Consider the following 499,418-nt stretch of genomic DNA (forward strand, 5'->3'; position numbering starts at 1 on the left):
CAGCAAATCCGGCTGGGTGTGATAGATATTAACCCCCAAATAACGCAGACAGCGGTTCTCCCAACGTATCACTCCCAGCGCTTGGGGGGCCTGTCCATTAGGCAACAACGGGAACAAGCATGTCTTGCCCCAATTTACTTTGAGCCCCGACAGGCGACCAAAGATATCCAGCAAGGCGGTCGCTCCGTGTAGTGCGCCATCCGCATCTGCCAAGAACATCAGCAGATCATCCGCATAAAGGGATATATAATGGGCCTCCCCCCGTAGCCATAACCCAGCATAGGAGCGCCCCAGTCGGGCATGAGCTGCCAATGGCTCAATGGCCAAGGCGAACAGCAATGGGGACAGCGAACAGCCCTGCCTCGTCCCTCGTCGCACCCGGTAGGGCGCTGAGATGGTAACCCCCGTCTTCACGCGGGCTGTGGCATCCTTATATAGCAAGGTGGTCCAGCGTACAAAGCCGTCCCCTAGGCCAAATGCCTGCAACACTCTAAATAAATATGGCCACTCTACACTGTCAAAGGCCTTTTCGATGTCGACCGAAAGCGTTAGGGCCTCTGGGTATTCTTCTCGATCCACCTCCATTACCCGTAGTAGACGTCGAACGGAGGTTGCCGTGCTACGTCGGGGAATAAAGCCCGCTTGATCTGGGTGTATCAGGGCAGTCATGTGGGTCAACAGGCGCGAGGCTAATATTTTACTCAGGATTTTGTAGTCCACCGTCAACATGGAGAGCGGGCGATGTGCCGCCCGGGTACTAGCATCTCCTCCGGCTTTCAGCAAGGGCACTACAATCGCCTCTCGGGCGGAGGTGGGCAGGCGCCCCACTCTCCAGGCTTCACTGTAAAAGGCCTGCAGCTGCGGGGCCAGCAACTCCATATACGCCGCATAAAACTCGACGGGCAGCCCGTCCGTACCCGGGGTCTTTCTACGTGCCATTTGCTTAATCGCGGCGCGGATCTCGCCCAATGATATCGCGGCCCCCAAATCTTTCCCCAGCTCCGGGTCCAATCGGGGTAGCCGAGCCGCCAATAAAAAGTCGTCCAATTCTCCGGGTACAACCTGCATCGTGCTATCATACAACCCCTCATAGTAACTGAAGAACTGCCTATTAATTTCTGTCTGGGAGTAGACCGGGGTCCCCCCCGCCACGGCCAGGGACAGGACTGGGGTGCCTCGAGTTGTTGGAGACGCCAGCCAGGCCAGGAGAGATCCCACCTTATCGCGCTCCGCATGCGCCCGGGTAAGGTAGTCCTTATGATCAAAGCAGCGAAGCCTCTCAACTCGCACTGCCACTCCCTCATGTTCCGTAACAACCGCAGCGAACATGTCCTCCCCTGCCTGATGCGCGCGTTCAGCCGTACGCAGTCGGGCCTCCGCTCCCTCTATGTCCTTTAACAACGTCTTCCGAACCCCAGCGGTGGACGATATGCATGCCCCCCTAACGACCGCCTTGAACACATCCCATTCCAATGCCCGACTCGACGCTGTTTCCGTGTTAACCGCAAAATACTGCTCTATACAATCGCTGACCTCAGCCCGGAAGACCTGATCCTCCAGTAGCAAGGGGTTTAGACGCCAAGTAGGAATCGCCTGCCGCTGCCTTGTCCATTTTAGCGCCACCAAGCATGGGTTATGGTCTGAAATAGTTCTCGCCAGGTACTCACTATGCCGCATCAACGCCTGGGCATCCTGCGAACACAATATGCTATCTAACCTGACATGCAGCTCATGGGGGGCCGAATAGAAAGAATAATCCCTGTCTGTTGGATGGTGGGTCCGCCAAGTGTCAACCAACCCCCAGGTGTCCTGCCAGGCCCGTCTACTGTTAGCCACCCTACGGACAACTGACTGAGCAAGGGGCGGGTGGGACCTATCCAAACCAACGTCAGTCACCGAATTAAAGTCCCCTCCCAACACAACCGTTCCCGTCAAATACGACGCTAGCTTCCCCGATAGTCTGGAAAAGATGGCGGTCTGTTCTATGTTAGGTGCATATACACTGCATAACGCCACGTCCCTCCCGTCCAGGCGCCCCTGCACTGCTACAAACCTTCCCTCCGGATCCACCAGCGTCGTCAATGGTTGGAAAGGGACCCCCGCTCTCACCCAAATCAAGGCCCCCCGTGCAAACTTCGAGAAGCTAGTATAAAACAATTGGCCCCTCCAGCGCCGATGCAATGCCTTCCCTTCTGCTTGATCTAAGTGGGTTTCTTGCAGGAAGGCCACCTGTATCCCCCTCCGCACCAAGTATGCATGGACTTTATATCTCTTCGCCATAGAGGTGAGCCCCCTCACATTCCAAGTTATGAATTTCAATTCAGGTGGGGTCCCCATCTAGTAATCGGACCAAAATCCGCCCTTTCCTGACCCTCCTAGGCACACTGACATCCCCCACAAACCTTGCATCTACCCAACTCCCCGTACTCCCTCCCTCCCCCAGAACAGGTGCTAAACCGCAGTTACCCATCCAAATACCACCCCAATTAACCAAACACTCTGGTAGCCACCAGGGTCTCACAACGTCCGTGAGGTTGAGGTGGCGGCCCTGTGCCTGACGGGCTTGTCTACAGTCCCCCTTTGTGCATCCATGCCCAGTCTCTATGAATCATTCCCCGGTGTCCCTTGCCCCTCAGGCCGCCCGCCCCAGCGTCCAGATCCCCTCAACATACGACACCCGCATTCCTCTGCTATCTGCTTCCAGCACCCCGTTGAACACCGGCCGAAGCCCCCCTCCCCAGACGTCGCCCACCCAGTTCGTGTCCTCCTTACGGTACACAGGCAGAGCCCGGAAGTGTCAAGCGTCCAACATTTCATCCGCCGTCCCTGGAGTAACATCAGGCAGCGACTCTGCGTCCCTCTCAGCACCATCAGAGGGGGAAGTCTCAGATCCCTTCTGGGACCCCGAGTCCTCGCCGAGCATGGAAACTGCTGCGCCGGAAATGACAGATACTGCCCGCAACGCTGCCTGTCGCTCCAGCGCCGTCTAGGATGACACCGGGGATCTGATCCCCACAGTCCGCTTCCTAGTGCGCCGGCTGCGCGGGACCCCGCCGAGGTCCCCGACGTCTCCCACCCGTCCGCGTGGGTCGCAGCTCCAGTGCGGTATGTTTCCAACCAACTCCAGGCTGCCTCGGGATCATTGAAAAAGGATGTTTTGCCATCCAGCACGACTCGGAGACGGGCCGGGAACAGCAACGAGTACTGCAGGCCCTCGTCTCGCAATGATTTTTTCACCGCTTGAAATGAGGAGCGCCTGCGCTGGACTTCCATGGAATAGTCAGGGTAGATAGAGACTGAAACATTCTCAACCTGGTAGGGGCCCATTGTTCTAGCCTTCTGGAGGATAACATCGCGGTCCTTGTAATGTAGAAGGCGTGCCACCACCCGCCGGGGGGGCCGCCCCGGGTCCGGCGGGCGAGCCGGGACCCTATGCGCCCGCTCCAAGGTGTAAAACTGCGTGAGCCCCTCCGGCGCCACCACCTCTCGCAGCCAGGCCTCCAGATAGGCCAGCATGTCCCCCCCTTCAATCTTCTCGGGCAGTCCCACCACTCGGATGTTGTTGCGGCGGTTACGCCCTTCTGCGTCCTCGGCCCTCTTCTCCAGGAGCTGTACTCTCCGCAAGAGGTCCGCCGTCAGAGCCGTCCGAAGCTTTCTGTGCCGGAGTCACCAGTTCCAGGGTGTCCTCCGCCTGCTTAACCCTGTCTGTCAGATTCCGATGGTCCGCCCGGAGCAGTCCCAGATCCGTGGACACCCGCGCAATGTCGGTCTGCAACGCGGCTCTCGTGTCCGAAATGGCCTGCAGGATTTGATCCAGCTGGCGTTGTTGGAGGCCAGTTGCAGGCTCGCTGCGGGTCCCTCCGTCCCGGCCACCAGTCGGGTCGTCTACGGGGTCCGCCGGGGTCACCCCCAGCTTGGGTCGCGGTTTGCCCATGTTTCCAGGCGAAGATACACCCCAGGTGGTCGCAACTCAGCTGTCCCTCAGGGCACCACCTCGGGGGATCCGCTGCTGTGGGGCACCAAGGCTTGCCTCACCACGAACAGGGCCCGACACGCCCTCCGCCACCGGTCCGTGACGGCGCCGGCGCTCCGCTGCCCTCCCACTCCCCGGGGCCCCCAGTCAAGGAGAACCCACGCCTCCTGGCAATGTGAACCCACGGGGCCCAGACGGTGTGGGCGCAAGCAGCTCCGCCTCAGGTAGCCGCTCCCCCTCTGCCTCCGCGCCGCCGATGCTGTCGCCGCCCTCCAGACGTCCGTAGGGAGCCGCCGCTCCCCGGCGGGTGGTCCGTCCCAGAGATCCCAGGAGGTGCAGGCCAGTGGGCCGGGTTCCGGCAGAGCCCACGTCCCTCGCGGCCCCGGGCAGGGCAGTCTGTCCCCCCGCCGGCCACAGTCCGGTATTCTGGGGGTCGCAGCCTTCTCCTCGCCCCCAGGGCCTCCGCCCACAGTACCTGTGGCCACACTCTTCCTCCGGGCCAGCAGCGCCTTCCAACCACCCTCCACGCCTCCGGGCGCACAACGGCAGGCTCCGCCCATGACTGGCAGTCCGTGGGGGCACTGTGGCACAGGTCCGCCTGGTTCCCACGGGGGTCGGCGATGTTCCGGCTTTGTTAGCGGGGGGACCGCCACTTCCGGTTTTCTCTCGCCGGACAGGTCTTTCTTCCGGGCGGCTACCGAGTCACTGCAGGCCGCGGCTGCGCTGCGCCACGCAGGCCCCGCAAGATGGCCGGCGCCGACTCAAGCTCGCCCCAGCCCTCGGCCTCGAAGCGGGCCCCCTCTGCTCCACGCCGCCCCACCGCGCCTCCTCTGGGGTCTGTGCTGGGCAAGGCTGCCCTCCGGGGTTCCCCGGGACACCGGGGCTTCGTTCAGTCAGGATTTTAGCTGGGCTGGATGCGGAGCTCGTCGCTCACGCGTCCATGCCCGCCGGCTTCCAAGCCATGCCCCCCCCGAGCTGCTACACATGGCCATCGATCCTCCGATCAGACTGCCTCTTCGGGAGGCTCTTCTGTCGCAGCAGCAGGGGACGGTTCTCCACCGGAACCTGTCCAGCCTTCACCTCCTTGTGTGGAGATTGAGCGGCGGCAGTTGATGTCGTTTGACCTGCCTCCCGAAGTCTGTGATGTTATTTTGGCAGCCAGTCCTCCACTTAGACGGTATCTGCCTGCAGATGGAACGCATTTGTGGCATGGTGCACAGCAAAGGCTGTGGATCCCCATTCCGCCCCTCTTTCTGAGGTCCTCTTGTTCCTCCTTTCTTTGGCCCAGCAGGGCTCTGGGCACTCTAAAGGGCTACCTCTCGGCCATTTCAGCCTTCCTTAGGCTTCCTGGTCAGCGTTCTCTTTTCAAGTCCCCTGTTGAAAATCGCTTCCTTAAGGGCATTACTCATCTTTTTCCTCCTGTTCCTTTCGTAATGCCCCAGTGGGACTTGAACGTGGTTCTTACATATCTAATGTGTGCTCCATTGGAGCCGCTACATAGCTGTCCTCTCAGGCTTCTGACCTTAAAAACTGTTTTTCTGGTGGCCATCACCTCTGCGCGCAGGGTGAGTGAGCTCCAAGCACTTTCTTCTAAACCTCCTTTTCTGACTGTTCATCCGGACAAGGTTGTCCTTCGGACTCGTCCGTCATTCCTTCCCAAAGTAGTTACTCCTTTCCATACTGGACAGACCATCACTTTGCCCACCTTCTTTCCGCCTCTGCATCCTTCCAAAGAAGGAGAGACGATCCATCGTCTGGATCCAAAATGTGTGCTTTCCTTTTACTTGGATCGCACAAAAGAATTCCGGGTGGATGACCAGCTCTTTGTTGGCTACGTGGGTGCCAAAAAAGGTTTGGCCATGCACAAACTAACCATTTCCAGATGGGTTGTTTTGTGAATCAAAGCTTGTTATTCCTTGGCAAAGAAGGGGCCTCCAGTGGGTTTGCACGCCCATTCCACCAGGGTTACGGCAGCTACCACTGCTTTGGGACGTGGAGTTCCCCTTAATGACATCTGTCAGGCAGCTATGTGGACATCGCTGCACACGTTCACAAGACACTACTGCCTGGACAGCCAAGTCCGGAGAGACTGCTTCTTTGGCCGTTCTGTTCTCCAGGACTTCCTGGTGTGAACTCAGTTTGCAGACCCACCTCCGGGGTTGGTATTGCTGGGGTATCTATTCTAAGGTAAGGAATTTATAACTAACTGTTTCTTTCAGATGAGCAAGTTACTTACCTTCGGGAACAATATATCTGTAAGAAACATAGGTTAGTTATAGATTCCTTAGCAAACCCACCCATCCTCCCTGTTCTGCGAACTGACTTTTAGGGTTAAGGACTTCCTTTCAGGGCCCTAGTTTTGTGCACCAGTGGTCAGTGTCTTGCATGGCTCTGCGCTTCTGGTGTGGAAAGTCGTTTACAGAACTGACGTCAGCACGCTAGGGCGGCGTCTATGTAGCTACCACAACGTCATCCCGCAACCACTACGCCAACCACAAACGCGGAGTTGATCGACGCCACCTTCCGAGGCGCAGGGGTACTGCTGACGAAAAACTTTTCAGATCCAGTCTGACGCCTGGGGATAATTCTAAGGTAAGGAATCTATAACTAACCTATGTTTCTTACAGATACATTGAAAGGTAAGTAACTTGTTCTTTATCATCTAAAGAGCGTACACTATGCTCAGACAAATGTAAATTTAAGACATGTGAAGTGGAGTATCTTGGTCATTGCATCAGCCGTGCTGGCATTAAACCCAAGAGTAATCATGTGGAAAACATCAGCAATGCACCTGTTCTCAACTGCAAAGGGCAATGAGTTGCTTTTGTTGGGTTAACTGAGTTCTGTGCTAAGTTTATCCCTAACTATGCATCGAATGTTGATCCTTTCAGATATTTGTTGAAAAAAATTGTTACATTTGAATGGACTGTTAGCATGTTAGCGGCTTTTCATGTTTTGAAGGGTTTGATTGTAAAGCACTATGTTTCATTGTTGGGAAGCAGTGTGTGATGATGGTGGTTACCAGTAACTGTGGTTTGGGCAGCCTACTGATGCAGAGGGACCACAGCAAAGAGTGGATTGTGGCGTATGCATCAAGAGCTTTACAAGATACTGAAAAAAGCTATTCCATGATTGAGGGTGTCGACGGCTTGCATATGAGGAGCTGACCATTTTAGAACCTTTTTATGGGTTACTGAATTTACCATCAAGACAGATCACAATACTCTTGTGCACATGATGGCGCCAGGTGGGGCACACTGTGGCTGCATGGTTAGCCAGATTAGCCTCTATATTGCTGAATTTTTAGTATCAGTTAGATTATGTGCCGGGTAAGGTCAATGTGCACGCTGATTGCATGTCTAGGTTACCATTGACAGTGGGTAATTTTAGTGAGGCAAACACGGATGAACGTGAAGTGGAGTTCACGGTACATGATGTCAGCTTGGTTTAGAGCTACCTATTGTCCAAGAAACTAAGTGGGAAGAGGAGATGGACATGTTCAAAGTGGTCCATTGTCTCTCCTGTATCTTCTTATTATTTGTTCTCATAAGAATTTGGGGGCACATGCATCAATGTTACAATTTGCAATTACCAAATAGCTATTATTAAGGAATCATTATTTAGTAATGGCAAATGCCTATGCATGTAGGAATCGGCAAATAAATTGCAATTCCTTAACATTAGCTAATAACGACTTGGAATTTGCGAATCGCTGTTAGCAAATGTGACTCCATTCATTCCTATGGGCCTACAGGCCCATAGGAATGAATGGCATTGCATTCACTAATTGCGATTACCAAATTGGTAATCTCAAATAGCGAATTTAAATCCAAGGGTGCCCGGGGCCCTAAGGCCCCCCTGAAGCACCCTACAAAAAAAAGGTAAGTGTGAACATGTAAAGCACATGCCCTACATGGCACTTTAAAAAATGCATTTTTGTGCATTTTTCAAAGCATGCACATATTACCATCAACTTGAAGTTGATGGTAATTAGCATTTCTTAAATGCACAGTTCACATTTAGGAAAGGCTACATGCATCGGCATTAGGGAATCGCAAACTGATTCCCTAAATGCATTCGTAATTTAGGTAATCGTAACAAATTGTGATTACCTAAATTGCAAATGATGATACATACACGCATTGGAAAAGGCCTTTTTCCATTCACAAACGGGATGATTCTGTGAATCGGCCCATTTGCGAACTGAAAATGGCTTGATGCATGTGCCCCTTGATCCCTTAAAACCTGCTCATACGTAAAATGTTCAAGATCACAAGTCACAGCCAGCGACCTAAGGGTAGAAACATTATCCTCTTTGGATTCATTGGAACGTTGTTTCTTAGAGTATTATATGAATCTTTCCATAACCACATTAGTTTTCTTGCTATAACGTAAAGATAACTGTATCACTGTGGCTGACCCAGTGGTTAATTTGTAAAACAAAAGGTGCCGGGGCTCTCCTCAGGAAGCGGTACAAAAGGGGGTGGCGATGGACGGAGCATCAGAACCAATCAAACACTCACACCCAGTCAACAGATCTGGGTTTGATCCATCACCGTTCTTTAGCCCACTCTGCCATCCCAGTTCATACATGGCCATATGCAAATCAGTTTGACCCTGTGCCTCATGGGAACAGTCCAGCCCGAACTGCCAAGCCATGCCTTCCCTGGACCGGAAACAAGCTTCCTAGGACCGGTTTCTGGCATTTCAGCTGTCTTCAGCCAGGCTTGCTTGAATCCAGTGGCAAAGTGAGCAAGGGACTCACGTCTGAGCATACCCTGCCAACTTATGGCGAACAAAGCGGTACAAAAGGGGGTGGCGATGGACGGAGCATCAGAACCAATCAAACACTCACACCCAGTCAACAGATCTGGGTTTGATCCATCACCATTCTTTAGCCCACTCTGCCATCCCAGTTCAGACATGGCCATATGCAAATCAGTCTGACCCTGTGCCTCATGGGAACAGTCCAGCCCGAACTGCCAAGCCATGCCTTCCCTGGACCGGAAACAAGCTTCCTAGGACCGGTTTCTGGCATTTCAGCTGTCTTCAGCCAGGCTTGCTTGAATCCAGTGGCAAAGTGAGTTGTACCTCCTCAGGAAGCAGCGCTAACAGGAGAAATGTGCTGGTGCAAACTGCCTCCTGACTAGAGCTCCTGCACTTACTATTCTGTAGAGGACTTGGCCTAATAGCTAGAGCTGCAGTTTTCGGAGCTGGGGAACCAGGTTCAAGTCTCTGTGTGGCTCACGATTCCTGTGATTCTGGGGAAAATCATGTGCTTTGAAAATTAGTGTGTCTTTAATTGGTACTATAAGCGCTGGTGCTGAGGATTAGGTGCCGGTGCTGAGCACTGGAAAGTCCCGGCTCAAATTGAGCACTGGGCTGACATCCAGAGTGAACTCTAGTCACTCCCATGGCCTGTGCTGTTGGGCTATCAGCTTTGTAGTCATTCCTGCTGTGACAGACTGCTTTCTGGAGAAAGAGAGGATAGAGGAGTGGGCACTACACAAGGAGGCAGACCTTCAACATAAACTTCAAATACTCAGACTCTATATCACATTTGGCATCAGGAAATGGGCAAAAGAATGGAAGCTTGAGACCCCCAAAATTGTCAACTGTAAATCAACAAGTTGGGCTGTGTGAGAAGGTGAAGCTGTACATAACTTCTGTCTGTGACCAGGATTTGTGGCCAAGACCTGCTAGTCTCCCACCTGGGCGAGTGAACATCAACCAGGAGATCCAAGACTAGGCCTGGGCGGTAAATTTCGTTCCGTTCGCGGAATTTGCGATATTTTGACATTTTCGCGTTCCGCGGAGAGCGCGAAAATGTCAAAACTTTCGCAACCTGCCGCGAAACGGAAGTATTTTTCTTGTTCGCGCTTTAAAAATGCATTCTCGTGCGCGCGATCGCGACTTACCGGGTCCCTGCGTTCGCCGACGAGTTTTCCTATCCGTTCGCGCACGCCACAAGATGTTGGATTGTTGGTAGCTGGTCGCGCTATCCCGCGAGAGTTTGCGATCGCGAACGCGTCATTGCGATCGCGAACAGGAAATAAGCCTCGCGAGCAAGATGGCCGCGCCCATTAGCGACCGCATGGGCAAGTTGGAGATATATTTCCCCGCGAGCATGCAAAAACACATCGTGAACGGGCGGGAAAAGCAATCTCCGCATCTTCGCGAAAGTTTCGCATGCTCGCGGAGATTTTGTGCAATTTCGCGATAATTTGCAAAAGTCAATTTCGCAAATTCCGCCCACCCTTATCCAAGACCCCCTGCAACAGAGCCTGGAGCACCAGCGCCTGCCTGCTTGCCAAGACCAGTGTCCACTGTGAAGAAGAGGAGCGTGATGAAGGAAGCGAGGTCTAGTGAGGAATCCTGTTGAGTGGACTTCCATAGCGAGGTGTGAGGAGATAGCTGCTGCACCGATCAGGTCGTTGCTCGTGTGCAGGAAAAGGTCGGCAACCCCTGCCAGAGGAGAACCACTCTGAGGTGAGCCGTGATCATTACTGTGCCAAACAGGTGATCGCCTGTGTGCAGTGAAGAACCAGTGACCCTGTATGCCAGGAAGGGCTGCCATGAAGTGAGATATGATCATTGTTGTGCCGAAACCGGTCCCAGGATGCTTGTTTCCAGTCCAGGGAAGACATGGCTTGGCAGTTCGGGCTGAAATGTTCCCATGAGGCACAGGGTCAAGACTGAATTTTATATAGCTGTGTCTGAACTGGGGTGGAGAAGTGAGCTAAAGAATGATGATGGATTCAACCCAGATCTGTGACTTGGGGTGAGTGTCTGAAAAGTTTCAGCGCTCTGTCCATCATCTCCTTGTGTTTGCTTCATTCTCCCTAAGTTGGCAAGGTATGCCCAGATGTGGGTCCCTTGCTCACTTTGCCACTGGATTCAAAGCTAGCCTGACTGATGAGGGGTGTTACCCAAAAACCAGTCCCAGGATGCTTGTTTCCAGGCCAGGGAAGACATGGCTTGGCAGTTCGGCTGGACTGTTCCCATGAGGCACAGGGTCTAGACTGATTTGCATATAGCTGTGTCTGAACCGGTGTGCCGTAGTGAGCTAAAGAATGATGGTGAATTCAACCCAGATTTGGGACTGGGGGTGAGTGTCTGAAAAGTTTCAGTGCTCCATCCATCATCTCCTGTGTTTGAATGTAATTGGTCATCGCCCATGAGCTATCCTTTATGCCAGGAGGAGCCGCTGTGGACAGATTACTGTGCTGAGTGGGGCGTAGCCCATGTACGGTGGTGAGCAAGCCACCCCATATGTCAGGTGTTGGAAATGTCCCTTTTTACAGGGTTATCCCCAAACTTTTTGCTTCTTCCTCCTATTTTTCCTGAGCTGTTTTTGTTGGCTTTAGGACTATGGGCACTTTACCACTGCAATTCAGTGCTAAAGTGCATATGGTCTCTTTGTAAATTATAATTATGATTGGTTATCCATGATTGGCATATTGAATTTCTGGTAAGTCCTAGTAAAGTGCACTGAGTGTGCCAGTGCCTGTAATTCAAATGCTACTAAGTGGGCTTGCAGCACTGGCTGTGCCACCCACATAAGTAACGCGTTTCGGTGGGCACTAATACACAGCCAACACCTTCTTCAGGAATTTTTGCATAGGATCCCAATTCAAGTATATATATATATGAAAAAATAATTATTATGTGTAAAACAGTCTCCTTGTAAGTCTCGCCAGGATTTCTCTTACATGAACCTGATCCGCTGCTTCACATACAGTCAATAAAAAAACCTTGTATACGTTTCTTAGCGGCTTATATCAACCGCCCCACTAGGGTCAATTATCTATTCAAATGCGGTCCTCATGGGTTTTTGCCTCATAGGAATATAATGCCTTTAATATGTACTAAGTGCAGATGTCTCTTGTATGTTTGGACCGTCACTATATTTGTTTAAAAATCTCCACAGGTGGTCAATAGATCGATCTCTCAAATATTTGTCTTATAGGTCTTCAGCAAAGATAATGAAAGTAAGAATGTCCCAAAACTGGGATCGGTTCAATCACTGCACTGTATGCCGCCTGATACGGTCCACGGAGTGAATTCTTCCGATTCGATAGAACCTCACAGTTGGCGCTGTACTTTGGATTTTTGCCTGTCACGAAGTCATAATAGCCCCAGGGGGAGCTATTTGTTACTAAAAGTGCTATTTTTAAAATAACGTTTCTAAAAGTAAATCCTGTATGTTGGATATTTGTCTGTTTGGTCTTGTTTGGTTTAGATAAAGATACATTATTTTTCTAAACTGGTGTGCTGTCCATTTGTGGTGTTTTCACTGTGTTACTGTGTGTTTTGAGTACAAATACTTTACACATTGCCTTTGGGATAAACCTGTCTGCTCGTGCTATGCCACCAAGGGTGTGAGCAGTGTGTGACTCCCTTATCCTGACTAGAAGGAAGGGTCTCTTCTTGGACGAAGGTGCATACCTCTGCCAATTAGAGACCCCCATTTCTAACACCAAGCAGGACTATAGTGAAGGAATGTGCTGTGCAGATTAGATCGCAGCCTGTCTGCAATGGAGAGAAGGTGACCCCATTAGTCAGAGGAGTCACCAGGATTAAGCGAGAAGTGCGACCTGGTTGAGATTGTCACCGGAAGAGAAAGGCCGCTGTAGGGACCCCTGCAGACCAGCACTGGGACAGAGGATCAGCATCAAGTCCTTGGTACGACCCCAAACTCCTTGCATTCCAAGAAAAGTGTAACCAACCAAACAATTTACCCAGCTTGGAGGAGCCATGAAGAGCCTCCGGTTGTAGCAGCGGCACAACCGTGTGTGAGGAACCCGACCGATGAGCGCAGGCTGCCTGGGCCACAAAGTAAACTCACCTGAACCAGCCCCTGCCGCTTCTGGGCCTGTGGAGGGGGCGCGCTCAGGAACTCCAGCCACTGTGATTCTACAGGTATGGGTAAGACTGATTTAAGTCAATAAAGACAAAAAAGGTCCCCCCTAATTTAATTTCAGGTCCAAGAGGAGGGGGAAGGAACCAGGCAAAAAAACAGGTCTTCTTACAGTAAGACTGATTAAGGACAGTGGGCCCTGAAGGAACTTGCTTGCTAGATAGCTCTTCGGTATTGGAACATTTTTTACTTTAAGACAGCATCGTAGTGAAACTCTTGAGACTCAAACTAGTGGGGCTTACTATGGATGTTCCCAATTGTGAATGGCGAATAACCACTATTGCTAGAGCGAGGAGTGAGTGGGACATAGGGAACTGCCTAAGAAGCACTAGTGCCCTCACCTCAGGGGGACTGGAAGTTGTTTGTGAATTTCATATTTCCCTTTGTGTTGATAGCGGTAAAATAAAATATATTTTTTCTGCATGAAAGTGAGTATTAAGCTGGACAGTAATTTATTACTGCTGCTAAGCGTATTTTGAGTTGTGAGCCTGTGTTCAGCCCCTGTATCTACTTCCCCCACCGTAGGGAGCCTTGGACTGCTCGAACAACACTATTACTGAGAGTCAAGTGCTGAAGGGGTACTTGGTCCAGTTACTCAGGATCCATAGTAGGTCTGTCCCTAGGACATATGTAGTAGAAAGGCCTCAACCCCCATGGTTGGGCCCAATAACCCCTGCTTGCACTGTGGCCCTCCAAACAAGGTTCTGACACACACACACACACACACACACACACAATATCACACTATTGTGCACCAACCTATCCTCATACTCACTTACAAGTAAGCATTTATCCATCACACTACTAAGAGCCAATACCCATCAGGTTTCACACTTGCTCGCAGAATTAATCACCCATCTACCTACCTCCGCATACACACAACCATCAGCACACAGTGCAACCCCATACTCAGCACGCAGTCATCCCACAACACACATTTACAATATCTGCTTTCATTCTCATTTCCAAGAGGCAGCACTACCTCTCCACACCCACAACTGTCATCAAAAGCCACCCTGCATGCACAATGCACCCTGTACCAACCCATCACCTTCAAAAAGACACACCTAAAACTCGGCACGTACATTACCTCGCCCACTCACACAGACAACAGTCAGCACACAGCCATCTTTCAAACTCATATCAGAATCGAGCCATCTTCACACACCCATTCACAAGTCAGCACCCAGACTCCCGCACACTCACTTGCAAGAGTATTCTTTAGTCTCACTCAAACGCACGTCAGCACCTAACCATCATCCACGCGCTCGCAACACATATGCCCAATTAGCACCTCCATGTGCTAATTCAGCTCCTATATACTCCTTTTCTCACGACACTCATCACCAACCAACACCCCATGCACAATTCCAACAGTTGGCACTTCGAGAACCTCCCTACACAAATATATACATCAGCACTCAGCCACCCACACAAAGTTACAAGCGTCAGCATCCTGACACCTCCTGTACTTTTTAGGTTTAGCCAACAGCGTGTATGCGCTGTCAGCAAAAAGCTAATTGTAATTTTTTTTTTTTTAAACAGGCTTGGAGCTTACCCTCCAGTACTTACCATTGGTTTGTGTGCAATACACTCTTGTTTCCTGGCTTATTACTGGTCACGCGTCCTGCTTCCTGTCAGCTTCTCACCTCCTCCTGCATTATTCCATGGCTTCTGACTCTGCCGTGGAGCATGGACCTTGCACACCTTTCTGTTTGCAGCCAGTGTCCTTCTGCTGGCCGCATGCTTCTCCAGGTTTTTTTTTTTACTTTTGTCCATGCCCTCTTGTGCTGCTATGAAACCTGTCTAAAAAAACATTGACATATGCACAGAGCACAAGTCCTGTAAAAGGAAGTGGGGGGACTAACCAAGTTAGTCGGTATGCAAGTGACATCATGGTGCATGCAGTCACAATGCATGACGTCACAATGTGTGATATTGGGTGTGGCATCACAGGAAGTGATCTCATTGGACGTGACATCAGATATTAAGATCTCACACATATGTTTATTAGGTATATTATCAGTATATTTAAGAACATTATGAGACTTAACAAATGAGATTTTGTGTCAGAGTTGTTCTAAAAAGGTGTCGCAATCCTGACACAAAATCTGGGTCTCAAATCATACATTTATTTTCTTTCAAACCCTGCCACAAAGATGGAATAGTAATAATGGCAAGATAACTCTGGACGGTAATGCTTTTTCTGGAGAGATCTGTGTTTTGTGTTGTCCTAGATATGAATCAAATGAGTATAGAATGTTAATGTGTCTTCTGCAAAGCACATCACGTAACATCCAGGTGACAGATTTTTATTTTATGTATATTGGTAAATTGGTTACTACTTTCAACACAAAGATTCTTTTGTTACATGCAGTTCAAAAAATTTGATCCTTCTAATATAACACAGTGAGCTATGGAGGACATGCAACTTCTACACCTTGTAACCCTCACTGTGTTATGTAACACATCCTGTGCATTGATTTACATACTTATATGATTTACTGTCCATGTGTATGGCACTGCATCTGGATGAGTAGTGTTATAAAAGAAATAAAATAGTGCTGTTTAAATTGCTCTTTGTGTAAATTCTGGGACGGACCAACTCATATGACATTCTTACAGTGCATGCAGCCCAGGGACTGAACCAAGTCAAAAGCATACCTCTCTTAGAAGTAATAAAAAGCTGTGTGCTTTTTTTCCCCTTTGTGGCATGTGCATTTAAGAGTGAGGTTCCAGGTGGCGTCCAGTCAGGATACTGCTCAAAGGGAGGCCTGGTGACTCCTTAACTTCGGCCTTTAACTTTGGCCCAGGTAGAAAGAAGTCCACCCCACCCCCACCCCCACCCCCCTCCAACTTCCTGCATGTTACTCCTGGGAATGGAAAGCTGGGAATGGAAAGCAGACAACATGCAGGTGCTGCTGAACGTGTCCCAGTGTCTGAAAATTACATTTCACCGGGACAAGTTCAACATATTGCTCTGGGGCTCAACTGCTTGGCAGGGTGGGCGGCGTAAAATAGTTGTCAGACGCTGTGTACCTACATCAGAGGCGCAACTAGAGCCAAATTTCGGGGGGGGGGGGCTAAGAAAAAATTTGGGGGGGGGGGCTGAATCGTTAAGCAATAGGTAGAGTGGAGCTGATTTGGGGAGGGGGGCTGAATCTTTAAGCAATAGGCAGAGTGGAGCCGCAGGGGCTCTTAGAAGGGGTGAAAGAACAGCAAGGCCTCATTAACATGCAAATGGTCTTTTAAAGACCTGTGAAGTGCTCGGTGCGGCTGTGTGTGCGCCGGGAAGCTGTCTCATCCCGGGCTGCCACACACGACGAAGAGGGGGGTGGGGGGGGCTGAAGCCCTTTGAGCAGGGCACAAGTCCTAAAAAAAGAAGTGGGGGGACGCTGTCACCGGAAGTGACGTCACAACAGGAATCTCATGAAAAGAAGTGGGGGGACGCTGTCACCGGAAGTGACGTCACAACAGGAATCTCATGAGTATTCATATGCCTTTAGATGACGGGGCATTTCACAGCACTGCTACCCCTGGTCTGTTCCTCGATGTCCTTTGCAACCCCCCCTCCCCCCCACTCCCCCGAGGGGGTGCCCCAGTTGCACAACGAAGTGCACAAGATACAGAAGGACACACATTCCAAGCGTTAACCGCCAACGCCTGCTCGCTCCGCCTCCCAATCACTCCAGCCTGCACACACCACCGGTGCCTCTTAAAGTCTCCAATTACAAATATTAGCATATCTTTGGTAATTTACGGGAAACTTCCCTCCCACCCGGGAGTCCACCCGCGTGGTACCCCGACTCGAGCCCTGCCTTTGAGTCCAATGGGTGTTGCGTGCCTGACCTACATGTACCCCCGACTTGTGCCCTGGATGATAGATCTCACACAGGTGAAACCTAATGGCTTTGCCAATGCTTTTTGATAACAGCCAGGAATGAGTCCTCCCTAATCTTACAAATGCAGCACACTGATACCGCACCTTCACTCACAAGCGCACAGCGTTCTTCCCAAATCAGCAAAGCAGCCTCAACCAAATCTCATCTTATTTCGTTTCTATGATATCACCATTCGCATTAATACATTACTAAATGGAATACTGTTGCTATCCTCGCAGACATTTCCCAGCCACCTGGAGTCTCTCGCAGCTACCCTAGTCATTTCTCGGCACCGCCCCCCTTTTACAAAGACCACCCCCTTTTGTACCGCTTTGTTCGCCATAAGTTGGCAGGGTATGCTCAGACGTGAGTCCCTTGCTCACTTTGCCACTGGATTCAAGCAAGCCTGGCTGAAGACGGCTGAAATGCCCGAAACCGGTCCTAGGAAGCTTGTTTCCGGTCCAGGGAAGGCATGTCTTGGCAGTTCGGGCTGGACTGTTCCCATGAGGCACAGGGTCAGACTGATTTGCATATGGCCATGTCTGAACTGGGGTGGCAGAGTGGGCTAAAGAACGGTGATTGATCAAACCCAGATCTGTTGACTGGGTGTGAGTGTTTGATTGGTTCTGATGCTCCGTCCATCACCACGCCCTTTTGTACCGCTTTGTTCGCCATAAGTTGGCAGGGTATGCTCAGACGTGAGTCCCTTGCTCACTTTGCCACTGGATTCAAGCAAGCCTGGCTGAAGACGGCTGAAATGCCAGAAACCGGTCCTAGGAAGCTTGTTTCCGGTCCAGGGAAGGCATGTCTTGGCAGTTCGGGCTGGACTGTTCCCATGAGGCACAGGGTCAGACTGATTTGCATATGGCCATGTCTGAACTGGGGTGGCAGAGTGGGCTAAAGAACGGTGATGGATCAAACCCAGATCTGTTGACTGGGTGTGAGTGTTTGATTGGTTCTGATGCTCCGTCCATCACCACCCCCTTTTATACCGCTTTGTTCGCCATAAGTTGGCAGGGTATGCTCAGACGTGAGTCCCTTGCTCACTTTGCCACTGGATTCAAGCAAGCCTGGCTGAAGACGGCTGAAATGCCAGAAACCGGTCCTAGGAAGCTTGTTTCCGGTCCAGGGAAGGCATGGCTTGGCAGTTCGGGCTGGACTGTTCCCATGAGGCACAGGGTCAGACTGATTTGCATATGGCCATGTCTGAACTGGGGTGGCAGAGTGGGCTAAAGAACGGTGATGGATCAAACCCAGATCTGTTGACTGGGTGTGAGTGTTTGATTGGTTCTGATGCTCCGTCCATCACCACCCCCTTTTGTACCACACAGGCGCGGGCATGAACCGATTAACACTCAGCCATACCATTCAAACGTGACCTATTCCTCTCTCTCTCTCTCACACACAGACACAATCGCTGCTCTCAAAGCACAGCACACACTGTACACTCACAACAACCAGACAGAACCCACCCTCCACAGCCCGCGCGCATCCACACTCAAGCGCCCAGAACACCTCCACAACAGGAGGAGCCGCGCCAGCGCGTGCACGGGCACACTCGCAGCACCCAGCCTGCAGGCCTTCCACTATCACCGGCTAGAGCTGCCGATGGACCCGGGGAACCAGGTTCGAGCCTCGGCGTCGGCTCAACATCCTGTGATTCTGGGCAAATCAGTTAATCTGTCTACCAAAAAACAGGATGTGTCCTTGTCAAACGTACAGCGCCCCGATACCTTCAGGTCGAGTTCACGCTATATAAATCTGCAACAAAAGAAATTGGGAGTCCCCCATTCACGCCTGTAGCAGCCAGCGCCCAGGCCCCCGCCACACTCCTCCCGTGTGAACAAGGGTCTGTGTCCCTGGCACTAGGCGCCTCCACGCCGTAAGAGCGTCGCGGGAGCGGTGCTGGCCCACGACAGGGCCATTGACAGTCATGCTTGAAGGAATGTGCTCCCCCACATTCTGGACCTGCAAAGAGGCAAGTGCGCGTGCACTCCCACCAAGCGCTTTACCGCTCCTTGGTATGATCGTGCTGTGCGCCAGGCTCCGGCCTAGCACGCCACAGCTGAAACCCAAGTATGCTTCTAAAACAGCCAAACTGCAGTGTTTGCGAAGCCCAAAAGCAGCTTAGCGTGGCTGAGCTGCACAAAATCACATTTCGACTATTGAGTCAGAGCATAGCAGCATCTGCAATGAAGGGTACATACACATTTCTAAGGCAGTTGAAGTGCACATTTCATTAAATACATTTCATCAAATATTTGATGCGGGCTATTGTTCGCACGGTACATCGCTGTCTTCAAAGGTCCATATTAGCGCCCTGCACGCAGCTCTCAAGACGTTGTCCTTAACAAGCAGCGCTATATTAGCGCCTGGAACTGTTTTGCGCTATACTCATTTAGTTTTCTTCGAAAGATGAAAGGCGGAGTCTGTTTGCACCTTGTAAGCGGCATTCGGCATCAGTCCCGCGAATTTTGTAAATGGTGAGTAAATATACACGTGTGTGAAAGTGCATGCATAACTATGCACTATATTTTCCATTCACCAACACTAACTTCATAACGAATAAAAGGCAGAGCCGAAGCAGTTCGCCCACAGATCTCTGATCCGGGCCAGGAACCTGTCAGTCAACTTTCAAATATATATATTTTAAACCGGAGATATACCAGGACACAACACAGCGACTGCCCAAAATGCACAACATGCCAGACTGGGTGTTAAGTGCAGGTACAATTTAACACCTATACTGCAGTTTCTTTTTGGGGATCTGGGTAAGAATGGGTTTTAAAAGCTGGGGTGAGGATGTGTTCTCACGGCTAGACTGGCTAGTTGGAGCTGGGAAACCAAGGTTCGAGCCTCCGCGTCGGCTCATCATCTTGTGAGTCTGGGCAAATCACTTAACCTCCTCGCGCCTACCAAAAAAAAACGAATGCGTCCTTGTGTAAAGTAACTGGTGCTCATGCAAAGCGCTCCAATACCTTCCGGTCGAGTTCGCGCTATTATAAATCTGCAACAACCAAAAAAGCAGTAAAGTTTTGACATTAGGCATAAGTCTGCCTTCGTAAGTCTGGTCTCGTAGTGCAGAGTGGCGAGGACAGTCCTACACAGAGGTGCAGGCACACGCCTTATTATAACGCAGCGCAGAACCTAGCAAGTCTTCATTAACCACCACTTTTCCAGGCGCTTGAATAATAATAAAAACAAATCTTTCTCAGTCACTTTTTTTTCTTCTCTTCTTTTCATACCACAGGCACAACCAATTAACCCATTCATTGCCAGGGAAGTACACGTTTGCCGTATGCGATCTCTTTGTGTTTTGTGTGTCTGGCTAGGCTTTCATCTCAGGGATTCCATTTATGGCGCAAGAAATCTGTACAACACCCCCCCCCCCCCCTCGCTAATTAATTTGCTGATCCCACTACAAGGGAACGGTTATCCTCCCGCCTCCCCCCTCCCCCCCCCCCCCCCAACAAACACCCTCACTGTCACACCCAGAGAAGAGAGGCGCATGGGAAAAATCAGGTTTTAATCAGTTATGTGTAGGGTGACGGTATTTTTCTCTTCAGAGCCGGGTCTTTCATGTTTCCCAGCGTAACCGCCGCGCCGCCAACCGCTGAAACAGAAGGCCACCGAAATCACAGTACAGCGCACGCCCACTTCCCCAGACTGTCCTCACGTAGAAGTTGGCTTCCCTTTTATTATATTTTTTCGACCCATCAGACAATTTTTTTAACAATTCATCAACGCACCCCGAAGTCTCATAACGACTTTGTTTATCGATTTTTAGTGGCTTGTTTTCAATGGACACCTTTTTTTGTTTAATGCATTTAATATTCAGATTTAATTTATATCCCAGACACCTTATTTCTGCCTATACGAATCCACCAGTGTCCCACAGGCTTACCGTATATTTTAGACCGCGGGACCAGGCCACGTTTTTTATGTGTTGCAGGTGGACGTACCACGCGTTCCTGCCGCGTTAAGCCGCCTCCGTCCCCACAGCTAGAAGGTCCGTACCGTTCTGTCACCAGGGACCTATGTGCGCGAACAGACTTTGATATCACTACGGTGTATGCTGCTCCCCGTCAGGTGCATAAAAGTAAATAATTCGCTCCGACATCTTCTGGTGACCACAACATCGCTCCGAAGCTTCCGCTTGGGAGTTCAAGCGCTGTAAAGAATGTCGTTTAAAAAAACACACTTCAGAATCCTGTGTGATCACGGTTGAAAACAGCTAGACCCGGCAGGTGTTCAGTTCCCTACTTCGCTGAAAAAGATTTCACGTGAACTGCAAATGTGTTTAGTACCCCGGTAGACACCGACGTCCCGCTGACGTCTGCCATGAATACATGAATCAATGGGAGGGTAGATGAATGCATTCATTGAATGAAATGCAAGCGGCACAGTCGATAGTCGTGGGCGTAATTCCGCACACAACTCGCTGGAGAGAAGCAACATTACCAGTCTTTCAACTGGAAATAATTAACTTTACTGCTAAAAGCAGGTCGTTTTAGAGTTAAGCACCAGAGAACAGGAGATGTGGGTGTAGGGGAAGTGAGAAGTAATAAAACAAGGGAGAAAAAGAACAAATAACGTGACCATATACAAATATGTGCGAGACAAACAACGAAAGAATGACAGACACAGAGAAGGAAAAATAAGAAGAGGAGAAAAAGCAGGCAAGACAAAAACGAAATAAAAAATACGCCTGAACGTGGTGTATGAGAGAGGCAGAAATAGAACTAAAGAAAAATATGTTAACAACGGAAGCAAGATAAAAGAACGAGGGAGAGTGAGAAAGAATGAAAAGAAGAACGAAAGAGGGCAAATAAAGAAAAATGTACGTGTGTGAGAACATTCATGAAATAAAATATGCCTATAGAAACTGAAAGAAAATGATAAGACAGAGAAAAAGAAAGATGAATACGTAAAATAGGAAAGAGAAACGAGTGATCTTGAGAAGTTAGTGAAAACAGGCAGGAAAGAAAGACTGTAGAAAAAATAAATGAAGAAAACAAAAATGAGAAAGAATTTATATAAAGTGAGGAATTAGGAAGAAAGATAAAGAAAAGATTCAGATAAAGAAACTGGAGGGAAATATAAAACAAACAATTGGACAAAGCCGAGAAATGAAACAGAAGCAAAGAAAAAAAAAATAAACAAAAGGAGCTGTCAATTAGGGATTTTATTTTCCCATGAAGGTGTTTTAATGCCCCACCCAAAGACAGCGCCAGATTACCAAGTACAGCGCATACATTTCAGATTGCAACACAGTTCCACAAATCACAACGCACGGAAGGAAAGGGTTGGTTCCAGGGTTCCTTCTCCAAGATCACCTTGAACACACAATACGGTGTCAGTCGCTGTGAATGCACACAGAGAGGAGCCGTTTATTGTCAGTTTCTATCTACAGGTATTTAAACAGAATACACAAAGGCGCGTGCAGGTGGGACTGCACACACTGGCAGCAAAACAACATCACATGGTAAAACTGCCGGTGCCATTAAGCCCCTATGATTCTAGATGGGATGTGAATTTCACTGTGGTGCCAAAGTACAGAGACCTTCGAACACTGACAAGTGAGAATAACAGCACCATGCATTCATCAGCTTCCATTTTAATATTTTATGAATGAGTAACAGTTCTCTTGTATCCAGGCGCTTGCCTGTCAGTATTGTATCAATGTAACAGCACTCTTACATTTAGCAGCTTACCTGTCAACCTTTTATGAATGAATAACAATACCCTTATATTCAGCAGCATACTTAATCAGCATTCTTTGAATTAATATCAATACTCCTATCCATCAGCTTACCTGTCAACATTTTACTGATCCATAACAGTCCTCTTACATCCAGCAGCTTACCTTTCACCATTTTATAAATGAATAACAGTATTCCTTTATTCTTCAGCAGCTTACCTGTCAGCATTTATGAATGAATGAATAACAGTATTCATAGACTCAGCAGCTTACCTGTCAGCATTTATGAATGACTAACTGTATTCTTGTATTCCTCAGCAGCTTACCTGTCATCATTTCATGAATGACTAACAGTATTCTTGTATTCCTCAGCAGCTTACCTGTCATCATTTCATGAATGACTAACAGTATTCTTGTATTCCTCAGCAGCTTACCTGTCAGCATTTATGAATGAATGAATAACAGTATTCATACACTCAGCAGCTTACCTTTCACCATTTTATAAATGAATAACAGTATTCCTTTATTCTTCAGCAGCTTACCTGTCAGCATCTATGAATGAATTACAGTATTCATAGATTCAGAAGCTTACCTTTCACCATTTCATGAATGACTAACAGTATTCTTGTATTCCTCAGTAGCTTACCTGTCATCATTTCATGAATGACTAACAGTATTCTTGTATTCCTCAGCAGCTTACCTGTCAGCATTTATGAATGAATGAATAACAGTATTCATAGACTCAGAAGCTTACCTTTCACCATTTTTTGAATCAGTAACTGTACTCTTATATTCACCAGCTTACCTGCAAACATTGTACAAATGGCTAACAATACTTGTAGGAAAGTGCCTCTTTTGACATGGTTAACACGTTTTGCCTGATGTCTGATGTAATTTCAAACTGTAAGTGCCATCGATCCCTACTAAGGAGTGGCAGATCTCCATTCCCAAAAACTGTACCACGGTTGGCACAACTCCTGTTTCCCCTGTAAGCCCCAGTAAATAGTGCCCCGGGTACCCAGGGCATGGGGGCAGAGAGAGGTCCCTAGGGACTCAGACCAGGCGGTGCTGCTATCGCAGACTGCGCGTCCAGGTGCAGGACAAACCAAAGAGTCGACATGGCACACAGCCCTGTACCATGCCACCTTTACTCTGCATACGATATAGGCAAGTTACCCCCTGCGGCAGGCCTTCCGCCCTAACGCAGGGTGCACAATATCCTATGTGAGGGCATAGCAGCATGAGGGGATATGCCCCTACAATGTCCCATCTGTTCTGGGTGTTGCACATGAACAGGGAAGCCATAAAGAGCTCATGGGCAGGACACTTATCAGCACGAGTGACAGCTTAACTGATTTCTAAGATGTTTGGTATCAAACATCTTGTCTTACTAAATCCTTGCTGATGCCAGTATTGGATTTATTCATAAATTCACACAGGAGACCCTGCTAGAGGGTCCCTTGAAACCTACCAACCACTGGTGTTGTCCCTGTCTAGTTTCAGCCAGCCTGCCATCACCAGAAATGTTTCTGCACCCCTGCATAGAGAGCTAGAGCTCGCAGGATCCAGAGACAATACCTGCTCTGGGTGGACGGGGTCACACCTTCCCCCTGCAGGATCTGTCTTGGCAGAAGCGGGAACTTCAAAGGACATGCCACCTTTGAACCCAGCCCGCAGCCCTCTGTTGTTAGAAGTAGATGGCGAACCCAAAGTCCTGCTCTACTTCCAGCGGGACGACTGGTGGGAAAATTAGGTAAAGAAGGAGGTGGGTCTACCTTCACCCTGGTCCACCCCTCAGTTGGGACAGGTGAGGTAGACCCCATTTTTCACTATCCATTATCTTGAGGATGGAAATAGTAGACTATCAGGGGTCAGGGTATGCCCACCCCCACGTGGGATGAGCATAAAGAAGGTGAAGGTACCCTCCTGGTAGGCATCAATTGGATACTACCTAACCCCCTGAAAACGACCCTAAATTCAGTATTTAGGTGGCTCCCCGAGAACCTGACTTCAGATTCGACAGACAAAAAGAAGACAAAGGAAGAACACAGCAAACAGACCAGGAACTGAGCCCTGCTGGAACTGAAACCAGCAAAAACCCTCCTAACTGCAATCAGACTCGACAACCGGACAAGCTGTCCTTCCTGAAATCGGCAAGGCCTCCAAGAAACCCCGGAGTCCTTCCAGCCTTTGCAAATTGCCACAAACCTCCCTTTGGATTAGAGGCTCTAGTCCCCGGTGACAGCCAGTAAAGAACTACGGTGGTTGAGAACTGGCACTTGTGTCGATGCGACTCACCACTGTAAAGAAACTTTGCAGCATGCCTCCTTCACCTCAAGTGATCCTCTTAGCACAGCGACCCGTGTTGGAAACAGCCCCACTTCTGAGAGTCCGTACCCTCCTGCTGGTAGCCCCAACAGCGGAAGCAGCAACTCTGATACGGCTGCCTTTCCCAAGTGACGGTGAACTCCAACATCCAGCACCCACGACTCCTGGTACTCCTGCTCTAGGTGCATCTCAACTCCTGCTGTACCCGATTCCTGGGCCTTCAAAGACCTTCACCCAGCCGGTGAAGAAGACCCCCAACCATCCCAGGTAGCGTGATCCTCAGAAACTCTATGGCTGAGTCGCCCTGCGTTGGCCCTACTCCACCATCCAAGACTACACCTTCTTCCCAGCTATTCCAACTGCTGGGTTGGCGGTGCTTCCATAGAACTACAGTGACCTGCTGACGGCGTCGGTGATGGTAACTGAGTTGGCGGTCTACTGAACTCCATTAAGCTATATGCCTCCCGGCCTTCCTCTGCTGACCGTGATGGTAAATACTTGCCGGTATCAACCACCATGTGCCTTGATACTGAAAGTACTGCATACTCTGAATGGAATTGCCTTTTTATATTGACTACCACAGTCAACAAAGTATTTATTGAAGTATTTTAAAACTGTACAAAGTATATCTCCATTTTGAAGTCTTGCTTCTCAAAACATATATAAAGAAATTTGCTATTTTTATACAAAATTGGTCTCGGATTTATTCTTGAGTGTGTGTCTCATCTATTGCCTCTTAGAGTACAACAAATGCTTAACACTGACCTCTGGTAAGCCTAACAGCTCGCCTACACTACCACAAAACGAGAGTTGGTATTATCTTCTTTTAGCTTCTATCATCCACTGAGAAATCTCACATTCTACATACTGTACTTCAATTTACTACACTGTACAGCGAGGCGGTATCTTACAGTACTCTTATATTCAACAGCTTAACTATCAACATTTTCTGAATGACTAACAGCCCTCATATTCAGCTGTTTACTTTTCACCATTTTACAAATGAATAACAGCACTTTTATTATTACTATTATATTGAGTTTTATATAGCGCTAGCTAAACCCAAAGCTACCAGAGTGCTTTACATGTTATGTGATAACGTTTGCAAAAGGTGCATGAGGGGATTCATTAGAGCCATAGTTGAACAATACAGCAATAAGCTGCTATATAGTGACACACGTATGACACAAGGACGCATTGAGGAATGGCGTCGATATATTCAGATGCTTACATTTCACCTTTTTATGAATGCGTAACAGTACTCTTATATTCAGCTGCATACCTTTCACCATTTTATGAATTAGTAACAGTACACTTATATTTAGAAGCTGACATGTCAATATTTTATGAATGAATAACAGTAGTCATATTCAGCAGCTTCCCTGTCACCATTTTATGAATGAGTAACTGTACTCTTACATTCACTAGCTTGCCTGAAAACATTGTATGAATGAGTAACAGTACTCTTATATGTAGCAGCTTACCTGACAACATTTTCTTAATGACTAACAGTGTTGTTATATTCAGCAGTTTACCTTCCACCATTTTACGAATGAGTAACAGCACTTTTGTTTTCAGATGCTTACATTTCTCCACTTTATGAATGAAGAACAGTACTCTTATATTCAGCCACATACCTTTCACCATTGTATGAACTAATAACAGTAATCTTATGCAGCTCTGTTAATGACTGTATTGCAATTAAAACTTTTCCTATTGCGCATACGACATTTAAAACATCACATATTTATCAACAGACTAAGGGCTTGATCCCTATTAATAATCTTATAAGCAATAAAAAGGGTTTTTAGGAAGCCCTTCCGTTCATCTAGGAACCACAAACAATCCAATAAAATATGTGGACCGCTACATTGAACTTTTAGCCGACATGTACACAGCCCTGTTCATTTCTCATTGCAGCTTTTATCTTGCTGTCTGCATTGCATGGATTAAGTTCAACCCTAAATTTCAGTGCAACATTCCTAAGCTTAGAACTTGGCAGAGACCTAATGTAAGGGAGCATATGGGGCACTTTCATGCTTAATTCCATAATATGTAAATGTAGCAAGAGACTGATTATGACATCTCTCAAAATGACAAGACATCGGGTAATTCTTATCACCATTTATGGTTGCTCTTATCTGTTGCTATTTTCAGATTTTTTACTTCTTAATGGTACTTCCTGCACATGATTTATTGCATGCATCCACATTTCAGAACATAAATAACATAATCTGTTTTGCAGGATATTCTGTCATTGATTGTTAATGTTTGTCCCTCAAATGTCTGATAGTTCTTACAATTCAGTCCATATCTGCATGCCCTGCAGGAGGCGCATTTTATGAAACCTCTGGTATTCACAGATAACCAATAATTTTGTTCTCTTCTAGGATTAAAATGGCTTGATGTTAAAATGTCTCCCAAAGATCTTGCTTTTTTATATGTTATTTTTAGACCCATCTTTACTATGTCTTTGATGTGTATATATTTCTTTAAAACATATCAGTTCTTATATAAAATCTGCATGATGCTGGATTGTGCTGGATTGAATTCCAAAACAGCCTCTTTTGCATAATATCTTATCTATTACTGCTGTTATCCTTTGAGTATAGCAACTGTTCTCTAGTTTTATTAGCTGCTCTCCTTTTTACATACTCCAGGACATTCCTTGGCTTGCCTCTCGCGCTGAAGCATGTAATCATATTGGTAATCTCTTTATGGTATAATTCATCAGTTGAGAAAATCTTCCTGGCCCCAGCATTTGACTGTAAGGAATACTCCACTGAAGCATGCCCGATTGACTACTATTGGCATGTGACAAATAATTAGTTGCAGTGTGTTTCCTGTGTATTTTTATTGTTGATTGATCATTGATCACAGTCAATTCCACATCCAGGAAGTCACAGTGAGTATGACTCTGTGTGCTCGTCAGTTTTAAATTAAGATTTTTACAGTTGTCTTTCCAAAAAGATATCCAATTCTATTTCATTGCCTTCCCATAAAATGAATAAGTTGTCTATAAACCGAGTCCATAGGGCAACCTTCTAAGTGAATTTGTCATTTTCATCGGCCGAGGCCACCTTCTCCCACCACCCCATGAATAACTTTGCGTAGGTGAGGGCAAAGGAGGTGCCTCTTGACATGCCCTGCTGCTGTAAATAATATTTTACATCAAAAATAAATATAGTATGGGTAAGGCAGTACCTCAGCATCTCCAGCAACATCCAAGTATGCTCAAGCCACTCTATTGGGCGGTCTCTCAAGAAGTGCTCAGATGCCTGAATTCCTTCGTTATGGTCAATGGAAGTATATAGTGATGTTACATCCAGTTTAACCATTATATAGCCCTGCTTCCAAGGTATGTGATTTAATTTTTTCAAAAAATATGTTGAGTCTCTTATATATGATAATAAGTTGGCAACATATTTCTGTAAACACAAATCCAAATAGCGTGAGCTGTTTTCTAGCAAAGACCCAATGGAACTCACAGTGGGTCTCTCTGGTGGATTTTGTGTATTCCTATGTATCTTAGGGAGAAGATAAATGGTCACAGTCCTAGCATGTCCCACCCTAAGATACTGGTATTCCTCCCAATCCAGGAGGTTTGATTCATACCACATTTTCAATAAAAGATGATACTCATTTTCTAAATCCATCATGGGATTCCACGGAGGCAAGTATGATGTATGGTGTTGTTTAACTGCCTACTGACCTCCTGATAGGTACATCTTTTGATCCATCAGGACCATATTGCCCCTTATATCCGAGGGCTTGATAATCAGTGTGGAGTTGTTTTTCAATTCATGGAGATATATATTCTCAACACTCCTCACCATAAAAGAAGTAATGGCACAAGAACGTGAATCATTGCAAAATCCTTTATTGCAGCAGCATTAGAAAATCTGACGTGTTTCGTCAGAAAACCTGCTTTTTTCTCAATACACAGCACCATTTTGTATAACTTAAATAGTCACATGTGATTCACAAAATAATAAACACAGAAAACATACTCTGGATCAAATGCGTTATCACATTTAAATTCGGACCTTATATAACTGTAATATATTGATAACTTATATTACTGCTAAAATTAAATCAAATTTGATTAAGCCTCGGAGAATAAATAAGTATCACTCAAATTGTGTGCGCTTATTATTTCTCATTCGCCAAGTGCCATGTAGGCAGTTCTGCAACATACGTCACATGATTGGAACACAGCAATAATAGCAATAAGAAATGTTGCATTCCATATATGTAACTAGTGCTCTGCGGGTTGATATGTATATATTTCATATTTTTGCCAATATACACACACATATATATATATATATATATATATATATATGCCTCATAGAATCCAAAAGTACTCGCACACTCAGGAATTACCAGATAAAGAACTTAATCTGTACAGGTAACGCGTTTCGACAGACTCGCTGTCTTGATCACACAATGAGTAAACAGTGAAAGTACACTTCCATAGCCTTATGCAGGACATTAAAAAAATCCCTATGATAAAAACATTCGGGCACTGTGGCAATATTTACAGAACTAGAACACTGGGCACTTTCAGTGTGTGCACCACAGGTATACCACAGTCTGATGCACAAGCTCAGCTGAGCGGTGTAATATCTCTCTCCCGTCTTCCAAAAATGTTACCATCATTCCTCACACTATAACTACCCATAGGCTGCAGCAGGAACCTTGCATTGAGTGAGGGGGAATATACCTACAAAAAGATTTACTGTACGTGATTGATGGCGAATGGGCCAACACGAACATCACAAGCTCCCCTTTTTCACACACATGGAGGAAGAGAATGAACAAAGAATTGCAGCACAAACTCTGTTTGCACGAGCACCAGGCAAAGGCAACAGTCCCTTGATGCATCAAAAAAAATACTTCATTATCATTCAAACTTAAAAGATATGAAAAACTTAAAAAATCAGAAATGGTGAAGTGGTGGGAGGCAATCTCACTTCAAGATTACCTGGATAAAAACCAGGTTCCCCGTGCACTTCACATATACAAAACACCTTCCTACGAGTCACACAATCCCCGTTTGCTGGAGGATTGGGCAGAAAATTCAGCAACAAGCTCAAGAAATATGCTTCACATCCTAGTAAAGTATGCCTGGGAGGATAGGGAGGCCATACTCTTAGAGATCACATCACTTGAAGATGAATTTAAAAATAACAGCGAACAAGACATCATCAACATTTTTTAAGATTAACTTAAACCCAAACTTAAACAACACGAAGATTATATAAAGGCTTGTAAGCAAAGAAAACTCCACAGGGACTGCGTGGACTATGAAAGTGGCTGCATACTCAAATATAGCCACAAATATGATCATCTTTATGAGGACCTACCAGAAAGAAGAGAGACAAAGACATTTACCAATGACACAACATAACCATTGTCTGTGGAAGCAAGTAACTTGGATACAGATATCTCAGTAACCACCACTAGTTCAACTTCTGGAAAAGTAGTCTCTTCAAAACCGGCTACTTTTTTAGACGAATATCGGCTCCAGAGTAGGGGCCGCCAATCACCAAGAATGACATCAGTGCCAATGAAACAGGGAAGAGGAAGAGGAGAACGAGGCAGGAAAAGAGGCAGAGGCAGGGGAGGAGCAAACAAAGGAGAAAACGAAGGAAACAAAAAGAACAGAAAGAACAGAACAAAGGAGCACATGGGAAGCAAGACTGGAAGCTCCATGGACAAGCAATGATGGACAACGATACGGTAAACAGAACCATTATCAATCTTACCACTTGCTCGCTCTCATTCCTTGAGAAAAAAAACATTATGTCTTGGCCCAACATTTTGTCCCACGGAGACGTTTAACTACTCAGACACTCGCATAGCGATATTCAAATTCATTAGGAAGATGAAACTCAAGAAACGGCACCTGATGAAAAAATCACCAGGAAGCATGGACCCTGCCTGTGATTCTACAATCCGCCCATGCTCCAATCTTACCATTGGAGATGTTGACACTCTCCTCATGATGCATGATTTACAAAGAACTTCAGAAACCTTTGGGCCGCCTATAAACACTACTGACCTCGATATACCCACAGATTTGGCTGCCACTACTAAGTTCAAACCATGCTCTATCTTTTACCCTGTCCTTCCACAAGACAATATAGACACTTTTCATGAAGTAGTCATCAAAGATCTCCTCAAACTGAAACATCAAAAATGGAAGAATACTCACTCAACAACAACCTATCCATTCAAGTAAAAGATATCATTAAGTCCCTAGCTGAGGACAACAACATTGTGATTCGACCGGCCGACAAAGGCGGTAACATTGTACTCATGAGTAAATACATATATATTAAGGAAGCCCTTAGGCAGTTGGATGACTCCAGATTTAAGTCAAAAATCAATAATGATGTATACAATAACAGTATCCTAAAATTATGGGACAAACTCACTGAATCGGAACGCAATAGCATTATTGTATGGGAGTAATACTGCTTCCTAAAGAGAGATTACCCCAAGCTTCCCAATATGTACCTCTTACCCAAGATCCACAAGGATCCAGTAATACCTCCGGGCAGACCGATTGTATCATCTATCGGCAGTGCATTGGTGAATGTATCTAAATATGTTGGCTATTTTCTCTGCGACTATGTTACGTCCCTTCCATCTCAGGTCAGGGAAACCAAAGATTTTCTCTCCAAACTAGAGGGCATTTTATGGGAGAAAAACCTCGTAATGGTCACCCTTGACGTTAATTCTCTCTATATCATAATTGACCATGCACAGGGCATAAAAGCATGTTTTCACTTTTTTTAAAACAAATCTATAGGATATCTAGACCACACCAACATGCTTCTTGACATGAAAAATCAATGCCTAAAAAATAACATCTTCATGTTTAATGGTACCCTCTACAAACAGACACTTGGCACAGTGATGGGGACATGTTTTGCCCCAAGCTTTGCCAACCTGTTCCTATGCTTATGGGAGGAAGAAATCAGGGAAAATGTCTCCCTGAGAAATGACTTCGCTATGGTGCAATTGTGGCTACGTTACATTGACGACCTCTTTGTAATCTGAGATGGAACTGAAAATGAGGGCACCAGATTTATAAACAAACTCAACGACAACAGTTATAACATCAAACTTACATCCAATATGAGTAGAGAGCACATTGAGTTCCTAGACATACTAGTCACTGCCAAAGAAGACACTTTGCAAACCATTTTTTTCCGCAAAGCTACCGCAGGCAACACACTCCTTCATGCTCTCAGCAGTCACCCAGACAACCTCAAGTGGAGTATTCCCTATGGGGAGCTGCTGAGAGCACAAAGGAACTGCAGCACTGAGGAAGCCTACATCACAGAGCAGAACAACATGATTACCGGATTTCGGAACAGGGGTTATCCACAATGGGTTCTCAACAGGACCCTGGATAAAGTCAGCAATGTCGAGAGATCACAAACCCTTGAAAGACTTAACAAAGATAATGAAGACACAGAACAGCAAGACCCCAGAGTTATCTTGACTTTCAACAGGAATCCCCAACAAATACAGAAGATACTTGGCCATAACTGGGTGATTCTCACGAGTGACCCCGTTATCGGCAATACTATCCACACCCAACCAAGAATAACCTATAAAAAGGGCCTCAGTATGAGAGACATGCTTGTCCACAATGATATAACCCAAATTCAACATCAAGGAGACCACAACCTTAAATGCTTCTTTCCTTGCGGACACTGTAAGGCCTGTCGTAACAGCCTCATGATTAGAGAATTCAGCATACCGTGAAGAACCAAAAAGGAAACTCATAACACAATTCCTAACTTGCAGCAAACCTTTCGTTATATATTCCCTGGAATGCCCATGCAGGCTTAAATACATAGGCAGTACCACCTTCATGACCAAAAAGAGTATACTTGAGCATATGCGTGCTATAAATAATAGAGACATACATTACCCGGTGGCAAGACATTTCCAGGAGTACCATCTCTCCGTCTCCAACAGCTCCCTTTTAAGATTCTTCATCACTGAACAGGTACACACAGGCCCAGGAGGTGGCAATAAAGTCCTGAAGCTTCACAAACGCGAATCTAAATGGATTCTAGAGCTCGAGACCAAACACCCTGGCGGACATAATCTTGATGAAGAACTTAGTACCCACTTACATGAATAACTTGTGTAATTTACAATCTGTTATGTCTCTTCCACTTTCTCCATGAAGTGTTGTGTTATATTTGATATTACTTCTATTGTTTTATTACATGATTTTAATCTATATATTTCTTATTCTTCTTTCTGTTTTCACAGGAGGAAAGGAAGGGACCCATCACCTTCTTCCCTGTTTTGGGCTCTAATCACGGAGATAAGATTTCTTTCACTTTTTCACTTGCTTCTCTATTTTGATTGATGTACTCTTACCTTTTATTGCCTTATGACATTTGACTACATAGGCCCATGTTTCAGTCTTATATTTTTCTGACATAGTTACAGCCACCCATTGATTCATGGCTAGCTCCCTCTCGTACTTGGTGCTCTGACCTTTAAAGCGCATTTCACCACTATGGTGACTTTCACTGACCTTCACTTTATATTGATATTTTGTTTTGGGAGGGAGTTTACTTTAGCTATACCCATATCCTAGGGACAGACCACTGACACGGATACATGCCCCCCATAGGGTAATAGGCATGTGTTGCCACCATGATCTTGTGTATTTTACTTGATTATGGAGCGTTAACTGTCTGACTCTGTACCACATGTACGCTCGCGTCCTCCCATTTTTGTAAGATGGCATGACCAGGGGACCTGTGCAGCACACCACTAGCGTTCTGAATAGATGCAGTAGCACTTTGACATTTAACATGCACAAATTGACCTGCCCTTTATGCGCATCTTTTTACACTACACTTCAAGATGCATTGATTCAGCACTCACCCTATCAGACTCTGCCTGGGCCAGAGCATGCTTAAGAACCTGCTTTTAGTTTTATTTTTTATTTTCAGGCACGTCCCCTCACACTGTATTACGAGCGCGACCGCAGTCAGTTGTCCCTACTATCATCATTATTATGAGGACTCGTATATACACTATGTACACGTACTATATTATCTGATGTTAGACATTACACACAAATACGTCAAACAACGATGAGAATATTTACTGTGATTATTTAATCACATAACGATGTATAAATTGGCGATCATGTGACTATACCATGATATAGTTATCTTTTCAAAATGGCCACTATGTTTTCTTATGATTTCCACAAAAGTATATGCATTGGTCCGTTTTTTATGTCCTGTATTAGGCTATGTAAGTGTACTTTCACTGTTTACTCACTGTATGATCAAGACAGCGAGTCTGGTGAAACGCGTTACCTGTACAGATTTTGGGGCATATCAACAAGCCGGCGATACAAAATTATCGCCGCTTTTCGACCGAAAAGCGGCGATAATTTTGTATCGCCTAATTAGCAAGCTCACACTAGCGCGTGAAAACTTGCGTTAGCGTAGGAATTCCTAACGCCCAGTTTGCATCTCTAATGAGATGCAAAGTGGGCGTTCCTGACCTGACATGACAGGAGAAATGTCGCTAAGCGACATTTCTCCTATCATCAAGCCCCACGCTATGAAGCATAGCGGCAAGAAAAGTAGCAATAACCCCTGTTATCGCTACTTTCCTTACGCCTGCTTCAGGACTGACTTAGCCATGATATCCTATGGAAGGTGGATATCATGGCTAAGTTTGTGAGTCCCTATCATCAAGCTAACGCCACAATGCATGAGATTATCGCTGGGTTTCCAGCGATAATCTCATGTTAGGCAGTTAGCGTGAGGATTTTTATTGCTTTTGTGATAAGCGTTGCTAATAGCACGCTATCTCAGCGATAAAAATCCACGCTAGCCGGCGATAATTATCCTAGCGCTAAGTGCGTTTAGCGATAATTATCGCCGGTTGTTGCTGATATGCCCCTAAATTCTTTATCTGGTAATTCCTGAGTGTGCGAGTCTTTTGGATTCCGTGTGGCACATATCGCCGGCTGGCTCTGCCGGCTTCTCGCACCACCTGCCTTGAGCCGAGGTATCCGGCAGGAGCATTCTGTGGATTTATATATATATATATATATATATATATATATATATATATATATATATATATATATATATATATATATATATATATATATATATATATATATTACCTACTGGCGGTCGCCAGTAGGTAGTTATAGTTAGGACCACGTTTCCATAGGAAAACCTCAACATTCTATTTTGAATAACTTTGGCGCCGGTCGACGAATCCTCGCGAATTTCTCAAAATAGGTGGGGCGCTACGCTCCGTTCCTACCCTGAAAGTCTCGGGGGGATCTGTCAAGCGGGGGCTGAGATAAAAGGGGGGTCCCAAAACGCGTTTTTCCCATGCATTTTTCCATAGGACCTTTAGAACGAGCTACAGCCCGAACGGCTGAACAGAATTACTCAAAATTTGGCAGAGAGGTAGTCCCTAGGTCAAGGAAGTGCCTTTTGTAGGTTTGGTGTAAATCTGTTCAGTAGATTCTGAGAAAATAGCCTTTGAATCAATATATATATCTGTAAGCGCGCAGAGTGCGCGCTGGGTGCGCGCACCTTGCCGTGCGCGAGCGCAATTCTGATTGGTTGTTAGATCTTAGTAAACATTCGAATCGGTGGAAGTCAGGAAGCGGCGGCCGCCATTTTGGCTATCGCATAAAGAGGGGGTGATAAACAAAGGGGGAGCACTTGAAAAGGGGGCAGAGTGGGTAGAAATAGACCCAGTAGGCATTGTAAGGGGGTCAAAGTAGGACCTTGTAGGGCAAAAAAAAAGAATAATATTTTGTAAAAAAATATCGCCGAGTGCGCGCACCCTGCGCGCACCCGGAAAAAAAATAAAAATAAAAGAAATTTAAAAAAAATTGCATTTAAGTGTTTAGATATAAGGTGGCTCTAAAAAGAGCCCTTGTGTTTATTGTTTGTTTTTCGGTACCTACAAGTAAGTACCGACGCAGAGTCTGAGGTTCAAGAGGAAGACTCTGTTCCCTTCATCATTGAAGTGCACACCATCTCCTCTATAAATGTCTTGCATGTCGTAACGCAAGTTGTTGTGGTAAATGGAACCCATACCATAGTCTCTGAGGAAAGCAGAAATAGATTTGTTGACGTGCTTCCTTGCTTTGTCAATCTGCGGACAAAATTGGTTGGACCAGTTCCACTTTTGCCTTTGGCATATGTTAGAATATACAAAGGCAGTTTGTGGAAAAAGCGACATCAATTGCACAAAGGTGTCCTTAATAAGCATTTCCAAACCTACCCCAGTTAAAGTGCCTAGATCATTACCACCACAGTGCACAATAATAAGGTTAGGCTGTGGGAGATGTTGAAAGGTTTTCACCAAAGGCATTAATTGGTGCCACTTTAACCCTCTCTGACCAATCCACTTGATGTCTACATTTGGCAAAGCAAGGTCTCTCACCATACCTCTTTTCTCTGCAAATTTTTCACTCCAGAAGACATAGCTGTGTCCTACAATCCACACTGTGAACATCTTCAAAGGAGATCTGGATGCACTCAGGAGGTGTAATTCAGTAGAATGGTAAAAAGAAATGAAAGACAGTTTGGAAATGGAGGCATACATATTTTTTATAAAAAAAAAAAGAACTGATTGGCTGTTTCATACCATTCTACACTAAAAACTAGGCTGTATGTGTAAAATAATAGAAGCATGTTTTGTATTGGTTCAGAAAAATGTGTTACCAAAGAACAGTACTATGGATTTGCTGTAAGGTTTGAAAAGTCAATCACTCTTGCTCTGTGGAATTGAAACATTGTGTGGCGAACATCTGACCTAACTCCACACAGCAGTGTTCCATGAGCTGTTGCTATGGTAGCAGGCAGAAGTCAAGTTGGGGGAAGGAAACTAGGCAGAAGTGAAGTAGGGGGAAGGGTACTTTTGGAAAAGGGTTGGTTTTCAAGCAATAGAAATGTGTGATTACATTTGAAAAAAAGGGGGAAGCAGTGAGATTTGAAATTAACATGTATATGTGTGGAAAAATAGAGGGAAAGATTGCCATTATCTGGTTCTGCTGAGTGGAGAGAGGTGTAGAGAACAGAGGTCCTGGCTCTGATAATGTGCTGTGGGGTTTTGAGGTTTCAGTCTGTAATGCAAATACATTCAGCATCACTAAGGCTGGTTGCCCTTGCTGGAGTGTAGGCAGTCACCCAGCATACACATGGTTTGTGGTCTGAAAAAGCAGTCTGGACATGTGCATTTAAAAAAATCTGAAAAGTGGATTCATAATGTGTCAGTCTGTAAAAGTGATTTTCACTTGCCAACAAAAAAGAGCAGTAAGTGTGCATTCAAATTGGCAAAGATTTTTCGTTTTGTGACTAATGTGAAAACATGACTCTGTGTGCAAATAGGAATTACAGGAAGAGATTTGTTGCGTTTTGCTCTGGTGATTTCACAGTTGCATTAGTAGGAAAAAGGGGGAGTCTCTCAAAAAAAAAAAAAAAAAAAAAAAAAAACCTTGGGTGCGCGCAGGGTGCGCGCACCTCAAAAAAATTTTAAAAAAATTTTTCAAAAAAAAAATTTGTTTGGTTAAGTTTATAAGTGGCTCTTAAAAGAGCCCTTGAGTTAATGGAGGGAAACAGGAAGAGAAAAACGCAAAAAAAGAAAAAACATCTATGGCCTAGTGCATGAATGCGCATCAAATTTTCTCTGAAGGAGATCAAGACTGGTCTCCCCCACAGAAATAAGAGAACCGCAATCAGTGCACCGTGTAGACAACCTCGCCAAACAAGGTGGACCAACAAGAGGTAAAGAAACAGGTGAAGGCACCATCGCAGCTGAAGTGCTCCCCTGAGCTACCGAAGATGTGCTCGGCTGAGCTGCTGCTGATGTCGTCGGCTGAGCAGGTGGAGGGTTTTCTCCAGAAGCTCGACGATAAGATGCTGGGTGCATTTTGTAAACATGTCTCAACATAGTGTGAATGCTAAAAGAATATTTCTTGTTAGGATTCCCACGAGATAAGACTTTTTTACAAAGTACACATGTAACTTTTGGTGCATTTACCTTTTTCTCATTCTCAGGAAAAGTAAAAAACTGCCATACAAAGCTGTGTTTCTGCTTCCTGTTCCTCTGCCTCTCAAGAGTGTCCTGGTCACTGTCTGAAGTAGGTTGCTGTTCAGCCATTGTCTCTCAACAACAGAATAGCTCCTTCTCCAAAGGAATCAGAACTAATAATGAGGGGAGTAGGTGTGGTTTGGGAAGAATCTGGAACTGAAAGTACTTCAAACCAATCAAAAGTGATGATTCTTGATCACATGACTTGCCATGAGGGGATTGGGTGTGGTATTGAAACAATTAGAAACTGAAAGTAATGATAACCAATAAGAAATGTTGTTTTATTATGTATAAACCCGAGGTGCGCGCACTGCGCAAGCTCCGTGCGCGCACCCCGTGATGACGTATGCACGAACGCGTAAACGCGCAGGTGCATACGTCATATACGCGCACCTAGCGCGCATACGTTTAACACGCGTATACGCGACCGTTATTGCGTGTAATTTTAGCGTATGCGGAAGTAAACCGCGTCGAGGGCGTAGGACGCATGCGTACGTACGTACGCATACGTACTGGGTGCGCGCTCCCAGCGCGCACCAATAAGTATATTTGCGTACGTAAATAACGTACGCCGGAATTCATAAAAAACATACGAAATAGTACTAGGTGCGCGCTCAGAGCGCACACCCCAAGAATTTATAAATAAAAAAAAAAAAAAAAAAAGAGGACATTAAATAATTAAAGAAATTATAAAAAAAAAAAAAAACAAATTGAATTATTTAAAAAAATAATTTAAAAAAAAATACAGATAATATATAAATGAATATAAAGTAATTTTATTTAAATAAAAAAAATATCTTTAATTAAAAATACATAACTTAGCATATAAAAAACCATACAAATTCTCAGAAAAAAACATAGGTTTCAAAAACGAAATATTTAGGGATTAGCATTTAAAAAACCTTGCAAATTCACTGAAAAAACCATAGGTTTCACACACGTTATAGTTAGGAATTAGCATTTAAAAAACCTTGCAAATTCACTGAAAAAACCATGGGTTTCACACACGTTATAGTTAGGAATTAGCATTTAAAAAACCTTAGAAATTCAGTGAAAAAACCATAGGTTTCACACATGTTATAGTTAGCTGGACATTTTACTCGTAAAAAACCAATGAAATTGCCCCGTTATAGTTAGTTCAGCTAACTATAACTCGCACGCGCCCGCAATGCACTGCTGATGACGTCACATATTACATCACTCATGACATGGTCAGTGACATCACTCATGACATCACTGATGACATCTCAAATGACATCACTGATGACATCATCCTTGTGATAGAGTGGCAGACCTCCTCTCACCCTAATATAACCTTTGAAACACACATTCAATAATAGAGACTAAAATTTTTAAAACAATGGACATACCAATACCAGTTACAACAACCTCTTCAGTAATTCTAAGATTCACATACACATTCACTCATTCACCAACAGTCCTATACAGTCACTCATACATGTACTCACTCATCATATGTACTCATACACCTATACATCCAGTTACACAATGCCACTCATCCATAGAGTTACTCACACACATAGTCACTCATACTAATAAAGAATCAAACATACTTTTACTTGCATATACAGTTATACACACACCACCACACTTACTTCTACGGAAACTTACACATACTTAGTCTTTTAAACAATCACTTATAGAAACACATACTTATTCATACAGGAACTCTTTCAATCTCTCACTCTCACATATACTCACTTATATACACCAATAGTCACATATACTAGTTTAAAACATATGTAGTTACTCATAAAGACACTATTGAGACAGTCATTCACTCACTAACACACCCATACACACACTCATCCACCCATACAGTCCTGCACACATGCTGTCTTCAACACATACAAACAGTGAGTGACTCATTCATGCACCTATGCACTACATAATACCCCCCACCGAACCATGCAGACACTCAGACTGACACTCAAAAAACCAACTAATAACCTATATAGACACCCATGTAGCTACTCACCAACCCATGCAGCCACTTATACACAAAGTGAGAGACTGATACAGATATTTACATATTTAAACATTACTCACTAAGCCATGTATTCACTATGATACACTTAATCAGTCAGTTACACAATCAATTTTTCAAAAACAAATCATCCATTTAGACACTTATATACCCATTTATTCTTCCATCGACCTTGAGATATACATATATAAAACATATTTAATTTTCAGAAAAACACACATTCACTGGATGATGTCATCAGTGATGTCATTTGAGATGTCATCAGTGATGTCATGAGTGATGTCACTGACCATGTCATGAGTGATGTAATATGTGACGTCATCAGCAGTGCATTGCGGGCGCGTGCGAGTTATAGTTAGCTGAACTAACTATAACGGGGCAATTTCATTGGTTTTTTACGAGTAAAATGTCCAGCTAACTATAACATGTGTGAAACCTATGGTTTTTTCACTGAATTTCTAAGGTTTTTTAAATGCTAATTCCTAACTATAACGTGTGTGAAACCCATGGTTTTTTCAGTGAATATATATATATATATTACCTACTGGCGGTCGCCAGTAGGTAGTTATAGTTAGGACCACGTTTCCATAGGAAAACCTCAACATTCTATTTTGAATAACTTTGGCGCCGGTCGACGAATCCTCGCGAATTTCTCAAAATAGGTGGGGCGCTACGCTCCGCTCCTACCCTGAAAGTCTCGGGGGGATCCGTCAAGCGGGGGCTAAGATAAAAGGGGGGTCCCAAAACGCGTTTTTCCCATGCATTTTTCCATAGGACCTTTAGAACGAGCTACAGCCCGAACGGCTGAACAGAATTACTCAAAATTTGGCAGAGAGGTAGTCCCTAGGTCAAGGAAGTGCCTTTTGTAGGTTTGGTGTAAATCTGTTCAGTAGATTCTGAGAAAATAGCCTTTAAATCAATATATATATCTGAGCCCGCTTACGGTACGCTTACCGTACGCTTACGGTAAGCGTACGGTGGCGTGCGCGAGCGCGATTCTGATTGGCTCTTAGATCTTAGTAAACATTCGAATCGGTCGAAACCAGGAAGCGGCGGCCGCCATTTTGTGTATTTCACTCTGAAAAAAAAGAGTGAAAACAAGGAAAGGGGGCAATGAGGAGAGTTACAGACCCCCTAACATTTGTAAGGGGGTCAAAGAAGGACAGAAAAGTACAAAAAAAACATTTATAGATTTTAAAAAAAATCACGGGGTACACGTACGGTAAGCTTACGGTAAGCGTACGGTAAAAAAAATAAAAATAAATAAAAGAAAAGCAGATTTAAGAGTTTAGATATTAGGGAGCTCTAAAAAGAGCTGTTGTGTTTATGAAGTCATTTTTTTAGTGGTACCTACAAGTAAGTACCGATGCAGAGTCTAAGGTTCAAGAGGAAGACTCTGTTCCCTTCATCATTGAAGTGCACACCATCTCCTCTATAAATGTCTTGCATGTCATAACGCAAGTTGTTGTGGTAAATGGCACCCATACCATAGTCACGGAGGAAAGCAGAAACAGATTTGTTGACGTGCTTTCTTGCTTTGTCAATCTGTGGACAGAAATGATTGGACCAGTTCCATTTTTGCCTTTGGCATATGTTGGAAAACACAAAGGCAGTTTTAGGGAAAAGTGTAAACAGTTGTGCAAAGGTGTCCTTCATAAGCATTTCCAGACCTACCCCAGTCAAAGTGCCTAGGTCATTGCCACCACAGTGCACTATTATGAGGTCAGGGTGTTGGATTTGAATGAAGGATTTCACCAATGGCATCAATTGGTGCCACTTTAACCCTCTCTGACCAATCCATTTAATGTCTACATTTGGCAAAGCAAGGTCTCTCACCATACCTGTTTTCTCTGCAAACTTTTCACTCCAGAAGACATAGCTGTGCCCTACAATCCACACTGTGAACATCTTCAAAGGAGAACTGGATGCACTCAGGAGGTGTCTTTCAGTAGAATGGCAATATGAAAAGAAAGACAGTTTGGAAATGGAGGCATACATATTTTTTTCAAAACAAAAAGAACTGATTGGCTGTTTCATACCATTCTAGAATAAAAACTAGGCTGTATGTGTAAATTAATAGAAGCATGTTTTGTATTAGTAAAAAAAAATGTGTAACCAAAGAACAGTACTATGGATTTGCTGTTAGGTTTGAAAAGTCAAGCACTCTTGCTCTGTGGAATTGAAACATTGTTTGGCGAACTTCTGACCTAACTCAACACAGCAGTGTTCCATGAGCTGTTGCTATGGTAGCAGGCAGAAGTCAAGTTGGGGGAAGGGTACTAGGCAGAAGTCAAGTTGGGGGAAGGGTACTTTTGGAAAAGGGTTGGTTTTCAACCAATAGAAATGTGTGATTACATTTGAAAAAAAGGGGGAAGCACTGAGATTTGAAACTTACAAGTATATGTGTGGAAAAATAGAGGGAAAGTTTGCCATTATCTGGTTCTGCTGAGAGGAGAGAGGTGAACACAACAGAGATCCTGGCTCTGATAATCTGCTGTTTGAGTGTCACATTTCTTTCACAACTAACTAATTTTAAAGGTGAGTTTACAGTTTGAGAGGGGATGTATGTGGTAACTTAAGAAATGAATAATAGAAATGGAAATTGTTTTTGTTGTAGTTACACATGGTGGTTTCATAATGTGTCAGTCTGTAAAAGTGATTTTCACTTGCCCCGAAAAAAAAAAGAGCAGTAAGTGTGCTTTCAAATTGGCAAAGAAATTTCGTTTTGGGACTAATGTGAAAACATGACTCTGTGTGCAGAGAGGAATTATAGGCAGAGATTTATTGCGTATTGCTCTGGTGATTTCACAGTTGCATTAGATGGAAAGGGGGAGCAAATTTTTGGAGGAAGAAGCAGAGTCTTAGCACACACCCATGTGCTTGCCATGTATAGTCATGCACAGTATTTACAAGCGAGTGGGGTTTTCAGGTTTCAGTCTGTAATGCAAATACATTCAGCATCACTAAGGCTGGTTGCCCTTGCTGGAGTGTAGGCAGTCACCGAGAATACACATGGTGGTGGTCTGAAAAAACAGTTTGGACATGTGCATTTAAATAAATCAAAAAAAGTGGTTTCATAATGTGTCAGTCTGTAAAAGTGATTTTCACTTGTAAAAAGTGATTTTCACTTGCCCCGAAAAAAAAAAGAGCAGTAAGTGTACTTTCAAATTGGCAAAGAAATTTCGTTTTGGGACTAATGTGAAATCATGACTCTGTGTGCAGAGAGGAATTATAGGCAGAGATTTATTGCGTATTGCTCTGGTGATTTCACAGTTACATTAGATGGAAAGGGGGAGCGAATTTTTGGGGGAAGAAGCAGAGTCTTAGCACACACCCATGTGCTTGCCATGTATAGTCATGCACAGTATTTACAAGCGAGTGGGGTTTTCAGGTTTCAGGTTTCAGTCTGTAATGCAAATACATTCAGCATCACTAAGGCTGGTTGCCCTTGCTGGAGTGTAGGCAGTCACCGAGAATACACATGGTGGTGGTCTGAAAAAACAGTTTGGACATGTGCATTTAAATAAATCAAAAAAAGTGGTTTCATAATGTGTCAGTCTGTAAAAGTGATTTTCACTTGTAAAAAGTGATTTTCACTTGCCCCGAAAAAAAAAAGAGCAGTAAGTGTGCTTTCAAATTGGCAAAGAAATTTAGTTTTGGGACTAATGTGAAAACATGACTCTGTGTGCAGAGAGGAATTATAGGCAGAGATTTATTGCGTATTGCTCTGGTGATTTCACAGTTGCATTAGAGATGGAAAGGGGGAGCGAATTTTTGGGGGAAGAAGCAGAGTCTTAGCACACACCCATGTGCTTGCCATGTATAGTCATGCACAGTATTTACAAGCGAGTGGGGTTTTCAGGTTTCAGTCTGTAATGCAAATACATTCAGCATCACTAAGGCTGGTTGCCCTTGCTGGAGTGTAGGCAGTCACCGAGAATACACATGGTGGTGGTCTGAAAAAACAGTTTGGACATGTGCATTTAAATAAATCAAAAAAAGTGGTTTCATAATGTGTCAGTCTGTAAAAGTGATTTTCACTTGTAAAAAGTGATTTTCACTTGCCCCGAAAAAAAAAAGAGCAGTAAGTGTACTTTCAAATTGGCAAAGAAATTTCGTTTTGGGACTAATGTGAAATCATGACTCTGTGTGCAGAGAGGAATTATAGGCAGAGATTTATTGCGTATTGCTCTGGTGATTTCACAGTTACATTAGATGGAAAGGGGGAGCGAATTTTTGGGGGAAGAAGCAGAGTCTTAGCACACACCCATGTGCTTGCCATGTATAGTCATGCACAGTATTTACAAGCGAGTGGGGTTTTCAGGTTTCAGTCTGTAATGCAAATACATTCAGCATCACTAAGGCTGGTTGCCCTTGCTGGAGTGTAGGCAGTCACCGAGAATACACATGGTGGTGGTCTGAAAAAACAGTTTGGACATGTGCATTTAAATAAATCAAAAAAAGTGGTTTCATAATGTGTCAGTCTGTAAAAGTGATTTTCACTTGTAAAAAGTGATTTTCACTTGCCCCGAAAAAAAAAAGAGCGGTAAGTGTGCTTTCAAATTGGCAAAGAAATTTAGTTTTGGGACTAATGTGAAAACATGACTCTGTGTGCAGAGAGGAATTATAGGCAGAGATTTATTGCGTATTGCTCTGGTGATTTCACAGTAGCATTAGATGGAAAGGGGGAGCGAATTTTTGGGGGAAGAAGCAGAGTCTTAGCACACACCCATGTGCTTGCCATGTATAGTCATGCACAGTATTTACAAGCGAGTGGGGTTTTCAGGTTTCAGTCTGTAATGCAAATACATTCAGCATCACTAAGGCTGGTTGCCCTTGCTGGAGTGTAGGCAGTCACCGAGAATACACATGGTGGTGGTCTGAAAAAACAGTTTGGACATGTGCATTTAAATAAATCAAAAAAAGTGGTTTCATAATGTGTCAGTCTGTAAAAGTGATTTTCACTTGCGCCGAAAAAAAAAAGAGCAGTAAGTGTGCTTTCAAATTGGCAAATAAATTTCGTTTTGGGACTAATGTGAAAACATGACTCTGTGTGCAGAGAGGAATTATAGGCAGAGATTTATTGCGTCTTGCTCTGGTGATTTCACAGTTGCATTAGATGGAAAGGGGAGCAAATTTTTGGGGGAAGAAGCAGAGTCTTAGCACACACCCATGTGCTTGCCATGTATAGTCATGCACAGTATTTACAAGCGAGTGGGGTTTTCAGGTTTCAGTCTGTAATGCAAATACATTCAGCATCACTAAGGCTGGTTGCCCTTGCTGGAGTGTAGGCAGTCCCCGAGAATACACATGGTGGTGGTCTGAAAAAACAGTTTGGACATGTGCATTTAAAAAAATCTGAAAAGTGGTTTCATAATGTGACAGTTTGTAAAAGTGATTTTCACTTGCCCAAAAAAAAGAGCAGTTTGTGTGCATTCAAATTGGCAAAGAAATTTCGTTTGGTGACTAATGTGAAAACATGACTCTGTGTGCAGAGAGGAATTATAGGCAGAGATTTATTGCGTCTTGCTCTGGTGATTTCACAGTTGCATTAGATGGAAAGGGGGAGCAAATTTTTGGGGGAAGAAGCAGAGTCTTAGCACACACCCATGTGCTTGCCATGTATAGTCATGCACAGTATTTACAAGCGAGTGGGGTTTTCAGGTTTCAGTCTGTAATGCAAATACATTCAGCATCACTAAGGCTGGTTGCCCTTGCTGGAGTGTAGGCAGTCACCGAGAATACACATGGTGGTGGTCTGAAAAAACAGTTTGGACATGTGCATTTAAATAAATCAAAAAAAGTGGTTTCATAATGTGTCAGTCTGTAAAAGTGATTTTCACTTGTAAAAAGTGATTTTCACTTGCCCCGAAAAAAAAAAGAGCAGTAAGTGTACTTTCAAATTGGCAAAGAAATTTCGTTTTGGGACTAATGTGAAAACATGACTCTGTGTGCAGAGAGGAATTATAGGCAGAGATTTATTGCGTCTTGCTCTGGTGATTTCACAGTTGCATTAGATGGAAAGGGGGAGCGAATTTTTGGGGGAAGAAGCAGAGTCTTAGCACACACCCATGTGCTTGCCATGTATAGTCATGCACAGTATTTACAAGCGAGTGGGGTTTTCAGGTTTCAGTCTGTAATGCAAATACATTCAGCATCACTAAGGCTGGTTGCCCTTGCTGGAGTGTAGGCAGTCACCGAGAATACACATGGTGGTGGTCTGAAAAAACAGTTTGGACATGTGCATTTAAATAAATCAAAAAAAGTGGTTTCATAATGTGTCAGTCTGTAAAAGTGATTTTCACTTGTAAAAAGTGATTTTCACTTGCCCCGAAAAAAAAAAGAGCAGTAAGTGTGCTTTCAAATTGGCAAAGAAATTTCGTTTTGGGACTAATGTGAAAACATGACTCTGTGTGCAGAGAGGAATTATAGGCAGAGATTTATTGCGTATTGCTCTGGTGATTTCACAGTTACATTAGATGGAAAGGGGGAGCGAATTTTTGGGGGAAGAAGCAGAGTCTTAGCACACACCCATGTGCTTGCCATGTATAGTCATGCACAGTATTTACAAGCGAGTGGGGTTTTCAGGTTTCAGTCTGTAATGCAAATACATTCAGCATCACTAAGGCTGGTTGCCCTTGCTGGAGTGTAGGCAGTCACCGAGAATACACATGGTGGTGGTCTGAAAAAACAGTTTGGACATGTGCATTTAAATAAATCAAAAAAAGTGGTTTCATAATGTGTCAGTCTGAAAAAGTGATTTTCACTTGTAAAAAGTGATTTTCACTTGCCCCGAAAAAAAAAAGAGCAGTAAGTGTGCTTTCAAATTGGCAAAGAAATTTCGTTTTGGGACTAATGTGAAAACATGACTCTGTGTGCAGAGAGGAATTATAGGCAGAGATTTATTGCGTATTGCTCTGGTGATTTCACAGTTACATTAGATGGAAAGGGGGAGCGAATTTTTGGGGGAAGAAGCAGAGTCTTAGCACACACCCATGTGCTTGCCATGTATAGTCATGCACAGTATTTACAAGCGAGTGGGGTTTTCAGGTTTCAGTCTGTAATGCAAATACATTCAGCATCACTAAGGCTGGTTGCCCTTGCTGGAGTGTAGCACTCTGGACATGGGCTTTTTAAAAAATCTGAAAAGTGGTTTCATAATGTGACAGTTTGTAAAAGTGATTTTCACTTGCCCAAAAAAAAGAGCAGTTTGTGTGCATTCAAATTGGCAAAGAAATTTCGTTTTGTGACTATTGTGAAAAGAAATGTAGTAATATATTTAAATACAATAAAGGATTTTTTTTTTAGTTTTTTTGAGGTATTGCTGAAGAGCAGTGAACAAAATTTAAGATGCCTACAAAATCCAGAGTTCAAAAAACGCTAAAAAAAAAACTATATTTGAAGACAACTGGAGGACCAAAGTTAGTAGAAGATGCTCATGTTGGGAAAAAGAAAAAATCTTCTGGTAAGCAGAAAAAACAATTTCTTAAAAATATATTCAAAACAAAGAAAAATGTACAAAATGTCTGTACTGGAAAGAATGTTACAAAAGGAAGAGAACAGGAAAAAATTGAGAATTTAGTTAATGCAAATATACCTTCTGCAACTGAAAAGATTTACATAAACAGAAAAACAGCGTTTAAAGAGATACGTAGAAAAATGTTTCAGAGAAGAGTTATGTCCAATTTGATAAAGGATGTGAAGAAATATAAGCAAAAGGCAAAATATTACAAGAGAAAAAAAGAAATTGAAGCCATTGCAGCAAAGGCATTAGAATTAAAAAGGAAACTATTCATATTAATTTTGAATAGGATGCGTACATTAGATAAAATGGTTAATGTACTGAAATCACAGAGCAAAAGCAAAAGAGTAGTGAACAGAACAAACTTTTGTAAAGTGTTTTTAGGAAAGTGGATGCATAGTTCAAGTAGTGAACCTTTTTTTAATGAAGAGAGCTATTTTCAAAGTAATAGTTTGCTGCATGCAGTTGACACCAGAGGTCGTGCTTACGAAGTGAAAAATGGTTGCATAATGGAGAAGGAGATAATGGTTCCAAGAGATGAGGTACAAGTGATGGCAGATGAGGCAATGGGGAGACGTCCTAAAGCCCCAGTGTACACTTGGAATTGTAGTAGTATTTGCACTGTGCGTCAGGATTCTATTGACAAATTTCGAGAGTTTCTTAGAGAATATAGTAAAAAAAGTGTAAAACAGAAGATTAAGGTGCTTCAAAGTCTGGATCCATGCAGAGTGAGAGAGAATACTGGTTTGCAGGGTCATTCTCTGGCTTGTCTATCTAGAAAAGTGTGCAATAGTGTTTTCCATCATTTTAGGATGCTGGCTGTTCATCATACTGAAATGAGAAAGTTTGTGAGACGGTTGTATTTTGCCAAAAGTCTAGCAATAAAGTTAAATGAATTGAATAGGGCTCTGTTCCGAGGAACGGTATCAGATGTAGAGAAGGTTGTTGATGAAATTCAGTTTTGTTACTTTGGTCCTGAACAAAACAGTGCAGAGAAGGACACAGTAAATGAGGAAGAAGTGGAAGAGAATGTAGAACCTTCTGTAAGTAAGACATTTAATGATCACATAACAAAATTTGCAATAGTCTCTAATGAAAGACCAAATGTTACTTGTATTTGTTGCCGCAGAACTCATTATAGAAAACAAACTAGGAATGTTGATCTCTACAGAAAGAGTGAAAATGAAGATAATTATAAGTGGAAGGATTTTGCCACATATATATTTCTAGAAAATTGTTTTGAATTGGGTGAAGATCAGCGTATTTGTAAATACTGTTACAACAAGTTAGAGGAAAATAGAATGCCGACCAGAGCTGTACATAATAATTTAGAATTGGATGCTATTCCTGCTGAACTTTCTGAATTAAATACATATGAGTCTATACTCATTCAATGTGTTCATCCGTTCCAGACCATAGTACGTATGGAGCCCAAAACTGGTAAATTACCTCCTTCAGATTTACTGAGAGGTTTAAAAGGTAGAGTGGTGTATTTGCCCTTGGATTTGAAAAAAAATATGGAAACTATTGATGCGGATACTTTGGAAACTGAACCATTAATTATTCTGGTTAATGGTGTACCTACAAAGAATAAGAAGATTTGGCAGGAGCTGGTAGATGTGCGGAAAGTACAAAGAGCAAATTTGTATTTGAAAAAAAATAACAAATGGTATGAATCAATTTATATAGAAGAAGAAGAAGAAGATTTTCAAGAAGACACAGAAACACCAACTGGACAAATTGAAAAAGTGGACAAGTCAAAGGAAGAAGAAATTTATGAACATTTTAGCATACATCCTCTTCATTCGAAAGAAGTTATGGGAGACAATATTGATCTCTTTCAGATGAAGAAAGCAAAAGGAACTCCTGTGAGTGTATGGGAGGAGAGCTTGGAAGCTCGATGTTTTCCTCAGCTGTTTCCTAAAGGAAAAGGAGGACGATACGATGAACGTCCAGAACAGATTCCAGCTTCAGAGTATCGGACTACAAGACTATATGCTGAAGATCCCAGATTTCGACAAAGTATTCCTTATTTGTTCCATCTTTTATTTGAAAGCGACTTGTCTGCACTGTCTTATGCAGTAAATCACATTTTAAAAAGTGGAGTACATTTACAAAATGTGTCTGCTAAGGATTTTATGGAGAAAGTGCAGCACCGAGATGATCATTTGGAAACACAACTGATCAATCTGATGGCTTGTCAGCGTGGGACAAATGAATATTGGTACCGACGCCATGGTGAACTAAAATGCATGTTACGGAATTTAGGAACACCAACATGGTTCCTTACCCTAAGCTGTGCCGAGTACGCTTGGGATGATTTACTGGATTTTCTACGAGAGGCCAATTCAAACATTAAAAACATCGAATACAAGACAGCAGGAGAACTGTGCTCATTGGATCCGGTTAATGTTTGCAGATATTTCAATCATAGATTTGAGGCTATGATGTCCTTCATCTGCAATAAAAAAAATCCACCCCTTGGAGAAGTAGTGGATTTCTTTTGGAGAAAAGAGTACCAGGCAAGAGGTGCTCCTCATATTCATATGCTGTTGTGGATCAAGGATGCCCCAAAGTTTGGAACAGATGCTGATGAAGCAGTGTTATCTTACATTCAAGAATATGCAACATGTGCTATACCAAAAAGCACAGAAGAGAACAAGTTAAAGGAGCAAGTTTTACGTTTCCAAAGTCATCGGTGTGGAAAATACTGTCGACGGAAATACAAGAGCAAAGAAAAATACTACACTAAATGTCGATTTGGATTTCCTAGACCTGTTCTTTCAAATGGAAGAGTAAACAGTTTTATGTCAGCTGTGAGACATACTATCACAAGAAAATCACCTAAGAATACCTACAACCTTAAAAGAAAAGAAGAATCAAAAAATATAAATGACTACAACCCAGTCATTTTATCCATGTGGAACGCTAACATGGATATACAGTATGTAGCTGACAATTCCATTGCTGTTGCACGATATGTAACGTCTTACATTACGAAATCAGAAAAAACAGAATTGAAGGAAATGTGGGAAGAGATTTCTCACGAGAAGACTGTCAGTAAGAAGCTGTACAGTTTCAGTTTGAAGATGTTATCGCATCGAGAAATTGGATCCTACGAATGTTCAGATAGGTTATCTTCTGCAAGTCTCTACTCGAAGTCAAGAAGAATAATTTGGGCAAGTTTAGGCCTTGCAGCAATGAGAAATCGGGTACTGAAATCTGTAGGAGAAATTGAATATTTGGTCGAGAATGACCCAGAAAGTACAGATATATTGAAAACAAACATGTTGGACACATATTATCCCAAGAGAAGTCAACATCTGGAGAACATGTGTCTCTATGAAGTGCTGCAGAACTACATTTATTCAAGGAAAGCCACAGAAGACATCAATAATGGAAAATATAAAGTCGTTGGTGAAGAAGGATGTTTGGTGAAGCAAACAAAAGGAAGTTTGATAAATCACCGGAAGCTGAGTTGCGACACTACTGACAAGAAAGAATTTTACTACTTGGCTCTTTTACAGTTGTTTAAACCATGGCGTACAGAGGATGAACTACTGGGAGAATTTCAAAGCTATGAAGATTCATTTAATGCTTGCAAAGACAGCATACAATGCAATACATTCACAACTTATCTGCAAATGTTAAATGAAGAAATTGAACAGGAAACTACAATTGCAGCAGAAATAGCTAGAGACAGTTCTCAGGACAGCCAAAGTTCAGGAACACACAGTCAAGATCCCCTAGGACAACCAATCATTGAAAATGAAGCATCAATAGCCATGAATGAAGTGGAAACGGCTATGAATCAAGCTCAAGAAGAATTTATAGACTTAGAAAATTTGGAAAGACAACTGAATCAAGAGCAGCAACAAATTTATGAAGAGATCAAAAACAAAATTGATCACGGATTTCTACATGTAAAAAAAGAGTGCTCATGCACATCATTTCATCCAATCAGGATGTATGTAAGCGGACAAGCTGGAACTGGAAAAAGTTTCCTAATAAAAGTCATCAGAAGCTACCTACAGCAAAAAACGGATTCTACTTTGTCTTGTGTGGTTACTGCTCCAACTGGGTTAGCAGCATATAACATAAAAGGAATCACCTTACATCGTTTGCTAATGTTACCAGTGGAGCATGAGAACAAAATACAATTCAACAAGCTAACTGGAGAAGCATCCTTGGAAGTTTCAAGAGTATTGAAGAAGATGCAAGTTCTCATTATTGATGAGGTGAGCATGGTATCAAACCTAATGCTTGCCTTTGTGCATTTAAGAATGCAGCAAATTTTGAAGACAGACTATGACATGTTATTTGGTGGAAAACACGTCATAGTTTTTGGAGATCTTTTGCAACTTACTCCAGTTAAAGGACAACCAGTGTTTAATACTGTGACACATGAAGACACGAAGAAGTCATTGGGAAGCATCGGAAATACAAATATTTGGTCCTTCTTTGAGTACAAGGAACTTACTACTAATATGAGGCAAGCAAACGATGAAGAATATGGAAGTATTCTGAAAGATATCAGGATTGGACTACTGACAGAAGTTGGCAAAAAAGCATTACAGAGTCGGCTGCTACATAATTTATTTCCAAAGGAAGAAATAGTTGCAGAGAAGATATACAAGAACATTGCAGAAAACAAAAGTGTCATCTGCTTAATGCCAACTCTACGTGAATGCTCAATATTCAATGAGGAGCTTTTGAAATTGGAAAAGGAAGAGATCAGGAAATTGGAAGCAGTGGACAAAATTGAGGATGGAAGAATTACTGTCACAGTAACAGGCAAACTGAAAAATAAATTGGACTCACTAGAGAAGAACATCTCCAAAACAGCTGGATTAGAAAAAAATCTATATGTTTGCATGAACTGTAGAGTGTTTTTAAGGAGAAATTTGGATGTTGAGAAAGGTTTAGTTAATGGAGCGATGGGAAGAGTTGTGGGTTTTATTAATTACCAGAAAAAAGAAGGAGTTGAATGTTTAAAAATAAAATTTGATCAGATAGATGAAGTTAAAGATATTTGTCGTTGTACAGTTCGTTTTATGCTTGTGAAAGACTTATATGTACGTAGGAAGCAGTTTCCGTTTTCTCTAGCATATGCTGTAACTATTCACAAGTCTCAAGGATTGACTGTAGATTGTGCATTTGTGAACATTGGTTCAACTGTGTTCAAAGAAGGTATGGCATATGTTGCTTTGTCACGAGTCAAAACATTATCAGGTTTATTCATGATAGACTTTGATGAGTCAAAAGTTAGTGCTGATACAAACTGTGTAAAGGAGTATAATAGATTAAGAAGAAGCTATGCTCCTCATTTAGGTCAGTATCCTGTGTTGGAGAAACGTGTAGTTTCTCGTAAAAGAAAAAATGAGAATATCTGTAGTGAAGATGTAGAGAAGAGGAAAAAAAAGAGGAATGATGTAATTGCAAGCAAAAAGAAAAAGGAAAATGAAGAACAGGTTGTAGGATGTCATTTTGAAAATAGCTCTGGTGTCAACTGCTACGCAAATGTAGTGCTGAATGTTGCATTTTATCTGGAAAGTTTGCAAGAGCAGATAATAGTAAATCAGGGAAAAAGATTCTGTTCAGAGCTGAGTCTCCTTTTTCAAAAGCTGAGTAAAGATAAAACTCAAATAGAAAGTGCAACTGACATTAGAAAACTTTTAGATGTATGTTCAGGACGAACACAGTTTTCTCAAAATGAACAGCAAGATGCACATGAATTTTTGATGTATTTTCTTCAGGTAGTGGAAGAAGAAGGAGTTCCCATTGACATTTTTTTTGGTCTCTCTTATAAATGGGAACATAGTTGTGATAATTGTTATAATATATGTGGCTCTATTGTTGATAATGAAAGGTTTATTTATTTGACATTGCCAGAGAGTAAAACAGTCACTTTTGCAAAATTAGTTAAAGATGCTAATCATAGCATGAAATGTGGTGAGTGTAATTCTGACATGTTTTCAACATTAATTTTAAAGGAATACGGACAGTATGTAATTTTAATGATGCAACGATGTAGAGCTGATGGTTCAAAATTGGATACTTTAATAAAGAAGTTTACAGGACAGCAATTATCAATTTCAGGAAAAACTTTTGTAACTGTTGCAATAATTTTCCATGATGGACCTACTGTTACTTCTGGACATTACACAGTTTATCTTAAATGTGAAAAAGGCTGGACACTGTGTAATGATTCCCAATTGATTTTCAAACAACGTTTGCCTTTTGATTTAGCAAATTCCTATCTAATCTTCCTGAAACCTAAATTTTAGAGAGACTTGGCAAGATCTGGACAAAACAATTTTACCATTTTACTGGATTACCATTGCAATTTTGTAAAAAAAAGATTTTTTAAATTATCATTTGGCCTAATGGAAAGATAACCAATTGTAATGTGGACTTTTTTAATTTTTAATGAAACTTTGAAAAACCAATAATTTAGAGATTATCGGTAACTTCTGCACATTTTAAATTTTGGAATGTTATTGGACTGCCATTGGAAATTTTTTCAAAAATGTTTTAAAAAATTACTATTTGGCCATGTGGAAAAGTAACCAATTCTATTGTGGACTTAATAAATTATTCAAAAAATTTTCGTGAACCAAAATGTTACAGGGAATCGGTGAGATCTGGACAAATTAAACTTTAGAATTTTATTGGATTACCGTTGGAAATTTATTCCAAAAAAAAATTTAAAATTACTATTTGGTCTAAAGGAAATGAAATCAGATGTATTTTGGAGTTATTTGAGATATAATATTGTGATTATACTTCTGAAACAAACATATCAGACGGTATTTTAAAGAAATAACTATTGGTATTAGATGATATTTTTGTACAATATTATGCATTTCTATAATGTTAAGTTTAAGTAAAAAAAGAATCAGGGCATTTTTAATACAATCTTTGTGATTGGTATTTTTTTTTGCCCGCTGTAAAATGATGAATGCAATTGCTTTCACAATTTATAGTGAAATGCAATATATTCTGAAAACAGCAAAAATAAGGCAAAAATATTTTTTGGAAAAAAATGTAAATATGTGTACTGTATTATAAAATGTTTTAAAAATATTAATACTTTTTTCTTTTTTTCCAGATAGATATAGAAAATTTTCGAAAACTACAAACATTTTTAAAACTATTTTTTAAAAAAACAAATGAATAAATATTTTTTCAGTAAGTATGGTAAGTCAATAATAATAATTGTAGTCTCTCAAGGACAATGTAATGTGATAAATGATTTTTAGTGTTTTAAAAAAAAAAAAAAAAAAAAGTACGCGCACCGTACGCGTACGGTAAAAAAAAAATAAAAAAAAGTTTTTAAAAACATATGTAAAAAAAAGATGAAAGATAAGGTTGGCTCTTAAAAGAACCGTTGTGTTCATGCAGGGACAGAGGAAAGGAAGCATGGGAAAATTATTCAAAGCGACAAATGTGCTGATCTATTTTGTTGTTCACTAGGGAAACACTGGTCTCCCTATGGCAAATTAGATCTTTACAAAATGTGCAATGAATATCAACCTTCCGAAATCGAGGGTTCATTTCCAGAGGGCCAGCAAAAGGAGATTCTCCCCCCACAGATGAAGGGCTCACCTGACCTGCAGAAGAAGGAGTCAGCCCTGCAGATGATGGTCCAGGCTGAGCTACTGTGGATGTACTGGCTCGTCTTTCTGAAGAGTTACCTCCAAAAAGATGACCATGTGTCCTTCTGTGTACATCCTGGAGGTGTCTCTTCATGGTGTGATTCCCAAAGGAATACTTCCTGTTAGGATTACCTCTAGAAAGTACACGCTTACACAGCTTACAAGTCACTAAGGGTGCATTTACCTTTTGCTGGCCTTCAGGAAAAGTAAAATAATCCCATACATAAGAGGGCTTTTGTTTCCTCGATCTCTGCCTCAAGACAGTGCTGCTAGTGCTAGCCTCACTCTCAGAAGAGCTCTGCTGTTCTGCCATCGTATCCCAAAGACAAACCAGCTCCTTCTCCCAAGGGATCACAAGCAGAAATGAGGGGAATGGGTGTGGTGTAGGAGAGTTCTAGAACTGAAAGTAGTTTCAACCAATCAAAAGTTGTGTTTCATGATCACATGACCTACCGTACGCTTACGGTACGCTTACGGTACGCTTACGGCAAAAAGTACGCATGCGCGTAAAAAAGACACGCGCTTGCGCGCATGCGCATAACAGTCACTACCCGACACTTCCGCGTAACGTGCGCGTGTAGCGTAAGCGCGCACGCGTCCCACGCGCAGTACGCGCGGCTACGCAAAGTGCGTAACTATACGCAAGCAGCGTAGATAGATTACGGACGTTGCGTAAACCGTACGCTTACCGTGAGCTTACGGTACGCGTACTAAAAAAATATTTTTTTTTAAAAAAAAGTACTGCAAATAAATTTTACATGTTTATTTTAAAAAATATATTTAAAAAAACATATTAAAGAATTTTAAAAATTTAATCATAGTCTTTATAAAAGGTAAGATAATTAAATTAAAAATATGTTAGAAAAAAAAAAAAAAAAAAGAAAATTAGCATTTAAAAAACCTTGCAAATTCACTGAAAAAACCATGGGTTTCACACACGTTATAGTTAGGAATTAGCATTTAAAAAACCTTAGAAATTCAGTGAAAAAACCATAGGTTTCACACACGTTATAGTTAGGAATTAGCATTTAAAAAACCTTAGAAATTCAGTGAAAAAACCATAGGTTTCACACATGTTATAGTTAGCTGGACATTTTACTCGTAAAAAAACAATGAAATTGCCCCGTTATAGTTAGTTCAGCTAACTATAACTCGCGCGCCCGCAATGCACTGCTGATGACGTCACATATTACATCACTCATGACATGGTCAGTGACATCACTCATGACATCACTGATGACATCTCAAATGACATCACTGATGACATCACTGATGACATCATCCTTGTGATAGAGTGGCAGACCTCCTCTCACCCTAATATAACCTTTGACACACACATTCAAAAATAGAGACTAAAATTTTCAAAACAATGGACATACCAATACCAGTTACAACAACCTCTTCAGTAATTCTAAGATCCACATACACATCCACTCATTCACCAACAGTCCAATACAGTCACTCATACATGTACTCACTCATCATATGTACTCATACACCTATACATCCTGTTACACAATGCCACTCATCCATAGAGTTACTCACACACATAGTCACTCGTACTAATAAAGAATCAAACATACATTTACTTGCATATACAGTTATACACACACCACCATACTTACTTCTACGGAAACTTACACATACTTAGTCTTTTAAACAATCACTTATAGAAACACATACTTATTCATACAGGAACTCTTCCAATCTCTCACCCTTGCATATACTCACATATATACACCAATAGTCACATATACTAGTTTTAAACATATGTAGTTACTCATAAAGACACTATTGAGACAGTCATTCACTCACTAACACACCCATACACACACTCATCCACCCATGCAGTCCTGCACACAAGGTCTGTTCAACACATACAAACAGTGAGTCACTCATTCATGCACCTATGCACTACGTAATACCCCCCACCGAACCATACAGACACTCAGACTGATACTCAAAAAACCAACTAATAACCTATATAGACACCCATGTAGCTACTCACCAACCCATGCAGCCACTTATACACAAAGTGAGAGACTCATACAGATATTTACACATTTAAACATTACTCACTAAGCCATGTATTCACTAAGATACACTTAATCAGTCAGTTACACAATCAATTTTTCAAAAACAAATCATCCATTTTGACACTTATATACCCATTTATTCTTCCATCGACCTTGAGATATACATATATAAAACATATTTAATTTTCAGAAAAACCCACATTCACTGGATGATGTCATCAGTGATGTCATCAGTGATGTCATTTGAGATGTCATCAGTGATGTCATGAGTGATGTCACTGACCATGTCATGAGTGATGTAATATGTGACGTCATCAGCAGTGCATTGCGGGCGCGCGAGTTATAGTTAGCTGAACTAACTATAACGGGGCAATTTCATTGGTTTTTTACGAGTAAAATGTCCAGCTAACTATAACATGTGTGAAACCTATGGTTTTTTCACTGAATATATATATATATATATATGTAGTATATTGCAATATATAAAGCATGATGTCAGTATACACACACACCCACTTAACATATATTTATTTATAGATGATGGAACTTATAAATGATAATCGAACAAAGAAAAAATAAACTGAACCCATGATGTGAGTTTCACCAGTAGTGATTCAGTAGATTTAGCCCAAAGGAAATTAAGATAGCAAACTATTGTCATCTGAAAGAACCTCTGAGGGGACAGCCACAAAACATACAAACCTGTAAATGTTTTATTAAAACAGAGAGTGGCTGTTTTTTGCTGGTGAACATGAATACTAAATTGGCCAGAGATGAGTTTTAGTTTCTACTTTTAATGTATCTGAGCCTCTTACTTTTTGCACTTCTTGAATTAAAATGTGGCTGTATCTACTCCTTCTGTGTGTTTTGTTATCCACCTGAAAATGTTTTTTTGGTCGGGCCTCTATAGTCATGTATTTGGCTGAATGGCTTCTGTGCTTCCTCTGTTCATTTTTAGGGAAAGAAGCACTTCATTAGAGTGTTTGTGATCTACACCTGTCTCCATTGTGTACTTTTATTCCTCCCGCTCTTTGTATATGTGCATCTCTCTCACCACCCACACTTGTGTTGCTCTCTTGCCCTTGTGCTTTTACCACATGCACTCCACATTGCTTTTGCATTGTGATGCTGTTCAGCATGGCTAAAAATATTTACAAAGCCAATAGGTCTCATAGGCGAGACCCATTGGCTTTGCCAATGCTTGTTAAACATTAGTCCTAATCCATTTCCTATGTTTCAACTTGCTGAAGGCACAAGTCACTACAGTCGTCACTTAGTAGCTCATATACAAGGACAGAACAAGGGGGGGGCGTGGCTAACCGCCGAACATGGCTGTCGCAACTTAGCCGAGCTCCGAGCCCGGACCAGATATCCTGAAAAATTAAACGAAGTTGGGGGCCATCCATTAAAACAACAACGCCCAGCCTGAAGTAGAACGGTAGGGGCATCGAAAGGTCATTGTGCAAACCACCAGCGACCTACCGATCCCAGATGGTGATGGAGAAGGCCAGGCCGAGCGCTGCACATGCACTGGAGTGGACGTGCACGGGGCGGACTGGCGGCGCTGTGCCGGAGCTGAACAACGCAGCCTGTGAGGACGGAGAGTGTTTGCTACGGCCCCCTCTGCTGCTGGGCTGCGGGACGTTTTCCCTCCCCGGGGATCGAGGGTCGAGGCAGAGTGACGGACTAGCGGAGGCCCTCCAGTTCCCCCGTTGGGGCCGGCCAGCGGCCTGCTTCCCCTGCTCTGCAGTGCCACGGAGCCCTCCCTGGGTGGCGTAACCTCCGTAGATCCAGCCGAAGGCTGTGGACTGTGGTGCCGGTGCACCATCCCTGCCCCGACCTGGCCTTACCTGGTGGACAGGCTGCTACCCACTACGCGCCTGGCTCAGTGGGTCATACTGGAGACCGTATTGGGGCTGACTCCCAGCACCTGGGCCCCACGCTGCGGCCTACTGTCCAAACCATGGCTGTCGCAACTTAGCCGAGCTCCGAGCCCGGACCAGATATCCTGAAAAATTAAACGAAGTTGGGGGCCATCCATTAAAACAACAACCCCCAGCCTGAAGTAGAACGGTAGGGGCATCGAACCGTCATTGTGCAAACCACCAGCGACCTACCGATCCCAGATGGTGATGGAGAAGGCCAGGCTGAGCGCTGCACATGCACTGGAGTGGACGTGCACGGGGCGGACTGGCGGCGCTGTGCCGGAGCTGAACAACGCAGCCTGTGAGGACGGAGAGTGTTTGCTACGGCCCCCTCTGCTGCTGGGCTGCGGGCCGTTTTCCCTCCCCGGGGATCGAGGGTCGAGGCAGAGTGACGGACTAGCGGAGGCCCTCCAGTTCCCCCGTTGGGGCCGGCCAGCGGCCTGCTTCCCCTGCTCTGCAGTGCCACGGAGCCCTCCCTGGGTGGCGTAACCTCCGTAGATCCAGCCGAAGGCTGTGGACTGTGGTGCCGATGCACCATCCCTGCCCCGACCTGGCCTTACCTGGTGGACAGGCTGCTACCCACTACGCGCCTGGCTCAGTGGGTCATACTGGAGACCGGGGTGGTCTGGGCCCTCTCGCCAGCTTACCTGGAGACGCCAGATGAAGATCAGGGACCAGCGGTGCTACCCTGCGGTGCGGTGAGTCCGGTGGGCGGAGGAGATGGATGGAGCGCCACGCCCACGAACGCAGCCTGGGTCCCAGACCTAAGCAAGGCCTGAACTCACTCTCACTCCCAGCACCAAGGCCCCATGCCGTGGCCTAACACCCTAGCCGGGCCCGGAGGGACGCTTCCGGAGCGCAGGGCACTAGTGGGGTGGCAGCTGGGAGCAGCGGCCTACAACGGAGGCATACGCAACTTGCCGAGAACTGGCGCACCATACAAAGATCAAGGACCGGAGGCGCCACCCAGAAGTGCGGTGAGCCTGCTTGAACATAGTCACTGATGGAGCGCCCTGCCCGGGAACACATCCCCGAGTCCCAGACTGGAGCGGGGCCCGTATTGGGGCTGACTCCCAGCACCTGGGCCCCACGCTGCGGCCTACTGTCCAAACCAGAGGGGTGCCTCCAGAGCACAGCAGACAGGAGGTACGGCTGCTGCATGCGGCAGCCTGCAACCGAGGCATACTTATTCTTCTGCGAACCGGCGCCACACTCCAAACCCTTGGCCTGCACTGGATCTTGGCTGGGTGGAAGAGTGCCAGGCCCACATAGGGCGCTGGCAGGCGAGAGGCAGCGGCCGCTACCACATATATTATCACAATTATTGCCCTGCCCTAGAGCCCCTTAGTGGCAAGGCGCCCAGAACCCTCCACTATATTGTTGGTGCGCACCGCATGCAGGTGGAAGGAGATATGCAGAGCACCGATATATGAACACTTCATGGGCCCTAGTCCTGCAATGTGACTGTGAACCGGAGCTGCACTCCTTTACATTAGAGGAGACAAGCCTACACGTTAGTCTCACAGTTCCCCCTCCACCACATACGCTAGATGGACAGATAAACTTGGCGGGCGTGCCCAGCGCGTCGATCCTCAGCACCGCTGAAGTAACAAGGACCTCAACCGAGACCTGGCATACCCGGGGACCCCACCCACCGGAAGGTACAGCTACCCCGAAAATCTAACTGAGCCTGCTCAATACCCGAATCGGCTACTGTCGCACTATGGGACCCCTAAAGGAAAGCTGCCAGATGCAACCACCACGAACCCGAAGCAGCATCCCACCCACAAATATGGCGTCTGCCCCGGATAAGCTGGATTTAATCCTGCAGGAGGTCAGAGACTCACGAAAAGCAATAGAACAACAAATAGGCTCACTGACCACTGGCTTTACCCTCTTAAAAGCAGGCCACGACAAATTAGCAACGACAGTAAAGGCCAACAAACTAGCCTTGTCAGAAATGCTACCACAACATAAAGAACAAACAAAACAAATAGCACAGTTGCAGCAACAAGTGTCCGTCTCTAGAACAGGGTCGAAGACGCCAAAGAGTGAACCAGAAGGAACAATGTTCGCATCATCGGCCTTCCGGAATGCTGTGAATGCCCCAGCGCCACCAGATTCATGAAACAGTGGCTGCGTGAGCACGTGGCCCTGGAGGGCCTATCTGACCTCTTCTGTGGCAAAAGGGCCCACAGGATCCCCACTGGGAGGCCGGCAGCGGGTGCCCCGCCACGCCCCATGATCGCCCGCATACTAAACTACAGGGACCTGGACACCCTACTACAGATGGCCAGGGAAAGATCTCCAATTCAATACGAGAATCGACGGGTCTTGCTATATCCGGACTATACAATCCTAGTCAACGCAGAAGATCCTCGTACCAAGCGACCAAAAAGAAACTCAGAGCCCTCGACCTCAAGTATGCCCTGCTGTTACCTGCCCGCCTGAAGGTCATCCATGACCAAAAGACGTACTTCTTTGACAGCCCAGAAAGGTGGATGAATGGCTGGAAGTCACATTCCCCCCTACAACGTCTGAAAGCTTGCCGGAAAGTGCACACCTGAATCTGAAAAGTGCGACATCAAGTCGAACACACCATACTAAAATGGGCCGTAAATCCCACGCAAAGAACCCCACATTGGAGCAGGCCCTAAACGGTAGAGAATCGGCACTCCCTGTGGCGGCCACATTCAGGTACAGCAATCCCCCCTCCACGTCGGAATCATCAGAAGAAACCACTATGCACTCAGACTCCAAGAACAGTATTGCCTTGTTCTGCACTGTGACCCCGCAAAAAGCTGACGACTTCCTGGGCTGACAAGGCAACCGGTTGGAGCACCCCATCTTGTCTGAACTGTCTACAAGCACAACAAAGGAAGTAACTGCCGCCAGCGGCGCACACATTCCCCCAGCTTCAGTAAACCCCTAGCAAATTAACATGGTCCGGACATTCAGGGACTAACACATTGCCTACTGCATCATGCAAGGCACAAGAGACATCCCCCTCATTGCGAAAGCATACCATTCTTTGGTAAATGTTAACACAGTTGTGTTCTTAGTTTGGACCAGCATAGTTCCAGTGCTGGATCTAGTATTGAATGTTACAAGGGTTTTGGGGATTACTGGCTTACCCCCCACCTCACAACACACACCACCAACCTCGCTACCTAAGGCAGCCATAGGAAACACTACGGGGATGTATAACATAGTAACCTGGAACGTCAGGGGACTGGGCTCAATCCATAAGCGCCACAGGACACATGCGCAACTAAATAGGTATAGGGCACAGGTAGCACTTATGCAGGCGTCCCACCTTACTGACTCCAAATCGGCCAATCTCCGCAAAAAGTGGAGAGGACAAGTGTTCACTACATCATACTCTGCCTTTGCTAGAGGGGCGACAATATGGATCAGACACAGGGTCCCGTTTGTGGCACTGGAGAAGCGCACAGATCCACTGGGCAGATACATCCTGGTTCATGGCACGCTAGATGGTGCACACATAATAATAGGCAGCCTATATGCCCCGAAGTTTGAGCAGGACACATTTCTTACAAGCCTTAACACAACATTACCAGACTGGGAGGGCTACCTGTGGATACTGGGCAGAGATTACAATGCGGTACTGGACATCCAAATAGACCACTCACACCCCCATTTCAGGGAGCAGACAGTCGAAGGCACTGCACAGATGGTCTGGAGGCTGGGCACTGGGAGATGTATGGCATCTAAAGATACCGGAGAGTCGGGAATACTCCTTCTACTTCCCGACCCATCAACTCCACACATGGATAGATAGAATACTCTGCTCCCTCTCCCTCACTACACAAGTGACTGGCACCACTTACCTGGGGAAGACTTTCTCAGATCACAACCCGTTAGAGATCACCCTTACATGGGGCATTATCCCACGGTCCCCACCTGGAAACTATTGCCCCAATCACTGGAAGACTCTGTCTTTCGTGATACTATGGCATCAGCCATTACCAATTACTTCACGGAGAACACTAATTCGACCTCCTCACGCCTCATAGAGTGGGGCGCGTTTAAAACAGTCATACGGGGCACTGCTATTAGTACTACAGCAGGGGCGAGACAAGAAATACACTCAAATCTTAAATCTGTCAAAAACAGCATTAAAAAATTAAGGCAAGAAGCAGGAAATGACCCATCTAAACTGGCACTGCTGCAGGGGGTACGCATTCAGCACGCTGATCTGCTGGAGCGTCTCAGGGTCATGGACTAGAGATCCTATACCCAGATGAAACATGCAGAGGCAGACCGGTCAGGAGCGCTCCTTGCAAGAATATTACGAGATGCGTCCCTCCCACCCTAATACATAAAATAACTATGCCAGGAGGAGACACTGTGAACACACAGCAGGTAATAAATGAGGCATTCTGTGTATACTACGAGTCCCTATTACAAACCCCAAAGTGAAGTAGCGAGTGAGCCCAAGGAAGTCTTTCTGGACGACCTAACCTATCCCCAACTTACATGGGCAGCCCAGGATGACTTGTCAGGTCCTATCACTAGAGCTGAAATTAAAGAAGCCATCCGGAAACAACCACGCAATAAGGCCCCAGGCCTAAATGGCCTGCCAATGGAGTTTTATGACACATTCTCAAACAAACTGATTCCTCACCTGGAGCGATTATATCAAACTGCCCTAGATGTGTGAAATCTCCCCCTCTCTACTATGCAGGCCTTGGTGGTGTCCCTCCCTAAACCGGGCCGAGCACCCACAGACATTTCAGGGTACCCCCCACTGTCGCTCCTCGCCACAGAATACAAGATATTGATCAAAATATTGGCCCTCTGACTACTCCCTTACCTACCAAAACAAATCCACACGGACCATTGCAGCTTCGTCCCAGCACGCAGAAGAATATCAGACGCCTCTACCATGTCATGGAGGCCACTCCAATAGAATGCCCGAAGGCCAGATGCATCTCCCTGGACCTGAGACAGGCCTTCGACAATCTCATATGGGAGTACATGGTAAAGGCCATGGGAAAGTTTGGCATACCATCAGCATACCTGAACTGGGTAAAGCCCCTGTATACGGCACCCAAATATGTCAAACTAACATTGAGAGCATGAAGAAGAGGCATTTATCAAAAGGATACTCTGAAGAGACTTTGAACGAAGCAATTATTAAGACTCAACAAAGAACCAGGGAAAGTCTACTGCAATCTGCACCTAAAAAATGTTCTACCAGACAAGTCTTTGTGTCTAAGTACTCAACAAGTTCCAGACAAATTAAGCAAATCATCAATAACAGATGGGACATGCTGCAAGGTGAAGAGGATTTCAAAGATCTTTTCAAAGAGAAACCTTTATTCGCGTATAAAAGATCAAAGAACATTAAAGAAATTTTATCTACCACTACCAAGGTTACCGTCACTGAATTTAAAGGCACGCAAAAATGTGCCAATTGCGTACATTGCAACAATGTGATAGTAGGAAACACAGTACATCACCCCTCAACGGGGGAAACCATTAAATTGCGTCACAGTTCCACTTGTGACTCTACTAACGTCATCTATGCCATTAAATGTCCATGCGGACTTCTCTATATAGGGAAAACAGAAAGTAAAATCGAAACGAGAATCTCTGAACACAAAAGCACGATTCGCAATACCAACCCTAAGAGCAGTTTAGCAGTACATTGGAACATGCGCAAACACTCCATTTCCCAACTTAAATTTCAAGTCATTGAAAAAATGGTCCCAGTCCCTGGTAGAAACTTATCCAAATCTCTTCTGCAGAGGGAGATATTTTGGATCAGGAGGTTAAACATGCAAGATCCCCATGGGATAAATGAAAAAGCAGATTTAGAATGTTTTTTGTAATCCGATGTTTTTGTACAGTGTTGGAGACATAGAGACTGTAATTATATGAATGTTCACTATCGTTCTTTTATTTTTCTTTTTCACGATAGACACTTTTGTAGGGCACACTCTTGTTTATTTCATCTCATTTCTTCCTTTTCCCTTTTAAACCTGCACTGCTTTCATCTAACTCAGGTTTATTTATTTTTAATTGTGGTTCCGTCGTGTTCATGAGAACAGTTTCCCTTTCTAAAATGGCGGCCGAGCACATTTGCAGTAGATTGTTTCAGTCCTCTTTCTTTGGTGATTATGGTGGTTCCGTATAAGGCAGACGCCGTTTTGACTACAGGGTACAGCTCAGTGGAGCTCGTTCAGCTTGATACCGGTGATTACGTGAAGCCACGAAAGTTTTATTTAAAAGGTGAGGGTTCGCTCCTTGAGTAGTGTGGAATAAGGACGAGGGTTGTGGATTTTTTCTAAAAGAGCGGTTAGTAAGTCTTTTTTGTGTGTGTCTCCTTTTGTTTACACAGTCGATCCCGTGAAGTTGCTCTTGTAAACGTGGATCCGTTTCATTTCACAGGTTAGTAGTTTTGAGTGACGCCAGTCCTGGTCCATTTTTCCTTCGAGGGGTGTTAGATTAGTTTTTGTTACAGTAGTGTCTTTTTCCCTCCACTTTTAGCCAGGGAGAGTACAAGATGATCAGGTACCTTCGTTTTTCGGATCTTTCTGCATGCTATCTGTTCACCACACTGGGTGATTGGTTTCTAAGGTGATCACTTCTTCAACAACATCTCATTTGATTGAGGGACATTCATTACGGTCTATGTAACAAACCACGTTGAGTCATAAAAAACATGTATATCATGTGAATGTTGTTCTCCTGCATACCGTAGTTTAAATGTTTGCATATCTTTTTTGATTTACTTACAGAGATGCCCCTGACGAAGGGCCACTAAAAGGCCCGAAATGCATTGGGCGAATATGAATCAGTTGAACATCTGACACTTGTATTTTTCGTCAACATTATTGTGAAATGTACAAATTGATTAAATGAATTATTTTGAAAAGTTCTGACAGCGAAGTGAATATATGTGAACTACTATTGAGATATTGTTATTGTATTGTCAAAAATCCAACAAGTTTTAAACAAATTCTTTTCAGCTTATGCTGCTGGGTACGTTGCTCCGAAGCAAGGTCATATACTTGCATTATTAAATATTTCACTTTAGGGTCTGCCCCGACAGTCAGCCCCCTTTCGGAAGCACCCCTTCTTATAATTATTCAAACATTCAAAAATCAGAGTGCCTTTCTTCCATTTACATAATTTTTAGTACATGGTAAAGGCCATGGGAAAGTTTGGCATACCATCAGCATACCTGAACTGGGTAAAGCTCCTGTATACGGCACCCACGGTGCGTGTTCGCACCGGAAACCACATGTCGCGCCCGTATCTGGTGGGCAGGGGCACTTGTCAAGGATGCCCCCTGTCGCCATTGCTCTTTGTACTTGCCCTCGAACCTCTAGCCATCACGCTGCGGAGGAAAGCAGGACAAATAGGAATCAGAATGGGAAACACTAGACATGTGCTGTCAGCATATGCAGACGACCTAATAGCATATACGCACGACCTGACTGGCAACCTAGAGCCGAAGCCAAGCATTTTTCAGCACTTCGAATATATCTCGGGCCTCTCCATAAATGAGACGAAATCCCATGTGTTCTTCTTTCACCCTGGAGAATGTCCTGACACCATCCGGTTTGGGCAACTCTCTCTCTCAGTAGCCAAAAACACATTGAAATACCTAGGCATCCAAATTTATAGGACTCCTCAGGACCTACTGGAGGGTAACGTGACCAGAGCAGTGAGGGCGCTACGCTCCCAGACGCCCTTCTGGACCTCGCTACCGCACTCTATAATGGGCCATAGATGCCAGGCAGAAGAGGCAGACATCTTCCACATACTATGGTCCTGCCCGCACCTTGGAGGGTTCTGGTCGGAAGTCATACACATCGTGGGAAATGCCACAGGCCTTACCGCATGGGACACAACCGAAAGTTGTATACTAGGGCTGCATCGACGTCCTAAATCACAGAAAGTGCAGCTTCGCTTCACTGACCTAGCCTTCTTCTTCTTACCAAAATGCTCCATAACAATGCGATGGAAATCGACCCGCCCCCCAACGGTCTACACTTGGCACAGGGAGGTGGTTCGCTGGGGGGAAGCAGAAAGTGCAGTCATTAGACGAGAGGAGTGCCGTGGGCTGTGGAAGAATCCGATCTCTATGGATTGGGACCTCATACTTGAAGCATTCAAAGCCACTGACCCCACCCCTTTCCCCATAACCCACAACACATACGAAAGGCCCCGCCGCCTGACACTGCACGTTACGGTCCCATCTAGGTTTAAGTCTGATGCTCGATACCATACCATACTACATGATGTATAAAGGCAACTGAGGTCGAACCACACGTCAGTATCACAAACGGGGGGTAAGCCAGAACAGAGGGTGGGGGGAAGGAGGGATTGGATTGCTCCGTTATCACTTTGAAATTATTTCTAGATATATTCAGCCATCACTAATGGAGCGACAACAAAGTCTGACCAACTTGTTAAATTGTGCAAGATAACAGCCACATACTAGCTGTAACTTGTTGGTATTCAACCACTTATGACAAAATGGTTTTCTAATCCAACTATGTACCAACTGTATTCAAGATTGCACAAGGCTCACAAAATAAAAAAAATCAATAAAGTGTGTTATAAAAAAAAAATACAAGTGCAGAACAAATATAAAATGTACTTAATATACCGTTTATATATTTAAAAATATTGTTTTATTGATGTATACTTACTTTATTATAGGCGGGCCTTTGCTAATGGCCTGAAGTCCCACCTTTGCTGCACTGGCTTTCAGAGGGTGCCTCTAAAAGGTAAAGAGCGTGTAGAAGTAGAGCTCTAATGGTATTTTAATGTAGATGTCTGCTAAGAGCCCTCTTTGTTGTGTTTGTTTAAGGCCATTAACTCCATGAAGTGCGTTCCCTGTGCTGCAGTGTGTTCGTTTATTAAATACCCACAGTACCTACAATTGAGCACCATGTCTGTAGATGAAACACAAATACATGTGCAATGAAAGGATCTGTCCCCTGTGAAAAGGTGCACTGTAAACGTTTTAGATATCTTGTTTAAAAAAAGGCAAGTATTTCAGGCTGTCACTGTATTTCTGTAGTGCTGCTCTAATTGCAGTGCTCAGTTTGTAAACAAAATAGGTGCTAGGGCCCTTCTCAAGTGGCCATTGCAGCTTGCACCGCCTATTGCCCCTGCCAATGCTGCCAATGACAGTACCAACACAACTACTAACCATCACACTGCTGTGACAATTCAGTCCATTCCAGGCCACCCTAAGCTAATTATAAGAATGGAGTGGGTGACAGGTATTATTCATTTTAATGTATATTTAATTATTGGACTTTATGTGGTTGTACTAATCTCCAAATTAGACAAACATTGCCACTGTGTGGTGGACTGTCATAAATGCCAGTGTTGAGAATTAAGTGACAGTGCCGAGCTCCAGAAACCATCGGCTCAAATTAAGCACTGACTGATTGGCTACCACTGAAATGTGCTGCTCATTTGCCTTTATAACTAACATCCTGGTTTCTTTTCTTCAGTGTATCCAGCCTCTGTGGATTGGGACAAATTGACATCAAACTCTAACCCCGACTTACCGATTTTTGACACGGCGCATCGGTGCCGTTGCATCTAAGTGAGAGCAAAGAAATGCCCCATATCTACGAAGAAACTGCACATTTTGTCTCACCCTTTGGTGGTGTAGCACTTTTGGATGCCATGCTCCAATGCACACACCCATGTTCTACAGTGTAAGGGTGTGTTCATTCTCGAAGACATATGTTTTGTACTGCAAGAAAAACCTTCCAGTACACAAATGATCCTTTAAGACTTTTCCCACTTTGTATGTACGCTACACAATGCAGCACACATTGCAAAGTGGGGAAAGTAATAAGAAAAGAAATAATTTAGACTAGAATACAAATTTCTAAAGCACAACAAATGCCCATAGGCGTCAAGGTGCTATAATCATGGCGATCAGGAAGTCCTGGGGACAACTGTACATAGATACCGAAAGAATACAAGAAAAAAATCCCTATAAGGTGAATAACCAGGTCTTTACAGATTTTCTAAAAAGGAAGTGCATGTTGATACTAGTCAGACAAGGCAGGAGCGAGTTCCACAGTCTGGCTGCCATGACCGAGAAAGCTCTGCCTCCCCGTTTCATCTTTCGCATTCTGGGCACCTTAATCAGATTAAGATATGCTGACCAAAGATTTCTACCAGATGAGTACCGATGGAACATCGTCTTAATTCCTTCAGGTCTTGTTTGGTACAGGGCCTTTTGCACTATACAGGGGGACTTAAACATGATGCGCTTTTTTGACAGACAGCGAGTGTAGATCAAGTAGTCCTTTGGACAAAGACTGGTGCTTATGAATGTCTAAGATGATCCTGGGCAGCATATTTTGCAAAATCTGAAGTTTAGCTTGCGTGCCAATATTGGTACCCAAATAGAGCTCATTACAAAAGCCAATTTTTTACATGATCAGCACCAAGCCAACCTGTTTCCGAGCTTCCAAGAAAAGAAAGGGAAAGATCTTTATTAAAGTTTTTATAAGCCAGAGACAGGTTGACGTAGTACGTTTAACCTGACTATCCAACAACAGCTTGTTTACTCCAACAATTGTTGTTCCACAAGGAAGCTGCTGTTATGCAAAAGATTGAAAATAGCTGCAGTAGCTGCCACGTCCTTTGAAATCGACACAATGATCTGAGTGTCATCAGCATGTGATACTGCTTGTAGCCCAAAGGAACGGATGATCCTGCAAGGGGAGAGACGTAGATGCTGAAAAGTGTAGGGCTCAAAGATGAGCCCTGCAGAACCCCACATGGGAAGGAAAACGAGTCTGACTGGAATTGGTTCACTAAGACCCTTTGGAATCTATCCCTAAGGAAATAGGACAAACGTTATAAGGCCTGATCTGTGACACCCATTTGCTGAAGGTAATCAGTCAACAAAGAAGTTAGAAAGTGTCAAAGGCTGCTGTCAGATCCAACAGGATCACAGCTGCGCCCTGCCCAACATTGACTAGCCGCCTGCTAGAATCTGTAGCCACCACCAAAGCAGTCTTAGTTCCATGATGTTTCCGGAACCAAAAATGTGACACGTCCAACCATCCCTGTTCCTCCACAAACGCCATCAAGTGGCGAATAAGATGTCACCCCTGGATCTTAGCAGGTAGTGGAAGAAGGGAGGGAAGTTCTTCTCCTCGTTACCCCTGCCTCAAGGAGGCGTACGGTTTTGATTCAAATCCTGGGGTATGCATCTTAGTAGGGAGGGATTTACGTCACAACCATTTAGTGGTAGGATGGGAACGCCCATGTTCCACCCATGGGAAGACCCCTTGACCCTTGACCTCCTGGTAGGTCGCTCCCCCCTCCGCTGCAGCTCCGCCTGCACCCCCGCTGCCGCTGCTCACTGACTGCTGCTGCTGCCACCGCTGGTGAAATCGAGGCCCTCCTCCACCCGCAGGCTTCCACCTGCGCCTCATCCCTGGTGACAAGTGGTGGCCCTTAGGTTCGTTGTTCACTGTTCGTTTTGCTCTGTTTCCTTTTGCTGCCGTTGCTCTGTTCCTGAATCTGTCCGTGCCCCCTGCCCCCGCTCGCCGCTCTGCTGTGTGCCTCCTGTATTTTATACCCTGATCGCCGCTTTGCTCTGTGCCCCCTGCCCCGCTCGCCGCTCCACTTGTGCCCCCTGTAGTTTGCTTTCTGTATCCCGCTCGCCGCTCCGCTTTGTGCCCCTTGTACTTTGCTTTCTGTATCCCACTCGCCGCTCTGCTTCTGCCCCTGTATTTCTGTATTGTGTAACCTGATCACCGCTCTGCTTGTGCCCCCGTATTTCTGTATTGTGTAATCGGATCGCCGCATGCTCTGTGCCCCTTGCTTTTGTTCTCCTTTCGCTCCTCGGTGCCCCGCGCCGGTCTCCCGTTCTCCGTCCCCGCCGCTGCCTCCCCTGTGGCCTCGCCCCCTCCGCGCCCATTCGCCACACCCGTCTCCCGCCTCCCTGCTGCTCCTCCCTCCCCACCTCCCCATATATGGCGGCCGCTGCGTGGTGAGGAGAGCGACCCTTGACCTCCTGGTAGGTCGCTCCCCCCCTGCTGCAGCTCCGCCTGCACCCCCACTGCCGCTGCTCACTGACCGCTGCTGTTGCCACTGCTGGTGAAATCGAGGCCCTCCTCCACCCGCAGGCTTCCACCTGCGCCTCATCCCTGGTGGCCAGTAGTGGCCCTTAGGTTCATTGTTCACTGTTCGTTTTGCTCTGCTTCCTTTTGCTGCCGTTGCTCTGTTCCTGAATCTGTCCGTGCCCCCTTCCCCCGCTCGCTGCTCTGCTGTGCGCCCCCTGTATTTTATACCCTGATCGCCGCTTTGCTCTGTGCCCCCTGCCCCCCGCTCGCCGCTCCGCTTGTGCCCCTGTAGTTTGCTTTCTGTATCCCGCTCGCCGCTCCGCTTTGTGGCCCTTGTACTTTGCTTTCTGTATCCCGCTCGCCGCTATGCTTCTGCCCCTGTATTTCTGTATTGTGTAACCTGATCACCGCTCTGCTTGTGCCCCCGTATTTCTGTATTGTGTAATCGGATCGCCGCCTGCTCTGTGCCCCTTGCTTTTGTTCTCCTTTCGCTCCTCGGTGCCCCGCGCCGGTCTCCTGTCCTCCGTCCCCGCCACTGCCTCCCCTGTGGCCCCGCCCCCTCCGCGCCCATTCGCCACACCCGTCCTTCGCCTCCCGCCTCGCAGCTGCTCCTCCCTCCCCACCTCCCCATAAATGGCGGCCGCTGCGCAGCGGCGCACAGCGGGCGCTCCAAAGGCGCGCCTAAGGCAAGCCCGTCTGCGCCCGTCCGCACCTGGACTGCGCCCAGCGCCAGAACCCCTGACCCTCGCACCTGCCAGGCCGACCACCTCCGCTACGACGCCAAGACCCTCATCGCTCTCAACCCAGGAAGGACCCACACCTGCTGCAAGGTCGCCCCGAGGCGCACCGACGGCCCCTTCTCCTGCCGGAACTGCAACTTCTCCTGCCACAAAAGCACCAAGACACCCACCACAACGGAAGCCAACCAGCTCAGATGCATCCTGATCAACACCCGCTCCACACACAAACACGCCGTCGAACTCTGGGACCTACTCGACACCACATCACCGGACGTCGCCTTCATGACCGAAACCTGGAGGAACGAAGCCTCCGCGCCAGACATCGCCATAGCCATCCCAGACGGGTACAAGATCACCCGCAGAGACCGCGCAAACAGAGCCAGAGGAGGTATCGCCATTGTCCACAAAAACACCATCAAGATCTCTACAAACACCAACGACACCCCCAGCACCGCCGAACACATGCACTTCCAGATCCACACAGACCCCAAGACCACCCTAAGAGGCACCCTCGTCTACAGACCACCAGAACCCCGGCCTCAATTCTGCGACTCCATCGCCGACCTCATCAGCACGCATGCGTTGATCTCCACCGACTACATCCTCCTCGGAGACCTGAACTACCACCTGGAGAACAACAACGACAGCAACTCCTCCACCCTGATCGACAATCTCGCCAACCTCAGACTCAAACAGCTCGTCACAATGCCGACCCACATCGCCGGCCACACACTTGACGCAATCTTCTCAGCAAGCCCCCACGTCACCTTCAGCCACGCCTCCGAACTCACCTGGACTGACCACCACTGCATCCATTTCTCCTTCCGAAAACCACTCACACACCACCGCACCCTACTGACCCCCCGCCGCCGCTGGGGAAAAATCACTGAAGAACAACTGCAGACAAGCCTCGCACTCAACCCTCCGACGAACCCCACCAACCCGGATGATGGTGCACTCTCCCTCGAACGCTGGATGAACGATTGCGCCAACACCATCGCGCCGCCAAAAAACCCCACCAACAGAGACACCAGCAGAAGAGTCAGCTGGTTCACCCCGGAACTCCTCGACTCCAAACGCACCTGCCGGAAACTGGAAAACACATGGAACAGCAACAAGACGCCAGAAAGCCACACTGCCTACAAAGACGCCATCCGCAACCACCACCACCTCATCAGGACCGCCAAAAAGACCGCCTTCACAGACCGCCTTGACAACAATGCACACAACAGCAAGGAGCTCCTCACCATCGTGAAGGAACTCTCCAACCCCAGCTCCATTGCCAACGACATCCCACCATCACAAGCCCTGTGCGACGCACTCGCCACCTTCTTTCACCGGAAAATCACCGACATCCATGACAGCTTCAGACCCCGGACGACCCCTGCCAACCACACCGCACCAAACCCACCGCACCCCACCGCCCACGACACCCAGTCAAGCTGGGCCAACGTGAGCATCGAGGACACAATCAAGACCATGGGATCAATCCACTCCGGTTCCCCATCCGACCCCCTACCACACCACATCTTCAACAAAGCCAGCAAGTCCATCGCACCCCACCTGCACAAAATAATCAACCTCTCCTTCGAGACCGCCACCTTTCCTGAGAACTGGAAGCACGCAGAGATCAACGCCCTACTGAAGAAACCCAAGGCAGACCCGAGCGACCTCAAGAACTTCCGGCCCATCTCCTTGCTCCCGTTCCCAGCCAAAGTAATCGAGAAGATAGTAAACACCCAGCTCACGCGACACCTCGAAGACAACAACATCCTAGACCCATCACAATCAGGATTCCGCAGCAACCACAGCACCGAGACCGCCCTCATCGCCGCCACAGACGACATCAGGATCCTGCAAGACGGCGGCCCTCATCCTCCTAGACCTCTCCGCCGCCTTCGACACCGTCTGCCACCGCACACTACGCACGCGCCTCCACGACGCAGGGATCCGAAACAAGGCCCTGGACTGGACCACCTCCTTCCTCTCCGGCAGAACTCAGAGAGTCTGCCTCCCCCCGTTCCGCTCCAAGGCCTCCAAGATCATCTGCGGAATCCCACAGGGATCCTCCCTCAGCCCGACGCTGTTCAACGTCTACATGGCACCACTAGCACGCATCACCCGACAACACGACCTCAACATAATCTCCTACGCCGACGACACTCAGCTGATCCTCTCCCTCACCAAGGACCCCCTCACCGCCAAATCCAACCACCACCAGGGAATGAAGGCAGTCGCTGACTGTAGGGAAGACAGCCGCCTCAAACTGAACACAGACAAAACGGAAATCCTCATCCTCGGGTCCAACCCCTCTGCTTGGGACGACTCTTGGTGGCCCACATCACTGGGGTCCCCCCCGGCCCCCACCGACCATGCACGCAACCTGGGAGTCATCCTTGACTCGAAACTCTCCATGACCAAACAAGTCAACGCATTCTCCTCCACCTGTTTCAACACTCTCCGCATGCTCCGCAAGATCTTCAGATGGATACCGACAAACACGAGGAAAACAGTCACCCAGGCCCTGGTCAGCAGCAGGCTCGACTATGGAAACGCCCTCTACGCCGGATCCTCGTCCAAGCTCATCAGCAGACTACAGAGAATCCAGAATGCCTCTGCACGCCTGATCCTCGACGTCCCGTGCCACGACCACATCACCCCCCACCTGAAGAACCTGCACTGGCTCCCCGTCGACAAAATAATCTCCTTCAAGCTCCTGATCCACGCACACAAGGCACTCCACAAAACCGGCCCAGCCTATCTCAACAGCCGACTCTCCTTCTACGTACCCAACAGAAAACTCCGCTCTGCTGACCACGCCCTGGCCACGGTCCCACGCATCCGGAGAACTACTTCCGGAGGCAGATCCTTCTCCCACCGCGCCGCCAAGACCTGGAACACCCTCCACCTACGCCAAACCGAAGACCTGCTGACCTTCAGGAGACAACTCAAGACCTGGCTCTTCGAACAGTAACAGCCTCCCCCCCCCCCCCCCCAGCGCCTTGAAACCCGCCCGGGTATGTAGTGCGCTTTACAAGTTACTTGAATGATTGATTGATTGACCCAGCACCAAGTAGTGCATAACACTACGTTGCTTTACTTTGGGATACTTTCCAATGCAAATCTTGGTTTGCATTGGAAAGTAAAAATCCAACTAAATACTTTGCGCCGGGTTTAGATACACATAATGTTACAAATTTTGGCCTCCTTATTTATGAAGAACGACTCCGGAGTTGAGAAAGGAATTCATTTCATAGTGAAGCTTCCAAGTAGAGCTGGTCACCAATCAGCAGAGACATCTCTCTCAGTACCCATCACACCCCGAAGGCACGTCTGTGTCTCGGAAGCCCTGGGAGGACCTTAGAACCTTAGAATAACTGAGCTACCTTTATAAACAGTGGCTGCGGTGTTTTGGATTTTTCTGTCTGTAACCCTGACTTTGAAGTAAAGGAAGAACTAAACTTCAGTCAACTGGATTTATTCTCTGTCAATGGCCCATCACTCAATACGAGTTGGACTTTCAATGATTGTACTATTGTGTGCTTGATTTTCCTTTGGACAGTATGCCTTTATAAACAGCATAGAATCGAACCAGTTAAGGGGGTGAATTCATGGGGTGGGAGTGACATCCTGTATGTGTTCTTGTCTTCTGAACTTTAGGATATGTGACAATAAAGTGAAGCAAAACAGCGCTTCCCTGGCATCTGACAGTGCACCTGATTGTTCAACTGTGCCTGGTGTGAATATCATGTATGCACAGCATTCAGTAGTGGTTTGTGAGAAGGGTGACCAGGTGTCCAGAAGTTGCAAGGAAAGTCCATTTTTTCAAACTTTCGATAAATTTAGCACATCTCAGGTTATCGTACGTTGACTGAATTCATAGTACGTAAGCTTTCAGGTGTTCCAGTGTGGTTAGCAGCCACTAGCAGAAACCATTTTAGTGAACACACATGATTCTGTGTCTGAAAGCTGAACTTATGTACCCATAAAGCCACGTTTTCTGCATGTTCTACATTGCTGAACATTATCAATTAATGCATTCTGTGCCTCTCGTTGCAAAATTGTAGTCCCTCTTCTGTTTGTGGAATGTCCTAGTTTTTGTTTTTTCAAATCTGGGTCATCCTGTTTGTAAAGGAATTAAACCTAACAAGCATTAGCATAGCCAATAGGTCTCGCCTTTTTTGACCTTATAAGTGTTTAGCCATGCAACAGTTGAAGTTGTTGCACCAAGGATATTGTGCTGGATAACTAAACACTTATAAGGTCCCAAAGGCGAAACCTATTGGCAATGCCAATGCTTGTTTTACCCAATCCGTGAACTCCATGCGCTATACTGGGTACCGACACCAATAAAACAACATGCGAAGAGGGCACCTGTAGCCACATGCACAGCGTGTCTGCTTTAAAGCATAAACATATGTGTGATGGTGGCACTGGATAGCAACTACATAACCATGTGATGGTGGCACTGGATAGCACTGGATAGCAACTACATGATGTCTTAATTTGTCTTTCACTTTTTAACATATGGTAAAATTGCTCAGAGGGTCAATGGACCTGTTTCGTAAATCTGTTTGCTAACTGCACATCGCGGGATCAAATTCCACGGGTTCTCGGCCTGTCGTCTTTTGAAGGATAATAAAGCGAAACCCCCTGCTTTGAGTAACAGAAGCACCAGTCATTGCAGCTCACTGATGCTCGTTTAATGCCTTGTTGCCGTTTTAGCCACTTGTTATTTGGACAGCAACTTGTTTTGTAAAAATGGGGGTTGAGTCTCCTAGTATTCCCTAACTCCAACAGACAGACTGCGTGAGGTCTGTCTAGTGTGCCGCTGGTGACAGTTTGATGGTATGGAGGGCATGTAAGACATGAATGAAGACATTGTACTGCGTGCTGTGAGATGCTAAAGCCACTTTGTCGCTCTCATGTTTGCTATGAACAGACATTCAGGAATTCCTTAAAAGGTTTGTAAATAGTATTTCAAAAATAATTATACAACTACATACCGCTGCGGGACACAACGGTTTAGTCTGTTCCTTTTACAGTGCTCAATTCCACATGCTACAATTTTTAGTCATTACAGCAAAAATATTGAGTGAAAAATTATGAAAGCTTGTGGTGTTAATGTGCTTTGAATACCTGCACTCCCTCTAGTAGAGGTGCGACCTTTGCTGGTTCTCAGGGTGAATAATTGACAATCCTTAGTGTAAAAATTAAATGGACTACTGTTTCCGGAAAGTATTGGACGTGTAATCTTGAACCATCAGGCGAGTACGCTCAAACTTTTTTTTTCTGCCGGATCTGAAATTATGTACCAACAGCCTCATAAATGGATGAATTTGTATAGGCACTGTGGTTGAATTTGGGGTGTCAGTGGCCCACAGACTATTATGTTTATGTTTGTTTTTGTACACAACCGCATTATTTTCAGCTGTCTGTTTTCTATCTGTCGGCGTCTTCCATAAAATGTCGGTAAAACGTCTATAACAAGCACGCGAGTGGAGCGTGCGTGTGCCACAGCGAGCCATGTGTTTTGAATTATCGCGCACGCGTCTGGCACGATAATTCAAAGCACATGGCGCCCGTGCGGGTAACCGCAAGCATTAGGCCGTGGGCGGAGCAAAGGCGGGACATGCACCCGCCTTTGCCCAATTGCATGCTGTCTTTCTTAGAAAGTCGCACGTAAAGCCAAATAACCTGTAACCAAAAACAAAACACACGCACAAGCTCGTGGTCAGATTTTTGAAGCCCCTTACAAAAGTCTTGCAGGGCAGCGCATGCGCACTGGCTCAGGCGAGACCTAAAAATGAATATGGTGAGCCAGGCGATCCTAGAAGTCAACACCTCCTCTTTCACCCCAGCCCTCGAAAATGATCCTTCATGGAAGGAAGCCCAGCCTTTTTGATTAAGTAACAGTTCCTTTCAGGGGGATGTAGTTTCACAGTTAACATTGTAAGTGTGGGCATAAAAATGCCACTATATAAAATACTGCTAAAAGGCAGATGTGCCCCCAAGCATATTGACATAGGAATTGCAATGGCAGCAAACTTTGTGGACACAATGTCGGGGGACAACATATCGAAGTTTAAGTAAGTATATTTGTTTGTAACCAACTTTATTGACATATAGGGATATCACACAATCAATTTGGACCATAAGTAGTCCATGTACAGTTTTCTCTCACCCCTCCTGCTTCAGCCCCGCGTATGCAGGTAATCCAACTTACAATACTAGTTCGAATTAATCAGAAGTGTCCAGGTAAGAGCTAAAGGAGGGGCTAAGAGCCAGCCATTTGTTCCAGAAAAATAACTGGAATACACAATGATATTCAAAAGAGTACATAGTGACTTTAACTGTGAGTGAGCCATAAATGAGAAAAGACCCGTGCATCAGCCAAATGACACCCATACCGATATAAAACGGTTTTTTAAACTCCCCCAACCTGCTTGATGTTAGCCCAGCACAGTGAATAATGAAGGAAAACCTTTTTTTCTCTTGTATACGGTAGTTCATTACCCTTAGATGTTGCAACCCTCTGTCACCTCTAGGGTTCCGAATATCCACAAACCAGGGCAAGGGGTGTCTACACTTCAGTCACTCCCTCCAATGCAGGCGCCTCTTGCGGCTCCTTTAACTCAGACAGCATGGATACCCAGACGAGCAGATCATCCTCAAGTTTTTCATCTTTTCATCCCTTCGCACATGTCGCATTCGCACCTCCTCTGCAGTCACCCACTCACAGACGTCCCTCACCCATGCCTCGTACCGGGGGGGGGCGTCAGGCTAAGCCACTTAATAGGACTACACCTCTTGGCCAGCACGAGACCCAACGTAACAAACCTTCTGCTCAACCTCTTCTTCGTCTGGAAGTATAGCAATCCAAGCAACACCTTTGTAGTCTCCGTTGGGATACTGCACCACGAGGCCCCACTGAGGCGAGTAAGTATTTCTTGCCCGTAGAAAGTCAGGGATGAGCATGTCCACAACATGTGGATAAAACCTGGCTCGGAGGCTTGACAACGTGGGCATCCCTCTGGGCGGTTGGGTTGAATCATATGTAGTGTCTGTGGGGTAAGAGAGGTCTGGTGGACAAAGTTATATTAAAAAAGTTTAAAGCGTGCATTGGAACTGACCGTTCAGACCCCTCTTGAACCTTCACCCATTCCTTAACTGATCAGGGTTCCTCCAATAGGGTAACTATAGATTTTTTATACCTATCTTCACATATCTGTACCTTCAAGGTGTATAGATGTGGAGTTAAGAATAGTACTTCTGTAGTAGGGGATCTCTGTGTATAGTCATAATCTAGTGAATAGTCCCGCCCATGTGCGGGGACCCCGGAGCAATAAAAAATAATAATCTCTTAAGGTGTCAAATCATGCAGACCTGCATCCACCTTTAAGAGAGAATTTAATTTAAAGACAGATAATGCAGCCTATACCCACAGGCTACACTGTCCAGTACTTCAACTAGAAAATTCCACCAACATCCACAAACAGCACTGCCTGTCCAGCTTTTGTCCACAAGGTAAAAAACCCTGCCTCTACCAGCAAAAGCCTCTGGAATAATAGAGAGGAAGGAATGGACAGACAAGCCCCATAGGCTGCCATTATGTGGCTCAGAACAGGATACTGTGCCTTTAAGAAAACTTTCCAGAACTTTCCCAGTATCCCAGAATGCACAGCAGGTCCCTTTTACTTTCAGTTCTTTTTTCCGGCTCCTGCTAGCAGGACCCTGGAGCATTGAGCTCTCCCTTTTCAAGGGTTTATTTGTTACTTTTCAAGTGATTTAGTGTTAGTAAAGTCCTTTCCTTCTGGTGTTGTCAGCATGCCTGGCTTGTTCGACAAGTGTCCTGATTGTGAAAGGAAAAAGACTAAGTCAGACCCACACAGGGTGTGCATCGTCTGCCTTCCCCAGTCCCACGTGCCTGAGGAGTGTGAGATCTGCCGCTCTTTTTCAGCCAGGACCCTGAGAGAGAGGATGAAGATCAGGCTCCAGGTCCTGGAGGACAGAAGGCTGAAGGCACGAGGTGGGTCTGGAGGGGCTGATTCTGCCCATGCTGAGGCCTCTGGGGGGCTCCCCAGGGGCAGGAAGACCAGCAAGCGTCCCCACTCCCCGTCGACGTCGAAGGCGTCGACGGCAGCGTCGAGGGGGATGACTACGGTCTGTTCGCCATCTCCCCAGAGCTCTGGGGAGAAGCGGCGTCGACGATCGACGACGAAGGAGCTGAACAGGCCGCCGTCGACGACATCGGCATCTTCTGCGACGACGCCGTTGGCGTCGCCGTCAAGCCATCGGCGTCGAGATCAGGCCCGCGTTGGCGCTCGCCGTCGAGGGGAGAGCGGCGATCGCCGTTGGCGAAGAGAAGAAGGTCGCCGTCGAGGGGCTCCTCGACGTCGCGAGCCAGCCGACACCCGGCGTTGAGGCAGCGGTCACCGTCGAGGCGATCGACGACACGAAGATCGACGTTACAAAGATCGACGTCACGAAGATCGACGTCACGAAGATCGACGTCAAGAAGATCGACGTCACGAAGATCGACGTCGAGGCGGTCGCCGTCGACGCGGCGGTCGCCGTCGAGGCAGCGGTCGCCGTCGAGGAGGTGGTCGCCGTCGAGGAGGCGATCGACGTCGAGGAGGTGATCGACGTCGAGGAGGCGACCGACGTCGCAGAGGGGTTCGTCTTCGAGACGGCGCAGAGGGAGCCCTGATGCCAGGAGTAAGAGGGGAACGGAGTCGCCGGGATCGGTGTACTCCGTGGTGTATACACCTCCTCGGATCCCTACGCCATCGCCACCTCTGCCACCACCACCACCACCGACTCCTCCTCCTCCACCGCCACCACCACCACCACCGCCTCCACCACCACCGCCTGCGTCACCACCTCCACCTCCCCCTCCTCGGTCTATACCACCTCGCACTCAGTTGGGGCCACCTGCAGTTCCGCCGCGGTCGGTCTCCCTGCCCAGGTATCCGACTCCACCGCAGGGGACGCCGAGGCCGCGACATCCACGGTCGCCGGGCCCAGCTAGACCGGCGGACAGGCCGAAGCCGAGGAGGTCGCGCTCCCGCTCCGTCAGGAGGAGAAGGTCGCGGAGCCATAGGCGGTCGTCATCGTCAACATCACGACGGCGCCATAGGAGGCACAGGTCCAGGTCGCGCACACGGTCCTCGGCCAGGGATTTCTCACTGACGCTGTCGGACTCACCGGGGACTAGGGTGTCTCCTGTGGACGATCTAGTCTCCTTCCAGGAGGTGCTGCTGAGGGGTGCAGCCAAGTTGGGAATCACGGTGACGGTACCGACACCCACGACGTCCGTGATATTCGAGACTCTACACAAAAAACACCTGTCTCGTCCTCTGCTGCCTCTAGTGCCGGGACTGGTGGAACCCACGTTGGAGTTGTTCCTCACTCCCGCAGGTGACAAAATCCGCCCCCTCACGGCTCCTGAAAAAGTATTGGGCCCCGGACTCGGACCCTGCTTTTTTAAGGATGGACCCGAAGCCGGTCTCTGTCATCGTGACGGCGGCGAGGAAACAGCATGCGACCGCACCTTCATCGACGGTTCCGCCCGACAAGGAAAGCCGCTGGCGGACTCGGCGGGCAGGAAGGTGTGTGGGACCGCGTCTACCACCATGAAGGCGGCGAGTGCGGGGGCGCTGTTGGGGCGTTACGACCGAGCCCTGTGGGAGTCCCTCCAACAGTATGCGGACCTACTGCCTCGGGACAGGAAGGAGGACTTCCTGGAAACGGTGCGAGAGGGTATGCTGGTTTCGAACCAGGTCATCAGTGCGGCAGCGGATTTCTCCTTGTTGGCGGCGCACGCCTACTGTCATGGCGTCCACCAAAGGCGTCACTCTTGGCTGCACCTGATGTCGCTCAAGCCAGAGGCTCAGCACAGAGTAGCCAATCTGCCCTTCTCGGGGGAAACCCTGTTTGGTAAACATGCGGATGATGAGATGGCCCGCATGAAGACGGAGGCGGAGACCCTGACGGCTGTCGGGTTGGAGAAGGCCGAGAAGAAGAAGCGCCCGTTACAGAGACGGTTCGGGTCTACGGGCAGAGGGCGTGGGCAGGGTTCGGGACAGCAGCAGCACCAACAGCGGCAGTTCCGGAAACCCTTCCAGAAACGCCAGAAGGGTAGAGGAGGCCAGCAGGCCGCTACTACTACCAAGGGCCCGGCCGGGTCTCGACCCTGAGCGAATACTTCCCCTGCAACCGTTACCCACTCCAGTGGGGGGAAGCATTCAATTTTTCCGGCAGAGTGGAGAAAAATTACTCAAGACAAGTGGGTGCTGAATATTGTTTGCAATGGATACAGTCTTTGGTTTATCAGCCCGCCTCCAGCGATTCCGCCGGTAAGCTCTCAGTTTCAGCTGCGAGAGCTCCAGGCGGAGGCAGACATCTAGTTGAGAAAAAAGGCAGTAGAAGAGGTACCTCTGTCTCAAAGGGGAAGAGGTCTGTACTCTCGGTTCTTCCTCGTTCGCAAGAAGGACAAGAACGAGTTCAGGCCCATTCTGGATTTGCGACAGGCAAACAAATGGATTCGCAGAGAGAAGTTTCGCATGCTATCGTTGCATCAGATTTACCCTCAGCTGCAACGTGGAGACTGGCTCTGTGCCATAGATCTACAGGATGCGTACTTCCATGTGCCCATTGCACGGAAGCACAGGAAGTTCCTGCGATTCCAAGTCGGCGTCAATCACTATCAATACACAGTACTGCCATTCGGGCTAAAGTCTGCGCCAAGGACCTTCTCGAAGTGCATGGCGGTGGTGGCGGCACACCTGCGGAGGAACAAGGTGTTTGTCTACCCGTACCTGGACGATTGGTTGATCAAGGCCTCATCCTTCTCGGAAGCGCAAGAACACTTCAGGTGGACGTGCGTTCTCTTGCACAAGCTGTGGTTACACGTCAACATGTCCAAATCGGTCCCGACTCCGGTCCAGTGCATACAGTACTTGGGAGCCTCCATCGATACGCGGTCTGCAAGCGTGTCTCCTTCGGAGGAGAGACGGTTATCACTCCTTCGGAAGGCTCAGGACCTCAGGACTGCTCCATCGACGACAGTGAGGAAGGTGTCTTCACTGCTGGGATCGATGGCCTCCTGTATCTTCCTCACGCCTCACGCACGGCTGCACATGAGACCACTGCAGGAGTGCTTGGAGGATCAGTGGGATCAGAAGACAGGTTCTTGGGACTACAAGATACGGCTATCTCTACATGCTCTTCAGTCTCTGAAGTGGTGGTGTTCGGCGGAGAACCTCCTCAGGGGGGTTCCCTTCCACAAGGACATTCCCACGAAGAGTGTCGTGACGGATGCGTCTCTCCAAGGCTGGGGAGCGCATTCCGGGGAAATGCAGATTCAAGGAAAGTGGTCCCCGTTGGAATCGACGTACCACATCAATTTCCTGGAACTCAGAGCTGTCTTCCTGGCGTTGAAGGCCTTCCTTCCGTCCTTCCAGACCAACTCGCTGCTGATACAGACGGACAATACAACCACTATGTATTACCTCAACAAGTAGGGGGGGGTCGAGATCGCGCACTCTGTCGCAGGAGGCGAAGGCGATCTGGCTCTGGCTTCTGGCCCGAGGACTGACGATTACGGCCACGCATCTGCCAGGGGTGCAGAATGTTCAGGCGGACGCACTGAGCAGACTGATTCAGCAAACCACGAATGGGTCATAAACGACGAAGTACTAGGAGAAGTCTTCTCAAGGTGGGGGACTCCAGACGTAGATCTGTTCGCCACCGCCGAAAACAGCAAATGCCGAGACTTCGCATCCAGGTACTACCAGCGGGGGACGCTGGGGAATGCGCTATGGATCGACTGGTCGAACAGCTTTCTGTACGCTTTTCCACCCATTCCCCTGATTCCGGCGGTGCTCATCAAACTGTCCCAGTCAGGGGCTCGGATGATCCTGATTGCTCCGGAATGGCCCAGACAGTGGTGGTTCACGGACCTACTTCACCGGTCGCTCCTTCCTCACATACGGCTGCCGTGCAGGCCGGACCTTCTCACGAAGTTCGGGGGGCAGATGGTGCACCCCAACCTCTCGTCTTTGAGTTTGGCAGCATGGCTCCTGAGATAGTGCAATATGGCCATTTGAATCTACCAGAAGATTGTATGGACATACTGAAGGAGTCTAAACGGCCTTCCACTAGAACGTCCTATGCCTACAAGTGGAAGAGGTTCTGTATCTGGTGCAAGTCCAAGAGCTTTGACCCTACGACATGTAAGGAAGATGTCATCCTTCCATATCTTTTACATTTGGCGCAGTCCGGCCTTAATTTCCATTCCATTAAGGTTCATCTGGCTGCTTTGACTGCTTACAGGAAATGCCCTTCACAGACTTCCTTCTTTCAGATCCCTGTGGTCAAGGATTTTTTGGAAGGCTTGAAGAAAGTGTTTCCTCCTGTCAGACTTCCCTCGCCTTCCTGGGACTTGAATGTGGTGCTGTCCAGACTGATGAAGGAGCCTTTTGAACCCATTCACAAGGCTTCGTAGCAGCACCTATCCTGGAAGGCGGCATTCCTAGTGGCCATTACATCGGCCCGCAGGGTGAGTGAACTTCAGGCATTATGTTGTCAAGAACCTTATACTGTATTTCACACTGCTAAGGTTGTTATGCGTACTCACCCTAAATTTCTTCCTAAGGTTATCTCTGATTTTCATGTCAACCAGACCATAACTTTACCTAAGTTCTTTCAGAATCCTTCTTCGCCAGCGGAAAGGTCTCTCCATTCCCTGGATGTTCGGAGGGTGTTGAAATTTTATCTTGATAAGACCAAGGATATTCGTAGGTCAGACCAATTGTTTATTAATTATGGATCAGTCAGGAACGGTCTCGCGACCTCTAAGCAGTCCATCTCTCGGTGGATTGTGTCCTGCATACAATTGTGTTATCAAAAGGCTAATAAGACCTTAGGGGGTAAACCTAAGGCTCATTCCACCAGGGGCAAAGCTGCCACGACTGCTTTGCTGCGTAATGTTCCGATTGCAGAAATCTGCAAGGCAGCCACTTGGAAGTCGGTCCATACCTTTGCTGCGCATTACTGTCTGGACGCGGATGCCAGGGCTGATGCTCAGGTTGGGCAGGCTTCGCTGCGAAATCTGTTCGCACAGTAGTGGTATTGTTTTGTATCTTCTCCACCGCCGTTTTTGTGTGGGGATGGGCTTGCCATTCTATTCACTAGATTATGACTATACACAGAGATCCCCTACTACAGAAGGAGTAGTTTCTTTTCTGTAACTCCAGTTCTGTAGTAGGGGTATCTCTGTGATAGTCATAAGCGCCCGCCCTCCTCCCCGGTGGAGAGATGATTATTCATGTAAGGAATGCTGCAGGTCTGGCGTGCTACGCCTTCAAAAAGAACTGAAAGTAAAAGGGACCTGCTGTGCATTCTGGGATACTGGGAAAGTTCTGGAAAGTTTTCTTAAAGGCACAGTATCCTGTTCTGAGCCACATAATGGCAGCCTATGGGGCTTGTCTGTCCATTCCTTCCTCTCTATTATTCCAGAGGCTTTTGCTGGTAGAGGCAGGGTTTTTTCCCTTGTGGACAAAAGCTGGACAGGCAGTGCTGTTTGTGGATGTTGGTGGAATTTTCTAGTTGAAGTACTGGACAGTGTAGCCTGTGGGTATAGGCTGCATTATCTGTCTTTAAATTAAATTCTCTCTTAAAGGTGGATGCAGGTCTGCATGATTTGACACCTTAAGAGATTATTATTTTTTATTGCTCCGGGGTCCCCGCACATGGGCGGGACTATTCACTAGATTATGACTATCACAGAGATACCAGAACTGGAGTTACAGAAAAGAAACTACTCTAAATGCACTTACTGTATTTTATCCCTCGATATTCTGTCCATGATATTAATGTATTGCGATATTCCTATCCTTGTTATTCCATCGTACTACAAAAGGCAAAACTGGCTGAAAGTAACAGAAGTAGCATTCTGAAATGGTTGCTTTTACTGCCCAATTTTAGGAAGCGATGAGCAGAAGTGCAGCATGACATGAGCAAATGCATGCAGTTCGTGGGTCCGCATTTCCAGTTTAGGGAAAAGAAAGTGCAAAACTTGTACATTAGGTTCCAAATTCTGGCACAGATTTGCATTTGCGCCCTAATCGGAATTACCGGGGGATTGGAATGGGGCCATAGTAGGAACTCTGAGAAGATGTGAAGGAATAAAATCCAGTCTCCAACTAGGCTGTCTGTCATGGCTTCTTCTTAAGGAGGGTGGGATCAGAAGCATCGTAAGCACACAAACTAACCACACTCTTTTCCAGGCCCTTGGTATTTGGTCGAGCCCTACACAGTTTTTTAAATGGCCCGGTACTAAGTACTGGTACTTTTTTATTTTGAGAGGAAGAGTACCTGCACTTCTCAGGAGAGACGTAATAGCTTTAATTGGAGAGTACCAGCACTTCTCAAGAGAGTCTTAATATTGTTACTTGGAGAGTATCGGCACTTCTCAAGAGAGACGTAAGAGCTTTAATTGGAGAGTACCAGCACTTCTCAAGAGAGACTTAATATTGTTACTTGGAGAGTACCAGCACTCCTCAAGAGAGACGTAATAACTTTAATTGGAGAGTACAGCACTTCTCAAGAGAGACTTAATACTGTTACTTGGAGAGTACCGGCACTTCACAAGAGAGACTTAATAACTTTAATTGGAGAGTACCGGCACTTCTCAAGAGAGACCTTATACTGTTACTTGGAGAGTACCGGCACTTCTCAAGTGAGACGTAATAGCTTTAATTGGGGAGTACCGGCACTTCTCAAGAGGGACTTAATACTGTTACTTGGAGAATACTGGCACTTCTCAAGAGAGACTTAATACTGTTACTTGGAGAATACCGGGACTTCGCAAGAGAGACATAATAGTTTTATTTGGAGAGTACCTGCACTTCTCAATAGAGACTCAATACTGTTACTTGAAGAGTACTTGCACTTCTCAAGAGAGACTTGATACTGATACTTGGAGAGTGCCGGCATTTCTCAAGTGGGACGTAACAGTTTTAATTGGAGAGTACCTGCACTTCTCAAGAGAGACTTGATACTGTTACTTGGAGAGTACCGGCACTTCTCTAGAGAGACGTCATAGCTTTAATTGGAGAGTACTGGCAGTTCTCCGAAACAAACATGTACTCTGGTACAGGGTACATGCACTTCTATTTTTCCATTTCAAGCACTGGCCCTACATATAGATGAATTATTCTCAATCCATTTTTTTCTAACCATAAGTTCAGTTTCTTACTGTGGAAGAGGCATTTTCAGGCCCAAGTCAGCAGGACAAAGGCCGTAGTCGAACAAGACGTGGGACCCCATGCTATTTTACCAGTTTCCTGATTAAGAAAAGGGAAATCTTTTCAGCGCTCAGGACAATGCGCCCGGTTTAAAAGGGTGCTTTACAGCCTGTGACCCATCCTTCTCATTTTCATGACCCCGTGACCAGGAACAAAGCACCACCGCCATTCTCCCAACCCCTGGACAATTAGACAAAGTGTTATCCGCATGCGGACAGTGCCCACACAATGGAACCCGAATGACCTTTGTGCGCCGGGAGCAGCAAAGTTTGTTTTTCCCCCTTTTTGCAGGTCCCAGCAGGAGAGAAATGAGCCGCCTCGTTCTGGGGCAAGCACCAGACACAACCACAATGGCGCCCAGGAATGGCCGCCTGGCGCTCGAGGCACTGTTTATTTACACTTACCCGGTACAATACAGGCAGATGAACTTTGATGGGATTACGTCATTAATCCCTGACTCATTTTAAATGGGAAAATGATCCATTAATTTTTTCAAAGAAGCCCTTCTCGCTTTTTGAAGTCTTCTTTTAGTGAGCGGCTGGGCAGCGAACTGTGTAAAAAAAAAACTACTGTCAAAGGGACCCAGTATTTCCAAGGATATTTTTCACATACGATTTTTCAGTTTTTAATAATTGCAACAGTGTGGGTATTTGTTAAAGTTCAATTGCAATACATTTTTGTATTTGATGTTTTCAGAGAGGGGCTGTCGTCTTTACCTAATCAATTATGTGTTTCAGAAGTTGTATTTCACTGACCAGAGTTTGATAAAATCGACTGATAATAATCTTGCATCAAACATATCACCAATCACTATATCACAAAATACATATATAATTACTATTCGTAATTCTGTACTTACGCTGGGAGTAAGTGTAAGTGGAACTAAGAATGGTAAACATATATTTACTTTGCAATTTAGAAGTTAGGTTAACGTACCAGCAGCTATAATATAACTAAGGCTTCCAGTTTTCCGTTTTTTTTACAGATTTTTACAGATAAATACAGACTGTTTACAGCCTGTTTACTTTCTGTATTTATTTTTAAAAGCGGAAAAATACAGAAAATTGTACTTTTTGTAAGTGACTCTCATTGTCGTCCTTCATGAATTCCAGACCAACTCCAAAGCAGAGAGACACCATGGGGATGTAAAAACAAGATCATATTCCCTTAAATACAGGCATATGTTAACATATATTTCTATATAATGGTAAAATTTACCTGTAAGGCGCAGTGTTTTGTTATATATGGGTACCTAATTTGCCAAAACGCGACAGGCATCAAAGTATGAGTGTATCTTTATCAGTTAAATAAATGTGGAAATATACAATTTTATGACTACATTTATCCTCAAAACATAAAATAAATATGGATAAATACCAATAAAATGGTCAAAATATAAATATGGATAAATACAGATGGAAATGTTAAAAAAATAAATACCATAATACCGGGAGCCCTAAAAATAACTCATGCATTATATTGGGGTATTCTGCTTCGGATGGACATGTATGGGTAGACATATATGACTAATATAGTGTAAACCTAGCTACAAACCAATGTAAGGCTGTGCACAATGTGGGATTTTGCAGTTGGTAGATGCACAGAAGAGGTTTGAGAGGGGGAACTGGACTACAGCCATAGGGGTCTCCAGTGGGCAGTGAAGGGGTGCTAGGGTGAGGCTAACTGGCAGGGCTGGGCAGTGATGTTAGTGGCTTAGCTGCAGGTGAGAGAGGCTTGAGATGGGAAGCTATGGGAGTTGGAACTTGTTGATGTCCCTGGCATCCAGGTGGGTACTCTGTGACAAGCAGGGGCGGCTCCTTCGCAATGGCGGAGAAGCGTTGCCCCACTAGCTCAAAGCCAACAGCTAAAACATAAAACGATATTTCATTATTGTTTTATTTTTAGCAGCTGGATCAGCCAGCGTGTGTAGGGAGGGGCGGGACTGGGCAATGGGAGGAGGGACTAGGAGTGGAGTACACTCTCCAAGTGCGCATGTGTGTTTGACCGGCCGTCTCAGGCCGCCCAAACACACATGCGCACTTAGGTTTCTCTCACTTGGCTGTATCGTACAGCCAGGTTAGAGAAACAGCAGACTCCCTGTGCCTGAGCGAGCATCTTTTCAGCCCCCTAAGACCAATCCCCACACTGCTCCCATAGAATGAAAGCAGTGCAGGGTTTGCACAGGAAGTCTGTGATCCTGTCCTAGTGTCTTCTGGGACCAGGAAGCAGAACACAAGGAGGCACGACGCAGGAGGCACCATGCAGCTTAAGGTAAGTCATTCACTTTTTAAATTTATTATTGAACTCCCCCCGTGCTCCCGCCTCACCACTTTTTGTATGTGGCGGCCATCACTGGTGACAAGGAATTTTCACCTTCATGCTGAATTGGTTAAGAGATGGAGCTTTATTGATTGGACCGGGAAGGAGTTCCAAATATTAGAATCATAGTAAGAGATTGTTTGGATCTTCTTTTTCTTTTTCCCGCATTTCTGGTTTCTGGCTTGGGTCTGAGTTTTAAATGGACATATAGAAGTGTAGGTACTCACTATTTAGAGTGCCTGTTTGCTCCTGAGAAGTAGGTATTCTCCTATTAAATGTAACGCAGCATTGCTGAGAAGTGCCTGCACTCTCCTTTTCAATTAAAGAAGTGCAGGTACTCAGTAGCCGACCATTTATAGCACTGGTCAGGATGTAGGCATGGTTCTATTGCTTCAGGGCTTGATAGGCAAGGGCCGCTGGCCATGTTTCCACCTTAGCTGGGCCTTTTTTTGTTCAGGCAAAGGCTATGTGTTACCTACAGAGTGAGAATATGATTTTTTTGCAGGATTTAACACGATTCATAAACTACTTGCAGTAGTGAAACAGTGGATTCTTGTTTTCCAAACCATAAGGATTTTGATGGGTGTTAAGAAACATTGGAAATGGCTTCTAAATTAATGAATGTGTTTGCTCATATAGGGTTGAAAGTGAAGAGAACATTATTTCATTAGAAAAATTCCATGCAAGAGTGTCAGGTCATTTACCTAGCATGAGCTAACCAGGCTATAAAATGTTTAGGCGAAGGGGGTCAGTCAGAAGTCTGCTTGCCTGTGTATTGGATTAGCGTTTAAATTATGGTGCATGTATCCAACAAAATTAACACTGGGAAATATTGTGATTATTAGAAACTCAAAATTGAAATTAATATTCACAAGCGCCTATATTTTCTTGGCAAAATTGACGCCTTATTCATTGACCATCACCTGCCTAATGTTTTTACAGTTATGCAGGAGAGGTCCACCAGATGAGAATCCCAATCTTTCATTGTAGGGCCTAGTCTCAGGCAAACAAGACAACCCTGGTGCTTTGATGCCAGAAACCCCGTGCCCATTCCCTGAGCTTGCAGAGCTATGAAACAGTGATTGTTTCAGAAGGTCTGGCAGCTCATGTGGGTCAGCCATTGCAGACACCTACTCAGACTTCTTTTTTGTTTTTAAACTATTTTTATTGTGGTAAATAAACACCGTACAGCGAAGATTGTAGGCATATATCTTATATCAGTCAGCGAGTCCAATACAGCACTTATAATGTTCAGCCTGACAGGCCCCTTTCGCAATATAATTGCGACTAAATCTGTCAGATGGTACTGATCACTCCAAAGCCATTGAATCGATCCCACTAACCGGTGTCAAAGCCATTCCCCTCCTTTCATTCCACCTCCTCCAGATCTTTGTCCCTTTATGGGGACACCTCCTGCCTTCATAGACCACCCCTTCTGCCTGCATGCACCAGTGCATGCACCAGTGCATGTCTGCCTTCCACTCCCCTAGTGCTGGGTCATATATTGCTCTCCACATTCTAGCTATATTTCGTTTGGCCACCATAAAACCTAGCATGACCCAGAGCCTGTCTGCATTAGTCAGGTCCGTCGCCGTATTCAGTATGCACCATTTTGCAGAGGCTGTCTTATTCACGGAGTACAGTGCCATAATACAGAATACCACAGCAGCCAAAAATACTTTAAGTGTCGGACAGTCCCATGCCATGTGGAAAAATGTACCCTCATAACCACATCCTCTAGGGCACAGGGATGACTCAACTTTTCCCATCTTGACCAGCGTGGTACATGCATAATAGGTCCTATGAAGTATCTTAAGTTTCACCAATTTCAAACGAGAACGATGGCCACTTCTCTGGGTATTGCCAATGCCTCCTGCCACTCGTCATCTTCTAGCTGTTCCAGGTCATCCTCCCACCTTCCCCAGAGCCTAACTAGGGGACCAGGGGAGTTATTTAGAAGTTTACGGTAGGTCAAAGAGATCACTTTTTTGTGCATATAATCGTCCAGCGGTCAATCCTCCAATGGAAAGGCCTCAGGGAGTTCTTCTCCCATCTGTATTGCTCCAATCAGGGCATGCCTATTTTACAGGTAATAGAAAGTCTCTGGGTGTGCCACCTGTTATTCCCTCTGCAAGTCGCCAAAGGACTTTACCTGCCCATTTGCCCATAAATCTCCTAGGCGTGAAAGGCCAATTAGATCCATTTGTCGAATCCCTCGGATTTGCCTAGTAGGCCCAACTGTGCCGTATCCCACACTGGCGTGGCCTGAGTGATCCTGCCTCACCGTCCCATTGCTACTAATGTAGCGTGGCAGAGTTTAATTGTCGATGAGGGGGGAGTAAGGGATGCTATGTTATGTGTTTCTTCATAGATGGCTCTACGGTAGTCCCCATGCTCCATGTTTCGCCTATCGATTCTATACACGGATTCGTCATGTGAGAGATGGACCCAGTGATTCGCCATTGTAGGTTGGGCTTCCCAATAATAATGTTGAAGGGCTAGGACGAAAATACCTCTATCATACCAGCTCCTCTTCAATTTTGGTACGGATATCCTAAGGGCTCCCCCATCCCAGAGGAGTGTTCGAACAACGGCATCAATGTCTCTGAAGTATTGGAAGGATGTACAGAATGCAGGGCAGTGACATTATTTTAAACAATTACACCTTCCCCAGCAGAGACAGGGGGAGGCCTCTCCAGCATTGCACATTCCCCTTCAGGTGTAGCAGAGAGTGCTCTAAATTGTGCTAAAAAAAGTTGTTTGGGTCTCTCGTGACATAATTTCCCAGATACCTAAATCCTTCCATCACCAGCCAAGCCTTACAGTTCCTGTGGAGGTGCGGGGCATCCCCACAGAGCATGTATAAGAGAGACGTGCCTCAATTTATTGTGTACCCTCAGTATTCACAGTATAACTCCTATATGTGGAGTACTGTTTGCAGAATAGTATACGGGATTGCCACGTAGAGGAGGATGTCATCGGCGTAAAAGGAGATTCTATCCTCCCAGTTACTCGGACATCTTGTTATGAATTCCTTAGGTCTTGGTTCAGCCCACATTAAATACTAGACGTACGGACAGATTAACAGAAGAGAAGACCAGTTATTACTCTATTCAAATAGACCGGAAAAAAGGACTTGGGCACATTCTGCACGGGTGGGGCCTAAACCCAAAGAAGGTGACGGCAAGTAACAAACTCAATGCATTGTTTGCTCACCTTTTCCCAGATGAAGAATGGACACCAGATTCAGAACACCACCTCGCCATGCACTGCTAATTACCTCACATATTACATCACTCATGACATCTTCTATGACATCATTGATAATATAATTGCAACATTTGCAATGAAATTAGTGATGCAAAAACTATGGATGGTGGGGGTGTGAGTTATAGTTACCTTAGGGCATGAGTAATAGCTACTTGAGATAACTATTACTAGTGATATTCTGTGGTTTTTTTCAGTTTAAAACGTTGTTACTGAACATTTCACCTAACTATAACATTTATTTTACGTTTGTTTTTTTCAGTGAATTTCTTAACCCCTTCCATGCTCATGACGGAACGGTTCCGTCATGAGCCACGGTTGAGCTGTGCTCATGACGGAACCGTTCCGTCATCGGCCCGCCCGCGCACGAACCCTTCAGCACCGCGGCGGAATTCGCCCAGCGCTGAAGGGGTTAATATAAAGTAATATATTATCACCATTTGTAAAGCCAACCCCACAATCTGCACAGCCTTTGGCCGTGCGTAGTCAGAGGTTGGCAGCAGGGCCTGGTCCCTGTCCAGGCCATGTGACCAACTCCCCCCTTCCCGCAGTCTGCCAACCCCACATTGCGCATGGCCTTAGGCTGTGCACAGAGGGGATTGGCCACTTGTATATATATATATTTATATATACAACCTACTGCCAGTTGCCTGTAGGAAGCTATAGCTAGGACCTGGTTTCCATAGTAAAAGGGTTTTTTTGTTTTGCTAATAACTTTGGAGCCATTTAACAAATCTTTAAACAAATAAATAATAATAATTGTTTGTCACTCACTTCAGCTGCTGTCGATAAAATGGTGGGGTGATTCGTCAAGCGGGAGGCCAAGAAAAAAGGGGGGCCCAAAACACATTTTCCCTATGCAATATCCTATAGGGATTTTAGACACGACCACAGTTCAAACCGCTGAATGGAATTACACCAAATTTGTTAGAAAGCTAGATCATGGTCCAGAAAGTGTGCCTTTTGTAATTTGCTGTTAATCTGTTCATTAGTTTTGGAGTTATAAAAGTAAAAAGATTTATGTATATCTAGAGACGTGGATCCACGGCGGATCCGATCCACTCACCAACAGCAATGCCGTGATTCGCAAGCCGAAACCTAAGAGAAAAGTTGCTGATGCCATTTTGTGCATCCGGAAACAGTTCCCATTAGGAGGGTGGGAAATAAAGTAGAAATAGGATATGAGGGGTCAGGATAGAGGTATTCTGACCCCATCGGGGTGATGGAGGGATCTCTGAGGGACACCACTTGGAAAAGAAATTGTGGAATTCTTTTGCACATGCTTGAGGATCTGCAGATCCACCACAGTGCTGCCCCGTGTGAATCTGCAACAGACCAGTAGATCCAGACCCCAATTAAAAAAACACAACCACTCACTCACCGACCTACTCATACACACTCTCACCCCCACACAGCCACTCACACACACTCACACATCCAAGCACCCACTCGCACACCCATACACCCATACAGTCACTCACACAACCACTCAGAGGCCCAGAGAACCACTCACACACCCACTCAAGACCCACACAAGCACTCACACGGCCACATACACACCCATACAGCTACTTACACACCCACTCACATACTTACACATTCACTTACACTCCCACTCACACATCCATATAGTAAAAGCACTCACACACCTGTACACCCACTCACACACCACTCAGATGCAGAACCAGGCTCCAGTTAAAAAAAACATACACCCACTCACAGACCCACTCACACTCTCTTCCACATTCCTACACAACCACTGACACACCCACTGATACCCACTCACACAAGCATACAGTCACTCACACATCCACTCAGACCCAGAGAACCCCTCACTCACCCACACAGGCACTCACACACCCATGTGTACATCCATACTGCCACTTACACACCTACTCACAGACCCACACTGCCACTTACACACCCATACAGCAAAACCATTGACATACCCACTCACACACCCATACAGCCACTTACATAGCCTTTCAGAGTTCCAAAAAACCACTCACATACCAACACAAGCACTAGCTAGACAGCTACTCACACTCCCACACAGTGCCTCTCACACCCAGTTACAAACCTACGCACCCACTCACACATCCATATAGCCCCTCACACACAGTTACTTAGACAGCTACTCACATACCCACACACAGGCGTTGATACGTTCCAAATAATTGTAATAGGACATGTTTCTATTAAATGTGCAACATAACTGCCAGACACCTTATTTAGCAGAAGATCGGTGGTGGATCCTCAGATCCCTGTGAGAAATTAGAGGTTGGCTTGGTTGATATTATATCAATTCAAAGCTGTAATACTGTGCCTGGAGTGGTAAAAGGCTTTTCTCATTTTACAGATCATGTCATGAGTGATGTCACTGACCATGTCATGAGTGATGTAATATGTGACGTCATCAGCAGTGCATTGCGGGCGCGCGAGTTATAGTTAGCTGAACTAACTATAACGGGGGAATTTCAATGGTTTTGTACGAGTGAAAAGTCCAGCTAACTATAACGCCCCTGAAACCTATGGTTTTTTCAGTGAATTTCTAAGGTTTTTTAAATGCTAATTCCTTACTATAACGTGCCTGAAACCTATGGTTTTTTCAGTGAATTTCAAAGGTTTTTTAAATGCTAATTTCTAACTATGCCTACAGAGATAGGACATGTGAAGAAAGAAGAAAAAACGCACAGAAAGAAAAAAAAGAAATGCAGAAAGAAGCACCAGAAGTCCTCAAAGACGAAGAAAAGTGCAGGAAGAAGGATAACGTGCAGAAAGAACAAACAGGAGAGCAGAAAGAAGCCTTGTTGCAAAATATTCCTGTACCCTCAACTTTTTCAGACGGATACTGGTGGTAACTGAGTCTGACTAACCAGTCCTAGAGCCAGTGCTATGTTAAAAGACACTCAGAATACAGTGAACACACCTCACACACTAGGGAACACTATGCGTTGGGGACCCCTGTGATCAGCATGACCTCCTCTGTAAGCCCCTAGTATATAATAGGGCAGGGGATTAAAACTACCTCTTAAAACGCGCCACAGGGCGTGTTTGCACACGTCACCTCAGGCCCCGTCCCCTCACTTCCCCACTGTGTAAACACGCCCTGTGGCCGTTTTAAATTGGGAGATTAAGTCCCCTTGAATCCTGAGGGTCCCTAGGGTCCAACTAGACCACTAGCTACCTCCAGTAAGCGCCACAGAGCTGCGTTGCAGAGAGATGTAAAAAGGGGCACAGCCTAGACCACCTCTCTGCAACGCAGCGCAGTGGCGCTTACTGGAAGCACCTGGTGGGCTAGTTGGCCCCCAGGGTCCCTCAGGATTGAAGGGGAATTATTTCCCCAACTTAAAACACGCCACAGGGCTTGTTTGCACACGTTAACTCTGGCCCCGTCCCCTCCCTTCACCACTGTGTAAACACGGCCTGTGGCCGTTTTTAGTTGGGAGATTAAGTTCATTTGAATGCTGAGGGTCCCTAGGGTCCAACTAGCCCACTAGGTACCTCCAGTAAGCGCCACAGAGCTGCGTTGCAGAGAGGTGGAAAAAGTGGCACGGCCTGGACCACCTCTCTGCAACGCAGCTCAGTGGCGCTTACTGTAAGCACCTGGTGGGCTAGTTAGCCCCCAGGGGCCCTCAGGATTGAAGGGGAATTATTTCCCCAACTTAAAACGCGCCATAGGGCGTGTTTGCACACGTCACCTCAGGCCCCGTCCCCTCCCTTCCCCACTGTGTAAACACGCCCTGTGTCTGTTTTTTAAGTTGGGAGATTAAGTCCCCTTGAATCCTGAGGATCCCTAGGGGCAGAATAGCCCACTAGGTACGTCCAGTAAGCGCCATTGCAGAGAGGTGTAAAAAGGGGCACGGCCTGCACCACTTCTCTGCAACACAGAGCAGTGGCGCTTACTGGAAGCACCTGGTGGGCTAGTTGGCCCCCAGGGTCCCTCAGGATTGAAAGGGAATTATTTCCCCAACTTAAAACGCGCCACAGGGCGTGTTTGCACACGTCACCTCAGGCCCCGTCCCCTCCATTCACCACTGTGTAAACGCGCCCTGTGGCCGTTCTAAGTTGAGAGATTAAGTCCCCTTGAATCCTAAGGGTCCCTAGGGTCAAACTAGCCCACTAGGTACCTCCAGTAAGCGCCACAGAGCTGCGTTGCATAGAGGTGTAAAAAGGGGCGTGGCCTCAGAACACCTGTCTGCAACGCAGCTCCCTGGCGCATACTGGAGATACCTGTTGGGCTAGTTGGCCCTCAGGGACCCTCAGTATTGAAGGGGAATTAATTCCCCAACTTACAACTGGCCAGGGGGCGCGTTTGCAGAGTGCTGCAAGGAGGGAGCGTGGCCTCCGGTGCGATGCCGGTCTTTTACTTATTTAATTTTTTTAAGGAGGGCTGTGTGGCACCCCTTCTTTTTCTAATTTACTGGCCCTGGGGACCCCATCCGCCAGGGCCTGCACCCTAATTTTTTTGTTGAAAAAAATTAATTTGGCCCTCACAAGGACTTAATCGGCCCCGGGGACCCCAACCCCTGGTCATGGCCTTTTATGTTTTTTTTAATTCTTTAGGAGGGGGCTGTGTTGCTTAGGCCACTTATGGGCCCGGGGACCCCATCCCCCGGGGCCGGCCTTTGTTTTTTTATTATTTAAAAAAATATATATTTATAGAAACACCTAGGACATGCTGGACAAACCGTATGTACCTATCACCATGACGATTTGCGTGATATTCATTAAAAGGCGACTATGCATAGAATGAATCCACATGGAATGTATTTACACCGCTAGTGAAGCTCTGACGTGTCTGACGCCCTACCGTGCCTAATCCCGGCGCCCCCGCCGGTGGGTACTCTCCAAGTAGACACCCTTGTCGTTTATTTATACAAACATGGGTAGCTATTGATGGGCACATTTAATATACACGCACACCAAGCCATTCAAAGGGGATTAGACAAAAGTTCGACCAAACTATGCAAGAAACCCCCCTCACGGTTAATAAAACACACATCCACTGACGGACGTGTAATACTTTTTATTTTACTCTCTGGAAAGGAGACAAACCTCACTTGAGAGTCACAGCGTGCTCCTGGCTGAGCCCAATGCTGTGTTACACCCACCAGTGCCTCACACCTCTGTGTTGTATTCCACCAGCTAGTGCGTATGCTATGACACTCTCTAGCCCATGTGCACTGTAACACCACCCCGTGAATATGTCATGCCACACTTGCCTTCGCATAGGTTATATTGCCCCATCTAACGTGCCTTCCTCGATGCCTATGTTATAACGCACAGCGCTATGCCATACATATTACAATCTGGGATCCATATCTTTGTCACAGTGCATATGCAACGTTACACTCCCCAGCACATATTTTATATTACAACTTTAGAGAGTAGTTAGGTTACACAACACTGCCCTGTGCATATTACACTCCAAGTCGCATATCACATAGCACGCGCTAGTGCCTGTGCTATCTCGCGCTCTCCAATGAATCTGTCATTGCGCACAATGTATTGCATATTATATTTCACGCCCCGGTTCATCTTATATCACACTTTTTGGTGCATAGTTTATACCATATACTATATCTAGTTTTCATTTTCAATCGTGCTCTCAGGACTATGTTCTATATAACACTGTGTCCACCTACCCTTTTCACGGGCATTACATTTTGCGATGGGGGGTGGAGGGTCAGGGGGTGTTTCTGCCAAGTGAGCCCGGAGTCACAGTCACAAACGTCCTCTTCTTCCTGAATAAAAGTGAGATTATGCTGCATACTTGTTCATATTTTAAGTAGTTCGCACAGACACGCATTTTAAAAACAATAAAGTTCCTAATACCCACCTTCTCTTAACAGTTAGCTTGCTACCCCATCCACCTCTTCCCTATCCTCTGTTGTCTGAATCCATGGACTAGCCTCCTCCCTCCTGCCATGCATGGTCTGATGTGCTGCCACTGCCCTCCATTTAGCATGATGTACCAGTCCACTCCTCCTGCCCTCCATTGCCCAATTCTATGGCCCATCATTGACCTCCTGCTTAGCCTCTGTGCTTAGCTTGCTGCCCCTATTCTCCTTCCCCCTGCCCTCCGATGTCTTTGTGCATGCCCCTGCTCCATCCTTTTTGCCCACCATGTTCCATGGACCTGCCACTCCTATCTACTCTGAGTGTTCTGTTGAGCTGCCACTCCCCTCCCACCTGCCTAGCATTGCCAGATGACTGTAACCTGTCCCTGCCACCTCCACCCTGCCTGTCCACATGCCATGCCCCTATCCCCTTCCTCCTGTCCTCCATGGTCCATTTTACTGCCACACCCTTCTGCCCTCCCTGGTCTGTTGTGCTGCAACTGCTCCTCCAGCCTGCCCCGCGCGGTCTGTTGTGAGGCCCCTTCCCCTGAACTCTCTTGTCTGTGCCCAGGTCCTGACCCTCCCTTCTATCCTCCATGGTCCTTTGTGCATGCCCCTGCACCCTCCTTCTTGCCCATCATAGCCATTGTGCTGCCACTAACCCTCCCGCTTGCCATGCATGGTCTTCTGTGCTGCCATGGCCCCTCCCACCTTCCCTGAGTGGTCAGCAAGCTGCCCCTGACCCCTTCCCACATTCCCTCCATGGTCTGTGTGTATGCCATCATAGTCTTATTGTTGCTCTCCATGGTGTGTCTTGATTCTAGTGCCCATCCTGCCTGACCTCCATGGTCATCTGGCTGCTCCTGCCCTGCCCCCTTGCCCCCAGCCCTCTGTTGCCATGTGCAGACCCCTATTCCCTCCCTCCTGGCTTGTCTGTTCCATTGTAATGCCCCTGATCCGTCCCTCCTGCCCTTTATGGTCTGTTATGCTGCAGCTTTCTCTCCTGTCTGTCCATTATGGTCAGCTAGCTACCATTGCCTCTTTCCCCTCTGTTCTCTGTTGTCCATGTGCATGGTCCTGTCCCCTCCCTATTGCTTTCTATGGATTGTTGTGCTGCACTCCCGTCCCGCATGCGCTGTGTGGTATATTGTGCTGCTGCAAACCCTGATGCCTGCCCTGTAGGGTCAGTTTGGTGCACCTCTCCATGTCCCTCCTGTCCTCTGTTATCCGAGTCCATGTCCCTACCCCAATTCCTCCTGCCTACCATGATCCAATGTACCATACTTGCGAACATTTTGAACTTGGTAAGAGGGAGATTTTGAAAAAAAACCTGGGTATTGATTTTCCCCTTTGAGTTACATTGAAAAAGAGGAGATTGTAGACAGGAGACAGATCAAATAAAGCCCATTTGAGCTTAAAAACATTGGACGTTTCCTGTCTGAAACGGGTTTGTTGGCATGTATGGTTGTACTACCACTGCCTCTTCCTTCTGCCCACAATAGTCTATTATATTGCTACAGCCTCTCTTGCTAGTCCTGTATTGTTGTCCTGCCCCCCTTTCCACTGCCCTCCATAGTCTGTTGTGCTGCCACTGCCCTTCCTGCCTGCCCAGTGTGGTCAAATTGTTGCATCTTCACTCTCCTACCTGCCTTCAATGTTCAGAGTTCGTGCCCCTGGCCTCTGCCTCTCAACAGTATCCTAATGAACAACTATATTGCTAACATTCTATATTTATTACAAAAGTGTGGAATGCCTGACGTCATCTTGATGTAATCAAAACTGTAATACCTAGAGTATTTCCTTAAGAAATTACATATATGAGAGGGTCTTATTTGCATCAAAATTATGGTTAGTGCTCTAAAAAACTAAAATGAGGACATATTTTCTGAGTTTTCAAATAGCGACAGAACTTTTAAATTATTTGTAATCTTTATGTTTTTTTATCCAGTTGACCACTTGATTAAATGTTGCACCTAGGGGAGAGGATGTGGTGTCACTTCCAGAGCTGCAGACTTTGCAACTGGGGAACCAGGTTGGAGTTTCTGCTTCAGCTCAACATTCTGTGATTCTGGTCAAATGACTAAATCTCCTCATGTCTACAAGCAAAATGAATTTGATCTTGTGTGATGTAACCAATGCTCATGTAAAGCACTCCAATACCTGACAAGTCTGCACTATATAAAACTGCAAATACACAAACAATAAGTGTTTTGCACACTTCTGTCATTGGGCTACATGTGGGCTACATCTGGGTGATATTTGTGCTGCATTTGGGCTCTTTTGTCTCTGGTGGCCATCTTGGGAGATTTATTTGTTATGTAGTTTCCTAATTTCCTCATTTACTGCAGTCTCCTCAGTGGTAATACTTTCAGTTTTTTATTTTGGTTCCATCAAGAAGGCATTCTGATGTGTCACACATTTGCCATAAATTCTGAATGTCAGCACTCTAGTTGCTCATTAGATCACTGTAGTACAACTACTGCTTACCAGGGAAGCCTGCTGCTGGTATTCAAAGTGCATGTTTCAGTCTGCATGTCAGAATTTTTTTATGAAATAGAAGAGGATTTGAGAAGTCAAAATGTGCCCTAATTTTTCTTTCTGCAGCACTAATCATAATTTCTATGGCAAAATGAACCCCCTCATTTTGTTCCTTTGTAAATTAAATGTTTTAAGTGTTACCACTTTATTCCAATCAAGATGGCTTCAGGTGTGCCATACTTTTGTCATAAGTAAGACTGTTAGCGCTCTAGTTGTTCGTTAGAACACTCTGGAACATTCTGTCAATGGGCTATACTTGGGCTACATCTGGGTGATATTTGGGCTACATTTGGGCTCTTTTGTCTCCGGTGGCCATTTTGGGAGACTTATTTGTTATGATGTTCCCTAATTTCCTCATTTACTACAGTCTCCTCAGTAGGAAATACTTTGTTTTTTACTTTGATTCCATCAAGAAGGCCTTCAGATGTGTCACACATTTGCCATAAATTCAGAATGTTAGTACTCTAGTTGCTTATTAGATCACTGTAGTAAAGCTACTGCTCACCAGGGAAGTCTGCTGCCGGTATTGAAAGTGCATATTTCAGTCTGCATGTCAGAATTTTTTAATGAAATAGAAGAGGATTTGAGAAGTCAGTCAAAATGTGCCCTAATTTTTCTTTCTGCAGCACTAATCATACTTTCTATGGCAAAATGAACCCCCTCATTTTGTTCCTTTTTAAATTAAATGTTTTAAGAGTTACCACTTTATTCCAACCAAGATGGCTTCAGGTGTGCCATACGTTTGTCATAAGTAGGGCTGTTAGCGCTCTAGTTGTTCTTTAGAACACTCTGGGAAGCTGTAGTAGAACACAAAGGAATCAACTGACAGTCTCTGCCCTTGTTGGATGTACATGTTTTACTGAGAATATCAGACTTCATTCTCACATGACTGAGAAAGATAATGTGAATTTACAGAAAATATGCTCTCAGTTTAGCTTATAGATCACCTTCCAAACCTCAGTGGGAAAAGCATGAGAAAATAGTTTTCTCTCAAACATGATTCATGATATCACAGCAGAAGGCTTTTTCACATGGTAAAATCACCTTAGAACACACCACAATTCCTAAAATTAGTATGGTACCATCAACAAATTATTTATAATGTAACTAATGTCTTAAAACCTTCTATTAACTGCAATGCTTTTTAATGAGGTGCTGTCATGTATGTTGGTCCCATGATGGCTGCCAACACTTCTTGGATGAAGTGCTGACAGCCAATCAGATCAATCAGATCTCACAATGAGATGTGTGGTTGGGCTCAGCCCAGATATATATGTGATTTTACTTTTGATTTTCTCAGGAACTACTGAACGGATTTACACCATTTAAGCAAAAGGCATGAGTCTGAACTGAGGACTACCTCTTTGCCAAATTTGGTGTAATTCCGTTCAACACTTCGGGCTGTAGCTGCGTCAACAGGTCCTATGGGAAAATGCATGGGGAAAACGCGTTTTGGGACCCCCTTTTTTCTCGGCCCCCGCTTGACGAATCACTGTGAAATTTTCAGGATAGGAGCGGACCGGAGCTGGCCAAAAGTTTGGAAAATTTTGCGAAGATTCATCAATCGATGCCAACGTTATTCCAAATAGAATGTTGCGGATTTCCTATGGAAAATAGGTCCTAACTATAACTACCTACTGGCGACTGCCAGTAGGTAATATATATATATATATATATATATATATAATATATATATATATATATATATATATATATTATCTACTGGCAATCGCCAGTAGATAGTTATAGTTAGGACTGAGTTCCCATAGGAAATCTGAAAATTCTATTTTGAATAACTTTGGCGCCGGTTGACTTATCTTCGTGAAATTTTCAAAACTAATGGGGCGCTCCGCTCAGCTCCTACCCTGAAAGTCTCGGGGCGATTCGTCAAGCGGGGGCTGAGAAAAAAGGGGGTCCCAAAACGCGTTTTCCCCATGCATTTTCCCATAGGACCTTTAGTCGAAGGTACAGTTCGAACGGCTGAACAGAATTACTTGAAATTTGGCAAAGAGGTAGACCTCAGGTCAGGCATGTGCCTTTTGCATATATGGTGTCAATCTGTTCAGTAGTTCCTGAGAAAATTGCAGTTAAAAGTACATAAATATCTATATGCGCGCACTGAGCGTGCACGGTGCGTGCACCGGGCGCGCACCAAATGTTCGCGAGCGTAATTCTGATTGGTGGTTAGATGTCAGTCAACATTCCAATCGGTCGAAATCAGGAAGTGTCGGACGCCATTTTGTGTGTGACAGTGAAAATGAAAGGTGGAGAATGTGAAAAGGGGGCAGGGTAGAGAGTTCCTGACCCCCTAGCCCTTGTCAGGGGGTCCCTGAAGGACCCCGAAGGGTGAAAAAAACATTTTATTTTTTTTCAAAAAATCGCGGGGTACGCGCACGTTGCGCGCACTGTGCACGATGCCATTTTGTGTGTGACAGTGAAAAAGAAAGGTGGAGAACGTGAAAAGGGGGCAGGGTAGAGAGTTCCTGACCCCCTAGCCTTTGTCAGGGGGTCCCTGAAGGACCCCGAAGGGTGAAAAAACATTTTTTTTTTTTTCAAAAAATCGCGGGGTGCACGCACGGTGCGCGCACGGTGCGCGCACCGTGAAAAACCCTTAAAAAATAAAAAAACATTTTAAACTGTTTATAAGTTTATAGCAGATATTAACTATGCTGTTCAACTTTATCCAAATAAAAAAAAAAAGAGCTGAGCCATTCCATATTACAGGATACAGTCAATCTATAACTATATACATAGGTAGTTTATTGTAACATAAATATATAAAAAATATAATAATACATACATAAATTAGCACAAATTCACTAAAAAAACCATAGGTTTCACACACGTTATAGTTAGAAATTAGCATTTAAAAAACCTTGCAAATTCACTTAAAAAACCATAGGTTTCACACACGTTATAGTTAGGAATTAGCATTTAAAAAACCTTGCAAATTCACTGAAAAAACCATAGGTTTCACACACGTTATAGTTAGGAATTAGCATTTAAAAAACCTTGCAAATTCACTGAAAAAACCATAGGTTTCACACATGTTATAGTTAGCTGGACATTTCACTTGTACAAAACCATTGAAATTCCCCCGTTATAGTTAGTTCAGCTAACTATAACTCGCGCGACCGCAATCCACTGCTGATGACGTCACATATTACATCACTGTATTCACTAAGATACTGTTAATAAGTCAGTTATACAATTAATTTTACAAAAAAAACCATCCATTTAGACACTTATTTACCCATTCATTCTTCCATTAACCTTTATATATATAAATATATAAAAAATATTTATTTTTCAGAAAGACACATATGCACTGGATGATGTCATCAGTGATGTCATCAGGGATGTCATTTGAGATGTCATCAGTGATGTCATGAGTGATGTCACTGACCATGTCATGAGTGATGTAACATGTGACGTCATCAGCAGTGGATTGCGGTCGCGCGAGTTATAGTTAGCTGAACTAACTATAACGGGGGAATTTCAATCGTTTTGTACGAGTGTAAAGTCCAGCTAACTATAATATGTGTGAAACCTATGGTTTTTTCAGTGAATTTATATATATGTATATATATGTATACAACGGAAGACTTGCACAACTTTTTATGAATTTTCATGATAGTGAGAAAAAAAGTGATTAAGATTGGATTTTGTTATCTATTCTTGATGCTTTGGTTGTGCATTTACTATACTCCTTGTCTGTAATATGTTTTCATTTTTGACTGTATGCTCATTGAGTTTTAAGTCTTGCAGTTCATGTGGCGAGGTGTTTGTTACCTCACTTTCATCATTATTATCATTTAAGATTTGATACACTATATGCTTTTTAAAAAAACACCCATATTACTATGCAATTTAAATACCCTATTTCAGGCGATATCAGGATCCTATCGTTACGCATTATTTAGTGTATGTGCTTTATGAATGTTTTACATTTTGCACATTTATTGCGCATTTGCACACATGCTCAAATTGCACTCTTGCACTATTTGCACTTTATTTATTGCTCTTATATGCACTTTTTGCACTTTAGTCTAATTGCACATACACAATAAACAAACAATTTATAAAAAAATACATAATAATTTAAATTAAATTAAAAATTACTATCACTCATATCGATAGGAAGCAACATAGTATCCCTTGACAGGATTGACATAGAACTCTATTGAATACACGACGTTCCTGCTTTTTGGATTTTATCCAGTTGATATTTTTGATTGGTCTTAGGACACACTGCTGACAATATTTGCACACTCAGTTATTATTATTTCGTGGTGTAGGATTTACATTTTATAGGAGAATTGTCTTGGATTGCCCATGTACTCCATATGATCCAACTTCAGCACAAATATTGATCTCATGTGTTTCGAGTTTGCTATAATCAAATGTATTTAGACTTTATATAAAATGTCAAACTCGGGAGGTTGGGCCAAATCTTACATTACATGTATACATGCACACGAATATAACTATCTGTTTATAATATGCAAATATTACGATGCTGTTTGTAGCAGGAAGTAGAAATTGCAAAATAAAAGTATGTCTTCTATTTCTCTCCGTCATGTGACAGGGGTGTTAGCATTTTTAAACAGCGTCATACGCAAAGTTTGTCTCATGTGATCAAGGCCGTTCGTCGGCCGAAACGCGTCATGACAGAAGGGAGACTCTAATACTTTTACGAATAAAAAGTGTTTACCGACGAAGAGGAGTTTGTGCATTCTTTTCCTTGGAGAAACTGATGAATGCTTTGTGCCTATATATATATATATATATATATCATGCTCAATCCCCGCCTTTACTCCCTTACACTCTCGATCGGGTGCTAGATAGTGCGGTGACGGAAACCGCACGGATCAACAATCCACAGCTCACGGCACAAATAAATGGACCAAGCACTCTCAGGAACGGATTACCCAAAGTTTTAATGGGTTCTTCACACGACCATATGTGCTCGTGGCAGTGTACATCCCACCTGGGCTACAAGCCCAATCCTATAGGGACTTAGGCACCTTTCTCCTGGGACTTCCTGAGGGCCGTCTTATAATTGGAGGCGAGTTCAACGCGGTCGTGTCGGGGGAGTTGGATAGGTTTTCCCCCCGGGATATGGCACCGGGACAGCAGTGGCTTTCGGCATTCCTTGACGCCTTCGGTTTCGTGGATCTTTGGAGAGGGAGGCACCCTAATAGTAAAGAATACACGTTCTTGTCGGCTGCCCATCAGACGCTCTTGCGCATTGACTACGTATTGTCTCCTACCCAGGCTGACATGCGAACTACGGACGTCAAACATCTCCCTAGGGGCATCTCTGACCATGCACCATTATGGGTTCATCTCACGGTTGGGGACCAACGAGGGGAGGGTGTCCCACGTGTTAATCCATGGTACCTACAGGGGCAAGAAACTAGAGCGGCATTGGGTAGAGTAGTGGAGCAATATTTCCTCGATAATGAGGGTACAGTGGACTCCCCCGCTACCCTGTGGGAGGCGTTTAAGACCGTACTGAGGGGCCAGGCCCTCTCGGTCATCGCTGGCCGGCGGGCAGATAAAGACAAGCAGCTAAGGGAGATTGAAAGTGAAATTGTAAAGCTCGAGGCAGGTGTGGGAAGAAGCCCGGTGGGCGATCTCACACATCAACTGCAGTTAAGGGCGGCGGAGTACAGGGCTGTAGCCACTGATGAGGCGCAGGCGTTAGCGCGCCAAAAGGAGGGGCGCATATACGACCAGGGTGATAAGGCGGGTAAACTGATAGCCTGGCTGGATAAAAAAGAGCAGGCACACCGAGTTGTATCTGAGCTAAAGAGTGCAACGGGTGCCCTCCTCACAGAGCCCAGTGACATAGTGGAAGAATTTGCGAGACATTTCGAGCGACTATATCGAGGGACTTCGGAGCTCACGGAGAACGACTCGATCGAGTTCTTGGCGGATATACGACTGCCTAATCTCTCAGTGGGTGACTGCGAGGCGCTGGAGGGCGACCTCACGGCAGAAGAACTAGCAAAAGCCATGGGGGACCTTAAAATAGGCAAGGCGATGGGCCCAAATGGCCTTCCTATCGAACTCTACAAACTTAAACCGGATAAAATAGTCCCACATATGAAGGCCATGTTCGAGCACAGCAAGAAACTTGGGCGGTTGCCGAGAGATCAGCGCATTGCGACGCTGGTCACCATTCCGAAGCCTGGGAAGCCTCGAAACGAGTGCGCCTCCTATAGGCCCATATCCCTCCTGAACGCGGAGCCAAAGATTCTCGCGAAGGTGTTAGCAAACAGACTCCGGCTTGTCATCCCGAAGCTGGTGCACACAGACCAATCGGGGTTTATACCCCATAGGAATACTGCCCTCAACCTACGACGCCTGCACGGCGTTCTGGGGCGGTGCCCTGGAATACGGGAGGATGCGGTGGTGGTCTCGTTGGATGCCACCATGGCATTTGACACATTGGAATGGGCATACCTCTTTGCTGTGCTTCGGAAGATGGGGTTTGGACCTAGTTTCGTGGGGTGGGTCCGCCTTCTATATACGGACCCGTTGGCCCAAGTAGCGGTCAATAACAAACGGTCGGAGGTGTTTGCCCTGGGAAGGGGAACCAAGCAGGGTTGCCCCCTCTCCCCGTTGCTGTTTGCCATCTCCCTTGAACCGCTCGCGGCGTGGATCCGGAGAGATCTCTCCGTCCGCGGGCTTTGCTGGACCGAGGGATGGGAGGATAAAATCTCGCTCTATGCAGATGACATCCTTCTTTACCTTTCCTCCCCTGCGCGCTCGCTGAGAGTGGTCCTGGACATTTTTACCAGTTTCGGGCGCAACTCTGGGTTCCGGATCAACTGGGGCAAGTCGACAATCTACCTACCTCACGGGACGGCGCCCGTCCTCCCTAGAGACTGCGAGATACAGGTTGCGGCGGAGGGTTTTCGATACCTGGGCGTCTATATCACCACCGATCCCAAACGGAGATACGAGGAGAACTTACTCCCCCCCCTGCGGCGGCTCAGAAGGGATGTTGAGGTCTGGAAGGGGCTGCCCCTGGCCCTGTTGGGGAGGGCTGCACTGTTTAAAATGATGGCACTACCCCGATTCCTATATGCCCTCCAGAACTACCCAGACATTGTACCGCGGGCCTTTTTATATATTTATATATATATATATATATATATTGCATGCAATACATACACAGACACAATGTGTGTCATTAACTTGTTATTTAAATGGACACTATGTGTGTCAGTGACCTTCACCCACTTTGAAAACTATTAAAGCTACTTTTACTGAAGAGTAAACTTGGTACGTTGATAGATGAAGTATTGCGAACCTGGTATATCCTACATACACATATCTATATATACTCTTTTTTATATCTCCATGTAATTTCCATTGTCACCTTAAGTCATACTTTTGTGCCTGGCCTGTCCCAGATTTTGCTTTTTAAAATCTGGCCACCCTATCATAAGGTAAATGTGATTTTGCTCTTTGCTCACATGCCACTACCTCTTGAGTAATTCTGCTTTCAAGGTCGGACTTTGGAATACCAGACACAAATGCGGAAGCTTAATATCATAAAGTATCGTTCAGTGATATAGTGACATACCATGGAAACAATGCTACATGTGGCAAGGCTCCATGCGCAAAAAAATCTTAATAACCTCTACAGTTAGATGCAACAATATCAATCTGTGTGCTCCAAAGAAGAGGGCAGCCACTCACACCCCCAAAACTGGGCCAGAAAAATCTGGTCCTACAACAAAAGACAAGATTTCCTGAGCACTACTCAGTGTGTACTGTGAAATTAAAGTCCAATCCGTCTTCTTGCAACTCTGATGTTTTGTTCCTAAAAAGTGTTCATCATAGGTCACAATGCATCTTTCCTTTACAGTCTTCTCCAGGTAGCAAGAATAGCCAACACGTGTTTCGTCAGATATGATGCGTCCGCATCTCTGACTTCATCAGGGCTCACTAAAAGTCACTCTTGTTTCAAGACGTATGCTACTTGCGAAAGAGTTCTGTACAATCGCTTATATTCTATCGTCCTCCATCCAGGATATTCAATAATCGTAATTCAGTCATTCAAACCAGTGTGATGGAGAGTGCTCCTCACCCGTCTTCTTGGCGTAGACATCACACTGGCTTGAATGACCGAATTACGATTATTGAATATCCTGGATGGAGGACAATATAGTGACATACCATGCCATATTTCCATAGGCACTTAATAAAGTTAGGCTTGATTGTCACCTAGCTACAGTGCTTAATTTGAGCCGGTGGTTTACAGTGCTTGGCAAATGGAACTTAATCGTCAACTCCTGCACTTATAACAGTCTGCCACAGGGTGGGCTATTTGTCTGATTCAGAGTAAGCACAACAGTTGTTTACTAATTCAATATAAGTTAATAATGACAATGCCCATGCTAATCTTATCGCTTTGGGGGCCTGGAATAGTCGAATTGTCGAGTGTGATGGTTAGTAGCTGGTTTGGTAGTGTCATTGGGAGTGCTGGCAGGGGCAATGGGTGGTGTAGGCTGCAGTGACCTCCTGACGAGGGCACTGGAACTTCATTTTTTACAAAGTAAGCACTGCCCAACTACCCGCTTTTCATTTCATCAACTTCGAAAGGATGAATGTTGAATGGACGCTGTCATCATTTTGATCATGACCGGCAAGTTCAATGCAGATTTTGCCTGTTGTAGTGATCATTTTTATTTTTCATATACAAGAATACTGTAACGTTTTGCAGCACAAGGCTTTAAATTGAAACACACAAATTAGGGTTTGTGCGACAGGAACGGGACCTACTGAACTTCGTCACTGGATAATTTATTATTCCAACCGCCTCATCAGCTAGATTTGGTGGCACTGTGTTGGAAAGGAAGTTAGTCAGTTTATAAAGGTTGGGTCTGGTACAGTGAACAATAAGGGGCCTATTACATTCTCGGTCGGAAAGCCTCCAAGCTGAGGTCGGAGACTTTCCAACCGAGATCGTCGGTTTTAATTCCGACAATCTAATTACAATCTAGGCTGTCGGAATTGAAACCGGACGGCATTCCCGGCTGGATTCCGATGGGCTCAAGGAGCCCGTCAGCCAGTCAGAGACCGACCTGTCATTCTGCCATTGGGATTACAATGCTCGGTGTCCCACAGGCTTTCCATGATGGGCTTTCCATCATGGATAGCCTGTCGGAAAGCGAGTTTGGGGGCTCCTAGCAGGACACCCTTCCGCCTGCAGCCTCTGGTTGGGGGCAAAGGAGGCACATATGGTGCCCCCTGGTTCATCCCTGCACCGTGTGCCTTGTCACGTGGCGCAGGGATGAACATAATCTCCCCTGGGAGCTTGTGCTACGGACGGTTTACGGCTGCAGCACAACCTCTCGTAGGGAAATGGGAGTATGCGACCGAACCATGTGTGGTCGCATTGTAATTCTGCGTTGGGAGCGTGGACCGGAGGTCGGTCGATCACGATTCCGCTTCCCACTGACATCATAATCGGCCCCTCAGAAGTGATGGATAGGGTGGGCTTATTTTACGTGATGTATTGCAGTTAACTAAATATATAAAATAACACCTCAATACAGCGCTGGTGGAAACATTCACCAGTTTAGTCTTTATTTTCAACAGATATTATTGGACTTGTGTTTCAAGAATGCACATATTGGTTTCCAATTTCAGGGATTTTTTTTTTAAAAGAAAGAAATTGCAGCGGGCACGTTTTGCTCTGCATGTGTAAACAAAAACAAGGGAACCCAAATAGGATCGGTCAGGGACCTCTCTAATTGTTGTTTCACAATCTATATATTGCTTTATAGAAACAACCACAAACTGCCTGAGCCATTTTACTTTGTTTGTCTGTTTTACATGTGGGTCTAGAGATACAGGCTTGTATCCCACTGTTATTGGACTCGCATTTTTGTTCTATTTTTTAAACTATTTTGCATATTAAAACTGCCTTTATCCAGCTACTGGCACAAATATAGCACTGATTGAGTCTATATTCATTGTATACACATTCCTTATTTTCCCAGGGACCACTGCCTCTTATAAAACGTTTTGCTCTGCAGCCACAAATAAGGCCGGCAAGATATTTCCAAGGTTGTGTTGTTACATTGTCAGTAGTCCTTACCTGTGAGTTAGGGGATCAGTAAATACAAGGCAGTCGAACACCTTCGCATTTCCACAAAGTACGTCTGCTTTGTGATTGGTTGGGGCTCGGCGGAAGAGGTGGAGATAGGCTGGAGTAAGAGGGGCGCCCTTCACGCGGTGCTTCTCCACTAGACTGGGCTTTCACCAGCCGGGCCTCACGTGTTGGGAGAATCCGCGCGTGCACAATGGGGCCTTTATGCCCGGGAAAGCTGGTGCATCTGTTGATGTTTTTTTTTTTCTGTAGACAAGTAGCTGTGGGAAATGAGGGTTTACCGCGCACCTTCGCGCATCTGCCATCTGGGAACGGCAGACGACCTGAGAAACGAGGCGGTGAAAATGGCTCCTGGAACGGGGAACCCCGTAGAAAAGCAGCCGCAGTTCTTTGTGACCAAATGCGCATACCTGCGCATACCTGCGCATGACTGTGCTGTCAGCACAGGAGGCCGGGTGTTAACCCAGGGAAGACAGGGACGGTGGGGGGAACAAGGTGTGAGGGAAAGGAAAGGAGGGAGATAGGAGGGGGCTGAGATGGGGGCAGGGAAGAGAAAGGAACAGAGGCAATGAAAAAGACTCGGGTCCGGATGAGGAGCTGGGCAGAGGGATTACTGGACGGAATCCATCACTCCTTGGTCCAGTGTTTCGCACGCGCCAGGACCGATTTTATTGGCAGGAACTTCCGGACAGTAACATTGTGCGAGGCTTTGACTGCTCGACCCCAGGTCCCTGACAAGTTTTTTCCTTGGACAGGAGGAGCATTGCTACCTCGTGCCAAATAGATTCTTTGCTTTGTCTCCATCACCTTCCTAGGCACCCTCCACCCTCCCTCACCCCAGAGAGTCAGCTCTCTGCACCCATTTACCTCATGCTGAGAGCAAGTGGTAAATGGAGAGCTAAACCCCTCGGAGTAGGGAAAACTCTGCAGAATTCTTAATGGTAATTCCATGTCTGCATAGTAATTCCCAATTCCGAGGCGTCGAACAAGTGGTATTCCATGCAGAGATACCGCTGGCTACGGTAATTGCAGTCACTGTTCCTCTCCACTTGAAATGACCCCATCAGATAATCAGGGCCTAAAGAAGTGTGATGACGTGATAGGGAGCAAGGCAATGGAAAGGAAAGAAGACACATAAGAATGGGCAAAGGTGATGGGGTGACAGGTAGAGAAGGGACAGAGGTAGAGATAACAAAGAAGAGATAGGCACTGAAAGCGTAGGAGGCAATGGCGGGGACCAAGGCAAACAAGCATTTGCAATGCAAATTGGTCTCGCATTTTTTAGAGTTAGAGGGATTGGTGTTGTATCTGACAATGTATTTTACCCATGTGTTTTGGATTGGAGTGAAGTAGGTGTATGTGATGTTGAGGGGAATTATGTGGGTTGGATTGGAATGGTTAGTTGTGGAATTGTGTGTGATGGAATTGTGTGATGTGGAGTGGATTTGTGTAGTGGAATTATGTGGCATGGTGTGCATTATGTGGAGTAGGATTTTGTGTCAGTAATTATGAGGAAAGGTATGATGTGGAGTTTCATTATGTGGTGTGCTGTTGAATTTTGTGGCATGATGTGGAATTCTGTGGTGTGGTTTGGATATATGTGGTGGGTTGTTGATTTGAAATATGTGGTTTGTTGTCGAATTATGTGGTGTGGAATGGAAATGTGGAGAGTTGAATTGTAGCCGATCGCATTTACTTCCGGCATTGACAAGGGCATTGGTGATGTCACCCGGAGGCTTGCCTGTTATCTGTACCACTGCCTGATTGTCCTAGGGGCCAGTCCGACTCTGCTGGCGGGGGGCCATTTGTCTTGCTTGCATTAGGGCTGAAATGCTGAGAATAATGTTCTTGGAATGCCCCCACAGTGAATACCACGGAACAGCCACATGACACAGCAGCAATAGGAAGAACTTGCAAGCTAAACATAGCCAATCACCCATGGAAAATAGACGCTCAGAGTTGCCAACTGTGTCGTTTTTGCAGGGACAGTCAGGGCAAGTTGGAGGCTGTCCCAGGTAATATTGTTGCAGAAACTGTTCCTCTTTATTACATAAAGGTATGCAAACAAGAACTTTCTATTTGCAGCAGCGCTGTGCTGCAGTGTTCCAGGATTTTCTTCTCCAAATATTGGCAACTATGAACGCCTTAACCGCAGGTTGAAATTCAAACAGTTACGTATGAAAACAAAATTGCGACAGTGTCTATATGGGCCAGAATGCGCCTTGAGGCTTCAACAAGTAGTAGTAAAGTGCTATCAAAATAGTGCAATATCTCAACTCTGCCCGACAGTCAACCATATGAAGACACCTGGAAACCTAATTAAATGCAGTCTGCAATGGATACTCCAGAATAGTGCCCTGAACCTCACACAACCAACAGCGCTGGAAGCCCATACTACTGACAAAGAGCGCAGAACCCTAATGCCAATTGTATATCGTTATATAATAAAAGAGGGATATGGATGTTAAAAAGGTTTCAGAAAGGTTAATTCCCCAGGATAATATACTTCAGGGCACGTGGGGCGAGCCTGCATTTACCATAGATAGTGAGAAGGGTTAGCACCTGGAGTAGAGGGCTCAGGCAGGGGCGGCAGCGGAGAAGCAGGCGGGTGTATGTAGGAAGAGGACTCTATGGAGCTGATATCAGTGCACCAGAGGGACGCAAATGAGAGAGAGCGAAGACAGATATGAAAGCAACAGCAGGGGCATATATGGGGCCACAGAGGGAGAGCAGTCAAGGGGTCCTGACAGAAGAGAGACATATGAGGGAAACAAAAGTGAGGTATGGGGGCACATCAAAAGAGAGGCAGATATGATGGGAGCACGACAGATGGGAGACACTGGGAGGCTGGTATAAGGACAAAAGAGGAAAGGCTGATACGGGGGCACCAGAGGAAAGGCTGGTACGGGGGCACCAGAGGAAAGGCTGATATGGGGACACCAGAGGAAAGGCTGATACGGGGGCACCAGAGGAAACAGATGAAAGGCTGATACGGGGGCAACAGAGGAAAGGCTGATACGGGGGCACCAGAGGAAAGGCTGATACGGGTGCACCAGAGGAAAGGCTGATACGGGGCACCAGAGGAAAGGCTGATACGGGGGCACCAGAGGAAAGGCTGATACGGGGGTCAGAGCGGGGAGGCCGGAGGGCAGTAGAAGAAAAGCAGATGTAGGGGTAAAGGGCGCGTTTGAGGTACGCACGGTAAACGTGGTATTTTGTGCGTGCAAAGCTAGAAGCTGGAATATTTGCCAGTATACACCACATAAGGGATAGGTAAGGTATGCAAGCCTAGGGTGAGGGAAGCAGGCGAGGAGGATAAGTGGAACGGGTAATGGGCAGGAGGAATACACAGCTTCTTGTTGCCGGTAGGGGGTTTCCGTGGTAATGAGTGCTATAACAGCTATAGGCTGTCAGAAACTGCATGGTATGTGGAGATTGTTCAGCCGAAGGAGGCAGGTGAACGGGAGGGGGGGGATTCTTGCAGAATGAATAGTAAGACCTGCTGGCTACTCACAACGAAGGCGCTTCTTTTTTGGGCCCATTACTTTGTGCGTGGTGGATTTGCGCACAGCTTTTGAGATGGCGCTGTTACGACCTCAGGCAAACAAAAACCCTTCTCCAAAATATCCCAAAACAATTGCGGTGAATTCATTCCCTTCCTCTAAGGAAATCTTGCAACAGCGCAAAAACCAAAAAGAAGCCATCATAAAATTGCATGATTTCCGTACAGAACGTTCCTTTTACAAATATCGGACACTTCGTTTTCCTTCAAATATTTAAACGGGACTGTCCCTCGTTATGTCACTCAGAAACAACAGAGACCATTACATTGAAACCTTCCACCATCCCCCCCCACTTAAATAATGGTGCATCGTCATTTCAAAGTAGCCTCCACATCTTTAAGAGAGTTTCATGTATATGAGTGGGCCAAACATATTTACTAGGCTTTAATACCCATAGACATAACAAGCACAGTTTTGTATTGTGGATTTAACTATTCACATGACACTCCTTCACAACTAAGAGCAGGCAGTGCAGTAGCTGCAGCCCCCGTCCAGCATGGCCCTTCTGCATGAGTCTTTTTTTTTTGTGCATATTTATATAGCGCTAACTCGACCCGAAGGTATTGGAGCTCTTTACATCAACACCGTATTTACATTACACATTCAGGCACGGGGAGATTAAGTGATTTTCCCAGAATTACAGGATGTGGACGTGACCTTGAGGCTCGAACTCTGGTTTCCAGCACCAAAGTCGGCAGTCTAGCCGACGGACCACATCCTCTCCCTTAATTCAGTCATTCAGGCTGGTTCTGGGCCCAAAGGCCACAGGAACAGATCCTTCACTACCGCTCCTCCCCCGGCCCAGCTTCTGCATGTGCAGCAAACTCCACGTGTAATCTCCATGGGCCGGCCTCAGACTTCTTGGTCTGCAGGCACGTAGGCCACTGAGGAGGGCAACGTCTCCCGCAGGCGACGTGCATGTAGCCACACAGGCCACTTTCAATTAAATGGTGCAGCAAGCGGGCGCGGCGCCCATCAATTTGTCACCGGCTTCCCGGCATAGGTTTCAGCCCTACCTGGCTTGGACTTCCAGCGGTAAAGAGGTCCATGCTGCTGATACTTCGCTTCCTCGCCTGGGCTCCCCCACCGAGCCGTCATCTTGGACTCTTAATTTTCTGCGGGTTTGACCGGCAGCAGCGTGCGGAGAAAAACACGCGGGGCAGCTGCAAGGGGAGGATCAGAGTCTATCAATGCAAACTTGCACATAGAGAGTAACCAGCTAATGACGAGCCGCCATCACTGTTAGATGTGTATTAATTCTGTCTAACGTTGATTAAACAGATACCGCACCATTCAAATCTGGCAGTTAACGCCACATTGGAGGTGGCATTTCCCGTAAACAAACTTTTACTGAGCGATGACCGTTTCCGAAACAAAAATTTAATCGGGCACAGAGTTATTATAAACAAGGAAATCAGGTGGACAGCTTTCAATGTTCAGCCGCGGTTGTAATGAAAAACAAGCATGTGCGCAAAAAGGCACAAGCAGGACCGGGAGTGCCTGGAGGGGGCGGGGGTGCCAAATAGTCACGGACTGCGGAAGGGAGGGGGAGGGACGGGAAGAAAGTAGTCTGTAGTAAAGGGGCTGATAGCCATGGAAGGACACAAACGACGACATGGCAGTCATGGGGAGGGACTAAAAAGCTGAAAACAAATCAAAATGCAGCATTTAAGATGTAAGCCAATCCAAAATATGGGCGGAGAGTGGGCGGAGCTTAAACAAAGCTTCCCTTCTATAGTGTATACTGCATGTCTCAACGAGACAGCGCAAGCTCTGCCTAGGCGAGACCTAAAAAGTAGGAGTCTGATAGGAAAAAGAACAAGCATTTGCAATGCAATAATTTATGAGAGTTTGAGCTATTGACGTTGTAAATGACAAAGCCTTGTATTAATGTGTTGTTTTTGAAACAGATAAATAAAAAACGTTGTCATTTACGATGCCAATAGCTTAAACTCTCACACATGTGCAACCTATTGCAACGCAAATGCGTTCGGCGCCCATGCTATAAAGAGTTTTTTTTTAAAGCATTTGGAGAGCGTGTCCTGCCTGCAACAGCGGGCAAGACAAACCTAATGGAAAAAATAGTGCTTGAAGGCTGTAATTAAAGCCTACCGAGTAACAACACATGTAACGTGGGGGTGTCCTCATGGGAGGTTACAAAAAGAAGACAAGACGGTACTAAGGAGGGACTACGAAGCCTATTGACCAATAAACTGCCACAGTTTACAATGGACAATGACCAAAGTCAATGAAAAATATGGACGGAGAGTAAGCTTCAAGTACATACCTGAATACAGCATGCCTTGCAGAGCAACGCATGCGCTGCCCAGGCTCGAGCTAAAAAGACAGGGTGAAACACAAGGGAGCGTGATGAGCTGACAGGGTCAAATGTAAGGAAACAGAAAGCGAAGAAGGGGGATGATGATGAAGTGTGGGAGAGAGATCTGGTCACAAGTACTGAGAGATGGGAAGTAAAGGAGAAAAAGAAAGTAAAGATATGATTAAAAGTCAAGGGATGATGTAAAGGAGCGATACAAAGAGAAGAAGATGGGTGAGGGAGATGATCGTAACATGGTGAAAGAGAAGGTGAATATGGTTGGAGGTTTTGAGAAAGGATTGATTGTGGATGGAGAGTGGGTGGGGTAGAGGAAGAGAAGTTTGACAGTTGAAAATGAGGGCAATAGAATGAGATTGTGTGAAAAACAGAACAGGAAGGGAATGGAACCCTGGGAAGTAGGTCTGGTAGAATTTGTGGTGGTGAAGGATGTGGGGGGAATGTGAGCAGAGGGAGTGGGAAAAGAAAATTAACAAATGAAGGGAGGGCTGGTTAGTGGGAAAATGGGGAGAAAATGAAAAGAAGGTAGAAAATATAATGGAGGCGTGGAAACTAAAGAGAGTGAGTCTTGACAGAAACACTAGAGAATTAAGACAAGTGCAAGGAAGAAGTTGAAAGGGAATAAAAAGAAAGACAACTAGAATTGGTAAAGCCTACTGGTCTGGCAGTTATGAGCTGGTACCATGGTTAATTTTGTTATTATTTATTGCAAGCATTCGCCACAAAAAAGGCCTCTCTGTAGTTATGGTTAATTTCCACTTTCCATTGAAAAGAGTATCTCATCTGAAACCAGGCAGTCATGAGGGATACCTAGATGCCTTGAAAATACGAGGCATTCCTAGCAAAAATATGGTGCTGTTTTCTCTCCGCAACTCGAGGACCAGAGGCAATTCGCGTGCTTGCCAGCAGCCATTTTAAACCCTGGATTCGCCCACCATCAAAAGCTTTCGAGTTGGAGTCAACTCCTGAAATCATGTACTGCTAAAAAAAATAGCACATGCAAAGCCAAACACCACAATGAGTATCTGACTTTGCTGGGAAGTCCGGACGTATGGCAAAGACTTGTGCCAAACCTTCGCTGTGCAGTGCCCCGCACAGGTATGGTACAGGTCTGGCTAAGGCTAGGCCCTGCACCCAACTCTTGTTGGACAAGGTGAAAGCCCAGGCACACCAGAGGTTGGCAACCAAGAAGGGATGGGTGAAGGACAAAGTTCCAGCTGGCTGGTGTGTGCCAGCCCAATAGTACCATTTATTTTTTAATATAGATCTAAGTTATTGTCTTTCAACAGCATTTTATAGTGAAGCCAATGTCCAACTTGCACGCTACTCCCATTAAAGGCTTGTTAGGTACTCAATGATCTAGTGTACAATATTAAAGTACAACATCCCACATAGTGCTTGAAATTATAGCTTTAGTTGCTGAATATTTGTATCACCAATATATTCCCCTTCACTTTTGCTGCAACAGTGAAAATAGAAGAGCTCTGAGAATTTTCTGCATTCCATTGGTTACAATCTAATAACTTTCTCCTAATTCCACCTACTCTGCCTTGTCTCTCTTTTCATTATTATTCGTGTCAACTTCTCTGGCTAGACAGTAATCTATGACCAGGGCCGGACTGGGAACCAAGGGTATCCCTGGCAATAATCTCTGACCAGTCCTGGGGGGAGGAAGGGGTGGGGTATCAGGGATGGCTACCTGGCCCCTGGGGAATAACTGGAGGCTGGAAATGCTTGTTTGCTGCTTTTGTTACTGGGGCTGTTATTGCATCACTGCTGCAAAAAATTGCCCCCAGTAACAAAACAGACCCCACCCTTCCAGCCTCCCGGGAGAAAAAGCCTGATGCCCGCTATGTACAGTCCAGTCTTGCCTGTGGCCCTGCTGAATAAGAGAAATGGGGCCTGGCATGATACAAGAGATTGACGGAGATATAAATAGAGAACAATATACTGAGAGACGTGATGTAGAGGGAGAGATAGAAATGATGTAGAAAAATATGTGTGGTAGGTAGGTAAGTAAATAGTGGAAAAGGAGATAGCCAGAGGAAATATAAGAAGAGCTAGAAATAGAAAGATGCAGTTAGATAAAGAGAGACAGAGGCAGAGAATGTGGTCAGCTTTAAGAGTGCCATAGAGAGGTAGCAAGATAGAGATTAGGAGAAAGAAATGTAAATAGCCAACAGAGGAGTGCAGTGCTCTACGCAGGAGCGGCCCATGCAGGTTAGAGTGGTGGGCTGGGTGGGGGAGGGGAGTCAACAGACGACAACAGAAAATTAAATTTAAAAAAAAGAAAACCACTGGTGCAGCAAATGTTTCTTTTTTTTAATGACTTTGTTCCTCTTACTACCATTGAACTGGCTCCAACATATGCTGCACCACAGTGCAGAAATGTGTGTGCTGTCTATCTGATTTGTATCGGATTTGTACTGGAAGCGTACCCTTCTGGTTCAAAATGCAATGCCTAGAGAAGCTCTTAAGCATTCTATTTACACATTGTACATGTGCCTTACAGTTCAGCACACATGCAGTGTGTGGAAAGTTTGCAGAAATGAAAACATTTCTCCATGTTAGCGCCTGCTCGAAACAGGTGTTATTTTTTTGATGCAAACCCTTGTCTGGCCATCTTGGTGGGTGTGGCTTTACGTATAGATCTTCAGGTGCTTCCGTTTGTCTACCCAAGTTATGCCCAAGTGACACTATTGTGACACAAAGTGGCACAAAACAGGTGAGAAAACGTCCCTTTTGCAGCACAAAATAACTTCTGTGCTGCAATGTAACTTCCCTAGCAGGAGTGTGTTTGCTTCCCGTCACTTTGCATGACTTCACCCCAGCACAAATGTTTCTGTTAAGTGTGCTTAGCTGTCAAATTAGAGAAAGAAGCTGTTTTGATGAGCAGTTTTATCATAGCAGGAATTCTCAGTGTTCAACACACTTTACCCAGGGGCTTCTTGAAAGTTGGACGCCCACGGCAATTGCCCTCTTTGCCAAAAGCCTTCAAGAGTCTCTATTGGTTCCCTGTCGCCACTTTTGCGGCTGAAGGCTATGCAAAGAAGGGGATGGGTAGCCACAGTGGATTGGGCTCAGGGCTTGGCCCTGACTTGCCCATAACCCCTGCATTGAGGGGACAAAATTAAGTATATCATAAGAAGGCCTGTGAGATTCTCTGAAAAAAATAGCTGGAAACAGACCCGTGGTTCTGGTTCGTAAAACCACTGAAATTCGCCAGTTAGGATGTTTAACACACACAACTCACAGTGTCCGTCAGGAACAAAACCCACTGTTGCCAATGGCATTGACACACACAAACATTTCACAGCAGATCATTATGGTGGATAATGTGAGTTATGTGGAGTGTTGTGTGTGTCAATAATCTTAACTGACAACTTTCAGAGGTTTTACAGGTTTGTGCCAGAGCTCCAACTCGGGGCCTTATTTACAAAGAATTAACGCAGTGTGGTGCGGCAAGCCATTTGGCTGTGCCGCGCTGTGTTAATTCCGAAGCAAAGGGATGCATCATATCTACAACAATATGACGGTTCCCTATGCTCTCCCCTGCACTGGCGCACAATTAGCTACCATGAGCCAGCGAAGGCACCCTTGCACCATGATGCAAGAATGCCTGCATCACGGGGATGATTGTTTATGTGCAGGAAGGTGTCCCTTCCTGCACATAAACAATCTGAAATTGAGTTTTTCAACTTCTATGTGTGCTGCATTAGCACACATAGACCTTGCAAAATGTCATTTATTTTAATGATTGTTTTATTTGCAGGAAGGAACACCTTCCTGCACATAAACAAACGGCACAAGGCGATTTCCTCGTCCTATGTGTGCTGGAGAATGCAGCACGCATAGAAGGAGAAAAAGATGAGGGGAAATGAATACATTTCTCCTTGTTGCGCCTCCCTACGACTCCCCTGGGGAGGCAAAGCATTTAGACGCATTTCCAGGTATACAATTTCTCGTAATTCTGAAAATGTGTCAGGTTCCATGACTCTTGCCTGGTAACACCCACAGCAACACCCATGGATCGCCCCCTTCATGCAAACGGGAGAGGAGTTGGCCTAACGGGTAGGGCGGTCGACCTTGAATCTGGGGAACTTGGTTCAAGTCTCGGCAATGAAGCTGAACATCCTGTGATTCTGGGCAAATCACGTAATCTCCCGGTGCCTAACAAAAATGAATGTGTCCTCATGTAACTAAACTGCTGCTATGTAAAGCGCTCTGATACCCGATACCTTCGGGTCAAGTTCACGCTATATAAAACTCAGTAAAAAAACAAAGTGCTGCGTGTAAAGGGCCCGTATTTACAAGGACTGGAAACACCACGCAGCGTAACTTTTTCTGTCTTTGTAAATATGGGGTAACAAAATGCGCCGCCGGTGCATCACAAAAAGAGACGCACCGGAGGCGCAAGGGGCTTGTAAATAAGCCTCTCAGTTTTTAACTTGTTCTTTTTCTCCAGTGAATCCATATGTACTCAGATGCGGCGAGTGTAATGTCTCACATGAGACGTGCAACCGTCAGTGCTTCATGAGACCGCTGCCCTTCCTTGACAGTGATGATTAATTGCATTTTACCCTCTGGGGATCTGTATGCATGGTTTTGACTTTTTTTCTTTTTAATGTGTAAAGGTCATGAAAAGGCATTTAAAAAGAGGTGGATAACAAATCGTGCAGTGAGAAAACATCAAATAAAGAAGGCCTTGTGACCATATACCCATTTGTTCTCCATTTCAAATAGCCTGAAAATTGAGTTTTATGAGGCACTGAACAATCATTTCATCACTTAACCTGTGCTGATGACGTTCTAATGACCTTTAAACTGCGATAATACATTTGTGAAAGTATATTTCTTACTGCACTCGTCCTAAATGACAGGTGTTATTGGACCACCTGTGTTTTCTCTCGCCTGTCATAAACATACGTGCACGTGTCAGGTATGCAAGCATGGGCGTGTGCACACATCAAGGTTTTCAATTCTCTGGTAATAGATATCAGTGTATGTGTTTCATATGAAGGAAGGTAGCTTAGCAACAGCACATACGGTGCTTCTATTCATCTGAGCTGAATGGAACGGTCTATTTTTAACTAAGGCTTGAGAATCTTCCACCACTGAATGACTGACTACCTGACTGTCTATTCGTCCTCAAATCAATCTATCTATCTATCTATCTATCTATCTATCTATCTATCTATCTATCTATCTATCTATCTATCTATCTGTCTATCTGTCTATCTGTCTATCTATCTATCTATCTATCTATTGTCTATCTATCCGTCCTCAAATCAGTCAATCAATCTATCTATTCGTTCTCAAATCAATCTGTCAATCTGTCTGTCTATCTATCTATCTATCTATCTATCTATCTATCTATCTATCTATCTATCTATCTATCTAGAAATCTATCTAGAAATCTATCTATCTATCTATCTATCTATTGTCTATCTATCTATCCGTCCTCAAATCAGTCAATCAATCTATCTATTCGTTCTCAAATCAATCTGTCAATCTGTCAGTCTGTCTGTCTGTCTGTCTATCTATCTATCTATCTATCTATCTATCTATCTATCTATCTATCTATCTATCTATCTATCTATCTATCTAGCTATCTATCTAGCTATCTATCTATCTATTTACTCGTCCTCATATCAATATATCTATCTACTAGTCCTCAAATCAATATATCTACGAGCCTGTCTAGTGGTTCATTACAATTCACAATTCCATTTAATCATTCATCCAGTACCTGCTAGTTAGTTCGCCCCTCCGTCCGTTTTACCGTCTTCATTTGATGTTTTTATCTTTATTGCATTCCATTATGGTCAGACATATACATATGGATGTCTTCTGCAGAATTTAGAACTGCTATTATGTTTCGTTCATCTAAACATAGGCAGCCCCACCGAATACTGAGTGTTTTTTTTTCTGTGTCTCTTAAAGTATTTTGTATTCACCGAGTCTCGTGAATTTCTCCCATGAGCCCAAGTGGTCGGCGTGGATCCCTTGAGAGCATCAGTGTATTCACCAGCCACGTTCCGACAGAGTGACGTCACGTGCGTGCATTCGAGGCACAGGAAACTAGACGTCACATACGGACTATAAAATGATCCTTGGAAACCTCCAGCTAACACCTACAATAAATCGAACATTTAAACAGAATGTATTTGTTCGAACCTAATTGTAAAGACGATGCAAACAGAGAATTGCGTCCATGGGAAACGAGCTTCCGCTCGGAATAATCTCTGTTAAAGGTCAAACCCGCAGGTGCGTCCTTGGAGGAATCAAAGCCTTTGGCGCCACCGAGCGGCCATTCAAGGATGTTGCAGTCTGAAAAAAATTAAGTCGAGAATAATGAACTTGCAGAATCAGAAACTAGGCAAAGCAGCAAATAGAGCTTGTTATTCAGAAAATATCCCAATGTTTCAAATTTGTTCGGGGAAAAGTCGAGACATTAGTCCACGTTTTTTAAAGAAAGATAACTACATTCCCATGGTATGGTGAAAATATAAATGACAAAGTAGGAGGCGTAAAAACACAGCACTCTTTTCTAAATTATTTGTATACCTTATGTATAAGTCAATTAAAACAATTGTACGTGTATTTGTATGCGTATTGTGCTCACACTGTGTGTGTGTGTGTTTGTGCACTCCCGCGAACCGATCAGAGACGCCGTGCTAATCAAAATGAAGGTACTAAAAAAATCATTGGATCGGGTTTGTGGAGGTAAATATTATTGTCGGGTATAAAAACGTTCTGCTTTAATACGTGTTTTTTTTCATAATATTTTTTCAGTCTGCCATCAAAAAATCAGACGCACACAACGAAAAAAATGGGAATGTAAGAGGAATACTGCTATGCACATAAATAGATACAGCTATGCCGCCTATTCTTTAAAGACAGCGGAAATTACGTGTGTGGTGCGCTCTGTAGAAATGGACAGAAGAAAATCAATACAATTCAAATCACATATCTATATTTCACCTGTGATGAAGCCGGTTGTTGTGTTTTGGACGTGTCTGAATGTGTGCCCTCCCCGTATAGAACTCTACATATGCACGTACATTTACAAGGAGACTGTATGCATTTTTTCCCACCTGTATATTTTTTAAAGGTTTGAAAACAATGCAAAATCAAACAAAATAATTTTCCAAAAGCTGAATGCAAATCATGTTTTTTTCCCGACATTGAGCAATCGGAGGATTCATTTTAACAGTTTATTCTCACTTACAACGTTTTCAAATTTCCAAGCTCAAGCAAATACATAACATTAGAAAGTTCCCCAGCGTCCATGTAGCCCGTCGAAATTCACCATATTCTATAACGTATTATTTAATAACAATGTGTGTCTAAGCTATATGACCCCCTGTCGAGCGTAAAATGCAAGTTTTTTTTACATATCTCAGCGTACGCAAACATGATGAGGTGTAATAATAGTAATAATTATACAATCAAAATTAATAACGCAACGATATTAATTTCCTATGTATTAATAACAATAATATAGAACAGATTAGCCACAATAATAATAGAAACAATAACTAAATAATTTACAAGACAAAAAAACTAAAATTAGAACAGATCTTCACAAATACAGTAATAATATCTATACTGTTCATATTAATGATAGCATAAAACACACAATAATTTTAATAATAAATATAACAAGACTGATAGAAACAAACGTGCTAAGACCATTTTGAGCGGTAGTAAAATAATGCTATTATAACTATTTTTTTAAGAAGTGGCAATCAATGGAATACTGATTGTATTATCATATTTTTTCTTGTTAATAATATTACTAACAATAAAAAAAATGATAACATCAAGAACTACAATAAAAATGATATAACTATGGAATTGATAAGAAGTCAGGATGTGCTCACAGAGAAAAGAGCTGTTCGGCAGCGCAGCAGGGGTCTTTGGCGGGCTTTAAAGCGTGTTTTGGGTGCACTTTTCGCCCAAGTGTCTGTAAGAGCGGTGCCCTCACTCAGCCGTCCCGTGTCCAGGGCACCATCTGCCCGCTCAGGTCGGGAGAAGCCCGCTAAAGTGCACTGCACGCACCACTCCGGCAGACACTGTCTGCGAGAAATAAATGTAAACACATTTGCCTGCAGTCAGAGCCCAGCCCCCATTGCAGAGCCAGCTACCCCATGCCAGGGCCCTCGCCTGCCCAAATGGAGCATATGTTTGCCCACACTCCAGGACCTGGGCAGCTGGCGCAGCCTGGCGGGCACAGGATCAAAGCCCAGCGCTCTCCGTGCCAACCCCGGCCCGAGGGACATCTGCGGCCTTTGTGTAGGGTGGTCGCACCCACCGAGCAGGGGCACACGGCTTCTGGAAGGGATTATGTGTGTGCAGTGAGGTGTGTGCCAGCCCCTTTCATGCTTTAAATGTGGATTTCACATTGACGCGGCGCCTTGAAGCCGTGGATACCACATATGACGCTGCTGCTTACACCGTGGGCAGTGCCAGTGTTAAACATTGGCACACCGACTCCGAGACGAATAGAATATCGCCCTGCTGCGACACAGATGAAGAAATGAGCAGAAACCAACACTTGTTTTGATCCCCCCTCTGATTTCACAATAGTCCAAGGCGCCCCTCGGGGTCAGTCATTTGATCAGAGCTGAACCCTTTCATATCGAAGAATAACAACGTTTCACAAAAACAATAAAATAATACAACAAAAAACGAAATATCTTTACTTATATTGGCATCAACATTCAATTCTTCTTTTTCTACTTATTATAGCATCAGTGTTATTATAAATAAGGATGATTGCAGTCCTATCATTATATTTTACTTGATATGATTATTGTTGGCTTTTGTTTTAATTCATTTTTTTCTCTCATGTCTTTGGCATGCTACTCTATATTTGCTGCCAATAGGTATACTTTGTTTTACGCCGTTCTCCTTTCTCCTTCTCCACTTTTATTATCGTTCGTTCTCGTTGTCTACCTCAGCCTCTTCCACCATGACGACCTTTCTCCTTCTTTCTTGTCTCTTCGCCCGTCCCACTGCGCACGCTCTCTCTTTCTCCCCCCCTCTTTCTCTGTCTCTCTCCCTCTTCTCTCTTTCTCTCTCTCATTCCATGTCTCGTTCACTCTCTTTCTCTTCCCCTCTCTTTCTTCCTGTCTTGCTCTCTCTTTCTCTCTCTCTCTTTTCTTTCCCACTCTCTTTTTTCTCCCTCTCTCCCTTCATCCTTCTCTTTCTCTCCCACTCTTTCTCTCCCTCACTCCTCTCTCTCTTTCTCTCTCCCTCTCTTTTCATCTATCTCTTTCTCTCCCACTCTCTTTTTTCTCTTTCTCTCTCTCTCTTCAGCTCTCTCTTTCTCTCCCATAGTCCCTCTCTCTTTCTCTCTCTCTCCCTCTCTCGTTCTCTCCCGCTCTCTTTTTTCTCTCTCTCTCTCTCTTTCTCTTTCTCTCCCACTCTTCACCTCTCTTTTGTCTCCCCCTCCTTCTTTCTCAGTCTTTCTCCATCTTTCTCCCTCTCATTTCATCTCTCTCTTTCTCTCTCTTTTTCTCTCTGTCTTTCTCTCTCTTAATCTCTTTCTTTCTCTCCCACTGTCCCTTTCTCTTTTTTCTACCTCTCTTTTTTCTATTTCTTTCTCTCCCTCTCTCTTCATCTCTCTCTTTCTCTCTGTCTCTCTTTCTTTTTCTCTCTCTCTCTTCACCTCCCTCTTTTGCTCCCACTCTCCCTTTTTCTCTCTCTCAGTCTCCCTCTCTCTTTCTCTCCCTCTCTCTTTCTTTCTCTCTCTCTTGCTCTCTCTCTCTCCCTCTCTCTTCTTCTCTCTCTCTCTCTTTCTTTCCCACTCTCCCTCTCTTTTTCTCTCTCTCTCTCTCTCCCTCTCTCTTTCTTTATCTCTCTCTCTTCTTCTCTCTTCATGTCCCTCTTTCTCTCTCACTCTGCCTCTCTTTTTCTCTCTCTCTCTTTCTCTTTCTTTCTCGCTGTCTCGTCATCTCTCTCTTTATCTCCCTCTCTCTTTCTTTGTCTCTCTCTCTCTTCATCTCTCTTTTTCTTTCCCACTCTCCCTCTCTTTTTCTCTCTCTCTCCCTCGGTCTTTCTTTCTTGCTGTCTCTTCATCTGTCTCTTTCTCTCCCTCTCTCTTTCTTTATCTCTCTCTCTCCCTCTCTCTTCATATCCGTCTTTCCCTCCCACTCTGCCTCTCGCCTTTTTCTCTCTCTCCCTCTCTCTTCATCTCTATCTTTCTCTCCCACTCTCCATCTCTCTTGTTTCTCTCTTTCTCTCCCTCTCTCTCTCACTCCCCCCCCCCCAAGATCCCAAAAAATGCAAAATGTTACAAAAAAATTCAGTCTCCAATGTATATTCGTAGCTACAAAACCAATGCCTGATTTCCAACGTCTGGTAAACTATACATTGCTGAAAACCTTCCTCAAATATTCTTTCCAGACAGCATAAAGTTCATTTATATATATATATATATATATATATATATATATATATATATATATATATATATATATATATATATATATATATATATATATTCACTGAAAAAACCATAGGTTTCACACACGTTATAGTTAGGAATTATCATTTACAAAACCTTGCAAATTCACTTAAAAAACCATAGGTTTCACACATGTTATAGTTAGCTGTACATTTCACTCGTAAAAAACCAATGAAATTCTACGTTATAGTTAGATCAGTTACCTGATCTAACTATAACTTGCGCGACCGCAATCCACAATGTGTAATTTCAGATGTCATCATTGATGTCATGAGTGATGTCACTGACCATGTCATGAGTGATGTAATATGTGACGTCATCAGCAGTTTATTGTGGGCGCGCAAGCTATAGTTACCTGATCTAACTATAACGTGGAATTTCATTGTTTTTTTACGAGTGAAATGTACAGCTAACTATAACATGTGTGAAACCTATGGTTTTTTAAGTGAATTTGCAAGGTTTTGTAAATGATAATTCCTAACTATAACGTGTGTGAAACCTATGGTTTTTTCAGTGAATTTGTACGTTTTTTTAAATGCTAAGTTATGTATTTTTTTTTTTTCTGGTTTTTTACTGTGCGCACACCCTGCGCGCACGGTGCGCTTCGCACACCGTGCGCGCGCTGTGGGCGCTCGGTGCGCTTCGCGCACCAAGCGCCCAGGTTGCGCAGTCCATGCCGTGCGCGCCTCGCCTTTTTTTACACAGTAACATTTGTTTTTTTCTCCCTTGTGGGTCCTTTAATTTATTTAATAAATGTGATTGTTACTTCTTTATTTTTTTTTTTTATTTTTTTTTGCCGTGCGCGTACGGTAAGCTTACCGTACGCGCACTCCGCGATTTTTTTTTAAAATTATTAAATGTATTTTTCGTACTTTTGGGTCCTTCTTGGACCCCCTGACAAACACTAGGGGGTCTGCAACTCTCTTCGTTGCCCCCTTTTCACGTTCCCCACCTTTGTTTCTCAGTGCGAGAGACAGAAAATGGCGGCCGACACTTCCTGATTTCGACCGATTCGAATGTTTACAGTCATGTAACCACCAATCAGAATTGAGCTCGCGCACGGCACCGTACGCGTACGGTAAGCTTACGGTAAGCGCACGGAGCGCGCTTACAGATATATATATTGATTTAAATGCTATTTTCTCAGGACCTACTGAACAGATTTACACCAGACCTACAAAAGGCACATCCTTGACCTGAGGACTACCTCTCTGCCAAATTTCAAGTAATTCTGTTCAGCCGTTCGGGCTGTAGCTCGGACTAAAGGTCCTATGGGAAAATGCATGGGGAAAACGCGTTTTGGGACCCCCCTTTTTTCTCAGCCCCCGCTTGACGAATCCCCCCGAGACTTTCAGGGTAGGAGCGGAGCGTAGCGCCCCATTAGTTTTGGAAATTTCGCGAGGATTCGTCGACCGGCGCCAAAGTTATTCCAAATAGAATGTTGCGGATTTCCTATGGAAACACGGTCCTAACTATAACTATCTACTGGCGACCGGCAGTAGATAATACATATATGTATTCCCCCTATTATGTGACATTAGAATTTACTTCGCTATTTTAACACATCTTCAAATATTCTTACTTTTTTACATTTCACAGATGCACTTTATATATTTGCACATCACATTTTGCACATTTACACCAATCTCCAACGTGACTATACATATATGACATTCTAAGCAGACCAACTTATAGTGTTACCATCAGGGATTCATCCCGTGAAGGTGTACTTAGATACAAAGATGTTGAAATAAGGCTGCTGTGATGGTATCCGCAAATATGTTCCTTTGAAGTCTACACATAGGAAGGGATAATTTGTGGCCATATTTCAGATATAAGTTTTAGATTAGGACACTGTCATTAAACTTTTACTAGGGTGGATTCTTATAATATTTTATCTCATGATCCTCCAGTTGTTCTTTTGCCTCAGCAATGTATCTTTATATTATAACTGTGGAATTACTGTCACACGTTGATGAGTGGAGACTTTTGGATACCACTATGCCTTTAGGATATACTCAGGTGGTTGCGCTTAGCATTTGCAACAGCGATATTTTACACAATGGAAAGAATATTTATTTATTTATTCTTGATACAACTGTTTGCCATTTGTATATACATTGATTTTAAATAATTTATTTATTCGATGTATTCACCAATTCAGGTTTTTAAATTATTTATAAATCTAATTGCCATGCGTCAACTACCTTTAATTGCGTTATTTTGCACAGTTATATAAGTCAAGTCTGTTATCTATATCCATCAGCAAGTAGTCACGTGATGATTTGAATATTTGCACAGTCACTTTATAAGCCAACTCGTAATTGGTTCATGTTGTCATGTGATCAAGGCTCGGAGGAGCCGAAACGTTATGGCGGCAGAAAGGCACAAAATAAAATAATCAGCACTGAACTTTGGTCCGTGTCCGTTTATGCTGTGGCGGTGTGGAGTGGCGTTCACAGCAACCTCACGGATCTACTCATATTCTTGGTCGATTTGTTTCGTACGACCAAAACACGGGACCCTCTCCTTCTTGGACAACGCCGCATACGGAACTACATCCTGGTTTTCCTGGATTTCTACGTCTCCGGAAGGAGTTCGGCGTTTGACCCCCCTGAACCTGAACGTGAACACGCCGCACGGAGAACGGGAAGCTTCGGCGGATAACGAGTCGGAGGACGCGCGATACCGCGAGGAGGAACCCAGGCTTCGAGGCGCCACATACTTCAAGGTATTCAGGGGTGGAGAGTCACAGTGCATAAGGCACGCAGTCTGTTATTTAAACCAGCTGTCAGAGTAGCCTTGACAATTTACGGAATAGTGCCAATAGCAATGTCGGCCGACAACATGAAAGAGCGGGAGGCTGCAGCAGCTATGATGTTCACAGACAGCCTGCCATTAGCCACTAATGCAGGGGGAAGACCCAATACGAATGACAATATAAGCAACAGCACACTTAAAGAGAAGTTCAAAATATTAGAAAAAAAGCTAAAAAATGAGCAAAGTAAATGGTGGGAATCCAAGTCCCTACAAGCCTACATTGATGTTAACAGGATCCCAAGGGGGCTGAGAATTCTAACGGCCCCAAGCTATGAAAACCCAAATCCGGACCTCATGAAAGAATGGGCGGAGAGTAACCTAGAATCATCTAGACGCCTTACCTTAATCCTTATAAAATACGCAGATATAGACAGAGCCAAATTGTTAAAGGAAATTGCTACGATACAGGAAGAATTGGAAACAATGGGAGAAGCGGAAGAAAAAAACAAACTCACCAATGAAATGAACGTCAGATTAAAGAAAGAAGAATCGGTGATCAGAGAAAGAAAAGCGTTTAAGTTTCAGCGAGACCGCAACGATTACGAACTTGGCCAAATATTCACCTTTTCTAAAAAATATGATGTACTGCGGGGTCCTTTGTCTAAGACACATTCCAAACCGAAGGTAACAAGAAACAAAGATCAAGCAGATTCAACGATATCTGATATCAGCTCTGCAGGAGAGAACGATTCTGACTCTGAACTGCGGGGTGCTGACATGCAAAGTGGCATAGTAAAACCCTCCCCAGCTGAAGAAATTGGTTTTTTATGCCACGAGAGAATGCAATCGCTAAGACCCAGGCCACAAAAGAATTACAACGAAAGCACACCAACTATAAACGCAGGCAGAGGAACAACGCGAGGAAGAGGGGCATCCTATCCCAACAGAAGAAGAGGCAGGGGCCAATGGCAGACCAACAAGCAATAACGCATTCTGATTCCAATCGGTCTATTGTCAACTTGACCCCATTGAACCTCACGCAAAAGGAACAGGATATACTTAAATTAGGTCTTTCCTTCGCTCCTCAAACCAACTTGAACTACGCTTCTACTAGAATAGATATCTACAAAGCAGTCAGAAAGTTAAAACTCCGCAAATTCCACCTTCTGAACAACTCCAAGAAGACGCCAGCCCCCATCCCAACGGACATGGAGATAGGTGAGGCTACAAACGTAGGATTTTCCCAAGACATTCTGGAACTCTGGGAAACTGAAGGTACAGGTTACTCTGACACCTCGAGTCAAACAGCCACATCGACACTTCCCATTAAACAAATAGCACCTATAACCTCTTTCAAAGCACCATCAACCTTTAGTCCTGTAATGCCTCACGATGTAATAGACATTTTTCACGAGAATGTCATTGTTCAATTAAAAACTCTTCAGAGGCGCATCATCAAAAACAAATGTCACTACAACAGAACCACTTATCAGTATAAAGCGTTGGTAACCAAACTCAGCAAAGAGAAAAACATCATAATACGTGGAAGTGACAAAGGAGGCAATATTGTCCTACAAACGAGAGCTGATTATAACAAAGAGGCCTACAACCAGCTCAACGACAGGCAATGCTATGAGCGCATTAATGTTACAACTTTGAAAACAACACAACAAGATTTCTACAAGAAACTGACCAGATGGAGAAACAATCAATTGATTTCGGAAGACGAATTGAAATTTCTTAAGAACAATAATCCAGTTACTCCATTGATCTACTTCATACCGAAGGTCCATAAAGATGAAAAGAAACCCCCCGGCAGACCCATCATCTCTGCAAGAGGGGGACTGTTGGAAAAGGCTTCACAATATATTGATTATTTTTTACAAAGTCACGTAAAAAATCTCGAATCGTACATACAGGATACGGGTGACTTTTTACTGAAAATCCAACAGATCACATGGAAGAATGATGACTGGATGCTGACATTGGATGTGACTGCACTCTATACCAGTATTGTACATACGGATGGCATAGCGGCAGTGAAGTATTACCTCACACGTAGACACGAACAATACCAAGACCACAACTCTATGCTGTTGCAGATGCTGGAATTTTGTTTATGTAACAACATATTCATGTACAACAATCTACTGTACCGCCAACTGCAAGGTGTAGCCATGGGGGCCAGTTTCTCTCCAAGCTACGCCTGTTTACACATGGGGGCTTGGGAGGAACTGGTCCTCAAGGTCCAGCACAGGTCAATTCTCAGCACTAATGTCATAGCCTGGTACAGGTATATTGACGATTTGTTCGTGGTCTGGAGGGGTAGCAAAGAACAGGCAGAGAATTTCATTGCTATGTTAAATGTGAATCAATTCAACCTTAAATTCACTGCCAATCTGAGTCAATCCAGCATAGCTTTTTTGGACACTGAGGTATTCATAGCCAACAACACAATCCAAACTAGGCTATACAGGAAGCACACTGCTGGTAATACCACCCTCCATGCAGGGAGTGCACACCCCAACCATCTAATTCATAGTATCCCATATGGTGAGATGCTTAGATTAAGGAGAATATGCAGTAGCCAATCTGATCTTGAGCTTGCACAACAAGCCAGTAAAATTCGATTCTTAGAGAGGGGCTATAGTGCACGGGTCATCAATGGTGCCATAATGAAAAGCATGCAAGTAGACAGACAAAAACTCCTTGACACCTATAGAACCCCGGAGTCTAAGGTACCAAACATTACAAACACTTTGATGCCAACAACACCAAGTCCTTTCAGGATTATAACAGGGTACAATAGACAACACTCTGACCTATACAGAATTATCAATCGAAATTGGCCTATTATTCTCAGTGATCCCATCATTGGCCCTACGCTTCCACTTAAAGCATCTATCACCTTCAGCAGGGCCCCCTCCATGAAGGACCGTCTGGTCAATACTAGTCCCGAAACAATTGAAAGAACTACATGGCTTCAGACCAATAGCGGATTCTTTAAATGTAAAACCTGCAAATCTTGTAGCCACGGTTCCAATATGAAAACATTCAAGGATGGCTTTAGCGACAGGGAACATCCCATCGACAAGGTTTTAACATGTAAAACAGAATTCGCCATATACGTTTTACAATGCCCCTGCCAACTTAGATATGTTGGCAGTACGAAACTTGCCGTACACAAGCGCATTTTACAACACCTCAGGGCTATACCTAATGAGGACAATACTTATCCAGTGGCCAGACATTTTAAGGAGTATCACCACAGCGACAACAAGGGCTTAAAATTTTATGTTATAGATGCAGTGACGGCAAGCAGACGCGGAGGGGATAGAGAACACAGACTCCGCCAACTTGAAACACGATACATTTTACGACTTGATTCAAAACATCCTGGGGGATTGAACATCACAGAGGATCTTTACACTAGCCTTCCTTAAATACAACCCAACATTTGGCAGGCAGTTGTACCTTCACTATACGTTTACACCCACTTAGATAGGACCCAAAGGTATATCATGGTCCTGCAAACTCGCATATCTATACATATATTTATATTTTCATTTATGCATCTTTTACAACTAAAATTTCTAAGTGAGGATAATTTGATTCTCTCAGATGCACGTATTCGATTGTACCCCCGATATTGCTGCCAGTCCTCTTTTAGGGTGCCACTCGAACTTACCTGTGTTCAACAATAAAGTTACACCAGAACCCAGTAAACACTAGGCACTCTCAGACATTAAATTCTCTTGTTCTCACTCACAACATCATTACATACATTGGTGAGGGCTCTCACCATATTGTAATTATCCACAAGGATAACATCTTTCAGTCTTCTCTAACAATGAGGACTATTGAATACAACAACAATTGTTATGGAGAACGATCTACTGGCTACAACCAGGCAGTGACAGTTGTAATGGATATACTGATCTCCTGATGCCCCTTATATGGTTTTAACGTATTGTACACGAATCTTTTACATGTTTTTACATTTTGTCTATTTTGAACTTATCTCTAGTCACCAGGTTTACAGGGCAATGTCCCTTAAATGCAATCGAGTCAACATTTCATTTGAAGTATTCCCCCTATTATGTGACATTAGAATTTACTTCGCTATTTTAACACATCTTCAAATATTCTTACTTTTTTACATTTCACAGATGCACTTTATATATTTGCACATCACATTTTGCACATTTACACCAATCTCCAACGTGACTATACATATATGACATTCTAAGCAGACCAACTTATAGTGTTACCATCAGGGATTCATCCCGTGAAGGTGTACTTAGATACAAAGATGTTGAAATAAGGCTGCTGTGATGGTATCCGCAAATATGTTCCTTTGAAGTCTACACATAGGAAGGGATAATTTGTGGCCATATTTCAGATATAAGTTTTAGATTAGGACACTGTCATTAAACTTTTACTAGGGTGGATTCTTATAATATTTTATCTCATGATCCTCCAGTTGTTCTTTTGCCTCAGCAATGTATCTTTATATTATAACTGTGGAATTACTGTCACACGTTGATGAGTGGAGACTTTTGGATACCACTATGCCTTTAGGATATACTCAGGTGGTTGCGCTTAGCATTTGCAACAGCGATATTTTACACAATGGAAAGAATATTTATTTATTTATTCTTGATACAACTGTTTGCCATTTGTATATACATTGATTTTAAATAATTTATTTATTCGATGTATTCACCAATTCAGGTTTTTAAATTATTTATAAATCTAATTGCCATGCGTCAACTACCTTTAATTGCGTTATTTTGCACAGTTATATAAGTCAAGTCTGTTATCTATATCCATCAGCAAGTAGTCACGTGATGATTTGAATATTTGCACAGTCACTTTATAAGCCAACTCGTAATTGGTTCATGTTGTCATGTGATCAAGGCTCGGAGGAGCCGAAACGTTATGGCGGCAGAAAGGCACAAAATAAAATAATCAGCACTGAACTTTGGTCCGTGTCCGTTTATGCTGTGGCGGTGTGGAGTGGCGTTCACAGCAACCTCACGGATCTACTTATATATATATATATATATTTCCATGGATCTAGATGTATTATTTATGGATTTATCCGATTAATATTGGAGAGATTGTTTTAAATAATGTATTTATTGTTGTTACCTATTTATTATAATATTAGCGTTATTTTGCACATGTGAAAGTGGAGAGAAAAAAACACTTTCATAGTATGTTTTCTATGTCCTTTGGGAGCACGTGACACTAGTAGGTGGTATTTAAAAAAGCTATGGTATACGCATTTCTCCATGTGATCAAGGCTGCTGTGTCAGTCGAAACGCGTAATGACATATTGAGTGAGCAATAAACATCCTGTCATTCCAACTAAGAGGAGTTCGTGCTGGTTCTTTTCATCGCCCGTGGGGAAGTTGGAAGGCAGCAATTCAGTCATATATATATATATATATATATATATATATATATATATATATATATATTTTTTTTTTTTTAAATCCTTCTTTTTAAACAAGCCGCTTTCTTAGCGCCACATATATATTTTTTTTAGCAATAACATCTGCCAGAAAGCATCCTTAGAAATGCTTAGCAAATAAGAATGACTAAGCATTTAGGCCCAAGTCTTCTGGTTTACTAAAATTGCAACTAAATTTACACCCAGCAGATACAAAAATGTGTAATTATAAACAAGGAAATGGAAAAAAAACCACTATGGAAAGAGCAGTATGTCAGACTATTGTAAACAGAAATATCATCTAATATAAATACTGCGTCCTAATTAATCGTTTACAAAAAAATAAATATATGTTTTCTCTTATTAAACCCAATTTTGCAATATTTTGTAAGTAATATTTAGGGCAAAATATTTGTATTAGCCGTAGTCTGACAACAAAATGGTAGCACACCATTGAGATGGCTTGCACAATTTATACGTTAAACTATGGTATAGGATTAAATCATTGCACCATCAGTAAGAAATAAAATTAATATTTTGGGTTGTAAATTGACAGCAAGTTAGTTATATTCAGTGGTGACATTCGGCCGTGAAGTGAATTTGGGTTTCTATATCTTCCACAATGTCGGCTGCCTCATGTGCAAAGTTAGTTGTGCAAGCATCTTCTACAGGGTTGTTGGCTGTTCCACGAATGCGGCCGCAAGAATCGCCAGCACCCCCTCAACCCCCCCCTTACCTGTGACCAATGCGACCTCATGAATCGCCAGCAACCCCCCACTCTTCTATCAGGCCGCCAGGGGCGGAAAACGCAGGGGCCGCCGCAGGCGGCCTAAGGCCTAGCTACACCACTGCGTTGATCTGACGGTGCATGTTAGGGAGGAGTCAAGTATGATGCCGAGGTTGCGAGCGTGGTCTGTGGATGTGGGGGTTCACCGAGGGGGGGTGGGCCACCAACTGTTGTCCCATGCTGAGGGGGTGGACCCGAGGAATTCTGTTTTCTCTGAGTCGAGCTTTAGGTAACTGTTGCTCATCCATGAAGCAACGTCTTTCATGCAGTCCTGGAATCTGTGTCTGGTGATGTCGGTTCATTAATGAGGGAGAGGATCAGCTGGGTGTCGTCGGCGTAGGATACTATGCTGAGTCCGTATTTCTGACGATGGTGGCGAGAGGGGCCATGTAGATATTCAAGAGTGTGGGGTGAGTGAGGATCCATGGGGTACTCCACAGCTGATCTCTGTGGGTTCAGAGTGGAAGGGTGGGAGTCTGATTCTTTGGGTTCGGCTGGTGAGGAAGGAGCAAATCCAGTTGAGGGCGGTTCCCCGGATACCGGCATCGTGGTGTCTGGCGGTTAGTGTGTGGTGGGAGACGGTGTCGAAGACTGCGGAGAGGTCTATTAGGATGACGGCTGCTGTGTGACCCTGGTCGAGGAAGGTGCAGATGTCGTCCGTGGCCGCTAGGAGGGCGGTCTCGGTGCTGTGGGTGCTGCGGAATTTGGATTGGGAAGAATTGAGGGTCGAGTTAGCTTTTATGAAGTTAGTGAGCTGGTTGTTGACGATCTTCTCTGTAACTTTGGCTGCGAAGTGGAGGAGAGAGATGGGTCAGTAGTTCTTGAGGTCCGTTGGGTCTGCGGTGGGCTTCTTGAGGAGGGGCTTGACCTCTGCACATTTCCAGTCATCCGGGAAAGTGCCTGTTTTGAGGGAGCAGTTGATGGTACATCGTGGTTTGGGTGCGATGGTGGAGGTGGCTCTGTGGAAGATGTGGGGCGGTCAGCGGTCAGTGGGAGCTTCTGAGTGTATACTTCTCATGGTCTTGGTGGTGTCTTCTGTGGTGACAGGGGTCCAGGCGGTGATGGTGGGCTGAGTTGCAGTGTCGGTTGGAGGAGTAGGGTCAGTGTCTAGGTTCTGCTCATCGAAGTTACTGTAGAGAGTTCTGATCATTAGATGGAAGTAGGAGCTGAGTTTGTTGCAGAGGTCCAGGGAGGGAGGGGCGTTGGAGGATTCACTGGGGGGTTTGGTGAATTCTTGTATGATGCTGAAGATTTCCTTAGAGTTGCGGGATTTAGTGAGTATTCTGTTCTGGATGAAGTTCCTCTTCGTGGTTCTGATGAGTTTGTGGTGTTCTGTCATGACGGTTTTGTAGGGGGAGCATGCTTCGGGTGTTTAGCTGTTCTGCCAAGCTTTCTTGAGTCGTTGACACGTGTTCCTGGATTTTTGGAGGTCGTGGTGAACCAGATGGCTTTCGTGGTGCGTTGTCCGTTGGAGTTCCGGAGGGGGGCAATAGTGTGTGCGCAGTCGGTGAGCCATATAGCTTCTATAGCATCTTGTTCACATTGCATCGAAAGCATCATCCCTTGGGGACAGTGTCCTTCTGGTTGTGAATCCTCTAATATTTGCAAATTACTAGACTTGTACAACCAGGATTGCTTCAGTCGTTGAGTTTCTCATGCGCTGTTTCAGTCATGGCTTAGAATTTGGAAATTAAATTTTGATTCTTAGGTTTGCTAAGTTTATTTCCTAAGAGAAAACCATCAAGTCTTTCCACGGTATGTGCATAAACACATCCAGGTTGCATAATCAGTTCTTAGAATACACTTCCTTTTTAAAAATCATTGACTGAATCCAGTTTAACTGGTACTTGAATGTTCAGGCCAAAACCAAGTTGAGACTTCTTGGTTTTATTTTCGATTATCTATCTAGAAATGGATTGAAGCTTTCAACTTCAACCTGCAGGTAGTGAATCAAAGATGCGTCATTAAAATCTTGATCTTTTCTTAATTTTTTTTGAGATCCAGAATAAAAAACATGATAAAGACAACATGTACCATACACCAATACATAAATATCTAAATTGAGGTCCAGTGCACCTTTCATCGTTAAATTATGGAACAAATTAGTCAGAATACTTTGCGCAGTTCATTACTCACAAAAAAGCAAGAGATCAATCTATTTTTTTCCACCTTAACCAAGGATTTATTCCATAAACTGACTCTAAATTTTCTAAAATCTCCTGGCCCCTCCACACCAAAGAGCATACAGCGATTCTTTCACTCTCACTTGCTTCATCTTTCCCACACATTCACTGACAGAGACAATAAAATTAGTTTTCCACCTTTGGAGCAATAAAGATCTTGCCATCATCATAGACAAAGAACAGTTTTTGAAATCTGGGACATAATCGCACAGCAGGATCATAACCTATAAGCCTCAACCACAAACTGGGTTCTAGCTGTATCTGCCAAGCTGATTCCAGATAGTGAAAAATCACACTCCAAAATTCTTGAATGACAGCACACTTCCCAATAACATGGGACCAGTTTGCAACTTCACTCATTTGCATCTAACACAAATTGGTCATGTGGGATTAATTTCGCCCACAAATTGGGGAGTTCTATAGAGCAACCATTAAATATAGAATAGAAGTCTGCAACAATTGACTCCTCTCAGCACCTTAAAATGTAATCTATTAATTGTGTTCCCCATTTCCCTAGTTTGCGTCATCCCTTCCTATTTCCCTCACTTAGATATAGCCTTTTGACACGTGTCTGGCCCCCTACATGATACAAGCATTCTTTTCCATTCACCCGGTTGTTTTAAATCTGGACGCCCAATCAGGCTCATCACCAGATTTTGGCTATCACAAATCTGATAAATATCCAGAGACCAAAGCTAACGGATCACCACTTTATAAGAGCCCAGTAGCCAAAAGTTACCCCATACCGATTCTTTTACTTCAGACCAGTTCTTCCACCTATCTCCTACCACGAAGCTTGCCACCTTGTGAAACCCTATTGTCTCCCATTTCAGGACTGTACTTAGACCCACCCTATCCCTCGTGTCCCAATTCAGTTCCAACAGAGGCAGAGAAGCATAGATATAGGGGATTGCATACTGCCTATAAAGATCCCTACGTTTAAAAAGAGAAACACTGGAGGGTCTTATAGTGCACTTTTTTGTGTGATTTTATCAGTTTTAAAACATCCCTGGTATTATAATCCTTTAAACTCAAACCCATAAGATTGTTGGTAAACGTTCCCACTAGCTCGTGTTTCACCTTGAATCTGGACATATATTGTGCAAAATACGCCAAGTAGTTCCACAGGTTGAGGAGTGCCAAACCACCTTCCTCCACTCCTTTATATAAAGTGCTAAGCGCTAATCGAGCGGTTGCATTCTGACAAATAAAAGATGTAATTGTAATATTTTGGAAGCCGGCCCCGTACCCTCTCCTTTTAACTCGGGGGGATGTGGTCAGTTAAATAAAAAATGGCAAGGATGGAGATGACCGAAACTCTTATCGCCTGACTACATAATTTAATTCATATTGTCAGATCACTGTGGTATTGCTGCCTAGTACCTTCAACATCAAAGTGGCGGATTTGATACACCAACACCAGAACGGTTTTATCGCTGGACGCCAGCTAGGTGCAAATACACATTATTTAGCAAAGGTGCTGGACTATCACTCCATTAATAGAATCCCAGCTGCAGTCTTGCTCTTAGATGTAGAAAAGGCCTTCGAGCTCGTGGTCTAGGACGCTCTTTTTGCTATTTCGGAGAAGTTTAATATACCTCCCCAGATCACAAGGTTGATTTATAAGATGTATGAGTCAGCTGAACCAAAGATTATAGTTAATGCAGCAGAGGTTGGTATAGTGCAAGTTCGCCGTGGCACCTGGAAGAGCTGTCCCCTGTCACCAGTATTGTTTGCTTTTTTCATTGAGACATTGGCGATTGCAATACGGAAGGATAGGGAGATTCACGCTCCTGTACCGCCTGTGGGTAAAATAAAGCTCCATGTGGATGACATGCTTCTGCTTGAGCCTATCCGGAGTTCACCAGAGAACGTTTTTGAGGTTTGCTCTTTGTATCAGGAGGTAGAGGGCTATAGAATTAATAAGAAGAAAACCAAAGTGATTTTTTGCAATTGGTAGGCTGATATTTTGCTCCCGGATAAGGCCACCTGTGTAAATGAGAAGTCGAAACGGCGTCTGGGTATAAGATAGTCATCGAAGATTGGAGTTCTACCTGATCTTAATGATGCCCCCTTACTTTTAAAAGTTAATACACGTCTTGCACTGTGGAACTCACTCCCCCTCACTATTTTAGGGAGGGCGGCATTGATAAAAAATGGTGGTCCTCCCGTTGTTCAATTTTCTTTTTTCGGCTATACCATGTGTGCTTGCGACATCCTTTTTCAGAAAATTGGAATCACTTCTCACTTTGATCTTTTCTTTTCATCTGGAACTGGATGTCTTTAGAAACTGAGAGATGAGTTGAAGTGACACCTGGCAGAAAGACCCAAAGATTTGGGACTTGAACGCAAAGCCAGAGAAACAAGTGTATCCTCTTTGGCAAGTGATCAGGAAGCCAAGCAATAGAGTCCCATGTGGGTGCAGTTTTAATAGGGCTGCACCCAAGATGGTCACCAAGGCTCACAAGATTTCTGAACTCTCATGCATTCATGCGAGATTTCTGAACTCTCATGCATTCTTACGAGATTTCTGAACTCTCATGCATTCATACGAGATTTCTGAACTCTCATGCATTCATACGAGATTTCTGAACTCTCATGCGTTCATACGAGATTTCAGAAATTTTGAGCTTCCACACAGAATACTCTTGGCAGTCCATGGAGTGTGGAAGTGCATTAAGAGTACTGCCCAGACTGTACTAGTGGAAGTCAGAGAACGTGAACAAAAAAGAGGACATGCCCCCAAAGAAATAGTATGCCAATAATTCATACAGATCTACATAGCAAATAAAACATGATTATTGGATTCGTTATCAGCCTAATCTGGGTTATGGGACTGTGTTACAGCACCTAAGCGTACATACAGTATGGCTGGTAACTACTCTGCTCTCACAGGCCTAGGAAGGTGCTACCCATGAAATGAGTAGGGTCTGAAAACTCAAACAAATCATACAATGGGAAAGCATTCTGGCTTAATACACCCACATTCTGCTCCCAAGGGAGTAGTCTGAAACTGATAAAAGCCTCCAAAAGCTTCATTGCCTTCCCATTTTGTGGGTATACCCCAGACTCACTAGCAGGAAGCATCCTTTGCAAGATGGAGGACCTCGTACAATCAGGACCTCCCAACACAGGTTCATTGTATAGTGCTGCCTTCAAGTGATCAGAAGGCTTCTGACAGTCTTCAGTCCAGGTTACTTTCAGGAGCTTCTTCCTAGAAGTCAGGGCTGTGAAACGGGCATCTGTGGTCTCATAGTTAGCTACAAAGTTTCATTTGTTGCCAGTGAGGCCCAAAAAAGTATCTCACCTGGGTTTGTGCTGTGGGAGTCTCCCAATAAAGTCCCGCTTTTCCCTTTACCTATAGGGGACAAATCTTGCCGTTGCCCAAGTGATGCTCAGTTAGACAATTGGGGACTGACCAACATAGCACATAGTCGTCTTAATGGTCAGTTTGTCCCACTTCAACTGGAACACCTGCTGTAGTTGTGGTCCTTCAGAAATTGCCAAAAACAACAGTGTCATGTAAATAGGCCACACTGAACTCTACCCACACATGTCTGACCAAGTTCTGAAAGATGACTGGAGCATTCTGCAACCCTATATGGCATTATGTAAACTGGTTGAGGCCCTCTGAGTTTGAGGACCCTGTTTTATCCTTGGTGCCAGGTGCTAGAGTGATCTTCCAGTAGCAATTAGTCAGATCAAAAGTACTAAGGTACTTGGCGGCGCCATATTCTGGATGTCTGATCCAGCAGATTTCTTTAGCTAAAGGAGGATTTAGAGGCCTATTCAGAGAAAAGGAGAACAGATAGGTATTTCTCATCTCACCCTTTACGTCATGCTGGTGACAGTAAGATGTGCTTGAAATCCAACGATCCTGTTAGAGAAATTCTTTCTTTTGCAAGTGTAAGAAAAGGGGGGCACACTCAACCCATGAATACCGCACACGCAAATGTTTGCATTTAATAATTATGAGAATTTTTCATGAACTTTTGCAAATTATGTGGGTGTGAATTATCTTCATAATATTAAATACCTCGGAGTTAAAATATAGGATTGAATATGAGTGAGACCTCAAATATTAATTCTTTAAAAAAAAATGTTTTTATTGATTTTTAACAAGTGAAACATACAATCAAAAAGATCATTATTACACAATGTGGGCTGAATAGTGGGCAGTAATATGTGATGTGAGGCAGAAGATGTAGCAACAGCTTCTCTGAAAGAGAACACATGATCAAAGGCTAACATTATATACATTCATATATATAGGTTCATTTCTAATACAGGTACATCTGTCAACAGTAGGCTACATATCACAGTCATCAAGGCCCAGTCCCTGACCTGCCCTGGGATAGGTCCATTCCTTCCTCTTCCATGTCTAGGTCTAAGCCGTAATACTCTATCCATGGTGTCCAAATTTTTCGGAATTTCCGAGGGCACCCTCTTGCCTTGTAGGTCACCTTTTCTCCAACCATATAGCGATCCATACTTGACCTCCATTCCGTGAGCGTACGAAGTCGTTGAACCCCCCAACAATTAGCTATGTCTCTCTTAGCTACCACTAGCCCTAAGTTGGCCAGCATGAGCTTGTGTCACGGCAGATCGACATCTGTAGGGATGCCTAATATGAGGAACTTTGCATCTAACCCAAGTTGAGCTCCAAGTACATCGTTCAGTTCATTCACTATCTTGCTCCAGTAGATTTAAATCCGTCTGCATTCCCAGAGGGTGTGTATGTATGTACCGCGTTCTGTGTGGCATCTATGGCAATCTGGGTTATCTCCCCATAGAGTGCAAGCGCGCTCTATCAAAATAGGGTCTGTGTAGGATCTTGTATTGTATGTGCCGTAGTCTCAATCTAATTGCTACTTCACCCGGGTGCATGAGGGCTGCTTCCCAGTCAATGTTATCTAGTGGGCCGGTGGTAAGTTCAAATTTGGCTCGGAGCAGACCGAGTTTGTCAGGCATAATATTGATTTGCGTTTTATATGTCAACGATATGGCTTGGGTCAGAATCTACTCTTGTAGAAGCCTACATTCTAATGGGGCATACTCCGGCAGTGTCCCTGTGTCCAACCCCTCAGCGTGCCAGTTGTGTTTAAGTCTGAGGTAGGCATAAGCTTGGGAATCACGAAGCTGGTATGTAGCCTGAAGCGAGGCAAACTGAGCTAAGGATTCCATCTCCAGTAAATCTCCTATCTTGGAAATCCCTATTAAGTCCCACTGCTTAAAGCCCCTCCGTTTTCTAATCTCGGGCAATCTAGTACCCTCCCACAAAGGGGTTTCCCGCTTAGGCTTCCCTTCCCTTCCCTTCCCATCCCATTTAATTTGCTTTTCAGCACTCTTCCAGGCCCCAGCACTCGTTGGGTAGCCGGTAGGAGACGCGCACTATCTTCTCCTCCATATATGTAGTGCAGTTGAGTGCGGTTCCGGAATTGCAATCTTTCCAGTCTATAAGTAGGATGGTCTCCCGGCGCATGGTTCCATTAGTTGATTACTATGAGATGGGCCGCTCTATGGTAGGCTCTAATATCCGGTAAAGCCAACCCCCCATTGTACGGATTGCGTTGTAATGTTTGCAGCTCTATTCGTGGATAGGCTCCATCCCACAGGAGTAAACATAGTTTACTGTTAATGGTGGTGAATAAAGTTTCCGGTAGTTTGTAATAGGTATTTTGTAAAATATAGAGGAGCTGGGGGAGCTTTATCAACTTATACATAGCGGCCCTCCCCATAATGGTCAGAGGGAGTTTCCTCCACCTCTTCACATCCTCCTGAAAGTTCGAAAGAACTCGTCTGATATTATGTTCTATTCTAGCTACTGGGTCGGTGGTGATATAAAGTCCCAAGTAGGTAAACCCCTCTGTAGAAAGACGTAAACAGCTCGGGTAGGTTTGCGGCTCCACCGCCCCGCTCAGCGGATATAAGGTGGATTTACTCCAGTTAATCTTATAGCCAGCGTGACTGCCATACTCTTAAAAAATCTGCAGTATTTGGGGGAGTGTCTCGACCGGGTGTGTGACATAGAGCAAAATGTCATCTGCATATAACAATATGCGTTCCTCCTCCAAGATTCGGGACTCATCCACGAAGCCACCTAGTCCTTGGCGGATTCTAACCACACAGGCCGAAGGTTCCAAAATGAGGGCAAACAATAGGGGAGATAGGAGACATCTCTATTTAGTGCCTCGTTGGATCGGTCAACTCGCAGAAACAACCCCGTTGACCCGGACTTTAACCTCGGGGGCGTTGTATAACAGTGCCAACCAGTCTCGGAATACTGGGCCAAAGCCCATCTTTACCAGGGTGAATCTTAAGGAGAACACAAGCTGGATTTGAAGTAGAAAGCAGACTTCAATCTATGGAAAACAAGCCAGATTCACTATATGAAAATTACAGGCCAGATTCACTCTATGGACAACACAGGACAGATTCACTGCATGGAAAACACAGGCCAGATTCACTCTATGGACAACACAGGCCAGATTCACTGCATGAAAAACACAGGCCATATTCACAGTATGGAAAATACAGGTCGGAGTAAGTCTATGGACAGCACAGGCCAGATTCACTGTATGAAAAACACAAGCCAGATTCACTCTATGGACAACACAGGCCAGATTGGCTGCATGGAAAACACAGGCCAGATTCACTGCATGGAAAACACAGGCAAGATTCACTCTATGGAAAACACAGGCCATATTCACAGTATGGAAAATACAGGTGAGGTTCACTGTATGGAAAACATAGGCCAGATAAATTGTCTGGAAAACACATGCCATATTCACAGTGTGGAAAATACAGGTCAGAGTAACTCTATGGACAACACAGGCCAGATTAACTCCACGGACAACACAGGCCAGATTCACTGTATGGAAAACACAGGCCAGATTCACGCTATGGACAACACAGGCCAGATTGACTGCATGGAAAACACAGGCCAGATTCACTGCATGGAAAACACAGGCCAGATTCACTATATGGAAAACACAGGCCAGATTCACTCTATGGACAACACAGGCCAGATTCACTGCATGGACAACACAGACCAGATTCACTCTATGGGAAACACAGGCCAGATTCACTCTAAGGAAAACACTGGCCAGATTCACTGCATGGAAAACACAGGCCAGATTCACTGCATGGAAAACACAGGCCATATTCACAGTATGGAAAATACAGGCCAGGTTCACTGTATGGAAAACATAGGCCAGATTAATTGTCTGGAAAACACAGGCTATATTCACAGTATGGAAAATACAGGTCAGAGTAACTCTATGGACATGGACATGGACAACACAGGCCAGATTAACTCTATGGACAACACAGGCCAGATTCACTGTATGGAAAACACAGGCCAGATTCACTCTATGGACAACACAGGGTAGATTCACTGCATGGAAAACACAGGCTAGATGCGCACCATGGACAACACAGGCCAGATTCACTGCATGGAAAACACAGGCCATATTCACAGTATGGAAAATACAGGCCAGATTCACAGTATGGAAAGTATAGGTCAGAGTAACTCTATGGACAACACAGGCCAGATTCACTGTATGGAAAACACAGACCAGATTCACTCTATGGACAACACAGTCCAGATTGACTGCATGGAAAACACAGGCCAGATTCACTGCATGGAAAACACAGGCCAGATTCACTGCATGGAAAACACAGGCCAGATTCACTCCATGGAAAACACAGGCCAGATTCACTGCATGGAAAACACAAGCCAGGTTCACTCTATGGAAAACACAGGCCATATTCACAGTATGGATAATACAGGTCAGAGTAACTCTATGGACAACACAGGCCAGATTAACTCTATGGACAACACAGGCCAGATTCACTGCGTGGAAAACACAGGCGGGATTCACTGCATGGAAACCACAGGCCATATTCACTGCATGAAAAACACAGGCCAGACTCACTGCATGGAAGACACAGGCCAGATTCACTCTATGGACAACACAGGCCAGATTCACTGTATGGAACACACAGGCCAGATTCACTATATGGACAACATAGGTTAGATTCACTGCATGGAAAACACAGGCCAGATTCACTGCATGGAAACCACAGGCCAGATTCACTGTATGGAAAACACAGGCCAGATTCACTCTATGGAAAACACAGGCCAGATTCACTCTATGGACAACACAGGTCAGATTCACTGTATGGAAAACACAGGCCAGATTCACTGTATGGAAAACACAGGCCAGATTCACTCTATGGACAACACAGGCCAGATTCACTGCATGGACAACACAGGCTAGATTCACTGCATGGAAAACACAGGCCAGGTTAACTCAATGGAAAACACAGGCCAGATTCACTGTTTGGAAAACACAAGCTAGATTCACTCCATGGACAACACAGTCCAGATTCACTCTATGGACAACACAGGCCAGATTCACTGTATGGAAAAAACAGGCTGGATTCACTCTATTGACAACACAGGCCAGATTCACTGCATGGAAACCATAGGCCAGATTCACTGAATGGAAAACACAGGCCAGATTCACTGCATGGAAAACACAGGCCAGATTCACTCAATGGAAAACACTGGCCAGATTCACTGTCTGGAAAACACAGGCTAGATTCACTCCATGGACAACACAGGTCAGATTCACTCTATGGACAACACAGGCCAGATTCACTGTCTGGAAAACACAGGCTAGATTCACTCCATGGACAACACAGGCCAGATTCACTCTATGGACAACACAGGCCGGATTCACTGTATTAAAAAAACAGGCTGGATTTACACTATGGAAAACACAGGCCAGATTCACTCTATGGACAAGACAGGCCAGATTCACTGCATGGAAAACACAGACTAGATTCACTCCATGGATAACACAGGCCAGATTCACTCTATGGACAACACAGGCCAGATTCACTATATCGAACAAAACGGCTGGATTTACACTATGTAAAACACCGGCCAGATTCACTGCATGGAAAACACAGGCTAGATTCACTCCATGGACAACACAGGTCAGATTCACTCTATGGAAAAACACAGGCCAGATTCACTGGATGAACAACACAGCCCAGATTCACTGTATGAACAACACAGGCTAGATTCACTGTATGGAAAACACAGGCCAGATTCCAATCGAAATATGATCTATATTTCAAGGCAAAAACAGATATTTTGGAAAGCACATTTTACATGTAAAATTTTGATGAGTTTCCAAGGAACAAAGCTGAGAGAATTCCAGGTAACATGTAAACTTGATTCCATGATGTATTGAATTCCATGCAAATCATGAACAGATTGCAAGGAAAATAATCACTGGATTCCTGGAAAATATTGACTGAAGTCCGCAGAAAATACACACTTTACTCTCAGTTGTAAACGAATGCTTCCTCCACCCACAGGGAGGAAACTGGTACCGCTTAACTTACCACCATTGGACAATCACGCTCTTTATTTTCCATTAAAAATTATAGAAACTTCTGGTTAATTGATTTACGGAAATGTTCCTGGCATCACTGAAAGTTTTACTTCACTCCACAGCTAGCCTGGAATCTGGTGCAAAGAAATGTGACCATATTACCCCTGAGCTGTATCTGCTATCCATGTACCCAGACTAAAGTTCAAATTCACTTAATTAATGACCAGAGCACTTTAGCTACAGAAAATAGCCCGTACCCACTCCACTTTACAAATCTTGCCAAAATCCTCAGACGTGAAGATGTCTTAAGATTTGAATAAAAGAAAGCCAAAACTCACGTAATCGACTCCTAACCGGTCTTCGATGATGCTCCCACTCTGCGGATCACTATACCACCTGGCGTAAGGTGCTAGGACAACCACTTGAAATTACATAAAACCTTGAAAATCTTTCTTTTTTAATCGCTTATTTTTCATCTTGGAAAATGCAATCAACTGTGTTGAGTTATCCACATTTACGCTTTAATATTTACATCAAGAACATATTGGTACAATAGGATTCATAGGGAGACCAAGTCAGTTCAAGCTTCAGAACTCAGTTCAATGAGTCCTCAGAGTTAGTACTCACAATATTAAGACCACCTCTGCACACCAGTTCTGGCACACCTCAGGTCAGAACCCATCTGCCGGCCTTGTTTCATGCTAGTCCGTAAGGGGAGTCAAATTCTTTGCGGTCTAGTTTCTTATGAAAGATGTTCTGTAGGGTTGTCCGCACCTTACCAGCAATTTTCCTGACTGCCCTGGTGCCAGCCCAATGCTGAATTTGGATAAGGAGGTGTCCTGGGTTTGTGCTATGTATAACAATCTCAGCCAGAGGTTCATCTGTATACCTGTGAGCCACCAAACCACATGATCTCCAGCTGATCCCCTCGTAATAGGTCTTTGTAGAGGGCTTGCAAAACTGGGCGGATATTACAGAGGTAGAGATCGATGGCAGAAGTGGGTAGGTAAATGCCAAAGTATTTTTTTGGCCCTTTTGAGTTAAAAAAGCAGTCGATTTTCAGAAGTGTATTTGCAGCAGTGAATGTTGATGGAACACTCATGCTGCAAGATTTGAAGTAATTAACCCAGAAGCCAGAGTCCGCTGCAACAAGAGTCAGTTCCCGTTTCAGTGCTGGGTGGGGACCCACTGGGTCAGTTAGAAAGCAGAGGACATCAACAGTGTCCAGTGGCAGTTTATGTTCCTGTTCGCCAGTAGCGGCCGGAATGCACCATGGGTGGCCGGAGGGTAGAAGGGGAAGAGAGGGTGGGAGGGAGAGGGATTAAGGGATATTTAAAAAAAAGAAAAATAACTTACCTTACAGCCGCATCTCTCCGCTGTCTCTCCTCGCTTCGGGACTGAAACAGGGAGCAGGCAGCCAGGCTTCCCTGACCAATCACAACGCTGCAATGATGCATTGTGAATGGTAAGCCCCAGGGCCGGCTTTAGCGCTGGTGATATGTGCGACAATGTCTGTTGCCATCCCCCCCCAATGACCACCTCTGCCACGGATTCCATCACTAGCACCCTTTAACAGTGCCTCTCATGTCTCCATAACCACTGTCTCTCAGATTCATTTAGTTTTATAGCACCACTCATACCAGCGTAAGGTGTCAGAGCACTTTACACCACACACACATTGCACAGAGACAATCATATGTGTGTAAATCAGTGTATAGGAAATGTTACATCAGACAGAACTCCAAGGTGTAGTGTAGGAGTGACATGTCATTGATACTGGTAGGCAATATACTTAAAGTTCTTATTCGGGAAAGGCACAAATTCAGAATTTAAAACGTAACATCGTTGTTAGGGTTCTCTTTCATAATAAGATTTTATTTTTCTACCCAAATGAACTCTTTTCACAAGATTAGGATAATGAAAGACTGGGCAAAAAAAATATAGCTCTAACATATACCTTGCAGTTTGCAGCAGCTCTAGGGTGACAGTTAATAGCTCAATGTTCTATATTAGGATTTTGACTTATAAACGACAAGTAACAAAAGGAGCTCTCTTACAAAAGCAGTAACCCACTGACCTGTTTACATTATATGCACTTCGTTATCTGCATGGTGCACGTTCTTAGCAGCAGGCATTTTAACCCTCTGCGCTACCTTAGGATGGGTCAAAACTTCCACTAGACAAACCGCTGGTCTGTTTCCAGAAAGACGATTAATCAGCGGACTTCTCTTGACATTTTAATTGATGTCTAAACGTTGCAGGAAGCCAGGAACGAGGCAGCAGCTGTTTTTAAAATGATAATACACATTTTGAAAAATTACGCCCCCACCTCAAGTCAACGCCCGGTTCAGTCGCACTGATCGCACCGCCCTAGAGCCGGCCCTCGTAAGCACCCAGGCTCTCCTGACCAATCACAGCTCTCCAATGCAGCATTGTGATTGGTCTGAGCGCTGTGGTTCGGCGCTCAGACAGGAACCAGGGGCCTGGGCATGTTCTTCATGCAGGTTTTAATGCAGCTTGCATGGAGAACAGGGAAAGTGCGCATGACTGTTTGGCCGGCCTGAGAAAGCCGGCCAAACAGTCATTGGGCACTTAGGAGGGTGCTACCACTCCGCTCCTGCTCTGCAGCTCTGCCCCATCACACAAAGCTGCTGCAGCAGGAGGGCAAAATAAAATGATAATAACATTAGGTTATTATAATTTTATTTTTTCCTTTCTTTTACTGCTTCAAGGCAGTTGGTCGATGCTTCTCTGCCTTACGGAGGAGCCGCCACTGCTGTTTGCCCACAGTGAGTCCTTTATGTTCAGGTTTTATTGTACTCCCTGAATGAAAGGCTCCATCGTGAGAGTGAAAATTAACAGGAAGAGTGGGGCACCTGACAGGGATCACCTTGGAAATGTAAGGCCAGCTGACTCTAATAAAGACCTTCTTCGCATCTAGCGAGAGGAAGACCAATAAGGGTGAGCGCCAGCCTAGTGTTATCCCTCGTAGCGTGATATTTAACAAATCTCACCTGTTGCGGAGCTAGGAGGGTGGGCCATATTGTGGGCAGGTGTGCAACTAGGATTGAGGCGAAAATCTTAACATTGATGTTGAGCAAGGCAATTGGTTGATATGAATGACATTTTTCCGGGTCCTTCCCAGATTTCAGCAAGAGCGTAATTTGTGGCTCAAGCATTGTGCCCGTGAGTGACTCTGTATTGGTTTGGTATGCCTTTAGAGACTTGGAAGAGTGGCTATGCTATCAAGTTAATGAAGGCTTTATAGAATTAAGCTGTGAATCCATCAGGCCCTGGTGCCTTCCTACCAGGTAGGTGACTTATGACTGCCCTATCCTCTTCCTCAGTAACGTGTTCCTCTGTGGTAAGGATGCTCTGCCTGGCAATGATCTGGTGGTAATTGAAAAGATAGTTGCCCTGTGTATCGGCAGACAACGCTTCCCGAAGAAGGAGGGTGATTTAATACGAGCTAAAGCATGCCAGTATGTCAAGACTAGTAGTGTGGGGATTGCTTGTGCATCGCTGGCATAGCTTTTAAGCCAGTATGGGTTCTGACTTATCCCCTTTTTCATAGTAGTTTTGTCAGCTATATGATAGTTTTTTGACACATACTTTATTAGTAGTTGTTCTAATTGCCTCATGTTTTTCTAAGGGCTCATTGTGTGCGGAACAAGGTGTTTTGTTTGTGAAGGTTTTCTAATCTTCTCAATTTGCCATCCAGTTCATCTTTCTTTTGTTAATAGATTTTTTCAAATGTGACTGTGTGAGAAACATATCACCATCATACTTCGCAAGATCTTCTAATGGCTACCCAAAGTTCCAGACACACCATCACCCAGACCTTCATCTCCAGCCGACTGGACTACGACAACGCTCTCTGCACTGGGATCAAAGCCTAACCCTTCCAAAGACTACAGACCATACTGAACACCACGGCCAGACTCGTCCTCGACCTCCCAAGACAAACCCACATCACCTGCCACCTCAGGGAACTCCACTGGCTCCCTGCACAGAAAAGATGTCAGTCAAAACTCCTGACCCACACGTTCAAGGCCCTACACAACTGCAAATCCCCCTACATGAACCACAGCCTTAACTTTCACCAGCCCAACTAACACCTGTGCTCTGCCTCTCTCTCGTTAACCCACCCCGCATCTGATGAAGCAGGAGTGGAGGACACTCTTTCTCCTACCTGGCAGCGAAGACATGGAACAAACTACCCCTACATCTCCGAACCTCCTCATCCTTTCCATGAGTTCCTGCGAGGCTCTAAAGACCTGTCTCTTCGGCTCATCACCTGGACCCTACCAGCACCTGGATACCCTCACGAGTGACATGCTGCGCTCAACAAATCAACTGACTGATTGATTGGCAGCTTCCCAGAGCACTGAGTTGTTCACCTCTCTAGTGTCATTCTCCTGAAAATGGGGGTCCAGGGCTTCACAGGTGCGTCCCCCCTCACCACAGCATCTCTGAGCACTTTCTCGCTCATGAGCCATGGGTTTGACAGTATAATATCACGGTGTCTAGCTGCAGCCACACTGAGGCATGAGCCTATAAGAGGTTTTGGTTGATTTTGAGTAGATTATGTGTGGGCGTAGGGCCCTAATGGTGAGGAAATAATCTATGTGTGTTTAGGAATGGTGTACATTCGAATAATAAGTGTAATCTTTTTCCTCTTGGTGTTGGGTTCTCCGTATGTCCTCAAGATTAAGGTCGTCTACACCCAGGACAAAGGAAGTGGGAACTCTTGGGCAGGACAGGTGTCTGTCTTCCTTGGGATGGAGATCACATTAAATTCACCTCCAGGGGCCACATTACACATTAAGCGCATATTCATTCTTGTGCAGGACACACCTTTAAAATGGTGCGCCCGGCGTAAACAATGAAAATGCACCTTATTAGGGTGAATGCGCTGCTCCCAGGGCAGCCGTGAACTCGGGCTTCCCTGGGGGCAGCGCATTCAAGTGAAAAACTGAGCTGCTGCTTTACACCCGCTCCGTGTTTTTGCACTGCAGGCGGCAACCCGCCTGCACTTTTGAAGGGGATTAGAGATCCAGAGGGCTGCCATCAGGGGGTTGACTGACAGTGCACCACCTTTTAGGTGGCACACTGTCAGTGCGCCTCCTGAGGGCTTATTTGCCTCTGAGCCCAGGTCGGTAATACAGGGCGGGTGCAGACGCAAAGAGATTCCCTCATTTGCATGGGGCACGTCCCCATGCAAATGAGGTAACGCCCCCTTGAAGATCGCGCTGGGGCTTTATGGGTGCCAGCGCTATCGGTATTACAGAAGGGGCGGCACAAGCGTCTGCGGCCCCTTCTGGTATACCAAAGTGCCCCGGGTGCGCAAATTGGGCGCAAACACCTGTTGCACCCCCGGGGCACTTTATCTGATACAGTCTCAGGTATCGTGTAACCTTTAGAGAAGTGGGCTATCGTTGGGAGAAAATTGGAATAAAACATGCGAAGCCTTTTCTTTTAATCCTTCTTACTCTAAGGAACATATGAATTTCATTCTGAATAAAAAAAAATTACCTGCTGAATTTCACTTTCGTATCCATTTCCATGAGAGGCAATCTTGACCGATAATCTTTATTCTACTTGTTACTGATTTCCTTACTACTTCTCCCCTGTAACACGGCCATGTAAAGGGGCACCCAATGATATGCATGTCTTGTAGCTACAGTTCTATGCTATGCATGGAATGATAAAATATACTGCACTCGACTACTGTGCTCTCCAACACCATGCAAATTCACACCCTGTTGTATTTATACTCTACTTGTAGAGTACCACTGTTCTAGATTGCTCTGACGCCCATGAGGCTTAACTCTTACATCATTAATGTAAATCAATACATAAAATGAATTCTGTTTGAAGACTTTCCCCTTCCTATTTCCATCTCTCTCCACCTGCTGTTCCAGTTGCTCAATGCTAATGGAGGCATGACATCCTGTTGCAGCGACACCTTCTGTTTCCCTTTGACGGAAAATGTCCCTCCCCCCCCCCACCTCTTTTTACATGTTGTGTTTCTCCAATGGGGACCTAGATCCCTTCCCTTGGTACCTGTAAAACACACTGAGAGGGAGCTGCACCATGTAATAATTTAAATACAAAATACATATATACAAAAATAACAATCCACTGTAAACAATATTAGCAACCAATACTTTTTTTCAGTAGCCACTGGCCACTAAGATGTTGAAACAAGCATTGGCATAGCCAATAGGTCTCGCCTTTGGGACCTTATAAGTGTTTAGCCATGCAACAGTTGCATAACTAAATACTTATAAGATCCCAAAAGCGAGACCTATTGGCTATGCCAAGCGGCCGCGGCCGCGAAAGTGAAAGTGATCGCGATCAAACATCAAAGCGGCCGTGCGGCCACTAAAGTAAAATTAAGCTGGCATAAACACTACCAGGACACATAAAGGAAGCAGACACAGTGCCTTCTTTGTGTTTACATAAATGCTACCAGGACACATGAAGGAGGCAGACACAGCAGCTTTGCCAGGCTCGCATGCACAGTACGAGGACACATACAGGAAGCAGACACAGTGCCTTCTTCATGCTCACTTAAACACTACCAGGACACGCAAACGAAGCAGACACATTAGCTTTGTCAGACTCACATGCACAGTACGTGGACACATAAAGGAAGCAGACACAGTGCCTTCTTCATGGTCGCTTAAACACTACCAGGACATATAAAAGAGGCCGACACAGCACCTTCTTCATGCTCGCTTCAACACTACCAGGACACATAAAGGAATCAGACACAGCAGCTTTGTCAGGCACGCATGCACAGTACGAAGACACATAAAGGAAGCAGACACAGTGTCTTCTTCATGCTCGCTTAAACACTACCAGGACATATAAAAGAGGCAGACATAGCAGCTTTGTCAGGCCTACATGCACAGTACGAGGACACATACAGGAAGCAGACACAGTGCATTCTTCATGTTTGCTTCAACACTACCAGGACACATAAAGGAAGCAGACACAGCGCCTTCTTCATTCTCACTTAAACACTACCAGAACACATAAAGGAAGGAGACACAGCAGCTTTGTCAGGCATGCATGCACAGTACAAGGATACATAAAGGAAGCAGACACAGTGCCTTCTTCATGCCCGCTTCAACACTACCAGGACACATAAAGGAAGCAGACACAGCAGCTTTGTCAGGCATGCATGCACAGTACAAGGATACATAAAGGAAGCAGACACAGTGCCTTCTTCATGCCCGCTTCAACACTACCAGGACACATAAAGGAAGCAGACACAGCAGCTTTGTCAGGCATGCATGCACAGTACAAGGATACATAAAGGAAGCAGACACAGTGCCTTCTTCATGCCCGCTTCAACACTACCAGGACACATAAAGGAAGCAGACACAGCGCCTTCTTCATTCTCACTTAAACACTACCAGAACACATAAAGGAAGCAGACACAGCAGCTTTGTCAGGCATGCATGCACAGTACAAGGATACATAAAGGAAGCAGACACAGTGCCTTCTTCATGCCCGCTTCAACACTACCAGGACACATAAAGGAAGCAGACACAGCAGCTTTGTCAGGCATGCATGCACAGTACAAGGATACATAAAGGAAGCAGACACAGTGCCTTCTTCATGCCCGCTTCAACACTACCAGGACACATAAAGGAAGAAGACACAGCAGCTTTGTCAGGCTCGCATGAACACTACCAAGACACATATCGAAAGCAGACGCAGCGCCTTCTTCATGCCCACATGCACAGTATGAGGACACACAAAGGAAGCAGACACAGTGCCTTATTCATGCTCGAATAAACGCTACTAGTATAAACACTACCAAGACATATAACGAAAGCGGATGAAGTGCCTGGCTCACATGCACAGTGCGAGGACGCATATAGGAAATAGACATAGCGGCTTCTTCAGGTTCTCCTAAACAGTACCAGGACACGTAAAGAAAACAGACACAGCAGCTTTGTCAGGCTCTCCGGTTTATTCTGCTCTGGTGGATACACACAAAAAGGAAAGAGCATTTCATGGTATCGAAGCAGTGCCATCGAGAGATGGCTGTCAAAGAAAATGGTAGAGCAGAGACACTATTGACAGACATCAGTAAGAGGGTTCCAGGGGTGCTCAATAGCAGAAATGGGGGGAAGGGTGAGACTAAATCTGATGGGTCTTCCTAGGCAAACATAAAACTACAGGTTAAATGTGTGAGATCATGAATTCCGTCATCTCGAGAACCGGGTCAGAGAAGATCGGGGAGTCTAGTTTGACGTTCTGCTTAAGTGGAAGATAGAGACCTTTCTGATTGGGCTCAGCTGATCTTACATACTATATTCTTAGCCCACCATTATTACAAACTCAAACCTTCCCACTTGTAAGCAAGCCACAGTCATACATTATTACAGACCAGACACTTCCTCTGCAAGCCACAGCTTCCCATTATTAGAGACCTACCCCTTACAGTAGATTCTAGATACCCACTATTTCACACCTTTCCTACCCCTCTGTAAGCCATACTCATCGCTTATGGCAAACCTGCGCATCCCTTTTTGAGGCAGTCTCCCACTAATGCAGGCATTTGCATTTTAGGTGTAACTCACACTCACCAATTTGTACAGAGCTCCACATTCTATGTGTAAGAAATGGGAATCCATTAAAGACCTTTTCCCTTCAACTATTACATTTAGAAAATGCTATTCTTTGCTCCTAAGCCACCCCAGTTTTTGTTTTACAAGTTCTGGGATGTATAATGCCATATTGGTGTACACTTTACCATTCATCTTAATAAGCTTCCCATTAAAAAGAAACCTTCCTTTATAAATTACTATCCATAATTGTCTCCTAAACAGTCTACATCTTAGCCAAAGTTTCACGCGGTCAGTGTCCCACCCAACCAGAGAGCACAATCCCTATGACAGTGCTCTGCATTTTTAGCACTGTAGCGCACATCTCCACTCTAAAGGAGTGGATCAGACACCCAATCAGGCTTACATGTTAATGCAATTTGATTGACTCACTAAACAATTCTATTTCTATGTCAGTGCTGCAGACTTGACATCAATAGTAGCATACCCATAGTAGGTTTGGTACTCTGCAAAATAAGGGCTCTTATGGTAATGCCTTGAACATTTACACACTAGACTGCAGCCGCGGCCCGTGCGGGTAAGAGCAGTGGGGCCGCGTGGGGGTTTTCGACAGACGATAACGAGCGAAAATTAAATAAATAAATATTTTTTGCTTCTCATCGCTGATCGAAATCCCCAGCCCGGCCCCCCCCGCCCCCCGGCCCGACCACCCCACTGCTCTCACCTGCACGGGCCGCGGCTGATAGATTGTTATTTTCATATGTGTATGTGGAGGATTTGGCACAATGGAGGATGGCATTTCTGTGGTAATGTAATGGAGGCTGTGCACAGTACTTCTAGGCTAATTGTGCGGGATTTGCATACCAAGGGGCAGTATTACTATGGTAATGCATCGTTTGGATATGTAGTGCAGTGTGTCTGTGGTACTGTGGTGGATTTGGCACACCATAGCGTGGTGTTAATGATCATGTTGTGTATGTAAACAATATAACACAGCAATAACTCCTCTCTGACCTATATTACTTTTTCCTCAGATTGAATCTATGCATGGGTAATCTAATACTAATGTTGCCTAGTCATTTTACATTAGAATCGATTAATACATAAGCTTTTTGTTTTTTATAAAAATGTTCATTTTATTTTGAATATTCATTCTCAAGATTTAAAATTTCCTTACAATTGTTCATCAGATAAATTCATTTACTGATGTCAGACATTTCATTTCCTAAATTAATAGACGTATAATTTTTTAGATAGAAACAAGAAATTTTTATAACTATAATGTAAAAAACAAAACAGTCCTACTCAGCCAAGACTCCACCAGCACTCAAAAACACACTCGTAACTCAATTATACTTTCATTCATACATAACACTTATACAATGTAGGTGTCAGGAGTATCAGGATGGTAAAGAACTCTTCGATAGTTGATGTTGATGACACAATTCTTAATGGGTTTGGACGCACGTGGTCTACGCGCGTTTCGGTGGGATAGTATGGATTAAAACCACCTTCATCAGGACCTCGCCCACTTAGGATATGGTGACAACAGACTTGTGCTGGGTAGGGATACCTCAACGGGTTACACGTTTGATGTCGATTAGGCTGGTATGCTTTCATAAACGACCAAGAATTTGTTGTGAATCAGCGCAGAATTGATTCAAATGTGTCTGGTGCCTTCCATATGTGATGGCCAATACGGGATCCCCGGTTCAAATTAATGATGGAGCGTCGCTAAAGTATTCATTTAAGTGGTTCGCAAAATAAGGCTTCCTATTAGTGGGGCCGTTTTGTTTCTCCTGGTTTAGCAAACGTCTCTCACATCCGTCCGGACGAGCATCCCGGACGGATGTGAGAGGTCCTGATGAAGGTGGTTTTAATCCATACTATCCCACCGAAACGCACGTAGACCACGTGCGCCCAAACCCATTAAGAATTGTGTCATCAACATCAACTATCGAAGAGTTCTTTACCATCCTGATACTCCTGACACCTACATTATATAAGTGTTATGTATGAATGAAAGTATAATTGTGTTACAAGTGTGTTTTTGAGTGCTGGTGGAGTCTTGGCTGAGTAGGACTGTTTTGTTTTTTACATTATAGTTATAAAAATTTCTTGTTTCTATCTAAAAAATTATACGTCTATTAATTTAGGAAATGAAATGTCTGACATCAGTAAATGAATTTATCTGATGAACAATTGTAAGGAAATTTTAAATCTTGAGAATGAATATTCAAAATAAAATGAACATTTTTATAAAAAACAAAAAGCTTATGTATTAATCGATTCTAATGTAAAATGACTAGGCAACATTAGTATTAGATTACCCATGCATAGATTCAATCTGAGGAAAAAGTAATATAGGTCAGAGAGGAGTTATTGCTGTGTTATATTGTTTACTTTCCCCTCTTACTCCTAGACCTTACGCACTTTTGAGGGGGTCCCTTTATTTACAAATGCTGTGTATGTAATGCACTATTGCAGTACAGCTATGGTAGTGATGTGGAACTGTCCTATTATTGTGCAGAATATGTATGGCAATACTGTGATTTTGGCACAATGCAATGCAGTAGTCCTTTGGTAAAGCCAAAGATTTGGCACATGATACTGCACTATTCCTTTGGTAATGCTGTTGATTTGAAAGCTTGCAGGGTACAAGGGAGGTGTAGAAATGATATCTATGCTGCACAATGTAGTCTAGTATTCCTGTCATGATACTGTGGATGTTATGGTGCAGAGTAGGAAACTTGTTGTAACACAGTGGATTTAACACAACACACCAGTGCAGTATTCTGTATATGCTGTAGATTCAACAGACAGTAGTTCAGTGGTCGGATGGTAATGCTGTGAATTTACACCAGTTGAGCAGTATTCGACCTTGGAGCATTGTTCCACACCCAAACCTACCAGTTCCATGAAATCCGTCACTCCGTTTTATGTATATACACTCCTGTACCCTTTTGCAAATGTATTCACACCTTTCCAGTGAAGCTTTAAGCGATTTTCGTGCTCTACCTCTTGCCTCCGCACCACTCACCCTATAGCAGGTGTCTCAAACCTTTTCTGTAGTGAGAGCTACTTCTGCTCAGTGAAAATCATCAAGAGCTAGTAAGGGCCATGCAACTTGTGCACTGTTACCAGAAAAACCCACTCCCAGCTTCATTGACTTTAAGCCTAATGTCCATAGAGCCAGATACTATGGTTTGAAAAAAATCCCTAGAATAGGGGCCCTATGACAGGGCTGCCATGTGTGTTAATGAGAGTGTGGTCTGTGGAGATGTATAAACGTGTGTCTTTGTGTGTGTGTGAATGAATAAATGTGTATTAGTAGCTGAGAGCATGTGCTGTATGTTCTCTTGGCACAGGACATACCTTTCACCTCGTGTGGCACTGTTACATGTATAACACAGACAAATAACCATTTTTTTATGAGAGGCTTTTAAAGTGTAGAAAAATTCTCCCATTTACAGAATAGCTATATTTTTCAGTTAAAACTATGTAGTGTCTACTGGCCACTGGTAGCAAAATGGCTGATATGTGTAAATGTGGCACTTTGAAATAAGAGCAAATTAAAACGAAGTGTTAACTCAATCATTAGGCCAACTTAATTTTCTCCCATTTAAAAGCATTCAGAATTTTCTTTTCTCATGCTCCCATATTGAGTTGACATACATTTTTATTTAAGAGTTAAATACATCAGTCCTTCAGCCCTTTACCTCTATGCCCCACCCTGGGTCATAAAGAAGACTCCAGCTCTGAATATTATCAGTGCCTGCTGTCTGCAGCTGAAGGGGCCTGACTAAAATAAACACAGGCTTCATTAACTTTAAAAAGAAAATGCAACACTTTATTTAACCAGCCTTATTTAAAAATGAATTCAATTCATCGAGCTACTCTGAAGTTGTAAGTGGGCTACCAGTAGCTCCCGATCGACCAGTTGGAGACACTTGCTCTAGAGTTCTTCGATCAACTGGCTTGTCTCTTTCTACCTTCTCTTCCACCTCACGGCTGTATTTGACCTAATTTTGCAATCGATCATATACAGCTACCCCTTAAATAACCATCTCTTGTACCTATCCCGTTCCGACTTTCTGCTATCGACCACTCTTGATTCAACACCACTAACGTCTGTGTTCCCAAAAATGATAGGGACAGCCTGTCAAACTATCACCCCATCTCTGTCTTTACCGTACAGTACCGCAACACCACCAAACTATGTAATTCTCTCAAGGCTCTAGCCTATGCCACAAACCTCTCCACATAATTAAGCTGCTGTGGTTATGCCATCCCTTCATCAAGTATTCTCTACTAACTTTTTGCTGATGGCACTCAAATATCCTTTTGTTTCCTCACATCTATGGATTCTATACACACTTTTGAGCATTACTGCTTTTCAGTCACAAACTACACACATCTTAATAGTCACCTGTGATAAAACGGTAGCCAAATTCCTCCCCTCATCCATTGCTCCTAAAAATATTTCCTGCTAGACTACAGACTTTTTCACCCTTTGGCATGGAACATTGAGTTAATACTACTCACAAAAGCAAGGTCCTCTGACGTTATCACCATGACACCCGCTTCTCACTACCACCGGTTCAAAACAAGTAAACTCTACCACATGTTTATTGCATAGCATTACAAGAAACGTCACCTTCACCTACAGATATCAACAAGGTTATCTGACAGGATTGAATAGGCACTTTATTTCTGTCTTTCTGTATTTCCTGATGCTGATCAACAGAAACACATTCTCTCTTCAACTCAGATTTGATCCAAAACTGAGTTAATTCATTTAGAGTAAAACTTCACCTCCTCCAACTTGAAACAAGCCCCCAGACCCTACTCCCATCTCTTATGGAGAGTACATCCTGAAGAGCGCAATGATTGTTGTCCATCTACATCACTTAAATAACTTCATGTAACAATGCCTCAGGTATCGCACCCTCTCTCAAGTCAGAACCGTCTGTTAAGACGCATTGCTAAGTTCTTACCAACCATTTGATGCAACCTCTACAGCATTTTTGGCTGGAAGCTCAACAAATATATGTAAAAAATCCAAATCACTTTGGTAATGCAGTTGATTTGACACAGTATAGTGCAGTATTTATTAGAATGCTTGACCTGGACACAATCTAGTGCTTTGCTAGGGTGATCCTGCCAGTCTACCCTGGTTTAGTGCAGTTTTTTGTTTCTGAGTGTAATGCAACAGGGATGCAGAATTTCTTTGAGAAGGTGAAACTGGATTGATTATAGAGCAGTGCTCTGTTGTATTATTGTGGATTGTGTGCTCTGCAGGGCAGTGTTCCTATGGTACTGCTGTGGGTTGGACATCCAGGCAAGTATTAAGTGCCCTGTACTGTTCGTGATATATTGTGATCGTTGGCGAAATAGCTAGATTGAGCCCTTAATGAAGTTATGCTTTCACAGACCACGAAAAGGGCTGGAAGTACTTCATCCATGCCTGTGAACCTCAGAAAACCAAAGTTTTGGTAGATCAGTCTTGTTTCTGCCCATCCTGTGCCATCTTTGCAGTACATTATACAATGGGCAAAGCCACACGCATCCTCCACCAACAACCACCAATATGATCATAAGCCTTGCCTCTCTCCTTCATCTTATGGATAGCAGGATAGGCCATGGCCAGTGCAGCTCAGAATTTCTCTACTCTTTCTTGGGCAACAGAAGTCAGTCCACTATCCTAGCCCATCATCTGTCCAGGGGGCTTCCCTGTATATACAAACTCTCTCTTCCTTATCCAATGTCCCTTGTCTTATCCAATGTTTCTCATGTGAATGTCCTGTAAATATGGCACAGATCTGTCCATACTGGACACCAATGGGTTGCACATTCATGATCTTCCTTCACACTTGGCAATTCAGTGGCCCAATATTCTAAAGCCACACACTTTACAAGTCCCAGAAAAAGTAGAGGTCACACAGAGATGAAAGGCCTAGCCTGCATCCGCCTTGGGCAGCAAAATCCAATGTTTTTCAAATAGTTTGTAGGAATGGCATCAAAGTAAAATCTCTGTTTATGAGGAGATATGGTATGACCTAACTGCCCATTTTATACATTCCACAAAAATCAGCTGGCCTGGTACCTCATTTTAAGTCTTATGTGACCACTAACCCTCCATTGCAGTGCATGACAAGAAATCACGGGGCACCTTCCAAAGCACTGTAAAATTTTGAGTAAAACAAATTTGTTTCTTGCATTCAATTACTTCAAAACACTTCCCAAGCCCTGGTTCCCTCTCATTTAGGAGTTTAACAAAGTTTTGATCTTTGCTCACTCCAGATGTCCAGAATACGACTTCCAAATTGGTAGCAGGAGTGAGTAAATCTACAGCTGTTGAGGATGTGACACATCAAAAAATCGTGACTCCCAAATAAAAAAAGTTCAGCATCACATACACATTCCTATATGTTCACAATCTTATCTACCTTGCAGACACACATATATCACAAGGCAAATAATGCCCTACGAGAACTAACAGTGCAATGATTCAAGGTAAACGCGCTCTCCACAACCACTTGCTCCACCTATCTATCCAGCCCTTTAACTGCCCCATTCAACCATTCGCCATTAGCTATTGTTTCCTCACAGTCCCCAACTGCCCTCACTAATCCCAGCTGTATTCATATTCTTATCTGGCATATTTATAGAGGCATCTGCCTCTAAGGCTGGAGGTCTTATAGTCTTTTTGCTTTGAGCAAGCGATTGCAAGCCTTGAGCTGACTTGTGTAAAGAGTGTCCTATACTGGGAAGAGGTGACTGCTAGGCCTGAGGGCTACAGGTGTGCCTTGTCCTTGTTGTAGCACATTTAATACTGTTCCTAGGCACTCTGGTGTCACAGAAAGGTGCATTTGATTGGATAGGTGTTTCATATTTATATATATACCTCAATTAACCCTCTTAGGGTCAACCTTTGATATACAAGTTGCCATGTTTTAAAGTACTCGATTATTGTTATAGAGATATTAGAGGACCTACAGATGTGGAGGGTTGCACTGGGAAAGTTCAGAATGGATGTGGCAACGTGGTGAATAGATGGAAAAAAGGTGAGAAGACCTGGGTGACACTACTAAGGAAAGAGGCAGAGAAGACAAAGAGGAGTAGACTTACCAAGAAAAACTGAAGGGGACCACCAGATGCACGTAGATATGCGTGGCAAAAAGAGGCGAAACAGAAAGATCAAAAATTAGGGGGAGAGATGACCAGAGAAGAGATGAGAGGAGAGGACAAGAGAGGAGACGAAAGGAGAGGCGTGGTAGACAAGACAAGGCATACCAAACAACAGGTAGCACAAGCTGTAATAGTGGTGGCTGGAGAGGACGAGAGAGAAAAAAATGTAACTGTCTGCACAGGGAAGGACTGTAGCTATTCTATGATGGATTAGTACTGGTAGGAGAGGTGTTCTCGTGAGAGAGGAGATGCTTTAGTGACTAAGTACCATGGTCAATGGTGGCGACCATGGGGGAAGAGAGAAGAAAAAAGAAATAGAAGACGGCCATTAAAGGAAAGCAAGGAGGTAGGAAAGCAGAGCAGCCAACTGACCCATCATAACAAAAGACATGATGGGAATCAGGGCACACACGCGTGGAAGTCAAGGTTAAAGGGCTAATTGAGGTTGGAGCAATACCAAGAAAGCTATAGAGGGGAACAGAGAGAGAACCGGATGAGGCAAGACAACTAATGCCTTCAAAAGGGTGAAGCATCAGACACAAGGAAAAAAGGTGGTAGGAGCAGAGAAAGAACAAGGACATATTAGCTATAAATATAATACTGGGAACACCCTTAAGAAAATGTTTGTGGAGAAATCAGGGAGCAAAGTGAAGACATTGCTATGGGGATAAAAGAAAATGATATAAGCACATCCATTGTAAAGCACCAGAAAGAACTATAAACATACAACCTTTTGGACGTTTTTAAGGAATAGTCCAAAAAAGTGGAACCAGAGTTAGCTAAAAGGCCTAGGGTTCCCCTTAACAGAGACATTTAGACCACCGCATGCCCAGTTTATTCTAGTATAAACTGTGTGATGAGAACCACGCAGAGCCCATCAGTATTTAAACATGGACATGATCAAGAGAGCTCAGGCTAGGATCGAGGGTGTCTTTCTCCATTACAACAACAAGGTATGGTCTAGAGAATGACAGACTCAATCAGTGGAGCCTGAGGGGTCATACAGAGATGGCCACTGACTCCAGCAGATGGCATATAGAGGCCAATGGTGGCAGTGTGTTTGTATTGTATTGTATGGTTAATAAAAACCTTTAGAAAGGATAATAGAAAGTGAACAACAGCAGATAAAATCAAAAATAGATATCAGTGTGTATGTGTTGACCTACCAGTGCCTTGCACAACCTATCCTACATATCCCACTCCAGGAGGGGGACACAGTTCAAGATGACCGGGGCTGTGGGGGCAGCGTGCTAGCCAATTTGCGAGGGTTCATGTAACAGGTTCCACATGTGTGAAGTACAGGGGAAAGCAACAACCTGTTCAGTGCTACTGCGTACCACAAAGTGCATATACACGCCCAAGCAAGGGTATGAGGGAAGGGTGAGGGCAGCCAGGAAAGGGTGATTAGTTTGGAGAAGAAGAGGGAATGATTGGCCCACAACCAAGATCGAGGTGTGTCAAAGGTTTTGAATTTGGGCTTGGGACCCACTCCACAGGGCGGAAGCAAGGCAGACGGGCTGCGAACTTGATGTTAGTGAGGGAACAAGGGTAGGGGGTGTGACTGAAGCTAATGAGAGAGGTAAAAGAAGGGTGAATGGTGGACCCATTAACACAAGTACCGCTGCACAAGTTGATTGTAATCCCTTTTAATAGAGTACTACAGAAAGTGCAAGTGCTACTTGAGTGAATGATCATATTAATCAGTCAAATGCTTTGTGAACAACTCTGAACTGAATAGGGCGGTGGAATGATGAACTTGTGTGGGGTAAGCGCAGAAATGGCAAAATGCAATCTTTAGTCGTGAGCCTTTGGTTTATGGGCAGCGAAGAGGCGCGTGGGATCTGGGCATGTTCTGCACTACAGCAACAATATTCTATTTGTAGGCTAGGCAAAGGAGAAAAGTGAATCCAAGATACTGTAAGATGAATTTGGAAGTCACTGGTCCCAGATTATACAGAACCTGAAGCACAGCCTAACGTTTCTTGATGTTTTCACAGTGGTGGCGGCTGTGCAAACGGGTATGAGAGAACTATTAGGTTAGGAGTGGTCTATAGCACAATATGGCAATGCCAGGAGGACGGACCTTGCAGGTAAATAGGGCTTTGTTTGGCTGTTTGTAGGCTTGTTTTATGGTCTAGTGGGCTGGTTATACTGTTGATTTCCCTCATATTACCACACACACTGCTTGCAGCAAACAGAAATGAATGCAGTCTCCCATACCATGCAAAACACCTATATGAAGTGTCTGTACCAGTTCGAAACTGCTCTGAGTGCTCGCAAATGTTGGCCTCTTTTTTTAGCAATCAGGTTAACTAATGGGGGCCACTTTTATTTTGCTGCCCAGGCCTATGTTCTGTCCCAGTCTGACCCTTAGAGCTATACTATCAAAAGATGACGTTTGTCCAAGACAATGCGGCAGTGGGCAGCACAATAAACACCATGTCAACAAAAGATCACTATGTCCTTGAAACTATTAGCAAAACTAATTTTAGTGTATCTAGGATTAAAAACTCTGTTCAGAGCCAGAGATATATAATCTCCGGTAAACAGCACCGCAAACACTTTGAGCCTGATTAACAAAAATAAACTTAGACATTTGGTCTAAACATGGACCAAACGACTGAGTTTACGGCTTTTGGAATTCACAAAGGGCATTTACCAGTCATATCTTTATGTCCGCGCTCGGGCGGAGATCACAAAGGACATTTACAAGTCGTATCTTTATGTCCATAGAGTATGGTGTATCGACCCTGTGGTGCGGGAGCCCCCCGTCCTGCGGCCTGGCGAGGGTCCGGGTGCCCGTGACGGGGTCCATCCGGCCAAGGGAGGCTCCCCCAACCTGGCTGGAATCAGAAGCAGGGACCGTGCCAGATTGGGGGGTGGCTGGCTAAGTCCTTTCCACTGCGTAGTAAGAGTTTGAAACACTTTATCTAGTTGGCAGTGATAGAGATTCGGTGAGTTGCCTGATATGGCACTCAGCTGTACTTTATTGGTTCCACTGGACGTTTAGACAGTATGAGGAAGAAGGCTCTGCAGCCATTTTGAGGGCTCACTAGCTACATCAACAAGGGATAACTTATACCGATGAATAGACGCCTTTCTATAGTGCGGCTAGAAGTGGGGAAGAATCCCTCAAGGGTGAGAAAATAAGAGGATGATGCTGTCAGTGGTTTGCTAGGAATAACTCTAGAACAATCAATGCTGGCCTCCACATCAGGCAAATTAGCAGCCATGATTTGTAAGTGCGGTATTCCAGGGGCTTTGAGCACTAGTGAATATAATGTGGTTGTGGAATTCTAGAAGGTTATTCCAGAAAGAAGGGGTGGAATTAACATAGAAGTAAAGCACTAACAAGAGAAATCCTGAGGGTATGACTGGATCCAGAGCAGGTGGCACGCATATATGAGTGGAAGACAACGTTTCCTTCAGTGTACAGGACTATGTTTTTGGAACGTTCAAAGTTTTGGAAACGGCAGGGCTTTAAGTGGGCCAGGTCCTGCCAGTGCTCAGCATCGGCATTTCTAAAAAGTAGGCGCTGAGACGGTTCCCTAGCGGTCTTTCCATTTTTGCTCTGCAGCAGCACCACCCATCACTGCCTTTGATGTAACTTCAAAGAGACTCGTTATAGTTCTTTCATAGTCTCCTCATTTCAGAACTGAAGCATTTTCAATACTATATACAACAAACCCGTAGCTGTTGCTTATTTGTCTTATGCAACTAACAACCATTGGCAAAGCCAATAGTCATAGTTTGTTGTAGGTGTCATGTAATTTGTTGTATTATATATCTGGATGCAATGACAGAAGCAGCAAAATACCAGTCGCGTGGCACACTATGCTAAGCACAGATTTGTAGATTACTGTTTTTAAGCCACGCCCTTAAATATATCGGCCACGCCCCTTTGAGAGACCCCCCGCCCCCAGTTTTTTCATCCTACTTAAAGCGATGGGAGAAGGCATGTGCAAAGGACGTCGAGAGACTTATAACTAGTTGAAGTCGTCATGTCTGGAAAAGGGAAGCAAATGAAGGTACAAAAATGTAAAAGCGATCAAAAGAGAAAATGGTACAAGTTGAGCACAGGTATCAAAGAAGGTGCCGTCATTTACAAAGAGAGTAGCCATAGATTTAATAAAGAAACCTGTAAGGTGTGTGGGGTCTCTAAAGTGTTTGCCACACATTTGTTTAGGATCAGGACAGCAATGAAGACTCAAGGTCTGCTATGACCAGCCAGAAGACAAGAGAACTTGGCAGACCTATGTCAAAGAAGGTAAGGGCTGACTTTTGGCAAAGAGGTACACAGGTTATGTGCTTTTGAAAAGACAACAGGAGACAAACAAGAACGTCAGGGCTCTTCTTGGCGTTACATAAGGAGTGAAAAGCACGGCCAAAAGAAATAGGAAATTTGGAGACTTTGGACACTCAACTTTGGACGCTCCATTATCAATAGCTCTGAAGTGCATATAGTAAGAGAAGCTACAGTAGACACTAGGGCTTGTCATAGGTGGAGGATGTGTGGTCTGGCCAGCGGGGAATGCGGTTGGATCCATTTTGCCCATGTTGTTAGATGTGGCTGGAGCGAGAACTCCATCTGGGGAGGGTCTTTCTGATGGCAGTAGAAACTCAAAGGTGGGGGTGATAATATAAGGTCTGGTAAGTTGAAGAAAATATGTAGAAAGTTGAGAGAGGGCTGTATCGTCAGAACTGACCCAACAATGCGCGGGCTGTCCTGGGGATTGGTAGCTCCAGGTTGTCAGAGAACAGGTATATCAGATTTAGAAAAAGAGTCGGTAACAGTTCGGTGGACCTGGACACAATGGAAGGCAGTGAATAAGAAATAGTAAGGAGATGAGAAAGGGGGAAATAGAGCAACATCGGGGGGCTTAAATTTGTTTAGATGGTGGAGAGAATTATATTGGTTATGTATTAGATGACGACAGAGACATAACAGAGTGTATAGAAAATGTGGCCGGGGATGCATGAATTCTGAATTATCGCCTTCCTTCGCAATGAAGTCACTTTTAACGTATTGAAACGAGTGTCGGTGTGATGGTTTGACAGAGACAACAGGAAATACAACAATGATCTGGTACAGCCACAGCCTGTGCAGGTAAGAGCGGTGGGACCGGGTGGGGGGGACTGGGACAGAAGACGACGAAGGAAAATTATTTATTTATTTAATTTTCCCTCTTGGTCATCTGTCGAATCCCCCCCAACCCAGCTCCAACGGTCCACCGCTCTTACCTCCACGGCCGCGGCTGATCTGGTAATGAGCATAATCAGCAAAGGCTGAAGGAGTCTGAATGAAAGGGTACTAGCAGGGAGTGCAAAGAGTCTGGTAGACAAGGAGAGAGGGAGGAGAGATGCCCTGGAGGGTGAACAAACAATGGGCACTGCAGAAATTACAAAGGATGACAGAGACTGGCACTGCAGGAATTGCAAAGGATGACAGAGACTGGCACTGCAGGAATTGCAAAGGATGACAGAGAGTGGCATTGCAGGAATTGCAAAGGATGACAGAGACTGCCACTGCAGGAATTGCAAAGGATGACAGAGACTGGCACTGCAGGAATAGCAAAGGATGACAGAGACTGGCACTGCAGGAATTGCAAAGGATGACAGAGAATGGCATGGCAGGAATTGCAAAGGATGACAGAGACTGGAACTGCAGGAATAGCAAAGGATGACAAAGACTGGCACCGCAGGAATTGCAAAGGATGACAGAGACTGGCACTGCAGGAATTGCAAAGGATGACAGAGACTGGCACTGCAGGAATTGCAAAGGATGACAGAGAGTGGCATGGCAGGAATTGCAAAGGATGACAGAGACTGGCACTGCAGGAATTGCAAAGGATGACAGAGACTGGCACTGCAGGAATTGCAAAGGATGACAGAGACTGGCACTGCAGGAATAGCAAAGGATGACAGAGACTGACACTGCAGGAATTGCAAAGGATGAAAGAGACTGGCGATGCAGGAATAGCAAAGGATGACAGAGACTGGCACTGCAGGAATTGCAAAGGATGACAGAGAGTGACATGGCAGGAATAGCAAAGGATGACAGAGACTGGCACTGCAGGAATTGCAAAGGATGACAGAGAGTGGCATGGCAGGAATTGCAAAGGATGAAAAAGACTGGCATTGCAGGAATTGCAAAGGATGACAAGAGACTGGCATTGGAGAAATCGCAAAACATGATGGGAACTGACAGCGCAGGAACTACAAAGGCTCGGTAACAAAAGGCCTTAAAGGGTGCAGGAACTGCAAACAATGACAGAAGCGTGCCAGAAAATGCAGAGCTGTGGCAGAGGGAATGACAAAGGGTATGACAGAGAGCAGAAGCTGCCGGTCAGAGAGCCCCCCAAGAGGAAGGAATTACACATAAAAGTGAATATTTGGCAGGAAGACTTTGAAGACAATATAGGAAACAGGCCGAGCTGCTCATGAAGGAATGTGGTGAAACTGTAGAAGAGAGACATGCGTAGGCGCTGTAAATACAAGTTGGAATTCAATAAAGTACCACAACAGATGAAAAATGTGAACCTCCCCCAAATTGTTAAGGCAGCAAACCATTCTAAAAAGTGAACTTTGCTTTCCTTAATGGAGCAGGGGTTCAAAATGTAAAAAAAAAACATATCTAGTGACGAATATACTTAGGGCCAGATTTACAAAGCCCTCGCGCCACTTTTGCGTCATTTTTAACATGGTAAAAGTGACTCAAAAGTGGCGCAAGGGGCTTGTAAATACACCCCACTTAGTTCTTCTACCCAAATGTAGACTTTGGCAATCCGTGTCTGATGTGTGTCATTATGTCTGAAAGCATGCCTTTTGAGTCTGAAGAGGTGGCACACTTAGATATCTCATTGTGGCCAAACATTTATCATTATTCTGAAAATTGATTTCAGTTTTACAGTGCATCTAAGTTGAGTGGCTAAGTAGATGATGTGTGGTCATACCTAAAGATGTGCTATATTGTCCTGTATTGTCAAAAGAGGTTTCATCAGGCATAAGGGCGTTTCTTCTGATTGAAAATGTCTTGTCATATCTAAAGTCTTTATATCTAAAATGTGTCATCAAGCCGGAAGATGTTTAGTCATCACTAAAGATAGGACGTGGTGTCTAAAGTTGTGTTGACTGAAGATCTGCATCTATGTCGAACTCTTGTTGCTGTCTCTGAGAGGTGCCATTATACCTTAAGATATGTTCTTTATTTGCAAATGTCTTGTCATGTCAAAAACTCTATCTTCTTTGTGTTGTGTTTTGTTGTATATGATGTTGTGCTGTCATGTTTTGTGTGACCATATCAGAAGATAGTTAAATAATGACATGGTGTTTCATCAATTCCAAAAACTTTCACTTCTTAAGAGGTGCTATTGTGTCCGAAGACATGTCATTGTGTAGTCATGTCTGAAGAGCATTATGTCTTCAGGTGTGGGATTCGTCCTTGCAGCATATGCCTCGTTGTGTCTCAAAAAGCATTGCCCTCTTGGAAGAACGTGTCTATGTAAAACTGTCGCGTCTGAAAAAGAGCCATCGCTCACATCTGAGAGATGTTGTTAGGTCTGAAAAATGAACTATGACCAATATGTGCCATTACATTAAAAATATAGATGATTGGAGAAGTGCTATCTTGTATATGTTGGAGTTTCGTATTCTGGCTGGAGGTGTTGTGTCTGCAGTCATGTCTTGGTGGGAGCTCGGCTCTCTGGAGAGCTTGGGATATTAGGGTATAGTGCATAAGTGGGCAGTGTGATTGGCAGCCCTCTAGAGCAGCATGCTAAACAAAGGCAGCAGAAATAGCAATAAGTTGAAGGACTACTGCGGGCATCAGTGCCAGCTGTGGGATACCAGCTGCACCAGCTTTCAAGAGTCTGTAGCGAGTCATCTCCGCCTTCACCCCCTCCTCCATAGCGCTGCAGGTGAATAGGCCGGGCTCAAGGGGCACGTCCTGTCCAAAGCGTAGCAGGCAAGCCTCCCCGTCCATAGTGCATGCGTACTGCTTGGCCGCGTCCTTGTTCCATGTGTAGGAGGCGTGGTGGGATCTCACCGGACATGGCAGGTAGATGTAGCTGCTGGGTCCTACTGTCACTTCTCTCATGTCCTCCTCAGGAGAGCGGACGACTGAAGATTGTGTTGGTCCCAAGTAGAAAAAAAGAAAGGACAAATATATTTGTAATATTTATATTACTTTAAAAAATAACATTTTACAACTTTACTGTCTTTAAATGTTTCCAGGTTTTGGCTGAGAGAGACACAGAGAGATAAAGTGATTTATCCAGGATAAAATAGTTACACCCAAGCACTCGGATGGTATTTCTTATGGTTTTTATCTTTTATCCAGGACGTGTTTTACGTTTTAATAGACACACCACAGAGTGAAGGGTCTTGACCAATGTAAAGCGAACTGAGCAGACATCCCACAATCGTACTATTAATTTTCAATTTTAACATGGTCAAATTTTTATCTTTATAATTTGGGCTTCGTCCCTTCACCTGCAATGTGCTTAGAAAAGTCGGCTAATATGCACAGTGTGTTTTTTTAACTGTAAAGGTTTTAATTAACCAAACAATGAAGATATCATTGAGGATTTATCCAGGACAGACATGGATGAGAGTCTAGGTTTCCTCATCCCAGAGCTGACATGTTAAGCACTAGACCAATTCTCACCCACTGTAGAAAATTTGAACTTTGAACTTCACCACTCTATATCTCTAACACCTTTATTTGTAAGAATCATGCAAGTCATGCAGGCATTTTATCTCCAGATAATGAACACTAGCAAACAGACTCATTAAGACAGATTTATGTAAACTAAGAAATATAAACATGATTATGGCTTCAAGAGGACAGTAGGCATATTAGGTAGTCTATGGTATTTGAATTAGATAGGTACATTGTTTATCTCAGATTATCAGACAACAAACAAACATGGAGTCCAGATAACTGGCCATCGGCCATGACAATTATAGACACCCAAGCTGATGTGAGTAACTGTTTGCCAGACTTAGGACATGTGACAGGGATACCGTGATGAAAAAAGCAGAGTCGTTTTGTTGGAATATGACCCAAGTACCTATAAACAATGCAATCAACATTTGGAATCTTCAAAGGGGTTAGATTGCTCCAGGACATTTAGCCTAGGTCAACTGTGTTAAATGCCAGCATTCGCCAAGAGCTGTCTCCTTACCACTCCTCAGGATTCTGGCGGCATCTAGCCACATGTAAAGGTTTGCAGAGATTTATTCTTCCAACGTAGGAGGATTTTACCCTAATTGTTGACATTTGGAAGAACTCTATATGCCTTAAATGGCACTTTAGGAACATTTTGTAGAATAGCCATAAGGGTTCTTCCTACCTTTGGAAATGACCAGTCCCAGAGGAGAAGGATTTTGGGGCACGACCAGACAAGATACTCTTCCATTAAAACACTTTGCCTCTTAAAGAGTGGTATCTAAGGATAATCTTATATTGTGTTTCTTTTATTACGAAGAAACAGGAGCACCTTTATAGCAATTACAAAATGTTGGTCCATTTGCCAGTGAGGATATGGGTCATTAAGGTTCTTGAACCAATCTGCTACTAGTTGTTTTAGATCTGCACCAGTAGAAATAATTGAGTCTTGGATAATCTGTGAAAGATTGAGATAGTTGATATTCTCAAGGGGTTCGAATCTGTGAGATGGGGGAAAGGTGACCATTCACCTGCATGTACTGTTCTTTCCGGGGACACAACAGCCCTCAAGAATTAAATCTCTTGTAGACCATGCAGCCAAGCTATTAACAGCAGTTTATCCATTAGCCTTCCTTTTGCCCATCACAGACAAGGGGAATATTTGTTTGCTGAAAATCATCGTCATCAGATCAAGTAGGGTCTGCAAATTAGGAAGCTAAAAGGTCGAGTACAAAATCTTCATGAAGATTTATTGAAAAGTACACTAGTATAACACCCTGGGAAACAAAGGCACCAGGTAACTGACTTGCTAGAATCTCATAAGATGCCTTCACTCCAAGGTTTTGGAACAACCATCATATTCCAGAAAGGACATGGGGAAAAGATCTTAACATGGTTTACGTAAGCTACTATAACACATAAAACCTAACACATCTCCTTTCCTTATACAAAATAATCCAAAACAATAACTACATACACTATATTGATAAAATGAACTTAAAATACATAAGTGTATGGAGGATCCACAGCACATACTTCAAATTTCGAAAATTCCAGTATAAGAATTTCTAGACAGCATATTAGCAATTTCACACACAGATTCTTTTATATTTCTTCAGGCTGTTGTAGGGCAATGTCTCAAGTTCTTACCTTTTACTATATTCTACTTTCCACCTTCCTTGCTACAAATGTAATTCCTTCCTTTTTTAGGCTTTCCTCCGCATTTCACTATCGTTTGCATTACAAACAACCACCATTTGCATATTCCGCTGTTTCCCATCATCAAGCACAATACTACAGTTCTTCACTTCTTTGATTATCCTGGGAACATACCAGTCATTAGTCCTTTTCTGTGTGAAGCTTCCAATCACACATGGATCATCTCACCAACAATACATTGCCTTTTATTACTAGTAAACATTTCATCATGTCTAATCTTACACTTAGTTTGAGATTGAGTAACTTTAGTTCTCAAATGGTGTTCACTCCACATTGTCCTGCCTATCCTTTCCATTCATGCTGGAGTGACCACCGTACATGGAATCCTACCTTTTGGGAAGAAAATGGGGACAAACCATTGAAACAATGTGGCATTGTTCTATAAAACCACATCTTTTGTACTTCCTTTTCCCCATCCAGATTATTAAACCACATATTTTGTACTTCCTTTTCCCCATCCAGATTATTGCACTCTGCCATCTGTAAACATTCCACCAACTTCATATTAAACCTCTCCACCAGACCATTATCTCTTGGGTGGTATAGAGAAGTCCTTTAATGCTTTATTCCAAGCTTCTGCAGATATTCTTCAAACTGGATTGGTACAAACTATAGCCCATTGTCTGTTGCACATTCTCCTGGACAGCCTTCTCTCTTGAAGATTTCCTCCCAAAATGTAATCACATTGACCGCCAAGCATGGACAGATATGCCGGGTCGTTCGCCCCTGTGGGCGCGGATTTCCCAGCTCAGGAATGGGCCCAGGGGCCGCCCATGTTGACGGATCTGCTTAAGTGTATAAAAGATAGAGGGTCATAACTGGAAACAAGTGTGGACATGGTGGTGGTGGACCTGGGATTAGTGCGGACGGACCTCTGTAAGTTGACAGGCAGGGTCTCGTTGGTGAGGGGCAAGACATTGATGGGTCTGAGGCAACTCATAGACAATTTGAGTCAGCTCACAAAGTTCTTGGAATCCAGGGTGGAAAAATCAAAGGGTAGATCCCACAGCAACAACGTTTGCTTGATGGGCCTCCAAGAGAGCATGGGGAGGGAATACCTGGACCTCTAGCTGAAGAAATGGGTCACAACATTATTGAAGCCAAGAGGATTTTCAAACTATTTCTCCATTGCACACGCACACACATTCCATCTTGTGTGCCGCCACCAGGTGCCCTTCCCAAGAACTGTCACCATCAGACTTCTGAACTATAGAGACAGAGATGTAATTCTGCAGGAGGCATGCTGCTGAAGGGCTCTCCGCATAGAGGATGCAGAGAAAAATTGTTTCCCCCATTACACTGTCCAGGGCCAAAAGAAGAGGCAATCTTACGAGGCAGTAAAGTGACGTTGCCGTGATCAACAAATGATGTACATGATGTTCTTCCTGGCCAAGTTAAAGATTGTGCATGATAACAACTCCTACTTTTTCATGGATCCGGCGTAAGCTTGGGAATGGTTAGACACAATGGACAAGTGACATGGCAAGGGGCATCAAAAATTAACCAACTGCTCACCCAGATCTCCAGAAGCTCGAGCCATGGACGATTCTCCAGGTGCCCGGATGCGGCTCACTGCAGCCTGTTATTGTGCTCCCTGATCGGGCCTTCGGCCAGCCCCCCAGATCCCACCAGGGATACCTGTTGTGAATCCTAGAGTGAGCTTCGTGAGTGGGGTGTAAACTAGGGGTTGGATCGATCTACTCATACAACTGGTATTGTATGACACCGTTGTTGGGGGAGAAGGAAATTTGACTGGTTAGCTGTTTGATAGTTCTTACTAAATGTGTATTCCAGTGCCTCAGGTGACAGGAGAGGTGCATATCAGGGGAGGTGCATGCCTTTTGATGGGGGGTCTGCCTATCCCTGTGTACATGGGCCACTGCCGATTGGTCCAGGAACCTATGTTTTTTAATGTTTTAGTATGCATGCCACAAGGAAACCGCATCATGGCACAGGGGAGCTGCGATTGTTGTTGTATTACAGGTGAGGAGGGGACAAGACTGGGCATCAGATAAGGGAGACCAGCTTAAAATGAGTACCTATGTGAAAAGAGCCAGAGTGGGAGCTTATGTGCATGGGACAGGGATACAGGTGACCTGCCTCCAGCAGACATATTTACTGGCGAAGCAGGTGGAAAAAGTGAGACGTAAATGGAAGGGGATGTTCTACCATGCTCACTGCAGAGCGCACATTAGGAGGGTTGGGATCCAGTTTGCACCCTGGACACCATTTAAGGTCATTTCCACAGGGCTTGAAATATGTTGTACTGCATGGTAAGCTTAATAGTTGGGACACCGTGCTGGTGGGTCTCTATGATCCCACTATCAATGATCCTGATTATTTCCCATGCCTTGGCCTCAAAGTACATTAATACCTAGGGTCTCATTTATGAGCCCTTGCAACACTCTTGCGCCGCCGGTAAGTCACTTTTTGTGAAGCACGTGCGGCATAAAAAATACTCTATGTTGCGTCCTATTTACAAAGTGACGCATCTAGGCAGATTTATTTAGTGTTTTATAGAGCGCGAACCTGACCTGTTAGGGTATCAGAGCGCCTTACAGAGATAACAACCTAAAATCATAGATTAGGATCATGAATGCACTTGAGGGAGAAAATACAGACAGGAGCAAGGAGGGATTGCAAAACATCAGCCTCTGCCCAGCAAAGTTACAGAGAGGAACAAGTATGCCGCATGCTAAACATTGTCCATGCTACCAGAATCACGTAATTTACAACTAAATGGTCTAGGAAGGCTTAAAATGGGTGGTGATCATTTACAAGCAATAAAGTGTCCCAAAGTCGCAGATTCCGTAAGTGCTTTGAGAGAGGTTATGTTAGAAATTTTGCCCATTAGAAAAGTCTTAGCCTCCTTCTTGAATCTAGGCAGAGATGTTATTCTTCTGATGATTGGCGGCAGCCCGTTCCAGATTCTATGTGCGGCAACAGAGAAAGCTCTGTTGTAAGTTTTCTTCTTCCGGAAGGAGGGTGGTTTCAGCATAAGATCCCTGGCACCCGGGAGTGCCTACCTCCACCGGATACCTCAATTTTATGAGCAAGATACGAACGTGACTTAGAGTGTAGTGCTTTGTGAGTGATACAAGCCAGTTTGAGTTGGATTCTGGCTTCGTAAGAAAGCCAATTCAGGGCCTTCAGGTGCAGTGAGATGTGGTTGAATTTTTTTGAGCCTGTTAAGAGTCTTGCGGCTGCATTGAGACAGGCTTTCAGGGGAGCCGTTGAGATCTTGGGCAGACCTGAGAGGGTTGCGCATCCGTATTCGATCCTACAGATAACTAATGCCTGTACTGCCTTTTTGAGGTCAGAAGAATCTAGGAATGGTTTTAGCTTTCTAAGGTAGCTCAGGTGAAACCTGGAGTTTTTGGCCAGTGTGTTGATGTGGGTTCGCATGTTCAGGTTCTTGTCCAGTGTGATTTGGCTGAGTCCACTATGATCGGGGTGCAGTTCAGCGTGGAGATCTAATTGGTCCATTCCAGTATGTCAGTGGAGCTTTTGGGAGGGGAAATTAGTAAGAATTCAGTTTTTTGTGCATTAAGTTTGAGCTGGTTGCTAGCTAGCCATTTCACAGTCATCTTTAGAGCCTCGTTCATTGTTTTGATCTCTTCTGGGGAGGAAACTTTGACGTAGATCTGTGTGTTATCTGCATACATATGGAAAGAGATGTTGGTGTTATGCAGAATTTCAGTTAAAGGTTCCAGATAGAGGTTAAAAAGAGTTGGGTGAGAGAGTTGAGCCTTGCGGGACTCTGATAGTAATCGGGGAGGGAGAGGATAGATTACGATTAACTAAGAATCTTTGAGAGCGGTTCAGTAAGAAGGATTTGAACCATCGAGAATGGTTCAATCAATCAATCAATCAAAGACATTTATAGAGCGCACTACTTACCCGTAGGGTCTCAAGGCGCTGGGGGGAGGGGGGTGCCGCTACTGCTCGAACAGCCAGGTCTTCAGCTTCTTCCTGAAGGAGAGGTGGTCTTGGGTCAGGCGCAGGTTGGTCGGGAGGGAGTTCCAGGTCTTGGCGGCCAGGTAGGAGAAGGACCTTCCTCCTGTAGTCGCTCTTCGTATGCGGGGGACGGCGGCGAGGGCGTGGTTGACTGATCGGAGGTGGCGTTTGGGAGCGTAGAAGTTGATTCGGTTGTTGAGGTAGCTCGGGCCTTGGTCGTGTAGGGCTTTGTGTGCGTGGGTGAGGAGGCGGAAGGTGATTCTTTTGTTGACGGGGAGCCAGTGTAGGTCTCTCAGATGTCCGGAGATGTGGCTGGTTCGTGGGATGTCGAGGATGAGTCTGGCTGAGGCGTTCTGGATCCGCTGGAGTCTCTTCTGGAGCTTGGTTCCCCTTAAACCCATCCTGTTTGCGAGCCGGTTAAGTAACTTCTCATGGTTAACTGTGTCAAATGCAGATGAAAGGTGCAGTAGAATTAAGAGACATATTTTGTCCTGGTCTAGGGCTTGAAGGGCATCATCCACTATATGGAGAATAGTAGTTTCAGCACTATGGTCTGGCCTGAAACCTGTTTGGCAATCATCTAGCAGGTTGAAATTGGCAATGTGTTGGCTAAGTTGTTGCACACCTTTCTCGAGCACTTTTGCTAGTAGGAAAGTTTTAGAGATGCGTTAAGGGAAGGGTACATATATGAGTATTGGACATTACCTTTCAAATTCTGGTGTTGAAATAAAGAAAATGAAGTTTTTCTCTGCTGTTCCAGCTGCAAGAATGCTTTAAGTGGATCCTTAGTTTGCAAGGAGGTTTCGCTTCATGGGGGTTGCAATGCTTCAGTAGCAAACGTATCTTGCTACTTAAAAGATTCCTCAGCGGCCATGATTCGTCCGGATTATAGATTGCTTTCGAATGGGAGTTATTTGATGCTGAACGATCAAGGTTGCTGCGGGATGAGACCATGCATTGTCAATTGTGTTTATTTCTGATTGCAGCGGCTGCTTCATGTCCGTTGCACCATTCAGGGAGTCCTTTCGTTGGCGCTTTCATGAGGACATGATGAGTAAGCTGGAAACTTTTGGCACATTCTCTTTAAAAGCACAGCATGTTGGCGACTGGTTAATCGATTAGACCTATGTAGCGCTTTAGATCTCAAAGCGCTATGGTGGGTGCACCAGTTACAACTCATGAAATATGGGGTGCAACTCACAAGGAGGGGGCAGGTTTGAGTGTGCATTGGCTGCAAACGAACTCTTAAGATGATGGGCTCTGTGTATCCATTATCAGCACTCAGACTTTGCTAAGTGATCTTGTTTGTTTTGTAGTTGTGTTAATGCTTTGCTGTGCCCGTTTGACTTACAACCTGCTTTCTCTTTCCACAAACTCGATGTTTGTGTTCCTTTATTTTGAGATACTTTTAGTATTACTGTCACACACACAACCACACACACAACCACACACACAACCACATGCACAACCACACACACAACCACACACACACAACCACACACAACCACACACACAACCACACATACAACCACACACACACACAACCACACACACACACACACAACCACACAAATACACCCACACAACCACACCCACAACCACACACAACAACCACACAGCCACACACACAACCACACACACACAGCCACACACACACAACCACACACAACCACACACAAAATCCCTACAAACAACCACACACACAACCACACACACAACCACACACACAACCACATGTACAACCACACACACAACCACACATACACCCAACCACACACCCAACCACACACACACACACACAACCACACATGCAACCACACACACCCAACCACACACACAACCACACACAACCACACACAACCACACACACAAACAACCACACACGCAACCACATACACAACCACACACACAACCACACACACAGCCACACACACACAACCACACCCACAACCACACCCATAACCACACACACCACAACCACACACACACAACCACACACACACAACCACAACCACACACACACAACCACACACACATCCACACACACAACCACACACACAACCACACACACAACACCACACACACAACCACAACCACACACACAACCACACACAACCACAACCACACACACACAACCACACACACACACAACTACAACCACACACACAACCACACACACACAACCACACACAACCACACACATAACCACACACACAACCACCCACACAACCACACACACAACCACACACAACCACACACACAAAAATACACACAACCACACACACAGACACAACCACACACACAACCACACACACAACCACACCCAACCACACATCCACACACACAACCACAACCACACCCACACACAACCACAACCACACACACACACACAACTACACACACAACCACACACACACAACCACACACACAACCACACACACACACAACCCCACAACCACACACACAAGCACACACAACCACACACACACAACCACACAAACACAACCACACACACAAGCACACACACACAACCACACACACACACAACCACACACACAACCACACACACAACCACAACCACACACACAATCACACACAACCACACACAACCACACACACACACAACCACACACAACCACACACACAACCACAACCACACACACAACCATACACACACAACCACACACACACACACAACCACACACAACCACACACACAACCACACACACAAACACACACACAACCACACCACACACACAAACACAACCACACACACACAACCACACACACACAACCACACACACAACCACACACACACAACCACACACACAACCACACATACAACCACACAGAACCACACACACAACCACACACACACATCCACACACACACACAACCACACACACAACCACACACAACGATAACCACACACACAACCACACACACACACAACCACACACTCAACCACACATACAACCACACACACAACCACACACACACAACCACACACACACACAACCATACACACACACACAACCACACACACAACCACCCACACTACCACCCACACTACCACCCACACAACCACCCACACAACCACACACACAACCACACACACAACCACACACACACACAACCACACACACAAAACTACACACATACAACCACACACACAACCACTCAACCACACATCTACACACACAACTGCATCCACAACCACACCCACAACCACACCCACAACCACACACACAACCACACACACACAAAACCACACACACACACAACCACACACACACAACCACACACACACAACTGCACCTGCACCCACAACCACACCCACACACACAACCACACACACATCCACTCACACAACCACACACACGCACAACCATGCACAACCACACGCACAACCATGCACAACCACACACACAACCACGCACACAACCACACCAAGCATTGGCATAACCAATAGGTCTCGCCTTTGGGACCTTATAAGTGTTTAGCCACACAACAGTTGATGTGGTTGCACCAAGTATATTGTGCTGCATAACTAAATACATAGAAGGTACCAAAAGCGAGACCTATTGGCTATGCCAATGCGTGTTGTTATTAGGCATGGGGAAATTAAGTGATTTGCAGAGAATCACAGAGTTTACGGTTTCTTCCGTAGTAACTTGTTAGGGAGGCGCCACTGTGGCCTTTGATTAAGCTTTTGAACGTGCATTTTAATGCCCTGAGCAAACTGAAAGCCTTATTGTTTCAGAAAGATGTGGCCTTAAGGTCTGCAAAGGGGACATTTGATCTTCAAGTTGCAAGTTCTTCTTCTGAGTTACAGTCAAGTCTCCGCACTAATTTCCCACAGCATTTTTGGAGAATTGGTGTGCCACATTTTTAACATGTCTCATACCACAGGGGTAGAGCACATTTTTTAAAGTTTAGGCTCTGGCTTGGTTAGCACCATCCAGACATTTTTTGGAGTCCTTCATTTATTCACTCTTTGCTCGGAAGCGTTTTTGGAGGTCTTCCACTGGCCCTGTTCCTGATTGTAGGGACTGCAGTTTTAATTTCCCTGCTCCGCAATGGATATCTCACTTCAAGATCGAACTGGAAATGGTACTACCACATTTGCTCTTGTGCCGTGAATGCATGGTACAATGTTTGTAGCACTCTTGCGTCAGGAATTGAATGAGCATTGGTTCTTATCAATCCGGCTGTGTGGCTTCACTGCGTGCAGCCCGTATTCCTCTGTCTGCTGTGCACTTTCGACTTCCCTTTTGCTTTAAGCATCCCAATGCATTTCGGGCACTGGACCCTTCTTCAGGGGTCAATGTCTGTAAAATAAATAGTCACAGTATAACCATGAGTTGGCCAACCCAATCAAAGAACAGTACAAAAATGAAGTGTTACAAGATATATGGCCACGTGCATACCTACTATCGATTTAGGTGATAACATCACTGCCGTGATGTGTTAATAACGCCTATCGCAAAAACGTGTACGATTGTGATCATCAGGTGCTCAAATGCTCAACGTGATATGGCGCGACCTTGTTGGTCCTGTGTTGTGAACATATTCCATCGGCTGGTTATGTACCAGCGTTGTACAGTGCCACAGTGAAAAAAGGAAACGCTAATGAAAAACGATAAAACTTTCAAGAACTGTAGTGAAAAACCCTCCATTGAAAGTGACTGACAAAGTGACCGAAAAAGTGATGTAGTTAAAAAATCTGAATACGTAAGTAATCCATGCACTATACTAATGAGTGTGCAAGTAACGACAAGTAAAAGAGGCTAGTACTTACAATCCGCCGAAGCACGGTAACTGGGTGATCGGGTGTCTGGGTAGAAATGTACGAAAATGCCAAAAACGGGTGACTCTAAATAGAATGAATATGAAGAAGATAAAAAATGGACTCAGCGTTCACCATGGCGGCCATGATGAAAGAGTAATGCGAGAAGCAAACTCGCTTCAGGTAAATGGTGGCACTTAGTGAATAAGTATGATACCGGATAGTAAATATTCACTATCTTAAAACTCGCTTCTGCACAAGTGTCTGGGTTAACACGTGTCTGGGTAAAGGTGCCCGAGATGTATAACTCTGCACAAAAAGAAAGGTGAAAAAGATAAAAAACAGACTCGGTGTGTACCATGGTGACCGCCTTAACGAAGTGAAGTGAGAACAGACTCGCTAGAAATAAATCATGCCAGTAACGGGTGAATGTGAAAAGTTAAAAAAAAATCAGTACCGGAGTGCAAGTGTTTATCGTGTTAAAACTCGCATTAGATTAAAATAAGTAATAGACATCCTGTCCTAAACAGAAAAAAATGTGAACGAACCTGTGAAGGCTCATAACAGTCGAAAGTGTGAATCAATGTAATCTTGAAAAAACCACAGAGGGCAATAGACAATTTGAACTCAAATCAAGTCTCAAATGTATACCAACATGTATTGCTGTAAGAGTATCAGGTGTTCGATGTTAGAAACATGAGGAGAATATCATTATGATAATACAATAACACAAGTAACCTGTCAATTGTATACCAATATGTGTCGTCCTGAGGGTTTCAGGTGTATAATGTTGAAAACATGGGGAGAATGTTGTTATAATAAATCTCCCAGGGTGTAAGATAAGACACGTGGGTGAAATGGGTGGAACACTGAGATAGATATAATTTACCTGATGTCAAGCCACTGGTGACTCAAAAAAGTTAATATATGTGTGAGTCAGTATTAATCTAGCAGATATCCAAATGATCTGCCTAGCGTATTGTTTAGGATATAAGAGTCTGAGAGGTGCCACGGTGGAATCCTTAAGGTAGTTAGGGTAAACAGTGTCCCATATGTGTGTGTATGTACATGTGTACAAAGGGGGAAACCTAAAGATAACATTGAATTCCATTCTATCATTTAAGCCATGAGGTTGTAAAGCGTCCAATGATTTTATCCAATAACTTTCACGTTGCAGAAGGTAAGTATGATTGTCCCGTCCTTCTTTCTTCTCTATCACCTCCAGTAATTGAAACCTGAGTTGGCTGATGTTGTGTCCAGAATCCAGAAAGTGACATGCTACCATGGATTTAAGGTTGTTCATACGTATATTGCTCTTATGTTTGTTTAATCTAATTTTAATTTTACGCTCAGTAATGCTGATGTATGGTTTTCTGCATGGACATTTAAGTAAGTAAACTATGTTGGTAGTATCACAGGTTGCCGTGACCTTTAATTTAATCTTCGTACCTTTCCTAGGATGGGTCATTACAGGTCCTTGTAAGATGTTATGGCAATTTTTGCAATTGTAGCAAGGGAGCGTTCCTTTGAATTCACAGGTAGTCACACGTCGTTCAAGGGAGGGTTTTAATATTTCACCCAAGTTTTTGCTTCGTGTGTAGCCAAAAATAGGATTTTCTTTGAAAAGTTGTTTGAAGTCTGGTTCAAGCCTGAGGATAGACCAATGTCGCTTGATGATACATGAGCCTATAGGAAAGTTTCTTGACAAGCACCTTCAACCTCATGTCACCAAAATGACAACATACATCAGGGATACCGCTGAGTTCTTATCCAAAATTAAGGATGTTTCATTTACAAAAGAGGATTCCATACTACCATGTACGATTGACATGAAGTATTTATACATGTCGATTCCTCATAACTCTGGCATGGAAGCCATCGAACACACACTATTGGGAAGTAACATGGATAGAGACTTACAACAATTTTTAATGGAGCTTCTCCACTTCACTCTCTACCATAGTTATTTTACATGGAAGGATAATTGGTATCTACAATTGACCGGCACCGCCATGGGGAATTGTGCAGCGCCAACATACGCTAACCTGTTTATGAATAACTTTGAACAGGACAACATACTGGCTTCTCCTCAATGGATGAGACATATAAAATGGTTTATTCAGTACACAGATGATATTTTCATCATATGGAATGGCATTCATCAAGATCTAATGAAAGTTATCTCTGATTTGAACAATGTTGATGACAGAATCCAATTCACACATGAAATTCACGAACAAACTATCACCTTCCTGAATGTTAAAGTCCTCAGAAGATCACTTGGGCTGGAAATAGATATATTTCGGAAGAAAACCGATCGCAATAACACTCTTCATTTTGATAGTTTTCATCAACTAACTTTTAAATCTCATCTTCTGTATTCACAGGCACTAAGAGTCAAAAGAATTGTATCCATCCCTGAAACTTCACACTTGCGGGTGGATGAATTGTTGACTAGGTTCAGAACACGAGGGTATCCAGATACCATCATTGAACAAGAAAGATCCTGGTGTTTAACTACATCCCGAGATGACCTACTCACTCCCAAACCGAAATCCAGTTCTAACAGAATGGTGGTTGTGTCCAAATTCTCCACTATGAGTGAGGCGTATAAACGTATCATCAAAAGACGTTGATCTATCCTAAGGCTTGAACGAGACTTCAAATAGCTTTTCAAAGAAAACCCTATTTTTGCCTACACACGAAGCAAAAACGTGGGTGAAATATTAAAACCCTCCCTTGAACGACGTGTGACTACCTGTGAATTCAAAGGAATGCTCCCTTGCTATAATTTCAGCAATTGCCATAACATCATACAAGGACCTGTAATGACCCATCCTAGGAAAGGTGCGAAGATTAAATTAAAGGTCACGGCAACCTGTGATACTACCAACATAGTGTACTTACTTAAATGTCCATGCGGAAAACCATACGTCGGCATTACAGCGCGTAAAATTAAAATTAGAGTAAACGAACATAAGAGCAATATACGTACGAAGAACCTTAAACCCACGGTAGCATGTCACTTTCTGGATTCTGGACACAACATCCGCCAACTCAGGTTTCAAATACTGGAGGTGATAGAGAAGAAAGAAGGACGGGACAATCATATTTACCTTCTGCAACGTGAAAATTATTGGATAAAATCATTGGACGCTTTACAACCTCATGGCTTAAATGATAGAATGGAATTTCAATGCTATCTTTAGGTTTTCCCCTTTGTACATGTGTACATACACACACCTATGGGACACTGTTTACCCTAACTACCTTAAGAATTCCACTGTGGCACCTCTCAGACACATATATTCTAGACAACACGCTAGGCAGATCATTTGGATATCTGCTAGATTAATACTGACTCACACACATATTAACCTTTTTGAGTCACCAGTCGCTTGACATCGGGTAAATTACATCTATCTCAGTGTTCCACCCATTTCACCCACGTGTCTTATCTTAGACCCTGGGAGATTTATTATAACGACATTCTCCCCATGTTTTCAACATTATACACCTGACATGCTCAGGACAACACATATTAGTAAACAATTGACAGGTTACTTGTGTTATTGTGTTATCATAATGATATTCTCTTCATGTTTCTAACATCGAACACCTGATACTGTTACAGCAATACATGTTGGTATACATTTGAGACTTGATTTGAGTTCAAATTGTCTATTGCCCTCTGTGGTTTTTTCGTGATTACATTGATTCACACTTTCGACTGTTATGAGCCTTCACAGGTTCGTTCACATTTTTTTCTGTTTAGGACAGGACGTCCATTACCTATTTTAATGTAATGCGAGTTTTAACACGATAAGCACATGCACTCCGGTACTGAATTTTTTTTTACTTTTCACATTCACCCGTTACTGGCATGATTTATTTCCAGCGAGTCTGTTCTCACTTCACTTCGTTAAGGCGGTCACCACGGTACACACCGAGTCTGTTTTTTATCTTTTTCAACTTTCTTTTTGCGCAGAGTTATGCATCTCGGGCACCTTTACCCAGACATGTGTTGACCCAGACACTTGGGCAGGAACGACTTTTAAGGTAGTGAATATTTACTATCCATATCATACTCATTCACTAAGTGGCACCATTTACCTGAAGCAAGTTTGATTCTCGCATTACTCTTTCATCATGGGCGCCATGGTGAATGCTGAGTCCCTTTTTTATCTTCATCACGTTCATTCTATTTAGAGTCACACGTTTTTGGCGTTTTTGTACATTTCTACCCAGACACCTGGTCACCCGGTTACCGTGCTTCGGCGGATTGTAAGTACTAGCCTCTTTTACTCGTCATTACTTGCACACTCATTACTATAGTGCATGGATTACTTACGTACTCTGATTTCTTAACTACATCACTTTTTCGGTCACTTTGTCAATCACTTTCAATGGAGGGTTTTTCACTACAGTTCTTGAAAGTCCCATCGTTTTTCATTACCGTTTCCTTTTTTCACCGTGGCACTGTACACGCTGGTACATAACCAGCCAATGGAATATGTTCACCACACAGGACCGACAAGGTCGCGTCATATCACGTTGAGCATTTGAGCACCTGATTATCACAATCGTACACGTTTTTGCTATAGGCGTTATTAACACATCACGGCAGTGATGTTATCACCTAAATCGATAGTAGGTATGCACGTGGCCATATATCTTTTAACACTTCATTTTTGTACTGTTCTTTGATTGGGTTGGCCAACTCATGGTTATATTGTGACTGTTTATTTTACAGACATTGACCCCTGAAGAAGGGCCCAGTGCCCAAAATGCATTGGGATGCTTAAAGCAAAAGGGAAGTCTGATATCTGGATTTGATGTATTGAATACTATACATCTAAAGATATGGATTGGGTGAATTGTATCTATATGTTCATATCAGAAGAATAAGATTGACACATGATTACATTTCAAAAACAAAAATCAGATTACCTGACTACTTTGATTCATACAAGATATTAAACCCGTATGGGATTTTGATTGTGCCCTTGGCGACACACTCACGGTTGATTTTGCGACCCTGCACTTTTTATAGTTGTAATACTGGCTTTCTGTATGCTTTGGTTCTTAAATTATATGATTGCCTTTTTTAGATTTATTAGACATTTTAGTGCCTTTTTATATAAACACATGCTGTAGCTTTGCTATGGATGGGTTTCTTATAATGAGAGAGCTTTTAGTCGACTTATAGAGGAGTGGGTGTCACTTGGCTAGGTTAGGCCCGGGAAGAAACACTATCATTTTACATATACACATTTCTAAAGTTGCCTTATTTTTCCATAAACAGATTTTTGACACACATTTGCCTACAAGATAGTGCAGGATTTCTTTTTCTGAATCCTCATTGCTTACAATTCTACTTTGAAATGTACTCTATCACAACACTTGGAACATTGGGTACAAGACCTGAACATACATACTGCAAAGGTTGTTGTTTATTATTCGCCCATAAGGTGACAGCGCTATCACTGAGACAATAACAATGTCAGCTTAGCCGAAGCCTCAACATGGAAGCATGAATGCTGTTGTTATAAATGCACGTGGATTTCCATACACTAATTAAAGGAGCACTCTGCTGTCATTGCAAGGTCATCACAATTGTTGGCATTTCAGGACAGCTGATTCCTGATTACCCTCCTAGAGGAGGGATGTCCAACCTTTGACCCAGACGGGTGCCTACATACCTTGCCTTCAGGTAATGGGAATTTAGATATTCCAGTAGGGGATTCTTGGCAGAACACCCACCCTAGACAACTAGGTCTGGGAACGTATAGTAGGAGTACATTATATCCAGTACTTATATGCCAGCATATATACAATGTTTTAGCACAATGATGGAATTGTTCATTCTTTTTACTGTCCTTATATTGCTAATCACTTTTGTCTGCTTCTGCCTATTAATCATTGCAGTGCATATATTTTATACAAGAATCACAATGGGTCAATATATATTGAAAATGCCCCTTCGTGTATTTCTTGTATATCTCTCTGAGTGAGCACGAGTGACTGAGCGAAAAGGTTCTAGATCTGTTACCCCGATTCCTTGGGGGTCAGAGTTGTCATGTTCTGAGGTTGTCCAAACCATTTGTTACCTTGCCAGGTTTAGGGATACTTATAGTGGCACTGTGAGCTAGCAGGACTATAAGCCAACATATCCTGAGGGGGTGCAAAGAATCAGTCTGGCACTAGCCCAATGTTTGTGTTGTCCAACAAATGAACAGTTCCTATTGAAAAGTGGAAACCATGCGACATATTGTCTTGATCTGTCATTAGCAGCTCCTCAAAGAATGTCATAATAACAAATGCAAAAGTGAATTCTTGATGTTCCTTGCATGCCATGAGTTGTACTGTATGTATAAAACTAATGAAGATAATGAAAAAAAGAAAGAATTATTAGACACCAAGTGAAAATAGCATTAGTGCCAAGTGTCTGGCTTGTTTTGTACCTGAATATGACTTTTCTTAAGTAATGGAGAATAACAAGAGATATCAGTTTTGAATGTTTTGACCATGTTTTTTCCCTATTGCATTCTGTTCTGAAGGCCAGGTACGACAGGCTCACAAGTAAGCACAATGTCTGTTCAGTTCCGCAAAGTAGCTAGTTCTATAATGATTAAGCCAGATATTTGCATCTGTTTTAGAACCTTTAGCTGAGTTACGATGATGTTGAGAGAAGTTTGGGCAGTACATTTATTTTCAGAATGGGGTTTTTCCAGATACGGAGAAGGGAAAGTGCTTCACTCTTGCTTATTTAACCAATTTTCTATGGATTGCTGAATTTATGTAGTTTGTGGTTTTGTAGGGATGATCTTACTAGCCAGATAGGTAAAAAACAAAATGGACATCTTTAGCCAGGAAGTCATTGAAGGTTTTGGTGGATGCCCCATCCACAAGAACCACATATCTTCTGCCTCTTTTAGAGGTGGGGACTGCTTGATTTTTGATGTTGAAGTTTCTGCTGGATCAGCCTTTGGAAACTTTTAGCTGGCAGCCTTTCTACCACATAGCACATGATTTCTGAGTTGTCGGAAGGACACTTTATTTAGTTCTGTAGTTTGCAAGAACTTCTAGAAGGCATTTGTTGCTCTTTGTAGCTGCGTCTTTACTATTGTCTAACAGCTAAAGTTCCCCAATTGCAGGCACCTCTTACCACATGCAATGCATAGGCTTCAAAAACACTGGGGAGTCCGTACTAAAGAGACTTTTTGTTTTCTTTGGGCAAGCCCATGACTACAATCTATCTGACCTGAAGTTCAAGCACACCCTTTCTTGATTAACCCCTTCAGTGCCCATGACGAGATAGTCTCGTCATGGAGCGCGGTTGCGCTGTGCCCATGACGAGACCATCTCGTCATGAACCCCGCCCGCTAATGAAACGCCCGGCACAGGGCGTGGAAAGGGCGGGGCACTGAAGAGGTTAAATGACAGAGTTGTGGATACTGATTGCTACCCACTGTTCTGTGGGAGAACAGTATCCTGACCCATATGCGTCTCAGCTTATGTAGTAAAATGTGGCTCTATCAGAGGAAGGCAACTGAGGAAATAAGATGCCTGCAGTTAGTGTCCGTTCACATTTAATTGGAATCTGGATGGACTCTCCACATTTAATGAAACATTTATAATTTGCATATATGGCAAGACTTCATATTTAGATGGTAGACCCCAGACTTTTAAAACAAAAATATAATTCTCCCACTTTAAACTTCATCCACTACAGTGTGGAGAAGTGTAATCTTGATCCCAGCCGAGATACCTTAGGAGTGCATCATAATCATGAGTAGCCAGCACTCGAATGTATTCTGTGTGATTAATGTTACTAAAGAGAGTGGACTATCACTTATTTAAAGTACTTCACTTGAATAATTTGTGTATAGAACATGATTATTAAAGGTCTATGTAACATATATGTATATATATATATATTAATGTGACAGGAGAAATTAACAAAATGTGTCCTATTGTGAGGTTAATAAATTAGACTGTTTATGTGTAAATGAATGTTGAAACCATTAACCGCGTAACAAGTATTATTTCTATGCAGGTGCATTTAGAATGACATCTTCATAATCTTTTACAATTTATATGTGTCTTAAGTAGCTGCATTTATTATGCGCATAGAAATCTGCACATATTCTGTAATCCTGTGCACTGTTAAGGTTGACTAGAGAGGGCCTTGGGAAACCAGTTCAGTTCATGCTATTGTTCAAAATCTACGTCAAAAAGAAGAGTGGGGACCTGGAGCCGTTATTTAAACAGGTCCTGCACACAAGGCTCCTAGTTACCTGAGCTACAAACGGGTATGCAGTTCCTAAAGGGGACAAGGGAAGGACAGGTCTTTCTTCGTGATTCCCTCTCACACCCCGAAGGACGTCATGCTTCATCATTGGGCTCTGCTCCACGTCGGGCCAGCGCTGCAATGCCCGACGGGCTCCCGTAAACGAGGCTCTTTGGCGGAGATCCTTTGAAGAAGTTGTGGGGTGCGTGCGGGTATGAGGACAAGGATAGTGTAGTGCACAGGTGGTGGGTATTAAAATAAGTCTGGAGCAGTCCTGTTCAGAAATAATTTTAATGGTTCAGGTAGTTCCAGCTTAGTTAAAAAATATGTGGACGCCCTACGTGGATGCAATGTTCCTAGAGGGCTGTCGCTGTGTGATGGATTCAACATGTTTCGTGCCCTTAGAAGGAACGGAGCTAGCGGTAACCCTCTTGGACAGCACCGGATTATCAGTTACCCTTTGTGTTAATAGGTGATAAGTTCAGATTCACCCTCTGTGTGCGCTCTCGACTGGTACCCGCTAACACAATACCTCCCCAACCACTGGGGCAAGATAGGAACATAAACAGCAAAAGGCGCACCACAATCTCAAATTAGGTCAAAATCAGTCCATATACATCCAATTTTTCTTTTTCAAAATGATCTTCTTTATTTTTCATATGTTAAAGAATTCAGGAATATCATTTCAGAGTCAATGGATAATGAGTATATCAAATAGAATAGTGGTCTGGTGTCGATGGGTAGCAAATGCGCGTCCCTTCTTAGTAAGAATCAAGCGTCCAATTAAGTAAAAACCAATGATATAGTGGGGTCCCGAATCTTAAGAATGCCCGATTCCGCATCCTTCGGGTCCTCGATTGAAATCCTCAGGTTTTCCGTAACCATTGACTCTGAAATGATATTCCTGAATTCTCAAGCAAGAATCACATAAACAGATGTATTATCTCTAACGCCCTGAAGAAGTCCCAAGTGGACGAAACGCGTCGGCTGCTCTGGCTGTTCTTAAATGTTATTTTAACATATGAAAAATAAAGAAGATCATTTTGAAAAAGAAAAATTGGATGTATATGGACTGATTTTGACCTAATTTGAGATTGTGGTGCGCCTTTTGCGGTTTATGTTTCCATGTTTCGTGCCCTTATTGCTCCTAATGAGTCATGTGGCACTTCATCAGGTGAGTGGATGGCGCACTACTAGAGGTCTGGTTCCCTAAGTGTAGTACGGTAACCAGACACAATAGAGTAGAGCCTCAGTAGACCTATACTGGGCAGTTGGAGACCTGTAGGTGGAGGCAAGGGGAGAAACAAACAACAACAATGGAGGTTAAAACCGGACTCAACAGGGGGTATCTCTTTTGAGTATAAGACCTAACACCTGGCTAAATAGTGGTGGGTCCTAAGCATGCACGGATACTGGTACTTGATAGCATGCGAGTGCTTGTATAGTGGGGGCATAGTCGCATTGTGCCGCTCACAAACACCAATGGTTACGGTGATAATGCCCCTAGTGGTGAACGGTGCTGGCCACTTAGATTGTACCTCATATAGTTTGGGTGCATACTCGGTGGTGGTCAGGATATAGAGCCCTAGCGACGCATGCTCAGTTAGAGGCTCGTGAGTTATTTGGTATTTAATTGGTGCATAATTGAGCAGTGGAACCCACTACAGACAACGTGCGATTCGTCGTTGGATTCATGTACATGCCATGCCGCAGACCGAGCAAATGAAGGCGGTCCCACGCACTCGGTTACAAAACCATTGGTAACTGTTTAATTGATAGTGTGCTAACCAGATAGTCCTGGCTCGCCGAGTTTCACACGCTTAAAAACGTGGCACACTCATACTAGGACACACACGTGTGGCATACTGAGGAAGCTGAGGAAGTCCCAGTTCGTCATAATGCTCATATGCACGTTAATTGGCAATCGTTGAGGAAACCGAATGCGCAAATGATATACGTTCGGTTAGCAACACATACTCGCCACACTCGTGACCTAGAGGTGATGCTAGGCAAGCCATAGTAAGTCAATGAGCTCAATTGTATACTAAGTAGCGATCCTTGTGGGTACAGGATCTGGTACATAGGAGGCATACACTTGGTTAAAAGTACACTTGGTTAAATATACACATTTCATAGGTTTGTGATGGTTCGAAGGGTTTAGAAATTCTTAAAAATTAACTACATGTATACTGCATACACATGCGTTGCACACTTATTGGCAGAGATGTTTGGTGACAGCCTCAGCTTGGCGCACCCACGTGAAAGTCGTCGCTATTCATGGCTACTCACCTCCAGTATAGAAGTCTACGGCCTGAAGAGGGAATACAGAGCACGTTGTTGCTCTGATGCTGTAACGGAAAAGGAGTAATCCGGTTTAAAAACAATTAGTTGCAGGTCTTACCGGAAATCTCCAATGTGGCGGCAGCATATACTCACGGCTGGGTGGAAGGCAACTAGCTGTGATCCTACTCTTGCTCTGGGCCCCGTGACTGCTACTTCCGGGATACACATATTTGAGCTCGAGCGAGCGTCCAAAGGCTAGAACGTTAACCTACACTGCCATGTTGGTTGGGTGGAATAAAACTTTATTAAGTATATGTGGAATGCGATGGACAGATATCCCCGCACTTGTATGCCTGATGTGGAATCTCACATGGTAAAGTTCTCATAGAGAATTGGAGTTGTTTACTGGTGGCCACTGTCGCCTATTTGTACCAAGCTATCTTCCTGGGCCATTGGTTTGAGTGCGTGGTGTGTATTGCCACAGTGTCTAATGGACATGAGAACTTATATGTTCTAAGGGGCTTGTATCAGGCCTGTAATAAATATGACTCCTGAGTGCTAGTGGGGGGCCACTTACAAGATCTTTGAGGAAGGGACAATCCGAGGGCGTTCTCAGCGCAGGAGTCAGTGTGTGGGATTTGTCTAGTTTGGGCGAGAAACTACGGTTGGTAGTGTCATGGGAATGCGCGTGTGTGTGTATGGCATTAAATAACCTACCAACAATGTGGGCAGTTTGCATAGTATCAGTAAAGGGCGTAGGTGGAGTGGGCCCTAAATCTTGTGGATTTAGCGGTTGAGTTCTACCCAGGGGATATCGTCATTAAGCCCCCTGATAGAAGATGATAATTTGAAAACCCACCGTTGTTCTTTTCTGAACAGTGCGTCTTTTGTGATGTTTTTGCAGGATTCCAAAATGGTCCAGCAAAGGTCGTTGGGGGTATGGTTTGGTTCTGCATGGCGAGTACACATCTTGGTATTGTTTTTTTTACATCTGATGTTACTCCTATGTTCCGTAATCCTTGTTTTTACTGGACGTGTTGTCATGCCAATGTACTGGCCCTGACAGGGACATGTGATCAAATAAACACAATTGCAAGTGTTACAATTGGTGTGTTTGTTTTGTTTCCATATCCATGTGTCGGTCAGTGCAATGGTTTTGGTAGCTTTTGTTAATGGACATACAACGCATGGCCCGCAGGGGTAGTGACCAGCAACGGGTGGTAAATCCCAGAGTGTGTTAGGGGGTGTAGTGTGCTTCCTAGGTCTTGTATTGATGAGCAAGTCCTTGATGTTTGCTGTGCGCTTAAAGGCGAACCTGGGTTTGCTAAATGTTTGCTCCCCTACTTGTAGGATTTTCCAGTGTTTGTTGATCACTTTCTTGATCATATTGGATTCTGGGGTGTAGGTAGTGACACAAGTCAGCAGGTCGGTCTTCAGTTTGGTTTGGGTTTCAAGGAGAGCATGTCTGTTGGTATTTTGGGCTCTTTTTTGGGCGTTTCTTATTTGATTTGCTGGGTATTGTCTCTGTGCTAAATTGGTGCTCAGTTCAGACGACTGTTTCTTGAAGTCATCCATATTGCTGCAATTTCTGTGTATACGCAGAAACTGCCCATAGGGAAGATTTTCCCTGAGGACTTTTAGATGGAAGCTCTGATAGAGTAAGGGGCAGTGACTGTCTGTGGGTTTTTTATAGGTGGTAGTGACCAGTCTATTTGTTTTTCTTGTGATCAAGAGGTCCAGAAAGGGGATTTCAGAAACCAAGCTGTTGGCTGTAAAGTTGAAATATGGGTTAAGGCTGTTGAGGAAGGCAGAGATGTTGTCTCTAGTGCCTTTCCAAAACACTAGGATGTCGTCTATATAGCATCGCCACAGTTGGACATTATCCCTGAAGGGATTTGTGTTGGTGAACACGTGCTTGCCCTCAAACTCTGACATGTAAAGACATGCCAGGCTTGGGGCAAAGGTGCTACCCATATATGTACCCTGGGTTTGGTGAAAAAGGCTGTTCTCAAATTGGAAAAGGTTTTCAGTTAGTGCAATCTGTGCACACTCCATGATGAAATTAATGGGGGTAGGTGAGGTCCATGTGCCGCTACGCAGAATGGATTCCACCACCTCAAGTGTGTTTTGTTGGGGGGTGTTGGTGTAGAGGGCCTCTACGTCTAGAGTTAGTAGAACGTCTGGTAGTAGGCCATCCTGATTGGTAGTCTCAATTAGTTTTAGGACATCCCTGGTGTCCTGAAGGAAGGTAGGTGTGGTACGGACCAAGGGTTGGAAGAAATGGTCGCAGAATTTAGAGAGCAGTTCCAGAACCGCCCCATTGCCCGAAACTATTGGTCTGCCGGGGGGGGGGGGGGGGCTTACTCCTTTGTGTATTTTGGGCAGAGTGTAGAAATAGGGTAGTCTAGGGTTGTTGTTGGTTAGAAAATCCGCCTCGTGTTTTGTAATTCAACCCTGGTTGAGGGCTGCAGAGACGATAGAGTTGATATGGGTGAAGAGGTGTGCTGTGGGGTCTTCAGTGAGGGGTGTGTAATAGCGCTCATTCCGTAGTTGGCATAGGCATTCATTTCTGTAATCAGTAGTAGCCATGATCACGATTGCTCCCCCTTTGTCAGCCTCCTTAATAGTGATCGTGGGATCGTTGGCCAGGAGTTTGATAGCCTCAGATTCCATTTTGGACGTGTTCATGAAGGCAGTGTCAGTCCATTTTTCTGCTATCTCTTTTAGAACAGCTTTCGCAAAAGTCAGGAGCTCCGGGGGGACTATACTAGAGGTCGGGGTAAAGGTGGAAGGTTTACGTAGTCCCGTTTCATCAGGTGTGGGTGCTGGTTGGTTGCCGAAGTAAGCTTTTAGGCATATCTTCCTGAAAAGACTCAGGAGTTCGCAATTGGTGCGGACGTTGTCTATGCTGGGTGTGGGTACAAAACCCAACCCGTGTTTGAGTACGGTGGTTTCTGTAGGGGTCAGTTGTCTCTCAGAGAGATTCACGATTAATTTTTCTTCTCCAGATGGCTCCTCAATTCCATTTGCATTTGTTGGGTTTGATCCTGCCATTGCACCTGTTTCTGTTGTTGTTGTGTCCCTCTTCTTTTTGTGCCTCGCCCTCTGCCCCAGCCTCTACCTAAAAAAGGTTGTGGTTGGAAGGGGGCGAAAAGAGGTTGGGGACCATGCTGGTATTGAGGTTGGGGACCATGCTGGTATTGAGGGTATTGCCACATCTGTTGTCTGTGGAAGGGCGGTGGTCCCTGATAGGCTGGTGGTCCATATCCATACATCATGTTGCGTCATTGTTGGTTGGTACCCTGGGTCTCAGTGCTTGAATTACTGCTGGAGGAGTAGGTGCGTCTGCTGGAACTTTCATCAGACGAGTAGTCTTCTCTTAAGGGTATATAATCTTCCTTAAGGTATGGATATACCTTTTCTTTGCTAAAACTGGCAATATCTTTTTGCAGTTTGGTCACTTTTGTCTCATGAGGTAATCCTTGTTGTCATTGATTTCTTTTGTGATTTCTGCCAGTTCAGCCTTGCAAGCTGCGTTGGCGATGGTGGTCTTCAAAGCTCCTTCGGCTAACGCGATTTTTGTGATGAGTTCGTCGGCCAAACGTTTGGTTGTCCTGATAATTAAGACCAATAGGTCCCTTGTACATTTCCAGGATACTAATGACTATTCTTCCTTGAACTGCTTGTCTTCGAGGAAGATCCTTGGGTAGTTGGTCACTATGAGACCCGTGGGTGCTACGTTGGCGCGTAGGTACTCTGTCATTATGGCACCATGCTACTGGTGGCGATTCCTCCATCTTGGTCGAGTAGCGATGGTGTACCTAGTATCTCAGAGACTAAGTCATCATCAAAAGAGAGTCCTTGATTGTGTTACAATGTGTCGTCGGGTTGTAGTTCCTACAAGGTGGTAGGGCTAGGTAGGGGAAGGGGGGGTCCCTCGGCTGAGCCGCCATGCTAGGTACGTCAAAAAGAAGGGGGGGACCGGGAGCCGTTATTTAAACAGGTCCTGCACACGAGACTCCTAGTTACCTTAGTTACAAACGGGTATGCAGTTCCTAAAGGGGACAAGGGAAGGACAGGTCTTTCTTCGTGATGCCCTCACACACCCCGAAGGATGTCATGCTTCATCATTGGGCTCTGCTCCTCGTTGGGCCAGCGTACGGGGCTCTTTGGCGGAGATCTTTTGAAGAAGCCGTGGGGTGCGTGCGGATAAGAGGGCAAGGAAAGTGTAGTGCACAGATAGTGGGTATTAAAATAAGTCTGGAGCAGTCCTGTTCAGAAATAATTTTAATGGCTCAGGTAGTTTCAGCATAGTTAAAAAATATGTGGACGCCCTATGTGGATGCAATGTTCCCATAGGGCTATCGCTATGTGATGGTTCGACATGTTTCATGCCCTTATTGCTCCTAATGAGTCGTGTGGCACATCATCAGGACCTATGTGAGTAGATGGTGCACTACTAGAGGTCTGATTCCCTAAGTGTAGTATGGTAACCAGACACAATAGAGTGGAGCTCTAGTAGACCTGTGTCACGATCTTCTGCTCCTCTTCTGCAGGCACAGGCTCTCAGACCCCACTGTGGCCAATCTGACACTGCTCTCATGTCACGAGAGCAGCGTCAGGATTGGCCTGAGCACCGAGGATTTGCGCCACCTGTCTCCAACCCAGCACCGCAGCTGGGTTAGAGACAGCCTCAGTGCACATGACAGTTTGGCCGGCCTGAAACGGCCAGTCAAACCATCATGCGCACTGATCACAGTGCACTGCCACTCCTCCTGCGCCGGTCATCCCCCATGGCCCCGCCCCCAAAGACTCAGCAGGAAAGAAAAAATAAAACGATAATAAAACGTATTTATTATTGTTTTATTTTTCCTTTCCTGGCGTTTTGAGGCAGCTGGCAGAGGGGCGATGCTCTTCAGCCATAGCGGAGGAGCCAAGGGTGGTTACACCCCTGTATTTGGTACAGGGCCGGCTTTATCGCTGGTGGCGCCCGGTGCGGCAATCACTTTTGGCGCCCCCACACCCCAGTAATGCCTCCTAGGATTCACTCATTTCCACCTGCAAAACTGCCTCTCATCTCTCTAATCATAAGATATTGCTAAACACAGCGCCCCCATTGAGGTGGCAGTGCCCCCTCCACAGTTCAGCACCCAGTGCGGCCGCGCCGGTCGCACTGCCCTAAAGCCAGCCCTGCTTGGGTACCATTATATTCCAGGGGGGTTATTTACAAGCCCCTTACACCACCCGTACGTCAATTTTCCCATGTTAAAAATGACGCAAAAGTGGCGTAAGGGGCTTGTAAATAAGCCCTCAGGTGTCTGTGACAAGCGGAGCCCTGGGATTTAAGGAGATCCTGAGGTAGGCAAAAACGTAGACTTTATATCCCCAAGAGAAAAGCAGCCTAAGTCAATTTCTAATATTTTGATACCTCAAAAGCTCCTCAGTATCCAGATGTTGTACATTATCAAATAACGTTTATCGCTATATAACATTGCTGATGTAAATTCTTGAAAAAAAGAGTCCTGAACGACTTGATATCCAGTTGTCTCTTGCAGAGAATATAATCCGCACATATTATCTACTACCGATAAAGCAGAAAAAAACGGAACTAAAGAATTAACGAAGGTGTGGGGCACTGTGAAGTGCTCGTTCAGAAAACAAACGGCAGTTTTCCGACTCACCAGTAGATGGCAGGAAAATATAGCAGATTAATTTTGCTCGTTCAGAAAACAAATGGCAGTTTTCCGACTCACCAGTAGATGGCAGGACAATATAGCAGATTAATTCTGCCCAAACAGTGATTTTCTAGTCTGTGAGAAAAATAGACTTGAACATGGCCCAAACACCATTTCCGTCGGCATGAGACACCTCGCAAGCTCTGCAGCCCGAGCATTTTGTGTGGTGAAATCAGCTGACGCGGTCACATGCTCTGCCTACATCCGAAAGCTGAATTATAAATGGGTCACGTGATCATCTGAGACGCAGAAAGGCACAGGGGCAACACCATAATAATATACCTAATATAACTAATAACTAGGGGAGAGAATGTGGTCCGTCGGCTTAAACTGCCGACTTTGGTGCAGGAAACCAGGGTTCGAGCCTCGAGGTCACGTCCACATCCAGTGATTCTGGGCAAATCACTTAATCTCCCGTGCCTGAATATGTAATGTAAATACGGTGCTCATGTAAAGCGCTCCAATACCTTCGGGTCGAGTTCGCGCTATATAAAAGATGCAAAAACAAAAAAAAAATACCAGGATACAGCATAGGAAAGGGCTTGCTTACCACCTCACACACCTAAAACTAAAACCCTACAGTCTCCTTCCCTGTCAGTGGCCTTTACCTGGGGTTGGACTGGACAAACCAGTGTCAATATCTGGTGTAATTGTATGCCACCACAGCATATATTGGTGCCAGATTAACCCCCACGCCGTGGATTCGTGAACATTTTGGGATTACTTAGCCTTGGAACTTTGCAAATGCTCTCAAGCACATCATTTTGTGAGCATTCACACACTGCAAACCTGGAAATGCTCTGAAATTTACATCACTCAAGAGCAGGAGTAAACAAACCCCTTTTCATGAAATAGAGGGAAACAGAACTAGTCTAAACCAACGACTATTGTGACCTGTAGACCAACTTCCTCTGGGGGGCGGGGGGCACGTTGCCTATATAGGGGGTCTGAAAATTAAATAATATTAGCAGATGAATAAAGTGTATAAACATAAAAAAGCAAACTGTAAAGTGAAGATTTTAAAATGCTATGTAATTTGCAATTGATGACTAAAAGGCTCCACAGATATTCAACACCATCTCTTGCACCCGGGTGACTGAATGGACGCGTTACCTACCTAACACATCTTCGCATGCTGTTACGTTCTTTGCATCCAGACTCTGAAGCATGATGCTGTTGGGAAGAAGATACCACAGGTAAGAAGAGGTTGTACATGTCGGAGGAAAAAGGGGTGGGGAAGGTGGTGTGTGCATTTGCTCAGAAGCAGCGAGTGTGTGAGGCGTTTTTATTGCATCCAGGACTCACTTGGTGGTGTCGTTCACTGGTTTGGAGAGTAAGGTGCACTGTTTTCCAGACGGGTCCCATCCACAGTAGGGGTCGCGGGCCAAGACACACTCCCAGCAGGCATTGCCGTACTGTGTACAGTTGGCCAGGGGAAGCCGGGTGGCCTCTGTTTCGGTACTCGCATAAAGATGCCCCTGAAAGAGACAGAGATTAGTTGTGCGAGACTCAGGCAACTTTTCCAAAAATTGAAAAGATCTGGCTATGAGTGATTTTTTAGATAAAGTCTGCTCACCCTACAGTGCTTCTGACCATATCAACAGCATTAAGTAATTTAGCAACTGAGGCAAGGTGGGGGGAGCTTGGGCATGGAAATCATCTAACTGAGCATTATTTTTTCCATGGTGTATGAATAAGGATGAGAAACGTCATGATTCCTGCCATGTTAAAAATTAAAGGAATACATACTTCCTTCAGTCAAACATCTGGGTGACATTCACAGGTTTGGATAACTTCTCCAGATTGCAGCCTGTGCCATAGAAGCTGCAAGGGCATGAGCAGTTTTGTAGGATTTTGTCTTAAGTTAGGATTTTGTCTTAAGTTAGGAGTTTTTCTTAGGTTAAACTTAAGTTTGTCTTAAGTTTTGGTCTTAAGACAAAATCCTAACTTAAGACAAATTCCTAATTTAAGACAACATCCTAACTTTACTTCTACTAAATGTCTTCTGTGAATACCAAAAGTAGTAAGTTTAGGATTTTGTCTCAGATTAGTTCTGTGAATCGGCCCCCATGAAATCAAATGGTTGCAAAGCCAAAAGGGGGGAACATGATACATTGCTACTAGAAATATCTAATTTACCTGTTCGCATCACGGGCGCTTGTGGCTGTTTGCATTAACTTCAAGGAATTTCCTTATATTCACAGAGACAGATTTTGAGAGAGAGAGATAGGAAAAACGTAGAGTATTTCCCATGCCGTGCTGAAATTGGTAGATTTCGGCTTATGGGGTGAATGTCTGAGAGTGAGAAAACACGAGATGCAAAGCACCATAGATTGAGAGTACAATTGGTGCGAAAGAGTATTGTGAACATGGAAGAGGAATTCATGTGTATGTCTGAGGGTGATTTTAAGGCAAGTCAGTAGTTAAGGTAAATGCGAGGGTCTGTGGTGTTGCACTCTGGCCAACGCTACCGATGTAAGGCTTAGCATACTCCGCTTGTGGCAAAGCACTGATTAACAGGAATAATGCTATGGCTTTTGGGAGAAGGTGTGTATTAAAACTACATTCTGAAGCCCACTTCAAGCCTTATTTAGTGTACGCTTGACTGTACTCGATTAAACCACAGCAGTAAACAGATGTCATCCGTTGCCCTGGTGGACTACAGCTTGCCATACGCACAATTCACCACCAGGCAGGCAGAGATCTGTGCACCTTCAAAGGAGCTTCCACCAAGGTTGCTCTTCTGAAGACACTGAGGTTTTGCTGTGCCGTTTGCCATGTTCAACCACCCATGTAGCAAATGCATCTTCTCACAGTGTGTGTAATTTATTTGTTTTTCTGTTCGTATGAGCCATACATTACTTGGTGGTTCCAAATAGTAAAAAATTACCTCAGAATGTCTTCCGGGCTTTTGGCCAAAGGTTTCCATCAGCAGAGGCTCAGCTGACGGAAATATGGTGGTTTTCCTGATTCTAAATTGAGTGGGTGAAGCATTAGTTTGAATAATAGGGTACTCCAACATCCTGATGGGTGAGTACCCTGTCCACCAAACTCTAAACAAGGACCTTTGTATGTTGAAATCCATGCTCAGCAGCAACTACATACACCCAAAGAACTATAGGGGCAGATTTATGAGCCCCTTGCGCCACTTTTGCGTCACTTTTAACATGGGGAAAGTGACGCAAAAGTGGCGCAAGGGGCTCATAAATCTGCCCCTATGTTCCTCCGACAAATTCCTATTCCTGTTCAGTGGCATAGCTAGGCCTTGTGCCGCCCATTGTGGGCACATGTAAGAGCGGGGGGTGCTGGCGTTTCCTGCATTTGTCGGCCCGCAACAGCTGCAGGTAAAAGTGGGTGACACTGCCGCCCTCAAAACTCATGCCGCCCGGGAGGCGAACTGCCTGCCCCCCCACCACCACCCTGCCCCGCTGCCCCCTGGCTACACTAATGTTCCTGCTAGAGGTCCAGAGATCTAAAAAAATGGCCAGTTTAATTGTTTGGACTTTGTCAGTTGCAGCAGGTAAAACGATTAACAAATTGACTTTTGATCTGTGCACATGCCTCCTCACTGTCTGGAAAAAGCTTAAGACTTTCCAATGTAACCTCTGATTTTGCTGTTGTTCATTAGACCTAGTTTTATCCTTGTGCGGTGTTTTACCCAACATTGCCAAGAAGCTTCGCTGTACGTGCGCTGATAAATAAATATTAATGTGACCTAGCAAGTGGACTTAATCACTGACATTACACTGAATTTGTATTGTGTAGGGTCAGAAAAGATATGATTTAGTGACTTAAGTGTGTGATTCATTGCCCAAGTCGCACATTATTGTCACGCCCTCTTTTCACACAACCTGCCTCCAGTGTTGTCATTTCCTCTGATGTCATTATCGCGCATACGGTCACATGATGTAATTTCCAGTGATCTCATCAGAATCCTGTTTGGTGAGTTTGGAACCTGAAAAAGTCTGTTTCTTTTGACCACAGAATATTGTACTGAGAGGCTGGCAAGGGAGAGAGAGAATGGTGCAAGGTAATTGTGGAGGACAGACTCACCGTGGTGGAATCCAGGCCCAAGGTGGACACTGGCGATTCTTCTTTGAAGGGACTGAGCTCAGCCAGGATGACAGTCTGGGAACCGCTCTGCAGCACTTTGTGTATCTTTCCTTTATCTGAAACAGCAGGAGTAATAAAAGATGGAAGTCAGGAGCAGTGCTAGCCCGGAGTCAAAATTCACAAAGCAGGAGGCAAGTATCGGATACCAGTCATTCTCGTTCAGCGAGAGGCCGTAATATTGAAGGCTCCACAGGGGTCCTTATGCTCTTAGACACCTTCAGCCAATCCTGGTCGTTGATTTTGTAGTACGTTTCATACTAGGGGCCTCATTTATGAGATTTTGGCACAGGGCCGAACCGCAAGGCATCTTGCTGCGCTGCCCTGTGTCAAAAGAAAAGAACAGGAATGCCCTGTCCTTTTCCCCTGCACTGGTGCACAACGGGCTGTCATTATTTTTGTGCAGTAAGTGACACCTTCCTGCACAAAAACAGTCACAAGAGGTATTTTCCTATTTCTATGTGTGCTGAAGAATGCAACACACGAAGAAAGAGGAAACAACGAGGAGAAATAAGGATATTTCTCCTCGTTGCACCTCTTTAACACCAACCCTGGGGTGGCGTTAGCATCTGGCCCAGTTCCAGGTTTAGGATTCCTCAGAAATCTGGGAATGCTTCACATTCCATGGGTGCTGCCTGGGAAAAACCCACAGCAACACCCATGAAACTCCCCTTTCACACAATGTTCTGCATGAAAGGGGCTCATATTTACAAGGCCATGAAAAGCCGCGCAGAGTGGCTTTACGTATGCTGCGGCACCGGAGCATCTAAATAGTGATGCTCCGCGACGCAAAAGTGCCGCTAGGAACCTCGCGAATGAGGCCCTTGGTTTTGCAGCCTGGGAACATGTGCTGATCATGCGCTTTATTAAGTGTACTTAATATAACATAACATAGGTATGGGTTTACAAAGCGTAGGAGTAGATTGATTATTTAAAAATTGTGCAACACAGTGCAGCAAACAAAGTTGCTGCACTGATTTATGACACGGGGAGAAAGCATCTCAGATCCATATCTACTAATTATTGTACTGCTGGTCTCTTAACCCCATACAGGTGCAAAATTGGCTACCTGGCATCCCCACACCATTGCACCATAGTGCTAATGTGTGTGCTTCCTTACATAGGTTTTCTAATGGAAGTATACCCTTCCCATTCAAAATACTATGCATAGACACATTTATATTTCACACATTCAATGCTTAATTTGAGCTGGTGGTTTCCAGTGCTCAGCACCGGCACTTAGTCAGCACCAGCGCTTTTCATGGACACCAATTAAGGGCACATTTATTTATGGTAGGCATGGGGAGATTAAATGATTTGCCCAGAATCACTGGATATTGAGCCAATACCAGGAGTCGATCTTGTTTCCAAGCTCCGAAGTTGGCAGCTCTGGTCATTACGCCCCATCCTTTCCCCACTTTCATGGTTCTGTTTTAGGCGATGCTAATAGGAGAAATGGGCTGGTGCAAGCTGCCTCTTGACAAGAGCCCTGGCATTTATTTGTTTACAAATTAACCACTGCTCACATTGGATGTGTGCTGTACATTTCTCTGACTTTGTACCTGCTTCAAGAAGGTTTTTTTTTTAATGCAATGCCAGGTCTGGCAATCTTGGTAGACCTGGCTTAGAGTAAAAAAACCATGGGTATTAAAACCTGAATGCCCAAGTACTACCCATGGAGTGCACCACTGAAACAAAGTAGCAAAAAGCCGTACTTTTACTACTTTAAGGCCAACTTTCCAGAGTAAAAATGTTTTGCCCTGAAAAGTAAATACTTTATAAAGACTTTGCGCCGTTTTGCATCCAAAGATATGACTTAGCAGCAGAGTAAGTCTTGATATATCTGCTGAGTGAAAAGCAAATTGGTACTGTCTGGAAAGCCAAGACTATCTGAAGGTGTCCCAAGTGACATGAGGACATGACAGCTATGATATTATGGGCATTGAGCTTTTGGCACCCAGGATATAATGTGACAGTACAGGCATAGCACACCTCAGCTAATGTTTAAAGGTCAAGCTATTGCTGTTGCATACCAGAGGCCAGATTACCTGAACTTACCACTGGGGCTGTGCTGTTTGTACCTTCTAAAAAGTAAATATTTGCACTGGACTGGCAGTGAAGATATTGGTAATGTTGGTAAAGTAGGGAGAAATAAGCATAGTTCTTCTTTTTGATGTCGGGTTCGAGTGGAGGCCGGGGCAGATTTACTAACAATCTGCTCTGGTATTGCATCACAAAAGTGACGTACCCCTGTGAAAGTTGGTGATTTGGGATTTACTTTTCAGCACAAAATGTATTTTCAACTGGAAAGTAGGCCTTAAGTAACACAAAGTATCACTCGGGCTTCTTATCATTACTTTGGGTCAAGGGGGCGTGGCGTTGGTGCTACCTAGGCATTCGCATGTTAACACCCATGTTTTTTTTGCAAGGCCCTAAGTACTAAAAATGGTAGGCATGGCGTTGAAACAAAAATTACACACCTTTGAGGTAAGGGTTAAAATTGTAAAATGCTTTTAATTTCTCCTAACTTTTCCAATATTACATGCGTACTGTACTATACACCCCACACTCCATCTGGGAAAAGTTTCAAACTATTGCTAAGCCCAGTATTTTGTACTGAAATTGAACTCTTCCAGTATAAAACCTATGCTAGGCATCACACTTACACCATGGACTTTGGTGCGATTGTATTTGCATTGGCCCATGGCAGCAGTGACAACCGCCAAACGATAAGCAACGTGAAATGTGAAATTTATTAGAAGTTACACTTGCTGTAGGTGGGAGATCATGAGATATTTTGCCCATTGTCTATGTCTGGTTTCATTCAAAGCCAGGTCGTGCTACGCTGGTATAGCTGGCTGTTGGTGAAATCCTAGCAGTGTTTTTACGGTTCCCTCTCCATTAGGAACCCTTTACATTCATGGTACGGGAACAATGTTCAGGTTGGGGGTGCTGCCATCGATGTTATATCACTGAAGTCATAGGGATTGTGAAAAATCCAAGCATCAAACAGATAAAAAGTGAAGCAAATGAGTCACGCTCATTTTAGAGCAAACTCCTGCAAATATTACTAAAACATGCTATGGTAGTGCCCTATCATTTACAGACAGCTCACTTTCCATTCAAATGGCATTATATTTGCACAGACTTGTACATTAACTGATAAAAATATATATAGTGCACAAGCAGTAATGTATGATAACTGGGTTTCAGTGAATATTTATCATTTGCACATCACCAAGTAAAGTCTATTGATTTGTTTTGATCCTATTAAAATGTTTGTTTCCATCACACTTGAGAATTACAAGAAAAAGGTACTTCATTTGTGCTTTCCTAACTGAATATATATTTTGAAATATGTATACAGATTATTTACAGATATCTAAATGTTGTTGTGTGTTAGAAAAAGCTGATCATCTACAGGCTTTCTTTTTACACGTCCTGTACCACAACAAGATGTTTGTATAGTTCACTTAAAAAAAATCATCTCACTTTGCAGTCAAAGAAAGAAAAGTAAACGCTGAAGATTCCTTTTGAAAGAATAAGCAGTAATTTGTAACTAGCGGAGGCTCCTCGGTTATGGCGGAGAGAGCATCGCCCCAATGCTCAGAGCCAGCAGATGATAAAAAAGATAATAAAAAATTTATCATTTTATTTTCCACTGACTTAGCTGAGTCTCCCGAGTGGCTCTAGTCTAGGGCGGGGCCACCCTCTATGGACAACAGCAAGGAGGAGGAGAGTTGGGCACTGTAAGTGCGCATGTAGGTTGGGCCGGCTGCCTTAAAATGGCCAGACATGTGCACTTACATTTCTCCAACCCAGCTATGTTGCACAGCTGGGTGGAGAAGAGGCACAGGCTCCCTGTCCCTGAGCGAGCGAGAGTCAAACCTGCCTACTCAGACCAATCCTGTCACATCTCTCATGCTGGGTAATAGCATGAGAGCAGAGTCTGGATTGGGTAGGGTGTCTGGGAGCCTGTGAAGTGTGGCTCAGGGACTGCCAGGAGAAGAAACCATCTACCCACTCGTGCAAGAAGTTGGACCTCAGCAGCGGCAGGTAAGTACTTTTTCAAATTATTTTTCCTCCCCGCGCTGCCATACTGCTTTTTATCGGCAGCAGCCGCCACTGTTTGTAACAAGACAGAGCCTGACATTTAACCTGTTTTTGAATGTACAGCAAATGTATCAGGATTAAAACAAAATTTAAAGGAGTCTACTGTCCATTCACCTTTTTATCTCCAGCATTGTAATGTCGGGGGGGGGGGGTGCCGGGGCCACCCTCCACCGAACCACTATTTCCAGCACCTATGGCAGGTGTTTGGCGCTAATCAAAGCCAATTCATGTTAAAATCATGTTAAGCTTTTGTAACAAAACATATTTTACATAGGAAATTTCATACTGTCATTTTGCGGTTATGTATCACGTAGTTAATCCAGTGCTTAATTTGAGCCGGTGCTTTCCGGTGTTTGGCACCGGCACATGACTGTCAACACCATACTTAGAAAAGTCCACCACATGGTGTGGCGCTGCTCATCTAAATTTAGAGATGAACAGAGCAAGGGTAGTTTAGGAATTCAATATACAATAAAACTGCTAATACCTGCCTCCCCAGCCATTCCTTTAGCTTTGGGGACCTCGAATAATCTGAACTGTCGCATTTACATGCGAGTGAGATGGTTAGTAGTTGTTTTGGCAGCAATGACAGGGGCGATGGGTGGTGCAAGCTGCAGTGGCCTCCTGGTCAGAGCCCTGGCACTTAATATTTTACAAATTAGGCACTGAGTAAATTTAGACCCAATTGTATCTGTTGCTGTGTTGAACTAAAACGTGTCGATGTCCTAGAGTGCTCAGTTTGTTTTTTCTTTTTCTTCTTGAGTTTGACTCTCCGAGATAATTCAAAAGTGTGGTCGCACGAAGTAGCCTTGCATCTGGGAGGATTCCCTGCCTGATTAATATATATTTTTTTAATTTTCTTTGAACTTTCAACGTCAATGTGAAATGAGGCAATGATCTGCATACTTCAAACCGCTTTGCTAATAACCTCAAGCGATCCACTTTTTTTTTTTGCAGAGTTTTATATAGCGCGAACTTGACTCGAATCCAATCAGGTATCAGAGAGCTTTACATAGCACCAGTTACGTTACATGAGGACACACATTCATTCTTTGTTAGGCACAGGGAGATTAAGTGATTTGCCCAGAATCACAGGATGTTTAGCGTCATTCCCGAGACACGAACCCAGTTCCCCCAGGTCTGAGGTCGAGCGCCCTAACCGTTAGAACCTTCTTTCCCCTTTGAAGACCCTCAAATATGAAGTGCCAGAGACTAAATCATTGGAGACCACTGGACTTAACAAAAAACTATTTTATTTTCACAATCCTTATATTTGGCCGATTTAACCTGTTTGCGGCCTGCCCATGACACTTCCGTGATAATGTGAATTATTTGATTTAAGCACCCACTAGGTTTCAAGTCGGTCCACTTCCTCTTATAGTTAAAATGAATGAAACCTAAAATGAATGAAACCTAAAGGATATGATAAAAAGATGGATTAATAGTCCAGGATTAATCAGAGAACATTCCCAGGGCCAAAGTGATAACTTGTCTTTTCATAACAGAACAAGGAGAGAAACTAAAAGAAACACGGCCACTGTTTTTGGCTGTGCTCGAGGCTTCTTGTGAACACATTACAGATCTTTTTCAGCCCAGTATGGCAAAAGCACTTAGGAGCTGTGGCAGCCATGACTCTTGAGCTTTTAGGAATGAACTCATAGATTGCTACCACCTTAAGACAAATGGAGATGTATACACTATAGAGCCCTCTTTGGTGTATCATCTTTTTTAAAGACTCCCTGGACCATAAAGAACTTGGTTGTATTGCCATTCTTTCTCTTTTCAGCCTTGGGAGGAACCCACAAAGCTTCCCTTCTGCAGAGCTTCCTTGAAATGGAGGCCAAAGGATTTCCCTCATAACATTCCAGAGTATATGGCAAGAGAACACCCCTTCTACTCAAGATGAGTGGCATGCACCTGTGGACTGCCAAAGGCACGCAAACCCCTGACAAGAATTGGCTAGTCTGTTGGAATGCGCCAAATTTTTCAACCCTGATTCAGACTTGCTTGAAAGTGCTGCCAAGGTGAGCAGCACTCCAACATTTAAAAAGCTGCCTTGGCTGGACCTTCATAGACTGCTGACACGTCTTACACCAAAACTGTGGTCTGCCAGTCCTCTCAAAGCTGGGGTCAAGCTTGAAGTTCTGATACCATGCTGTTGTTTTCAGCCTGCCTGCTGGTTGCAAATAGTGGCTTAGAAGAACCACCAAGAAACCCTAGGGAGACTGCAATAGCTGCACAGAACACCGTAAAGACTTGCGGAGCATTTAACAGAAACAGTGGATACCTACAGCCACAACAACACACGGGCCTTTCCCCAGAAGGGACGTTCAGCATGGGACAATACCTGTACCCTTGCACTTCTAAGTAATTCTTTATAAACATCAGAACCGTTACGATATCTTCAGCACCCCATCATCTCCATCTGTCATGCCCCAGCATGGGTCCCAACAGTCTTGCACCAAGATTCCTGGAAAGTAACCCAGAGCTAAACTATGATCTCCCTGACACTACCAGTCTGTACAAAAAGGAATCGAAAGCAGCCGGGTCACAGAAGACTGCACCACCAGAACCAGTCACTAGCAATATGCGATATTGCCCACCTCAAACGATCTGCTGCTTGTAGACCGCAAATATACACTTGACAATTGGGTTGGATGAGAGGCAATATAACAACAAGAGTAATCAAATATACAGTGATATATCAACAAAGAACATTTTGCATATGAGTGTTTTCTGGTCTTTCATTTTCTTGTTGCACTTCATATAAAAAACAGCCAGCCAAAACGTTTCGCCCAAACATGGGCTTCTTCAGGGCAAGATAATGTAAACACACAGCGTGTCTTCTGGCAAGTGAGTCAGAGGACAACTTGACGCAAAATCTAAAACACAATGATGTAGCTCAAGGTAGAGCATAAATCAGCAAGTATGTATATTGGTATCATATGCGAAATGTTCTTTGTTGATATATCACTGTATATTTGATTACTCTTGTTGTTATATTGCCTCTCATCCAAACCAATTGTCACTACCAGACTGTGTAGAAATCCAGCAACAGGCTTGCACTTGTACTCCAGATCCCTAATTCTTGGGCACAGAGAGTGACATCCACTTGGGGACCTTTGGCAAACTGTGGCTGAGATTACAAACTTGTTTGGGATTAGAGCCAGTCCACACCTCTGCCATCTTCCAGAGGGACTGCCATTCAATCCAGGATAATTGACCCCATGGGACGAAATACGTATTCCCAAAATCCACGGGATATCATATTTAAGAGGGAGATGGCCAGCCAGTTTCCCAGAAATCAAAACTTCATTGGATTATTGTGACCTGGAGCAGATGTTTTGAAGATACAACTCTAAGTTTTGGTATCAAGGCACAAAACAAGAGACAAGTCTAGCGTTCCAGTAAACCAGGGGCCAGGGCCAGACTGGGATCGCAAACCAGCCCTGGCAATTACATCCAACCAGCCCCCGGGGGAGGGGTTTGGGGGGCGTCATAGCAGGAACACTGCTGCTGCTCATTTGTTACAAGAGGCCAATTTTGCAGCACTGCTGCAAAACTGCCCCCCTGTAACAAAAATGGCGAATGCTGGCCCAAAACCGGCCCCACTCCTCCGGCCCACTGGGGAAACGCCCGGTGCCCACTACGGTCAGTCCGACCCTGCCAGGGGCACTAAAGGTTTCAGCAGCAACCCCTTAGATCCCAAGATTATGACACATGCACCCTATGGGGATATCAGACCTCAACAACAAGGGATGGAAAAACCATAGAATCCTTGGGAACAGTGGATTTTAAGTGCATAGAACTTGGCTAATTTGATCTTTACTCAACTTTGATTTGACTTCATTTAGACATTGGCTTAACTCTCCAAAAAACTGATCAACTCATTCTCTCCTTGAGTCAGTACTTGTGTGCCCAAGGTTCCCTTCAACTATCATCAGAATGGATTGCATATGGGCATCAGCTTATCAGAACAGGTCCCCAAGATTTTACTTTACGAATCTTCACTGGACAAGTTTATTATTCTGTTGATCTGTCCTCTGTTCGAGTAATGTTTTTTTTCGTGTTCACATGCAGGAATAGTTTGAACATGGATGATTGATGGCTTGTTGTCCCTTGTTACAGCTGTTTTCACTGCGGCCGTGTCACATTGGAAGCTTAATATAAATCTTGGGAGGATCTCTTGGAGGAGAGTTATTTTTAATTCTTGTTTGCAAAAGGTTTGACCCATCTGCAGGTAGTACATTCACCTATTCTAATTGATAAAAATTCATAAATAGGAACAATGTCTCATACATATATCATGATTCGTGGAAAGTTTATTTTTAGCTGTGGACTGTCCAGATCTGTGGAGCTTGTTGGCTGACTATATTAAGTGGGGATGAAACGTGTTCCCTCCACTCCTATGCCACCCTATAGCTTCTAGAATGAAGGAGCGTTGCAATCAAGTCTCTCACAATAGTTCACAAGGCTCAGTATCAGCAATCACCTGAGTTCATAGAAACTACATTCAGTTGGTATGTTCCAAAACTTTGGAGCACGCTGTCTATCTACCTTCGGAAAGAACCCACTCTCCTACAGGTTATAAAGTCCACAGAGACATGGTGTTAATAACATTATCTACAAAGTACCATTGTTGTTTCTGGTCTTCTGACCAATTTTTCTTAGCAATAACCATCAGTGCTAGCCCACTCATAATAAGTGGTGAATACCAAAACATAATGTATCATGCTCACTTTTGCACCATCACCTGGACCTACCTGTTCCGAGGAAGAGGACCGTGTGGGAATAGTTGCTTGTGTCCCACACCCTGTCTGCAATTACTCTTGTGTAGGATTCGCCTGTTGGCAGGGAGTAGAGAGGACGGTCCTCGTCAGGGAAGACAACTGTATCAAGCTCTGGGTAATCCTTCATGGTGGTCAGAAAGTGCTTGGGGAGGGAGCTTGTTGCTGAGTTGGAGATGCACTGTGAGGGCAAAAAAGAGAACCAATCATCCTTAAATACCCTCACACGCAGTGCGGTAGGTAGAGTGAATGTTCAAATGTGTTCTGTAGCCAAAGGAAAGAGGTCATGTCTTTAGCTACAGTGGTCTTGAAGTATGAGAATGTAAGTGGCATGCATGTACCAGATGACTGCATTGAACATAGTTCACCCAGAAGCATGTATTCCTGCTTAGATTTTCTCTGAAGGCTAGATGTTTAGCAAGACACAACTTTGCCTGCTAGCTTACAAACTGTTCAATAACTACTACCTGCCCAGGACTGTATTAGAACATGTACCATTCACAAATGTGCAGGTTGTACATGTTTTCCCTAAATAGTTGTGTCCAAAGAATACGCCTTTTCCCTGAGAGGTGTGTGCATGTATTGAAATCGAATAAGTATTAGATACATGTTACCAGGCTAGATCTGTGCAATATATCTCTTATCTGAGTAGTTATTTATGTTTAGCATTGCTTGTCTGAATAATTCATTGTTGGAATTTGTGAGTTATTAAACACGGGTAACTCTAATAATGAATGAATAACACAAAGTACATGTTTCATTGCATCCTTGTTTACTTAACTATGGTAATCTCATTATTTAATATTAATATTCTCTTGCAGATTTGAAGTGTGTTTTATGGTTTATTGTGTTTGTCTGTCCGATTTAAAGGAATACTGAAGTGGGGTGATTAGGGAGAAGAGGAGGAGTGTGCCCTAAGATGCATCCTGAGCCCCCCCAGAGGAAAGTCCCGTGTAACTAAAGGAGCAGTTTGATGCATTTGAAATAGAATCCTGTGCTTTACAAATTCATAAATACAGATTTACTAGACAAAGAATAACCAGCATTAGATTTGCAGGTGATAAGAGATTTATTTAACAGTTCATACTGCACCATTAGTCCAGGATATAACATTTAAAACCATTGATAAACTAAATTTAGAAGTAAATGGCACCTTGACTGTTGCTGTTTCTGTCCTTGGGCAATGTACACAAGGGGTATCTCGGTTCTTCATTTGAATTGGAATAGTATTTGGACTGGGACACAATGGTAAAGGGCAGTGTCTGCTGTGGTGGTTTGTCCTGCTGTTATAAAGTGGACTTCGATGGTCCCGCATTGTCGTTCCAGGAAGTGATACGCGCACAGGTACAATAGTCCTTCTTTATATATTAGCAACAGAAATAGATGGCCCCCGAGGGCCCATTTTTGTTTTTGCCTTTGCCAAGTCTGAACCCTGGCAGTCCCTGGCCACTCAGAGCACTGGTAGAAAATATACTTTTTTGTTGTCTTATTTGCTCCCCCTTTATTCACTGCAACACGTCATCGGTTGATTCCTCGTTATTTTCCCTTTTTACGTCTCCCTTCAATGCCACTCCCCTACTGCTCCTTTGAAATGCTTTTTTTTCATGCCTGGTCCATGAGAGTTCCATGTTTTCTTCTCCTTTCTTGGCTCTGCGCATAGTTCCCTGTGACGCTTGCGACACGTGCCCTATTACTACCTCCCAGTCTTTAATTCTAAGGGTGTAGGTTCCTAACAGTACCTTGCCTCCAATGCTCAAAGAGACACCCCCCGAGGTCTCACTGGTGAGACCCTCTACACTTCAAGTCTCAACTTTCTCCTGAACTGCTTTTGTTTGCCTTTCTATCCTTAGTGGCCGCTCTCTTTTTTTGCTACTTTTGTGGTGTCACTTAAACGCATGAGATCATAACAGGTGCACACATAACCCAAGCAAATAATATTAGCACTGAGTACCAAGCTGTATTTACTCAAGACGTCAGTGGTAAGTAATGGGGAATAACGCGAGCAGGGAGCTTTCCCACATGTTTTTTATGCTATAGTCCTTGGACACTGTTTCGCATTGACGGATACCGCCAGCTGTAAGTTGCTGGGAATATAATTCATTATTTTTGTGTTCTTACACACGACAGAGTTTTAAACACCATCATGACAAAATATGGGTAGCAGATTATCGATTACCACAACATTGTGAAGTTAAGTATGTACGTGTGTGCATATTTACTATTCCAAACTCCATACAATGCACCTTGACAATAAACCTCGGTTCAGAGTTTGCAGGTGTATAGATAAGACTAGTAAATCTGTACTATCTTACATATACTTACCATCACAATATTGCTGTAGTCGATATTCTAGATACAATATTAATGCAAGGCGATGTTTCGTCACTCAGTATTGTGATAGACATTCATTATTTGGAACACATTTTTTTAAAACTTGTATAAAATGCCACTCAGTGACATTGCCACTGCCTAGCTAATTTGCAGCTGAAGGAGTGAATATAATGGAAATCTATTTTCTGGAGAAGTATGTGTGCTGACCATATTTTCATCTAGCTAGTCTTCATCCGCTTGCTATTTCTGCCTTCCTTTTACCCTTACTTTCTTCCCTCCATCCTTCCTTCCTCCTTGTGTTATTCTATGCTTTCTTCCTTTAATCCTACCTCCTTCCCATTAATTCTTCCTTCTTTCCACCATTCTTTCCCTACTTCTTTTCATTATTTATCCATCTTTTCCTGCTTTAACATTCACACTTTACTTCTCATCATTTTTCTTCCCATCTTTCTTTCCTTTTCCCAACCTCACCTTTTCTTACTTTTCTCTCTCCTACCTCTGTCTGCCCTTTTCTCTCCATCTGCATTGTTTCTTTGGACTCGGTTTTGAGTTTGGCTGGCAGTAGTACAACAGTCATGGTGGCAAAGAACATTACGTCTGCCACCCCGATGGACCACTGCTCGCCTAACGTAGAAACCACTGTTGGCCCAGCAGTTATCTCTGTACCTTCAGTGGAACCACAGTCACCGTGGTTCCTCAGAAGGTACAAACTTTGCTGAATGGCTGCAGTCTGCCTTGATGGCCATCCACCAAACTTTTTCTTTTTGCAAAGCCAAGCTACCAAAGTGGGAGTTTGTTTTTGAAAAACAAATAAAAGATCACCCCACACCCAGGGAGTTTTTTTTCCTGGACAGGGTGGGGGTGCAATATTTTTTTGCCTGTCCGTGACTGCCAGGTTTTTCAGGCAGTCAGAGACAGAAAACAAGCAAACAGACCACCTGGTCCAAATAGAATGGGCAGTCTGATGGCTTTTTTTAATGGACCAACCCTGTTGGTCCGTTGGAGTTAGTCTTTTGGATAGTAAAGCCAGCAGAGGTACACCATCAAAAATGCTGATGGTCCTCCCAACTCAGAACTGACCGAAGGTTTGACTTACAGTGCCATCACATTTGCGACATAATACCCTGTCCTCCAAATTCTCTATCAGGCTCTTAGTCCCTTTTGCTGTCACTCTGTGTGGCCGCCATTGCCCACACACCTCAGCTTACCATATTTTTTTTCTATACGGGGTTATTTATGACCTTTTGCCATCAGACAAGCAGACAGAGGAGAGCCAAAGATAAATAGTCAACAATTGAGTGAGACTGAGCTTAGGAGCACCTTGGTCCCACTGCCCCTCGTGTTAGCTGCTAGAGGTGTGTATGTTGGGCATCTCTCAAATGGCCATGCTTATGTGTGTGTCTCTTAATGTGTGTGTTTTAGTATTCTCTGTTTGGACAGGCATCCATGACAGGCGTCTCTTGCCTGGCCGGGTGTTTGTGCTTCGCATCTCTTTCCTGTACCAGTAGACATGTTTGATATTGTTTTCCTGCCCAGGTGTGTGTGGGCTGACCATTTGGTGCTTGTACCAGTATGTATGTCAAGTAAGTACAGGTATGTATGTATCTCTGACTATGGGTGTGTTATGGGGTGCATTAGGCATTTCTTGCTTGTACGTTGTACCGGTATATTGTATCTTATTTGGCAGTGTTTGTGTATGTTTTGGCATGCCTTGCTTGGGCTGATGGGAATAATTGGCATCTCTTGCCAGGTCTGTGTATTTTATTGGAGATTCCTTTTCTGTACAAATACATTTTTCTGGTTTCTTTATTAGATCATGTGTGTGTGTGTGGGTAATTTCATGATTGCATAGGTGTGTGTGTGTATGTTGGCCATCTCTCAAGAGGACATGCATGTGTTTGGGAGTTTTGGTCATTTGTTGATTGTAATGGTGTGCATGTTTCATATCCTCTTGGTTGTGCATTGAGCATTTCTAACAGCTATGCATGATGGGCATTTCCTAACTGGTCAAGAATTTGTTTTTGGTTTTTTTGCTGTACAGGTATACATATAGGCATCTCTTCTCTTACCTTGCCAGGTACGTTTGGCGACACTGAGCCAGTGAAACCCTTCAACTTTGAGGCTGTGAAAGCCTGAGTGATTCTTGCCATTGAATACATACATACAGCAGTAGCGCCCCTGCGGGTTAAACATGGAGATCAGTAAATGGAAAGACATAACTCTGCAATAGATCACAGTATTGATGAAGCATACCACTAATGGAGTGGATGAGGCTTTTAAAAACAAACAAAAAAGGGTTCCTGATATAACTGCTCAACCCTTATGCTTAATTTGGAGATACATAGGGCTATAAATAAAAACCTGTGTTTTGTGTACTTACTCAAGGAGAGTGTATCCCTGGAAAAGGCTTTCTCTCTGCTCCCTCCCCCGACACAGATGTGCCAAACTAAGGTGATCCTATGTGTGTAAGTAGCTCATAGTATGTTACACACGCGTCTTTACAAGAAAGCGTCGAACATTCACATACCACGGCAAAACACTGCCATACAAGAGTTCAGGCTAACTGGTCTAGATGAAATAGTACAATACATATTTAATGTGGATTTCACTGTTATCAGTTGCCCTGCAAACCACAAGTCTCTTGTCCTCAGAATTAACCAACCCATTTGAAGAGACTGGATTTTGATATACCATCATTTCAATAATGCTTAGTCGTCGTTAGTCTTTATTATCGATGTATTACATCATGAAAGACAATTACAATACATAAAAAAATACATAGTTTTAAAAGTACATAGTTTAAAAAGAAAAACATGAGCAGAATACATAAAAATATTTCAGTACCCTAATGCCTCTTGGTTCTAATAAACCAAACCCAAGCCAAGAATTTGGCAACAGCAATAGCAACATATTCGCTAGGCTCAAATCTCAGCATTTCAAGTGCTTCAGACCCTCGTCTGGTGCCCAAAGTTTGACATAATGGTTTGAGCCATTTAGCTCGGGGTGCAGCGTAGGCAGGACAAACAAAAAAGATATGTCCGACAGAATCTATACAATCAAAACAACTTTTGCAGGAGTCGCTGGTCATGCCCTTCCATTTTTTGGTGAAAGAGTTGGTCGGAAGTGTGCCTACCCTAAATTGGTGGTATAGTTTCCTGTCACAAGGTCTGGTGATGGTGTCCCAGTAAGCTTCGAGGAGTGGAATTTTTTTTTGGGCTAGGAACCTTCCTGACAAGGACTCTGCAGTAGCTGAGTTAAAATGTTTCTGCTGTACCATTGACCAATAAAGGCTCTTAAAATCTTTCTTAGAGGGAAAGGGGTTATTGGCTGGATCAGACCATAAATTGCCCAACCCCATAGATTCCAGGAGTTGTTTAGTCTGTTTGAACCAGGGAATGTTGCCAGCCCCCAAGATGGATCGCACATCGAGAAAGGCCTTAGCATAAAGGTCCAACTCAGGGACTGTCCATAAACGCCTCCAGAAAGCCAATGGTTTGAACCTTGCAATATCTTCAAACGAGTGACAACCAAGGTCCAACAGGAGGGGTTTGACAGGGGTAGAACAAGGAAGCCCCGTGAGCAATCTGAGAAATTTATATTGCGCTTTAACCAGAAGAGAAAGATCTGCAAAACCCCAAAGTTCAGCGCCGTAAAGGATCGCCGAGTTGATCCTTACATTGAAGATTTTAATGGGGGGACCTATCATTCTCGACTGGGATTGCTTATGTTCTTTAACTAGGCAACCAGAAAGCTGGGCAAATTTTAGGGATAAAACATCAATTTGCGGCCTCCAATCCAACTTGTTTTCAAAAACTACCCCTAAATAGGTCATAACATTAGTGCGTTCCAACAAGGCTTTGTCCATACAGACATAGCCCTTTATACCTCTCCCTTTATTAAAAACCATGTATTTGGTTTTGGACACATTGACAGACAGATCAAAATCAAAGCAGAATTTCGTAAAGACGTTGAGTGCCACCTGTAATCCAGACAGGGTCTGGGAAAGAAGAAGGGTGTCATCGGCAAACATAAGGAGTGGTATTTTAGTACCTCCCAACGTTGGGGCGACCGTCGATGTGTTAGAATAATACTTAACAACACTATTAATAAACAATAGAAACAAGGTAGGAGCAAGGACGCACCCCTGCCTGACACCCCGATTGACCCTGAACCGGTCAGTAACCTGGCCCTGTTTCCCCCAGCGAACTTGTGCAAAGTTGTTGTCATGGAGCCTAATGATGATATTCAGGAGATCGGGAGGAAGCCCTAGCTCAGCCAATACGCTCCAGAGTTTCGTCCTATTGACTAGGTCAAATGCTGACCGAAGGTCTACAAAGGCAGCATATAAAGTACCGCCACACAGATAGACCGTTTTCCAGACAATTAGTTGGAATTTAAATGCCTGGTCGATGGTACTGGTACACGGTCTGAAGCCAGCTTGGAGGGGAGAGATGATATCCTCCTGCTCAATCCAAGCCTGAATTCGTGCCAAGATCATTCTAGCGATAATTTTTTGGACCGAGTCAATAAGGCTGATTGGGCGGTAGTTCCCCGGGCATGAGCGATCACCTTTTTTAAAGATGGGGAGGATCTCAGCCCCCCCCCAGGAGTCAGGAATATCGGCCCCTCTGGCTACAGCGTTGGCAAGGTATGCAATATAAGGCACCCAATTCCCTAGGTCAGATTTAAAAAGATCCGTAGGTACACAATCCATACCAGGCGCCTTACCACTTGGAATCTTACTTAAGGCCTTTTCAACATCGACACTGTCAAAAGTCAAAGTCGAGTAGAGGGGAAGATCCCTGGTTATGGCTGGAGCAAAACCCTCAACCAGTGGGGAAACCGAGAACTGGGATTCAAAATGAGTCACCCAGGCGTCCGGAGGGACATGATTGGTCGGAACCTGACTGTTCTGGGAGTTACCCCACTTGACAGTATGCCAGAAGAGGGTTAGATTCCGGTGTTTGCTGGCAGCCAAAAGATTATTCCAGTGATCGTTGTCCCACTCTTGTTTGGCCTTGGCTTTAGCCTTATTGTAGATTTTCCTAGCCAGTCTGGTATTAACTGGATCGTTGATAGCAATAGCAGATTTTAAATTGCTAAAAGATTCGCGGCACTCTTTGTTATACCAGGATAATGGCTTTAAAGTGGCAGATTTCTTAGCCTTACAGGGCTTAGAGAAAAGAGATTTGAGGCCAGTGAAAAGACGGTCATGAACACGTGTGGTTTTACCAACAACATCCTCGATACTCTGGAGAGACTGTAAATCAACCAGAGCACCGGATACCTTGGAGCTAATCACTGACAATAATTCAACATCAATTGCAACCTTGTCCCAGCGTACGCGCCGTCGATCATTAGTTAAAACGGCTTCCGCGGTCGCTATTTCGGTGGGTTTGGATCTATGTGCTGGGCAAAATAAAAGACTTAAGACCAACGGGTTGTGGTCACTCTCTGGACGGTCTAATACCGCCATGTCACTTAGTGTGGACCAGAACTCGATTTTAACAAGGGCATAATCAATTCTGCTGTTACAACGTCGGCCATCTGAGAAAGTCATCTTTCCACCCTTATCGGAGGTGGTCCTCCCATTTGCGGCCCTAAATCCCCGCTCCATACATAATCCCATCCACTGGGTGGCAGACTCAGTCCACCTCTTGATAGGAGGGAGATCAAGAGGGGGAATATTAAAAATCGCATCCACTTCCCCAGTTAGTGGGTCAAGAGTAGAAAGCAGGGGTTCGAAACAACAATTTAGATCGCCCACAATATAGACATTGGTGTAAATATTGATGGTGTCCAGAAACCCATCTAATAATAAAAAGGTGTTAGTACCACGTCCACCAGGGAGGCCTCTGTTATAAACATTTATAATTAAAACTGCGGGATCGTTGTTATGTTGCAAGGAGATAATTAATATGTCGGGGCTGTCAATAGCTAATTCCTTGAGTGAATACCCAAGGGATTGCTTAACCCATATACAGAGCCCGCCGGACGGACGGCCCCTGGTGCCACGAATGGCCCCCTTAAAAAAGTTTACAAACCCAGAAAGATAGATCGGATCCACCGCCCAGGTTTCTTGGAAAACCAGGATGTCGTGGGTGTTTACCCAGCCTACCCATTCTTCAGAAGTTACCCTACTACTAAGGCCCGCAACATTCCACGAGACCAGGGTCAAAGGCATGGAACTAGATGGCATGGCACATAGTGCTGCGGAGACGGGACCATTAGTGACTGGGGTTGATACAATATTAATGGGGCCCCTAGTCTCACTATCGGGTAGACGAGAATCAATGAGAGGGGAAAATAAACTAATTGGTTGAGGAGGCGGGGTGCTGGGAAAGAAAGTAACCAAACCAGCTTGACCACCCCGAGAGCCACCATTCCCCTTGTGCACTAAGTTAACTGGGCCAAGGCAGCCTTCCCACGAAATACTAGAATTTTCCTGATAAGATAACTGTCAATCAACCCCATCTAATGAATTCAGGGGTGCATAAAAATTTGACAGTGGGAGATGAAAATCCGGCCTTATCAGACGGTGGGAAGTCCTATTAACCCTTTCCCAAGCAAAAGACATGTCACGTATTGTGGCAGAGGGTTTTTGGGGATAAAAGTATGACAAGTCCACTGTGGATATGCCGGACCCTCTCAAAATATTGGGAAAGGAACATATATGCCTAACAGCCCTGGGGTCACGGAAGTTAATAATCACACAATCACCCTCCACCTGTTTAACACTACTGCCCAACCAACATACCCTACGAACAGTCATTATTTCAGCCCCTAGACCAGCTGGTAAAGGCCTGTTGGTATTTAACCAGTGTGAGACTTTGTTCTTCAGCTCACTATGACACTCGGACTTTGTCTGAGGGAGCCGAGGAACACCCACCATTATGACAGTGTAAGGCTGGGACTCGGGTGGAAGATTAATAGATGGAAAATTGTGGGGGGAATCAACTTCCTCTAAGTTGGGCTTACTGGTAGAGATAATGTTAGAATTGATGGCGGTGTTGGTGTGGCAATCTGTTTCTCTCGGGACCTCAATATGGGCCTGGGGACGAGGAACATCCACCACCTGGACATTAAGAGCCGGGTTATTAGGTAAAGCTCCATCCAAAGATGTAATGGCCGTGGAAGCAAGCCTAGATTTGTCAGCAATGTCTAAGTTAGAAGAGGTTACATGATCGGTAGAAGACACTGCAATCTTTTCCAGTAAGGACATATTGGCTGATACCATACCCTCTAACTTCCCAAGCGACGTAGCGAGACGAGTGACTCGCTCTAATAGTGGGAGGAGTAGTGATTTAAATAACTTCTCTACAGGCTTGAGAAAGTCGGAGGTAAAAGAGTCTACATTGGGTTGAACAGAGGGAGGGTGCAGGGACTTTGAGCTATCGGATGCCAACTGGGAACTAGCAGGCGTGGTAGGGTTGGGAGCTTCGCAGGTAGTTACAGATTTATGGGGGTTAGACACTTTAGAGGTTTTAACACGTTTCCCCTTGGGAGGGGCTCCCGTACGTTTCCTTTTACTCGAAATGTACCTGGGCTTGTGGACCTGAGTCGTCGCTCCAGTAGATGGCTGGTTGAAGGTGGACTGTTGGATACAAGTGCCATCGATGGTTAGGTTGCCGCTAGTAACTGGGGTACTAATTGTCTCTTGAAAGTCCACCAGCGGGCAAAAATCAACAGTGACTGGAGGTACACTTGAGGTATTACCTGACATATTAGAAGGAGGTTGGGGCTGGCTATTGTCAGGCGAAACCGCTGTCATGATGTTGCCAAGGGATGATCTTTTAGCAGATAGTTCCAGGGACAATCTTTTTTCTGTTAATATAATCTCGTGTTCAAGAACACGAGCAGCTCTGGTAATAAAGTTGTCTAGGGTCCCTGTTATTTGACCCCCTATACTGCCCCGGGCCACCTTCCTGCCAGACCTTAAAGAGGTCATGGTTTAGGGAAAGAGCAAACAAACAAACAAACTCAGAAGGTGGTAAACGGATAAACCTCCAATGGTTACAAGAAAATTAAATTGACTAGAAATGTCCAGAACTCATTTCATTTGTTAAGGGCAAGATATAGGCCACCAATGCTGTAAAACGGTTCACCAGACAGCAAATGCGATTATACTCACTGCGCCAGCAAAATATATATAGTTCATATATGGCTGCAAGTTTAAGGGAGGTGGCCCGCCCCGACCACGACCGACCACGAACGGCCTCAAACGGCCCTGTCTTTGCCCAGTCTTAGCCCGGGCTGCGTCCCGCGCTGCGGGAGTAAAATGTTGTTTTAAAGCCTCAGGAGGGCGGGGGGCGGTGCAGCAGGGAGAGCGGACCGGAAGCTCGTCGTCGGTCTGGCAGGGACTTCTGGGAAATGAAGTCCCCGCACGCTCGCAGCCCCGCTGCAACCACGCGCCTGATGCCGCTATATCTCCTCAGGACTCCTCCCAAGCGTCAATTACGGTCCTCTCCTCGGGACGGGCGAAGGGGCACCCGCGAAGCGGGTGCGCCGAGTGGTGGTAGGGCGCCAAGTAAATAACAGGTAAGCCAACGGTTGGTAATGCAGACTCCTCCGCTTAGATCCTCAACAAATCGAGCAAAATGTCCCGCTTGTTTCACGGCAATCAGGTGTTTTAAAGCCTCAGGAGGGCGGGGGGCGGTGCAGCAGGGAGAGCGGACCGGAAGCTCGTCGTCGGTCTGGCAGGGACTTCTGGGAAATGAAGTCCCCGCACGCTCGCAGCCCCGCTGCAACCACGCGCCTGATGCCGCTATATCTCCTCAGGACTCCTCCCAAGCGTCAATTACGGTCCTCTCCTCGGGACGGGCGAAGGGGCACCCGCGAAGCGGGTGCGCCGAGTGGTGGTAGGGCGCCAAGTAAATAACAGGTAAGCCAACGGTTGGTAATGCAGACTCCTCCGCTTAGATCCTCAACAAATCGAGCAAAATGTCCCGCTTGTTTCACGGCAATCAGGTGTTTTAAAGCCTCAGGAGGGCGGGGGGCGGTGCAGCAGGGAGAGCGGACCGGAAGCTCGTCGTCGGTCTGGCAGGGACTTCTGGGAAATGAAGTCCCCGCACGCTCGCAGCCCCGCTGCAACCACGCGCCTGATGCCGCTATATCTCCTCAGGACTCCTCCCAAGCGTCAATTACGGTCCTCTCCTCGGGACGGGCGAAGGGGCACCCGCGAAGCGGGTGCGCCGAGTGGTGGTAGGGCGCCAAGTAAATAACAGGTAAGCCAACGGTTGGTAATGCAGACTCCTCCGCTTAGATCCTCAACAAATCGAGCAAAATGCTTAGTCAAATACGTCAAGGGATGTTTATTAGGAAGTAGTCAACTTCTCAACATAAGTGCTAGTATATCTTGCAGCAACTTGGACACTTCCAGAGGAAATTTATTGAGTGCCCCCACAAGCGGGCAGAAGTAAGTAGGGAGCTGCCCCTTTTAACTGATATACAGACTGAGGTAAGATTATCTGTTGGGAAATTGGAAGTGATACTGACTGGCAAGTGCCACTCTTACATAAAACCAAAAAAGGTGAACTAGCAATCTGGCTGCTACATCTTCAATAGGTCGCAATATTATTAGCAATATAACAAGATTTGAAGACATATATATGATATATGCAACCCAGGCACAAGGGTGATAATGAGGAACTCAATATAACATTTTCTGTGAACCAAGCACAAAATGGCGAATAATTGAACATTCAAATTACTTTTGCCATGTGGGGCTCAAAATACGACCGCTTTAGGTTTCAACTACCCAGAACTCAAAGTCCAATATTGGGTCCCATTGAGTTCTAGAGGTATTTGAAATATTGAGGCCAACATTGCATGTTTTTGTGTGAAATGGATGTAGAGATATTTGAGATACTACACCCATCATCCATTTCGCACGACAGTTGGGCAAACAAGTCTTCAATTAATATCCGATAATGCAACCTATGTACAATAATCTGCATGTAAAAGTCTGTGACGTGTCCAAAACCCACACCAGAACAGCCTACATTATGAGTAAACAAGTCTGGGGCAGGTTTGAGATACTGCAACCTAGCGCAGACATTTTTTTATGAACAACTCTTCAACGGGCGTTTGAGGGACTGCGATGCCATTACAATATTTTCAGTGACGGAGTGTTTGACATGTATCTGAGATCTTATAACACCCCTTTCACCACTCAACACTTCCCACATTATATCATTCTTTTCAAATGAGTCTTTAAACAGTATGAGACACTGGGACCAACACTACAACATTTTTGGTAAACAACCCTTTTAAGTGAATGAGGCTTTAAAATGTATCAAAGATATAAAATGTAGCTTCTCCCCCATCAACCCGGGACAACAATATTTTATGCCAGTGAGTCTTCAATAGGGATTAGAGATAATGGCACCAGCAATGCAAGCTTTTCGAAGAATAAGTCTTGAGAGTGTATGTGCATCACTCAGAACCCATTGCAATTTTATGAGATTAAGTAGGTAACTGAGATATTAAATGTCCTATGCAACCCCTCAGACCCTCCTGCATTACCACATTTTAGAAGAACTGTAATTGTTAATTTATCAATATAGCGTTTACAACCAATGACAGGTTGTTGAAGTGCTTTGCAGTGAGTAGCATGCTACTCTGGAACCCAATTTTAGAGGTAAGAAGTTTGTAAAATAGTAAAAGGGCTTTTTTTCATTTCCCTGTTGATGAGTTGTGCTAAGTGTGTAAGGTATGTACTCTTGAGATCACATTCATTTTCCGTATTGGTTTGGAAGGGCTAGATTAAGAGAAGTGGATTTGTAAAGGGAAGATGTGAGATGTTACCTGGAGCGGTGAACACTTGAACCTGTTAGTTAGAATAGTAGTCAGCAAGGTTTGGGATAAGCCAGAAAGTGGAATTAGAAAATGAATATATATATATATATCTGCAAAAAATACAAATTAATATATACATGTATAGAGATACACTAATTGTATAGAGATACTTACACACACACAAAAACACATTACATTTATTAAATGTTAGGTGCAAAGTACTAATCCCCAATATATACACCAATATATACATACATGTAATTGTAATTAATGGTCAGACAAATACATGTGTGTTGTAATACTACATAGACTTTGTAACAATTGTTTTTTTTTGCTTTTCTAATATATATAAATATAAAATATATTTATATATATAATATATAAACATGTAGACAAAGTTGTCTACATATATTGATCCGTGAGGTACAGGGACCTTCTACAACTTTTTGTTAGGAAATTGCTTTATAGGTTCATGAGATACAGAACTAGCATCTGAAACTTAGATACCGCCCAGTAACTCCTTGAGCAAACACTTCTGCCACAGCTTCGTATAACACTTTGTCAAGTTTCATAGTCATCCACTAGATCATCAGGATAAGTGTATTTTTCCTGTTTTTAACTTCACATTGTCAACCTAAAAACGAAAAATATTGATCTATTATACCTACCTACACTTACCTTGCGATCCAGCAGTCATGCTGATGTAATAGATGCCATATTATTGCCGTGTGAAATATTGGGTGTGTACTGTCCATAGATATCTGATATATTGAAAGCTTCCAGTTCAAAAGAAATCTGAGTTACTGGGACCCCGAATGGAATATTTTAAGTCAATGGCCCTTTGCCTGGTATCTGAGATGCTGGACTTCACCCACTATAATGCTGATGGCTGTCAATATCTACCTGCAGCACTGGTACTGCACATCACATGTGGGGGTGCTTTTCTTTGACTGGTATATAAGACACGAGGACCCTCTAGGACAAGAGGAACCAGAAACATTGAGGGGAAAGATCAAGCTCGAGCTCACCATTCATTGGCAAAGATTCCGTACATCGTTCCGCCATTTTCATTGCCCTCCACGAGCACGTAGGCATCTATCAGCTTCTCGAAGCGCCGGGAGTTGGACATGTTGCCGCAGACCAGACGGGCTTTGATAAATGTCGTCCAGGAGTCCACAAGGACAGCCTTGGCTCCTTCATCTGCCTGGAAACAAAAATGTAGAACATTGGCCCTTATGCAGCTCAAGGAAAATTCACCCAGAGGAAGTGTATGATATGATAGTCCTATGCCTGTGTTGTTCAATGAGGTTCAGTCCTCTGCCACCCTGGGGCTGCATTATACATGCAGCGCACTTTCCTTCATTGCCCTGGGGCAGCGCATTCATGTGAAAAACGGAGCGGCTGCTTTACAGCAACCAGCCTGCACTTTGAAGGGGGATTAGAGTTAGTGACTGCACCCACCTGTAAGGGGAGATTTGGGGGTCCATAGGAACCCCTTTACCCCCTGCAAAGGGCTGCCACCAGGGGGTGTACTGACAGTGTGCCACCTTTTAGAAGGCGCACTGTTAGTGCGCCTCCTTTGAGCTTCCTTATGCCTCTGTGTTTGTGTCTGTAATATGAACACAGGCGCAGAGGCAAAGGGATTTCCTCATTTGCATGGGACATGCCCTCATTCAAATGAGGGAATGCCCCCTGCAGATAGTGCTGGCACTTTACATGCGCTAGCGCTATTGGTATAACAGAAGGGGCCGCACAAGCGTCTGCGGCCCCTTCTATGATACCAAAATGTCCCGGGGCACACAAAGTGGGCACAAACGCCCGTTGCGCCCTCGGGGCACTTCTACAATACAGCCCCAGATGGCTAAAGTAGACCAGGAAGGGCTAAATCTGCACCTGACAGTTTACAAGTTGGAGAAAACCTTGCTACAAGTTATATGAGAAATTTGAATAGTTTCCTTTTGTGTAATTACATGAAATTTGGGGAAATTACATGAAATTACTCAAAATCCTAATGTGGTGTTTAGCATTATATTCTAGTGGAAACTGCGTCCTCAACACAAAAAAATTGTGCAAAAAACACAAGTGCACGAACAACATCCGATTGCATTCTGTTTGCTCGCATTTTTCGCGTGCTCTGCATTAAGATTTTTACTTGAACAGACTTGATGTGTCATACAAGCGTAATTTCAGAAAATTCACATAAAATATATAACACAAAAGGCCAAAAATTGTTTGAAATGACGCTAGTGTATTGAACATTTTTCCCGGGCGTTCTCACTGTGTTTCTCTTGTCAGACATGACATGGGACATCCATGGGGCCTACATAGTGGGCTCAATGAAAAAGCCAACTGACAGCAGTTGGGACTAATTTTACAAAAAGAAGAAGAATAAAAGGGTGCATCATACATGCTTGAATGACAAGAAATCGCACAATGACCCACTTCACTCACCTCTGCCTTACCAATGTCACAAACAAATTGGACCTCTGTAAGAGAAGCTTTACTTTAATGAGAATTCTAACTTCTTTATTATTATGCATTCTTATCTGGATTAAATGCAAAGTGTTGTAATCTACTTGTTAATATAATGCATCCTCCCCATTGTTGTTCTCTGCCTAGCTGCTCAGCCAGTGGTGAGGTCATCAGAATGCCGGGAGTGTTTGTGCTTGGACAGGAGTCAGTTGGCGTGTTGGAGCTGAGCAACAAGGTGGCTGCTCCCGGTGGGGCATTGCATTGAACGTATCATCTTCCTGTAACTGATGATATATCTTGAAGAATAAACCTATACCCTTTTTCTACATGACCTGTCTATGTGGCATACTTCGTTTTAACAAAGTCACTATTTTTCCTATTGTAAAACCCCTTACCTTACTTCTTCTGCGCCTCTGTCTTGCTTTTCTTAGTAGTACGTTTCTCGTGAACATTCTACATCAATTTTATGTTCAGTTTTAACAAGTGTTTTCTAAAAATACTGTAGATTAAAAGGTATCAACACAAAGCAGGGCAGTGGATGCCTTGTATAACATTGCTACATAGATACAATAGCCAGAGGAGATGCAGTATTCAGCCGAGCTGTTCTTTGACACATGTTCATTTGAAGTCAGACCTGGGCCAGTGCTTTCTCTGCCTACTATCACCTGCTCTGCTTAGTAATCTGTTTGTTGTGTTTTGAATCAGGAGGGAGCTAATCGATGGAAAAGATGTCTTCATGGACATTTCAGTATCCCCAATCATAGAGCTCTTAGGTCTTAGTCACCAATATTGATGGTCCAATCTTAATCACTTCTGGACTTGAGTACCTGGTCACACAAAGGATGGGCACGCGGCATGCTAGCTGACCACTGTTCTTACTTTGAACAGTTTTAGTCAAACTTTTAATCAGTTCACAAGGTAGAATGGTAAGTAATGGAAGACAGTCTATCTCCGTTAACATACCTTTCATGGTATTGTATCTCCTACATTTATCCCAATCATTGCCACCTACCCCATATCCAAGTCAGTTGTCCCTACCTTGCACACTCGTCCCAGCCAGGCTTTGAAAGGTACACTGTCCAGCCCGGCCGTCTTATTGGCTTCGTTGAAAAAAAAATAGATCACTTCCGTTTCTTTGTTTTTAGCTGGTAAAAGGGCTGCACTCACAAACTCCGCCTCTGGAAAATTAACATAAAGAAAACACTTACATGTCAATAGAAACAGCCAAAATATGCACAAAGACTGTTATTTGGCATTGTAGCCCGGAGGTAAGAGGCAATAGTGCAACAATTCACACTGTCAGTTAGAAATTACTCCAGCAACCATTACAGTAATACAAGTAATCCCACCCCCAGCGTCTGAAGTGAGGGTAAAAGTAAAAGATAAAGAGAGAGATGCACACAGGTGGGAAGGCAGTGGGGTTATGTGCCACATAACTTACAACATATTTTACAGATGTTTCTTGTTCAAATGGATCAAAATAAGGGTGCCAAAGAATGTGCTGCATAATTCTGCATAATTTTCCTTTTCTTGCGCATAGATAGTACAACTTTGCCACATAACTTTGTCCTTCTACTACCTATGAAAACGGTAACGCTGTACAGAGTGGTCTGGGAGTTATGATGGCGAAGAACATATCTCACAATGAGCTGTGATTCATTTTAAATATGTCACAGTTCCCTGTGAAATGTGGATTTGTGGATTTTACACCAGTCATTTTGTCCCATAAAAACATCAAAACACATTACACAACCATATATATATAAATATATATTACCTACTGGCGGTTGCCAGTAGGAAGTTATAGTTAGGACCCAGTTTCCATAGGAAAAGGGTTTTTTCTTTTCCCAATAACTTTAGCGCCGAAGTTGAATCTTCGTGATTTTTTTTTAAAAAAGGTGGCCAGCTCCGGTCAGCTTCTGTCTTGAAAAAATAGGGGGTCCCAAAACGTACTTTCCCCATGTTAATTTCCGTAAGAACCTTTAGACAAAACTACAACCCGAACTGCTGAACGGAATTACACCAAATTTGGCAAAAAGGTAGGTCTTGGTTCAGAAAGAGCCTTTTTTTTAAATGGTGTAAATGCGTTCAGTAGTTCCTGAGAAATTAGAAAAAGAATGGGTTCGATATCTGTCCTCCATAGGAAACTTTAGACAAAGATACAGCCAGAACAGTAGAATGGAATTACACCAAATTTGGCGAAAAGGTAGACCTTGGTTCAGAAAGAGCCCTTTTTTTTAAATGGTGTAAATCCGTTCAGTAGTTCCTGAGAAATTTGAAAATGAAAGTTATGCTATCTGAGCACCGAGGAGGGTTCGCAAACCCTCCCAGGCCCAAGCTTCACTCTGATTGGCTGCCAAAACTCCAAACCAGGAAGTGTTGGCAGCCATCTTGTGACTCGGTAGAACCGAGTCACAAGAAAACATTAAAACAAATATAAAATCAAGAAAAGGGGGCAGGGTATAAACACCCTGACCGCCTAGGCCTGCTCAGGGGGTCCCACAAGGACCCCCAGCACCCATAAAAACATTTTGTTTATAATTATGGCAGAATTCGTGTTGGGCTCATGAATCCCGCTGAAATTATTTAAAAAATTGAAGCACGGCCTCCTGCGCTTCATTTGAATGAGGCCCCTGGGTGGGCCAGGTCCCGGGGCATTGTTAAAAAATAATAGCGGGGGCCCCCGCATCCCCTTGGACCGCCACCTCCCTGGGGCTTCTTGCTAAATGAATGCGTGGGGGGTCCTAACCCACCCACACACCCCGGGGACCACCACCTCGCTGGGGCACATACTTATTTAAATTCGGGCCGTAGTGGACCTCCAGCCCCGGGGACCACTACCTCCCCGGGGCTATTTTGACAAAGGGAGGGGGGCCGTGTGGCACCCCTCCTGGAGCCCTTTATGGCCCTGGGGACCGTCACCCTGCAGGGCCGGCTCCTGCAGTGTCCTGGGATGCCCACCCCCGGGACACTGCTGTTTGCAATGACAGGGCGGGAGCCATGTGGCTCCCGCCCTGTCATTGCAAACGCTGCTTTGCTTCATTGAAGCGAGAGCAGGGAAACCTGCTCTCGCTTCAATGAAGCAAAGCAGGATTGCTTTTCCACAAGGGAGCTGCATGTCAGCAGCTCCCCTTGTGGAAAAGCAATGCCGGCTCCCGCAGGAGGCGGCAGCCGGCGGGACCGTGGTGGCATTGGGGCTCCCCCCACAGTCCCCAACGGATAGGGCCGGCCCCGGGGAATTGCGTCCCGGGGCAAGAAGTGGTCCAGGAGGGAGGCCACGCGGCCCCCTCCCTCAATAATGTTTTTTTACATTTTTTAAAAAGGAGGCAGAGCCCCAGGGGATGGGGTCCTCGGGGCTAATGGAGGCCTCAGAAGAGGGGCCACACAGCCCCCCTCCTTAAAAATACTAAAAAAATACAAATAAATATATGGCCATGCCCGGGGGATGGGGTCCCCGGGGCCGAAATTGCCTCAGGAGGGGCTACCACGCAGCGGGTCAGGCCCTGGAGGATAGGGTCCCCAGGGCAGAAAAAGGGGAAAAGAAGGGGGGCCCCACAGCCCCCCTTCTGAAAAACAAACAAAAAAGAAAACGGCACCGGAGGCCCCGCCCCCTTCCTGCAGCACTCTGCAAACACGCCCCCTGGCACTTTGTAAGTTGGGGAATTAATTCCCCTTGAATACAGAGGGTCCCTGGGGGCCAACTATCCCACCAGGTACCTCCAGTATGCAGCAGGGAGCTGCGTTGTAGAGAGGTGGTCCAAAGCCATGCCCCCTTTTTACACCACTCTGCAACACAGCTCTGTGGCGCTTACTGGAGGTACCTGGTGGGCTAGTTGGCCCCCAGGGACCCTCAGGATTCAAGGGGCGTTGCAGAGAGGTGGTCTGAGGCCACGCCCCTTTTTACACCACTCTGCAAACGCGGCTTCTGGTGCACTGCTGGTGGGGCAATGAGGTCCTCTTGTGTCCTGAGGACCTCAGGACACAAGTGGACTTTATCTTCTGAGCAGCAATGCACCAGAAGCAGCGTTTGCAGCGTGGTGTAAAAGAGGCGTGGCCTCAGAAAACCTCTCTGCAACGCAGTTCTGTGGCGCTTACTGGAGGTACATGGTGGGCTACTTGGCCACCAGGGACCTTCAGGTTTCATGTGAGCGTTCTGGCGCAGGGGGGGCGTTACGTCTCAGGAACGCCTCAGAAAAGTGCCTGAGTGAAATCTACAAGATTTCACTCAGTCACTTTTCCGACACCGCTGCGTCAAAATCTTGCGCCTGCTTGAAGCAGGCGTAAGGCGTGACGCACCATGTTGAGGATAGGCCAGGTTGGAACAGTGCCGGAGTTGCGTTGTGCCCGCGACTCAACTCCAGCACTGCGCCAACCTTAAGCCGGCAGATGCAACACGCATCTGTTTATCCTTGCACCATGCATCTGTGGTGGCGCAAGGGTAAACTTGTGTCACGCATCTTTCCTGACGTATCCCTGCTGATTTGCAGGGATGCATCAGGAAACGTAAATCTGCCCCTACAGGTTTCAGGGACATTATAGTTAGTTGAACATTTCACTCATACAAAACCATAGAAATTCCACTGTTATAGATAGTTCAGGTAACTATAACTCGCGATCCCACAATGCACTGCTGATGACATCACATATTACATCATTCTATTTAGAATAACTTTTGCGCCGATTGACGAATCTTCGCGAAATTTTCAAAACTTTTGGCCAGCTACGGTCCGCTTCTTTCCTGAAAGTCTCGGAATGATTCTTGTAGCGGGGGCCGAGAAAAAAGGGGGGTCCCAAAACGTGTTTTCCCCATGCAATTTTCCATAGGGACCTTTAGTCACAGCTACAGCCCAAACTGCTGAACGGAATTACACCAAATTTGGCAGAAAGGTAGACCTTGGTTCAGAGTCGTGCCTTTTGCTTAAATGGTGTAAATCCGTTCTGTAGTTCCTGAGAAAATCAAAATCAAAATCACATATATATCTGGGCGGAGCCTAACCACACATCTCATCATGAGATCTGATTGGCTGTCAGCACTTCATCCAAGTGTTGGCAGCCATCTTTTGGACCGATATACATGATAGCACCTCATTAAAAAGCATTGCAGTTAATATAGGATTTAAGACTTTAGTTACATTATAAATCATTTGTTGATGGTACCAAACTCATTTTAGGAATTGTGGTATGTTCTAATGTGATTTTACCATGTGAAAAAGCCTTCTGCTGGGATATCATGAATCATGTTTGAGAGAAAACAATTTTTCATGCTTTTCCCACAGATGTTTGGAAGGTGATCTATAAGCTAAACTGAGAGCATATTTTCTGTAAATTCACATTATCTTTCTCAGTCATGTGAGAATGAAGTCTGACATTCTCAGTAAAACATGTACATCCAACAAGGGCAGAGACTTTCAGTTGATTCCTTTGTGTTCTACTGCAGCTTCCCAGAGTGTTCCAAAGAACAACTAGAGCGCTAACAGTCCTACTTATGATAAACGTACGGCACACCTGAAGCCATCTTGATTGGACTAAAGTGGCAACTCTTAAAACATTTAATTTAAAAAGGAACAAAATGAGGGGGTTCATTTTGCCATAGAAAGTATGATTAGTGCTGCAGGAAAATTAGGGCACATTTTGAGTGACTTCTCAAATCCTCTTCTATTTCATTAAAAGATTCTGACATGCAGACTGAAACATGCACTTTCAATACCAGCAGCAGACTTCCCTGGTGAGCAGTACCTTTACTACAGTGATCTAATGAGCAACTAGAGTGCTAACATTCTGAATTTATGGCAAATGTGTGACACATCTGAATGCCTTCTTGATGGAACCAAAGTAAACAAGCATTGAAAATGCAATAGGTCTCACCCTCGTTTAAGTTAAAGCAATTCTGTTTGTAATTAGGTGGCTTTTTAGCTTTGCTTTTATTAGTAGAGAGTGAGTAGCAGAGAGAGAGAGTATTAGAGAGTAGTAGAGAGTGAGTAGTAGAGTGAGTAGTAGAGAGTAGTAGAGAGAGAGTAGTAGAGAGTGAGTAGTAGAGAGTAGTAGAAAGTGAGTAGTAGGGAGTGAGTAGTAGAGTGAGTAGTAGAGAGTGAGTAGTAGAGTAAGTAGTAGAGAGTGAGTAGTAGAGAGTAGTAGAGAGTAGTAGAGAGAGTAGTAGAGAGTGAGTAGTAGAGAGTAGTAGAGATTGAGTAGTAGAGAGTAGTAGAGAGTGAGTAGTAGAGAGTGGGAAGTAGAGAGTGAGTAGTAGATAGTAGTAGAGAGTGAGTAGTAGAGAGTGAGTAGTAGATTGTAGTGGAGTAGTAGAGAGTGAGTAGTAGAGAGTAGTAGAGAGTGAGTAGTAGAGTGAGCAGTAGAGAGTAGTAGAGAGTGAGTACTAGAGAGTAGTAGAGAGCGAGTAGTAGAGAGCAAGTAGTAGAGAGTGTGTAGTAGAGAGTGAGTAGTAAAGAGTAGTAGAGAGTGAGTATTAGAGAGAGTAGTAGAGAGTAGTTGAGAGCGAGTAGTAGAGAGTGAATAGTGGAGAGTGAGCAGTAGAGAGTAGTAGAGAGTGAGTAGTAGAGAGTGAGTAGTAGAGAGTAGTAGAGAGTAGTAGAGAGTGAGTAGTAGAGAGAGAGTAGTAGAGAGAGAGTAGTACAGAGTGAGTAGTACAGAGTAGTAGAGAAAGTAGAAGAGAGTGAGTAGTAGAGAGTGAGTGGTAGAGAGTAGTAGAGTGAGTAGTAGAGAATAGTAGAGAGTGAGTAGTAGAGAGAGTAGTAGAGAGTGAGAAGTAGAGAGAGTAAGAGAGAGTAGTAGTGTAGTAGAGAGTGAGTAGTAGAGTGAGTAGTAGAGAGTAGTTGAGAGCGAGTAGTAGAGAGTGAAGTGGAGAGTGAGCAGTAGAGAGTAGTAGAGAGTGAGTATTAGAGAGTGAGCAGTAGAGAGAGAGTAGTAGAGAGTGAGTAGAGAGTGAATAGTAGAGAGTAGTAGAGAGTGAGAAGTAGAGAGTAGTAGAGAGTGAGTAGTAGAGAGTGAGTAGTAGAGTGAGTAGTAGAGAGTGAGTAGTAGAGAGTAGTAGAGAGTGAGTAGTAGAGAGTAGTAGAGAGAGTAGTAGAGAGTGAGTAATAGAGACTGATTAGTAGAGAGTGGGTAGTAGAGAGCGAGTAGTAGAGAGTAGTAGAAAGTGAGTAGTAGAGAGTGAGTAGTAGAGAGTAGTGGAGTAGTAGAGAGTGATGTAGTAGAGAGTAGTAGAGAGTGAGTAGTAGAGTGAGTAGTAGAGAGTAGTAGAGAGTGAGTAGTAGAATGAGTACTAGAGAGCAAGTAGTAGAGAGTGTGTAGTAGAGAGTAGTAGAGAGTGAGTAGTAGAGAGAGTAGTAGAGAGTGATAAGTAGAGAGAGTAAGAGAGAGTCATAGAGTAGTAGAGAGTGAGTAGTAGAGAGTAGTTGAGAGCGAGTAGTAGAGAGTGAATACTGGAGAGTGAGCAGTAGAGAGTAGTAGAGAATGAGTAGTAGAGAGTGAGTAGTAGAGAGTAGTAGAGAGTGAGTAGTAGAGAGGGAGTAGTAGAGAGAGAGTAGTACAGAGCGAGTAGTATAGAGTAGTAGAGTGAGTAGTAGAGAGTGAGTAGTAGAAAGAGAGAGTAGTAGAGAGTGAGTAGTAGAGTAGTAGAGAGTGAGTAGTAGAAAGAGAGAGTAGTAGAGAGTGAGTAGTAGAGTAGTAGAGAGTGAGTAGTAGAGAATAGTAGAGAGTGAGTAGTAGAGAGGGAGAAGTAGAGAGAGTAAGAGAGAGTAGTAGAGTAGTAGAGAGTGAGTAGTAGAGTGAGTAGTAGAGAGTAGTTGAGAGCGAGTAGTAGAGAGTGAATAGTGGAGAGTGAGCAGTAGAGAGTAGTAGAAAGTGAGTAGTAGAGAGTAGTAGAGAGTGAGTAGTAGAGAGAGAGTAGTACAGAGAGAGTAGTACAGAGTGAGTAGTACAGAGTAGTAGAGTGAGTAGTAGAGAGTGAGTAGTAGAGTAGTAGAGAGTGAGTGGTAGAGAGTAGTAGAGTGAGTAGTAGAGAATAGTAGAGAGTGAGTAGTAGAGAGAGTAGTAGAGAGTAGTAGAGTAGTAGAGAGTGAATAGTAGAGAGTAAGTAGTAGAGAGTAGTAGAGAGCGAGTAGTAGAGAGTGAGTAGTGGGGAGTAGAGAGTAGAAGAGAGCGAGTAGTAGAGAGTGTGGAGTAGAGAGTGAGTAGTAGAGTTAATAGTAGAGAGTGAGTAGTAGAGAGAGAGTAGTAGAGAGTGAGTAGTAGAGAGAGTAGTAGAGAGTGAGTAGTAGAGTAGTAGAGAGTGAGTGGTAGAGAGTAGTAGAGAGTAGTAGAGAGAGAGTAGTAGAGAGTGAGTAGAAGAGAGTAGTAGAGAGTGAGTAGTAGAGAGTGAGTAGTAGCGTGAGTAGTAGAGAGTGAGTAGTAATGAGTAGTAGAGAGTAGTAGAGAGAGTAGTAGAGAGTGAGTAGTAGAGAGTAGTAGAGAGTGAGTAGTAGAGAGTAGTAGAGAGTGAGTAGTAGAGAGTAGTGGAGTAGTAGAGAGTGAGTAGTAGAGAGTAGTAGAGAGTGAGTAGTAGAGTGAGTAGTAGAGAGTAGTAGAGAGTGAGTAGTAGAATGAGTACTAGAGTGTAGTAGAGAGCGAGTAGTAGAGAGCAAGTAGTAGAGAGTGAGTAGTAGAGAGTAGTAGAGAGTGAGTAGTAGAGAGTGAGTAGTAGAGTGAGTAGTAGAGAGTGAGTAGTAGAGAGAGAGTAGTACAGAGAGAGTAGTACAGAGAGAGTAGTACAGAGTGAGTAGTACAGAGTAGTAGAGTGAGTAGTAGAGAGTGAGTAGTAGAGTAGTAGAGAGTGAGTGGTAGAGAGTAGTAGAGTGAGTAGTAGAGAATAGTAGAGAGTGAGTAGTAGAGAGAGTAGTAGAGAGTAGTAGAGTAGTAGGGAGTGAATAGTAGAGAGTGAGTAGTAGAGAGCAAGTAGTAGAGAGAGTAGTAGAGAGTAGTAGAGTAGTAGAGAGTAAGTAGTAGAGAGTAGTAGAGAGCGATTAGTAGAGAGTGAGTAGTGGAGAGTGAGTAGTAGAGAGTAGAAGAGAGCGAGTAGTAGAGAGTGTGGAGTAGAGAGTGAGTAGTAGAGTGAATAGTAGAGAGTGAGTAGTAGAGAGAGAGTAGTAGAGAGTGAGTAGTAGAGTGAGTAGTAGAGAGTGAGTAGTAGAGAGAGAGTAGTAGAGAGTGAGTAGTAGAGTAGTAGAGAGTGAGTGGTAGAGAGTAGTAGAGAGTAGTAGAGAGAGTAGTAGAGAGTGAGTAGTAGAGAGTAGTAGAGAGCAAGTAGTAGAGAGTGAGTAGTGGAGAGTGAGTAGTAGAGAGTAGAAGAGAGCGAGTAGTAGAGAGTGTGGAGTAGAGAGTGAGTAGTAGAGTGAATAGTAGAGAGTGAGTAGTAGAGAGAGAGTAGTAGAGAGCGAGTAGTAGAGAGCAAGTAGTAGAGAGTGTGTAGTAGAGAGTGAGTAGTAAAGAGTAGTAGAGAGTGAGTATTAGAGAGAGTAGTAGAGAGTAGTTGAGAGCGAGTAGTAGAGAGTGAATAGTGGAGAGTGAGCAGTAGAGCGTAGTAGAGAGTGAGTAGTAGAGAGTGAGTAGTAGAGAGTAGTAGAGAGTAGTAGAGAGTGAGTAGTAGAGAGAGAGTAGTAGAGAGAGAGTAGTACAGAGTGAGTAGTACAGAGTAGTAGAGAAAGTAGAAGAGAGTGAGTAGTAGAGAGTGAGTGGTAGAGAGTAGTAGAGTGAGTAGTAGAGAATAGTAGAGAGTGAGTAGTAGAGAGAGTAGTAGAGAGTGAGAAGTAGAGAGAGTAAGAGAGAGTAGTAGTGTAGTAGAGAGTGAGTAGTAGAGTGAGTAGTAGAGAGTAGTTGAGAGCGAGTAGTAGAGAGTGAAGTGGAGAGTGAGCAGTAGAGAGTAGTAGAGAGTGAGTAGTATTAGAGAGTGAGCAGTAGAGAGAGAGTAGTAGAGAGTGAGTAGAGAGTGAATAGTAGAGAGTAGTAGAGAGTGAGAAGTAGAGAGTAGTAGAGAGTGAGTAGTAGAGAGTGAGTAGTAGAGTGAGTAGTAGAGAGTGAGTAGTAGAGAGTAGTAGAGAGTAGTAGAGAGTGAGTAGTAGAGAGTAGTAGAGAGAGTAGTAGAGAGTGAGTAATAGAGACTGATTAGTAGAGAGTGGGTAGTAGAGAGCGAGTAGTAGAGAGTAGTAGAAAGTGAGTAGTAGAGAGTGAGTAGTAGAGAGTAGTGGAGTAGTAGAGAGTGATGTAGTAGAGAGTAGTAGAGAGTGAGTAGTAGAGTGAGTAGTAGAGAGTAGTAGAGAGTGAGTAGTAGAATGAGTACTAGAGAGCAAGTAGTAGAGAGTAGTAGAGAGTAGTAGAGAGTGAGTAGTAGAGAGAGTAGTAGAGAGTGATAAGTAGAGAGAGTAAGAGAGAGTCATAGAGTAGTAGAGAGTGAGTAGTAGAGAGTAGTTGAGAGCGAGTAGTAGAGAGTGAATACTGGAGAGTGAGCAGTAGAGAGTAGTAGAGAATGAGTAGTAGAGAGTGAGTAGTAGAGAGTAGTAGAGAGTGAGTAGTAGAGAGGGAGTAGTAGAGAGAGAGTAGTACAGAGCGAGTAGTATAGAGTAGTAGAGTGAGTAGTAGAGAGTGAGTAGTAGAAAGAGAGAGTAGTAGAGAGTGAGTAGTAGAGTAGTAGAGAGTGAGTAGTAGAAAGAGAGAGTAGTAGAGAGTGAGTAGTAGAGTAGTAGAGAGTGAGTAGTAGAGAATAGTAGAGAGTGAGTAGTAGAGAGAGTAGTAGAGAGTGAGAAGTAGAGAGAGTAAGAGAGAGTAGTAGAGTAGTAGAGAGTGAGTAGTAGAGTGAGTAGTAGAGAGTAGTTGAGAGCGAGTAGTAGAGAGTGAAAAGTGGAGAGTGAGCAGTAGAGAGTAGTAGAAAGTGAGTAGTAGAGAGTAGTAGAGAGTGAGTAGTAGAGAGAGAGTAGTACAGAGAGAGTAGTACAGAGTGAGTAGTACAGAGTAGTAGAGTGAGTAGTAGAGAGTGAGTAGTAGAGTAGTAGAGAGTGAGTGGTAGAGAGTAGTAGAGTGAGTAGTAGAGAATAGTAGAGAGTGAGTAGTAGAGAGAGTAGTAGAGAGTAGTAGAGTAGTAGAGAGTGAATAGTAGAGAGTGAGTAGTAGAGAGCAAGTAGTAGAGAGAGTAGTAGAGAGTAGTAGAGTAGTAGAGAGTAAGTAGTAGAGAGTAGTAGAGAGCGAGTAGTAGAGAGTGTGGAGTAGAGAGTGAGTAGTAGAGTTAATAGTAGAGAGTGAGTAGTAGAGAGAGAGTAGTAGAGAGTGAGTAGTAGAGGGAGTAGTAGAGAGTGAGTAGTAGAGAGAGTAGTAGAGAGTGAGTAGTAGAGTAGTAGAGAGTGAGTGGTATAGAGTAGTAGAGAGTAGTAGAGAGAGAGTAGTAGAGAGTGAGTAGTAGAGAGAGAGTAGTAGAGAGAGAGTAGTACAGAGTGAGTAGTACAGAGTAGTAGAGAAAGTAGAAGAGAGTGAGTAGTAGAGAGTGAGTGGTAGAGAGTAGTAGAGTGAGTAGTAGAGAATAGTAGAGAGTGAGTAGTAGAGAGAGTAGTAGAGAGTGAGAAGTAGAGAGAGTAAGAGAGAGTAGTAGTGTAGTAGAGAGTGAGTAGTAGAGTGAGTAGTAGAGAGTAGTTGAGAGCGAGTAGTAGAGAGTGAAGTGGAGAGTGAGCAGTAGAGAGTAGTAGAGAGTGAGTATTAGAGAGTGAGCAGTAGAGAGAGAGTAGTAGAGAGTGAGTAGAGAGTGAATAGTAGAGAGTAGTAGAGAGTGAGAAGTAGAGAGTGAGTAGTAGAGAGTAGTAGAGAGAGAGTAGTAGAGAGTGAGTAGCAGAGAGAGAGAGTAGTAGAGAGTAGTAGAGAGTGAGTAGTAGAGTGAGTAGTAGAGAGTAGTAGAGAGAGAGTAGTAGAGAGTAGTAGAGAGTGAGTAGTAGAGAGTGAGTAGTAGAGTGAGTAGTAGAGAGTGAGTAGTAGAGAGTAGTAGAGAGTGAGTAGTAGAGAGAGTAGTAGAGAGTGAGTAATAGAGACTGATTAGTAGAGAGTGGGTAGTAGAGAGCGAGTAGTAGAGAGTAGTAGAAAGTGAGTAGTAGAGAGTGAGTAGTAGAGAGTAGTGGAGTAGTAGAGAGTGATGTAGTAGAGAGTAGTAGAGAGTGAGTAGTAGAGTGAGTAGTAGAGAGTAGTAGAGAGTGAGTAGTAGAATGAGTACTAGAGAGCAAGTAGTAGAGAGTGTGTAGTAGAGAGTAGTAGAGAGTGAGTAGTAGAGAGAGAGTAGTAGAGAGTGATAAGTAGATAAGTAGAGAGAGTAAGAGAGAGTAGTAGAGTAGTAGAGAGTGAGTAGTAGAGAGTAGTTGAGAGCGAGTAGTAGAGAGTGAATAGTGGAGAGTGAGCAGTAGAGAGTAGTAGTGAATGAGTAGTAGAGAGTGAGTAGTAGAGAGTGAGTAGTAGAGAGGGAGTAGTAGAGAGAGAGTAGTACAGAGCGAGTAGTATAGAGTAGTAGAGTGAGTAGTAGAGAGTGAGTAGTAGAAAGAGAGAGTAGTAGAGAGTGAGTAGTAGAGTAGTAGAGAGTGAGTAGTAGAAAGAGAGAGTAGTAGAGAGTGAGTAGTAGAGTAGTAGAGAGTGAGTAGTAGAGAATAGTAGAGAGTGAGTAGTAGAGAGAGTAGTAGAGAGTGAGAAGTAGAGAGAGTAAGAGAGAGTAGTAGAGTAGTAGAGAGTGAGTAGTAGAGTGAGTAGTAGAGAGTAGTTGAGAGCGAGTAGTAGAGAGTGAATAGTGGAGAGTGAGCAGTAGAGAGTAGTAGAAAGTGAGTAGTAGAGAGTAGTAGAGAGTGAGTAGTAGAGAGAGAGTAGTACAGAGAGAGTAGTACAGAGTGAGTAGTACAGAGTAGTAGAGTGAGTAGTAGAGAGTGAGTAGTAGAGTAGTAGAGAGTGAGTGGTAGAGAGTAGTAGAGTGAGTAGTAGAGAATAGTAGAGAGTGAGTAGTAGAGAGAGTAGTAGAGAGTAGTAGAGTAGTAGAGAGTGAATAGTAGAGAGTGAGTAGTAGAGAGCAAGTAGTAGAGAGAGTAGTAGAGAGTAGTAGAGTAGTAGAGAGTAAGTAGTAGAGAGTAGTAGAGAGCGAGTAGTAGAGAGTGAGTAGTGGGGAGTGAGTAGTAGAGAGTAGAAGAGAGCGAGTAGTAGAGAGTGTGGAGTAGAGAGTGAGTAGTAGAGTTAATAGTAGAGAGTGAGTAGTAGAGAGAGAGTAGTAGAGAGTGAGTAGTAGAGTGAGTAGTAGAGAGTGAGTAGTAGAGAGAGTAGTAAAGAGTGAGTAGTAGAGTAGTAGAGAGTGAGTGGTAGAGAGTAGTAGAGAGTAGTAGAGAGAGAGTAGTAGAGAGTGAGTAGAAGAGAGTAGTAGAGAGTGAGTAGTAGAGAGTGAGTAGTAGCGTGAGTAGTAGAGAGTGAGTAGTAATGAGTAGTAGAGAGTAGTAGAGAGAGTAGTAGAGAGTGAGTAGTAGAGAGTAGTAGAGAGTGAGTAGTAGAGAGTAGTAGAGAGTGAGTAGTAGAGAGTAGTGGAGTAGTAGAGAGTGAGTAGTAGAGAGTAGTAGAGAGTGAGTAGTAGAGTGAGTAGTAGAGAGTAGTAGAGAGTGAGTAGTAGAATGAGTACTAGAGTGTAGTAGAGAGCGAGTAGTAGAGAGCAAGTAGTAGAGAGTGAGTAGTAGAGAGTAGTAGAGAGTGAGTAGTAGAGAGTGAGTAGTAGAGTGAGTAGTAGAGAGTGAGTAGTAGAAAGAGAGTAGTACAGAGAGAGTAGTACAGAGAGAGTAGTACAGAGTGAGTAGTACAGAGTAGTAGAGTGAGTAGTAGAGAGTGAGTAGTAGAGTAGTAGAGAGTGAGTGGTAGAGAGTAGTAGAGTGAGTAGTAGAGAATAGTAGAGAGTGAGTAGTAGAGAGAGTAGTAGAGAGTAGTAGAGTAGTAGGGAGTGAATAGTAGAGAGTGAGTAGTAGAGAGCAAGTAGTAGAGAGAGTAGTAGAGAGTAGTAGAGTAGTAGAGAGTAAGTAGTAGAGAGTAGTAGAGAGCGATTAGTAGAGAGTGAGTAGTGGAGAGTGAGTAGTAGAGAGTAGAAGAGAGCGAGTAGTAGAGAGTGTGGAGTAGAGAGTGAGTAGTAGAGTGAATAGTAGAGAGTGAGTAGTAGAGAGAGAGTAGTAGAGAGTGAGTAGTAGAGTGAGTAGTAGAGAGTGAGTAGTAGAGAGAGAGTAGTAGAGAGTGAGTAGTAGAGTAGTAGAGAGTGAGTGGTAGAGAGTAGTAGAGAGTAGTAGAGAGAGTAGTAGAGAGTGAGTAGTAGAGAGTAGTAGAGAGCGAGTAGTAGAGAGTGAGTAGTGGAGAGTGAGTAGTAGAGAGTAGAAGAGAGCGAGTAGTAGAGAGTGTGGAGTAGAGAGTGAGTAGTAGAGTGAATAGTAGAGAGTGAATAGTAGAGAGTGAGTAGTAGAGAGAGAGTAGTAGAGAGTGAGTAGTAGAGTGAGTAGTAGAGAGTGAGTAGTAGAGAGAGAGTAGTAGAGAGTGAGTAGTAGAGTAGTAGAGAGTGAGTGGTAGAGAGTAGTAGAGAGTAGTAGAGAGAGTAGTAGAGAGTGAGTAGTAGAGTAGTAGAGAGTGAGTGGTAGAGAGTAGTAGATAGTAGTAGAGAGAGAGTAGTAGAGAGTGAGTAGTAGAGAGTAGTAGAGAGTGAGTAGTAGAGAGTGAGTAGTAGCATGAGTAGTAGAGAGTGAGTAGTAGTGAGTAGTAGAGAGTAGTAGAGAGAGTAGTAGAGAGTGAGTAGTAGAGAGTAGTAGAGAGTGAGTAGTAGAGAGTAGTGGAGTAGTAGAGAGTGAGTAGTAGAGAGTGAGTAGGAGAGTGAGTAGTAGAGAGTAGTAGAGAGTGAGTAGTAGAATGAGTACTAGAGTGTAGTAGAGAGCGAGTAGTAGAGAGCAAGTAGTAGAAAGTGAGTACTAGAGAGTAGTAGAGAGTGAGTAGTAGAGAGTGAGTAGTAGAGTGAGTAGTAGAGAGAGAGTAGTACAGAGAGAGTAGTAGAGAGTGAGTAGTACAGAATAGTAGAGTGAGTAGTAGAGAGTGAGTAGTAGAGTAGTAGAGAGTGAGTGGTAGAGAGTAGTAGAGTGAGTAGTAGAGAATAGTAGAGAGTGAGTAGTAGAGAGAGTAGTAGAGAGTAGTAGAGTAGTAGAGAGTGAATAGTAGAGAGTGAGTAGTAGAGAGCAAGTAGTAGAGAGAGTAGTAGAGAGTAGTAGAGTAGTAGAGAGTAAGTAGTAGAGAGTAGTAGAGAGCGAGTAGTAGAGAGTGAGTAGTGGAGTAGTAGAGAGTGAGTGGTAGAGAGTAGTAGAGAGTAGTAGAGAGAGTAGTAGAGAGTGAGTAGTAGAGAGTAGTAGAGAGCGAGTAGTAGAGAGTGAGTAGTGGAGAGTGAGTAGTAGAGAGTAGAAGAGAGCGAGTAGTAGAGAGTGTGGAGTAGAGAGTGAGTAGTAGAGTGAATAGTAGAGAGTGAATAGTAGAGAGTGAGTAGTAGAGAGAGAGTAGTAGAGAGTGAGTAGTAGAGTGAGTAGTAGAGAGTGAGTAGTAGAGAGAGAGTAGTAGAGAGTGAGTAGTAGAGTAGTAGAGAGTGAGTGGTAGAGAGTAGTAGAGAGTAGTAGAGAGAGTAGTAGAGAGTGAGTAGTAGAGTAGTAGAGAGTGAGTGGTAGAGAGTAGTAGATAGTAGTAGAGAGAGAGTAGTAGAGAGTGAGTAGTAGAGAGAGAGTAGTAGAGAGTGAGTAGTAGAGTAGTAGAGAGTGAGTGGTAGAGAGTAGTAGAGAGTAGTAGAGAGAGTAGTAGAGAGTGAGTAGTAGAGAGTAGTAGAGAGCGAGTAGTAGAGAGTGAGTAGTGGAGAGTGAGTAGTAGAGAGTAGAAGAGAGCGAGTAGTAGAGAGTGTGGAGTAGAGAGTGAGTAGTAGAGTGAATAGTAGAGAGTGAATAGTAGAGAGTGAGTAGTAGAGAGAGAGTAGTAGAGAGTGAGTAGTAGAGTGAGTAGTAGAGAGTGAGTAGTAGAGAGAGAGTAGTAGAGAGTGAGTAGTAGAGTAGTAGAGAGTGAGTGGTAGAGAGTAGTAGAGAGTAGTAGAGAGAGTAGTAGAGAGTGAGTAGTAGAGTAGTAGAGAGTGAGTGGTAGAGAGTAGTAGATAGTAGTAGAGAGAGAGTAGTAGAGAGTGAGTAGTAGAGAGAAGTAGAGAGTGAGTAGTAGAGAGTGAGTAGTAGCATGAGTAGTAGAGAGTGAGTAGTAGTGAGTAGTAGAGAGTAGTAGAGAGAGTAGTAGAGAGTGAGTAGTAGAGAGTAGTAGAGAGTGAGTAGTAGAGAGTAGTGGAGTAGTAGAGAGTGAGTAGTAGAGAGTGAGTAGGAGAGTGAGTAGTAGAGAGTAGTAGAGAGTGAGTAGTAGAATGAGTACTAGAGTGTAGTAGAGAGCGAGTAGTAGAGAGCAAGTAGTAGAAAGTGAGTACTAGAGAGTAGTAGAGAGTGAGTAGTAGAGAGTGAGTAGTAGAGTGAGTAGTAGAGAGAGAGTAGTACAGAGAGAGTAGTAGAGAGTGAGTAGTACAGAATAGTAGAGTGAGTAGTAGAGAGTGAGTAGTAGAGTAGTAGAGAGTGAGTGGTAGAGAGTAGTAGAGTGAGTAGTAGAGAATAGTAGAGAGTGAGTAGTAGAGAGAGTAGTAGAGAGTAGTAGAGTAGTAGAGAGTGAATAGTAGAGAGTGAGTAGTAGAGAGCAAGTAGTAGAGAGAGTAGTAGAGAGTAGTAGAGTAGTAGAGAGTAAGTAGTAGAGAGTAGTAGAGAGCGAGTAGTAGAGAGTGAGTAGTGGAGAGTGAGTAGTAGAGAGTAGAAGAGAGCGAGTAGTAGAGAGTGTGGAGTAGAGAGTGAGTAGTAGAGTGAATAGTAGAGAGTGAGTAGTAGAGAGAGAGTAGTAGAGAGTGAGTAGTAGAGTGAGTAGTAGAGAGTGAGTAGTAGAGAGAGAGTAGTAGAGAGTGAGTAGTAGAGTAGTAGAGAGTGAGTGGTAGAGAGTAGTAGAGAGTAGTAGAGAGAGTAGTAGAGAGTGAGTAGTAGAGTAGTAGAGAGTGAGTAGTAGCGTGAGTAGTAGAGAGTGAGTAGTAGAGAGTAGTAGAGAGTAGTAGAGAGAGTAGTAGACAGTGAGTAGTACAGAGTAGTAGAGAGTGAGTAGTAGAGAGTAATGGAGTAGTAGAACATGAGTAGTAGAGAGTAGTAGAGAGTGAGTAGCAGAGTGAGTAGTAGAGAGTAGTAGAGAGTGAGTAGTAGAATGAGTACTAGAGTGTAGTAGAGAGCGAGTAGTAAAGAGCAAGTAGTAGAGAGTGAGTAGTAGAGAGTAGTAGAGAGTGAGTAGTAGAGAGCGAGTAGTAGAGTGAGTAGTAGAGAGTGAGTAGTAGAGAGTAGTATAGAGTAGTAGAGAGTGACTAGTAGAGAGTAGTAGAGAGAGTAGTAGAGAGTGAGTAGTAGAGAGTGATTAGTAGAGAGTGGGTAGTAGAGAGTGAGTAGTAGAGAGTAGTAGAGAGTGAGTAGTAGAGAGTGAGTAGTAGAGAGTAGTGGAGTAGTAGAGAGTGAGTAGTAGAGAGTAGTAGAGAGTGAGTAGTAGAGTGAGTAGTAGAGAGTGAGTAGTAGAATGAGTACTAGAGAGTAGTAGAGAGAGAGTAGTAGAGAGCAAGTAGTAGAGAGTGTGTAGTAGAGAGTAGTAGAGAGTGAGTAGTAGAGAGAGTAGTAGAGAGTAATAAGTAGAGAGAGTAAGAGAGAGTCGTAGAGTAGTAGAGAGTGAGTAGTAGAGAGTAGTTGAGAGTGAGTAGTAGAGAGTGAGTAGTAGAGAGTAGTAGAGAGTGAGGAGTAGAGAGAGAGTAGTAGAGAGAGAGTAGTACAGAGCGAGTAGTAGAGAGTAGTAGAGAGTGAGTAGTAGAGAGAGAGTAGTAGAGAGAGAGTAGTACAGAGCGAGTAGTACAGAGCGAGTAGTACAGAGTAGTAGAGTGAGTAGTTGAGAGTGAGTAGTAGAAAGAGAGAGTAGTAGAGAGTGAGTAGTAGAGTAGTAGAGAGTGAGTGGTAGAGAGTAGTAGAGTGAGTAGTAGAGAATAGTAGAGTGAGTAGTAGAGAGAGTAGTAGAGAGTGAGAAGTAGAGTGAGTAGTAGAGAGTAGTTGAGAGCGAGTAGTAGAGAGTGAATAGTGGAGAGTGAGCAGTAGAGAGTAGTAGAAAGTGAGTAGTAGAGAGTAGTAGAGAGTGAGTAGTAGAGAGAGAGTAGTACAGAGAGAGTAGAACAGAGAGAGTAGTACAGAGAAAGTAGTACAGAGTGAGTAGTACAGAGTAGTAGAGTGAGTAGTAGAGAGTGAGTAGTAGAGTAGTAGAGAGTGAGTGGTAGAGAGTAGTAGAGTGAGTAGTAGAGAATAGTAGAGAGTGAGTAGTAGAGAGAGTAGTAGAGTAGTAGAGAGTGAATAGTAGAGAGTGAGTAGTTGAGAGCAAGTAGTATAGAGAGTAGTAGAGAGTAGTAGAGTAGTAGAGAGTAAGTAGTAGAGAGTAGTAGAGAGCGAGTAGTAGAGATTGAGTAATAGAGACTGATTAGTAGAGAGTGGGTAGTAGAGAGCGAGTAGTAGAGAGTAGTAGAGAGTGAGTAGTAGAGAGTGAGTAGTAGAGAGTAGTGGAGTAGTAGAGAGTGATGTAGTAGAGAGTAGTAGAGAGTGAGTAGTAGAGTGAGTAGTAGAGAGTAGTAGAGAGTGAGTAGTAGAATGAGTACTAGAGAGCAAGTAGTAGAGAGTGTTGTTGGAGGGAGGACCACCGGGGAGTCGGGGAGACTATTCCGGGGCACCCTCCTACCGCAAAGTTATAGCCGAGCGCCGCTGAGAAGCCCCATCGGGGAGGTCTTTCTCCTATGATCGTACTAGGCCCAGTAATACCACCACACAGGACTCAATATCAGTTGCTTGATTTGGTTCTTTATCAGCAGTAGTACGTTCAATATTTACAGTGGGATCGAGGGATCCAGTAAGAGTCTCAATGTCTTTTAGAGGAATAGGGTTGCGGGACAGTCTTAGTACCAACCAGGTACGGGAGGGCTCTGCGCCAGACCTTGAGTGCTGGTCTCAGAGCGGCTCGGACGTGGGGAGCCGCGACGGCGTCTGCAGGGCTCGGGTGGTAGTTCCGCTTGGGTCGAGCCGCGACACAGTCAGCAGGGCTCCGGTGGTAGGTCCGCTTCGGTCGAGCCGCGACGAGGTCAGCTGGGCTCTGGTGGTAAGGTTCAACAAGGTCGGGCCGCGACAGTGTCAGCAGGGCCCCAAAGGTTCGTGTAGGTCTTTAAGCACGGTGGAGCCGCGACGTCGTCAGCAGGGCTCAGAGTGTGGGTTCAGGATGAGTCTTCTTCCGTAGGGTCAGCCGCGATCCGATCAGCAGGGCTCTTGACTCCAGGATACAACTGTTGTCCTGTTGTCGGGTCGCCCCAGATATAGGACTGGAGCCCTTTGATGTCCGGACCCTTGTGCCCGGAGGGGGCGGAGAGGCCGGGTAGGGAGCGGTCAGACGCCCAGCAGGAGAGGCGCCAGGCCCCAGAGAGCTGTGGGGCGATCGCACCTAGGTGTGGAAGGACGGTTGGGGGTCCCATCGATACTGCCCTCTGCCGGGAGTGGGAAGGGTTCACGTGGTATGCCCCGGGCCAGGGGTTGGCGCCTTGATGTCGGGCCTCGCTGGGACTGAGGCCGGGTGAAGCGGGGTCACGCAGGTGGTCACGTGGAGTGACGTATAATCCAAAATGGAGGAGCCCCGAGGTGCATGGGACCTCGTGCGGCTTAGCGAGGGGGAACAGGACCACGCCACGAGGCCGGCTCCCACACGCGTCCCCCCCAGCTGAAGGCAGGGAGAGTCATGCATCTCCTTGGGGGTTCTCCTCGCCGAGGCGGAAGAATCTGGACAGGCCGTCAGCGTTGGCGTGGTCGTTGCCGGGCCGGTGTTCCACAGTGAAGTCCATCCCTTGCAGTGAGATGGACCATCGCAACAACTTGGGGTTCTCGCCCCGCATTTGCATGAGCCACCGCAAGGGCCGGTGGTCAGTTTGGACCCTGAAGTGGGTGCCGAAAAGGTAGGGCCGGAGCTTCTTGAGAGCCCATACCACGGCGAAGGCCTCCCGCTCGATGGTGCTCCACCTCTGTTCTCGCGGCAGCAGTCGGCGGCTGATAAAGGCCACAGGTCGGTCGAGGCCCTTGGCGTCCAGCTAGGAGAGGACCGCCCCGACCCCGTACTCCGAGGCATCGGTCTGGACTACAAATTCCTTGCTGTAGTCAGGGGCCTGTAGCACAGGGGCAGCGCACATGGCCGCCTTGAGGGCCTCAAAAGCGGTCTGACAGCGGGGCGTCCAGTGCACCACCTTGGGTTGTTTCTTGGAAGTGAGCTCCATAAGGGGGCCCACAATGCTGCCATAATCCTTGATGAATCGTCGGTAGTAGCCTGTGAGGCCTAGGAAGGCCCGGACAGCGGTTTGGGTTGCGGGGGGCTCCCATGCCTGGATGGCGTCGACCTTTAACTGGAGGGGCGCCACCTGGCCACTCCCCACCTGGTGGCCCAGATAGGTCACAGATCTTTGACCGATCTGGCATTTACTGGCCTTAATGGTGAGTCCGGCTCTTTGGAGAGCGGCCAGGACTTCCCCGAGGTGTCCTAGGTGCGCGGCCCAGTGGTCGCTGAAGACGGCAATGTCGTTGAGGTAGGCCGCACTGAAGGCTTCTAGTCCGGCCAGGACCTTGTTCACTAGCCTCTGAAAGGTCGCTGGGGCGTTCTTCATACCGAAGGGCATTACCCGAAAGTGGTAGAGCCCATCGGGGGTGGAAAAGGCGGATCGTTCCTGGGCGCCGGGAGTGAGCTTGATCTGCCAGTACCCAGCGGTGAGATCAAAGGTGCTTAGGTAGCGGGCGGCCCCTAAGCGATCGATCAGCTCGTCTGCTCGTGGCAAGGGGTGGGCATCGGTCTTGGTGACGGCGTTCAGGCCCCGGTAGTCGACACAAAACCTGAGTTCCGGGGCAGTGCCGGGGGCGGCGGCCTTCGGCACCAAGACCACCGGGCTGGCCCACGGGCTGGCGGACAGCTCGATGACTCCGAGGGCGAGCATCTTGGTGACTTCGGTCTGTATGCAGGCTCGGACTAGGTCAGGTACTCTGTAAGCGCGGTGTCGCACAGGGGGGCTGTCCCCAGTATCCACGTCGTGGACGCACCAGGGGGTCACCCCGGGCGTGAGAGAGAAGAGGGCAGCGAAGGGTTGCAGCAGCTTCTGGCAATCATGGCGCTGTTCTGGTGTCAGGGTGGCGGAGAGGCGGACGCCCTCCAAGGAGCCGTTTTGGCCCGAGGACCCCAGGAGGTCTGGTAGGGGCTCGGAGTCACTTTCGCCCCCATCGTCGGTAGCCAGCAGCAGGCTTAGTTCAGTTCGGGCAAAGTGGGGCTTGAGCCGGTTGGCGTGCAGGACCCGGAGGGGATTCCTCGGGGACTCCATGTCGACTAGGTACGTGACGGGGCTCTTCCTCTCAACTACCTTGAAGGGCCCGGTCCACTTGTCCTGCAGGGCGCAGGGGTCCACGGGTGACATGACCCAGACTTGCTGGCCCGGCTCGAACTCGATGGTTGAGGCATTTTCGTCATACCAGCGTTTCATGTCTTCTTGGCTGGCTTCGAGGTTGGCCTCTGCCAGGGCCCGGAACTTCCGAGTCTGGTTCCGCAGGGTCAGGAGGTACCGGTAGACGTCGGGAGGGGCATCTTGGACTTGCGCCTCCCAGCCCTCCTTGACCAGGCTGAGGGGCCCTCGGACGGGGTGCCCATACAATAGTTCGAAGGGGCTGACGCCCAGGGATTTCTGTGGTACCTCCCGATAGGCGAACAGGAGGCAGGGCAGCAGGACATCCCATCTCCTCCTCAGGGGCTCTTCCAGGCCTTTGATCATCCCCTTCAGGGTTCTGTTGAACCGCTCGACCAGTCCGTTCCCCTGGGGGTGGTAAGGGGTAGTGAATTTATAGGTGACCCCACATTGTTGCCAGAGGGATCTCATGTACTTTGAAATAAAGTTCGTACCCCTGTCGCTCACCACTTCTCGGGGGAACTCCACCCTGGAGAAGATGCCCATCAGGGCCCGACCCACCACTGGAGCTGTCACGGTGCGGAGTGGGATGGCCTCGGGGTATCGGGTGGCGTGGTCGACCAGTACCAGGATGAAGCGGTGTCCCAGGGCGGTTTGGGGGTCGAGGGGCCCCACGATGTCGATCCCCACTCGTTCGAACGGGGTGTTGACGGTTGGAAATGGTTGTAGGGGGGCTTTCACTCGACCCCCAGTCTTCCCGCTAGCTTGGCAGGTCGGGCAGGACCGGCAGTGATGGTCCACGTCTCTTCTCATTCGGGGCCAATAGAAATGGGTCACTAGGCTGCTGTACGTTTTGTCCTGCCCGAGGTGTCCGGCGAGGGGCACGTCATGTGCCAGGTTCAGGAGGAACTCTCGAAATCGGAGGGGGACCACCAACACCCGGCCGGCCCCTAGTTCGGCGACTTTCTGCTCGCTATACAATAAGTCATTGTCCCAATAGACCCAGTGGGTTCCCGTGGGGTCCCCCGCAGCCTGGGCGGCCGCTTGCTGTCGGGCCCCCTCGAGGGACGGGCAGGCCTTCTGATCTTGCTGGAATTGTTCGCAGGTGGGGCCCCCGTCGTGGCGCCACTGGGCCAGCTCAGGGATCTCGCTGAGGGAGGCGGCCTCGTCGGTAGAAAGTTCGGATGGCCCGGCCTCCTCGTCAGGTTCCTCCGTGCCGGAGGAGGGTGATAGTTCGGGGCCCGTCGGCTTGTCGGGGGCCGTGGCAGCGGCTGGTTGGGCGGTCATGGACCGGGTGGTGGCGCAGGCCCACTCGGGCAGTCCTAGCATCCCCAGATGCTCTCGGCGTTCCACCTGGGCCCAGGGGGAGCTCTCTAGGTCATTCCCCAGGAGGCAGTCCACTGGGGCGTCGTCGCGGACAGTCACTTTTAGGGTGCCGGACACTCCTCCCCACTTGAAGGGGATCCTGGCCATCCGGCACATGCTCTCGGTGTTGTCCGCGGTCCGGACAGGGCATAGGACATGCGGCAGGATTTGTTCGGGGGTCACCAGGTGGCAGCGGACAGCGGTCACACTGGCCCCAGTGTCCCGGAGGGCCTCGGCCCGTCATCCATTGATGGTGACCCACTGTTGGTACTTCTGGGTGTTGCTTGGGATGGCAGCTCGAGGCACCATTTCTCGGGAGCCCAGGCATACAAGCGACATGGCAGCTGGTTCCCACTCGGGGGACCCGCCGTCGTGGTTTTCCTCCTCGTCTTCTCCCTCCCCCAGGGCTGCGGCAGCTATTTGCCCCGGAGGGGGCCCAGCGGTCCCGTTCCGTCGGTTCACGGGGCAGGCCGGGTCGCTCGCATAGTGGCCGGTCTGCTGGCAGCCGAAGCAGGTCACTGTCGGTCGTGGTCCAGGCCGTGCAATAGGAGTCCCCCTTCGGCCCAGGGTCGGGGACGTGTGGTTGGTGGCTTGGCCTCGTGGCGGGCTTCTGGGCGGCCCGGCCGGGAATTCTCGACTGCGGTGGGACCCCCCTCCTCCGCCTCGCTGGCGGGGAGGTCCCGTGGTACTCCGTTGGTAGTCCCCCATGGGGTTCCGGGGGACCCGGGTGTTGACCCATCAGTCTGCTTCGGCGGGGAGCTTCCGGGGCTCGGTCAGTTTACTGTCCAGGAGGTGTTGCCTTAGTTCAACAAAGCAGTTGTTGGCGAGGTGCTCCCAGACAATGAGGTCGAACAGTTCATTGTATGAGGTGACCTTGCTTCCTTTGATCCATCCTTCCAATGCTCGGCTGAAGAAGTCCACGTATTCGACCCACGTGGTACCGGGGAGCTTCTTGCAGTCCCGGAAGCGCTGCCGGTACATCTCGGCTGATAGTCCGTAGCGTGTGAGTAGGGCTTCTTTCATGTGGTCGTATGATGTCATCACCGCGTCGGGGAGTTGCAGCAGGGTATCCCGGCCCTCGCTGAGGAACCTCCCCCATAGGCCGGCACCCCAATCCTTCCGGGGTACCCGATGGGAGGTAATGGCTACTTCGTACGCTCGGAACCATTGCTGGATGTCGTCATTTTTATAGTGCTCCTTGACGACATCCTTGGGGATGTGAACCTTTGGCTCGGTCAGTGGCAGAGCGTCCCGGGCTCCGGGGGTGCTAGTCTCCCCCGTTTTAGCTTTTAGTTCAAGTTCCTTGAGGCTTCTCTCGTGCTCGAGGGTTAGCCGTCTCTCCTCTAGTTCCCGATGCCGTTTCTTTTCCTCGATTTCCTCTTGCAGCCGTAGTTGCTCCGAGGCTATTTTCTTCTCCGCCAGTAGGAGCTCACCGTCCAGCCGGAGTCGGGCGAGGTCCATTTCGTGTGTCCGGACCCTCTCCCGTTCTCGCATTTCTTCGTGGGAAAGGCTGGTTTCTGGGACGGTTCGCCCCCCATCTGTCGGGGTTGGGGTTGGCAGGTTTCCGTCCCGGGCCGAGGTCCCTTCGGCTCGGGGTGGAGTGGTCTCGGGTTCTGCCCAGGCTTTCAGGGCTTTCTGCATTTCTTCCTTGGTGCCCAATCCTGTGGTTGGGATCCCTTTGTCCTTGCAGAATTGTTTCAGTTCTTTGTGGGTGTATTCTTCCAACCTTTCCGGCTGGAAGGTTGCGGCCACGGTTGCCTCTCGGCCGTCCATGGTTCCCTTTTCTTTCCGTCTGGTTAGGTAGTGGGTGCGTTACTTGCCTGTACGATTGCGTCTGGCTCGGATCCCGTCGCTGGCCACCAAATGTTGGAGGGAGGACCACCGGGGAGTCGGGGAGACTATTCCGGGGCACCTTCCTACCGCAAAGTTATAGCCGAGCGCCGCTGAGAAGCCCCCTCGGGGAGGTCTTTCTCCTATGATCGTACTAGGCCCAGTAATACCACCACACAGGACTCAATATCAGTTGCTTGATTTGGTTCTTTATCAGCAGTAGTACGTTCAATATTTACAGTGGGATCGAGGGATCCAGTAAGAGTCTCAATGTCTTTTAGAGGAATAGGGTAGCGGTACAGTCTTAGTACCAACCAGGTACGGGAGGGCTCTGTGCCAGACCTTGAGTGCTGGTCTCAGAGCGGCTCGGACGTGGGGAGCCGCGACGGCGTCTGCAGGGCTCGGGTGGTAGTTCCGCTTGGGTCGAGCCGCGACACAGTCAGCAGGGCTCCGGGGGTAGGTCCGCTTCGGTCGAGCCGCGACGAGGTCAGCTGGGCTCTGGTGGTAAGGTTCAACAAGGTCGGGCCGCGACAGCGTCAGCAGGGCCCCAAAGGTTCGTGTAGGTCTTTAAGCACGGTGGAGCCGCGACGTCGTCAGCAGGGCTCAGAGTGTGGGTTCAGGATGAGTCTTCTTCCGTAGGGTCAGCCGCGATCCGATCAGCAGGGCTCTTGACTCCAGGATACAACTGTTGTCCTGTTGTCGGGTCGCCCCAGATATAGGACTGGAGCCCTTTGATGTCCGGACCCTTGTGCCCGGAGGGGGCAGAGAGGCCGGGTAGGGAGCGGCCAGACGCCCAGCAGGAGAGGCGCCAGGCCCCAGAGAGCTGTGGGGCGATCGCACCTAGGTGTGGAAGGACGGTTGGGGGTCCCATCGATACTGCCCTCTGCCGGGAGTGGGAAGGGTTCACGTGGTATGCCCCGGGCCAGGGGTTGGCGCCTTGATGTCGGGCCTCGCTGGGACAGAGGCCGGGTGAAGCGGGGTCACGCAGGTGGTCACGTGGAGTGACGTATAATCCAAAAAGGAGGAGCCCCGAGGTGCATGGGACCTCGTGCGGCTTAGCGAGGGGGAACAGGACCACGCCACGAGGCCGGCTCCCACAAGTGTGTAGTAGAGAGTAGTAGAGAGTGAGTAGTAGAGAGAGTAGTAGAGAGTGATAAGTAGAGAGAGTAAGAGAGAGTCATAGAGTAGTAGAGAGTGAGTAGTAGAGAGTAGTTGAGAGCGAGTAGTAGAGAGTGAATAGTGGAGAGTGAGCAGTAGAGAGTAGTAGAGAATGAGTAGTAGAGAGTGAGTAGTAGAGAGTAGTAGAGAGTGAGTAGTAGAGAGGGTGTAGTAGAGAGAGAGTAGTACAGAGCGAGTAGTATAGAGTAGTAGAGTGAGTAGTAGCGAGTGAGTAGTAGAAAGAGAGAGTAGTAGAGAGTGAGTAGTAGAGTAGTAGAGAGTGAGTGGTAGAGAGTAGTAGAGTGAGTAGTAGAGAATAGTAGAGAGTGAGTAGTAGAGAGAGTAGTAGAGAGTGAGAAGTAGAGAGAGTAAGAGAGAGTAGTAGAGTAGTAGAGAGTGAGTAGTAGAGAGTGAATATTGGAGAGTGAGCAATAGAGAGTAGTAGAATGTGAGTAGTAGAGAGTAGTAGAGAGTGAGAAGTAGAGAGAGAGTAGTACAGAGAGAGTAGTACAGAGTGAGTAGTACAGAGTAGTAGAGTGAGTAGTAGAGAGTGAGTAGTAGAGTAGTAGAGAGTGAGTGGTAGAGAGTAGTAGAGTGAGTAGTAGAGAATAGTAGATTATTATTTATTATTTTGTGATTATAACTGATTGTAGTTATGTCTCTTGCTCTTTTTTTCCTTCCCTTTACTACTTTCCTCCACTCCCCCCCCCCTTTTTCTCATGTTTATTCCTTTTTTCTCTTTTCTTGACTGTACAGCTGATAGAATCTTACACTGGACCCTTGCTTATTCTTCACAAGGATTACATTGATCCGTAAGGACTTTGCAATTTATGAATTACATCATCAATCTATGGTAGGTGAGGTTCTCTCTCCCGTTGCCCCCTCTTCTCGTTCTCCTTGTCTTACCCTCTTCCCTTTTGCAAATTTGTCTGGACAACCATTAGAACCAATATGTCGCTCGGGCTACCCCAAGCGAATGATCTATGTTATATTAAATTACAATGTTCAATAGGATTGAATATCCCCCATATTGGAACTATCTTCCATACACTTTAGTAAAAATGTCGTTCTGTCTTGTTGTTGCTTTTAGGTTGTTTATATTTATGTATTCAGTGTTTTTATAAATGTATATTTGTATATTGGTGTATATATGTTATTTATATGTATATATCTTTGTTCATTGATTGACAGCCCTGAAGAAGTCCTGTTACAGGACGAAACGCGTCGGCTGGACTGTTCACTAAATCACACTGATGGATTGATTAAATGTTTTGGAATTTCTATTTAAATGAAAATTAAAAATGTTTACAATAAGTGATCTCTGAAGAAAATTGTTATTTACAAAGGACTTTTTTATTCTTATATTGTATATGTGGTGCACCTTTGGGTTTTTTGTTATATACTCTGATTCCTACGGGAATAGGCATTGTTGCAGTGGGTGCCACAGAGTGTGCACACGTCTTTCCCAAATATATAGGGCTTTGATAGGGAGAGTGATACAGGGTTAGGTGCTGGCTTAGTGAAGGTTCCACTGTGAGTGTTTTGTTCTCCAAGTAGAGAGCAAGTAGTAGAGAGAGTAGTAGAGAGTAATAGAGTAGTAGAGAGTAAGTAGTAGAGAGTAGTGGAGAGAGCGAGTAGTAGAGAGTGAGTAGTGGAGAGTGAGTAGTAGAGAGTAGAAGAGAGCGAGTAGTAGAGAGTGTGGAGTAGAGAGTGAGTAGTAGAGTTAATAGTAGAGAGTGAGTAGTAGAGAGAGAGTAGTAGAGAGTGAGTAGTAGAGTGAGTAGTAGAGAGTGAGTAGTAGAGAGAGTAGTAGAGAGTGAGTAGTAGAGTAGTAGAGAGTGAGTGGTAGAGAGTAGTAGAGAGTAGTAGAGAGAGAGTAGTAGAGAGTGAGTAGTAGAGAGTAGTAGAGAGTGAGTAGTAGAGAGTGAGTAGTAGCATGAGTAGTAGAGAGTGAGAAGTAGAGAGAGTAAGAGAGAGTAGTAGAGAGTGAGTAGTAGAGTGAGTAGTAGAGAGTAGTTGAGAGCGAGTAGTAGAGAGTGAATATTGGAGAGTGAGCAGTAGAGAGTAGTAGAAAGTGAGTAGTAGAGAGTAGTAGAGAGTGAGTAGTAGAGAGAGAGTAGTACAGAGAGAGTAGTACAGAGTGAGTAGTACAGAGTAGTAGAGTGAGTAGTAGATAGTGAGTAGTAGAGTAGTAGAGAGTGAGTGGTAGAGAGTAGTAGAGTGAGTAGTAGAGAATAGTAGAGAGTGAGTAGTAGAGAGAGTAGTAGAGAGTAGTAGAGTAGTAGAGAGTGAATAGTAGAGAGTGAGTAGTAGAGAGCAAGTAGTAGAGAGAGTAGTAGAGAGTAGTAGAGTAGTAGAGAGTAAGTAGTAGAGAGTAGTAGAGAGCGAGTAGTAGAGAGTGAGTAGTGGAGAGTGAGTAGTAGAGAGTAGAAGAGAGCGAGTAGTAGAGAGTGTGGAGTAGAGAGTGAGTAGTAGAGTTAATAGTAGAGAGTGAGTAGTAGAGAGAGAGTAGTAGAGAGTGAGTAGTAAAGTGAGTAGTAGAGAGTGAGTAGTAGAGAGAGTAGTAGAGAGTGAGTAGTAGAGTAGTAGAGAGTGAGTGGTAGAGAGTAGTAGAGAGTAGTAGAGAGAGAGTAGTAGAGAGTGAGTAGTAGAGAGTAGTAGAGAGTGAGTAGTAGAGAGTAGTAGAGAGTGAGTAGTAGAGAGTGAGTAGTAGAAAGAGAGAGTAGTAGAGAGTGAGTAGTAGAGTAGTAGAGAGTGAGTGGTAGAGAGTGGTAGAGTGAGTAGTAGAGAATAGTAGAGAGTGAGTAGTAGAGAGAGTAGTAGAGAGTGAGAAGTAGAGAGAGTAAGAGAGAGTAGTAGAGTAGTAGAGAGTGAGTAGTAGAGTGAGTAGTAGAGAGTAGTTGAGAGCGAGTAGTAGAGAGTGAATATTGGAGAGTGAGCAGTAGAGAGTAGTAGAAAGTGAGTAGTAGAGAGTAGTAGAGAGTGAGTAGTAGAGAGAGAGTAGTACAGAGAGAGTAGTACAGAGTGAGTAGTACAGAGTAGTAGAGTGAGTAGTAGAGAGTGAGTAGTAGAGTAGTAGAGAGTGAGTGGTAGAGAGTAGTTGAGTGAGTAGTAGAGAATAGTAGAGAGTGAGTAGTAGAGAGAGTAGTAGAGAGTGAATAGTAGAGAGTGAGTAGTAGAGAGCAAATAGTAGAGAGAGTAGTAGAGTAGTAGAGAGTAAGTAGTAGAGAGTAGTGGAGAGAGCGAGTAGTAGAGAGTGAGTAGTGGAGAGTGAGTAGTAGAGAGTAGAAGAGAGCGAGTAGTAGAGAGTGTGGAGTAGAGAGTGAGTAGTAGAGTTAATAGTAGAGAGTGAGTAGTGGAGAGAGAGTAGTAGAGAGTGAGTAGTAGAGTGAGTAGTAGAGAGTGAGTAGTAGAGAGAGTAGTAGAGAGTGAGTAGTAGAGTAGTAGAGAGTGAGTGGTAGAGAGTAGTAGAGAGTAGTAGAGAGAGAGTAGTAGAGAGTGAGTAGTAGAGAGTAGTAGAGAGTGAGTAGTAGAGAGTGAGTAGTAGCGTGAGTAGTAGAGAGTGAGTAGTAGTGAGTAGTAGAGAGTAGTAGAGAGTGAGTAGTAGAGAGTAGTAGAGAGTGAGTAGTAGAGAGTGAGTAGTAGAGAGTGAGTAGTAGAGAGTAGTAGAGAGTGAGTAGTAGAGTGAGTAGTAGAGAGTAGTAGAGAGTGAGTAGTAGAATGAGTATTAGAGTGTAGTAGAGAGCGAGTAGTAGAGAGCAAGTAGTAGAGAGTGAGTAGTAGAGAGTAGTAGAGAGTGAGTTTTAGAGAGTGAGTAGTAGAGTGAGTAGTAGAGAGTGAGTAGTAGAGAGTAGTAGAGAGTGAGTAGTAGAGAGTAGTAGAGAGTGAGTAGTAGAGAGTAGTGGAGTAGTAGAGAGTGAGTAGTAGAGAGTAGTAGAGAGTGAGTAGTAGAGTGAGTAGTGGAGAGTAGTAGAGAGTGAGTAGTAGAATGAGCACTAGAGTGTAGCAGAGAGCGAGTAGTAGAGAGCAAGTAGTAGAGAGTGAGTAGTAGAGAGAGAGTAGTAGAGAGTGAGTAGTAGAGTAGTAGAGAGTGAGTGGTAGAGAGTAGTAGAGAGTGAGTAGTAGAGAGTGAGTAGTAGAGTAGTAGAGAGTGAGTAGTAGCGTGAGTAGTAGAGAGTGAGTAGTAGAGAGTAGTAGAGAGTAGTAGAGAGAGTAGTAGAGAGTGAGTAGTAGAGAGTAGTAGAGAGTGAGTAGTAGAGAGTAGTGGAGTAGTAGAGCATGAGTAGTAGAGAGCAGTAGAGAGTGAGTAGTAGAGTGAGTAGTAGAGAGTAGTAGAGAGTGAGTAGTAGAATGAGTACTAGAGTATAGTAGAGAGCGAGTAGTAAAGAGCAAGTAGTAGAGAGTGAGTAGTAGAGAGTAGTAGAGAGTGAGTAGTAGAGAGCGAGTAGTAGAGTGAGTAGTAGAGAGTGAGTAGTAGAGAGTAGTAGAGAGTGTAGAGAGTAGTAGAGAGAGTAGTAGAGAGTGAGTAGTAGAGAGTGATTAGTAGAGAGTGGGTAGTAGAGAGTGAGTAGTAGAGAGTAGTAGAGAGTGAGTAGTAGAGAGTGAGTAGTAGAGAGTAGTGGAGTAGTAGAGAGTGAGTAGTAGAGAGTAGTAGAGAGTGAGTAGTAGAGTGAGTAGTAGAGAGTGAGTAGTAGAATGAGTACTAGAGAGTAGTAGAGAGAGAGTAGTAGAGAGCAAGTAGTAGAGAGTGTGTAGTAGAGAGTAGTAGAGAGTGAGTAGTAGAGAGAGTAGTAGAGAGTAAGAAGTAGAGAGAGTAAGAGAGAGTCGTAGAGTAGTAGAGAGTGAGTAGTAGAGAGTAGTTGAGAGTGAGTAGTAGAGAGTGAGTAGTAGAGAGTAGTAGAGAGTGAGGAGTAGAGAGAGAGTAGTAGAGAGAGAGTAGTACAGAGCTGTTGGAGGGAGGACCACCGGGGAGTCGGAGGGACTACTCCGGCACCTTCCTACCGCCAAATTATAGCCGAGCGCCGCTGAGAAGCCTCCTAGGAGAGGTCCTTCTCCTATAATCGTACTAGGCCCAGTAACACCACCACACAGGACTCCGTATCAGTTGCTTAACTTGGTTCTTTATATATCAAAAAGGAGCACGTTCAATATGTACAGTGGGATCGAGAGATCCAGCAAGGGTGTCAATGTCTTTGAGGGAGTAGGGTAGCGGGACAGTCTTAGTACCAACCAGGTACTGGAGGGCTCTGCGCCAGACCTTGGATGCTGGTCTCAGAGCGGCTCGGACGTGGGGAGCCGCGACGGCGTCAGCAGGGCTTGGGTGGTAGTTCCGCTTGGGTCGAGCCGCGACACAGTCAGCAGGGCTCCGGTGGTAGGTCCGCTTCGGTTGAGCCGCGACGAGGTCAGCTGGGCTCTGATGGTCGGTTACAACAAGGTCGGGCCGTGACGGCGTCAGCAGGACCCCAAGGTTCGTGAAGGTCTTGTAAGCACGAGGGAGCCGCGACGTCGTCAGCAGGGCTCAGCAGGTAGTTTCAGGAAGAGTCTCTTCTCCGTAGGGTCAGCCGCGATCCGATCAGCAGGGCTCTTGACTCCAGGATACAACTGACTTCTTGTTGTCGGGTCGCCCCAGATATAGGTCTCGAGCCCTTTGATGTCCGGACCCTTGCGCCCAGGAGGGCGGAGAGGCCGGGTAGGGTGCGGCCAGACGCCCAGCAGGAGAGGCGCCAGGCCCCAGAGAGCTGTGGGGCGGTCGCACCTAGGTGTGGAAGGACGGTTGGGGGTCCCATCGATACTGCCCTCCGCCGGGAGTGGGAAGGGCTCACGTGGTATCCCCCTGGCCAGGGGTGGGCGCCTCGATGTCGGGCCTCGCTGGGACCGAGGCCGGGTAGAGCAGGGTCACCGAGGTGGTCACGTGGGGTGACGTGTAATCCAAGATGGAGGGGCCCCGAGGTGCATGGGACCTCGTGCAGCTGAGCGAGAGGGAACAGGACCACGCCACGAGGCCGGCTCCAACACGCGTCCCCCCCAGCTGAAGGCAGGGAGAGTCACCCATCTTCTTGGGGGTTCTCCTCGCCGAGGCAGAAGAACCTGGACAGGCCGTCAGCGTTGGCGTGGTCGTTGCCGGGCCGGTGTTCCACGGTGAAGTCCATCCCTTGCAACGAGATGGACCATTGCAACAGCTTGGGGTTCTCGCCCCGCATTTGCATAAGCCACCGCAAGGGCCGGTGGTCAGTCTGGACCCTGAAGTGGGTGCCGAACAGGTAGGGCCGGAGTTTCTTGAGAGCCCATACCACAGCGAAGGCCTCCCGCTCGATGGTGCTCCACCTCTGTTCTCGTGGCAGCAGTCGGCGGCTGATAAAGGCCACAGGTTGGTCGAGGCCCTCGGCGTCCATCTGGGAGAGGACCGCCCCGACCCCGTACTCGGATGCGTCGGTCTGCACCACAAATTCCTTGCTGTAGTCAGGGGCCTGTAGCACAGGGGCAGCACACATGGCCGCCTTGAGGGCTTCAAAAGCGGTCTGGCAGCGGGGCGTCCAGTGCACCACCTTGGGCTGTTTCTTGGAAGTAAGCTCCGTAAGGGGGCCCACAATGCTGCCATAATCTTTAATGAATCGCCGGTAGTAGCCTGTAAGGCCTAAGAAGGCCCGGACAGCGGTCTGGGTTGCTGGTGGCTCCCACGCCTGGATGGCGCCGACCTTCAACTGGAGGGGCGCTACCTGGCCACTCCCCACCTGGTGGCCCAGATAGGTCACAGATCCCTGACCGATCTGGCATTTGCTGGCCTTAATTGTGAGCCCGGCCCTTTGGAGAGCGGCCAGGACCTTGCCGAGGTGTCCCAAGTGTGCGGCCCAATGGTCGCTGAAGACTGCAATGTCGTCGAGGTAGGCCACGCTGAAGGATTCTAGCCCGGCCAGGACCTTGTTTACCAGCCGCTGAAAGGTTGCTGGAGCGTTCTTCATACCGAAGGGCATTACCCGAAAGTGGTAGTGCCCATCGGGGGTGGAAAAGGCGGATCGTTCCTGGGCGCCGGGAGTGAGCTTGATCTGCCAGTACCCAGCGGTGAGATCAAAGGTGCTTAGGTAGCGGGCGGCCCCTAAGCGATCGATCAGCTCGTCTGCCCGGGGCAGGGGGTGGGCGTCGGTCTTGGTGACTGCGTTCAGGCCCCGGTAGTCTACACAGAATCGGAGTTCCGGAGAAGTACCGGGGGCGGCGGCCTTCGGCACCAAGACCACCGGGCTGGCCCACGGGCTGTCGGAGGGCTCAATGACTCCGAGGGCGAGCATCTTGGTGACCTCGGTCTGTATGCAGGCCCGGACTCGGTCAGGTACTCTGTATGCGCGATGTCGCACAGGGGTGCTGTCCCCGGTATCCACGTCGTGTACGCACCAGGGGGTAACCCCGGGCTTGAGAGAGAAGAGGGCAGCGAAGGGTTGCAGCAGCTTCCGGCAGTCATGGCGCTGTTCGGGGGTCAGTGTGTCGGTGAGGCGGACTCCCTCCAAGGAACCGTCTTGGCCCGAGGACCCCAGGAGGTCGGGCAGGGGCTCGGAGTCGCTTTCGCCCCCATCATCAGTAGCCAGCAGCAGGCTTAGATCAGTTCGGGCAAAGTGGGGCTTGAGCCGGTTGGCGTGCAGGACCCGGAGGGGGTTCCTCGGGGACTCCATGTCGATTAGGTAGGTGACGGGGCTCTTCCTCTCAACCACATTGAAGGGCCCGGTCCACTTGTCCTGCAGGGCGCAGGGGTCCACGGGTGACATGACCCAGACTTGCTGGCCTGGCTCGAACTCGATGGTCGAGGCGTTTGCGTCATACCAGCGCTTCATGTCTTCTTGGCTGGCTTCGAGGTTGGCTTCTGCTAGGGCCCGGAACTTCCGAGTCTGGTTCCGCAGCGTCAGGAGGTACAGGTAGACGTCGGGAGGGGCATCTTGGACTTGCGCCTCCCAGCCCTCCTTGACCAGGCTGAGGGGCCCTCGGACGGGGTGCCCATACAAGAGTTCGAAGGGGCTGAAGCCCAGGGATTTCTGCGGTACCTCTCGATAAGCGAACAGGAGGCAGGGCAGCAGGACATCCCACCTCCTCCGCAGGGGCTCTTCCAGACCCTGGATCATCCCTTTCAAGGTTCTGTTGAACCGCTCGACCAGTCCGTTCCCCTGGGCGTGGTAAGGGGTAGTGAATCTGTAGGTGACCCCACATTGTTGCCAGAGAGATTTCATGTACTTCGAAATAAAGTTCGTACCCCTGTCGCTCACCACTTCTCGGGGGAACCCCACCCTGGAGAAGATGCCCATCAGGGCCCGGCCCACCACTGGAGCTGTCACAGTGCGGAGTGGGATGGCCTCCGGGTATCGGGTGGCGTGGTCGACCAGTTCCAGGATGAAGCGGTGTCCTAGGGCGGTTTGGGGGTCGAGGGGCCCCACGATGTCGATCCCCACTTGTTCGAACGGGGTGTGGACGGCTGGAAATGGCTGGAGGGGGGCTTTAACTCGACCCCCAGTCTTCCCGCTAGCCTGGCAGGTCTGGCAGGACCGGCAGTGGTGGTCCACGTCTCTCCTCATCCGGGGCCAATAGAAATGGGTCACTAGACGGCTGTAAGTCTTGTCCCGCCCGAGGTGTCCGGCGAGAGGCACGTCATGTGCCAGGTTCAGGAGGAACTCCCGGAACCGGAGGGGAACCACCAACACCCGGCCGGCTCCCAGCTCGGCGACTTTCTGCTCGCTGTATAGTAAGTCCTTGTCCCAATAGACCCAGGGAGTTCCAGTGGGGTCCCCCGAGGCCTGGGCGGCCGCTTGCTGTCGGGCCCCCTCGAGGGACGGGCAGGCCTTCTGTTCCTGCTGGAACTGTTCGCGGGTGGGGCCCCCATCGTGGCGCCACTGAGCCAGCTCGGGGATCTCGCTGAGGGAGGCGGCCTGGTCGGGAGACAGTTCGCACGGCTCGGCCTCATCGTCGGGTTCCTCCGTGCCGGAGGAGGGGGATAGTTCTGGGCCCGTAGGCTTGTCGGTGGCCGCGGCAGCGGCGGGTTGGGCGGTCATGGACCGGGTGGTGGCGCAGGCCCACTCAGGCAGCCCTAGCATCCCCAGATGCTCTCGGCGCTCCACCTGGGCCCAGGGGGAGCTCTCTAGGTCATTCCCCAGGAGGCAGTCCACGGGGGCGTCGTCGCGGACAGTCACTTTTAGGGTGCCGGACACTCCTCCCCACTCGAAGGGGATCCTGGCCATCCGGCACATGCTTTCGGTATTGTCCGCGGTCCGGACTGGGCATAGGACATGTGGCAGGATTTGTTCGGGGGTCACCAGGTGGCAGCGGACAGCGGTCACGCTAGCCCCAGTGTCCCGGAGGGCTTCGGCACGTCGGCCATTGATGGTGACCCACTGCTGGTACCTCTGTGTGTTGCTTGGGATGGCCGCTCGGGGCACCATTTCTCGGGAGCCCAGAGAGATGAGCGACATGGCAGCTGGTTCCCACTCGGGGGACCCGTCCTCGTGGTTTTCCTCCTCTTCTTCTCCTTCCCCCAGGGCAGTGGCGGCTATTTGTCGGGGAGGGGGCCCAGCGGGCCCGTTTTGTCGGTTCACGGGGCAGGCCGGGTCGCTCGCATAGTGGCCGGTCTGCTGGCAGCCGAAGCAGGTCACTGGTGGTCGGGGTCCCGGTCGGGCGATGGGGGTCCCCCTTCGGCCCAGGGTCGGGGACGTGTGCTTGGCGGCTTGGCCTCGTGGCGGGCTTCTGGGTGGTCCAGCCGGGAAGTCTCGGCTGCGGTGGGACCCCCCTCCTCCGCCCCGCTGGCGAGGGGGTCCCGTGGTACTCCGTTGGTAGTCCCCCACGGGGTTCTGGGGGACCCTTGTGTTGACCCATTGGTCGGCTTCGGCGGCGAGCTTCCGGGGCTCGGTCAACTTACTGTCCAGGAGGTGTTGCCTTAGTTCTACAAAGCAGTTGTTGGCGAGGTGCTCCCAGACAATGAGGTCGAACAGTTCATTGTACGAGGTGACCTTGCTCCTTTTTATCCACCCTTCCAAAGCCCGGCTGAAGAAGTCCACGTACTCGACCCAGGTGGTACCGGGGAGCTTCTTGCAGTCCAGGAAGCGCTGCCGGTACATCTCGGCCGATAGCCCGTAGCGGGTGAGTAGGGCTTCCTTCATGTGATCGTAGGAGGTCATCACTGCGTCGGGGAGTTGCAGCAGGGTATCACGGCCCTCGCTGAGGAACCTCCCCCATAGGCCGGCACCCCAATCCTTCCGGGGTACCCGATGGGAGGTCATGGCTACCTCGTAGGCTCGGAACCACTGCTGGATGTCGTCGTTCTTGTAGTACTCTTTGACGACATCCTTGGGGATATGAACCTTTGGCTCGGTCAGTGGTAGGGCGTCCCGGCCCCCGGGGGTGCTGGTCTCCCCCGTTTTGGATTTCAGTTCGAGTTCTTTGAGGCTCCTCTCGTGCTCGAGGGTTAGCCGTCTCTCTTCGAGCTCCCGATGCCGTTTCTTTTCCTCGATTTCCTCTTGCAGCCGTAGTTGCTCCAGGGCTATTTTCTTCTCCGCTAGCTGGAGCTCACCGTCCAGCCGGAGTCGTGCGAGGTCCATTTCGTGTGCCCGGACCCTCTCCCGTTCTCGTATTTCTTCGTGGGACAGGCGGGCTTCGGGGATGCCTGGCCCCCCATCTGTCGGGGTTGTGATCGGCAGGTTTTCGCCCCGGGCCGAGGTCCCTTCGGTGTGGGGTGGAGTGGCCTCGGTTTCGGCCCAGGCTTTCAGGGCTTTCTGCATTTCCTCCTTGGTGCCCAATCCCGTGGTTGGGATCCCTTTGTCTTTGCAGAATTGTTTTAGTTCTTTGTGGGAATATTCTTCCAGTTTTTCCAGCTGGAAGGTTGCGGCCACGGTTGCTTCTTGGCCGTCCATGGTTCCCTTCTTCTTTTCCGTCTGGTTAGGTGGTGGGTGCGTTACTTGCTTTGTACGATTGCGTCTGGCTCGGATCCCGTCGCTGGCCACCAAATGTTGGAGGGAGGACCACCGGGGAGTTGGAGGGACTACTCCGGCACCTTCCTACCGCCAAGTTATAGCCGAGCGCCGCTGAGAAGCCTCCTGGGAGGTATAATCGTACTAGGCCCAGTAACACCACCACACAGGACTCCGTATCAGTTGCTTAACTTGGTTCTTTATATATCAAAAAGGAGCACGTTCAATATGTACAGTGGGATCGAGAGATCCAGCAAGGGTGTCAATGTCTTTGAGGGAGTAGGGTAGCGGGACAGTCTTAGTACCAACCAGGTACTGGAGGGCTCTGCGCCAGACCTTGGATGCTGGTCTCAGAGCGGCTCGGACGTGGGGAGCCGCGACGGCATCAGCAGGGCTCGGGTGGTAGTTCCGCTTGGGTCGAGCCGCGACACAGTCAGCAGGGCTCCGGTGGTAGGTCCGCTTCGGTCGAGCCGCGACGAGGTCAGCTGGGCTCTGATGGTCGGTTACAACAAGGTCGGGCCGCGACGGCGTCAGCAGGGCCCCAAGGTTCGTGAAGGTCTTGTAAGCACGAGGGAGCCGCGATGTCGTCAGCAGGGCTCAGCAGGTAGTTTCAGGAAGAGTCTCTTCTCCGTAGGGTCAGCCGCGATCCGATCAGCAGGGCTCTTGACTCCAGGATACAACTGACTTCTTGTTGTCGGGTCGCCCCAGATATAGGTCTCGAGCCCTTTGATGTCCGGACCCTTGCGCCCAGGAGGGCGGAGAGGCCGGGTAGGGTGCGGCCAGACGCCCAGCAGGAGAGGCGCCAGGCCCCAGAGAGCTGTGGGGCGGTCGCACCTAGGTGTGGAAGGACGGTTGGGGGTCCCATCGATACTGCCCTCCGCCGGGAGTGGGAAGGGCTCACGTGGTATCCCCCGGGCCAGGGGTGGGCGCCTCGATGTCGGGCCTCGCTGGGACCGAGGCCGGGTAGAGCAGGGTCACCGAGGTGGTCACGTGGGGTGACGTGTAATCCAAGATGGAGGGGCCCGAGGTGCATGGGACCTCGTGCAGCTGAGCGAGAGGGAACAGGACCACGCCACGAGGCCGGCTCCAACAAGAGCGAGTAGTAGAGAGTAGTAGAGAGTGAGTAGTAGAGAGAGAGTAGTAGAGAGAGAGTAGTACAGAGCGAGTAGTACAGAGCGAGTAGTACAGAGTAGTAGAGTGAGTAGTTGAGAGTGAGTAGTAGAAAGAGAGAGTAGTAGAGAGTGAGTAGTAGAGTAGTAGAGAGTGAGTGGTAGAGAGTAGTAGAGTGAGTAGTAGAGAATAGTAGAGTGAGTAGTAGAGAGAGTAGTAGAGAGTGAGAAGTAGAGAGAGTAAGAGAGAGTAGTAGAGTAGTAGAGAGTGAGTAGTAGAGTGAGTAGTAGAGAGTAGTTGAGAGCGAGTAGTAGAGAGTGAATAGTGGAGAGTGAGCAGTAGAGAGTAGTAGAAAGTGAGTAGTAGAGAGTGAGTAGTAGAGCGAGAGTAGTACAGAGAGAGTAGAACAGAGAGAGTAGTACAGAGAAAGTAGTACAGAGTGAGTAGTACAGAGTAGTAGAGTGAGTAGTAGAGAGTGAGTAGTAGAGTAGTAGAGAGTGAGTGGTAGAGAGTAGTAGAGTGAGTAGTAGAGAATAGTAGAGAGTGAGTAGTAGAGAGAGTAGTAGAGTAGTAGAGAGTGAATAGTAGAGAGTGAGTAGTTGAGAGCAAGTAGTAGAGAGAGTAGTAGAGAGTAAGTAGTAGAGAGTAGTAGAGAGCGAGTAGTAGAGAGTGAGTAATAGAGACTGATTAGTAGAGAGTGGGTAGTAGAGAGCGAGTAGTAGAGAGTAGTAGAGAGTGAGTCGTAGAGAGTGAGTAGTAGAGAGTAGTGGAGTAGTAGAGAGTGATGTAGTAGAGAGTAGTAGAGAGTGAGTAGTAGAGTGAGTAGTAGAGAGTAGTAGAGAGTGAGTAGTAGAATGAGTACTAGAGAGCAAGTAGTAGAGAGTGTGTAGTAGAGAGTAGTAGAGAGTGAGTAGTAGAGAGAGTAGTAGAGAGTGATAAGTAGAGAGAGTAAGAGAGTCATAGAGTAGTAGAGAGTGAGTAGTAGAGAGTAGTTGAGAGCGAGTAGTAGAGAGTGAATAGTGGAGAGTGAGCAGTAGAGAGTAGTAGATAATGAGTAGTAGAGAGTGAGTAGTAGAGAGTAGTAGAGAGTGAGTAGTAGAGAGGGAGTAGTAGAGAGAGAGTAGTACAGAGCGAGTAGTATGGAGTAGTAGAGTGAGTAGTAGAGAGTGAGTAGTAGAAAGAGAGAGTAGTAGAGAGTGAGTAGTAGAGTAGTAGAGAGTGAGTGGTAGAGAGTAGTAGAGTGAGTAGTAGAGAATAGTAGAAAGTGAGTAGTAGAGAGAGTAGTAGAGAGTGAGAAGTAGAGAGAGTAAGAGAGAGTAGTAGAGTAGTAGAGAGTGAGTAGTAGAGTGAGTAGTAGAGAGTAGTTGAGAGCGAGTAGTAGAGAGTGAAAATTGGAGAGTGAGCAGTAGAGAGTAGTAGAAAGTGAGTAGTAGAGAGTAGTAGAGAGTGAGTAGTAGAGAGAGAGTAGTACAGAGAGAGTAGTACAGAGTGAGTAGTACAGAGTAGTAGAGTGAGTAGTAGAGAGTGAGTAGTAGAGTAGTAGAGAGTGAGTGGTAGAGAGTAGTAGAGTGAGTAGTAGAGAGAGTAGTAGAGAGTAGTAGAGTAGTAGAGAGTGAATAGTAGAGAGTGAGTAGTAGAGAGCAAGTAGTAGAGAGAGTAGTAGAGAGTAGTAGAGTAGTAGAGAGTAAGTAGTAGAGAGTAGTAGAGAGCGAGTAGTAGAGAGTGAGTAGTGGAGAGTGAGTAGTAGAGAGTAGAAGAGAGCGAGTAGTAGAGAGTGTGGAGTAGAGAGTGAGTAGTAGAGTTAATAGTAGAGAGTGAGTAGTAGAGAGAGAGTAGTAGAGAGTGAGTAGTAGAGTGAGTAGTAGAGAGTGAGTAGTAGAGAGAGTAGTAGAGAGTGAGTAGTAGAGTAGTAGAGAGTGAGTGGTAGAGAGTAGTAGAGAGTAGTAGAGAGAGAGTAGTAGAGAGTGAGTAGTAGAGAGTAGTAGAGAGTGATTAGTAGAGAGTGAGTAGTAGCGTGAGTAGCAGAGAGTGAGTAGTAGTGAGTAGTAGAGAGTAGTAGAGAGAGTAGTAGAGAGTGAGTAGTAGAGAGTAGTAGAGAGTGAGTAGTAGAGAGTAGTAGAGAGTGAGTAGTAGAGAGTGAGTAGTAGAAAGAGAGAGTAGTAGAGAGTGAGTAATAGAGAATAGTAGAGAGTGAGTAGTAGAGAGAGTAGTAGAGAGTGAAAAGTAGAGAGAGTAAGAGAGAGTAGTAGAGTAGTAGAGAGTGAGTAGTAGAGTGAGTAGTAGAGAGTAGTTGAGAGGGAGTAGTAGAGAGTGAATATTGGAGAGTGAGCAGTAGAGAGTAGTAGAAAGTGAGTAGTAGAGAGTAGTAGAGAGTGAGTAGTAGAGAGAGAGTAGTAGAGAGAGAGTAGTACAGAGTGAGTAGTACAGAGTAGTAGAGTGAGTAGTAGAGAGTGAGTAGTAGAGTAGTAGAGAGTGAGTGGTAGAGAGTAGTAGAGTGAGTAGTAGAGAATAGTAGAGAGTGAGTAGTAGAGAGAGTAGTAGAGAGTAGTAGAGTAGTAGAGAGTAAGTAGTAGAGAGTAGTAGAGAGCGAGTAGTAGAGAGTGAGTAGTGGAGAGTGAGTAGTAGAGAGTAGAAGAGAGCGAGTAGTAGAGAGTGTGGAGTAGAGAGTGAGTAGTAGAGTTAATAGTAGAGAGTGAGTAGTAGAGAGTGAGTAGTAGAGTGAGTAGTAGAGAGTGAGTAGTAGAGAGAGTAGTAGAGAGTGAGTAGTAGAGTAGTAGAGAGTGAGTGGTAGAGAGTAGTAGAGAGTAGTAGAGAGAGAGTAGTAGAGAGTGAGTAGTAGAGAGTGAGTAGTAGCATGAGTAGTAGAGAGTAAGTAGTAGTGAGTAGTAGAGAGTAGTAGAGAGAGTAGTAGAGAGTGAGTAGTGGAGAGTAGTAGAGAGTGAGTAGTAGAGAGTAGTGGAGTAGTAGAGAGTGAGTAATAGAGAGTAGTAGAGAGTGAGTAGTAGAGTGAGTAGTAGAGAGTAGTAGAGAGTGAGTAGTAGAATGAGTACTAGAGTGTAGTAGAGAGCGAGTAGTAGAGAGCAAGAAGTAGAGAGTGAGTAGTAGAGAGTAGTAGAGAGTGAGTAGTAGAGTGAGTAGTAGAGAGTGAGTAGTAGAGAGAGAGTAGTACAGAGAGAGTAGTACAGAGTGAGTAGTACAGAGTAGTAGAGTGAGTAGTAGAGAGTGAGTAGTAGAGTAGTAGAGAGTGAGTGGTAGAGAGTAGTAGAGTGAGTAGTAGAGAATAGTAGAGGGTGAGTAGTAGAGAGAGAGTAGTACAGAGAGAGTAGTACAGAGTGAGTAGTACAGAGTAGTAGAGTGAGTAGTAGAGAGTGAGTAGTAGAGTAGTAGAGAGTGAGTGGTAGAGAGTAGTAGAGTGAGTAGTAGAGAATAGTAGAGAGTGAGTAGTAGAGAGAGTAGTAGAGAGTAGTAGAGTAGTAGAGAGTAAGTAGTAGAGAGTAGTAGAGAGCGAGTAGTAGAGAGTGAGTAGTGGAGAGTGAGTAGTAGAGAGTAGAAGAGAGCGAGTAGTAGAGAGTGTGGAGTAGAGAGTGAGTAGTAGAGTTAATAGTAGAGAGTGAGTAGTAGAGAGAGAGTAGTAGAGAGTGAGTAGTAGAGTGAGTAGTAGAGAGTGAGTAGTAGAGAGAGTAGTAGAGAGTGAGTAGTAGAGTAGTAGAGAGTGAGTGGTAGAGAGTAGTAGAGAGTAGTAGAGAGAGAGTAGTAGAGAGTGAGTAGTAGAGAGTGAGTAGTAGAGAGTGAGTAGTAGCGTGAGTAGTAGAGAGTAAGTAGTAGTGAGTAGTAGAGAGTAGTAGAGAGAGTAGTAGAGAGTGAGTAGTGGAGAGTAGTAGAGAGTGAGTAGTAGAGAGTAGTGGAGTAGTAGAGAGTGAGTAATAGAGAGTAGTAGAGAGTGAGTAGTAGAGTGAGTAGTAGAGAGTAGTAGAGAGTGAGTAGTAGAATGAGTACTAGAGTGTAGTAGAGAGCGAGTAGTAGAGAGCAAGAAGTAGAGAGTGAGAAGTAGAGAGTAGTAGAGAGTGAGTAGTAGAGTGAGTAGTAGAGAGTGAGTAGTAGAGAGAGAGTAGTACAGAGAGAGTAGTACAGAGTGAGTAGTACAGAGTAGTAGAGTGAGTAGTAGAGAGTGAGTAGTAGAGTAGTAGAGAGTGAGTGGTAGAGAGTAGTAGAGTGAGTAGTAGAGAATAGTAGAGGGTGAGTAGTAGAGAGAGTAGTAGAGTAGTAGAGAGTGAATAGTAGAGAGTGAGTAGTAGAGAGCAAGTAGTAGAGAGAGTAGTAGAGTAGTAGAGAGTAAGTAGTAGAGAGTAGTAGAGAGCGAGTAGTAGAGAGTGAGTAGTGGAGAGTGAGTAGTAGAGAGTAGAAGAGAGCGAGTAGTAGAGAGTGTGGAGTAGAGAGTGAGTAGTAGAGTGAATAGTAGAGAGTGAGTAGTAGAGAGAGAGTAGTAGAGAGTGAGTAGTAGAGTGAGTAGTAGAGAGTGAGTAGTAGAGAGAGAGTAGTAGAGAGTGAGTAGTAGAGTAGTAGAGAGTGAGTGGTAGAGAGTAGTAGAGAGTAGTAGAGAGAGAGTAGTAGAGAGTGAGTAGTAGAGTAGTAGAGAGTGAGTAGTAGCGTGAGTAGTAGAGAGTGAGTAGTAGAGAGTAGTAGAGAGAGTAGTAGAGAGTTAGTAGTAGAGAGTAGTAGAGAGTGAGTAGTAGAGAGTAGTGGAGTAGTAGAGCATGAGTAGTAGAGAGTGTTTAGTAGAGTGAGTAGTAGAGAGTAGTTTAGAGCGAGTAGTAGAGAGTGAATAGTGGAGAGTGAGCAGTAGAGAGTAGTAGAAAGTGAGTAGTAGAGAGTAGTAGAGAGTGAGTAGTAGAGAGAGAGTAGTACAAAGAGAGTAGAACAGAGAGAGTAGTACAGAAAAAGTAGTACAGAGTCAGTAGTACAGAGTAGTAGAGTGAGTAGTAGAGAGTGAGTAGTAGAGTAGTAGAGAGTGAGTGGTAGAGAGTAGTAGAGTGAGTAGTAGAGAATAGTAGAGAGTGAGTAGTAGAGAGAGTAGTAGAGTAGTAGAGAGTGAATAGTAGAGAGTGAGTAGTAGAGAGCAAGTAGTAGAGAGAGTAGTAGAGAGTAGTAGAGTAGTAGAGAGTAAGTAGTAGAGAGTAGTAGAGAGCGAGTAGTAGAGAGTGAGTAATAGAGACTGATTAGTAGAGAGTGGGTAGTAGAGAGCGAGTAGTAGAGATCAGTAGAGAGTGAGTAGTAGAGAGTGAGTAGTAGAGAGTAGTGGAGTAGTAGAGAGTGATGTAGTAGAGAGTAGTAGAGAGTGAGTAGTAGAGTGAGTAGTAGAGAGTAGTAGAGAGTGAGTAGTAGAATGAGTACTAGAGAGCAAGTAGTAGAGAGTGTGTAGTAGAGAGTAGTAGAGAGTGAGTAGTAGAGAGAGTAGTAGAGAGTGATAAGTAGAGAGAGTAAGAGAGAGTCATAGAGTAGTAGAGAGTGAGTAGTAGAGAGTAGTTGAGAGCGAGTAGTAGAGAGTGAATAGTGGAGAGTGAGCAGTAGAGAGTAGTAGAGAATGAGTAGTAGAGAGTGAGTAGTAGAGAGTAGTAGAGAGTGAGTAGTAGAGAGGGAGTAGTAGAGAGAGAGTAGTACAGAGCGAGTAGTATAGAGTAGTAGAGTGAGTAGTAGAGAGTGAGTAGTAGAAAGAGAGAGTAGTAGAGTGTGAGTAGTAGAGTAGTAGAGAGTGAGTGGTAGAGAGTAGTAGAGTGAGTAGTAGAGAATAGTAGAGAATGAGTAGTAGAGAGAGTAGTAGAGAGAGAGAAGTAGAGAGAGTAAGAGAGAGTAATAGAGTAGTAGAGAGTGAGTAGTAGAGTGAGTAGTAGAGAGTAGTTGAGAGCGAGTAGTAGAGAGTAAATAGTGGAGAGTGAGCAGTAGAGAGTAGTAGAAAGTGAGTAGTAGAGAGTAGTAGAGAGTGAGTAGTAGAGAGAGAGAGTAGTACAGAGAGAGTAGTACAGAGTGAGTAGTACAGAGTAGTAGAGTGAGTAGTAGAGAGTGAGTAGTAGAGTAGTAGAGAGTGAGTGGTAGAAAGTAGTAGAGTGAGTAGTAGAGAATAGTAGAGAGTGAGTAGTAGAGAGAGTAGTAGAGAGTAGTAGAGTAGTAGAGAGTGAATAGTAGAGAGTGAGTAGTAGAGAGCAAGTAGTAGAGAGAGTAGTAGAGAGTAGTAGAGTAGTAGAGAGTAAGTAGTAGAGAGTAGTAGAGAGCGAGTAGTAGAGAGTGAGTAGTGGAGAGTGAGTAGTAGAGAGTAGAAGAGAGCAAGTAGTAGAGAGTGTGGAGTAGAGAGTGAGTAGTAGAGAGAGAGTAGTAGAGAGTGAGTAGTAGAGTGAGTAGTAGAGAGTGAGTAGTAGAGAGAGTAGTAGAGGGTGAGTAGTAGAGTAGTAGAGTAGTAGAGAGTGAGTGGTAGAGAGTAGTAGAGAGAGAGTAGTAGAGAGTGAGTAGTAGAGAGTAGTAGAGAGTGAGTATTAGAGAGTGAGTAGTAGCGTGAGTAGTAGAGAGTGAGTAGTAGCGAGTAGTAGAGAGTAGGAGGGAGAGTAGTAGAGAGTGAGTAGTAGAGAGTAGTAGAGAGTGAGTAGTAGAGAGTAGTAGAGAGTGAGTAGTAGAGAGTAGTGGAGTAGTAGAGAGTGAGTAGTAGAGAGTAGTAGAGAGTGTTTAGTAGAGTGAGTAGTAGAGAGTAGTTTAGAGCGAGTAGTAGAGAGTGAATAGTGGAGAGTGAGCAGTAGAGAGTAGTAGAAAGTGAGTAGTAGAGAGTAGTAGAGAGTGAGTAGTAGAGAGAGAGTAGTACAAAGAGAGTAGAACAGAGAGAGTAGTACAGAAAAAGTAGTACAGAGTCAGTAGTACAGAGTAGTAGAGTGAGTAGTAGAGAGTGAGTAGTAGAGTAGTAGAGAGTGAGTGGTAGAGAGTAGTAGAGTGAGTAGTAGAGAATAGTAGAGAGTGAGTAGTAGAGAGAGTAGTAGAGTAGTAGAGAGTGAATAGTAGAGAGTGAGTAGTAGAGAGCAAGTAGTAGAGAGAGTAGTAGAGAGTAGTAGAGTAGTAGAGAGTAAGTAGTAGAGAGTAGTAGAGAGCGAGTAGTAGAGAGTGAGTAATAGAGACTGATTAGTAGAGAGTGGGTAGTAGAGAGCGAGTAGTAGAGATCAGTAGAGAGTGAGTAGTAGAGAGTGAGTAGTAGAGAGTAGTGGAGTAGTAGAGAGTGATGTAGTAGAGAGTAGTAGAGAGTGAGTAGTAGAGTGAGTAGTAGAGAGTAGTAGAGAGTGAGTAGTAGAATGAGTACTAGAGAGCAAGTAGTAGAGAGTGTGTAGTAGAGAGTAGTAGAGAGTGAGTAGTAGAGAGAGTAGTAGAGAGTGATAAGTAGAGAGAGTAAGAGAGAGTCATAGAGTAGTAGAGAGTGAGTAGTAGAGAGTAGTTGAGAGCGAGTAGTAGAGAGTGAATAGTGGAGAGTGAGCAGTAGAGAGTAGTAGAGAATGAGTAGTAGAGAGTGAGTAGTAGAGAGTAGTAGAGAGTGAGTAGTAGAGAGGGAGTAGTAGAGAGAGAGTAGTACAGAGCGAGTAGTATAGAGTAGTAGAGTGAGTAGTAGAGAGTGAGTAGTAGAAAGAGAGAGTAGAAGAGTGTGAGTAGTAGAGTAGTAGAGAGTGAGTGGTAGAGAGTAGTAGAGTGAGTAGTAGAGAATAGTAGAGAATGAGTAGTAGAGAGAGTAGTAGAGAGAGAGAAGTAGAGAGAGTAAGAGAGAGTAATAGAGTAGTAGAGAGTGAGTAGTAGAGTGAGTAGTAGAGAGTAGTTGAGAGCGAGTAGTAGAGAGTAAATAGTGGAGAGTGAGCAGTAGAGAGTAGTAGAAAGTGAGTAGTAGAGAGTAGTAGAGAGTGAGTAGTAGAGAGAGAGAGTAGTACAGAGAGAGTAGTACAGAGTGAGTAGTACAGAGTAGTAGAGTGAGTAGTAGAGAGTGAGTAGTAGAGTAGTAGAGAGTGAGTGGTAGAAAGTAGTAGAGTGAGTAGTAGAGAATAGTAGAGAGTGAGTAGTAGAGAGAGTAGTAGAGAGTAGTAGAGTAGTAGAGAGTGAATAGTAGAGAGTGAGTAGTAGAGAGCAAGTAGTAGAGAGAGTAGTAGAGAGTAGTAGAGTAGTAGAGAGTAAGTAGTAGAGAGTAGTAGAGAGCGAGTAGTAGAGAGTGAGTAGTGGAGAGTGAGTAGTAGAGAGTAGAAGAGAGCAAGTAGTAGAGAGTGTGGAGTAGAGAGTGAGTAGTAGAGAGAGAGTAGTAGAGAGTGAGTAGTAGAGTGAGTAGTAGAGAGTGAGTAGTAGAGAGAGTAGTAGAGGGTGAGTAGTAGAGTAGTAGAGTAGTAGAGAGTGAGTGGTAGAGAGTAGTAGAGAGAGAGTAGTAGAGAGTGAGTAGTAGAGAGTAGTAGAGAGTGAGTATTAGAGAGTGAGTAGTAGCGTGAGTAGTAGAGAGTGAGTAGTAGCGAGTAGTAGAGAGTAGGAGGGAGAGTAGTAGAGAGTGAGTAGTAGAGAGTAGTAGAGAGTGAGTAGTAGAGAGTAGTAGAGAGTGAGTAGTAGAGAGTAGTGGAGTAGTAGAGAGTGAGTAGTAGAGAGTAGTAGAGAGTGAGTAGTAGAGTGAGTAGTAGAGAGTAGTAGAGAGTGAGTAGTAGAATGAGTACTAGAGTGTAGTAGAGAGCGAGTAGTAGAGAGCAAGTAGTAGAGAGTGAGTAGTATTAAGTAGTAGAGAGTGAGTAGTAGAGAGTGAGTAGTAGAGTGAGTAGTAGAGAGTGAGTAGTAGAGAGAGAGTAGTACAGAGAGAGTAGTACAGAGTGAGTAGTACAGAGTAGTAGAGTGAGTAGTAGAGAGTGAGTAGTATAGTAGTAGAGAGTGAGTGGTAGAGAGTAGTAGAGTGAGTAGTAGAGAATAGTAGAGAGTGAGTAGTAGAGAGAGTAGTAGAGAGTAGTAGAGTAGTAGAGAGTAAGTAGTAGAGAGTAGTAGAGAGCGAGTAGTAGAGAGTGAGTAGTGGAGAGTGAGTAGTAGAGAGTAGAAGAGAGCGAGTAATAGAGAGTGTGGAGTAGAGAGTGAGTAGTAGAGTGAATAGTAGAGAGTGAGTAGTAGAGAGAGAGTAGTAGAGAGTGAGTAGTAGAGTGAGTAGTAGAGAGTGAGTAGTAGAGAGAGAGTAGTAGAGAGTGAGTAGTAGAGTAGGAGAGAGTGAGTGGTAGAGAGTAGTAGAGAGAGAGTAGTAGAGAGTGAGTAGTAGAGTAGTAGAGAGTGAGTAGTAGCGTGAGTAGTAGAGAGTGAGTAGTAGAGAGTAGTAGAGAGTAGTAGAGAGAGTAGTAGAGAGTGAGTAGTAGAGAGTAGAAGAGAGTGAGTAGTAGAGAGTAGTGGAGTAGTAGAGCATGAGTAGTAGAGTAGTAGAGAGTGAGTAGTAGAGTGAGTAGTAGAGAGTAGTAGAGAGTGAGTAGTAGAATGAGTACTAGAGTGTAGTAGAGAGCGAGTAGTAAAGAGCAAGTAGTAGAGAGTGAGTAGTAGAGAGTAGTAGAGAGTGAGTAGTAGAGAGCGAGTAGTAGAGTGAGTAGTAGAGACTGAGTAGTAAAGAGTAGTAGAGAGTAGTAGAGAGTGACTAGTAGAGAGTAGTAGAGAAAGTAGTAGAGAGTGAGTAGTAGAGAGTGATTAGTAGAGAGTGGGTAGTAGAGAGTGAGTAGTAGAGAGTAGTAGAGAGTGAGTAGTAGAGAGTGAGTAGTAGAGAGTAGTGGAGTAGTAGAGAGTAGTAGAGAGTGAGTAGTAGAGTGAGTAGTAGAGAGTGAGTAGTAGAATGAGTACTAGAGAGTAGTAGAGAGAGAGTAGTAGAGAGCAAGTAGTAGAGAGTGTGTAGTAGAGAGTAGTAGAGAGTGAGTAGTAGAGAGAGTAGTAGAGAGTAAGAAGTAGAGAAAGTAAGAGAGAGTCGTAGAGTAGTAGAGTGAGTAGTAGAGAGTAGTTGAGAGTGAGTAGTAGAGAGTGAGTAGTAGAGAGTAGTAGAGAGTGAGTAGTAGAGAGAGAGTAGTAGAGAGAGAGTAGTACAGAGCGAGTAGTAGAGAGCAGTAGAGAGTGAGTAGTAGAGAGAGAGTAGTAGAGAGAGTAGTACAGAGCGAGTAGTACAGAGCGAGTAGTACAGAGTAGTAGAGTGAGTAGTTGAGAGTGAGTAATAGAAAGAGAGAGTAGTAGAGAGTGAGTAGTAGAGTAGTAGAGAGTGAGTGGTAGAGAGTAGTAGAGTGAGTAGTAGAGAATAGTAGAGTGAGTAGTAGAGAGAGTAGTAGAGAGTGAGAAGTAGAGAGAGTAAGAGAGAGTAGTAGAGTAGTAGAGAGTGAGTAGTAGAGTGAGTAGTAGAGTGTAGTTGAGAGCGAGTAGTAGAGAGTGAATAGTGGAGACTGAGCAGTAGAGAGTAGTAGAAAGTGAGTAGTAGAGAGTAGTAGAGAGTGAGTAGTAGAGAGAGAGTAGTACAGAGAGAGTAGAACAGAGAGAGTAGTACAGAGAAAGTAGTACAGAGTGAGTAGTACAGAGTAGTAGAGTGAGTAGCAGAGAGTGAGTAGTAGAGTAGTAGAGAGTGAGTGGTGGAGAGTAGTAGAGTGAGTAGTAGAGAATAGTAGAGTGAGTAGTAGAGAGAGTAGTAGAGAGTGAGAAGTAGAGAGAGTAAGAGAGAGTAGTAGAGTAGTAGAGAGTGAGTAGTAGAGTGAGTAGTAGAGAGTAGTTGTGAGCGAGTAGTAGAGAGTGAATAGTGGAGACTGAGCAGTAGAGAGTAGTAGAAAGTGAGTAGTAGAGAGTAGTAGAGAGTGAGTAGTAGAGAGAGAGTAGTACAGAGAGAGTAGAACAGAGAGAGTAGTACAGAGAAAGTAGTACAGAGTGAGTAGTACAGAGTAGTAGAGTGAGTAGCAGAGAGTGAGTAGTAGAGTAGTAGAGAGTGAGTGGTAGAGAGTAGTAGAGTGAGTAGTAGAGAATAGTAGAGAGTGAGTAGTAGAGAGAGTAGTAGAGAGTGACTAGCAGAGAGTGAGTAGTAGAGAGCAAGTAGTAGAGAGAGTAGTAGAGAGTAGTAGAGTAGTAGAGAGTAAGTAGTAGAGAGTAGTAGAGAGCGAGTAGTAGAGAGTGAGTAGTGGAGAGTGAGTAGTAGAGAGTAGAAGAGAGCGAGTAGTAGAGAGTGTGTAGTAGAGAGTGAGTAGTAGAGTGAGTAGTAGAGAGTGAGTAGTAGAGTGAGTAGTAGAGAGTGAGTAGTAGAGAGAGAGTAGTAGAGAGTGAGTAGTAGAGTAGTAGAGAGTGAGTGGTAGAGAGCAGTAAAGAGTAGTAGAGAGAGAGTAGTAGAGAGTGAGTAGTAGAGAGTAGTAGAGACTGAGTAGTAGAGAGTGAGGAGTAGCGTGAGTAGTAGAGAATGAGTAGTAGAGAGTAGTAGAGAGTAGTAGAGAGAGTAGTAGAGAGTGAGTAGTAGAGAGTAGTAGAGAGTGAGTAGTAGAGAGTAGTGGAGTAGTAGAGAGTGAGTAGTAGAGAGTAGTAGAGAGTGAGTAGAAGAGTGAGTAGTAGAGAGTGAGTAGTAGAATGAGTACTAGAGTGTAGTAGAGAGCGAGTAGTAGAGAGCAAGTAGTAGAGAGTGAGTAGTAGAGAGTAGTAGAGAGTGAGTAGTAGAGAGAGTAGTAGAGAGTGAGAAGTAGAGAGAGTAAGAGAGAGTAGTAGAGTAGTAGAGAGTGAGTAGTAGACTGAGTAGTAGAGAGTAGTTGAGAGCGAGTAGTAGAGATTGAATAGTGGAGAGTGAGCAGTAGAGTAGTAGAGAGTGAGTAGTAGAGAGTGAGTAGTAGAGAGTGAGTAGTAGAGAGAGAGTAGTAGAGAGAGAATAGTACAGAGTGAGTAGTACAGAGTAGTAGAGTGAGTAGTAGAGAGTGAGTAGTAGAGAGAGAGTAGTAGAGAGTGAGTAGTGGAGTAGTAGAGAGTTAGTGGTAGAGAGTAATAGAGTGAGTAGTAGAGAATAGTAGAGTGAGTAGTAGAGAGAGTAGTAGAGAGTGAGAAGTAGAGAGAGTAAGAGAGAGTAGTAGAGTAGTAGAGAGTGAGTAGTAGAGTGAGTAGTAGAGAGTAGTTGAGAGCGAGTAGTAGAGAGTGAATAGTGGAGAGTGAGCAGTAGAGAGTAGTAGAAAGTGAGTAGTAGAGAGTGAGTAGTAGAGAGTAGTAGAGAGTGAGTAGAGACTAGTAGAGAGTGAGTAGTAGAGAGTAGTAGAGAGTGAGTAGTAGCGTGAGTAGTAGAGAGTGAGTAGTAGTGAGTAGTAGAGAGTAGTAGAGAGAGTAGTAGAGAGTGAGTAGTAGAGAGTAGTAGAGAGTGAGTAGTAGAGAGTAGTGGAGTAGTAGAGAGTGAGTAGTAGAGAGTAGTAGAGAGTGAGTAGTAGAGAGTAGTAGAGAGTGAGTAGTAGAATGAGTACTAGAGTGTAGTAGAGAGCGAGTAGTAGAGAGCAAGTAGTAGAGAGTGAGTAGTAGAGAGTAGTAGAGAGTGAGTAGTAGAGAGTGAGTAGTAGAGTGAGTAGTAGAGAGTGAGTAGTAGAGAGAGAGTAGTACAGAGAGAGTAGTACAGAGTTAGTAGTACAGAGTAGTAGAGTGAGTAGTAGAGAGTGAGTAGTAGAGTAGTAGAGAGTGAGTGGTAGAGAGTAGTAGAGTGAGTAGTAGAGAATAGTAGAGAGTGAGTAGTAGAGAGAGTAGTAGAGTAGTAGAGAGTGAATAGTAGAGAGTGAGTAGTAGAGAGCAAGTAGTAGAGAGAGTAGTAGAGAGTAGTAGAGTAGTAGAGAGTAAGTAGTAGAGAGTAGTAGAGAGCGAGTAGTAGAGAGTGAGTAGTGGAGAGTGAGTAGTAGAGAGTAGAAGAGAGCGAGTAGTAGAGAGTGTGGAGTAGAGTGTGAGCAGTAGAGTGAATAGTAGAGAGTGAGTAGTAGAGAGAGAGTAGTAGAGAGTGAGTAGTAGAGTGAGTAGTAGAGAGTGAGTAGTAGAGAGAGAGTAGTAGAGAGTGAGTAGTAGAGTAGTAGAGAGTGAGTGGTAGAGAGTAGTAGAGAGTAGTAGAGAGAGAGTAGTAGAGAGTGAGTAGTAGAGTAGTAGAGAGTGAGTAGTAGCGTGAGTAGTAGAGCGTGAGTAGTAGAGAGTAGTAGAGAGTAGTAGAGAGAGTAGTAGAGAGTGAGTAGTAGAGAGTAGTAGAGAGTGAGTAGTAGAGAGTAGTGGAGTAGTAGAGCATGAGTAGTAGAGAGTAGTAGAGAGCGAGTAGTAGAGTGAGTAGTAGAGAGTAGTAGAGAGTGAGTAGTAGAATGAGTACTAGAGTGTAGTAGAGAGCGAGTAGTAAAGAGCAAGTAGTAGAGAGTGAGTAGTAGAGAGTAGTAGAGAGTGAGTAGTAGAGAGCGAGTAATAGAGTGAGTAGTAGAGAGTAGTAGAGAGTAGTAGAGAGTGACTAGTAGAGAGTAGTAGAGAGAGTAGTAGAGAGTGAGTAGTAGAGAGTGATTAGTAGAGAGTGTGAAGTAGAGAGAGTAAGAGAGAGTAGTAGAGTAGTAGAGAGTGAGTAGTAGAGTGAGTAGTAGAGAGTAGTTGAGAGCGAGTAGTAGAGAGTGAATAGTGGAGAGTGAGCAGTAGAGAGTAGTAGAAAGTGAGTAGTAGAGAGTGAGTAGTAGAGAGTAGTAGAGAGAGAGAGTAGTACAGTGTGAGTAGTACAAAGTAGTAGAGTGAGTAGTAGAGAGTGAGTAGTAGAGAGTGAGTAGTAGAGTAGTAGAGAGTGAGTAGTAGAGAGTAGTAGAGTGAGTAGTAGAGAATAGTAGAGAGTTCGTAGTAGAGAGTAGTAGCGTAGTAGAGAGTGAATAGTAGAGAGTTCGTAGTAGAGAGTAAGTAGTAGAGAGAGTAGTAGAGCGTAGTAGAGTAGTAGAGAGTAAGTAGTAGAGAGTGAGTAGTAGAGAGTAGTAGAGAGTAAGTAGTGGAGAGTGAGTAGTAGGGAATAGAAGAGAGCGAGTAGTAGAGAGTGTGTAGTAGAGAGTGAGTAGTAGAGTGTATAGTAGAGAGTGAGTAGTAGAGAGAGAGTAGCAGAGAGTGAGTAGTAGAGTGAGTAGTAGAGAGAGAGTAGTAGAGAGAGAGTAGTAGAGAGTAGTAGAGAGTGAGTTGTAGAGTAGTAGAGAGTGAGTGGTAGAGAGTAGTAGAGTGAGTAGTAGAGTGTAGTAGGGAGTGAGTAGTAGAGAGTTTATAGTAGAGAGTAGTAGAGAGAGTAGTAGACTGTAGTAGAGAGTGAGTAGTAGACAGTAGTAGAGAGTGAGTAGTAGAGAGTAGTAGACAGTGAGTAGTAGAGAGTAGTAGAGAGTGAGTAGTAGAGTAGTAGAGAGTGAGTGGTAGATAGTGAGTGGTAGAGAGTAGTAGAGTGAGTAGTAGAGAGTGAATAGTAGAGAGTAGTAGAGAGTGAATAGTAGAGAGGGAATAGTAGAGAGTAGTAGAACGAGAGTAGTGGAGAGTGAGTAGTAGAGAGTGAGTAGTAGAGAGAGAGTAGTAGAGAGAGAGAGAGTAGTAGAGAGAGAGAGAGTAGTAGAGAGTAGTAGAGAGTGAGTAGTAGAGTAGTAGAGAGTAGTCAGTCAGTGTCAGTCAGTGTCAGCCAGTCAGTGTCTGTCAGTCAGTGTCAGTCAGTCAGTGTCAGTCAATCAGTGTTCGTCAGTCAGTCAGTGTCAGTCAATCAGTGTCAGTCAGTGTCAGTCAGTCAGTCAGTGTCATTCAGTCAGTGTCAGTCAATCAGTGTCAGTGATTGTCAGTCAGTCAGTGTCAGTCAATCAGTGTCAGTCAGTGTCAATCAGTCAGTGTCTGTCAGTCAGTCAGTGTCAGCTAGAGCAGCTCTGCTGACCTGGTTCTCTGGCTCTAAAGCAGGTCTGCTGACCTGGTTCTCTCCCTCTAAAGCAGCTCTCCTGACCTGGTTTCTCTGGCTCTACAGCAAGTCTTCTGACCTGGTCCTCTGGCTCCAAAGCAGCTCTGCTGACCTGGTTCTCTCCCTCTAGAGCAGCTCCGGTGACCTGGTCCCCTCCCTCTAAAGCAGCTCTGCTGACCTGGTTTCTCTGGCACAACTGCAGCTCTGCTGACCTGGTTCTCTGGCTCTAGAGCAGCTCTGCTGACCTAGTTCTTAGGCTCTAGAGCAGCTCTGCTGATCTGGTTCTCTGGCTCTACAACAGCTCTGCTGACCTGGTTCTCTGGCTCTAAAGCAGCTCTGCTGACCCAGTTCTATGGCTCTAAAGCAGTTCTCCTGACCTGGTTCTCTGGCTCTAGAGGAGCTCTGCTGACCTGGTCCCTTGGCTCTGAAGCAGCTCTGCTGACCTGGTTCGCTCGCTCTAAAGCAGCTCTGCTGACCTGGTTCTATGGCTCTAAAGCAGCTCTGCTGACCTGGTTCTCTGGCTCTAGAGCAGCTCGTCTGACCTGGTTCTCTGGCTCTAAAGCAGCTCTGCTGACCTGGTTCTATGGCTCTAAAGCAGCTCTGCTGACCTGGTTCTCTCCCTCTAAAGCAGCTCTGCTGACCTGGTTTCTCTGGCTCTAGAGCAGCTCTGCTCACCTGGTTCTATGGCTCTAAAGCAGCTCTGCTGACCTGGTACTCTCCCTCTAAAGCAGCTCTGCTGACCTGGTTCTCTGCCTCTAGAGCAGCTCTGCTGACCTGGTTCACTGGCTCTAAAGCAGCTCTGCTGACCTGGTTCTCTGGCTCTAAAGCAGCTCTGCAGACCTGGTTCTCTGGCTCTAGAGCAGCTCTGCTGACCTGGTTCTCTCCCTCTAAAGAGCTCTGCTGACCTGGTTCTCTGGCTCTAAAGCAGTTCTGCTGACCTGGTTCTCTGCCTCTAGAGCAGCTCTGCTGACCTGGTTCTCGGCTCTAGAGCAGCTCTGCTGACCTGGGTCTCTGGCTCTAGAGCAGCTCTGCTGACCTGGGTCTCTGGTTCTAGAGCAGCTCTGCTGACCTGCTTCTTAGGCTCTAGATCAGCTCTGCTGACCTGCTTCTCTGGCTCTACAACGGCTCTGGTGACCTGATTTCTCTGGCTCTACAGTAGCTCTGCTTACCTGGTTCTCTGCACTCACGATGCACGCACCCGACTTCGCGAAAATATATTAAAAAATAATATAAGTTTATTATAAGTACAAATATATTATTTTTATGAATATCTTAGATAATCTCTTGCCCTAATATGTATATTAAAGACATATACATATCATTTTGGAACATAATTTGTCGTGCACCTAGCGCGCCCCAGCACGTATGGGATGTCATGCGGGACCCGCAACCGCGCAAGCATCTCGTACCATAATGCGCATGTGTTGCGAATGCGCGGGAACAGGAGTCACGGACTGGTCGCATACCAATCGCGCACATCATGTAATATTAAATATATATGATGTAACTGAAAAACACGCAGCCTTCGCACACTGTACGCGGATCCTTCACGACTTTTCTAAAATGGCGGCTAGAATGCGCGCACCCACAGTGATGTGTACGCTTTGAGTGCGCGACTCCGAAAAAAAATTGATTTTTTTTAAAGAAAATAATATAAATATATTAAAATAAAAAATGAAAACAAGAAAATTAATCAATATTTCAGTTAGAATTTTTTTTTTTCTTTTGCAATTTTCAGAAAAATATATAATGTTATTTAATGAAGAAAACATTAATAAATAAACAGTTAAAAAACTGTAGAAAATCAGTACAAAAAAATAGGTATAACCACTATCACACTTAAAAATTAGCATTTAAAAAAGCTTTGAAATTCACTGAAAATACCATAGGTTTCAGAGACGTTATAGTTAGAAATTAGCATTTAAAAAACCTTAGAAATTCACAGAAAAATACATAGGTTTCAGGGGTATTATAGGTAGCTGGCCATTTCACTCGTACAAAACCATAGAAATTCCTCTGTTATAGTTAGTTCTGCTAACTATAAATCACACTCCTGCAATGCACTGCTGATGATGTCTCATATTGCATCATTCATGACATGGTCAGTGACATCACTGATGACATCACTGATGACATCTCAAATGACATCACTGATGACATCATCCATGTGACAATCTGATACACCTCATCATACACAAGTATAACCTTTCATCACTCACTGTAAAATACATTGTACCATATTTGAAACCATTGACTCACCAATACCAGTTACTACATACCGACTCACTGATTCCTAAGTCTACACACACAACTACCCATTCAACAACAGAATCATGTATACATGCAGTCAATAATTAATAGAACACTATCAAATGCACTTATACACATATATAGACATTGACACATCAGCAGTTATCCTAGTCGGTTATGCAGTCATCTTACTCATGAAAAAAAAATAATCACACTTACATTTACTCACTTACACAATTATCCAACAACACCTCATTTATTCAAACACATAGTAACTCATAGTTAATATGTTAAAAAAAACACCATTACAATTATACACTCATTCATATAGTTACTCTCACAATCACTGACTCTTAAACATACTTATTTATATACACCAACTCTCACATACAATGCCTATTATTTTTTTACTTTGTTGAAGTTGTACAACTAAAACATATATTCGCTCACAAATAAACCTATACACCTAGCCAATCAACCATTCACACATCTATGCATAGAGTTACACACACACCATCCAACCACACACAAACTCAGTGTCCCATACAAATACTCACCCAACTAATCAATAACTAATATACACACTCATGTAGTTAGTGACCAACTGATGCAGCATGTTACAACAACAGAGACAGTGATGCCCACATTCACATAGTTTAATTACTAATCCATGTATTAAGTGAGACACTTTTAATTACTCACTTAAACAGACAGTCAGACAGCTACTAAATCCTCCATCCAGACAGTTATATATCCACTCAATCTTCAATACAGATTGGTATATATATAAAACATTTTTAAATTTAAAACTAAACCACATTCACTGAATGTTGTCATCAGTGATGTCATCAGTGATGTCATTGAGATGTCATCATTGATGTCATCAGTGATGTCACTGACCATGTCATGAATGATGCAATATGTGACATCATCAGCAGTGCATTGCGGGCGCGCGAGTTATAGTTAGCAGAACTAACTATAACGGAGGAATTTCTATGGTTTTGTACGAGTGAAATGGCCAGGTAACTATAATACCCCAGAAACCTATGTTTTTTTCTGTGAATTTCTAAGGTTTTTTAAATGCTAATTTCTAAGTATAACGTCTCTGAAACCTATGGTTTTTTCAGTGAACATAATAGATATTTAAAATTTTAAGAAACACACAGTCACTGGATGATGTCATCAGTGATGTCATCAGTGATCTCACTGACCATGTCATGAATGATGTAATATGTGACATCATCAACAGTGCATTGCGGAGGCGCGAGTTATAGTTACCTGACCTAACTGTAACGACGGAATTTCTATGGTTTTGTACGAGTGAAATGTCCAACTAACTATAATGTCCCTGAAACCTATGGTTTTTTCAATGAATTTGTAAGGTTTTCTAAATGCTATTTTCTAACTATAACGTGCCTGAAACCTATGGTTTTTTCATATATATATATGTATATATATATGTATATTCACTGAAAAAACCATAGGTTTCACACACGTTATAGTTAGGAATTAGCATTTAAAAAACCTTGCAAATTCACTGAAAAAAACATAGGTTTCACACATGTTATACTTAGCTGGACATTTTACTCGTAAAAAACCATTGAAATTCCCCCGTTATAGTTAGTGCAGGCAACTATAACTCACGCGACCGCAATCCTCTGCTGATGCTAATACTGTATTTAGACACTTATTTGCCCATGTCTTCTTCCATTAAATTTTAGCTATACATATATTACAAATATTTTTTTTTCATAAAGACACATATGTCATCAGCAGAGGATTGCGGTCGCGTGAGTTATAGTTGCCTGCACTAACTATAACGGGGGAATTTCAATGGTTTTTTACGAGTAAAATGTCCAGCTAAGTATAACATGTGTGAAACCTATGGTTTTTCCAGTGAATTTGCAAGGTTTTTTAAATGCTAATTCCTAACTATAACGTGTGTGAAACCTATGGTTTCTTCAGTGAATTTGTACGTTTTTTTAAATGCTAAGTTACTTTACGCCGTTCGTGGCGTGCGCGCCCACTTCACGCAGTTCGTTCCGTGCGCGCACGGTGCGCATCGCGCACCGTGCGCGCACAGTGAGTACGCGGTGCGCTTCGCCCACCACGCGCCCACTTTACGCGGTTAGTGCCGTGCACGCACGGTGGGCACGCGGTGCGCGTAGCGCACCGCGTGCCCACGTTACGCTGGATGGGCCATGTACGCACGATGCGCTTCGCGCACCGTCCGCACACGGAGGACATATTATGCGCTTCGTTGTGAAAGGTTATCTATTAATTGTTCATTTTATATATATGCCATGCTCAAAAGGTGCCCTTCGGGCCCCTTTTGCACAAGGGGTGGGGAAAACGTGGATATTGCTTTTTTTAAAATTTATTTTTGACCGTACGCGTACGGTAAGCGCAATCGGCGATTTTTCGAATTTTTTTTTTTTTACATTTTTGGCCTTGGGGGTTCTTTTGGGACACCCTAACCATGACTATGTGGTTAGGAGCTGTCTAGCCTGCCCCTTTTCATGTTATCCGACTTTGTTTTTCCTCCCCCCCCTCAGAGTGCGAGAGAGAAAATGGCGGCCGACACTTCCTGGTTTCGACCGATTCGAATGTTTACTAAGATCTAACAGCCAATCAGAATCGCGCTCGCGCACGGCACCGTACGCGTACGGTAAACTTACCGTAAGCGCACGGTAAGCGCACGGTAAGCTGCCACAGATATATATATTGATTTAAATGCTATTTTCTCAGGAACTACTGAACAGATTTACACCAGACCTACAAAAGGCACTTCCTTGACCTGTAGACTACCTCTCTGCCAAATTTCAAGTAACTCTGTTCAGCCGTTCGGGCTGTAGCTGTGTCTAAAGGTCCTATGGAAAAATGCATGGGGAAAACGCGTTTTGGGACCCCCCTTTTTTCTCAGCCCCCACTTGACGAATCCCCCCGAGACTTTCAGGGTAGGAGCGGAGCGTAGCGCCCCATTAGTTTTGAAAATTTCGCGAGGATTCGTCGACCGGCGCCAAAGTTATTCAACATAGAATGTTGCGGTTTTCCTATGGAAACAGGGTCCTAACTATAACTACCTACTGGCGACCGCCAGTAGGTAATAAATATATATATAACCTACTGGCTGTCCCCAGTAGGTAGTTATCGTTAGGACCTATTATACATAGGAAATCCGCAACATTCTATTTGGAATAACTTTGGCACCGGTTCACGAATCTTCGCAAAATTTTCAAAATTAGTGGCCCGCTCTGGTCCGCTCCTATCCTGAAAGTCTCAGGGTGATTCGTCAAGCAGAGGCCGAGAAAAAAGGGAGGTCCCAAAACGTGTTTTCCCCATGCAATTTTCCATAGGGACCTTTAGTCGCAGTTACAGCCCGAACTGCTGAACGGAATTACACCAAATTTGGCAGAAAGGTAGACCTTGGTTCAGAGTCGTGCCTTTTGCTTAAATGGTATAAATCCGTTCAGTGGTTCCTGAGAAAATCAAAATCACATATATATCTATGGCTGCGCTGGATCCGCACACCCTGAGCGCACCCTCCCGATCACGAGCTGCATGCTAATTGGCTGTCAACTGTCTGTCAACACTCCAAACCAAGAAGTGTTGGCAGTCATTTTGTGCCTCGGTAGAAGCGAGGCTGAAGAAATCAGTGGAACTAGTGTGTAAAACTCATAAAGGGGGCAGGGTAGAAATACCCTGACCCTCTAGACCTGCTTAGGGGGTCCCACAAGAACCCCAGGGCCGTACATTTTGTTATTATTATTATTATTATAACAGCGAAATATGCGCAGGGTGCGCGGATCATACCGTACAAAAATAATAAAACGAAGCGCGGGCTTTAATAATTAGCCCCCGGGGGGACCAAATCCCGGGGGCAAAAGTTTTAAATTTTATGGGGGGCCCAGAGGGGCTCCCCAGCCCCAGGGACCGCCACCCCCTGGGGCTACAACATAAATGGGCGGGGGGGCTCAACCACCACACCCCCAGCAAAATAGATGGGTGGGGGGACTCAAAGGCCCCCCCAGCCCCAGGGACCGCTACCCCCTGGGGCTTTCTCGAAAATGGTTGGGGGGGATCAAAGGCCCCCCCAAGCCCCGGGGACCACCACCCCCCGGGGGTATTTATGTTGTGGAGGGGGGATGCGTGGCCCCCCTCCTGGAGCCCTCAAGGGCCCTGGGGACTGCCACCCCCCAGGGCCGGCTCCTGCAGTGTCCCGAGGTGCCCACCTCCAGGACAATGCTATTTGCTATGGCAGGGCGAGAGCCGAGGCTCCCGCCCTGTCATAGCAAACTTGGTTTGGATTTTGAAAGAGAGAGCAGGGAAACCTGCTCTCTCTTTCAAAATGCAAACCATTTTGCTTTTCCACATGGGGAGCTGCATGTTAGCAGCTCCCCGTGTGGAAAAACAATGCCGGCTCACGAAGGACGCGGAGAGCCGGCTGGTACGGTGGGGGCATTGGGGCTCCCCCCACGGGCCCCGGCGTTATATATGAGCCCTGGGGAATGGGGTCCCTGGGGAGAATAGAAATTAGTGATAGGTGCTATTTCTTTTTTTTTACAGTAAAATTAGGAGGGGAGAATAGAAATTAGTGATAGGTGCTATTTCTTTTTTTTACAGTAAAATTAGGAGTCGCGCACCCAGCGCAGTGCTTAGCGCGGCCCCCTGGTGTGCACGCGCTGGGTGGACGGCTCCAAACTCGTGGAACACGGCAAGTGCGTGAGAGTCGAGTAAAGTAATACGTATGTGCCGCGTACCGGTCGCATAGCAATCGTGCAGGAAAATACGCACCCATCGCACACCCTGAGCGCACCCTCCCGATCACGAGCTGCATGCTAATTGGCTGTCAACTGTCTGTCAACACTCCAAACCAAGAAGTGTTGGCAGCCATTTTGTGCCTCGGTAGAAGCGAGGCTGAAGAAATCAGTGGAACTAGTGTGTAAAACTCATAAAGGGGGCAGGGTAGAAATACCCTGACCCTCTAGACCTGCTTAGGGGGTCCCACAAGGACCCCCTGGGCCGTAAATTTTGTTATTATTATTATAACGGCAAAATACGCGCAGGGTGCGCGGATCATACCGTAAAAAAATAATAAAACGAAGCGCGGGCTTTAATAATTAGCCCCCGGGGGGGCCAAATCCCGGGGGCAAAAATGGTTGGGGGGGCTCAAAGGCCCCCCCAAGCCCCGGGGACCACCACCCCTGGGGCTATTTATGTTGTGGAGGGGGGATGCGTGGCCCCCCTCCTGGAGCCCTCAAGGGCCCTGGGGACTGCCACCCCCCAGGGCCGGCTCCTGCAGTGTCCCGAGGTGCCCACCCCCAGGACACTGCTGTTTGCTATGGCAGGGCGAGAGCCGAGGCTCCATCCCTGTCATAGCAAACTTGGTTTGGATTTTGAAAGAGAGAGCAGGGAAACCTGCTCTCTCTTTCAAAATGCAAACCATTTTGCTTTTCCACATGGGGAGCTGCATGTTAGCAGCTCCCCGTGTGGAAAAACAATGCCGGCTCGCGAAGGACGCAGGGAGCCGGCTGGGACCGTGGGGGCATTGGGGCTCCCCCCACGGTCCCCAGCGTTATATATGAGCCCTGGGGGATGGGGTCCCTGGGGAGAATAGAAATTAGTGATAGGTGCTATTTCTTTTTTTTACAGTAAAATTAGGAGGGGAGAATAGAAATTAGTGATAGGTGCTATTTCTTTTTTTACAGTAAAATTAGGAGTCGCGCACCCAGCGCAGTGCTCAGCGCGGCCCCCTGGTGTGCACGCGCTGGGTGGACGGCTCCAAACGCGTCGAACACGGCAAGTGCGCGAGCGTCGAGTAAAGTAATATGCATGTGTCGCGTACCGGTCGCATAGCAATCGTGCAGGAAAATACACACCCATCGCACACCCTACGTGGATCCTACACAAAAATCGTAAAATGGCGCCAAAGTTCTGCACAGTGATCGTGAAAGGTATGCTTTGGGTGAGCGGCTCCCAAAAAAAAATTGAAAAAAAATACAATTACAAAAATTATAAATATATTTTTTAAAATATAAAATAAAAAAATACAATATTAGAGTTTCAATATTTTTTAAAACATTTGTATTTCAATTTATATTAAAAATATGTAATATAATTTATATTAAAAATATGCAATGTAATTTAAAAAATAAAATAAATAGTTTTAAAAATGTAGAAAAACAGTATAAAAAAACTAAATATAACAATGAATATATTTAAAAATCATCATTTAAAAAACTTTTGAAATTCACTGAAAAAAACCATAGGTTTCAGATATGTTATAGGTAGGAATTAGCATTCAAAAAACCTTGGGGGGGGGGGAGCCTAGCGCGCAACCAAGATGGCCGCGTAGGTGCGAGGCTCCCGAGGACCTCCGCAACCTCCCACGTTTATCCTGTCTTCATCCTGAATCGGTTGAGGGGACTGTGTCGGTGAGCCTGAGCCGAGGGTGGTACCCGTTTTCCGTTTTCGAATCGGACCCCGGGTGCCGGGGTGAGCACCGACTGAAGTTTGCGGCCTACTTCTCCCCTGACCCCGGATTCGAGTTTGGGGGCGACCCAGTGGCGAAGTGAACAACAACGGCGGGCTGGGCCTGGCGAGTCGCGTACCCCACACTTTCACCTTCGCTTTTGAGTCCCCTTGCCATCATCGCAAGTCGGATTACGGCGCTTCTTTGTGTGGGGGTGGCCTCGCTGGGAGACCCTGCCTGCCTGCCTGCGGTGACCTGCTCTGCCGTCCTGGGGTGACCCCCGGGGCTCTCGGCCTTGATTGCTTGCTGTCCACTGCGTGGCTGGTGAGGGTGCGAGACACACGACGATGGCCACGAAGCAGGATGGGGATCGGTTGAAGGCCAAGTCGACCCGGCGTGGCACCGCACATCAGGCCAACATCATGGACCGCTACACCCTCCCGAAGGGGTCTCCCGGCGGATCGCACAAGTCCTCCGAGTGCCCCCCGGATGCCCCGGATTTGCCTACGGATCTGACTTTGCAGGACGTCATGGGCGCCATTGCTGAGATGAAGACCTCAGTGGGCCAGCAATTCGACACCTTGGCACACAAACTCGATGCGGTCCTTATCGATGTCAACCTTGTCAGAGCCGATCTCTCTAAGACAAATGACCGGGTCAATTCCTTGGCCCACACCGCGTCGGGCCTCACGACTGAGGTAGCGGCCCTTCAGACGGAGGTGCACCGGCTCCGTCAGGCAAGTGTGCTCATGGATCGGCGCCTGGAGGACTCCGAGAGCAGGGCCGGGAGGAATAATATTCGCATTATCGGAGTGCCCAAGGGACGGGAGGAGTCGGCGGCGGATCTCTTTGTGGAGGACCTGATCTCTACCCATCTCCAGCCTCGAGGACTGAGTAAATTCTTTGCGGTGGAGAGGGCCCATAGAGTTCCCGGTGGCAGGCCGAAGGTCGGAGCCCCTCCGCGGCCTCTTATTGCCCGTATTTTCAACTTTCGGGACAGGGATGCGATTTTGCAAGCTTCCAGACTGCAAGGGCCGATTAAGCTGGAGAACATGGAGGTGAACTTTTATCCTGATTTTACGCAGGCGGTCCAGAAGCAGAGACTGAGTTTCCTGGGCGTCAAGCGGCGGCTTCGAGGCATGAACTTAAAATACGCCATGCTCTTCCCGGCCAGGCTGCGGGTGGAGGCGGATGGTCGCACTCATTTTTTTGACCGTCCTGAAACGGCCGGGGACTGGTTGGACACTTTGTCTGGAGGACATGGTCGGGATGGGGGGGAAGGCGACGGGAGGAGAGTGCCCACCGGACCGGGTCTGAGGTACTGACACGGGGGCTCAACCCGGATGATGCCACTTTCGGCCCAGCTTAGGGTCTTTTGACTGTTGTGTCTCGTTTCCCCTCCATTGGGGGTGGTGCTGGGTCTCGAGGGGGTTCTCCTTCCTCCTCTAGGGGGTCTTAGTAGTTTAATTTACATAGGAGCGACAGGCACACTGCAAGTTGGGGGGGCTGTTTGGGCTCATGCAGGGGTGCAGGGAGGGGGGAGTTTTGTTGGGGCTGTTGGGTTGGGGTTGGGTATTGTTTATTTGTACCACAAGGCAGAAGTATTGTTGTGCTATTTCTAAAGTGCTCTCTGGGGGGAGATTGATCGATTTCGGCTATGATGGGGGGACTGAGTCTTTTGTCCTGGAATGTTAATGGACTGGGGGACAGGATAAAACGGGGGGTGGTCCTGCAGTTCTTAAAATGAATTTCACCCGATATAGTATTTCTGCAGGAAACACACCTCATTGGCAACTCCTTTCGTGCCATGAACAGACGGGGCTATCGCCTTATAGCCCACTCGGGCTTCACATCTGGTTCGGGGGGTGTGGGCATTATGGTTAAAACCTCGCTCCCGTTGGAAGTTGATGAGGTGCTCCATGATGACAGGGGACGATATACGGCTCTGGTGGGTAGATTGGAGGGTAGAGTGATTGTTTTCGTCTCTGTTTATGTCCCGCCAGGGTTGCAAACAACGACTTTTGCTGATCTGGGGCGCCTCCTCCTTGGCCTTCCGGAGGGGATTCTAGTGGTTGGGGGGGATTTTAACGCCGTAGTTTCCGGGACTGAGGATCGTCACCCTCCCAGGGATCTCCCCCATGCCCAAACTTGGTTATCCGGCCTCTTGGATACCTTGGGGCTGGTGGATTGTTGGCGGCTGAAACACCCTACGCAGATACATTACACCTTTCATTCCGGGGCTCATGGCAGTCTTTCGAGGCTTGATTATGTCCTGATGCCAGCGGCACAGGCGGGGAGGGTTGGGGAGGTACGACATTTGGCGCGGGGTATTTCAGACCACTCCCCGCTCCTGATGCACTTCGACATTGTCTCGAGGGGGGAGGGGAGGGTGGTCCCGATTAATCCCTGGTACCTGCGTGACCCCACAATTCGCGCAGACTTGGTTAAATCTCTTGAGTGATATTTTGAAGACAATGTGGGGTCTGTGTCGTCTGCGGTCTCTCTGTGGGAGGCGTTTAAGACGGTACTCCGGGGGGAGGCCCTATCCCTCATTTCCCATTCCCGGAGGCGCGAGCGGGAGGAGGTGACCCGTATTGAAACTGAGATAACTGAGTTGGAGAGTGATCTGGAGTGTGGGGTGACGGATGATAAATTGCATGCTCTCCGACTCAAGCAGGCGGACTACAAGGCCCTCGTCACGGAGGCAGCCAGGGGCCTCAGTAGAGAGCAACAGGGGAGACTGTATGATGTGGGTGATAAGGCTGGTAAACTGATTGCGTGGCTGGATAAAAAGGAGAGAGCGAGTCGAGTTGTCCCGTCGATTGAGAAATTGGATGGTGTGTGTGTCACTGAACCAGGAGAAATTGTTGATTGCTTCACAGAATATTTCCGTGGGGTGTATTCCCCTGTATCTTCCCGCTCGGAAGAGGATTCCCATGCCCTGCTTAAAGACATTGCGCTGCCTTCCCTTTCGGAGGAGGATAAAGTGTTGTTGGACGCGACCCCAACATCCGAGGAGATTGCCCTCGCCATACGTTCGGTCGCCTCCGGCAAGGCCATGGGTCCTAATGGCCTTCCCATCGAATTGTACAAACTACGACCAGATACGCTGGCGCCGCATCTCCGTGCTATGTTCCTCGCGGCCCGCTCGGCGGGTTCCCTCCCGCTGGACCAGCGTCTAGCCACTATCGTGGTTATTCATAAGGAGGGGAGGCCGCGGGATCGGGTCATGTCTTACAGGCCCATTTTGCTGCTGAATGCGGAGCCCAAAATTCTAGCCAAGGTGCTGGCCAATCGGCTGGTTGGCGTGGTGTGCGATCTGATTCACCAGGACCAGTCCGGCTTTATCCCTCATCGCAACACCGCGCTAAACCTGCGGCGTTTGCATGGGGTGCTCGCGCGGGTCCCGTTCATACGAGAGCCGGCCATTTTGGCATCCTTGGACGCCACTATGGCGTTCGACACGCTTGAGTGGCCATATATTTGGGCGACGCTGGCTAAGTTTGGTTTTGGCCCGGGATTCATTGGTTGGGTGAAACTGTTATACTCCGGACCGCTGGCGCAGGTGGCGGTGAACGGTAGAGTGTCGGCTCCGTTTGAACTGGGCAGGGGCACGCGGCAGGGCTGCCCACTGTTGCCGCTCCTCTTCGCGCTTGCCTTGGAGCCCCTGGCGGAGTGGCTGCGGTGGCATCCTTCTATTCGTGGTCTCCGATGGACCCCCGAGTATGAGGATCGCGTATCCCTTTACGCGGACGATATTCTTTTATACCTCGCTTCCCCGCGTAAATCGCTGATTGTGCTAGTGGATGTTTTGCATTCATTTGGCCGCAATTCCGGCTTAGTCATCAACTGGGCTAAATCCTGTGTGTATGTCCTCTCCGGGGAGGCTCCTATCCTTCCGCGGGGTTGTCCTATCCAGGTCGCTCCGCAGGGATTTAAGTACCTGGGTATCTTTATTACCTTGGACGCTGAGGCCCGATATAAACAGAACTTGCTCCCCCCCCTCCAGCGCCTGAAGGAGGACGTGGCGCGTTGGAGGCGCTTGCCGCTCTCACCGCTCGGTCGTGCGGCATTGTTTAAGATGATGTCGCTGCCACGTTTCCTATACGCTTTACAGAACACGATGGACGTTGTCCCGGCGCGCTACTTTCGCGAGGTGGAGGGTCTGCAGCGACACCTGTTCTGGGAGGGGAGGCCGCGTATCGCCCTTGCGAAGCTGACGCTCCCGTGGTACGACGGGGGGGTCGCCCTCCCAGACATCAAACGGTATTACTGGGCCTCCCAGCTGGCTGCGATAAACCACGGCCTTTATGGGCCCGCTCTTAACCCGGCCTTTGAAATGGATAAACTGTTACTGCCGGGTGGTGACTATAATCGGGCGCTTTATTCTAGATCGCTCGACGCACGTCTGACGGGCCCTACACGGGTCGCGGTACGGGTGTGGCACGCGGCGAACTTGGCGATGGGGTGGAAAGATCGGTTGACCCGGGCGACGCCACTGTATGCATCTGAAACAGAAAAGTTGGTTCTGTTGGGAGTGAACTTGATTTAAAGGACACTGAATGTATTCGAAAGACTATTACAAAAAGGTGTACCTAATCACAAGAAAGCACACACATAAAAAACATTACTCTAACGAACGCAAGGTGATTTTCATTCTCAATGTATTTAAATATGCATGATTGTTATTGCAATATAGAACTGACCAAAAGACAATACATAGAATCACAACACATTTAGTGATCAATAGTGCACAATAACATAAGCAATCAACACAAAATTGACATCATGAACATATATTTAGACGAAAATACTTTAAAAGAATGATGATCCGAAATTAGTAGCATATAACACCACAATATGTATTATTCAATATTTGAACGGTGGAATTGCATGGATCAATCAGATAGATAACGTCGACGTTTCGACCCTGAGATTACGTGTAGATTTATACGCATCAATGACGGGTCTTCATCAGGACAACAACAACCGGTCAGTCTGTAATTACAAAACATATAATCAAAAACTAAAAGCTATGTGTGTGTCTTAGTAGTTATTCTAAAGTAAATATGTGGGTAATGCTCACCTGAGGACTAAGAATAGATTTTTTATATATATATATCCTTGTGTCGCACACGGTGAAGTCAATCAAAATCTCACTGTGTCAGGGCAATATATTCTGTAATAGATAACGCAAATTAACTCTCATATATGATGTACTATATATTCATTGTCCGCAACGTGATTCACTAATAGCCGTCACGTACCTTACGATGTCCCTGCACTGGGCAGAAAAGTACCGTCAAGGCGATCAACAATTTCTACAAATAAACGTATTAAGACTTCATTAGTGGCCTAGTGAACAAAGAAATTAAATAGCCACCAATTCAATAAATTAAATACACTTTAAAGGTCTGAGCACAATTCTAAGGTAGCATCCTTAGACTGGTATCAGGTCTAAATGTTAGCTCACAAAATGATAACGATATCCTATTTGGGCTGACGCATATGTCTATAGTGCCCCTTGAACATGAATTATGTAACGCCCTAGTCAACGATATTATTATTACTTGCAAAATCGTAGTTGATGGCATACTTAAGAAACCAATCTGCAACCAATGTATTCGAGTTTACGGAGCCTCTACAATGAGAAGCTCTGAAATTGACTAAAACGAAACAGCGCGGCCCGAATAATATCCGCCGCTGAAAAACGTGCATCTACACCCTACATAGAGCCGTTACAATGAGAAGCTCTGAAATTGACTAAAACGAAACAGCACGGCGCGGATAATATCCACCGCTGAAAAGCGTGCATCTACGCCCTACATAGAAATCTCAATGCCCCGTAATTTACTTGGAGCAAAATGAATCCGCTTCCAATCTCTCACAGTCCGGACAAACAAAAGCCAAACGTGGAGATACAATCGGCTGCTTATATAAACGCGCGCGAAAGTTCCGAGTCAGCCAATTCGAAACCACGGCATAGATCGTAATCGGTGTCCGTGGCTGGGTCAGGAGTTACTCGTAAAACGTGAAATGGATGCAGCATCACCATAGCCCTGAGGTCAAGGCAACCGGGTCCTAGAACGAGGACAAAAACAATTACCTGCTAGAAGTTTAACCCACAAATGGAGAATCAGGATAGTACATCAATATGGGCCTGGATAGAGCAGGGGATGTAACGGTGTTCTCATACATATTTATACATAGCTTCGGCATGAAAAACTGTAAACTGATTCACAAGAGGGATGTTTCTCTAAAGAATATTTTCAATAAAGGCATTGACACGTGTAGTCGTGTCAAAGATGTTGACACATAATGTAGTGTGAACAGTATTTATACTAAGTGAATAATTCGCACAAATACCGGTGAAAAACATTGAAGAAAACGCGACAAAAGGAAACATTAGGTATTCCTCACGTGAAGAATCGAAGGCGTTATCAATCAAGATCAATCCATGCTCACACAAACACATTGATGTAATTTATCTGGAAACGAAAGGTCTAAAAAGCCACATTGAAAAACAATTGGATACAGCTTGAATCACATCGCTTGTTAAACTGAACACTAAAAGACAGTTGAATTTAGGCAAAACAAATGTGTGCGAGTAAGTTCACAATATACAGTAAAAACTTATAATTTACTCATTTGGATATAGGTCTCCTCGTGCTCATTAAGCCCATGATCAACAGCCTCAAGGATATGTATCCAACGACATTCCTTGTAGTTGAGGGAACTAGCCACATTACCGCCCCTCTGATGTATAACAATTTTTTCAATGACCCACCATTCAATTTGTTCATGAGTGTGACCCATATTAGTGGAGTGTTCCACAAGGGGAGCACCTTGTGTCTTGCATTTTATTCTACTTGTGTGTTGTTGAATTCTGTTCTTCACTTTCTGGGTCGTTTGCCCTACATAAATCAGGGGACATGGGCATCTGATTGCATAGATGACATTTTGGCTATTGCAGTTCGTAAATTGATCAAGGCTATATGTTTTACCCCGATGTGTAAAGTTATTTCCAGACACAGTATATCGACATACTTTACATTTACTACATCTGTGATGACCAGTTATGGGTGGTAGACTGAGTAGTGATCTAGTGTCAGGGTGTCTGGGTGGTTCTAAATACGAAGACACCACATGATCTTTGATATTTTTAGCACGCTTAAAAGCAAATAAAGGAGGTGCGGGCATGTTGATTTCAGAACCAACTAAATTCCAATATTTCTTAATCACCCTCTTTATCTCATTGCTACGGGTGTTAAACGTGGTAACACATACCAACTTATCCATCTCTTGGTTCTTTGGTTGTATCTCCAGCAGGGTTTCCCTGGGTCTATACCAGGCTATTTTTCTGGCTCTATTGAGGAGTCCCTTTGGGTAACCTCTCTCCCTTAGTTTGACAATGAGGATATCAGACTCCTTAAAATAGAATTGGCTGACTCGGAACTTTCGCGCGCGTTTTTATAAGCAGCCGATTGTATCTCCACGTTTGGCTTTTGTTTGTCCGGACTGTGAGAGATTGGAAGCGGATTCATTTTGCTCCAAGTAAGTTACGGGGCATTGAGATTTCTATGTAGGGCGTAGATGCACGCTTTTCAGCGGTGGATATTATCCGCGCCGTGCTGTTTCGTTTTAGTCAATTTCAGAGCTTCTCATTGTAACGGCTCTATGTAGGGTGTAGATGCACGTTTTTCAGCGGCGGATATTATTCGGGCCGCGCTGTTTCGTTTTAGTCAATTTCAGAGCTTCTCATTGTAGAGGCTCCGTAAACTCGAATACATTGGTTGCAGATTGGTTTCTTAAGTATGCCATCAACTACGATTTTGCAAGTAATAATAATATCGTTGACTAGGGCGTTACATAATTCATGTTCAAGGGGCACTATAGACATATGCGTCAGCCCAAATAGGATATCGTTATCATTTTGTGAGCTAACATTTAGTCCTGATACCAGTCTAAGGATGCTACCTTAGAATTGTGCTCAGACCTTTAAAGTGTATTTAATTTATTGAATTGGTGGCTATTTAATTTCTTTGTTCACTAGGCCACTAATGAAGTCTTAATACGTTTATTTGTAGAAATTGTTGATCGCCTTGACGGTACTTTTCTGCCCAGTGCAGGGACATCGTAAGGTACGTGACGGCTATTAGTGAATCACGTTGCGGACAATGAATATATAGTACATCATATATGAGAGTTAATTTGCGTTATCTATTACAGAATATATTGCCCTGACACAGTGAGATTTTGATTGACTTCACCGTGTGCGACACAAGGATATATATATATAAAAAATCGATTCTTAGTCCTCAGGTGAGCATTACCCACATATTTACTTTAGAATAACTACTAAGACACACACATAGCTTTTAGTTTTTGATTATATGTTTTGTAATTACAGACTGACCGGTTGTTGTTGTCCTGATGAAGACCCGTCATTGATGCGTATAAATCTACACGTAATCTCAGGGTCGAAACGTCGACGTTATCTATCTGATTGATCCATGCAATTCCACCGTTCAAATATTGAATAATACATATTGTGGTGTTATATGCTACTAATTTCGGATCATCATTCTTTTAAAGTATTTTCGTCTAAATATATGTTCATGATGTCAATTTTGTGTTGATTGCTTATGTTATTGTGCACTATTGATCACTAAATGTGTTGTGATTCTATGTATTGTCTTTTGGTCAGTTCTATATTGCAATAACAATCATGCATATTTAAATACATTGAGAATGAAAATCACCTTGCGTTTGTTAGAGTAATGTTTTTTATGTGTGTGCTTTCTTGTGATTAGGTACACCTTTTTGTAATAGTCTTTCGAATACATTCAGTGTCCTTTAAATCAAGTTCACTCCCAACAGAACCAACTTTTCTGTTTCATATACTTACCCAGGTTCTGAGGGTTACTGGGTTACCCCATTAATTCTAATGACTGTATGCATCTGAGCGGCTGGGCTCCCTGTGGACCTCGAAAGGCTTTGAGAAGTGGGACATGATAGGCATCAGCAAGGTGGGCGATCTCTGGACGAGGGGGGGATTTAAAACGTTCGATGTGCTGCAGACGGAATTCCAGTTGCAGGATAGGGAGTACTTTCGATATATACAGGTCCGTCACGCGTTGTGCTCCGTATTCCCGGATGTTGCCTCCATCCCGGAGTACTCCCCTCTGGAAGAAAGAGTGCTAGATGGGCATGTACCGGATGGCACGATTTCATTGATTTACAAAAAGCTCATCAACGATCGCTCGGACTGCTGACTAGCCTTCGTGAGGCGTGGGTCGCCGATGGATTGGAGCTGGATGACGAGGACTGGGTGTCTGCGGTGGCCTCCCCGAAAGAGGTGGCCATACCGGCCCGCCTTCGCTTCGTCCAACTCAAAATACTCCATAGGGTCTATGTCACGGGGCCGGGTCTGATGCGTATGGGATATGCCGTGGATGGGTTGTGTAAGCGTGGGTGTGGTTCTTTAGGGACCTTCTTCCATATTTTGTGGGAATGCCCGGAGGTGGCGCGATTCTGGCGTGGTGTGCATGCGGTGTTGCAGGCGGTCACACATGTGACGCTGCTTCCCGAAGCGAGGAGATGTCTGCTGAATGTGTGGGAGCCGACTGACTACTCAGTGCCGCAGACATGGTGGGTGACTCTGGGATATATGGTAGCCAAGCGTGACATAGCGCAATTGTGGGGCTCCCAGAGGTCGCCAACGGTCTCGGCGTGGAAGGACAACATGGATTGGCGTATGTTTCGGGAAAAGGTAGTGTATGTTGCGAGAGGTAAGCCTGGGAAATGGGTGAAAGTGTGGGGCCCCTGGAACTCCTACCGTGGCGGAATTTGTACCCCGCCACTGACGCCTGAGCTGGCACTGGCCCCGTCTCCCTAGTCTGCTTGTCGCCTTGGTTCTGGGAACTGAGTCCACTTTGTTTCCGCCCCGGCCTATCCCCCCCGCTATTCCTGTGGCTCGGTAGGGTCCTCCCCAGGGGAGCTCGTACTGCTGCTTTGACTTTTGCTGCCTTGTGGATTTGTTTGTTGTTTCTTATATAAAAATGGAACCGCCATTTGGGGGGTCCGGACGGTGTGGCCGCCAACGCTTCTTTCAACTCCTGTGATCTCTCTCACGCTGCAGCGTGTGTTCACTAACTGTATTTTATGCTCTTACTGTTTGCTAGCGGCCGGCCCGAAGGTTGTAGGCCCATCTTTGTATATCTTTTGCATTCTGTAATAAAGGTTTCAAAAAAAAAAAAAAAAAAACCTTTGAAATTCACTGAAAAACCATAGGTTTCAGGGGCGTTATAGTTAGGTATTAGCATTTAAAAAACCTTTGAAATTCACTGAAAAAACCATAGGTTTCAGGTATGTTATAGTTAGGAATTAGCATTTAAAAAACCTTAGAAATTCACAGAGAAAACCGTAGGTTTTAGGGGTGTTATAGTTAGCTGGACATTTCACTTGTACAGAACCAGTGAAATTCCCCCGTTATAGTTAGTTCAGCTAACTATAACTCGCGCGCCCGCAATGCACTGCTGATGACGTCACATATTACATCACTCATGACGTGGTCACTGACATCACTCATGACATCTCAAATGACATCACTGATGACATCACTGATGACATCATCCTTGTGATAGAGTGGCAGACCTCCTCTCACCCTAATATAACCTTTGATACACACACTCAAAAATAGAAATTAACATTTTCAAAACAATGGACATACCAATACCATTTACAACACACCTATTCAGTAATTCAAAGATCTACACACACATCCTCTCATTCACTAACAGTCCTATACAGTCACTCATGCATGTACTCACTCATCATATGTACTCATACACCTATATATCCTGTTACACACTGACACTCATCCATAGAGTTACTCACACACATAGTCACACATGCAAACAAAGTATCAAACATCCATGTACTTGCATATACAGTAAGACACACACCACCACACTTACTTCTACAGAAACTTACACATACTTACTCTCTTAAGCAATCATTTATAGAAACACATACTAATTTATACAGGAACTCTTCCAATCTCTTATTTTCACATATACTCACTTATATACACCAATACTCACATATACTAGTTTAAAACATATGTAGTTACTCATAAAGACACTATTGAGACAGTCATTCACTCACTAACACACCCATACACACACTCATCCACCCATACAGTCCTGCACACATGCTGTCTTCAACACATGCAAACAGTGAGTCACTCATTCATGCATCTATGCACTACATAATACCCCCCACCAAACCATACAGACACTCAGACACTCATACTGATACTAAAAAAAACAACTAATAACCTGTATAGACACTTATGTAGCTACTCACCAACCCATGTAGCCACTTATACACAAAGTGAGAGACTGATACAGATATTTATATATTTAAACATTACTCACTAACCCATGTATTCGCTAAGATACACTTAATCAGTCAGTTATACAATCAATTTTTCAAAAACAAAATCATCCATTTAGACACTTATATACCCATTAATTCTTCCAGCGACCTTGAGATATACATATATAAAACATATTTAAATTTCAGTAAGAGACACACATTCAGTGGATGATGTAATCAGTGATGTCATCAGTGATGTCATTTGAGATGTCATCAGTGACGTCATGAGTGATGTCACTGACCATGTCATGAGTGATGTAATATGTGATGTCATCAGCAGTGCATTGCGGGAGCGCGAGTTATAGTTAGCTGAACTAACTATAACGGTGGAATTTCACTGGTTTTGTTCGAGTGAAATGTCCAGCTAACTATAACACCCCTAAAACCTATGTTTTTTTCAGTGAATTTCTAAGGTTTTTTTTAATGCTAATTCCTAACTGTAACATACCTGAAACCTATGTTTTTTTCAGTGATTATATATATATATATATATGTATATATATATATATATAAACATATATATATATATAATTCACTGAAAAAAAACATAGGTTTCACACACGTTATAGTTAGGAATTAGCATTTAAAAAACCTTGCAAATTCACTGAAAAAACCATAGGTTTCACACATGTTATAGTTAGCTGGACATTTCACTCGTTAAAAACCAATGAAATTCCCCCGTTATAGTTAGTGCAGGCAACTATAACTCACGCGACCGCAATCCTCTGCTGATGATGTCAGATATTACATCACTGATGACATATGTGTCTTTATGAAAAATAAATATTTGTAATATATGTATAGCTAAAGATACAGTATTAGCATCAACAGAGGATTGCGGTCGCGTGAGTTATAGTTGCCTGCACTAACTATAACGGGGGAATTTCATTGGTTTTTAACGAGTGAAATGTCCAGCTAACTATAACATGTGTGAAACCTATGTTTTTTTCAGTGAATTTGCAAGGTTTTTTAAATGCTAATTCCTAACTATAACGTGTGTGAAACCTATGGTTTTTTCAGTGAATTTGTACGGTTTTTTAAATGCAAATTTTTTTTTGAGATTTTTGGTAAACCTATGTATAAAATAATATATGTACTATATCCTGCATTATGGAATGGTTAATTTTTTTTTTTATGCATTTTTTGCCGTGCGCGCACGGTACGCGTAATAGTTACGCGAAGTTCACGGAATTTCTCCTTGCGGAATTTCTCCGTTTACGCCGTGCGCGTACGCTACGCGCATTCGGCGATTTTTTGAAAAAAAATTACAATTAATTTTTGCCCTTGGGGGTCCTTCTGGGACCCCCTGACAAAGGCTAGGGGGTCAGGAACTGTCCAGCCTGCCCCCTTTTCACGTTATCCACCTTTGTTTTTCACCCCCTCAGACTGCGAGAGACAAAATGGCGGCCGACACTTCCTGGTTTCGACCGATTGGAATGTTTACTGAGATCTAACAACCAATCAGAATCGCGCTCGTGCACGGCGGCGTGCGCGTACGGTAAGCTTACGGTACGCGCTCGGAGCGCGCCCATAGATATATATATTGATTTAAATGCTATTTTCTCAGGAAATACTGAACAGATTTACACGAGACCTTCAAAAGGCACATCCCTGACCTGAGGGCTACCTCTCTGCCAAATTTCAAGTAATTCTGTTCAGCCGTTCGGGCTGTAGCTGCGACTAAAGTCCCTATGGAAAAATCCATGGGGAAAACGCGTTTTGGGACCCCCCTATTTTCTCGGCCCCCGCTTGACGAATCACCCCGAGACTTTCAGGGTAGGAGCGGAGCGGAGCGCCCCATTAGTTTTGAAAATTTCGCGAGGATTCGTCAATCGGCGCCAAAGTTATTCAAAATAGAATTTTGAGATTTCCTATGGAAACTCGGTCCTAACTATAACTATCTACTGGCGACCGCCAGTAGATAATATATATATATATATATGTGCAGCAAAAATCTTACGTGTGTGTGTGTGTGTGTGTGTATAGCCACACACACAGACACACGCCCACACAAGTAAGCCATTTTTAACCTTTATATTTGATGTATAAGTTTGGAATGTAAATGTTTACAAAGAGGGCCACCAAGTGTTGTTGATGGTGGTCAACTTTGCAAAATCATACACTTTCGGTGCAGCCCAGAGGCAATACATGGTAAGCATCTTTCTGGAATATATGATCTTACAGTAATGTGAAGGTTGTAGCCGATTAGGCACATATTCTCAAGTGTTCCACTTAGGTAAGTAGAGTATGTACACGTCTCCCTCCCTAAACAATAGATTTTGAGAACTCTGTTTGGGTAGAGATGTGTTTCCATATACTTCCCTGTTAGTCACACGGTCGAACCTAGTTTGGCGCTTAAGGCATGTCTCCGTTTCATAGTGCTCAATTATTTATTAGGCAGGATCATCACTGGTTCCTTCTTTTTCCCTGCCCTTTCCTCAACTTTGAGTGTGAGACCATTTCAGCCAACCTTGTTATAATTACATTCCCCTTGGGCGACTGTACATCTAAAGACACCCATTCTCCCAGAATTCCCTGTAAAGTCAAACCAAAAAGAGGAGAGCCTGAAATATGTCCAAGAAGGAAGAGTTGAACTAGTTTAATCAAAATGACCAGAAGTTAATCAGATGTATACCTCTTTGTCACTCTTACCCATCCATCCCAGTCCTTAACAATGAGAAAGTACATAGCAGTGCAAACCGACTTTGGCCAAAAAATGCTAGAGATTACACTGTCACCAATAGAATTCACCAAGCAACAGAGGTGACTGACAAGCAACTGTAGCCTTGTTGCCCTGGCAAAATCCACTCTGGGTATGCCCACACAAAGCTCCTCCCAAAATTGCAATGCTGTAAAGAATTGATCATTTCACAGCAAAGCTGACTGAGGGCATAAGTGAGCGTTACGAGGATGGCTGGACTCAGTGATGGAGATTACTGGGAATAATTAGGAGCAGGCCCAGCTCCAGGATTCTGGGGACAGGAGGGCAGAGAAGAAGCATGGGTGGGCCACCAAGATGTATGGGTGGCACGGAGATACGCTGTTCTAGACTGACAATTATTACATGTCAAGAAGTAAAAGTGGCGCATCTTTGGTAATGTTTGACCGAACGAATCGCACAATTGACCATGCCGTCTGCACCCAGTGATCAGTGTGTACTGTACACTGCATGGGTGCAAACCAGGCCCCAACCATAGCGCGCAATGGCCACAGCTGCAAACTGTACCTAGTTTGCATTGCAATGCAGGTACTGGGCTCACAACATGGGCACAGGTTCTGCTCTGTGCCCAGTTCTCACAAGGTATAGGAATCCCCAGGGATTACCACAGGCACAAGCATTTTGGTTACAGATCATGTCTGAAATGCATAGGCTGTGAATCTGGGAGAGGATTTGGCCTAACGGCTGTGGCGGTCGACCGCAAATCTGGGGAACTGGGTTCGAGTCTCGGCAATGATGCTGAACATCCTGTGATTCTGGGAAAATCACTTCATCTCCCCGTGCCTAACAAAAATGAATGTGTCCTCATGTAGCAACTGGTGCTATGTAAAGCACTTTGATACCCGATACCTATGGGTCAAGTTTGCGCTATATAAAACTCTGTAAAATAAAATAGCTAACCATTAATAGCGAAAATTCAATATTATTAGGCTTTGTATTTTAATAATAAGGTCCTTTGTGCAGTGAATTGAACATCCATATTGCATAAAAGTTATATTATAATTCATGGGAGTGTGCAATTGCTGTATAAAAACCGGTCTCTAATTTCCTTATTATATTCATGTTGTAAACCCTTTTGACCAAGTATTAAGACAATTATATCACTGCTCAACTGTAATATATCATTAGAATATGAGTAATGACATGATCATACCTGCTGCCGTCGCCCGCAGCCAAGATGCAATGCAGGCAGTGCAGCATTATTACAACTGCAGTTGAAGAAAGGAAACAAGAACTGACTTTTGGTTCGTCCTATTGGTTTTCCTCAAATGAACAGTGATCAGCATAAAGGAGATACTGGTGTCATGTTCTTTTTTCCAAGCAGTATGTCCTTTGAAGAAAGACTCTTTCTACATGTTTCTGCACTTTCTGAGCGACAGTATTTTTTAATCTAATTTACAATAAAAATTGAATCTAGTGTCTTTTTGTAACAAATTACTAACTACTTTTTAGTATTTTTATGTTTTAATACAACATATTTTATTTTTATTCTTAAACTCAGCAACCACATCATCTTACATATGATAGAATCAGACAACAAGGATTTAAATGGCTTGTGGAAAAGGTGAGGTGCCACCATCTATTATACAGAATAAAAAACCCTCTGCCGTACATTAAGAGGGTATGGCCAATCATCTCAGAGCATCATGCCCATGTAAAGCCACTCGGCCTTCAGCCTCCCTCCTTTATATGGTTCCGGAAATACTGAGTGACTGGAAATATTCTCACTATGTGTGGCAGGGTGTACTCTTATCTTATATATAACTAAGCATCATTCTTTCCATAATTCTACAAAATTGATTTAGCCCTATTAGTCAAATATTTTAACCAATGACACGGCCAGAAAAAAAGTATTGTATACTGCTACATGCGGGACTCTATTGTGTTCAATACGCATATTACTATTTCAGAGTAGATGATGTATAAAAATACATAACAGATACAATGTTACTGAGTTCTGATGACATTTCCTAATAACTCCCCCTCAAGGTTATCACATGAGAAGAACCGTACGCAGACAATATATAACCAAGAGCATTCTAATTATACATTTTGCCTGTGTAGTTTTACATTACCCAGTCATATTCCCTGCAGCTGGAAGTCCACGTGGAATATATGACTGCAAAGAGCTGTTTTTTATGTCTCGCCTGACCCAGCGCATGCGCTGGTCTGGCGAGACTTATGGAGAGGGCTCCAAAAAGTGCTACCAGGCCAGCCTAGAGCTACAGTGCATGTGCGCGGGCGCGCGCGCCGCGCTTGACGCGATTACTTTCACTTTCACGGCCGGACGGCCGCTTTGATATTTTATCGCGATCACTTTCGCGGCCGCACGGCCGCTTGGCATAACCAATAGGTCTCGCTTTTGGGACCTTATAAGTATTTAGTTATGCAAATGTTGCATGGCTAAACACTTATAAGGTCCCAAAGGCGAGCCCTATTGGCTATGCCAATGCTTGTTTTTCATTGTCACTTAGTGCTTCCTGCCATGATGACAGCAGGGAGTGCATTACGCGCTTAAGACATCCCATATACACCCCCTCCCTGGGCAGGAAAATCCCACCAAGGCATCCAGCATCAAGGTAGGCAAGGTTTGAGGATGGGGCATGCCTATGGACCACCGGGGCAGTGGGAATATACGGACTGATGAGCTGATGAGCCGACTTTTTTTTTTTATTAACACATTGGCATTTTTAGCTTTCTACATAACCGGAAGTTAAAAAAAATACGGGCAGCGCTCAGATTCACTACTTTGTATATCTCCTCATAGATCCAGTGTATGTTTTCCCATATCCTCCAATCAGGATGCAGAATTGTTTTGCTTACTTCCTTACGTTAGGTTGTGAAGACGTTTTAATGGTTTTCACTAAGTAATAACATCTTGCCACGATTTAGGAATCGCCTCACTGCAGGACGAAAATAAAACAAACCCATCTATTTACTTTTCTTTGTAAGGGCAAAACTTGAATTTCAGTTAGTTTCCCTCTTCTAGCTCGATTGACCTTTGAGCACCTTGTGATAGGTGCTTGCTCTCCATATATTAACTTGAAGTGGAGCTTAGCAGGACGCCCCTCTGCTCGTTTTTGGATGAGAGAGATGCTGACTTCAAAACTGTCCATATAAAAAAATCTAATCAAGGCATTGAGTAAAGCCAACAGGTGCACGGAAAGCTTATTTTTATTTTTTAAATTAGACTTTTCCAGCTGTGAATAGGCCAGGGGGCTATTTTGGACCAGAGACATAAGGAGAGCCCGGCCCGGCCCTCCTCGTCCCCTCTGGACCCTGGCCTGATCAGAATATTACTACAGTGTGCGACTGTCTATGCACCGAGCAGGCAAACATACACACGGATCACATATTACACACAGAGCTGCAAAACGATTTACTATCAAAAAGGCAAGTTGATGGATTCCAGCAACCCTCACTCATTCACCATCTGCAGCCCCATCAGACGGCATCTTCCCTTCGACTTATAGTGCTTCATAGAGGTGCCAGGGAGTGCCCAGCAGCTGCCACAGGTCCCTGCTCTCTGGAATTCAGCTAGGATGCAGCATTGCTACAAGTGAACCAGCCACCATTAAGAAGATGCAGCAGAACCTCCAGGAAAAGCACTGTCGCAGAGGGAGGGTTCAAGGGAACGTCCAACAGAGGTGATAAAGTTGCAACCTGAAGAAGCTAAAGAACCAGAGGAAGATCTCACAGGTCTATGGTTAAAAAGGACAAGGCGGAAGTGTCAAAAATAGAGTAGGTCTCCCAAAAATTCTGAGCAGCCACCCACTGAAACCAGATAGTAGAAGAAGCCATTCCCGGAGGAGGCCTTCCAGCAAAATGTTAAGGATGCACAAGGGGTCACACTGTCTGCGATGAAACTCCTAGGAAGAACAACAAGATCAAATCTGAGGCCTGTGCTGGACAGACAATTCCTAAGTAGGGTGGCGATGCACTTATCAACTCCCTCGACCTACCAGGTTGGAACCCAGGCCACTGAACCTCCGACGCCCACAGGAGAAGATGCTAAGAATAATCCACCATGGCTGATGTTGGCGGCCGGAGTTGCAAAGAGAAATATAGCAAGGGCCTGGGGAGCAGATCGTCCTCCAAAGGTGGCGGACTTGGAGGCAGGCTTGGACTGGTGCCAACGGGCTGAGAAGGTGATCTACCTGAGCTGCGTATGCCTGAGAAACTGGGGAAAAGTTTGGGGCTAGTGGATAGCGTATAGAGGACAGTAAAGGGGCGTCATAGAGAGAAATTAGTGCTAGGTTAGCGAATGGGGTTAGAGCATATTTTGAAATTTGTACCATGTTGTGAATGTTGTACACATGTATGCCATTAACGACAATTTCACTTTAACGGATATCGAGAATGTGTTATGCTTCCCTCCTTGTACCATCCGCCGCGACATTGACTGTTTGAACCTGTCAGTATATGCTGAGCAACTGTTTAATAAAAAGAGTTTCCAAAAAACCCGAATAAACCACCAAAACGAACACCATAGAAGCAGAGAGAAGGCAAGGCGGGCTCCAGATGGAAACTGCAGCAATGCCCCAAAACCTGTGGACATGGAGACACAGCACAAAACAGAGCAGCAGAGCAGCCTTCAGAAAGGCAACTTAGACAATCTGAGGAGTTCCCAAACTGACACAGGTCTGAAGGAACATATCCAAACGAAGGCAGAAATGCATCGAGGGAATGAAACGGTGCCTAATGTGGCGGGCTAGCCCGTTCTCAGTCCCTGGGGGATACATGGCCCTGAAAGACAGAAGACGCGCCATTGAGAGAAAATCACATGTAGCACCTGCGCCTCCGGAAGTCGATGTAGGCCAGAGACACTTGGTTGCCCATCCAGAGCTTGAGATGCTGATTCGGCAACTGCTGGGAGAAAAAACTTGGGGGCATATCAACAACAACCGGCGATAATTATCGCTGAGCGCACTTAGCGCTCGGATAATTATCGCCGGCTAGCGCGATTTTTATCGCTGAGATAGCGTGCTATTAGCAACGCTTATCTCAATAGCGATAAAAATCCTGGTGCTAAGTGGCTAACGTGAGATTATCGCTGGAAACCCAGCGATAATCTCACGTTAGCTTTTTGATAGGGACAGACAAACTTAGCCACGATATCCTCCTTCCATAGGATATCATGGCTAAGTCAGAAAAATACCAGACGTAAAAAAGCAGCGTTAACCGCGGTTAGCGCTGCTTTTTTTGTCTCTAACAGGGTTAGCGATATTCTTGATAATAGGAGAAATGTCGCTTAGCGACATTTCTCCTATTATTTTACTCTGGAACGCCCCCTTTGCATCTCATTAGAGATGCAAGGGGAAGCGTAGAGTAAAAGGGTGCTAACATGCAAATTTGCATGTTAGCACCCTGTTGTTGATAGGGCGCTAGTTTTATCTCTGCTTTTTTGGCTTTTACAGCCAAAAAAGCAGAGATAAAGCCCTTGTTGATATGCCCCAAAGAGCCTTGGGAGTAGCACTACTCCCGCTAGCTAGTTAGATGATTGGCCTGCCTTGCAGGGCAAGTCACATCCCTCTGCCGAATGGTCTCCCAAGATGGTCCCCAACATATAGAAGGTTCCAGCAACAGCACTTTGAGCTATGCATCTTCTTCAACCACCAGAAAGGGAACACCATTAGGTGCACCATCCTCTCCAGCTGAGCTTCATAAAGCTAGGGCGCCAGAAACCAATGAGACATATGAAATTCACTAGTAGCTTGAGTCGGAAATGAGCCATATACCACAAATGTATTTTCTGCCATGTGCCCTTGGGGATGTAAAAACTTCCTGATTATGAACAAAAGTCCTTGTAAAAGAGGGGCATATTAGATCGGAGAGGACCGTAGGATCTCCAGACAAAACACTATCTCCTAGACAGTGCAACACTGAGCACCAATGAAAGGTATGTCTTGAAGGGGATGGGACCTGCCCTAATGGAGTAGAGAGACATGATTCTTCAGCGACGGCACACCAAGTGAATACCTCCCACTGCCAAAGAGAAAGAAGATGTAGCACTTAGACAATCATGCAAATACAGAGATGGACTAACACACTGGGCACGAAACAGAGCGGCAAGAGGACATGAACTTGTGTGGATGGCTGACAACCCTAAGAGAAGAACTGGACATTGTCAGTGAAGTGCCCAACTGCTAAAAGCAGGACCTGCTGATTTGACATTGAAACAGAACAAGGTTTTATGTCTCTTTGAGGTCAAAGACTACCTGAAAAACCCTGGGAGGCAAGATGTTCTGCAGAATAGTCATTCTTGAAGGGACAATGAAGCAAATACTTGATCAGCAACTTTAGTCCAGGGTTGGATCGCTGACAGGCTTGCACACCAGGAACTGGATAGATATATGCCCTGCCCTTCTTCCCTATCGGCCATGCCTTCATGGCGTTCTGAGTGAGCAAGAATAGCGCCCCCATTCAGCTGAGCAGACTGCCACAACTGAGAGCCGAGCCGAGGAGTCGGACATAAATAGTCTTAAATTAGCTGTGGAGACAATTTGATCCATTAAGCCCGTTCTAGGACATGGCCAACTCATTGGTCAGACCCAAACACTTTTCCAGAAAATGAACAAGACTGTGCCCACTAGCATACCCTGCTGGGGTGGTGGATGCAGCAGTAAGTCATGGTTTAGATGTGACTGAGAGAAGAGGTGAAAAAAGGAAAGTGGAATCTTCCAGCGAAGGAGAACCCCTGGTCATGGGCTGTACCACAACCGTACTATCGGTACCATTGCTGGTCTCCACCACCAGCAAATCACAGCACTGACCAGAGGACCCTGGAGAAATGGGAGAAGAGTCTTGAGATCCTCCACAGGCTTCTTAAGCACAGTCTCAAACTGAGGATCAAAGACAATAGACCCTAGAAAAGGGATGTAGATCAATAGATCCCACTGCACATCCTGCAATTTCTAAGTGTGGCTAGAGAATTCTCTGGGAAGGAGCAGCAGCAACTGCTGAATTTCATTAACCATAACATCCAAAAAGACGCGTACTTGTTTCACCAACAATGCAGGGTGCGCACCACTCAGCTTGACCTTGAAGAGAGACTGAGTCCTTCATAAAAGGCTGGACATGATAAATGACGTAGGAGCAACTGCAAAGGGAAACCCACTGGGACAGAAAATGTATTTTTGAGGACCAGATCGACCTTCCTATCATAATGTCATCAGAAGCAGCATCCACTAAGCAGTAAAAGACTGAGACAACAACCCACTAGCAAAATCAACTCCAAATTGGTGAAGGAGGGAACTTATTCATCAAACCCCACTTGGTGGTACTTCTAGGCCAAGAACCAAGGAATGGTCTTCTTTTCTTTATCCAAGATATTGTGGACTTTCTTGTGCCCCAGCAGTGAGACAGACTTCACAGTATGAACATCTGCAACCAAGTTCTCCTATACCTCATCCACCACAGGAGGAAAGCCAAGGCTAAGTTAGAGGTGATGGAGAACAGCCATCAAATCAGTGCCTTGCAGTTGTCTCTATCTCTGGGATCCAACCTGTCCAGCTTATCATTATCACCATCCTTCACATATTCCCACTGAATCCAGGCTCAGAGACAGCCTGGCACGCCAACGCGCTACTACCTGCCTTATAAATACGTGCCTGAAATTCACAGGGCAAGAGAGAGATCACAGGAGTGTGCTGCACGGATTCATCAGGATGCAGCATATCCATATGCTCCAGGTGAGAGATTAGTGCAGCAATTACCCTCTTCTGATTGCAAAGTGAACTCCAGAATATGGATGACCTAAACTGAAGTAGTGAAAAAACCCTTGTGGTTTAGGGGACCGTGCAATACCAGGCAACAACCCATCGAGAACCACCTTCCAGGAGCCCTATGGAACAGGTAGCATGGCCAGAAGTGGCAAAACGCACCATGCAGTCCACCACGAACATGGCCAAAGAGAGGACCAGAGGAAGGCAGGAATGTAGAAGAGACTGAGCAGCAATGGACCCAGTTGAGAAAGACCCTAACAAGCAAGCATTTGACTAAGCCCTTCTCAGGCTGAAGCACTGCTCCGAGGGGTGGGGTTCAGACAGTGACAAGTAGGTCAATGAAAAGATGCTGTCACAAACTTTTCAAAATGTTAAACTTTAAAATATCAGTAACAGCTAGAGCAGTCAACCTCGAAGCTGGGGAACCGGGTTCGAGTCTCGGCAAAGGACGCTTAACATCCTGTGATTCAGGGCAAATCACGTAATCTCCCCGTGCCTAATAAAATGAATGTGTCCGTCTGTAACATAAGTGGTGCTCATGTAAAGTGCTCTAATACCTTCGGGTCGAGTTCACTCTATATGAAACTCCCAAATAAATAAATGACAACAGCAAGCTGAGACACATACCAGTGAAATTCGCAGTGAAGCACAATCTGCGACAGACAAAAAAGACAATGGTATGGGATCTGGAAAAAGCTACAGCAAAGAAAGGAGCAGCAGGTTTTAAAAAATTCAGCTGGGGGCATGTGAATTGCCCGGCTCCAGTGTCAGGACTCGCCTCACATATTTGGTCTGTGACGCAGTGGCGTAACACAGGCCCCCGCAGCCCCCGTGGTGCTGGGGGGGCCCCAAGCTCCAGGGAGCCCCCTCAGCACAATACTTTGGCAGGAGAGCTCCTGATTGAGTCTGGAGGGAGCCCCTCCATGTACCGTGCAGGGGGCCCCCTCACGTTTTGTTACGCCAGTGCCGTGACGAGGAATGCTGACATTGAGTAAAGAAGATTGCCTGTAAGTAATCGGGGCATTCCAACATGCAACAGTAGCTGTGAGATAGCAATCTATCTTCTTACCTATACTTGCCATGCACTGTAGTGCTTATGTCGCGGTAGTGGATGTAATATTTTTGTTGTGCAATATAAGGCATGCGGCATAATGTGTACACCACTCTCTTTACTCACTTCCTTCATCAATCGCCTTCTAAGTGGCTCCAGGAACTAATGGCACATGCATCAAAGTTCTTATTGTGACTTACCCTGGTATAAAAGCAGTGGGAGGGTCACTCACCGTCTGATGACCTCATAGCAATCATGAGTTAAGGTATTTCTTACCTTGAAGCCACTTGTCCTCAGACTTGATAACTTTAAGCGGGCCATAGCTGCGCTGGATAACGCTCTTCTCTTGGGACAGAGCTGCGTACAAGTTCCCATCTGAAATACAAATGGAATGCAATGCCCAGGATCAATTAGTCATCTTGCCGTTGGGTGCAACAAAAGGTAGGGTGGGCATAGTTTTGTAACTTAGCCTGTTCAGCTTCATAAAGTTTTCTCAGAACCTTCAAAAACTTTGTCAAAGTTTTCCAAAATTGCAACAAATTAGCACACAAGATCTGCAAAATGTTTTTTTCTATCTTTTGAGGGAGAACTTTTCCTCAAAAAGATTTTGCAATCCAATTAACCATCAAAAACATTTTTCTAGAAATCTTAAACCTTGATGACTTTTGGAGAGGATCACAAATTTTGCAACTTCGCCAGTTGGAAATGTTGTTTCCACCAATGGAAATACAATTCTTCCCACAGCAATGAGCCCTACCGTGTCTACACACTACATTCATTGCTAGAAACTCCTGGCTTTTTAAAAATACATTAAAATAATGACACGCTCTCTTCAAATACATTTAACCATGGGAGTAAACCATGTGCTCCAAATGAAGCAATCCGAGATCGCCCACGAGATACCCCTTAACTGCCTTCCACCCTGTTCCCATTTTTGTTTCCTTTGCCCTTTTTGTGCCACTTTGCCCATATGGACCAACTTCATGTCTCTTGTGCAGAATTTGTTGGTCTCTTATGACATGAGTGCCCTTTTCGTTTAATGCAAAAAATCATAATCTCAGCCCTAACATGTTAAAATGTTCAATTCTCAACAACAAAAGCATATCTGCAATAAAGGCACCATTTATTCGCCTAACAATATTTTCTTTGGTTGTTGTACAATTCTAAGTTTATTTGCAGCAAATTTGGGGTCAAGAGAAATGATGAATATTGCAGTTAGGATTTTGGTGCCCAGGTCTTTGCAGGTATAGGTATTTTGATTGAGAAATCTCTGCATGCATGTCTTTTGATGCCAAGATCTATGCATGTAGAGATTTTGATGTCAAGATCTGTAAATGTTGAGATTTTGATGTTGAGACCTGTGCATGTGGCGGGTTTGCTGTCGAGATCTGTGCATATAGCGATTTTGATGTCTAAATCTATCCAGGTAGAACTTTCGTGGTTGGGATTTTAACTGAGTACGTTCTATTGTTATCTTGATAAGTCATCATGTAGATGAAGGTAAAAATTGTTCATATGGAAAGCCTAAACCAGAGACAACCATATAAGTGGCAATCACTGTACCAAACACACCAACATTTAACAGAACACGTTAAGTAGAACATCTAATATACACTGAACACAGCCCAAACTTGGACTCATCAGAGTGTTCCCCCAAGAAAGGCCATACTCACTTTAAAATCCATGGGAGAAAGGGCTGGTGAGCAAGTTGTGCAAGCTATGGGTAAAGTCCTGTGGCTTCAACCATTAGTTACCTACATTATGTACCCACAGCTCCATGACTAAAGTTTAGCCACCTAACCAAGAACAGGATCACAACACAGTAGGCAACATCTGGTAGAATGGGGTAGCTAGAAAAGGAAGGCAGGGTTTAGTGATTGGCGAGGTAGAAAGAGACGAGGCACATCATTACAGAGAGCTGTTGTGCAGAGGTAGAATAAAAAATAAAGCAAAGGGTTGTAAGAGAGAGGCAAGGTAGGGAGAGAAGACGAATCAAAGAGCAAGTCAGGGAAGGTAGACAGAGAAGTAGTGAAAAAGATAATGAGTAATGAGGTGAGAGAGAAAAAGGAGTATGGTAAATTGCGCGATAGGTGAAGCAGAGAGTGTTGACGTTGACATAGGCAGAGAGACACAGTCAGAGGTAGAGGGCAAGGCAGAGAGTGAGATATGCTGAGACAAAAAGAGAGATATTTGAAGAAGTTTGAAACTTGAGTGATATGGGTGAGTGAGAAAAAGATAAGGTAGAAGTAAGGTGACGAGAGGTTCACTAGAGAGAGGTATATCTGTGTTTTGTTAGCTGCCAACTCGGGAGCAGGGGATCCGGGTTCGAGTCTCAGCATTGTCGCGACATCCTATGATCCTGGGCAAATCACTTAATCTCCCAGCGCCCATGGACAGTGAGTACCTGGATACCCTCACAGGTAATAAGCTGAATGATATAAAGCTACCAACATTATCAGAGGGGGACTTCTAGCAATCTCAATCACTTCCTGTTCACATCCGGAGCATGGACAACTATCTGTCATTTCGGAGAGCACTGAAGACTCATCTTTTCCCTTCTTTTTAGGTTTTGTAGTCCACACCCTCAGTCTGTCTCTGTGGCTTTTTATGTCCCTCTGGTTTTTCTTTCGCTTGTCTTGATGGGCTCCTTACAGTTAGCGACCTTTATTGCTTTTAGCGCCGGGACGCCCCTTTGCTGGGGCCGCTGCGCGCTCTACAAATCAGCCTAACCTAACTTCATCAGAGTGCCCCTTGGAAAGAGGGAGAATTGGGCACTGCCCTCTTTGCTCATATCATTCTTTTGCTACCACTGCCAACCCTGGCTGCTCTTGGCACCGCCCTCTGGCGCAGGTCATACGGCCGTAGAATCAGAGACAATACCAACCAGATCCCAAACTTGCTAAGCAACGGAGCCCTCGAGCCTTCGGTTTTCAGTTCAATCACATCTCTGTCTAATGCCCAGTACTGATTCTGAGAGCAGAGAATCCCTGCAGTTTATGAAAAAATATCAGTTTATGCCGAGCTAGAGAATTCTGGTCACACGGTGCAGTGACTGAACCATTTGATCCTCTGGTTGTGAAGTGTCCGCTGTGTCGTCCCTCGCTATTGGCAGCTTTTCTCACCTCCACTGTAACAAGGAGCCAGACCACCACCAAGCCCAGGGAGGCTCAGCGCCTCTCAGGGCACAGGAGTCCCTTTGAAGCTCAGGTGCATTGCAGACAGGCAGAACAGTAATTATATAACTGTTCAAGTGCAAAAACCCATCTCCTATTACGTTACTGATGTCGGAAAAAAGGGTGTTTTGTGTGTCAAAAGAATACGTTTTCGATTTTAATTAAAATCTGTCCTGCGTATCTACTACTTACCTATAGCCTAGATAAGTATACGTTTACTAATCTTAAATCCACATCTAATTACCTTGACATATATATATATATATATATATATATATATATATATATATATATATATATATATATATATATATATATATATATATATATATATATATATATATATATATATATATATATATATATATATATATATATATATATAATTTCACCAGGCTGCCATTTTGCTTTCAAGTATTTTCCTTCATTTCCGTCCCTCTCAAAATGGAGATAACCCACCACACTGTGGGCCTGCTCTAAAACTTCAGCTAATGCCAAGTCTTGGCTTCCTTCAAGAGGGAATTGCTGCAGTCCCTTCTTAGTCCACAATAGTCAGCGCTGAGGCAAAGTGGGTCAGTATTGGCTTCTTCTAAGAAGTCAGCGAATGAAAGCGATGGTTGGCTTCTACTGCTGCAGAATCGTTGTATCCACCACTGTGACCAAAGCTATGGTCTGCTCTTGGATCTTCGCCAACTGAATGTCATGGTTAGCAGCGAGATGCTGCTGTTGCCATAGCTACAGCAGCTTTAGAGGACAGTGCAAGCCAACTTGCTCAGGCACTTTTTCCAAAGTTCATAGTGAATCTGTGCCCTCCAGAGCTAGCTTGAGATTGCTGCATGAGTGCTAGGGCACTATGAACTTGAGGAGGTGTTTACATTCAGTCAGATTTCAGTTCTTTTGCGGTAGAGATGTTAACTGCAATACTAAAGTACCAAACTTGCCTTCATAGAGGATTCTTTCAGTAAATAGCTTACTTTTGTTTTTAATGTGTAGCTTTTATGATATGTTTTCTTTATCGAAATAAAGCCTTTGACTGACTGTAAAGAGATCCAACTTTAGACCTGTAGAAATAGTTAATGGTGTGCTGCGTTAAAGGAATCAACATTGAACCTGCAGAGATATCAGTCTGCATCAGTGGGAATAGTTTTGTGGCCATACAGTTTTCCCAGGAAAGGTCAACCTTTCTTGCAGAGCTTAAGTCCTTGCCGAAAGAGATTGTTCTCAGAGACAGCAACCCAATAACTACAGAGACAGCTGATGACATACCACAAACTTTCCGAAATGATTATTGACCAATGCCACGACCAACCCTGGGCATGCACATGTTTTCTATCGGACAGTAGGAACAACATATATTTGAAGAGATCCAGCCCTTACCTACAGAGATGGTCACAGATGGGTCAGATGGCAAAGCTGGGACCATGTTTTCACCTTTGAAGGTCACACCAGGGAGCACCTTGCCTTCATTTTTCTTGGAAACAAAGAAAATGATTAAAAGAGCTGAGTTCTGGGGCAGGAATGTTCAAACTACACCAGAGATGGAGCACTGATCATTTGCACGGCACAGGGACCAGAGTTGGAATAATAGTAAAGTGAGAGAGTGGGGGAATGAGAGAACTTGCAGGGAGAATGAGTGAGTGAGTTTATATATTAATGCAGCATTCTGATTCAATTATCATTTATGTCAACCCCAGTGGACAAACTCGTCTGAGGAAAATTGCTAATTGATAAGTGACCTCGATTTCATGAAAAACTCTAATTTACTTTTGCCGCCCATGCGCTGAAAAAACAGGGACTTAGTTAGGAATTTAGAACTGGGCTTTTACAGACTATAGCTGTGCTGACAAATTTTAATTTTTGGCTCAGTAAGATTCAAAGGCAACTTTATTGGAGGGATTTACGGATCCTCCCTAAATGTTGTGTTTGAGAATTTCCATCAACTTTGGAGGGTGATTCGATTGTTTTCCTCCAGGATTTTTGGAATAATAGCAGCAGAGGGTGCAGCTTAAAGCAAAGTCGAAAAGAACAAATACTTTTGTCTGGATAAGATCTAAACAATTCTAGACAATTTGAGTGGGTAATATCAGGACACAACCACACCAAGAAATGATTGGGAACTTTTTGGCCTGCGGTGCACTTTAAAGTACATTGACCAAGTAACTATAGTTAAATCTGATAAAATGTAAAAGCAGGCTTGCATATGATGGTTTATAACCAAGGTCCATCGGGAAAATTAGTGGCAAATTGGATATTTTGAAGCTCAATTGGTACAAATTGAAATAGGGTTAGCATAAAATGTTACTGAGTGACTGGAAACTCCCGCCCCAGATTAATAAGACATGATGTTGTATGTTGCACATTTTAGGGTGCATTCAACACTTATGAAAACGGAATAGAATCTAAAACCAACTTGGGATTCAGGAATAGCCAGTCACATTGTTTCACCACCGAAAAGGATTTAAAGACATCTTTGGGTGTCCGTCATACCCTCATTAATTTTAATAGCAGGGGGGCGGGTTCAAGAACGCTGGTCCTTAAACGCTGGTATACCTTGTAAACAATAACAAAATATTTAAATAGGTATGCAGTTCTCGCTGCAATGATTTTCAGGGAAACGTAGTGGCAATTTTGGCATTTTATTGCACATTGGGAAAGTAGCATTGATTATAACTGAATAGACTTTATACAGTGAGGTGCAATGAGTTCCCATACATCAACATGTGGTTTTGCTCTAAATGCTGAGGTTGACTGCCAGATTTTGGGGGCTAACACTAGTCCCCTAGGTGCCTAAACCCCACTGCCCTTTGCCACCTGTTCTCATCGGCGCCAACACTTACCAGGAACCAGCACTTGGGGGAGCCAGCATTGGTGCCACACAGGAGGGTGGATGTTCTGTTCAACCTCTGGATCACTCGGATGAAGTTCTCACACTCAGCCTGCAGGGGGAAAGAAAGAGCCATTTTCAGGTGTAAGGACTGGAGATGGAGGACTGGTAGTTGTTGTCTTGCAGTACTATTTTAAAAACAGGACAACATGATCCAGAATGCAAAGCAAAATGGACTAAGCTTTACACGCATGAGATTAGACAACTTGATTTCTTCGCTTTTTCTTAGGTTGCCCTTTCTTTATGAATTAAATGTCCACCGCGAACAAAACGCTGGGCGTTTGCATAGGCAGTCTTTTTTTTATAGATTTGATGGATGTGACACTGTAGGTCTTTGTCAGTGTTTGTAAGTGCTGCATTGCATGCCTTCAGTGCCTGTGATGGGTGTTAACAGTTAGTCCTACTTCTATGTCTATAGGTGCCCTGGTTTTGTTGGTTGAAGGGCTGACTGGTTTGCAGAGGTTTCTTGGGGAAATTCTTAAAGCTTCCCTGGCAATGCATTCACCCATTGCTTACCATTGGATTTGTGGGTTCTAACTCACGATTGCTTGCTTTCTCTGTGCTGGCGTTATTTGTTTTAGGCTGCCCAGCATGTTTGTGCCCTCCAGTGGAGCAAAGCCTGTTTGCCACCACACTTCCACGAATGCCCCCTTGCTGTAAAAAGGCCTTTACATTTTGTTTACATCTTGCCACATTTGCTGTGCTTTCAAAGAAAGAGGACAAATGTTAGGTCTTGTGCTCTGAGGAACCATGGTGTTTACTATTCTTTCTCTGTGTTCAAAGTGAGAGGATTTATGTGACAACCTTGCTTGGTTCTGGGAGGGGGTGCTGGATGAAGGCTGAACAATGTTGTTTCTACCACACAACACAATGTAAATGTCTGTTAATGAACTGCAAATATTTCAGAATATATCAGAATTAAGAAAGCACAAATGAAGCAAAAAAATTCTAACTCTGAAGTGTGGTATAAACAAATGATTTAATACAATTTTAAAAAATCAGTACACTAGGTGATGACATTTGCACACATTATCGTTTTTGCACTGTATAGTTTTATCAGTAAAACTGTACGTCTGTGCAAACGTTATGGTAATTTCCATTGAAAATGTGTTGTCTGCAATAGCAGTGCACTAACACACCATGCATTTTCCACGCAACTCTACTCCACTGTACACCACTCCACTCTACAACACTCTATGACATTCTCCTCCCCTCTACGCTAGGATACTCCACTCTATGGCACACCATGCCCCACCACTCTACAACACTGTACTCCATTCTACTCCACTCTATGCCAGTCTTCTCTACTCTAGGCCACTCTACCCCACTCTAAGCAACTCTACGCCACTTCTCTCTACGCCACTCCACTCCTCTCTACAACTCTCCACTCTATGACACACTACTCCACTCTAGGCCACTCTTCTCTACCACCCTCCACTCATTGCCACCTCACTCCACTATACTCCACTCTTTGACATGCTACTCCATTCCACTCCACTACTCTCTATGACACTCCATGCTATGACACTCTACTCTATGCCACTCAAGTCTACACCCCTGTATGCCACTGCAGTCTACAACACTCTATGCCCCTTCACTCTAGGCCACTCTATTACACTTTACGCCACTCCATCCTATGACACTCCACAACACTTTGCCTCTTCACTCTATTCCACTCCCCTCTACGCCACTTTACTCTACTCTACGCCACTCCATGCTACACCACTCCAATCTGTGACATTTTAGCGCACTCTATGCTATGCCATTTCAGTCTACGGCACTCCACTTTACAACACTTTACTCCACTCTACTCTATGCAACTCTACTCCACTCTATACGACTCCAGTCTATGATTCAGCACTCTACAACACTCCACTATACTCTACACTACTCTATGCACCTCCACACCTACGGCCATCTACTCCACTCTAGTCTACTCCACTCTACACCCTTTTATTGGAACGGTACACTGCTCCACTCTGACCGTCCACGCTGTGACACTCCACTCTGCGACTCTTTATTCTATGACACTTAACTCTCCATTGCTCCACTCTATGCCATGCCACTCTACAACACTCCGTTCTAGGATACTGCACTCCACTCTATTCAACTCTATGCCACTTCACTCTATACCACTCAACTCTTCCACTCCACTCTACACTACTCCCCCTCCAAGCGATGCCCCTCCACTCTACGACACTCTATGCCATGACACTCTACTCCACTCTCCCTCCACTGTACGACACTCTGTATCACTCGACTCTACACCACTCCACAGCACTCTACTCCATGCCACTCCAGTCTATGGCACTCTCCTCTAGGCCACTAACTTTTAGCGATGCTTCACAACAGTCATGCAACATGGCTAAAACACATTGGCAAAGCCAATAGCTCTTGCAAGGGGAGACCTATTGGCTTTACCAATGCTTGCTCGGTTCTGCAAATATAGGGGCATATGTACAAGGAGTTAACGCCACCAAGACATCACTTTTTTCTACGTTCTAGTGGAGTTAACTCCTTTGCCCTAATTACAAAGTGGGTAACGTGGCTTAACGCTGCCTTGTAAATGATGCCCCTATTCATGCAGCACTTAGTGTGAAAGGCACGGGCAATGGGTGTTGCAGTGGGCGTTCCGCCGCAACACCCATTGGTTTTTTACACTGCCCCATGTTTTCAAGATATGGGGCAGCGCCAAAAATACCGCCAGGGAATACTTGGTCTTAAGCAGTGGATACGAGGAGAAATGTTTTATTTCTCGTCATATTTTGCTCTTTCCACATTTGCTGCATTCTGCAGCACACGCAGACAGAGCAAATCGCCTGTGAGGATTGTTTATGTGCAGGACGGTGTCCCTTACTGCAATTAAACATCGCCCCTGCAGCGCAGGCACCCCAGCAAAATGGCGCTAGGGTGCCTGCGCTGGTGCCTGGCATCTTTTTAGCACCAGCGGTAGAGGTAACGCAGTGGTGTGCCACATTCTTGTGAATACGACGCATCCCTGCGTAATGAAACTGTCGGAGTGCAGCGTTATCAATTTTGGAGTAACATTGCGATCCAACAGTTTCTTGTTAATATGCCCCATAGTCACTCTAGCTGTTTGACCAGCTAGCGGCAGTATGTCTTTTCAGACCTGACTTTTGCAATCAGATCATTTCTGCTGCAGTTTTGTCATAGGTAATTCTTTTAACATTTCGAAAGTTTTAAAAAACTTGTTGAATTGCTTTTCTTCAGGCTGAGTTGCATAAAAGCATCAAATAATTTCCCCAATGGGAACTATCTTATTCATTTTTTTTTTTTATCTTTATTTTACCTGTTCTATTTTTCGATATTCACTTTTATGTTGACATTTCTTTTTCTTGTTTTTTGGACATTAACTCTGTACATTATCGTTACTGTGTATTTTATGTTTGCACAGCGTCTTTGCATCTCCCGAGGATAGGGGAGAACAGAGGGGCATATTTACAACAGACGGTGATAAATATCGCAAAGCGCGCTTAGCGCTTTTATATTTATCGCCGTCTTTCGCTGGAATTCATCGCCATGCTTGCGCTGTAATTACAATGCATAGCGCAATGGCGATATGAATTCCAGCGATAGCAGGGTAATCGCCGCTTTGCAGGGAACATCGCTGGTTTTCCAGCGATGTTCCCTGCAAAACGGTGATATGCTTGTTGATACGACCATGTGGTCGTAACACAAGAATCCACCCCCCATGTTAGGTATGGGTTAGTCATGGTTTTAGCAGACGTTAGTTTTTGGCGAAAACAGTGGTTTTCGCCCAAAACTAACTTATGCTAAAATGCATGGGCCATCTTGTAAATATCACGATGTGCACATCAGCGATATTTACAAGGTTGTACTGCCCAGTGACGCCCACTTTGCATCTCATTAGAGATGCAAAGGGAGACGTCGGAAAAAAGGGTGCTAACATGCGGTAATGCATGTCAGCACTCTCTTGTAAATAGGGCAATATTTTTATCTCTGCTTTTTTGGCTTTAAAAGCCAAAAAAGCAGAGATATGGCCCTTGTAAATATGCCCCAGAATTTGTTTTACAAAAACGCTGGAGTAAATAGTGCCGGAATAAACACTGATTTGTATTTGTAGAGCTGGGCGTGGGTCTCTGTACTCTGCAGAGGGGGCTGGATTTTAGCACGCCACCCACTGGCGGAGTTGTGTGGGGAGCGTCTCTTGGTGCAAAAAACGTGCCTCCAGAAGGGGATCCTGTGAAAGCTATATCTGAGACCTCAGTTGTAGAATAAAGGGTTTGTTTCAGGTACGGAGGACTGAGAATCATTACTAAAGATGAGTATATTCGGGGTACTATAATATCCGTGTATATTGCTGATCAACATGCAGGAGCATGCGCAGGGCTGTCTTGAGACTCCCAGTATGGGAATAGGGTGGGGTGCTGAAGCCCGATATTGTGATGCATTGGCAGAGCTGTCTTGGTGTCTAATAACCTTGCAGCGTAGGGTTGTTTTAGGCAAGTTCTACACTACATCAAGTAAGAGCGACAGAGATACGGATGAGGTCTGCTTGTGGAGTTACTAACTGGAAACACCAGGGGGTGCTACAAGACTGTGATTATGATGTCTTGAAATCTGTGCGCCTGAAAAAAGAGAAAGAAGGAACGAGTGATACAAGACTTAACTTTTATCCAGAACAGGGACAGAAAACTGCGGGCAGGTCTATATTGAAGCGCATTGCCAGCAGCGGTGACATTGCACTAACCAAGCATTGGCAAAGCCAATGGGTATGGTGGTCTTTAAAAATATTGGCTCTGACATTGCCTTTTGTTCAGCTGTACCGCATGGGCATTGCCGAGTTTAGCAATGATTTGTAGGTGTGCTGTATAGCAACACAGCAAAAAAGAATAATAAACAAGCATTTGCAATCCAATAGGTCTCGCATTTGCGAGAGTTTGAGCTATTGACATTGTAAATGACAATGCCTTTTACTTATGTGTTTTGAAAACCTGCAAGCGGTGTGTAACCTCGAACTTTGTACTTATAGTCCTTGCTTACGAAAAGCAAGGCTGGCACTGCCTGCCTTGCTTCTAGTGTGATGTATGATCTTGGGCAAATTGCACCATCTACCCTGTCCGTCCGCTTGCACATCTGTAAAAAAAATATTTGCAATGCAATAGGTTTTGCATTTACTCTCCGTCGCATTCACAGAGTACACAAAAGCAGCCCCAATGCACAGGGCGGGTCCGCATCTCTGTGCACCCTGAAATAAGGCACCAAAGACTCCTGTGCGCCAGCGCTGTGGCCTGAAGAGAAAGGTTGCGGGGGCACCCGACTCCATGGGCCCCGCGAAATATACAAGGAAAGGGAGGTGCCCCCTCAGCAAAATCTCACTGTTGCGGGAGTCAGCGAGGTGGCTGCTGCAAACAAAGCAGGCCTCCACTTTGAATACTGCGTCGGTGCTGGAGCTGCAAGAGTGCGGTGGTCCCTTGTCACTGCCTCGCTCCCCAGGAGTACCAGTAATTTACCCCCAATTGCCTGGTGCACCTGCGAGCCTTCTCCATGGGAACAGGAAGGAAGTGGCTGCTGGATGAGGCCAGGGAGATTACGGGGTGGCGTGGAGCTCCCTCGTCTGCGTCGTGGTACATGACGACTGGCTCCGCCCTCTGCAAGGTCAGGCTGCTAGTTGATCTTTCTAATGGGCCTCGATTGAGAACTATGGAGTTGAGGCTGAAGGCACTGCAAGGTTCTCACAGTAGGTCAAAAAGGTGTTCTGAACACGTTCATCCAAATCTTCGCCCAACACATAGAGCAGTGATGATGTGCCATATGTAATTGTGATTATATGGGAAGCAATCAAGGAACTGGGGGTTTGGAGGGCAATACAGACAGTAAGCGGAAGGGATGAGAAGGGGGATGGAGCACACAAGGGAGAGGGGGAGAGCAAAACATTTTTTCCCCTGAATGTAAGCAGTGGAAGGATACAAGTCCCTCATTTAAAAGAATGGCCAAGAAGGTGTGCTCCAATGAAGGGGCAAAGACAAGAAGAGGAAGTAAAGCCATCTAATAGGAATGAAGCAAATTAGACTGATAATTAAGCCAACCAATTGATAAGGAATAAGCTGACGTAAAGCCCGCCAAAAGTTTGGTATTATACACAATAAGCTGTCTGTAGGTGAAACCCAAAAACAATAACCCATGGTACCTTTATGGGAGGAATTACAGAAGTGGCTTTCGGGCAAAGTGTTTGCTCAGCTATCAGACAGGCTGTCCCCTAGACAGTGGTATAGTTGGTAACCCTTTGGCCTTCTCTATTGAGACTTATTCCAAAATGTATGTCAAGATGGAACTTTTCCATGCTTGCAGCATCAATAAGGTTGTGCAGAAATGATTTACGAAAAAAATCTTGTTGTACGGAGTATATCTAAATTCCTGATGCAAGTTTGAAGATATGAAAAAAGAAACCCACATTAAATTGGGCTTTAATCAGGGCATTTCTTAAAAGATATTCACAAATTGAGCGGTAAAGTAGAGTGTGTGCTGGGCTCTCTGAAGGGTTGCATTTAAACTTAAAACCTGGTTTTGGAACTTAAAAAGACTGGATATTTTTCATGAATACTAAGGTCTTGACACTGAAGGTGCTTCAGTATAACACTGGTACTATATTTTAGATGATATTCCAGTGGGGCTGCAGAGGATGTTAGTGTTCGACTGCTATGATCAGCAAAATATTTTAATGGTCAATATAGCAAAAACATAAGTATTGATTTGTAGACGCAGATGAATTAAGTCTGCTAAATGATATGTGGGCAACTGAAGGCTGGGGCACTGATAATTTTATAATAGCCTAAGTGTTTGGCTAGATGAGATGACAAGACAGAAATGTTGTTTATTAAAAGTTAAAAGCAAGGTGGTAACAATAACCTACCGCATTAAAGATTTCATACAAAATTGCTAATGCAATACTTACAGTAACAATAGCTGATGATCGTCTTAACTTATGGTGAATGCCTAAAGAGTCTTCTATTAGAAGAGAGCAAATGATTACATCTATCATAATTTTAAACTTTCAGAGTTGTATTTTCAACAAGTCCTCCTCCGGTAATAGTATCTTCCGGTAATAGTGTCATAGGCTATAATGGCAATGCAAAGTAATTTTAATAGCCTATCTATATCCTTTTAAAAAAGGACCAATCTTGAAATATAACCAATCAGGCGGTAGCTTCTCTAGAATACTCCAGACAGAGGCTGAGTCCCTCAGATTTCCTACCGCACATTGTGTGAAGGGAGTCTCCCTGAGCTCTGCTCAGTTGTTCCAGTATAGCTCAACTTTTCTACATATAGAATGTCTGAAGCTTCTAAGAAAGGCCTCTTCCTCTCCCGCAAACCCTGTGAAAAGAAAAGGCTGCATGTGGATGATCCACACAAAGTCTGTCTCTTTTGCCTCTACTGTCAACATCAGCTAACGGAGAGCAAGAAATGTCGCACTGTTTCTTCTAAAACTTTAAGAGACAGAGAGGGAAGGCTGTTTCTGTGGCTAATTGAAGTTTAAATCCCAGAAATCCAACTCTTCTGAGAAGGACAGTGATTTGTCTGATAGGCTTCACAAAAGGTCAAGATCCTCTGACCATGGGGCTTTTGAGGGGAGTAGAAAGGCCTTGAAGACAAACCATAAAGAACCCCTGCAAAAGGAGAAACTTAAGCTCATCTCCATAGGGGCAGCTTCCTCCCAGCCTGCTACTTCATCTGAGAAAAAAGCAGAGCGAAAACATTCCCCCTCCTCAGAATCATCTACTTTGAGGACAAAAAGTCCTCTCAGAATGCAGTCGACGACGACTCCACCGTAGACGCTGGTATCAACAACGATGACGACAGCGGGAGTTACCACAGTCTCGTCGATGAAGCCATTGAGGACTTCGACAACAGCAACTATCACTGCTCCCATTTCATACACTAAGTTGATTTCCTCATCTAAATCAACGTTGATGTTGAAATTGACTGTCACTGGCCCAACATCAAAGAAATAGCCATCAACACAGACACAGTTGAAAGCAGCACCATCAACAGCGATGAAGTCGACAATAACATTGAGGACGGCAGCGCCAACTTCAGAACCATCGACGACAACACCATCAACTGAGGCACCATCGACTATGGTTCCATCGACGAAGGAACTTTTATCGTGGACATCCCAGTTCACTTTTACATTGTCGATGACGATGTCTACGGGACTGTCGACAAAGATCAAAATTACCAAGATCATCAAGACTACCTTAAGACCTGAAGTGACCTCTCCAAGTAAGGTCTCACCTTTGCTTCTTACCCATTTATTGGATGTAGAAGAGTCAAATGATGACGGGCCCTTTGGGGAATGCACAGTCCTTCAAAGCTCCAGGTGACATACCAGGAGGAAGATTTTGAGGATGAAGAGCAATACGACCAGTCATATTGTGCCCCTCCCAGGTGGCATTATGAACCTTATGAATATTACCTGCATCCCCAGCATAGACATGATGAAATGCACATGTCCAATTCTCTAGTGCAGGATCTACAAGCCATGATGCAGGATCACAAGAGGAGATTTCAGCATCCTCCAAAAGAGCAGCAACCAGTGCCACCCCAGCCTGCTTCTCCTGCCACACCACGTAAAATTCCTCCACTAATAAAGCCCAGGATAACACCTGCATCCCATATTGTACCGCCTCCAAGAGAAAACCACTTTTCCTCAGATGAAAAGAGAAAGGAGAGATCCCTGGTCCTCAACAACAATGAGATGAATGGGATGAATACCTGGTCCCTACTCCATCCACTCCACCACCTCATCCTGCAGACTCACCCCCAGAGGACATCGGGGGCTTTCATAATCTTATGGACCGAGCTGCAGTACGATTCCATCTACCAATTTCTGTCAAGCAGTCTGACTGCTTTTTGCACACATTTAAGGAGCAAGGCAAAAAGTCTGAAAGAGCCATCCCCATTATAGACTATCTGGAGTGAGGGGATGAACATCATGAACAATCCGGCTATGGTAGCACCAGTACCACCTGGCCTCAACAAAAAATACAAGGCCACTGATAATCCCCCTGCTTGCCTCATCAGTCATCCCAAGCCTGATTCTGTCATCTCTCCAGCGGCACAAAGGCGCTCCAAAAATCCTTCCGCACCAATATCGCCACCACCAGACAAAGAGGGCAGGTGCTTGGACAATATAGGGAAGAGATTCGCTCTCATGTCTGCCATCACTGTTCGAGACGCCAGCTCTGTAACAATCCTGGGGAGATATGACCAACAGATATGGTGAGATGTAAGCAGCCTGCTTGATTTGATTCATGAAGACAGGAAGGTGGAGGCAAAGAGAATTTTTACAAAAAGATGAATGCACTCCATCGGAAATCATTGACTGTGCTCTCGACAATACCTCAGCGGGCTTTCGTCAGTTTGCCGGAGCAGCAGTTTTAAGGCACCAAGGATGGCTCAAGACTGCCTCTTTCAGATCGAAAGTCCAATCAAAGATACTAGAACTGACCTATGAAGGCGAGACTTTGTTTGGGACACTTTATTAGCCATAAAGACAGACACGGACACTGCCAGATCTCTCGGCACACTCTAGTTCAAGAAGCTGGCCATTCGATTAGCTGGAGGGAGAGTTTTCTCAACCTTTAGAGGTGGCTATCAGCGACCTCAACATTATCAGCCTCAATCACAATATAAACCTACCTACCATCGGGCCTATCACCAGCCACCTTCAACATGCTACACCAAGCAGGCCCCGCTCAGAAAGCAACCCTCCCAGGGTCGCAATACCAGCCGCAAACAGTGACCTGTACCAGATATCGGCTTCATCTGCTCCTTCCATCCATGTGAGCAGGAACTTTTCCAACTACCTCCCCCAGTGGAAGGAGATAATATTGGACAAATGAGTGTTGGACTTAGTAACCTACAGGCATACCCTAGAGTTTGTGCAGAGACCGCGTCTTCACTTACTGAGGAAAGAAGCTCTAATAATGCTGTCCGAGGGTGCCATAAAAAGGGTTTCTTGTTTCCAAAAGGGCATGGGGATCTACTCCCGGTATTTCCTTATTCGAAAGAAATCAGAAGAGTGGAGACCAATCATGGACCTCACATGAATGAATAGATTTCTGCGTGATCAATCTTTCCATATAATTACTCTTTCCAACATTCTTCACCTATTAAACAGCAGAGATCACATAACCTTCCTGGATTTACACGATGCTTAATTCCATATTCCCATGCATCTAAAGCATCACAAGTATCTCTGTTGTACCGTAGCCGGTACCCAGTACCAGTTCAGGGTCCTTCATTTTGGACTCAAGTCCCCTCCTCAGATTTTCACAAAATGTCCCGCCCCGGTAGCAGCCACATTTCGCAAGCAAGGTCTTCAGGTATTCCCTGAGCTAGACGACTGGCTGCTAAAAGCCTCAACACCGCAACTAGCCTCGAGGGCTACCACATCCTGCTTTTCACTTTTTCACAAGCTATGCCTCACAGTTAATTACCCAAAATCCTCAACCTTCCCAAGTCAGACAAGGATATTTCTGGGTGCCAACCTCAATACCATCAGAAACACGCCTTTTCTGTCACAAGACAGACAACAAAGGTTATCAAACCTGGCCCTAAAGATCTCACAGAGAAGGTCTGTCTCAGTGTGGATGTTCAAGCTGCTCCTCGACATGATCTCCTCTGCAATAAACCTTGTCCCACTGGCACGGTTGAAAATGAAGCCATTGCAGGAAGAGCTCCAGTTGCAATGGGTCCAATCGACCGGCTCCTTCGAAGATTTGATCAACATTACCTCAAAGATGCGGGAGATACTAGCATGGAGGTCACAACAATCTCATCTCTCACAAGGCCTCACATTCCTGACTTCGATCCCAGATTTCCTCATCACCACCGATGCCTCTATGGAATGCTGGGGCAACTATTTGCAGGACCTGTAAATTTAAGGAACATGGTCTGCCCCCCAGAAGTCGATGCAAGTTATTTTTCTCACTCTCCAAGCCTTCTTTCCACTCATAGCAAGAGCTTCGATTCTGGTACATCCAGGCAATATGAACAACATGTTTTACATCACAAGCAAGGGGGTACAAAGTCACTGACTCTCTCTCAAGAGGCTCAAGACCTCTGGAATTGGCTGACAGCCCACAACAAAACTTTGCAAGATGAGTACATGTCAGGAGTAAAGAACACCTCAGCTGACACTCTCAGCAGAACCACAGACAGTTGCCATGAGTGGGAACTGGATCAGCTGGTGTTGGACTGGGACGTTTCAACGCTGGGGTGGACCAGCACTGGATCTTTTCGTGATGATAAAGAATGCCAAATGCCAGTCGATATCCACTCCCAGGGTCGTGGGGGAATGCCCTTTCAAAGAGATGGTCCAGGATTTATGCATATGCTTTTTCCCCCTTCTCTCTCATACCAAGTATCCACACCAAGATAAAGATGGAGAGCTGTTACCTTATTCTAATAACTCTCATATGGCCCAGACAACATTGGTTTACACAGCTCCTGCTGCTCTCTGAGACCAATCCCACTCACCTACCCAGGGTCCACCACCTCCTGACGAGGAACAACAGACAGATCCTGCACCTGGAAACAGCCTTTCCCCGATCACATGCATGGCTCCTGAATTCAATGAATTCCGGGATGTAAATCTCTCTCAAGACTGAAGAGACATTTGTGGCCAAAGCGAGGTCTGAATCAACAAACAAAACATACAGATTCAAGTTGGAATGTTTTTGCTTATGGTGTCAGAAATCTAATCTCTATCCTTCCGAAGCATCACCTGAACAAATTCTGTTATACCTACTCTCATTCTGGCTAGATCAGGATTGATACTGCATCTGTAAAAGTTCACCTAGCCGCAATTTCAAGAATCACGCGGTCCTCTCATTCTCCCTCTCTCTGCTCCACTAGGATAGTCAAACAATTCATTAAGGGGTTGTTTAGCCCTTTCCCTCTAGTAAGGGCTCCTCCCCCAGAATGACATCTCAATGTGGTTCTCTCGCAGCTTATGAAGCCGCCATTCGATCCCAGTCACCGGACAGATCTCAAATTTCTCACCTGAAGGTCTCTCTATTATTGTCTCTCACGTCTGCTAGAAGAGTCAGTGAAATTCAGGTTTTTGTTTTTACAATTCAGGAACCTTTCTTGCACTTCACTGATGAATATGTGCTTCTCAAAACAGACACAAAGTTCATCCCCATGGTTCCATTGCAATTTCATCTCAATTAACCTATTATACTGAGCACTTCCTTTCCAAATCTGGAATCTCCAGCTGAAAGGTCTCTCCACACTATTGACATAAATCATTGTCTCAAATTTTGTCTACATCGTACCAAGCAATTCAGAAAATCTGATCGGCTGTTGGTCTCTTATGGACTCTTTCATAAAGGTTTGGCAGTCACGAAAGCTACCATCGCCAGATGGATCTCTGCCGCCATACAGTTCTGTCACAGCAAGGCTGGTAAAACACTATCAGCTAGAGCCAAGGCGCACTAAACAAGAGCATCTACCTCAGCTGCTCTCTTTGGAGGCATCCTACTGGACAAACTTTGCCGTGCTGCAACGTGAAAAAGTACCCACATGCTCACTCAGCCCCACTGCAGTGCAGAGAAGTGATGCAGCCGTAGGACAGACAGTTTTGCATCATTTGTTCCAATGGGGTGAGGAGGTGAGCCTCTGTAAATACAAGTAATATGGATATGTGTTTGCAAATATATGTCACAGCATTGTCTACTGCATTTTTGTCTCTTCTAATAGAGAATATTTACGTTAAATATGCATACTGGTAACATATATACATATATATATATATATGTTGTGAGGAGTAAGGGTTGTTTGGATATATGTATATATGTACAAATAGATACATTTTATAGATATACATTTATATGTTTATGGATATGTGCTATATTGTTACCCTCCATCCTCAAAATTACTTTTATATTTAGATATATTTAATTACGAAACTGTTGTTAGGAGGAGGAGAGTGTCTGGAGGGAGAGAGTTCTAATTGGAGATACCGCCGAGTGGACCCCTGAAGCAGAGTCAGAGATTTATAGTCCTGAGGGACTGTTGCACTGTTTGGTGCATCTGCCAGTCTGCTGCCCATGTCGACAACTCTGTATGCCAGAGGGAGCCGCTGTGAAGATACGTGTTGCCGCACTGATCAAGCTGTCCACCATGTGCTTCCCAAGTCGGAAATCCTGTATGCCGGGGTGTCCGGCCTGAAGATAAGTGTTGCCGCACTGATCAGTCTGTCTGGCCACATGCCTCCTAAGTTGGCAACCCTGTATGCCCATATGGGTCTCGTTTAAATAATTGTTGCTGCCCTGATTGGGCCACCTGCCTGTGTGCTGCCCAAGTCAGCGATAATGTATGCCAAAGAGGTCTGCTATGAAGTGAAGTTTTGACACAATGATTGGGCCATCCACTCGTAAGCTGCCCAAGTAAGGGAACCTGTATGTCAGATGGGGATCTCCGTGAAGGACAGTGTTGCAGCACCGATCGACCATCCGACTGTGTGCTGCCCAAATCAGTGACTTTGTATGCCAGAGGGGGCGGACGTGAAGTCAAAGCATCTCCACACTGATCAGGCCCTTTGCCCGTGTAATACCCATGTCAGTGGCCCTGTATACCATAGAGGGCCATTGTGAAAAGCAAGGGTTGTCACCCTGGTGTACCACTGCGAAGCGTGAGGGCCGTGTCCTAGTCCAGCATGCAACCATGAAGAGCAAGTTCAGACTCATACATCCAGAGCACCAAACCGAGTTTGAGGTACCAAGTGACCACCTAAGATCAGATCAGAGTAACTTGCCGCTTCACTGAAGGAGCACCATGGATGCCCAGTTACCTTGCCTGCAGCGGCAAGACTACTGCTCTTCACCGGCACCCGCTCCAGTTTACTGTGAAACTGGATTGCTGAAAGTTCCCGGGGTTTTCTGTATTGCAACACCAGCAGGAGCGGCTAAGACTAATCACCGGGTTGCAGAGCCCAGCAGGGAGATGCGCAGTCTAATTCCGTTACGGCACTGGGACACATTGACTTCTAAAAAGCCATTGCGGGAGTTCTAAAACTCATACTCACTAGAAGGGCCTAACCTGAATGTTGCCTCACGTAAGTGGGAAATAATCACTACCAGTAGACAGAACCTTACCCTAACAACGCTAAAGTTCTGGCCTTACAAAAACTGTATTTGCATATTGTTTGTGTGCCATATTTTACTTTGTGTTTGTTTATAAATACATTTTTTTTCCTAAAACTGTATATGGCTGGACATGGGTTTGCTGGATACATTATGAGGTGGAGATTTACTAGGATTTGGCGCTGTGTTTGGGTAAAAAAAAGTCACGGAAATGGGCGCATAATCATTTTTTCCAATTAATTTCCCCGCGCTAAGCTTTTTTAGAGCTGGAAATAACGTGAAAGTAACGCGAACCAGTGCATAGCGCTACTTTGCATTACTTAGCACCAAGGGGGCGTACCATGGGTGGTGCATGGGTGTTTCCATGCAACCACCCAAGGTTTTTTACACTAAATCCTATTTACTGAATAAAGTTGACAGGGTTAAGCATCAGAAAACTGTGCCCTTTTGAAGTTGCCGCAAGGAAGGAGAAATGCTTTCATTTCTCCTTCCTTTTCAAACTTTGTACGTGTGCTGCACTTTACAGCACACATACAAAGAGGGAAGGGGTTAAAGTTAGTCTAAGCATGGTGTTTTGTACTGCAAGGGTACTCTTCCAGTACAAAACCTATGCCAGACTCAGAGAGACACCCTTGCACTATGACGCAAAGGTGTCTCTGTAGCACACGGCAGCTGATTTCAGCACCGGCCCGAGAGAAAGGGAAGGAGAGAGACATATTTCTGTAAATATGGCGCTCTCCTCCTCTCTCCTTTTCACACAGTGCAGCATTTGCGGCGGCTGCACTGTACTTCATGAATAAATGTTAAATCACTGGGTCACAGGGCCCGGCAGGGACGTGCGGAGTCTAATAGCGTTACAGCACTTGGATACTTTGACTTCTAAAAAGCCATTGTGGGAGTTTTAAAACTCACACTTACTAGCAGGGCCTAACCTGAATGTTGCCTCACGTAAGTGGGAAATAATCACTACCAGTAGACAGAACCTTACCCGGACAAAGCTAAAGGGATGGCCTTACAAAAACAGTGTATATTGTTAGTGTGCCACATTTCACTTTGTGATTGTTTATAAATACAATTTTTGACATAAAACTGTATCTGGCTGGACATTCATTTACTGGGGTTGCTGGATACACTATGAGGGTGAGATTTAATAAGATTTTGCGCTGTGTTTGCGCCACAAAAGTGACCCAAATTGGCGCAAAGTCTTTTTTTTCCAATTTACTTTCCAGCACTAAACTTGTTTAGCGCAGGAAATAACATGAAAGTAACGTGAACCCGCGCATAGCGTGCTTTGCAATACTTAGCGCCCAGGGGGCGTACCATGAGCGGTGCATGGACGTTCCCGTGCAACCACCTAAGGATTTTGGTGCTAAACCCTATTTACTAAATAAATAGACGGGGTTTAGCATCAGAAAACTGTGCCCTTTTGAAGTTGGTGCAAGGAAGGAGAAATGCTTTCATTTCTCCTACGTTTTCTCACTTTGTACGTGCGCTGCACTTTACAGCACACATACAAAGAGGGAAAAGGTTAAAGTTAGTCTACGCATGGAATTTTGTACTGGAAGGCTATCCTTCTAGTACAAAACCTAAGCTAGACTCATGGAGACACCCTTGCACTATGGCGCAACATTGTCTCTGTGACGCACAGCAGCTGATTTCGGCACCGGCACTAGGGCAAGAGAAGGAGAGAGTGATATTTCTGTAAATATGGCTCTCTCCTCTCTCCTTTTCACACAGAGCAGCGCAGCATTTACGACTGGTGCACTGCGCTGCGTTAATAAGTGTTAAATCTGGCCCTGAGTCTTTTGCCTGTGCACCTTGCACCTGCCTCCTTCCTACCATTGAGAGTCAAGTGCTGAAAGGGATACTACGTGGCCCAGCTGCTCAGGACTAAGCCTGGGCAAAGCACTACACTACGCTTGCGTAGTTTGCGAAGTTTGCGCTACTTCGCACTACGCGAATTGCACGTAGCACAGTGCAAACATGCGTAGCGTAGTGTTGCATAGTGCAGCGGTCATTTTTTGCTTGCTCGCGGTCCTCAACATCAAGTTGGCGACCGCGAGCAAGCAAAATGACATCCCGGCGAGACTTTTTCCTTGTTCGCGATCAGCAACATCAAGTTGCCGATCGCGAGCGTGGAAAATAAACATCCCGGCGAGATTCTCAACGCGGGGAGGTCAGGTTTCTCATTGCGAGTGGTCACATATGCATGCGACCGCTCGCGATGAGAAACTACCAGTCCACGTTGAGAAAGCTGCCACTCGAGTAAAAATCTACTCGAGTGGCAGAAAACTACAGCTCGCACTGTGCAAGATGCCGTTTTCAATGATTGCACAGTGCCGGATGCTTGTCCGCACTGTGCAATCATTGAAAACGGCATCTTGCCCAGTGCAAACAGGGTACTACGCAGTTCGCGGAGTGCTACGCGTAGCTCGCGTAGTGCGAAGTGCACTTTGCGTAGCTTCGCGTAGTGCTACTTCGCGAACTACGCCCAGGGTTACTCAGGACCCATAATAGGTTGGGCTGGGGACATCAGAAGTAAAAGGCCCCAATGCCCACGGATGAGCCCATTAGAACCCGCTTGCTGCATGACTCTCTGAAAGGGGTACTGACAGCCTGTCTCATGCAACTTTCATGCATGAAAGTTGGAGATCTGGGCAGAGAAGACTCTGCGTCTATTGAACTTCGTTCAGCTCCAGAGACTTTCAGGTTTCCAACCAGGCAAGAGGGAGTGGAGTGATAGACAACTTTGTACATAATGCATACAATATTAAATTGGGCTTTTGCTTCGAAGGGAAGCTATTGCAGGGTGCGAAGAACAGGAGAAATGTGGTTGGATTTCCTGTGCCTGTCACAAAGTGGACAGCTGCAAGGAACACTGCTCTCAGATGAGCTACATGCACTTCAGGGAGATGAGAGAGGAGTGAGTTTCCATAATCAAGTTTGGAAGGAACCAGAGCCTGGACCACAGATTTCAAGTCCTGCTCAGGAATGAACTGCTTGATGGCCCAGAGTAGTCTTAGCTGGTGGCTTGCACGTTTGGCTATGGCCGAGATTTTACTCTGGATGTCTACACAGTTATCAAGAATAATGCCCAGCGATTTGGCATTCTCCCCAATGGCCGGCTTACAGTTCTGAAGAGAGAAGGATTCTCACCACTCTTGGATATGGAGGTTAGGTGTTTTGGTGAGATTTGTTGTTTTTTTATGTGGTGGCTAGTCATCCATTTTCTACCCCTTGCCGAAGATGGAGGAGAATAGACTGATGTCTTCAGGGGAAGATGTCTTTATGCAGATCGGGGTATCATCCAGATGCTGATGATAAAGAATTCCACATTTTCTCAATATCTCGCCAAGTGGGTCAAGATATAGTTCGAATAGGGATGGGGAGAAGCAAACGCCTAGTGGATCCGCTTGTTTTAGGTTGGTTTTGCTTGAGACAGAGCTTCCTATTTTTTCTATTTGTGAATGTTTAGGCAAATATGTGTCAAACCACTTTAGGACTGTCACTTCGATCCCCGTCCATTTCTTCACAATGTTAATAAGAACACAGTGGCTAACTTTATCAAAGGCAGTTCGTAGGACCAGGTGAACACGTAGACATTAGTCACCTGAATCGGGGATGTAGAGAGAGTCATCTACAATGTGTATAATGGCCCTTACACATTGGAGAAGCAGTTACAGATCAGGCCGAGACAGAAGTAATTCGAAAATGTCAGTGCTTCAAGGGAAGCACCTCTGTGTAATAGCACAGCTTTGGGTGTATCTCAATGCTGGTTACTGCAAGTCAGGGGGCGTGTGCATCCTGTATTGCAACAGCAGGGGAAAAACAGGTAAGGAATGAGGTGGGTTAGGTGACTATATCATTTTAAGTCCTGGACAAGAAAACTGTGCTGAGGCTTGGTATTGAGGCCCCCAAGCAACGCTGTGAGTGGCTCGTAGTCTAGACTGGTTCTGCAGGTAACGTAAAGTTCTGCTGAGCATTGTCATGCTGCTAACTGTAGTCTAGAGCAGGGTTGGATTGGGAAGGCGGGCAGTCGAGCATTGGGCAATGGGCCGGTGCTTCAGGGGCACCTGTGGGTTGGTTTTTTAGGGCCTCCGTAAACCGCCCCAAAAGACTTACTGTCTTCCCCAGTCCCTGCCAGGCCACTGTAATGTGGCGTCGGCATCATTTAGTACTCCCGGGCATGCTATAAATTGAGACTGGGGGCCTGGTGTAGCTCAGGCCTTTGGGGCATTCTCACCTCAGCCCCTGGCCTCGTGTGGCCTGCTGGGACAGAAGCAGTGTCACCCCGCCAGGCCATCACATTCAGGTAATGGGGGCCGTAGATATGGTGGAAATATGCAGGACCTCGCAGGGGGGCAGGTGATTTTGTAGCTGTGGGCCATTCGCACCTAAGCCCCCATGGAGCAGCTGTGTGCCTTTTATGACCCGATTCCTGCAAGGTCACTGTGAGAAGTTGTCCTGATATATGCTGTCCACTAGTTCTAGTGGGCACCTTGTATCAGTCCAAACAACCCCTTATGGTGATTGGTTAAAGACAACCTTATGTGAAAGCTATCCTAGTGGTAGCTATGGAGAGCAGCCTTCAGGCTAAGTCTTGAAGGAATGTAAAGCAGCTTGTTTTACCAGTCTATAAACTCTTGAATGATCAAATGAAAGGACAACCACACCAGGTATATATTTTAAATATATGTATTTAAGATAACACACACCCCTCTAGTCTCTTTATGAGGCTAGAGTTCGAAGTACTTTGGTTACAAGTTAATAAGCTTCAATATTAGCACAAATACACGTTTGGGCCTGAGGGGCGTACCAAACCATAAACTAAAAAAGTGGGTATAAGAACCACGACTGGAATAGGCACAGGGCCTATTGCCTCAAGAATCGCTGGGACCCCAAGGAACCACCCAAGGTAGGAACGCAGGAGGCCCACAGGAACTGTATGCAGTGTGGAAACACAACCGCGGGTTCCTATTACTTTCTATGGGGAATGTCGCGGTTGGAATTTTAAAGATTAGGGACACTTCAAATCGAACTAGGACCAAACCCTCTTGGACTTAGGAAGTTCTAGGGCTAACACCCACGGGAGCACCGGAGTACTCGAGTTACCTCACCCAGGGAAGCCGGGTGCATAGGTGTCTTTTGGTGTCGGGTCGCGTCGCGTCGTCGATTTCAATGGAAGCCTGCAAAGAACTGCTGCTGCCGTGAAGAGGAGAAGTGTCCGAAGAGATCCAAGCCTGGATCTAGGATGTAAGGAACCTGAAAGCAGAAGGGGACAGAGTCTGGGTCACTTGCCAGTGACCTAGGGCAGGATGGACCAATGCTCACAGATGTCGGGTGCTTCAGGTTAGTTGATGGGTGTCTTGACTCTTCAGCCACGAGGTCCAGGAGGCGTCGACGAAGTCCACGAGCCGGATTGGAGCTGTCCCACGAAGTCTGTCGAGTGCTGCGGTGTCAGCGACCAGATTGGACCAAACAAGCCTTGGCAACAGCAATTCTCAGGAAATCAGAGAAAGGACTGCGGTGCAGACCAGCAAGGTCTGATGGACTCACCCAGCAAGGGTAAGTCAGGGCACGTGTGAAGCAACCAGGAAAGCCCAAGAAGAAGAGGAGTTGCCTTCGTGGGGACCTGCTAGCCAATGGGCTAGTGATTGCGAAGGAGCCTCGAGCGGTCGCACTTGAAACGGGCCCACGGGTCACTCGTGGAGTAGCGGCCCACAATCTTCAGTGCAGGAGATGCTCAAGGCTGGGGCTACTCGGAGCCCAAAGCACAACTTCAAGGAGGACCAGGAAGATAGTATTGCTGCAAAAGTTCACAGTGTCCAGGGGTCACAGTTCTACGTTACCCACGATAGCCACGGGCCTCAGCTTTGCTGTGGACTCAGGGTAGCCTCGGGGAAGTCTGGAAATCTACCTCTGGGGATGCAGAGACTTCGGCGTCCGGCGGGAGCTTCAGTAATGCAGACTGGTCAGTTGCTTCTTTGGTGCCTGCCAAGCAGGGGAGTCACTCCTTGACCCCAAGGGAGATTTCTTCCGTCTTCTAGTCGTGATAGAAAGTCGAAGGTCCAGGATGTACGTTGCAGAGTTTCGTCCAGGATAATCTAAAGTCCTAGGGACTGGATTCCTATACTTCTAGTAAGTTTAGGGGATGGACTAACTCTAAGGCCCCACCTATGGGTGGGCCAGGAAAGAGGGGTGGTTACACCCATTTCCTTTGTCCAGTTTCGCGCCAGAGCAGGGACAGGTAGCCCCTGCAACCGTTTTGAACTGGAGTATGCACAGGGACACCAAATGTGCCCCCAGTGCAGGACTTCAAGCACTAGAGAGTGCTCCCGCCCAGCCCCAATACACATCAGCCTGTCTGGGGAGGTGGGGACACCTCCCCTCGACAGGAAACCTATTGTCCAGGCCTCCCCTGCTGGAGTTTCGGTCAGCAGCAGGAGGCCAGACCCATGTCTGTGGCAGAAGCATCCATTTTGTGATGCTAGGGCTCAGGAAAGTCCTACCGGGTTTAGCCAGTGAGAACATGGCTCTCCCTCTAGAAGGGTGAAATGCTACCCCCGCCTGGCGGGGATGGGAGGTAGGATTCCAAGATGTTTGACACCAAACACGACATGTTTTGATGCAGCCATTCCAAAGTTAGCATTTTACCGCAAGGTTATAATGCATTTAAGAGTATATGGTGTGGCTGTCTCACAGAACAGCCATAAGGAAGTATTTCCGAAAGCTGCAGAGGGGCTCAACTCATGCTTGGGCACCCTCTCACATAAAACCAAGCACTCTGCCCTCAGGATTGTCAAGGCCTGCCATAGGAGTGGCTTATATGTTTATATGTGTCTGTATAAGGTAGTGATATAGGTAGCCTATACCACAGTAAGGGGTGCAAGCACACCCTTACCCAGGCTGCAGTAGCAGACCTGTGGTGTCATTTTGGAGTGCTTCCCAGGGGTGGCATAATACATGCTGCAGCCCCTGGTAGGCCTCTGAGGTACCTATGCCCTAGGTACATAGTATACCATATACTAGGGGCTTATAAGGCACTCCAGAATCCAATTAGATATGTACCTAATGTACATGGAAACCATTTTAGAGAGGAAGCAGCTAGGCTGTGGTCCTGATTAGCAGGGCCACAGCCAGACTAAGGTCGAAAAACAGTGAAACACCAGCAAAAAGTGGGGGTACCCATGTGAAGCAGATCCTACTCTCCTACAGTCACTGTCCTGAGGCAATGCTGATCTGGGAAGGGGTCAAAGAAGTGGCCTTCCAAGTATTGTCACCTCGGCCCCAGTGTCTTTTACACCTTGTTGGTGGTGGGGGGCTTCAATAATCGGCTGTGGCATTATGATCAGAGCTGCCAGGTTCGAGTCCTGGCCTCAGCTCAACATCCTGTGATTCTGAGCAAATCACTGAATCTCCCTACCTTAAATAAAAATGAATTTAATCTTGTGTATAGCAACTGGTGCTCATGTAAATTGCTCCAATGCCTTTGGGCCGATTCAACTCTGCCCAACTACAAAACTACAAAAAAATAACACAAAATAACCAGCCAGATTCTGCAAAGGCTGGACAATACTAATTAAAAGGACTCTTTATATAAAACATATCTCTATTGCTTTTTAACATGTTTTTTTCTGCCTTTGGTTAGTTTAACTATCAGTCACGGATCATCAAAGCAGCTTTAGAACACATTTAAACGTGCTTTGTCTTACATTTCCTATTCATAGTACATACTGGTCAGAGGAAAAAATACCGGCTTTGGGTGATTTTCTTTTTTTTCATACCATCCAGGACATTAAAATACCGTTGAGGTGGCAGCCCTAGCCAGATCAGGTGTTGTGGCCCCTAGGCTATTTTATTTCTTCTCGCCCGCCCAGCCAAAATGCAGTGCTTCTAGTTATACCAATGTCACTGGCTATAGAAGCTTTAAAATATTTAATTTACCAAACATTTCTCAAGAAAATTGGTCAAATGAGACCAAGCAGATCACGGTCCATGAAAGGGCTGATCCGGGAATGTGGGCCACTCTTTTTGGGAGTGCCCGGGCATAGTTGTGATCCCAATCGGACCCTGGACTAGAGAGGAGTGTTGTAGGTCAAGATTGGATTGGCAGAGGTGTAACATATTGATATGTATATGTAACCATGATTTCAGCATGGATGCTGAAACGGTTCAGTTTATTATGCCTGAATGCATGGGGGCTTATTTACAAGCCCCTTGTGCTGCCGGTACATCATGTTGCGTGACGCACCAGAGGAGCAACCACCTACGTGATATTTACAGGCAGACGTGGCTTTATGTGTGCCTGTAAATATCGCCCCTTTTCATGCAACACTTTGCTTGTTTGGGCGTAACATGGGTGTTGCTGTGGCTGTTCCCACACAAAACCCCACAGCACCCATGTCCACTGATGCATTTCCAGATTTACGAGCAATCGTAAACCTGGAAATGCTTCAGAATGCTACGCCACCCCAGGGGTGGCGTAGCAAGGCGCAACAAGGAGTCATTTTCTTCATTTCTCTTCATTTTTTTCCTCTTTCAATGCGTGCTGCATTCTGCATTGGAATAGGAAATCACCTCAATTCATTGTTTTTGTGGAAAGCAATCTCCCCACAACGCAAGCATCCTTGCACCATGGTGCAAGGGTGCCTGTGCCGGCGCATGGCAGCAGTTTGTGCGCCAGCAAAAGGAAAAGCACAGAGATGCGACATATTCTTGTAAATATGTCACATCCCTGTGCTTCGAAACTAACGCAGCGCGGCGCAGCAAAATGACTTGCGGCACCACACTGCGTTAGTTTCTCATAAATAGGGCCCTTGCTATGCAATAAGCTTTGTTGTACGAGAACACATTTCTGTTGAGCACATTGAGAGTGGCTAGTTTCCCCAATTATCACTAGACTTTTGCACCAGTAAGCCTTGTGCATTGTGCACAGGACTTTGAACTTTTTTCCTTCACCAACTGGAAGCCATAGGAGTGCTTTTAAGGCTGGTTTTGTTTAATCGTACTGCCATACGTTTAGACCCAGTATTGTCGCTTGGTTCTCAAGCCTTCGAAGCAGGCCACATGAGTTTCTCTGGGAGCCCAGTGTAAACAATGTTACAGTAGTGTAAATGGGCCATCACATGGGTTCTCGCCATCATTATATGGTGGGCAGTCCACAGGAGGGAGAACAGCAGGGTGGCACATTGGAAGGTGATGGTGCTAGTTTGGTGGGCAACTCAAATGACAGTGAGGTGGATGTTTGATATTCCTTTAACAGCATAGCTATTTTGGAGCCATTGATGCAATGTAAACTCCCCCGCCTTCGACAAGAGTATGTGGTCCACACAGGTGGGGTTTCTGGTCTCATTCTCTGCCTTTTTTCTGGATGAAAGTGGATTTGAGTATTGTAAGGATAGATTTAGGGTTCACATCCTCAGCTCTGGGGTGAGGTGCATTCAAGAACATTACAAAATAAAATGATGGACGGAGTGCTGAAGCTTTCCAAACACTCACCCACCACTCTCTTGTGCATTCAAGAACTTCATGTTTATGTATTTTGAGTATGGTGCCCAAAGAGATTAATTTACAGAGGCAAACCGGCTTTCCTGGTTCAACTTTGAAAGCTCAGTCCTAGCAGCAAGCAATATTCATCGGAGAAAATGTATACGATATTGTGTGTAAGAAACCAACCAAACAAGAGTAGAGATAATGAAAGTAAGAATTTTTAAAGGTCCATACCAAGTTCACGGATTACAAAAATACCATAAGAAGATAGAAAACAAAAATGGAGAAAATTAGAAAACCTGCAATAGCGAAAAAGTCTCCACAAGGAAGTCATAGATAGCAAGGAACCTTGTTTAAGGTGTAACAGTCAGCTGGTTCAGGCATTTTTGGGCAGTTGAGGATATTGCCTTCAAAAATGCAAACATTTTGTATTCACGTCCGCCCCAGTGGATTAAATGAAGGGGCTGTGGCCATAGAACTAATGTCAGAATTGGTTCCCGGTGGTCTGCCGAAAGAAGAGGCCTCTTAAGATGGAAGTCTTATGTGTCCTCATCGAAGTGGCAATCAATGAAACGGCACATGATTCTGATACACCTGGTTTGGAGATTTGTAGACCAGGCGTGGCAGCTGCAGAGCAAAGGTCAGACCTGGCAACTATACCACTCGAGCCAACAGCACAGGGTAGGTTGGACTGGTCCAGTTCTATGCTGAAGGCTCCAGTGACATTGTTGCCATATCCCAGTTCTTGTGTTCTGCTTCGTACCTGGCCCCAAGAATTCCAATCATCTTCGAAATGTATCTCTCTCTCTCTCTGCCAGAATCTTTCTCTGGTCCCAGAACCTTCCTAGCTGGTTAGCATACACTATACAGGCTTCCAGAAGCAATGTCCCCAAGCAGCCAGTTGTGCCACGCAGAGCAAGGTCCAAATGTCCGTGGCATAGGGACAAGTATTCAGACCACACCTAGACCCTGAGCATAAAATGTTCCTTATCCAAGTGCAGTTCCAGAAAAGTCCAAAGGAGCAAAGTTTTTCATAGGAGCCAGGAGTCAGCACACCCAAGGCTGGACCACTGAATGCCAGGGCTTCTGAATACCACGCCCCCTAGTCTTGATTCCAATTCATATCTTTCTTCCACCACCCTACACTTCCTGTCTCTTTATCCCACTTGTGCTGGTTCTTTTTCATCCCTGCTTTTGCCCTTTGTCACTGTTTTCTATCCTTCTCTTCCTCCCTCCTTCTCTGTTTTCTGCTTCTATCTTGCCCTTGGATCAAAGTTTAGTAATGGAAATGAAGTCCTCATCACTAAAAATAAGAGTTGGTGCTGGATTCTGCAAACCCTGTTTTTTGCACCGGCGGCGGGCTCCTTCCTGCATTTATTAGGATTTTATTGTTTTGCAAATGTAGCTTTGCATATACCCTGCCCACTCTGTGTAGGAGGAAGCCGTGGATGGCAGAGTGGGTGGTGTTCCTCTCCTCAGAGTACAAACGGGCTAGGGCTTAGATACCATGCTGCAGCATGAAGAGGCTGCTGGAGGGATGCCAGTGAAAGGAAACACACGCCTCTGCCCTGTACCAACGCTTCTCAGAATGTAATTGCTACTGCGGCACAGTAAATAACAGGCGGGCGCCTCTGGAGCGGAGGGAGGAACAGAGGCGATGAATCATGGATGGCTGCAGGCCAGAAACTCAACCCTGCCTGCTGACGGGCGACTGCTGCAGTCTTGCGCACCCGAGGCCTCTCACGCTCTGCTTCTGAAGGCTCGCGCTGGAATCGGATTCCTTAAACTCAGCCCTACTGGCAGGGGCGGCTGCAGCCTCGTGCACACGAGGCCTCTGCTTCAGAAGGCTCGCGCTGGAATCTGCTTACTTTAAGGTAGCTCGGTGGACCGGACTAGGCAGGGAAGCGAGGAAGGGCTGGGACAGCGCCAGCCTCATGTCGTCCAGTCTGCAACAAGTCTGAATATTTCCCACATTGCGGGCCCCGGGGGAAGTGAAAGTCGCAGACCAGTCTTCCCCCGGGGTATTCGCGCAACGGCCGGAAGGACATGGTGGGGGTGGGATTATAGGAATGAAGGGGGCGGGAGTTGGGAGGGTATATAGGTGTCAGGAGAGGAGTATCCGGCCTCTTCCTGACACCTGAGCACCACCGGGAGGGAGAAAAAAATTTGTGGTAGGGGTTTAGCGTTATCTTGGTTTGCGATGCCCCTGGGAAGAAATACGGCGCGGCGGCTGGCTTGGCCGTGGGGTGAGCGCGGGACCGATCGGCCGGGTGAAGAGTTTGCGGCCGGGCGTGTCCAGCAGGTCTGGAGGTCGCGCTGAGGGTGGCGCACGTGCGCAGAACAGAGCCGCTGCGGCCACCACCGGAACGTTGAAGATGGCAGGTAGGGAGGGGGCATCCTGAGCGGGGGAGAGGGAGCGGGAGCCGGAGTCCTGCCGCGTGTCCGCCGGCTGGTGTTGTGTCATGCTGCCTTCGCCCGCAGGGTGGGGGGGGGGGGTACTGGAGCCGGTGCGCGCGCTGCTGTGGGCCCCGTAGTGGCGGTGGGCGGGTTGCGGCGGGGACGGCGAGATCGGCTGCGACGCCGCATCAGGGGCGGGGATCCAGGGTTCGAGCCTCGAGGTCACGCCCCCCCCCTCTCTTATGATTCTGGGCTAATTTCCTACCTCCCTGCGGGGATGTGTAACGTCCATACGGAGCGTTGGGAGGCGCTCCGGTGCCTTCGGGCCGAGTTCGCTTTCGCAGCTGCATCCTGTTCTTCCGGGCAAATGATTTCTCCCCCGTGCCTGAATGGGTGATGTACGCATGGAGCTAAGTACAGCGCTCCAATACCTTCGGGTCGAGTTCGCGCTCCCGCCCACATCCGGTGAATCTGGGCAAATCATTTAACCCCCATGCAGGACTGTGTACTATGACCACGGAGCTCGGTACAGCGCTCCAATACCTTCGTTCGCACTATGTAAATTATGCCAAAAATCAATAAATACAAACTATATATATATATATATATATATATATATATATATATATATATATCTGTATATACAGCTTTGTGGCGGGTCTCGTTTTCAGTGGCATTCCATCCCGGGCACATGGGGCATAGCAGGCATCGCGCAGCTTTGGCCGGGCCAGGGTTGGTGGGTAATCTTTATTCGCGAGGTGCGGAGCCGGCGGGAGAGCCTACATGCGGCTATTCACTACCAGCGGCAAGGTGTAGGGATGGGGCCCATCAATTCTTGGACCTTCACCATTCATTTTGTTTATGGTGCACTGGGGGCCACCCGGAGGTTTCGGCATGGGAGGGTTGGGGGGGGGCAGGTGACGGGTTGTTGTCTGTGCCGGTCGTGCTGCGAGGGGTGAGGGACTGCCAGCGCGGCACGAGGCCCGGTGGTGCTTGGGCCCACCTGGTTGCGGCGACCCGGTGGGGGGGGGATCCATGACCGGCGCATAAGGCCGGCAGATAGGGGGTGATGCCAGCAGGGCGCACAACGGCCCTGAGACGCTGGCCAGAAGCAGTAGGGGGGTCCGCGGCGGCCTGCCCTCCTTCGAGGGATTCGCGCATTGAGGACTCCAACCTTGTGATCATTACCAAGTTTTGAGTATGTGCGGTGTGAAGTGTCGCATGGAGGGGTTGGGGGTGAGGATGGAGGACTGTGACGGTGTGCGACGGAGTGGGAGTTGGCGGGCCGGATGCAGTGCGATAGACCGGGATGTCTGATGGGGCCTGGGAGTGGGTGCGTGGGGGGGGTGTTCGGGTAACCAGTCCAATTTGTTCTTTGTTTCAGGCGAGTGCACCTAAGACGGAACTCAAAGGGGGATGGCAGCTTCGCTCAGGAAGAGGAGGTCCCGGACGGACACTCAGGTACATGAATTGGGGGTTAAAGTGTTGGAGTTGTACTGGGAAGGTTCGGCGTTCACGCCCTGGGTGTCACCGGGTTGCTCATGTGTAAGTGTATGCACTGGTGTATCCTTCAGTAAGGTTGAATTGGGGGTCAAATTTTGGAGTTGGACTTGGAAGATTAGGTTCGCGCCCTGGTTGTCACCGGGTGCTCATTTATCAGTGTGGGCAATGGTATTTCCTTCAGTACGGTGGGGACAATGCTGGGGGCCTGGGAATCCAAGGCCCAAATGGCGTACGGCGGGTCAGCTGGGGAGTTCGTGGTGATACCAGCAAGGAGAGGGCATTTACGTCAGACGGAGGGAACTTTGGGGGCCACGCCAGGAGAAGGTTTGGGTTTCGAACGGCCGATGGGGATATCAGGCGAACGGAAGGCTGGCTGCTAAAGGGTGGCCTGTCCCTATTTGTCGGGTTTAGCGGCTGTTGGCCATGCTTGGAGGGACTTTTGAGCTGGGGGCCGATTGACGCAAGTTGTGGATATCGATCTCGGACACATGGGGCGGCATGTTGAAGGGCGCGGCCCAGGGCCAGCTGGGGGTGTTTATCAGATGGATGGGGGTGCCGGGCTGGAACGGTGGTGGAAAGGTTTACGGTCAACCCGAACGTAGCTCGACTTGGGGTGGTCTTTCTTCGACGTAATATTCAGCCGCTACCCACAGCTGGGTAGGCAGGCAGGAGAATTTTCTCGGCGCTTCCGTTGATGGGCACGTACTCAGACGAGGGGTGGACCTGGAGGGAGGGGGTGTGGGTTTTTCGGGGGACTTTTCCTAACGGACAGGTTACGGAGCCCTTGGGGGTAGGCAGGGGCCTGGAGGTCCTTATCGATAAGACTCACATGAGGCGAATAGGCGGAGGCAACGGGATTGCCAGACTGACGGTGCACACTGGGTGGGGGCTAAGGTCTGGAAGAAATGCGGGGCGCCGAGGCTGCAGTATCTGGAGCGCGAGCGTCGCGAAGCGTGCCGGGGGGCAGTGTTAGGCAGGGGGGACTTGCTGGGGAGCGGGACTGGTAGAGGTAGTTTGCTGCCCACGGGACAAGATAATCACCGTTCGGTAGGCATCGCAGTACAGAGGCTGAGGGGATGCGCCGGAGGGGGTGCGGGTGAGACGGAGACGGCTTGGGCCGCTGCTTAGGGGACCCAGACAGGGTTAGGGGGCTTTCGGGCACGGCACGATGCGTTTGGGGTGGAGATGGTCACCGGAGTGTAGTGGGCAGTAATTTGGAGGCAGGGAGTCTGGCTGACAGGATGCCGTTTTAGTCGGGGGCGTGGACATGTGTGGTGTGTCGGGAGTAGGGAGCCAACACAGTGACACTGCTGACAATGGGGTGATTTCGTCAAGGGCATCTGGGAAGATGGTAGTGCAGGACACAGGTGCCGCACTGATATGGTGCCGGTGGGGCGGCAGACACTGGTGCGGGGACTGGGGTGACGGGCGTTGGTGCATGGCTTGTCTGGGGGTAACGGGGGCACGACGTTTTCGACATAGGGCAGCGTGGGGCTTGCGGCGTAGCGGAGAAGGTAGTGTAGCGGTGGTACAGGCTATTCAGGTTTCGTTCGAGGGCTGGGCCGACGGGAAGTGGCTCCCTTAAAGAGAGGCACGATTCTTCCGCCTGAGGGCTGGCACATAGGTGTCATCGGGAGGGCTGTGCGGGGGTGGGGGGGAAGTCGGCGAGTGGGGAGCTGGCAGTATAGTAGGGTGTGTGGTGCCGTTATAGGGCAGAGTAGGGGCTGGGGGGGGGGTGTCTTGAGAGACTAGGGATGGACGGGAAAGAGACATAATCCAGACGGGACTAATCTTTCTTTTTCTCCTACAGGTAAGGGGAGTGGCCTGGGATCCAGTGTGGTCGCATGGACAGGCGGACATTCTCCCGAACGTTGGGCGGCCACAGATGCGACATGGCGGGTGTACGGATGTCCTCAGGCGGGGAACGCAGTCATTTGGGATGTTTGATGATGGAGGGGGAACAGTTGCATTGACTCAGGGTGAGCGTTGCGGCCAGTGAGAGTGACTGTGTCATACGATATGGGAAATGGCTCCAAGACCAGCAAAGGCGCTGGGGAGGCGGTACCAGGAAAATGGCAGGTCTGGTTTTATCCGAGAGGCATGGCAAGGGAGATGTTTCACTGACTCGGAATTTAGGAAGCGGATTATGGGGAGGCACTGCGCCTTGCAATGAATGGTTTCTGGGGACATCTAGCATGCTTACAAGGAACTGGTCTGCAGCGAGGGGGACGGTTTGAGGGGAAACTGGTGGCCTGGTGGGGGATGGGGCACTTTCAGGGCTGAGGGAGGGTCCTGGACACGTTTCTTGTTTGAAGGGGACACTGGCTTTATGGGTGGACGGTCGTCCACCGATGGTGCCTTGCAGAGAATGGAGTAAGGGTGGATGGTCATCCACCAATGTTGCCTTGCAGAGGAGGGAATTTTTTGGGGGCTGTGGAACATGCTTACCGGCTAATAGCTCTCAGATAATGGGGGACTGTTTGAGGGGACACGGGGCGATTTTGGTTTTGGTTTGGGGATGGAACGCTTTTCATGGATGGGGATTGCCCTGGAGATGTAGCTTGTTTGAAAGGGGCCCTGGCTTTCTGGGTGGATGGTCGTCCACCGTTGGTGCCTTGCGTAGAATGGAGTAGGGGTGGATTGGTCATCCGCCGATGGTGCCTTGCAGAGGAGGGATTTTTGGGGGATGTTGAGCGCGCGTCACAGCTAATAGCTCTCAGGTACTGGGGAACTGTTTGGAAGGGACACGTGGCGTGTTTGGTCTTGGTTTGGGGATGGAACACTTTTCATGGATGGGGATTGACCTGGAGATGTAGCTTGGTTGAAAGGGTTAATGGCGTTATGGGTGGATGGTCATCCACCGTTGGTGCCTTGCAGAGAATGGAGTAGGGGTGGATGGTCATCCACCGATGGTGCCTTGCAGAGGAGGGATTTTTGGGGGATGTGGAGCGCGCTTCACAGCTAATAGCTCTCAGGTACTGGGGACTGTTTGAAGGGACACGTGGCGATTTTGGCCTTGGTTTGGGGGTTGGAACAAGTTTCATGGAGGGGGATTGCCCTGGAAATGTAGCTTGGTTGAAAGAGACACTGGCTTTATGGGTGGATGGTCGTCCACCGATGGTGCCTTGCAGAGAATGGACTTTGAGGGCTGTCCAACATGCTTACAGGGGAATGGCCCGCAGTTAATGGGCTCTTGGAGGAGGCACAGGTGGTCTTGTCTGGGGCTGGGACGCTCTTCAGGGATTGGGGATTGGCCTGGAAGGTTACTGGATTGCAACGGATACTGGCTGTACGGGTGGTTGGTCATCCACCGGGGGGGGGCCTTGCCGAGAGGGGAGTTTGGGGGCAATGGACCAGGATTACAGTGGGACGGTCCGCGGTTGAGGAGACGGAGGGTGGAAGACAGTGAACACAGTTTCGTTTCAGGGTCCTACACCCATGCTATGGTGTGGGCACTGGTATAATTTTGTCACGGACGGGGTTGGTTTGGTAACTGCTGTGTAGTGACACAGGACACAGTTTTCAAGGGTGGATGGTCATCCACCTGGGGGCCTTGAGGGGTGGGGGAGCATTAGGAACGCAACCTGGGGGGACAGGTAGTCCTATTTCGAATAGGTGCACCTTTCGCAGTCGGGGGTGTCCCGGCAATGGTGAACTTTCTAGGGGACGCAGGTTTAGGGGATGGAGGACGTCCGCAGGGGCCGCAAGGTAGACGGGATGGAGGCGAAAGGTGCACTAGCACTGGGGGTGGGGCAGGGAACCGCCCTCCGGGGGTTTCCCTGGTTGGCGGTACTTTGGAGGGGTGGGTAGTCACATACGGGCGGATCCACCCCTCGGGGGGGAGAACGGTACACAGGTGACTGATAGCGGGCGCGGGAAGCAATGACCAATGAGGGAAATTACACAGAGGATGCTTGGAGGGCAAGTGAAGGTGAGAATGGGGAGAGGAAGGAGGTCACCGAGTGAATGGGGGAAGAGTCTAACAGGTGAGATGGTTTTGAGAATGGATGAAAGGAGAATGAGTCGGTATGGGATGGGGAAAGTATATATTTATTGCAGTTATGTACTGTTGAATAAAGTCTAAATGATTGCAACCATGTCCTAATAAAATGGCCTTTTACGTTTCAAGTAACAGCGTGGAGTGTGGTTCTTGCGCGATGCGGGCCCCGGGGGAAGTGAAGGTCGCAGACCAGTCTTCCCCTGGGGTATTCGCGCAACGGCCGGAAGGACATGGTGGGGGTGGGATTATAGGAATGAAGGGGGCGGGAGTTGGGAGGGTATATAGGTGTCAGGAGAGGAGTATCCGGCCTCTTCCTGACACCTGAGCACCACCGGGAGGGAGAAAAAAGTTTGTCCGCCCACCCACCCTACAGACGTTAAGCGAAGGGTTGGGACAGATTTGGGCTAAGCGAGCCAGTTTAGGGCAGGTTGCAGAGTAGAGGCGTCACAGTACTTTGGAGGGGTGGGTAGTCACATACGGGCGGATCCACCCCTCGGGGGGGGAGAACGGTACACAGGTGACTGATAGCGGGCGCGGGAAGCAATGACCAATGAAGGAAATTACACAGAGGATGCTTGGAGGGCAAGTGAAGGTGAGAATGGGGAGAGGAAGGAGGTCACCGAGTGAATGGGGGAAGAGTCTAACAGGTGAGATGGTTTTGAGAATGGATGAAAGGAGAATGAGTCGGTATGGGATGGGGAAAGTATATATTTATTGCAGTTATGTACTGTTGAATAAAGTCTAAATGATTGCAACCATGTCCTAATAAAATGGCCTTTTACACTTCAAGTAACAGCGTGGAGTGTGGTTCTTGCGCGATACACTAGATTTCGTTCCGCCTGGCGGCAACGCTCGAATCCTGCGTTCGGGCCCGCGTGGGAGTGACGCATTTGTACGCACAGGCGTGGAGAAGGTTCATGAGAGTGGGAGGACGTCCGTTTGAGGGCTACAGACACAATCAATGCATCGTTTGACATAATTCACGCATACATACCAATAAACCGTTGAAACAACACACCAGAGGCGCAACTAGAGCCAAATTTCGGTGGGGGGGGGCTGAACTTTAAGCAATAGACAGAGTGGAGCTGCAGGGGCTCTTAGAAGGGGTGAAATAACAGCAAGGCCTCATTAACATGCAAATGGTCTTTTAAAGACCTGTGAAGTGCTCGGGTGCAGCTGTGTGTGTGCCCGGGAAGCTGTCCCGGGCTGCCACACACGATGGGGGGGCTGAAGCCCTTTGAGTCCAATGGGTGTTGCAACACACATACAGACATATGCATGCAGGTGTACACAGGGCTCTCAGTGGGCCGGGTCTCACCGGTGCTGAGCACCAGCAGTTTTATAAAGGGGGCCTAGAAACGGGTCTCTATCGGGCTCTGTTTTGTGCCCTGGCACAGGCGGACTGCAGTGACAGCAGGCACATCGATGTGCACGTGCTCTCACTGTTCACTTCTCACTAGTGGAGAAGTTGTGGAATGTCATGCTACGTGAGCCTTGCAGGGGAAGGGAAATCCTTTAAAGAGAGTAATTTTGTCTCTGGATTTGCCTTCTCTTTTTGAAACTCAGGAGCAGCAACATTGTCTGGTGTCAGCAGGGCTTTAAGAGGAAGCTTTTTCAATATTATACACAAGCCATAGTTGCTGCTTATTTATCTTATGCAACAAGGTCAGGAACAAACATTCGAACTCCGAAGAGCATCATGTACGGGGTCCTCCCACCCAGAGACCTTCTAGGGAGATTATTAAGTGCACGTTGGACGTCATACAAATGGGCCAGCCAGTTCTTGCCAGTACCTAACACCCGGGCCGTCAATGATTGCTTTAGGTCACGGTTCATTCGTTCCACAACACTATTGCCCTCAGGCCGATATGGAGACGAAAATTTGACTTGGACCCCCAAACTTTTCATGGCTTCTTTGTAAGCCTTAGAGGCAAACGCAGGGCCCTGATCAGAGTGAAGGGTGCCACATGCAAAACTCCCTATAAAGACACGCAATGCTTTGATGACAGTCCTGGCGTCAGCACTCCTTTGTGGCCACACCCAAAGAAAACGTGTGCACGAATCCACTGCAACCAAGATATACTTGTACGCAGTGTCTGAGGAAAAAGGACCGCAGTGATCTAAATAAACACACGCCAGTGGTTGATTAGATATATGCAGCTGCGTTTGTGGTGGCCGCGCCACCGTAGATGGCTTTATTTGCTGGCAAATTCCACAATTGAGGACATAAGTCCGTGTATGTTTGTACAAACCGTACCACCAATAACGCTGTTGCAACAGTGACACAGTTGCGGACACTCCGGCGTGCGCTGACGCAACACCCTCATGCGCAGCCTGTACCAAAGCCGGCCTGCAGTCCGAATTGGGAATAACCCTATCCCCAACCTCATTAATCCTCACCAACGGGACGTTATCAGGACTTAAGTGATAATGGTATCTAGAAGGGAAACCTCTAGGGAAGTTTGTCCCAGTCTCTGTTGCAGTGTGGAAATATGGATTTTTATGATCAGTTATGTCCCCTATCTTGGACCCCAACGGTTTCATGTATGAATCACAAGTACATGTATGTTCCCTCCAGTTCCAGTTATGAAGACGCAAACACATGTGCGTCCACCGTCAACATGTCCTCTTTCAGATCCGCCATAAATAGGCCGGATATTCCATTCCTAAGTATGAAAGGCCACCGGCTTTATATGGTTCACTTATGCCATTTTACAGTCCAGGCAAGTAGGCCCTGATTCTGTCATCAAGCTTTTTCTTGCCTTCTGCCTCTGAAAGCTCCAGTCTGAGCCTGCATCTGTGACCATGAACTTTGTCTCATTCCCTGCGCGGCTCACGAAGCCTGACATCAGCCTGTTGCCTGCCAAAAACTGTATTTCACCTTCAAGATTATCTCCTCCGTCCCTATCCAATGCATTCCTGTCTAGTAGTTTAAGTAAACATCCTGCCAGCTACCGAGCAAAGGCCCGGCTTCTCTGTCTTTATGCAAGTAATTCATAGCCCTGTTACTATGGACGATTTCTGCCCCCGCATATTGTGTAGACACTTAGGGCCATATGTATCAAAGGGTTTTACCCATTCTGTGTCTATGGGAAAATGTGTTCATACATATGGCCCTTAGACGCTTGTACACGCACTCACAGTCAATATAGTCAGTATAGAATAAGGTTCTACTCCGAGAGACCTTTCTTTTTGGATAACACAGTTCTTTAAACATAGGATATTAGATATGATTTGGGATTAGGTTGACATAACCCCAGACTTTTGTCTCCACATGTAGAGCTAAATGTCAAGTCCCTTTCTCCCTCTAGTTGCGACTGCGCACGCATCTCTGCCAAATATTTCTGCTGACATTGCAGGATTCTCCAGGTATCCACCCACACATGACAAATTACCCATTATCATCAAGTGGACGCCCACATGGACGCCCACCTTCACGCCTACTTACACGCCCACATGCTCTTATCTCATTCTCTCTTGCTCTTTTGCTTACGTACAATTGAGAAATGTATATATACTGTACTCTGTGAATAATGTTTTGAGAATATTGAGAATACTTTTGAGCCCCTTTCCAGATCCAATTTTGGTGATGGAAATATTCTCCCTTTGACTCGAGTTATTGGAATAAAGCCCTTTTAGAACCTGATACCACAGACTCAGCCTCTTGCTTTATGCATGATCTTATTGATATTATGAAATTATGAGAGCGTGATATTTTATTTACCACATAATGGCGCCCGAATAGTTTAATCTCTTTCCCCACACGCCGGAGATGAAGGTCCAGTTTTGCCCCCTTCCACAGCCGTGATGGACTTCAAGCGCGCACGTCACGGGTCTTCCCGCCAACTCCCTCAGGCCAACGAAGGGGACAGACTGCGACCAGGCATCCATACGAGGCGGTGAGGAACGCAGATTGTCCTACCCAGAGCCCACCTGCGAGAGAGCTGTGTCCGAGGTATACAGAGGCCCACCAGATTCCGAAGTTCGGAAGTATCAAGGTCACGAGTCGAGTCCAGTCGAGTCCAGTCCGGTCCAGTCCAGTCCAGTTCAGTTCCGAGGCCTTCCGTTCCGAGCTACCCGGTGAGTACCATTGCCGGGGAGGCGTTCTGACGTGCACATAGGTTGTGCCGGTCAAGACGGGTTTGGGTACACAAATCCGGTCTGCACTGTTTCAGCAGTGTATCTGTACTGTTTAGCAGTATATCTAGTATGTCTAGTATATAATTCAGAACCACCTAGTTAGTGTTCCCAATGGCCATCATTGTTGTTTGTTAAATGTTAAATGTTAAATGTTTTAAATACGTTCTACATATTGTGGTGTGAATGACTGTTCATTATTGTTCATTATTTTGTTTAATTGTATTAAGTATGTTCAAGATCAAGTATCAGATCAGTTCTCAATATGCCGCTCTTTTCGAAATTAAGACAGATCACAACTAGAAAAGGGGTACTCGAAGAAGCTGTTCCTATTCCTCCTAGGGACACTCCAGGGTACTTCATGTATCATAAACACGGCTTAGACGCTATATTATTTCTTGATTTATGGGTAGACTACACCAAGGAATTACCAGAAAGTCAGAGGTGGCCCGCAGCTGGGACATGGGATGCAGATTGCATCATGAGAGTGGAAGAAGAATTATGGCGTAAAGAATAGCATAGACGCACAGAGTAAGCGCTCAGAAAAGAAGAGAAAAGTAGGGAGGATTCAGACAAAGCCCGAGAAAACGTGTTAGTTGAGGAAGGTATACGAGTAAAAGCAGAACAAGTAGATGGACAACGAAACACTCTTATGAAAGAGAAAATGTAGACCAGCTTGGAAGGATGCCATTGAGTTTTGGCGCAAGGAGTCACATAGTAGGTCAGAGTAAGTGTTTCACGAAGCAGAGAGGAGTAGACTGGAGTCTGGAAAAGCCAAGGAACAGATGTTACAGGAGTAATTGGAGTAGGTAAAATGAGCGCAGGCTGACAGAGAAAGAAATACTGACGTTGCTGGTATTTATCCCGTCCTTTCAGAGGACCTAGCAAGAGTGGCCCCAGTAGAAAGACCAGTGAGAGTGCCTCCGCAAGTAACGCGATACATATAATAATGATATAGTAGCCCAAAGGTTCTTGAGCCACCCACCAAATGAACAGCGCATAGCTGGTGTTTTCATGGTCCAACATTTGATTACGTTGTCAAAAGAAAATTGAGAGGGGTGTAGCTGGAGAAGGAGCAACACCTGTGATTTGATGACACCCCTAATGTACAAAGTGCTAACGAAAAAGTAATTTTTGAAAAGTTTAGCTTGAAAAAAAAAAAAAAAAAAAAAAAGAATTGTGGGTATTTCGAATTTGCAAATTGTTCAAGAATACAGGGTTGTGTTCTTGGTGGTCCAGTGAGCCAATGTGCTGGGTCAAGTCGGTGAGATTATGACCCCCTGAGAGCAAATTGTATATAAAAATAATTTTTCAATTGAGCGAATTATTGCAGTTTTTATGGAATTGAGTAGTCTTTTTGTCTTTGACAGCTTCAGAGTGAGGAGAAGGTGGGGGCTGTGTAGAGCAGTATGTGATACAGAAATCGGAGACAGATTCTGACCTTGTAGCCAGTGTAGGTGGGGGCCGGTGAGAGGAGCAGAACAGAGGCACTGCTTAGAGAGCTTCTCTGACATCGCATCTGTGTAATGCCTGCAGCCGGAACAACGAAAAAAGTTGGCTGGCAGCCCAGGCTCAGGCCGCGCTGAGGGGCTATTTTTAACTTCTCTGATAAGACAGGGCAGCTGAGAAATGTAAGTCGAGAAAGATTCCCTTGTTCTATTCTGTGCAAAACGAGTGCCCCGAGGAAATGTCTATGGAGAAGATTTGTTTTATTTTTTAGAAAATGCTATATTGCTTCTGGCCAGAAAGTAAAATGTTGCTCTTGCTTGGAATTTTAAGGGCTATGTGCCTATATAAAAACGATTTTCAAATTCAGACATTTTTGAATTGTGGCCACAAGCTGCCACCAGTTGCATTGGATAAATGATCCAGTGGTTAAAAGTCTGTGAGGAGAGATGAGAGGTGCGTCTTCGTCTGGGACATTAGGGTACATTGTGTTGACGAAGATGCATAGCTCATTTTTATAAAAGAAAACAAACAGGTTCGTGTGTTCTTCGTTTTTGATTATTATTGCTGATTCTGTTTTTATAAAAGAAAACAAACAGGTTCGTGTGTTCTTCGTTTTTGATTATTATTGCTGATTCTGTGTGTCAGACTTGACACGGTGATTTCAGATGGGGGTGTATAGGGCAGGTAAATGAATTATTGATTATAAGCCTGACAAATTAAGCAGGCCAGAATGTTCGCCTCTGAGCTGTAGGTACTGTAATTGCGCATCGCTGCTCATTTATATATGTTAGTGCAATTGTCTATGCTTTCTGTGCTTGGTATACTGATGGCTTGGCATATGTATTTTATATATGTTTTGTTTTTGTGTTGTATTGACCAGTCTGTTTAGCGTTTAATACCAAGTTCTCCTGTGCAAGTACAGAGATAGTCGTGACGACGGCGATATTTGCACAGCGCTTGGCTGGAACTTGTTCACAATTACTAAATTTCACAGACGTGATATTACCTTTATCATGCTGTCAAAATAGCAGACAACACGTTATCAGTGTATGTCTAATTGGTGTTGGAGATGAAAGAAATAAAAGGAAAAATTATGCAAGACTAAAATATTTTTCACATAACTGCCTTTCTCTTATAGACAGGCAGCCTCGGTCATATGTTTCCAGATTGGACATTAAGGAACACTTATGATCTGTGCACTCGCATCTTAACTCTTGAAGGCCTGTTTTAAATAAGGACTGCCACCACGGAGTGACAAATGAGGCTCGGTATTTAGGGTAATGAGAAAATATCTGACAGGATTTCCTTTTTAAAGTTTGCTTTAGTAAGCTCATTCTTGTAAGTGGTGGCCCCAAAGGTTGACTTGTTTTTAAATTAGGCTATTTATTGTATAGGTGGAAATTATTGCAAAATGACTGATTTCTTTAGCAGATAAATTATTAATTATCAACATTAACAACTGTTCTTACACTTGGTTTTCCGAATATTTAGGTAATTTAGCATTCCTATTAGGGCCTACTAGCATTAATATTGACTTCAGGTTGGTGTAGGTTCATGTAATAGGGACATTTGCATATGAGATGTCATTTGGCTAGCTTATGAGCTAACACAATGAGGTTTGTACATTAATTTGAAGGATTTCTCGCCGTTTCAAATACGCTGTGTATCTTCTATAATTTTGCTTACGCCCAGTAGCTACACACAGGGATTAATAGTGTTGACAAGACACAGGGTTTGATAGTGTTTGACAGCAGTGAAATCTGTTTCAGATTTCCTCCTGTCAAAAAGGGGGGGAAGGAGGAGAATATTGGCTTTCTGCTGGCCCCTTAGGAGGTTCGCTTCCCGCTAGCCCCTTAAGAAATTAAGCCCCTTAGAAATTAGCCCCCTTAGAAATTAAGTCGAGGAAATAGGTATGGTGCTTTCCCCTTTTTCTCATGTTTTATTGTGATCTTTCAGGGGAATTAGTTGTGGGCACCGGAACGTATTCAATTGATTTCTGGTTTTTCACAGCCCAAGACACAAAAAGACTAAAGTCCTCAAGAACACACTGTGGCATTTGAAGAATTAAAGAGAGCTTTATGTCAAGCACCAGTTTTAGCAAACCCTTATTACAACAAATCGTTTATGCTTTTTGTGACAGAGCGGGATGGAACAGCACTATCTGTCCTAACACAAGATCATGCAGGAAAACACGAGCCCTGTGCTTATTTTTCTAGTACATTAGACCCAGTAGCACAGGCTTTGCCTGCGTGCCTAAAATCAGTTGCAGCAACGGCCTTAGCCATAAGACAAAGTGACTTGATAGTGCTGGGCCACCCTCTGACAGTACAAGTACCACACGCAGTAGAGGTTCTCTTGAACCGGACACAAACACAACACCTGACTGTAGCTAGACTGACAGGCTATGAGCCAACGTTATTTCAACCACACATAGAGATCAGACGATGCAACATACTGAATCCTGCTACCCTTTTGCCCTCCAGTACAGAAAGCGTTTCACCACACGACTGTGTTGAAGTAATACATACCGTGACTAAACCAAGACAAGACTTGACAGACGTTGCACTCCCAGACCCCGACCTAACACTATAAGTTGACGGCTCATGCATGAGGACAGGGGCGGGAGAATTAGTGGCAGCATATGCAGTGACTACTGATACTGTAATAATAGAGACTAAAAGAATAGACATATTGTCAACACAAGCAGCAGAGCTCATCGCCCTGACACAAGCGTGCATAAGAGCTAAGAGAGCTGAGAGTAAACATTTACACCGATTCTCTGGCGAGAAAGAGGTTTCTTGACCTCTCATGGGGTCAAGATACAGCATGGCCCCATATTCAAGCCCTACTGGAAGCAATACATTTACCAACAGCCATAGCTATCCTAAAATGTAAAGCACATACTAGAGCCACAGATACCATTTCCCAAGGCAATGATCTGGCAGACCGAACAGCTAAACAGACAGCTCAGACCCCACTAGACATGACAAAGTTACAGGTTCAATAAGTGTCCAAAGCCATGACAGTTAGGGATCCTTCCAAGGATGTACAAGACATACAGACACATGCTACTATGGACGAATTAAAGAAATGGTCGGAACAAGGAGGGGTACTGACTGATCAGGGTTTCTTCCTGATTCGATGGTACAAGTGATTATAAATACCGCACATAGTCCTGCACACTTAGGAGAGAAAGCAATGATAGACAGCTTACAGAATATATGGTTCAACAAGCACCTGCGTGCAGCAGCGAAACAAAAGGTCAGAACATGTATGATCTGTTGCCAATTCAATTCAATCCAGGTAAAGGCATTCCGATGGAACAAGGTGGATTCCATCCACCTGACCACCCTTTTGAAGTGCTCCAAATGGATTATATTCAAATGAACAGATGTAGAGGTTACAAATATGTCCTGGTACTAATGAAGCAGGTGTCCCTTCTGTTAGGGTATACCTGGAAATTCCATTGTGTGCGACATCCTGAAGCAGCAGGCCTTGTAGAAAGACATAATCAGACATTAAAAATTTGCGCAGACAAAGGTGTAGATTGGATGGTAGCCCTGCCGGTTGCCCTCTTTTACATGCGAATGGTAGCTCATTCTAGAACAGGCTTATCTCCCTATGAAGTGGTCTTTGGTAGACCACCAAATATGTGGGGCACTCCAATGCCTAAAAGATTACTGATGTTGATAGCAACATGCTGACAGATTACCTGGCTTCCTTGATGTCTGCACTACTCTCTTGTTGTTCGCAGGTTGCTGCCGCCTTCCCTGACAACACCCAGGTCAAAGAATACTCCATCGCTCCTGGATGGAAGGCGCCAAAGTCAGTGCTCTGGACCACGGGGACGGCCGTTAAAGTCAAAGTGCACCTTCACCACTCTTTTACAAAGGAAAAAGACTTTGAACTTGGATTTTGGATTTTGAACACCATTTTCTAGAGGAGACTCCCCAGCAGTTTCCACAAAGCTAAACTTAGATCTAAAAAGTCAGAACCCGTTTGATCAATTAAGTCCACTAGGTGGTGAAGCGGTTGAACATGTATTCTGGCTTGCATAAGATCTTGGACTATAATATTAAAAAAAAAAGAGCAAGATGTGCATCACGATAATATGTATCAGCTTAATACTACATGCTATTTTTCCTCCTATTGCCTCACTCTTATACTCCTCCACTAATGATACCATAAAGCACACATTTAGTGATCTGCCATCCTATGAGCTATCATATCGACTTGCCTTACGCAACAATACCTTTATTCAGATGCTGCACCATTCACATCAGACTAGCAATGCTACAGACTGCTGGGTCTGTGGCCGACTCCCCCCCTATCAGAACTATAAGGGAGTTTTGCCCCTCTTTCTCTATCCGTTCACACACAATGGCTCCTGTGGAGCATGGTTTAGTTTGATTAATTCCCTAGATTCGAATTCCGCAGTTTATCAAGACAACTGGGTATGGGGAAACCTGAACTTAGTTTTGCTTAAAGTCTGCTACCCTGACAAGGAGGGACTTCCCAAAAGAACAGGAACTGATCTAGAAAATGAAGTATATGGATTAGGTAATTTTACACTTAACCTCATGATCCTGAACGTTGAATCTGAAGCTACACCAATATTGCCCGCCATGTCCGTATTCCCAGTAAAAGGGGAATTATGTATAAGAAAGAATGGCTCCATACACATGGGCCATAGTAAATGCACCACTGTAATAAAATTCAGTGATCAAGGCAAGTCTACATTTAGAGCTTCTCGTCATTCCTACTTTATATGTGGCCAGACCGCATATATACGCCTACCTCTAGATTGGGATGGTACCTGTTACATAGCATTCCTCCTACCACCTGTTTTCCTAGCTCCTCCTGATTATCATAGAAATACTCATTTAGTACACAATAGACAGCAGAGAGATCTCCCAATTGTCGATTACACTGAAACAGCATGGGAAAAATACACAGATTTCAATAAAGGTTTCTTTCCCCATATAGGTACAGTTACCAATAGTAAGCTGATACGTAGATTAACCAGAACCCTTGAAGCAGTAGTGAACGAAACTATTTCCGCCTTAGGCAATTTAACAGAAGAGCAGTCTGCTATGCGGATTGTTGTGCTTCAAAATAGCTTGTAGGGTCATCAAATCAAGCTGTTGCATTTTTCATACCAGAAAATTCGCCATCTGTATATAAAGCCATAACTCGCCTTCATAAGATTGTAAGCCAGATACACCAGAATCCAGGCACCTGGACTTGGTCCGGTTGGTTTTGGAGTGTATTATCTACCTTTGGATGGAGGGTCCTATCCTTCCTAGGTATTGGCTTTCTCATACTATTCAGTTGCTGCTTATGCCTACAATGTGGACCAGCGATTTGTGGTCTGTGTGCCACATCGTGTATTCCACCACCAAGATTTCATTCATCCCAGAAGAAAAAAGAAGAACAAATGATGCTATATGAACAGATCAATGGATTGATGAAGATTGATATCTCTTGACGGGCAAGTAGGGGACAAGGAGGGAATGTGGAAATATGGATTTTTATGATCAGTTATGTCCCCTATCTTGGACCCCAACGGTTTCATGTATGAATCACAAGTACATGTATGTTCCCTCCAGTTCCAGTTATGAAGACGCAAACACATTTGCGTCCACCGTCAACATGTCCTCTTTCAGATCCGCCATAAATAGGCCGGATATTCCATTCCTAAGTATGAAAGGCCACCGGCTTTATATGGTTCACTTATGCCATTTTACAGTCCAGGCAAGTAGGCCCTGATTCTGTCATCAAGCTTTTTCTTGCCTTCTGCCTCTGAAAGCTCCAGTCTGAGCCTGCATCTGTGACCATGAACTTTGTCTCATTCCCTGCGCGGCTCACGAAGCCTGACATCAGCCTGTTGCCTGCCAAAAACTGTATTTCACCTTCAAGATTATCTCCTCCGTCCCTATCCAATGCATTCCTGTCTAGTAGTTTAAGTAAACATCCTGCCAGCTACCGAGCAAAGGCCCGGCTTCTCTGTCTTTATGCAAGTAATTCATAGCCCTGTTACTATGGACGATTTCTGCCCCCGCATATTGTGTAGACACTTAGACGCTTGTACACGCACTCACAGTCAATATAGTCAGTATAGAATAAGGTTCTACTCCGAGAGACCTTTCTTTTTGGATAACACAGTTCTTTAAACATAGGATATTAGATATGATTTGGGATTAGGTTGACATAACCCCAGACTTTTGTCTCCACATGTAGAGCTAAATGTCAAGTCCCTTTCTCCCTCTAGTTGCACGTCTATCACACGTCATGCGACTGCGCACGCATCTCTGCCAAATATTTCTGCTGACATTGCAGGATTCTCCAGGTATCCACCCACACATGACAAATTACCCATTATCATCAAGTGGACGCCCACATGGACGCCCACCTTCACGCCTACTTACACGCCCACATGCTCTTATCTCATTCTCTCTTGCTCTTTTGCTTACGTACAATTGAGAAATGTATATATACTGTACTCTGTGAATAATGTTTTGAGAATATTGAGAATACTTTTGAGCCCCTTTCCAGATCCAATTTTGGTGATGGAAATATTCTCCCTTTGACTCGAGTTATTGGAATAAAGCCCTTTTAGAACCTGATACCACAGACTCAGCCTCTTGCTTTATGCATGATCTTATTGATATTATGAAATTATGAGAGCGTGATATTTTATTTACCACAGCAGCAATAGCTGCCAAGATGTCATCATCGATCTTTGTTTTGGATCTTGTAACTGCTGCTACTAAGTATGTTGCCACTGCTGTTTTAGCCGCCTCGTCAGCCAAACTGTTACCGACAGCATGGACACCAACTCGTTGGTGACCAAGAGTGTGAATAACACTCACAAGGGGTAGACTGCCTTTTAGTTCAGCCACCCTAGCCCAAAGCGTTTTATGCTTCACTGTGCTACCTTTTGAATCACGAAAACCATTCGTGATCCAAAACATCAGATTGTCGTTGTAAGATTGAACACAAACAGTAAGAATCACTCACTATAAGAGTAGTGACTTTATAATCAGCAAACTCCAGTGCAAGCACCAGAGCTCTAAGCTCCGCCAATTGTGCGGTACAATCACCCAAGGTCTGCGTATGCACCGCATCCTGAACGAATTCTCCATTCACGAAAGTACCAACCACAATTGCGCAAGCCGCTGAATAAGCGTGCCTCGATCCAGTTGCGGGTTGCGCAGACCCGTCAGTGTAAATGACACAATGGAAGTCCTCCAACGGGCGCAATGTAAGCGGAGCCGGATGAACTAATTCATACTCCAAACTCTCCTGAGTCTGAAGTCCTGCGTCAAAAATGTATTCGACATCAGGTGAGGCTAAGGAGGTTGCCCATTGTATCCACCGTGGATGCAAAGCTTTAGAGTTCGGCACACTTGCTTTAGTGACTGCCTCAAGGGCAGGGAATGGTGTTACCACCATCATGCGTTTCCCCTGTGATAGCGCTCGTTCTTTCAGGATTGCCATCTGAACAGCTGTCAAAACCTTTTCGACAGTGGAGAAACGAGTTTCAGCCGAAGTATATAAATGAGATTTGTAAGCAATGGGGACTGTGTCGCCTTCATTGTAAGTTAAGTACGTGAACCCCTCAGCACCCGGCACAATTCTAATTACCAGGTTTTTGTGGTTATCACGAGTTTGTAAATATATCGCAGTAAGAAGGTCAGACTGCAAAGAGTGTAATGCAGCCGAATGTTCCGGCAGCCAGCAAGATTTGGTAAAAGTAGGTTGTACCAAGGCATATAATGGCTTGATACGCTGGGCATATTCAGGAATGTAGGTACGACCGAAATTCAGAAAGCCCAGCAATGATTGAAGTTGTTTCAGTGTCGTAGGGATACGAAGGCGTGCGCATTTCTCAAGGAACTGCGGAGCCAAGCCTCGGCCCTCATTGTTGAGTTCGTACCCCAAGAATAAAACAGTGTACTCGGCAATGTGGGACTTCTTAAAGTTAAACTTGTAACCAAAGTCCGCAAACATACAAATTATGTTGTCCACGCGAGCAAGGTGAGGAAGCAACTCGTCGTCAGTTAAGTAGATGTCATCAACGTACGAGTATGCCTCCGGGTCTACCATCTCTAAGAGAGAGACCACACGGGCAGCAAAGACCCCAGGACTATTTTTATAGCCCATTGGAAGTCTTTTGAACACTTTTTGTTTACCACCCGAAGTAAAAGCGGTCCACTCATAACTATGAGGGGATATGTTATGGCAATAAAAACCATTGGACAAGTCAAGTGTGGTTTTGAACCGTTTTCTCACAAGACTATCAACGAGAGCTGAACTATGGGTATTTTGCACCGCACAATTCCGGCAGTGCGAGTTTAAGTGCCGGTAATCCAAAACTAGGCGGTACGATCCGTCAGGCTTCGTTACAGTAAATAAAGGATTATTCATGGATGACACACATGTTTCAATTACACCCTGATATTCCAATTGTTCAAGGATAGCCGCGACATGAGACCTAGCCTCACGTCGCATAGGGTATTGGGGTTGTGGCTGGGGGTCTGACCGCAATGGAAAATTGTGGAGGGTAGAACTTTTATCCCACCCCACCTGATTACGATACAACGCAGGTGCAAGCACCCGCGCCCACTCCTCGGCTAACTTCTCAGACTCCTCCTTGGGCACTACGTGTCCAAAAGAAGGAAGAATGACTTCTTCCCCCCTTGGAGCGTTTAGAACGAAAGCCGGGGGCCAATCTTTCTCCGCCAATAGTATGTCATAGGTGGTCGTTAGATTATCCCAAAATACCGCGTTAATTTTACGTTGTATGTCACCCACAATATTGAGGACTATGTCAAATAATCTCTCAGGGGGGGCTACGCGAGTATCAGCAGTTTCTACTGTTACATAAATTTTAGTTGCTGTCGCCTCCAGAAATGGACGCAGTGCTCCCCGCACTACTGTAACTTCCGCCGCGCTGTCTAGCAGCGTCAAAGCCCATTTCATGTTCAGAAGCTGTGTCCGCACCATCTGAGGCATACTTCGCTGAGATAGCAGCAACTTTCTTTTTCTGAAACGGAGGACGCGGATGTGCAGAAGCCTCCTGTTTGCCTTTTATGTCCGCTTGTCTGGGTTGCTCACGTCCTTGAGCACTCCGACCTCTCCCACGGTCTCCGCCACCAAAGTGTGAAGCCGCTGATTCCTGTGAAGAACGAGGAGAGCGCTGGTCAGGAACCTGAAACCTATCAGGTGACTTAATACGAGAACGATCACGCAAATCATAAGTTCGTTCAACATATGCCTGAACCGGGGAAGCTGGACGGGTCTCCTGTTTCTGTTGCTGTTTATCTTGTTTTTTGGCTCTCCAATTTTGTTTTGGAAAGTTAGGTTTATCGTCTTTTGTAGACGAACTCACTTTAGTGTGCTGTACTACATCAGGAATTTTGATGACGGGTTTCACGCCCAGGGCACTACGTCCAACCATCCTATAGGCTTTTGCAATAACTTTTGCAAACTCCCTCGGCTTATCATCATCCGCAATAAGTGCCATCATGTTTCCCACTTGAAACTGCATGGCATCTCCTTCGAGATTTCCCATAATCATGGAACATACTACATCGAAGCTGTCGATAAGCCGCATTCCCAATTCAATAGCTGCTTCCGCACCATGGTCGTCCTGGACTTTCTTGATAACGGAAGGTAGTACCGACATAGACGTAGTACCGAAGCACTTCGAATAGGTCGCGGCAAAGACCTTGCCCCAATTGTCACAATCGACAATGTCTGGGACTAGTTCTTTTGGCAAAGTAATAGTGAGAATCCTGTGTTTATCCACCGGACTAGTGTTAGGAAACACGGCTTCTAGTTGATCGAATTTCTCTGCAAGCCAATAAGGATACTCATCCTTATTTTGGGGGCGCTTGCCAACAACCGCGTTTACCATTACAGGACTGATCACAACCGCATGATGATGATCAGCCCCGTGTCCCGCAACTGCAGGTGCCCCCACCTGTACAGTGCGTGACACATACTGCACTAACGCCCTATGGACCGTAATCAGGGTAGTGTGTAGTATACGTAAGCTATCCACTCCTACCGTCAGGTAGCGTGGATGAGGTGTATGTCCGGCCAGCACCGGCCAAGTAGCTCCTTCAATAGACAAAGGACCCAGTCTCGCCGGGGCGACCGTGTGGGGGAGGGCGCCATTAAACCAAATAGTGTGTTGCCAGGTAGAAATTGGAATTTCTAATGCCATATATGGGGTATAATGTAGAGGCTCCTGAGTAGCAGTGTATTTGTGGAACGTTTTATCAACGTCTTCCACAGCCTCAAAGGTAACCCAAGAGTAAAACAACTCATAAGGGTAAGTAGCACTTGCACTTACGACAAATACCACTGCCATCCCGTCATCAGGCACCCCATACGTCCTTAAATGAGCACGCAGAGACACCCTACTGTGAGCGGGAATATCTACCGCCATAAGGACATAAAATAAAAGATACAACGAGATCTTCAGTAGCACTTGGGCTTATATTAGTATAACCTTTTTTATTATCAAGCTTGAAAGAACCTATAGCCTAAAACCTAGGTAGGTTAAGCCGTCACTCCCGTTATCCGGAAACCAGAGTGAGGGCGTTGTGGACTAATAAAAAGCACTACTAAGGCATCTCAGATATTAAGACCAAACGTTAGGTGCGCCATGTTGTAGGGATTCTGCGTATGCTCAGAACTATGCGCAGGAAACCAGAACCTTAGAGAATTGTGGTGTACCAGAAACTCCCCTCAGAACTAAGAACCCCTTATCCGACTAGCTTAGTGTCACATTCGTTATCCGAGATTTAGCTCGGCGGTCCCAATGTATAGACAACCCAGAACAAGCGACTTAGTTATTCTCAGGAATGGTGGGAACCCGAAATACCCGTTTGCACATATATATCAGTCCACAACAGAATAACTAAGACACAGTAAAGTTTAAAGAATTTATTCATAAACCTCGAGTCCTGTTAAACAATACTTTGGCTAACATAAGTAGACAAATGGTTAAGATCATTACCATTAACATTGTTACAATACCATAGAATATAAAAGGAGCGATCATATTATAATGACAGTGGAAAATAACCACCCTCCTTTCTCTAGTTACTAATAAAATATTATTAGACTATTAGAAGGTCTCATAGGCTTGCATAGGGGACTCCATACCGTATAGATCAGCTCAGATGTATCACATCACAGGATTAGCTCAGTGTTCTCTGCAACAGCTCTTCTATCGAATGCCCTAACAATATGCTGCGCTGTGTTATTAAAGCCCTCGACTTTCTGGTATTTGCAGCTGCGTGCATGTTGTGACTAAACAGTGGTACGATCACCCTGAACATAATCAGCCGGCACCGTCTTGTGTCCTAGAACAGTTCTTTACTCGATGTACAGACCAAGGGCACTAGCAACTGTTAAGGATGTATTAATAACATTCACTTGAGACAAGATCGAGTCTGCATTTCTCAAAGTAATAACATGTAACAACAGTGTCGGGTGCAAAGGCAGCGAAAGCAACAAGATGGTTTTCCAACAGCTAACGTGATTAAGCTAACTTAGCACTGTAAATAGGGAGTGGCCTAAAACCACGTGACACAACCACTGACAAAGCCAGTAGTCCTGACTTGTAGGTATGATGTTACTTGTTGTACCATATATTTGGATGCTATGACAGAAACAGCAAAATACAAGTCAGGCGGCACACTATGCTAAGCACATATTTCTAGCTTATGTGTTTTTAAGCCACGCCCTTAATTACACTGACCACGTCCCTTTGAGAGACCCCCCCCCCCCCCCCAGTTTTTTCATCTCACTTAAAGCCCTGGGTGTATGGCTATCATGGGTGAGATAAGTGCAGCAGCACTGGAAGCCAAGGATGTGAGGGCCCACTGCATCAGATGCTTCAGTCATAGCTAGGGCCACTGGAATTATGCAGCTACAGCATCTTTTCTTTTACAAATTATGGATTTTGCCACATTTGCTATATGTGAGAAATGGGGGTCTCTAGTTGGCAATGGTATGCACCTTTGTCCAAATAGGGACCCTTGATTCTAGTCAGGGAAAGGGGGATACACTCCTGAATAACCCCTGCTCACCCCCTTGGTAGCTTGGCACGAGCAGACAGGCTTATCCCAGAGGCAGTGTGTAAAGCATTTGTGAACACATACAGTAATACAGTGAAAACACTACAAATGGACACCACACCAGTTTTGAAAAAGAAGTCATCTTTACTAGACTTAACACAAGACCAAACAACAAAAATCCACAATACACTATCAAGAATATGACTTTAAAATGGTAGAAACAGCTTACTTCAAAATAGATGGTAAAAGCAACACTTTACTCTCAAAGTACCTTGGATGCGTCACGCAATACAAACAAAAGGGTCACAGGGAAGGTGATGCATTGGTTCCTTGCTTCGGGGGAGGTGATGCGTTGGATCCCTACTGCAGCGCAGGGGAGGTGATGCGTCGGTTCCTTACCGGAGAGGAGGTGATGCGTCGGTTTCTTACTGCGTTCCGGTTACGATGCGACAAGATGGCGCCGCGATGCGACGATCCGGTGCGATGCAACAAAACGGCGTCTTTGAGGCGATGCGACAACGTGGATGCAATGCGTGCACGCCCGACGGCCGTGCGGCAAAATCGATGAACTTTGGAGCCGCGACTGGCCCTGTGACACGCTTCTCTGGTGATACGACTGTAACCTCTGCGGCGGCGGCACACTTCTCCGGTGATGCAACATGCTTCTTTGGGGATGCGACGGTGAACCGCTGCAGCGGCAACACGCATCCTCATCGATGCGACGGCAACTGCTGCGGCGGCGACACGCTTCTTCCTTGTTGCGTCGCGCTTCCAGGTCCCAGCGACACGCAGTCTCCAGAGGGCCCAAAACAACAGCAGGCACCTCACTGCAGATAGAATTCCCAGCAAGGAAATTCAGGGGGAGCTGGGGGTGAAGTCTTTGTGTCCCTGATACTTCAGAACAGGAGGCAAGCTCAACTTCAAGCCCTTGGAGATCTTCCTCAAGATAGTAAAAGTACACACAAAGTTCCTTTTCTCCTTTCCTTGGCAATAAGTAGACCACTGCAGGCCAACCCCAAACAGCAAACAGCACAGGCACAGTCTTCTCCTTCGGCTTCCTTGGTTTCTTTCCTTGGCAAAGGTTTGTCTTAATTCCCAGAAGTGATCTAAAGTTCTGGGGTCTGTGCTCCAATATTTATACTGCAAAATCCTTTGTCTTCTAAAGGCAGAGGATGTTTTGTGCCCAGCCAAAACCAATTCTTTCTTCCCTGGTGCAACTTCCTGGCAGGAGGTGGAGACAGCATTGTTGAAAGCAGACCTGCCAAGGTAGCTGAAAGGAAACCTCCTCCCCCTACTCTCTATTCTATGAAGGCTCAGGTCAGTGAAAGGAAATCTCCCCCTACTCTATTCAATGCAGGTCCTATTCAGCCCAGCCCTGACCCATCAGACTGCTGGAGGCAAGGCCCTGTAAAGCCCCCTGTCACTCACAAACCAGACAGAGAAAACACAAACCTAGCAGAGGCATGCTGGATGGTTAGGCAAGAAATACCTACTTTCTAAAAGTGGTATTTTCAAACACAGAATGTAAAAATCACCCACACTAAAAGATGTATTTTAACATTCTGAGTTCAGGCATACTAAAATTATTTTTCTACCTTGTTCCCTGGGTCAGTTAGGATTATAAGATGTTATAATCAAACTGCGCATTCTGGTCTATGGCAACAGGTAGCCTTTCAATAGTGAAAAACTTAAATTGGCTGTAATTCACTACCAGGATATGCCACACACATCAGGGCATATCCTACCTTTTACATACAATGCACCCTGCCCACAGGAGTACCTTGGTCCTACCTTATATGGGGTGACTAATATGTAGAAAAGGGAAGGTTTAGGGACTGGCAAGTGGGTGCACTTGCCAAGTCGACATGGCAGTCCCAGACTGCACACAGGCTCTGCAATGGCAGGCCTGAGCCATATTTTACAAGCTGCTTCTGTGGGTGGCACAATCAGTGCTGCAACCCCACCAGCAGCATTTGATTTACAGGTCCTGGGCACACATCGTGCTCTGTACTCGAGTCTGACAAGTAAATCAAATAGCCAATCATGGAGTCACTAATTCATAACACAATTTACAAAAGAGAGCAAATGCACTTTAGCACTGATCAGCAGTGGTAAAGTGCCCAGAATCATAAAACCACCAACAACAGGTCAGAATAAATACAGGAGGAAGGCAAAAGGTTCAGGGATGACCCTGCAAAAAGGGCCATGTCCAACACTATATAATCCGTCAGCATAATTTGCAGATTTTACCCTACAATTTTTTTGATTCTAGCTCAAACGGATCACAAGTTACTAAAAACACATGGACACATTTTGCTGCACAGTGGAAGGTCCTCTGCAAGTTGGTCACCTTTGAATTGCCTTCTGCTGTATTGAGTGTTAAACTGTTACTAATGTGGTGGAACATTTGCCTAGACAGTGTTAACAGGTGTAAAAAAGACAGAATAATGCAGTAATATTGTCACAAAAAGTGCAGTTTTACACCAAACAATATACCTTTTCTTGCAGTAAGTATAATTGCATCAATGCTGCTGCATAATTTGGTCCCCCCGTTGCATAATTCCAGTGGCCATGGGCATAGTTTCCAACTGACCCCAATTATCACTTTATGCCATACTGGTGGAGCAGGGGCTGTTTTCTTGATTGCATTTGGGTCCATGGCAACCTTGGTTTATGCCACTGTATGCACATTCAGACACACAACTAATGACATCCATATTCACATTGGAGGCATGCATTAGAGGCTGTACTTTTACTAGATATGTAGGGCCTGATGAGTATCTCAAAATGGGTGAGTTTGAGACAGCAAAATAGTTTTTTAATATGTAGTAGTCCCATTCTAGAAGTTGGTAAACTTTTACTGACTCCAAAAACAGGATTCTGAGTGAATACAGATTTGCAATTTGAAAAGTGTGTTGGAGTGGTCCCTTCCAAATCATGAATCAGTATAAAATGTATCAATGTTTTACAATTGTAATAATCCGGTCACAAAAAACTTTTTTAAAATACCAACTCCTTAGTTGGGGTACTAACTAGGGGTGGGCGGTTAACTCCGGTCCCAGACAGAGTTCATGGAGCTTTGAAATTCTGCACTCCACTTGGAGCACGAAGTTCAGCAAAAAACTCTGCTCCACCGGCAGAGCGGAGTTTACAGACGCACTGTCACCCCTAGCTTCAGCATGCACAGTTTACAAATGTTATATAAACAAATTCAATGAATGAAACTTGGCTGGGCTGCCCAGTATACCACCAAACCACTACCAATATATCAGTGCTCAGAACACCCATAAGTCAATAGCCCCTCGAATGGCACATTTAGTAAGAAAAAGGAGAGCCACTGGCGAACCACCGTTTCTTAGCTCTGGGTTTACGGATAATCCAATCAGGTACAGCATAGTCCACGCAATCCAATTCGTGAGTGGCTGACTGCTGGCACAGAGCTTGCATGATCGCCCGACAGGAGAAAAAATATTGAGATTTTCTAATAAACCAGGAAGTGAACTGCTCTCCGTAGAATGGGAGAAGCTGCTCAGGGGAACTGCTGGCCTCTGAAGTGGAAGAGCAGAGCAAAGACCAGGAGGAAAGTTCCCCCAGCATTCAGAACTTAGAGGACTGGAGGAGGTGAAACAAGGTAAGAGAAGAGAACTGATAGCCTAACGCAAGTGCAGACATAAACAAATACATATACATGACTGTTAGGGATGCCATATTTTTTTTTTTATAAAACTTATAAAGCGCATGGTTACACTAGAAACAGTGTGTCCCCGCGCTGCAATGAGGCAGCAAAGCAGGTACTGAAGTCTATTCAAGAGGGAATATGTAAGTCTTCAATTTCTTCCTAAAGGTGCCTTCCACAGGTTCTACTCGAAGGCATACTGGAAGTTTGTTCCAGAGCTGGGCCGCCAAAAACCTAAAGGAGCGGCCCCCCATCCTGGCACTCTTCACCCTAGGGATACAAACCAAACCCAACCCCTCAGACCTGAGGCGGCGGGTGGGAGTGTAAGGGGTGAGGAGGTTACGCAAGTAGGCTGGAGAGGTCCCATGCATAATGCGGTAGCACACACATAGGGCCTTAAAACGAGCACGTTCTCGGATTGGGAGCCAGTGCAAGGAGGAGAGAGCCAGTTTAGAGGGGGCTCTCCTCGGGCGCTTCAGAACTAGTCGGGTCGCTGCGTTCTGCACGCATTGGAGTCTTTGTATACATCTTTCTGTAACACCCAGATAGAGGACATTCCCATAATCAAGATGGGAGGTCACGAGTGCATGAATCAGGGTCTTCCTGGCAGCAACGGGCAGAATGTCCAGAGTCTTCCTAAGTCCTTTAAGAATTCCGAAACATGTGCCCACGACCCGTCTGGTATGATAATCAAAAGAGAGGTGGGTATCCATCCAGACCCCAAGGTTTTCAGCCTGGGCACAGGGAACAGGAGTAGGACCCAAATTCTGCGGCCACCACGTGGACTACCAAACAGAAGGCGTTTTTCCCACCACCAGTACCTCAGTCTTATTGCCGTTAAGTTTTAGACAATTTGTGTCCATCCAGGCTGCAAGTTCTTGGAGGCATGCCACCAAGTTGGGAGCCGCTGACTGTTGATCCTCAGTCAGGGACATAACCAACTGGGTGTCATCGGCGTAGGACACCACTCCAATCCCAAAACCTTCAGCAATCTCAGCCAAGGGAGCCACATATAGATTAAAAAGGGTGGGGCTCAGAATTGAGCCCTGGGGGACCCCCTGCTGCAATGCCATCACCTTCGAGTAGAACTTACCCTGCCTCACCTGGAAGCTACGGTTATCTAAAAAAGAGGTGAACCAGCCTAAGGCCCTTCAAGACACACCTCCCTTCTTCAAACGGTCAACCAATATCTGGTGGGCCACCGTATCAAAGGCCGCACTGAGATCCAGCAAAACCAGGGCCGCAGTTTGACCCACGAATTGACGGATGGTCTCAGTGGCCAAAAGAAGGGCCGACTCCGTAGAATGACATGCACGGAAGCCCGATTGGGTCGGGTGTAGGAGATTATATTTCCCAATGTGAGTCGTAAGCTGCTGGTTGACCACTTTCTCTGCGATCTTGGCAAAATAAGGAAAAAGAGAGATGGGCCGCAGGTTATCTAGGCGTTCAAGACCAAGGTGCGTTTTTTTAGGGATGGGGAGAACAACTGCCTCCTTCCAGTAGCTAGGGACTGTACTGGTCTTGAATGAGACCTCCAGGAGATGCCTAATAAAAGGTTCCAGAGCTTCTAAACACCCTTCAAGTCTTCCCGGGGAGGCCTGATCTTTGGGAGACCCTAACTTTACACTCCAACAGATATTAATCAAAATTTCAGGGGGGGGGGAGTGAAAAAATTCTCAAGCCTTTCCTCCTCAGCTATAGTAGCATAGCGTGCCCTAACCCCCACATCTTGGTCAGTAAGGACCACATCAGGGAAAGAGGAGTAGATCGTCAGCACCTTCTCGGAGAAGAATTCCGCAATTTCATTACAGCGTTCAGCTGACCCTTCAGCAGTCGCTGCTAAAGAGTCCAAAGAGGAGATCTATTTATAGACCCTAAATAATTCTCTGGTAGAGTTTTCTGCCAGCCCGATTCTTACAAAATAATGTTCAGCCTTGGATTTCCTAATAAGCCTATGATAGGCTTTCAGCGATGCTTTATACTCGTTTTTCCCTTGCATGGAAAAGTCCTTCCTCCATTGTCTTTCAACACGTTTACAATCTGCCTTAGCCATTCTTAGCGTATTATTAAACCATGGGGCAGAATGTTTGGTTCTGGTTGGTGTTTTCCACGACCAGGGGGCAGTCTTTTTAAGAGCTTCGCCTATCCTCCCATCCAACTCAAGACAGGCACCTTCGGCGCCCCCACCCCCCCCTGGCGGACCCCCCATCAGGTGGGCACTCTTAAACTTGTCCGGGGAGAAGCCAACCCATTTCCGGCAGGCTATACCCTCATTCGAGAGTTCCTGCACCTTCGACATGGGGAACCGCAACGTGAAAGGGACTAAGTGGTGGTCCGTCCAGATCAAAGGCTGTGGGGTACCAGCCACAGCCTCCTTCCAGTTGGTGAAAATAGGGTCAAGCAAATGGCCCTTCTGGTGGGTTGGGCCCGTAGCGCTGAGCTGTAGTTGGAGTGTCGCTAATTCCTGGCGCAAAGCTTGTGCCAATGTGCAGCCGGCATCTTCCAGATAAAGATTGAGATCCCCTAGCACAATAAGGTTACTATAGCGCAGTGCAGGTTGGGTGAGGTAGTCAACCAAGCTTAATGTAAATCGGGATGGATACCCCGGAGGCCTGTAGACCAGGAGGCCTTTCACAATACATTTTCTATCCATCGTGATAGTGAATAAGCCGGCCTCACAGTCAGTGATGGTGATAGCCTCAAGTTGGCACTGGATGTCTTGCTTAAAAATCATCGCCACGCCACCACCCCTACCAGAGACCCTATCAATGAGTCCTCGTCCAACCAGGTTTCAGTAAGAAACATAATATCCACCTGATTGTCAATCAGAAGGTCATAGACCTCAAGTCTGTGTTTTCTGAGAGAGCGGCAATTCAATAGGCCACAGATTAGAGCACGTGAGCCAGTTTTCCCCTCAAGCGTAGAGTTAAATTTAAAGGTGCAGTAGTTACAGGCTCTAGTGAGGCCATCAGCATGCATGGAGTGGAAGCAAGCCTCGGCAGTTTTAGGGCGAAGAGCAAGACTATTATAACCTAATGTCCTACCCAAACCACCAGGGGGACTGGCCCCGGGCCCCGGGCCCCGGACGGCCGTGGACGGGCGCAGACGGGCTTGCCTTAGGCGCGCCTTTGGCGCACCTTTGGCGCGCCCGCTGCGCGCGGCCGCCGGCGCATACGCTTATATGCCTCCCCGCAGCCTTCTATGCCCCGGAAGTGCTTTGCCCTGACCTTCTCCGCCCTCCGCGCAACGGTACTAGTTACCGTGTCGGACCGGGGCGAGAAGGAAGGAGGAAGGGACAAAAGCACACAGATCTCCCCAGGTAAGCTCCCTGAAACGGAGGCTTTCAGAGTTTTCAGTGTAAAATGTTTAAAAGCGTAAGTGCTTAAAAACAACACAGCAATTATACGTTAAAATAAATAAATAAAAGACTCAGCGTATTCACTCCCGAACCAACAGCGCCAACCAAGCGGCTCAGGGTACTGCCACTGCCCTGAGTTCGGTTCAGCTAGTGTTCTGCATGTGTGATCATGCACGCCCCATACTTGGTGGAGGTAACACTATTAGGAGTTTGTAAATGTGTAAGAAGTACAAATGCTTGACTCTTACCGGATGTCCCCTTATGGGTGTATTGATGCTGTGCTAACTCCGCCCGCTCATGGAACTCTGTGGAGTTTGGCAGAGTTCTTCAATGACTACACGGAACTCTGCAGAGTGAAACTCTGCAAGCTCCACCTACCACTAGTGCTTTGGGTCCCCTTTGGATCCATTGACCCTTGTAAATGTAAAAAAAACAAGTTTGTTGGGGAGTAGGCAGTTGTTGAAGGGACCACTGCTATTTGTCAACTAAGGCTGCATTTAAAAACATATTTTTATTTGAAAACAGTCACAGACATGGCTCAAAACCTGGCTCTTCGACAGACCCCCCCCCCCTTGATGGACTGGAGCCTGCTAACCCCCCCCAGTGCCTTGAGACCCTTATGGGTGAGTTGTCGCGCTTAACAAACACCTGATTGAGACATGGTGCTCTGTTGAGCAGTCAGTGGTCTCCATCTGTTGTCACATGCTCCATTTCTAAGAATAAGCCCTATCTTCAGCAAGCCACTGGCGGATTTGTTTTATACTGTTTTGAGAATAAGTCTTTGGGTAGGAAATAAAGTGAAGGGTGGAGGGATTGATGCCAACAATTTCTGTACCCATAACATTTGTCCCTCATGACAGAAAATTATACTTGAGGAGACATAAGGTGAGTGTCCAGACCCATACACTGATTGGGCCATCATTGGAGAAAACACTTTAACAGAATTGTTTAAGACTTCCCCACCCATCCCCATTCAGATCTTGATCTATTAGGTATGATTACCTAGGTGGAACAGTCTAGCATAGTCAGCATGTCCATTCCCTTGGGCTCTACGAATATAGTGCCCTCAGAATGCCCATTCCAAACTTGGACGCTTTGCTGTTATCATATATACGTAGCACTACAATTCAGTACAGACATCTATCTTGGAGCAGAGTATATCATATTTATTATTGCTAGGTTACTCCATTTACCGTGAACAACACTTATCCAGTACAGAATTTTTCTTTTAAAAGTCACTTATATCAAGTTGATTTGTACATTTTGGTCAAATGAATAAGTATTATAGGTTCTGCATTGTTCATTCTGGTCAGAAATAAACTTGTAATTCTCTTAACACATGGTGTACCAGTGGATATCGTAAATCCAGCACCTGTATCTCCCCATTGAAAATATGGAGAACTTAGAGTAAGGCTCTAAATATGTCTTGTTTCCCCTTCTCACACATTCCTGCCTCCTACTTAGAGGCAACATGATGCACTTGGCAAACAGAAGCCAGAGTGGAAGAGAGGCAAAGAGAGAGCAAGCTTTTTCTTTTGTGCTACCTTCCAGGTCCTTCCTATTATTAATAGTAAGCAAAAGAGAGTAGGGTAAAGAGGCGTCACCAACATTATGCCCTATCCTATCCCTCCACTCTCTGCCTGCACCCCTGAATCCAGGAAGGAAATATGTTTGTAATCATTGTACCTAGCATATGATGGCTAAAATAAGCATGTAATATCTGCATCTCTCCATTTGAGACTGCGCCCAAGTATATGTTGCCTGTGTCATGTCGCTGCAGCAATTTCCGGTTTAGCCGCGATCCTACCTGCCATTCTACAGAGAGCGTGCCGTAGGCAGATGAGATGTCTTACTTTCTATCCATGGTGGGTTTCAGCATTTCCCTTTACGATTTACCTAGCGGCAGCCGACATGCCGGTGCGGTCCTCCTTTGTAGCATTCTTCTTTGCGGGAGCCGTCTTGCAGACAACATGTACTATGCTATGGGCCTGCTTGGCCTTCTCCTTCCCAGGGTACCTTAGTGAGGTAGATGGAGAAGGTAATATCTGTCCCAACCTAAGATGGCCATTGCCTGTAAGTTATTGAATGTCTTTCCCAAATAATTATGGAGAGGACATGACTTACTTTTTCCTGAACCATAAAAGTAAGTGACTCTTTCTACTCTTTGCGCCGCAAAGCTTCAGCTAGTTGTTCATCACATTCCTCATTCCTGGAATCCGTCCTGAACCTTTGACTGTTTTATTTTCCCTTGTTTCTCTGCACTGTAATAGCTGTCCACTTATAGCCTTGCCTTTTCTGTATCATTGTTCAAGACAGCAACTCCAGCTTCCATCCCTTTTGCTTATCTCCAGCTCACTGCTTGGCTTCTTTTGGGGTCAAGTCATCCCAGCCTTTCTGAGCATTTGTGGATTCTTTCTGAAAGTGTTAGCTGATTGGGCTTTATCCCGCCTTGTGGCTCTTTTGGGAAGGCACTATCTGCTGGGCTCTTTTGTGTGTATGTAGCAGAGTGGCTATTGGGAGTGGGTCACCTTATCTCTGGCAGATTAAGCCTGTGAAGGCTAGGCTGTTGAGGTTGAGAAGTGGAGAAAGAAACCAAACCAGGTGCCAAGACAATGACCTGCTGGGCATACAATATTTGAACCTCCAAATATGAAGTTACATCAGCCTGAGATATTAGTGCCTAGGCAAATGGTGTACCTAGCGTGTGCTGCCTACATCTTGGCATATGATGAAATTTGTTTGCATATGGACGGTGGACTCTGACATACGATGGTTTCAATGGGCACATGAAGATTTACTTGGGCACATGCTGAATGGGACATACATGACAACACCCGGTATATGATACTGTACCTGAATAGCTGATACTGCATCAGGCATATCAGGATAGTTATTGGATATATAAGAGTTGACCTAGCATGTGAAGGCAGTATCTAGACAAATGATTGTAGGAAGGGGGAATCTGACTGCATGGTTGCCCCCACTTTTTTCCTGGTGTTTTGCTGGTTTTCGACTTAGTCGGGCTGGGATCCTGATATTCAGGACCCCAGCCTATCTGTTTTCCCCTTTAAATTGATTCCATGTACTTTAGGTACACTCCAGATTGGATTCTGTGGTACCCTTATAAGTTCCTAGTATATGGTATACTATGTACACAGGGCATTGGTACCCTGTGTAAGGTGGTGTATGCACCCCATACTTAGATATAGGTTACCTATATCTATCCAAATCACTGCACATATAAACCTATCAGTCACCCCTATGGCAGGCCTTATCAATCCTGAAGGCAAGGTGCTGGGTTTTATGTGAGAGGGTGCCCATGCATGAGCAGAGCCCCTCTGCAGCTTTTGGAACCTTTATTACGGGGTTGTTTGTGATGCAGCCAGATCATATACTCTTAAGTGCATTATAACCTCGCGGTAAATGCTAACTTTGGAATGGCTGCATGGAAACATGTCGTGTTTGGTGTCAAACACCTTGGAATCATACCTCCACACCAGTACCTGGTGTGGGAGGTATGATTCCATCCTACTAGAGGGAGGAACATGACAGCACCGGTACACCCGGTACCAGCTTCGCGGACCCTGGCATCACAAAATGGATGCTGCCAGCCACAGACACGAGTCTGCCCTTCTGCTGCTGGACGAAACTCTGGCAGAGGAGGCCTGGACAATAGGTTTCCTGTCACAGGGAGGTGTAACCACCTCCCAGACAGGCTTTAGTGTATTGGGGCTGGGTGGGTGCACTCCGAGAGTGCTTTGATGTCTGCACTGGGGGCACATTTGGTGTCCCTGTGCATAGTCCAGCTCAAACCGGTTGCAGGGGCACTCAGCCCCTGCTCTGGCGCGAAACTGGACAAAGGACATGGGTGTAGCCACCCCTCTGTCCTGACCCTCCCATAGGTGGGTCCCCAGAGTTTGTCCCACCCCTTCCTTGGGTATAAAGTAGGAACCCCTGACTACAGGACTTTAGATTTACCTGGACGAAACTCTGCTACAGAATCCCAGAACTTCTACTATCTACACGACGTTGGATGACCGAAGAATCTCCCTTGGAGTAAAGGAGTTACTCTCCTGCAAGGCAGGCACCAAAGACGCATCTGTCCGGTTTGCAACTACGCAGCTCCTGATTGACTCCAAAGACTTTGCAACACAGGAGGTAGGTTTCCAAGCTTCCCGGAGGCCGATCCGTGCTCTCAGCAACTCTGAGATCCAAAGCGTTAGTGGGGGCCGTGCAACCCAAACCCCTGGACACCGCGACCATTTGCAGCAGCATATGCTTCTTGGCAATCCCTGAGGCTGTACTTTGGGCTACTTGTAGTCCAGACCCTGAGCAGTAATTCCATTGAAGATTGCTGGCCTACACTCCTCGAGTGACCCGTGGGCTGGTATCTAGTGATTCCTCTCGAGGTCCCTTCTCAATCCCTTGTCTGTTGACTTGTGGGTCCCTGAGAAGGGTACTTTGACTTTCAATGGACTTACCTAGTTGCTCCAGACGTGCCCTGACTCTCCATTGCTTGGGGAGTCCACAGGACCTTGCTGGTCCACACCGAAGCCGTTTTACTCTCACCGCATGGGTTGCCGTTGTCAAGGCTTGTTGGTCTCCAATCCAGACACTGACCCCCCAGCACTCGACATCCTTCATGGGACAGCTCGCCTGCAGACTGTGGTCATCATCGACGCTTCCTGGTCTCCGTGGCGGTGGAGTCAAGCTTCACCTCATCGCACCTGAAACACGTACATCGGTGGGCATTCGTCTATGGTGCCCCTAGTCACTGGCATGTGACCCAGACTCTGTCCCCTCTGCTTTCAGGTTCTTCATATCTTCGATCCAGGCTTGGATCACACCGGACACTTCTCCTTTCCACGGCAGCAGCACTTTGCAGCACATCGCCATTGAAATCAATGACGCTTCCCGACACCATTTGACACCTATGAGGGTGAGGTAGCACGAGTACTCCGGTGCTCCAGTGGGTGCTGGCCATAGAACTCTCTAAGTCTGAAAGGGTTTGCTCAAAGTCCTCTCCTATGTGTCCTTATTCTTTAAAATTCCAACCGCCACTTTCCCATTGAATTGTACGGGGCTCGCGGCTGTATTCTCACACTGCACAAGTCCTCCGTGGGTCCCCTGTGTCACCACCTTGGGTGGTTCCTTGGGCTCCCAGCGATTCTACGTGCTCTAGGCACTGTGTCTAGTCAAGATGTGGTTCTTATACCACTTTATTAATATATGGTTTGGTCTCCCCCTGGGGCCCATTGTATATTGTGTTATTTACTGTTGTTTAATAACTGTATTATTGTGTGCCTTGATCTCTAACTTCATAAAGAGGTTAGTAGAGAGCGTTTATAAATAAATACATATATTTTATATATATCTTGTGTGGTTCTCTTTTCATTTAGTGATTCAAGAGGTTATGATCTGGTAAACCAAGCTGCTTTATACTCCTTAAAGACTTAGCCTGAAGGCTGCTCTCCATAGCTACCACTAGGATAGCTTTCAGTAAAGGTTGTCTTAAACCTAATCATCAAAAAGGGTTGTTTGGACTGGTGCAAGGTGCCCACTATAACTAGTGGACAGCATATGCCAGGCCAACTTCTCACAATGATCATTGTAACTGCCCGTCTGAGTCTGCTGCTAGTCCATGATAATCCCATATCTATTGGCTTGACCAACGCTTCAAAGGTGTTTGTAAGAAGTTGGGTTGTTGGTTGACTGGGGTTTAAGCCCTAGTCTAGCAGCAACCACAATCCTTGCCAGGGTAAGGCACAAGCAAACTCCAAATTAACTTGTGCTCACCCCCTTTGCAGCAAGGCACAAAGCAGTCAGGCTTAACTTAGAGGCAATGTGCAATGTGTTTGTGCAACACTTCAAACAGCAAAACAGTGAAAACACACCATAAAGGGAGCCTGCCACAGCTTTCGCAAAATAGAGTATTAGTTAATAAATAAAACAAGACCAAAATGACAGAAATCCAAGACCAGAGATATGAATTTTAAAGGTTTTAGTGAAAATAGCGCCAAAAACACAGGGTGCCAGTTGGGGATATCTGGTCGTGCCGGACCGGGACAAAGTCACAGGTTCAGGCTGACCACGATAAAGTGCAGGCCGGCTACCGGGATCCAGTTAGGCACACTGAACAAAGTACCTTAAAACCTGGTTGCGGAGCGTTGCGGTGATCCGCGACAAAGATGCTCAGTTCAGCCAGAGTGATGCGTTGGTTCCGGGATGCAGTGAGGCTGCAGTGTGAGGTTCTGTTGTGTCGTTGTCAAGGATCCTATCAACGGGGCTTGCGATGAGAAGTATGGTGTTGGGCATGCAGCTCGCAGCTGGTGATTCGTTGGTTCCGAGGAGCTGCAATGCGGACTCTGTCGTCAATTTTCGAAGCTGCCGTCAGCGAGAGATGCAAGGCCCTGGGTTGTGGATACGCGTGCGGTCGGGGCAATGTGTAGATTTCAAGGACTGTGGGAAGATGCAGGTCTTTGTGATGGGTCCAATCCACGCAGCAGCGGCGATGCATTAGTTCTGCTCGGAGATGCGCCACTAAGCCAAGGAGATGCACCGGTTCTGCTCCGGGCTGCGCAACACAGCAGAGAAGATGCATTAGTTCCGCTGTCAAGAACCTTGGGTCCATTTCCAAAGGTCCAGGACTGGCAGGGTAGACTCACAGAAGGCAGGGACTCAGTTCAGGTGCAAGGTTGTTGGAAGCCTGATATATCCCTGGGGCTTCAGATCAGGAGGCAAGCCAAGTAGCCCTTGGAGTCACTCTGGGTTCAAGAGATGCCGGTCCAGTCCTTCTCACCCAGGCAAGAGGGCAGCACTAGGCCTGGGCAAAAATTTCGTTCCGTTCGCGGAAATTGCGATAATTTGACATTTTTGCGTTCCGCGGAGAGCGCGAAAATGTCAAAAATTCCGGTTTCCGCAGCTTGGCGATAATTTGTTTCTTGCTCGCGCTGTAAAATGATACATTCTCGCGCGCGCGCGATCGCCTTACCTGAATCCCTGCGTTCGCCGACAAGTTTTCTTGATCCGGTCGCGTTCTCCATGAGATGTTGTATTGTTTTTAGCCATTTGCGCTGTCTCGCGACAGTTCGCGCCCGCAGTGACGTCATGCGTCGCGCGATCACGTCTTTCTTCTCGCGATCATGCACCGCGAGAACAACTCAAAACAAGATGGCCGCGCCCGCAAGCAACCACATGGGTAAGTTGGCGACCCGCAACCATGCAGAAAATCTCGCGAACATGCCGGAAAAAAACTTCCGCATCTTCGCGATATTTCTGCTTGTTTGCGATAATTTTAAACATTCTCGCGATAATTTGCGAAGGTTAATTCCGCAAATTCCGCCCACCCCTAGGCAGCACAGCAGGACAGCAGTTCCTTCAGAGGTGCAGTCCAGCAGAGTAGCAGTCCTTCAGCAGCACAGTAGTCCTTCTTCCTGGCAGAGTATCCACAGGTCCAGGAGTGTGCTGAAGTGGTGATGTCAGGGGTCCATCTTTTATACTCAGTTGTGCCTTTGAAGTGGGGAGAAACTTCTAGAGACATGTCTTTGAAGTGCACAGATGACCTGCTTTCCCTGGCTCAAGACTAACTACAGGGGGTATGCAGCCCTTTGGGTGGGGACAGGATACAGCCTATTGCGGTGAACATGAGGCTGGGCCCAGCTCCTACCTCCCATCCGGCCCGGCCCACTCAGTCACACCTTAGCTCCCATTGTGTGTGGCTGTCTAGGAGGAGGACACAAAACCCAACTGCCAACTAAACCCAGCCATGTGACCAGAGACAATCTGCAGACACCAAATGGGTAAGGCAAGAAAAGGCCAAATTTCTAAAACTGGCATTTTCAGAATTGTAATTTCAAAACCAACTCACAATAAGTAAGGATTTTAAATTAGGCTTCCAGAGACACCAAACAAACCAGTTATATCATGCTATTTGGAAATCACAGTTGTAAAATGTAATTAGGTGATCCCAATGCTCTCCTATGGGAGATATTGGCCTTGTAGTAGTGAACAACCGATTCAGAGTTTTTCACTACCAGGGCATGTAAATCTTAAAAGTACATGTCCTGTTCTTGAAATACCATGTCTGGGGCTGGCAAAATGTTTATTTTGTTAGGTCGAAATGGCAGTTTAAACTGCACATACAGGCTCTGCAATGGCTGGCCTTTGACATGATTATATGGCTACTTAAGTGGGTGGCACAATCAGTGCTGCAGGCCCACAAGTAGTATTTAATTTACAGGCCCTGGACGCTTATAGTACAACTTTACAAGGGACATATAAGTAAATTAAATTTACCAATTGGGTATGAGCTAATATTACCATGTTAAGAGGCGAGAGCACATGCACTTTAGAACCGGTCAGCAGGGGTAAAATACTAAATGTCCTAAGGCCAGCAAGAAGAAGGTCAGAAAAATGGAGGAGAAAGGCAAACAGTTGGTGGGAAGACTACCCTAAGGTTGACAGGTCAAAAAGTGCGTATCATAGAAATTCTGGGGACTGTTTCTGTGCACTGCACTCTATTTACAACAAATGCAATATACAACACCTAAGGAAGATTTTCTATTTATACCTTTGACTTTATGAAAAATTATTTGAAAAGTGTGCAGGGCAAAGTAATTCAGACTTCAATATTAAGTAGACCTTTGCACATAGACCAGGTTGCTCCGAGCAGTGAGCCTTTGCTCCATGAGAGAACAGCCTTGCACAGAGTTGGAGGAGTGCAGCATTGGAGGCTGTTCTGCAAATTTTAGATGGGGACTCACAGGCACCCTAATAGATTTTTTCTCTAGCACCACCCATCACGCTACTTTTGAAATTCCATTATGGATTAGTGTCTTTGAATATTACTCTCACTTAATCTGTTTAATAACAAAAGTAAAGAGATTAAAGTAAGTCACCACCCGTGCATAGTCTTCAGTTTTACTCTCAGTTGCATTCAGTTATCCTGTTTAAGATAGTTTTTATTGGAATCCTCTTTGTTTTTGACTCCACTGCCTTGCCTGGGAAGGCCCTTCCATGCATTGGCCCACTGTGCGCACTATGGACCAGTGGCGTAACAAAAGTTAAGGGGGCCCCCCTGCAAGGTATATGGAGAGGCCCCTGCTCCAAATTTAATCCGGAGCTCTCAGGCCTGAGTACTGTGCTGAGGGGGCCCGCTGCAGCTCTGAGGCCCTCTGCAGCCTGAAGACCCCCGCAACGCTTGGGCTGCGGGAGCCAGTGTTATACCCCTGCTATGGACCCGTTTCCAATCAGTCATTCCCTCAGTCTCTCCCCTTTTTCAACTGCATTGTTTTTTTGTTACAGTTGGCACCCTTCTTTCATCCTGGCTTCTACTCCCTCCCCTACCATCTCAAGTAGTGAGTCATAACATTGACCCACAGAAAGAGAGACTGAAAAAGGCAAGAAAGGGACAAAGATGAGGAAAGTGAAACAGGAAACAAGTAAGAAGAGAGAAAGCAAAGATGAAAAAGAACCTTTAAGAGCAAGATAAAAAGAGACATGAAGTGCAGAGTTCTGAAAGAAAGCAGCTTGAGGTGGAATCAAAAGTAGGCAACCGTGGCATTCATTAACCCCAACATTCGGCAATGCTGGTGGTGAACTCCCAAGACAAACTATGGGACCCAGCACTTATCTTTCTTTACAGGAGGCCATTCCTGTAGGCTTTGGGTCCTTTCAAATTGTTTATTTGAAAAGCAGAGTATCTGCCGTGTGAAAAGAATAACCCTTGCATTGTTGACTGCGCAAGGATACAAGAGAAGTGCCAATAGCACACCGGTCAATTTTCGACAGCTGTCTCTTTACCACCATCTCTAAATCAGGCCCTTAGAGAGGAAGTGTTCATTTTATTCTAAAATATGGTGGTAAAACAAGGGCTCTTATGGATAAACTGCTCTAAATGTTTTGCTGTGGCTGCTGACATCACGGGGTGGGTGCTACCAAGTGTCATATGGGACGACCATAACACCAACAGAATGAAGTAACTGTTTAAAACTAAGAAATGGTGTGTGCTGATAGGAGGTCTGAAATGGGTGTGGTCTTTTCTATGTGGTAGTGACAACCGCGGCCTGCACTGGAAATGGTGGGCGAGAGACTCTTTCTAAGGACAGTAATTGTAGGTCAGATGAGAGCCACAATTAACAGCCCTTGCAGGAAGGCACAAATGGACAGGGGCGTACCTTATTGCAGGTGCTTGGGGTGTTACACCCACCTAATAAATGTTTTAATTAATAAATAGTTGGGTGCAGGAGCTTTCCATCTGGTATTGTAAGGTGTCTCTCAGATTTCACCTGGGATTTTTAAATACTCTCTCAGACAAAAGCACAAGCACACACACCCGTCTCAGTTTTGAAGGTCTTAAAACGTGGTTATTTGCAAAAGCCTGTTTTTAACTATCCCTCACAATCCGCACTCCTTTCCGTTTTCACTGTTCCTTAAGCCACCCTCGTGCACACCTTCACATATAATGAATAACATGATATTATAGCATGATTGTCGGACAATTTGAAGCTCGCACTCCCTCCCCCCAGTCTCACGAAACAAGCTACGCCCTTGCAAATGGACATGGAAGTCCTGTGTGATGCCAACCCACCTTCCCCTCCACACAGGCTGCTGCTCCTACAAGGAATACATGGTTGTAGTATCCAGCTGGATACATTCTAGTGGTCAGCCCGTGATGTAACACACTTTACACCCACCCATAACAGGCGTCACCAGTCAGGTGACCCTTTTAATAAAAGAGGCCGGGCGGATGTGCCCTGGGCCAGTTATCTACCATCCATCCGGTGTCCGTGTGCTCCTTCACAAAGTATGTGGGCCTAGTGCCCAGCAACTTTACAGTGGCGACAAGGCGGGTACCTCACCCCGTGTGTCTTCTGCTCTGTCGTTCCTCGTGGGGGAGGAAATTAACCTGTCAAGCGGCATCCCCTGCGAGCCCGCTACAACCACCGTGTCTGCGGAGGGGACTGAACCCATCGTGGTGCCCGGCCACCACCTCCCAGGCCCGGGAGGAGAAGCAGTGCCTGCACAGTGCCTCACACATGCCTGTTGCTGGCACGAGAGCCGTGACCGTGCTGAGGGGGAGAAAGGCCACCCAGAGCCTACATCGCCACCCAGGGCCTGAGCCGGTGATACGGAGAAGGTCTCGGCAGAAACCTGCAGGCGCTCACACACTGCCGCCGTTGCAGCCCTGATGCCGCCCAGCCAGACAGAGGAAGGTCAATGGCCATGCAAGCGGACAGACCCCATGTGACTGGCATCCGCTAGTGCTGCGCGAGAGGAACCCGAAGCTCGGACCCTCCGAGTACACACACTCATGCCCTGAGGTGCCTACAGGCTGTCTGCTGCGCCAATAACAGAGGGAGAAAGGACGCGACCAACCCCAGTGCCCACAGCAGCAGCCCGAGGTCGAGGCCGTTGGCATCAGCGGGCAACAGGGAGGCGCTGCACAGCATGACCGCCCCTCTACGCCGTCCTCACACCCCTGCACCTTAGCCACCGGGATCAAGCAGACAACGGCGCACCAACCGGCACAAAGCAGAGCCATCCCTGTCCTGGTGTATCACACAAAGCCTGCGATCACACGCACCACCCCAGGGAACGAGCAATCACGTCCGCCAGCCGGTCTGTCTCCCAGCCTCTGGTAAGGACGCAGCGCCCCCTCAGACAGTAGCACCAAGGACACAAAGAGAGGGACACCTACCGTCAAAGCCGCTCCCCACCTCACACCGCCATCCGTCTGTACAGCGCCCGCAAGACATCAAAGCTCACAGAGTGAGAGAGCGGCTGCCACGGCCACGTGGGACACACACGGTCGGCGGGAAAACTGCACCACGAGCTTCGAAAGAAAGTGGTGGGTGAGTGCGACCACATGCCGACATCCTCTGGACCCGCAGCGCGCAGGGCAGACACCCAAGAGGGACATAACCAATATTGACGAAAACTGTCAGGTTCCCAGAGGAAGACTCAGCTCACGTTAAAGAGCCAGCAGCACCACCCAGCTGCCGCGTTGTGCACCACACCCTGCGGCATGACCGCCATGGGCATGCGCCAGCCCGAACAAGTCAGACACCGCTGAAAGTACTTGCCTGGCAGCGCTACATGCCCACGTGGAAGAGGCCGCAATGCAGAAGACATAGTGTGACCACACACATGAGGATCCAACCAGAGGCCACAAAGGCTGCCACCAGCCCAAGTCTGCATGCAACAGGTGCACACCGTCTCACTTGCCACCTCCCAGAGCCAGCACACAAGGCTGATCAAGGTTGAGCTGCACAGCAATGCCCAGGACCCCACACAGTCCTCCCAGCTCCTTCATACTGACCACCGACAGGAAATCACCACACGGAGCAGTACACCTTCTCGTCTAGGAAACAAGGGTTGCAGAAATCAGGGCAAGCCACAGCAAAGGTTGCAGCACGACCCTACCCTGCAGTGAGTGATAGGCTCAGTGAGGAGATCTGCAAGGTGTTCCAAGCAAGGGGTTCGACACCGGCGCATCCAGAGGGCGGTCCAGCACACCAACTGGCCGCCACGACCAGCAGTCAAACGGCACAGTGTCCAGCTGACCGACCGGCGGCAGCAGCTAACAGATCACAGAGTGTGCACCAACACCCCAAAAGAAGACTTCCCACTCACACCCGCTCGTGAAGACACACTGCCCCAGGCACAGCGAGACGTGACCGTGGAGAGGAATGCTCAGAGAGTGGCTCTCTGCAACCGGCAAGTGAGAGCAGCAAGGACCCCTTCAAAGACAGTAACGTCTCCAAGGAGCTATCCCCACCGACAGCGCAAGCACAGACTGGTGCAGAGCACGCACCACAAGCGGCTGCCTAACACCACCGCCAGAGGACAGGCACCCCCGCAAGCTGCACCACAGGCACCCCAAGTGCCACAAGAGAGCGCCCAAGAAGAAAACGAAGCACACCACGTCAAGTGCGGACAGAAAGCTTCGTCATTTGAACCCGACAGCACAGGCAGGCGCCTCGGAAGATGGCAAGCATCTCCACGAAGAAGCACTGCTGAAAGGAGATCCCCTACATCTCCACTGCCTCAGCAAAGCCCCGCAATGGGCCGAAGGAAACAGAGTGTCCTCCCTCGCACTGGCTCAAGACGGAGTCGGCAGAGACCCAAGACAGCAAGAGAGGAGTCGCACACCACACGTGGCAGGCCGCCATGGCAACGGACACTCCTACAGCACAGCGACACGTGACCGGACGTCACAGCGCACTGCAAGCAAGGAGCCCTTCAAGCAGAGTGAACAGTCCGGACGAGCACACCAGAAAACCGGAAGGAGCAGCCGCCAAGACGGCACAAGCACAAAGCTTCTCGATGGGAGAGAAGAGGGACCCTGCGAAATCCCTGAGGAGGGGATGGTGACATGGGAAGTCCCCAAGAGGTACACGCAAGTCCTATCAACAGGACAGGCCTGCAGTAGGCCGCAACAGAAAAAGAAGATCGTCACAAGAGAGACGCGACCAGTGCAATGTCCATGTGGAGCAACATGAGCCTGGTGGCAGGACGCCACATCCAAAGAAGAGCCTGGTCGGAAGAAGGAGAAGAGCGTGGCACGATGCCATTCCGCAAAGGAGGAAAGAACAGTGGCATGATGCCACAGGGCGGACGACCAACACAGGCGCGCACGATGGAACAGAGAAGAGCGACAGGACCAAGGACTCTCGTCAGCAAGTAGGAAGGTGTTCATCCACACAAGCCAGCCACCGGGGTGCAGAGACGTCACTGGAGACAGCTCCGCGGGAGGACCTACCGTAAGCTGCTAACAGCGCAGTCTGAATCCCAGCTCCATTCTTCGCAGTTCGACCGTCCTCTCACCTGTCACCGGCTGCTTGGTATTGATAACATCACACCTCGCAGTGCACCTGCCTGCAGACAACGGAGCAGCGCCACAAAGTCCCTTCTCATTCCCTCAAGTCACCCTGACAGAAGATCGCCGCCTGCCTGCCCACTGAAGCAAACTACCATCTTGTTACCACCGTCCAGGTGCATCACCACCAAGGAGCATCACACCACCGAGTGAATCCACATGCCCAGAACAATCGGAGCTCAAAGAGGCGAACCACCCAGGAACAGTCTGTACACCCCAGTCCACCTACAGCCTGCCGAAATCGAGTACACCCGGCCATTGGAAGATCCGCCCTTGGGGACTACACAAGACTTGGCCGTAGCCCTGTCGGGAGTTCCGCAGTGACCCCAAGCGTGGCCTACGAAACGTCCCGCACAGCCCACGCAGTCACGTGGCAGTCCAGGGGACAAGGGCCTCGACGGAGTCCACGTGCACATGGGGTCCGAGTAGGAGAGATGCGTCGGCCGCCGCTCCACGTCAGGCGCAGGAAGCATGAAGGTTAAGGCTGAAGACTGGTCACCCACAAAATCGGCAGAGGAATGCCACACCTGAGTCCAGACGTCGAGGACGTCCAGACTATGACGCCACCCTCGGCGGCTACATGAGTGACTTGGCTGTGAGTCCGTTGGCAGCTCCCCAGTGAAGCCCCGCACGGTCCCATGGCAGCCAGCAGAAAAAGCCCTCCAAGAGACTCCTGTGGCAGAGGAGTCGAGGCGAGAGATGCAGTCGAACGTCGCTCAGCCGTCAGGGACATGAGAGTCACCAAGCACGGCACCCCGCAGGAAGGCCTCCCTCACAGAGACCATCTTCGACACCAAAGTGGATTTTCACAACAGCTCCAGATGCATCGACACAGAATTTGTACATACGAACTTCACCACTGCGAGACCAGGCCGGTCTACCGAACGTCGCCTAGGCGAAGAAGGCATCCTGACCATGCGGTCCCGAACTCGAACACTGCCCACCAGACCGCCTGAAGAGACTCATTTGGTGGTGATTTTTTGCTTAGTTGTTTTTCTTGCAGGTTGGACTTTTGTTTGTTTTGTTTCATTAAAAATTGGGAGGGATGTAGTATCAGGCTGGATACATTCTAGTGGTCAGCCCGTGATGTAACACACTTTACACCCACCCACCACAGGCGTCACCAGTCAGGTGACCCTGTTAATAAAAGAGGCCGGGCGCACGTGCCCTGTGCCAGTTATCTACCATCAATCCGGTGTCCATGTGCTCCTTCGCAAAGTATGTGGGCTTAGTGCCCAGCAACTTTACAATGGTGTACCTGTAGAGGCGACAGATATGACGGAATGTATATGTAACAGCATATTCGTTACTATTAATTAGCCCATTTTCACTCACTCCCCTTTCAACACTGGTGTTATATAACACTGCCTACTGGTGCTCATATTTCTAATGAGAGTCAAAGCTGCTCGTCAGGGACTGAGCCGCTGTAGGAGCCTCTGTTGAAAGACGATTGCTATTTTGGCCACATTTTATGTGTTTTCTGTATTTTTAGGTGACCTCCTATTCAATGTGTAGGTTGGCCCTTACAGAGCACCTCCTATGCGTGTGTTTATTTCATACAAACTACTGTGAGTTTCGATTTCATACATAACAACGGTGTGTTTTTATTTGATTGATTGTTAGAGCAACATATGGAATGTTTTTGTATTTGAAGTATAAATATACTTTAGCTTTGTTACTGGCCACACTCTAAAGCAGTGCTTCCAAAACTTTTTAGCACCACGGCCCACTTTTTAGAATGACAAGCTTTCGCGACCCACCTAGCTTTAACTGACATGAGGCGGGTGATTTTTTAAAATATTACTATAGCATTGCATGGCAGTGCGCCCTCATTTACGGACTGCACATTTGCTGTTGAAATGGTCACTAAATTTACACAGACAGACGGTTTTACTGATTAAACTGTACTGCACACAAATGATAGCATGTGGGGAAATCAGGATTCTTTGAATATTTATCCAACAGCAGCTGGCACTGATCGGAGGTAGGGGGGGCGTGGGTGGGTTAGGGACAGTAGGCGGGAGGTAGGGTACGGGGGGGAGGACGCGGGGAAGCGGGAATAAAAAATAATAAATTAAAAACGTACCTTCTTGCCGCTTCCTCGCCTCCGTAGTCTCCCTCGCTCTGCCTTACTGGAAGCACAGTCAGGCGACCAGTCAGCCAATCACACTCTGCCTTACTAGAAGCACAACCAGGCGACCAGTCAGCCAATCACAACGCTGCCTTAGCAGCATTGTGATTGGTCTGAGCGCCGTGTTTCGGTGCTCAGACGCTGACTGGGGGCCTAGGCATGTTCTCCATTTAGGCTGTAATGTAGCCTGCATGGAGAACATGTGAAGTGTGCAAGATTGTCACTGCGTACTTTAGGAGGGTGCAACCACTCCTCCCCTGCCCCCGCCCCCTAACGTAAAGCGGAGGGAAGTAGGAAAAAAACATTATAATGGCGCACATTATTATCATTTTATTTTCCCTTTGTGTCATTGGAAAAAAGGAGCCGCCACTGTATTTATCATTTGTACATCCTCAAGTAAAGTGTCTTGATTTGTCTGATTGTGTTAAAATCGTTGCTTCCATCACATTTCAGAATTACAAAAAAGTGCTTCACCTTTGCTTTCCTAACTGCAGAATGTGTACAGTTCATTTACACTTATTTACATTTTGTCCTGTGTTGCAAAAAAATATGTCCTACAGCAGAGGTAGCTCTTCTGCTAAGGCAGAGGAGTGTCGCCCCACTAAGTGTAAAAAGAAAAAGAAAATGATAATAACGCAACACTAATAATGTAACATTATTATCATTTTATCCTTCTGTAAGGAGAGAGCCAGGTTGGGGTGGGGTTGGGCTTGTCACAAGGAGAGGAAGGAGGAATGTTTGCTGCTCCACCATGAGTGCGCATGACGGTTTGGCCGGCCATCTCGGGCTCTGTGTGACATCGCCCATGTGCAGTATTCTTACAAGGAACCTCTATGAGAGGCAGCTGGTGAGTATGCAAATAGGAAGGCAGAAGAGTGGCACGTGACAAGCCCAGGAACAAATGGCTGGGGCAAACAAAGCATGGGTGGCAGCCCACAAGTATTCATAATATTCATCAAGCTCCCTTAAGATTTCATAATCGCGACTTGTACACAAGGAACTTTCTGTACTGATTTCAGTTCCAAGGGCAAGTACTTGAAAGCCCAGTTTAAATCTGACCGCCAATTCTGCAGATAAGTGCCCACCAAGAGGACGCCATTGGCAGCCTGCTCACACGCAGCATTTTCAAGAAAGTGCAATGAGAGCACCGCTCGTCAAGAAGCTGGCGTTTCCTCACACAAGTTACTGAAAGAAAGTGCGTGTGAACATTCATGGCACAGGTTAATCGATGTACTAGATAACTCCGGTTAATATGTAAGTGGCTGAATCCTGGAGCCGTGAACTGAGCGTGGCGTGTAATAGGTGAGTTAAATTAATAAAATTAATTAAACAAGATATGAAGATTCCAGTTGGAGTGTCTGTAGCGGTCTAGTTGTTACCGCGTCACGCAGACGTGACGCCGGCACGGCGCGTTGGCGCCGGATGCGCGCGGAGAGCTAGCGCGGAGGCGGGGAGAGTGAGCGCGCTGCAGCAAGGGCACAGAGGGTTGGCCGGCGCTCCTCGGAGTAACTGCTTGTGTGATATCCCAATAAACACAGCGGAAAGAATCACACGTGTCTCGAGTGCTTTATATGACAACTTTACAGTGGCGACGAGGTCGGGACGAAAACCGGACCGACGGGAAGCACAGCAGAGGGCAACACCCCACGTGGCCCCGTGACTCGAAGGAAGACACGTTACCAGGCCACCAGGCCCGAACAGAACACCGCACAGGCCGCCTGGAGCGGGGAGGGAGCCACGGGACACGCCCTAGCCGACCGCGCAGGTCGAACCAAAGCACAGAGCAACCGAGGAGCGTGGCAGAGCCACGGAACAGCACCCGAACGACATACAGGCTGCAGGGACGACACCGTCCACAACAGCCACAAGCATACGAGCCGCCTTCGCACGTAATCAGGCACAGAGAGCGCTGCACTGGCTACCAAAGAGGAAGAAGAGGGGTCCAGTGACAAGAGCCCCCAGAGGATTAAGCACACAAGAAACAACGATAACACCCCAGGTAGCCCCCCGAGCAAGGCTAGTGACGGAACGAGCACCAAGGAAGCAAAGATGAGCTCCCCTGCAGGGTATGCGATAGCACCGGTGCAATTCCTTACGAAACCTGGTGAACCAATGATGAAATGGGAAGATTGGAAGGAATATATAGACAATTTTATAGGGGTTTTGGAGGACGAGAACGAAGAAAAATTCACCCCTCAGAGGAAAAAACGCATCCTACTACTAAACCTAGGGCCAGAAGGACTGAGGATATACAAGAGCCTGGTACCCACGAAGAGGGAAGACACAGACGATGATGTATATGCGCACGCGGTGGAAGACCTAGATGAGCGATACCGCCCCACCGTATGTGTCTCAGTAGATGGATACAATTTTCAGCAAAGGAAACAAAAAGTGGGGGAGTCCATCGAAGAGTACGTAGCAGCATTACGGAAGCTGGCAGCCCCGTGCAGGTATGCACTGTGGGAAGACGAATTCATAAAGGACCAGGTGATCATGCACACCACCAGTGCAAATGTGCAAGACAAGCTGTGGGCGAGCGGGGACACCACACTCAAAGAAGTAATGGTCATAGTGAAGAGGGCCGAACTCTCAAAGAGGTGCGCCGAGGCTACCAGGAAAGAAACGGTCACCCCAACCATGGTGAACAGGATACAAGAGGGAGACCACCGCAGGGACCAGAAACCCAAACCACCCATAGCCAAAGGGACCAGCAGATGGCAAGGGAAGCAAGCGGACAGTGAGAATAAGAAAACATGCTACAGGTGCGGAAGTTGGTCCCACGAAGCCCACGACAGGCGGTGCCCGGCCTTCAGAGCAAAATGCATGCACTGCGGCATAATGGGACACTATGAGAAGGTGTGTCGGAAGAAACAGCAGAAAGGAGTGGTGAAATATATGGACCAAAGCACAGAAGATCAGGAAGAGGCCACGGAGGAAGAGGTGGTTACTGTCTTGTGTATATACGATCAGGTACTGAGCGTGGACGCCAAGAGATCCACCAAACCGGTCCTAGAGATGTCCATGGGCGGCATAACAATTTCGGTCGTGGCAGACACCGGATCCCCATTCACCATCATACAGAGAGCAGTGTGGGTAGATCAATTCCAAAATGAGTTGGGCCCTGGCCTGGAGAAACTGGACATACGACCGGTAACATATAATGGGGATCGCATTCCCATGCTAGGCTTCCGACGGTTACTGTTTGAGTTCAGAGGTCGATCAGCATGGTGCAAACTGTATGTGGCCGAGAAAGGACCCTCCGTCCTGGGATGGTTAGACCAGGGCGACCTGGGCATAAAACTCGACCCTGGGGGGAAGGAACAGATCCTGCTCACAGACCAGGAGGAATGGCCGGACATGGATCGATGGAAAAAGAACTACCCAAAAGTGTTCGGGGGCGCAGTAGGAAAAATGGAGAAATTCCAACACAAAATAGTACTTAAGGAAGGAGCCACACCAGTAGCACATAAAGTGAGGAATGTGCCCATTGCAGTGAGGGAAGCTGTCCAGACAGAACTTCAAGATCTGGAGAAGAAGGGCATCATAGAACCCATAACCTGTGCTGAATGGCTGGCGCCTTTGGTGGTCGTGATGAAACCCAACGGGAAGGTCAGACTCTGTGTGGACTTGAGGGAACTCAACAAGAACATAGTGGTGGAGAAATTTCCCCTTCCCAAGATAGAGGAAATGCTGGCGAGAACCAGAGGAGTCCAGTGGTACTCCACAATCGACCTCACGTCAGCCTACCACCAGGTAGCGCTACACCCGGACAGCAAAAGTCTCACATCGTTCATTACCCCGTTTGGGTGCTACAGGTTTTGTCGCATGCCGTTCGGATTGGCCTCAGCGGCGGCCGTCTTCCAAAAGATGATGCACCAACTGTTCAGAGACTGCAAAGATGTACAGTACTTCCAGGACGACATACTAGTGATGGGCAGAGATAGAAGGGACCATGACCGGACACTAGATAAGGTACTACGGACGCTAGAAGCCAAAGGCCTCACGGCGGAATGGTCGAAATGCCGTTTGGGACTACAGTCAGTGACCTATTTAGGCCACGAAATAGGGCAACAGGGGATCACACCCAAGAGGGAGAACGTGAAGGCCATTGTTGAAGCACCGCCACCCAAGAACAAGGAGGAGGTTAGATCATTCCTGGGGATGGCGGAGTACTACAGCAAGTTTGTGGTACAATTCGCATCCAAAACCTACAACTTGAGGAGGCTGACCAGAGAAAGCACGGTGTTCCAATGGACACCGGAGGCCCAAGCGGAATTTGAAGTCATTAAGAAGGGGATCCTGGAAGCAATACCACTCAAGGGGTATGACCCACAAGGCGTCACCATACTCATCACGGACGCCAGCGACAAGGGGTTAGGTGCTGTACTTATGCAAGACCGAGGAAGTGGGGACATGGAAACAATAAGTTTCGCCTCCAGAGCACTGACGGAGACAGAAGGCAAGTACAGCGTCATTGAGAAAGAGATGTTGGCGGTAGTGTGGGCCATGACGAGGTTCCGCCAGTTCCTATGGGGTACCCGATTCCTGCTCAAAACGGACCACAAGCCATTGGTGAAGGTTTTAACATCTTGCGGACACGCCAGCGCCACGCCCAGGATATCGAAGATGTCCCTAAAATTGTTGGAATTCAGGTACGACGTGGAGTACATCCCTGGCAACAAGAACCGAGTGGCGGACTACCTGAGCCGAGCGGCGGCCATGGAGCCGGGAGAAGAGGACCCAGCGGATAGAGGAGAGATGGTGGCTCTCATAGAAGACCAAGAGAAGATCATCAGCATACAAGAGTGGATGGAAGCGTATGAAGAAGATGCTGACCTAAGGGAGGCAAAAGTGCACATCACCCAAGGGTGGCCTGATAAGAAAAAGGTGAAACCCAACCTCAAACCCTTCTATGAGGTGAGAGAAGAACTGACGGTGGGAGACGAGGGCATATTCATTTACCGGGGAGAGAGAGTAATCCCCCCGACGAACCTCATCAACAGGTTGCTGGACTTATTGCATGTTGGCCATCTGGGGATTGGGAAACTCAAGGCCAGATCGAAACAGAACTACTGGTGGCCAGGCATGGACATGAGAGCAGAGAGACACTTCAGAGAGTGTCCCCAATGCCAAGGGGCCGACAAAACGTTGAGGCCCTTACGCCCAGCACTGGGGAAATTCGACACTCCCTCAAACCCCTGGGAAGAGTTGTCGATAGATATTTTAGGGCCGGTGCTGGATGACCAGAGCGTACAGAAATATGTGTGTGTTCTCATCGACCGTTACTCCAAATGGCCAGAGATAAAAGTGAGTGAATCCATGGACACGGAGAACATCCTGGAGTTCTTATCGGAGACGTTCACCCGCGAGGGAATTCCCAAGTCCATCTTAAGTGATAATGGGCCCCAGTTCAAATCTGAGAAATGGAACCAGTTCATGGAGAGAAATGGCATCTTGGTAAAGCACACGGCCATTTACCATCCAGCAGGGAACGGTCTAGTGGAACGATTTAACAGGGTGGTGATGGGAGCCATACAAGCGGCCATCACCTGCAACAAAGACTGGAAGAAGGCGGTGGAGAATATGGTATGGGCCTACCGAATAACGCCCACGAGTACGGGGTTCAGCCCGTTCCAAATATTGAGAGGGCGGGAACCCTTCACGCACGACAACAGAATCTGGAAGGAGAAGGTAGTGACCAGTGAATGGTCTCCGGCGGTCGTAAGAGCAAATCTGGAGAGAGCACAAGCCATCTACACCAATAATTACAACAAGAGGAGGAGTGTGAAGGACACTCGGTTAGAGAGAGGAGAATGGGTGAGAGTAAAATTGGCTACCCTACAAAGGAAAGGAGACAGCAAGTACAGCAAGCCCATGCAGGTCAAGGAAGTGTACGATAGAGCGGCCCTGCTCAGCGATGGGAATGTGTGGTCGCAGGACCGCATGGCCCGGTGCAACAAGATATTGAGATGGGAGCAGTGGGAACCGGAAGGTGAAAGCACGAAAGACGTGGACGAAAGGAACAAGGCGAGTGGAAGTGAAGAAAGGGAAGAAGCGGAAGCTGGAGAGGAGCAAGTAGGAGATCAAAGGGGTGAGACACCAGAGGCAGATATGGACAGACCGAGAGGTAACATGAACAGTGGAGGAGAGATGAATGTAAGAGCAGAACGTGAAGAAACACAGAGCCAAGTGACTCGAGAGTGCAGTGGTAAGGTGACCAGGAGCGGTAGACAAGTTGTAAGGCCCTCCAGGTTCCAAGACTTTGAACTGGACTGCGAATTGTAAGTGATTGAACTTTGGGTTGGAAAAAGGGGAGATATGTAGCGGTCTAGTTGTTACCGCGTCACGCAGACGTGACGCCGGCACGGCGCGTTGGCGCCGGATGCGCGCGGAGAGCTAGCGCGGAGGCGGGGAGAGTGAGCGCGCTGCAGCAAGGGCACAGAGGGTTGGCCGGCGCTCCTCGGAGTAACTGCTTGTGTGATATCCCAATAAACACAGCGGAAAGAATCACACGTGTCTCGAGTGCTTTATATGACAACTTTACAGTGTCTGTAGCAACGGAGGGCAAAATATATTTTTGTGTCATCTTGGGCCATAAACAATGTGTGTGCATCAAGAGCAGTGAGGCAAAAGACATTAAAAACGTGAAGTTGCAGGTGAAGCGAGCCTGGTTGCTGTGTCTGTTTACTGTGGAAATGGGGGTTGGAAGACCGGGGAAAAGTTCTTGCGTGGGGAGTTAAATAAACTAAGATCGGTGTCATGACAAAATAAAAGCATGATGTCGATTCAAGGAGCTCGAAAACCCACGTGTGCACTCACCAAGAAGTATCAGCGTTTCTCGTTTAACCCGATTTGGTGGTGTTTACTATGTGGGACTAACGCCGCGCATCTATCAGCAACAAGGCAGCCATCTTCCAAAGGGGCTTATTAAAAAATGAATTTTTATAACACCCGGGACAAAACAGATTGGCGTGCCATGGGAGGTGGTGGCGGGGGAGGGCACCGCACGAGCCGCTATAATTAAAGATAATGAGTTGGGCGAACTGCGCACAACAAAACGTGAGGCCACCGTTATTTAATGTTAAAAAAAAACAACTTTTGGATGAGCTGCGCAGCCCGTCCCGCTAGAGGTGGGTGTGGCCTCACTGTAAAAGTGAAAGCGCGCATAGCGCGCTGCAAATACAAAAAGAACAAGCGGCCCCCATTGCTAAAGCTGCTGTACCACTAGTGCTCTTTAAATTAATTTGACAAAGAGTTCTTCGAAAGGGCTAATGCAAGCAATACTGTAAGGAGACAAGTACGAGATCCAGTCCTGATGGGAGGTTACAAAAGGAGCCAGGGAGGTACTAAGGAGGGACTAATAAGCCTATTAAATCAAAAGCCAACATTTACAAAAAACATTCACAGCAGCCAATTGAAAAGCTGGGCGGAGAGTGGCTGGAGCTTCAAGTCCATACCCTAATACAGCATGCCTCGCAGAGCAGCGCATGCGCTACCCAGGCTCAACCTAAAAATATGGTATGACAACCAAAGCGGACTGAAAATACAACATTGGAAAAAAGGTGACTGGGTACAAGTAAGAATGAGTACCAAAGAGCATCAGAGTCAAAGTAAATACTACCCTTTCTCGTCAAATAACCAGAGTGTACTGCAATGTGGTACCATTAGACAATGGTCAAATATGAAGTTCAGACAAAATTGATGAACATGATGGTAACTAATATTCCTGGTATGTATTTCCAATATTTCCCCTCATTAAAGAAAGGAGATGTTTTGTAATTGATCAAATATACATCTGTATGTCACCTGTATATTAATAGAACAGCCATGTATGTATTTATAACATTGGCATGTTCCTTCACCCCTTCCCCCATGTTACATGTTGATCGTTCCAAAGGAGCTTGCCTTAGAATGCTCAGGCATATGACAGTTAAGTCAGTTAAGGAGAGTGGATAACTGGATAAAGAAGACTCTTCATTCACTTCTCATTGTGTTTTCTTTTCATTTATGATTTACAATAATTTGGGTTTTTTCACTGAAATATATATTTCAGTATGCACACACTGGTGACTTTTCACCATATGCATTTTGTACTAGTAACATGCGGAAAAAACCTGCAGAATCACAATATCCTCGAAAAAGCATATACTCTTAGGGAAGGCAAGAGTAAATAAAATAAATAAAACATTAAACATGAGCATCTCTCTTTCCAGACAGAGGTAGTGGGCCGGCTGCAGCAGTTGCTCGGTAGTGGGGGAACACAGGGGAGCCTGGACAGACAGGCGGGATACTGGCCTCACCAAGGGCCATATTATCAAGGAACGACAATAACATTACCACCGCTTTAGCGGCAGAAAACTGCCGCTAAAGCGGCGATAATGGGCTTGATAATATGCCACAGAGAATTCCCATAGAAGCCCATGTTCACACCAGAACCTGGGCTTCTATGGGAATTCACAAGGGCATTTTTTCAAGCCCATTATCCCCGCTTTAGCGGCAATTTGCTCATGCTAAAGCGGCGATAATGTTATCGCCGTTCCTTGATAATATGGCCCCTAGTCACCCCCTAGCGATGCCACTGAGTACGAACAAAGCTATGATTGGTATCTTGGCGAGGGCAACTCAGCCGTTCATACTTCCCGAGATAGGCAACTCCAGCATCATAAGAAGGTAATAGTAACATCTGTTAGTTACAGTGCTTAGAAACGGCAGGAGATGAAGCGCTGTGCAAAGACAAGTTGTTACTGACCTAAACCACGTGAATTTTAAAGTTTATTTAGGTGACTCGACTTGACGGCTTATAGTTAGATTCTTATGGAAAAGTCAGTGTTAAACCTCTCTGCAGAGCTCTCCATTATTGCTGGTCTGCCTTCGCATTCCTGTACTTTTACCAACATTCTCATCATGGTAATATATGCTTTATATAAAGCATGTTTAACATCGGAATGAACTCAGCGCTTGTTGCCAAAAACCTCTGCATCAGGCATAAAAAGTGGTTCCAGTGACATGAATAACAAATGTGTCACGTGCTGTGCCCAACAGCCTTTCGCCTCTACTCACTTGTGGGTGAGCAAGCTGGACTGCCACTTCAGATGCCACTGAGAGCGTGCAGCGGAATCACGGGTACTTTATTTACTGGGTAGGTATCTGAGTTTCTACCTCCTTGGGGCGGGGCATAGGCACCGGCGCCGTCAATCAGCGTCAGCCTCAGCAAGGCCACCGTAAAAGCCTGGAGCGCTGCTCTGTCTTGTTTCACCCTCTGCTTCTTCGCCACTCCATATGCCAATTCCTAGTTACGCAGCGGCGAACCACGGACTACCCGGCATGGAGAGCACCTTGCCCCAACTCATTTGAGGCGGACTACGCAGCCCTCCCGGGGCCCCCATGTGAGTCGCTATTGTGTGCTGGTGGGCGGAGGAGGGATGGAGAAAGGGTGGGGGCTGTGTAGCCAGTCTGTGGCGCTGAAAGAGGGAGCAGGTCTGCCACGTCTGTTTGGGATCACGCCGATGGGCACCAAGGCTTCTAACTAGACAAGCATTGGTATAGCCAATAGGTCTCGCTTTTGGGACCTTATAAGTGTTTAGCCATGCAACAGTTGCATAACTAAATACTTATAAGAGACCTATTGGCTATGCCAATGCTTGTTTGTTTATGACTGCTCTGTAGTAATGGCAGCACACGGGTGCCACCATTACTACATAGAAGTAATAAACAGAAAAAAAAAAAATAGCTCACGGAGAACATCAAAGTGGCCATGCGGCCGTGAAAGTGATCGCGATCGCAATCAAACATCAAAGCGGCCGTGCGGCTTGGAAAGTGAGGCGCGTGCGCCCGCGCACATGCACTGTAGCTCTAGGCTACAGTGGTAGCACTTTTTGGAGCCCTCACAAAAAGCCTCACCAGACCAGCGCATGCGCTGGGTCAGGTGAGACCTAAAAAACTGGACCACAGCAATTTACCTGACCCCAGTGTTAAACAAGCATTTGCAATGCAGTAGGACTCGCATTTACACGAGACCTATTGCATTGCAAACGGGAGTGCGGGCAGGTGGGGGGCAGAAGGGCGAGAAGGCACGAACAACGGGAGTGCATGTGGGTGGGGGGCGGGAAGGCATGGGTAGAAAATAGTGCTCACAATCGAAATAACACTTACCATGCAACACTCGAAGTAAAGGAGCCAGTAACCAAGGAAGGATACAAATGACGACATGGCCGTCATAAGGAGGGACTAACAGCCTATAAACCAATCAGAAGGCAGTATTTAGAAAGGACAAAGACACAAGCCAATGAAAAAGATTGGCGGGGAGTGGACGGAGCTTCCACTCCATACCCCATTACTGCATGCCTCGCAGAGCGAGCAGCGCTTGCGCGCTGCCGCTATAGGCTTAACCTAAAAAATAGGTAGTAATTTGCCAGATTACATTACCTGGCATTTGACCACTGTCTTTAAAGTGTAGCAAATAAGGAAAGATAAATACAGACTTTCAAGCCATCCTTATCATTGCTTGGACTTTCAGGACCCACAAAAAATCGGCTTGAGACTAAGCCACAGTTTGGGAAACAATGCTCTAAAGGATGGCGTTCTCTCATGGCATTTCTTAAGTTTCACTCACACAACGATTATCTGCAGAGGAAATAAAAAGCATGAGGGCACAAAATAACAGAACAGTACGAAACAGGAACAGTAGGGCAGATAGGGCAGATAAAAGATGTTTAGATGGATGCTTCTAAGCCATTTATTCCTCTCATCCTTACAACACACCAACATTCTGAAAGAACGCGGTAGATACTGTGTGTAGCCCTTGGCATCCTTCAAGAGGTAACACAAAGTCTGTATTGCTTGCATATACACTTTTGAATGTTTGGGGAAACCATCAGCATACGATGGCAACCATTTTCCTGATTTAGTCTTTAAGCTGCATGAATGCGAGAGCAACGTTTATGTTGGTGCCGCCATGGCGATTTTCGCCTAATCATTGATTAGCCACATTTGCCACATAATATATAATTTACTGCATAATTTACAAATTTTAACAAAAAAATGTTTTTGTTTCAGGCTTAACCGGTTAAAAAGTTACCAAAAATGTTGCGATACGTGTTGCTGCGTGGCGTAACGAAACTGGAGAGGGCCGCCCCGCAGGTTTCTTGAGGGGCCCCGTGCAGACTCAAACAGGAGCTCTCTGGCCAAGGCACTGTGCCGAGGGGGCCCCCTGGAGCTTGGGACCCCCACACACCGCGGGGCTGCGGGGGCCTATGTTACGCCACTTGCTGCGCCGTGTGAGGCGTTTTTTAAATGTTCACTAGTTGTTTATTGCTGCTGTGGGTCTTAAAATAATGTGCAACCAATGTCCAGTGTTAACAAGTGAAAAAACTACAAAATAACGATGTACTAGCATCACAAAATGTGCCGCATTACGCCGCATAATTTGCATTTTCTTGCCACATCATTTACTCAACACTGCTGCAATATTTGGCCCTCCCCTGCACAATAATTCCAGTGGCCCTGCATAAAACAAGAGTGACATGGTGTAAAAGAATGTGAGGAGATTGGGTGTCGTGGCCGATGAGCTGCAGTCTCTCACTTTACCTTAGAATTTGGATATTTGGTTTTACAGTCCTTCTTCGTTTTTTCATCTGCACTGAGCCGAATCTGAAAAGAAAGAACAAAAGTGGTCTAAGTTACACCATCATCTCATAGAGGCGGCTCTCTGCTCCCCTCACCCTAACCCTCTCACCTTGGAAACTCCATCTGTGGCCCTGTGTTTTATGCTTGATGTCCCTACACCAAGTGATCATGTCGTAGGAGGAGTACCCGAACCTCAAGATGAAAGGTGGAATGAGAACTCGGGTAGACCCAGGGGATGCTGATGAAGTCTATGTGGGCTAGAAGCCACAAGCATGGCTAGGATCAGGCAGCTTTATGTGAGCCAGGCCAAGAAAATAAGTATCATTGAGAGGAGCAGTAGCAGTCAATTCAGTTTGTGGTATATTCAATATGCATAGCAAATATTTGTGTTTATTACTGTGTAAAGCAACATCCTGGCCCAGTCACTGTCAAAATAATGAGTCACCAGAACAGAAATGGATACAGGAGGTGCAATGGAACCGAGATAAACTGTCGATCGAGCAAAAATTCTTCAGGTTAACTCCATCATAGATGGCAGCAGGCCTGGATCCAACATGCAACAGTGGCATATAGTTAATGTTTTTTGATTTAAAAAGATATGTAAATATGCAAACCAGATCTGAGAGCAGCCTTAGAACATTATGCAAAAGGAGAAGTGAGTCCTAAGTAAAAAAAGGAACATAAGCAACTCGTATCACACATAAAACTGGAAATTCGCAACCTGCAAATTCAGATTAGACACAAACAGTTTGGCTAATGTAGTGATATCTCAGCTTTACGAACATATTGGAGACCATTCTCTTTTGGGTTACAGCCTGCCTGCTTCCATCCAGGTACAAGTACAGAACCATCTGCACTGTACATCAGTGGACAGCTCCAGTGGCTATGGATTTGAGAATTTCCTGTGGAATTTAGTTCAGTAAATCCAAGTCGACTGAGTTATTCCTCATTCTGTGGGACTTAACTAATTAATAATAAGGGCATATATGCATGGCGATGCCAGCTGGAACCATGAATTCTGGCCACCCTCTATCTCCACCTATTTATTCTCCTAACTCGCAATCAGACCCTATATCCTGAGTCTGATGAAATGACCAGACTCGTTTTTTACTTTAATCTGTATGTTATGGTATGTTAAGTTATTGGATATTTGTAGAGCGCACACACACCAGAGTTTCTTGGAACTGTAGGAGATAAGACGACCCGGTAGAAGAGAAAATGTCTCTAAAAATATGAACAAACATTTGATTCGTAAAAGAGTTTCAAGTGATATTAAAAAGCCAGGTTTTTATTCTGTGCCTGAGGAAAGGAATGGAAGAGAGCATGCACATTTGATGGGAGGGTTATTTCATACCTTAGCTGCTGCTACAGAGAAGGTTTGGTTCCCAAACCAAGTAGTTCGAACCATGAGGCTTTCAAGCAAAATTTGGCCAGTAGAGAGCAAAACACTATAGGAACATGCATATGGATCTGGAAGTGAGAATGGAAGGAGCGGAGCCATGGATATCTCAATGAAGAATTACCAGGGCTTTGAGAAGAGCTCTGCTCTATGGCAGCCAATGGAGCTGAGCGGGAACGGGGGATACAAGGTCCCTGGCAGAGGTTCCTGGATCAGACACGTCACGGAATTCTAAACAAGTTGAGGTCTTGAGCTTAATTTTTTAGATAAGGCAAAGTACCACGGGTTGACATAGTTGAGTTGCAATTGAATTACAGCCATCACCACATACCTGTGAATTCTTTTTTCAGATGTTTGATATGCCAGAAGCAGGCTTGAAAAAACAGCCTGGTCCCAGGCAGCATTTGTGTAATAAGTCCATATGAGGTTAATATGGTGATCATAGAATCCATACAGGTATGGACACCAAGAAGAAACCCTATGCGTGTACTACAATGTTTATATTTATCATGCTGAATCGATATAGATGTTTCAATCCACAGATTCCTGTAGTCCGCATGTTCTACCACACATATCATGACCATGCAGAATCCATCGGGCTGTGACTTTGGGACTTGTGCAATGCACAAATACGATGGCCAAGCACCACGCATAGTGATGTTTTACTAAAACCCTTAAGGACATTTTACCACTTGTGAGTTGTGATGATACACAATTCATTAAGGATGTACCACCACAGGTGCTGTGACCACTGTGAAGTCATATGCATGTACCATCACTGGTTCTGAACCGCCAGAGCCCCCATCAGTGATTCTTACCCCATCCTCAGTCACTGCTGCTGCTTGCTTAGCAGTTACAAAATGGCGGCTGGCTGTCAGTTTCATAAAGCTGAACAACTCTAAAATGGAGCTCTCCTTACCAACCTGGACTCCCCATTATAGAAGGCCTACCTGCAGAGCTAACAGACCATGTAGTAGTGTTGTCACAAGGGTTTGGATCTTACGGAATCTCATTGACCATCAATTATCCATGTGTAACTTGTTTAGTCCACATTTATCAAATCTAGAACTGTCTATGACAAAAATGTGCACCTAGTTTTGTTGAAGTATTATTTACTAAATTGAATAATTCGGTATATTTTTCAATCTGGATGTTTTATTTTTTTTAAAAAAGGGTACTTTTCAATCTAAGCATCGTAACACTGAAGAAATTGTCTCAATTGTGATATACGATTTGCTTGAGTTGCGCCAACTTTTTGAAATGGTCAAAAGCATATCATAGCTGTTGGCTTAACGACTCATTGACAATGTCATGTACTGTGCTGCTACAATTCGATTGAAAAAAAAAAGTGCACCTCAACCTATCAAAATATTCCTTGGTGATTTAACAGGTGGTATAGAATGCTTAAACAGAAATCTGAAATTATGACTTTTTCTTGCCAGGCTTGGCAAGCACATATCGGCTCCTGGTGGATGAGTGTATTCAGTGCCGGACTGGCTGTAGCAGGCACTGGGCGTTTTCCTGGTAGGTCGGAAGGCTGGGGGCTGGTTTTTGGCCTGTGAGGGGGATGTTTTTGTTACTGAGGGCCAGTTTTCCGGCAGTGCTGCAATATTGGCCCCCTCTAACAAAAGCGGCAGCAGTGCAAAGGAGCGCCAGAGGTTCTACAGTAGCACCCCCCTGTCCCCACGGGGTCTGGTCTAGCAGAGTTGCTAGGGCTGGTTTCAGTTCCCAGTCTGTCCGTGAGTGTATTGTTTCTAAATCATTGTTTATCAACCACTGTTATCGGAAACAGAATTGTTCAAAATGCTACTTCCCACTTTCTTGTTGCTCCACTCCTTTCCTTCACATTACAGATACCCAGAGCCAGGGAAATTAGGCTAGGCAGTAGAGCCTTCCAAGAAGCAGCAGCAAGGCTCTTAAATGCCTGCGCAACTCACAGATAAGCCTAATAGCCACCAAAATTAAATTACTTACAACGTAAATTTACGTTGTAGATAGATAGGTAAATGGGCGATACAGCTGATCAACCTCCATATCCACAAGAATAATTGGTTTGGTCATGGAGCGCTTCAAAAATAATTTGTGACTGGGGTGGTAATGAGACCATGCAAAGTCATTTAGGGCTTCTAACCTGCCAGGATCCATAGATGCTCTATCAGAGTTATAATGACTAGACAAAGTTCACAAGTATGTTCGACCATGGGATACAAGACCCTGCAGAACTCAAACCGATCTTATTCCTCATTCCTTAAGGATTTCTCTCCATAATGATGGTGACATTGGAAGACCTACAAGAATTATCCACCAAGGGTATGATGACCAAGAAAAATCCAGAGTCAGTATGTATATATTGAATATAAGTTACCTGCAGGCAACCCCAAGACAGCTGTGAACTGTGAAGTCAATCCTGGCATGTGGCTTTCACCACTTTGATGCTGTTACTTGTAGTTTTACTTTGCTTATCAGACATGGGGGGCTAAAAGGACTAGAATGGAAAAGCAATTCGTTCTGAAATAAAGATGACTAGCTGAACACATGACATGGGACAACTTGATAGGCCACTGGGTGCCGTCATGCACATGAGAGACGCCGACTCGACTTACAGCAATTGACACTTAATATTAGTACTAGGACTTTCAAGCAGCCCTAAACAGGAGGGCCCAATAATACATAGTAACGTACCGCCAATCGTGACCTCGCGGCTTGAGATGACACTCTGACAATTTACTGGAGAGATCAACATGACAATTTAGTATGCCCTGATGAAGTCCACAGGCAGTGGACGAAACGCGTTGGCTGTTTTTATACAACCTCTGTGAAAGAATAAAGAATATAGGATGTACAATTTGGATGAAATGGACTAACTTTGGAAATCTATATCTGAGGTGCACTCCACATTTGTGGATGGACTTTTCTTGATCTTTGGATTGCTCTTTGGAAACAGTGGGTGCAGGTTGAAGTGCAGATTACGTGGCTTAAAACTGCTGTATTTTGGACTTTGTTTGGGTTATTACGAGGGAGCTGCGGCTGTCATAGAGGCTCGCTGTTTCATTGTGTTTTGTATGCACATGAGAGCTCATGCTTCTACAGAAGGGACAATATAATTTCCCTTTGCAACCATGTATCACCCAAGGTAAGTACTCAGAGAAATACCACTCACCTGAGTCTCTGTGACCGAGCCATCAGTGAATGACAGTACTCGGATGACTTCGCGCCCTCCAATGTACACCTGGCTGGAGCCCTCATCGTGAAAGAACACTGTGTAGTTTTCCACACCTCCAAAGCTCAAAACAGGTGAATCTACATGGAAAGATAATGAAGAAAAAGAAGCAGACATAAACAAATTCTTAGGTATTTATATACTCCTCTTACTCTCACTGTATCACAGCATGTTATATGGGACACCCTAGACAATTTAAAATACCACTCTCACTGTATCACTGCTTTGCACAATGAACATCTTCAGTCCACTCCCTATTATTCCACTACATGGAATATTGGAATATTGAACCTTCCCAGACATCTCTCTCTCTCTTTTTCTATATCGAATACTGAACACTCTAATCATTTCCTTCCATTCTATTGTATCACAAAATTGAATAAAAACCTCTAGACATTTCAGTAGATTTGGGGGAGCAGGAGAAAAACATGCAAAGTCTCATTAACAAACCAGAATCTGCAATTTGTACAGCAACTGGTGTGCAATTGTCAGTGCAATTAGAAATCTAAGCAACAGGTCACACCACCAATTGTGCATTCATAAGGCGGTTGCCAAATTAATTATCTCATGATCATTAAGTAGACGGCTCACAATTTGCAACCACTTTGAATTTCTGTGAATGTAAGGCTGGCGGCGTGCAATAGACAACATATTTCCGCTCTAGCATTTGCTTCACAAATGGGAAAGATATTTTTAAAGCAGTCTATATCCATTAAAGAGGCACAAGCTGCTTCTAAATGTTCCTCAGGGAGAAGGGAGTGGTCCTCTCGACCATTGCCTGATCTCTCAGACGCTGGTTGACGTGGTTGCAAAAGAGTGAGCCATCTCACAGGGACAGCTTTCTCTTCGAAAACCAGATACATCACCCTTTCAGGTGTCGGTATCAGATCTGTGGTTTCCAACCGCAACTGGGATCAAAAAGCATTGATACATCCATTGCGACTCCCACTAGGAGTGGCGCACACCTATCACCCCCCTACCTAATTGGAATCGTTAATTGGCCTAAAAAAGGGGATTTGTACATTCCAAAACACACTTTTGTCGTTGCAAACCCTGTAGTTTTGTGTACTGCAGTATTTGCAACTGAAAAATAGTTTTGTACATTGGGTTCCATATTTCTACTTGAATAAAGAACAAGCTACCATGCATTTATATACCCCTTCCCCCACAAACAATATTTCACATTTCTATCCTCCTCGCATGGTCTCTCCATGTGAAACATAAACTCCCTAGGTATTTTTATCCTTTTGCATCTTATTGCCATGTATTAGAACATTGGAATGTTGAGCGATCCATTGAAGTCAATGGAGTGCTCTGGGTTTCTAGTGGCTGGTAGAAGCCCAAAGCATCAACGTTCCAATGTTTGTTTACAGCTACTGCTGTGAACAAATGCCTCATGGAGTCCGAGGGGATTTCAACCCCCTCTGGCTCCGTGAGGCCTTTGTTTTACAAATTAGAACATTCTGCCCTCTAGGGTGGAATGTTCTAATAGCCTTAGAGCCCACATAGCGGGCTCTACAGGCCTTTAAAGGCCCGCTGCCTCGTTAAAGGCCCTCACCTTCGGCTCAGGTCTTTAACGCTGGAGCTGGCCTTTAATGGCTGGTAGAGCCCGGTACATCGGGCTCTAAGGATATAATGGGAGGGGCTATCTTTTTATCACATTGCACAGCTGCGTGGAATAAAGAATGTTCAAAGGCGTTTTTTATCCACCTGTCTCATGGGATTATTGCATGCAATTTAGGATTCAGTGGATACTTCCATTCTTCTCTCTCCCTATGTCACTGCTTCAAACACTGTACATCAGATATTTGTATCCCCTCTCCCTCTATCACTGCTTCAAAGAAAGGACATCATGAGATAATTCTTTCCTTTTATCTCCTTCCATCACTACCTCAAATGCAGATCATTATCAGATATTTCTGTCCTTCTTGCTCACTGTTTCATGGTGTGAAATGGGAAACAACACTGAAATTTCCGCCTGTATGCCTCTCTATACCTTTATAGAAAAAGAGTATTCCTGGATATTTCTGAACATCTATCTCCAGTTCTCACTGTATCACTGGGTGGATTCAAGCACATCTACCAGAATGCCTGTCCTTCTGTCTCACTGCACAGGTGATAAAAGTCAATGGAACAGTGAAGTGTATTTTGCATGAGCCTTCTCTGGAGCATCACTGTTGTATAGTAGTTTATGGAATGAGTGATTGCATTAGAGTTATGGTTGTAGGGTTTGAGCGCTGGTTGGTAATGTGTTGGAGTTGTGAGTTTGTATACAAATTTGGGATTTGGCTGCACACTGGCTTGATGAACGTCTTTGAGAAACAGGTTCGTCTTCCTCCATTAAATGACAATGACCCTTTTGTTGGGAATAGGAGAGAGACAGGATTTAGGACAGATTGAGGTTATCAGAGTGACCGTAAGATTACTACAGATCAAACGTTACCCCAAGGACGGGAGTAGATTCGTACACATCCATGGTGATCCTAGGGTTGAGGTAGAATCCAAACAGAAGACAAATGACCCCACTACAGAGGGTAGGTATTTAAAGTTAAACTGGGAATCCTGCGAGCGAAAGCAGATCCTTACAGATTAGCGATGGGAGGAGAGAAAACGGCTGATCCCCCTCTTCTAGAGAACCTGTCAGAGAATTGCACGAAAGTGTCTCTGGCATCCTGGGAGAAAACTCTGCCTATCAGGGATACTTCTGATGTTTCTCCCAATTAGGCACTTTTCCAGAACTTATATACCCTCCAGAGGTGGCATAGAGGGGATGGAGACATGTGGTAGGGGCCACGAGAGTGTTTTGACAAAGGTCTGGTGAAATGAGGGAAGAGATGGAGGGCTGGTATCTGAAGGTAGGCAGGAGCATGTGGAAGCGCGTCATGGTGAAGACTTATTATGGTCAAAGGTCTAGGGGGCAAAGTGTGCAGTTGAGTCTGTGGAGAAGTGATGGGCCAGAGGCATGATGTGGAATAAGGAACTGGATCAGAGATTAACCACAATTAATATCCTCATCAATACCACGCTTCCCCTCCAGATAGCTGGATAGCACTCACCGTGAACGTCAATTCACGAAAAATGCCAGGGCTAGCGCACATGACTTTGCATGCCCCTTGAGCTTCACTTTCACTCACACATACATATGCTTATACATACACACACATTCACACACACACATACACACGGTAAACAGCCAAAATATCGAAAAAAAAATATCGAGTGGACAGAATATCGAGTTTTAAATATAGAATGGACAGAATATCGACATACCAAAATATAGTGGTGAAGAATATCGAAAATCAGGTAAGAAATATCGATTTGCATAATATCGAAGTAAGTAATATCGACAGTCATAATATAGTTGTTAAAAATATCGAATTTTTTTATAGTGTTTTAAGTGTTAGTATATGTGTTAAAAGTATGTATTAATTTTGGAATGTATGTTTGAATATTTTTAAAGTAATGAATTTTATGTTATTTAATTTTTTTGTAATTTAATTCCGTAGCGGGTTGGGGGTTTATAGGGGATTAGGGTGGGAAGTAATTTAATTATAGTACAATAAATAATAATTTTTAGGAATTATTAATTATTTGTAATTTAAGTTTGCGTTTTACTTCTGTAGCGGGTTGTGGGTTTATAGGGGAATAGGGTGGGAAGTAATTTAATTATTATTAATTAATTATTAATTGGTAATAACTAATTTATTGTAATTAATTATTCATTGGTAATTAATTTGTAATAATTGGTAAAGAATTTTTATTAATTGGTAATTAATTTGTATTAATTGGTTAATTGATAATTATGTTAATTGTACTAATTTATTATTCGGTGCGGGTTGTGGGTTTATAGGGTAATAGGGTGGGAAGTAATTTAATTATAATTAAGTAATTATTGAATATATTTTTGTGTATTATTAATTAATTTACTGTTAATTATTAATTGGTATTTTTTATTATTTATCAATTTTTGGTATAGAAAATTAATTGGTTGTTGATTAATTATTGATTGGTAATTAATGTGTATTATGTGGTAATTAATTTTTATTAATTGTTTAATTGATAATTATGTTAATTGTATTAATTTATTATTTGTAGTGGGTTGTGGGTTTATAGGGGAATATGGTGGGAAGTTATTTAATTGTAAATAAATAATTTGTTGAAATTATTTTTGTATATTGATAATTAATTTATTATGAATTAATTATTAATTTGTATTTGTATTTTTTTTTTATTGAACATTAATTGGTTGTTAAATAATTATTAATAGGTAATTAATTTCAAAAAATATTTATTGGTATTTATAAATAATTAATTATTAAAGGTTGTGGGATTGGTAAATAATGTTAATACATTTTTTATTACTATTAATAATTAATTTATTTTTAATAAAATATTAAATTATTATTTTTCCTACTATTGCACTCACTGGAGTGGGAATAGTAATTGTTACTCCTACGCTATCCAACGCTTTCCCTACTATTGCACTTACTGGAGTGGGAATAGTAATTTTTACCCCTACGCTATCCAACGCTTTCTCTACTGTTGCACTCTTTGGAGTGGGAATAGTAATTTGTACCGCTATGCTATCCAATGCTTTCCCTACTGTTGCACTCACTGGAGTGGGAATAGTAAATTTTACCCTCCCGCTATCCAATGCTTTCCCTACTGTTGCACTCTCTGGAGTGGGAATAGTAATTTCTATCCCTACGATATCCAACGCTTTCCCTACTGTTGCACTCACTGGAGTGGGAATAGTAAATTTTACCCTCCCGCTATCCAATGTTTTCCCTACTGTTGCACTCTCTGGAGTGGGAATAGTAATTTTTACCCCTACGATATCCAACGCTTTCCCTACTGTTGCACTCACTGGAGTGGGAATAGTAAATTTTGCCCTCCCGCTATCCAACGCTTTCCCTACTGTTGCACTCTCTGGAGTGGGAATAGTAATTTTTACCCCTTCGCTATCCAACGCTTTCTCTACTGTTGCACTCTCTGTAGTGGGAATAGTAATTTTTACCCCTACTCTATCCAACGCTTTCCCTACTGTTGCACTCTTTGGAGTGGGAATAGTAATTTTTACCCCTACGCTATCCAATGTTTTCGTACTGTTGTACTCTCTGGAGTGGGAATAGTAATTTTTACCCTCCCGCTATCCAGCGCTTTCCCTACTTTTGCACTCTCTGGAGTGGGAATAGTAAGTTTTACCATCCCGCCATCCAATGCTTTCCCTACTGTTGGACTTACTGGAGTGGTAATAGTAAATTTGACCCGCCCGCTATCCAACGCTTTCCCTACTGTTGCACTCTCTGGAATGGGAATAGTAATTTTAACCCATACGCTATCCAACGATTTCCCTACTGTTGCACTCTGTGGAGTGGGAATAGTAATTTTTACCCTCCCGCTATCCAGCGCTTTCCCTGCTGTTGCACTCACTGGAGTGGGAATAGTAATTTTTACCCCTACGCTATCCAACGCTTTCCCTATTGTTGCACTCTTTGGAGTGGAAATAGTAATTTTTACCCCTACGCTATCCAATGTTTTCCCTACTGTTGCACTCTGTGGAGTGGGAATAGTCATTTTTACCCTTGCGCTATCCAGCGCTTTCCCTACTGTTGCACTCTCTGGAGTGGGAATAGTAATTTTTACCATCCCGCTATCCAATGCTTTCCCTACTGTTGGACTTACTGGAGTGGTAATAGTAAATTTGACCCGCCCGCTATCCTACGCTAAAAATATAGAATATTTTTTATTAATATTACGTTAATATATATAGGTATTAATTTTTTGTTTTTTAAACTTACATTAATTATTTATTAATTGTAAAGTTATTTAAGTATTTGTAAGTATGTTTTAGTTAATTATATTTATTTTTTCATTAATTTTACATTACTTTTAATATATTTAAAAAATTCGATATTTTGACTAACTATATTTTTTACAACGATATTTTGGAATCGATATTTTAGTACTTACCTGTTTGTAGATAGGCAGTCGATATTTTGGCATTCTATATTTTTTCCTCGATATTTTTGTAGGTCGATATTCTTGTCATCGATATTCTGTCAGTGATCCATACACACACTCTACCTACACATGCACACACATTCACACACTCTCTTACATAAACACACTCAAAACTGCAAGCCTGCACACAACAGACATACAGTTAAAAACATTTGCCATATTCCAGAGATTTGTACTCCATTGTTATTAAACTAATAGCGAATAATGTAATATTATCACTATTAATATAATAAAAAATTGACAAAGAACGAGGTGATGGAACCCCCCCATCGACGTCCATAAGGTCAACCTGCTTCTGTTCCTGCCACTGATTTTGCCACAAAGGCAGTGCCAGGGGTCACAAGGGGCATGGCATGGGTTGCAGCAACGACCACTGGCGACCCCTAAATGACATCCATGGCTCCCACTACCTTTCTGGGCCCCACTAAAAGAGGCCCAAATTGCAGTGGCGGTGTAGCAAGGAGATCTATTTATAAACATATCCCTCTCCCTTTGACCAAATAATGTGATCCTGGGCAAATCGGAATGTCTTCCATCCTATACCTGCACTGACATAAAATCTGAATTTACTGAAATACAAACCAAGATGTGACCCACCAAGCTCTACTCTGAGATTTTGAAACACCAGTAAAATGTTTATATTATAGTATTTCCTTTCCATTTTTTAATGCTAAGGTAAACGTTAGGCTAGGACTTAAACTGTGGAATCCAAATTATTAATGTACAGTTCATAGAAAAATGATGGTGGATGCAAAGAGGTCTAAGCAGAATCGGCTATTTAAGTCTTGTTCTTGGGGAAGGGAACAGGAGAATTTGGCTATTCCTAATTGAATGAATATGGAAGAACACCAGGCTATTTATCTCCCCCCCTCCCCACCACAGTGGAGTCCTTCTGCTGTCTACCAGTGGGTAGGAAAGGCATGCATAGAGAAGCTGGCTTCATTCTTCCAGTGAGCAGGGCCAAAAAAGGGGGAAAGAAAGTCGGAAGAGAAAAGAAAACAAAAACAAACGGAAAAGAAGGGAGGAAAAAGAACTTCCAAGAATGAGATAAGAGGCAGGAAGTGTGGGGTGATGGAAGAAAAAGGCATGAGGTGGAATCAAGACTAGAGTGTCTTAAGATGTGGCTAACCCTGCATTCAGCTGTGCAGTGGAGGGCTCCTAAGAAGCCCCCTAATTCGCAAGAATCCAGAGGGGCTCTCACCCCTCCACTTTAGCTCTTCTCATCGCAGTGGGCAAGGCTAGATTTACCAACTGGGAACTCTGGCGTACCATTGCACACCACACAGCTTCTTTAAGCGCAATATGCCCCCCCTTGATCGAGCTCTGAAGGGGTCGGTGTCCACGTTTAAGGTGCAGCCACATGCAAGTGCTTTGCAACCTGCTTAGTGCCCCTATAGGCAACCCTCCCCTCGCAAGATGAACAGAGCATGCTCTGCAATAAATAATCACACAAAACCAGGTTTGTTGGAAAACAGTTTGCTGCAGGTTTATCTCATATAAGAAGTATGCCAGTGTGTTGGGTTAACTTACTGGCGAGCCAAGGGCAGACAGCGGTGACTGCCCTGCCCTGCCCGCCCTGATGAGCCAGACTGCACCTTGGGCAACCCAATAGGTGCTAACATCTACCTGGGGTATTTTGCCCTGTAAACTACAGTGGACCCCCAGTCCATGACCTTACTCACACCTTTTTAGGGGCAGAGCATTGCAAGGCAAGCCCCCGGTTGCTCAGGCTTACAACTGACAAAGGACAAATGGGGCGCCAACGTTTTCATCCAGGGTCCTGCAGTAAAAACTCCTAGGGTTTAGCATAGGACACCCCTGTTGTGCTCCGGAAGAGGGTGCCCTTATGTACCAAAAAGCCTCCGGATCGCCCAGCAACTCTGCCTGCACCACAAATTAACATGTTAACATGTTCCCTACCTGGCAGCACCCTTCAGCCAGCACGCCGGGCATGTGGAAGGGAGGGAGACAGCATGACCAGGAGGGACAAAGAGGAAGGCCGGTGGGCGGGGAAAGGTATAAGTACCTTGACCCAACCCTATGTGCACCGGAAGTAACATGACCACGGTGCCGGTCTATAGGGGGCTCCTCAGTGGTCCCAATGACTAGAGCGTTGGTATGTGCCATAATGCGTCACTAAGGTGGCCGCCCTTTTATATGGGCACACTGCGTGCGCTGTGGACAGCCTCAGAGAAGCGTTTTCAGAACAGCATCATTGTACTTTATTCTTTTTTTTATTTTAAAGCGCAAATGTATCACCCCTATGGGTATCCAGGTGCTGGGGCCATCAGGGAGATTAAGGAAGCTATTGCCCAGAGTCACATGATGCTGAGCTGGGCTGCCACTGGTGCCGGGGATCGAACTGTGAGCACCGCACTCTGGAGTCAGCTGCTCTGGCTGCTCCGCCACACCTCTCCCTCACGGGCAGCTTCCTTTTCCAGGTTGGGACAAGAAGCAGCTTGTAAAGTAGTGGCATAGTTCATTTGCATTCACATGGATGTAGAAGGTTTCAGATTGATAGGAGTGGGCTTGGACGGCTGTAGAAGGTCTGCGCTGCCTTCCTTCTGGTGAGGAACCTTAAGTACTCTAGAGGGAACACTCGTTTATATTGACCTGCTGGCTCTCGCACCAGTTATGCGGGGACAGCCTCTGCAGCCAAAGAGTAGTCTGTCTTTGGGGCGTTCCAGTTTAAGCAGTATTTGTGTGTCATCTGCATAGCTATAGCACGTGAGGTGAAATTGATTCATCAGAGCTATGACTTCAAGTAGATGTTGAAAATCATAGGTGAGATGATAGAGTCTTGAGGGACCCCTGCTTTTATGAAGTACAGTTTGGATGAGACAGGGGGATATGGATAACATTAGTTCTGTTTTGAAGGTAGGATGTGACCTGTCCTCTCTATGCCAGCTTCGTAGAGTCTTTGCAGTAGAATGTCATGGTTACCCGTGTCAAAGGCAGCTGAGAGGTACAAGAGAAGTAGTGCAGAACCCCGTTCCGGTCAACTGTGTTCTTAAGGTCATCCCAGATGGCAATGAGGGCCGATTCTGTCCCTCTTCCTGGGTGAAATCCTGTTTGGAAGTCTGAAACTATGGAATTATCTTCAATGAATTGTGACATCTAGGTGAATATAAATGTAAATGTATATAAATGTATGCGTCTTGTAAAGCGCACTGCTGCCCTGAGGCGTCGTGGCGCTGTAGACCGCTGGGGAACCCGTCCTGGCTATCCCTGTGAGATGGTCCCTCCTGGGTATCTCCAAGGTGAAACCAGGCATCCCCGGCGAATGTGGGGGGCCGTTGTGGAGATGAGGCAAGCTAATGCCCAGAGTTGCTGAGTGTGATCCCTGGTTAGAGTAGGCACGGAGGCGAGAATTATCGAGTCCGCTGGCCCTGGTCCACGACCCTGCCGCGTCGGGAATGGAACCCTGGTCCCGGGCCATCCTCTGCTTCCGGGTCTGCTGCCTCTAACCAGTGAGCCACACCACTCCACGAGTGCTGCTCCTTCTATCAGTTTGCCCTGGAACGGTCCATTTGTAATCAGTCTATAGTTGTCAGGGTGCAGCGGGTCTAGGTTTGTTTTCACGAATGCTGCTCCTTCTATCAGTTTGCCCTGGAATGGTCCATTTATAATCAGTCTATAGTTGTCAGGGTGCAGCGGGTCTAGGTTTGTTTTCTATAGTAATGGGCATATGTATGCCTTTTTTAGGTCTTCTGGAAATATTCCCATAGTTAAGGAATTGTTGATGATTCTTCTCAATGGTATGGCAGCAGAGGTGGTTAGAATAATTTTCCTGAAGGTTTGTGGTGGACACAGGTCAGAAGAGCTCCCAGCAAGCCTGTTAGTTTTGACCAGGTCCATACATTTATTGCATGATATTTATTGGAAGGAATGCAGAGGAGGGGTTCCCCTACTCTTGGAGGGTTGTTTTGGAAACGGTTGGTGCTGTTTTTTTTCTTTGTTTTAAATAGGAATCCAACATGTCTGCTTTAGTTGTGTAATGATTTGCCAGTTTATCTGTGAAATCTTGAGTAATGGGATAAGCTCCTTCTAGGCAATTTGGTTTACGAAATTCAATGAGAATTTTATAGAATTCTTTATTAGCACATTTAGCATTTTGAATTCTATGTGAATAGTATCTTTGCTTAGCTTTTTTGATTGCTGACTTGTATAATCTGTTAAGTTGCGGTAGGTGAAGTTTGTCTTGATTGGTGTTTTAAGCTTTCCAATTTCTGAAGGGTCTTTACTTCTTTTTGTAGAAATTACACTGTTTCAAAACTTTTAAAACCCACATCTGTCAGGATATTCTATCTTTATTAAGCAGGATAAGTGTAATTGACGGTCTTTGTAATGTCATTGACTTAAAACAGTGGATTTTCTTTCATAGGAAAGAAACCACCCGGAAAGGGGAGGAGACCTTCTTAGCAGTTAGGGACGTTTCGGAGATGTTCTCCCAGAACGTGAGAGTCTTTGTAATGTATCACTTCCTCTGTAAACAGTGAAAATTCAAACATTGTAGCTAGTATGAGGGCCAGATGTATGGCGTGCAAAAGAGCGCCTCGCAAATTGCGAGTCATTTGCGAGGCACTATTTTGCATGTACAACATTGTGTTTAACACTGTTTGCAATTCCCAATGGGTTCGCAAATTGCGAGGCTCATGAATATTAATAAGCCTCTCGCAAATTGCAAGCCCATTGGGAATGACAGGCCCTCCCATGGATGCTGGCCTGCTGGGCTCAGCAGACCATCATGTCTGGGACTGCTTTTAAATAAAGCAGTTTTTTTTAATGCAGTCCATTTTCCTTAAAGGAAAGCGGGATGCATTTAAAAACAAAGAAAATGAAACGTTTTCGTTTCATATTTTAAGGGCATGCAGTGGTCCCAGGGCAAAAAATATTTTTGGAGCCAGTCACAAAGAAGAAGGGGTCCCGTGGAGACCCCCTTCCCATTTGCGACTCCATTACCACCCTCTTGAAGAGGGCGGTCATTTGAAGTGTTTTGCGACCGTAATTGCGGTTGCAAAACATTCATATTTGGCTCTGCGGTCGCTATTAGGAAGGGAACGCCCCTTCCTAATAGCGAGTAGCAAAACCTATTTAGCGAGTCGCAAATAATTTGCGACTCGCTAAATAGGCTTTTTACATGGCCCACAGTGATTTTGCATGCGCAAACAGGTCGCAAACCCATTTGCACATGCAAAATCACGTCGTACATGTGGCCCTTAAATTTTAATTTGAAGCAGCCATTCATAGGGCTCTGCAATTTAGAATCAGTCAGATTAGATACCCACGCATCATGCATGAACAAGTAACCAATTAGAGTAGTTTTCCTTAATGTAGGTTATTTTATCAACAGTGAAACTCTGCACTGTTCCAAAGTTCAGAAGAATTTCACTGCATTTTCCTCAAAATGAAGCTAAAGAGCCTTGTCTGTTGTGCAGCATCTCACAATTTTGGCTATCACTGTAAAGTAAGACGTCACCCGGACATTGCACCTTTTAGATCCTCTGACCAGGAGTGGTCAGAGGCTATAAATAAATGGGCAGAGATAGCACGTGGTCTTTTGCCCACACTGTGACACATGTTTGTGTGCATTCATTGTATGGGTTCTGGGGCCTAATACACAAATAGCAGGTGTCTTATTATTTAAGAGTTTTCCCTGCCACAATACATTCCCCCGATTCATCTGGAAGCCTAGTTTTCCTCTGAATTGGTAATTACAAGTGATGTGGGAACACCACTCACTGGAGTCCCCCATCACCACCACTTGGCATTTCACCTGCTATAAGCTGGTCACATTTCTAGATGTCAAAAAAATTAAGAATAGTCAGTTGCCATTGGAATCTGGGTCTTAATACATATTCCCACAGTTGAGGTCGGAGTACTGCAGTCTTCCTCAATCTCAGAACTACTGATACCTAATTCCAGGTACAGGGATAACGCTTCGTTAGTCCTATCCCAGTGGAAATGGGATATGAGGTCTTCAGACTTCAGCTATGTTTAAATGCTCCCACCACAGGGTAAACAGTTGCAGAAACACCCAGTTCGGTCATTCGCTTGCAGAAAGCACTTCTTTTGGGAAAGGACTTTGGGCCGTTTTTAGAACCTGGTGGGCGAGATGTCCCATTCGTGCATTATAGTCTATGCTCTGTGGCATAACAGAGGCCCCTGGAGCCCCTGCAGAGTGATGGTGGGGGGGGGGAGCGACAATCCTTCAGCCCCATTCAGCTCAAGGACTAAGAATTTCTGCACAGTATGGGAGGTTCCTTAGAATCTCAGCCACTCTGCAGGGAGCCCCATCATTGTGCGTTACGCCACTGTGTGACTTGTGATATGGTAGACGGGATATCACCATATATTTATGCGCTGATAGGATATTGTCAAGTTTTGATGGAGTATCCCATTCGCCAAACTCTAAATAGTTTATTAGAGAGGATTCAGACTTGGGCAACCAACACATCTTCATTTACAGGGCCTGAGGGTGGTCTCTGCTCCTCTCTGCAAGGATGCAGTACCCTGGAGGGGACAGTACCGGCACATCTCTGGCATAGTGCAGAGCTTTGAGCAGGAAAAATGATACACTTATTTGTCTCACTGCACTGCCTAAAAAAGGATAATATCTATATTTCTCTGCAGAACTTTAATACATGAACTGGGGCTGTACCAGTGTTTTATAGTAGAAATAGTAATATTTTGGGAATTGCATCACCAGTACTTCTCAGCAAGAGCGCAACCTTTTGCATGAAGCCAGACCTTAATTTCTCTGCAGGATTTCAACAGTTCCCAATGGATAGTATGGGTGTTTCCATGCAGGACCGCAGTCCTTGAAACTGGATTGCTTCAGTACTTCTCTGCAGGAGTACAGGCCCTTTCTATAGGGCTGAGGCAGCAGGCTGCAAGGCTGCCACAGTGCAAGGATTGCCAGAGGTACAGTGCAATGCAAGGCACGGCGGGAACACGTGTGGTGAACACACCAGTGTGATAGGCATGGACTCAGAACTTCTATGGGGGCACGTGGTTTGTTGCCTAACACAGCTTCACACAAATCCAAAGACATTACCAAATACCAAAGCTTCTGTCTGGGAGAATTAATATTTGAAACCATCGCATTGGAGCTTGCTGGGCTGTCGCCAGTGCTGTACTTGTTCTGTGAGAAGCATGGAGGGTGACCCACTCTTTCTTACTGAGTCACCTCTGTGAGTTTGCGAAGCTTGCACTGCTTGTAGCCACACTGTAGCTGTTTCTTGTACCTGTGAATCTCTAATCATTGCTTCTGTTATGTGTGCAAGGCAAGCCTGCGCTGCGGCTGTGAATGGCACTCTTGCTGTCGGCATGCATGGGGTATCACACGGCTGCTGCCCATGCTGCATTGGTGGATGCCACCGAGTAGCATAGGCGAGGCACGGGAATCAAAAAATACATTTAAAAAATGTACTTACCTTGCTGCTGGACCACCGCCTCACCTCGCGTCGTCCTCTTCTGTTGGTCCTTAGTTAAGGGGCAACATGCCCTGCTGCTGCTTGTAGCAGTGTGTGAAACTTGCACTGCCACCACCAGTGTGCTTGCTTTGTGTGATGGAAGCACTGTGCAGCGCTTGTTCAGTGCGTGCACTTGCACTGCTGCTGCCATGCTGTTGCCATTTAAGCTGACTCGAGACGGCTTTGCCAACTGTTGGTTGCTTTGGGTCAGCCTCCTTCAGCCATTGGTTCTAGAAAGCATCTTTTCGAATTCTGAGTCAGCCCACAGGAGAGTTTTCTCTTGACCATGCTATTTTATTGGGGGATTGCTATTTGTACCGAGGGTAGCGCTTCCTCTCCTACCACAAGCCAGCTTAAATGACTCTAGCTGCAAAGTCTGTATAAGATACTACCTCTACCTTTTACACATATTTGTTTGACATTTTCTTTCCCAATATGGCCGACCACAATCTGTATCAACCAGAAGCCCTGCAAGTGTCCTGAACTTTATGATCACCTTCCTTTTTTTTATACGCGGATGGCATCTTTATATTCGCTCCTTTCTTATATTAATAGGTATTTTATGTCACTTTTTTCCATACATATTTGATCTGCGATTCTGCTCAATAAAAACATATTCAAAAATATAAAAGAAAAGGAAGGGAAAAAAAGCTTAACGCCCAGCAACACAATGCTGTTGCTTGACATGGCTTCAAATATTTTGTCCGACCAAAGGTATTATTAAAATGGTACTGACCGGATGCCACAACAGGATTTGTGGACAAAAATGAACAGTGAAGAACAATGAGCGGGGATAAGTGACGAGAGAAACATTAAGGAGGAAAGAGGGCTTAAGGTATATTCTTTGGAAAATGTTGTGAAATTTCACAAATGTACACAAAGTGCCACAGTCGTTTGTGAAATACACTTTCTGATATGTCAAATGAAAACTGAATGCAAGGACATGCCTCACATTCAGAACCCATGCAACAAAGCAGCCGACCACTGGTTCAAGTAGAAAATGCCTTGTGACCATACATTATTTTTCCCACAAGACACTTCTGCTGATATCCGAGTTCTGCGTGGAAAAAGTTATTCAAATAATTTACTCACTCAAGATACGTAAGTTTTGCAGGTATTACAACATTTTCATGAAGCCTGACTTAGGACTACAAGTGGGAGCAATATGAACAGGAAATGGTGGTGGATAGAAAGAATGAAGGTGAAGTGGGCAAAGTGTATGGGCTATCACCTCGGTTGTATGACGGAACAACGCATGCCTTTACCATTCCGTCATTTTAATGCATGCGTCTTTAACACACATGCCGCCCTTCACCATGCAAGTCTTTACCATGTATATGCCTTTACCACACGTATCTTAACAAAGAAAATTTTAATTCTAAAGACATGTATGGCAAAGGCATATGTGTGGTAAAAATGTAACAGGTAAATATCACCACACACACACAGGCATACGCCCTTACCACTCAAATAGCCAGCCCACCCTAAACCCTTAAATTACCCTCGCCAACCAAAAACCAATAACCATCCTAAACCCTCAAATTTACCTTGCTGCCCAAAAACCCACCCTAAACCCTAAAATTACCCTTGCCACCCAAAAACCCATACCCACCCTAAACCCTAAAAATTCCCTTCTCACCTGAAAACCCATACCCACCATAAAAATACCTTGCCCACCCAAAAACCAATACCCACCCTAAACCCTAACAATACCCTTGTGTTAGGAATGGGGGTCACTAGTTGTCAGAGGTAGGTACCTTTGTACAAGTAGGGACCCTTCTTCCTAATTAGGTTAGGGGGGATACACTTCTAAAATAACCCCTGCTTACTCCCTTGGTAGCTTGGCACAAGAAGACAGGCTTATCTCAGAGGCATTGTGTAAAGCATTTGTCAACACATACAGTAATACAGTGAAAACACTACAAATTGACACCACACCAATTTAGAAAAATAAGTAATCTTTATCTAATCCAGCAAGACCAGAAACAACAAAAACCCATCATACAATACTCTTAAAAATAGTTACTGTGCAAAATAACCTGTAAATGGCAGGAAAAAACGTGAAAGTACAGTTCCTCCGACTCTGTAGCTCTGTCCGGGGCTACTGCGATACTGAATACAACAGATCCTAACAATTCAAGCCAATTGTGTCGATACGGGTTAGCAAAAGCGTCGGCAGACTCGGAGACAGTACCTTTTGTTGTTGCCGACACAATTGTACGAGCCGGTCCGGGGCAACCGTCGCTGTTGCGATGTGAGATGGAAGCGTTGCAGCATGCGGTGTCATCACGACTCGGTGCAGGCAGCAGATTGTTGACGGAGTCGGTCAATCAATCAATCAATCAGGGTTTGTAAAGCGCGCTACTCACTCGTCAGGGTCTCAAGGTGCTGAGGGGGCGGGGTCAGCAGATCCGTTCAACCGAAAAGCCAGGTCTTGAGAGTCTTCCTGAAAGTGGGAGGGCTGGAGGTGGAGACAGTATTGTCCTCGGCAGACCAGGCCCATTCAGGTGAAAGGAAATCTTTTCCCCCTACTCTAAATGCAGCCCAGGTATATTCAGCCCAGCCCTGACTCATCATGCTCTCTGGAGCCACTGCTCCTCCCCAGCCCCTGTCATCCAGAAGCCAGACATGCAATACACAAACCAGGCAGGGGCATACTGGATGGCTAAGCAAGAAAATACCTACTTTCTCAAAGTGGTATTTTCAAACACAGAACGTAAAAATCACCCTCACTAAAAGATGCATTTTAACATTGAGTTCAGGCATATCAAACTTTATTTTCCTACCTTGTTCCCAGGGGTAGGTATGTTTATAAGATGTTATACACAAACTCTCCATTCTATCCTATGGGAACAGGTAGCCTTGCGATAGTGAAAACCGAAAGTGGCAGTAATTCACTATCAGGACATGCCACACACACCAAGGCATGTCCTACATTTCACATACACTGCACCCTGCCCACAGGGGTACCTTAGGCCTACCTTAGGGGTGGCTAACATGTAAGAAAAGGGAAGGTTAGGGCCTGGCAAGTGGGTATACTTGCCAAGTTGACATGGCAGTATAGATTGCACACAGGCTTTGCAATGGCAGGGCAGAGTTACATTTACAGGCTGCTTGGGTGGCACAATCAGTGCTGCAGCCCACTAAGAGCATTTGATTTACAGGCCCTGGGCACACACAGTGCACTGTACGAGGGACTGACTAGTAAATCAAATCAGCCAATCATGGAAATACCAATCCATAACAACAATTTACAAAGGGAGCACTTGCACTTTGGCACTGAATAGCAGTGGCAAAGTGCCCAAAGCATCTAGACCAGCAAAACAGAGTCCAACACACAGCAAAAACACAGGAGGCAAAGGCAAAAAATGCAGGGGAGACCCACGCCAATTGTACCTAACACGTGTTCCCTCCAGCTAAAATGTGGGGAGAACTACCCACCCTCCTGGGAGTTCTCTTCACTAAGGTGGAAAAATCTGGACAGTCCATCAGCATTTGTGTGTTCGGGCCTGTGGTCGGGCTCAACCTGGAAGTGAGTACCAAACAAGTAGGGCCTCAGCTTCTTCAGCACCTAGACCACAGCAAATGCCTCACGCTCAATCGCATTCCACCTCTGTTCCCATGGAAGTAACCTCCTACTAATTAAGGCTACAGGTTGGCCTAGGCCCTCCTCATTCAGCTGTGAGAGCACAGCCCCCACACCATGCTCTGAAGCATCTGTCTACACAATGAATTCCCTTGAAAATATGGGCACCTGAAGCACAGGCGCCGTGCACATGGCAGATTTCAGGGCATCAAAGCCTTCTGGCAGGCGTGAGTGCAGTTCACCTTCCTGGGCTGCTTCCTAGAAGTCAGAACTGTCAAGGGGGCAACAATGGTGCCATACTCCTTGACAAATCTCCTGTAATACCCGGTGAGTCCTAATAAGGCTCTCACCTCTGTCTGGGTCTTGGGGGCTTCCCAAGCCAGAATGGTATCAATCTTGGGCTGTAGGGGCGCTACCTTGCCGCTCCCCACCTGGTGTCCCAAGTACACCCCAGAACCCTGCCCGATCTGGCACTTACTGGCCTTGATCGTGAGGCCTACCCTCTGCAGAGCCTTCAACACTTCCCAGAGGTGGTGCAGATATTCCTCCCAAGTGGCACTGAACACTGCAATGTCATCCAGGTAGGTGGCACGGAAATCAGCCAACACCTGATTGACCAACCTCTGAAATATGGCAGGGGCATTCTTCAACCCAAAGGGCATCACACGGAATTGGTAGTGCTGCTCTGATGTTGGGAATGTTGCTCTCTCCTTTGCCCCATCAGTTAAGGCGATCTGCCAGTACCCAGACGTTAAGTCAAATGTACTGAGGTACCGGGCAGCTCCCAACCGATCAATGAGCTCATCAGCTCTGGGGATGGGGTGCGCATCAGTCCTGGTGGCGGAATTGAGTCCTCGGTAGTCCACACAGAACCGGAGTTCTGGTGTGGCACCGAGTGTGGCAGCCTTTGGGACCAGGGCCACTGGGCTGAACCAAGGGATGTGTGAGGGCTCAATCACCCGTAGCGCTAACATCTTGGAGGCCTCCTCCTTGATGCAAGCCTTGACCCTGTCAGTCACACTGTAAATGTTGTGCTTCACAGGAGGACTGTCCCTGGTATCAACATCATGGACACACCACTGAGTGACACCAGGGGTCAGGGGAACAGAGCGGCAAACTGTCCCAACAGTTGGCGGCAGTCACTCTGCTGTTCAATTGTCAGGGCGGGGGAGAGTGTCACACCGTCCACTGACACGTTGTGTTCCTTCGCAGACAGGAGGTCAGGAAGAGACTCCGTCTCCTTCTCCCTTCCAGAATCTGTTGCTAGGAGCATGCCCATTTCGGACCTCTCCAAGTAGGGCTTCATGCGGCTCACATGCAGGACCCGCAAAGGGTTCCTAGGAGACTGCAAGTACACCAAGTAGGTGACTTTAATCTTGCGCTCCACCACCTCAAATGGTCCGGTCCACTTATCCTGGAGCACACAAGGCTCCATTGGGGCCATGACCCACACTTTCTGTCCAGGCTGAAACCTCAATCAGAGTGGCATTCTGTTCATACCAACAATTCATCTCCTCCTGGCTAGCTTCCAGATTCACCTGAGCAAGTTTTCTGAAACGCTTAGTCTGGTTCCTGAAGGCCAGCATGTAGGTATATACATCCTGGGGAGCTTTACTGGGAGCTTTCTCCCAGCCTTCTTTAACCAGACTTAGAGGTCCTTTTACAGGATGCCCATACAGGAGCTAAAAAGGAACTGAAGACTAAGGAGTTCTGCGATACCTCTCTGTAAGCAAACAAAAGGCATGGTAAGAGGACGTCCCACTTACGTCTCATGGGCTCACCAAGACCCATAATCATGCATTTCAGGGTCTGGTTGAATCTCTCAACCAGCCTATTACATTGGGGGTGGTAAGGAGTGGTGAACTTGTAGGTAACACAGCACTCCTGCCACAGGGACTTCATATACTTAGTTATGTAGTTATGAAGTTGGTACCAGGGTCGTACACCACCTCTCTGGGGAACCCCACACGGGAGAAAATCCCCATCAACACACAACCCACCACAGGGGCTGCCACAGTCCGGAGAAGGATGGCTTCCATGTACCAGGTGGCATGGTCCACCAAGACCAGGATAAACCTTTTGCCCATGGCTGTCTTAGGATCCAGAGGCCCCACAATGTCAATACCCACCCTCTCAAAGGGGGTGCTGACCACAGGGAAGGGTTGGAGAGGAGCCTTATACTTCCTCCCACTCTTACCACTTGCCTGGCAAGTCTGGCAAGACCTACAGTGAGTCTTAGAACTCTTACGCATTTGAGGCCAGTAAAAGTGGGTGACAAGCCTTTCAAAGGTCTTGTCTTGCCCCAAATGTCCTGCCAAAGGCACATCATGAGCCAGACCCAGAAGGAAGGCTTTGAAGCGCTGGGGTACCCCCAGCACACGGGCTGACCCAGGTACAGCAACCTTAGGCGCGCTATACAGGAAACCATTCTCCTAGTAAATCTAATGTGATCCAGACTGATCACCTGCTGCCTGGTTTGCAGCCTGTTGCAGCAAACCATCAAGAGAAGAGCACTTCTGCTGCTCCTGGCAGAATTCCTCCCTGGTGAAGCCTCCTTCCTGCTGCCAATGGGTCAGCTCAGACAGGTCCCCCAGTTCAGACACTTGTTCCCCTGTAGGCTCCAGGGCATCCCCCTCAAGATTTGCCTCCTCCTGGACCATGGGGTCTTCAGGGTCCGGTTTTCCACGCCCTCTGCTTCTTCTCTTTCTGAGAGGCACCTTGGCCACTCTTTCAGGCTCCAGGTCCTCTTGAATGCCCCTACCGGCTGCCATGGTCATACAAACCCACTCAGGCAGACCCAACATCTCTAAATGAGACCTCCGCTCCACCTTTGCCCAAGGCGAGCTCTCCAAATCATTGCCTAGCAGACAGTCGACAGGCATGGCTGGCCTCACAGCTGCTCTCAAGGTACCTCAGACCACCCCCCAAAGGGAACCTGCGCCACTTTGAAGAGGCACTCTGAATTGTCCGCGGCAACTACTGGGCAGAATGTGTTGGGGACCACCTGCTCCTCAGACACCAGCCGACAACTGACAGCTGGCACACTGGCTCCGGTGTCTCTTGGGCAAAGCGGAACATGTGAGTGTGGAGTGTGGAGTTAGTCCTCAGTCTTTCCCTTGTTTCACCGCTTGAATGTAATCGCTGTAAACGCTGTAAATGCGTAGAACAACTCCGTTATTCTAGTATATCCTCATTTAGCCCAGTACTGCTAAAACTATTTTAAACCTTTTTTAACCATCTTAACCTTTTACATTGGACTTTTTAAATTGTATTTCGGGGGCAAGAACATTCTGAATATTTACAGTTTAAGCGCTGTAACGCTGTAACGCTACTTGGTGCCCCCGTTCTGCCGCGGCTTGCCGTTTGTTGCGGAGGGGCAACCGACACTCCCCCTACCTCGGATACTTCCGGTGGAAAGGGCGGGGGTCAAAGAGCACTTCCGGCCAGCAATAAAAGCCAGAGGCAAGCCTTCCTGTGCCCGTCTGTGTTCGGAACGTGGCCAGGGCCAGAAATGCTGCCAGTTCCGACTCAGGTTTTTACTACTCAAGAGAGGCAGTCCAGGCACTTAACAAACAAGCAAGTAGGTGCCAAGTTCATCTTCAAATTGACAAAATGAAGAGCCCACTAACTTGCTTGGAATGCAGATACAAGCTCAATTATGAACCTAGCACCCTCCCTGATTACCCTAAATCGGACTTCATAACAGATTCCAAGCAACTATGGGACAGCCTGGTCAATGCCAGATCACTAGCCAAAAACGCACTACACATCTATGACACACTCTTAAACCTTAAATTAGACTGTCTATTCATTACAGAAACCTAGCTAAAAGATTGTTCAAACCCTGATGTTGTGCAAGCCCTCCACCTGGATACAGTATATCCAGACAAGACAGACCTATGCAAAGAAAGGAGGGCCTAGCAATAATATACAGGAACACACTGAAATGCTCCACGTTCGATGTCACAGAACTAAAAGGGGCAGAAAGTCTTGGTTTCTGTCTCCAACCAGATAGCTCAATGTCTTTCGCTGGAGCCTTGATCTACAGACCACCAGGGTCTAGCTTTAAGTTGCTAGATACGCTGGGTGAAAGCATGAGTTCCCTGGTAGTTAGGTACTTAACTTCACCATTCTTGGAGATTTTAACACACACTTGGAATCAGCTGACACCCCAAGTGTGAATAACTTTGGAGAGATCATAGATACCCTGGGACTCAAACAACAGATAGAGGGGCCCACACACTGTGCAGGGCACACCCTGGATGGCTTCTGCACCAATTCCACCAGTCTTAAAGTAGACCCTCCGGTCACTGGTCTGACCACAAGTTTATTCCTTTCAGGATTAGTTGCTCCACCACACAACCTGTGAAAGACTCCAGTCAAACTTGCCTCACAAAGAGGCGTAAGTGGAACAAAATGCTAACCAACCCTAACTTGCATGCGACGGCAGAACTAAGTGAACCTACCCTAACAGGGGACCCCTTGATAGATACCCACATTTTTAATGACTGGATGGCCTCACTAGCTAATATCTTAGCGCACCCAGTAAAAGCCTCCTTAATAAAACCTCTGCTCCCTGGTTTACCCCACTGCTAAAAGAACTACAAGGCCAGTGTAGAAAACTGGAATGCATATGGAGGAAAAGTTATAAACCAGAAGAACTCATCACCTTTAAAGCAGCTCTTAATCAATATCATCAGCAAATCAGAATAGAAAAGAAGGCACATTACTCCAATCTCATCAACCAGGCATCGTCTGATCAGAAAATGATCTTCAACTTTCTAAAATCTTTCATTGATCCAAAAATGCTGGAACACGAAATTCCTCCGTCACAAAGTTTATGTGATCAGATTGCAGAGCATTTTGACAAGAAAATTAGAGACTTAAAAAAAGACTTTAAAGAAAATAACTCCTCGCCTACAGAAGGAGTTGTCCTGGATAACAAAACAGGGCTTAACGGTTTCAAGGAGATTAGTCTTGAACAGTCCCGGCAAGCTATCCTCTCAAGTTAATTGGGTTCCCCTCTTGATCCCTGTCCCCCGAAAATTTTACATGCACTCATTGACATCATAAACCCTATCATCAACCAAATAATTAACTCCTCTTACAGGCTAGCAATAGTACCTGAAAACTGGAAAATTGCTTCTGTCAAGCCCCACCCAAAAAAGAAATTACCAGACCCGACTACTCTCTCTAATCTCAGACCCATCTCGCTGCTACCATGTCTAAGCAAAATAGCAGAGAAGCTAGTTAACATGCAACTAAATGATTTTCTGCAGGAAGCTAATATTCCACACCCCAAGCAATCGGGTTTTAGGCCTGGTCACTCAACAGAATCAGTGCTGCTACATACAACGGAAACTTTAAAATTTGCCTTGGATCAAGGGGAAAAAGCAGTGCTGATTCTGCTGGACCTATCGGCCGCATTCAATACGGTCTCCTATGACATTCTGGGAGACCGGCTAGCAGATAGTGGCATCTCTCACAGGGCCTTCGCCTGGCTGATATCATTCCTGAATAACAGGAGACAAATAGTAACCCTAGGCATCTACAAATCAACAAAAAAACAGTTGCTCTCTGGCGTTCCTCAGGTATCTGCCCTGAGTCCAACACTTGTTAATCTTTATATGATACTGTTGCTCAACCTGATTGCATCCTTTGACATCAAGTCTATCTCGTATGCAGGTGACACTCAGCTAATCTTCACTCTTGACAAATATTCCACAGCAGCAGAAGAAAAGTTCCAGCACTGCCTATCTGCAGTCATGGATTGGATGAAAGCGAACCATCTCAAATGTAATAGTCAAAAAACAGAGATGATGCTGCTTGGGAAATCCAACATCTTCATGCCAAAACAGTGGTGGTCGACTGACACGGCTCCACCTCCTAACACAGAAGATACTGTGAGGAAGTTGGAGATTATATTTGATGCTGCCCTATCCTTCCACCAGCAAGCCCTCCCGGTGGCTGGCACTTGCTTCCACATGATAAAAACCCTCAAATAAATTGTTTTTTTATCTACTCCCAGGTACAGCTCGAAAAACAGTTGCAGTAGCCTTAATCCTGTCTCGTGTGGATTACTGAAACAGCCTCTACGCAGGAGCTAAAAAGGCAGTTCTGAAAAGACTTCAGATAGTCCAAAATGCGGCAGCCTGGCTCGTATTAAAACTACCAAGGGGGTCCTCAGCCACAGCAGCCCTTAGAACCCTTCATTGGCTTCCCATATATAAAAGGATTCTCTTCAAAATCTTAGTAATCATCTTTAGATCCCTCAGGGCAACAGGATCCAAATACCTAACGTCCAGACTTAAACCATATTTCACTCAAAGGTTCCTGAGATCGTCCTCAGAAAACCTTTTAGCACACCCCCACTTCTACCTGTCATCCAGATAATTCCCAAATGTTCTTCTTTTTTTTATTGATAGTAATGCAAATGTTTTTCTCTTATTCAGGATGTTGCCTCTGATGGTAATGTGTACCTCTTCCACTGCACTTGAACTTTACTGTATCTGAAGAGTTTAAACACGCTGTTTTTCTTAGGTTGTATGCCTTCGATGAAAAGACACTTTTTTCGCATTTTATTATACTTGTATTTTAATTTTCTCAATGAATTTATTGATAGATTGCTGTGTTCACGTTTTTATTGAGTTGTTCCTATATTGTACGTTTTTAAAATATTGTAAGGCTGCCAGCTGAAACAATAAATAAATAAACACAAACACAAATATTCTAGTACGATCTCTTTATGAATCACAGTTGCGACACAATACTACCTCCGTGGCCTCTCAAATTGGTGACATCTCACTCCCCGTTAATTATTTTTTCTTGTTTGTTGCTTCTCATAGTTTTCGTTCTTCCATTTTTTAAGAGAGGCATTTTGCAGGGCATTAGTCTTCACAAATGATGGCTTCTGCATACCCAGTCACTTGTGCCTAGCATAAACCTGCAACTGGGCTGTGCCAGTTTTACTTTAGAGTCCATGTCCATTTGTCATGGATGAAGCAGATGTAAACTTGGCTCCACCCCTCTCTTCTGTCATACTTCCCGTTTTCTTTTTTTTTTTCAAACAAACAATGGTATAGTGCTTGTTTTCTGTCCAGCCTTTATGCAAGCATACTTTCTGAAAAGAAAAAATACACAGAGGAGCAAGTTTCTCATGCCCTGTTGAAAATCACTTTTGACTGTCTGATGAGGTCAGTATCCGAAATATATTCTGTGATGTTTTAATTACTTACCATGCTAAAGAACATTGAAAAAGCGAAGTGTTCGAAATCTTGCTGTCAGCCAGGGTCCTTAATTGGGCATAGTTTTGACAAGTAGTTTATTTCCAGTACTTCCACTGATAAACATTTTCGGTTGTACAAAAACTGCTGAAACTGTTGTATATCTTTGTAAAACCCAATAAAAAGATTTTGACAAAAAAAAACTCGTGGAACCCTTTTGGCATCTGAATAAACAGAAAAAGACCAACAATTGAACTGCTTCATAATACAGGTTCAGAGTCTGTTTTCATTGTTCTCCTCAACCTGAGGTTATGCTCTTTGGTGGATGGATAAAAAACACCTAACATCTGGTAGCCGGACACCTTTGCATTCACCATAGAGTGCTATTAGCCCCACAGACAAAGTTGTAGAGGCAATCTGTTTATATATCCTGGTATGTGTATGTGCATTTGTATTTGCTACGAAGTTTAAGCAAACATATATTGATGATAAGGCCACATTTCCAATATTTACCATGGATCCCTCAATATATTGATGCCTCCACAACGTCTCCATCGCTTTTAATTCTCATGAGCTTTAAAGGTGGGTGCAGGTAATGCCACCCGGGAAAGCAGGAGCCTATTTATTAGAATTTTGCAAATGTTTAAAGATGTTGCTTCAGACTAATTAGCTTGGATTAGTGCCCCTTGACTGGCCATCTGTTGCTTAAACAATATTTGCGACAGCACCTCAACCACAACATAAGTTTTATTCCCCTCGAACAATGCTGTCTTTCAATTCTTATGTTAGACAGCTTTAAACAATAGTTGTGACTGCAAAAAAACTCAGGATGTGTGCATGGTACACTGGAAAATGTTACCCTTCACTTATTTTAGCTTACAAGTGACCAAATAGAAACCAAAAGGGCAATATTTACATTCAGCTTTAAATGTACCTTTATTCCACCTTGGACATTGCTGACTTTCATATAAGTTAGACAGCTTTAAACAATATTTGTGTCTGCACCTCAACTGCAACATAAGTTTTATTACCCTCAATCAATGGGCCGACCAAACCAGTCCTACGCACTCTCCCTTTTCTCCATGCAGCCTACATGGAGAACATTTGCTTCCCCATAGATGCCTGTGTGGTCAGCGTCCCAACCAATCACAACACTGCCATTACAGCATTGTGATTGGCTTAGGGGAGGGAGGCTGCCTGTTTCCTGTGTGGATCAGAGAAGCAGTGACGACGCGGGATTGGAACTGGTCAGTGAAGGTAAGTTAACTTTTCCATCTTTTTAATTAAAAATTAACCCCCCCGTGCAACTCCCTCCCCGCACGCACCCCCGCCCCCCACCGGCGAGTCATGCCGGCCGCGACTGCTTCTGTGTGTCCAAAAAGACACCAAGAGGGCAACATAGCTTTAAAGGTACCTTTATTTCACCTCGGACAATGCTGCCTTTCATTTGTCATATCACTCAGCTTCAAACAATATTTGCGATTCCACCTCACCCACAACCTAAGTGTTATTTTCAGCTCCACTGTTCCAAAAAACAAACTTCAAAGACATACTTCTGCTGTACTTTTAAAAACAAATGGCATTCATTCTTAGCTCAAGCCACATGTTATCATATTTGAGGAACTACTTGCCTGTTATACACACACTCTGTTGCATTCCATTTCCATGGAAATAACAAAATGTACTTCCAACCTCTTTTCGATTGCAATATTATGGGGTGAATTTCCTTCATCTTTTTGTCATGTTAATTACTTTGCTCCATTTCCATCAATTTAAATTACATTATTTCATTTATATATGTAAACAGTCCTGCCCACTAAACTTGATGTGTATTTACTATCACCCTACCATTTATACACCTTACTTATTATCTACCTCTACCCATCCCATTTTCTATATGAAGCACCACCAACCCCCCCAAAAAAAGAAGTGCAGTGTTCACTAGATCATAATACTTTTTTAAGACAGTGTTGTTCGAGTAGCTACTTCCCTTTTATTTCAGATTTTAATTCAAAGCTCACACCATTCGTCAAACATAAATAAATAACAAAAGAATAATAACTGTTTCAGAGCAATTACGAATAAAACTTTAAACATACTGGTCAACCACAGTGCTGTACAGCACAGCTAAAATAAAATAACCCAATAGCTTTCGCAACGCTAAGACCTATTGGCTTTGCCAATGCTCACAGGAAAGTGTTTTAGGTTGTTGCGATCTCTGAAGAAAATTCTTCATCGCCTCCCTGACTCCACCCAAAAAAAACGGTAGTCCAGGCATTAGTCATTTCTAGACTGGACTACTTGGGCATTTTGCAATCGCAGTCGAACAGGCTTCCACGGGCCCAAAATGCAGCAGGTAGGACAGTGCTTGAACTTCCTAGACGCGCCTCTGTTAGCCCCGCATTGAAGAAACTGCATTGGCTGCAGGTGAAACAAAAAATTCTCTTCAGGGCCCCGCCTATCATCAGTCTATGTTCACTCCCTAGCTTCCAATCAGAAATCTTAGATCTACTGCTGCAAACCAGGCCTCTTCTCCAAAATTCAAATGCGGCCAGAATTGGTGGCTGTGCTTATAGTCAGTAGACACTAAAAGTCTGGAACTCTTTACCCTAGGAACTCTGGATAGCCCCCTCTAAAACGATCTCCAGAAAAAAGCTGAAAACTTGGCTTTTCAGATCTGTCTAAGTACCCCCCATTCAGTGTGCATCTTTTCTTTCCGTAGTCAGCCTCCTAGCGCTGGGACACTTCGTTGAAGTAGCCTTGCGCTTTACAAGTAGCATTATTATTAATAGGGCTGCAGCTCCATTTGGGTGCCATTTTATTTCTGTTTGTGTATCGTTTTCCTCCCTCAGTCATATTCTTCAATCTTTTAGGCAGCTGGCTCCTCCAAAACATTCCCTTGCGGCACAATTGACTATACCACTTGCCCTGCTGTTCCTCCCTGCTCAGATAACCCCTTAAATCCTCCAATGTGTGCCTTCCTGTAATTCCTGGTGGCACTGAGGTAGCTTGTTTTTATGCCTCTTCTGACCTCAAGGCCATTTGCGAAAACAACAGCTGACTTCTCCTCAGTTTCCCACCCACCTCTCCCTCAACCCAGACTCCAGTGTATCCACCCAACCCTTCTGCTCCTTTCTGCCCTGTTTGAAGCAATGAAACAATTTGTCTTTGTGCCACCCTGACCTCAAGCCTATTTAGAACAAGCATTTGCAATGCATTAGGTCTCGCATTTACGCGAGTTTGAGTTATTGACATTGCAAATAACAATGCCTATTGGCATTGTCATTTACAATGCCAATAGCTTTAAGTCGTGTAACTGCGAGACCTATTGAAAAAGATCAACAAGGAGCTGGCAGAAAAGGAAGTGAAGCGGAGAGAAAGAAAAGACACAGGGATAGGAAAGGAGATAAGTGGAAGTGGGATAAGGGAGGGGGTGGCAAATGGCGTGTACATTTCGTGGGCGCTTTGATGTTCGCAGTGGCCGCGCGGCTCACTGAGAACATCAAAGCGCCCACGAAATGTACACGCAGGCTGCCAAATGGTGCGCGCGCCGCATGCACTGTGTGAAAGTGGTCGCAATCGCGATCACCGTGCGGCCCGCGAAAGTGAAAGCAAACGAGTGCTTTCAGGCCTCCAAATGGTGCGCGCGCCTGGCGCACATGCACTGTATTTGGAGGCCTGAAAGCACTCGTTTGCACTTCCAGATCCCCCATTTACAAAAGCTCTCGCGAGAGCAGCGCTAAAACGCTGTCTCAGGCGAGACCTAAAAAGCAAGCTGTTCCTCAGGTTAGATTAACTACACTCTGTTGCCTAAGCTGACAGGAGCCTGTTTTAAAGGCTGCAATTCTATCTGTCTTCATTCCTGTCTGTGTATTGCTTTTCACCCCTTCGGTGGATCCTTTTCCCATATCTACTGCTATTCCTCTTCACCTGCTGTTTGTTCTTTCCTTCCTGCATTTGCATTAGTTCCCTCCATCAGGTGGGTGCTCTCCCCTTCTCTACTCCTGGTGCGTGACAACTGCTCATGCCACCAGCTAACACTCTTGCCCATTGGGCACTCCTATACTCATTTGACAATCAATGGATTACTAGGCCATCTTTGATCTATTTTGGTGTACATGCACACAGTACCCTTTCCGTACTCAGGCTAGGTTGGTGCTGTGTAGTTGCCTATTTCTTTTAGTTGCAGCAATAATTATAATTGCCCGGGTGTGGTGGTTTACTGAGCCAATGTGTCTCCTGTAGGGGACTATATTTGACCTCATGGTCACAGGTTCAAATACCGGCGGGTCCACACACCCTTTCTTCCTTCTGTGGTCGATAAAATGAGAACTATTGAGTTGGGTAACAAGAAACATCTATTATTCAGTGCCAAGATATCCATCGCGGAGAACGTGCTTTTTACAAATACACATGTTATGTTATGTTATATCTATCTCCCACAGCTAGCACATCACACTTCTAGGCACTATGCCAATATAAAAAATGAACAATTATCTAGTCACTCACGTACAACATCAAAATGCTTTCCTCATAGGATCACAACAAATACAACAATGCCAAACAATCCCCAATGGAGTAACCTGCTGCCCATAATCAAATGTGTTTCAATGGCTGAAATGGCGGTATGAAGCGGTAAATGCAACAGTGTATAATATACACTGTGCTATACATGTCCGAAATTCACCATTACTTACAAAAATTGGCCTATTTCCACCTCAAACCTCAGGCGCAAAATATGACGCAGATGATTTCTGACATGCTTCAACATTAGAGGCACAAATATATTCTTTGCTCTCGCATTGGTGGCACCACATCTGAATCAAGCTCTTTTATGTCCAAGCCCTGTTTCTAATATTGACGTCCTTCCTACAGTTAATATTCTCAGCTCGCCCACATCCGACTGAAAATATCGATGATGCTGCAGTTTATGTTATGATAACGCAGCTCGGGTCCCCCTGGGGGAGGAGGAGAGGGGAGGGGCACTTGTGAACAGTTTTGGACTTGTATAGGCAAATTCTGTGCATGAACCATAAGTGCTCACTATGGTAGGACTGAGGCGAGGGAGATGGACAAACTAGGTAATGGGCATAGGATTACCGAACAGCCTCTGATCAGAAGGTCTTCTTTCTCTTCCCTCCTGCGTCATCCTCCCTGCCTGGCAGCATCCGGCGATGCCCTGCCGGCGCCCAGGCTCACTGCGCCACTGGTGCAAGGTGGCACCCGCTCTGCTGCAGTCAGCTTCCGCTCACGTCACCAGTATCTATTGGAAAGTGTTACCGCCTCACTTATTTAGTTATGAGTGTCCAAAAACCTACCAAGAGGGCAACATTTAAATTCAGCTTTAATTGTACCTTTATTCCTACTCGGACAATCCTGCCTTTCATTTGTTATGTTAGACAGCTTTAAATAATATTTGCGACTGCAGCTCAACCACAACCTAAGTTTTATACCTCTCGAACAATGCTGCCCTTCAATTCTTATGTTAGACTGCTTTAAACAGTAGTTGTAACTGCAATAACACAGGATGTGTGCAAGGTACACTGGAAAATGTTACAGTTTCATTTATTTTAGGGTATGAGTGTCCAAAATGCGACCAAAATGGCAACATTTGCATTCAGCTTTAAATTTACCTTTATTCCACCTCGGACAGGGCTGTCTTTTATGTGATCAGTTAGACAGCTTTAAACAATATTTGTGGCTGCACCCCAACCACAAAATAAGATTTATTCCACTCGAACAATGCCACCTTTCAATTCATATGTTGGACAGGGTGCAGGGACAGAATATCTAGGTTTTAAATATCGAGTTGCACAAATATCGAGTTATAAATATTGTGATTCAAAATTATCGACAGCAAGAATATTGTGGTAAAGATTATCGACTTTCGGTAAGTAATATTGAATTTAAAAATATCAAAGTGTTTAATATCATTTGCAAACATTTAGTTGTTAAAAATATCGATATTTTAATTAATGTTATGTGTTTTAGTATATATTATAAATGTATGTGATGTATTTTATGTATAAGAATTATTTATATTTTTTAATATATGTTAAATTTTTAATAGTTATAATTTTTGTTTTATTTGAATTTTGCGTTTTCTAGTCCCGTAGCGGGTTGTGGGTTTATAGGGGAATAGTGTGGGAAGTAATTTAATTATATTAATTTAATGATTATTTTTATTTATGAATATCTATTTGATTGGGATGTTATAGTGTTAAATGTGTAAATTAATGTATTCCTAATTAACGATTAATTGGTTGTTAATTAATATTAATTAATTATTTGGAAAATTAATTATGGTTATTTTGTAATTAATTTTAGGTGTGCGGTATGTGTGTTTATAGGTGTAAATGGTGGGAAGTAATTTTTTTTATTGATGAATTACTAATTGGTTGTTTAGTAATATTAAATATTAATTATGGTAATTTTGTAATACATTTTAGGTGTGTGTTTTGAGGTTTATAGGGGTAAAGGTTGACAAGTAATTTGTGTTTAATTATTTAATATATAGTTGTTAATTAGTGTTATTTATTAGATTTTTTTTTGTAATTGCTTATTTTTGTGTGTGTTGTTTTTATTTTTAAAGTGGTAAAGGGTGGGTATTAAATACATTTTACTTCATAATTAGTTGTTTAATACTAATAGTTTTTAATTTTAAAATAAATTTTAATTGCGTAATGTATTATTTTACAGTTTAATTTAGGTGTTTGTTGTGTGGATTATAGGGTTAAAGTGTGGTTAGTTAATTCATTTGTAATATTTTGTTTTACTACAATTTTTTAATTGATAATTATGTTAATTATGGAAGTATATATATTTTTTAAATGTAGAAGTGTTTTGTTATGTGTGTGGTGCTATAGGGTAGGAAATCAAATAAATACATTTAGGTAATAAATAATGTTTTTGTTTGTAAAAACTTTCTAGTTTAAAATATTTATTTTTGGGAAATGTATTTATTATTTATTATTTTAGTTTATGTAATATTTCTAGGTATTTGTTATATGTAATTAATATTATTTTATATTTTCATATATATGAAATATATAGTTTAAAAAAAAAAAAATTAACATATTTATACATTCATTCATTTATGTATTTTTATCATATTAATTCTTGTTTTTTTAAAAATATTTATTGAGTTTTTATTTTTGAGCTGCATGGCGTGTGAATATTAAATCCACCCCTATGCTATCCCACACTTTCCCTACTGTTGCACTTTCTGGAATGGGAATAGTAATTTTTACTTCTACGAAACCAACACTTTCCCTACTGTTGCACTCACTGCAGTTGGAATAGTAAATTTAATCCCTACACTATCCAACACTTACCCTACTGCTGCACTCACTGGAGTGGGAATAGTAATTTCTATTCCTTCGCTATCTAACACTTTCCCTACTGTTTTACTCATTGGAGTGGGAATAGTAATTTTTACCCCTCCGCTATCTAACACTTTCCCTACTGTTGCACTCACTGGAGTTGGAATAGTAAACTTAATCCCTCCACTATCCAACACTTACCCTACTGTTGCATTCACTGGAGTGTACGCATTACGGACTTCAAGTCCTGTCAAGCATCAGTAGGACTGTGCAAAGAGCATACGCCCACTGTGGGGCTTGTAATAAAAGAAACCGGAAATGGAAAATAATGCATATCTCGTTTGTCATCTGTGCAGCCCAGGATGAAGGGGTTTGTTAACCTCGAAACGCGTCTGCAATTTTAATGAAATGGGAAGCAGGAGGGCAGGCTGCAAGTCAGAGCCGGAGGGCAGAACGTTGTCGAGTGCACTTGGAATGCTCAGGGCAAATTGTTGATGAATAAATATATATATATATGTATAAATTATTATGTTTGTGTGTTAATCTTTTTTTAGTTTTCTAAAATGTATATTAAATGTAATTTATTTTGTTAAAATCAATATTTTTTCCATCAATATTATTGAGTCGATATTTTTGTACTTACCTATTTAAGTATGGAAGTTGATATTTTTGTAGTCTATGGGCCATATTATCAAGAATGGTGATAACATTATCGCCGTTTTAGTGGCAGGAAACTGCCGCTAAAGTGGCGATAAGGGGCTTGATTATATGCCCTTGTGAATTCCAATAGAAGCCCAGGTTTGATGTCCTTCACACCAGAACCTGGGCTTCTATTGGAATTCACAAGGGCATATTATCAAGCCCCTTATCGCCGCTTTAGCGGCAGTTTCCTACCGCTAAACTGGCTATAATGTTATCGTCGTTCTTGATAATATGGCCCTATATTCTATATTTTTAACATGGATATTTGTGTCATCGATGTTCTATCAGTGAACCTTTGGACAGCTTTAAAAAATAGTTCTAACTGCAAAAACATAGCATGTGTACATGGTACACTGGAGAATGCTACCCTTTTTTATTCCAGCTTCTGTGTGTCCACAAAGAGGGCAACATAGCTTTAAATTTACCTTTATTCCACCTCGGACAATGCTGCCTTTCATTTGTTATATCACACAGCTTTAAACAATATTTGCGACTGCACCTCACCCACAACCTAAGTGTTATTTTCAGCTCCACTGTTCCAAAAAACAAACTTCAAAGACATACTTCTGCTGTACTTTTAAAAACAAATGGCATTCATTCTTAGCTCAAGCACATGCTATCACATTTGAGTAACTACTTACCTGTTATACACACACTGTTGCATTCCATTTCCTTTGAAATAACAACATGTACTTTCCACCTCTTTTCACTTGCAATATAACAGGGGAAATATCCTTCATCTTTTTGACATATGCATGTTAATTACTTTGTACCATTTCCATCAATTCAAATTAAATTATTTCATTTATTAAATGTAAACAGTCCTTTCCAATAAACATGATGTGTATCTACTATCACACTACCATTTATACGCCTTACTTATTATCTACCTATACCCATCCCATTTTCTATATTAAGCACCACCAACTCCCCCCCCCAAAAAAAAGTGTGGTGTTCACTATATCATAATACTTTTTAAGACAGCCGTTTTTCGGGTCGCTACTTCCCTTCTTTTTCACATTTTGATTCAAAGCTCATACCATCCCTCACACATTAATAAATAACAAAAGAACAATAACTGGTGCACAGCAATAGGAATTAGGTTGTTGAGATCTCTGAAGAAAATCCTCCATCTCCTCCGTGACTCCGCCCAAAAAACGGTAGTCCAGGCATTAGTCATATCTAGACTGGACTACTGTGACATTCTTTAGTTGGGCATTTCCCAATCGCGGTTGAACAGGCTTTCACGGGTCCAGAATGCGGCAGCTAGGACAGTGCTTGGACTTCCTAGACGCGCCTCTGTTAGCCCTGCAATGAAGAAACTGCATTGGCTGTCAATGTAACATTCCCTTTAAGGCTCTTTGTTACTGCAATAAGACTCTTTCTCTTCAGGGCCCCACCTATCATCAGTGTATGTTCACTCCCTAGCTTCCAATCAGAAATCTTAGATCTACTACTGCAAACCAGGCCTCTTCTCCAAAATTCAAAAGACCCAGAATTGGTGGCTTTGCTTTTAGTCAGTAGACACCAAAAATCTGGAACCGTTTACCCTAGGAACTCTGGATAGCCCCCTCTGAAACAATCTTCCGAAAAAAGCTGAAAACTTGGCTTTTCAGATCTGTCTAAGTACCCCCCATTCAGTGTGCATCTCTTCTTTCCATAGTCAGCCTCCTAGCACTGGGGCACTTCGTTGAAGTAGCCATGCGCTTTACAAGTAGCATTATTATTGTTAAAGCTGCAGCTCCATTTGGGTGCCATTGTCTTTCTGTTTGTGAATCGTTTTCCTCCCTCAGTCATATTCTTCAATCTTTTTGGCAGCTGGCTCCTCCAACACCTTCCCTTGCGGAACAATTGACTATACCACTTGCCCTGCTGTTCCTCCCTGCTCAGATAACCCCTTAATTCCTCCAATGTGTGCCTTTCTGTAAATCCTGGTGGCACTGAGATAGCTTGTTTTTATGCCTCTTCTGACCTCAAGGCCATTTGTAAAAACAAGAGCTGACTGCTCCGCAGTTTCCCACCCACCTCTCCCTCGACCCAGACTACAGTGTATCCACCCAACACGTCTTGCTCCTCCCTGCCCTGGTCACACCTTCACAACTGCTGGCCTTTCAACCTGTTTGTGGCAATGAAGCAACTTGTTTTTGTGCCACTCTGACCTGAAGCCCATTTAGAAAAGCAAGCTGTTCCTGGGGTTAGATTTGCAGAGGCCGCACCCAAAGGGGGCCTCGAGGGCCAGCGCCATAACAGCCGCCGGGGCCCCGGAAAATCCGGTTTGGGCCGCTATAGAGCGCCCAGAGGCAGGAGGGGGCTACCCTGTGCGGTAGAGAGCATGCCAAAGAGGCGCCGAAGCACCAGGTCAATGGGGGGGCCAGGCGACCTTTGAACCCCGAATGGGGGGAAGCTGCCTGCATGGTAAACGGCAATGGGGGGTTATAAGGCCCCGCTCCCCACAGCACTGCTCACTTATCGCCATCGTGGAGCTGGGGGAGTGGCGCACCAAGAAATCACAAGTTTTCCATGGGGGTAGAAGCTGGTGACGTCAGGGAGCGGCGGAGTCAACTCAACAGGCCAGTGAGGAGGTCCTGCTCTAAGACCGAGGAGTCCGGAAAGCGCAAAGCAGAGGAGCCTGCCAGCACCATCATCGTTGCTGAGCAAGACTAGAGCACCATGTGTCCCAACCTCCACGAGGATCTGCACCCTGGTGGGAAGCCTCTGCACAAAGCGGTCGGCGACTGAGGTCGGGGCAGCATAGGAGGAGCCTCGGAAAAGCTAAGGACCCAGCCAGCTCAGTCGTCGTTGCAGCACAAGGCGAGAGAGTCGTGTCACAAAACTCAACGCTCCCCCAACCGCCTGGAGGATCGGCGTCACAGGGGCAGCCTAGAAGGTAGTGACCTGTCTTGGCCAGGGGTCACACTGTCGTGTCCCGGGGGGAGCTTGCACCTGGAGAAGAATACTGAGCCCCAGACAATTGTTTCGAGCCGACGGGCGCTAAGTGCCTGAGCCATCATGCACCTGCACTGTCGTCAGGAAGACGCGTCGTCGGTTTCTCAGGCGGCATTCTCTTCTATGAGCCTGCTGATCCACGCTCCCGCCTTGGCCGACGCGGAGACAAGAGAGCGGTAGTAGAGAGAGGGAGCAAGAGTGGGAGGTGGAGCAAGAGCCTGACGGACGGCACCCTCGTCTCCTTACAGCCATCACAGCTCACAGCAGCCAGACGTGAAGACGAGGAAAGGGGACATGCCGGGTGAAGCAGGAATGCCCACCGACAAAGGGGAAATCACGTGGCACTGACAGGCTAACACCGGCACTCTGCTTGGAGAGCACAGGATTTGTTAAGAACACCTATGTTCTGGTTTTTGGCCTGGGCAAGTAGAATTATAGAGCAAGGGAATGAAAAAGGCAAACATTTGGTTCATAAGGTGAGCGTCAGCACCCTGCAAATCTAAAAAAGAAAGAGAGAGGGGGAGCCTCAAGGCATTACAGAGGGGGCTGGAGACAGCCCAAAAGATGGATGATGCGACCCAGCCTTCGTGCAGCAAGCAGACCTCGCACCATAACACACAGCATGGAGAACCAGAAAGCAGGTGAACAACCAGGAGAGTTGGGAAGCTTGTTACAGCAGATCAGGGTGGCATCTCAGGTACAAGGGACAAGCTGGTTACACTCACACCTGGACAAGGACGCCGGTGAAGGAGCAAGCAATCAGTGGATGGAGGGACCATTGGAGTGCAGTAGCCTCCTAGCAACCAGGAAGCGACAGAGAGCTGCAGCCGGAGCACCAAAGAAGACGGTGGCTAAGAAAGGGTGCAAGAGGGCCGACCTGCCGCCTGCAGATATCTCGCCAATGAAAGGTTCCAGCGAGGAAACAAGCCACACAACAACAAGTGGTGAGCATATTGGTGTGATTGTACAAGAATGCTTAAATTGTTTTGCACCTTTGTTGCTCAAGAGCCTAGGCATGCAGGGGCTTGGCACAACGAACACACAGCCTGAAGGGGGAATCACGGGGCTACACTGGCACTTAGTGGATCCAGGTCTCTTGCGACAGGAGCGTTTACAAGGGCAACAGTCAAGACCTGCCAGCGGGACAGGTGGGTCCGGGCTGTTAGGCAGCCAGGGTATGGAGGAGATAAGTGGGGGAGCTGGGTCCCCTATAGCGGCATGGGCCAGTGCAAGCATGGTGAGCAACCCAGCTGAGAAGGCCAAGCCCCAGAGGCATACGCAAGGCCATCACCAGGTCCAGACTCAATTATCACGAAGGCTACCGAGTTGGCAAGCCTCATCCCCTTAGCAGTAAAGGAAAGGATATGGAGGAAGGAATTTATTGACATCTTCTCACTATTAGAGATACAGGTAGATGGTTGGATCTGACCACATGTGATAAAAAAGAGGAAGATAGGAAGGACAGGAGAAGAGAGAGGAAAGGAAAGGAATTTTGACTACTCCTTAGATGCATTCAGAATCATGGCCTGCATTTCAGTAGAAAAAAATCCCACACAACGCAGCAGACCTCTGGCTGTATGAAGCCAATATAAATGGGGCACATAGACAATTCCCAGGGGATGCATGGCTGGAATATGATAAAGGTTTTAGACTCAAAATGCAGACACACCCCGAAATGGAATGGAATGGAATGAAGGGGATGTATCTGGGTTCATCCTCAAAATGTTGGTAGCGAAAGAGGTTAGGGCACGGACAGGGAAGAGCAAGCAGCCCTTTCGGGGCTCCTCTTACAAGGGGAAGGGGAAGTCCTTTCATAGACCCAAGACTCACAGCAACTGAAGACCGCCACCCACCAACGGGCCAGCGGCCATCTGCTGGAAGTATGAATCCAACTAGTGTGCATGGGGGACCTCTTGCAAATTCCAACACATATGCTCCATCTGTGGGGTTGGGAACCCAGCAACAGGGTGTAGACACAACAAGCAGCGAAGGGACAAGAAAGAGAAAAAGAAGAAGCACTAGCACAGAGCCAGGGGTGTCGGGGGACAGAAGGAAGGGAACAGATGTTGGTTAGCCGAATCCCCCATCAACACACACCAGCTCAGGAGGCTAGCCAACAAATATCACAGGTAGGACGCTGCTCTGCTAGTGAAGGGGCTTGAGGAATGTTATGTAATACCACTTGATGGCCCCCTACCCAAAGGAAACATAAAAAAACTAAAATCAGCTCTACAACATACAGAGGTGGTTCGCCAAAAAATAGAAAAAGAGGGATTAGTGAACACCCCCTTGGGGGTAGTACCTAAAAAGGAGAAAGGTCAGTTCAGGCTTAATCACCACCTCTCCTTCCTTGAGGGCAAGTCAGTGAACAGGATTAGCCCAGAGGCATGCTCAGTGGGTTACGCAACGGTAGATGACACTATCGACTTAGAGAGGGTCAGAGGCCAGAGACCCCTCATGGCAAAGGCTGACATTGAGTCTGCATTCCATCTCCTCCCGGTTCACCCGACTAGCTTCCATTTGTTAGGTTTACACTGGGAAAGGGCATCTTACTTTGACAAGCAATGCTAATGAGATGTGTGGTGTATTGTGCGTACTTAGAGCAATTCAGCTCCTTCCTGGAGTGGCTTTGCATGACCGGCACCCCACTGGAGGAAAGCTGCACTACCTAGATGACTTCCTGTTTGTGGGTCCCGCCAGGTCAGCGGAGTGTGGTGACACACTAGCTACAATCAACGAATTAGCCAGGGATTTGGGTGTACCATTAGCAACTGAGAAAACTGTAGGTCCCACTAACAAACTCACTTTCTTGGGAATTGAGCTTGACTCGGTCACAGGAACGTCCAGACTGCCCAATGATAAGGTTAAGTAATTCAGATAAGAGATAAGGTCCATGTGCGGCAGGGGAAAGGCTACCCTCCACGAGCTTCAGGGGCTGATTGGAAAGCTCAACTTCGCAGTCAGAGTCATTTCCGCTGGTCGGGTCTTCGCCAAGCGCCTAACACAGCTAACAGCCAGGCTCACGCACAAACACCACCACATCAGGCTGGGGGCGGGTGTCAAGCGTGACCTGACCAAGTGGGACACGTTACTAGCAGATTTCAACTGGCTACTGATATGGAGAGATAGCTGGGTGACATCCAGGTAGATATCCCTGTTCACGGATGCTTCAGGGAGCACAGGCTTCGGGGCAATCCTGGGTGACAAGTGGTGGGCGGGGCAATGGCCAGACAGCTGGCATAAGCAGGGCATTACCAGCAACATCTCGTTTCTGGAGCTGTTTCCCATTGTAGTGGCCCTGGCATCCTGGAAACGGGAATTGAGGAATGTGAAACTGATGCTTTGGTCAAACAACAAAGGGGTGGTGCAGGCAATAAACAGAGGGACAGCCAGGTTCCCTAACACACTAAGATTAATGCGTCAATTGGGTAAATTGCAGTTGGAGGGAAACATAGAGCTGAAGGCAGGCCATGTACCAGGGTGGAGAACGCAGTGGCAGACGCCCTTTCAAGAGCACAGATGAGCAGATTCAGGGAACTGGCCCCGGGGGCAGACAGGGCTATGACCCCCTTCCCAGAGGACTTATGGGCCCTGGCAGGATGGACCTGTCAGTACTAGTGAACTAGGCCCTTACCCCGGAAGCGGCCAAGCGGTACAGGAAATACGTAAGAACGGTGATGCAAATAGGGGCACTCCATACACTGGGAGATGCAGGCGAGACAATGAAGGCATTTGAGCAGTTCATACATTGGGCATTGACAAGCAAAAGGTCTAGATCCTGGGCACAGGCCCACCTGTCAGCAATAGCTCACTTCTCTAAGATAATCACTGGGCAGGACCCCACCGCCTCTCATTACATTAAAGCAGCAATGAAGGGGTGGAAGCGCACGGAGGGAGAGAAAGCGGATACCCGGCGATCTATAGACTTTGCACGATTGACTCTGCTCATAGACACACTTCAAGAAATTGCAAGGGACACATTTGAACTAACTCTTTGGGGCATTTAGACTTGGCGAACTCGTGGCCCTAGCAAAAAAAGGCCGGTGGGGCGATGCCTGCAGGCAGCCGACGTCAAACTCAGTGCGGCAGAGGTAAAGCTGCTCTTGAGGCAGAGGGGCATTGGTACGGCTGCATTGCATCAAGGATCCCAGACACTGCGCAGTCTGCTGCCTCCTAGCATGCATGGTGATGCGACCCACAGGGGAAGGCCCACTTTTCGAACATAGCGATGGGACCCCCTTAACCCTTTAACCGCGGCGTAAAATCCTCCGCGGTGCGGGCGTTTCTGTGCGCGGGTGGGGCCGCGTCGACCAACGGACGTGCGCAGCACTACAGAGGTAGTGCTCGCGACGGCCGTTGGCCGACACACGCAGCGAACGGGTTAAGTAAATTTCAGTTCACAACAGTCATGCGCCAAGCCTTGAGCAGAGCTGGGCTCCCGGCAGCCGCCTTTGGCTCTCATTCATTTAGGATTGGGGCAAGGACCTCAGCAGCCCAGCATGGGATAACTGAGGGAGGGATGAAGGCCATAGGCAGGTGGTGGTCCAAAGCATACAGGACATACGTGAGAGCCCAGTTATTGAGAAAGACTTAGTGACATGATGACAGGGGTGTGTGTGGGGCTCAGCCCAAGGAACATCGGGCTGCCTGGCATTGTTATTGTTGCCTCAGCTGGAAGGCGCCCTCAGCTGGTCTGGGTGGTGGGCCACTCATTCATATCCCGGATGCATACATGGTGGCAGCGCGGAGGTCACAAGCAGAGGGGCAGGCCGGTCGACACATGAGTCCCATGGTGGGGTCGTACGGGGATGAGATGGAACCAGCTGCCAGTGACACTCAAGGAATTGCAGGTGGAGGCAGCATGGCACCCCGACGTCTTGATATTACACCTCGGGGGAAATGACCTGGCCCAGCTGGGGAGGAAGGCACTCCTCCAGGACATCCAGGCAGATTTAACGGAGGCGGCCGGGTGCTTCGGTAGCACCACCATCACACGGTCAGAGTTGATCAGCAGGCGGGTGCAGCAGGGAGTTGAGTTACATAAGGCAGTCGAAAACTCAAGAAGGATGCTGAATATTGCCATATGCAAATTTTGTTAGATCAATGGCCTGGAGAGCATCAGGCATGGCCTCATCAACCCAGGCCACCTGGAGTTTTATGGGCATGATGGGGTTCACCTATCGGAAGAGGGAATGCAAGTGTTTTGGGCCAACCTGTGGGGCGCAATGGCAGTGTCAGGCTGCACCTATTAAAATAAATTTTAAAAATCAGACAAAGCACGGGGGAGCTGCCGGAAGACGTTAGACTCCCGGGCCTGGTTCTTGCAGAGGTCGCCCCCAAAGAAGGCCTCGAGGGCCGGCGCCATAACAGCCGATGGGGCCCTGGAAAAATCCGGTTTGGGCTGCTATAGAGTGCTCAGAGTCAGGAGGGGGCGACCCTTCACGGGAGACAGTGCGCCAAAGAGGCGCTGAAGCACCAGGCCAATGGGGGGGCAGGTGACTTTTGATCCCCCTAATGGGGGAAGCTGCCTGCATGATAAACAGAAATGGGGCAGTTATAAGGCACTGCTCCACACAGCACGGCTCACTCACCGCAATTGTGGATCAGGGGGAGCGGCGCACCAAGAAATCACAAGACCCAACCACCCCCACTTAAGGAACAGCAATGTTGAAGTGCCTAACAGCAGGTGAGGCGGCGGTAAGAGGTGGTACAATGGCTGGTTATGGAGGCACACCGGCAGGGCGTTGTGTGGGAGGAGGGCCACTCACTTTGGGATGGCTTATGGCTGGGTGAGAAGGCCCGAAAAAAGGGTAGCAAATGGAGACGGCTCACAGCCCAGACCCGCCGGGCGGCCGGGCATAAAAGGGACTAACACAAGGTAGCAAGTTGGGGCCTAACTCTGGGGAGAGGCTACCCCCCTCCACACGCAAGGGGCGTGGAAACCAACAGAACAATTTTATGACTCCAAAAGTGGCAAGAAATGATTTTTGCCTTCAAAACAGTGGATCAACAAACTGTCAGGATTGTTATGAACCTATGATGGGCAAATGATTTATGATAAGCAATGTATGACAGTCCGAAATGATGATTTAAGGCAAGGGACATAAAATTATGACCAGGGCGTCGTAAGCGAAGAAGCAATTAGACATGTTATGCGAATAAAACTGCGGCCAACAACGACCATAATACTACAACACATGTTGGCTGTTTATTGGAGGTACACATGTAAAAAAGTTGCATGCTATTTTGGGGTGGGCACAGTGCGGGGTTATAACTATACTCTGTTGCCTAAGCTGGTAGGAGCCTGTTTTACAGGCTGCAATTCCATCTGTCTGTCTTTCCTTCATTCCTGTCTGTGTATTGTTTTTCACCCCTTTGGTGGATCCTTTTCCCATATCTGCTGCTATTCCTCTTCACCTGCTGTTTGTTGTTTCCTTCCGGCATTTGCATTAGTTCCCTCCGTCCGGTGGGTGCTCTCCCCTTCTCTACTCCTTGTGCGTGACAACTGCTCATGCCACCAGCTCACACTCTTGCCCATTGGGCACTTCTATACTCATTTAACAGTCTATGGATTACTAGGCCATCTTTGATCTATTTTGGTGTACATGCACACAGTACCCTTTCCGTACTCAGGCTAGGTTGGTGCTGTGTAGTTGCCTATATGATTTAGTTGCAACAATAATTATAATCGGCTGGGTGTGGTGGTTTACTGGGCCAATGTGTCCACTCTAGGGAACCTGTGTTTGACCTCATCGTCACAGGTTCATATCCCGGCGGGTCCACATAGCCTTTCATCCTTCTGTGGTCGATAAAATGAGTACTATTGAGTTGGGTAACAATAAACGTCTGTTGTTCAGCGCCAAGATACCCGTCGCAGTGAACGTGCGCTTTACAAATACACATCATGTTATGTTATCATATATCTATCTCCCACAGCTACCACATCACATTTCTAGGCACTATGCCAAAATAAGAAAATAACAATTATCTAGTCACTCACGTACAACATCAAAACACTTTCCACATAGGATCACAACAAATGCACATCTGCCAAGAAATCCCCAATGGAGTAGCCTGCTGCCCATTATCAAATGTGTTTCAGTAGTCCAAATAGCGGTGTGAAGCGGTAAATGCATCAGTACATATAATATACACTGTGCTATACATTTCAGAATTCACCATTACTTTAAAAAAGATTGGCCTATTTCCACCTCAAACGTCAGGCGCAAAATATGACGCAGATGATTTCTGACATTCTTCAACATTACAGGCACAAATATATGCTTTGCTCTCGCATTGGTGGCACCTCTATCTGAATAGAACTCTTGTATGTCCAAGCCCTGTTTCTAATATTGACGTCCTTCCTAATATTAATATTCTCAGCTCACCCACATCCGACTGAAAATATCGATGATGCTGCAGTTTATGTTGTGCTGACGCAGCTCAGGTGGAGGAGAGGGGAGGGGGCGGTTTGGGAGGTGCACGTGTGACCGTTTTTCGACTTGTATAGGTAAATTCTGTGCATGAAACACAAGTGCCCACTATGGTAGGACTGAGGCGAGGGAGATGGACAAACTAAGCAAAGGGCAGAGGATTATCGAACAGCTTCTAATCAGAAGGTCTACCATCCCCTTTCCCTCCTGCGTCATCCTCTCCGTCCGGCAGCATCCGGCGAAGCCCTGCCGGCGCCCAGGCTCACTGCGCCACTGGTGCAAGGTGGTACCCGCTCTGCTGCAGTCAGCTTCCGCTCACGTCGCCAGTATCTGCAATGCAGAGAACGCGGGGGCCGGGTGACCTAGAATAGCTGCCCCTCTGCTGGCTGCAGGAAAAACACGAGCGGAGTGGCCTCGAAGAACACGCAGTCTCGCGACGCTCAAAACAGAAGAATCTCCTGCAAAGAGGCGCGGGGTTTTCTTCCCCACCCAGCTGTCTAGACCGCCGACAGCACGCGCAATCACAGCTGCGGATGACCTGCCTCGCGCTCTCTCGGTTCTTTGTAAACGAATTATGACGTAAAACATTCAACTGCAAGTGTTTTTTCCCTAGCACTTGGAATTGACGTTCAGCTTTCTTGCAGTTTTTTTCAGCAACGGTGTAATAATGCATGCAGCCCACACTGATCCGCAAACCCTTTATTGCAATATTAGTGTTTCTGGTATGCCATAATGGTGTTACAGCGCCCATTTGTGCATTAATTTTCTCATAGCGCTTTGATGTGGGGTCTGTCTGAGGGTGTTGGTCAATGAGAGGCAGAGGGTGTGTCTTTGGATATGTAATTGACCCTGTGAGTAAGTGAGAAGTGCCATGTGTTGATGGTTGTTTTTCCTGTCACTGGGATTTGTAGGGGGGAGGGGGGGCCTCTGACCTGCCGCCCAGACCAGTGTGGAGTTGGTATTTGTTAAGATTGTCTTCGCAGGGCGTGTCGCAGTGGGGCTGTGGTCCTCCGACCTCCGTCTAAAACTGAGTCAGCTGTGGTGTCTATATGTTATTTTTTGTGACAATCAAAGCTATTCTACTTATAACCAACCGTAAAACAAGAAGGTTTTGTGATGGTGTGAGAGGAACAGGCGGGCTCAAGGTAAAATCGAGAGGTGGTCAATTATTTAGAACCAGTGTCGGAAGATGTGATGATCTGTCCAGTGCAGGTATGTGGAAAGAGTTCTGCTGTGGTCAGAGAGAGTCCAAGAGCGTTCACCAGATTATAATTATGAGGATCGCAGGGGGTTGCAGAAATAAACACGATGTACGAGTAGAGTGTATAGCACACGTGGGATCTAGCTATTGGGGGTGATGTTGGAAAAGATTTCAAACATACTAAATGAGGGTAGTCTGCAACCAAGACAGCTCTGCAGTGCGCGCATCAATCCCTCCCATACCCAAGTCAAACGACATGGCTATTGATTTCCATAGATGGTTCATGCAAAGCCCATCGCCACCAAACTATGCCGGCACCAAAAAGCACAAGCATCAAAATCAACCAGACCAGTGTCCATCAGCACCAAATTCAGACACAAACAGAGGAAACTACACAACAATCAAATGTTACTAGAACCAAGCTTCAGCAATATCAAACCCCACATGCATCCAACTACACAGCATGAAACTCAGTCAGACTCCCATCTCATTAAACTCTACCAGCGTCAAACTCCAGCACACCTACATTGATCTCCACCACCATCACACTTCCCAAAAACCAACACAAAACAAATCCAGGAACAAACTATAGTTGTATTGAACTACATCAGAACCAAATTTAATCACTAAGATACCTTCTCACCAACTAAGTCCACATGCACCAACACCAACCATGACCATGTTACCATTGTGTATTTTGCTTGCTACAAAATACACTAGATTTTTTCACATCAAACTCCATCAACACCAAGCTCCCCCATATCCATCTCCAACCCCAGCAACAACCAAACTCAGTTGTACACACACAAGTCTCCACCCACATCAAACACAGCAGTCCACAATCCAAGTTTACTACCAATGACGTTCACCAGCTGCAAACTATGCCTGAAAGTTCCACTGCAGTTTAACTCCACTAGTGCAAGCACACTCAAAACCATAACAAACAGCACCAGCAGTAAACACTATACACAGATCAAATTCTACTACAAGGACTCTCTATCGACAGCAAATTCCCAAACACCAACTACAACACAAATGTCTACCAACATCAGACCTCCCCTTAGCCAGGAACAAGTTCTGCTACATATTCACTGAAGTGCACAGAAACAACCTTCACCAACCCAAAACACTGGTAACTTAACACTTCACCAGTACCAAACCACAACCAGTACACAATCACATCAAGCTCCACAGAAGCTTACACTGCTAAAACCAAATTTCAGTCACATAAAGCTCCAATCAGTCAAATCCTATTTACCACAATCTTCACCATTACAAACACAGTCACAATACATTACACTTACTACAAACCTTACTATAGCCAACCTTTAATCACATAAATGTCCATCCACAGTAATATACACTATCAAAGCATATCAATATCAAATTCTTTAACCAATCTCCATCAGAAACAAACATCACCAGTCGCAAGCTGCAGTGGCACCAAGTATTCCACCCAGATCAAGATCTGATCAGACCAAATTTTACCAGTGTCCGACTCAGTTTACGTTGAGCTTCAAATGAACAAACTTCACCACTACTCAACAACACTGTAACACATTTCACAAATACCCAAATCTCACCAATACTTAACTCCAGTAATTCCAAATCCAAACACTAACTTCACAATTCCACACCAATATATCCCTTAGTACCCACAAGAACTCACAAATACACAACTTGACAAACTCTACCATCATCATTTTATTCATCGCCTCCACAAAGTCCTTCCAGTTTAAGTCAGTCTGTCACAAATCTCTCATTCATCACACCGCACTCCCCAGATGTAATAGTAACAGCAGATTGCTGTACGGTGACATTCTTGCATTACCCCAGACACCACACACTTTGAAATACCATATACAACTGAAGCTCATATCCGTCTTCGCATATCAAACCAAATTTGCACTTAAGTTCAAATAACCACACAAATAGCAACTTTGACAACCAGACATTTGGTCAAATATATGTAAAATGATCACCATTTCAAAAGTGTAGTAGCCATATTGAAATCCTATCACACCATGCCAAACTCTATCAATTCACGTGCAATCCTCTATTTATTTTCATTTTATTTTCAACACTTATAGAGCGCGCTGTCACCCAGCAGGCATCCTGGCGCTAACATATGTGTGCCCAGCTGGGCTCATGCTACGGGGGTCTCATCAGAATAGTAGAGTTATTTATGCACTAGGAAAGAGCCATGTCTTTAGTCTCTTCCTGAACGTAAGAAGATCCTCCAGCTCTCTCAACTCGAATCGAAGATCATTCCATAGTCGGGCAGCAGAGGTGCTGAACGCCTGACCTCCTGACTTTCCTTTTTTGAATCTTGGCACCTTCACCATTCTGGTGGAAGAGGAGCGAAGGCTCCTAACAGGGGCATACCAGGCAAATTTCCTCTGCAATAGTTTAGGTCCAGACCCATGCAAGGCCTTGAAAACTATGCAAAGGGACTTAAATTGAACTCTTTGCAGTATAGGGAGCCAATGTAACTCCGACAAGGCCATGGAGGCAGAGGAACGTCTAGGCCTCCTCAAAGCTAGCTTAGCTGCGATCGTTTGAATCCTCTGGAGCCTCTCAATCAACTATCTTGGAGACTCCAGCAGCAAGGCATTACAGTAGTCCAACCTGCTTAGGATGGTACTTCGCACTACCAGTGCTCGAGCTTGAGCTGGCAGGACCCGAAGGATCTTCCCAAGGGCTCTGATAATAGCAAAGCAGCTCCCCACGGTTTTATTTCCTTGTGATTCAAGGGTCAGTTTGTTATTAAACATGATTCCCAGATTCCGTACCTTCTCCGCAGGGGCCAGTGGACTGGCTGTGGCTAATGGCCAGAAAGTAGTGGGAAGTGACTCTAGCTGCATAACCTCTAACCTTACACACAGCAAAGCAGAGGTATACTCATATCAACCTACACAATCGTTAAATACTTCAACCAAACTGAGGGAAAGATATGGAATCGATTCTGGCTGAATTATTGGACCCAGGAGACTTTAGTTCTACTTTTTAATTACTTGACCACGTTGTGTGACCATGGGCCAATCATTTTATTGACCCATGCCTCAGTTTCCATGTCAACCAAAATTGGGAGCCCTGAGAAATAGGTTCAATAATGTACTAAGGTCTGTCTGTACAACTAAGCGTATGCACGCCAAACCACCTTCTGGTTTATATCAACATTCAAATACATCCGTGTCACAGTTCAACCATAGGCAAGCAGGAATAAAATTCCATCAATGGCAAAATGCTGCAACACTTCACACTCAGCCATGCCCACATCCACATGCACCATGCCAACATCACACCAAAGGCATCCCCAGTTCCAAATGCTCCCATGCCAAAGAAACTACACACACATGTCCATTCCCAACCAGTTTTGCTAAACTCCAATTCTTCCTAGTGCAATATTTACTATAGCCATTTTAAACACATCCTCGCTGACGACAAATCTAAAACCCAATTATGCTTAGTTTCAACTGTAAACAAACAAAAAGTCAAATCCCAGCAAAACGAAACTCTGACCACTGGCATGAATCTCTAATCACAGCCATGCCAACTCCAATCATTGCAATGTCTTCTTCTGACCTTTCGCAATGGTAACTTGCAACTCTGTCTGTGGCAAACAGCAACCATAGCCATATCAAACTCGAACTACAACAACACCAAACATAACAATTACAATATGCAAAACCACATCACTGATACCAAGCTCAGAGATAGAACTGCAAAATCTTAAACTCACCAGCTATGCAGTAGTGATGCTTAGATACAGGGCGGCGACCCACAGAAGCTTCAAGCACACCACTGTAAAATTCCCCCTGCACACATGCCAAACTTTGCACACAAGTATAAACTCTAAACGCAGCTAATAGAGAATAGGCATGCTACGTCAAATTCCAACACACCATGAAAATCTGCTACCATACTCACAATCTCCAATTACAGTAAGACCAAACGGAAATGACACCACATCAAACACTAAGCGCATTGACTTCCCACCAAGACCACACACATTCCAAGTACGTTATTGTCCACTGTACAACAATCTGAGACCACAACCTCCCCATCACCATACCCAGCTGCAACAACCCACCACACATGCATCGAAACTAAACATCAGTCGCATTCAACTAACTGAAGCAATACGGTGAAATTCTTTCACACAAGTGAACAACGATGACACTAAATTCCTTTATACAAAGAGAACCACATGACCAAAGCTCCACCCAACTTCCTGCACCTAAATCGCCACCATATTCATTTCACTACAAAATAATTCCATAGAACAAAGGCAGAATACCCAAAAAACATTGAAAGCACCAACCAGTGGACCAGCAGTCCTATGCAGCAGCACATCAACTCCCCACCCAGACCATCACTGCCTGCCAAATCGCACAAGCATACAACGCACTGAAAAACCAACGACACACTCCAAATGAAAGTGCAGCCCCACATCTAAGCACGTGTCCAGTGGGGTCTCACCTTTCTGATGCAGTTTAAGGCGCGGGATCTTCTCAGCAGAAACCAAAGACAGAATGGACAATAGGAAGCAACGCAGCAGTTTCATGTTTCCAGTCGGAAATGCGCGGTTAGTTTTAGCAACGAGTTCCTCAAGCATCCAAGGTCCCAGATCAGAGCATCTGCTGTCAAGCTGCTTCCCGCTGCTCCAATGGCTGGGACTAACGCATACCCTGCTGCGTCTTTGCGTGCCACACCCACGCTCCTCCCGACGCGCCTCCCACCTCTGCCCCTCTTCTGCACTCTCGGCTCTCTTTGATGGCTCCCTCTCGTCCCTCCACTGGTATGATACCTCCTCTAGATTACTGGCGTTAGCTCCTACTCTCCCCACCCCTGGGACCTTATCCTCTTCTCTACCCTTCCGTTTCTTCTGCTCTCTACCTCTGTTTATCGTCCTACCACATTTTGTCTCATCTTCTGTCTCGCCTCTCTCTCTTTCTCTTTTCTCCTACCTCTTTTTCTTTCCGTCTTTTTTCCTTCTATGTTGATCTCCTTTTCTCTTATCTTATCTCCTTGTGTTCTTTTTTCCTCCTTTGCTCTGTCTCCTTGTCTGGCTCTCTGTAGTTTTTTTTTTTATCTCTCTCCCCTCTCTTTCTGAATCCAACTCCTCACTTCCTCTGTCTCTTCCTCTATGCTCCAATCTCCTCCTCTCTTCCTCCACCTCCTTTATGTCCCTTGCTCCTTCTCTCTATCCCGATCTGCTCTCTGACACTCTGTCTCTGTGCCCCTGTCGGCCTCTGTGCCTCTCTCTATCTGTTTGCTGTATTGCTCCTCCTGCACCGCCCACAGTCTCTACCTCTGTCTCTTTAAGTATTATTTGTAGCTGATAGTTCTGCTACTGCAGTTCTCCCTTAGTCACTCTCTCTCCCCATCTCTCTCCCCCTCTCCCTCTCTCGCCCTGCTCTTTACTTGGCAATCTGCTGTCTGCTCACATTTTTCCTGTGTTTTACTCCCCCTCCTGCAGCATCAGAAGAAAGTCCTCTTTGAAATTCCTGGGTCTTCGGGATATGAGGAATTTTATTTCAAAGTATTGCAGTGTGTACAATAAAAAACGAGGGGATGGAATCAATGGATTTTTTTATTCATTTTTATTTATTTAATGCGTTTTTATATAGCGCGGACTTTACCCGAAGGTGTCAGAGCGCTTCACAATAGGAACAGTAATGATACATAAGGAGAAAAATTACAAGTGAGCATGTTACAAAATCAAACGGTGCGTTACATGAGGCAATAGTGACAATTGTGCAAGTATCAAGAGCAAATAAGATACAAGAGGTAGCAAACGATACGTTACAAAAGGAAAAAGTGACGTGTGCAGGTTACAAAAGCATACAAAGTACACGTAGAGGTAAAAAATTGCAATAAATGGCAGACACTCAAAACATTAAAACACAAGTTACATTACATGAGGCAGTGGTGGCCGTTGTGCATGTATCAAAAGCAAACAAAATACAAGAGGTAGCAAACGATACGATGGATCATGTAGCCTAAAGGTTAGGGTGGTCGACTTCAAATCTGGGGAACCGGGCTCAAGTCTCAGCAACGACGCTCATCATCCTGTGATTCTGGGCAAATCACTTAATCTCCTCATGCCTAACAAAAATGAATGTGTCCTTATGTAACGCAACTGGTGCTCGTGTAAAGAGCTCTCCTACCTGATTTCGGGTCATGTTCGTGCTATATCAAGCTTTGGCAAGAACTCCCACAAAATTGGGAATATTTGGCAATGATGCATAAAAAAAGGCAGCAGTGGCCATGAAACCTACACAGTTGTTGCCATTTTATACTGCCCTGATTGCGCCAAGAAAGCACTAGTGCTGTAGCCATGTATCCAACATTTTTATGGCCTTGTGCGTCAGACGAATCAAAACGAATAATGGGTTGTTTAAGAACTCTGCACCATTCTATCAGTGCTTTTTAAATTTTGTGGGAAAATGGAAAATATGTCATTTTTATAAAAGTTCTGAAAACAGCGTGTCGGTAAAAAAAAAAACATAAATAAAAACAGAGATCCGCCAGCCACAAAAAATATATATCCAAAATCCTGGGATGAAAGTGTTGCAGGGATTCTGCTCAGGAACAGAACTATTCTTGGGAGCATAGAACATCAGTGTGTGGGGACTGAGCAGGGCCGGACGGCCATAGTGGGCACCGGGCCTTTTCCCGGTGGGCCGCTAGGTTGGGGGCCAGTTTTAGGTCCTTGAGGGGCCAGTTTTGGGCCCTTGAAGGGCCGTTTTTGTTACTGGGGCCGGCAATATCAGCCCCCTGTAACAAAATCAGCCGAAACCAGCCATCGCAAACTGCTCGGCTACACCCCTCCTACCCCAGGGGGGGCCGGCCGAGCACTTTGCCAGGGTCGGTTTCGGTTCCCAGTCTGACCCTGGGACTGAGTCACCATACCACCTCATTATCTATGAGTCTGAGTCCGACTAGCTATAGTGCCTTACTTGCCCTCCTATCATTTCCCAAACAGACAAGTGATTTGGTACCCCAGAACACAACACTCTCGACCCTCTCAGGGATCGCGGTAACAGGACACACCCTTTTTCTCTCCCACTCGTACTTGTCCACAATAAAATAAGAAAGAGACACAAAGGAAGTTTACAATGTTTATTTAAACGATCGTGCTCTAAGATGCAATAGTTGCGCCACAATTAGAAAACAAATACATGTCAATAATGTCATTACCATGGTTAATAAACCGTATACGATAAAAAGCTCTGTCATCTTATCTGACAGATCTGCCTAAACCCTCCCATACTACTGAAGCTAAACGTTTATAGATGATAGATCCCTGGGTCTAGTGGCGGACCCCGTACCTTAGCATAAATAGATGGATGTCCTACATATCAGCTGACGCAGCACTCTTGTCTCAGGACCTTCGCTCTGTATATGTGTTTTTAGAACCCCTGTTTTTAGTTATATGACAAAATATGGGTATTAAAAGCAGTAGCTGCATGTGTAGGTGCAGGTGTCTGACCAGAGAGACTAGCAGGGGGCTAATGTTGTTTGACCTTGCGTAGGCTGTTCAGACTAAATCCCAGAAAAAGAGTAAAATACCAAAACATGTGCTAGTTCTGAGTGAGAATACAATGTGGCACAAAGGCAAGAGTGATATTTAGTAACATGTAGACAATAAAAGTGGCCTACAACGTGCACAATTAGGCTAACATAGGGAAAACAAAAATGGGAAATACTCAACAAAAGGATCTAGACAAGTTTAATTCCTAGCCTATGGAACGTTCTCAAATTCAGTTCTTCCACCCAGGACAAGACAGGCTTCTAGAGAAATGTGTAGATTTCCTTAAAGGGAGGTGATTTTTTTAAAAGGGTGAGACGGCTGGGGCAGAGTCATGATACTGTGAAAAGACAAAAAGAAAAGATGATGGACGGAATGTTGAACAAATCAAACATTCACCCCCAGTCACAGATCTGAGTTTTCACCCCCAGTCACAGATCTGGGTTACAGCCATCATTTTTTTGCTCGCCACACCTTTCCAATTTAGACCCAGCCATATGCAAATTAGTCTTGATCCTGCTCCCCATGAAAACAGTCCAACCTGAACTGCCAAGCCAGGTCCTCCCTGGACCAGAAGCAAGCATCCTGGGACCGGTTTCAGGGTATCACCCCTCATCAGCCAGGCTAGCTTGAATCTGGTGGCATAGCGAGCACAGGACCCACGTTTGGGCATACCCTTCCCACTCAGGGCGACAAATGCAAAAAGAACAGATGATGGCAGGAATGCTGAACAAATCAAGCATTTACCCCCAGTCACAGATCTGGGTTAAATCCAAATGTTTTTTTTGCTTGCCATGCTTTTCCAGTTTAGACCCAGTCATATGCAAATCAGTCTTGACCCTGCCCCCCATGGAAACAGTCCAGCCTGAACTGCCAAGCCAGGTCCTCCCTGGACCAAAATCAAGCATCCTGGGACCAGTCTCAGGGTATCACCCCTCATCAGCCAGGCGAGCTTGAATCCAGTGGCAAAGCGAGCAAGAGACCCACGTCTGGGCATATCCTTCTCATTTAGGGTCACAAATCCAAAAAGATCAGATGATGGACGGAATAGTGACAAAATCAAACATTCACCCCAGTCACAGATCTGGGTTGAATCCATAGTTTTTTGCTTGCCATGCGATTCCAGTTTGGACCCAGCCATATGCAAATTAGTCAAATCAGGGTTGCAATACTTATAGTGGGAGAGTTCCTGCACTTTTATGTTTCCATTTCAAGCACTGCTGACATAGCACTTTGGCCTTGATTACAAATTCAAGCCTCAATTCTGAACACTTTGCAAGTTAGCCAACATGAGCTTTCACAGTGAACGGGTTACAAATTGTGTGATATTTATCACACACTAACCGTTTTCCCGTAACTAATTCCTGTGGTGTCAAATCTTCTATTGAGTTAAAAAATCCATAAAAAGGCAAAACATGCAGAATTTGGTGAATTAAAATGATTTTGCACGCTATACCCCATTTCCAAGTTGAAAGCTGTGAATACAAGGTATTTTCCAAACTCAGCAAATAGGTTAGACCGAGGAAATGTTTCAGTTACTTACCAGTAACCTTCCTTACTCCTAGTCCTGTTTGCCCTCATCCTGTTCATTACTAATGAGGTGAACCCACCTCACAAGACAGAAAAGAGAACATGGAGTGCTTACAAAAATGTCCCTCCCTTACAGCATTCCACCTGGAATACCAAGCTCCCTCCCAAACCACTGAAGGTCTTGAATTTCAGGCCGGAGGGAGGAACGTAAACAATGGGGCGGGTACAAACAGGGCTAGGAGTAATGAAGATTACCGGTAAGTAATTGAAGCACTGCCTCCACCTCCTTGTGTCCCTGTCCCATTCATTATTTATGAGGAATACCAGACAAGACCTTCAGATCATAATCATAAGGAAATCACATTAAAATCAGAAATGCTGCCAACAGCCATAAAGGTTTTAATGAAAACAAAATAAAGCAAAATCTAGAGCAAAGCTGAATCCTAGCAAAAAGTTCTTATGGGCATGCAAACCATTCTGAAGTTGTTAATGTCATACACACGTGCTCAAACCTGCCCACGTATCTGCACCTTTATACCTCAGCAATGGAAACCCCCTGGCCTCAGCCCAAGAGGAGGAAAGACTTCTAGTAGAGCGGCCCTTATCCCACTTGGAGAGAGGGTACCAATTGCAGAATAAGCCAGGGAAATAGCCTGCTTGATCCACTTGCTAATGGAAACTACAGACACCTTTTCCCCTATGTTAGGAGAACCAAAACTAACAAAAATATAGTGATTTACGAAAAGGATCTGTCTTGGCTAAGAAGACCTGTAGCACCCTCTTCACACCCAGAAGGTGCAAACCAACTTCCTGAGAAGGCTCAAACACATTATTAGGAGCTTGGCGCACCACTTCCTGATCTCTATGGAAGGCAGATGCTACTTTCGGAACAAATGATGGATCTGGTCGAAGGACCATAACGTCATAAAAAACATTAAAGAAAGGTTCCCTGGCCATATGGGCTGCAAGCTGCCCAATCCTTCTGGGGGATGTAATTGCCAAAAAAACACACTTTCAGGATGACAAACTTAATATCTGTATGCTCAAGGAGCTCAAAAGGAGCAGACCTCAAAGCCCTTAAGACCAAAAGATAAATCTCACACTGGAAACAAAGGCTTGACCCTGGGCCTAGAATGAGAAAAACCTTTCAACAAACGTGATACCAAATCATCTGAATCACTCAATTTCGCCCATGGATCTCTAAAGGCTTTGATTGCTGCACACTGGGCCCTCAATGTAGAAACTAGCAACTGCTTCTCATAACCATCCCATAGAAATTGTAGCACATCAAGGAGAGAGCATACTACAGGAGAAACATCATGCTTGACACACCATTTTTTAAAGTTTATGCAATGGCGCCCATATAAGTGCAAAATTGAAGGACGGCGACCATTCTGAATAGCTTTTGCCAAATAACAAGCTAATCCATTACACTGCCAACCCCGCCTTTCAACTTCCAAACCTACAGCTGCAGCCTCTCGGAGAGAATTCTATTTGAGAACCTGAGAGGGGAAAAATAAAGAGGGCGCAACCAAGGACCCTGAAGGGCCAGCAACCTGAGAATCAGAAACCATGACCTCCTGTGCCAAAATGGTACCACCAGTCACAATACTCTCTCCTCCCGTAGAAGCCTAGTCAGTCATTTGGGAATCAGGGGAAAAGAGGGGAACGCATAAAGCAGGTTGTTCGGCCATGGAACTATGAGTGCATCCACTCCCCATGCTCCCTCGTGCAGAGCTCTTGTAGAAAATCTTCGTAACTGGGTATTTAGCTGAGAAGCAAAAAGATCCAAATATGGAACCCCGAACTTCTAGCAAATCCTTCTGAAAATGGGCACTGACAGGGACAGTTCCTGAGATGGAGGGAACACCTGACCCAGTGAGCCTGCCACCACATTGTCCACACCCCTTTTGTGAACTCCTGAAATGGGGAGGAGATGGTGCTCTGACCGGAACATCAGCTGTTATGTGATCCTATTCAGGGAAATCAACTTGGTGCCCCCTAGTTGTTTATATATGCCATTGCCACCATATTGTCTGCTCTGGCAAACACATGATGCCTGAAGGGCTTGATGAAAATGTAACAGTGCCCTCAACACAGGCATCAGCTCTCTCCAGTTGGAGGTCCTCTGCTTTCCTGAAGGGACCATCGTGCCTGAGTGGAGGCAGTCTCCATAGTTGCTCCCCTCCCATATGCGCTTGCATCCATCCATAGTTAATATCTTTGCTGGGTTCCACCCCCTTGCAAAAGAAATCTGGCAGAAGACACCAGGTCAGAACCTCCTTAATGCTGGGAGTTACAGGAACCAGCCGCTTGAATTCTGTCAAGAAGGGTTCCGCAAGGCATGAAGATGACTAAAAAATGGTTGAAGAAGCAACTTGGCTTAGGGCACTGTAAACAGTGATGATGCAGTGTGCCCCTGTAGCCTTAGGCAAAGTCTCATAGTAAGGGACTGACTCTGGAGCGCTAGAGACACCAACCCCCTCAGAGTTATGACAAAGGAATTGGGAAGAAAGACTCAGTTCAAGTCTGTCTTGAAGTGAGCCCTTATGAAGGTCCATTCCTGCACAGACTGGAGCCGACACTTGTTCCAATTGAGGAGGAGCCCATGCTCCTGGACCTGAGCTAGAGCTGTCCTCATTTACTGTAGCATCCGTTGTTCCATGAGAGCATAAAGCAGCCAGTCATCCAATTAGGGATACAGGCGGATGCCCTGAAGATGCAGGGAGGCCACCAAGGGAGCCACCACCTTGGTAAATACCCGTGGAACCATCTTGAGGCCAAAGAGAAGTACATTGAACTGGATGTGCTGATGGTTGACACAGAAATGTAGATACTTCATATGGAGAGGAAACACTGGCACATGGAAGTAGGCTTCCTGAAGGTCCAATGTGACCATCCAATGACCCCGGCATACCAAGGTAATAATCATCTGCAGTGTCTCCATCTTGAACAGGATGGCTTGAACAAACTTTGTCAGATGCTTGAGGTCAAGAACCATTGAAATACCTCCCGTAGCCTTTTGAAGCAGAAAATGTATGGAGTGAAAGCCCTAACCCCTGGACTCCATGGGAATCTCCGACATTGCCTCCTTCTGCAACAAAGCTTTATCCCCCGCTGATCTGCAAGTCTTAAGTCCTTGTGGGATGGCCACGGTGTCGGCCTGAACCCAGAATCTGGAGGAAGAGACCCAAACTCTATTTTGTATCCTGATTGAAGCGCCTGAAGGAGCTAGATTTGGAGGTGGATTTGAGCAAGGCTATCCAAAAAAAGTGTAGCCTGCCTCCGCCAACCGAGGACTGGCCAACCCCTTGATAGTCAGGGCTGCCACTTCTTACGGGACTTAGGGCCTGAATTAGATCTTGACGGACAGGTTACTCCATCCCAATAGTGACGGATATCCCATCCGCCAAAATATAAATCCCATAGGATGTAATAAATTTATATTTTGGCAGATGGGATGTCCGTCACCGTTGTGAGGGAGTAACCCGTCCGCCAAGATTTAAATCAAGACCATAGATTTCTACTCTGACCAACTCTGAGATCGAAACTTCCTCTGCTGACCTTGATGTTGATGACGAGAAGGATGATCAACTGAAAAAGCTTTGAAAGGAGGAGGAAAAGATGTCTGCTTAAGAGAAGAAGAGTGCTTTTTGTTTTCTATCTTCTAGCGCTGCTCCAAACAGGAGTACCCTCAAACGGCTGGCTAAGCTCAGAGGATTTCTGGTACAAATCAGTTTGCCAGTCCTTGAGCACCATTTTTCGACGAGCAGCAATAGAAGCCCCAGCAGACAGAGCAGTAATACGAATAACATTGAAGGATATGTCCGACACGTACTGGATCTGCCTCTAGATACCTTCATGCAAAGCAGAACATTCTTTCCCATCTTTTGGTGCTTTAAAGAGCTGCTTGAAGTCTAAAATGAAGGACTGTGACACATAAGTACCATAAATGCCAGCCCTAAGAGGCAGATGAGCCCCTGAATACACTTTCTTTAGGGTAGAATCAATCTTTTGATCCACCAGATCACGGATAAAAGAATCCTCCGTCAGCGAAGTACGCCTCATAAAACTGACAACAAAAGGGTCAAAGGGGGTGGAATCAGGCAATACATGCTGCACTTCTGAAATAGGAATCAGCTTGGGCATAAAGCGAGGCTCAAAAAAATCTTGCCATGGTCTCTCCATTCTCTGTGCAGAACCCCCTTGATATCCCAGTGACCAGGAAAATCCAATCGAGTGGACTGCTGAAACTGACGTTGTTGTGGTCATTTCTAAATTAGCCAGACAGCGCCACTTTGTGGCAGACTGTCACAAGCGCCGGTGTTGACAATTAAGTGCCGGAGCCGAGCCCCGGAAACCATCGGCTCAAGTTAAGCACTGCCCGTGTCACCCAATCCAGATAAGCTTCCCTGCAGACTCCTGCCGAGCAGTAGCCCAACGTCCTCCTTCCCCGCCTCATGAGAGACAGAAAAAAGAACAGAGGAATGCTGGGTAAAGTGTACCCCTGTAAGATATTTCCTGTGAGGGAGGGACACCTTTGCAAGCATTTCCTGTTCTCTCTTCTATCTCGCGAGTTGGATTCACCCTATTAGTAATAAAAGAGACAGGGACGTAAGGACGTGGTAGCAATGGTATTTACCATCCAGTGAATATTCAGTCGTATTGTGCTCAACTTGTAAGCAGGGTCACTTTTTCTTTAGCCTTAGTATTGACTAAAAGCGTGAATGCAAAATGTCCATCATTAAACTCTGCATATAAATTGGTTAGTGCTACATCCCTATAGAGTGCACTGGAGCCTTTGCCTGAATTTATAACATCACCTCCAAGTTTTTTTTCTATCTGTATTTTTTTCATTAGTCAGGTTTTGCTGTAGTGCAAAAAAACGAAGTATCAGTAAATTTTGATAACTCACTGATCCTATTAATAAACCATCAGATACGCATATCGCGGCACAAAACATATTATGTTGAAAAATGACCAAAAAGATATTGTAAATATATTTATGAGTGATACAATCAGGGCTCGAGTCGGGGTACCACGCGGGTGGACGGCGTCCCCCCACTTATTTTACCGGGAGCTCGATAACTGGAGCAAATGGAGCCACACATTCACTCTTTGGCCTCTCTGGGGCGAGATCGAAGCTCATTCAGAACGCTGCTCACACGCCGGCTTCTCTGATGCAATGGCATCTAAGGGGTGAGCGAGGGGAGGCAATGAGTCTGATGGTGCAAGCCACCTTTCGTGACATCACTTCCTGTCGTGACGTCAGCGTCCCCCCACTTCTTTTTTTAGGACCTGTGCCCGTGGATACAATGAAACAATTCGTGATTAGAAAGCAAAAGAAGTGGGAAACAGGTCAGAGGAAGTCGGTAGGCTAGGTATCCAGCTGTCTTGCTGAACAGTCGAGCTGGAATGAAGACGAAAGCTAAATTGCTCGGAGAGTGCTGGAGCAGGAGCGTGTCAGCACTTCTGTCTGGCCTGGACTCGCATCACTCGTGTCTTCAGTCGATGCTCCATTATCGCTTTGGCCTGTTCCATTACCTGCATCCACAGGACGGAAAACAGATAGAATCAATCCCACTCTGCCAACCCCCCCTCCTCTGGCAGGCAATGACCTCTGACTCAGCTTCACCCATCGTCCACTGAGGTAGCCTTTCTGTCAGTTGTGTCCATCACTACAGCATCTGAGCCGCCAATTTCTAAACATTTTTCGGGTTCGCCTTCACAGCGCTTCAATCAAGTGCTGCGTTTGATGATCAGTATCCTTCCACTGCAGGCTCTTGAAGGTACTCTTTTTGCTGTCTTTGCTCATTCCTGCCATTGCTCTGGCACGCACTAAATTGTCAGTAAAGCAGCCTTTCTGCACAGGGTCCTGCGGTGGGCATGCATATCCCACCCCCTGTAAAGAGCTGGGGTGCTAGGCTCCCATGCACATATACATGGACACTGGAATATGGTTCGTGGAGCTGGCCCAGGGCATTAGCCCGGACCCTTTTATTACCAGGGTCACATGTCCTGTGTCGCCTGTGTTGGATAATTGTGGGGTGGAGTGTAAGCCAGCCCTCGGGGAGTGGCTGGCACTACAAACACTAGAAGAGTGAACAGCCGGTCACTACATACCTCCCAAACTTTATTAAAACTGGAACAAGTCCAACCTGTGGCAGAGAATAACACAACATCAGAAAACTCCACTGAGTCTATTCGGGTGCTTTCAGAACAGGATAATAGTACATCTGCAGCTAGGATCACCAGTTCTAATTGGTACAGTTTAGCGGTGCACAGCGGATCCTGTCCTCCCATGGCTCAAAGCGTGGAAGTTCCCCACCAAAGACGATATATGCACAGTTCACTGTGATGGTGCAGGTGGAGCGATATTGAATACAGTGGATGTTCCGTTTTCACAAATAAGTCCTGGCTCCATGAACATCAAACCTCCTATGACAGATGACATCCTGTTTATTGTTGCTGAGTCTTTCGCAGATGCAACAGTGCTTCCAGCTGCTTAATGATGGAGTAATTACGGACATCCTTCTTTATCTGAGATGCCCCTCTCACGGGTATTCCCTCTCACGGGATGCCCTTGAGGTCCTCTTCACCAGGCTTCCACTGGACTGGGTGTACTTCGCCGTGTCACTCCAACCTCATACTCTAGACTCGTGGAGGAAGCGCTACGACCTCTCGGCAGTCATATTCTCTGACCTCTGGCAGGTCATCTTCTCTGACCTCTGGCAGGTCATCTTCTCTGAACTCTGGCAGGTCATCTTCTCTGATCTCTCACAGGTCATCTTCTCTGTCGTCTCGCAGGTCATCTTCTCTGACCTCTTGTAGGTCATCTTCTCTGACCTCTCACAGGTCATCTTTTCTGACCTTTTGCAGGTCTCCTCTTTGACCTCTTGCAGCTCTCTTCTCTTTGGGACGCACTCCCTGCGCCTCAAGGCTACGCTGTTGTGGCACTCTTCAGCCTCTACTCAGGTAGGCTTTGCATGGTCTGGTCTGTCACTCCCTGTAACAATATGGACCCTCTTCCTTTACAAATTACCTGACAATTCCTTGGCTGGAGGCTGCTGTGGTACCCGGGGTCACTGCACCCTCTCTTCTTGCCTGGCCTTGGCTCAGACAGCGGTCCGAGGTTCAGACCGACACCACTTCCTCTCACTGGCAGTCCTTTCACCGGGACCTGGTAAGTGACTCGGGCCATAGTTCCTCTTCACAGGAGGTAGTAGGGAAGTAGGCAGCTGCTCCGCTCTATTTCCTCCTATCGTCAGGCTCTCTCGTCTCTGCCCTGCTCACCTCAATTGGGCCTCACCTTCCGCCCGATGGCTGACTGGGCCTTCCTCCTCCTCCCACCACAGGAAGCGGCGGCGGGCCCGAACCTCGGCAGTCCAGCACCACTCGCTCTCCAGTTGGGGCCTCTGCAGGCCATACTGCTGGTTCCCTCACTCGCCACACAGGTCCCTCCTTTGTCGGGTGCCGTCACACAACGCTTCTCGCTCCGGTGCGAGGTGGGCTCCCGATCACCTACTTCACCCCACGGTCTCATCACTTGCCCCAGGGACAACCACTTGCTTACTACGCCCACTGGCAGGGGGTGCCCTCAACACTGGCTACTCTCTCCCCCTCTACCACCATCAAGGCGGCTACACACACAGGTCCATCCGCTGGGCCAGGGCACGTGCGCCCGGCTCCTTTTATTACCAGGGTCACATGTCCTGTGATGCCTGTGTGGGATGGGTGTGGAGTGGATTGTAAGCCAGCCCTCGGGGAGTGGCTGGCAGAACAAACACTGGAACAGTGACCAGCCAGTCACTACACCCCCCCCAGGAGTACACCTCCTCCCTGGACAGCTGTGTGCGCCGTCCACCTGTGCTTTGTGCTCTTTCAAGGAGTTCCTCTGTCTGCTGTGTGCCCTCCCTGGAATCGCACTGCCACTGGAAAGGATTCCTCCGGTTCACACACTCTGACCCATAGTGCTTCCCCCGCTTCTTTCTGGTCTTAGGCGAACCACTTCTGTGTCTGACAGTCACTCTCACTCGTGGTTCTTGTCCCCGTCTGTCAAGCCTAGCCTTGTTTCTTATTCCGTCACTCTTTCCTTCACTGGTAATTTCTATTTTCCCAGTCACTAATTTCTTTCTTTCTTTCTTTCTTTCTTTCTTTCTTTCTTTCTTTCTTTCTTTCTTTCTTTCTTTCTTTCTTTCTTTCTTTCTTTCTTTCTTTCTATCTTTCTTTCTTTTTTTTGCCATTTCATATAATGCAAACTGGGCCCAATGGCTTTGGAGCACTTTACATGAGTACCAGTTACATTATACAAGTTTAGATTTTTTTTCAGGCACGGAGAGATTGAGTGGTGTTCTCCTCAGCCCTTCCATTTCTCCATTTTCTCGCTCCCTCCCAAACACTTTTGTCACCCCTCTCCCCTTCTGTCATTTCCCTGTCACTGCCGGTCTTCTCTGGGTCCCTCCGTTTCTCAGGTTCTTTCGTGGACTGGATTTACAGAGCACGTGCACAGAGCACATGCCCAGCGCTGTACAGACTAGGCACTGGGTTGCAAGAGAGAGGGCTACAGGGCTATAACAAGAGAAGGGTAGTTTTATAGGGCTTGGGAGTGGAATACTGCTTTTCTCTCAGTCTATTCTATATCTCTTGTTTTTTTGTCCCCCTGTCTTTCCTTTATCATGCTGTCTTTTTGATCTTTGTACTGTGCTGCTGCCTCAGACCTGCTGTCTCTCTGACAGGTCAACTGAGTCTGCCTCTGGCTCACATTTCTGCACTCTTTCCTTTTTAGGTCTCGCCTGACCCAGCGCATGCACTGGTCTGGCGAGACATTTTGTGAGGGCTCCAAAAAGTGCTACCAGGCCAGCCTAGAGCTACAGTGCATGTGCGCGGGCATGCGCGCCGCGCTTGACCGAGCTTACTTTCACTTTTGCGGCCGCACGGCCGCTTTGATGTTTGATCGCGATCACTTTTCTGGCTGAGATTTCCTCACACAACCTAGCCAGTAGTGGGGGTGGGGAGGGGTGTGGGAGGGGAAAGAAACAAGCATTGGCATAGCCAATAGGTCTCACTTTTGGGACCTTATAAGTATTTAGTTATGCAACTGTTGCATGGCTAAACACTTATAAGGTCCCAAAGGCGAGATCTATTGGCTATGCCAATGCTTGTTTCTTTCCCCTCCCACACCCCTCCCCACCTCCACTACTGGCTAGGTTGTGTGAGGAAATCTCAGCCAGGGTGTCTTGGGGGCTTACTGCATGTATATTTGTCTCTCTATCTACAAAAACTCTCTCTCTATAGCTCTGCGTCTTCCTCCGTCTCGTACTCCACGTACCTGTCTCTTGATCCTCACGCTCTCTCCCTACATATCTAATGTTCCTTACTCGACAGTTCTTGCTACAGGTATGCCTGTCCCTTGCCTCAGTTTCTCTCTACTGTTCCCTACCACACTGTCTCTTGCTCACAACCCTCCGTTCATCCATCCTTACCCCTGTGTCTCTTGCTGTTTACCCCATCTCTTGCTCTCTATCCTCCCGTCTCTTGATCTCTGCCTCTTCTTTTTCCCCTAGCACTCTGTCTCTTATCCCTGTATCCCTCTGTCTCCTGGTCTATACCCAAACTCTTGATTCTGGCCCCACTGTCTCTCACTCCATATACTGCTGCCTCAATTCATGTCCTCTCTCTCCTGCTCCGTACCCCTCTATCTCTTGCGCTCTACCTTGCCCCTCTGTCTCTTGCCGCATGGTCTCTTGCTCCCTACACTTCTCTCTCTTTCTGCTCCATTTCCCTACATCCATAAAATTGCAATTAATATACAATACAATACAATATCCCGCTCTCTTTTGTGCCCTGCCACCCTGAATCTTGGCACCTACCATTTATCCTGTTCCCTGCCCTTCTGTCTCTTGCTCCCAACATCTGTCTCTTGCTCAGCACCCCTGTCTCTTCCTCCCTATTCTATCCCTCTGTCTCGTACCTGCTGCCTCCCACTCCCTGGCCCCGTCTCCCCTGGTTCCCAAACCTCTGCCTCTTGTTCACATGCATCTTTCTTTCCTGATCCCCACTGTGTCTTGCCCCAGACCTCTGTCTCCTACTGTCCACCTATCTGACAATGACCAAGAAAATAGATAATGCATAGGCGAAAGCTATTGGCTCTGCCAATGCTTGTTTATTGTGTGAGAGGACAGGGCAGGGCCGTAGAGGGTGGGATTTGTGCTGAATATTGCTTGTGAGGCACTTTTACTTCTCCACAGAAAGAAAAAAGATTCTCAGTCTGCCGCCCACGTACTGGGATCTTTCAACACCTCATAATGGACACTGCTCCAAGTATGAGCTAGAAACACACTCAATTCAGGAGTTTCCAGCAGGGGCGTAACACAGGCCTCCGCAGTCCCTGCGGGGCAGGCCCCCAAACTCCAGGGGGCCCCCTCAGCACAGCACTCTGGCTGCAGAGCTCCTGATTGAGCCCGGAGGGGGCCCCACCACGTGCCTTGCAGGGAGGCCCCCTCGAGTTTCGTCACGCAAGTGGTTTCCAGTCCACCTTTTGATCCACAGTGTGATAGCCAGTGCATAATTAGAGCCAGTGGTTGCCGGTGGGCACCACCAGAACCCATTTTTAGGGGCTGGCACTTATTGTTTCTCTTCAGACTTTACCCGAGGCCAAGAGAGGTTAAAACACACAAACAGAATAATTCAGGTGGGTTCAGGGCTACAAGCCTCAGTATTCAGCATGCAAACATTTATTAGTGCCGGCGGTGGGCTTCTGAGCTTTGGACATCAGCGCTCTTTATTTTACAAACCAAGCACAGGTGATAGCAGCTCTTTACCAGGGTGACTGTATGAAGGGACCGTTAGCACATGACACACTGTGTTACTGTATGTGCTGGCAGGTCTGCAACATAGTGATCGAATGCCACAAACAGAACTGTCGACCTTCTTCTACCAAATCCATGGCACTGTTCGACTTGAGCCTCCACCTGCATCAACTACAGGCCATTCTTTTCAACCGACTCCTCTTCAACCTCTGCCTTTCTAACAACAGCCACTGTTGCCCCACTCATTCCCATTGCAAACCTCTCTACCTCATTTTCATGTCAACATTGCGGCCTGCTACCCTCCCTCCTTTGAGCCCTCTCAGTTCAGTCATCCTTGATTCACTTATCCTTCAGCTTTCCATCCCCATAAACTTCACCCCTAAGTCCATCTACCAAAAGTCAACTTCGGGTCGATTCTCTACAACACATATGCCTCCACCTGGTCCCTCTACTTGATAAAACCATCTAGGACAATTTCAGTAGTCCATTCAAGGCAGCATAAATCTGTCTACCCTTGTCTTCAGTGATGGATCATGCAGCCATCTCCACCCTATACACACAAATGTGCAAAAGAGTTTTTTTATGGTGCCCTTTTCCCTTCTTCCCTCTGTTCCTTCATAGAGGATATCATTTTTTTTACCATTGCCATGCATGCCTCCGTCCAGCTCATTCCAAGGAAGCAGTCATCCTCTCGGTCATGGATGACATGCCGGAGGAGGTGGACAGAGGCTTCACTCAGGCTCTCGTCCTTCTTGACCTCTCGGCGGCCTTTAGAATGATCAACCATTATCTTCTGGTGGAGAGTGTCAGGGCCACAAGACTCAGCAATCAAATGAATCACTTCCTTTCTAAAGGATAAATCACAATTGATCCGACTTACCCCCTTCAGTTCAGCTAAAGTCCAATGGAACTGTGAAGTTCCTCAAGGTTACTCCCTCTCTCCACACCTTTTCAACTTATACATCCGCCCCGGTGCTCTCTCTCAAAAAATTGAACTGCTTTTAAAAACATGGCCCTTAAACAAGCTTGCATTTAACCTCTTGAAGCTGCGGCATGGGCTAGGTTACCACAGCACCAAGAAACCATCTGGTGTATGTGCGCTCTACAAATGTTAGCCATAACATAACTACCCGCCACCGTTTTTGAAAGCACTATGAATAGCAGTTGTTACTGTTAATATATGCAATGGCATTCAAGTTACCGACCTCAGAAGGATAGAGGGCTGAGGTGACCTTCACAGAGTTAAAACTTGTGACCTTCCAGTCACAACAGATGGCAGCTATGAGCGTTAAACTCTCTTTACTGACTTCACAACCTATTTCTTTTTGCTAATCATCTCATGTGAACCAAGATAAGTGGTTCAATGGAAATGGCAAAAAACCCAGTGGAATGGGTTGTGAGGACCCCTTTCCATCAGTGCTAAATTTTATACATACCGGTCTGTATTAGTACACCTATAGCCCGCTTCAGCTATGTTTTCTTGTTTAGTCTAACACTGCCTACAGAATATAATGATCTGTGAAGTTGAAGCACGTTGTGTTCTGGCTCACAATTTGTGAAATAGGTGACATTCTTGCTCAACTGAAAACTGTTGCCATTTTTTTACTAAGTGGAAGTCATTTTCCAGTTCTCATACTCTCAGCTAGGCATCTGCTCCTAATATTTGTGTAAAATCTTACCACGTGACAGTAGAGCAGTATTTCTTAACCCTTTAACTCCCGTGGACCACCACTGAATCATTATTGGAGTCCATGGACTCCCTCTGAATCATTATTGGAGTCCAGGAACTCATACTTAGTCATTATTTTGGTCCGGGGACCCCCACTGAATCATTACTGGGAGCCGCGGACCTCAGTTGATTTGAACTGCAAAGCAATACACAAGAATAGAGAAACAAGTATTAATCATGCAATAAACTAAATATTTTATTTAATTCTCAAACAAATATTTTAAAAAATGTAATTTTAATGGGAATGTTGGAAATGTTCTCATTTAAATTCAATGAAGGCCACCTATTGTTCATACAATGTTCTGTTTGATGCTCTTGCCCTGCTCCCACAAACCAATGTGAGGATACCAACTACATTTTTAGCCCCTAATTATAATGTCCTTCACATTTACAGAAAAGTAAAAAATTGTCAATTTTAATTTTTGCTTCTTTAAATATTTAAATGTATTAATCAGTTAATACTTTTTAATTTTCTAAGCAGTCTCGGACCCCTCTCAGTACATAGAGTGGACCCCCAATGGTTCCCGGCCCACAGGTTAAGAACCATTGTAGCACAGTTCAGATTAGTGTCTTGCCTTTATCAAGCTTATCTGTACCTACCATTTCAGAGAGACCCTCAGCCAATCAGCTCTGTAAAGCTCAGACTGATCATTTTTCTTTTGTCAATAAACTCTTTCAGACTTGTAGTGAAAGAGCCACTCTTGTGGTTTGGCACCCTATGATGACCTTTGACTACCACCATTTTAACTGACTTTAGTGTGTTATTTTACCCTAGCCTAGATATATGAGACGGTCCTGCATATGCCTGCTTCTCTTCTTTCTTGTAATCTTGCTGTCTTTCAGTGGGAGCTGTCACAGAGTAGAATAGTCTTGCCAAGAATAGAAGGTGTGGGATGTGCATTTGAAAGCTTGAGACGGAGTGGGAGTTGTGGAATGTACTCTTTAGTTTCGAAGTGCAGTGTTGTGAGCGGTGGTGCATACATGTGCATTGTGTTGTACATTGGTGAGAATTATGAGCTCTTACTATTGGCTTTGACATGGCCTCATGTCATCTTGTTTTCTGGTTTTGCCTTGCTTCTGCGTGCACAGCAGTTCTTGCAAGTTGTTTGGGTTAAATATGAGTTCTTACTATTGGCTTTGACATGGCCTCATGCCATCTTGTTTTCTGGTTTTGCCTTGCTGCTCGCACGTAGCTGCAAAGTGGGGAGGGCAGGTTTCTGCTCTTCACTTGTTTTTTGCTCCTCACTGACCAGCGTGAACTGGATATTATCTGTAGAATGTGCAACTCTGCCTCGAAGTCAAAATACGGGAGCTTGGCCAGACTCTGTCTTGGCCTTGACGCAGACTGGTACAGCCAGCTCAGTTCTTTCTCATGAGAAAGGGGCGAGGTTTTCTAGAAGCTTCGCCTCATGTTGAGTAATGGTATTAAAGCTGGGAACCTACGGGGTCCATGTGGAAGCATGCCACAGAATAGACGTATTGCTGTGGAGGTGACGGAACTTGAGTCCTGACTGAACTTCCTGGTCTGTTGAAGGGCTTTCCCAGCTTGAGTTGGCAAGGATGATGCAAATTCAGTCGGTGAGGTGTTCCTAACCATTTTGTATTTATTTTCTACTCTTTGCTATTTTTGTATATACTGCATTTTATTTTACTACAGTTAAAAGTGTTTGATACCTGATAATCTGCATTTACTGATATATTTGGCCCACCGTTTTAAACATTGCATTAATAAACTTGTGTTAAATGTACCTGAATTTGTTTTCTTGCCTTACCTAAAGGGAGTGCTGTGTCCTTTCCTCGTCTTTAGGAAGTGCTGCTCAAAGTGTGGTTTTTAAGGGTGCAGTGGTAAATTTGCCTCCCAGGTGGGAGTGCAGGGTTTGGGTGCGTCCTTTTAGTGAAAAGCACATTCATTACAAGACTCTGAAGGCATATAAGGAGATCCCACTCGGCCTCACTAGGCGACTTCAACTGGTACAAAACCAAGCGGCACAATTAATATATAAACAACCCAGGTGGCAACATGCTTCCCCTCTCCTTAGGAAACTGCACTGGCTCCTCATTCCCCAGTGCTGTGCCATTAAAGTTGACTGCCTGGTGTAGAAAATCCCTAAATGGCCGCAGCCCTAAATTCATTGATAACCGCATCTCCCGCTACATTCCCACACATAACCTCCGCTCAGCCCAACTCCACCTCCTTACAGTACCGACTTTCAAGCTAAAGCGCCAAGGGGGATGCAGGCTTGCGACCCTGGCCCCTCGACTATGGAATTCCCTCCCCCTGGAAATCAGACTTAGCACGAACCTACTCAATTTTCAGAAAGTCACTCAAAACATGGTTATTCACACTAGCTTACAAATGATCTGCTTCGGGTTGGCCCCCCCCCTAGTCTCTCCAGCGCCAAGAAACCAACCTGTGAACGAGCGCTCTACAAATCATTGCTAACATAACATAACATCTTTGACATATCAAATTTGATTCCTCACATTGTTCATTATGCATTGTATTCACCAAGCTGACAAACCCAACACAATGAAACCCATTCTCAGGGAAGAAAAAGAACTTCAACAGGGTTACACCTATTTCTCGCCATCCACTGATTTCCAATCTTCCTTCTATAAACCCCTATTTTTTTTGCTTTTGGGTTGTGACTTGTGTTTTACTCAGGGTTCTTCTCCTTGCACAATTTCATTGCTTCTCACTTGTATACTTGTCTCAGAGCTTCCTCTTTCTTACAGTGTATGTGTATTTTTTAGGTTGATGTATATAAGGGAGACCAGATCTTGAGAACAAAAAAACCGGGACACTTTGCAAAAATAGAAGAAGGACTACAATTTTACATCAATGGTGCTGCACAGAATGACAACGCTATCAACATAGGAACACAGAAGAAGCACTAAAAAATAAATAAAATGTAATTTCTAAAACCAGAATTATACCTACTAATTAAATAGCTTACTTATAACAGCTGCTAACTAGGACAACTTTAGAACACCCAATAAGTGCATCTCACTGATTTCAGTCGACCCCCTCTAAAAACAAAGACATGAGCAAAAATTGCCTAAATCTGCCGGGACATCTGGTGAAAACCCGGAACTGTCCAGGCAAATCCGGGACGCCTGACCACCCAGCTCTCTTCTCCCTCAAAAAATTGCGCCTGTCTCATTCTTCCCCTTTCTTCATTTCTGCTCCCTTCCTCCTATCATTTTTCAGGACTTTCAAACTGACAAGGTTCACCTCCTGTGAAACATTTTGTTCTCTCCAATGCTTCTTTTACTAACCTTTTCTTCTTTTATTAGCATGTTGTCTCAGTCCAGCTTCTGAAGATTCTTCTCATTTGGGTAACAGTAGAAATAGAAAACAGACCAGCACAACCTATGTTTAACCTATTCATTAGTCTAATTCCACTTTTTGAATGTAATTGTTTTTACATTTCCTAATATTTTGTGAATATGCTGAAAAAAGATTTTCTCCTTTCTTTCTTTAACACTTTATTTCTAAACAAAAATCTTAGCCATGAGCCACTGGACAGATCTTCTTTCCTTTGAGCTCAAGGAGAAGGGGCGGCCTCCCGATCTGGTCTTTCTGGTGGGGGGGACCACGGCATAGGAGAGCTGGGCTGATGGTAGGGTCCTTTGGGGTGCGTGGAATTTGAGTTGGCTATTCAGGTATGCTGGCACAGTGTCGTGGAGGGCCTTGTGAGCGTGGGTTAGCATCTTGAAGGTGACTCTAGCTTTGATGGGGAGCTAGTGGAGTGTGCGCAGGTGCTGGGAGATGTGGCAGTGTCTTGGCAGGTTGAGGACCAGTCTTGCGGCGGCGTTTAGGATGTTCTGTAGCTTGCGGGTAAGGTTTTTGTTTATTCCGGCATAGAGTGTTCTGCTGTAGTTGAGCCTGCTGGAGACCAGGGCTCGAGTGACGGTCTTTCTGTGTTCGAGGGGGATCCATTTGAAGGTCTTACTTAGGAGGTGGCGGGTGTGGAAGCAGGAGGACGAGACAGAGTTGATCTGGCGGTCCATTTTGAGCTCTGAGTCCAGGATGATTCCCAGGTTGCGTGTGTGGTTCGTGGGGTGGGCGGGCTTCCGAGGGCGGGGGGTCACCAGGTGTCATTCCAGGCATCTGGGTTTGTCCCATGATGAGTACTTCCGTTTTGTTGGTGTTTATTTGTAGGCAGCTGTTTTTCATCCATTTGGCGACGGCTTCCATGCCTTCTCGAAAGTTGTGTCTGGTGGTGTTGGATTCGTTGAATAGGCTGAGGATGAGTTGGGTGTCCTCTGCGTATGACACAATGTTGAGTCCGTAGGTTCTGACGATGGGGGCGAGCGGAGCCATGTGGACGTTGAAGAGCGTAGGGATAAGTGAGGACCCCTGGGGGACTCCGCAGGTGGTAGGTGTAGGGTCCGAGAGAAAGGGGGGAGTCTGACTCGCTGCGTTCTGCCGGAGAGGAAGGAGCAGATCCAGTCGAGGGCCTTGTCTTGGATCCCTGCGTAATGGAGTCTGCGTATTAGGGTGCGGTGAGAGACTGTGTTGAACGCCGCTGAGAGGTCGAGGAGGATGAGGACTGCTGTTTCTCCTTTGTCCAGTAAGGTACGGATGTCGTCTGTTGCGGCGAGGAGGGCGATTGCCGTACTGTGGTTTTTTTCTGAAGCCGGATTGGGATGAATCGAGGATGTTGTGCTCTTCGATGAATGTGGCGAGTTGGCTGTTGATGGCTTTCTCGATGACTTTCGCTGGGAACGGGAACAGGGAGATAGGTCTGTAGTTTTTGAGGTCGGTGGGGTCCGCCGAGGGTTTCTTCAGGAGATGGTTGATCTCAGCGTGTTTCCAGTTGTCGGGGAACGAGGCGGTTGCCAGGGAGCGGTTGATGGTGTGGCAGAGCATGGGTGCGATGGTGTCGGCAGCTCTGTTGAAAATGTGGTGGGGGCAGGGGTCCGTGGGGGCCCTGGAGTGGATTGACTTCATCGTCTTCAGTGTGTCTTCGGTGGTGAGGGCTGTCCAGTTGTCGATCGCTGGCTTCAGGGTGTCGGGGTGGTTGGTGAGGGTTCAGTGTGTTGGTTGTCTTCATCGAAGTTGTCGTAGATGCTCTTGATTTTGTGGTGGAAAAATGTGCTGAGTTTGTCACAGAGGTCTTGTGAGGGAGTGATGTCGGTGGACTCGCTGGTGGGTTGGGCGAACTCCTTGATGATGTTGAAGAGTTCTTTGCTGTTATGTGCATGAGCGGAGATTCTGTCTTCAATCGCTTTTTTCCTCGTTTTTCTGATGAGTTGGTGGTGGGCATTGGTGGCGGCTCTGAAGTTGTTGTGGGCTTCTGTGGATTTGGTGTTCCTCCAGGCCTTTTCGAGGCGGCGGCAAGTGCATCTGGACTCTCGAAGTTCAGTGGTGAACCATCTAGCTTTTCTTGGCATGGGTGTTGTTGTTTTTTTTGAGGGGGGCTATGGTGTTGGAGCTGTCGGAGATCCATCTGTGCATGGTTCGGTCTGTGGTGTTGACGTTGTCGTTTTCTGTGATGGTTGTAGTGGAGCTGCTGAGTGATGAGGTTAGCTGCTCGTCGGTGATTCTGGTCCAGTTTCTTCGTGGGAGCAGGTGCTGGTGTCTATGGATGGTGGGTGTTCTGAAGGTGAAGTGGATGCATCGATGGTCAGTCCATGGGAGTTCGGTGGTGTGGCTGAAGGTAATGGAGTTTCCTGTTGTGAAGAGGGGGTCAAGGGTGTGTCCTGCTGAGTGCGTGGGTTCGGTCACGATCTGGCGGAGTCCAATGTTGTGAAGGTTGTCCAGGAGGGTGGATTTGTGGACGATGGCGATTCCTCCTCCCGGGCGGGTGGGGCGGTTCTTCCTGGAGATCTTGTATCCTTGGGGAATGGCAATGGCGATGTCCGGTCCTGAGTTGGTGTTGGTCCAGGTTTCGGTAAAGAATGCTCCCAAAGGCTCCCACTAGGTGGTGCAACACCAACAGATAGTCCAGCCTAGACATTGACTGCATGGAATTTGAGGCATAGGAGTACTGTCATCTTTGGGTATTATGGGCTCTCCACAAGTCGGCCATTCCAGTTGCATCCAAAAATTTTCCCCATCGGTATCCCTTCTTTGGGGGATCCCAGAGCTAGTCAGTCCGTCCTTGTCTCCCTTATGAGTCAGATCAAGGTCTCCCCCACCAACAGCAGGGCATCTGGGGTATTTGTTATTCAATCTCCAAGCTTTGCCAACCATTCCCCTTGCAGTCCTGATGGTAGGTACCAGGAAGCGACCACCAACTCCATGCCATTCAAGCAGCCTGTCACTGCCACATAACATCCCTGGTGGCCCATCCATGTTTTGGTCACCTTCAGGGGCAGCGATTTCCGCATCCATACACCCACTCCCTTCAATCCACTGGAAAAGCCTGCCCAGGTCAGGAGTCAATTAATCCCCGACTGTAGAACCTGTAGTTGTTTCCTTCCAAACGCGTCTCTTACAGCAAAATCACATCTGGATTGTGCCTAGCTAGGCGTTTGGTCACCATTCCCCATTTCAATTTGCTTCCTAGACCATTAATATTCCATGGCAGAACTTTTACAGGGAGCCCCTCACTAATTCAGTGTGTCTTGGGATCAGCCATTACCTGTCTTCAGGAATTGCCCTTCTCCATTAATTCCCTGTAGGCGGTGGACCTCCCTGTGGATGTCATGCTGTTCCCTTCCCAAATCAACCTCCTAAAGAATCTTCTCCTCCCTACACTGTTGTTCTGCAGACTTTAAACTACCTGGTTCCCCAACTGCTGAGGTGTCTGTCGTCCCAACTAATTTAACATTTAACACGATAAACTCACACAACAGTAATTGAAGGCAATTGGCTTGTTCGACCTGCGGATCTGTATAGTGGCCACGACATACCACCCCACGGGTACCACCCTGCACAGCCATACTCTCTGTCTCTCAATAGGGTTACGTCTCAGGGCCTCCATCAAATGATCTTGTCTGCTGTCATCAGTGTACCGCAGGGGTGGCGGCACACTATTCAAGTCACTCCTGCATGGTGTTCATTCTCCACCAAGGAATCCCACCGGCTGACCAACTCTAGGGTCTGTCTCTGTTGTATGGCAGCCACTACTCTTGCCCTTTTTATTGTTGCCTTGTCCTTTGGAGGGGCGGATGACGGGCATCTGCAAGTTCTTCAGCACCGGCTGTCATGTCTTTTAGGATAGTCCTGTCATGTATGCCCCCTTATTTACATACATTGTCCTATCCACCCGACAATAACGGTTCTAAACAGGTGACTTTTTACCTAGCAGCTTGCTCCTATCTCTTCGACACCAAGCTCTTAGTATTCTATCATAATCTCTATACCTGACGTACATAAACATGTCCTCAGGCACTGCATAATTATTCTGTATAAGGGTCACTGTTTATTTTTCATCCTTGGCCAACAGCCCGCTGTACATAATCGCATTTGTTTGGAAAACATTTATGATTGTTTTCAAAACATATCGATTCTAGATAAAACCCTGGAGTGTCCACTTTAGTATATAAGACCCAAATTCCCCCTTCAAATCAGAGGAGAATTCCTTCCAAGCTGACACAGGGTTCTGTATGCTGAATCTTCCACACACAGTGGTCTGACATCCCTTGCAGTGTGTCCTCCTCGAAGCAGAGATGGCGTCCTTCATTCTCTGCCATCAGGTGAGGGGATGTTTCTTCCCTATGGGATTCTTGGCTACAAACATATATATATATATATATTTATATAGACACGTACATGCTACACCTACATATCTAGGTTAGGTACATTTAGGCATATTACGTAGGGTTCGCATTAGAGGAGTATGCCAATGCTATTGTCTTATCCGAACTGTATATGTTCATCTCCTTAGCACTATGGTGAAAATGTATCTACTGTTTACTATATTGGTACTTGCGATTTCTTTCATATGCTTCTGTCTCCTGATTGACACGGCAAATATGTTTTACACAAGACTGATGTTGGACCAATAAAAACTTATTGAAACCTCCTAACAGCCATCCTGTGTATTTTTTTAGAATAAGTAAGCACGAGTGACTGAGCAAAAAGTACTGTACTGTGTTCCAAGATCCCTGAGGGATCAGGGTTCTCATGCTATGCATGCACTGAAAAATTAACTTTAAATATTGAAAACGAACAAAGATTCATTAAGATGCTGTTCAATATGTTTTGACTACCAGTGAAATGCACCATGGGAACTGTATTTTTAAGTGACTGTCATGTGACTCGTGAGTCAAAAGGCGCGCATGAATTCACTCTGCACATAATGGTCCCCAACTGTGATCAAGGCAAACGACGCCAAAACGTGTAAGGATATGGGGGATGTTTTGCGCTGCTGAGCCTGTGATTAAATACCTCAAATTCCAGTATTGGGCCTCTTTGTGTTGTGTAACTGTTGGTTATTGGATGGGCTAGTCCGTGCCCATTTATAGAGGCTGCCCTGAAGGGTCGGGGGCTCCTTTGCTAGGAGGCTGGTTTTTGGATTCAAATAACGGGAGCATGACCCACTCGCCATTCAAGCCTAATCAAGGAAACACTACTATAGTGAAAGTGAAATGGCTGAGGAAGGGATTCAGAGTGGGACGACTTCTCACTCCGATCGTGCTGGAGCCCGGGCATTATCGCAAGGCTGAAATGGCATGTGAGCACCATGCAAGGAATATAATCACATGACTGTGTGAGTAAATAAACCCACTGTGACATCGGATGCATGCACTGAAAAATTAACTTTAAATATTGCAAACGAACAAAGATTCATTAAGATGCTGTGCAATATGTTTTGACTACCTGTGAAATGCACCATGGGAACTGTATTTTTAAGTGACTGCCATGTGACTCGTGAGTCAAAAGGCGCGCATGAATTCACTCTGCACCTAATGGTCCCCACCTGTGATCAAGGCAAACAACGCCGAAACGCGTAAGGATATGGGGGATGTTTTGCACTGCTGAGCCTGTGATTAAATGCCTCAAACTCCAGCATTGGGCCTCTTTGTGCTGTGTAACTGTTGGTTATTGGATGGGCTGCTCCGTGCCCATTTATAGAGGCCGCCCTGAAGGGTCGGGGGCTCCTTTGCTAGGAGGCTAGTTTTATATATATATATATATATATATATTACCTACTGGCGGTCGCCAGTAGGTAGTTATAGTTAGGACCCTCTTTCCATAGGAAAACCGCAACATTCTATTTGGAATAACTTTGGCGCCGGTCGACGAATCCTCGCAAAATTTTCAAAAATAATGGGGCGCTACGCTCCGCTCCTACCCTGAAAGTCTCGGGGGGATTCGTTAAGCGGGGGCTGAGAAAAAAGGGGGGTCCCAAAACGCGTTTTTCCCATGCATTTTTCCATAGGACCTTTAGAAACAGCTACAGCCCGAACGGCTGAACAGAGTTACTTGAAATTTGGCAGAGAGGTAGTCTACAGGTCAAGGAAGTGCCTTTTGTAGGTCTGGTGTAAATCTGTTCAGTAGTTGCTGAGAAAATAGCATTTAAATCAATATATATATCTGTGGCAGCTTACGGTGCGCTTACCGTGCGCTTACGGTAAGCTTACCGTACGCGTACGGTGCCGTGCGCGAGCGCGATTCTGATTGGCTGTTAGATCTTAGTAAACATTCGAATCGGTAGAAACCAGGAAGCGGCGGCTGCCATTTTCTCTCTCGCACTCTGAGGGGGGGAGGAAAAACAAAGGTTGAAAACATATAAAGGGGCATGTTAGACAGCTGATAAACACCTAGCCTTGATTAAGGTGTCCTAAAAGAACCCCCAAAGCCAAAAATTCAATTTTATTTTTTTTCGAAAAAACGCCGATTACGCTTACCGTACGCGTACAGTAAAAATTAATTATAAAAAAAAAACTATCCACATTTTCTCACCCCCGTGTGCAAATGGTGCCCGAAGTGCACCATTTGTGCATGACATATACTTCTCGAAAGGAACAATTAATAGACTACCTTTCATAATGAAGCGCATAATATGTCCTCCGTGTGCGGACGGTGCGCGAAGCGCATCGTGCGTACATGGCCCATCCAGCATAACGTGGGCACGCGGTGCGCGTAGCGCACTGCGTGCCCACCGTGCGTGCACGGCACTAACTGCGTAAAGTGGGCGCGCGGTGCGCGAAGCGCACCGCGTGCTCACCGTGCGCGCACGGAACGAACTGCGTTAAGTGGGCGCGCACGCCACGAACGGCGTAAAGTAACTTAGCATTTAAAAAACCGTACAAATTCACTGAAAAAACCATAGGTTTCACACACGTTATAGTTAGGAATTAGCATTTAAAAAACCTTGCAAATTCAGTGAAAAAAAAAAACCATAGGTTTCACACACGTTATAGTTAGCTGGACATTTTACTCGTAAAAAACCATTGAAATTCCCCCGTTATAGTTAGTGCAGGCAACTATAACTCACGCGACCGCAATCCTCTGCTGATGCTAATACTGTATTTAGACACTTATTTGCCCATGTCTTCTTCCATTAAATTTTAGCTATACATATATTGCAAATATTTTTTTTTCATAAAGACACATATGTCATCAGCAGAGGATTGCGGTCGCGTGAGTTATAGTTGCCTGCACTAACTATAACGGGGGAATTTCAATGGTTTTTTACGAGTAAAATGTCCAGCTAACTATAACGTGTGTGAAACCTATGGTTTTTTCACTGAATTTGCAAGGTTTTTTAAATGCTAATTCCTAACTATAACGTGTGTGAAACCTATGGTTTTTTCAGTGAATATATATATATATACATTCTTGTCGATAGTAATGCCGGTTGTCTCCGCCGGTCCGCGCCACCCCTCCAACGGGGGCTCGAACTTCAGAAGGAGTAACTTCGTGGATGTATATATATATATATATATTTATATATATATATATATATATATATACATGTACATGCTACACCTACATATTTAGGCCGCAGGGTTCGCATTATAGGAGTATGCCAATGCTATTGTCTTATCTGAACTGTATATGTTCATCTCCTTAGCACTATGGTGAAAATGTATCTACTGTTTACTATATTGGTACTTGCGATTTCTTTCATATGCTTCTGTCTCATGATTGTCACAGCAAATATGTTTTACACAAGACTGACGTTGGACCAATAAAAACTTATTGAAACATTCTAACTGCCATCCTGTGTGTTTTTTGAGAATAAGTAAGCACGAGTGACTGAGCGAAAAGTACTGTACTGTTTTTCAAGATCCTTGAGGGATCAGGGTTGTCATGTTCAGTGGTGGCCAGGAACTACCTACACCGCTGTAGGATACAGGGGGGTGGTAGTGGCACTGTAGAGCTAGCTGGTCTAATGGCTGACAGATCCTGTGGGGGTGTCCGGAAGCGGTTTGGAAACCAAGCCCTCAGTTGAGGTCATCCAAAACGTGCAGGTCCTGGGGATTCCTAGGAACTACACAAGACTACATGGTTCCTGCCAGCCCCCTTTCCAGGCCAACTGACCCCCCCATCTGGCATCAGGTATACCCAGGCCTCCAGTCAGGCCGAAGCCTCCGCTGCTTTTGTGAAGAAGTGGGAGGCTTCCCAGTCAATAATCCTGAATAGCGCTAAAAAGAAAAGGGCGTACTGAATTTTCAGATGACAGAGGTGCATTTTAATCCCCAGGAAGGATTCCCACAGTTTTTTCACTGCTGTTGTGTAATCAGGATATATGTTCAGGCTGTCTCCCGCTAGTGCCCATGCCCTGCGTGTCAGTGCTACGAGCAGGATATTGTCCCTGAAATTCAGCAACCAGGCCACGATTGCCTGTAGCGGCGACTCGGGTGTGTCCGTTCCACCGTTAACCATTTGGAGATTTTTCCCTCCAGCACCACTGAGGAGATCCAGTCATCAAGGAACAGCCCCATGCAGGGGCCCTCTGCTTTCTCCGAGACTCCAACCACCCACACATTAATGCAGCATGAACGTCCCTCAGCATCATCCAGTTTACTCTTCAAAGCTGCCACCAAGTTTTCTAATGCCTCGGCCCACGCTCCCTCTGCTGTTGTCGCTGGTTTCAGATTTGCGAGATGGGATTCTGTCTCTTTCACCCTATCTGCCAATTTGCAGTGGTCCGCCCTCAACAGTCCCACATAGTGGGCCACCTCATCAATCTTTTTTGGGCAGTCTTTATCTCTATTATTGCTGCCAGTATCATTGCTGTATGCGCTCACAGGTCCAAATCTGCACCACCTTCAGTAGGGCCTTGTCTCCTCTTTCACTCAGCCCTGCTTCCCCCGGGGTTCACTGTGTTGCCGACCTTCGACCTCACAATCTCAAGGCCTCTCTGCACCGAGCCACTGGCTGTGAGCACGTTCTGTTCACCCTCAATCCCACTTTAGCTGTCGAGAGATCATTGGTGCCACCAACCCCAGGTGCAGCCGCCTCGCCATCTCCTCACCACTGTGGCTCCCTGCTGGCGTGGCACGCATGGCCAGACTGGCCATAGCCAGCACCAGACATTGCCAGAGGGGTGGGGGCCCGCTTTGTGCCTGTGGGGGGTGATATTGTCACTGGGGGCTGGTTTTGCAGCAGTGCTGCAATACTGGCCCCCAGTAATAAAAGCGGGAGTGGTGCTTTTTGCTAGAACACCCACCCCCCGTGCCTTCCCCCGCTCTCAGAGCCGGTCGAGCAGTAATCTGCCATGACTGGTTGCTGTTCCCAGTCCGGTCCTAGTGGCACAAGCACCCCACTCCTGGGCTCCAGGCAGCCCCCACTCCGGCCTACACAGCCTCACCTGGTATCACCCTGCCTCTTTTAGAGGTGGGTGATGTGGGATTTCTATCATCCAGGGGTCCATCGGCAACTCCCCAGCTTCAGCCACATCTGCAAGACCCCCCCAGGCCCCCTAAAGGCATTTTACTAGCCCCATTAGTTGGGGTGGCAGATTCACTCACCAATCTTTAAACCGTGTCTCCTGTGTTTTAAGGCCTGCAGTATGTTCTATGTGCCTCTCTGGGTAGAGCGTCCAAGGGCTCAAGCACCCACTCTGGGCCGCCAGTCCCCTCGGGGCAGACTGCCCTCAACCTTGGGTGACCAACCGTCCGTAAATTTGACGGACCGTCCATAATTTGAATCTCAGGTCCGTTGTCAGTGAGGATCCCCTTTACGGACGGCTTTTGTGTGTAACTTTGAGCCATGCAGGGTGCTAAGCTGTTCCCCTGCATGAAGCCTCAGCTCCCTGATAGGGCTGCCTCGCACTCCTCCTTGGAGCACAGGAGCAGCCCCACCCTGTCCTTTGTCATTCTGTATGCGGCTGATAATTGTCACAGACAATGGGCCAGTCTGCGCTGCAAAGCATGTGGTGGGCCTCCCTCAGCCTTGGTCTAGGGCAGGGCGTTCTGTCAAATGGAAGAAATGTGCAAAAACACCAACGCTGCTAGTGAGAATCCAGTTCAAGAAAATAAGCTGGTCTAAGGAGTTAAAAATAAGGGGCTAGAGTTCTTTCACAGTCTCATCATTTTAGAACTGATGCATATTCAATAATATATATTAAATGAAGCAATAGTTTCTGCCTTTTTATTTTATGCAACTAACAACCATTGACAAAGCCAAAAGTTCTCGCTTGTGTAACGTTACTTGTTGTGTTATATTTAAGCCTGGGCGTTGAACTACGCTCCGTTCGCGGAGCTTGCGAAGTTTTGGTAACTTCGCGCTTCGCGTAGAGCGCGAAGTTGCAGATTGCTACGCAATCTAGCGCGTAGCGTAGTAAATTTGCTTCCTCGCGCGCTCAATATTCATTCTCGCGCGCGCGGTAATGTCTTACCTTGATTCTGCGATCGCCAACTTGCTTTTCTGTCTGTTTGCGAGCGCCACGAGATTTGTACTATGGCTGCCCAAGCCCGCGAGAGTGTGCGCCCCCGAACACGTCATTGGTGCGCGCGAACTGACTTCCGGCGGATGTTTTGGTAAGATCGCGATCCCGAACATGGAAAAACTGCAATCTGGCAAAGAATATCTCGCGAGCTTCATAAAACCTTCTCTAAAATGATCATTTTGCTCAGAAAACTCCTCAGATTGTGATCTTGCTGTAGTCTTTGTGTAAGAAAGAGTCCTTTAATTTTTTTAACACTTTTTTTTCAAGAGGAAGGAAGTGCCCCTGACACTACAACTTCCTGTTCCTGTCCAGCAGGCTCCTCCCACGTGCTTTGTGCATGTGTTGTTCACTTTCATTTGGATTTGGAGCTGGAAGGATCACTTTTTGTGTCTGTCTGCTGCATCACACCATTTTTTTGGATTTATTTGAGGAATTTTTGATTTGAGATTTAATTTACGACAAGTAAGTTGGAGAATTGGTGTTTTTGTTTCATTGGGGCTTGTTTGTACCTACATTTTTCTGGGATTTTTATTGTTTTTAAAAATGATTGTTGTGGTGGGTGGCCTGTACTACTTTCAATATGGGCCTAGTTGTTTTTCTCTGCAATTTCAGCCAGTAGGGTACCCATGGGTCCATGTTTTGTGGTGTCTGTAGAATTTCTACATCATGTAGGGCATGGATGGCATAGGATTGAAATGCTAAATGTGGCTGTGGTGTATTTCACTGTTGGTGTGTGTGTGTGATTTACCTTTGTTGGATGTGTGTGCTTGTGGCCTAGTAGTCTTCCACTAGGCCCAGAGGTAGTCAGCCTCCAAGCTGTGGTGCGTGATTTTAAATGTACAGTTGGTGTTGTCTGGTGATTTTCCTTTACTCCATGGATGGCTTTGGATTTTGTTGCAAAAGGTGTGTTTGGGGTGCAATAGCATTTTTTGGGTGTGTGCTAAACAAATTGGGCTATTTTGGCCTGCATTTAAGGCAAGGGATTCAGCTCGCGAACTTTCGGTAACTCTGCACAGCGCGACAACGCGGACTTACAGTTTTCGTCATTTTTGCGCTCGCAATATGCGTGTTCGCGCACGCGAGAAAGCCTTTTTGTACAGTTCGCGATCCCGAACACGCAGCTTTTGCAATCTGGCAAACAATATCTCGCGAGCAACATAGACCCTTCTCGAAAACGCTTTTTTGTGCATTTCTGCACAAAAAACTCCTCAGGCTGTCATTGAGCTGTAGGTTTGGAGCAGGGAGAAGCTGTTATTTGTCTGGAAAACATTTTTATGAGAGGGATTAAGTTCCACAGACACTACAACTTCCTCTTCCTGTCCTTTCCAATCACTTTTTGTGTGTTATTGTGGTGGGGGGGCTGAGCATGTGTGTGGCGGCCATTTTAGGAAGGCATGCATTGTGCCTTTGCCATAGGCGTCCATTGACTGTCTCCCATTTCTTGTGGTTGTTGTGGGTGTGTGGCGGCCATTTTGTGAAGCCATCCAAGCAGTGTGCTTGCTTTTGCCATCCGGTTCCAAGCTTGTGGCCTAGTAGTCTTCCACTAGGCCCAGAGGTAGTCAGCCTCCAAGCTGTGGTGCGTGATTTTAAATGTACAGTTGGTGTTGTCTGGTGATTTTCCTTTACTCCATGGATGGCTTTGGATTTTGTTGCAAAAGGTGTGTTTGGGGTGCAATAGCATTTTTTGGGTGTGTGCTAAACAAATTGGGCTATTTTGGCCTGCATGTAAGGCAAGGGATTCAGCTCGCGAACGGCCATTTTAGGAAGGCATGCATTGTGCCTTTGCCATAGGCGTCCATTGACTGTCTCCCATTTCTTGTGGTTGTTGTGGGTGTGTGGCGGCCATTTTGTGAAGCCATCCAAGCAGTGTGCTTCCTTTTGCCATCCGGTTCCAAGCTTGTGGCCTAGTAGTCTTCCACTAGGCCCAGAGGTAGTCAGCCTCCAAGCTGTGGTGCGTGATTTTAAATGTACAGTTGGTGTTGTCTGGTGATTTTCCTTTACTCCATGGATGGCTTTGGATTTTGTTGCAAAAGGTGTGTTTGGGGTGCAATAGCATTTTTTGGGTGTGTGCTAAACAAATTGGGCTATTTTGGCCTGCATTTAAGGCAAGGGATTCAGCTCGCGAACTTTCGGTAACTCTGCACAGCGCGACAACGCGGACTTACAGTTTTCGTCATTTTTGCGCTCGCAATATGCGTGTTCGCGCACGCGAGAAAGCCTTTTTGTACAGTTCGCGATCCCCAACACGCAGCTTTTGCAATCTGGCAAACAATATCTCGCGAGCAACATAGACCCTTCTCGAAAACGCTTTTTTGTGCATTTCTGCACAAAAAACTCCTCAGGCTGTCATTGAGCTGTAGGTTTGGAGCAGGGAGAAGCTGTTATTTGTCTGGAAAACATTTTTATGAGAGGGATTAAGTTCCACAGACACTACAACTTCCTCTTCCTGTCCTTTCCAATCACTTTTTGTGTGTTATTGTGGTGGGGGGGCTGAGCATGTGTGTGGCGGCCATTTTAGGAAGGCATGCATTGTGCCTTTGCCATAGGCGTCCATTGACTGTCTCCCATTTCTTGTGGTTGTTGTGGGTGTGTGGCGGCCATTTTGTGAAGCCATCCAAGCAGTGTGCTTGCTTTTGCCATCCGGTTCCAAGCTTGTGGCCTAGTAGTCTTCCACTAGGCCCAGAGGTAGTCAGTCTCCAAGCTGTGGTGCGTGATTTTAAATGTACAGTTGGTGTTGTCTGGTGATTTTCCTTTACTCCATGGATGGCTTTGGATTTTGTTGCAAAAGGTGTGTTTGGGGTGCAATAGCATTTTTTGGGTGTGTGCTAAACAAATTGGGCTATTTTGGCCTGCATGTAAGGCAAGGGATTCAGCTCGCGAACGGCCATTTTAGGAAGGCATGCATTGTGCCTTTGCCATAGGCGTCCATTGACTGTCTCCCATTTCTTGTGGTTGTTGTGGGTGTGTGGCGGCCATTTTGTGAAGCCATCCAAGCAGTGTGCTTCCTTTTGCCATCCGGTTCCAAGCTTGTGGCCTAGTAGTCTTCCACTAGGCCCAGAGGTAGTCAGCCTCCAAGCTGTGGTGCGTGATTTTAAATGTACAGTTGGTGTTGTCTGGTGATTTTCCTTTACTCCATGGATGGCTTTGGATTTTGTTGCAAAAGGTGTGTTTGGGGTGCAATAGCATTTTTTGGGTGTGTGCTGAACAAATTGGGCTATTTTGGCCTGCATTTAAGGCAAGGGATTCAGCTCGCGAACTTTCGGTAACTCTGCACAGCGCGACAACGCGGACTTACAGTTTTCGTCATTTTTGCGCTCGCAATATGCGTGTTCGCGCACGCGAGAAAGCCTTTTTGTACAGTTCGCGATCCCGAACACGCAGCTTTTGCAATCTGGCAAACAATATCTCGCGAGCAACATAGACCCTTCTCGAAAACGCTTTTTTGTGCATTTCTGCACAAAAAACTCCTCAGGCTGTCATTGAGCTGTAGGTTTGGAGCAGGGAGAAGCTGTTATTTGTCTGGAAAACATTTTTATGAGAGGGATTAAGTTCCACAGACACTACAACTTCCTCTTCCTGTCCTTTCCAATCACTTTTTGTGTGTTATTGTGGTGGGGGGGCTGAGCATGTGTGTGGCGGCCATTTTAGGAAGGCATGCATTGTGCCTTTGCCATAGGCGTCCAAACTTGTGGCCTAGTCGTACAGTAGGCCCAGGGGTACAACTCAGCAATCATCACGGCGGTTTTTTTTTCCTTGCTATTCTTCTTCCTAAGTGTACACTACACAGTACAAATACAACAGGATCCCTGGCCTTGTCAGTCTCTTAATGGCTGGCTATACTGTTGATGTTGTTCACTGACTGCATGAAATTTAATAATTGTGATGACCACCCACGAGACACTAATAAATTATATATTATATTATGGATCTTTTGACTGATGTTCTTCTGGCTTTTTTGCTTTTAGGTGCACAAAAGACAGAGGTGTGTCATCATCATCCACTGTTGTGGTGCCAGACCGACGTCCTGCTGCTGTAGTGTACACAACGTGACGTGTCAGTGACCTGACCAGGCATCTCTGCAACTTGTGCAACTGAGTGCTGTTTTGACATCTGTTGAAGATGCCCCCAAAGAAAGCAGGTAGCAGGTCCTCCGGTACCAAGAAAGTTGCCATGGAGAAGAAGGAACAGAAGAAGAAGGAAGTGTCACTTAAGTCTGGTGTGCCTCCCAAAACCTTTTTTGGTTCAACAAAAATGAGGCCTGCAGCAGCGGTGTCGGGGGGGCAAGCTGGGGGCAGCACCTCCACATCAGTGGGCCCAACCCACCAACCCATGCCCAAGCAGATGAGTGTGGAAGAGGTAGCCAGCCTTATGGTAGAAAGCAGTGATGCTGAGCCTGAACTAAACTTATCGCTATCTCAAAGTAGTACACAATCAACGCAGGAGGGAACATCATCAACACAGCAGATAAGTGGTCAACAGCCGCAGCTACCGCCCGCAATAGTAGCTGTTCCTCCTGAAGTAGGGGCAGTTCAGGAAATTGAGCCTCATGCAGAGGAAGAAGAGGAAGCCACTCCTTTAGAAGTTGCATTGGCTTTTAAATCCCCAGCAAGGAAAAGGAGGGTTAGTACATCAAGTTCTTCACCAAGCCCCCCTTCTGATGATCTAGATGTCACTTGGAAGCCACAAACAGAGTCTGAGAGGGAAACACATCACAAGAGCAGGCATGGCAAAAGGAAGGTTCCAGAAAGCCTTACACTTATGGATGTTGATGTAGAAGAGCAGGTTGATGATGATGATGATGATGAGCCAGTCATCACAAACATCACTCCCGGGCCTGAGGAGATGGAGAGCAACATTTTTACATTATCCAAAATGGATGCGAGGGATGTAGCACGCATACCTCCAACACAGGTAACACCAACACGACCTCCAGCTTCCATATTTACATTAGCAAAGGGCCGGCAGCGTCCTACATCCAGCACAACAAGCACCACCTCAGCAGAAGTAGGTAGTGGTCCTGCACAGAGTCAAATTCAACACACACCCTCCAGTTCATCCGGCATTGGAAGTGGGAGTGGCACCTCCAGCAGGAGACAAAAGTTAAGCTCCCCAGTGTGGGACTACTTTACGGTTAGCCCAAAGGAGGAGAACATTGCTGTATGCTCCGTTTGTCATTCCTCTGTTAGCCGTGGAAAGCTTGGTACAAACTATGGTACCGGAGGCCAAATGACCCATCTGAAAAAACACCACGCAATCCAGTGGGAGGAGCACCTTAGGCTCATCAAAACTGGAACCATTGCTGTTGGGCATAAACGAGTAGAAAGTCCGCTCACGGTGGAACAGGAAGAAGAGGGAGACATTCTCTGTGCTAGTGGTACACAAAGTAGCCCTGTCCCCAGCACTGCAGTGGTAACGCCCACATCCTCAGCCACATCTCATTGGCACAAGAGTAAGAGCCAGCCTGAGACACCAAGGAGTACTGCTGGGCCAAAAAGTGCGACGTCGACCACAGGAAGGAATACCATGCAGCCTACCATTCTTAGCATGTTTAGTAGGCCGGAGGGGCAGTACGAACGCAATCACCCAATAGCACCTTTGTACAATGCTAAGCTGGCAAAAATGTTAGCACTGGACCTTCTCCCTTTTTCTTTTGTTGAAGGGGTGGGTTTTCTTGAGTTTGTGACCACCATCTGCCCAAAATGGAAAGTTCCCAGCCGCTACTATTTTGCAAGAGTTGCTGTTCCAGCACTACATCACGACGTGCTGGAATTGCTTGGAAAAGCCTTAAAACAGAGTGCTGTTCAGAGTATACACCTGACAACAGACATGTGGACCAGTTGCCAAGCCACTGATTACATGTGCATCACTGCACACTGGGTCTCTTTTTCGGGTGTTAAAGATAAGATATCTGACGGCGTTGTTGACACCGCTGAGATTTTTAAAGACACTCGCAAACATGCAACTGTAGCCATGTTTGCAATGGAGAAATCTCATACTGCTGCTAACATTTTGGATGAGTTTAACAGCAAGGTGTTGGAGTGGCTGCGACCAAGAGGTCTTACCATTGGTTTTGTTGCCACGGACAATGGCAGTAATGTAGTTCGGGCCATGAAAGATGGTGGGTATTTCAGGGTGCCATGTTTGGCACACTGCATTAACATTGTTGTGCAAGACTTTCTGAAAAATGAAAGCAAAGTCAGCAGCTTACTGACCACCTGCAGAAGAATATGCACACATTTCAACCATTCTTTTAAAGCCCGGAAGGAGCTGAGGGTGATTCAACGTGAGCATAAAATGCCAGTCAAAGCACTCATCCAAGAGGTGCCAACACGTTGGAACTCAACGTATTACATGCTTGAGCGTCTGTTTGAGCAGTACATACCACTTAATGCTTATGTCATGAAAAGGTCAGGGGATCCTACAGTGAAAGGCATGAGAGTTGAGATGACCCAATGGGACCTTGTCAAAAGCCTGACAGAGATGCTACTTCCTTTTGAGGTCTTCACCCGTGAAGTGAGCCGGGAGGACTGTACTATGGGCCAAGCTATCCCATTGTTGTACATGCTAGAGCAACAGCTGAAGGATGTGGCAGAAATGTACGCAGATGTGGATGACAAAGTAGAAGCACATTCTTTGGCAGACACCTTATCCACTCGCTTATCTCACAATACAAGGATTCAAAATAACATTCTGTCAGATCCACATTACATTACTGCCTCAATTTTGGATCCACGTTACAAATTATTGCTGCGCAGTAATGAAGTCATTCCTTTTTCAGAAGTGAATGTTGCCCAGTACAAAACTTTGATAGCTGAGGAAGCCACTGAGTTTGAAAACGAAAGGATCTTCATTAAAGGCCCGCCCCTCCAGGGCAGAAAAAGTACTGCAGGGCACCCAGAACGAAGTTCTACTTCAGAAGCCAAGAGCAGTGCGTTTGCCTCCCAGCAGTCAACACTGCCAGCAGCAATAACATCAACAGCACCAACAGGATCATCAGGCACATTTCCAAAAACGGCAGGTGATTGGTTTCTACGGAAAGGGTATTGCACATCAATGACTGATGCAAAGGCAAAAGAGGCCCAGGAAATCGGAGCACCCCTGAACATTGAGCGGATGGTTCAGGCCTATCTAGATGACACAACAGAGGTCTACATGGAGCAAAGCCCATTGGTGTATTGGTATGGGAAAAGAAGCCAATGGCCAGTGCTCAGCAGGCTGGCGATAAAGTATGTGGCTTGCCCTGTTGCAAGCGTCTCTTCAGAGCGTGTTTTCAGTGCTGCTGGTGCCATTGTTACTGTCAAAAGGACCCGTCTCTCGCCCAAAAGTGTTGAGAGGTTAACCATGATCAAAATGAATCAACACTTTATACCACCGGAGTACAAAATACGTGAATCACAGGAGGAAGAGGAGAGTGACTTTGATGACATAAGTAGTGGATTGTTAGACGTACTGCTGTCCGAACCACCAGAGTTTGAGGACGAGCTCCTCTTCCCTGACAACTAGGCTTTCAAATTGTTCTCCCTTCCTTTATTTGTGTGTGACTGTGTGTATCTGTTTTTCTGGTTCAAAATCTACATTCACAACAAAGCCATCAACAGTCTCCTTTTTTTATTTCCCTATTGGAGTTGCACGTCTGTGCATAACTGTCCACTCCACTCCCCAGGGTCCTGCTCCATGTTCCTTACTCTCCCTAAGTACATTTCAAGCAAGTCAGACATTGGATGGAGATGGAGAATAGTACAATACATGTTGCCTCTAACAGTCCCTCCATAAGAAGTGAAACGTGACTCCACCTATATTCCATTTTGTTTCCAATCCGAAAGAAACTCATCACTGACTGGCAGAAGGCTAGGCAGGCATCAGATCAGACAGCCAAAGAGAACACCAAGACAGGTAATGAGTGATTATTGTGAATGATGGTGGCATGCATTGCATTGGATGCTGGCTGACTACGAAGAATTGTGCATGCCATGAAGTAGAACTATACTAGTTTATCGACAAAGTACAAGTGACTCAGGTGTGGTGACAGTTAATGTTTCCTTGCTGTTTAATAATGACCACATTGTACTCCTACCACTGCAGGTGCCGGCCAATATCCGTTGCAATTTGGTAATATGGAATATATTATAAACTTAATCAGTCACTACAGACTGAGTTGGTGTTGGAGAATACGTACCACACGGTCACCATCATTGAGGATGCTGAGCATACTATCTTTGCACACAGTCAGTTGGATTGGAGAAAATTTATGGAATAACGGCGTTTCATGGGCTGACATAAAAGGTAAAAAGTTTGAACAAGAACCACAGCAGACCTAGGCTAGATGTCCGTGTAGTGGTGTGGACTGGAGTAGAGTGTAGTGGTATGACGGACAGTGGCGCATTGATTTAGTCACTTCATTGGGAAAATTCTAGGTTGCTGCAGTGCATTTGACATTTCTCTGGCTCGGTCAAAATGTAAGTAAGGGGTAGGGTGCCTGGCCTGTGCCGCGGTTCTCCTGTTCTGTGGCTGTGCTGGCTCCTGAATCCTGTCCCGTTGTTGTTGTACCTTAATGCTTGCTGTAGAGTAGACACACTATGTAGCCTATCCAAGATGCCTCAGTCTGAAAGTGTTCTCTCCAGAGTGTTGTCTTGCACTCCACTGTAATTGAGTTTATTGTTGTAAAGGCTGTAATTTTTCAATACCCCGTTTGTTTTTCCATCTACACTTACAGGCCGGCCTTTACCCTGTGCTACAGTGGGAGAAACGACTCACACGTACCTTACCAATACGCATCAGGCTTTTCATGGGCTGACATAAAAGGTAAAAAGTTTGAACAAGAACCACAGCAGACCTAGGCTAGATGTCCTTGTAGTGGTGTGGACTGGAGTAGAGTGTAGTGGTATGACGGACAGTGGCGCATTGATTTAGTCACTTCATTGGGAAAATTCTAGGTTGCTGCAGTGCATTTGACATTTCTCTGGCTCGGTCAAAATGTAAGTAAGGGGTAGGGTGCCTGGCCTGTGCCGCGGTTCTCCTGTTCTGTGGCTGAGCTGGCTCCTGAATCCTGTCCCGTTGTTGTTGTACCTTAATGCTTGCTGTAGAGTAGACACACTATGTAGCCTATCCAAGCTGCCTCAGTCTGAAAGTGTTCTCTCCAGAGTGTTGTCTTGCACTCCACTGTAATTGAGTTTATTGTTGTAAAGGCTGTAATTTTTCAATACCCCGTTTGTTTTTCCATCTACACTTACAGGCCGGCCGGCCCTTTACCCTGTGCTACAGTGGGAGAAACGACTCACACGTACCTTACCAATACGCATCAGGCAGGCAGTGATACCCAAGATTGATGTGCGGAGTGTCCATGGAAGGGAGGACCAAGAAGAATGACGAGAATGATGCAACTCCTCATTTGGACCAGGATAATACAGTAACTTTAGTATCATCATTCGTCTTTACATTTATTTGCTTGCTTTTTTCTCTTTAATCATTACGACTGTGTGTTGTGGTTTGTTTGTTAATTGATCCAACTTTTTTTTAGTTTCCTTAGCTAGCTTGAAAAATGAAAGTAAGCCCGGTAGAGCAGGTAATTGGGTTCGGTCTGAGCTCTGAGGGCGTCAGACAGGCAAGGCAAATTTCAATTTCGTCCCTGACTGTACTGTCTCATTGGGTCATAGTAGTTATAGTACAACTCATTATCTCATTAACCATCAAGTTATCCTCCTCAGCATGCATGCATTTGCTTTCTCTCACTTCATACTTTGATTTCTTTGATAATGGATCATGGTCGTCTTACAAGATTGTGTTTTACTTTTGTTGTGTCCATGCATATTGTCTGTTTTTCTTTCTCAAACCTTTCCCAAAACCCCACTTCCCATCCAATCATCAATCCCTAACCCTCTTCCCCCGGGCTGTGTGATTTATATTGAGGTGTGATGTGATGACTATGTACACCAATTGATCACACGCTTGCTGGGGCAGATGTGGTGAAAGCAACACTAATTGAATTTTAACTAAGGCAGGGCAAGGATCTTCTTCTGCTTGACCACCCATGCTGTAGTTTACTTTGTGTTCTGTTCCACTCCTCCTCCCTGAGTCTCAGTCAAGTGACTTTCTCTTTCTTTTTTCAAACGCTATTGCCAGTGTCTACTACTACCACCACTATAATGGCATCTACTCCGTCAATTTGGGAAACCAACCATGCAGCCATCAGTGTGCCGAACATCATCATCAATCACAGGTAAGATAAGTTTGGTGGGAGGTATGGACTAGGAGGAGAGACTGACAGTACTATGACAATTAAAAATAACTCAGTGAGGGGTACTGCATCTATCGGTTTGTGTGTTACAAAATCGGCAGATCTTTTAAATCAAACACTGGCTGTGGGCATGCAGCAGCACGGAAACAAAGTAAACAACCATGTAACTTACATTGAATTCGGAAAACTGTAACCCACCACAAAAAACATTAACATCATATAAATAAATAGTAAGTATATTTTTAATATCCCCTAACAAAAATAAACTATCCCGCTCTGACCTAACCCACCCCCCTCCCTAACCCCAACGAAACGAAAGTCCAAAGTCCCAATGTCCGTTGAAATCCCCAACGCCCACAAACCCACCCACCAACAAAAGGAATTAAAAAAGGGGCAAACGACAAGGTCCTCTATTGTCGGCGGGCCTTAAGGTGTTTGTCCACCAGGATCTTGACCCGCTCCTCCATGTTCTCCTCCCAGCGGGCCATCCGGCGGAGCAGCTGGCGGCGAAATGCCCTAAAGTTGTTTCCAGGGTGGGGGGCAGCAGTGCTGGAAATCGAGGCGCGGCGGCGGGCAAATGCCGGACCACGGCGCCGTGAAAGTGGAGGCCGGGCCTGACTGGGGCCCGGGGCATTGGAGGAGGCTGCAGCTTCAGCCGCCTCCTCCTCCTCCTCCTCCTGAGCCACCAGCCGGCGATAATGCTCGCAGATGGCCTCCAGTTTCCGGCGCCGGGCCCTAGCGGCCAACTCCTTCCTTGATGGTTTATTGGAAGGAGTATCATCTATATCAAAAAAGAAAAAGAACATGTTGGAGCCAATACTCTTAGCAAAACAGGAACACTAAAATCATTCAACACATAGTGTCACAGTATCACTAGCAAGCACAGTTCATAACATTTGGGATTTGGTGCTGGGGTAAGTATCTCTAATCCTACTTCCTTGGACTCTAACATTTGTGACCGTTTCAGACATTATTTATAAATATAATCGTACTATGTATGTACTGCGGTACACCAGTCGTGCTGTTCTTATCTGTAGTTTAGCCCAATTACATAACCTTGTTGTAGGCGGCATGCCAGGTCCATCAGCTAAGCTTGCACCCAAGAGAAACAGATATGAGCCACATGATGATGCAGACTCACGTTACTTTTATTTACTACTACTGTCTGCAGGTGGGGAAGCTCATCTTTTTGTCTGACGCCTTACGGCCGTTGGCACTGGTCATACTCTGTTACATGAGGGCAAATGGCATGCACAATTTCACTTACACCCTACCATGGGTACTACAAAAAGGCTGATTATTTATTTATCGGATCCAACGATCATTGCTTATATTCATATTATAGATGCTGCTAGTGCTAATACGATATACGACATCAGGTCGGTAGCGGTCGGTGGTGGGAGTGCTGCCGGTCGGTGACGTGGGAAGGTGCAGGGTGGGGATAGTAAACGATGGATTAAGGACATTCACAGGTAATTAAAGAATACATAAAAAAAAACATTGCTGCACACAGTAGCACACACTGCATCGCATTCGGCGGTGCAGTGCGCACCTTGAAAATAGTTTTATGTATTTTTATGTTGATTATCTGTATTTGGCCGTAACAGTAATACACAGTTTACTCGCCAGTGCCACCCACCCGTCCCCTCCCCATGTCGCCGCCCGCCAACAATCCCACCACCGACCGCTACTGCAGAGGGTACTTTGCTTTCATTGCTTGTGTAACCAATATACATAAACATTAAACAACAGATAGGCCACCCTTTGCAGGCTGGCTGCCCCAATCGAAAATACATTAATAATAATAGGTAGGGAGTGGTCCCCAGAGTGGGAGGAAGGGGTTTCCGCTTGATAATATATGACGTGCTTGCAAACTACTGCAAGTGTACTGTATGCTCATAATACTACCTTGATTCCTCTAGGCTTTGCTACTGTCGCGCAGTTTCTGTTACATTTTCTTCAAAGTAAGAATCTCCAGTGACACTTTCCACCTATACTGTCTCTTGGTGATAGTACATCCAGGCATACATCCATTAAAGTAAACGTCTATCCTTTTGTATATATCTCTTAACAAACCTTAGTTGGTTTCACCAACAAACACCCATGCTTCTGCTCCTTCCTTCCTTGCCTTGGCTTTGAGTTTGAACCAAAAACACCGCTGATTCTTGCTATCTAGTACTATCCACCCATACTGTGTCGCCCACCCAGGCAGGCATTCTTTCACCTTCCACCCATCCTTCAACAACCCATGCATCTGATCTTATTACTATCAGACTCCTATACATGCTTCCAACAACATATCCTTCTCTGCCGGTCAGTCATATTGTTTATCTCGCCCGTCCTTCCACCCTTAGTGCTTTCCCTCTATGTTCAACACATCCATGAAGGTCATCTGATCTGAGTTTGTCTTCTCCATAAAACATTCACAGCTGATTTTGGAGTCAAATAGAAGAGGCCATTGGTTACTCTTCTCACGCTGGTAATGCTACGTAAAGGGTGTCTTCTTCAACCGTTGTATAATGTCGCACAGTACAGTGAAATAGTGAACACAGTTCCATCTAGCTGTAATGTCAAGAAGTAATGAATATAACTTACCGCCGCCGGCCACTGCTGCTGGATCCCCCCTGGGCCCT

At 45.7% G+C, this 499,418-nt stretch overlaps 1 protein-coding gene and 1 long non-coding RNA gene across 2 annotated transcripts; one reads left to right on the forward strand and one right to left on the reverse strand.

Annotated features, from left to right (window-relative positions):
* The first annotated feature begins 65,248 nt into the window (after window positions 1–65,248).
* LOC146772914 (uncharacterized) lies at window positions 65,249–255,396 on the forward strand. Its single transcript, XR_014972360.1, has 5 exons — window positions 65,249–65,344; window positions 65,454–65,503; window positions 67,787–67,854; window positions 254,839–254,935; window positions 255,274–255,396. It is a non-coding gene; the product is annotated as an uncharacterized LOC146772914 (long non-coding RNA).
* LOC146772915 (semaphorin-7A-like) lies at window positions 160,713–456,306 on the reverse strand. The gene is made up of 14 exons (XM_085639536.1): window positions 455,631–456,306; window positions 407,177–407,316; window positions 402,579–402,641; window positions 318,694–318,792; window positions 317,234–317,327; window positions 312,960–313,058; window positions 229,173–229,312; window positions 226,691–226,866; window positions 216,935–217,043; window positions 212,511–212,715; window positions 203,578–203,693; window positions 200,830–201,002; window positions 200,642–200,697; window positions 160,713–172,198 (listed from the first exon to the last, which is right to left on the reverse strand). The coding sequence occupies exons 1-14, from the start codon at window positions 455,764–455,766 to the stop codon at window positions 171,855–171,857; spliced, it is 1,950 nt and encodes a 649-aa protein (XP_085495662.1). The 5' UTR covers window positions 455,767–456,306; the 3' UTR covers window positions 160,713–171,854.
* Between the last annotated feature and the right edge of the window lie 43,112 nt (window positions 456,307–499,418).

This window comes from Triturus cristatus, chromosome 12 (genome assembly GCF_964204655.1).
Source record: "Triturus cristatus chromosome 12, aTriCri1.1, whole genome shotgun sequence".
Taxonomy (NCBI): domain Eukaryota; kingdom Metazoa; phylum Chordata; class Amphibia; order Caudata; family Salamandridae; genus Triturus; species Triturus cristatus.

What these genes read in the sequence shown, in the direction of transcription:
- LOC146772915 (XM_085639536.1), bottom strand. Translation starts at nt 455,766, where the DNA reads ATGCTTGAGGAACTCGTTGCTAAAACTAACCGCGCATTTCCGACTGGA. An exon ending in ATCTGTGACCATCTCTGTAG is followed by an intron (nt 313,059 to 317,233) that starts GTAAGGGCTGGA and finishes TTTGTATTTCAG; the next exon opens with ATGGGAACTTGTACGCAGCT. An exon ending in GGCTGGGACGAGTGTGCAAG is followed by an intron (nt 226,867 to 229,172) that starts GTAGGGACAACT and finishes TTTTGTTTCCAG; the next exon opens with GCAGATGAAGGAGCCAAGGC.